At 52.9% G+C, this 459,573-nt stretch overlaps 1 protein-coding gene across 2 annotated transcripts; it reads right to left on the minus strand.

Moving 5' to 3' along the window:
- Positions 1-94,902: 94,902 nt before the first annotated feature.
- On the minus strand, positions 94,903-433,954 carry TBC1D22A (TBC1 domain family member 22A). Of its 2 annotated transcripts, XM_041754865.1 has the most exons (13): positions 433,732-433,954; positions 409,917-409,973; positions 408,546-408,886; positions 403,681-403,857; positions 342,115-342,185; positions 330,403-330,531; positions 326,913-326,975; positions 307,986-308,100; positions 255,826-255,935; positions 236,541-236,616; positions 190,901-191,028; positions 131,233-131,328; positions 94,903-95,477 (listed from the first exon to the last, which is right to left on the minus strand). In XM_041754865.1, exons 1-13 carry the CDS (start codon positions 433,791-433,793, stop codon positions 95,349-95,351), a joined length of 1,554 nt encoding a protein of 517 aa, XP_041610799.1. In that variant the 5' UTR covers positions 433,794-433,954; the 3' UTR covers positions 94,903-95,348. The 2 variants fall into 2 exon arrangements, with proteins under 2 accessions (XP_041610799.1, XP_041610800.1); XM_041754866.1 differs by lacking the exon at positions 190,901-191,028.
- Between the last annotated feature and the right edge of the window lie 25,619 nt (positions 433,955-459,573).

Consider the following 459,573-nt stretch of genomic DNA (forward strand, 5'->3'; position numbering starts at 1 on the left):
TTGGGTCAAGAAAGTCAAACACAAAACTGCATACTCTCTCATTTTGTTTGCATAAATATCGAGGAAATGTAGAACTCAACTGTATTACTTGAGGATAACCACCTCCCTCTCTGAGGATGGAAGGTGATAGAATAAGGCAAGAGTAGACATGAAGGTCAGGGGGATGGTTATCTCCTGGGAGGACAGAGGCTGGGAATGAAGGGTGGGGGGGTGCTGGAGGCGACCCTGGAGGGGACAAGACGGTGTGGGGAAGTCTGTGCCCAGGTGGGGTGGGCTCAAGTGCCTGGGCAGTTCATCCAACAGAACAAGGATCCAGGACAAGAGGCCGATAGATGGGATTTCCTGTCTGGTTCCTTCCCCGGGAGATCTGGTCAACCAGCCCCCCGCCCCACACACACACACCCCTGTCTGCTCAGGTGCTGATGGCTCCCCATGGGGAAACTGTGGGACGCTGAGATCCCTAACACCCATGCTGTTCGCAGAGTCCAAGCAAGGGACTGGAGCTCTCACCTGAATCCCCAGAGGCCAATCCCTGAATGGGGGGGATGCATGCTGATACAAGGGGCATCGTGTGTTGGGGGAAAGAAAGGGACCCAACTGGGCAATGAGTTTCTCCAAGAGGTCTTATCGAGAACATCGTGGAAACATCCACATCTCACCAAGAGGATGTGCCTGGCAGGAGCCCGCTCTGGGAACCCCAGAATTCAGGACCTTCCACGCAAAACCTGCCGGTAGATCTGAAACGATGAAATTGAGGGATTTGGTCACTACCGGCTGTTCTTGGCTTCCTGGGAAGCGGTGGGATCAGAGCCCCACACGGCTCCTTCCCAGGGGACGGCGGGAGGGGTGGGGTCTCGAGTTTCCACCCCGGCGGTCAGAATCCTCACTCGGCAGACTGATCCGAGGCAGAGTCACGGGCTCCAGAAACAGCCGACTTCACGGACATGCTGAGCACGGAAACACACTTGTTTGAAAATTGCAAGAACTGCGTGAAAATACGGTGACGTTTAATGATGAGGCTCATGGGTTCAGAGCCAAAGTGTCGAGGTCAGAGAAGTGGAGTCAGAAAGGGCTCACCCACGATATGCGGTGGGGGTTCAAATCCGAATCTTAAAGAAGAATGATGGGGCTGGCAGGGCAGCAGCTGTGGGGGCCGAAGAGGATATTGTTGTTATTTTGAAATATTTGATATAAAGAGTTCAATTAGATTCAAAATCCATTTGCATTATCACACACACACACACACACACACACACACACACACACAATTCCAATATTGTATTTGTCAACGAAGGAAGACAACGTGTGGTTCGAGCTGATGCAGGAGCACCCGGCGGGGGGGTTCAGCTGAGGGGTGGGGTGCTGGCTGGTGGCAGGAGGGGACTCTCCGCTGAGCCGCCTTCAGCGACCTTGGGCCACATGCGTAGCCACTGGCTGGGGTCCCAGCGGTGGGGACTGGGGCCACCAGGAGCCTGGGGACGCCAACCCCGGAGCTGCCCAAGCCCCCCAGATATGACCCTGACCACAAGGAGGTTGTGCGGCTCAGCCTCTGATTCTCATTTTTTCTTTTTTAAGATTTTATCCATTTATTCATGAGAGACCCAGAGAGAGAGGCAGAGACTCAGGCCGAGGGAGAAGCAGAAAGCTTCCCCCCTGACGAGGGACTCGATTCCGGGACCCCGGGGTCACACCCTGAGCCGAAGGCAGATGCTCAACCGCTGAGCCACCCGGGCATCCCTGATGCTAAATTTTTGAAAGGGTTTTATTTCAAAGTTTTACATAAATTCAATATTCAATACGTTCCCTGCTACTTTGCACTTTTTTTCTGAAAATTAAATAATATGAGAACATGTGGACATGTTCCCCAAACCCCACGTGTGCGGCCCTGGATCGCCTGAGGTTTGCCCCAGCTCAGCGCGCAAATGCTTGTTCTGTGTCCGCCGGGCCGAGAGCGGGGCTCGGAACCCCGTCTAGTCACCAGCCGGGGACCAGAGAGGCGGCTCTGGACACACAGACCCCGGGCGTGGTCCCCACTCCGGCTGCAGACCGTCCTCGATCACCCGGGCTCCCAAGCCCCATGCAGTTCCCTCAGCTATAAAATGGGACAAATAACAAAAGAGCATTTTGTCAACGTCGAGCAGGCTAATCCTGGCCCCAGATGACCACTCGGTCTGTCTGAGACCACTTTGCAAGCGGAGGGCACACAGGCCACTGGCTAGAGCAGCACACCCCCCCCGTGACGGGGTCCCCAGGCGGTCCAGCCCTCGAGCTGGGGTTCTGCTCACCACCCGGAGGCTGGGTCCTGCCACCGGCGCCAGGCTCGCTCACACCCCACACACCTCGCTGCCCGGGGTGCCTGGGGTGACACCTGAGGCCTGCTGCCAGAGGGAAGGACCCCTCTCCTCCGGGAGCCCCCAGCCCAGGCAGGGTCTCCGGGAAGCACCCAGCTCGCAGCAGCGTGGCTCCCACGGGCAATGGAGACATCCTCATCCAGCTCGCGGAGTTATCTCCACTCCCCAGCCAACATTTCGGCTCATTCCATGGCAGGGCAGGGGGTGCGGTGAGGGGCACGTAGGGCACGGCCCACCCCTGCAAACCTAGGCCATGTGACCAGGGCAGGTCAGGGAAATGTGAGTGGGGTTATGGGTGCATCGTGTGTATGTTGTATGCTGTGCACAGGTGTGTGTGGTGCATGTGCAGGAGGCCATGGGTGGCATGCGTGTGTTGGGTACATTGCGTATGTGGCATGTGAGCAGCTTGTGCATGTGTGTGTGGTGTGTGCTGTGCGTGTGTGTCTTCCAGCACAACACAAGCCCCCGCCCAGCTGGTGTGGAAGCGGCTCGCTCAGCCTGGGGCCCCTTGATTACGGGCCCTGCCTCCCTCCCCTCAGGGGCTATGTGGTGAGTGACAGACAGACCTTCCCCCTGGTTGTGGGCTGTGGCTCACGGCTACACATCCTTGCCCATCCTCACTGATTCCCCCACGTGGTGCCCGGGGTGCGCCCAGCGCTGGTGGCCAGGGGACACTAGCGGGGCTGGTGCAGTCCCAAAGGCAGCTGTCCTAACCAGGGCCCTGGGTCAGGCCAGCAGGTGCCCCGGGGGTGCATGTGGTCCGGCAGGGACCCTGGTGCTCCCCACCACGTGGCCCAGGCTCTGTGGGGCTGGCTGTGGCTGGAGCGGGGTCAAGAGCCCTGAGGGACAGTGGCCTCTCCCCCAGCAGCACAGATACCTCTGCCAGGCGGACAAGGGTCCACCCCCACCCACCCCCCACACCCCCGCCGAGAGGGGCAGGCGCCTCGTCTCTGTTGTCTTGTCAAATCCAAACGAGTCTAGGTAGCAGGTGCTTTCACATCCGCCCTCCACACCCCTCAGGAGGGGACCCAGCTGAGATGCTCACCACCTGTCACACCCCTGAGCCAAGCTCACCCAGGGGTGACTCTGCCTGGTTCCTCCCAAGCCCTGCTCCGGCCCTCACGTGGCTCTGGTTCCACTAACCAGTCGTCGGCCCTTCGGTAAAGATCAATACTCCCAGGACGCCCGGGGGGCTCAGCGGTTGAGCATCTGCCTTTGGCTCAGGTCGTGACCCCGGGATCCTGGGATCGAGTCCCGCATCGAGCTCCCCGCAGGGAGCCTGCTTCTCCCTCTGCCTGTGTCTCTGCCTCTCTCTGTCTCTCTCTCTCATGAATAAATAAAATATTTAAAAAAAAACAAACACTCCCTGGCACCCTGTGGAACCCAGGCCGCTGCCTGTCACCCCGAGCTCCTTCTTGACCTTGCTCCCAGGTGCGTGGCCCCCTGGGCCCTCCTCCCACGGCAAGGCCCACAGCTGTAGGTCAGACCCCACACACCAGCTCGGACAGGCCGTGCCGTCACCAGCGAGCCCACATTTCACGGCTTCCTGTCACGGACACTTGTTTGCTTCCCACCTGGCAGGCTTCCCCGGCCTCGCCGATTCCGTCCCTGGCTGTCCCTGCCTAGGGACCCTGGGGTCCTCCGCGGCCAGCCAGCAGGAGAGGGGGCAAGTGAAGGAGGCACACCCAAGTCTGCAGCCGCCTGGCTGGGAAGGACCCAGTGCTTCCCCACAATGCAGCACCGGGGCTCCAGGACAGGAAGTTAGGAGGATCCGCCATGGCAGCAGCGTCCCAGCAGGATGGCAGAGGGGACACGTCACAGATCAGGGCAGCCTCGCAGCTACCAGGCCCCTCCTGCCGCCCAAATGCTCTCCACTTGGCCCCGACCGGCCGAGTCCCCGGACTCAGGCTGTGACCTGGGCCTTCCTGGCACCCGGCCAGCACTGTGGCCCTAAACCCAGCTGGGGGTGGCCAGGCCCTAGGACCAGCCACTGGCTCTACCTAGCTGTGGCTTCCTGGGGGACTGTGAAAATCCCTTCACGCCTCTCTGGGCCGGTTTCCATCCCATGAAGTGAGAGCCCTGCACTCAGCACCCTCTCATCCCAGCCCCACGTGATACTTTTGGGGTCAGTAACTCAAATCAAAGCCAGGCCCAGCACTTGATGGGATGAGCACTGAGTGTTATGCTATATGTTGGCAAATTGAACTCCAATTAAAAAAAACAAAACAACAACAACAAAAAAACAAAAAACAAAAACAAAGCCAGGCCCAGGGTCCCAGAAGACGACAGGCCGGGGTTGGTGTCCTCCGGGCAGTAACGCATGACCACCCAGCACTAACCGGAATCCAGAATCCATCAGGCCGGGCCCGAGAACCGGCAGCGTGTCGCAGAAATGTGTTTCTCCACAGACAGCATGAAAGCAGCCCAGGCCTAATTAACAGCAGCCGAGCAGAGCTGCCCGGGCGGTAGGGGTGAGCCAGCAACCCTGCAGCCCTGCGCCGGCCCCGGGCGCCAGGCCTCAGGCTTCTGGTGGGTTGTCGTTAACTGCTTCTCATCGCAGCCACAGCCACCTGGGGGGCACCCGACAGGTGCCTCAGCCTGGTCAACGGCCCAGGTGCCTTTGGAAGCACAGAGGCCCTCGGAGGGCCACAGGGGCCCCAGAACGTCCACCCCTCACTTCACAGGTGGGACTCCAGTCCAGGGCCAGGTCACCAGCAGGCTACCAGGGTGCCCTCCCACCACCCCATCGAACCCCCATGCCTCACAGGCTGCACAAAGGAAGGAGCTTCTGGCTGAATGGATGAGCTCAGCCCCTCCCAGCCCTGGCCTCTGGCTGTGGCTCAACTCTTTGAGACAAACATCATCGCATGAGTCAGCTCTGGCTGCGTAACAAATATCACAGCCGGGGCTGCTTAAACATCCGATGTTTATTCTCTCCCGGTCCTGGGGCTGGAGTTGGACACCCAGTGTGGGTGGGCCTGGCTTCTCCGGAGGCCTCCCCTGACATGTAGACAGCTGCCCTCTCCTCGTGTCCTCACACAGCCGTCCCTCTGCCCGCCTCCGTCCTAATCCCCTCCCCTTATAAGGACACTGGTCACATTGGGAACCCACCCCAATGGCCCCATTTATCTTAATTACCTCTGATCTTAATTACCTCTGGTCACACTCTGAGGCATTGGGCATTGAACTCCAATTACGGATTCAAGGGACACAACACAGCCCCTAACACTCATAATCATGACATCTTACGTATCTCGATGGCCTCAGCTTGCTCGCCTGCGGAATGGACCCACAAACAAGTCCCTTTTTCAGGGTTACGGTTAGGATGAGGGGAGGTTTTAGGTGTGGAGCCCCTTGCACCGTGCCGGCCTGGCACACAGGGCTCCACGGGGTCTCACCTGCCTCCTTTATGTGACTAGGAGAAGACTGTCCGTGGACACAGAGCTGTGGGAAGGCCAGCTCCTCATCCTCAAGGGAGCCCTCCAGGACAGACCCCTGGGGCCCTTGCACCAGCCCCGACTCAGCCCTCTGAGGTAAGAAAGCTGTGGGAGGTGAGGGGCCCCTGCCGGATTCCCCTCATCCCTCCATCAGGGCCTAGGGGACCCTACTGACAGGCACCTGCTTCTCTGGGCAGACGGTTCCCAGATGTCCCACCCAACAGCGGAAACAGCAACATCCACCATTTGTGGGGCTTTTACTCTGACTTACGAACCTGCTAGATTCTTACTTCATCTCACAACAAATAGTGAGTTCCAGGGCACAATTATGACCCCTACTCTTCCGACGAAGAAATGGAGGCACAGAGAGGGATCAAACCACGTGCCCGAAGTCACACAGCAAAGATGGGGCCCGATCCAGGCTCGGTGCCCACCCAGCCATCAGCCTGGTAATCGTGGGGTTAATTTTTACGGCAAATATTAAAAATAGCAACTGCTACAGCGGAGGTGTTTCTTGTTTAATTAAAGTCCAACCAAGCCCAGAGCTCCCAAGGGCCGGCTAAGCTCTGTGCTGACTACCAAGCTGGCATCCCCTCACCTGCGAAGGGAGAGGCCAGGCCTGGGCTTTGCCGGAGGAAACATGACCCCGAGCCAGCTCGGCACCCATGTGTGACCAATGCCTCCCCATGCAAGGGACAGAGCTGGGCGCTGGGTGCTCGGGGGCCAGAGGCAGTCACAGCACAGGGGCCCCGCCTTGAGGAGGACATAGGACAGCATCTATCGATGTCACAGGCGGTGTGACCAGGCCCAGCTCAGAGGGGCTGCGAGGAGCCCATGGGATCGCTGTGGTGATGCCCCTGCGGGTCAGCGCTCCTGCCCACTGCTGGCAGGGGGGCGGGACGGGGGCCCTCAACCCCATTGCGGCCTGTTAACTGAGTGATGTGTCCTTTCAAATGTGTATCTTCTCTCCAGCATATCCACTCCTAAGATCTTACCGGAGAGACTCTCAAGGATTTGCATAAAAACAGACCAAAAAGGGCAGCCCTGGTAGCTCAGTGGTTTAGTGCCGCCTTCGGCCCAGGGTGTGATCCTGGAGACCTGGGATCGAGTCCCATGTCAGGCTCCCTGCATGGAGCCTGCTTCTCCCTCTGCCTGTGTCTCTGCCTCTCTCTCTCTCTCTGTCTTTCATGAATAAATAAATAAAATCTTTAAAAAAAGAAAAAACAGACCAAAAAGATCTTGGTGCCAGCAATGTCTGCAGGAGTGAGACGGCACAGCCGCCGGGTACGAGTGGCCACAGCCACCAAAGCGGAGTTGCAGATGAGGACCGGGACAGGAGAAAAGTTTAGAAGATGCTACAAAGTGAAAGATGTAGCCTCCGATTGTCTGCAATCAAGTTTCCAACACAGGAGCGCGCACCACGCACCGTGTCGGCCCTGCGCTGAGCGCTGGAAACCCAATGATCCTTCTCCTTGGGCCGCCCTCTGGGTTTTCCAAGTGTCCGATAATGAGCACGTGTATTTTAAGAAATTAGTAGGATCTAGTCTGTGCAACACGCCGTGACGTATTCCCAGCCGACCCCAAGTGAAGGGTGTGTGCACGCCACCGTGTGCCACGGACACAGGACGATGCCCATATGACAGCCTGATGACAGCGCACACCACCCCCTCTGCTCAGCGCGCTTCTCAGCTCATTGAACAGGGGAGTTCACTTCCTCCAGCGCCACCCGGAGGAGGGGCCATCATGCTCCCATTTCGCAGATGAGCGGCCGAGGCACAGAGGGCTGAGTAACGGGACGCAGGCTGTCACCCCCTTTGCACGGGGGCCTGGATAAGAAGCACCCAGGCAGCGTGAAGGCGCAGGCCCAAGGCGGCAGCGCTGGACCCCCAGCCTCATTCTCCAGGGCTCGGGGCCAGGCAGAAAAAGCAGAGGACCCCGGGGAAGAGGCCAGGGTGCCCGACTGCCTCCCCTCGAGGCTGGCCTGGGGCGGTTTGGCAGGTCCGCAGGCGAATGACATGAGGCCCCGACCAGGGGAGAGGGGCGGCCCGGCCACGGCCGTCCGCATGGTGCCTGCAGCCTAGGACCCCGCAGACTGTCCTAGGACTCCCCACCAAGTGCACCTAAGCCCCCTGGAGACCAGGGCCCGGCAGGGCCTGCCAGGGCATGGTGACCCTCATCCTCACACTAGTGGGGGTCCGGAGATCCCCTGCCCCACATGTCAGCACGCGGGCCAGCAGGGGCCAGGGTGGAGGTCAGGGCGGAGGTCAGGGCAGAGGCTAAGGCAGAGGCCAGGGTGAAGATCAGGGTGAAGGTCAGGGCGGAGTTCATGGTGGAGGCCAGGGCAGAGGCCAGGGTGGAAGCCAGGGCAGAGGCCAGGGCGGAGAGTAGGGTGGAGGTCAGGGCGGAGGTCAGGGTAGAGGTCAGGATGGAGGACAGGGTAGAGGTCAAGGTAGAGGTCATGGTGGAGGCCAGAATGGATGCCAGGGCAGAGGCCAGGGCGGAGGTCAGGGCAGAGGTCATGGCAGAGGTCTGGGTGGAGGCCATGAGGGAGGACAGGGCAAAGGTCAGGGCGAAGGTCAGGGTGGAGGTCAGGGCAGAGTTCATGGTGGAGGCCAAAGCAGAGGCCAGGGTGGAGGCCAGGGCAGAGGCCAGGGCGGAGAGCAGGGTGGAGGGCAGGGCGGAGGTCAGGGCGGAGGTCAGGATGGAGGACAGGGTAGAGGTCAGGGTAGAGGTCATGGTGGAGGCCAGGGCAGAGGCCAGGGTGGAGGCCAGGGCAGATGTCAGGGTGGAGGCCAGGGCGGAAGCCAGGGCAGGCCACCCAGTCGCAGGCAAGCATTGGCCAGGAGACGTAGCTGACCATGGGGGAGGTGCAGAGATGCAGGCCTCCGTCCCTGGGAGCAGGCGACCCACTGCACCCTCAGCACACAGGTGGCGGTGACTGTTGCTCCCACGCTTCGCGGATGAGGGACGTGAGGCTCGGCCGGCGCACCGAGCGGGCGGTTTTGCTCAGTGGGAGGCGCGGGGGTTGCGTCGTGTGTCAGGAAGCTCCTGCGTTCTGGGCCCTGGCGAGGCCTGGTGTGCGCAGCCTCCCACCCGCTGCCTGGCACCGCCGCCCCCCCCACGTGAGCACCCACGGGTCACGGAGGGTGAATGATCGCCCGTGCTCACAGCCCAGGCAAGGCGGAGTGACATCAGACCCGGCAGGTAAGAGGTTCGGCGCCTCCGGGCTCAGGCCCTGCAGGCAGGAAGGTGTGAGCGGGTCGGGACCAAGGAGGTGCGTGCACACACACACACACACACACACACACACACACACGGGGAGGGCAGGCTGGCCTCGCCCTCGCTGAGCCTACAGGTCAGCTGGACGTGGACGCGGCGGAAAATGGTGACAGCGCAGCGTGATGCAGGCCAGGCTGGTGAGCAGAGCAGGAGACGCCCAGCCCAGCCCAGCCCTGGGAGTGACGGGAGGCTTCCCGGGGGACGTGAACATCATGTCACAGAGTAATGGAGCCAGGTGCCCCGGTCAGCTCTGGCTGCACAACAAACAGCTCTGAAACCCGGCCACTGCTCGCCAGAGGCACCAACGCTCACGCACCCGGGTCGCGGGTCACCCGCATTTGGGTCAACCGGGCTGGGCCCCTCCATGCAGGCTGGGTCCAGGGCTGTCCCTGCAGGCCCCCGGTGACAGGGCCACGAGCCCAGAGCGGGTCCACGCACACGAGTGCACGCCAGGTCACCAGCCTGCCGCTCCCGGGGTGGAGGAGGCGGGAGACAGCAGGAAGAATGTTCCAGAGTGTTCCAGGCAGCAGAACCAGCACGGGCAGGCACCCAAGGCTGGAGGAGGTGCAGGCGGGTGAAGTCCGGGGGCGGGAGGGTGGCCTCGAGAGCCCAGGGGGAGCCCGGCCGCCCCCAAGGGCAGAGCAAGGGTGCAGAGGCAAAGAGCCTTGTGGGAACCCAGGATCCCGATGCCTCTGGACTGACAGACCCTCGGTGCCCCCCGCTCTGTCCCAGAGGGGAGGCCAAGGGCCCGAGGGCCTGGGGGACCCCCTCCTCGAGCCCTGGGTCCCGCGGCCACACTGCAAGGCCTCGTGGAAAGTAAGGTCGTGGAGCCCCTCCCATCGTCTCTCCGGGCACCGACCCCGTTGACGGAATCAGTACCGGCACACGCGTGTCACGGCCTCTTCGCAGCAAATTCCCAGGCCTCTCCGCTTCCACCACCGCGGCAGAGTGCGAACCAGCAATTAACTCCCCAAACCTCCGGTGGAAACCAGTCTTCCTTGATTCTCGTCAAATCCCTTTAATTATGAACTTGCCGTTGGCCCGCTCCTAAACTCGTCTGAGCTCTGAGGCCGCTTGCCTTCTGCCATGTTCCCCAAAAGCATTTTTTTTAAATGAGCCCTGAATTTCAGCCAAGAAGTGAACTTTATAAAACATACTCTTGCTTAGAGACGGGAGGGTCCCACCTCCTCCAAGAAGCCTTCCCGGACCGAGCCCATTCCCGTTAACCGTCCTCTGGCCTCCAGGAGGACCTCCTGCCAGCATCAGCGGCCCAGTGTCCCAACTGCTCCCCGAAGGCAGCGACTGTGTCCTTCCCCTTGCAAACGGGCGGGCGCCTTGATTCACTTTGGCCAAAAAAATCCAGCCGAGGTGATGTGTTGGTGCTCTCGGGCCAGCCTCCGGGGGCCCCGCAGGCCTCCACTCAGTCACTGGCTCCCCCTGCACCCCCCCGGGCCATCCCAAGGCCACAGGCTGTACTGAGCTGGGGGTCCCCAGCCCAGGCCGACCTCACCCACTACTGCTCCTCAGGGACACGGGGAGAGCTTCCCGAAACACACGGCTGCCCATGATGCCACCCTGGGCTCCTGGGGCCCCGGATGAGGCCCTGCCTCCCACGCGGACACTGGGCCCTTCCCGACCGGGCCCTGTGCCCCTCACACACGCTTTCTCAGGCTGGGATGCACCCCTCCCGGCCCTCCGGCTCCCGACACCCCCCTGCTCCGCCCTCAGGAGCCACCTTGCCTGACGGCCCTCGGCCCAGGTGGCCCTCAGCCGGCTGCGCACAGGTGACCTCGGGAGGTCGCCGCCTCTGCCGCTGAGCTGCTGGTGACCCGCGGCCATCACCAAGCCCTCTGCGCCTCGGTGTCCCCATCTCTAACATGGACACGATGTGGGGACCTCCCCCAAGGTGTTGTCACCAGAGGTGGGTTGTGCATATATAAGACAGGCCCGGAGACGGGGCCCCATCCCCGCTTGCCCTCCAGGCCCCCCGCAAACCCACTGTCTACACTTGGGACCCAACAGGATGAGTATCCGATGCCAGCCTTTCAGCCAAAGTGCTGGATTTGGGCAGATTTGGGGGCCTGTCCCCCCACCCGCTCAGCCCCATCGAGCGGCCCCAATGGGCCGCCTGCTTCACTCAGCACACGAGCGTTTTGGGGGCGGCACGGACGTAACCTCTCCCCCTCTTTGCAAGGTGATTAGCCCAGGATCACTGGGCTTCGTTCCTTTTTTTTTTTTTTAGTTGGAGTTCAATTTGCCAACATTTAGCATAACACCCAGGGCTCATCCCACCAAGTGCCCCCCTCAGTGCCTGTCACCCAGTCACCCCATCCCCCTGCCCAACTCCCCTTCCACCACCCCTTGTTTGTTTCCCAGAGTTAGGTGCCTCTCATGTTCCGTCATCCTCACTGACACTTTCCCTCCTTCCTAACGCCCTCTCCCTCATCTCCCGGCCGCCTCCCTGAGTTCCTGCACCCACACCCCGCCTCCCGCCCAGGGCCACCCCGGCCCCAGGCCAGCCCGTGCTGGATTGGGCCTCCCCATCCCTGGCATTTGCACGACGGGAGGGGGACGTTCTGAGTGTCTGTGACCACTGATGACACCTTTCCCTGCAATTTTTGCAGAAGGCGCTGGCTCCCCAGCCAAGGGAGGCAAGGGGGGATTAACTGGCAGAGCCGGAGGAGGTCCATTCCGCCCCCAAAGTGGGCAAGGGGCCCGGGGAGAAGTCGCTGTTTAATTGGTTATGTGTGACCCCCTCCTTTTGTTTCCTATTTAATTCTAACTTTTCACATCTGAAGCCACATCAATATTAATTATCGCTGCCTCTCTCTGTGTCCTCTCTCTCCCAGGAAAGGGCAGGTCCATCCCTCAGAGACCAGGGGGCGGGAGGGGCGGGGCCAGAGCTGCGGGGTGCGGCAGCCAAGAGAGTCCGCGTCTGCAGGTCCAGCCCTGGCTCCTGGCCCGGGAAACTGAGGCCGGAGAGATGAGGCCTGACCCAGGCCTCGCAGCCTCCAAGCCGGCCCAGCGAGCGCCGTGGGTCTCATGGACGCCTCACGCCTGCATCCGATGAGCAAGGAGGAGGCCCGGTGGAGGGGGCACAGGCGCTCTCGCACCCCCCAGGCGGGCAGCAGGAGCCCTCTGCACAGTCGCGAAGGACGGTAACCCAGCTGCCACCGGAGGCACCCGGCCTGTCCCGTCGACGTGACCCCACCGCCTGAGGCCGGGTCTGCGCAGGGGTCTCGGGAGCCGAGCCCTGACCTCCCAGGACTCAGCGGTGGGAGCGGCGCCAGTGTCCCCCACGGCCCCTGCGACCCAGGCAGCGGGATGGGTGCTCCCAGCCACACACATCCACAGTGGCGACCGGATTGCAGGCATGTGTCGCAGGCCCGGGGACCCAGCCTGGTGCCTGACGTTGGCGGGGGGGGAGAGACTCCTCCCCCTACTGGCCCTCCCCCCCATCCCCGCCCCATCTGTGCACACTGCTCGAGCCCCCCAGGGGCGGGTGCTGGGCGTGTGCGGCCTCGCACCCACAGACCCGCTGAGGGCTGGTCCCAGTGAGACTGGGGGACGAGGGCGCTGGCTGTCAGGGCCACTTGGTGGCCTCCCAGGCCCCCCACCTGCCCCGAGATGACCCCCAGCCTGGTGCCAGGCATCGGAGACTCAGCAGGAAATGAACCCAAGGACCAAGCCCGTCTTCCTCCACGCTTGCTCCCAAACGGTCCAGACGCCAAGTGCCAGCCGGGAGGACCTGATGGGCCATCTCCGGGCTCCTGCTCACCCCAGCCACCCCCGGGGGCCCGGGGCCTCAACGCACAGCCGGCCGCTGCCACCTTCCTTCCCGACAGGCCCCACCGCCGGCCACCCGCCTGAAGTTTCAAGTCTTCACGCCTTTTCCAGAAGCTTCCATCACTGGCTACAAAATACAGTCCTTTGAGCCGCCCGCTCTAATTGCAGATAGCAATGACTCCCACCGTTTCAGGGCCAACAGCTAGGCTAAGTGGCCGTCCCCAAAACCCATTTCCTGCCTGGCTGGGTACAGAATGTTCTTTCCCTCTAAGTAAAATAAACAGGTCTGAACTCATTGGACTTTTCTATCGCCGTCCACTAAAGCCTCCTAGCTCCTGGGTCTTTATACAACTGAGATTTATAGGATCTATTCTCACCAGTGCAGAGTCCCCAGATAATGTTAATAGATGGCTAGTTTTGCCAATAAATCCCTCCAGCAGCGGAGAGAAATATCTATTTCAGATGAGTTCTCCAGAGCTAAATCCACATTCCAAGTGGTGGAGGGCACTTAAGCTGAAATAGCTCCACTCCACACACAAGGGCACGTCTGCAGGTGGCACCCGGTCCTTCACCTCTGCAGCCCTGGACCTCCCCGGACGGGGGCAGACCCCAGGCTTCTGGCCCTCCCCCAGCCTCCCCCTTCCCCGCCTGCAGGGCTGCTGACGCGGTCTTCTAATGGGTGCCCGTGCCTCTGCCCCCCTGGCTCTGCACCCGTACCTGCGGCCAGGTCACCCCTCTGCAGGCCTCCTAACGGGCTCCCGTGTCTCAGACTCCCCTGGCTCTGCACCCGCACTTGTGGCCAGGTCACCCCTCTTGCAGGCCTCCTAACGGGCACCCTTGCCTCAGCCCCCCTGGCTCTGCACCCGCACCTGCGGCCAGGTCACCCCTGGTCCAGGGACCATCTCTACAGTCCCCTGGGTCCCTGCCGAAGTCCTCCCAGGATCCCAAGACCCAGCACAGATGCTCGCCAGACAGTCTTCCCGGTCAGCTGGTTCGCCAAGTGCGCACCACGCACAGCACACAGTCCCTGTGCCAGGAGGCCGGGCCCAGCCCCCCACCCTCCTCCCTCAGGGCCCAACTTCCTGTTCCTGGAGGCTCTGCTCATCTGGGCCCCGAGGTCAAGAGCCGGGTCACCCTCCAGCACAGGACTGTCTGCGATGGCCCCTCTGCCCGTCCAGGCAAGGTCTGCCCCGTTCCAGGGCCACAGGGGAGCCCAGCCAAGGTGGCAGGGACACGGGCAGTCAACCTCCAGCTTCTGTTTGAGAAAAAAAAAATAGCAAGCTTCAAAACCATTTACTCCACATGACCTCAAACACAGAGGAACAGAAGCATGCAGGGTCACAGCCAAAGCCAACACGTGTGTGCGGAACATGGCTCCGGGCCGCACACCGCACCATGCGTGCGTTCACACGTATCCTTGCGTGATCCACCAGGAGTCCTCGGAGGCCGTCCCGCACTTGACCACACGGACGGCGAGGTGGCGAGACCGTCGGGGCCCAGGGAGACCCGGGGCTGCTGTCCTTGCACGTCCCAGGCGGGACACGAGCAGGCGTCCGACACAGCGACACAGGCCCTGACGCCCCATGAACCACGCCCTGTGCTGAGCCAAGCTCAACATCCAGGGTCCATCCAAGTTGACTTGCCCCCTTGTGAGCATCCCCGGGTCAGCGCACCCCTGGCCAGGGCTAGTAGCAGTCACCACCCTTAGACCGTCTGGTCCCCAGGGGCAGGCCTGACACCTCTCCCCGGTCCGGGTGGAGGCCCTGGGTCTGGAAAGACCAAAGATCCCAGAGAACGTCAGCATCTTCTCCGGCAGACGTCGTCCTCTGATGGGGGAGCTGCCCTGCGCCCGTGGAGACAGACGCTCCCATGACTATTCACAGGGCACCTTCTGACGCCCAAGACAAGCCCCTCGTATGTCACACGCCCACGGCAAGTGCACACAGAGGCCACCGCTCCTCTCCCCTCCTCCACCCACCAACCGTCCCCAAAGTGCCACCAGACCTGCTGTGGGCCCCGGGGAGGGAGGGGCTGCAGAAACAGACCAGGCCACGGGGCCCAGGTGAGGCTCAGCCCTCCGCCAGCCCACCCGGGTCTCCGACACCTCTCAACACCCCAGTGCCAAGGATAAACTGAGTCCCGCCAGGGTCTGCAGCTGCCGTCTTCTCAGGAGAAACGTCCTGAAATAAGGGGGGTGCGTGGGCTCAGCTCTCTTGCGTGTTTCTGTGGCTCTCTGGGCCCTAACATTAGCACCAAGTCATCGTCGTTGATAAAATGAACAGGTGCTTCCAGAGCAGTAACTACCCAAACCTGGGGCAGCATCTCAGAAATACTGGGGGGTCTCAGTGCCCCTGCTGACGACCAGCTTGGGTCAGTTAGACAAGGATGCTGGAAAACAGGGATAGGGGCCGGTGGGGGGGTCACGAAACAAGCCCCGTTGGTGCATCCTCCTCCTGAGGAGCTGGAAAACAAAGGAGACACAGAGACAGAGGAGAGGAAACCGGCCTTACCCGCCCCCTCCCGCCCCCCGGGAGCCCAGCGGCCCTTGCCCACCAGGACCGACCAGGCCTCTGGTCTGCGGCCGTGAGCACACAGCTGGGACCCCGTGCGCCCTAAAGCATGTTGTGAAGAGCTGGGCAACGCCCCCGACTACAAACACAGCCCTGCAGGGACTGCCCAGCGCAGGGTACACACCTCAACCACCCAGGATTTGCTTGGGTCACTGGGGGCCTCAGCCCGGTCACCCCATTTACCCAAGCAGAGGGTTAGCCCAGCAGCTGCTCGATCCGTACGGGGTGATGAACAGATGGATTCCTCTGCTTATCCTCTGTCCACTCCGCACCAGTGCCGACCGTGCCCCTTGAGCGGGACGCAGGATCACCCCAGGGCCACACAGACGGGCCAGACTTGGCTCTGGTCGAGGGTCCGGTGAGGGCGAGGGGTGAAGCCCTGCAGGGTGTGGTCAGGGCCCCGCGCTGGTCCCGGAGGGCAGAGGGGCTCCACCCAGGAGAGAACCAGCTGCCTCCCACCTGCCAGGTGGCCCACGGTGGGTGAGCCTTCCAGGATGGGGGGGCGGTGCAGAGGGTCCAGCTACCCATCCCCCCAGGAGCCGGAGACCAGCATTCCTTTCAGAAGGCCCCCAAAGCAGGGGGACCCCCATTCCACCCTGCTGGGACTGGCGGGATCACAGGATTCAACACCCAGAGCCAAGGACCCTCCCCGCCGCCACGCAGAGCTCCCTAAGATGAGAAGCTAGATGCTGCGTAGGGTGTGCGGGGCCCGGAGCCAGACCTGGGCCTGCTGGGAAGATAGCAGTGGCCCCGGGGGACGGGGGCCGTGGCTGTGGCCACTGGGGGTACCTCGGGGCCGGGGAGCATCGGGAGCCTCAGCTGGGAGAGGACCGTGACGCGTGACATCCAGGAGGAGAATTTGGACCCACGTGCCTGGCTTCCAACAGAGGAAAGAGCAAGGGGGTCTTTTCCCTCGGGGCGGCGGCATCTCAGGGGACCCGGGGCCACTTTTGTCTGTATGTCCATCCTGGGTTCTCACCGCAGGGCGAGCTCCCACCTGACAGAGGGGAGGGGGCAGGGCCACTTTGGGGCTGCGCCGGACACGGGGCCACGGCCCCCGGCCCCATGGCTCCCGGCCCCACACCTCATCCACCCAGGAACTTGGGGACGTGGCCTTCCTTGCCGCCCCCCTGACCCCACCGCAGCCCACCCAGCAAGAGGAAGAGGGGAAGTTTCTAGAACTTCTAACCGAGGGGGCCCTGGGGGGGATTCGTGCCCTCCCCCAGGGGTGGACGGGACCCCAGTGAGGCTGGATCCCTTCCAGAGCTGACGTGGTATCTGCTCATTCATTCATGCATTCGTTCATTTGTTCATGCATTCATTCATTCATGTATGCATTCATTCGTTGGTTCATGCATTCATTCGTGCATTCATTCATGCATGCATTCATTTGTTCGTTCGTTCATTCATTCATTCATGCATTCATGCATGCATGCATGCATTTATTCAGTTGTTCGCGCATTCATTTGTTCACGCATTCATTCATTCGTTCATGCATTCATTCATTCGTTCATGCAGGCATTCATTATACGAAAGCCCCTGCTGGCTCCGGCCTCCTGCCAGGTGTGCTTCTGGTCACAGGGACTCCACAGTGAGTGACGCCAGTGAGGGGTCCCTCTCGGGGCACTTACATATGTCCCCAAGCCGCCCCGACTGGACCAGGGTGCCCACTCGCCCCTTGCACGTGCACGCGATGTGGGCAGCACGCACGGTTGGGCAGCAGCCCAGCCTGGCCCAGGAGGACCCTCGCCCCGAGACCTTGGCTCTGAGGAGCAGAAGCAAGGCCGTGAGAAAGTGCTGTGCTCGGCAGCGGGGAAGCCAAGGTGGCAGGTGGGCCGGAGACAAGAGGAAGCCATCTGTGGACAGAGCTGCAGCCTGGGGGCTTGGGGCGAGAGTGAGCTGCCACAGGCCTCCACACATCCCCCCTTTACCCTACACTGGGGTCCCGTGCATTCTACCTGATGGTTGATGCAGGTGCTGAGAACGGCAGCCTGACGCAGGGACCCACCCCCTGGGACTCGGGGGCCTGGGCTTCCAGTGGCCACTCCTGCCTCACCAGCTGGGGGGCCTCAGCCCCCAACCTGGGCAGAGGGAAAGTCAGCATCCTAGGGTGTCAGGCATTCTGTGATGGGGACTGGGGATTGCTGCGGAGCCCTCAGCCCTCTCCTAGGTACACCCCATACAGCCGCTCACCCTCTCTCTGAGTTTTCCTTCCATCTGTCTGCTGGTCTTCACCCCCAGTCGCCCAGGAAGCAGAGCCAAAGCACCCAAAGCATCCTGCCCCCAGGTTCGGGGGCCCCCACCGCACCACTGCACACCCCCAGCCCTCCCTCGGCTTGCCCTCCACCTGGGCGTCCTCGCTCAGGATCCCGGGACCCCACGGCTCCAACCGCAGAGGACCCCAAGCCCAGCGCCCAGGCTGGCCAGGCTTCAGGTTTCACGTCTGGTCTCTAACGGATTATCCATCCTCGGGAGCACAGACGCTGCGTTGTCCTGTCCTTGTCCCCAACACTGTTCGGAGGAGGGCCTGGGCACTCATCTACTCGCTCACTGTCCTGCATCAGTTTCTTGCAGTTCTGGGTCAGAACTCTGAGTGGGTCCCACGGGGCTGACATGGACGGAGGGCAGGGCTGCCTCCCCCGCGGCGCCAGGGGACAGGCCGGCTTCCTGCCGCCCTCAGCCCATGCTCCTTGGTCTCTGGCTCCCTTCTCGGGTTTCAAAGTCAGCAGGGACCGTTGGTTGTCTTTCACTTGTCACGTCCCCTGGCCCCTGAAACCTGCCTCCCTCTTTCACCGACGCCTTTAGGGACCATTACCGGACCCACCACATACATCCCGGGGCTAACGTGCCAGACACTGTGGGCCGGCCCCCGGGCCACAACCTCATTCTGCCCCAGGACGTCACAGTGTAGCAGGAAGGGGGTCTGGCCAGATCCCACCCCACCTCTGCCTTGCTTCGGGCAGCCCTTCCTCCTCTCTGGGCCTCATCTCCTCTTCTTCCAAGCAGGTGCGACCACTCCTGCATGGCTGGCCCTAGAAGGGACCCCACGGGTTCCCTGGATCCCACAGGTGAGCCCAGAATGGGGCAGCAGGTGGGTGCGATGGGATTATTGTGGGTAGTCTATCCTCATCCAACTTACACCTGTCTGATGGAGTCCAAGCCCCAGGAAATTGTACAGTGAAGACAAACACCCACGCTTCCCTGATGCTCATTTTCCAATAGGAGGAGGGAAACTTCACTGTGTACGCACCACAGCTTCCCAGGGGCCACAGGTCACACTCAGGAAGCAGGGTCTGGCCCTGGCCTGGAGTGAGAAGCTCACTCATGAGCCTGCCTTGCTGGACACCCGAGGGAAGTGGCCTCCCAGCCCTGAGCCCTCATCCCTCTGCAGGCACGGGGCTGGTTCAGACACCGGGCTGGCCCCCACCCCGGCCCCTCCAGCCCCTCTGAGTCTGACTACAGGGCCCCTGCATGCAGTGCCCGCCCCGGACCAGGAAGGCAGGGCTAGGCCAGATCTGCCCACCTGCCGCTGCCCACTCCAGACCTGAATTCCAGCTGCAACCACCTGGCACCCCTCGCCTGGACCCAACCCTCACAGGGGGCAGCGCCAGACCCCGGAGCCCCACCCACCTCCATGGTGGGACATCCGTCAGGGGAGGCAGGAGAGGGCCACCCCCTGCCCAGCCCAGGACTGCCCACGTGCTGTGCACGTGATTGTCGGGCTCGGGACCCTAGGGGCGCGTGCAGGACGGATGCCTAGTGACGCAGCCTCATAAGCCCTTTTGGAGCAGACGCCCCAAGGGACAGAGAGACCTTGGCTTAGAGAGCTTGGCCAGAGTCGACTCTGGAGCCGACAGGTTTAGCGGTGTTCACACTCTCCGTCTGGAATGTAGCGGGGATCCCAGGAGGCCGGTGGCGCGGTGCACAGGGGTGTGGGCTCTGGGGTCAGGCTGCTGAGACCCCAAAATGCCTTCATTGACAAAAACTGTGAAGGAATCCTTTCACATCCGTGTAGGGGCCACCACGCGGTCCCAGAACAGATGAGTCACAGCTCCGTATGGACCTGAAAGGTGTCCTAGGTACGCAAGGTCGGGGAAGTTCTATTGTTCCTAATGACTCACTCCCCTGCCCTGAGCGAATTACCAGCCCTGCCTGCAAACTGGCCGACATTCCCCACACTTCCCAAAGCGCCACCTAGGTCCCTACAAGCCACCATTTACACACTTCGGAGGATGCGACAGGGAGGTGGTCCCAACACTCACAGTGGCAGTGAGACCCCGAAGACGAGCCAGAGGCCACCGAGGGCCACCCCGCACCAGCACCCACTTGCCCTGCACTCACAGCCGCTCAGGGTCGCAAGACCCGGCCAAGGAGAAGCCGGGCTCGGGAGGTCGGGCCCTGCCTGAGCCGGGCCCTGACCCGTCCCCCCAGCGCCAGCCTCCTGAGCACCGCTCCTTTGCGGAGCAGCCTCCCAGCGACCTGCCCGCCTCCCCTCCTCCCGCTTCCCTGCGTCGGAGTTGCAACTGCTCCACATTCTCCCAAATTGCTCAGGAGTCACCCAGCCATGAAATAGCAGAGCCGGCGCGCCTTCCAGATAAACTGACCGTTTGTCCACGCTGCCCCCCGACGTCTCGGGCACCAGCCCATGGGGACCTCGGAGGGGCCAGGGGCGGCTGGCGGGAAGGAGCCGTGGAGGCCTCCCACCCCTCCCCGGCCCGTGATGGAGAGTCCTTTACTGCTGTTTTATCAACTTTCCCTCTGCAGGGGATTGCCTTGATCCAGGAGCTAATTGTATTGACATTAACCTGTTTTAACAGGTCTAAAGTATCAATAAATCATTTTTTAGTAGCTCCTCTTATTACAGCACTCTGTTAATGTATTACACTTGAAGTGACAAATAGCCCGAGAAATCACGGCTTTCCTGTAATACACTTTGTCTTTTTTAAGCCTTTTCTTTCCTCCTGGTAGTTCAGATCCTTCTAAAGTTGATTTAGACGCAGATAAAACGCAGGCGAGGCCGGGGCTGTGAGCGAGGCCATAACCCTCCACCGCCTGCGGGCTCCGCTCAGGCTGGACCAGAGCCACCCGCACATCCCGCCGTGTCGGCAAAACACTCACATTTGGATGATCGCACGGTATTTGCTCGTTTCTGTGTGAAAAGGGCCTGCATAGAGCTCGTTTCTGTGTGAGAAGGACCTCGGTTCCAAGAATGGCCTGAGGCCCAGTGTCACAGGGAGCAAACTTCATGCAGCCCTTTGAAAATGTCAAAAACCGCTTGACGGGTAAAGAAAGAAAACCTGTAGAAACTCCAGCTCACTTAGAGGTGGCCAAGAACCAAGATCTAGACCTGAGCTTCCTGGTGGCCAGGGCAAAAAGGGGAATACGTTCTTGTATTTAGTTGGTATTTGGAAGAATTGGGCAGCTGGCCGGTTGTTCAGGGTCAGAGAGCTCCCTCGTGGATCTGCGTCATGTGGGGCTCCATGCGGCATGCACCGCGGGTCAACAGCCTTCCTAGCATTTCATCCTTGCCGAGCACCTGCCAGCCCCAGGAGTGAGCACAGGCTGTTCTAAGTGGTCTAGCATGTCACATCTCCTATGAGACAGAAGCCATCCTGACCCAGTGGACAGAGGGGAAACCAAGGCATATGATGAGGTTAAGGAGCTGGCGAGACACCCGACAGTCTGGAGACCGCAGACCTGGACCATGACCACCCTGCAGGGTCTGGACTCCTGCTCGGACCCACCACTGTGGGCTGGGGTATGCCTTGAATGTTCCAGGATACATCCGAATACTTTTAAATGAAGGCATGAGCGGCAGTGGCTTCAACAGATATGAGGACCGAGTGACATGGACGGGGCACCGCCCTGCGCTGAGCCCCCATGGCTGTCTGTGCGTCACGGGGAGGCCAGCCACCGAAGCTCTGGACCTGCCTCCTCCTTTGCCAGTGCTCTCAGTGAGAACAAGGGGACTTGGGGCAGCGGGTGTTCAGAAGAGCGGGAAGCACTTGTCTCCCTCCCACGCTCCACCAGAACGTCAGCAAAGTCTTAAGGTCAGAGGAGAATGGGAAAGGAGGCGCCACGGCCAACGGCTGGAGGCCACAGAAGGGGCTGCGGCGGGTGAGCGGCGTAGCTGCCCCGGGAAAGGCGGATTCCAAACCTGCAGCCGAAAATGCAGACCCAGGACACACCCAGCTGGGACGGAGGGAAACAGGCACCCCTGGAACCCGAGATGAGAAGCAGGGTGACACAGGCAGAGGACTCGGCAGTAATGGTACGAAGGGCAGCCAAGGCCTGATGCCCCCGCTCCGCACACCTGCACGCCCACCCCGGCTGGGAGTTGGAGGCCTACTCCCCACGAAGGAAAACAGACGGATTCTGGACTGAGCTTCCTGCGGAGTGGACAGGGCTTGGAGTTTGGTTTTAGTGCCAGCTCAGGGTAGGGGGTGGAGGGTTGGGGCGCGAACACGAGATTTTTTTTAAAAATTTTATTTATTTATTTATTCATGAGAGACACAGAGAGAGGCAGAGACACAGGCAGAGGGAGAAGCAGGCTCCATGCAGGGAGCCCGATGTGGGACTCGATCCCGGGTCTCCAGGATCACGCCCTGGACTGAAGGGGTGCTAAACCACTGAGCCACCCGGGCTGCCCGTGTACACGAGATTTTAACTCAGAAATTCCCACGCTGCCCAAGGGGCTGGCAACCAGCCCCGTGCCCTTGGGAAAGGAGCCTGGAATAGCCACTCCGGGGCACCTGACAGTGCCGGGGGGGACGCGCCCTGGAACACAGCCCACCCAGACTGGCCCAGCGCGGAGCAGCCCCCCACCCCCCCGGCACTCCCAGCTCCCCTACGCTCCTAGACGCCCCCTTCCTAATTCCGAGCTGAGGGCCGAGGATCAGTAGACGGTGTCTCCAGCACAGAACACAGAACGCTGGAGCCGAACTTGGGAAATGCCTGCAGGGAGCCGGCCCGGACTGCTCGGGAAGAAGAGATTTCTGGACGGTGCCCTTCATATCCTTAGAGACAACGTGACATCCAAGAAACAAAATCAAGAGTTCTGAAGAAATTTGAGGGCAGGGTATCATTTAAGATGGATGAAAATCAAAAAGAAAAAAAAGAAAAAAGGATGCCTGAAAATTTCCCAGGAAGGAAAATCGTTGACAAATTGCCACGGCTGCCAGTGCTGCGTGCAACAGATGAGAGTGGGCCCGCCGCAACGCACAGCCCTGAGAAGTAGCCGAAACTTCCAGAAAGGGGAAGCAGCAGGTCACATCCAAAGAATCAGATAACAAAACGGGTTCACATGCCTCCACAGAAGCCTGAAATCCGGTTGCTAGTGAAGCGTCCAGATCCTCAGGAGAAATCATTCCCAACCAGGATGCTTTACCCGGGAGGATGGCAGCCAAGCGAGAGTGCGAAATAATGACATCTGCCGATGCACAAGGTCTCAACACTGTAGGCTCCTTGTGCCGTTCCCAGGAGATGATGTCCCCAGAACTAAAGCATAACAGGGGAGGGGAAGGGGATGCACAGGGGTCAACGCAGAGACCCCCCACCCAGGAGGGGCATGAAGGGAGGGGGAAGGGGGCGGGGGGGACAGTCCAGGCTGGAACGGCGCAACCCAAGGGACAGACGTGCTCCTTGGTGGTCTCACGACCCTGAGATCATGACCAGTGCTGAAACCAAGAGTCAGATGCTCCACCGACTGAGCCCCCCGGGCGCCCCCTCAATATATATTCTTAAAGGAATACACCGATTTGTAAAGCATAACTAAAGCATAACTTGGTGGTCGTGAGACCACCAAGGAGCACCAAGGAGCTCGCTGCCGTCACACCGTCCGGGGACGCGAGGACAGGACACCGCGGTGACAGTGGCCAGAGTGGCGATCCGTGCTGGGCTTAGCCGCATACAGAGGAGCCGTGCTTCCCTTCCAGACCCGTCACCCTCCCTGCAGAGCTCTAAAACCATGAGATAGCACCGGGCCATCCCGCAGCGCCTCCGGACGCCGTGAATGCGGGGAGCCCTGGGCACCCCGGACAGACCTCGCCACCACCCCCTCCCCAGGAGGGACTGGCTTAACCCTGGGGGAGCTGGAGGAGAGAATGAGACCAGAGGCTGCTGGCTCGACCTCTCCAGGGCACCAATGCCCGTGCTCACACATCATGCCGCACAGGCCCGCGGGTCGTCAGCGTGTACAACGGACCCTCTGGAATCTCCAGCAGCACTCGGGAAGGGTCGACACATTGGGGTCCTGCCTCCAAGCCGTGGGCCTCGTCCTCTGGACCCCGGGACTCCCTAGACATCCCCCGAGCCACCCACTAGAGAGTCCTTGGGCACCACCTTCACTCCCGCCCACCTGCAGCCGGCGCCCAGCAAGCCCAGGGCTGCAGCCAGGACGCCGTTCTCCCTCCACGCCGGGCAGCGGCTGACCTTCACTGACCTTCACTCACCCGCACTCACCGTCACCGGAGAATATGCCATGACACACATGTGGGGTCCATCCTCTGTGACGCGTGATGGGGACTGTCTCCTGCCAGAGGGTTGCCCTCATGTGGGTGGTAATGCACGGAACCCCATCACAGCGATGACATGTTACAAGCCAAATTTCACAGAAATCTGGTTAAATTTACAAATCCGTGTATTCCTTTAAGAATATATATTGAGGGGGCGCCCGGGGGGCTCAGTCGGTGGAGCATCTGACTCTTGGTTTCAGCTCTGGTCATGATCTCAGGGTCGTGAGACCACGCCCCACGTCGGTCTCTGCAATCAGTGGGGCATCTGCTCTGGATTCTCTCTCTCCCTCTCCCCCGGCCCCTCCCTCCACTCTAAAAAAAATAAAATTTAATTTAAAATGTATGGACAGGGATCCCTGGGTGGCGCAGCGGTTTGGCGCCTGCCTTTGGCCCAGGGCACGATCCTGGAGACCCGGGATCGAGTCCCACATCAGGCTCCCGGTGCATGGAGCCTGCTTTCCCCTCTGCCTGGGTCTGCCTCTCTCTCTCTCCCTCTGTGACTATCATAAATAAATAAAAATTAATTAAAAAAGACTTTAAAAAAAATATAAAAATAAAAATAAAATGTATGGACAGGGATCCCTGGGTGGCGCAGCGGTTTAGCGCCTGCCTTTGGCCCAGGGCGCGATCCTGGAGACCCGGGATCGAATCCCACGTCAGGCTCCCGGTGCATGGAGCCTGCTTCTCCCTCTGCCTGTGTCTCTGCCTCTCTCTCTCTCTCTCTCTCTCTCTGTAACTATCATAAATAATAAATAAATAAAAATAAATAAAACTTTAAAAAAAAATAAAAAATAAAAATAAAATGTATGGACAACCCCACCTGCTAGGGCCTTGGCAGATCAAAGTTTCTCCAAATTGAAATTAGTTTTTAGAAACTATCTAAAAACTACAATAACTCAGGAAAGGGTGTCCAATTTGTCATGACTGTCAATACGATGCAAATTACGTGAAAATCTTAATTATAACAACATAATGAGTGATATTGCTGAAATGAAGGCGAGAAAATAAATTTTATAGAATAAACATACGATAATTTAAAAATTATGCATGTTTTTGTTTTATTACTCATCCAAGCATTATTGGCCCATCAACAGAACACCCAGGCATATGCGATAATAATTAAATGCACTTCTCTTTGATATTTTGCCAGCTTTCAGTTAGCAAAATATAACCCATAATTTTATACATTTTTTCAATTTTGTTAATATGAAGGTATATTTGTCAAGGCAGGAGGCTGGAACATTTTTTATTTAACAGTTCGTTAACTTGATTTATAATTTATAAATATTTTGACATATGGTACGTGGGGCTGTGTTTCTATTATCGTTCTGAGCCCCACAAATGTTAGGGGTGGGCTGGGGTGAGGCAGGGAGGGAGATAGAATTTGGAAGGGGCACACGGAGGCTCCCAGGCCTGGAACATTCCATTTCTCATCCACGGGGTGGGTGTGTAGGTGTTTCTTGAATTATTTTTCTCTAAACTGTATTTATATTTTATGCATTATTTTTCTTTTTCTCTTTTTTAAAGATATTTATTTATTCAGGAGAGATACACAGAGAGAGAGGCAGAGACACAGGCAGAGGGAGAAGCAGGCTCCCTGCAGGGAGACCGATGGGGGATTCAATCCCAAGACCCTGGGGTCACGTCCTGAGCCGAAGGCAGATGCTCCACCGCTGAGCCACCCAGGTGCCCCCCATGCATCCTTTTTCACGTGTGATACGTTCGGAAGTAGCAAACAAAATAAAATTAAAAATGAGTTGAGAAAAAAAAATTCACCCTGTGTGCCATGCAGAGGTCATCTGTTTTCCCAGACAAGGTCAAACGTAGGAAAGCAAGGTGTGAACCAGAAGCCCGGCTCCGATGCAAACTGTTCTTACGGTTAGTCTGGCCCTGGCAAGGGCGGGAGGGGAGGGGGCTCTGAACACGCTCGGCTCAGTCGGGAATGAAAATCCTGTTGACATTTCCCATACCAGAATTTTTAATAACACGCTTCCCTTCGTACTAATGCTGAGCACGAGACTTGCCCATTGTGGAAAATGAGGAATCTGAGGATAAAAAAGCAAGGCTAGCAGCTCACCGCGGAGACAAAACCTCGGCCGAAAGGCTGGCATTGTTCGGTGCTTTAAAAAAGAGAGAGAGAGAGAGAGAGAGAGACGTGTCTATCTTTCGATCTGTAATTTTGTGTGGTTGAGATCGGCCTCCAGACATTCTCTTTTACCTTGTTGGTTTTCTGACTTAATATGCCAGGCGTTTCCCCGCCTTATTACAGACCCGCTGTGGGCGCCTCTGGCTGCGTGATGTGCTTCACCGCGAGCTCATTAGGGGACATGAGGCGAGGTCTGAGTCCCACTCACGGGCTGCCCGCGATGAGCACGCCCCGTCCCCGCGCACCTCCAGGGCTCCTCTTAAGATCGACACCCAGAAACGGCCTTGAGGGCTTCTTACGATTCCCGACGCAGCCCCTGAGACATTTATTTGGAATCTACGGGTACTGCTGACCTCGCCGTCTGGTCACCTGCTGTCACCCTGGTGCGCAGCATTGGTGGCGAAGCGGCTCTAGAAGCCCCGTGGAGGCAGGCAGGCTTGGATCACAGAACAACGTCGGGTGACCTCTGGACAGTCACAAAGGCTCCCCAAGCCTCACTCTCTCGCCTGCGGACACCTACCGACCAGGTACAGTACCCATAAGGCTCCCAAACCAGCTAGGTAAATGTCTAGCCCCGTGCCCGGCACACAGTAGGTGCTCAATAAATGGTGAGAACACTTACATCTGTTTAAGTGCCCTTTTTCTGATTATTCCAGAAGAAGGCCCCAGGGCGGACTCTGGCCGGCCTGAAGTTGTGGGGTATTCTTGGGCCAATCGCTGTGGGCTCTGACGGGCCAGAACTGGGTCTCCTGCTCATCCTACGGGGGGAGGCGGCCTGGGGACGGCTGAGCCTGAGCCTCCAGACCCCAGACGCACAGGTCCCCGAGGAAGGGAGTCTGCTGTGCTGCAGTGGAGGGGACAGCCCGGCGTACATGGAGCTCACCCTCCACGTGTACAGAGGTGGCCTGAGTCTCAGGGGAGGACGAGGGCGGGCCACATGGAGCCGTGGTGGAGGCATCTCAGCTGCCCCCCAGGTGTCTGCCTTCCGCCTCTGCTCTGCGGTGGCCACAGCGCCGCGTACCACAGCCATTGGAGGGCTTACCTGTCCCCCCCGGGCCACTGCCGGGTGCCCCAGGGTCGGCTGGCCACCTCCACGTCCCTGCTGCCAGGATGGGCATCAGAGAGGCAACTTCTCCACTAACTCTGCACAACCGGTGCCCCCGTGATGGACACGATGAGCTGGGCCAGCACGTGGTGGGTCCAGGCCTCACAGAGGACGTGGATGGTTCCGATGGTCAGGCCCAAATGCAGGCATTTTGATGCAGAAGCTGTGACTCCACAGTGTCAGGACTAGTTCCCGTCAAGCTTCCTGATGATCCTGTGCTTAGAGGGGACCGGGACCCACTGGTCCAACACTCGTCCATGCACCTCACAAATGATGCCCTTGGCACCAAAAGATGGGCCTCCAGGAGGCTCCCACCCGAGTCCATTCCCACCTCCACCCCAGCCACCCAGGCACAGGCGCCCCAGAGCCTGGTGCACATGCCCCCAGCCAGCAGAGGGGAGGCCCTCGGGCACTGAGTCCTCCACCGGGGTCAGTCCGGATGCAAACGCACAACGGAAACCCCTCAGCCGGGTCGGCTCAGGCCCATGAGGGCCTTCTAAGGCTCAGCCCCTGCAGGCCCACAGTGGGGGAGCGGGACTCGGGGCGACAGGACCCGCCAGCGCTCACCCCTTACGTCCTGTGTCCGGGAGTCGGTGCGTCCCTGGACAGCCCTGCAGCCCACTTACAACACAGGCGAACCCAGCAGGCTGACCGCTCCTTCCAGGGGCCACAAACCATAGGAGGTAGGGCAGGAAGGGCCTTGAGCTTCTCGCCCGGCACTGCCCTGGACGGAGGCGGAAACTGAGGCCCAGGTGGCTGAGCCCTTTCAGCCAGGGCCCAGCTCAGGGGACGGATCCTGCTGCCCCAGACCCATCTCCATCCGCTTTCCTCCCTGTCGTCTGACGTCCTGGCACGACTGATGCTCTCCCAGAGGTGACACCCCTCAGATGACCTTGTAAGGACAACTAAAGCCAGCCTTCCCTTTTTAAGTTTGGCTTGAAAATCATAAAACGGGGGGGGGGGGGGGCAGGATGCTGAAATTTGCCCGTTTTGCACATCCCTGGGTGGCACCTCGAAGTCGAATCCCAAACTGTGCTAACTTCAAAGACACAGAGAAACAGTGGGGGGGAGAAAGGTGGACGGGACCAGGCCGGGCTCCTGCAGTGTCGTGGGCGCTGGGGGCTGGTGCGGGCGGGCAGAGGGCACCGCGGGCTTGGGGACGCGGGGAGAGCTCCCCCTGAGGCCTGGAAACCTGGGGGGACGGAGACCAGCACTTCGCTGGCTGGGGGCTGTCGCGGCGGCCTGGGGGCGGGGTTTCCAGATGGCCGCGCGGGGACCGCGGGACAGCAGTCCGCTCCCGGCGAACGCAGCACCGCCACCTGCCGCGTCTATCACACGGCATCCTTTAGACCTCGACAGTCACTCAGACTGGGAGTTGGCAGATTTTTTTTTTTTGGCAGATTAATTTTATCTAAAATCTTTAGCCAGTGGAAATATCTCAAAATGGAGCTTTTTTACAACCAGACGTCTGTGCTTGGCCAGTCCGGGCCACGGCCGTGCTCCCGGTGGGCACACAGAGCACGCTCTGGCCGATCAAGGAAGCCGTGACTCACCAACAGGTGCACCCAGTGCACCGACTGCACGCGGGCCTGCCTCACGCTGACCGAAGCCCCGAAGACCCTCCAGGCGCGCGCTGTGTGCCGCGGGGCTGCGGTGCAGGGGCTCCTCGTCCAGCCTTGGGCATCAGGGGGATCTGAAAAGGAGGGACCGGTGAGCCCAGGAGTAGCTCATTCATCCACCGCGCAGACAGGAGGTGGGAGCCTGAGCTACGGCGGCTGAGCCGGATCACCCAGCAGCTGACAAGCCCAGGAGGACAGATGCTCAGGAGAATGGGACAAGGACGGCTGATGACCACGGTGACGAACCAGGCTGGGTCCAGGGGCTGCAGCTCCAGAAGAAAGGAAAAGCCCTAATGGAACCGGGCAGACAGCACAGCGGGCTGGACGGCAGGCCTTTTGGGCACGAGGGGGGCTGCAGCAGAGGGGGCAGGACCAGGGTGGGGGGCCTCCCCGCCCCACTACTGCCCCACCAAGTCATGGGGGACTCACCCCGTGGAGCAGGCGAGGCTCGCCGGCGCCCCTCCTGAGGACTGAACAGAGCAGGAGCCCCGCGTGGAGCAGGGGCTGGGCCTCCCTCCAGGACAGAGAGAGAGCAGGCCTGAGGCCCAGCCGCGGCGGAAGGTGCTGGAACACCAGCAGAGGGCAGGCTGGCCCTTCAGGCCCCAGCGAGCGGGACCTGGTCCTTGGCCCTGCCAGCTACCAGGAGACGGAAGTGCCTGTGACATTCACGTCCCCTCGTCCTTGCCGCGGCCCGAGTCATCGTCCCCATCACAGGAGAGAACGCAGGCTGGGGCAGCGAGTGACTGGCCCACGGACCTGGATTGTCCGGCGACCCCCTCCGCCCCCACCCCTGCCCCGCCTCCCCTGGACCTGCTCCCGCTGGACCTCCCTTCATCAGCCTCCAACAAACCAACAGGCTAACACATGGATTTCTCACCCTAGGGCTCCGGGGCCGGAGTCCGAGGTGGGTGGCAGGGCCGCGTTCCTTCCGGAGGCCCAGGGGAAGGCCATGTCCTTGCCTCGTCAAGCTCCTGGGGTTACCCAAGCTCCGTGGCTTGAGACCCCACGTAACTTTGACCTCTGTCTCCATGGTTCACGTCTCCTTATGACTCTGACCCTCCTGCCTCCTTCTAAGTGAGGGTCCTTGTGATCACATTGGGCCCACGTGGGTGATCCAGGATAATCTGGGGGTGATCCAAGGGGAACCCCTAAATTCCAAAACCCAAAGAGCTCAAAATGCCAACAGGTTTTCCATAATTCAGTTCGGCAAGAAAATCTCAACCTTGGTCCCAGGTCACTCAGCACCTTTGTGGACCCCCAAGTGGTTGAGTTTTGCTCCTAAAACGACAAATTGGATGGGGGGGGGGGGTGTAATTCCTGCTGCAAACCACCTTTCAAAACCCAGAGGAAAAGATCTGAAACGTGGCCCAGGGTTTGAGCCGGGGAGTCCGAGGCCTGCATTGTGACCCGTGTTACAGGTGAAGATGCTGAGGCCAAGCAGGTTGAGAACGTTCCTCGTGGGGAGGGGTGGCTGCTGGCTGGACAGCAAAGCGAGATGTTCCCCTCTGTCCCCAAGCCTGCGCTCCCTCCCAACCCGGCCCCTCTGTGCCGTCAGCCCTGACTCTTCATGCCTCACACCGGGTTCCCCGGCCTGCACGTCGGCAGTGGGGGCCAGGCCGTGGGCACCCCGTGAGAACCGCTCGCGTGCGAGGGCAACGCCAGGCTTGATCTCCAAAGGGACGGGGATGGAGACGGGACTACGCAGCTGGCCTGTCCGCTTGGGGTCTCGACGCCAGGATGTGATCGTGGCTCCTGAGGGCCGTGCCGGGTCCCGATCCCCGCGGCCTGTGCTCAGGGCGCCAGGCGCTCTCTCAACCCCCAGGTGTGGCTGAAGCCAGCCGGGCCCCAAGCGGCCTGGCTCATCTCTAGCCGATTAGGTTAATTAAAAGCAGGATGGATGCCTGCCCGTGTTGGAGGCGATCATTAGACACTCCAAATGCTCGGGTACAAGGAAGTAATTGCACTTCACGAGACCCTTTTGCCATGAAGGCAGAATCAATCAATAATTAAATTAGAAGTGAAAATGAGTTGCTCAGGCCCACGGCTCGCTGCCTTCACAGCCACTTAGTGAAGCCCACCACGTGCTGAGGGCAGGGAGACGGGGGGCGCCACCCGAGCCCCGAGTCCCACCGGCGGCGCCCCGTCGGAGAGCAGGAGCTCTCGGCAGTGCCGGGAAAGGCATTTCACATGCGGGCTCTAAAATCTCAGGAGCACAGCATCCTCTCAGCTTAAAGAGTTAGTGTATTAATGAGAGAGAGAGAGAGAGAGAGAGAGAGAGAGAGAGAGTGCAAGCGGGGGGAGGGGCAGAGGGAGAGGGAGCGAGACTGTCCCGTAGACCGCGAGGTCCGATGCGGGACTCCATCACACGACCCCGAGATCATGACCTGCATAAAACCAGGAGTCAGACGCTCAGCCGACGGCACCCCCTGGGTGCCCCATCCTCTTGGTGTAAAGACACAGAGACAGACAAGAAAGGGGAAGGTGCAGTCGCTGGTGTCACAGACAAAGCCCGGAAGCTCAGTAGGCTGTGCCGTGGCTGCAGGGGTCGGGGGCCTGCTGACCCCGGGTGGTCCGAGCCTCCGGCTGCAGGTGTCCTCTTCGGCCTGGGGGCAGCTGCTCACGGGGCAGCGCCGGGAGGTGCCCAGGGTCTCCAGAAAGCCCCGTCACCACCCTGGGTCCAATCCAGGGCGACTCCCTGCAGACCCTGACCCAGAGGGCCACAGGGGACATTTGTGGTCACGCGTCACGGCCTCAACAGAGGCTGACACCATCGCCTTCACTAGGAGACAGTGTTGTGTCACAGCCTCCCCACAAACACGCACATGCATGTGTCTACACACCTCTGCACACCACATATATACACACACATCTACACACATGCAGATACATGTTCCTAAACACATCTGCATACCATACACATACATACCACACACATGTGTCTACATGCATAAACACATAAGCACCCATCTACACACACACACATTCATGTGTCTATACACATCTGCATGCCACACACCACACACATGCACATACATGTTCCTACACACCATACACACCATACATACACTACTCAGCACCACTGGCAGGTCAGCCACACACCTGAGAGTAAGCACCAGGCCACACGCCCGCTTCCCAACTCAGGTGTGTCATTCAGGGAAACACTCAAGGGACCTATGTTACCAACTCTGCTCCGGGGCCTGCCCTCTTGAGCTTTTCTCATCCCTCTGTGACCAGCAAGGCCATATCCCCACAGGCTCTGCTTACAGGCTGACCCTTCAGGGGACCCCACCAGCACTTCTGCACCTGCTTGGCACCAGGGCCCGGTCTGGGAGCAGATCGAGTCCCGGGAATCCCTCTGCGCCCATGTGGGTGAGACTCGGGGCAGAGGCCAGGCCTGCAGCGCAGAGATGGGGCCAAGCCACCTGTGGCACAGGAGGCCCCACAGGGTGGGGCGGGGATGAGCAGCTGGCCGCCCTGCAGCCCCCCGGGACCCCACATCAGGCCCCTCACAAATACTGCGCAGGGGAGCTTCCAGAATTGGGGAGCCCAAAACAGTTCTGCTGGAGTCTAAGTGTGGAGTGTAGACGCTGAAAGCATGGAGCCCCTGAGGTATAGAAAGTGGCTGGACCTGGACTCAGGGTTCGGAATGCGGATTCACATGGAGTGCAGGGCCCACACGCTGTGGGTCAGGAGTCCCTGCTGGGCTCTGGGGACTAGGCAAGAGGGTCCAGACGTGCCCGTGCTCTTGACACACACTCATGCACAACCAACAACAAAGTCTCCTGACGGGAGGGATACAGGGCCACGGAGACCCAGGCAAGGGACAACTAACGTTCCTGTGGCAGGGAGGGCCCGGCAGTGGAGTGGACACCAGCTTGCAAGGAGATGGCAGGGTCCTGAGCTCGGGGAGGTGGGACAGGCCGAGACCCTGGCCCCGCACGACCAGGGGAACCTGAGGCCCAGAGGTTGGGCCTGGGAAGCTGCATCTCTGTGAAGGCCTCCAGGTGACCTGATGCTCAGCCACCGGCCCAGAGGGCTGGCCACACCTGCGGGCTGAGCCACCCTGGGCACCCGCAGCTCCTCTCCCTGCACACCAGGACTTTGTGCGTGTCATCTGAGTTGGGGGCCGGACGCCTCAGGGCTCCGTCCTTGTCACATGTCGGTGCGACCTTGAGGTGGGGAACAGGGGAGGACGCTTTGCAGGACTCAGAGCTCATGCTCCCCCCACCCCAGGACGGCCTGGCCACGCGCAAGGCCATACGCCACGCCAGGGCCAGGGCTGGCGACAGTGACACATCTCGGCTCCGCGCCACTGCGGGCTCATCCGTCCCCCGGAGGACAGGCTCCATTTGCACCACAAATGGAAATGAGCCTTCTGAGGCGATTAGAATTTTTCAACAAGATGTGAGCCGGCACGGAAGGGGCATGACAAAACATCTCTTCTCCCGAACCCCGGGGTCGGGCGTGCGGTGTGCCGTCCCTGGAGGGCCACGTGAGGGGGATCGTGGGGGTAGGGGGTGACCTGGCCGCCCCAGAACTCCCACCAGGCCTGCAAGGGCACCAGGTGTCAGGTGCAGGCCAACTGGCGGGGCAGGGAAGGGGCTGGAGGAGGATGCAGGCCTCCCTGCGTGCACTGCTCCCCTGCTCTTCTGCCAGGGGCACTGCGACATGACTCGCCTCCCTGATCCCAGCTGGACCCCATCACCTGGCCCAGCGCCTTCAAGGTCTAGCAAGGTCAGCGCCTAGGTCTCTGCTCCGGCCAGGTCCTGAGGCCCCTGCTCCGGGTCAAGGTGGGCGGGGCAAGCTCATCTTCCTCAGCTCTCCATCGCCAAGGTCAAGGGGGCTCCTGTTAACCCCGCAGCACCTGCTACTTGAGCCCATGTCCTCAGTGCTGGGCGGGCACCTGAAAACAACCGTGAATAAGATGGACATGGTTTCTGTCCCCGTGGGAGCCCAGCGAGGTGGCCCAAGCTGGGAAGCCAGAGGCGTCTGGACGTGTGGGTGATGCACAGAGCAAAGGTGGACGTGGCCCCCATGGACGCAGCCCCTATGGATGCTGTTGAGAACCCAAGAGTCAGCGGGGTGAGTTCAGGGAGCAGCGATCCCAGTGGCTCAGCGGGTCCACCACCCGGCGCCGGAGGTCGCTGACCCGAGGTCCCGTCCCATCTGCCACACTGACGACCGAGGCTGGTTGCCCCTAAAGGACCAGCGGTGACCCAGGGGCTCAGGGCCACCTTGACAAATCTGCAAAGTCACCCGGACGTGGAAATAATGGCTCCCACACACCCACTGGGAAGCACCCAGGGCCCAGCCCAGCAAGCTGGGTCTAGAGGCCGGGGTCCAGGTGAGCGCCGGCCCCAACACACGGACCTGGCTATGGGGGGCTGCATGTCTGCATCCCCTGAGGGCTGCATACTGTACCCCTCACCCACCGTGTGGCCGCACACACAGAGGGGCTTCTAGGGTGTAAATCGTTAAAGGAGGTTGTGAGGGTGAGGCTCTGATCCGACAGGGTCACTGTCCTTGTAGCAAGAGCTACCGCCCCCCGCCCCGCCCTCATCATTTGAAGAGGCAGCAAGAAGGGGGCCGTCTGTGAGCCTGGAAGAGAGCTCTCGGCAGAAACAGAATCAGCCAGACTTGGGTCTAGGACTTCCGCCTCCAGAACCGTGAGGAATAAACGTCTACTGTTCAAACCCCCCAACCCCCAGCCTGTGGTATCATGTTACAGTGGCCCCGGCAGACTAATATGATGACCCAGGAGGAGAAGAACCAAGAGAGTACTCAAGGAAGGCTTCCTGGAGGAGGAGGACCCCGAAATGAGCCTCGGGAAGGATGTTTCTGGGAGAGCAAGCAGCACAGATGAAGGGTTGGTGGGACAAAGAGGGAACGGCCGCTTTCTGGAACTTGAGCTGAGGAGGGGAGTGAGAGGTAAGCCTGGACAGAATGTGTCCCTCAGTGCAGGGTGTACATTTGTTAGACATCAGGGAGCCCCTGGGGCTCGGGGGAGACAGGGGACAGGGGCAGATAGAAAGACTTATCAAAATGGACCTGGACATCTGAAAAGAAATTTGGCTTCATTAAAAAATCATGAGACCCTAAGTCAAAACAGCCAGATGGTGTCATTTCACATCAATGAAACTAAAAAGAAATGCAAGCATCTGACAATCCCAGTGTCAAGCAGGACATGGAAGGTCACCTCCACTCTGCATTGGGGCTTTGCTGGCCTCATCTGGGGGGTCAAGATCACTCTCAAGACCACAGTGACACCCGGGGGCGTATCCTGTGCCGACACATTAGCCATTATGTCATCGGGCAGGACCCTCGGATGAAGGAGAACGGAGGGACCATGCAGGCAGGACAGAATGGGTGGCCTGCGGAAGTGCCGGGTGGGCAGCTTCAGATGCCACGACAGGACTTTCACTCCTCGTACATATGGCCCAAAATGTGCAGAACCAAGCGACTCCTATAGACAGACGCAGCCTTGTGGTACTGCTTCAAGGCAAAGCACAAAAATGGTAGCTGCCAACCCCGGGGCCACAGTTGCTTCCAGGGGGAGGCAGGCAACAGGTACAAGGGGCCCCAAGGCTGCCAGTGTAACACGGCATCCCCTGAGATCGCAGCTATAGCCAGGGCACAGGGCTCGTCTGCGTACTTTGCAGATACCTGATAAGTATCTTTATGTTACTCAGTATTTAATTTAAAAAAAACAACAACAACAAAGGAAACAAATAAGGGGGGGGGTAATGGCAGAAGTATGGGGAGGGTAGAGAAAAGAATGGGGCCCTTTAGCTACACTAGTATAAAAATGGCCCGTGTGGACAGTGGGGTAAGTGTGGACACGCACATGCCTGCAAGGCCATCACCACCATCGAGGTCCTGGGAAAATCCATCATGCCTCTTGGCTCCTCTGTGTCCCCAGGGTACTTTCGTGTGTTTGCTGTACATTCTGATTTGGATTTGTTTCGCCTTTGGTTTTGGTAAGAATGCTGAGGAGATCTACTCTCTTAAATGTTTATGCACGATGCCGTATTGTTAGCCACAGCCGCCGAGTACACAGCAGAGTGCCACAAACTCGGGCAGTCGTTACAACAGGTGTAAAGTTGGGTTAGCAAAAATTTTATTAATAGTACATTTTAGGGCAGCCCCAGTGGCTCAGTGGTTTTGTGCCTGCCTTCAGCCCAGGACGTGATCCTGGAGACCCGGGATCGAGTCCCACATCAGGCTCCCTGAGTGGAGCCTACTTCTCCCTCTGCCTGTGTCTCTGCCTCTCTCTCTCACTCTGTGTCTCTCATGAATAAATAAATAAATAAATAAATAAATCTTTTAAAAAAATAATAATACATTTTAAAAGATTTTACAATACAAAAAAAGAAAACCACACAACAAAGGGGAGCCTGGGCGGCTAGGTCAGTTGAGCATCTGATTCTTGGTTTCGGCTCAGGTCGTGATCTCAGGGCTGCTCCTCGCTCAATGGGGGCATCTGCTGGAGATTTCTCTCTCCCTCTACCCCTTCCCCTGCTTGCACACTCTGCCCCTCTCTTAAATAAAATCTTAAAACACACACACACACACACACACACACACACGCAACAAAATATTGCTCTGCTTGGTGGTCACGTGGTCGTCCATAAGTGGCTTCTTTTTCTTTTTTAAACATTTTATTTATTTACTTAAGAAAGAGCGAGTGTCCACACAGAGGAAGAAGGAGAAGCAGACTCTATGCTGAGCAGGAAGCCCGGTGCGGAATTCAATCTCAGGACGCGGGGATCACAACCTGAGCCCAAGGCAGACACTCAACCACTGAGCCCCCCAGGCGTCCAGGTAAACGGCTCTCCTCAGCAGCTCCCACCTCCCTTACAGCCTGGCAGCTGCGGCCTCACGGTGCTCCTGAAATTTAAATTATGGATCCACATGTATTCAATGTTATACACATACACCTACGTGTGTGATTTAAATGATAGGGTCATTGACCAGTAGTAAATTCGTTCCGTTATGTTGGTGGACCTAAAATACTTTTATTCAGAAGCTGTTCTTACATTTCAAGAATGAACATATAACATCTCTATGAACATGAAAGCAAAATTCTGTAATTATATAATTATCCAAATGTTTACAAGCTGTAATCGTTCTCCTTCTCGTATGTACGTCTTCACTGTGTGTCTGTGGTTATTTGTCAGGAGGGTGTATATCAAAAGGATTACATTATCTTATGTTTTCCCTAAAATTGCACATAATGGTCCTCATGTTGCATTTATAAGTTGTTAACGTGCCAACCAGCTCTTCTCGGGGCTCGGTATTTTTAATTTAGAAGCTATGACCTCCACAGGAATGGAGGTCCTGGTAGCTCAGAGCAAATTCTGTTAAATAGAGAGCACTTCCAATCCTAATATTTTTGCACTGAAATGTGTGAAGATTTCAGAAACGTCGTCATAGATGCTGCGTTTTGCCTCCGTATTCAGGGAATTTTTTTTTAAGGATTTTATTTATTCATGAGAGACAGAGAAAGAGAGGCAGAGACACAGGCAGAGGGAGAAGCAGGCTCCATGCAGGGAGCCCGATGCAGGACTCGATCCCAGGACCCCGGAGTCACGCCCGGGCTGAAGGCAGATGCTCAACCACTGAGCCCCCCAGTTGCTCCCAGAGAACTTCTTTTAACATAGTTTTTCATGACAAAATATGTCAAATCCATCATCTCTAGCCTTGACTCTTTTTCAATATTTTTATTTTATTTTATTTTTAAGTAATATCGATGCCCCAACGTGAGGCTTGAACTTAGGACCCTAAGATGGAGAGTCATACGCTCCATTGACCAAGCCAGCCAGGCACCCTTGTATGTGATTTTTATAAACGTTTTACCAAATGCAGATGCCGCAGCACTCTAGGCCGTCCCCACTGGGTACCATCCCCGCCCACGTCAGGAATTCTTGCGTTGAAGCAGAGGAGCTTCATTTAAAGACTGGGTGATGGGCACTGAGGGGGGCACTTGATGGGATGAGCACTGGGTGTTAATCTATATGTTGGCAAATTGAACACCAATAAAAAATAAATTTACAAAAAAAATTATGTACAATAAATAAATAAATAAATAAAAAGACTCTTCTTGGGTGCCCTGGTGGCTCAGTGGTTTAGCGCCACCTTCAGCCCAGGGCATGCTCCTAGAGACCCGGGATCGAGTCCCATGTCGGGCTCCCTGCATGGAGCCTGCTTCTCCCTCTGCTGTGTCTCTGCCTCTCTCTCTCTCTCTGTGTCTCTAATAAATAAATAAAGTCTTTTAAAAAATAAATAAAGACACTTCTCGCACGTCTAAACAGGAATTTCAAATCCCGACGTGGCGTCCTGAGCTCCAGCAGACAGCTCGCTCATTCCCCCTCCCCTCCGCTTTTGGAGGGATAGGCTTCAATGTCTTCCTGCTTGCAAACTTTGATTCCAATAATTACAATTTGCAGGGAGAAAAAATAAATAAATAAAAGTCAATAACTGACGTTTGGCGGCTTCCACCCACTAACCGAGTCAATTACATATTTCCAACTGATTTTATACAACTGCGCCTGAAATTTAGAGGATTTGTTTATACAAAGTTTCGAGTCAGCGGAGGACACTCGAGTGGAGTCCCCAAGGAATTGAGCCAGGGCTCCACCATTTCTCTGATTGATGAGAAAAATGAGAGAGAAAGTAATCACCACCGTGCAGAAAAAAATTTTTTTTCCATGCAGAAAAATTTAAACCGCAGGTTCTTTCATATTTAATGTTAACTTCATCTCAGAAAAAAAAAAAGTGTTTATTTCACGTTATTCTGGGCACACACGCAGCACTTGCAAATCCCTACAAGGACAGCTTCTCTGTGGGGTGGTTCACGAGGCAGCTTCTCTGAGGACGCGGTTCGTTTCTGGGCCTCGTGGACAGCGCCGCGTGTGCCAGGACACCAGCTTCGCCCAAATAATGCCCTTTCGGCGGCAACAAGAAGAAAAACTTCAAAAGCTCTACTTTGATTCCATAAATGAGATGAAAATGCTCCAACTATCATCGGAATTAACGGATTCTCTCTTTGAAGCATCTGGTTAAAATGACATAAAACTGGGATAATTTGGCCCATTCCACACTCTGCCGGTGGAGCCAACACATCCCCCAGCCCTTCCAGAAAAGACGCGCGGCCCGCGGCAGGGAGCGTGGCTGCTGCTGAGTGTGACGGGGACTCCTGGGCCACCCACCCTCCCCGGGGAGCCCTGGGGACCAGGCAGGCGGGCTCAGGACGCCCGGGCATCTTGGAAGCACACGGCCTCCAGCAGGCCTAGACCTCAAGGCAACTCGGGGTGGGAGCTCTTCGTTTTAAAAGACGTAAAGTCTGGGGACACCTGGGTGGCTCAGGGGTTGGGTGTCTGCCTTCGGCTCAGGGTGTGATCCTGGGTCCTGGGATCAAGTCCCACATCGGGCTCCCTGCAGGGAGCCTGCGTCTCCCTCTGCCTGTGTCTCTGCCTCTCTGTGTGTCTCTGTGAATAAATAAGTAGAATCTTTTAAAAATAATAATAAGATGGAGAGTCGGGGACAGGTGCTGGGGGAAGCCAGGCGCTCTGGGGCTGCGTGGGGACCACAGATGTTCCCATCCACAGTGGCCTCTGGGGACAGCTGAGGGATCGTCTTAATGTTCAGCAGGAGGTGGTGGCCATAACACCGTGGTGTTGGCAGATGGACAGCCGGGCCCCTGGCTGAGCCCCACAGGCCCCCCACCCTGTGTGGCTGTCCCTAGGACACTCGGGGGCAGGATCAGAGCCCCCGCCACAGCTAGCAAGGGACAGAATCGGGGCTCGACTCTGTCAGGAGTCTCCTGGCCCCAGACCGCGATATGAGGGCACACAGGCCACCAGGCAACAAGGAGCCACAGTCTTGGTGGAGAATCAGACAGAGTCCTGAGGCACCCATGCAGCAGGGACAGTGTGGCCGGGAAGCCGGGGTTCAAGTGGAGGCTGGGGGGTTCAAGCCCGTGGGGTGCTGAGCTTGGATGGGAGCCATCTGCAGAGCGCGGAGGTCTAAGTGGAGGCCGCTGTCCTCCGGGGAGGAGGAGGAGGAGGAGGCGGCTGCCTTCTGGGGTCAGCTGCAAAGCCCCCCGCTGCCTCTCCCACTGCCTCCGAGCATTGGAACCATGCGTCCCCCACCTGCCCGGTCCAACCGTGTGCCACCGAGGGTGTGCCCAGGGTGTGTGTCCTGTGGCCCCCAGGCGTGTGTCCTGTGGCCCCTGAGGGGCTCCCAGGCCCCGGTGGCACTCATGCCCCGAGGGTCACCCACATGCTGTCCCGGCTCAGCTGTCCCCTCCCCAGCCTGCCTGCCCTGAGCCTGGGGGACCTGGTGCCCTTCTCCCTGCCCACCCACCCCCTGCGGAACCGGGTCACCTCCCAGAAAGCCGCCCTGGCCACGTCAACCGCGGCTCGGCAGCAGCAAGAGGAAAACGGGGAGCCCAGGAGTGATCAATGCCCTGGGTCCCCTCCTCCCAGACACCCCCGCCCCAGGTCCCCGCCCTCTGTGCCCCGCGGTTCTCAGGAGTAGGTGCACACGCATCCGGCCGCGGGCCGCCCGTGGGCGTGTCTCCCCGCGTGGGCGCCCGTCCTGATCACACACGACCCCCGGGGCGACCGGAGAGGCCAGGCCCGCGCCCCAGGGGTCGGCAGGTGCCGCGGGTGCTGAGCACCGGGCGGGGGCGCCGGGGCCTCGCCTGGGCTTCCTGCCGCGGGGCTGGCTGACCCCCCACCCCCACCCCCACCCCCACCCCCCACCCTGCAGGGGAGTCCAGCTCAGCCCGGCCTCCAGACCCAGGCCCGCGGCCGCAGAGCGCACCGGGTCCCTCCCCCGCCCCCCGGGCCTTGGCACACGCTGCTCCCTCGGGTGGAAGCCCCCCACCCGACCCTAGGACCTGCCTTCAAAACCCGGGTCAAAGGTGTCCCCCCTCGCGGGGGCTCCTGACGCGACACCCCCGTCCCCACGGCACCGCGCTCTGCCTTTCCTGTGGCTCCGTCCGTGTGTCCGTCCGCGCGTCTCCACCGCAGTCCCTGCAGGTGGGGCCCGGCGTGCCTGGGCCGGGCGCCCGCAGAGCCCCGCCTGGGGACCGTGGCCCGGGGGTCCCGTCTGACCTTCCCGAGCCCCAGGCGTGCTCCCAAGGGCTGCGCCTCGAAGGGCACGGACGTCGCCACAGCTTCTGGAGAGGGGGCAGCGGCAGCCGCGGCGCAGACCGGCGCTCACCTGGCGGAGGTCACGGGGCCCCGTGAGCGCAGCAGGTGGGAGACGAGCCGGCCTGGCCCTGCCCTGCGGGACGGGCCCAGGGAAACCAGGAGGGGGCGGGGCCGCGGGGAGCCCGGGAGGTGGGGGCAGGGGGGAGGGGGAGGGGAAGGGGAAGGGGAGGGGGCAGGGGAGGGGACCTGGGGCAGGCTGGGCCACGGTGAGCCCAGCACCTGGAGCCGCCCGCAGGCCCCCGCCCGGCCCGTGCGCAGGGGGACGGCTCCTCCCCTCACCTGCCGGCTCCTCCCCCCAGAGCTGGCTCCTCCCCCAAATCTCGAGAGGGAGAGGCGCCTATTGCTGAGAGGGCCTGGGGGGCCGAGGAGAGGGCCTTGCACCCGAGGAAGCCTCTGGAAATGGGGTCGCAGCTCGGAGGAGTGGGGGCGGCCCGAGGGCCGCCGTCACAGCCTCCTTGGGGACGCCAGGCAGAGGCTCCCGCAGCCGGATCTGTCCCTCCGGGGCTTGGCTGCGAAGCCCCTGGGCCCTGAGCCCCGTCGCTCCGGGTCGGTCCAGGTCGCTCCAGGTCGCTCCGGGTCCCTCGGGTCACTCCGGGTCGCTCCAGTCACTCCGGGTCACTCAGGTCCCTTGGGTCACTCGGGTCCCTCGGGTCCCTCGGGTCGCTCAGGTCATTCCGGGTCACTCGGGTCGCTCCGGGTCACTCGGGTCCCTTGGGTCCCTCGGGTCATTCCGGGTCACTCGGGTCGCTCCGGGTCACTCGGGTCCCTCGGGTCCCTCGGGTCATTCCGGGTCCCTCGGGTCGCTCGGGTCGCTCGGGTCACTCGGGTCCCTCAGGTCGCTCGAGTCGCTCCGGGTGGCTTGGGTCTGCGGCCCCAGCACAGCAGCCACCTCTGTGCTTCACGGCCCATCAGCCCTGTGGGTTTCTAAACAGCCCGCGTCTTGTTTCGGTTCCTTCCATCTCTGCCCTGAGCGCCTTCCAGCTCGGGGCCTCGGGGCCTCCGGGCCTCGGGGCCTCGAGGCCTCCTCTGCGGAAGGGGCGCGATCGCACTTGGAAGGCGGCCCGCGGGCCCACGACCCGGGTGCTGGTGCCCACGCACAGCCCCCAAGACCCTCCCCGCCCGCCCGAGGACGGAGGCCGCCACCGGGCGCTGCCCACACCCCAGGCTGTTCTGAGCAGTCACCTGCTCTAGCCTGACCCTCGCCACAACCCGGACAGAAGCGCCACCTCCCTTTTCTGCAGGTGGGAAACCGAGTCACTGTGGGCTCGAGTGACTGTCCCCCCCCCCCGCAGGTGGACTCACCTCCGCAGGTGGACTCACCCGCCCCCCTCTGCAGGTGGACTCATCTCCAGCCCCTACCCTGTGGGCTCAGGGCCAGGAGGAAGGCAGCTGGTCTTCTAGGGGTGACTCGGTGGCACCCCCGGCCTGCTCCTTCCTCCCCGCGCCGATGTGCCTCCCTGGGTCTCAGTTTCCCTCCTGTCAATGCCGACATCACTGTCCCCAGAGCGCGAGCCCGGGGACAGGATGGGAAGCGCGATGCAGAAGCCCCGCTGGCCCCAATCCACCTCAGACGCCTCACTGCAGAGATTGCTTTGGATGATGTGTTTCGAGAGAAAACACTATTTCAGACAAGAAGGGACCAGAGTCCATAATTGATGCCTCAGCAGCCGGGACCAGAACCTCATTAATTTGTGTATCCAGACGACATAAATATTCACCACCAATAAATCCAAATATGTTGGGCGACTGCAGCTTGCTCAGAGCCACTCTGCGCTCAATGCCCCCAGAAGCCTTGCACAGCCTGACAGGCTGCCGGCGGTCCTAGCCTATGGTCGGGGACACCGTGGGCCTACCCCCTCCCCCAGGAAGCCCTCCCTGCCCACTTCCTTCCCCACACCCATCTTTGGTAAAGTGCTTGTTCCGACCCCGTGCCACGTGGGACTGGCCCTTGGAGAGCCTTGCTCTGGGGACAAATCCACAGAGGGACAGTGACCATGCATGGGACTGCGCGGTACACAGCCAGACACCGAATCCCGGGGGAGCAAGCAGGAGAGTTGAAGGCAGGGCAGAGGAAGGGAGGGGAAGGGAAGGGGACAAGAGGTGAGCAGAGGACCCCGGGGTGGCAGGGGGAGGGACTGAGACTTGGGGTTTGAGCGCCAGCCCCTGCTTCACACAGTATTGTGGCTTCTGCTCTGTGCTGGAAGGTCCAGAGGGCGGGGACAAGGTCTCATTCACCCACTCATTCATTCATTCATTCATTCATTCATTCATTCATTCGCAGTGTTCCCTGAGCACCCACGGGGCACCAGGCACTGCCCTAGGTGCTTAATACACAGCACGAGCAAAGCAGGCAGGCCCGGCCCTCAGGCCTGGCCCACGCACACGGCCCAGAGGCCCCGACGGTGCAGCGAGCCTCAGGCTGCCAGCCGGTGGGGAGGAGGCCTCAGGAACCCGCTTCCTGCTCCCCGTGCCACGTCCTCGGGGAGCTGCAAACACCCGGTGTCCCAGGGAGCCATCAGGACTGGACCGAGCGGCACATGCATTGCTGTTTAAAGAGAAGAGTTAGGGTGACCAACACCAGGCTGGTGAGAAACATGCAAGTGAGCTTGAAACTCGTCCCTCCTGCCTCAAACGCGACGTGTCCACTCGTAAGGTCACGGCTACGGGGTGCCTGGGGGGCTCAGGGGTTGAGCATCTGCCTTCAGCTCAGGGCAGGTCCTGGGATCGAGTCCCGCATCGGGCTCCCCACTGGGGGCCTGCTTCTCTCTCTGCCTGTGTCTCTGCCTCTCTCTGTGTCTCTCATGAATAAATAAACAAAATCTTTTTTAAAAATTTTAAAAACTAAAGTCACAGCTGCAGCAGCGTCCTCAAGAGAGCCACCTGCTGCCCAGCCTGGAGCTTGCCTGACTGTGGGACAATGAATGAGCCAACAAACACATCATCTGGTCCCATCAGCTTAGCGTACAGGGGCCCGGACAGGGGAGCCCTACCCAGCCTTACAGAGGCTTTTTCACAAGAGCTGGATCCGGGCAAGTCTTGGGGTCGCCCTGTGGGGGGGGCGGGAGAGGGGAAGGGGTCCTGGAGCACCCTCTGCAGGGCAGGGAGCCTCGGGCCCCGGGGGGTGGGGGCCAGGGCGCAGGTGGGGGCTGTACCCCAAGGCGCTGCCCAGGCCTCTGTGCCCACCTCCCCACCCCCAAACCCGGGGACCCAAGAAGGCTGTTTCTGTGAGCACAGCTCTCCCTTCCCGATGACCATGGTTTTTTTTAGTTTAAACAACCATAATTTTCCTTTTATGCCCTTGCATTTGTTTTCCGAGAAGATGATTACCCATTCACAGAGTATTAATGATCTATTAACATGGAACGCTGGGGAGAGGGCTGAGTTGTGGGCGGACGCACATTTTTATTCAAATAGAGTGCATAGATTTTCGATTAAAATGCTTCACTTAGAATGGACACTTGGTTCCAGGCCTCCGTGGGCACCCGCTGCCAAGCGCCCCCCTTGGTGCGGCCTCGCTGAACAAAGGGTCTCTATTCAGAGCGCGGGCTGTTTGCGAGTCCAGGGCGGCCGAGTCCCCGCGTCCTCGATGCTGCTCGGCTGGTACAGCTCGTCCCTGGAATGCGTTTCTGCAGCAATAAATCAGATGCGCGGGCTGGTGCCGAGGGAGGGGAGCGCCCTCCTGCCCCGGGGCCTCTCCTCCTAGGCCTCCCCTGAGCCCTGGGCTCCCTTCCCATCTTCCCCGGACGGCAACGGGCAGGAGGCTGGTCAGCCCGCCCCGGCCTCCCTCCCAACCACAGCCCGGGCCGCGCGTCCCTATCCTGACCGCCCTGCCTTGGCTCCTGTCCTGCCGCTTCCCCCGGGGACATGCCCTCGGGGCTCCTGCATCTGCCCCCAAACCAATCAACAGGCCCAAGCACACCCAGACGGCACGGGCAGTGGAGACCAAACCCCTCTTGGGGTTCTTCTGTGTGCGGGGCTCACAGGTCCCAGGACCGGCCTTCGACCTGGCGGTGCCCCCGAGGGCTCAGGGCTCGGCTACCGGGCTGCCCCAGGACTGGTTAGGCACGATGCTCCCTGGAGAAGCAGCACCAGGACCTGGACTCGCCACCAGGTAGGCCTCCCGCCGCCCTACACACTGTCCTCTGCACCTCCATGTTCTCATCTGCACAGTGGGACAGCCAAGCTCCGCCATGCTCTCCGCACAAGGAGGAGCTGTGATTGCTGCGGAAAATAGTAAAGTAGTGCGGTGTCGCCATCATTAGTATTATGGCAATAACAACACCGGGACCGGACAGCTTGCTTCCAGTTCAGACCCACACAGAGGGAGTATTTCCATCCGTCGGCTGCGGAACGGGGTGCATGGAGTTACAGGACTCACCCGAGATGCCAGATGAGGGTAGAGCCCAGTTTCCCATGCACCGTGCCACGATGACTTCCCTGCTGCTGGGAAATACACTCAGTTCCCTGGGTTTTGGGGACCCCTCTCACTCCCTCTATGCCCCTCAGACCTTCAAGACAAGTACTTGCATTGGGTTTGGGGAAACTCTGGTTTGGCCGAGGTCAGGCCTGTTCATACCTGAGCCCCAAGCCCATCTGACCACCTCAGAAGTGAGCTCCCGCACTGGGCCTGCTTAGGGTTCTGGAGGGAAGTAGGGTGGGGGTCTCAGGACACAGCCTGAGGGCTCCTGAGCGTAAGCGGCCCTTGAAGATCTGCACTTCTAGAGCCCTTCCTCGATGCTCCGCAGCATGCTGCATTTTGGAGCCCCCCTCCTCCTGTCCTGGAACACTGCCCTCCTATCAAACTCTGGACAGTTCTGCTGACGACCAGGCCACAGATATCAGGACCGCCCTGGAGCCAGAGAGACCCAGGTTCGAGGCCTGCCGCCCCGTGGCAGGTGGCAGGTGGCAGTTTGCAGACTTTCCCCAGGACTGTATCCTGAGATTGAGCCCCCACTTTGTAGGGCTGCCAGAGGGGTGAGAGAACATGGCGTTTTGGTATAAATGCTGTCACCATGGTCCTGCGAAGGGTGGGCATGGTCCCCGAGGCCTGTCTTTAGCCCCAGAATGCAGGCTATCCCACTGGGTATAGACAAGGACACCACCTGCCAAGCCCCGCCTTGGGCAGCCACCGGCGAGGGAACAGGACGTTCCCAGGACTCAGGTGGGCCCTTCATGCCTCCCCCAAGAAAGTCAGGCTCACTGGATCTGAAAGCCAGCCCAAGGCTCCATCCTGAGTTTCCCCCTGAAGGGCAGGCCTACTGACTTCAAGCGATTCTGGTCAGATTTGAATCCACCATTGTGATCCTTGGCAGTCCCAACTGCCGAGAGGGTCACCAATCCTCCACTGACAGCAGGTGTCAAGAGTCAAGCTCTGGGCCTCAGTGTCCTGACCTGTGAAACGGGCTGGGCGCTCCCTGCCCCCCATGGCAGGTCCTCCTTTAGGCTCTAGTCATCCCATAAGAAAACTATTCACGTTTGCTGGGCCCTCCTGGTGCTGGCTCCGCTCACATCCCACATCTGGGAAGTAGGACAGCGTCACCCGCAGGTGACAGATGGGCTGGTGGACTCAGGAGAGCTCGGGACCCCAGGAGCCATGCATGAATGGGGGGGCAGGGCCCAACTCACCCCAGCCTCTCCTGCCCCTCAGACGACAGTGAGGACGCCTATGCCGAGCCTCCAGAGCAGGGCCGGGTCCAGGGTCATGAGAGGGAGGTGACCAGGGTACAAGGTGGAAGGTGGAGCAACAGCACAGACCCTGTGTGACCCTGCAAGACGCACATCCTTGAACCTGGCACCCTTGGCCTGCCTCACTTCACCCTGGCCCCCAGCCCCACTGAAATGGCCACAAGGACAGACATCTTACTTCCAGGGCACAGGCACCCAGGATGCCTGCCCTGGCCGGCTGGCCCCCACCATAACCTGCTGTAGGCCACACTGACCCAGCCTGCCTAGCCACGCCCACATGAGTCACGGTCAAGATCCCGGCTGGCCAGCGGGGATGTCACCTGGAAGGCTGTCCCTGCCAACCTGTCGCACGGCCAAGAGCACAGTCCCTCTTTCTTCACTGCCACTCAGCTCATCTTCAGGGTGGAGACCTCTTGAGAGCAGCATCCAGATTCTCCGGAGGGATGGGATGTCTCGAGCTATGTGAGTTCATTGTAAAAGGAACCAACCTTGGAAGCAGGGGCTGGGGGCATTCATAATACAGCCATGTCCCCAGAATCTTCTCCAGGGAGCAGGCAGGGGTGCGCTGGCTCAGAGAGCTCTGAGGCAGGGTCCTGTGGGCCTCCTTGGTCCTTGGCATATCTATGAGGGCAGCATGGCCACCAGGTCACATTCGTCGTGACAAGTATCCAGCCCCCTGGGCACTCCTAGAAGGCTTACTCCCGAGCTCCAAACACAGCAGACTTATTCCCTGGGTCCCCTTGGAGGCCACCAGGCAGACGGAAGAACACAGCTCCCTGCTTCCTGGTCATCAGTGACAGATTTTCTAAATGACAGACTCCAGCTTTAATTTCTTTAAGCATTTTGGACATAAACATGCTGCATGAGAATCCTGATAATAAAATCCTTGGGTATCATATCCATTGCTTGCTGTTCTGCTACCTCTTGCTCGTGGAAGCTTATTTCATGATGTGTTGGTAAAATCTTCATTGTGAGCTCACATTCCCTTGATGTTACTATCTGGCTGTCCTCAGGGCTCCAGGAAACTGCAAGAGGGATTTATTTGCTTTGTCCAGAAGCCTGGGGTTGATTCTGGCCCGAGACCATAAGAGAGCTCTTAGCTCCCACACCTTGCTGGGGACTCAAGGACTCTCCAGAGCAGAGGCCCATGGAGCTTACTTTGGCCTCATACTCACTCTCCATTAACGTTCGAGAGTCCTCTTTCTCCTACTTTTCCCCTTAGTGATGCCTCTCACTTCCCAGCCATGCACCAAAACTCCCTCTGCAGCAGAGCTCTGCTTCGAGTTACAATGGAAAGATGACCATTACTCTGCCATAATAGCAAGAAAATACCACATAAACCACAAAACTGCACTCTATAAGTCTTCAAAGGGCTATAAATGGAAGAAAAGTCTAAAGGAACCAAATTCCAGAGAAAAACAAGGCCTTCATAGATGACCCAAGACCAATGTCTGCCATCTGATGTGGGGTGGCCACCAAGTCTGGGGCCTCACGCCTCTAACTGCCATAGGCAATGAGACTTCAAGCTCAAGGAGAAACCAGCCAAACTTTTAAAGCACTGTGGGCTTCATGGGCAGACTGGAATTTGAAAGTGCCCCAATGGTAAAAATAATCCCTATTGCTTGATACTGGGCAGATGGGGGTGAGGTTGGAAAGCAGAGAGACCTTGAAGATTCATGATGTTTAGGGTCCAGGGTCCTGCTGGGGATGAAAGGGTGTCTGACTTTATTCTCAAAACAGTGGAATCTCTGGGTGAACTGAAATTAATCAAAGCTCTAGCTGGTTCCCCGACAAGCTCAACTCCTGATAGGACCAGAGATTAGCCCCTCCAAGGAAGTTGCAAGAGAAATTGGAGTTTAGGGTTGAGGACAAAGAGAGATTAATATAGTCTCCTGGGCCTTGCAGAAAGAAAGGGCCTGACCCCATATCAACATATTTGAAATCAGACATCAACTAAAACTAACCAGCAGTGAGGCCAGCCCAGCAGCTGGACTCTTGGTTGAAAATGTGACCAAGAACCAAGAGATAAAACAGTTAATAGGAGCAGATGCACAGGTGATCCACATGTTAACACAGCAACTTTAAATTTTTAACACACAGCAACCTTTAATTAAAGGTTGAAATTAACACACAGCAACCTTGAATTTTTATTATCATTTTGTGAACTAATTTAAAGGAAAACATGGTAAGAATGAATGAACAAAGATTATGGACTGCTCAAGGCAAAAATATTAGAACACTGTGGGGTTTATAACATGTAGAAATAAAATATATGACATTATAAGAGCACAAAGGGTATAAGAGTTTAAAGGGATTTATAAAGTTGTGATGTTCTTATATCATGTTTGAGGTGGTATAATATTAATGCAAGGTGGATGGTGATCATTTAAAGGTTTGTGTTGTAATAGAGCAACCTAGAGCAACCACTTCAAAGAAAAGAGGTACTAACAAGCCAAGAGAAGACATACAATGAAATATTTTAAAACACTAAAATTCAAGAAAAATTATAAATAGAGAACAGATAGCACAAATAGAAAATAAATAGCAAGAAAGTAGACTTAAATCAAACTTTATCAGTAAGTTAATTAAATGTGTATGGAATAAGGGGATCCCTGGGTGGCTCAGCAGTTTAGTGCCTGCCTTCGGCCCAGGGTTCGATCCTGGAGTCCCGGGATCAAGTCCCACACCGGGCTCCATGCATGGAACCTGCTTCTCCCTCTGCCTGTGTCTCTGCCTCTCTCTCTCTCTCTCTCTCATGAATAAATAAATAAAATATTTTTAAAAATGTGTATGGAATAAGTACTCCAATTAGCAAGCAGGACTGTCAGATGGTATAAAATTAAATCAAAATATTCCCAACACCATTTGGTGAAGAGACCTTTTCCATAGGATATTCTTTCCTGCTTTGTCAAAGGTTACTAAGCCATCAAAAAGGCTGAAATCTTACTATTTACAATGACATGGATGGAACTAGAAGGTACTATGCTAGGCAAAATAAATCAATCAGAAAAAGACGATTATGATATTGTTTCACTCATATGTGGAATTTAAGAAACAAAACAGAGGATCACAAAAGAAGGGACGGGAAAATAAAATAAGATGAAATCAGAAAGGGATCAAACTATAAGAGACTCTTAACCATAGGAAACAAACTGAGGGTTGCTGGAGGGGTAACTAGGTGATGGGCATTGAGGAAGGCATGTGATGTAATGAGCACTGGGTGTTATATGCAACTGATGAATTACTGAACTCTATATCTGAAAATAATGATACATTATGTTAACTAAATGAATTTAAATAAAACAAGTTTTAAATTTCTAAAAAATAGAATATGACAGGTCAATATGTCTTAAAATCATAGATGTAAAAATTTTGAACAAAGTATTAGCAAATCAAAACCTGTGTGTGTGTGTGTGTGTGTGTGTGTGCACGTGTGAGTGTGTGTAATAAACAAATGGGATTTATTCAAGGTGCAAGGTTGGTTTAACATTTAAAACTTACTGTAGGGGCACTTGGGTGGCTCAGTGGTTGAGGTTTGGCACAGGTCGTGATCCCAGGGTCCTGGAATCGAGTCCCGCATTGGGCTCCCCGCAGGGAGCCTGCTTTTCCCTCTGCCTGTACCTTTGCCTCTCTCTGTGTCTCTCATGAACAAAGAAATAAAATCTTTAAAAAAAAAAAAAACTTCAGTGTAATTCACCAAATCAATAGAATAAAGGAGAAAAAACATTATCATCTCAATAAATACAGAGAATGCACTTAATAATATTCAATACCCACTCATGATTGAAAAGAAAGGTCTCAAAAAAAATAAAAAAAAAAAAAATAAATAAAATAAAAAAAAAAAAAAAAAAAAAAAAAAAGAAAAGAAAGGTCTCAGAAAAATGAACTAGAAGAAACTTCTCAACCTAATCGAAAGTATCTACCAGCAACAAAAAAGAAGAAAATGAAAACCCTACAGCTAACATCAAACTGAAAAATATTGAACACTTTAAGATTAGGAACAAGGCAAGATATCCTCCTTCACCACATCACCATTTTACCATTACTGGGGAGGTCCTACCTGGTTCGGTGAGGCTAGAAAAGAAGCAAAAGGGAGAAAGATTGAACAGCAAAAGGTAAAATTGTCTTTATGGGCAGATATGACTGGGTATACAGAAATCCTAAGGAAACTATGAGAAACACTACTAAAATTAACAAGCAAACTTATCAAAATTACAAAATATAAAGCTGGAGTGACAAAAGTCTCTTTTATTTTTATGTTAGTAATGAACAATGGCAAAATGAAAACTTTAAATACCATTTATAACAGGATCAAAACATAGCCAATGGCTAAGGACCCATCTAGCTAAAGATGTGCAAGACCTTTACATCATAAACTATAAAACATATTGAGGAAAATTAATTTTTCCAAATACGTGAGCAAGTATGCCATATTCATAGATTAGAAAATGCAGTATTGTGAAGATGTCAATTCTCCCTAGGCTGGTCTCTAGAGTTCACCTAATCCCAATAAAATCTCAGCACATTTTTAAAGGAAATTTCAAAGCAAATCTAAAATTAAACTGGAAGTGGAGGGCAGCCGGGTAGCTCAGCGGTTTAGCACCATCTTCAGCCCAGGGTGTGATCCTGGAGACCTGGGATCAAGCCCCACATCAGGCTCCTTGCATGGAGCCCGTTTCCCTCTGCCTGTGTCTCTGCTTCTCTCTCTCTCATTCTGTGTCTCTCATGAATAAATAAATAAAATCTTTTTAAAAATAAAATAAACTGGAAGTGTAAAGGACTTAGAATATCCAAGAAAATCTTAGGAAAAAAAAGAATAAAGTTGAAGGGCACTGTCTGATTTCAAGATTTACCATAAGGCTACAATAATTAAGACTGTGTGGTATTAGTGCAAAGACAAATACATCAATGGAATAGAATAGAGTCCAGAATAGATCCGCACATATATATTCAGCTGAGGTACAAGAGCAATTCAGGAGGCAAGAGCAAATCTTTTCTTTCTCTTTTTTTTTTTGTGTGTGTGTGTGTATGTTTTTTATTGGAGTTCGATTTGCCAACATATAGTAGAACACCCAGTGCTCATCCCATCAATGCCCCACTCAGTGCCTGTCACCCAGTCATCCCAGGCCCCCAGGCCCACTTCCCCTTCGATTACCCCTTGTTCGTTTTCCAGAGTTAGGAGTCTCTCATGTTCTGTCTCCCTCTATAATTTTTCCCACTCATTTTCTCTCCTTTCCCCTTTATTACATTTCACCATTTTTTAGATTCCTCAAATGAATGAGACCATATAACGTTTGTCCTTCTCCGACTGACTTCACTCAGCATAATACCCTCCAGGTCCATCCACGTTGAAGCAAATGGGTATTTGTCATTTCTAATGGCTGAGGAATATTCCATTGTATACATAGACCACATCTTCTTTATCCATTCATCTTTCGATGGACACCGAGGCTCCTTCCACAGTTTGGCTATTGTGGACATTGCTGCTATAAACATCGGGGTGCAGGTGTCCTGGCGTTTCATTGCATCTGTATCTTTGGGGTAAATCCCCAGCAGTGCAATTGCTGGGTCGTAGGGCAGGTCTATTTTTAACTCTTTGAGGAACCTCCACACAGTTTTCCAGAGTGGCTGCACCAGTTCACATTCCCACCAACAGTGCAGGAGGGTTCCCCTTTTTCCACATCCTCTCCAACAGTTGTGGTTTCCTGCCTTGTTAATTTTCCGCATTCTCACTGCTGTGAGAACCACAAATTCTCATTGTGGTTTTGATTTGTATTTCCCTGATGGCCAGTGATGCGGAGCATTTTCTCATGTGCGTGTTGGCCACATCTATGTCTTCCTCTGTGAGATTTCTGTTCATGTCTTTTGCCCATTTCATGATTGGATTGTTTGTTTCTTTGCTGTTGAGTTTAATAAGTTCTTTATAGATCTTGGATACTGGCCCTTTATCTGATATGTCATTTGCAAATATCTTCCCCCATTCTGTAGGTTGTCTTTCAGTTTTGCTGTTTCTTTTGCTGTGCAAAAGCTTCTAATTTTGATTAAGTCCCAATAATTCACTTTTGCTTTTGTTTCTCTTGCCTTCATGGATGTGTCTTGCAAGATGTAGCTGTGGCCAAGTTCAAAAAGGGTGTTGCCTGTGTTCTCCTCTAGGATTTGGATGGATTCTTGTCTCAAATTTAGATCTTCCATCCATTTTGTTTTTATCTTTGTGTATGCTGTAAGAGAATGGTCTAGTTTCATTCTTCTGCACGTGGCTGTCCAGTTTTCCCAACACCATTTATTGAAGAGAGTGTCCTTTTCCTGTTGGATAGTCTTTCCTGCTTCATCAAATATTAGTTGACCATAGAGTTGAGGACTCATTTCTAGATTCTCTGTTCTGTTCCATTGATCTATGTGTCTGTTTTTGTGCCAGTACCACACTGTCTTGATGACCACAGCTTTGTAGTACAACCTGAAATCTGGCATTGTGATGCCCCCCACTCTGGTTTTCTTTTTCAATATTCCCCTGGCTATTCAGGGTCTTTTCTGATTCCACATAAATCTTAAGATGATTTGTTCCAACTCTGTGAAGAAAGTCCATGGTATTTTGATAGGGATTGCATTGAATGTGTAAATTGCCCTGGGTAGCATTGACATTTTCACAATATTAATTCTTCCAATCCAAGAGCATGGAATATTTTTCCATCTCTTTGTGTCTTCCTCAATTTCTTTCAGAAGTGTTCTGTAGTTTTGAGGGTATAGATCCTTTACCTCTTTGGTTAGGTTTATTCCAGTATCTAGTGCTTTTGGGTATAATTGTAAATGGGGCTGATTCCTTAATTTCTCTTTCTTCAGTTTCATTGTTAGTGTACAGAAATGCCACTGATTTCTGGGCATTGATTTTGTCTCCTGCCACACTGCCGAATTGCTCTATGAGCTCTAGCAATCTTGGGGTGGAGTCTTTTGGGTTTTCTTTGTTCGGTATCATTTCATCTGCGAAGAGGGAGAGTTTGACTTCTTCTTTGCCAATTTGAATGCCTTTTTTTTTAAACAATTTTACTTATTCATTCATGAGACAGAGAGAGAGAGAGAGAGACAGAGAGAGAGAGAGGCAGAGACACAGGCAGAGGGAAAAGCAGGCTCCATGCAGGGAGCGCAATGCGGGACTCAATCCCGGATCTCCAGGATCACGCCCTGGGCTGAAGGCGACGCTAAACCACTGAGCCACCTGGGCTGCTCTTGAATGCCTTTTATTTCTTTTTGTTGTCTGATTGCTGAAGCTAGGACTTCTCTACTATGTTGAATAGCAGTGGTGAGAGTGGACATCCCTGTCATGTTTCTGATCTTAGGGGAAGGGCTCCCAGTGTTTCCCCATTGAGAATGATATCTGCTGTGGGCTTTTCGTAGATGGCTTTTAGGATGCTGAGGAATGTTCCCTCTATCCCTACACTCTGAAGAGTTTTGATCAGGAATGGATGCTGTATTTTGTCAAATGCTTTCTCTGCATCTATTGAAAAAGGATCATATATGGTTCTTGTTTTTTCTCTTGCTGATATGATCTATCACATTGATTGTTTCATGAGTGAACCAGCCTTGCATCCTGGGGATAAATCCCACTTGGTCATGGTGAATAATATTCTTAATGTACTGTTGGATCCTATTGGCTAGTATCTTGTGAGAATTTTTGCATCTGAGTTCATCAAGGATATTGATCTATAATTCTTTTTGGGTCTTTGTCTGGTTTTGGAATTAAGGTGATGCTGGCCTCATAAAATGAGTTTGGAAATACTCCATCCCTTTCTATCTTTCAAAACAGCTTTAGTAGAATAGGTATTGTTTCTTCTTTAAACAATGTTTGATAGAATTTCCCTGGGAAGCCATCTGGCTCTGGACTTTTGTGTCTTGGGAAGCTTTTGATGACTGCTTCAATTTCCTCCCTGGTTGTTGGCCTGTTCAGGTTTTCTATTTCTTCCTGTTCCAGTTTTGGTAGTGTGTGGTTTTCCAGAAATGTGTCCATTTCTTTTGATTGCCTAATTTATTGGTGTATAGATGCTCATAATATGTTTTTATTTTTTTTTCATAATATGTTTTTAAAATCGTTTTCAATTCCTTGCTATTGGTTGTAATCTCTCCTTTTTCATTTGTGATTTTATTAATTTGAGACTTTTCTATTCTCTTTTTAATAAGGCTGGCTAATATTTTATCTATCTTATTAATTCTTTCAAAGAACCAACTCCTGGTTTTGTTGATCTGTTCCACAGTTCTTCTGGTCTCTATTTCATTGAGTTCTGCTAGAACCTTTATTAACTCTCTTCTTCTGCTGGGTGTAGGTTTTTTTTGCTGTTCTTTCTCTGGTTCCTTTAGATGCAAGGTTAGCTGGTGTATTTGAGTTTTTTCCAGTTTTTTGAGGGATGATTGTATTGCGATGTATTTCCCTCTTAGGACTGCTTTTGCTGTGTCCCAAAGGTTTTGAATGGTTGTATCTTCATTTTCATCAGTTTCCATGAATCTTTTTAATTCTTTTCTAATTTCCTGGTTGACCATTTCATCTTTTAGCAGGATGCTCTTTCACCTCCACGTGTTTGAGTTTCTTCCAAATTTCTTCTTGTGATTGAGTTCAAGTTTCAAAGCATTATGGTCTGAAAATATGCAGGGGACAATCCCAATCTTTTGGTATCAGTTGAGACCTGATTTGTGACCCAGTATGTGCTCTATTCTGGAGAAAGTTCCATGTGCACTTGAGAAGAATGTGTATTCAGTTGTGTTTGGATGTAAAGTTGTGTAAATATCTGTGAAATAATCTGGTCCAGTGTATCATTTAAAGCTCTTGTTTCTTTGGTGATGTTGTGCTTAGAATATCTGTCATTTGCAGAAAGTGCTGTGTTGAAGTCTCCCAATATTGGTGTATTATTATCTAAGTATATCTTGACTTTGGTTATTAATTGATATACTTGGCAGCTCCCACCTTAGGGGCATAAATATTCATGATTGTTAGGTCTTCTTTTTGGATAGACCCTTTAAGTATGATATAGTGTCCTTCTTCATCTCTTACTACAGTCTTTGGGATAAACTTTAATTTATCTGATATGCGGATTGCCACCCCTGCTTTCTTTTGAGGACCATTTGAATAGTAAATGGTTCTCCAACTTTCATTTCAGGCTGGAGGTGTCCTTAGGTCTAAAATGAGTCTCTTGTAGACAGCAAATAGATGGGTCCTGCTTTTTTATCCAGTCTGACACCCTGCGTCTTTTGATGGAATCATTTAGCCTATTCACATTCAGAGTAACTATTGAAATATATTAATTTAATGTCATCATAACACCTATTGAGTCTCTGTTTTGTGGATTATTTCTTTGGACGTCCTCTTTCTTTCACAGAGTCCCCCTTAATATTTCTTTCAGAGCTGGTTTGGTGGTCACATATTCTTTCAGTTTCTGCCTATCTTGGAAGTTATCTATCTCTTCTATTCTGAATGAGAGTCTTGCTGGATAGAGTGTTCTTGGCTGCATGTTCTTCTCATTTAGGACCCTGAATATATCCTGCCAGCCCTTTCTGGCCTGCCAGGTCCCTGTGGAGAGGTCTGCTGTTCACCTAATATTTCTCCCCACATAAGTTAGGGATCTCTTGTCTCTTCCTGCTTTAATTTTCTCTTTATCTTTGGAATTTGCAAGATTCACTATTAAATGTTGAGGCACTGAATGGTTTTTATTGATTTTTGGGGGGTAACCTCTCAATCTCCTGGATCTGAATGCCTGTTTCCCTCCCCAAATTAGGGAAGTTCTCAGCTATTTTTTGTTCAAATATGTATTCTGGCCCTCTGTCCCTCTAGGCACTCCCTGGAATCCCAATTATATGTAGATTTTTCCTTCTGAGGCTATCATTTATTTCCCTTAACCTTTCCTCATGGTTTTTTCATTGTTTTTCTCTTTTTTTCCTCAGCTTCCTTCCTTGCCATCAACTTGTCTTCTGTGTTGCTCACTCTTTCTTCTACCTCATTAACCCTCATCATTGGGACCTCCAGTTTGGATTGTATCTCATTTATTTTATTTTTAATTTTGGCCTGATTAGATCCAAATTCTGCAGTCATGAAGTCTCTTGATTCCTTTATGCTTTTTACCAGAGCCACCAGTAGCTTTATAATTGTGCTTCTGAATTGGCTTACTGACATCAAATTGTAATCTAAATTCTGTAACTCTGTGGCATAGAGTACTGTTTCTGATTCTCTCTTTTGTGATGAGTTCTTTCATCAGTTTGCTCAGTGCAGAGTGGCTGTATGAGCAGGCTAAGTCAAGAATATCAACCATGACCTGGGATCCCTGGGTGGCACAGCGGTTTGGCGCCTGCCTTTGGCCCAGGGCGCGATCCTGGAGACCCGGGATCGAATCCCACATCAGGCTCCCGGTGCATGGAGCCTGCTTCTCCCTCTGCCTGTGTCTCTGCCTCTCTCTCTCTCTCTGTGACTATCATAAATAAATTAAAAAAAAAGATTTAAGAATATCAACCATGACCTAAGTAAATTTCAGCCTAGATGATTCTGATGAGGTCAGAGACCAGAAATTGAAAACAAAGATAAGAATGAAATAAAACAAAAGGACCACTAAAGTGAAAAGCAAACCTTAAAACAAAGTAGTAGAAAATAAAAGGCCAAGAATCCCAAAGGAGAAGAGGGGGGAAAAAAGAAAAAGAAAAAAGGAGAAAAAAAAAGGGCGGGGACTGGGAGATGGTGGTGGTGACAAAGTTGTAGTGGAGGGAGAATGTAGTTTACCTGAGGGGTCCTAGAGGGTGATCCTCTTGGTTCTGAGTATATTAAGTTCTGTATGTTAGAAGATGCTCAGTCCCAAATGTATATAAACCAGAAACACTTGTAGAAAGCCCCAACATTGACCACGAAAACATAAATGAGATAAAAGAGGGAGGCAGAACAGTAACTTCTTGCCACATACATCCATCAAGGCAAGAGAAACAAAAGCAAAAATGAACTATTGGGACTTCATCAAGATAAGAAGCTTTTGCACAGCAAAAGAAACAGTCAACAAAACTCAAAGACAACCTACAGAATGGGAGAAGATATTTGCAAATCACCCATCTGATAAAGGGCTAGTATCCAAGATCTATAAAGAACTTATTAAACTCAACAGCAAAGAAACAAACAATCCAATCATGAAATGGGCAAAAAACATGAACAGAAATCTCACAGAAGAAGACATAGACATGGCCAACAAGCACATGAGAAAATGCTCCACATCACTGGCCGTCAGGGAAATACAAATCAAAACCACAATGAGATCCCACCTCACACCAGTGAGAATGGGGAAAATTAACAAGGCAGGAAACCACAAATGTTGGAGAAGATGTGGAGAAAGGGGAACCCTCTTGCACTGTTGGTGGGAATATGAACTGGTGCAGCCACTCTGGAAAACTGTGTGGAGATTCCTCAAAGAGTTAAAAATAGACCTGCCCTATGACCCAGCGATTGCACTGCTGGGGATTTACCCCAAAGATACAGATGCAGTGAAATGCCGGGACACCTGCACCCCAATGATTATAGTAGCAATGTCTACAATAGCCAGACTGTGGAAGGAGCCTCAGTGTCCATCAAAATATGATGGATAATTAAGATGTGGTCTATGTATACAATGGAATATTCCTCAGCCATTAGAAACGACAAATACCCACCATTTGCTTCGACGTGGATGGAACTTGAGGGTATTATGCTGAGTGAAATAAGTCAATCGGAGAAGGACAAACATTATATGGTCTCATTCACTTGGGGAATATAAAAAATCGTGAAAGGGAATGAAGGGGAAAGGAGAAAAAGATGAGTGGGAAATATCAGAAAGGGAGACAGAACATGAGAGACTCCTAACTCTGGGAAACGAACTAGGGATGATGGAAAGGGAGGTGGGCGGGGGGTGGTGGTGACTGGGTGACGGGCACTGAAGGGGGCACTTGACGGGATGAGCACTGGGTGTTATTCTACATGTTGGCAAATTGAACACCAATAAAAAATAAGTTTATTTAAAAAAAAAAGAGGGGGGCAGAATGGGAATGAGGAATCTCACAGAATAAACCAGCCGGTATACCCCTTGGTTCTGGGTGCATGCTGTTCATGTTTTAGAAGGTATTAACTTCCACCATTGTAGAACAAAATGAGGCAGAGAAAACAAAAAACACAAAACAAACAAACAAAAACATATCTTGTATATCTCCCAAAATTAAGTTGACTATGTTGAAGGGAATCTTGAAGTGGAAAATATATCTAGGACCTGTAATTGTAGAAATATGAAAGTCAAAAAGGAAGAATCTTAAAAATGAAGAGGTGGTAAAATATTGTAGTTAAAGTGGAAAAAGAGAAAAAAATGGAAATTTACAGTCTGATATAAAAACGAGTTGTACCAGAAAAGGAAGAAAAAACTAGGAGGAGTACCCTCTATTTCTATATACTCTAAATCCCTTGACTTCCCCTAGAGCTTTCCAGTGCTGCTCGGTCAAGAACTTCCTCTTCCCTGGTTCTCTCAGCTGGCCTCTGCGGGAGGGGCTGCTGTGCTGATTCTCAGGTGTGTGCACCTTGGGGAAATGCCCCACCCCCTTCAGCTCAGTGGGAGCTGTTGACCCCGTGAGGCCCCTGTTCCCTGGCAGTCCCACTCCATCCCAGGCACAGAGTGACACCAGGAGAAACAACAACACTGGTGGAGGCCAGCTCTCCAGCTCTGGAGTCAGCTCCCCCAGTAACTACCCGCAGCTCCCAGTCCACACTGGTCTAGGTGCTCCCGGGGCAGTGGACGGTGCTGACCTGCACAGCTTAGGGGTGCTCAGTAGCAGGAGGGTCCTTGCTGTCCTGTGCCCTCCCTGCCTCCCCCTATCCCATGGGGACCACAGGATCATGGGCTATGTCCCCCAGTGCCCTGAGATCTGGGGCTTGTGCTGTTGGAATCGCACTCCCAGGATCGTGGCTCCCAAAGGCAGCAGGGCCCAACCCCCTCTTCCTGAAGCACCCACCTGACCAACCAGCACATTTTTTCTAGAAGAAAAAATATCTTCACTATTTAGGGGTCGGCAGATATTTTTAGAGAGGACACAAAGAAGTAATCGTGAAAAAAAAATGTAATTTTGCAGAGATTTAAAACTTCCGTTCCTCAAAGGTACCACTAAATGAAAAGCAAAAATCAATAATAAAAAGTCAATGTGATTAAAAATGGGCAAAAGATGTGAATAGGCAACTCATAAAAATGGATATAGTCTGAGCCAATTAGGAAACACCCAGTGCACAGACTCATTAGTCATCAGGGAAGTGAACATTAAAACCACAAGACAGGGGGATCCCTGGGTGGCTCAGCAGTTTGGTGCCTGCCTTTGGCCCAGGGCACAATCCTGGAGTCCCGGAATCGAGTCCCACATCGGGCTCCCAGCATGGAGCCTGCTTCTCCCTCTTCCTGTGTCTCTGCCTCTCTCTCTCTCTCTCTCTCTCTTTCTCTCTATCATAAAAATAAATAAATAAATATTTAAAAAAATAAAATAAAACCACAAGACACCATCTCACACTCACCAGAAGGGTTAAGAGTGGAAAGGTCCTCTGTGACACGCATGCATGATGTGGAAGCACAGGTGCTCTCACACCCTGAGGTGGGTAAGGCGAAAATGGCAAAACCACTTTGCAAAACCTTGTGGCAGTGTATCCAGAAATTAGGTGTACATTAACCATCCACCCAGCCATTCCACGCCTGGGGATGTACCGAAGAGGACGTGTATGGCCGCGGAAGGAAGAAGTCATGCTATTAGCTAGAAACTGGGAATAACCCCAATGGTGTTCAATGGGAGATGAATAAGCGGTCACACACGCACGGAGTGGAGTGCATTACACAGTGAAAGGAGCAGACCTCAGGTTCGCACAATCACACTGTGCATCTCACAGAGCGTGTGACATGCGGGAACACACAGGGCATCCTTCCGCCCGCACGGTTCAGGGCCCGGAACTAAGCTATGGTTGAAGGATCAGATCGGCGGCGGGGGCAGAGAATGGCCGAGAAGGGGCCCTTTGGAGCAGACAGCCCGCCACGTGGCTGGGACCCAAGTCTAGCCAGCGCTGTTCTCCGCTATTTCTCAAGAGCCGCTCCCGTGTCACCCAGGCCTTGCGGGGGGCGGGGGGCGGGGGTGACACAAGGCCATGCCTCATGCCAGAGGAGCTGCTTTGGGCACTTCAGGTTCCGTGTCCTCGAGTGCATTCCTGAAACTCTGTGGGCTTCAGGTTCCCCGGCTCTAAAATGGGGACAGGCAGCTGACCCCTGCGCCCTGTGCTCACCCTCCAGAATCTGCCTCTCCTTTCAGTCGCCTTTGTGGGCAGTGAAGGAAGGGGGGCACTGGGTCGCTGTAGGGAGGATGCAGTGGGGGGCAGCGAGGGGAGGGCCTCTCTGTGTGCAGGCTCTGCAGGTGGCCTCTGCTCCCAAGTCCCCGCAAGGAGCTCCTCCCCCGGCCTCTGTTCGGCAAGGGATGGAGCATCTCTGGCCTTGTCAGATGCTGCAGTTCCTGCCTGTCCATGGGTGCCAGTGCCACCCCCCAGCACCCCTGGGGTGGGCACTTGAGAAGAGCCTGGAAGAGCCTGGAAGCCAGCACCTGCCCCGCGGTGAGGGGCAGATGGAGGGGCTCCTTCCCCAGCCGCACACAGAGGCAGGCAGGCGGGCACAACCCAGGCTGGGATCCTCACCTGCTGGGAGCCTGTTCCCTAGGGCCCCTGTCCCTTGTCAGTGGCCCTGTCTCCCCGGCCACCCCACTGGTAGAGCCCCAGGCAGGGCTGACGTTCCCCAGCCTCATTGCTGCTTCCCCTATAAACGCGCCAGCAAGGGGGGCTTCACCAGCTGACGGGGCCTTGGGGCGGGCGAGAGGAGGCACCACTACTTTGGGGTATTGAGCAGTCAGCATCCGCATCGCGAGGGAGCTGGGGTCCCCGGCAGCGCCTGGCCCTCTCTAGGGGGTTGGCCGCAGCTCAGCCCACAGAAGTTCTCGAATTTCAACTGTAAGCTTGGTCCTTGGTGTCCTCGTAGCCCACAGAGGGAAGATGAGCAGGGACAAGACTGTCACCGTCTTGGCGACAAGGATGCATCCGTCCCCCTGTCAGCGCGTTGTCTGACGCTCGGACACCCAGGGGAGTTTTCACGCTGGAGCCCGACACTTGCCAGGCCTATGACCTCGTCGACCTCATCTCTAAAGGCCAGTGCACAACCTGCGCATCCTGCCGTGCCCCGACCCCACCGCGGGGGCTCCCCCATCAGGTGCCAGCAGCAAGGCCACCCGCCCCCCAGAAGGGCAGAGGCAGCTGCCCTCCCCTGGCCCCCGCCCAGCAACATCCCCCTGACTCCAGGGGTGCTCCTGGGCCCGAGATAGAGATGAATTTTTTCTTCAGAGAAAATGGATGAAAATCTAATTGTGGCTTGAACGAGAAGGGGTGGGGGGGCAGCTTGGGGGCGGGTCTGGGACAAAGGGGGGAGAGCGAGGCCTGATCAATTGTTTCAATTTCAAGAGGCTGCAGTAAAATGGTTGGAAGACAGAGTTATGTGCCTCCCGAAAATGTGGCAATAAATAAGGGAAATCACCCAGAACGAATAGCAGCAGCTGTTTAGATGAGCAGAGGAGCCGGGACACAGGAGGGGTGGCCCCAGCCAGCAGGGGGTGCAGCAGGTGAGCAGAGGCCCTGGGGTGGGGGGGCCCCAGAGGGAGCACAGCCCCCACCCCGGTGCCCTCGGGGGTCTCCCCTGAGCAGGAAGCCCTTGGGGAAACCCCCGGCCAGAGTCGGGCCGTGTAGACGTGTCCCTGAGCCATGGCCTAGTGGTCCAACCGATGCTCTGCAAGCCCCACAGCCTGTGCCTTGACGTCATGACGGCGCTGCCCCCGGGAGAGGAACCCGGGCAGGGTGCAGCACCTGGTCTCCCCAAGGCCCCACGCTGTGTGCCTCTTCCCACCCCAGGGCCTGCCTGGCTGCCCTTGCTGATGAGCCGCTTGGGCCCTGAGATCACAGGCGCGGGGCAGGCGCCTCGGGCCTGGTGGTTCAGTTTGCAGGACAACCAGTCCCTTCCCCGGCCAGGCCCAGGGGTGTCCCCCAAAAGCTGTTCCTCCGCAGGGAAACGTGGGGGGGTGGGAAAGACGTGGTCCCCTGCTCCGGCTCTAAGCGGTGGCTGAATGGAAACAGCCCGGGCACCCGCTGCCCACTGTCTCCGCATCCATGGACAAGTCGCCTCACTGTGCCTCAGCTTCCCTGTCTGTGTCATGGAGACAATAGAATCCCAAAGTCGAAAGAGGCCACAGAAGTCACCCAAGTCCAGCCCCCTAGACTACGACCATTATGCTCTACTTACACCCCTTCCCAGGTGGGGCGCTCACTATACCCCTAGGTCTTCAGGGACAAGAATTTTCCTTCATATCGAGCCTTGAGCTCCCTCTCTTGCCCTGGAACCACTCAGAAAGTGTGTGGCTTGGGGCAGCTCCCCCTGAGCCTTCGCGTCCTCACTGCCTCCCCCTCCCTCTCCCACTCCAGCCTAGGCACACAGCAAAGACGGAGTCCCAGTCACTTAGAGTCAGCCCACTTCCTATCCTCTCCTGAGGGCTAACACTTTTTTCCAAAATGTTTCCTGCTTTCTGCATCAACTACTGGGTCACAAGAATGCTTGATGGTGTCCAGCCCTTGCTCTACTCCCAGGGTGCTGTGCAACATTGGGCAAGTCACGTTAACTTCTCCGGTGCCACGGATTCCCCACTGGTAGAGTAGGGATGAGAATGCCTCCTCACAGGGCTTCTGTGGGACTTAGAGGGGTTGGTTTAAGTACAGTGTTTAGAATAGATACTAGCAATAGGCACAACATAAAGTTAGTAGTCCTCACCATCATCTTCATCACCATCAACGTCACTGCCACCATCACGATCACCACCATCAGCACCATCACTACCATCACCATCACCATCACCACTATAATCATCACCATCACCATCACCACCACCATCATCACCATCACCACCATCACCACTATCACCGCCATCAACACCATCAACACCATCAACACCATCACCACCATCAACACCATCACCACCATCAATGCCATCAGCACCATCACCACCATCACTACCATTACCGCCATCAACACCATCAACGCCATCAGCACCATCAGCACCATCACCACCATCACCTCGATCAGCACCATCAGCACCATCACCACCATCACCACCATCACCACCATCAACACCATCAACGCCATCAACACCATCAGCGCCATCAGCATCACCACCATCACCACCATCAGCACCGTCTGCACCATGTTACCATTACTTTCCTGCTGTTAGCATTTCCCCCACCCAGCAGACCAGACTGCAGTAAGTGCTCTGAAAGGGACACTCCTGCACTGGAATTGAAAGTCTCTTTAGTTCTTGCTCGGTCACACGTTTCTGCTGCCAAGTGACAGCTGCATTGCAGACTTATGTGAGGTCACTCATCCCACTGGTGTAATTGACCTAAGCAGCCTTAATGAACTCAATGCCTTCCCATCCCGCCCTCGGGATAGAAAGGGCTGCTCTATCTCTGCTCATCCCTGATGCGATGGCCTTCTCTGGGTGAAGTGTCACTCAGGGGAGGGCGGGAACACACATCTCATTGGCAATATTCATTTAGGGCAGCCCAGCTCCACCTTCACATCTATAAAGTCCAACATCTACTCCAAGTCACCCTGTTCAGGCAAGAAGGGAAATATCTGATGTTTCCATAGCAACCACCCGACCCATATGTTCATAGGCTTTGCTAGGGGATTTGGGACCGTCACTGCCATGCCATGACCCAGGGCCCACCATCTCTCACCTGGGCCACTGTAATCACCTCCTCTCGACCTCCCAACTCCAGACTTGCCTCCTCCAGCCCATCCTCCACCACCACTGTCCCAGCAACATTTATAAAAGACAAACATGATCAGGTCACTGCATGTTTAACAACCTCAGAGCTCCCAATGTCCACAAGATAAAATTCAAAATACTCAGCCTGGAACCAAGTGACCCCCTAGATCTGTCCCTCAACTACAACTTTCTCTGCCTTGTCTTCGGTTATTCCCTGCCCATATCAGATTCCTTCCACAGCCCCTGCCCACAGGATGTAGGCATTCTGTTCCCTCTGATAGGGAGGCTCTCTTCCCCAACGATTCTGCTCACAAACCAGCGTAAGGTCATCTCTTTAGTTCCAGCTCACAGTACACCTCTCCTGGGAAGCGCCCCTGCATCCCCTGCAGATATGCCAATGTTGGACCCCCCCACCACACCAGCTGCATCTTATTAATATGTCTGTTTCCAGATTGCTCTTCACCATGTGCATGCTGATGGAATCAAGGGCGAGAAGCACAGTCAAACCATCTCTGGATCCTGGGCACTGGCACAGTGGGATGCTCAGAAGGTGTTGGATAGATGATGCATGATATATGGATAGATCCATTCACAGATGGATGGATTCATGTTCCTGGGACATCATGACTGCCTTGGGCCACAGTAGAGTGGGGCTAGAGCTGGGTCACAGTGTGCTTCAGGACCTGCTTTGGGACCCATGGGTGGATGGGTGATGGGTGGGTGGATGGGTGGATGGATAGATGGGTGGATGGAGGGATAGATGGGTGGTGAGTGGATGGATGGGTGGATGGAGGGATGGTTGGGTAGCAGGTGGGTGGGTGGATGGAGGGATAGATGGATGGGTAAGTAGTTGGGTAGGTTCCTGGATATATGGGTTGATGAATGGACACATCAGTGGATGGGTGGGTAAGTGGGGAGATATGCAGGTGAAAGTCTTCAAACCCAATTTGAGAGCGTTTTTTTCTCTAGCAAAGACATTAAGTGTAGCTATTTAGAACCCAAATGGATATACTTGATCTGCTCTATCTTCGTTTGTGCTTGGGGTTTTGTGCTTATTTCTTGTGTTCTTTCTTTTCTTAAAAATGTTTTGTACACATTAATATAGTGATGTTGGGCTTTCATTCTTAACTACTGATTCTGAAAGTCTCAATCCTGTTTTCAATTCTGCAAGAGCTTGCCTTTATGTTGGTGATAGTATCCTTTATTCTCCAAGTCTCTGTAGGTCAAAGACAAGAATGAATCTTTATCTTCTAACTCCTTCCTTTTTAGAAAAAGTATTGAATGCACTGTCTTCAGGCCACTGCGGAGCCAGTGGAAATATCAGGGACTCAATTCCAAGAGTCAGCTGGGATTAGGGATCAAGGTGGCCCCAGAGCTGCGAGCCTACTTCCTCATTCACTCAGTGCCCCCCGCCCCCCTGGTGGAGCCTCTTGGGTCAGCTCCAGCCCTGGCTCCAAGCAACCCCCAGTGGGGCCTTCACCAGCAGGGCTGTCATCATGTCCTGGGAGAGCCTGACATCCAGCACGTGTGCCCCAGTTCTGGGTCGCTGAACTTTGCTATAGCAACTATGCATTTTGAATGGAAATGTACGCAGAGTGAGGAAGGCGATTTTTCTCATCGCTAAAGCAAGAGAAATCCCATGTTGGCTGTCACTTATATGCAGGGTACCCAGGTCCTGCAAAGGAAGAGCATGTTCTGGAGGAAAACATCCCAAAGCAGGAGGGGGGTGGGCAGCCCTGGGCTGCATTCCTGCCCTCCCAACCCCTGGGCTGCGTCCTGACCTTTTTGGTAACATTTCATCCTCACAGCAACCCTCTGAGGCTCCATTTCACCGGTGAGTGCCAGGCGACAAGATGTCACTAACCCCAAATCAACAGCCACTAACCAGCAGGATGGGATTCCCAGCCCCACGGTGTGGCTCGCAGCCCCTGCTCCTTCGGGCGCTCTAGGCCTGTCCCTCCTTTGTCCCTCTGCCACCTGCCACGAGGTCTTCCCTGGGCCTGGAATGTTCTCCAGCTCCGCTTGGGCTTAGATGCACAGAGGGTCAACGTGCAGGCCCCTGAGAGAGGCCTGTGCAGAGTTCCGGCTTTGTCCCCTCCGGCTTGGGGTCAGGAGCAAAGTCTCCAATCCCGGGAATCTCTAGGCCTTAGCTCTGCAAAGACACTGGAGCACTGACCTTCTGGGGCAGCAAGAGGGTTGAAACGTGAGGCGAGCTCTGGGCTGTGCACAGTGATGGCGCCATGTGGCGCAGCTGCTGGGCAGTGGCGCGGTTATCACAGCCTGTCCCCTCTGCAGGAAGTGGTGCTGGCGAGGGCCTCTCTCCCCATCACGAGCTGCTTCCATTCCCGGCTGGACCTCAGTACCTGGGGGTGAAGACCTGACCTCTCCCTCCGCAGCCGCTTGGGAGGCACCAGGTAGAGGGACGCCGAGATCCCAGAGGTGAGTGGGACAAGGAGGAGAAGGCCTCGGGCCCAGCTTGAAGAAGGCCTCCAGCCTGTTGGGGAGAGGAGGACTGGGGGGTGAACAGCGGCCCCAGATAGTAGACCCCCAGGGCTGGGGAAGCTTCGAGGTCACTGAGCCTCGTTCCCCCCTGGAGGATGAGTCTCCATGGTACCCAGCCTACGGTTGTCCAGCTTAGTTACCTCTGACGATGGGCAGTTCACTCCTCCTTGCCTCTTGTTGGACAGCTCCAATCAGTTCTCAGAAGGATTCTCCTTTTTTTCCTGAAGTCTGATCTGTTTCTCTTGGTTGGTTTGTTTTGTGATATTATTTTGATTTCTTGGGGATTTCTCCAAATTTTATCAAAAATGTATTCTCTTAGAATTCAGTAATATTCTATTTCAGGGCACCTGGGTGGCTCATTTGGCTGAGTGTCTGACTCTTGATTTCAGCTCAGGTCATGATCTCGGGGTGGGGGGATGGTTGTGGGATCGAGCCCCGAGTCAGGCTCCACATTCTGCGAGGAGTCTGTTTGAGATGCTCCTTCTCCCTCTCCCCCTCCCCCTGCCCATGTGCTCTCTCTCTCTCTCTCTCTCTCTCTCTCTCAAATAAATAACTACATTTTTTAAAAATAATATTTTATTTCATTTTTTAAAAGATTTTATTTATTTATTCATGAGAGACATAGAGAGAGAGGCAGAGACACAGGCAGAGGGAGAAGCAGGCTCCATGCAGGAGCCCGACTCAGGACTCAATCCCAGGACCCAGAATCACACCTGGGCCAAAGGCAGATGCTCAACCGCTGAGCCACCCAGGCACCCCACTGACGTGACGTCTTGACAGCAAGCGCACGTGCAGTGAACTATTCAGGCTGCAGACCTCCTTTGTGAGTCCTGTCGTTGGCTCCGGGACCACTGTGGGGACATTCGCAATGACGCACTGGCAGAACTGGTGCAGTGCTGGGTGCGGTGGAGGCCATGCCGCCGAGGCACACCAGCCGCCAGGGCACCCTTTGCCCACACGCTTGCGGGCAAGAAAAGAAAAAACAGCATGTCCTTGACAAGCAGCACAAATCGTTAATATTATCAAGTTCTGATGACCACACATCTTTTTAACATTCTGTGTGTTACAGTCTGAATAGTTGATGTCCCCCGATTTGCAAATGGGGGGATCCTACCCCCAAAGTGATAGCGTTGGGAGGAGCTGGGAGCTCTGGGGGCGCTGAGGTCATGAGGGTGGAGCCCTCGTGAATGCGGTTAGTGCCCTTATGAAAGGGACCCCATGGGGCTCCCTAGCCCTTCCACCGTGTGACGACGCAGCGAGAAGATGCCGGCTGTGGGCCAGGAGCAAGGCTCCCACCAGAGAACACCGCGGCGGTGGCCCCCAGATCTCAGACCTCTAGCCTCCAGAAATCCCTACTGCTTACAAGCCACCCAGTCTGGGGACAGGAACCAATTGAGACTACAGGTGACAAATGGCAAGTGCTGAGAACAACTCTGCCACGTGCCGAGTGCTCCCCTCGTCTTCGGGGAAATCGTTCAGACAATATTTGAGTTATGAGCTGAACTAGCTCCTTTTTGTGGAACGCGATTTTTACTTAAAAGGACCACTGACAAAAGGTGGTTATCCAGATACGGGTGTTCGGCAGATATTTTGTTCATCCAGACATGAACAGGGTAAGCCTATCATTCAAGGAAAACAACTGACAACAGCCATTGCCAATAATAACATCTGAGTTGTATGTGAAAATCTGAATTTTAGAGAACTTGTCACTAGTACTGTGATGAGCTGCTTCTCAGCAGTGATTTTTCTGATGAGATCAGTGATGACGATAACAAGTTTGATTATTTGTATTGAGGTTTAAAAAAATGACATAAAATTCACCACCTCAACCAACTTTAAGTGTCCACCTCAGGGGCGAGGAGCACATTCGTGGTGTCATGAAACAGATTCTGGAACATTTACGTCTCGCAAATGTGAGACATCCCATTAGGTATGTCTCCTCCTCCCAGAGTCCCTGGGGACCACCACTCTATTTTCTGTGTCTATGAGTCTGACTATGCTAGGGACCACGTATTAGTGGAAGACAAACACGGTATTTGTGGTTTTGTGCCTGGTTTACATCACATGATGTCTTCGGATAAGGTCTTCAAGGTCCCCCCATGTGTGTGACGGCATTTCCTTCCTTCCTCACGCTGAAAATACTCCACTGCACGTACGGTCCACGTTTCATTTATCCATCCATCCGCTGTGTAGATTCCGGGTGTTTTCAGCTCTTGGCCACTGTGAATACTGCTGCTATTGACATGGGTGTAGCATTGTTCTTCAAATCCCTGCTTTCAGTTATTCTGGAAATACACCCAGAAGTGATGTTGCAGGATCATAGTCTAGTTCTCTTTTCTATCTTTTTTGAGGAGCTTCCATCCTGTTTTCTGTATAGAGGTGGCACCATTTTATGACCCCATCAAAAGTACACAGGGTTCTAATTTCTCTATCTCCTCGCCATCATTCGTGGGTTTTTTTTTTCTGTTGTTCTTTTTCTTTAACTAGTTGCCATCCTAATGGGTGTGAGTTGATAAGTCACTGTGGTTTTGCTTTGCATTTCTCTGATGATTAATGTTGAGCATCTTTTCATCTACCTGTTGGCTTTTGTGTATCATCTTCGGAGAAATGTCTATTCAAGTCCTTTGCCCATTTTTAATTGGGTTATTTGATTTTTGTTGTTGTTGAGTTATAGGTGTTGTTTATTATTCTGGATATTAACCCTTTTCAGATACATGATTTGCAAGCATTTGCTCCCATTCCATAGGTTGCATTTTGACTCTGTTGCTCGTGTCCTTGGATGCACAAAGCTTCTTAAGCTTGATAAAGTTCCCTCTGCCTATTTTTTGCTTCTTTCAACTGTGCTTTTGGTGTCATATCCAAGAAACCATTGCCAAGTCCAGGGTCATAAAGTTTTTCTCCTATGTTTTCTTCTAGGATTTTTGAAGTTTTAAGTGTTATGCTTAGGTCTTTAATCCTTTCCAGAGTTAATTTTTGTGTCTGGTGTGAGATAAGGATCTAACTTCATTCTTTTCATGCAGACATCCAGTTTTCCTAAACCATTTGTTAAATAGATTTTCTTTTCCCCGTTGAGTGGTCCTGGCTCCCTTGTTGAAGACCACTTGACCATATATACATAAGAGCTGATTCCTGGGCTCCCTATTCAATTACATTGGTCTATTTGCCTGTCTTTATGCCAGGACCACACTGTTTTGATTATTGTAGCTTTATAATATGTTTTGAAAATAGGAAGTTTGAGTCCTCCAACTTTGTTCTTCTTTTTCAAAATTAGTTTTGTTTATTTGGGGGTCTCTTATGTTCCATATGAATTTTAAGATGAGTTTTTCTGTTTCTGAAAAAAAAATGTCATTGGGATTTTGACAGGGGTTGTGTTGAGCCTGTAGATGACTTTGGATAATATTGACATCTTAACACTATTAAATCTTCCCATCCATGAACATGGGATGTCTTTTTAATTATTTGTGTCTTCTTTAACTTCTTCCAGCAATGTTTTATAGTCTTCAGTGTGTGAGACTTTCATCTGCTTGGTTAGTTAACAAATGTGATGTTTGATAAGGTGTAGTGTAATGTGCCACATGTGGGATTTCTGCATCACTCAGGGCCCTTTTCCAAATGACCGATGCATAGTGTCACAAAATCATGAAGAGGTAAATGGTTCAATCCAAATACAAAATAAAAGAATAGAATTTAAGGTGACAGAGTACAAAAAAAGTCATTGATATGGTTTGATTCCAAATGCAGACAACCTTAAAAAAAAAAAAAACACTTGCTAAAGAAAAATACCTCCAATTGTCTGAAAAGAGTATTAAAATACTCTTCCTTTTTCCAGTTACCTATCTGTGGTAAACCCGGTTTTCTTCAAAATTCGAAACAAACAGTATATTACGATGGATTGAGCGCAGAAACAGATATGAGAATCCACCTGTCTTCTTAAGTCAAACATTAAAAAGATTTGCAAACACATACGGCAAGGCCATTCTTCTTAACTAAGTTTTTTTTTTGTTTTATAAATATAGTTATATTTCATTAAAATGTGTTATTTATGTTCACATGTCATGGGTTTACTACAATGATTTTAAATGAAGTAATTCACATTTTCAAAATTTCTCAGTTTTTGTTCCAACACAGTAAGAAACAATAGCTAACAATTTACCACACAAACAAAAGCTCTTTGGGATCTTTCATGGTTTTGAAGAGTGAAAAGGGGCCCCAAAACTTGAGAATTGCTGGTCTAAACAGAGGATGATTATGAGTAATCTATAAATGCACAACTAAAAATTGTAACCACCACTGACTTACACACTTTAAAATGGTTAATGATTAACTTTATGTTAAGTAAGTTTTACCTCCATGAAAAAGAAAGATGACCAGTCAAATAAAACATGCATTTTAAATTATCAAAAGTAATAGGGACACATAAAACAAAATGAAACAAAAACCAGAGTGGTTACTAAAAAGACACATAAGGTTTGAATGGAAGGCATACACTAAAAAAATCAGGACAATTAAAATCAAACTATCTTATTAATATATCTGTATATTGATACTTGTATCAGCTAAACTTACATATGAAAAGAAAATGACTAAAAAAATTGGTTAGAAACTCGGTGTGCAGTCAGCCCCTGGGGTCAGCCCACACCAAACAGTGATGAGGGGTTGCAATGGCACTGTTCACCTGTCTCAAAGAGTATGGTTTTCATTTGTAAAAAGAAAACAAAATGATTCTAAGATTAGATTACAAAAGAAAACCCATATCTATGCTACCTATAAGAAACACACAGTGATTCAGAAAGGGGTAAAAATTAAAATAAAACAGGGGGCTCAATCTTAAAACCTTAATATCAGATGAGATTGATTTCAAGACAAAAAGCATTAAAGGGAGAAACACAGCCCATGGTGATAAAGGAAGCTACCCACAAGGAAGGCCTCGCATCTACACATACCTTCACACCAGCCAAAAAGCAATAGCATTCAGAAAGCAAAATATTTAGGAAATGCAAGGAAAATAGAGAGGAACATAATTCATCTCGGTCCAGAACTGCATGCATGTTTCAATATTTGGACATTTATTAATATAATTCAACCTATTACTAGATCAGGAAACAAATCACATGATCATCTCTACTTACACTGGAAAGCATTAATAAAACACAACATCCGCATTTTATTTTTAAAACCTCTCTGTAATGATGGGGTTGATACTTAAATGTGATAAAAATGTATTTATCTCATCTCAAAGGTCAACGTTATGTTTAGGAGGAAAATACTTACAAACATCCTCCCCTGAAGACAAGATAAAAATATCTACTACTGCCACTAGTACTGAGTATCGTCCTGGAGATATCAACACAATTAAACAAAAGAAAGAAAGAAAGTATATAAAGATTAGGGAGAGATGAAATTATTACTGTCTGCAGATGATAGGACTGTATGTCTGGAAATACCAAGAAAATGAACTGAAAAAAATTACAAAGAAAGAAAGAATTCATTAAAGGTATTGACATAAAACTGGTATATAGAAGTCAGTAGCTTTTAGGTGTTAAACAAAATTCACTGGTAGCGACAATGAAAAAACTGAAATACTTACAAATAAACCTAAGAAATATATAAGCACTATTTTAAAAAAGAAAAATGTAAAATAAAAATGAACATAAAAGATGACAAGCATACATATATACATAACCATATTTGGGGGTAGGAAAGTCAGACAACAAGATGTCTATTATCTTCATGAGGAATATTGATGGAATGTTCTGAAAAACCAGTAAGCTGATGTGAAGTTCTCATGAAGAAGAGGAACGGGTCATTAGCCTGACTAGATAGTAAAATATGTTAAAATTATAATAAGTTTTAAATAGTGGTACAGGTGCATCCAAACACAGATCAACAGGGGGATAAAGAAAATCCCAAAAGTATGTGGGAATTTACTGTATGTAAAGGTGGGAAATCCCCTAATTTAAAAACAAGATGAATCACACAGCAAATGGCATCTGAAAAAAGTTTAATGTCGACCTTACATCTTACAGAAAAATGATTTCCAGATGTATCAAAGATTTAATGTGAAAAAATGGAACCATAAATGTACTAGAAAAAAAATACGAGGATTATTTAAATCTGAAGATGGCCATGCCTTCCTGAATGTGTTAAAACAAGTGCATTTGCACACACACACACACACACACACAAACTTGAAAATGTTGAGGACTTAAACGTTTTTAAATGATGTGCCACAAAAACAATATCAAGAAAGTTGAAAGACGTGTGAAAGCCTGGAAAGATAAATGCATTTCACATCACAAAAGGAATGTGTTACTTTAACATGTAAAGAGTATCTATCAACCAATAAGAAGGTCAACAGCCAAAATGAACAACCAGGTCACAGAAAGGGAACAACATGTCTCTTAGACATTTGAAGAAATGCTCAGCCTTACTCAGAGTAACGACAATGCATATGAAAGCAAAGACGAGTTTTGTTTTTGTTTTTGTTTTTTACCTACTGGATTTGCGAAGATGAAAACTTTGGTCACCTGCACGACAGTAAGGGCGTGACAAAGCAGGGGGCTTGGGGGATAGTTAAGAGCGCAAACTCCGGGGCCGGTGCCTCAGGTCTGGCTTCCAGTTTCACGGCTTAACCAACTGGAGAGCATGGCTTACCCTCCCGAGCCTCAATCTTCTCCTCTGTGAAACGGGCTGCTTTGGGTCAGCATCTCAACAGCACTTTGACCACAGATGTGCCCGCACGTGGAAAGCACATTCAGTCCAGCACCCTTTGGGGGTGAGCAAATTGCCGGCCGCCCACGTCACGGGAATCAGAGACCAAACAAGACCGGCCCGGGAAGGACCAGGGACGGGAGCCGGAGGGATCGCTGCGTTGGAAGAGCGGGAAGGAGCACTGGTCCATCCACGCAATGACTTTCGCTGTTTTTGTTTTTTTAGGAGAAAATCGATAAACACCTGGAAGACATAATGCAAAGAGTAGGAAAGAAGACAAACGGAAGTGCGTAAATTATAAGGATGCTACGTCCACTTTTATGTCACTGTAGTTTGAACGCTCCACAAAATGGGTGTGTTTTTCCTAAGGAAATATAAATTGTACAAGTTCTAGAATGTCTCCGTGAAGAATAATATAGCGAGGGAATGTTAAACAACAGAAAAACCTCTGAATTGTTCTCGGCTTAGATGCTTTCAGGGAGCTCGTCCCTTGGGGCCAGAGAAACAGACCCTTAAAAACAGGGCCCGGGGGGCGCCCGGGCAGCTCAGCGGTGGAGCGTCTGCCTGGGGCCCAGGACGTGACCCTGGGTCCCAGGATCAAGTCCCAACTCGGGGTCCCCGCAGGGAGCCTGCTTCTCCCTCGGCCTGTGTCTCTGCCTCTCTGTGTCACTCATGAATAAATAAATAAAATCTTAAAAAAAAAAAAAAACCAGGGCCCCCGACTTGTGTCAAGACATTTAAGCGGCCACCACCCCCTGGGGGCAGAGGCGAGATGGAGGCCACAGGCCAGGCTCAGTCACCACGAGCTGAGCAAGGTCACGGTCCTGCCCAAAGGGCGAGCCTGCCACCTGCCGGGCCCACGGGGAGCGCAGTGTCGCACGAAGCAGGCGGCGCTACACCGAGGGGGCGCCACCCGGGCCATCGGGGTGTGAGGCCTGGGCGCCGACCGGCACCTGAGCAGGTGCAGCAGGAGGGTGGGGGGCGTGGGGAGCGAGTGGGCGCAGGTGCCCGGGCTCTGGGGCCCCTGTCAGAGTCCCAGGACCTGGGTGCACCGTGCAGGCCAAGGCCCCGGGGCCCAGGGAGGCTCCGCCCCTGTCTGCAGTCGTTGGGGTGCCCTGCTGGGGGGCGCTCTGGTCTCTGCCTCCACATGGCCCGGCTGTCCCTGCGGCGCTTGCCGTCCCCACGTCCCCACGCCTTCCCGGACACCAGTCTTCAGATCAGAAGCTGCCTGGAGCGACCCCGCCTTGATCTGATCACCTCTGCAATGACCCGGTTTCCACGTGAGGTCACACTCACAGGAACCAGGGTCAGGACCCGAATGTGTCCTGTCGGGGGCACAGTCCCCCCATTCCAGGGGCACCAGGGGGAGGAAAGCCTGTGGCTCTTGAGGGAGTCCAGGTATGCGCACCTGCGTGGTTAGAGGGCAAGTGCGTGCGGCCCCTGCAGGGGCGTGTGCACCTGTGTGCACGTGCGGATGGGAGGCCGACCTCCACCTCACAGGGGCTGACGGCCAGGGTGGTCCTGGCGCCAGAACACAGGGGTGTCTGGGACGGGGGGCGCGGTGTGGCCAGCACAAGTGAGGCTGAGGCAGGAGACTGGGGCGTGGGCTAAACGTGGGGTCGCGAACGCGGGGTCACAGGGAGACTTTCCTGGAAGGACCATGCTCAGGCGGGTGGAGGGGCCGCAGGGGTAGCAATCCTCGGACGCCATGGGGCTTGGGCAGCCTTTGAGGTTCCAGGTGGAGGGGCTGCTGGGCAGGGGCAGACCCGGGACAGAGTCTCAGAGAGGGGTGGGGGCGGGTTCCCCGGGGCCCCCCACCACGTGCGCAGGGCCGGGCCTGCCACCACGGACATCGGTGGGACGGGAACAGAGGGGACGACCTGGAAGGGGGCAGGGGTCATGGGGGTCCGGGTGGGAGGAGGGAGCCGGCACAGAGGTCACGCTCAGGCTGCCCAGGAACTGGCAGGGAGACACAGGGCAGGACAAGGAAAAAGGGTCCCAAGACTGTGGAGGGGGCCCCACTATCTGGCGCGGCCCCATGGGACATCCCGAGTAAGAGGAGGCCTCGGGGCACCCCAGGTTCTGGAGACCCGAGATCACAGGGGCTTCTGTGGAGGCCGAAGATTCGGGGGAGAGAACGGCCGACCAAAGTCCCCGGCCGGTGGACCGGAGGGGACCCTCCTGTTGCAAGGGCTGGTGTCCCGTCATCTCAGGGCAGGACCCCCGTTGGGATGCAGCCCCCAGTCCCGTGCAGGGGCCTGCGCGTCACCGCAGATGCCCGGGCGGCTGTCACTCGAGGGCCTGAGGCCTGACGGCAGGTGCGGCCCGGCAAGCCGCTCCCCCATGGTTGTGGTGCCGTTTCCTGAAGTTTTAGCCAACAACGCGTCAGAGCCGACGCAGGCCGGACAGCTGTAAGGACCAGAACGACTGGAACAGCCTCTCGTTACCAAGGATGCGCAGATTAACACCCAGGAGACCCAGGAGAGGGAACGGTCAACAGAAGAGCAAAAACGACCCACCGGTGCAGACGGCTCAGAATCTAAATGAATATTTTAAAGTCCATCGTGTTCCTACAGAGTCGCGGGGACGGGGAGCACCTATAATGGGGGGAAAGGATTCCACTCAAAAGAGCAATGGATTTTTTTTTTAATGTAACACCTAGAAATAGCTGCAACAAAAAGCCTTCAGTACCTGTGTGAAGAGGAAACTATAAACTCCGCCGGGAAAAATATGTAAGGACACGGAAGGCCGTGCGCCCCGACCGGGGCCTCAGGCTGTAAACACGCCCGATCCCCCAAAACTCTCAGACGTTCACGGAAAGGCCCTAAGACTGATTTGTGGCGACAATGACACAACTCGGTAAAACAACCAGAACCACTGCCTGGTACTCTCACAGAGGGGGGAGTTGCAGGACGCACAAAATATGTCTCAATTAAGCTATTTTTAAAAGAGTTTACTTATTTATTCATGAGAGACCTGAAGAGAGGCAGAGATGCAGGCAGAGGGAGAAGCAGGCTCCCTGCAGGGGCCCAGCACAGGACTCGATCCCAGGACCCCGGGGTCACACCCTGAGCTGAAGGCAGACGCTCCACGGCTGAGCCACTCAGGTGCCCAACTGAGCTATTGTTTTAAGTGGAAAAAAAAAGTGTTCCAGGACGAGTCCTGCTCAGGATGGGGGTTTGAACCCACAGGCTGAGCTCTTTTTTCTCCCCAAATGCCACATAAAGGATTTAAAAAATACAGAAGGCGGGGATCCCCAGGGGGCTCAGCGGTTTAGCGCCGCCGCCTTCAGCCCAGGGCGTGACCCCGGGTCCCGGGATTGAGTCCCGCATCAGGCTCCCTGCATGGAGCCTGCTTCTCCCTCTGCCTGCGTCTCTGTCTCTCTGTCTCTGTCTCTCTCTGTGTCTCTCATGAATAAAATAAATAAAATCTTTAAAAATAAAAGGTACAGAAGTCAAGAGCAGCGCCGAAAGCAGAACCAGACATTCTGAGAAAACTCTGAACTGCGTATGGATGAGGTGAAGTGAGAGCATGGGCTCCCCAGCAGGCCCCCCCGGGACCCCAGAGCCCCAGCACTGGTGGGGGAGGAAGCCCCCAGGGACAGAGACAGCGGCCGGGGTGGCCCCTCGCACACCCTGTGCACGGCAGGTGCAGACAACCACCCCCCCAGTGACCCGGGGCGCCCACGGGGTCTCCCTGCAGGGGCTGGGGGCCCACGACAGGTCCGGCGAGTCTCCCACACCCCCTGCCCCTGTCCGTGCTGCTCTCCCGCTGCGGTGGCTGCACCAGGGCCACTTCAGGCCACTTCATCAGACACGGGCAAAAATAGACTTATCTACAGAAAAAGTGGTTCCTCGGGGTAGTTAAATCCTCTAAATCACATCTCCAAAATGACCCTGTGCTCGACTAATCCATGATGAAACAGGATTAATGCAGGAAACAGAAGGGAATTTTAAATTTCTAATTAGCATCCGCAGAGAGACTCAAAAGGGTACCGCGTCCGGGAAATAAGAACTGGCCACAGTTGTTTATTTTTTTATTTTTTTTATTTTTTTTTTTTATTTCCTTCTGGTTTTTCATTCATTTATTTTTAGTTTGTTAAGCCACAGTTGTTTAAATGGGGGATTAGGGGAGCGGAAAAGGGGTCTTTGAAAAAAAATTTTAAAAAAACATGATTACTAAAATAATACAACTCAAGAGGAGCAGGGCGGTGGGGGGGGGGGGGTCACAGGGCTGAGACCCTCACGGGGGAATGAGAGGCAAAGCCGGGCAAGTCTCTCTGCACGTTAGGACCAAGGCGGGGCCGGTGACCCTGGAAGGAAGGAGGCTGGGATGTGGGCACCCGGTCATTCCGGGGGGTCCCTGGGGGGCGCGGAGGGGAGGCCACCACAGCGCAAAAGGAAGACTGTTTCCTCTGACATCAGAAGGGCTCGGGCAGGGCGTCCGGGGAGGAGCGAAGGGAAGACGTGTCCTGGTACGAGGCATGAGACGAGGGGTCGGCAAGACCTCAGGTTTGCAGAGTAAAAATAATGATGATGATGATGATGATGATGATGATGATGATGCTATAATAATAATGACAATAATAATAATAATAATAGATTGGCAGCAAAAAGAAGAAAGTTCCGCTCGGCGCGGGTCATTCCCTTCTGCAAGACAGAAACTCTGGAAGCGATGCCGCTGCAGCAGCTACAGGGCCCCGAGCACCCGGAGCTGCAGAACCTGAATTCCACACCCTGGCAGCACGCAGCTCCGCCGTGAGGGACAACACGCCAGGTTCCCGGGGACGCGGAGGCCGCCCGGGCCTGTCCTTCCCGGGGGGGACATCAGTGTGGGGTGCGGTTCTGCAGAACCAAAGAAACAGAAGGACAAGAAGGCATCGGGCAGGAGGAACAATCGTGAGCACACAGATAATTAAAATTTACAGTTATGTCCAAACAATTACTGAGAAAATGAGGTTTGATGCAGTTGTCGGAGAATAATTCCCCAAACAGGCAGGACGGAATGTTCCTAAAGTAATTGACATAATGTGACAGAAAATTAATAGCATTCTGGAGCTGAAATTCTGAATGATTGCAATAAAATCACGCCAAATGTCTTGTCATACTCAAACGGTAATTTATGGGCACCGACGAATTCTTAGAGTTGATAGAAATATGCGTTTTAATATTTTATCGATCGGGACTCTCTGGGTTGCACGGACCAGAAGCGCGACTCAGCCCAGGCTTGGGGGTGTGAGCGCTCGGGGCGCCCGGGGGCTCCGTGCTGGAGCGGCTGCCTTGGGCTCAGGGGGTGGTCCCAGGGCCTGGGCTGGAGTCCCGTGTCCCTGCTCAGCGGAGAGCCCGCTTCCCCCTCTGCCTCTGCAGCGCCCCCTGCTTGTGCTCTCACTCTCCTCTCTCTCTCGCTCTGTCTCTGACAAATAAATAAAATCTTAAAAAAAAAAAACCTGTGAGCGTTCTGCAGGGACCCTGAGTGTCCCGTTGGACCCGAGGAGCAGAGGCGGTGGGGGCTTGGGACACGCGGGGCCGGGCTCAGAGGCTGGCTGGTCCCTCCCGTCATCTCACCTCCGCCTGCCTGCGTTCTTCTCTCTGCGGAACCTGGCTCTGAGGTCCACGCGGCCCGGACGCCCCAGGAAACGTGCAAATCCCTGCCTCAAGCCTCTCACAAAGGTTCTTTTGTATTTTTATTTTATTTACTTTTTTGAGACACAAAGAGAGCGCGCACCAAGCAGAGGGAGCAGCAGACCCTCCGCTGCGTGGGGAGCCCGACGCAGGACTCGATCCCAGGACCCCGACTCGGGACTCGATCCCAAGACCCCGACGCGGGACTCGATCCAGGACCCCGGGACCACACCCCAAGCCGAGGCAGCAGGCCTGGAAGCCGGGGCTAAGTGTGAGGCAGGAGCGAGCCAGGAGAGGAGAGAGGCCCAGCCTCGGGCTCCTCCCCACCCAGGAAAACAGAGAGAAGTCAGTAGAAGCGGAGCGAACTGATCAGCCTGGCTCCCCGGCTCCATGTGCGGGGGCATCTCCCCCTGGCGGCTACGAAGTGATCGCAGACACCCACACATCGCCAAGGGGTCACTGCCAGGACACATGTTGCCGAGGGGTCCTCGACAGCCCCGCTCAGACCAAGGGGCTAAGGCAAGGATGGCAAGGCCGCGGCGCCCGGGTGGTTGTCGGTACAAGACGGACCCCAAGGCCCCAGGCAGCGCGATGGTACCCCCTCCCACACTCGCTCTCCTGTGTCCCCGACACTCCTCTCGGCTCTGTGGGCCCAGCACAGGCAGGAGGACGTGGCCGTGACCCCGGAGCTGCGGCATCACGGGCACCCCCGATGGCCCGGCCTCCATGACCCCGGGTCCCCCGCAGCCCCCACGTCCGCCCTCCTGAACGGAACCCGTGGGGGCTGCGTGGGGGGGATGCCGAGCTCGATGAGCAACGCAGGCAGCAGCTGGCGGGAGGGCTGGATGAGGAGCACGTCGGGGACCCCGGGCAGCCGTCGCAGGGCAGGCAAGGAGCCGCCGAGAGGCTCCGAGGTGAACACCTTCAATCTCGCAGAGCAAGGGAAGCGGCTGCTACACTCGTGGGCTCTGAAACCCGGACGCGGAGTGGCCCGACCTGGAGCAGCCTGCGCGCTCCCCACGGCCCTGGGGTCAGGCCCCGCGGGGACCTCTCTGCCTTTTGTTTGGGGGGCAACCTGCCGGTTCTGTGTGACGCGGCCGTACGGTGTCCGTGACCGTGTCCCTCGGGGCCGGGCTCTACAGGGAGGGCGGCCTGGCCCTCAGACCCCGTGGAGGCTGCTCTGTGGCGGCGCCCTGGCCAGTGAGCCCTCGCCAGCCCCTCTTGTCTCCAGACCCGCCCCCTGGAGAAGACCCCCCCTCACTACCGTTCCCACCTAGAGAGGGTAAACTGAGGCCGGGCACAGGCGGGCGAGGGAACCAGCGGCTGTAGACTCAGTAAGCGTTTCCCTTGTGAGGCCTCAGGAGGCCAGCGGGTGCTCCCAGCCAGGGTTGGGGGGGGACCCTGGGGGCCAGGAAGGAAGGCCACGGGCGGGGCAGGGGAGCACGGGGCCGGCGTGTGCGCTGCTCTCAGACAAGGCGCTGGCGTCGGGCGTCCGGTTCCCACGCCGGCCTCGCTGCCACGTGACGGTGGAGGCTTCCGGCCTTCCTGGGCCTCACCTGTGTCACCTTGAAAAGACGGGAGAGGGGCGCCCAGGGGCTCAGCGGTTGAGTGCCTGCCTTCGGCCCAGGGCGTAATCCTGGAGACCTGGGATCGAGTCCCGCGTCAGGCTCCCTGCATGGAGCCTGCTTCTCCCTCTGCCTGGGTCTCTGCCTCTCTCTGGGTCTCAGGAATAAATAAATAAAATCTTTTAAAAAAAGAAAACAAAACAAAAAGATGGGCGTGCAGGCATCGGCACCCTGATGGGCCACTGTGGGCGGGCGTGCAGCCTGGCCACGGGCAGCTCCGGCTCCTGGCCCTGGAGCCAATGGCTATCCCCTCCAGCCGGGTGACAAACCATCCCCACCTTGGTGGCTTAAGAGCCCCGCAGAGAGGGCTCCCGTCTCGGCATCTGGGGGGCAGAGGCGAGGGCAGCGCAGCCATGACCCGAGGGCCCCACTGGGGCGGGGGATCGGCCTCCAAGGCCGTGGCACCAGGGCCGGGGTGGAGGGAGCAGCATCCAGTCACCGAGGAGCCGCCCAAGGCCTCCCACCCCCGCCCGCGCTGCCCAGCAGCCGCCCCAAACCTTGTCGGGGGACAAAATCCTCCGGGGCTAAGTGAGCCTCAGGGACCCAGATGAGCCCCATCACTGCCGGGCGCTGTCCCGGGGGCACCGGCTCCGCGGCCCAGCCAGAATCGCGCTCTGCCCCCCGGATGGCTCCCTTTGGCTGCGTCGCCGTCCCCCCAGAAACAAGGGTCGTGGGGCGTCGGGGAAGCAGCCCAGCAGCATCCCCCGAGGGCCCCCGGGTGCCAGGGGCAGAAGCTCAAGAGCATGGAGGTCACAGCGGCAGCGGTGGGGTCCTTGCAGCGGGGGCCCAGGGGGCAGGTGAGCTACCAGGTCCGTGGGGGCAGCACACAACCAGGGGCCACACTGCTCCCCGAGTCAGACACTCATGGCCCCCGTGCTGACCCTGCAGGCCCCCGAGAGGCCTGGCCTGGCCCAAGAGGGGCCCAGAGACACCCCGCGGCTCCCCACGGCCCCCCGTGGCCCCCCACGGCCCTGCAGCACGGGCAACAGTGCGAAAGGGAGTCGGGTGATGGGGGCCCCGGCCCAGAGCTCCGGCGCCGCTGGTCCCACGGCCTCTGCCGAGAAGCTTCCTCATCACCGGTGCGGGTTGAAGCCAAGGACGCACATAACAAGACTTAGAAGCAGGCCTTCGAATCGCAGCAGCACGAAGCTCGCAGCCGAGTCCCCAAAATAGCAGAGCGCGGACAATCGGATCGCACTCATTGGGGGATGTGTCTAAGCGGAATATTTTAGTGAAAGCAAAAGGGCTTTAGCGGCCCGTGGAGATGCTTTTAGAGTCTCTTCATCTCCGACTTCATCTTTATCTTGGCGTCTCTCATCCATTAGAAGTATTTCCTAATACGCTTGTGCGTGTGCTGCGTGCAAGGGGATAAACACACTCATACTGGTGTATTGGCTCAAACTCTGTTTTCGCTGGGAGGGGGACCCCGTTCTAGACCTTGGGAGCCTCCCGCCTGGCGGCAGAGGCCCGCGCTCCCTGGGGCCGCGTGACCCAAGCCAGCCGGGGCTTCGCCACGCAGTCGCTGCGGGGCCCTCTGCCTCTGCGGGCCTTGGCTCCACTGCCTGGAGGTGACGTGAGGTGAGATGGGGTCTAGACCCTCGTGGGCCTGGGACCAGGGGTGATGCTCCAGCCACACTGTCCCAGGGTGGACTGGCTCTTGCCGCAGTTCTTTTTTTTTCTTTTTTAGAGATTTATTTATTTATTCATGAGAGAGAGAGAGAGAGGCAGAGACACAGGCAGAGGGAGAAGCAGGCTCCATGCAGGGAGCCCGACGTGGGACTCGATCCCGGGACCCCAGGGTCACACCCTGGGCCAAAGGCAGACGCTCCACCGCTGAGCCACCCGGGGATCGCTGGTTGTTTCTTCTTAACCTAAGAGCATCAGTGGAACAGAAGAGAGAGCCGAGCAAGGAGCCCACGCTTACACGGTCACGTAACCTACAACAAAGGGGGTAAAAACACGCAAGGGGAAACATCGATGGGGAGAAGACCGTCCCCCCCACAGAGGAGTCTGGAAAGCTGGACGGCCACACGCGGAACAGGGCAGCCGGCCACTCTCTTCATACACAGGAAAAGTCAAAATGGATTAAAGACTCAGCTGGGAGACCACAAACCCTACAAAGCACGGAAGGGGGAAGACCAGGTGGCGAGGGGTCTGTCGTGAGCCACGGAGACATTCCCCAGGTGCGTCTCGGAGGCGAAGGAAAGAAAAGGCAACATGAACGGCTGGGACCCGAGCAAGAGAGACATGGCGAAGGCGACAGTCGGCAGAGCCGGAGGCCGGCGGGACGGGGGCAGGTTTGCCAAGGACGCGTCTGATTGCAGGCTGCGGTGAGACTGGTAGCACCGCGCGGTCAGCGCCCCACGAGAAGGCAATGAACCCAAAAATGGGCAGGAGACATGAACAGGCCTCTCCCCCAGGAGGCCATCGGGGCGGCCGACATACTCGGAGAGGAGCCAGGCGCCGTTGGAACCACAAGGGGCCCCCGCGTCGCGCAGGGCGGGAGGCTGAAACCCACAGCACGGGGAGCTGCAGGCGTGGGCGGGACGCACTGCCCGCGGGCCCTCGGGGTGCAAACTGCGGAGCACGGGACGGAGGCTCCTCCAGACAGTACCGCAGAACTCGCCCACCGTCCAGCAATCTCAGGATGGGGTCTTTGCCCTCAGGACACAAGTCAGAGGGACCCGTGCGCCCCGAGGGTCACAGCAGCAACGTCCATGGCAGCCAAATACAGGCCGCGTGAACGGGAGGAAACGGTGGGGTGTGTGCGCCGCCGAGTATTACTCGCCCCGAGGAGGACCGAGATCTTACCACCTGCAGCACCACGGGGGGAGCCAGGCCCGCGGGGAGGTGGGGGCCCGCGGGGAGGTGGGGGGCCTGCCCCGGGGCCGGACGGCGACAATGACCACATGTGCCCGGGGCTTAGGAGGCGGCCCGCGGCCTCGGGCCAGAGTGCTGGACCCTCGGAGCCGCGGCCGCTGCCACCCACCACACACCTGCCCGCGGCGCCCTTGGCCTCTGACAGCACGGGGCCTCCTCCCCGGGGTCGGGAGCCACAGGCCCGCCCAGTCCTCCCTGATGCAGGGGGGAGGGGGCTGCAGGTGGGGGGGCCTGCAGGGGATGGGGGTCGGCCTCCACACCAGCGCCTGGCTCAGTCCCGGGGGCTGCCCACCCGCCAGCCGGGGTCAGTGAGGCTGGGGCGCCCCCTCTGGGAAAGGAGACCAGGGCCCAGGAGCGTGACCCCCCAAGGAGTGTGGCCCCGGGGCCGCGGGCGCAGTGGGAGGAGCTCGCAGCAAACACACTTCGGTCCTGCTGCCGGACCCGGGTCATGGCCTGACCTGGGCAGAGCCTTGGTGCCACTGGCGGCTCCCAGGAGGGTCGGGCCCTGGGAGGGCCAACTGGGGGCCCTGGACCTGGGACACGTGGGGGCCCCGGGGGTCGACCCCTGTGACGCAGGTCCTGGCCCACCAGCTGGGAGTGCAGGGCCGACCATGGGCTCTGGACGCACAGAGCCAGGCTCCTGTGTCCCCTGGGATGCGGCGGGGAGTCTGGGGTGCAGAAACGCCCCCAGCCCTGTAGGACAGACAGCGGGGGGAACTGGAGCTCTGGCTCTGAGTGCCGTTGTTCAGCAACGTGCCCCCCGTGCCCCCACCGCCCCATGGCCCCCCACCATCCTCACTGGCCCCACTGCCCCCCGCTGCCCCTGTGCCTCGTGCCCCCATGCCCCCTGTGCCCCTCATGCCCCCCCATGCTCCTGTGCCCATGACCCCTGCTGCCCCTGTGCCCCCACTGCCCTTGTGGCCCCACTGCCCCTGCACCCCCTGCACCCCCTGCCGCCCCAGGAAGGCAGGTGGAGGCCCCGCCTTCCTGCCACAGACGGTCACAGTCTGTGATGTTCCTGCAGCAGGTGGGCCCCGGGCGAAGCCGCGGGGTCCTATAACGAGTGACATCGGCGGGGTGGTCAGAGCGGCATCGCTCCATCCCTGTCATAATCCCACAAGTCAGCAGAACGCCCTCGTGTACACCAGGTGCCCCTGTCCTCCCCTGCCCGCCCCTGCGTCCTGCGAGAGGAGCCCCGGGCACCCCGTCCAGCTGCCCAGACTCCCCTGGGCCGTGCGGCGTAACCCCGAGCAAGTTCCCCTCTGTGGGCCCACCCCTGTGGGCACGGGTGTGCAGAAGGAGCGCGTGGGGCCTGAGTCTGGACATGCGGGGCCGGCTCTGGCCTGGGGACGGCCACGGGGCCTGTGTGAGCACAAGTCCCATGTGCAGGGACTCCTGGCAGGGTCACTCCTGGATGGGGGGTGGGGGGGTCCTGGCCACTGTCGCGGCTCCCACAGCTGTCCTGGGGCTCCAGGCTCGACCCCGAGGCCCCTCGGTGCATGTCACACACACCCCGGGGGCCCAGGTCAGCGCTGGGTGTGCAGGGGCGGGGATGGGGGGGAGGCCTGACCCAGGTCAGGGGGCGGGGGGGTGCTGCAGCCCTGCACGCCTCCCTCCCTCGAGCGCTGGGCGTACTGGGAGCGGCGATGGCCCCTGCTCCCCCGCGCAGCCCCCCAGGCCGCCCCATTACATGACCGCCTCTTCAGCTGACGAGTGGACCTTGTCATAAAGGCCCAATGACCACATCAAGGACACCTGCTCATGCGGTCGCGCCCTCCCTCCTGCTGACGCTTCACCGCGGCTCCTGGGATGCGGCGCTGACCACGCTCAGTCACGGCAGGGAGCGGGTTCTGGGCCCTGTCCCCCCTCCGCAGCCCTGGTGACACGCAGGACGGAGGCCGCGGCCTGGGTGCGGGGAGGGACACCCTGGTAGGGCTCGGTAAACACCTGGGCCACATGCCCTCCCCGCCCCTGCCCTGGGTGACCTCTCGGCCGGCGCTGGAGTGTGTGACCTTGACGAGGTCACTGGATCCCGGGGCACAGTCCTCGTGGCTACCGTCTGGCTGCTGCTGGGACGACATGAGGAGGGAAGGGGTGAGTGCGGGCGAGCGGCCGACCTCCTGGGCTCCCCTTCATCTACGGGACACGGGGGTGCCATGCCCGGCAGGGGGCTGGTGTTAGAGGGGGCGCTGGTCCACGCCACCCGGGCCCCGGGGATGAGGAGGGGGAGGCTGCGCCCCCCACGGGACCTCCCGCTGGGCCAGTGGACAGAACCGGGGGGAGGGTTGTGGGAGCTGAGGGGGTGACGTCCAGGGAGACCTGGGGAGACGGCCCCCGCCCCGGGCTCGTGGGGACACGCACCTCCCCCCTCGTCCTCTGCGGTCAGGCTCCTTCACGACTGCACGGCGCCCTTGGCAGGGCAAGGCCAGGGACACACCGACACGGACAGACGGCGGGGGGGGGCAGGAGGGCCCCTGGGCCAGGGGTGGGGGCTCGGGGAGGCCCAGGCTGAAGCCGGTCAGGGCCAGGAGGAGGGGTGTGGGTGGCGGGCCCTTTCCCATCACCCACGGCAAGTGCGGGGGCCGGTGCTGGGTGCCACACCCCATCCGCATCAGTCCCGGCGAAGCCACCACGTGGAGACCTTCCAGCAGGGGGCAGACAGACAGACGGCCAGAGAAGGACGCTCTCTGGTGGAGAGGGTGGAGGAGAGGAGCGAAGGGCCGGGGCGAGGCCGGAGGGCCGGGGGGGGGGGGGGGGGGGGGGGGGCGCCGGGGCCCACAGTTGGCCGCAGGTGTCCCCAGGGAGGCAGAGCCGGGCCTGAGTCAGTGTCCCCGCCAGCCCGGCCCGCAGCCACCCCCCAGGACTCCAGGAGGCCCCGAGCTCAGCCTCCATCCCAGAGCTCAAGCCACCTGTGGCCACTGCCCCGCGGTCACCCCAAGGGGCTCCGATGAATGCACCAGCCCCAAGCATGCACCCACACACGCGCACACGCGCGCACACGCACATATGCGTGCACACACAGCTGTCCCCCTGACCCGGTCCCCCACCCCCCACCTCTCTCAGGCTCCTGCTTCTCTGCACAGATCACAGGGTCATCACTGGGCTCACAAAATTAAATATCTAAAAGATGTGGGGAACTTATCTTGGTTTCTATGGCAACGTGAGAATAATTCACGTTTCCTGGCCACACTGAAGGAGAACAGTTTTCCCCACATTGTGGGCAGCCAATTATTTTTAATAGCCAGGTCAGGAGGTGCCCCTGGGTCCCGTCCCCCGTTGGCTCCCCAGGCAGCAGCCTCGAGAGGACAGTGGCCATGGAGGGTTGTTACGACAGTCCAGCCCGGGTGGGGAGCAGGGACGCGCTTCCCGCCACCTGCCACCTGGGAGACGCGGTCGGCCCGTCCCTTGAGTCCACGGCCATGACCAAGGGTCTGCTGGGGAGACGCAGGCTGCTGGGCTCCCCGGCCTCAGACACCATCGTCACATCCTGGGGTGACCCTGAATGTCCCTTCTGCCCTCTGGCCCCAAGATGTGGACACCGAGAGTGAACTCCCAACACCCGCCCGTGGGGCCATCAGGGCCCCACAGCAGGTGCCCCGCAAATGCTCACGGAGTGGAAGGCCCACCCCCTCAGCCCGCACATGGCCGGCCACCTCCTTGTGCCACTTGCTCCTGCGGGGGCCCCGGGGTCCTGTGGGGTGGACCCGGGGTCCAGGCCAGCCCAGGGCCCACTAGCCACGTGTCTCGGCCTCTCTAGGAGGCCTCAGGGATTCCCCAGGGGGAGGCGACCCTCAACTCATGAACTTTTGGCCATGGAGGTGGCTGTCCAGGCTCTGGAGAAAACAAACGGGGTGGGGGTGGGAGCCGAGCGAGGGCGCCGGGCGACTGTCTCTGAGGACCAATGTCGCCCTTCCCCGCCCACCTCTGCTTTCCCGGGAGGACCCCAGCTGCTCCACGGCGGCCGCCCCGACTCATGTTCTGAGTCCTGAGACACGGACCAGCGTTCTCAGGCCCTCAGTGGCAGGGGGCTGCTCTCCCAGACCTGCCCCCAGTGAGTGCCTGGCCCTGACCGGCCCCCTCCCCATTAGGCCCTGACCCCAGCACCCCCTATTAGCCCAAGGCCCTGACTGGCGCCCTCCTCGTTAGGCCCTGACCCGAGCCCCCCCATTAGCCCCAGGCCCTGACCCTGGCCCCCTCCCCATTAGGCCCTGACCATCCCCCCTCCCCGTTAGGCCCTGAGTGGCCCCTTCCCTGTTAGGCCCTAACCCCGGCCCCCACTCCGTTAACCCCAGGCCCTGACCCTGGCCCCCACCCCGTTAGGTCCTGATCCCGGGCCCCTCACGGTTAGGCCCTGACCTTGGCCCCCTCCCCGTTAGCCCCAGGGCCTGACCTGGCCCTCTTTTTTTTTTTTTTTTTTTTTTAAATTTGATAATCTTTTTTTTTTTTATTTATTCTTGAGAGATAGAAGGAGAGACAGAGCCAGAGACACAGGCAGAGACACAGGCAGAGGGAGAAGCAGGCTCCATGCACCGAGAACCTGACGTGGGATTCGATCCTGGGTCTCCAGGACCGCGCCCTGGGCCAAAGGCAGGCGCCAAACCGCTGCGCCACCCAGGGATCCCTGACCTGGCCCTCTTCTCGGATGTGCAGTCGGGGTGCTTGTCCACTGCCTCCAGACCGTAGCAGGCCCCACGGAGACCTCCCTTCTCTGCTCAGCCCGCCCTCTCCCTTCTTGCCTCCCCCTCCTTCCCTCTTCCCGCCCAGTGCCCGCCCCTGAGCCAGCTCGTGGCCTCCTGGTTGCTGGCGGCAGTTCTGGGGGCACCTCCACCCGAGGAGATGCCATATTCTCTTGTCAGTATCCCCATTTGGTCTTTAAACATAATCTGCCCCCAGTTTGGGTGGCTGAACGACTGGTTGACCAGAACAACCTGAGGCCGACGTCCGTCCCTCCATACGCTCCTCCGTGGGTCCTAAACCCAGTTTGAAACCGTGTAACAGGAGCATGGGGCAGCCTGGCCCAATGGGGTTGTAGGTAAAAGCTGCATGATTAGCCCCAAAGCAGGGGCGAGGCAGGGGCCGTGACCTCTCAGCCTGCAGACCTCACAGGACAGATGAACAAATCTACAAAAGCAGCAAGTAACCCTCCCTTGTGGCCGCATTCAGGCCTCAACCTCCCCAGGCGCTGGGTGTGGGCCTCGGTCGAGCTGCGGCCCGACCCCACGTGCGGAGACCCCGGGCCGTCCTCGGTGACACCCCCACAGCTAGCCTTCCAGGGGCTCAGGGACCCAGAGCCCCGCCCAGGCCACGGAGGTTAAATGGCAAAGACGCCACTGTAGGGAGCGGCTCCGTGTCCAGGGGAGGCCCGGCCCGGGCTCCAGCCCCCAATTGGGCCGCTGGCCCGGAAGCCCCCACCTCAGGCACTATGCCGCCCTCCACTTCTGATCGCTGGCGTCGGGCAACACGTGCGGCAATGCCGTCTGGGCCGCTGGAAAGGGCACATCTGTGACCCCTGCATGTGCACAGCCTCCTCGGCCAACGGCCCCCCACCAGAGGGGACACTGATGTGGCTCCAGCACCCCCAAGTCCACGGTTCCCATTAGGGCTCGGGTATCATTGGTGGGATCAGACAATGGGTGACCTGGATGCACCATCACAGAACCGCACAGAGGAGTCCCCCCACCCCGGCCCTAACATCCTCCCGCTCGCCGTCACCCCTGCCCCAGCCCCTGGCAACCACTGATCCCGTTAGCATCCCCACGGATTTGCCTTTTCCAGAAGGTCCCAGAGCAAGAATCACACAGCACGTGGCCTTCTCAGACCGGCCTCTTTCATTTCACAGCATTTAGGGTTCCCCCTCGAAGTGTCTTTTTCTGGCTTTCTAACTCATTCTTTTTGGCGCTAAATAACTGTCCGCATGGACCACAGTTCTTCTCTACTCACCCACTGAAGGACATCTTGGCGGCATCCAATTACGAACAAACATCCATCCACAGGGTTTTGTGTGCACACAGTTGTACCCCCTTGGGTCAATACCAAGGGGAGCAGTGGCTGGGTCACATGGTCACATGGTAAGAGCATGTGCAGCTTTGGAAGAGACCACCGGGCTGTCCCCCCAGAGTGGCCGCGCGCTCTGCGTGCCCACCAGCCGCGAACAGGCGTTCCTGTTGCTACTCGTCCTCGCCAGCACCGGGTGTGGCCAGGCTGTGGGTGTGCGCCATTCTCATGGGTGGTGCATAGGGGTGTTTCGTGTGACTCTGCACTTCCCTGACGGCACGTGGTTCAGCGTCTTTTAATATACTTACCTGCCACCTGACCACTTCCTTCGGGGAGACGTCTATTAGGAAGGCCACCGGCACATATTTTAATCAGGTTACGCGTGTTCAAACTGTTGAGTTATAAGGGTTCCTTCCATATATTTTTTAAATATTTTATTTATTCATTCATGAGAGACACAGAGAGAGAGGCAGAGACCTAGGCAGAGGGAGAAGCAGGCTCCCTGCAGGGAGCTCGATGTGGGACTTGATCCCAGGACCCCGGGATCACACCCTGGGCCGAAGGCAGATGCTCAACCACTAAGCCACCCAGGTGCTCCCTTTTTTTATCCTTTTCTTTCAAACCTTGTGCCATTTTGGTGTCAGTCTATCTCTTGTAAATGGTATGTTATTGGATTTGATGGGGTTTTAAAAAGCATAATGTGAATCTCTCCAAATAGGTGCGTTTAAGTTACCACGATCGCTTGCTTGTCTGGACCTACGTGGGCCCCGCTCCTATTTGCTTTATTCCCCATCCTCTTTCCTGGTTTCTCTTGACTGGATCAGCTTTGTTCATTCACTTTCTTTTCCCGTTTTGGAAGTTATACACTATTCCTAGTCTTTAAAGTTACCCTTAAATTTTAAATGGTTTCTTAGGGAAGCCTGGGTGGCTCAGCGGTTGAGCACCTGCCTTCCACCCAGGGCGTGATCCTGGAGACCCGGGATTGAGTCCCACATTGGGCTCCCTGCATGGGGCCTGCTTCTTCTGCCTGTGTCTCTGCCTCTCTCTCTCTCTCTGTGTGTCTCTCATGAATAAATAAATAAAATCTTAAAAAAAAAAAGTTTTCTTAAACTTGCACTAAGACGTTCCCCAGTAAGCCAGATGGGTGGACCTGCTGCCACCTGCTTCAGGTCACTGAAGATGGGGGGCTGTGGTCATCCTGCCAATTTCCCCGATCCACAATAACGACTGGAGAATCCCAGTACAGGGTTCTCCCACTCTCTGGAAGTGGAACATTCCTAAAACCTTCCCTAAGCCAAAATGGCATTAAAGCAAAGAGGCAACTGCCATTCATTTACATGAATAGATGTGTGAGTCTTCCCAGACCCCAGGAAAAATCACCTCTTAGGCTTTTCTGGTCCCTGAGGACAGACCCATCTCACTAATAGATGCAAAAGATAAAGTGACATAAAGTACTGATGCTCACAGATGGTTCAGAGCTGTGCGGCAGGTGCCGGGATGCTGAGTGGGGTCCTGGGGAAGGACTGGTGGGGTGACGCCATTCTCGCTGCGTCCAAACCAGGTTTCCGTGGAACCAACGCTCAACACCATTTTTCATTAAAGTGAAAATCCTAAGATTTCTTTCAGTTCGTGGAAACAGATACTGTGTGTGTTCTTCGTAGAAGTGTGCTGCGGTAACACAAACTTTTGAAAGGCAGGGGACGCCTCTCCTAGAAAGGATGGAAAAGCGTCCAGGAACGGCGATGGTGTTTACAGCATCATTTGCAACGGGAGAGAAACGGAAACAAGTTGATGTACAGCAAGGGAATAAACGAGTTGTGTTAATCCACACAACAGAATATCGTGTGGTCATAAAAATCATGTTTTTGAAGAATTTTAATGATATGAGAAAGCACTTAGGATATTAGTACAAGACACCCTATGCAGGTCTCTTTCTGTCCGTGGCAGGAAGGAAACGGACACTGCCTTGCCTGGGGAGACGTGAGGGAGGCCGGGGTGGGGGGAAGAAGGCATGCGACGCCCTGACCCCAGATGGCCAGGGCCACTCTGTGGCTGAGGATGTCAGGGAACAAGGTGGAAATGTGCGTCGGGAAACGGCTTTGGCAAACAGTCCGCCATCGTCTCCTTGGGGGAAGCACCGTGCGGCCCTGTGATTCCACTTCTCCAACTCCCGACAGAGCAGTGGGCTCCACGGTGCACACGGCGCGTCGGCCTTTCTCCGGGCTGGTCCCTGGAGTCACACTCAAAATGCCTTTTGCCACTCCCTGTTATAAAAGAGGTCTATTTCTATTTTGAACATTTGGGGAATTTTTAATGTTTAAATCCATTATCTGGAAAGTATTGGGTAACGCATATTTTTTTCTTAAGTCATCAGCCTGATTGTCAGCGAAATGGGCTGGCGGGTGAGCTCCTTGGCGCACGGTCACACGGGCTGCGAGCATCCCCTGGCCATCCTTTGCAGGTCTGCCAGGCTAGAGGAGGAGGGTGGCCAGCCTCGGAGCCGAGTGGGGCAGACCCCGGAGCAGCCGTGGTCCCAGGGCTTGAGGAGCACTAGGGGAGGGGAGGGGGCGGGGGCAGGGTGAGCTGGGGGACAGGATCGGGGAGGCTCAGGGAGGCCCCCACTGCCTGGCCTGGGGGCGGGGGCGGCCTGCGTCCTGAGCCTCACTGAACAGTGGCTCCACGGTACACACACCTGCCGCGGTCCAGCGAGAGGCCTGAGCTCCGGGTGTCAGAGGTGCGATCGGTCTGTTCAGACGCTGGACGGGGTTGGTTTGTCTCCTTCCAGGGGGATACATGGAGCACGGCAGCACGGAAGCCCGGACTTGCTGGAGCCTGGCTGCCCTGTGAACTTGTCTCTGGCACTTTCCGTCTGGCAGCAGTGCCAACAGGCAGGGTCCCTCCAGGCAGCCTGGCAGGTGGAGCCCCGTGGGGACAGGTGCTCGGGGCTTGTCTCAGGAGCCCTGGGATTTGAGCCCCTGGGGGTCTGTGAGACCCCAACGTGCATCTGAGGATGAGACGGCCAGGCCACAGGTGCCCATAGACCATGGCTGCCGACGGGTCACCCAGGCTCTGACCTGGCACCCAACACCCCCATTTCCGAGCGAGGGAAGGGAGGTGCATCCCCACCCTGCAAGTGCAAGCCAGCAACAAGGCCAGTCACAGGGAAGAGAGGTGCGTGCTTCACCCCCCTTGGGGTCTCCTGCCCACCCTACCCCACCAGCCGACCCACAAGATAGTAGAGAGCCATGGGCTGGCCTGGGGAGCCCCACTATGGGGGGACGTGCAGATGTGCGGCACCATCCAGGTAGCCCCGAGGAGCTGGGGCCCACGGGGCCTTGTTTAAATGACCCATGAGGGTGGGAGGTTGGGAGCCCAGGGAGTGGCCAGGTGTGGAGGCCCTTTCCGTCCCGGGCCTGGCAGGTGGTCAAATAAGGGGCTGGCCTGGGTCTGACCCCGAGTCGTGCAGAGTCAGGGTTCAGGGTGCAGCCTGAGTGTGACCCCTGCGCTGCCCCAGCCCACCTTCTCCCCGACAGGTACTCCTGGGCTTTCAGCAAGACTATGGTGCTGTGCCCACTGTCAGGCCTGAATGGAAAGGCCAGGACTCGGCCACTGCCCTGCACTCGGCTGTCACCCGGTCCCCGAGGACCAAAGACGCCGGATGCAGGGCAGCCCTGTTCCCTTAGGACAGTCCTTGAATCGGGCCAAGGCTCGGGGTTCGCTGCATCCTTATTCCCGGTTCAGCACATTGTATGCAGACAGAACAGCCTCCGATCGTTTCAGATGCACCTGCCAGGCTCCTGGGATGCTCGCCAACGTTCAATTCCAGCTTCAGACATGGGAAAATACAGGTGGGGCCTCGTTTAACTTCGCAGATCCTCCTATCAGAAAAATTAACTGCCTCAAGAGGCAGAGGTTTTGTGTGCCCAACACCCTGGCCACACGGAGCGCTCTGAGCTGTGACAGCAGGGGGCACGTGGCCAAGCAGGTGGCCCAGGGGGGCAGTCCTAGAACCGGGTGCCCTGGCTGGAGAAGGAGCAGTGGCCGGGGAACCACGGGGCGCTGGGCGGAGAGGAATCCCCGACCCCGGGGCTGGGGGCTGTGCTGGCTGGTCTGAGGCAGATACCTCCACGGATGTGGGAGCCCCTCACGTTTGCACGGTACCTTGGGCTGACTTCCACGCCACATGTAATGAGCCGAGAATCGTTATAACAAAACAAAGGACACACACGTGATACGCGTGTATGTTTTCCACCCCGTCTGCAGCCTCCCCGCGCGTCCTCCCGCCGACCGGAGCAAGGACGGTGCGCCCTGGTATGGCTGCCCCAGGACCGGCTCGCAGCAGGAAGAGATGCCTGCCAGCAGAGGGGGCTGGGAGTCTGTCCAGGCTCAGGGGTCAGAGTGGGCCCACGGAGCCACGGGGTGTGCCAGCCCCACGCCCGGGGCAGGTGCTCCTCCGCACGGGGGAGGGTGGGGAGTGTGGGACGCATATCTGGCCCCCGCAGAGCCCTAGGCAGGCCGGGCCAGGACCTTCTGCGCTTGGGCATTCTGCACCCCTGGCCCCAAACAGCGGGAAGCAACTGTGTCTGAGATCTGGCCTGAGATCTGGACGGTGGGGCGAGGCCGCGGACGAGTGCTCTGAGGACTCTGATGACAGCAGCTGAGCCCACCTGCCCTGATGGCCCGACTCAGAGACCAATGTCCTCAGCCGGAGGTCTGCGTGGCTGTCCCCAGGGCAGCAGGGCCCCGAGCGCCTCACCTCCCAGCAGAAGAGCCCACGGGCCGGCGAGTTCTCCCACTCAAGAGCCAGAGATAGGAGCAGGACCCCGCTCCGCTCCTCACCCTGCGCCCAGCCCACTGCAGCCGGAGCTCCGCAGCCGCTCGACTGACCCAGGGCAGCCTAGGCCAAGAAAGATGGCATGCGCCAAAGCCAGAGTGACGGGCAGCTACAGGGATAAGGCCAACTCCGAGGAGCCCTGCGGGGACAGAGACGTCACAGGTTGGGCAACATCCCACTTGCTGTTTTGTCTGTTTTATTCTCTTTCACTCAACAGAATAGGAGTTTTGCATTTCAAAGCAGATATGAGATGACGACCACCTCCTCCTGCCCTGGGCACCGGACAGCAGGCCTCTCCCAGAGGGTCTGGCTCTCAGGCTGCAGCGCAGCGGGGGCTCCAGGAGGCGGTCATTTGGCAAGGACGCTCCAGGGACAGGGAGGGAGACGCCCACCCACCTCCGGGCTCCCAAAGGGCCAAGACCCTCCCCGGCTCTCTTTGGTATCCTAGGAAACAGAGGCGGCCCCCAGCCAGGCCCTGGCCCCCGTCTGACGCCCAGTCCTGGCCAGCTCCGGGGAGGGCAGGGCTGCCCCAGCAAGGCCTCTCCTTGACCATGGGCCTGTGGCCACCGGCGACATTCGGTGCGCTGCCCTAGGGCGGGGTGAGGCCTGCTGTGCTGGCCCCGGCTCATTTCTTGTAGTGATTGGGGGCATCCGCGAAGGCAAACTTCAGGCGGTAGGCCTCAGCCAGCAGCAGGCTGATGTCCTCATCGCCCCAGTGGGCTGTCGGCAGGTTCTGAAGGAAGAGCAACAGCTCCTAGGGGGAGAGAGACAAGCCCGAGTCAGAGCAGCGGAGCACAGCGGGCAGGGGCTGCAGCCCCGGGGCTCCCCTCGCTGGGGACTGGCCAGCGGTGAGTACACTGGTGAGCCAGAGTGGCCTGTGCGGCTTCCCAGATCCCACCATGCGCCCCCTCCCCTCTGGACCCGAGAGACCCCAACCCCACAGCCAGGAGGAAGCCTCACATGGCTCTGCACACTTTCCGGCGATGCTGCTGGGATGCTGGGGGCAGCTGTGACCCCCCCCCGCCTCCCGAGACTGGCTCCCCTGGGCTCCAAGGTCCAGCGCTGGCCTGGTGGGGCCTGGCTGCCGATGTGCCTCCTTGCCCCGCGAGCTCACTCCAAGGTCCTGCAGGACCCAGGAGGAAAGTGCCAGCACCCCACCGGGCCTGGGCTGACTTCACAGAGAGACATCCCTCCTGGCACCAGGTGCTTCAGTGGGGACACTGGGGGTGCTGTGTGTGCACTCCCGGCGGGCACACGCTGGCTGGGCGGGGACACAGGAGCAGCCCTTGTCACTGTCATTCACTGGATACTCAGTGTTTCCAGGGAGGACCAGGCTGCAGACCCTTGGCTGCCCGCAGCCCATCCAGCCCCCCAGCGGGCCGTGTCTCAGCCGGCCAGGCTGGGCACTGAGCTCACCCCTCACAGGACAGAGGAACTGTCTCAAGAGCTCGTAGTTTAGAAACCACAGACAGGGATACTGAAGAACGTGCTGGAAAGGACAAACATGACCAGGACCACAGTGATGCTAGGACCCAGCCCTGCACACTAATCAGCTCTTCTGATGGACCACGGTCCTCGTCCAGGGCACCCAGTGACACCCCAAGGGCAGGGAGGGTTTCGGGGGAGCACAGGCCCTGGTACCCAGAGCAGTTGGGGGACGGGGGAGGGCTGTGTGCCTCGGATGGCTTCCCGGGCTTGGGTCTCAGAGGAGGAGAAGTGGGGGACTGGGCATCAGGTCAGGGCAAGGCCTGAGGCCAGACTCCTCAGGAAGTGGGCCAACCCTGTTGGCTCTGGTCCTGGAGAACCAGCCCACACAGAAGCCACACCTGAGTGAGCCTGATGGGTGGCTGGCCCCTCTCTGAGGGTCCCAGCAGGGGACAGGTGATGGGGCGGGGGGCGGAGATCAGATCGGGCCGCCCCACCCTGCCTGCCCCGAAAGGAGCAGCTCGGGGAGACTCACAGGCACCATCCACTGAGGCCCCTGTTCCTGCAAGGCTGGGACGGGGGCACGAGGTGGGGTGCCGAGGCAGGCGGGCGGGCGCCCCTCCTCTCTGAGCCCCCCCTTTACTGGAGGTTGAGGAGGGCCGCGCCGTCCATCCTGCAGAGCGGCACCGTGAGCACTCAGGCCGCGGGCTGCGCAGCCCGTCTAGGCTCAGATCCCGGCAGCCTCAGGCGCCTGACCTGCAGGATGGGCCCCAGGTCCCACCAGGGCTGCCGCGGTGTCTCAGGTCCACCCCGGGTCAACGCGCTGCGCACAGCCCACCCCCACCCGGGACATGCATCCAGATGGTCGTCCGCACCGGCTCACCGCTGCGGCTTCCTCCCCTCCCTCAGCCCCATTTCCTTTTGCATTTTGGATACTTTCTGGGGGCCTTTAAATTGAATTCACGGAGCAAATTTCACTGGCAGAGTGTCCCCTGGGACAGATCAACATCAATCTGCTGTCTCTCACCATTAGATGCAACTTACACGGACGCCAATCCAATTCTGAGCAGGTCGTAAATAAATACCTTTGGTTTTATTTTTAATCCACTTCGCTTCATATTATCATGACCTCGCTACTTGCAAGGTGAGAAGCAATACCCTCCCATTACGGGAGCTCACCGACTCCCCTGCACACTCAATTTCAGAATCTAATTTAGTCCCCAGGTTCACTGGACGGAGGGGGAATAGAAATGCCCGGCGCTCCGCAGCCTGCAATGCTAAAGAAGGAAAAATCTATCCGGGTGACCTTTACGGGAGGCAAAGAACACAGCCAGACACGTCCTTAAATACAGATTTCTTTTTTTAAAAGGCCTGTCTTATTTATGCACTGGGCAGAGACGTCCCTGAGGCGGGAATCGTGGACAGCGATTAGCCGTGAGGGGTTTTGCATCAGCACATGGTCCAGGCCAAGGGCCACTGCTCTGAAGCTGTCCCCGGATCACGTCACAGGGTCCGGCCCTCCCAGGGACAGACCCTCCTCTGGCGGAGGAGCAGTGGTAGTGCAGAGGGCCGAGCCGGGGCCCCATCACCAGCCCAGTCCCACAAACCTGGAGGGTTACAGCGCTCGGCCCCGTCAGCAGACACGAGAGGTGGAGGAAGGTTTGCCCAGGATGCTGACGCCCTGAGAAGTCAGACGTGTCGGGTCCCTGTAACTCTCCTCCCGTCCTGGCCTGCGAGACGCCACCATGTGAACACAGCCACAGCACAGGTGCTCGGGTTCCTGCACCTGCCACTCACCCCTGGCTTTCCACATGGCTCCACGGCGACACATCCTGACAGGGTGAGCAGTGGAACCCGCCCCACCTGGCCGCCTGGGGGTCTGCAGGTCTGAGTCCTGTCGCATGTCACCTTCATCTGGGGAGCTCTGGAAACCATAGGGTGGCAGCCCAGCATCCCAGGGACAGGCCTGGACACGCTGTCCCACCTCTCGGAAGGATAAGCGGCTTGGACTGTGCTCTGGACACCGACGGGCCATCCTGAGCGTGTGGAGGCCGTCCCCAGGGAGGCCCCCCAGTGCCAGCCTGGCAGCAGGCAAGTGGACTCACATGGCCCCCAGGCAGGCCAGGGTGACGCTGAACGCCCTGGGGAGCGGGCTGTGGCAGGAAGGCCCACAGCCCTGGGCTGCCTGTTCCAGCAGCTGCCCCCGCAGACACTGCCGCACCTGACCCCAGAGTTGTCTGTTCGCTGGCCCCTCGCAGAGGCTCCCGGGAGTGTGGGCAGCAGTGGGGGGGGGTGGCCAGCGGCCACAGCGCAGCTGTCAGAGGACCCCGCTGCCACCGTGGCCCCATGGACCTCTGTTGTGAGCTGCTCTGTCTCCTCTGTGACATCTATGGGTCTACGCGTCCCTGCATCCCTGAAACCAAACGCACAGTACATGGGAGCGGTCAGTGAGGAGTTTGCTTGGCAGCCCGGCAAGTCAGTGAAAAGTCTGCACGCTTTTAAGTGATACTAATCCACTAGAGTTCAAATCCCAGTCCTGCCTTGACGGGTCACGTGACCCTGGGCAAGCCTCCTAATGCTGTACCTCAGTTTCCTCATCTGTAAATGGGGACAGTCATGTCCCTTCATCCCTGAGCTGTCACCACATGCAAAGAGCCCATGACGGGGCTGGCATGGTGGCCCCGCTGCTGCTCGTCCCCAGTCACTACTATGCAGTCATCACTAGGTTCAGTCATGATCGTTGTAATTACTGTCACGGGCCAAAGCAACCATCACAGCGGCAGGAGCAGCATTTCTGATAAATAAATGATCAGTTGTGGGAAACCGAGAGATGAGCAGACAAGTTGAATACGGAGTGGAACTCCTGATGGACGGTCCGCCCCGGGGGCATGAGGGCACGCAAGGGGACGGGGTGCTACCTGCAGCGGGGATGGGGCCCCCACCCAGCGGGCGCCCGAAGCCCTGCGGGGGCGCCGTAGCTGCTCAGTCGAGAGGCTGCCGGCAAACCCGAGGGGACGCTGCTGTTTAGTCTCTTTGGCCCGGATCTTCAACTTCTAATGTCAGATACTAGATGAACCGTATTTAACTCAAAATTCTCCCAGAAGTCTGCCCACGCCTGAGCTGTGAGGAGCTTCGGAGTAAAGGCCCAGCCATCATCGGTCTCTGTGCCAGGACCTCTCATCACCAAGCGGCGTTGCACAGCTGACCCCGGGGTGCTCTGCAGGATGCACGGCCTCCCCCAAACATGCGACAGCCCCCCTCGCCGTGCAGCGGGCAGACCGGGGGTGCGCAGAGGGAGGCCGCCGGCCCGCCCAGGCCACGGGGCTCTGGGCTCCAGGCCCAAGGACAACTCTGTCCCAGTGAAGGTGTCTGACCCTCCCCTGAGCGATGGGGCGTCGGTTCGTCTTCGGCAGAGAGGAGGTGGTGGGGCCAGCACCTGGCGGCGGTGGTGTGAGCAGGAGAGAAAGGCACGGCAGAGAACCCAGGAAGGGCAGATGTTCCTGACCTTAGGCATCCGTCTGTCTGCTGGCTCGTGACCGCACCCCGAGCTGGGGCTGTGTTCCAGGCATGGTCACATACTGTGGGCACTGCGCAGCGGATGCCAGCAGCTCCGCCCCTGGGGGCCCCGCCTGCAGGTGCACCTGTGCCAGCATCAGCAGAGTTGGGTATCAGGTGACGGACAGCTAAGTGACCATGAAGCAGATGGCATGTGGGCCTGAGCCGAGTCGCGGCTGGGTCCCCCATCGGCCCGGTCCCCACTGAGCGCCCGTGGGGACGTGTCACGGAGAACGCACCCCAGGCTTCTGGTCAGTCTGCACGAAAGCTGTACAAATGCTTCTTCATAGCTTTTATGGGGATTACAGGCTGAAAGGCAGTATTCTGGATTTCTGGGATAAATAAAATACTAGTGAATTCACCTGGATGTCTTCCACGCAACTCCAGGAAATTTTAGATTTCCCACATGGCAGGGATCACACTGCTCTGAGGGACACACACCGTCTCCCACCTGGGTGCCCGGCTGGCAGACGGCGCGCACCAGCGCCTCCATCCTCGGGGCCCTCGGCAGAGAGAACCTCCCGGAAGGCTCCCAGGGGCGGCGGGAAGGGCGGAGCACACGCCAGCACCTGCTCCTCCGCGTGGCACAGAGCGCAGAGGTCGGCTCCAGTCAGAGGTTTACAAATTGCCAACTCTCAGAGATGAATAAATTAATCATGACGGGGCTAAAAGGGGCCATTTGCCAACTCTTATTATTTCCTCCCCTTAACCGAGAAGGAAGAAACAGGAGTCACTCGCTGACACACAAGTCAGGTAGCAGGGCTAATTGGTTTAATTCACTTTTCCGTCCGCATTCTGACGTTCGATTTGTGCAGCTTGGCTAGAAAACCTAACAGCTCAGGCGCGAGGCCGAGGTGCCGCCCGGGGGCCTGGGGGCACAGGGGCTCCTGGCGCCAGGACCTGGGGAGTGAGGCCAGAGCACAGGCGGCCAGCAACCCTGTGAGCGGAGTCCCTCACCTGTGCGCTGGGGACCGTGATGAGCCAGCTCGGGGCTGGGAGGGCGGGCGGCAGTGCTTAGAGCGGAGCTGGTGCCGGGCAGGCACTGCGGTAAGGTACCTGTGGCTTCACCATCATCTCATCCACACCTGGGACCCCAGGGCACTACCAACACCCCTCCAAGGCGACAGGAGCCATGCTGAGGATGGAGGACACGGCACACATGCGTGGCATGATGCCTGGTCACCTGCCTGGCCACCGTCCTGGCCCCAGCTGGAGCCGGAACAGGACCTGTGCGCTCCTGCGTGCTGACGTGCACCCTCTGTGGGCAGAGGTGCTGGTTGGGCCACTGTGGCCAGCCCCTGGGCAGCTCCTCACCAGTGGGCCATCTGCGCCCCCGGGCCAGTCTCCAGGGACCACGCGGGGCAGGGGTCAAGGGTCATGGTCCCAGCCCCAAGCCATGACCCCCGACAGTCTGCAGAGGGACAGGTCATCTGTATTCCTGCCTGTGCAAGAGATGCTGGGGCCTGAATCCACATTCAACATAAAACACCTGTTCTTAATAAGTACATGTGTAAGTGGAAGATAAAAACGTAGCCAAGATTAAATTACACCACTGGGTCTGAGGCGTCTGCGAGCAGTGCAGACACGGGGGGACGTGTAAGGGATTTCAGGAGCTCCTGGCTGGGCCTCACCGGGACTCCTGGGGTGGGGGAAGGATGGGGAGGCACAGCAGGTGAGCTTGGAAGCTGGGATGCGTTGGGCCGTTCTTTCTGGAATTGGTGTCTGCTCCCGTTGGAACGCCTCAGGCAGCGACTGGCCTGCCTGGTCCAGGGAACACCCCACAGGGACGGCAGCTGAGCCACCAAGTCCACTCCTGAGTCTCCAGCAGATGCTGACCCGGCCCAAGAAGGGAGACTCCCTGCTCCCTCAAGGGCGGCAGCTACGCTGTGATGTCCTCAGGGTCACAGGGCGGCCTGCTGGCCCCGATGCCCTCCAGGAGCGGGGAGTGGCCGGGCAGCTCCCACCAGCCTGACGCGGCCCCCGGTGTCCGGCTATCCCCGCAGCAGCTCCCCCCTCCCCCGCCCACATTCTCCCTCCCAGACCACCCGACGACAGCTGATTTCTTTGACAATCCAGTTATTAGTTTGAAAATCTTGTCAAGTTCTGGACCAAACCAAGACTAAAAATAGAAGGCTGGTGACAGCCGGCTGGGACAGACGGCCAGCTGCCAGGCCAGCCAGCCCGCTGGTGACAGCGCTCGGAAGGTGGAGAGTAGAAGGTGACACTGTGGCGGAGTCATCTGAGGGCCTCTGACGGCTCAGCGAGGCTTCCTGCCCTTGTAATTAGTTTCCTATTTCTTTTCCCAAAGAGGAATGCTAAACAGAAAAACACCTTTGGGTCCTGGAAACAGGAGCGGGGCTTGGGGGCCCCAATCAGCCAGCCTTCCTGCTTCACGTCTTTGCACACACCGAGGGACGTCTCGTCAGCACACAGAGTATTTTAAAGCCTGGCTTGGTGATCGTCAGCTTCCTCCCGGGAAGACCTTCCTGTAGGGATCTTCTACGGGATGCGGGGCGGGCAGCCGGTCACAGGGCATGGCAAGATGCTGTCCACTGAGGCCTCCTCAGGAAGGGCTGGTCGGAAGGACGCCCACATACAGGAGGGGGGCCCACCCGCCCCATGCGCCCACGTACAGAGTGGCAGAGAGGGCACCTTTGCTAAGGGGCGGGAGCCTGGAGGCAGTGCAAGTGCTACCTGGGAGGAATCTCTGGAGGGGGGGCAGGGGGGCGGGGAGGGAGGGTGCGAGCCACTGCGGGCTGTGGGCCTGGCAGGCCAGACACGGGGAACCGGGGTCTGAGCGGCAGTGTCCACTCCTGGCCAAAGGGCTGCAGGCTGAACCCGCCCCGCTGCCCTGGGGGTGCTGTCCAGACAGCCAGCACAGCTCCCCTAGCCGAGGCAACAAAGGCCCTCCAGGGCTCCCACACTGGTCCCACCCACCATCTCCAGTGGTTTCCCAAAGCCAGTCCCCCCACGTCCTAGAGGCCCCCCTCCGGTTGGCTGGGCACCCTTACAGTCTCTTGGTGACACTTCTGTCCGCCAGGCCCTCTCCGCCCCTGCAGCCTTCCTCGGGGGTGCCCTGTGGGGCCATGACCCCCCCCCCACCCTGAACTCCAGTACCAAGTGTCAGAGGGCTGCCTGCACACCTACCGCCTGTGGCCTCCACGGAGGGTCTAAAGGCATCTGGAACTGAGCGTGGCCCCACCGCACTGGTCCGCTCTCCCCGCCGTCCCCCCACCCACCCGGAGCTGAACTGGGAACTACGCTGTGGCGCCCACGCTACCCCCCCAGCCCCAGGCCACAGCCGAGACACAGGCTCCCCCCCACCCCCGGGGAGGAGGGCCGCAGCCAGAAGCCGGGCACCAGCCCGCTCCACTACGACACACCACTCTTTCAAAGGCTACGTCTCAACAGGTGGTAATATTGACTTTCGGCAGAGCTGATTTCATAGGCTCACTAACGAAATGGTATTTTCCTTGTGACGCACTCCATAAAAACTGTTAAATTCCCCAACCTGTTCAGGGGTATGTTCTCACACTGATTTTCCTCCTGCTGGAAGGCCAGGAGGAAAGACGCGGTGGCTCAGGCCTGCCAAGGCCAGCTGTGCCCTGCTGCATGCTGGGGGCTGCTGACCTGCCGGGCTGGGGAGCCCGGAGGCTCCACAGGAGCACAGCACCCGTCACAGGACGGCCTCAAAGCAGCTGAGAGTGGGTTCAGAGTGACAGCCTCGTGAGGTTGCAGGTCCTCAAAACTGGCTCCTGAGGAGGCATCTGGGTGAAGGAAACCGGCATCCTCCAGCTGACCATGCTGCTCCCGACAGGCTGTGGAGCAGCCCAACACCCACAGTGTGCACCAGGCAAGCCTGTCCTGGCTCAGCCCCAGCGGGTCACCTCTCTACGCCATGTGACCCTGGGGGGTCCTGCATCCTGGGCCCCATTTCCTGCAGCATGAAATTGGAGAGGACAATTCTGCCTCACCGGGCATCGCAAGGTCTAACACAAGATGACAGAAGAGGAGGGGCTCTGTAAATGACCGTGTATTCCCTGACAGATGTCACTGGCCACCGCTGTCACAGAAGTCCTCCTACCAAAGGGTCTCCTATGTCCTGGTCCCATGTGGGTTCAGGGACTGTGCAGAGGGCACATGGAACGCTAAGCTGTTTGGGGGGTGATTTTGTGGCCTAGAACAGAAGAGGCCACGAGGCTGGTAGAGGCTGGGGCGCTGGACTAGGGACCTGGAGAGGTCAGCGCCACCGCTTGCTCACATGTGCCCAGTGCTCAGCATGGGGCTGGCCCTCGTGCCTGCTGAATACATATGGGACCCAGAGACGGGCAGGCCCAGAAGCAAGGAGGCGCCAATACAGCAGGCACAGAGGGCCAAGGCACGGGGAACCCTGGCAAGAGACCTGCCCCCCAACAGACCTGGACAGAGAAGGCTCCAATGCCCATGGGACAAGCTGGAAGAACCTGGGTATGCTCACGGACCAGAGATCACAGTGCTGGGTGAATCCTGGGCCACGTTTACCTACTTTAAAAAAAATACTTTTAGAGCCCTTGTGGGTGCACAGTAAAACTGAGCAGAAAGTAGAGTTCCCACATACCTGCTTGCCCCCCCAGCCTCCTCCACTATCAACAGCCCCCACCAGACGGTGCATTTGTTCTAACTGGTGAAGCTACCTTGACACATGACAACACCCGGAGACTGTGGTCCTACATCAGCGCCCTCTCTGGGCGCCGTATATCCCGTGGGTTGGACAGATGTGTAATGACCCGTGGCCATCACTTAGCACCAGACAGGGAAGTTTCACGGCCCTGAGAACCCTCTGGGCTCCCCCTGTGGTCCTTCCCTCCCCATCACCCCTGCCCACCACCGGTCCTTTTCCCGTCTCCATGGTTTGTCTCTTCCAGATGTCACAGAGCTGGCATCGTCCAGCATGTATCCTTCAGACCGGCCTCTCTCACTTACTGACGCGCATTTATGGTTCCTCCGTGTCTCCTCATGGCTCAGGAGCACCCTGCTTTCTAGCGCTGAATAAAACTCCACTGTTAAAAAAAAAAAAAAACTCCACTGTTTATCCATTCGCCACCTGAAGGACATCTTGGTGGGCTCCGAGTTTGGAAAATTATAAATGACCATTCACCTGCAGGTTTCCGTGTGGACATAATTTTCCACTCCTTTGGGTAAATACCATGGACAGCAACGGTTGGGTCTCATGGTTTAGGGCACGGCTACCTTGGGAAGAAGCCACCAAGCCGTCCTCTATGAATGCGCACACCTGCTGCACCACGTCCTCCCCTCCACTGGGCTCGGTCAGTGCTCCAGACGTGAGCCACTCCAGCAGGTGTGCATCTCACTGTTTCCACCTGCATCTCCCTGATGACACAGGACATGGAGCATTGTCATATGGTTTTTGTGCCACGTGTACATCTTCTCCAATAAGGTGTCTGTATAGATCTTTTGCCCAGTTTTAATTAGGTTGTTTGCTTTCTTCTCCCGGAGTTTTGAGAGTTCTTGTATACACAGGACAGCGGTCCTTCATCAGCTATGTTTGCGATGGTTTTCTCCCCGTCTGCGGCTTGTCTTCTCACTCTCCTGATGGTGCCTTCCACAGAGAAGTTTCTAATTGTAATGTAATTATAATTACAATGTCATTATCCATTTATTTCCCTCACGGACCATATGCCTTTGGCATTGTGTCTAAAATGTCACCACCAAACCCAAGGTCATCTAGGTTTTGATCTACTTCAGGAGTTTTATATAAAGTTTTGCATTTTACATGGAGCTCTCTGACCCATTTTGAGCCAATTCTCGTGAACACCATAAGGTCTGTGTCTAGATTTGCTGCTCTGCTGCCATGCCTGGTGTCCCAGTGCCATTTGCGGAAGAGCCAGTCCTTGCTCCGACGTGTCGTCTCTGCTCCTTTGTTAAGATCAGCGACTATATTCATGGGTCCATTTCCAAGCTCTCACGTCGTTCTGCTGATCTATTCGTCTATGCTTCTTCTGGCAACAGCACAGTCTTGTGGGAGGTCTTGCTGCCAGGCAGTGTCCGTCCTCCCACTGTGGTTGGCTGTTCTGGGGCTCGTGCTCCATATGCACTCTACAATCGGATTGCGGATATCCATAAAATAACTTGCTGGGATGTTTATCGACTTTTAGGATTATGAGAAGGAGCTCACAGAGCTCACAGAGCCCTGGAGGCAGAGCTCCCAACTGTTGTGACCGCTTGCTGCTCCTCTGCCATCTTCAGCTGAGTGGGAGGCCCTGTTCCCAGCCCTGGGTCACAGGGACCCGTGAGGATCACCAAGAGGGGCCTAGATGCCTCCCTTCCAGTCCTTCCATGTCCCGCTCATGGACCAGGAGATGACCACACACCAGTGAAGCCACCTCTGCCGATGCTGATCTTGGGGTGTTTACAGGGTGCCGGCTCCGTGCCCCCCACCTCTTTCTCACTTAATCGAACAAGCTCAGAGAAACATATTATATCCACTTCACAGGCGAGAATCCTAAGGACAGAGAGGTAAAGTGGTTTTCACAGTCATGCTAGAGGCAGCAGATGACAAAGCCAGCAGACTAAGCTCCTTACAAAGTCAGCAGGACCAGGCCACGCTCTCTCAGGTGCCACAGTGCCCACTCAGGTTCGGTAGTGGGCTGGGTCCACATGGCTGTGTCCATGCTGTGCCAAGGGTATGACGGGTAGTGCCAGTGGGTGCAGGTGGCAGCAGCCCTGGGCTCAGTGCCCAGCAGGCCGGAGGTGGCCCTTCTCTCTGCTCTTGGGCACAGACCTACCCTTGCTGCCTCTAGGAAGGAGGCAGAGCATGGAAACAGGACCAGGACACATGTAGGTGGTCTGCTGTGTGCAGCCCCAGGGAGATGCCCCCCAAGGGGTTCTTCTGAGGCCAGTCAGGAGCTCTGCACGGCAGAGTGGGTGGGGAAGGGGCAGGGCCAAAGGTTCACATGTCCTTGAACTTGGAGACTGTCATCACCCAGGCTCCACATTACAAGCCTCACCAAACTCCTGGAAGCTCCCAGGAGAGTCATCAAATTCTCAGGAAAATCAATGTCCAAAAGGCCGAGTGTCCTGAGCCCACAGAGCTTCTCGACTCCAGTGTCATTCCTCTTGGGACCCTCCTTGACTCCGCACTGGGCACATGGAAGTGCTCTCATCTGCAGGGGGCTCCCATGATGCCTGTGAGCCCCCCAGGAGGCAAGGCTACACCCCTCCACTGCCCATGGATGAACGAGCCCCCTAGGAACCGGCCAATGCAAGCTTCTCCCCAGGCGGCAGGGCAGCCCCCAACCCAGCGTTCTGTCCCCAGCCCTGCCCATCTGCAGGAGGCCTCAGGCAGCAGCAGGCCTGGGCACCTGCACAGAATGCCCTGTGTATGCGGCACAGCCCCTCCTTCTGAAGAACTAACACTGTGGCCAAGCACAGGAATAAATGCTTCGGCATTTTGCTAAAGTCTAATTATCGTTAAGTTCTTACTTTTAGAACTTTCTGAAAAGCATCTGAGAGAGATAAGTGGAGCTGCCCACAGTGCCATGAAGCAGGTGCAATAAGGTCTGCAATGCCCCTCGCGGGCTCTCAGACTCTCCAGGCTTTGTGTCATGGAAGCCAGTTGGAGGCTGTTCCCATGAGGACATAGGTGTGTTGTTAATGTGACACCCCCGGACACATCCATTATCATCAGCAGTCCCACAGCCCCTGCGCGGGGGCCCTGGTGCTGCATGACACTCCCCCCCTCCACAGGTGACAGGACAAGGGACACTAATCACTAGTGGCTGGAGACAGGTGAGACGTCCAACCATCTGGCCATTCACCTGCTCTGTCACCTGCCCTCCCCACCCCCTGCCTGCTTGGTCCCTAAGAGCCCAGGGAAGCCTCGGCTGGGCCAGGGTGGCAACATCGAGTCAGGCCGCCAAGAAAGGCATGGAATGAGAGTATTCACTGGGAGCGTGGGCGCCCTGGGAGAGACCCCCCGCTCGGAGACAGAGGTCTGCGGTCCTGCCAGGTCTGTGAGACCCGCCCACTGCTCGCAGCCAGCAGGGGCGCACCTACGGGAACCAAGTGATCTCATCCCATTTTCATTCCTTTCTGTGTGTATCACACGGTTCTTCTTGCACGTGTTCGTTGGATCATTCTAGGACTTGGTGGGCAGCAGCCGGGGTCCCCACGTTACAGATGGGGCCTCTCTAGGCAGCAGGTGTTCAGCAGCTGCTGAACGTGGCAGGCCCTGCGCTCCCTTCAAGAGGTGTTTCCTGTGGGAACCACTGTCCAAGGTGGGGAGACACTTCAGATCAGCTTTGGTCTGTGTCTCTCTTAAGGCATCTGAGAGTTTCCAGCAATGGGAGCCAGCTTCTTGTTCTTGGGATGCAGCCTCTGCACATCCCCAGGGCTCTCTGGCAAGCCGGGTCCCCAGGGCAGCCTCTTCTCCAACATGGCCCGGACAAAGGAAGCTGTGGGCCATGGCACCAGCCCACTGGGCAGAGTGGGGGTGCTGGCCAGGCCCCAGCTTCATGTCACCCCCTCAGAGGCCTCGGGCTCCTCTCGGGCCCCAGGCCGGGCCTCAGACCTGCCTCCAGGTCCTCTATCCACCTGGGCCACAGACTCCAGGTCTCACTCACCACGCTGGCTCGGGGCTGCTCTACTTTTGCGGGCACAGTGAGCTGGTTAGAGCTGGAGGAGTTACCGTGCCAGCCAGGCTTTCTGTGTTTGGAGCTCAGTCCACTCCTGCCAGTTATGGAGAGGTGGCAGATGACCTGCAAAGGGGCACACTTGTGCCACAGTCAGCCTCGTGCCACCATATTATAGTTGCTAAGAATAGACAACACTAGAGAGTGTCTGCCGCAGACGCAGATGCCAGGATGCCAGGTGCAGCCTGAATGGGACACACGGTGACCACGCGTCGCCCACCTCTCTGAGTGCACCACCTATCAGCCCCCGGGCCCTGACGACGGTGCCAGGGTGCAGTGTGCGCGGGACACATGCTCTGGGACTAGACCTCCAGGGGCTGCGTGCCAGCTAGAAGGCAATACCTATTAGAGAACAATAAAATGTGCTCATTTGAAGCTTACAAATACGCTGTAAAGTAAGAGCAGCCACAGCAAGTTTTTAGAAGAACAAAATAATTATTATGGGGGAGATACTTTTATCTCTGTTTATGGTTGGCCGCTTCTGGTTCTGGTGAACGCAGGGGACGCTGGCCTGGTTTCACTAGGACTTCTCAGCCCTCCCTGGGTTTCCAGGCCCAGCAGTCTTCATGGCCCCTCCGCGCCTCCGTCCTCCCCACCCGCCCATGTCACCTGCTTCTACCTCGTTCCATGCTCATCTCTCAGAACTGGTTGGCTTTTCCCACCCCTCTGAACCTCATCTCAGGCCGACGCCCATCTGTCTAGTTTGGAGACAGCCTGGAGATGTGGGGGCAGGTGCCGCTCTCTTGGGAGTGCTGGTGGTCGGTGGTATTTGAGGGTGAGCGAGGGCCTGAGGGGTGGGTGCCCCTGGAAGGCTGCGGGGAGGCCCCTCCGTGCCCCTTCCCAGGCGGCCCCCAAGGCAGGAGCCGCTGCAGGGGGGGACCTCTGGCCCAGGTCCCAGAGCGGGCTCGCAGCCCCGTCCAGCACACCATCTGCTGCGTCATCTCTGAACGCAGACAGGCAGCCGGGGGTGAGCTGCCCACGCTGACGGGCCGACACGGAGGGCAGCAACCTTGTCTGGGCCGGGCCCCAGCTCTCCACCTCCAGGAACGGACCTTACAGAGTCCCCTAACGTCACTTCAGCTGTGGCCTGGATCACCTCCGCCCAGCAACCGGACCTGAATGGCTGTGGCTTGACTGCCAGGGTCTGAGCTGGAGGCGCGGGGCACACGGCTCCTTCCACGGCTCCCCCACCGGCCGGGGGTGTCCCGGCAGCCACGCACAGGAACCCGTGGCTCTTGGACAAAAGGTGCCACACAGGAGTCGACCAGAGAGCTCCCCCAGGCCTCTGCTAGAAAGTTCTTCCTGCCTCTGGCTCAGAGGGCATTACGTGGGCTGACCTGGAAACCTGGTTAAGCCGTAAAGGTTACAATGGGGAAGGGGGGGGGGCACACTTAAGAAAGAGTGAAGGTAAATATACAAATTTAGGAGTAAAAGTAGATGGTGACATAGGAAAAAAAAAATCACAACTAGTTAGGATATTTTCAAAGCTGGCCAACAGCATAAACATCAACAATTTATAGGAAAATTAGACTTTTGTTAATTACCTAGCCCAGCTCTACTGGATTTCCCTTAAGTTTTGGCTGCGTAACATTTCTCCTCCTCCTCCTAGAACAGCATGCCTTTGGGGGAGACTACAGAGACCACAACTGGTCCCCACGGCAACCTTTCTGGGGCTCCGGGCTGGCAACGGTTCCTGGGCCCTCAGTGCGGCCTGGGAGGTGGGACTGGTGGGCGCTGGTGCAGGGGAGACGCCTCTACCCGCCTTCTTTGTGTTTATGCAAAGCCTGTGTCAGAAAAAGGCCCTCCTAGTGCCTCTGGAGAAGCGCCCCGAGGGCCCCGCCCAAACACAACCTTCTGGGATGAATGGACACATTCAGAGAGAGGAGCTTTGGGAATGCAAATGCCCCGTCACAGCCCACTTCACCTCCGGCTCCACTGAAGGCCTCAAGCCCCAGCGCACCACTCTGACAGCTAGAAGGCCCCGAGATGAGAGGCCCAGCTCAAGAAGCCTGGAGGCGGGGGTGAAGGGAGTGAAGGGGGTGAAGGGGGTGAGCGAGGTGAGCAGGGGTCAGGCTCTCTTCCTACAGAAGAAGCCAAAGGCAGCTCTGGTGTCTAACATCCTTAACCCGGGTGTGCGGGAAGGTTCTGTGTCTGTCTGCAAGCACGCAGTGCCTGACACCACTGGCCAGGGCCCTCTGGCCTCACCAGGAGTGAGGGGCAGGCCGGGGGCCTTCAGGAAGTATCTCACCGAAGGCCTGACTTGCATGAGGCCAGAAGGAGAGTGTGGAGCAGGGCGCCGAGTGACAGGACGCCCTTCCCATGCATCCAGGAGTCTGCAGGCCCTCATGCTTCCTCCCTGGTCTCATGCCCTGGGCAGGTTCCTCCTGGCACGGCCTTTCGTGTTCCAGCAGCTAGGCTGTGCAGGCCCATGGGTCTGCACGGGTGCCCGTCAGAGAGCCTAGCATACTGAGGGGACAGCGGACAAGCAGACAGCACGGCCAGGAAGGGACCCCATGTACCGGGCCCCGTTGTTATTCAAATCCCTTGCTTTCCATACAATAGGTGCTGTGTCACCACCATCCCAGGTTCAGTGCTATGGGACAAACACACTGATGGCAATATTTAAAATGCAAGCTTACTCCTAAAAGCAATTCAAAACCACCTAGCCTGCACGGCGGGGCTCTTACCTCCTGCAGCTAGGAACCCTGGCTGCATGCTGTCTGCCATTAGGACACTGTTCTTTTCAGAAATGTTAAAGGGTCACTGCCAAGTACTCAGACCTGGGGGGTCTTCATTAATCCACGGAGGTGTTTACAGAGTAGATTCTCACCGCCCCCATCTGCTCTGCTGAGGTCCTCAGTGACACAGGGGACACTGCCCAGCTCAAGCTGGCCAGGGAGGGTAGGCAGGGGTGGGGACAGAGGGGACTCCTGGTTGTGACCACCTGCACAGTGTCCCTCCTGGGGGGGGGGGCGGGGCGCAGAGCCAAGGGTTTCCAGGAAAAGAGAGCCTCCTGGAGATCAAGGCTTAAGTCAGAAGACTCTGTTCCCCCAGCACATTCTTCTGGGGAGCTGTGTGGTTCCTCACACCATCTCCACGGGGCACCCGCCCTCAGCATCTACAGAGGATTCCCCCATGGGCCTTAGCACCTCACTGAGATCCTTGAGAGCAAAGACTCAGACAGCCTAGGCCCCACAGGGCTCAAACTTTACAGAGCTCAACTGAGAGCAGCAGGGCATGTGTCCAATTAAATGCTGAGTTCTGGATGGGTGGAGGGATGGGTGGGTGGGTGAAAGATGAGTGGAAGGGTAGGTGGATGGGTAGTTGGACAGAGGGCCAGGTAGATGGGTGGATGAGTGGATGGACAGGTGTGCGAGTGGATGGAAAGGTGGATGGATGAGTGGATGGATGGAGGAAAGGGTGGACGAGCGGATGGGTGGAAGGGCAGATGGACAGATGGATGAGTGGGTGCATGGGTAAGTCGATGAGTGGAAGAGTGGGTGGATGAGTGGATGGACAGGTGAGTAGAAGGATGATGGGTGGAGAGTGAATGGGTGGGTAAATGGAGGGGTGGATGGGTGAGTGGGTGGAGACGTGGGTGAACAGATGGGCAGATGGGTGGGTGGCAGGTGGTGGACAGGTGGGAACATATAACTTCTGGGACAGGCCTAAAGGTAGGCCCCACAGCTCTCTTCTTCCCACCTTCAGAATCTGGAGGCTACTAGCTCCTTCCATGAGCTACCAACGGGCCACAGCTGTGCTGGACTCAGGTATGCACCCCCGGGGCCTAGCAGACAGCCTAGCACACAGGAAGCCGACGTGGCTTATGTTCAGTTAGCACCGTTACTGATAAAACTAATGCATAAAAATGAACACGTTACATGCCAGTAACCATTGTGTGCAACAGACATTCCAGTCCCATTCAGAGTATTACCACCTGAGTTCTACACGGGAAGAACTGGAATCTGACACATAAAACTGTCATCTTTACGGCATCAGCCCATTTTTTTTTTCCTCCCTCCACTTCAGAAAACACCACAAACAATCCTACTTTTTAAAGAAACCCCCACTAGACACGAGCAACAAAGGAAAAGTCAAGTTCCTTGAAAACCACATTTGGTAAAATCTCCTCTGGTCCCACTTCTTCTTGCAGAATCCTGGGGCCCCCTTCTGACTGGGGAGGCCGGGAGGGGCTTCCTGAGCCCATGGTGGAGGGCGGGAGGGCCCAGGTGTGAAGCGGGACTACCCTGGGGTCAGGATCAGCTGTGTGACCTCGCCAGGTCAATCCCATTGAACTCCAGCTATGAGGACAACAGCCCTCTGGTGGGGCTGCTGCAAGGGTTAGAAGTTTGCACATGAAGAGCACAGTGAGCTCCACAGAAGCCAGCCGAAGCAGGGGACAGCTCCTAGGACGACTGTCATCGGAGCCTCTCACTCTACAGACCCGGGGCAGCTAGAGCAAGGCAGTGTGATGAAGGCTGGGGCTGCTGAGCAACAGAGCTGGCCCTAAGCCCACCCTACAGGCCTGCACCCCAGGCCCCGCCAGATCAGCACCTGTTCAGGCTACCTGTGGGCGGGCAGGAGGAGGCATATTCCCCAGGGAGGCCGAGTTTTCACTGCACTGACCAGGCACCCCAGCGCAGAGAGCCACACGGCAACTGGACCAGAGCCACGGAGACCCCGGCACCGCTCCCCGGGGCTGCTGGGGCTGCAGGAGCGCCCGCCCCCAGGCCTGGCTGGCTGCCAAGCAGGGGCAGCTCCCTGGTAGGCAGCCCACTCCCCGAAACCACCCCACTGGGTAGCACTCCCCATGACTGAGGAGATCCATCTTTAAATAAGTGCAGCCAACTGGGAAGCGGAGCATAGAAGAGACAATCCAGCACGTGCCACTTGGAGCCTGAGCAATTTGATTTTTTCAATTGATTTCTAAATACATACAGCTCGGTTTCTGCTCAAAATTATGTCCACTGCTCCCAAGGAGAGGAGACTGTGTTACAAATTGCTGGGCTTCATTTGGGGTGTCATCGCTGCTCCCAGCTACTCATCTCCAGAGTGACAGAGGTGTCATCTGATAATGATTATAAAAAGATATTAATGTGGCAGGGAGTGCAGACAGACTCACAGGCTGGTATTTAGGAGTGAGATTCTAATCAAGAGTGATAATGTAATAGGAGATGTCACATTATTTGACTTTGTGACAGGTGCACAGGCTGGTATGCATGTTCGGGCAGGAATTAGGTTTATTACAATGGGATTATTTTGAGACATAAAACACGGCACTGAGAGTGGAGCTTCTCCCACAGCAACACCTGAATACAAATGTGCATCCTGGTGGAGGCAGCCCCGCCGTGGGCGCACCGCAGCTGGCGCCGGCCACAGTGGCCAGAGAGGCAGGTGCTACGGTGCAGGCTCACCACCCTGACACCCCCGGGAAAGGCGGTGTCACTCTCTGCGAAGCCTCCCATGGGGACCTTGTGAGAGTACGGGCCTTGCCGCTGCCTGCAGAGGGCGAGGGCAGTGGCTCCACTGGCAGGGAACGCAGGAGCTGGACTGGACTCCTGCGGGGCAGCTCATGGGCCCTGAGCCCCGTGTACCCAGGGCCTACCCAGCCTGGCTATGTCAAAGGGCCCAAATCCAGGCAGGGCCACCAGGTGGGACAGGCAGACGGAGCCAGCCGTGTGTGTCCTGGGCTTCCGCTAAACAAGGCAGCTGAAGGACAGAGCTGCCCCCCAAAACCCTGAAGACTCTCCAGGGAGGCTCTTCAAGGACATGCCAACCAGGTCAGTGGGAGAAGAGTTCCCCCAGAAGGACAGCATGCCAGGCAGACAGATGGTGCCCAGCTGCAGGTTAAGCGGCGTCCACTGCCTGGCCCGTCCCCGAGGGGAGCACGTCCAGGGACAGGAGCCGGAGCCCTTACCCAGACCATACAGAGCTCACAGCAGGCAGTGGGCCAGGTCAGTTCACAGCCACTTTCTTATGCTGGGATTCTGGGCCGTTCCTTCTCAGTAAGTGAGGGGCTGGGCATGACCCTGACAGGCTCCAGGCATGGTTCCTTCACTGCCCTCTGTCTGGGGACCCCGAGCCCCTGGGTTACTGAGGATTAGGAATCCTATTAGGTGACCATGATGTGCCGCAGAGCATCCCCGACCCCTGCATTCACAGCACCCCTGAGAGGGGGCTGGTACCCTCTGACGGTAGACACACCGAGCCCATGCCAGGAAGCAATCTGCTGTCAGCTAGGAGGGTCTCTAGGGTACAGCGTGTGCAGCCTGGGGCAGAGGCACCTGGCTCCAAGGTCAGACTGAGCAGAAGGAAAGATGGGGGCACAGTGGGGGACGTCAGCTCCCTGATAGGGGTGGACAAGTGTCCCACCGGGGGCCGTGAGTGGCAGCATGGCAACCACAGGCACCAGGGCTCAGCAGCTGCCTGTTCTGGCCAGGCGTCCACGGCGCCCCAGGTCTTGGCCAGGCGTGGCGTCCACGGAGCCCCAGGTCCCATCCAGGCCGGGCGTCCACGACACCCCAGGTCCTGGCTGGGCGTCCATGGAGCCCCAGGTCCCATCCAGGATGGGCGTCCACAGCACCCCAGGCCCCGGCCAGGCGTCCACAGAGCCCCAGGTCCCCGTCCAGTCTGGGCATCCATGGAGTCCCAGGCCCCGGCCGGGCGTCCACGGAGCCCCAGGTCCTGTCCAGGCGTCCACAGCGCCCCAGGCCCCGGCCAGGCATCCACGGAGCCCTAGGTCTCGGCTGGACCCCGCTACCCACCCCTCCCCAGCCCAGCTGAGAATCAGACGTGGCAAGTAAGGCAGGAGCAAATCCATCCTCTTAGCGTGAGGAATTAAAGATCGATGCCATGTCTTTGTGGGCTCTGTCACAAAAAACAAACACCTCAAAACCGAATTGAGAAATCCTTTCCTGTTTGCCCTGAAAAACCTCAAACTAATTAGGGTGAGAGAATGAGCCTCCCGTGCAGTCAGAGGGCCTTCCGGACTGGCCATGGGTTGCAAGGCAGCCCGTCCAGCTTGTCTTGGTCTCCCTTTGCTGGACCTCCCGAGCCAGGACCCCGCGGCTGGGCATGGACTTTGTGCTGGACCCACAGGGGCACAGGCTGCTCTGACAGGTGACCTGTGGTGACACTGGGCCCTTGGGGCTCCCTGATGGGGGTGGGGGTTCAGGTCAGGGGGTCTGGTGGGAGGGGGCCAATGGGCCATCTGCTGTTGCTTTGTCGCCGGCAGGATTCCCACTTGCTGACACCATCTGAGCAACTCGCCAGCACCAGTCACCCGCGGAGAAGCTAAGTGTCGCCTGTGGACTCACACAGGCTGGTGGCTGGGAGGGCCCAGCCCAGGCCTCCAGGTGCCCTGGGCTTTCTGTGCCTGTGGCCCAAGGCTCTGGGTTCCAGGAGGCACGTTACAGCCTGGCCCAAAGAGGTCCCCGGCCAGCTGAAATGGGCCTTCCCCCATGAAGGACCTGAGTATGGCCCTGAGGACCTAGGGCACAGCTGTGGGCCTAGGGTGTGGCCGAGAGGACTGGGGCAGGGGTGGGGCTGGAGGGGGCAGGGGGAGGTCGAGGGAGACGAGAGCGCCAGCCCTGTGGGACCCCAGCTGCCATCCACAGCTCATGGTCCTTTCACTTCCACTGGAAGTGGGGATCTCAGAACCTTGAAGTTGCCCGTTCTTTCCTTTCCCATGGCCCAGTCCCAGATGCCAGGCTGCCCCCCAGACAGGTCTAGACCCTGCAGGCTAGACTGTGCTGGCAGAGCACAGGCTGGGCGATACACAGACCACGGCCTCCCTGGGTGCACATGCCCCTCGCCAGCAGAGAGCCCGGGAAGCTCAGGGGTGTGCGGTGGTCTCATGGGAAACGCAGGATGTGGCTAAGTGGGAAGAGACTCGGGGGAGTGGACAGAACCACCGTGGGGCATAAGGGGCTCTTTCCACAAGGTCCAGAGCTCGGCAGCTGACCCAGCGAACCCCAGGTCTGGAGTGAGGACACAGCCTCGGGGACACGTCTCCCACTTGATTCCTTGTCCACCCCAAGTTAAAGTACGAAGTCTCAGGCGTTCCCCATGCAAGCGTCACCAGCCTTGGGGCCAACCTGTCCCCCTTCCCAGCCTGTCTCCACAACCCTGCCAGGGCTAATCCCGAGGGAGACCACCAGCCAAAAGCACGGCACCCAGGCTGCCCACCTGGCTGGGGTTCGGGTGCCCCCGCACCCGATCCTCCTGGGGTCCGCGAGCACGGCTGCAGCAGGGAGCGCGTGACAGCTGACAGGGAGACATTTCAATGAGGCCCAAGAAGTAATTACATTTCTTCAGGGATTGAACAGATGAGCTGCTCCAAGTTTATCTGCCTCAGATATCAAACACCATTAATGAGATAATAAGGGCCTTTCAATTAATGATTTGAATGGTGGGTGTAATTTTTTCCTTAATGGCAAGACTGATTCACAGGCAGGAATGAGCAGGGAGAGAGTCACTGGCAAACCCACAGTCGGCCGCCGTCCACCGCACCTGCAGGCAGCTATTCTGGCGGAGGCTGTGCAGGGACAGCTGGGCTGGGCACAGGTGGCGTCCCAGGCCGGGGGGAGTGGGGGAGACGCTCCCCTAGACACGAGATTCCTTTGTGAAAGGGGGAGGAGGGAACACGGTCCACATTCCCGGGGGGTTGACGACGACCCAAGGGTTTATGAACGGGCCCAGGGTGCGAGTGCCATGCAGCCGGCCAGAGCTGCTGCCTAGTCGGGGAGAGGGCCCCGGGGGGGCACAGGTGTGGGCGTGGAGGCTGGCTGCCCTCAGAGTTCCTGCCAGCAGGGGGAGGGGCCTCCAGGTGAGGCCTGGGCAGCCTGCACTGCACGGCCCGGGGAAGCCGCCACCTCCGTGGAGAGTGTCCTGAAAGCCGCCTGCAGAGCCAGGCACTGGCCCAGCACCTCCCAACCCAGGCCCAGCTGGAACTCCCCGGCCTTCCGAGGCAGCCTGTGGTGACACCAAAACCTAGATTCAGGTGGCCGGCCCCTGGTGTCACACACGCAGGCTGGGGGCCCTGGGACGGCTGCCCCAGGACTTGTCCCAAGGACCTGCAGAGGCCGTGCCCCTCACAGCATACATGCAGCCATCATCCACATCAAACATAGTTTTTTTTTTTTAATTTTTTTTTTAATTTTTTTTTAAATTTTTTTTTTAATTTTTATTTATTTATGATAGTCACAGAGAGAGAGAGAGAGGCAGAGACACAGGCAGAGGGAGAAACAGGCTCCATGCACCGGGAGCCCGACGTGGGATTCGATCCCGGGTCTCCAGGATCGCGCCCTGGGTCAAAGGCAGGCGCCAAACCGCTGCGCCACCCAGGGATCCCAAACATAGTTTTTTAAATAAAAACACAGAAGGATTTTTGTGATTCTGCTTTGGAATTATTTCGTTGCCAGTGGCTTCAGGGGAAACCGGCTGTGGTTTCCAAGAAGTCCCGTGCACGCCCAGGGTGGGTCGTGAAGAAACGGATTCTAACCCACGGTCCGGGCTCAAGCGGCAGCAGGTCTGCATGACCGCGAGGCCGAACGGTTAGGGAGGTGCACAGGACATTACCTGCTACAGACAGCACCTCAACACGTGCTCACGCCACTTTCTGGAGCCCAGTTTTTTCACGTCCCAAGAGTACACACAGCTTCCCGAGACCGTGGCGGCTGCCCAGCCCCAAGCTCACAAACAAACTGGGCCCTGAACGAGGCCAAATCTCCAGGTGAACTCAGCGTCCATCCCAGGGAGGTCAAGGGCTTGGTTCAAACTGAAACACAACCATGTGGTTATCTGAATATGTGTCACTTAGGGAACGTGGCATTTCTGCAGATGCCCATTATTCTCCTGCACATCTGACATACGGCACCACGCCTCCATCCATGGCCGACATTGATGGCCCAGACCCCCAACTAGGCTGTCAAGGAAGGGAGCAACCCCTCTCACAGAGTGTAGGACAAGAGCCATAGGCGACCAGAACAGCCAGGAGTCAGGCAGGCCTCCCAGGGAAGCCTGAGACCCTAGTCATGGGATGAGGCACACAGGAAGGACGGCCACTTGGGTGGGTGAAGCAGGAGCCATAGGCCAGAAGGCTGCACACGTCCCGGCCAGATCATGGGAGGCCTTAGGGCAGAGCCATATTCTGTGGGCTTCATGGGGCCAGAGAGAGCTGGCTGCTGCCGAGCCTGCAGGCTCACCTGACAGCCTTGAGGACTCCCTGGTTGGGGTGGGGAGGATCCCAGGCCTCACCAATCAGGCTCTAGCAGGTGCTGTGACTGGCAGGGCAGTTGCACAGGGAGGGCCAAGCCCTGGCCTCCTCCAGCACAGGAGGCAGCCCTGCTGTGCCTGATGGGGCACCCCAGATGGGGAGGTACGAGGGTACAGCAAGATCTTCAACACACGCAGGTAAGTGCTGCCCACTTCCCGGGAGATGGCCCTTCACGGGAGCTACTGGGATGAGTCAGTGAACGGTTCTCACAGGAACTAGGATGCCTGTTAACCGGGAGGCTGACAGAGGGGGCGTGGGGTGGAGCTGCGGCCACAGCCGTGCGCTGAGGGACTCCACGTGAGTGACACCTACACGGCCCCAACGAGGATAGGTGGGCAGCGGATGGTAGGAAAGCAGGTCTTTCTGCTGCAGAAAGTCTTTAAAGTTAAAAAATCAAGAAGCTAGTTAGATTGGCAGAGATAAACACACTACTTAAAAGAGGCTGACAGTGGCCGCCTTCTGAGCTGGGAGGAGGTGGGGAGAAGGGCATTCGGTAAAAGGCCTCTTAGAACTTTCTATCTTTAAAAAACACACACATGGGGCACCTGGTGGCTCAGTTGGTTAAGTACTGGACTCTTGATCTCACTCAGGTGTTGATCTGGAGGTTGTGAGATCAAGCCCTGCTTTGGGCTGTGCAGTGGACATGGAGCCTATTTAAAATGAAATAAAATAAAAAATAAAAGTCAAAGTAAAGTAGAGTAAAAATCATGCACATGAATGGCTTTAATAAAAACCACCATTAAAGGACGTGCCCAGAGCAAGAATACTCAGGAACGGTCCCACCCCACGCCTCTCCTCTCCCTTCCAGAAGCCTCTCTGCCGAGCTCATTTCTCTGAATTGATGGAAATTCCATGTCACGAAGGGAAACTGCTGGAACAAGATGCCATAATCCTCGGGCTCTGGGGGTCTCTGACGGCAGGGAGGGTCATGTAACTAAAAAGTCAACTCCGTCTTACCGTGGGGCGTCAGGCTCATGCTAACCACCCGCCACTGCCACCCGAGTGCCCAGAACGCGGAGGAACTGGGTTCTCCGTCTTACCGTGGGGCGTCAGGCTCATGCTAACCACCCGCCACTGCCGCCCGAGTGCCCAGGAACGCACTGGCTGGGCTCATGCTCTCTCTCCAGGAGCCAGGGTGGGGGCTGGGAGTAGCCCAGGGTCTCGCAGGCTCAGGTGCCAGCAGCTCATCCCCGAGGGGAAAGCGAAACTCACCGCAGAGAGAGATGATTTAATAAAAATAGAGATATGTCTGAGGACAGTCATGGGACAAAATCGATTTTCTCCAGTCTTGTGCAGACTCCCATTTCCCTCAAAAACCACCTGGTGAATTCTGATCACGGTGAGCAGGCCATGGTCAGGGGCTGGGTAATGGCAGGCAGGACCCAGCGACAGCGACAGGGGACAGGACGGGGATGGCACAGGACCCCAGCTCCCCCTCCCTCGGTCTCGCCACGCTGGCCGCCACCCCCGCGGGGCTCCCTCCAGAAGGAGGACTGGGGAGCTGTGGGGTGGACGGCGAGGCAGCGGGATGGACAGGGGGGTGGGCAGGCAAGGGAAGGCCTGAGCCCCTTACTCAGGACCCGAGTCTAGCCTGCACAGCACGGGGTGGGAGGGCCGGGAAGCCCACCCGCCCCGGGGAGAATGCCCACCAGGCACGTCCCTCAAGGCCCCATCACTCGACCGTCCCAGTGGAGGACCGCATGCCAACTTTCTGACACCGGCAGTGCCACCTGCCCTCCCGATGGTGAGGGTGTGGCTCAGCCCCATGGGACAGCCAAATGCCACACAAACAGGGCCTTCCTCTGCAACAGTGAAAGCACAAGGGGTCTTCCTGTGGAGAGAAATCCAAACAAATTCCATGGATGGCAAAGGAGAGTTTTCCTCACAACCATTTAAGCAAAAGTCCCCGTGTGCAACGAGAAAAGGGCCCAGTGTTCAGAGATCAAAACAGAAGCAGTTCTTTCCCCACCTTGGTTTTGTAAGAGATTCTGGGAGTGCGTAAGTGTATGTATGTGCATGCAAGCGTGTGCGTGTGCAAAGCCGCTCCAAGCCCCCCTCTATGACCTCTCCAGCAACCAGGGAGCTCAGATGGCGGGGTGCCCCCATCTCCCCCTACCGAGGAAGCTGAGGCCCGATGCTCCCAAACCGTCCCTTCGCTGTTCTGCCTCCCTTTCCGGGTGGGGATGGCTGCCTGGGCATGGCTCCACAGCACACACGGCCACACAAACCCTGCACAGACGCAAACACACAAACCCTACACTATACACAGCCACACACCCTGCTGTACGTGGCCACACAAACCCTACATCACACAAATCTAGGCAAAACCCACACAACAGCATAACCCTCACACTAGGCCACATTGCACCAGCCACACACACCCCACACTACCCTGTACACGGCCACGCAAACCCCACAGTTAAACACAGCAACCCGCGGGAGCACCTGACGGCACAATAATCCACTTAAAGATTAGTTTTCAATTGACCTAATTTTGTCTTTAAAATGTCTTGAAATGATAAAGAAGGAGAGAATTGATCTTTACTTTGGCATTTCGTGACATTTGCTGCTTCAAATGAACACTGGATGAAATACAAACCGCATAGAACCATTAACCCACCGAAGGGCACTCGGCCCTGCAAGACTAGTCCGGTTTGACAAAGACGCGACACCCTGCCCAGGGGGCCATTGCTGGGATGGCCTGGGCAGGACGCTGCTCCGCGAACGAACCAGCCGTCAGCAGTGAGTGCACCAGTGCAGGACAGCGATGGCCTCGTCCGAGGGGACACTGGAACGCCACACGAAGGTATGCAGAGCCGCACTCGAGTTTCTCCCTGTCAGATGGCAAACGCTCCTTCCGTCTGTACCACGCGCTGCACGCTGGGCAGAAGGCGGCAGCCCTCGTGGGGAGGAAAGGCAGCCAGAACATCCGCATTGACCGTGACCCCTCTGGCTTCGGGGCAAAGCGGAGAGCCGGGGCAGCCCATAGCAAAGCTAAGCAGAGATGCTGTCCAGTCCTCCCAGAAGGCAGGCCCCCAGGGGACACTCCTCGGGCACCTGGAGGGGCTAGGGCCTCGCGGTCATCGCTGCACGGCCCTCCCGGGGTGCAAGCACTGGACATGACAGCCCCTCCCGGGCGAGTGAGCGCGGCTTCCCTCCACCTGCTCCCACGTGAAATGCGAAAGCCGCAGGTGACCGTCAGAGGCCGGAGTCCACGCAGACAGGGCTTGAGCTGAGAGGTGTTTGCTTAGAGACCTCTCGAAGCTGCCGCAGAGGGGAGCACACGGGCACCCACGTCTGAGGCTGGAGGACAGGCCGGTGGCGAGGTCACCTCCCCACGCTCCCACCCACAAGCCCTGCACAGTCTCCACGACGCTCGGGCTCTGGCTGCTGCTGCGTTTCCGTCTTTTTAAGTTGGAGATGCCCTCCCCACACACACACACATACACACTTTTAATGTCTTTCCTAGCTGTTTCCTGACCACAGATCTCTGAAGTGTGCAGAGGCGCCTATAGGGAGGCCTGCCGAGGGCAGGGCTGTGCTCTTGGGGGCTTGGAGGTCATGCGCTGGAATTGGGCCCATCCCACACGCAGACCCTGCACGGTTACTAGAGACGACCTCGTCCGAGCCGCTTCCACGGAAGGGGACAGATGACAGGGCATAAAGCTCTGACCAATGAACAAATACAGATTCTGAGAGTGACCTACCGGCTGGCTGCACAGAGTGATTCAAGAAACCCCCAGCAGCTTGGCCACAGGGAAGGGATGGTCCCAACAACCCATGTGCAGCCTGTGCCACTGTTTGGGGGCGGGGGGGAGGTGGCTTCAGAGTCCACGCACCTCCCTCTTCATACCACCCTCTGACCTTTCACCTCCTCCCCTCGGTCCTCCTTTCAGCAAGAACTCATCCCCCTCCCAATGCACACAGGAGCCTATGGGCCCTGAGGGTCCTCAGAGGGCAGGACACGGTTGTGCGTGTGTGTGAGCTGAGAGGGACATGTGGGAGCACAGGGGATCCCACTACAGAGGGACACCTGCTGTGGCATCAAGGAAGGTCTCGGATCACGGAGGCCAGCGTCCCAGAGCACTGGCTCGCAGCCGGACACCTCACTGAGCGGTCTCACCTCCTCAACCTGGGAATTAACCCAAGGGAAAAAGTCAAGTTGACCACATACTGAGAGGATGTGGAAAATTTTTTAAAAGTTCATATAAGAAAATTAAAATATCTATAATTCCACTAAAAACTAAGTGATGCTAACAGTGTCATTTGTTTCTGTTCAGTGTTTCCTCTGTGCATATGACACAAACAAAATCAGGATCATTTTTATATGTAAATGTGCATACAAATACACATATTTCACATGTGTGTACAGCCATAGATACGTTGTTACATACATAGCACGCAGATGTAGACTCTACACACACACATACATTTATATGTGGTTGTGTATTTGTGTGTATCTTGCATGTGCCTCAGCATATGGAGACCATGTGTGTGTGCATACGTGTGCACATGTAGCTGTGCGAGCACTGTGCACGCCCATGTGTGCATCCCACACATGCATGTAGATGAAACACACATCCACACACATAGACGTATGTACATATGTGAGCGTGAGATGTGTGTAATTCCAGATCTTGCTTTTCCCTCACATGGTGATCCGCTGGGAGCGTTTCCCACATCAATAACTATTCTCTGAAGACAGAATTTGGGGCAGTTATGGAATATTCTAACCAGCAAGTCCTATAACCTAGACAACTGTCCTCCTAACACTGGATATTCAGGGTATGGACAGTTTTCACAAAATTCTGAACCAGGGGAGTGACTGTGTCCAGGTAAGGCTTCTGACGTAAGTTACAAACAGCTCAACACCCCACAGGAGGAGGGAACACACCTGCACATGCCGGCTTCATCAGTGTTAAAGAACTGATGGTGTTAAAGAGCGCTGCTAATTGAGCAGGTAGCTTCTTGGAATTCACTTTCCAATTCTTGACTCAGGACTGGCCGATACGTTCACGCTCACCAGACAGCTGCACCAATCTTCCGCAGACTGGCTGCTCACCTCCCTCCACCAGGGATTCACCGCAGCTCTGCCACTACCAACGTGGGCTACACCTGGATGCTGGGAGGCCTCTCCCGCATCCACCTGCCTGCTAACTGCTGCTGGTGTTTGAGACACACAGACGTTTACGGCTGCAAGGTGGAGCCTACAATGGGTCACTCGAAGAGCTGGCATTTTCTCGGGTTAGGCACCTGGGATGCTCGCTGACCACTGTAAATTAATGTTATCATGTGAGGTGTTCTCCGACAAGGTAGTAGGAGCGGCAGGCGGAGCCCGGACCCAGAACACCTTTCTCTCATTCCTGCTCCACTGAGAGTCAGTCTCAGGCCAGCAGGGGCCACGCACCCAGGTCTGTCTATTCTGGTTCACTTGCGAGGGTTCGGGGTTCCTCATGTCAGCAAAGGGTTTCTGATTCACCCCCACCTGCTCAGACACCTTTCATCTCCACCCAGCAGGAAGGGGCACGGGACCTGCCAGCAAACACCAGCACTGGTGCTAGCTCATCCCTGAAGAATCCATGCACCTAGAAAACCTGTTTTTACTGTCCCTGGCATGTGTGTGTGCGCATGTGCGCACTGTATGGGGCAGGAGCAGGGGGCCTTTGCTCACCGTGTATCCATCCTAACACAGAAACCTAAGTGTGCTGCGGATTGAGAGCGGACTGTCCCCAGCATCACCTACATACTGCTGCCTACTGACCACAGCTCGTCTTCAGTGAGTTAAGAAGTATTCTTTTATTTCTATTTTAGTAAGGGTAGAGTTGTTCTTTTCCTATTAAATGCAGGAAAAGCTACTATAGTTCTTAAGAGGTCATGTGATTTAACGCCACCGGCTTATCACTAGGACATCACGTCAGCAGTGAGAAGAGTTAGCACAGCAGACCCAGTTCTCAAGGGGCCTGGCTGCACAGCTGAGCCCTGGCTGGCATCTAGAACATGACTCTGGAGATGACCCCACCAGGTAAAGCTGGGGCTCCACGCCAGCTGGCAGACATTGTTCCTACAATGTTTGCAGTAAACACCAGCTTTCCTTTTGGGATCTGGAATCTTGGTGACCTGTCCCAGTAAAACCCTGGGCTCTGGGTGTCTACAAGGCTTCCCTGGATGGAGACGAGGCACCGCTCTGTGTAGCCTCCGTGGGGAGGGTGTGAGGAGCCTGCACGCGGCTTCCCTTACAATGCCCCTGGGCACCATCCCCCTACGGACCCAGCTGCGCATCTCTGTGGTTGTGACAAATCTTAGCCATGAGCAGGACTATATGCTGAGGCTCGTGAGCCCTTCGAGGGAAGCCCTGCACAAGTGGGACCCCGACACAAACAGATTTATCAATAGTAAGCCACTTCAGAATTCCTGGGGAAAAATTGTTTTATGGACTATTTTTATTTAATTTATTAATGGGTTAGATCTGCACGTACTTTATTAAAGATATTTGTATTTCTACCACAAGTGAAACTAAATTCTAACTTTATGTTTATAGGTGCTGTCATTCATATTAATAAAAACCTATGTTTTTATTAATATTCATTAATGCCATCCTGGGTCAGGAGCTGGGCCAGGGCTGAGGGAGCCCAGTGAACAGGGCTGAGACTGGCCCGACCACACGGCATTTTCCACGGTCAGCTCCGTGTACAGACAGACACGCAGGGAACAGACTCAAGTCAATAATAATCCAGAGTGAGATGGGCCGATGTGAAGTAAGTGCCTGCAGGTGCAGCTCTGAGAAACACAGGCAAGTCTGCTCTTCTCTATATTCACATGGCGACGGATTCTTTGAAAGTTTGAAAGAACTCACTGGAAAGACGGTTTCTGACCTCAGAACTGTATTAAAAGTAAGATTTTTGGGGCAGCCTGGGTGGCTCAGCGGTTTAGCGCCACCTTCAGCCCAGGGCATGATCCTGGATCAAGTCCCACGTCAGGCTCCCTGCAGGGAGCCTGCTTCTCCCCCTGCCTGTCTCTGCCTCTCTCTGTCTCTCATGAATAAATAAATAAAATCTTAAAAAAAAAAAAAAGTAAGATTTTTGAAAATATTGGAACTTAACCCAAAATTATGGGTCCGTTTAAAGGTTGTTGTTTGTTTTGTTTTAATTTCATCTTATGGAAATGCTGGTACTTTATATTCTCCCTAAATCTCTGCAGTCTCCGTTCCCAAAACGCAGGAGGGTGGCTGTTTCCGCCCGTGTAGCTGGGTCCGCATGAAGGCCGGCCTGCTTCCCTGCCGTTTGTAAACGCCTTCTAAGGGAGATGTTCTTTACTCATGAGTCCATTTTCTGACCCCTTCTTTTGTGTTTACTCACTAATTCCTTTACCACTTTTATCATATGTTGACTTTATTTTTCCATATCTAACTTCTTGAGTTAAAAGATTCGTATTTTTTAAATGTTTTTACATAACAAAAGTATGCTGAGAATCTGTGTTCAAACCTAACAAAGGTCATGTCCCACATGTTCTTTTTTTTTTTTTTTTTTTAAGATTTATTTATTTGTTATTTGAGAGAGAGCACGCACACAAGGATGAGCAGGGCAGGGGGCAGAGGGAGAGAGAGAGAATCGCCAGCAGACTCCCATTGAGCACAGAGCCCGATGCAGGACTCAATCCCACGACCCTGTGATCGGGACCTGAGCTGAAACCAAGAGTCGGATGCTTGACCAACTGAGCCCCCCAGGAGCCCCACGCCACACGTTCTTAAAAGCCATTCTATATCTACAGGACCACTTTCTTCCTGAGCAGCCTCCTTAATTTCTAAATGCCTGATTATTCAGTTTTAACTCAGTTAGGATCTCACTGTAAACGATGATGCTCAGCGAACACACCCCACATTATTCTAGCTTCTCACACTTTGACATGTAGGCTGAGGTCAGATGATTCACTTTGTTAATGTTCCACAGAAACTCGCGATTTGAACAGCTAAAACTCCGCCCAGAGCTCTCAGGCCACCCCTGGTTTCTGCACCCGGATTCACAGTAACCTTTCATCCTGATCAGATCCGCCACGTCTCCTCCTACGCTTGCTTCATCTGAGTCTGTCTCTTTTAGAAAGTCTTAAATGCAAGTTTAACATACAGACGGAAGAGCGCACAAACCAAGACCTCCGTGAAGGGGCACTGTGGCACGCTCCCAGAAGTTTGTGCCCCACGATGTGTAAGTGCAGAGGCGCCACTCGGGCCACCATCTGACATCACTCCCTCTACTCTGTTGAACGGCTCCTCCTACGACCTGATGGGAACACGGCCAGCCCGGCTTCCTTCTGAGCCACCTGCCCGTGGCCGTCCCTTCGCCTGCATGTCAACCTGATGGGAACACGGCCAGCCCGGCTTCCTTCTGAGCCACCTGCCCGTGGCCGCCCCTTCGCCTGCATGTCGACACGGCCAGCCCGGCTTCCTTCTGAGCCACCTGCCCGTGGCCGCCCCTTCGCCTGCATGTCGCCCTTAGGTCCTGGCTGCCATCCTGAGTCTGCTCCCGCACCTCTCCCTCCCAGCTCCTTGCCCCAAGTCCATCCCGGTCCTCTTCCCCACGTGCCTGGCCCTCGGACAGGGCCCCTGTTGGGTGCTGGGAAAGCCCAGGAGGACTCCTGGCTCTGTACTTCTCAGGCTGTCTCCCAACGGCCATCCGACCCTCGGCGCCCCACCCCAGCTCCCCTCCACCCCACACACTCAGCACCAGCTTCACTGACTTCTGCCTGTTGTAGGGCAGGTTGTGCAGCACGGGGTGGGTAGGGAGGGACCTCTCCTGAGTTCCCTGCCAGGCTCTAGGCCGCTGTGACAGGCTCCAGCTCGGGCCCCACGGCCCCCTGTCCCAAGCCCTGCACTGAGCTGTCAGCAGCCCCTCTGCTCATCTGTCACCCTCAGCCACTCCACACACATTGGGGAAACTGAGTCTGGGAACAGACAGCACAGGGCCCGGCCCAGAGGGAGGGCTCCAAGGGCCGCACTGCACCACCAAGTGGCCGTCTCATAGGACCAGGAGTATCAGAGCAGAGGCCCTGCCAACGGGTGCTGCATCCCCCCTGGTCCTGCTGGTCCCGAGCAGCTACCCACCACCCACAGGCGCCAAGGTGCCAGGCGTCAGGCCAGCACCTCAAGGGCCTTCTCGTGCCACCTAGGAAGCAGGCGGGAGCTCTTGCTACAACGTGGGGCACAGAGCCAGGCCTGCTCACGCTGAGCACCTCTCTCTGCATGCAGGGCTTCAGGCGACGGCCGCCCCAGCTGGTCCTGCCCTGTGCTCTCAGGCTCCCACTTCCAGACCTCCGCACTCCCAAGGATCCCACGGAAGGCCCAGGGCTCCACCGGAAATTCCACACTCTGCTCCCCAAAACTTCTTTACTTTCCTTACTCTGAAACCGACACTGCCACCTCTTCTGAGTGTCTAAGGGACTTGCTCTCTTCAAAATCAAAACGATGCCAATTCCTGCATGGGGAGAATTTCCCGGTCTCACAGAGCACCTCGGTGTGCACGCTGCTTCGGGGCCTCAGTCCCAGGAGGCCGGCAGGACAGGAACAGCCCAGCTGGGTGCCACCCTCTCCGCCAAGCACCAGGGTGGGCTTGCCGGGCCCCAGAGGCAGGGAAGGCTGGCTGTGACGGAGGACCAGCGGGAGGGGGCTGCTCGGGGCTGCCCTCAGACCCCAGGATCCTGGGGTACCAAATGAAGCAGCTTAGACTTTAGGGGATAAAGCAGATACAGTTTTAGAGTGGCTGACTTTCAACTATTTCGTGTGCTCTATGTATCAACCAGCCCAAGATGCCTGCGAAGCTTTACCACACCTCCCATCAGTGAGAGGAGCCCCGAAGCTTTACCACACCTCCCATCAGTGAGAGGAGCCCTGAAGCTTTACCACACCTCCCATCAGTGAGAGGAGCACCTCAGAGGGAGCATGAAAAGCATCATGGACAAGTCTGCAGCCCTGGAGCAGGGCAGGAGCCCCGGCAACGGGAGCCATGCCAGGTCTCCGGCCAACGGATGCCCTGGGGCCAGTCCTTCATGGCTTATAGGACACATGTGCCTGATGCGGGGTGCAGAGGCACAGTGGCTCCCTCACCCACCTCTGTGCCAGGAGCTCTCTCGCTGGGAAACAATCTGCCCCCCAGAGGCCCGGGAAGAGGCAGAGCCTGCCAGGTGCACCCCCAGGTAAGGGCCTTCCATCCAAAGACCCAACAAACCCTCGTTAGGAAAAGGCAGAAGGGGGAGAGAATCTGGGCTGTGAGCACTGAGGCTCAGACAGCCGGGCCTGGCGGAGATGGGCGTAGGCAGTCAGTGGGAGAGCCATGCTCTGGCGCCCGCAGGAGGGCAGGGAAACTGAGTCATCTGCAGGGTTGGGGTGAGCAGGATGGCCGGTCCTCCTAGACCAGTACAAAGCTCCTGGGCACTAGGGCTCAGGGCAGGAGGGAACGCACACTCCAGAAGGGACCTCCCTCGGTCCACAGGGCCCAGCGCTCCCGCAGCCCCAGGAGGCCCTGAGGACGTTCACAGAGCGGACACAACCAGACCTCCGGCCTAGGCAAGTCTCCAGAGAACTGAACTGAGGCGGCAAAGCCCATCACCCCCTCCCCGGCACCTGCAGCAGGGGGCCTGGCGGACACCAGAGTGTCTCCTAGCTCCTGGGAAGCCTTCCTCCTTGGGAAGGATTCTGTTCCTATGGAAATGACTTACAGCAACGCTCATCTCCCAAAGGGCAAGTGACAGGTCTGCACAGAGTGAGAACGAGGGCTTTTAGCCTTTTCCCTGGAACGTTCTCTGCTGGAGACTTGGGCTCTTGGTGTGGGTCACTCTGGCCATCTGCCCTGGATGCACTCACTGTCCTAAAATGTCACCATTGCAACCTCCATTAGCCCTCACACTCACCAGGGCCCCGGGGGCTCTTTGTTTCACTCCTGTTCTCCTATTTCCTCTCCCATTTGGTTCATGCCTCCACAACACCCTGCCGTGTTTGTACCACGCGCTCCATCCAACCCCCTGCCCCTGAAGCCCCGGCTCCTCCCCTGCTCCCCACGCTAATCTCAAGCTCCTGACCCACTTCAGGCAGCTGCCCAGGCCTATCTTCTGACCAGCACCGGGCATTGTCTCCAGCCAAAGAGCAAACACACAGGCTTCTAGAAACAGTGGTGAAATGTGGTGGCTAATGGACAGTGGGACTTGGCATCACAACTCCCAAGCCGCCAGGATCGCCGCTGCCTGGGGTCACCTGCCACGTGGTCCCCTCACGTGGGCTCTGTGTGAGGAGTGGGAAGACGGGCAGCCCAGAAGGGCCAGGGGCAAGGCCGACTGGGCACCCCCCAGACCTGCTCCCACTGCTGTCCCCCAGGGGGGGATCACAGCCCTGTGTCAGCCCCTTCGTGGTGCCTGGCACATTTCCCATGACCTGAGTCACCCCCTGGGAAGAGGGTCCTGGGGGCACTGTCCCTCTCTGGGGAGAGGGAAGACACAGAGGGCAGAGTGGCCAAGCCCCTCGTGTAAGGTCTCTCCCCCGAGCAGACCTGAGGTGCCCACCTTCAGGCACATGTGGCTCAGGGCCACCCAGGGCTGGGGGGCAAGAGTGATTCTTGGGGCAGTGAGGAGCCTCATGTGCAGCACCCCATGGTCACAACCTCCCATCGCCCCCGAGTTCCACCACACCAGGTGGAGCCAGGAGGGAGCCAGTGAGGATCCTGGTCACCTGCTCTCACCTGGAGAACCTGGGGAGTCAGCCTAAGTAAGCACAGGGGCATGTGCAGGCCAAGCAGCCTAAGCACAGGGGCATGTGCACACCATGGCTGGCCGCAGTGCCCCAGGGAAGCTGGGCCCTTCTCCCTCAAATAAACAGCCAGCTGTCCTGGGCCCATGTCTGGCTCAGCCAGCAGTGTCCTCCGAAACCTCCCACACGGAGCCAGGGAGCCACAAGGCCGAGCAGACTGCTGTGACCCAGGGCCATCGGGTCCCTCACTTGAAAGCCACAGAGTAAAGTGGCCAGAGTGACCCCCGGCCAGGTGGGGCAGAGCCTGGTCCCTGGTCCCCACGCTGGTGTTCTCTTCAGTGTAGCTGGGAGGCCCCAGCCTCCCAGGTCACTGGGCAGAAGGCCCCAGGCACCTGGGGCCACAGTGGCTAGCACCCAGTGGAGGGGTCAACACCACCCCTGGTTCTCGGGCCACCACGCGGAGGCCCACTTGGGGTAGGGACGGGACGGGCTGGCACTCCACCCCACAGAGCCCCAGGAGAGCACTGAGCTGATGAGTGGGTGCCAGTGTGGCTCTCCACTAAGTCGTGGAGGAAAGTGGCATAGAGAGTTAAGCGACCCACCTGAGTCACACAGCTGTCAGGTGGCCAGGAGCCCTGGCCGTCAGCTCATGGGCCAGCACCTCCCCTGGCGCATCACAGCCCCGCAGCCACCCCCGGTGGCACAGCTCACACCCGGTGAGCATGGCCTGCACGTTCCTGGGTTTGCCGAGCTTTCCAGGAGGTAAGGCTCCCAGCCCGGGCTCGGACAACAGCGGAGAAAATGAAGCGCAAACCCTTCTGAGGAGGCATTTACTTACCTGGAAATCCTTTTCTTCCAGAATTTCCTTCCTCCATCTCACCAGGAAAGCAGCGCAGACATACAAGTGGAAGTGAGAGAAGCCCTCGGGTTCCGACTGCAGGAGAGAACACAGGGGCCATGAGCGCGCCTGCAGGACCGCGCGGCCACCGGTGGCCAGTTACCCCCCGTGGGCAGAGCCCCAGGAGGGCGCAGACAGCCCAAGCATGCATGACTTCCCACCTGGGGTTCAGCTCGCCCCCTCTTCAGCCCCCGCCCCCCCCACCTCCCATGCCTGGCCTTAGTTCATGCTCATATCACTAACTCCTGAAACGTGGCTTTTCTCATCCTCATACAACAGAGTTGGGTTACATTTAAATCAGTAACCAAAGAAAGCTAAAAAGTCCCAACAAATTTAAAATGAACCACAAATGTTTATAGATTTTAAAAACATGCTAATAAGTAAGCTATGGTTCAAACAAGTAAATCATAAAATGAGGCAGAAAATTCTTAGAATTCAGAGAGTGAAGAGATTATTCAGCTGCAAAACGCAGCTACAGTAGGGCTCACAGAAGAAAGTTCACAGCTTCAAATGCTTGCTTGTGTTGAAAATGAAATATAAATATGGTATTAGTCTCCAGTAGGATCCAGCCACAAGGGCAGCAGGGATTCAAAGAAAGCTGGGGGCAGTATGAATGCGTTTGAAAACTCAGATGACAAATTCTTTGAGAAAGAAAAATTTTCGGGGATGCCTGGGTGGCTCAGTGGTTTAGTGCCTGCCTTCAGCTCAGGGTGTGATCCTAGAGTGTCGGGATCTAGTCCCACATCGGGCTCCCTGCATGGAGCCTCCTTCTCCCTCTGCCTGTGTCTCTGCCCCTCTCTCTCATGAATAAATAAAATCTTAAAAAAGAAAAAAAAGAAAAAATTTCAAAAATTGTGAAAAAGTCTGAGGAGTTTAAAATCTGAATCAGGAATCCACATATTCCCACAAGGAAAACAGCAGGCCCAGGCTGTTTTCCAGGGGATGCCAAGCGAGTGTGCCAAGGGGGGCAGATGTCCTAGTCTGATAGGAGTCTGAGCGTGGAAACAGGGAGAAAGAGGCAGGCACAGACTTCCTGCTTAACCTGGACACAGAGGCAGTTCAAGAAAGGACGAGAGGCCAGTCTCACTAACATGGATGGGGAAATGCTCTAAATGAAAGATGAGCGAACGGGACCTAACTGCAATGAAAAAATATAATACACTGTGACCAGATTGAGGTTATCTGGGAACGCAAGGTTGACAAGACATAAGGACCTGAGTATAAAGGTGTCACTCATTCCATGAACAGATGAAACAGAAACGATCTTATCACCTCCACCAGTGATAAGCATCTGACAAAGTTCCATAAATACCCACGGCAAGGACTCTAGTGAATTAGGGCAAGTGCTCTAACCTGCTCTGTGTTATTATTTACCCAAAAGACTTAGGGGAAAGCGGGCTTCATTATCGGGGCTGAAGTGTGCAGAGAAGGGGTCTCTGCTAGGTAAGGGTGTGTGGGAGGGTCGTGCCTACACCATCAGCACTTCTCGGAATGCAGTGAAGTCAGACTCCAGCTCCAGTGTCTCTCCTTCCCTCCTCCCTAGCACTCTGCACTCAGCCCTCCTGCCTGCCGGGGACCTCCACGTCTTGTGTGGTAAGAGAATGTGATTTAGGGGGTGCCTGGGGGGCTCAGTCGGTTAGGCATCTGACTCTCCGTATGGGCTCAGGGTCATGGGATGGAGCCTGAGTCTGTATAAGATTCTCTCTCTCTGCTCCCCACCAACCCAGTGTGCTCCCTCACTAGCGCTATCACTCTCTCTCAAATAAATAAATAAATCTTTACAAAGAGAATGTGATTTAGATGATGCTGATTCTTTTGTTTGTTTAGATTTTTTGGAGTAGAAGACAATTACCTTCCACAAATGCCCCGTTAGGTAGCACAGTTAGAGATCAAACGCACCCTGGAGCCAGAGAGTGCCTAGGTTTGAGCCCTGGTTCTGCCACTTATTAGCTATGTGATCAAGACAAAGTATCTGGCCTCCTTGTGCCTCAGTTTCCCCATCTGTGAAATATTATGAAGATTAAGTAAATTAAACAATGTAAAGTACATAGGATAACGCCTGGAACACAGTAAATAGTATGCAAATGCCAGCTATTGTCACCAGGTGTGTGTTAAAACAGTATATATATTCTGGAGTCCTTGGATACAATATCCTATATGTGTCCATCAGGTATATTTAATCAATAGTGTTGCTCAGATCTCCTATAAATCCTTATAGACTCTGTCTCTTTGTGAGCTATTAACAAGAGAAGTGTGTTAAAAAATCCCATTACAACAGTGCATTTGATTTCTCCTTACAGTTCTGCCGATCTTTGGTTTATATATTTGGAAACTATGTTATTACATGCATACAAATTTTAAATTATTTTATCTTCCTGGTGTAGTGAATATCATGAATATACATGATCTCCTTTATCTCAAGTAATGATTTTGCCTTAAAGACTTTTGGAAGGGGGGGCCAAGGGTACGATATAACCATAACTACTTTCAACTTTTGTTGGGTTCGTTTATCTTAAGCAGCTCTTTTTGAGATACAACTGACATACAATAAATTTACATATTGAAAGTATATAATTGCCTAGGTTTTGATATATGTCTACACCTGCGGAACACCTCCTCTACTTCTGTACAGAGAGAACCTATGATGTGTGCTTTTGTCCAGCTACCTTCACTGAGCATTATTACTTTGCGACTCAGCCGTGTTGCTGCATGGCCACCGCCTGTGACTGCTCAGTAATATTTCATTGCTACCTGTGAGTGCTTGTTCACCAGAGCTGCTTGCCTGTTGACAGACACGGAGTTATTTTGGGTTTGGGGCCACGACAAATTCAGCTGCTGTGAATGTCTGTGTACCAGTCTTTGTATGGCTATATGCCCTTACTTTTGTGGGATAAATACCGAGGAGCAGAAAGCTCATCACGTGGTAGCAGTACTTCAACTTCGAAGACCCTGCCCAACTATCCGCAAGGTAACTGCACCACTGGACATTTCCACCAGCAGCAGAGGGAGTTCCTGTTCTCACTCCATGGCCAATAGATGAAATTGTCAGTGTTTTTAATATTAGCCACTCTCGTGGGCAAGTGGTAGGATCTCACTGTGGTGTTAATTTACATATTTATATTCCTCTAATGACTAATGATTTTCAACATCTTGAATGTACTTACAGACATTCTTGATGGAGTGTCTGTTCAGCTTTTTTCCCTGGGTCGTTTGTTTCTATTGTTGAGATTTGAGCAACTTTCTGGATACTCTAAATACAAGTCTTTGATCAGCGAGGTGCTTTACAAACACTTCTCTCTGCCTATAACGTGTCTTTTATCCTCTTGACAATGACTCTTGAAGAGCATGAATTTTAAAGTTTGATGACGTTCAATCTATCGCTTTGTTCTTTTACGGATCTTGCTTTTGGTGTCATTTCTAAGAAATCTCTACCTAACCTAAGGGCATAAAGGTTTTCTCCTGAAATAGTTTTAAGCTTTACATTTAGTTCTGTGATACATTTGAATTATGTTATACGAAAAAAAATGTTATAAAAATGTTATACATTTTGTATATGGTGTATGGTAGCGGTTGAAGTTCATTTCTAAATACACGGATATCCAACTGCTCCAGGATTTGTTGAAGACTATCCTTTCTCTGCTGACTTAACAACCAGGTAGTGCTAGTCCTCTAGTTTTGTTCTTTGTCAAAGTTGATTTGTCTATTCTAAGTGTTTTGCACGTCCATAAAAATTTTAAAGCCAGTCTATCAATTTCTCCAAAAAGCTTGCTGGGATTTTACTGGAGTTGCACTGAATGTATAGATCAATTTGGGGGAATTGTATCTTAACAGCATTGAATGTCCTGACTCATGAACATGGTATAGCTTACCACTGACTTAGGTCTTCTTTAATTATTTGCAGCAATGTTTTATAGTTTTCAGGGTACAAGTCTGTTGCATCTTTTGTTAGATCTTCTCAAAGCAGCTTATATTTTTGACACAATTAAACTAGTGTTTTGAACAAAAATAAACTTAAAGTTGATTAAAGACTTCAATGTGACAGCTAAAACCATAAAATTCCTAGAAAAAAACATACGCAGTAATCTCTTTGACACCAGCCATAAAAACATTTTTTCTGGACATGTCTCCTCTGGCAAGGGAAACAAAAGCAAAATTAAACTATTGAGACTACACCAAAATAAAAAGCTTCTGCACAGCAAAGGAAACCATTAACAAAACAAAAAGGCAGCCTACTGAATGGAAGAAGATATTTGCAAATGACACATCTGATAAGAGGTTAACATCCAAATTATATAAAGAACTTACACAACTCAACACCAAAAACACAAAAAATCCAATTAAAAATGGTCAGAGGAACTGAGACATTTCTCCCAAAGAAGACATCCAGATGACTAATAGACACATGAAAAAATGTTCAACATCACTCATCATCAGGGAAATGCAAATCAAAACTACAATAAGATATCACCTCACCTCATGCCTATCAGCATGGCTAAATCAAAAACACGAGAAGAACAAGTGTTGGCAAAGATGTGGAGAAAAAGGAACCCTTGTACATTGTTGATGGGAATGCAAACTTTTCCACAGTGGCTACATGGAGGTTCCTCAAAAAGTAAAAATGGAATTACCATATGATCCAGTAATCCACTACACAAAGAAAATAAAAACTAGTTTAAAAAGATACCACATTCCTATTGTTTATTGTAGCATGGCTAAATCAAAAACACGAGAAGAACAAGTGTTGGCAAAGATGTGGAGAAAAAGGAACCCTTGTACATTGTTGATGGGAATGCAAACTTTTCCACAGTGGCTACATGGAGGTTCCTCAAAAAGTAAAAATGGAATTACCATATGATCCAGTAATCCACTACACAAAGAAAATAAAAACTAGTTTAAAAAGATACCACATTCCTATGTTTATTGTAGCATTATTTACAATAACCAGGATATGGAAGCAGCCCAAGTGTCCATCAATAGGTGAACGAATAAAGAAGATATAGACAAAGAAAAACAGACTTAAAATACAGAGAACTGGAGGATGCCAGAGGGAAGGTGCATGGAGGCTGGAGAAGGGGTGAAGTAAAGGGGAGGAAGCCCACACTAATCGTGATGAGCACTGAGAAATGTACTGAATTACTGAAACATACTGTACATCTGAAACTAATATAACACTGTTAATTGTCCTTGAAGTTTAAAAAATACTAAATTAAATTTTAAAATAAAAATGGTGACTTTAAAAACTTTAATTTCTGATTGTTTGTTGCTAGTTGCTGAGATAGAATTTGCCTGGAGTATTTTTTCATCCTTTAATTGTACTCTTCCTGTGTCATGAAATTTCTCTTATAACTACTACAATATTGGATTTTTAAAAACTCCAGACATGCTCCCTATGGAGTTGAGTTCCTGCTGACTGTGATTCCTGATATATTCAGAGTAATTCTCATTCTTTTACTTTCAAATTTATAATTATTTCACTTTTTGTATTATTTTCCTTTCTTGTTTATAACTAGACTGATTTAATTTTCCCCCTTATCCTAAAGCCCTACCCTAACTATTCTGGAAGTTACTGAATTGTTTCTATTATTTAGTTATTCTATAAATGTTAACATGCATGTTTAACTTAGGGTCTAAGATTAATCATCTTTATTACCTTCCCAAACAACAGAGGTGAGGAGTATCTTCATTCCAGGCATACCAAAGATGCACACAGATCTTATGTTCCCTAGTGAGATGCTAATATTGGCCAAGATCTTAGTTCTATCTTTGTTTTTTAACATTACAAATTCGGATGCTCTTTTTTTTTTTTAAGATTTTTATTTCTTTATTTTGGGGGGGGGGGCATGAGCAGGGGGCAGTGACAGAGGCAGAGGGAGAAGCAGCCTCCCCACTGAGCAGGGAGCCCAATGCGGGACTCGTCCCAGGAACTGGGATCACGACCTGTGCCGAAAGCAGATGCTTCACCAACTGAGACCCAGGTGTTCATCAGACACTTTTTTTTTTTAATCAGACACTCTTCTTATCGTTGTTTTATACGTCAGTGCTTAGAGCTACTCACAACTTCACCTTTTCCTGATGATTCCTTCTTGCACCTAGACCTTTCTTCTGAAATCAGAAATGGAACCTTTAGCAGCGCCTTCAGTGAGAGGGTCTTTGGGCAGCAGACCCTCTCAGTATTCCTGTCTAAAAAGTGTCTTTATGTCCTTCTCTCTCCTGGAAGGTAGTTTTGCTGGATACACGAGGCCACATTGGCTCTCATTTTTAAAGAGGTTACGGCACCATCTTCTGGCCTCCACTGTTTAATGCTCCATCTGCCTGTCCTCCCTGCACAAGACACCTAACTTTTCCTCCACCTGCCTTACAGGTACTCGGTGTTGGGTGCTCTGTCATTTCCATACACTGTCTGTCCCACCAGGGATCTCTTGGGCACCCTGAGTTCTCAGAGGAGGGCACTTCCATCAATCTGGGAGACATCATCACTCATCCCTCCGCATTCTCTTTCATTCCTCAGAGCCTGGATTGGGTACAGTTGAGGCCTTTTCTCTAGTCCCTATTTCGCCAAAGTTCTGTCTCCTGGGAGAGGTACTTTCTAGGCATCCCTCTTCTAGCTCATTAGTCAGCTCTCCGATGTAGCACAATCCCTGGGCATCACATCCAATAAATTTGAAACCAGTCTCTTTTCTCACACCTGCCCCAGAAATTGTGATCGTTTCCTTTCTGTTGTGCTTGTGTTTAGTATGCTCCTCTCCTTGATCTTAAGCCCAGTGAGCTTATTGTCTGGCTCATCTCCGATAACCCTACAGTCCGCGAGGTCTCTCTGTAGTTTGTTTTCTCTGCGGATTCTTGCTCCCTGTGGCCTGCTTCCTTGTTCTTTAGTGGGATTCCCCCTCTGGACCTTATGTTCCTTGGAACTTTCAACTGCTGGAATTCTTTGAAGCTTGCATCAAACATGATTTTCTTCAGGGGAAAAAAACTGTATTTACTTCTACCTGAATCTAAGCACACTATTAGCCAAAGACTACTTTCAACTAAATTTCCAGCTTGAAATTTTTTAGGATAAGTAGGTCATGTACATTAGGGTTCCAAACCCATATGAATCCAGGACTGTGGTAGCATCTCTAAGGGGAAGCATTTTCATTCCTTTTCCTTTAACTTCCAGGGCCAAAGCCAAGAAAGGCAAACACCAGCGCCCGCTTGGTGTCTCGATGGTCCCCAGGGTTTGTCTCCCACCCGTGGCTCGTTCCAACCTAGTTGTAGACCCTAAAAATTAACTGGCTGATTCCCAGTGGGCACCTGCTTTGATGTTGCCCCCTTCTCTCTCTAGAATTACATTTTCTTATGATTCTGACCAATGACAGTATCCTTTCTTTTGTGCTTACGTCTCTAAAGAGCACACAGGCGTCCTTCGATGTATTCTGAGACACCAAGTTCACCACGCTGCCAGAACGAGCGGCTCTGCCCTATTGGTTTTCTTCAAATCAAAGGGACTATTAGCATTTAAAACTTCTGTGTTAGAACTGAAACCAACTAACACTTCCAACTTGGTAAAACGCTGCAAGGGGGCCTATAATACCCACGGCACTGACCTCTCGGTTCGCAGTTGGGTCCCTGCAGTCACCGGCACCCTGTAACCAGGATGCCCTCTCCATGGACTCTCGGCTCATCATGGTATTATTCCTAACTGTCCACTGCCTTTAGGAGAACATCCAAACTACTTAACGTGACACAATCCTCTGACATCAGGGGCCCTGCCCCCACTTCCCACCTGACATTAGACCCTCTCAATCTCCTCTAAAACACCAGACCCTTCTAGCCTCACCTCCGCTTTTTTCCCCGCTGCCACCCCCCCCCCCCCCCCCCCCCCCGCAGCTAATACTTCTCGAGTTTCTCAGCCACAGAAACAGTACTCATCCCTCAAGGTCTTTCCTGTGCCTCCCAGGAGCCTGGCCAGCTGTCTGCTGCCTGCCACGCTGCGACCCTCAAGGCTGTCCTTTCTCCCACCACCCTGAGAGCCTCTCCTTTCCTGACCGCCTATCCTTCCCCAGCCCTGTCCCAAGCCCCACAGCAGGAGCAAAGACTGAAGTCACACACACCCAAGCCCACTCACCTGGGTGCACAAGAGAAACGGGCAGGCATGACTCTGAGAACAAATGTAAAGACACGTGCCTTTCTCCTTGCAGAGACTGAAGGTGACCAAGCAGAAAACAGGGCCCTAAGGCCTTTGGGGAAGCAGCCCTGACGGCTCAAGACTGCTGATTAGTATTGCAAATGCTGAGGAAAGAAAGTCTCCAGGAGTATTTAGGGATGTTCCCGAACGATGACTTCTCTAAGGAACCCTGTTTACACTTTTAATTTGCTTAGGGGCCTTTGATTGAAGGGCATGCATCAGTCAGCCTGAGCCCTGCCCTAGTGCCCGCCCTTGCTGGGACTCAGAGGCTGGCTGGCCGAGTGAGCCGCTGCCCCACGAGACACCCCTGGGGGTGAGCAGGATGGTGAATGAGCCACACTTCCGGAGGCACACACCACTAGGGGAAAATGTGGTTTTACAGTGTCACTTAAATGGATTATTTGTCTTTGATGACTTGGTAAATTATCATAAAACAGCAAGTTAATAAATAAAAAAATTCATATCATAATGGAAAAAGGGCTTCTGCTTTAATGAAGCTTAACTCGGACAGTAAGTACCAGCAGCCACACGGGGCAGCGTCAAGAGGCTGGGTCTCAGAGGCGGTGGCCCACTGCTCACCCCGGCCCCCACCAGCCCCACTCAGCATGGAGGGACCGAGGGACGTCCACCATCTTCCATCTTCAGGGTCTGGTACAGCTAAACAGGCCCTTCCTGACTGGTCAGCCAGGTTGACAGGCATTTCCAAAGGAGAAGCAGAGCTCTGGAGGGAAGAGGAGGTGACTTTGACGGCACCCCTGGTGCGTGTGGTAGGTGGGGGGCTAAATGACCAGGGTGCCAACCCACAGGGAAGCACACCACTGGGGGCTGGGAAGGTGTCCCCCCGGTGCCCTGGGGGAACTAGGTGAGTGGGGACAGGCCACCCGCGGGGTTACGGCCACCCGCGGGGTCACAGCCCCTCTCTACTGCCATGTCAGCCTGCACCAGCTCTGTCCCGCCTCCTCTGGGGCCTGCGCTCCTGCCCGCCCTGCCATACCTCCCAGCCCAGGGCCCAGCCTGCCGCGGCAGAGCCTGAGAGCTCAGCTCATGGCTCCCCTCCTACAGATGGGAAGACACGCAGGGACCTCGAGCAGCTTGCCCAGGTCATCATGCAGGACTGCAGATGGTGAGCCGCCTGCGAGCAGCGCCCCTGACAACAGGGGTCACCGTCGGGAACCATCCTGCCCTCATGACATCGGCTCTTGTTTCGGTTAGCAGGCGTGGTGCTGGGTGGCGCCCTCCCACTGGGCTCACACGGTCCACCAGCCACCAGGCGCTCCACCGCCTGACCCCACTCTTTCTGCACACCCTGCACACCTTCCCACCCTCTCCAACACTTCCCTCCCATCTGGAAACAAGCTCACATGGGACCATGACCGGCCGGCCTCTCTTCCTGTGGCTTTTCCTCCCAGCAGCCTTCGAAGCTCTCAGGGACAGGGCACACATTTTACTGTCTTGACACCCTGCACAGCACAGCACAGAGTCTGCGGCAGGACTCCTGGTTTCTCAAAGCAGAACTCTCACCTCTGCAGGGCCCTGGCAACGCTGCCCTGTGACCGGCTGGGTAAGCAAGGGCTTTGCCCCGGAGCGCTACGCTGCGGGAACAGGGACTGAAGATGTTCACCTCCAGGAAGCCTCCAGCACAGGGTCCCTCGGCGCAGACCCAACAAGTCATGGGCCAGCCCCTGACCATCTTTGTGGTCGTGGGCTTCTCCCTGCCTGTGGCGAGAGAAATGCTCACTCCCCCGGTACTCGCAGAACCATCTGCCCTGTCCTCACAGGAAGTCCTAGCCTGAGCACAGGACACAGCAGTTGGCACAGATGACATGTCACCCAGAGCTGTGTATGACTCCCTGGGGACCATTTTTACCCCAATAAGTGAGGACTGTCCATCATCATAAGGTGATGGGCCACAGGGAGGAATCCCCCAGGACCGCCAGGCCACCACCGAGTGGCATCTAAGAGGCGTGATATACCTGCAGGGGTGAAGCAGGTCGGGCTTCCGCTGCACCAGCCCTGGGTGACGTGTCCAGTCCCTGCACCATCCAGCCCTGCAGTGTACATGCAGCCTGGTACCAACAGAACAGCGAGCTCAGGGCTGTGTTTGGACAGGCTTCACGCTGGCCCGCTACTTCTTTGGAAAACAAGTCTCTTAAAATGCTCACTCAGAATAAAGTCAGGATTCTGAGGACAGGGAATTATGGTCAAGGAGAAACTGTGTTCCTATAACTAATAACATTTAAAAAATCCTAAATCTCTCTAGCCGAGGAAGAGACAATCCATGTAAGTGCCCAGCTGCACTTGGAAATGACCATAAAAGAGCCCCCAGCCCACTGCAAGTGGATCAGACAACTACAATCTCCAGGTCCTAAGGCTTTACTGCCTCCAGTAAACTGTGCCTAATAAACTGGGCAGCATGCCACAGACCTGCTCCAAAAGAAAGCTGCACAGTGAGGGACACCTATGTCACTCCCGGGGGACCCCTAGCACCCAGCGCCCCATCCCCACACATATACCAGGCAGAGGTGATGATGAAAAGACATTAAGACAGGCCCAAACCATGGGCGGGCAGCAGCCCTTGGGAGTGTGGAGCCCACCGCCTTGCAGAATTTTCACTGGGGAAAAGGATGGGGGCACTCAAGAATGCATCACACCAAATAAGTGCAAGACGTTTATGGAAAAGACACAGATTTTCCGAAAGATGTAAGGGAAAACCTAACTAAATGGGAGTTATACCAAATTAATGGGAAAAAGATTCAATACTGAAAAGAGGTCAATTGCCTTCCATTTTAATGTACAAATTCAATGTGTCTCTAATAAAAACTTGGGACATTTCGTACCGATGAAGCTTATTCTGAAGGTGACACTGAAGAGCAAAGGACCAAGAATAGGAAGACAACCCCAAAATGAAAAATAGGATGAAGATTTACATCCCATATTGAGGCACTGTGTGAGGCCGATAAAGACCATGTGTCCTGGGCAGAGGACGGACAGATGGGCCAGTGGAGTAGAGAGCTCAGACATATGACTGTGCTAATGTGGGTGTTAGGTCTACAGAGGATGGGTGCTACAGATCAACAAGAAAGGGTGGACTATTGCATGGAACTGAGACGCCTGGCTATATATATGGAAAAAACAAACATTAGATTCCTACCTCATGCCATACGCAAAGCCAGTTCAAAGTGGATTACAAGAAACACGTAAAAAAATAAAAAAAACAAAACAAAACCTTACAAACGTAAATTCTTTAAACCAATATATTTACAACACAAAAATTTCAAACTGGTATGTGACAAAGGCTTTATAATTAAGGAAAATAAGTGAATCACAGACTAGCAGAGAATATTCATAGTGCATACATGACTTTGGTATGATTAACATCCCGAATATGTATATACTTAAGTATCTCCCTAAGAATCAATAAGAAAAGTACAAACTACCTATGGGGGAAAAATGGGTCAAGGATATGAACAGTGGTCAGTAGAAACAGGCGTGACTCATGCTCACTGGTTATCAGGGACATGCAGAGCAAAATGAGAAAAATGAGAGGTCAGTAGTTCATGTTTATGCGCAAAAACTAGAAATTTTGAGGAATGTAAAGTATGGGAAAAATGATGAGCTGAAAAAAATCCTGCATAGGGTGGAGGATGTGTAGCCACTTTGGAGGGCAACTTGGTAATATCTCGATGTTCACACCCTGTAATCCAGAAATTTCTTAAACAAAGCATCTCCTACAGGCAGGTGTAAGGAGATGCATTTAAAAATGTTAGATTGTGCACAGTTTGTAATTGAAAAACTTGCTAGCAACTCAAATGTCTTTCAACAGGAGAATAGATAAATTATAGCACATCCGTACAACAGAAAACTCCAAAGGATGAAAACAAGTAGGACACAACAGCTACATCCACCAACATGAATAAATATTAAAACAGAAAGTAGAACAAAACAAGCATACTGCAAAAGAATTGTTATGTCCGATGCCTTTTATGAAAGTTTCAGGATACTCACTACGATACCAGGTAGTATTTATGGATACATGTACATGTACCAAAAATACTAAAGAATGCTTAGAAATGATAAAAACCAAATTCAACGTAGTGGTTACTTCTGGAGAGGAAGGGAGGAAGTTTCCATGGTATAGGTTAAATTTGATTTCTAAATAAGATATAAAAGTTCTGAAACAAAAATCATTTTTAAAAATGATAGATTTGACCAAGCTGGGCAGTAGATCCAGAGCCATTCATTAGATTATCTACACTTTTCTGCATATTTAAGATTTTCTGTAATTAGAGAAAAAGACCGAGGACTACTGGAGATGGTCTTAACTCCAGAGGCGCCGAGAGGCCTGTGTGGAGGGCCCACGGACTCCGTGGCTCAGCCCTGCAAGGGGCTCCATCTGGCCCCAGCCCCTGGCTGCCATCCACACTCTGTGGCCACAGATGCAGCCCGTCCCCAGATCCTGACCGTGAGTCCCCTCCCAGGTCTGCAGGCTGAGGCACGAGGCACGAGGCAGCCCCTCGCTGCCCCGTCTTCCCTGTGACCTTCGCTCAGAGGCTCTGCCTTCCGGCCTTCCCAGAGCCAGGTCCCTCGCACAAAGCGACCCGGATGAGTGCAAGAAGCTCAAAGGATGAGCAACGCAGCACAGCAGTGATGCCGGGCTGCCCACCCCCCTTCAGGTACTGGTTGAAGGCCAGAGATAAATCCAGACGCCCCTCACATGATGGAGTTTCTTAAAAGGGCATTTCCAGTTCCTTAGCAGGCCTGGTTTTGCTCATGAGATGACTGAATGCTGGTTTGAAATGACTGCACAATTAGCTAAATGCAGATTACTTACACGTGACACACACATTCTAAAATGTAGGAAATAAGGCAAAGAAACAGGTTCCCTTTTACTTTTTATAACAGAGAAACTGTGATAAAAGGAACAATTTTTCACCTTTAATTGCATCATTAAGCCTTCCTTATAATTTTTGGCACTGAAATAAAAACGAATAGCCTTCTGGTGCCAGGAGATTTTCCTATGTACACGTATTTATGTAGATGTATTTTTGAGGCCATTCAAATGACAGGAATTGTTTCGCATTCTTTGTTCAGATTCAAGTGCACCAGCTTCAGCTGTGCAAGCAAAATCTCTGCTATGATTTCCTTTGAAATATTCATCTCCAGGCCACTGCACTACACAATTACCTACCAGGAATGCAGAGCACGGCCATTTTAAATTCGCACCCACTCCCCGGGTTTGGGGCATGGGCTGGTAATGGAACTGTAGATCACGCTTCGTTATGCAGCCAAATCCTGAGGCATAAATGAGCCTGGTGCTCATCCGGCCGGCCTCCAAGTGACTGATCTATTATCTCCATGCCAATCTCTATTATCCTTCACCAGATACTTATTGGCATGTGTCTGTCCACGTCAGAGAACATTCCAAATGGTTAAATGACAAAGGTCACAGCCAATCAAACTCATTCTGTGTGTCATCGGATGGATGCCGACCTGCACAGCCTCCAGAGGGCTGATCTGGGAAAGGGGGGGGAGGGTGGCTCCCAGTCTGCTCCCAGTCCTGGGTTGTGGGCTGTTGCTCTAGCGTATCCATAATTCCTAACTGAAATGAACATTTTAAAGCTATGTAGAAAAAAAAAAAAAAAGGAAGCCCATAAAACAGTAAAAAATACCAGAATATTTCTACAGTTCCTAATGAGTGTTTATTCCTACGTTGATGTATTATTATTTTTTTTGATGTATTATTAGTCAGAGTTCTCTAGAGAAACAGCACCAACAGGATCTGTGTACACACACACGGAGGAGATGGTAATCGATTGGCTGACTTTAAGGAGCTGGCCCACATGCTTCTAGAGGCCTGGAGAGTCCGAAAGCTGATGGAGCAGAGGCCCCAGAAGAGCTAACGGTGCAGCTGCGGGCAGAAGGCAGCACTCCTTCCGGCTCGAGGACAGCCTTCGTTGTATTCGGGCCTATAACTCACCGGGTGGGGGCTCACTCACATTGTGGAGGGTGACTGCTTTATTCAAGGTCCACCAGCCAAGGACACCTCCACAGAAACATCTGGAACAATACTGGACCAAACGTCTGGGGTACCGCGGCCCAGCCAGACTGACAAACAAAATCAACCACCACAGCTCATGACCACCCAGACCGAAGTCTGTCTTCAACTTCAAAAGACACCCTTCAGGGCAGGGCTGCGTTCCAAGGTCTTTTCAGATGCCAAACAACTGGTATGAATTTTTGGTTAACAAGCAAAATCATCAACATTCCCGAAGGAGCTGCAAACTGCTAAGGGCTCATAGATAAGCATCTCCAGGGGTGTTTGGAGAGAGCTCTGGAACGGGAAGAGGCTGGGGCAGCTCTCTGCCTGTCTTCAACACCTGCTGCCTACAACCCACCTCAGCCTCTGGCCCTGAAGGGAGGGGCTGACCCCTAAATGCACAACGGGCACACCAGCAAAGACCAGTGAAGAGTCAAAGCAACAACGGCCTTGATTTAACTATGCTGGAGGGTCTCACGAGAGGCAGGGGCGCCTGTCACCACCACCAGAGGAGGAAGGGGCCCACACATCACAAGTTCACATCACAAGGATCGAGCTGCCCACAAAGTCCTGTCTCCTTTATGGATGGAATCAAAGACATTCTTTTAACGCTGCTCTGTCAAAACTTCATGAATTATACAAGCTCTGAAGGACTGTGGGCGCCAGAGCCAGCGCTAAATTGTGAGAGGGATTAACTCTGTCACCAACCGCAGCTGCCCTTGCCACGGCCTCTCCATGTCCCAAATTTAAACACCGCACACCTGATGACCTGGCATTCTGTGAGGCCATGGATCACTGTCTGGTCTGTGAGCCCCACTCCAGGGGCATCTTCACTGCCCTGTCCAACCTGATAAGCTCTACCATTTTTTAAATTTGGTCAAGGACGTTCCTGGCAAATTAAAAGGAAAGATATCCTGCTGTGGGTCCTGATTATTTTTTCTTTGAAGCAAGAAATGACATCACAGCAGTTAATAACTCAAAGCCCCGATCCTCTCTGTAGACAGAACTTGGCCCAAAGAGCGTAACGGTCAGAGCCAGTGAGTGCGGCTCTGCGGAGGGAACCAGCACCGGGTCCCCACCCGGCAGGCTGACGCCCCGGGCAGCGGGACATGCGGGGGGATGGGGAGCCCACCCTGCCAGGCTCCCTCCCTGTGGCAGTGTGCCCCCCACCCTGTGCCGGCCCTGGGGGCCTGTCCCTACCTGCAGTTCTCCCAAGCCCTCTGGCCGCCACCGCCCAGGTCGCCCCAGAGTCAGCAGCACCAGTGTCCGCGGGCCAGAGAATGACAAGGCCCAAGAGCACCTTTTCTGCTTCCTTAAGAAGACGCAGCCTCCATCTCCTCGGCTGGCAAGGGTGGGCCTGGGGTCCACAGCCAGGACCCCACTGTGCACTGCCAGGCTAGGCTTGCGGGGGGCAGAGTGCCACAAGGGCCAAGCCACAGGCCCACTTCCCAGAGGCTACTTCTGGTTCCACCTCCCTGGTGACCAGCAGCTTCCTCAGGACACATCCCTGTTGTACACGACGTGGGACAAGCTGACAGAGCAGAGGAAACCCCAGCCGACACCTGCCAGATCCGGGTGAGGGCCCTTAGAACCCCGTCTACCCAGACAGGGGACAGACTCACTCTGTTCCTACCACGGAGCAATCAAGGACCTGCGCCTGGTCCCAACTGTTAGGTTTTCAGTATCTGTGACAGGGATTCCCCAGTAACTCAGCTGCCCAAACCCATGGGAGGAGCGAAACTAGGGCCGCGACCCCCACCCCAGGACCCTGGGTGAGACGGAGGCAGGGTGTGAGCCGGGCCAGCCTCCACAACGCACCCTCACCACCACTGACACGGAGCTCCTAGTGGCAGGGCCGCATGTCCCCTGGGTCCTGTGCCAGCTCCGAGCTGGGCACCGCTGGCTAGACGACGCTCAGATGGACCAGCCGCTGTTCTCAGCACGGAGCAGAAGCAGATCTCCCGGTGGCAAGCCCGAGACTCTTCATTTGTAACAAGCTCCTGAGATGACAGTCACGCAGAGCAAAGTCCAATAACCACCGTGTTGGGCTGTGAGCTTCTGGGCAGGAGGACCCAGCGTCCCTTCACCTGGACATCCCCAGCAGCCAGCCCAGTGTGTCCACACACAGCGGCTACACAGAAAATGATGAGTACCAAGGCGGGGGATGAGTGCTGTGCTCAAGATGCAAGCAATTGGCTCAACCGACAGCCTCCCAGCGGGCCCCTGTGACCCCTGCTCACCACTGTGACCAAACATTTAAAAGGGCCTCAGGCTGCCAACTCTGGGCTGATACTTAGAGCTGCCCCTCTGTAAATGAGGCTGCAGACAAGACTCTCAGCACTCTGCAACGGATCTGAACAAAAAGAATCCATACTCACGTACTAGCCATTCTCTAGGGAATCCCCAGATTTAGCAGAAAATAGAACAGCAAAAAGAATTTATGAGATAAAATAAGGAAAATTATACAAGCCCTGTGGCACACTGAGAAGTCGGCGCAGCTATCCAAGCCCCGTGACGATTCTGAATGATGCTTCGCACCCTCCAGGCCTTGCTGCTCCAAACTCCTTCCCCAGTGGAGGCCTTCTCTCTCATTCTCTCTCTCTCTCTCTCACACACACACACAATGTATGCATGTGATTTTTTTAAAAAATTTCCAAATAAGACTTTTCAAAAATCCCCCAAAGTAGAAAGCACAGAATAAAGAACCCTAGGTCCCCAATCGTCAGGGTCCACCACGATCCCATGTGGCCAAGCCTGTTTCATCCACTGACCCCCCAGTCTGCCCACATGCTGCTGGGAAAATCTAAAGAAAATCCCAGACATCACATTTCACCCACAAATAGTTTCTTTTCTAGAGAAGGGCTATTTCTAGAAGCCTCAGCACAAGACCATTATCATATCTGAAAATGGTAATTGCTTACGGCGACGGGAGCACGTCTCTGAGGGGGTTCAGGACATGCCACCCCAAGATAGGGCTCCTGGCAGAGCATGTATTTTGAGCTGCAGGAGTGTGATAAACAGCAGGTGCTGCAGGGACTGTCGGACCCTCCCCCCGAAGCAGGGCTGGAGTCATGCACGTGCGCAGTCCCCTCCGTCCACCTGGAGGAAAGGAGCATCCGCATCTCTGTGGATGAGGGATGGGGACCTGGGTGAGCGGGCCCCCACCCTCTGCCCTGTGGCACCCCAGGATGTCCCACCCTCATCAAACTGTGCAGACACTCGGGACGCAGTGTTTCTCCAGCCCTCATTTCCTTGTGACAGCAGCCATACCAAAGAAAGCTTAAATCAACCTGGGTACCCCCCTCCTGCCGCTCTGGCCTTGCACTGGGCCTCCCGCCAAGAACCTAAGACGGAGGGAGGAGCGATTCAGTCCCGTCATCTCTAGACCATGTGCCTCATTCCAGGTGGGGGCACCGGGGACCCCTGCCCTGAGGAATGGTGTGATCACCAGAGAAGCACAGCCCTTGCTCAAATCTTGCTTTTATTTACCAGCTGATGACCTTGCAGCCTTCAAAGGCGAGCCGGTGAGGTTCTACTTAGGGGTCATTATCAATTCATTGACTTTAACATATTTGATGTGCTTCAAGCCTCTGTCATCCTAATTCTTCCCGACAATCTTCCCACGTCTGGCCAGCGGGAGCCCCTTGAAGCCAGGCTCCTCTTCCTGAGACCCCCTGCTTTCCTGACAACGACGCGTTCCAGACGCATTGTGAACACTCCTCGCCCAGACCTGGCGTCAGGTTTTCCTGGGGGCCCCCCCCCCCCCCCCCCCCCCCCCCCCCGTCTCCTCCTAATGGGAACGGCGTGAGACTCTGTGGGGTGCTTATTTCCGCCGGGCTCGTAGCCGGGCCAGTAATTTACAGTGACAAGGTCTAGAAGATACGATTTTATTTCTTTTAAAGAGAAGAATAAAGCATGGGTTCACACTGAGTCTTCATTCATATTTAAGATTATAGGGTTTTTACTTCTTTGATTCTATGCTTGATTCTCTCTTGTGTTAAAAATTTTAGTTCCCATAACATTATCATAATTACTTGCTTGCTCTATCCTAATATATGTATTTATGAGTAATATATGTATTTCAATACGTGTGTATATAAATACAAGTTTCAGGACAGCACTAATATGATTACTAACAATCTGATTACCAAATAGTGTTTCAAATGTTTTCCGCAATTCTTTTTGTTCCTCAGATGCATCCTGCTAGGGCCGCCCATTCAAATAGTTTGAAAGCCTCTCTGAAGTAATCTTTCTCCATGTGATTAAGCCACCAACTCGAGATCTAGTTAGGTTCATTTTTTAAGTTTTAATTTTGTTCTTGCTTTTTGAGGACAGCTTTCTTATTTGGGTTTAGCTGGGTTTCACAATTATGTAAAGCAATACGTCAGTGCAAGGGAGGACCTGAAGCAGGCTGCATCTGGGGGGCCAAGCTGCCTCCCTGCCCTCCGCCGGGTCCCGCCCCCTCGGAGCCCAGACCTGCTCCCCTGGTTCTGCTTTAGCCTTGTGTTGACACTTCTGTTTGTAATAGAAGCAAATGCATGTGCGTGCATTCAGGGAAACAGGTGCATGTGTGCATGTGCGTTGTGTATGTGTGTGAAGCAACCAACCGACAGGTCAGTGATGAAACAGCACACACACAGGCTGTCCTCCAGGGAACGGGGCACACACAGAGAACACCTGCACCCCTCCTCACCCCGCATGCATTACAGCTAACAGGCCTGTGGGTACAGCATTTCCTATTTTCTCCGATGTGCCATCTGGATGGCTCCAGGGTCACCAGGGCAAAGCAGGTGTCAGCTGCCCGAGGGCACCAAACACTCCTGCGTTCCGTTGCACTGGGTCCCTGCCCTCGACCTGCTGGAGCACTCCTACCTCACTGCCATCTGCACACCCTTCTTGTCCGTATACGGGGCGGTCATTACGGGCCTCTGGCTCGCCTTTTGTGGGCATTAGAGGATGACACTCCTACACAAACACAACTGCATATACACTGCATATACAGGAATGAGGGGCTATGCTGGTTTTCTTTTTTTAAGCTTTTTACTTTAAGAGAACTGCAGTCTCACATTCAGCTCTAAGAAACAGTGCAGAGCGACCCCACGTACCTTCCCCCAGACAGGGCTACCCTTCTAATCTACAGGCAAGGGACAGTGACCAGTTCTGCGGCCTGCACCTCCACTCTTCATGGGACCTACAGAGGGGCATGGCGCGGCACAGCCAGGTGTCTGACACGCGCTGTTAAGTCAAGGCACGTTTCTCCCAGTGCACACGGATGTGCTAAAAACTTTTAATGTGGGCACATGATTTAACTTCACTGTTTAAATAAAAATGTCACTTGGTTAGCATTGTGCATTCCTCAGTGCCCGTGGGTGTGGATGTGGGATGCACGTGTATCTGTGTGCATGCATGTGGGCGTCGGTGTGATTTCTTCCAAACAAAGTTTAGCTATTCTCTCATCTCTGAGTTCCTGGTAAATAAATGTTAATTCCAACCATAAAAAGTATATTGTTCAGATTCTTTGTTTTTCTCTTTGGTAATTCATCCATTGTTAAGAAAATAAAAGTTCTCCATTGCAGCTGTAATCATCATACAGCTTTACGTTTTCTTACCTCCATGACTTAGGACATAGATATTATGTGCTACATAGATGTTATGTGCTACTGGTGTGCTACCACAGAACGGCCGTCTATAAGGAACGTAATACACTTTTCCTTGGTCTTTCTTCATCTTGATCTTATCACTCCTAGTTTGCTTCCTGGGGTCTGACTGGGGTCAGTACGCTCAAAATTTTCTTTCTAATCCTTCCACGTCCCCAAAGGAAGAATAGCTGCTAAGATGGAAACTTCTGGCAAAATCTGACAAACATGCTTTAAGAGGACATGAAGGAAATAAATACCCACCTAATCTGTGGGCATTTAAAGTAATGTGTTTTGGTGCTTTTCGGGAAAACTTAATTCATGACCAACCAAACATTCTGATACTAAACTATTTTTAAAATGCTTAACTAAATGTTGAGTAAATACAAAAACAATTTCTTAACTTATGAAAGTAAAAGAATGTCAAGAAAACAAGAACTCTTGGGTTTAAGGAGAGGAAAACAAACATCTCCTTGGGTAGCTCTGGCCAAGCCAGCCCTGCCCATGAGACCCCAGAGCTCTGGAGGTAATGCTGTCCTAAAATGGTTATTTCTCTGGATTTTTCTTGATTTCTCTTTACCTTTGCACCACACTGGCTTCCTTCTGGATCTTCATTTCAAATAGTGTACCAAAAGGCATGAAGGAATCAAGGACATACTCTTCATTCCACGTTATGTCCCTGAAACGCCTCCTGTGGCTGTCAATCACCTGTAGACTACCCCTCCTTCCCCACGCCACAACTTCCTTGTCTATACTCTGCTGATGGATATTTAGGCTCTGCCCACTTTCTGCTGTTATGACCCATACTGATGTAATCCTTGTGTGTTTTGAGGGTCCTTCTCGAGTGGTGGCTCTCAACCTGTGTATGCTCCAGAATCACCCGGAGGGCCCTCCCCAGCATTTCTGATTCAGTATGTCATGAGGAATCGGGCCCCAGGATCTGCATTTCTAACAAGTTCACGGGTGGCGCCAATGCTGCCAGGCCTAAGGCCACACGTGGAGAACCACTGTTCTACGGCAGCACCTCGCAATGAAATCATAGGATCACTGCAACGTCTTGTGTCTGTACTGTCCACCTGCCAGCCACCAGCCACAGGGGCGTCTTGAGCATGTGGTCGGTGCGATCATGGAGCTGAGTCCTTCGATGCCTATAATCCAGTAAACATGGATTTAAGTAGCCACGTGTGGCTAGAGGCCACTGTGCTGGACAGCACAGCTCTGAGTATGTCAGACCCAGGAGCGGAACACCTGCATCATAGGGAACGCACCTCCTCAACTTTCCCAGGCAAAGCCAAATTTTTTAAGTGGTTTTTACTAGTTTACACTCCTACCAGTGTGTAGCAGTTCTCAGTGCTCCTCCCTAAAATGTGCTAACTGATCTTTCACACTTAAGCAGAGGGTTCCCAAGCCCTCCCTGAAACAGGTAACACACACACACACACACACACACACACACACACACACAAGCAGCTCAGTTCGAGGCCCCTGGGGCAGGGCACAAGTGGCCCACCAGGCTGACCCCGAGCACAGAGCCCTCTGCGAGGGCTTGATCCAGATGGCTCTCCCCGCAGCCTCATCACCACTCTGCCCCAACTGCTTCGTGAAGCCTCCAAAGTTGAAGATCAAGTCAAACAGATTTGAAAAAGGGGGACTCCAGTGTTCCACCTTCTGTTTCAAGTATTTTTAGACAGTATTTAAAAAAAAATTTTATTAACTTTTTTGATGTATATTTCTACAAGATGAGCTACAGAGATCGAATCATACCCTTTAATGAGTTTTGACAAATGAATTCACCAGTGGGATCGACACCCCTAAGGAGCATGTCCTTCCCCCAGGAACCCTGCGCTGCAAGAGGAAACTATTGTTGCGACTTTTATCACTACTGATTGATTTTGTCTGTTCTAAAACTTCACATAAATGAACTCATGCACTATGTTCTCTTTGTATTTTGCTCTTGTCGGCTAACATAATGTTTCTAAGATGTAGCCACATGGTCATTGAATGGCATTCCACTGTATGCATGTGCTTTTCCATTCTGCTGCCGAAGGATACTTGAGTTGTTTCTAGTTTGGCCTTGTGAATAAAGCTGCTATGAACATTACTGCACAAGCATTTGTGTGCGCACGTGTGTGTGTGTGTGTGTGTGTGTGTGTGTAAATGTTCGTTTTTTTCTGTGTAAATATCTAGGAATGAAGTTGTTAAATCAGAGGGTAGATGCATGGTCAGTATCATGGGAAACTGTGGGTTTTCCAAAGCAGTGGTATCATTTAGCATTTCCACCAACCCTGCATAAGAGCTTTGCACATGCGTGTCAATGTTCACTTAGCATTGTCCATTCTGTTCATTTTAGTGATTCTGGTGCTTACGGCATAATGGTACCTCACTGTGTTTAATTTGCATTTCTCAGTTGAGTACTTTTTCAAGTGTTCATTGACCATTTGCCATCTTTTTTTGTAATATGTCTGAACCTTTTGTCCATTTTTAAAATTGGGCTTTTTGTCTTTGTGATATGGAGTTAACGGGAGCTTGTATACATCGTGGAGAGGAGTCCTCCATCAGGTATATGTATTATAAACATGTCCTCCCTGTCTGTCTCTTAATTATTCTGGACTCTACTTGGTTCTGTTATTCTTATTGTCTCTCTACAATGTCTTGGTTACTGTAGTTTTAATAGTATATCTTGAAGTCAAGAGCTTAAATTCCCCAACTTAGTTCTTCTTTTACTAAGTTTTGCTATCTTAGGTCCTTTGCATTTCCATATAAATTTCAGAATAAGCTTGATAGTTTCTACCAAAAAAAATCTTGGTAGGAATTTGACTGAGGGCTGCATTAATTCCTAAGAGCAATTTGGTAGAATTCTTAATAGTAAGAGTCCTTCAATTCGTAAACATGGTATATCTTACCACATATCTCTTTCATTTCTCTCAGCAATGTTTTGTGATTTTTAGTGTAAAGGTAAGTATTTTCAGCTAAATTTATCCCAGAGTATTCTTATGAGTTCATGCTACTATAAATGGTATTGGTCTCCAGATTTCATCTTCCAACTGTTCAGGGCTAAAATACACAAATTCAGTGGATGTTTGGCTATTAAGCTCATAGCGAGGGTCTTCATTACCATCGTTTTAATAACTCTTTGGTTTTCTCTATATATGCAATCAATAAAGACAGTTTAACTTTTCCCTTTTCAATTGTTATACTATTTTATTTTATTTTCAATCCTGATTTCCTAGTCAGGCCTTCAAGTACAATATGGAACAGAAGTGGTGAAAGCAAATATTCTTGCCTTGTTCTCAACATAGGGGGAAAGTATTTGCCAACCCCCCCCCATTAAATATGATGTAAGCTGTAAGGTCACAGGGTCACAGAGATGTCCTTCATCAGTGAGAGAGCTCCCCTTCCATTTCCAGTCTACTGGGAGTTCTTTTCATGAGTGGGTACTAAATTTCATCAAGTGTTTTTTTCTGCATCTTTTGACACAATCATATGGTTTTCTCCTTTATTGTTAATGAGATCAATGACATTGATTGATTTTTGAATGTTTAACCGACTGTGCATGCCTATGATAAATCCCACTTAGTCACAATGTACTGTCAATTTTTATATATTACTTGATTCAATTTGCTAATGTTCTGTCAAGCATTTTTGCATCTATGTTAGTGAAGGATATTGGTTTATAATTTTCTTTTCTTATAATGCTCTTGTCTCACTTTGGTATCTCAGTTATGTTAACAAAAAGAGCTGAGATGTGTCCACTCCTCCATTATTCTCTGAAGAATCTGTATAAGATTTAGTTATCACTTCTTCCTTAAATGTCTGAACATTCACCAGAGAGGTCATCTGGGCCTGTAGTCATCTTTGTAAGAAAGTTCTTTTTTTTTTTTTTTAAAGATTTTATTTATTTATTCATGAGAGACAGAGAGAGAGAGAGAGAGAGGGAGACAGAGACACAGACAGAGGGAGAAGCAGGCTCCATGCCTGATGTGGGACTCGATGCCGGGTCTCCAGGATCAGGCCCTGGACCGAAGGTGGCGCTAAACCGCTGAGCCACCAGGGCTGCCCTGTAAGAAAGTTCTTAATTACAAATGCCATTTCCTTAATGGATACAGGGCTTTCCTGGCTTCTTATTTCTTCTTGTGCAAAGTTTGATCATTTGTATCTTTCAAGGAATTTGTCCATTTCATCTAGGTTGTTAACTTCTTGATATAAAGTTAATAACTTTAATAACTAAATAATTCCATTATATTTTAAATATCTGTAGGATCTATAGTGATGTCTCCCTTTACTCATGCTGTCTTTTTCCTTCCTTCCTTCCTTCCTTCCTTCCTTTCTTTCTTTCTTTCTTTCTTTCTTTCTTTTTTTTTTTTTTTTTTTATTAGCCTAGCTAGAGCTTTTTCAGTGCTATTGATCTTTTCAATAAACCAACTTTTGGCTTGTTCCTTTAGCTAAAGCTTGCCCATTTTCGATTTCACTGATTTTTGTCCTTTTCATTTTTGGGTCCTTCCTTCTGCTTACTTGGGGATTCTTTTCTTCTTTTCCTCTGAAGCGGGAAACTAAAATTATTTATTTTAAACCTCTTCTTTTCGATGTATGCATTTATGGGAATATATTAGCTCTCTAAGCAGTGCTTTAACTGCATCCCACAAATTCAGATATGTTATGTATTTATTGTTCATTCAGTTCAGAATACTGTGATTTCCCTTTGACTTCTTTGATTCAAGGGTTCTTTAGAGGTGTGCTGCTTACTTCACAAAAATTCAGAGATTTTTTTTAGGCACCATTCTCATTGATCTCTAATTTAATTCTATTACGGTTAGATAACATATTCTGTATGATTTCAATCTTTTTAAATTTTCACACTTGCTTTATGTTCCAGAAGGTAAAGTATCTTGGTTACTAGTCATTGCATACTCAACAAGAATGGCTGCTGGGTATCTCTAGTTGCTGGATTGTTAACAAGACCAAGCAAATGGCTTGATGATATTTTTACATCTCCTGCATCTTCACTGATTTTTGGTCAATTCATTTCATCAACTGCTGAGACAAAAAAAATTAAAACTTCTGGCTACACTTGTGCTAGATATTCAGTAATATTAATAGTCCTGATTATCTTTTTATGTTAATTGTTCTGTTTGTGGGTTCCCAAATTACTGATTTTATAAATTCAAATGCTAAACAATGGTAAAAAGTTAACAGGAAAGAACATCTCTTCCCCCATCCCGACCTGAGAGACCAGGCTTGAGACAGAGGTTGTCTGTCTGTCCAGTTGTCTCCCAGAGCTAGCAAATGGATTTCTTTCTAGTTCACCCTTTGTCCAATAATATAGCCTTCCAGTGCTCTGGCTTGACCTATGTGCCTTAGCTCCGCATTCCCTACCTGTAAGGAGTATAATATTTATATCCTGTCTCAAGTGTATGTTCAAAGCCAAGCCTAGAGACCATCAGCGCCCCCTCCAACCACCACTGCCAATTTTTACTTAGCCTTCTGGTGACCACAAGTTCTTGTGGTTTTGATAGTCTATCAGTGTTTGGCTATACTGAGGATTATGTAATATGCCATATTCAAAGCTCAGCATGCTTTAAAAAGCTGTTGCTGACCCACACAGGAAATGACATAGGGATCTGAGAATCCCCCTCCACCTCTGGGGTTAGCACTTAGCCCTTGACAGTTCCTCTCTGTTCAGTCTAATTTCCAGCAGGCGGAGTAGCCTCCTGGACCACATCTTACTTGCCTCTGTGCTCTCTTCCTTGCTGGCCTGGCTCTACCTTGTGCTTATGAGTCTCCTGATGAATGGGGCTAGAAGTTTAGGATGGGGTTGGATGGTAAAGATCCCTAACAGTCGGCCTGAGCTGTCTGGGCTTTACCTGATGGACAAAAGAGGTGCCAGCAAAGGCAATTAGGCAGGAGGGCAAGGCAGCTGCCTGGGTGACATGGAGCTTCTGTGCCTTAGGGGACCAAGAGAACCACAGAATGCAGGCAGCACTGTTTATGCAGCACTGCCTCTTTTCTAAGAAGCTGGCTATCAAGGAGACTCCAAACAACATTTTCTTTAAAATGCTTAAAGAAAGGAAATTAGATAGATTGTGTGCATCTGTTTCTCTAAACCCACACAAAAAAAGTGAATTATTCACTTGAATGGATGTAGCTTAGGAACAATAAGAGACACATTTCATTTCTCTCTGGACAAAAGATTTCAGAGTTGCCTGAGAAGGGTTAAGATTTGAAATTAAGCAAAGTGCCTGCTTCCAAAACCTCCTGAGTTGTCATGGTGACTCTTCTAGCTGGAAGTCATTGATACAGCCCATCCTTTCTCCCAAGTTCTCCTAAAAGATGAGGTGATACCCATTGGAGGGAATGGAATAAATAGGCCATCACCTCTAGCTGCCACCATGACCTGGCCTGGGTGACCAGTTGAAGGGACCAGGGACTGGGGCACTGGCACCATCGCACCATCACTTCCACTGCTGTGGAGTAAAAACAACAGGATGTCAAATCTGAATCATTTTCTTTTCTTTTCTTTTTTTAAGGTTTTATTTATTCATGAGAGACACACAGAGAGAGGCAGAGACACAGGCAGAGGGAGAAGCAGGCTCCCTGTGGGGAGCCCGACGGGGGACTCAATCCCAGGACCCCAAGACCACAACCTGAGCTGAAGGTAGACCCTCAACTGCTGAGCCACCCAGGTGTCTCCATTTTCTTTTAATATTATGTTTTATTACAATGACAATCCAAGGCCTACCAAGGAATAAAGGACAGTCTGGCCTGCACTAACCTACCTCAGCCTGCTGCTGTGGGACTTGAGAGCCTAAGTCTGATTTCTTCACATCTGTTCCCCTCTCTACTGTTACAGCCTGTGGTCTGGTTGTCAGTTCTCCATGGCACTAGCACCCCTGGGTTTCTTTTCCTTTTTGCGGGGAGGGGGACCTAGGCCCAGCCATCTATGGTTTTAACCACAGCCCCAGATAGTTCAAAAACCATCCTGGTGGAACTCTGTGGAAAGATGCACCAAAAGAGCCAAGCAACGCTTGCATGACTAATGGACACAGCTTATCGTATGGGACCTTTCTGCCATCCATTACAGGGTTTGGGCTTTCTGGCTTCTTTACTACAATCCTGCAGTGCTCCAAGCAGGGAAGGCTGCATAATGAATTCTAGAAAGGCATGGTGTTACTATGTTAATAAAGGTGCCAACAGCACAAAATAGATTCAGTCCTTCAATATCTTGAATAAAAATTGTTGTTTTCTACAGCCTGGAACAACATCATGTGGTTGTGCTTTCCATAATGTACATGATTTCCTATTTCCTTGTGAGTTTTCTGGGTCACATATATTTCTGCACCAAGTCTATATTTCTGCTCCAACAGTTAGAAGAGTCTTTCAGTATCTTTTTTCCTGGAATAATTTGTTATCCATCATTTTTATGGCAGCATTAAATTTTAAGAGAGAATTGAGAGGGATAGAAAATCTACTGCATATTTCCAACCCCAAAAGAAAGCCTTTAATAAATTTAGGACTTCTCAGTTTTACATTCAAATCTGACCCTAGGACCAAAAAGCTGTCTAGAGCTGTCCGTCCTTTATGCAGGAGTGTGGGGTGAGAATCTGCAAACAGAGGATGGCTCCCCACTGGCCCCAGCTGCCAGGGCAGAACTTGGTCTGTTGAAGCAGACTCATGATGTACAATGCCAGAGGCCCAGTGATGATGGCTGGAGGACGGGGCCAAATTATCCTCCACCTAAACAACATCTGGCAGGTGTTTACAAGTGAGTCCCACAGGACACCAGGTAAAACAGATCAGGGAAGCAGGACACCTCGCCATCCACCTATGTAGCCCATGTGCAGACGCCAGCACACCAGGTCCTGTGCAAAGTGCCCGGGACACAGAGCTGAGTCACAGTCCCTACCCTCAAAGATTCCTGGCCTAGGATGTGCGATAGGTATGAACACAGTGGGGCTATGACACAGCCAGCACGCTAACAGGGTCCAGCAAAGTGCTGTACGTGCACAGAAAAGGAAACCCTGCCTTTGCCGGCATGAAAGGCCACTCTGCTAACCCGACCTGGTATGGCACTTTCCGCCAAATGTGGGCCGAAGCGCTGCATTGCTAAAAGCCAAGAACACTGTGATAAAAAGCTTAATGGGCTTATTTTCATCAGTTGCCTAGTGCTGGGAAGCTGAGACCAAGCCCAGGCCCCGCTGCTCCCCCTTCCCTCCTCACTGCCTCCCCACCAGGCCTCTGCCTCTGTGGACCCTCCACGAGCACATCTTTCTTGAGCACACTCAGAAGACTGAGAGAAAAATGAGTCTCTAGATATCCACAACACGCTTACCCACCCAGAAATGCGAAGTTTTATACGATACTCTTAAAGACCAAGGGAACACAGGGTTGTGCATAATTGCAATACTAAAAGACAGGCAGTCCCAGGGGAGGAGGACTGAGCCCAGCCAGGCACGCCATGCACTTCTCATCCCAGCCCAGCATGATGCACAGGGAGAAATCTTCCCCCCCGCTTCAAGAACAGAAAGATTGATGTTTGCATCATATTGACTCTCTGGACTCAGAAATTCAAATGAGGAAATAACTTTTATTTATTAGGACTGGCTTGTTTGTTTTCCTTTTTCCCAGAGCTTCCACCAACCACAGCCATAAAGCATAAGCAAGTGTTTCTGGGTTGGTGGATCAAATCACGGGGTGATGGATGGACAGTTTCACTTAAAAGGCTTGGATGGAGATGGCAGGGTTTCCCTCTGTCTCTGAGCCAAGGGGTTCTGATTCCAATTCTGCCTGTAAACACAAAGTGTAAACATGGGGTGCAGCCGACCCCTGAGTGGCATGGGCCTAGGGGAGATGACGAGCATCCAGCAACCGGGGCAGGGAGAGGGGGTCTGCATTGTCACCAGAAAGGGACTGAGGGGAGACAGGCAGCTGAGGGTCACATGCACAGTGCCAGCCTCGCAGGGCCCATGGGAAGACTGGGGTTCTGAACATGGACCTGCAGCCAGGGCTTCCTGGTGGGGAGACCTTGCATCCGCGAACATCTCCTCAGAGCCTCAGGTACACCGAGAGGCAAACAGAGCCACTGCCTCGCTCCTGGTCAGTTATCGCCCAGCGACGCATGCCAACATGCACTAAGTATTTATGATGGTGACGGGCACATGAGGGGCTTCATCAGTGCGGTTCATTTACTTGTTTTATTATAGTTTTTATACTTTTATCTAATAGTTTTGGAGACTGACTTCCAGAATGGAGTTAAAATTTAGTATCAATAACCTCAGGAAATCTCCACCCCCTGCAATTCCCAGAAACAGAGCCGCCGGACTGACCATCCTCAGAATAAGCGGGCAGGTAGGTGTTCAGTGCCGGTTCAGGTGGGGCAACTCTGGTCCCTCCACGCACTGGGATTTTACCCGGGGGGACAATGCTAACCTGAGTTCAGGCCTATAGAGTTCAACTGCGTCGTCTGCACCACAGTAAGCCGAATCCAGCAGCTATCCAGGGAGCCTGATGCACACCAGCCATCACCGTGGGAACGATGCTCCCTTAGATTCACCAGCTCTGCGCTCAGCCTGTGCTCCAGAGGGGCGGCCTCCCGCCCGGACCACTTTCCCCAGCAGGAGAACTGCGGCTCAAGGTTCACCCTCTGAGCAAATGCACCACAAAAATAATGTGGACCTGCAGAGTTTTTGCTGAAACTCTTTCAATTTGGTTCAAATACCCAGAATTTCGTTTGGCAATTCAGTCAAATTAACTCCTTTAAAAACTTGCTTTTGCAACTTTTGTTGTATTATTAGATTTTGCAATAGTAGTTATTTTAACAATGTACAATATAATTAGGCATTTAATGTCATTAAGAAAATTTATGAGCTTTTATGAGTTGAAAAACAGCCCCAAATGGTATTTATTAGCTATCCAGGACTAAAAATAGGACCCTATTGCCTCAATGAACCACGTTTAAAAAAATGTACAGTCACAAATAATATGTCTAATTATGTATTAAACTAATTCTCGCCTTCACCTTTTGAATTTCTAAACTCCTTACCTCATGTATCATTTTAATTATTTTTCCAGTTCATTCCCAGGGAAACTGGCTGATGGGGAATTAATTAATGGGTCCAATAAAGAGGCTGCCAGCATTGTTCTACCACAATCTGAGCCCTGGCCTCATTTGCATGTCTCCTTTATTCTAAACAATAGCACTGCTGAGATTTCGGCATGAAATTGTTAGCTCATTAAAGAGGACACAATCATATCCATTCCCACAGATATTCATCAATTATCACATTTTACTGCAACATGAGTCCATGAATAGAGCAACCACTGGAGTTTCTGGCCCTAGGGTGTGAGAGATATGACAAGTATTTTAATACTCCGCTGCAGATTCCACTTGATGAAATGATTCGGGATTATTCGGGCCCAGGAAAGATCCTACATTAAAGGCAGCAGCACCAAGGCACACGTCGGAAGAGCCCCTTCATCTGCACACGTCCTGTCTCCAGGCTGCCTGCTACACAGACTTCAGAGAAGAAACTCATCCCTGGACAAGGCTGGCTGTCCCGCCTGCCCAGCATAACGGACATCCACTTTACCCCCAGAGATGCTGGCAGGGGACGAGGAAAGGCGCCGGGGAGCTGGTCCTCTCCCCAGTGACGGGCCACACACCGGGGCCACCTAGCTCAGGGCCAATGGGGTCACACGGGCAGATGTCCTGCTGGAGCACGCACCTAGTCTTCAGCCCATGAGGTGCCCCACTGCTGAGAAAACGCCAGGACACCAGAGCCTGCCTGGTACCAGACAGCTAAGCCACCCTCCCTGGACATCCCTGCCTGGCACTTGTTACTAACCTCTGTCTCCCACTCAGCTGACGGCGGCTCCAGGCAGTGGGCAGTTGTCATCTGCCTGTTAACATCTAGCATGTAGCACTGGGGCTGGTCCAAATATTCAAATAGGTGTTCAAAGTGTCATCCATACATGGCTAGGCAGACGGACAGATGGCCGAGCATGCTCCAGAGAGACGGGACTGGCAGGCGTGACTCTGCGATCGTAGGCAGATCCATAAAAGCCTGAGAGGCCTACTCAGTTGGTCAGATGCTGAGGAAAGCACAGCTAGGTGTGTGTGGTCATAACCTGTCTCTTTCAAGTTATTAAGTAAATGGCTGTGGTTCTTGCCCAGGGCTCTGGCTCCAGGCCTGAGCATCTTGGCCCGATCCCCAGCACACTCGCAAACCTCCTCCCACCATCCTGTGTGGGGTGCGTGTGGCCCTCCCAAAGCAGCTCCGAGGACCTGGCGTCAGGTCAGCTGGCTCTGCCACCCGCGGAGCGGCCACTGTTGAGAGCTCACTGTGCTCACACAAAGGGAAGTCATTCAGAAGGGCAGAGGGACTCCTCCGTCCTTTTGTGTATCAATGCCTGTCTACACACGCCCTTCTCCCTCCCGAGTTCCCTATCGCTTCTTCATTACAGGATGAATAGAGGAAGAGGCAGGATTTATTAACCTAAAGACAATGCCTGAAAGAGCCGGTGCTAGAATTCACAGTACAATGGTTTTCTGTGGCCTCTAAAGTACCAGGAAAGGGATGGAGTGGTTAGCACGAGTCCTTTAAGATGACTGGTTCAGACGAGACAAACCAGGTACATGGACACAAACGGGGAGCCACAAGAATCCATTTTTTATTAACAGTGCTGCCCCAGCTCAAAACAGCCTTGCAATCACCTGCCCAGATACAAGACACCCCGGTGACAAAGTGGGGAGTGAGAAAAGAGACACAGGTGTCCTCTGAGGTCGAGCAGGGCCATCTGCCCGAGGAGACGCCTGCTCCATGGAAAGCTTCCCAGGTGGGCGAGCTACAAAGAAGCCAGGTGCCCCAGGCAAGCTCAGTCCCCTGAGATTCTGGGTGACAACGTGCAGGAGTCCATGTGACGGAGACCATTCACTCTGCCTTCCACGAGCGCAAGCGCGGGGCTGCATGGCACTCTGCAGCCCCGTCGGAGCCAGCCCCTCTCCACAGCAGTGCGAACAGAAGGGACTAGGCCACCCTGGGTGAGCTTTTCCTCTTTACGGTGAGCCGGGACCCTTTGGGGAGCAGCAGGTCCACCCTGCCCAACCTCCCTGACGCGGCTGGGCTGGCACCCCCACAAGCTGGCCAGGAGTGCCAGTCCCCCCTCCGGCTGCTGCCTGCCCACCCAGGATTCAGGAACAGCACACATGACCGCACTGAGCGCAAGGTGGCCTTGCAGTTGCTCGCCTGTATCTCGGGGAGCTTTTCTCTTTTCAATAAAACCACCAACACTTTGAGAGTGACGGTGTGCTTCACACGTCTGCCTCGGTTTATTTCAATGCCAGTGGCTTGGTTCCCAAAACGTGCTTGGCACATCACAGTGACAAATCTTTTGATGAAGTCAATCGCCTTCCCCAACTGTCCTCAATAAAAACCTTTCCTTAAAACCAACAGCGCTATGTGGTCCATGAAGCAGGGTCCTCCTTTCCCGGCTTTTCCCAGGTCCCCGTGTCTAGTAATCCACTGGGTATGGTTCCTGGGATGTGTGCCAGGTTCTGCAACTCCGCAGGTGCAAAGTGGGACCCAGCACTCCTCCAGAGCCCTCCACCGACCAGTCCAACTTCACAGCCAGGCCAGGACAGTGGCCAAGAGGCTCCGAGTGGGATTCCAAAAGTGGGAAGGAGTCCCTGAGTCTCTGTGCCCAAATGAGGACGTACACTTAAGATGAGACAGCCACTAAAACCCAGCTCTCCTCTGAGCACCAGGGAACCAGAGGGCAAGTCGGGAAGCCTGAGCCCAAGGACAAGGGCGTGGGGAGGGCTCCAAGCAGCCCTGAGCTCTTCCTCCCTCCCCTCTGCTCCTCTGGACTGAGAGACGGAGAAAGAGGCTACAAGGACCTTTTAATTGTCTCAGCCCCAACACAAGAGGAATCCATTCCATCAGGTCAGCCCTTCCCCCTGAAAGACCTTGCTGGGTCCCCACGGAGAAGCAGCCTTCAACAAGGCCGACTGCTCACCCCATCCCATTGGAAGCAGGTTCCCGAGCGCTCGGCCAGGTGGACAGAAGCCCCCGCAGACCCCAGCTCACCTGCTCTGTCAGAGAAGGGCCGTCCCCCAGATGGAAACCGTGTCTGTGCTGGCACAACTCTGAAGCTGGAGTGGGGACTCTGACTAACGCTCACTAATGTTAGTGAGGATCAAAAGTGGACTAAAAAATAAAAATAACTCTAATTCATAACGGAGATTCCTCTCATTTAAGAAAACATCAATACAACCTTTAGAATTGTTTCTCCGTAATGACAGATATCAAAGCGTACAGTACACTTTTCAAAAGACACTGTCGGCTGCAGAAAAGAAATTAGATGCTTCTAGAGTTAACATTTATTCTTTGTGGAATTTAATTAAAAGAAGCTCATTCCTGACATGACCTCAACACGCCAGAGACCCTGAGTATAAAGGAAGAGAAAAGACCCTTGCAGTGACTATCTCAGAGTTTAGGAATGCCCACCGCTCTCAGGATTCTGCTTTATGGGGACAGTGACGGTACAAAGGGGGCCCAGCTCTGCCCCACTGCTGGGCAAGCCCAGGTCCGGACTGGTCCCCACAGCCATTAATGACAGCAATAAAAAGAGGAATTTCTTTTTTTCTAAAAATACACTACCATTGCTGTGCTTAAAATAAAATGCCATCAGGTGAAATGGATCAGACTGAACCATTTAATCCTTGCTGACATTAACCATATTGAGCCAAATAGCTCAATCTGCACAGACATTCAACAGGGATTTCAATTTTCCTGATCCTGTGTTTACTAAAGCACAAGTGGCCTCCCGTGGACAAAGCTGCCCAGCGCAGAGCAACAAGACCGTCCACACAGCTGCCCGGGGATGAGCAGGGCCCTGGTCTGTACTGCACAGCGGTCGGGGGGGAGGGCCAGGCAACTCGCCATGAGAGCCCATCGGCTGGGCGGTCGTGTTCCCCCAAAAGACACTGCCAAGTCCTAACGTGGGGAACAAGGTCTTTGCAGATGTAGTTGAGATGTCGTCAGACTGGATGAGGGTGGTGTCCTTGTAAGGGGGAGATTGCACATGTGCACCCTTCATCCCCATAGGGCACCGTGGTCATGGAGGAGTCTGTCCTACGTCTCCCCAAGCCCCTGAAGGGCATGTCAGAGGCCTTGCCAGCCCAGAGCAGGCCGACCTGTCAGAGCAGGAGACAGAATGGCTCCACATGCAGGTCCAGCCAAGAGCCAAGAGAACAGGTGTCACCAACTGGATGCACTAGGATACCAGAGGACAGACGCAGACCCCAGCGTGAGGAGCTCAGAGGGGGACCGTCGCTGGCCCCACGAGCAGGTGCTGTGATGAGCGCTCTTTTACCGCTGAGGACCCTGAGGGTCAGAAAGAGTAACTCATCAGTCCAGTCCCCAAACCTGGGAAGAGGGCCACCACAAGTCCACCTCTGGACCACATGCATCACCTCCTAGAGAGGAATCCATAGCCCACACTCTGCCCAGGACCCTGAGCCACAGGAGTCAGGATCTGAGCCCAGTCCTGGAGAAGGCAAGCCCGTCAACATCTTTGCTTTGCCTGCCTCTAACAGCCAATGTGATAAAACATCAAGGATTTATCATGTGGCCTGTGAGGGACAGAGACAGGGAAGCCGAGTGGTTAGAAACTGCCGGCCATCAAAGTCCCTCTCCTTCAGCCAAGAAACAAAGCACAGCTCTGAGGTCACTGGAAGGACGGGGAGGCCTGGCTGCAGCTCCAGTGTCCCCCTCTCTGGAGGAAGCCCGTCACCACGGAGCCAACAATGGGATGGAATGATTACACTCCATCTGTGTGTGCTCCTGTGTTTTAATATTCAAGAATGAGAACTTGCAATCCTTCGTTGCTACCTCATAATACTTCGTGCATACTTAGGTATTTTTTGGTGCGGCTGCTGCTTTGCTGGCTCTCCTGGAGGACACAGACCCCCTTGAAAGGCAGGCTCCTGCTCCCCCTGCAGGTTACCCAGCACTCGTTGGTCAGCTCGACGGGCTGTTCCACGCAGGCAATGGGACCAGAGGCTGCCCAGGTTCCACAGGGCCAGTGATGCCTGGTGAAGCAGGGGTGTGGCAGTGCTGAGCCCAACAGGTCACATACAATGAGGCACACCCATAAACTAAAGGGGCAAACTCAAGTTTGCTTGATCTCACTGATAATCCAACTGAAAAATCATTCTGATAGAAACTGCTGGCTCTGTCTTCCTGCACCCTCCCTCCGGTGACGGCAGGGCCAGTGCACACACCCACAGGGCCCCAGACAGGAGGCCCTGGGACCTCACCCCCCATGGCACATGAAGGACCACCTCCTCTGGGTGGCCAGCAGCTGGCCCATCCAGGACCCACGATGCCAGGGAGCAGAGCACCCAAAGGAGGCTGCCCCCACGCTGCCCCAGGGGAGCATCAGTGCAAAGTCACACAGAGTCCCAGCACCCGTGACCCAGCACACAGTCCCTGCTCCCATGCAGCCCATAGAGATGGGCACCAGGGCCATCCCAGTAGAAAGAGGTGAGAAAGCAGGCGGGTCCCACGGACAGGAGCCCCTGGTGCCGCCATCCAGAAGCTCTCTTCCTGGCCACCTGCTCTTCCCAAAGCTGCCACCACTCCGGCAGGAGAGTCTCCGTCCCTCCCCTAAGGTGGCCTTTGTGCAAGTGACTTCCCCGGCTGGTTTCCACCTCATGCCTGAGTGTGGCCACCGTGCTGGGAGGAGGCCTGAGTGCCACAGGCCTGCTGAGCCTCATGCGGCACCAGCACGAACCGGTTGGTCAGAGCAGCTCTCCAGCCCCGTCAGGCCGCCCATCAGAGCCGCCCTGCCGGGCCCTGGGTCTGCTGTGCATCTACAGGCAGAGCAGGCATCGTGCTCTCTGCCCTGAGGCTCGGGTTCGCAGCGGCTCGCGTGCCAGCAACACAGGGAGCCGCGGGCCACCCAAGCTGAGCATCCACGCGAGGCAGGCAGTGGCCAAGGAGCTGCTTGGGCACAGGAGGAGCTGCGTGGGCCCCAGGACAGGCAGGGGGCATAGCAGAGCCAACACAAACCTGGAAGGATGCCGTGTAGCACAGCAGGGGCCGGGGGGTGGCCAGGGTGCAGGGGGGTAAATGGAGGAGCTGGCAGGGTTAGCCCAGATGCCAGGAGCGGCGGCACTCAAGTACAGGGGCAGGAACGGAGTGTGGGACAGGGCTCCCCTCGGCAGATCTGGATTCACCCACGTAGGGTGAGGGCCGCTGCTGCCCTGACACCCAGATAGGCTGCTCCGCGGGGCATGGGGCCACTGTGTGGTGGGGCGGCGGGGTGCCAAGGGCCCCGGATGGGAGTCAGGACTCAGGAGCCCCCCCCTTAGCCCATTGCACAAGGACACCAAGAGACTGTGGTCATTTTCTCACCGTCCTCCATGTTAGTGTCGTGCTGTCCACCTGTCACAATGTTTTGCATCTTGGAAGCAACAGGAATCTCCAGGGACCCAGAGCAAAAGAACACGGAGCAGCCAGTCTAGCTGAAGGAAGCAGGGCGACGCGCTTCCTGTGAGCCGCCACTCCGCCAGGACCCCCATCTCCCTCTCCCTGCCGGCCCACCGAGCAGTGGCTTCTGGCCTGGGGGCCCCAGGACCCCCCCACCTAGGAGGCTTGATGATGCAGGGGCCCACGATTGTCCTCGGCAGGTCCAGGCCACTGGGCCGGTGCTGCAGCACGAGGCTGAGAAGCACTGTCACCGCACCGCAAACTGTGACGGCCACGGGAGGGGTGCAGCACGTGCCACTCACACTTCTAACCTTGGGGGTGGGAAGGAAATAACCTGATTCTAGGAGAGGCTCCTTTACAGTGAAGGATTACTCAGCAATAAAAAGGCACCAACTTATTTATAATGTGAAGCTATGGGTAAATCTCAAAATAATTATGAAGAGTGAAAGAGGCCAGACAAAGCACCTGCCGCAACGGCTCTGTCTGTGTGAAATTCTAGAAGACGCAGTGAAATCCTGCAGACAGTCTGTCCTGAGGCCTGTGCGGGTGGTGGGAGGTGGCGTGGCAGGACGGAGCAGAGTGGGACATGTCCCCCAGGACCACTAGCAGGCAGAGGAAGGAGCTATGGGGGGACGAGGAGAGGCCCCGCTCGCCCGGAACTGCTGAGAGCTAGCGCACAGGCCTTGCACCCGAGCATCCTGAAGGTTGCGCCCCCTAAGGCCCTTTGGAGAGGACAGTGCTTGTGGACAGAGGGCTGTGCCCCACCCCCCCCACCCCCCCACTGGCGGCCCCCACGTGGAGGTCAGAAAACTGAGACCAACGCAAAGGCATGCTTCCAGAACTCACGCTCCAGAGATCCCGACAGTCACCCTGAAGGACCTGAGCGTCACTCTGGGGGCTGCAAATATATTTCAAGTGAGCAAAGACAAGGCCCCGAACAGTAAAATGTCGACCACAACCTGCCTTCCGCGTGGCCTTGAACACGGGATCTGCAAGGCGCTGCCGTGCCAAGGAAGACAGAGGCGTGACTCACAACACAAAGCCGCCAAAAAGCACAGGCTGCTGAGCCGTTTTGTAACTATATCGTCTGCCCGATAGCATTTCCCTGCTATGTAATTTGGCAATTATTTGCCTGCCGAGCTATCAGCAACTTTTACCGAAAACAGAGTTGGAAACCTTGGGCAACAGCGGCAAAGCTTAAGGAAGCCCCGCTGCACTTGCCGGAAACGTGGGGACTGGCCCCTGGCATCTCTGTTTTGATGGTGAGCAGATCTGACAAGTGCACGGAATGTGCCCAACAATCAGGCTCACTGCCACGGTCCTGTCCACGTGAGCACCTTTTCCCACAAGCCCCAAACTCCCAGGCTCCCACTCAGGGATGCAGATGCCATTTCTCCCCAGGTCCCTAGAAGTCAGGCAGCTCACGACAGCCCCGGAGTGTGGCTCGTGGGAGCAGATGCTTCCTCGGAGCTCAGCACGAACAGAACACAAAACAGCCACAGGCTCACTGCACACACGTAGTTGGTCCTCATCAAACACGGCTCTTACAATAACATTAGGACCCTCCTGTTGCTGCAAAGTCTAAATGCCAGGAGCCATGCTGGCCTGAGTGTGCAGGGTGCCACCATGGCCCGGGCATGAACGACCCCTGCGTGTCACTACCGTCGGCTTGTGACAGAGGGAAAGGGATCCACTTCCCCCGCCCCAGGCAGCAAGGGTAATAAACCCCTTTTAGGAAATCTGAGATTCTTTAGGGTCTTGAACAACCTCTGCTACTGTTCAATCTGTGCAGCGAGCAGAGCTCTCCAGGTGAGGGGCACAGGCTTGCTACAGGTGCTGGAGCGAGGACACACTAGAGACTCGATATTCACGTAAGCATCTGTTCCATACGCAGCGCCAACAGTCTCAACAGCAAAGAGACACACACTCAAAAGCTGAGTGTGAGTCAGTGTGTAAGACTGGGGGGATCCACTCATGAAATTCTCTGCTTTCTTCACCTGCATCTTACACTCTCTACCCACTGCTCCTACTGAGCAGAACGGGTTCCACGTATCAACCAGATGCACGCCTGGGTCGGTGGGCTCATAGACATGCATCTAGACTTGAAGCAGCGACCTCAGGTGGCACAGGTACTCATAGGGAAGGCCTGCCTCCTGGCTTTGCTCCCTGCCAGCCGGGCAGCTCTGGACAGGGCACTAACTAACCCGAGTCTCAGTTTTCTCATCTACAGGATGGCCTTAACCAGGCCTACTGCACCCGGCTTTTAAGGGGAGGACACGAGGGAGGTGTGTGGACGCCCAGCACAGGCCGGACACTGCCCCAGCTCTGGCGTGACAGCCCTCCCTCATGATGCTGCAGTGGGGAAGGTGGCGGGGAAAGGCTACCCAGGGGTCCCACCTCCCTCTGACCTGCCTCCACCTGCCCCAGCCGCACCACCACCTAAGCTACCTCGTTCACCACCTCCAGCCACACATCAGTTCTTCCATGTGATTTCCTTTAAGCCACTCATTTAAGCACCAGTGACAGAGTAATATGCCTATGTCAGACGCTGCTCTGGGCACAGGGCCCTAGAGACCAATCCAACCATGGCCAGCCCTTTGGGAGCCTGGCTGGAGAGCGCGTGGCCCTGTGTCCAGGGCGCGGCCTGTCTCCTAGGATGGCCTCCCTCAAGCCTCGTCTCCACTCTACAAAGGAAGCTGTCCCAGCCCTGAAGCACCTTTATATGATGTTGTGGTGCTCTGGCAGCAGGTGGACCAGGAGGCAGAGGTGGCAGGAAGTACAATGACGAGGGAGAGGCAGCGGGAGCTAAGAGGAAGGAGGCTCTGGGGTGGAGCCTGGCTGGACTAGGCGGTCACAGCCATGAGCAGACAGGAGAAGGGAGGGTGGGGTAGGAGCTCAGAGTCAGTGACAGGTTCGCCTGGCCTGGCCCCTAGGTCTGCAGTCCTCCATGGCCCTCAGGGCAGCCCAACAGGCCAGCACCACACGGGAGCGATGGCAGAGCTGGGGCACCCACTGGGCCCACCTGACTGCAAAGCTCATGGTTTTCACTGCTCATCTGCCCTTTATAAGTATGGCTGCACCTACTTGGGCAGGTGTTCCCATCTCCACTCAACAAGTAAGGAAGCTCACACCCAGCGGGTAAGGTACTGTGCCCGCCCACGTCTCCTGGCACTGGACCTGGACCCACGTCTATCTGTGTCCAAAACTGCCCTGGATCCCTATACCTGCAGAGGCACCTGGAAACCTTCTAGAGCCTTCTAGAAGCTGGGACAGAAAAGGAAGGGGAACATAGGGTGCTGGCCTGAAGGCGCTCAGGTGCCCAGAGACAAGGCCAATGGCCCTCCCTGCTGGCTGATGGAATCAGAACTGGGAGGGAGGGGCTGGAGAACACGGGGCCAAAGCCCCTCCCTCCTCCGACAGAGTCTATACCAAGCAGACGCTCTGAGCTGGAACTCCCCTGTAGACTCTCAAATAACTGAACTGAAACCATCCAAAGAGCCCGGGTTGGGCAGGGCGCCCACAGGTCAGGAGCAAGGGGCATGAGAGAAGAAGCGGGCTAGCAGGGAAACACCCTGAGGCTGCTGTCCCCGGGGACAGGCTGGAGTGGTGTCCTTGGGAGCCAGTGGCTGACAGCCAGGAGGGCAGCAAGACGTCCAACTGGGAACCACTGTGGTGGCTGGATGGGAGGTGGGCTTTGGAGAGAGGGCTTGGTGAGGGAGGATACAGGGCAGGAAACAGATGCTCCTACTTCCAGCTGCCACATCAGGAAGGGGGGCGGGCTTGTGACGGGGAACCAGAGGGCTCATTCTGAAGGACGTGGCTCCAGGCTCCACGGGGAGTCCACTGTCAGTTCACAGGCAGCCCTGCGCCTTCAAAGCCGGCTTACACTTAACCACCCTCTCCACTACTGAGAGCACCCAGCAGGAAAGAGTCCTTAAAGGGTGAGCTCAAGCCCCGTGGGCACCAGGAACATAGAGGGAAGGGATCAGGCCACACCACTGTCAGCGTGGGCAGTGCAGACCATCACCTACCCCAGCCCCACGACCCTGTGTTCCACAGGCAGCCTCTCTCAGGCCACTGCTACGAGGGCAATCCACTCCAACAGATCTGATAACAGTCACGTATGCACACAAGGAAACAGAATGCACCAGCAAGCAAGGCAAGAAGCCCCTGTGCCAGGGAACCCCGCCCGCCTCACAAAGAAAGGGAGCCCCCACCCCATGACAGGAGCCCCATCACTCTGGACGGTGCCCTCCTTCTCATCAGCTCAATGGCAAGGCCCCCCGCTGGATGGCCCCCACCAGTAGTGTGGGTCGGGGCTGACATCTATACCAAGGGCTGCCTCCTTCAAGAGAGCCCCCCCAACTTGGCTGGACAATTCTCCCCCAGCATCCTGCAGCACCTGCATACCTGCTCCCTCTCCTTGGTCTCTCCTTTGCAAGGGGGGCCTCTCTCTGCACCCCCATACCTCCTGGTGATGAGAGCCTCCAGAGCAGGGGCAGCATGGCCCCCCTCACTATGACCCCTGCATTAGAACAAGGTCAGGTTCCAAGTTCTTATAGGACAGATCTTTGCCGAATATAAACTGAATATAAAATACCCCAGGAGCAGTGCCTGACTGAAGTTCTTACTATCTTACTGGAGAAAGGAAAGGAACAGCAACATTGCCATAGTGACTGTTGGGATCGATTTTATCTATTGCTCTCCCCATCCATGGCAGCACCGTGACCGCCAGGGGGGTGCTGGTGTGATGACCCACTGAGCATCAATCCCAGGCGGTGCCGCCAGGGCTCATGGGCCAACCTCACCCCCGCCCCCTCCGGGGAGCTCGCTGTGCAGACGGAGAAAAGGACTAGGTGAAGAGGAGAGCAGAGCGCGCCCGGCCCAGCCTCCGCCTGCTGCCACTGCACACTCTGCACACAGCCCCACACTCACCCGCCACCATCCCTGGAGGCCCACTGCCCGGCAAGGTTCATAGTGAGGAGGACGAGGCTCAGGACTCCGGCCTGGACCTCTCCCAGGAGAAGAGAAGAGTGACTGGAGCCCAACGCGGGGTCGGGTTTTCCCTTCCTCCAGAGGTGAGGACTGACTGGGAGGAAGCCCGGCCACAGCGCGCCACCCGGGGCCAGCCTCCCCACGGAGGCCGCTCACCGGCAGCCTGGGCAGGACAGCTTTGCAGTTACCGCGCCAGCGAGGGAGAAAGAGGCCCGATTCCACGGCCTTCAGAGAAGCGGGGCGCACGCTGAGTAGCCACAGGCACACGCCGGCCACCTCCTCCAGGAAGGCCTCCCAGCCCCACGGGCGCTGCACAGGCCGGGGCTGCGAGCGAACCCCCAGGGCACAGGCCCAAGGCAGATCTGTGGAGCACAAACAGCGCAGCAAGGGGCAGCGGGGGGAGCCGGGTGCACGGCCAAGGCCGCGGAGGACGCGGGCACCTTGCGATAGGGCGGCGAGTCTGAGGTGGCTCTCGTCGCCCATCAGCTCTCCTCACGGGAGGCCCTGTGGACGCACCTGCTGCTACACGACGAGGCAAGACTTCGCCGAGGCCCCCTTGCCTCCGTGGCGTGTTGCTGCCCCACTCCTGCCCGAGGCCTTCCGCCCACCCTAGGCTGCTCAGGCTCCGGGCTCAGGAGCCTGCAGCCTGGGAACCGGGCACAGCTCAGAGCTCCAGGGCACAGATGCCGCCACCCGGGAGCCTTGGCGCACGCACCAGCCTTCTCGCCCCCGAGCCAGACAACCAAGGACAGGTCAGGGCCTCTGTGAGCCTCGGTTTGGCAGGACGGCCGCCCCGCAGGAATACCTGCTGCCTATCGAGAGCCTGTGTCCCAGGTGTGTGGGGCTCGGCTCACCCTTCCATCTGGGGGTCCCTGGGAGATAAATGCACTAGCACACGGGCAAGCACAGGGGTGACGTAAAGAAAAGCCACGTGCCTGGAGCACGGACAGCTCAGGAAACGCCAGCAAACGCCACAGTCGGCTGATTTAGCAGAATGCACGTGGTGTTCCTTCACCAGGGACTAGCTTGGTGCGACATCATGGATTTACCCCAAACCAACCTTCCAGCCTTCCCTTTGCACAGAGGTGTCTGCCCACACTGGGGTCTCTTGATGGCTCTCTGCTCTCCTGGTCCCCAGCAGGCAGACAGAAGGCACTGGATGCTGCCCCCAGGCCCCTCTGGAGGTCCCACCCACTGACCAAGGGAAGACATAGCCTCCAGCAGAGAGGGCCACCTACCAAGGGGTGAGACACTCTTCTCATTGTAATGGGGTCAAGCCAACCCTTCCTGCACCCCCTCCCACCCCAATCTTGAGGGTCCCAGGGCCCTCCCATGGTCATCCAGTACGCCCATCCCCTACCAAGGCATCACTAAGAGGCATATGGGTCACACGGGAACACAGAGGGCACTCCTCGCTGGGGGCAGGAGGCAGCAGGTGCACGGTGGAATCCCTGGCCTCACCTCTGGACTCATAAACGATTTAATATTACCTAATGGACCCAAGTATTCAAAATGAATGCAAACTGCTTGAAATAAATGTTCATAAAAACAAGTTACCACATTAAAAGCATCCTACTCTAACTCCAGATTTGGCTCCCCCAGGGCATTTGAGACTCTAAATGAAGATTCAGAGCATGCTTGCAAAGGCTCATGATAATCAAGTGACAGGGCTTGCTGAGACACCAGTCAGAGGTCAAGGGGACCCAGAGGGTGCTGAGGAGAGCCCACTGCTGCCCTGTGGAGGGCTCTGGCCTCCTGTGTTTCCAGGTCACGCTCAGCAAAGCCACGGAACCAAGCGCCCTGTGCTGCGTGCTGGTCCTCAGAACAGCTCTGCCTGCGGCGGCCACACCTCAACAGCCAGGACAGCAGCGTGGAAACAAGCCTAATTCTGGAACACAGTCGGGAAGGACACGCCTCCACTTGTCCCCGAACACAAAGCAGAGAAGGATGGTGTTAGGAAGAAAGGCAGGATGGACAGGGACCACGAAACCGCCTGTACCACCTCCTCTGTTGGCTAGAGGCCATCTAGTGTCATCGCCCTGTGCTCACCAGGCACCTCCTGCATCAGGGGGGGTGTCGACCAATTAAGAAGTCATTGAAAATTTAAGCCAGCAGGCACTTATTTGGGAAATCAGAACTTCAGAAGACAGCACCCCGAGGAAGATGAGGGTGCGGGCTCATAAAGGCCAGAGGTCACAACACCCCTTTATGTCCACACAAAACAGGGACTGAAACTAGGGTCCCTGAGATGAGTGGGATCGATATGCAAACGAGGGGCTGACGCCCGTTAAACTGGACTGGCTGCACTGGAGGGGAGAACGTGGATGATCTGGCGGCCATGCCGAAGGCAAAGTCCAGGCCTAGAGCCCGCAGCTGGCTGAGAAATTTAAAGGTCCACAGTTCCCTTGATGAGGACGTGCGTAAATCCCCACCCTCATGGCCTTCAGCCCTATGTTAGAAGAGACTCCCGGGCTGGGCTTGCTAGCTCCATCATGATGCGCAGGATCTGCTCCCCCAGAGCTGAGCGCAGTGCCGAGACCCTGGAACGGGAACCCGAACATGCCAGGTGAGCCTCACACCTGCACGGAAAGGTGAGCCTCTCAGGTAAAAGAGGACATAATGTTCTGGGTCCCAGCTCCACTCAAGCACACCTGGAGGGAGGGCGGCTCTGGGCGGGGAACACTGAGCCTGGTCAGCACTGACGGAGGTCCAGGCAGACGGCGGTGAAAGCTAAGGACCGCAGTCTCTAAAACCAAGATGGCTTGCAAGGCCTGAAAGAGAATATTTTCCAAAGGTGTGCATCTGGGAATATGAAAAATCTGACAAAGATTTAAAAATGGAATCATCTCAAATTGCACAATAACCTAGCACCTTCCATGATAAAATATAATTCTACGGGACTCTGCTCTAGTCCGGAAGACGCAAGCTTGTAGATTTAGTGTTAAGCAGGATCACTGGGATTTCCTGCCAAGATGGACCTCCTCTCTGCTCCCCTCACCCCGACTCTTGTGCAACAAGCCACAGCTCCGGCAGGAGGAGAGGCCTCCGCACAGACCCCAGCCTCGCCACACAGCTTGTACCTGACCACAGCACAGGCGAGGGCTGGGGTGGGGCACAAACTTGCCCTGGCTGTCCTCGCCTCCTCGCCACCCCTCACCTTCTCTCGCCTCCAAGGGTTACCCTTCACTTCACCCCATCGAACCAGCTGGCTCTTCTTGTTGCATCCTGAGCCCCTCCCCAGAGCCTCTTCCCACCCCACACCCCCATGCATCTCTCCCTACCCTTAGTAACTGTCTCCCGGGGCCACTGTGTATTTCGGAAAGACCACGAGCACCCAGAGAGAGAGGAATGCAGCCTTCCCTTGGAGCTGCTCACCAGCTAGAAGCCTGCAGGTCACAGCCGAGGTTCTAGACTAACGCTGGCTGCAGCCATCAATACGCTCACCCGACCTCGACAGCTTAAAAATGTTCGGAGAAACTATGGATGGACAAAGTAAAAGGTTATCTTAAAACGTTGCACAGCCTGCTACTGAATATACACAAAACTTTAGAAATTTAACAGTAACCACAGAATTAAATATAGAATCAAGATCTTACCATCTATTGCTCAGTTGAATCAAGAAAAACAATGCTAATTAAAATGCTTGGTGATGACAAGGGTGAAGAAAATATCCCTCTCACTCTGGCTGGTCCCGATATATACACAGTACCTTGGAAACAGAGGTACCCCTTCACCCCATAACGCCACTCCTGCAAATCTGTTCTCCTGGACCACGGATACAGAAGCAGCTTTCCGCGCCCCGTGATCCCACCGCAGCGATAATCACAGGGAAAGCCCGCCCACCACCGTGAGGCAGATTGTCACGTAGCCACAGGGCAGGACACCACGCAACCACTTAGCAGGTGTCCACAAAGATGGTGAAACAACACGATGGGACAGCGCGACAAACGCAGGGGGTAAACACGCAATGTGCTGCCAGGTTATCATGTTTAAGGCACTGTAGACAAAGTGGAACAGGAGCAGACTAATCCTCTCGCACGGGGGCCACTCGTGCCGGGCTGGAGATGGTCTGGGGGAGGGCTCGCCTCTCCTCTAAAGGTTCCACGACATCCTCTCCCAGGAAACTGAGAGTATGGCACTTGTGAAGCACGCAGTGAAGGGGCCGCCGGGACCCTAACCTTACCCTGCCCTCAGCACCTGCCAAGGCCACGCTGCCGTGCAGCAAGCCTGGCCCACGGCCTGCACTTCAGGTCTGCCAAGGAGCTGGGAGGGTCACATCTGGAGACCTCAGTCCTCACACGGCGAGAGGAAGCCCGTGGCCGGTCCAGGACATGGTCCTGGTGGCACCAAGCCTGGTCCCGAAGGAGCCAGGAGGGAGCCGAACCTTGGAGCCAAGCTCCAACGGCTCGCTACAGGGACCAGGGCAGATGGCTGCCTTCTCTCCTCATGATCATTAACAAAAGGTCACAGAAAATTGGACGGGAAACCTTGAGAATATGTCCCACGCTTGGGAGACACCAGGCCAAGCTCCTGAAAGCAATTCTTAGCCTAACTTTTACTTTTTGAATTTCTTCCAGGGCACGCAAAAGGGAAGGCAATTACTGGGGATGCTGGACCTCAAAAGAAGAGTCCATAAATCCAGAACACACGTAGACAAGGTCACCACTGCACAGCCAGCACTGATGGCAGAGCTCTCTGTACCCCAGCATGGGGCGTCCCCACCACCAACTGCTGTACTGAGGAGCAGCAGGTGCCCCCCTCATGCTGGGGGGCAATACGCTGCCCCCATCCCACCCCAATCAGGGTGCTCCTAGGTCAAGGAGATGGGGCGGTGGGTGGGGGCACCACGTCTCTGTGCACGTGAGGATGCTGCGAGGCCACGAGCCGGAGTCAGGAGAGTCGGGTCACAAGCCGGGAGGGGCAGGGGCAGAGGGAGGCATCCCAGTGCCTCTGTCCCCATCACGAATGCCCCCAATGCCAAGTCTACCTGTCTCCTGACACACGCCCCGGGCATGTGACCGAGGCAGCCCTGCAGGACCACGATTTATGTCACTGGTAACGAAGACACACTTCGGTCATTTCCCTCCACCCTCTGCCTGGTAAGGAGGGCTCTGTAACGGAGGACACGGCCACTGAGGCACCATCTCAGCAAGAGCAGAGTAACCGGATGTGCATGAGAACAATTCCAGGCCCCGGGCCCCTCGCTGTTCCACTGAGCAACGCCCACCCCGGGGGCACAGAGGGGCCATGCCCTCATCCGTGCCGTAATTGACGGCCAGCAGAGAGCCAGCACCACCACCTCTTCTCCTGATAGTGAGGACGTCTGTCCTGGCCCAGGGCCACCGCTGCTTGGGCCTCGGCTGACCTCAGGAAGTGCTCACCAATAAACTGGGCTTCCCCTTGTGCCTACCCTCAGGGAGATGGCTCCCAGACGGGCCATTCCTGTCAGGACAGCTCAGGGAAGACTCAGCTGGGACCCCTCTCACAGTTTTCTTACTCTTTCTTCCACTGGGCTGACAACCATCTTTCATAGAAGGGCCAGGTGAACAAGCCCTCCCTTCTGCCCTCAGCCCACTAGGATAGCAGACAGGTCTCCGCAATGCCGGGTCAGCCCCACCGTGGCCACCAGGCTGCAACAAAGCCCGGCGTTTGGAACAGAGATCCGCCCGGGGTTAGTGAGCAAAGGGAACCTACAGATTTTGCACCAAAAGGTGGGCAGAGCCGAAGCATGGCATGGCCAGGGGAACCCACCCAGGACACCGCGGAGCTGATGACCGGCGGAGGGACCGCCCCCTCGCCACACACCCTTCTAGAGCCTCGACGCTAAGGGAGACTGTAACCAGCCATGTGATGACCCATCAGCTGGCTCCACGAACGGGCCTCCTGAGCATTTGCCCCAAGCCACTGGCACTGCATCTCCTCACACCAGTGGCCGCTCACCTCGGTCCCCGCCCAGCCTGGGGCTTTCCACCCTCTGCGACCCTGGCTACAGGAGTGGCTGAGGGTCTGGGTGGCCCAGCACCCATGGGGTCCCTGGAGGTGTTCTGAGCACACGCCCCAGGCATGTGACCGAGGCAGCCCTGCAGGACCACGATTTACGTCACTGGTAACGAAGACACACTTCGGTCATTTCCCTGCACATGTATTACTGGTACCTACTGGGTCACAGTCACTCCCTCTCGACCATGGCAGAGCCTGGCGCTGTGCACTGGGCAAGGGCAGGGGTGGCCTCCTGCACATGGAGCAGCACCCCCCGCCGCTGCCCAGGGCTGGCAGGCCTGCCCCCCCCCCCACCTGCCCACTCCTTACTCAGGCTGGCCCCCCAGGAGGATACACACCCTCCTTGACGCAGCAGGTGAAGCCAGCCCTCCCGTGGGCTTCCCCCAACAGCCCCTGGTTTTCTTGAACCTTCTGTCCAAAAGCCTAAAGATGTTAGACAGGCTGCTTAAGGTCACACTGAAGATAAAATATTCATGAATATATCACCTGAGAGCTCAGTAAAACCGTGACGAGCCATTACCCGCAGTGTGACCTTGCGCGAGGCCCCCAGCTTTCTCACCTCACACTCCCAGCCAGGGGCTCCAGCAGCCCTGCGCTGGGGATGTGCAGATCCCGGCTCAGGGCTCAGGGTGCTGGCCATAGCTCTTTGGCTCTGACTCCTCGTGAACTAAAACCTGGGCAACGCCAGGGCCCCACACCTGTTACAGCCTCACCTCCAGCACGAAGACGTTCTGGTTACTAGGCCCTGTCCTTTCTACTCACAGATTCTAGTTCCTCCTCCAGAGCCACCAAGACCAAGTCCCATGCCAGGGCCCAGGCCAGCCCTTGGACACAGGTGACACCTGTGTCTTCAGGTGTCTCTCCCCAGCCACACCTCCCCCCCTTTTAGAGGAGGTGGGGGCACCCTCCCTGCTGGTCTGTGTTACCCATTCACTCAACAGACATTCTTGGTCCTCCCATGTGCATCCCAACCAGTCACTCAGGAACTAAGGGGCCTATCCCAACGATGCTGCAGCCTGCCAGGAACCAGTGGTCCATGGTCCCCGAAAGAAGTGGCAGGACATACAGACCTTCGGCAAAGATGGAGCAGCACAGGGCTTGGTCCAAAGGAGCTGGAGACTCTAAGGGGGCCAGAGAATCTGGTGAGGCCTGGGGGCTCTGGACAGGATAGCAGACAGGACACACCGCTGACTTTCAAGAGATCACACAAAGCCCCTGGTTCTTTCTCAAACTCACAGGTCCGGGCTCTCCCAGCTGCTAGCAGGCACTCAGCCATGGTGAGCTAGTTCTCACCAAGAACGGTCCCTCATCCCAGCTCCAGGAGTGACTGTCACTTTGCAATAGTGCTTTCCTGCAGTGAGCGAGTGGCCGTCAACAAGGAGCAGCCCTGTCTGGCCTGGTGTTGGGCAGGGGCACCTGACAATCACTCCTCACATAACGTCCCAGAAATAAAGATTTTACCTGTTACAAGTTTAGAATTCAGAGACTAAAATGTCGAGCAACCTTTTCTTCTCACTCCAAGGACAACTTGGAAGTTCACCTACACAGAAGCAGGAGATGACCACCCATATCAGCGACTGCGTGGAAGCTGACAGATGCCCCAAGCCCCCACCCAGAAAGTCCCTCGTTCCCAGGAAGCACCTGGACCAGACTCGGGCCCCCTAGACCTGGCCGACTGTGCTGGAGCCAGGCCTGCAGCGGGAAAGCGTCTTCTCCTTAGAGCCCAAACCCTGAACGAGCTCTGATAAAACCCAACCTGATTGAAATATGAATGAAAGTCTTAGAGTCACTAAGGACATTCCAGATACTTCTTTAAATACTACTTCTAAATCCCCAGGACACTGACTTTATTGCCACTCTGAAAGAGTGGAGACACCCTCTCCCAGCTCCTTCCTGCAAAGTTATCAGCAGTGAGCACCGTCTTGCTGAATATTCTCATTTCTAAATCCTTGCCCAGCTGACAGTGATCTATGCCTGCTCCCGTAGGAGGGCAGACATGAAAAGCTTACGACCTCAAATCTTAATGGGCTTATGAAAAAGTATGTTGTAAGGAGACCTGCTTCTCCAGTTTATTAGATTAACCCAATCCATCAGCTTCAACGCCCGCGAACCAGCACCGCAGCAGCCTGAAGTTTCAGGAGCGCCACACGACTGTCACCTGGCTCCCTGGGCAGAGCTCCCATGGGGGCTGCACTCAGAGGGTGCTCTCCTCCACGCCCAGGGGTGGCCAGTGACCTCCTACAGGTACAGCGCAGTGGAGAGGCCCCAGGCAGCCTCTGAGAGTTGGGACCCCTGGGACACAGGGGAAGCTGTGGGGCAACCCTGGGCATGATTTAAATTCGGCACCGATCACTAAGGCAGGCACAACCTGAAGACCAAGCCTAGAACGCCGCCTGAGTGCAGAGCCGGCCCTAGGCCTCACACACGGGGCCCCTCCACCACCCAAACCCCGCCTGACGAGGACAACTGACAAGGACTGTGTGCCAGGCCCCAGCACCCTCAACTCAGCACTTCCTTGCAGGGGGGGCTGGTGGGCCTGCTGGAGGTCCAGCCACAGCACCAGGCCCTCATCACGGGGTGGAGGAGCAGCCACAGCACCAGGCCCTCACCACGGGGTGGAGGAGCAGCCACAGCACCAGCCTCTCACCACGGGGTAGAGGAGCAGCCACAGCACCAGGCCCTCACCACGGGGTGGAGGAGCGGCCACAGCACCAGGCCCTCATCACGGGGTGGAGGAGCAGCCACAGCATCAGGCCCTCACCACAGGGTGGAGGAACAGCCACAGGAACCAGCATCTAGCTCTCGTACAGGCAGAAACCCAAACCTACAGAAGCTAAGTCACCCTCTGGGAACACTGCTGAGAGCACCTAGCCTGGTGGACGAGACCATGGACCTGAACCTGCCCTCCCACCCCCATCCAGGCCACCCAGTGCCGGTGGCCCCCAGAGTTCATTGGCCTCCATCTGCCCGGCACCCAAATATCCGGATGCAGCCATGCCCACCACACCTCCCACGCAGCAGGCTGTGTGAATACCTGCCTCTTCAGCCTCCACACTTGCTCCCCCTTCAAGCCAAACCACGCTCTGTCCCTGGCAAGCACTTCCTGGCACCTGGCTCTGGGCCCGGCATGTCCTCGGCTCAAGGTCCTGCTGAAGTGTCCCCTGGGAAGCCTCCTCAACACCCCTGTGCAGAGTGAGGTGCCCTGGGTGTCCTACCTTGTCACCTCTGGCACGGCTCATCCTGTAACTGCCACGTGTCCACCTCCCACACCAGGCAGTGGACCCCTCAGAGCAGGAAGGCCGCCTCAGACATCTCGAGAGACCCAGCGCCCACATGGTGCCCCACACAGACCAGGGTTCATGCTGCAGAGGGTGGACGACTAGAAGAACTGACCGGTGGGCGGACAGGAGGACAGATGGATAAAGATCATCCACAGATACACATCCCTGGCATCAGGTACAATCACACACAGTGCCTGGTTATTGCCAATCCAGCATCTTCTCGCCAGCTCCCACGACCACTCTGTCCCCTGCCTGGAGCGTGCCAGCAGCCTCTGGGCCCTTCCTCCACACCCCGTGTGCTGCACATCCGCACCCACCTGCCCTCCATTCCTGGCGGCCTTCCTCCCGCACACTCCTTGTTCGTTCCATCCTGGCTGGGGATCTCAGGACTCCTGCCCCAAGACCTTCTGCTGGAAGCCTTCGTCACCAGGCAGTCTCACTCTGGGGCCCATGACGCCTCCCTGCCCACTGGCTGCACAACCCTGGGGACCAGGCATCCTGGTGCCCCTTTCTCAGCAGAGACGTACATGAGCGACTGTCTCACAGCTGGTGGCCAGGCTCTCCTGCTGGGTGTGGGCTCTCTGAGGTCCATCACTGTGTCCCCAGGCCTAAGAGCAGGCTGAGGCCCAGAGTAGGCACTCAGCAAACACACCCGAACCGAATGACTCCAGGGGCACCCCACAAGGTGCAACGATCAAGCTCTTCCCCACAGGTGTGGACACATCCTCTGAAGCGCTGCGAGGCCCCACCTCTCATGATCTCTGACGCACCTTCTCCCAGAAAAGCAAAGAGTGCATAGGCCAAGTAGCACAAAAATGAAAAAACTGGAGAGATTTCACTGAAAATGGTGCACAAGGACCAGGTGCCATAAGGATATGTTCCCAGCAGCAAACCTGGCTGTTTCCCGATCAGAGCAACGTCAGGAGATGCATCTTGGAGCATCCAGGGGTCTGTGGCAGCCCCTCTCAGCAGTGGGCACACAGAGGGGCCCTGACCCCCTACCCTGCTGCCCCGTTGGGCACCACCAGGTGCTGGGGAACTTGGAGCCGTGTCCCAGAAAGGACACAGCCAGCCCACAGAAGCCCACGGCTGGGCGCGCTGCTCCTTGGCTGCCAGGGTTTGAGAACAGCACGACTGAGGCCGGCTTCCCTTCATTCACCCCTCCAACTCTGTGGCACAGTGGGCTGAGCAGTGCCAGCTCTCCACAGACCACAGCCCCATTGCCACACGGGCCCCGCTGCCACAGCGCGCTGCAGGGCCCCCCAGTCAGGGCCGCAGAGACGGGCACTCACAGCCGTGGTCCCAGCTGCTGGCCGCTGCTCTGGCCATGCTGCCTAGAGTGAGCTGGGGCAGAGGCCACTGCGTCTTCGTCACTGGGGCCTGCACAGCACGTCCACACAGATCCCCTTCTGGAAGGACCCAGTTCCATTTGGCTGTCCATAGACCAGCGCTTTATTCAGCGCTTTACTGGTGCAACAAACCCCAGGGACGGATGGCCCTCATGCCACTCCCCCGATGTGTATGCATGAGGGGCCTGGGGCCGCCCGCCTCGCCCACCAGCAGAGCCTGCCCCGAGGGCATGTACGGTGGCTCTGCCTCCAGAGGTCGCGACCTAAGACAGACAGCATGCAGATGACCGGATCCGAAGAAGAGCTCCACAGTTCATCACCTGTGATTTACTGCCAGCCCTTTGAAGAGCGTGACTGAAGCCACTCTTCAGGGTATGGACAGTGGAAGTGTCCTAATTAGAATTCAGGTGGCCTTTGGATAACACGAGGAAAGAATTTAATAGATGCTTTAAGCCAAATGAAGTCATCTTGCAATACCTGGCAGAAGGACATTTTTTTTTTCTTAAAACAAAATCCCCAGGTTGTAGGAAGCATTAAGCCTCCAAGGCCCCATCAGCACCACCCCCGTTTACCAGAGCGGCCCTTGGCTCAGGAAGGAGGAGGGGAGCCCACGCGCCCAGGGGCTGGGCAGCGCTGGAGAAAGCAGGTGGAAGGTGGCATTCACAGGGATACACTCCCGCTCAAGGGCCCGGTCCCGCAGCGGCTCACGCCCCCAGTACCAGACCCCAGCCGGAGCTGCGACTGTCCCCTAGGACCCAGCTCTCCCATTTCCCTTGGGAAAGCCATTGGTGTCCTTCACTTCAGGACGTGCCCGGCGGCACACTTACTTCCGAATCCGCCTCGCAGGACCCTGGGGAGGAAGGGACCCCAGCCCGGGGCAATGTCCCCACCACCCAGCCAGCTTCCCTCACTGCACCAATGGCAATCTCCGTGAGCTAGGAAACGCTCGGGACTGCCCACCACGTAACCAGCCCTCCATCCCCTTCCTGTCCCCTGTGTGCCCCCCCCACTCACCGCCACACCACTCAGACAACGGGGGTCACCTCAACACAAGCTCAGGTCAGCCCAGCCCACCCAGAGTGCACCTGTCTACAGCCATCAGCAGCCAAGGCACTGCTATGCGGGGCCCACGGGCCTTCCAGGTGGAGCCACCTTCTCCTCACCCCGACCTACTGACCCCACCACCCCCTTCCCAGGGTGGCACCCCACGTAAGGCAGCCACTCACTGAATGGGCTGTTCAATTTAAATTTGAATAAATTATAATTAAAAATTCAGTTCCTCCGTCACATTTTTCCATGTTGAATAAGCCACTGTGCCCACAGGCTACCCCACCGGACACTTCCATTACCCTAGAACCTTCCACTGGATGCCTTGCTCCAGAATCCCTCCCACTGGCTCTGTGCATGCCCGGGCTTCCTCCCCACTGGGCTCCCTCCCCCCCACCCCACCCCGCTGGCACCCCAGCCAGGCCCCCTCGCACTGTCACGTGCCTGCACACCCACATGTCACTCCCGTGTCCTAGCTATTGTGAACAACGAACACGGGGGTGCATATGCCTCACGAGATGCTGACCTCGTTTCCTCGGCATAAACAAATAGTCAAGTTGCACATTGAGCATCAATATACAAAAATCAGCTGCATTTCTCTACCCTGATGATGAGCTATCAGGAACTACCCCACGGACAAGTGCCTTGAATAAAATAAAATACTTAGTGAATCCAACCACAGAAGTGACAGGACTGCACACTGGAAACTGAACACTGACAAACAGAACTGAGGATGAGACAGATGGAAAGACAGCCTGTGCTCGTGGACCCGATGAATTAATAGGGTGAAAGGCCCACAACCCCCAAAGCCAGCTGCAGACTCACCGCAATCCCCATCAAAATTCCAATGACACTTTTCACAGAAATAGAAAAACAAACCTAAATTCATATGGAACCACAGCCGACCCCGAGCAGCTACAGCAATCCTGAGCTGGCTGACATTCTAATGCCATTTAGCACAAAAGAAGCGCAGTCCAGAAACTTCACCCCAGTCTCTGGCCTTGGGGAAACCCACATTTGCGACCCCTGTGGGCCGGTCTCCTCCCTGGCACGGTCCTCTCTGGTGGACACCCCATGAGGAGGCAGAGCAGAAGCATACCAGGTGCGTGACTGAAGCTCACCCCAGACCACATCTTGGTCAGGAAGCCCTCGTCAGCAGAGCACGAGGCACATCCTCTGTGTGATCTTGGGGGTTCCAGCAGCCAGGCTCAGACACGATGGCAGCTTCTGTCCCCAGACCTCTGGACATAAAGGCAGCTGGGGACACGGGGAGGGAGAGCAGGTAACGATCTACCTCTGTGCCCTCCCTGGACCCTGCGGCTGCAGGCAGAGGCCCGAGGAGCAAGGCCTGGGCCTCAGAAGGCAGAGCCCCATGGGGTCCCAAGCCACAACCACAGTCCTGGGCCTGCCAGGGTCACAACAGAGGCCACATTTGTGCCATTTTGTCACAGATAAGCAACTGCACAGAATGTGCATGAAATGCGAGGATGGTGAGGGAGGGGCCGCTGAGGCCAAATCCTGCTGGTGTCCTGCCTGAAGCAGCTCGAGGGAGATGGGAACGAGTGGGGTTGGGGACCTGCAGCCTCACTCGATGCCCAGGCACCAGCAGGATGTACCAGCCGGGCCCTGGGAAGTGCGGCTGAGCCCCCTTCCTGCCATGATCTCACCCTCCACCCCAAAGGTTTAACCCAGGGAAGCGCCCAGACCCCAGTGGGATGGTACCTGGACGTAGGCCCTCCACAGAGCTAATTACAGGGGGTCATAAGGGCAGCGCCCTGATCTGATAAACCTGGTGCCCCCATGGGAGGAGGAAGATGCATCAGACAGCTCCTGCTCCACGTGAACACAGGGGAAAGGCCACGTGAGGACCGGGGAGGGAGCAGCCGTCCGCCAGCCAGGGGCACAGCTCTACCAGGAATCAACTGTGCAGACACCCTGACCTCAGACGTCCGTCCTCAGACTGCGAGCAAACACCTGCCTGCCGTGGTGGGCGGTGGTGGCATGAGCTACGGCAGCACCTGACTCATCCTCCTCTGGAGGGTGTGACCCTGGGGGTGTTCTCATCACATGGAGCAAGATGGGCAGGACCTCGGAAGCCCCAGGAAGTGGGGGACGTGCCCGGGGAGGGCACTGCTAAGCATGGACAAGCACGCCCGTGAGCCAATACTAATGCACAGCTGCCAAGTAGTGTCCACACTTCACTCAGTTCTCCTTATTTGCCTCAGGCCGTCTGCCGTCCGAGGGCGCCATCCAGGATCCGACATCCAATGATCCCGTCTTCTTGGGGTTCTCCGGGTCAGGACAGGTCCTCAGATGTAGCTTTGCTCTGACGACCCCGACAGTTCTGAGGAGCACGGGGCAGGACGCTGCGGAATGTAACTGGGGACGCATCTGATGTTCCTCTGGGGGGGACGGTCTGGGGCCGCGGGTCTGGGAGGAAGGCCACAGGTGGGGCGCTCTCCTCGTCCTGCCACTCGGGGCACCAGGCTGACCCTGCCACGTGACCTCGGTCTCGGGGCCGCGGCGTCCATCCGTCGGGCTCCCCATCCACACTGCCCTCTGGAAGGGGGTCCGTGTGCCCGGCCCCGCTGGGGGGTTGTGCCCCAGCTCCTCCAGGGCAGGCTCGCTTCGTCCTTTATTCGGAACTCCTCTGGGCAGGAGACTAATCTGTGGGGTCTTCCTCCATCAGCAGGACCCCTGCCGAACTCTGCGTTCTAAATTATTTGCCTCGTTGGAGCTCTGGCCCCAGCGTGGCTCCGTCCTGGGTGGTGTGAGCATGGCCTGTGCCCCGGCCCCATGGGTGGCTCTGGGCCTACCTGCACACGTCCTGCCCCAGCCCCGTGGCCTGCCACTCCCTCAGGGGCCCCCGCTCCCTCTGGAGCATTGGGAGGTTATGTGTGGAGACTAACCCATGCGTGTAAGCACACGTCTATAAATATTTCCACATGACCTCGTGTACCTGTATCAGGGGTCACCTGTCCCCAGGAGTGACAAAGCTTGCTCCCAAAGCGCTGCTCCCTGTCCGAAACCTCTCCCTGGATGCTCACGGGGCTCATTCCACCCTTCACTCGGTCCCAGCTCAGCCCTGCACAACGTGGCTTACACGCCTCCAAACCCACAGGGAGAGGGGCAGCTCCCAGCGCCCTGGCTCCTTCACAAGGGCTCCCACGGTCACAGCCTGCGCTGACGTCACTGCCTCAGCTCCCCCGCACCAGGAGGACTGCAGGTCCGACCAGCCCCGGGATCTAGGCTGTTCCCCTCAATCAGGCAGGACGATCTGCAGGGCCACTTCCCCTCACACGCAGCTCCCTGCGCCTCACTGTTCTCTTCACAGCAAGAATCACGATGTAATGTGAGCCACGTTCGCCAAGGGCTCATTTCTGGATGCTCCTGCATCTGTCCCACTGGGACATCAGTGCCACGAGGGGCTTCTTATGTCTGCCCAAGGCCCAGCACGGCACCTGGTACACGCAGGCACCTGACACGTGTTCCTGAAAGCAGCATCCGCACGGGTGGGAGCAGGAGGCTGACGGGAGGCCCGAGAGCCACCCACCGTCCAGCACCCGGCCTGCAGGGGTGACTGCAACGCCAGGTCACCCCCCACGCTCAGGGACCCCCGCTGCTTCACGCCCTACCCTTCCCTGGAACACGAGAGTCATGTCGGGTACCGCTCACACTCCAGCTCTCCATCCACAGCGATGGCGAACCCAGCCGTGGTTGCATTGCAGGCAGGACATGTGCTTACGGGACAGCCCTGCTCTCGAGCATTCCCTTTCGCACGACACTGCCATTCAGGCCTGCTCCCTCCAAGTGACTTTCACAAAAACCTGTGGGAGGCGTCCTCCCACGGGGCCATCTCGGGGTGGTCTCAGAGGAGCCCTCAGGGGGTCCGTACAGGGGAGCACCCACATGCTCGCATGGCTGAGGGGCTGCAGGGGCCTTCTGCCCAGGTGCCCGTGAGCATCAGTGAACGACAGCACCCAGAAAGGAACTTCTGCTCAGCTGGAGGCCAAGGGCCGGCATGTTACCACCCTCCTTCCACCATCATCCTGCCGGGAGCCACTCCAGCCACAGCTCCGCGCTAGGACCGTGCTGAGGGCAGAGGGGAAACTGTGGGGACGTGCCTCCCAAGGGATCCTCAGCAGGGCTGCCCATGCCCCCCGAATCTGCCACCAGCACAGGACAGCAGGGTCCCTCGGGGCTGAGAGACTGCAAGCCCCGGGCCAGCCTCCTCAGAGCTCACAACGTCACTGTCCAGTCACGGCAGTGCAGCGCGGGCACCGCCAGGCTGGGAACCCCGCCCCTGACCCCCTGCCTGCCAACACGGGGTCTGTCCTCACTCACCTGAGAGCAAAGCCCGCGCACCTTCTCAGCGACACAGATAAAGGGACTCGCTTGGAGAAGAGAAGGGAGGGTCAGGGAGAAACAGCAATGAAACCAGAGCACGGCCTGGCTGACCAAGGGCCCCTGAGGGCCTCACCCCTAGCCGCAGGCCGGGGGTGAAGGAAACAGGCCCAGGGGTCTCTCTCATCCCAGGTGATTGGCATCCACATGCCGGGTGAAGGGTGGGACTCACCCTTTCCACGGTGCAAGGACGGGGAGCCAAGGGCAGAGCTGGCAGCCGAGTCCCACGGCCGAGGCTCTCCGGGAGGGGCCAGCCCACTCCAGCTGAACCGCTCTGACAGTGGGCGCACTGTGCCCAGGAGCAGGGGCCACCTCCCTGAAGCATGGGCTGCTTCTCCATCATTTGTGCTCTTAAATGCCCATCTCCATGCCTGTGAGGATGCACCTCATTCACCTCCACGCCACTCCTTCGTCAGGAGCCTGGGACGGAGCAGGTGCTCTCGAAACCCTCCGAGGACACACACCCCCAGAGGACTTCAAGCCCCCATGAGGGGTTAAAGAGCTACTAAACCTACCGTGGCCCAGCTGGTAAACACCCCACTTTAGGGGAGAGTAATCACCCAAATGCCATCCTCTGATTACTATGTATTTTCATTGCCAAAAGATGTAATACAATTTCATGGTTACTTGGGCCTGTAAAATAGAAATACCCCCAATTTTTAAGATATGAAAAGGTTTATGAGCGGGTACCGTTAGTTCAAGAATGAGCCGGTGGTACAAATGAGTCAATTCATGACAAAATTTAATTTCAGGAAAATTAATGCAATAAAGATGCCACAACTGTACTTAAAGTTTTAATACCTATTAGGAGTTTTAGCGAAGTGGTGCAGGACCACAGACGCACAGATCCATTTCCTAGCTCCTCACGATGCAATTGACTTCATACCTAATTTATCTGTAATGGGGACAGCATTACAAGGAGCTGTGTATTTAACGAGGGGGCCAGGGTCTTCAACGGCCGAACCCATCACAAATGGAGAGCGTTCCCACGTCACGGGATATTAAGTCTGTTTCCTACAATGCTACTGAGACCCAGTTAATAGCACCAGGCTGACGGCCACATTCACCAAACAGCCCAGGGAAGGCTTCATGTCCCAGCAAATGTCAGTGGTCTAAAATTCTGTAACTGCCATGTACCCAAAGAAGCAAAACAAAGTGGGGGATCTGGATGCAAGCAACTGAGTCGTCAAAATTTCTGCAGTGAGCATTATCAGAATAAGCAAGCCACAAAAACAGAAAGCCAAGTCAGAGCACTGGACGTCAGAAGCACGAAGCACCCCGAGTCCATGCAGGACACAAGGGCCTCCCTCCTGCAGGATCAGAACTCTGGGGTGCTGCTCTAGCAGACTCCTGTGACGCCAAGCTCAGAGTCAGACGCAGCGGCCGCCGAGCCAGGAACAGCTAGAGCTCCAGAGAACAGCTGGAACTCCTATCCCACCGGCAGGATGCAAACCAAGGCTCCTTCCATGGAGGGAAGGAGAGGGATGAGTAGGACCCGCTCTATGGGGCCTCCCGCCTCCCTACTCGGCAGCCGCTGTGCACCCCCTTTCCTGGTCCAGGGCCCGTGAGGGGCCGGCGCTCAGTGGAGTGAAAACCTGCCTCTCGGAGCCAAGAACCAGCCTCCCCTGGACTCCACTCCAGGTCCCACGGAGGCTCCTGCTCTCTGTGAGTGACGATGAAAAGCAGGCGTGTAAGCCCCGCAGCGCGGCCTCAGCTTCAGCAAACATCTCCAGCAAAATGAAAAGGTGCTAGAATAAGCAATGGGACACTCGAGGGAACAAAGGTGGTTTGTTCCAGAAAACTCAATCTCCTGAAGAAATGAATTTCACCAAAATCGGTGGAGAGAAAATTTCATATCGCACTGAATCTGTCAGTGATTTAAAAAAAAAAATCTTTATTATAAGTGACTCAAAACAGACAACGTGTGAGTCCTGAGTGTGAATGTTTGTGGCAGCTGCAGCACAGACGTAAGCCGACTTACAAGCCTCCCCACTGCACCCCGGGCCCCTGGCAAGGATGCTGTCTCTGCACCGTCGGAACAAAATGCAGCTACAAACACAATTACAGGAGGGTCTTCCTCGCGGTTCTGTCTACTCGGGACAAGGACATCAGAAAAGGACTTCAGAACAACCACCTGTCCCCGAGCAGACGCCAAGTGGGAAGAGGCCGGTGGCAGCGAGGCGGGGGGGGGGGGGGGGGGCAGCTCACCTGGTAGGTGTCCCACAGGCGGATGGTACAGTGGAGGGGCACTTCCCGCATCAGCAGGTTGTTCATCCAGCGGAAGGCGAACTGCAGGTACCTCACCTCGTGCTGGTCCAGGTGCCGGTGGACTTGCTCTGCACGAGACAAACAGGCCCCCAGGCTGTGAGGGAGAGCCCCCGGGGGCCGCCCCGGAACCACCCACTCCAACCGCCTGACGCCCAAGCGACGTGCCCAGGGGTGCGGAGAAGTCATCTCTATTAGAAGAGTGCAGATCGACTCTTCCTCGGGGAAAGTGAGCGGCGGGGGTGCCGTGACAGTCACAGCGGCAAGGGTGGCTCCCGGGTCATGTGCATGTGACCCCAAGGATGCCTCCCCACCCCATTGTGACGAGCAGCAACTCTGCAGCTTGGACCCCGTGCTTCCCACCCAGGCCCCTCTGCAGGGAGGCTCCAGAGCTCCATGAAGCTGCACAGTCTGTGGACCCTGGAGGTGCCACTGCAGGGAGCAAAGATTCTGGGGCTCAGGGATCCCTGGGTGGCGCAGCGGTTTGGCGCCTGCCTTTGGCCCAGGGCGCGATCCTGGAGACCCGGGATCGAGTCCCACGTCGGGCTCCCGGTGCATGGAGCCTGCTTCTCCCTCTGCCTGTGTCTCTGCCTCTCTCTCTATCTCTCTGTGACTATCATAAATAAATAAAAAAATTAAAAAAAAAAAAAAAAAAAAAAAAGATTCTGGGGCTCATGGTGGCCCTGTGACTTCCCAACATTCTGCCCCATAAAGATCTGCTCCAAGTGGCCTGGGAAGCACCCGTGCAATTTCACAGGACAAGCAAATATTGCCTAACGGGTCCTGCCTGGGAACTGGAACCCTCCATGCAGACTCCTCAATCAGGGACCACCAAGCGCTGCTAAAAGCACTTTTTCCGCACACGTTTCCCTTTTTTCTGGGGCTTATTACCTTCCCTTGTAACCAGCCCTGAGAAGTGACCCTGAAAAAAGTTCACACATTTCCCAGCTCTCCCCAAAAAAGTTCTAGAACTAACAAATAAACAAGTGTTAGTGTTTTGCTGCTTACTGGTTTGTTTTCACTCGTGTTCCTGGTAACTTGCAGCACTGCAGCAACAAGGCTTTCCTAAACACTTAGTATGGGGTGGGGGTACAAGGGGTGGAAGGACCCTGTCCTGAGACCCTCTGCACCTTGCAGACAGGCACTGTGGCTGAAGCATGAGTGCCTGGCTGGGAGGAGCTCTTGCCTACAGGAGGGGGAGGCTGGCCGCAGAAAAGTTCCGGACGGCTCTGGTTCTCGCACGTGGAGCCAGTTCCTTCACTGGCTCTGCTATGACATCCCACCCCAAGCCACTGCTGTCCCTGGCTGTGCGACAAACACGCCTGGGCACCCTCGTGTGGCCGGCGGGGCAGGACACGTGCGGGCTGGGTGTGGGGGAACAGCTGAGCCACGCGGTACAGCAGACCCAGCAACACCTTGAAGAACAATCCCAACAAGACAGTGAGTGACTACCCAGGGGTGAGAAGAACCGCACAGGCTCATGGTTGAGCCCTTGCAGCCAGCTGGGAGCAAGGTGCCAGGGAGGGGCTGGCAGGACTAGGCTGTAGAAGACCTCAGAGGCCCTGGCCACATGCTGCCTCTTCCGGGACAAATCTGGGTCCGAGGGCTCCAGGCGCAGCACAGGGCAGGCTGGGCCCAAGGTGTGGAGGCCAGGAAGGAGGCAGAGAGGGAGGCTCCTCCAGCTGGGGTCTGCTCACCCCAGTATTCAGCTCCTAAGGGCAGGGGCCCCTCTCCCAGGAGGGGCATTTCACATGCTGGGAGGGGGCATTGACCAAGCCCATGCAGGCTCGAAGGAAGACCCCTGTGTTTCTGCATTACCAATCCCACTTGTCCTCCCCCGTGAAAGCCTAAGGAGGAGAACGTTTCTGTGGACAAGGGGCTGGGATGGCGTGTGAACTGGGGAGCCAGGCACTATCAGGGCTGGCGTCAGCGGGAAGTGCATGGGGCCACGCTAGGGCAGTAAGAACAGGTCACCCTGAGAAATCTCAAAGCCATTCTTACAGTAAAGCAAATAAATATGCAGTATGAAATGAAGCCAATCGTCATCGTTGGCTTTTTTTTTTTTTTTTTTTTTTTTTTTTTTTTTTTATTTTTTTTAATTAACTTTTATTGGTGTTTAATTTACCAACATACAGAAAAACACCCAGTGCTCATCCCGTCAAGTGTCCACCTCAGTGCCCGTCACCCATTCCCCTCCAACACCCGCCCTCCTCCCCTTCCACCACCCCTAGTTCGTTTCCCCGAGTTAGGAGTCTTTATGTTCTGTCTCCCTTCCTGATATTTCCCAACATTTCTTTTCCCTTCCTTTATATTCCCTTTCACTATTATTCATATTCCCCAAATGAATGAGAACATACACTGTTTGTCCTTCTCCGATTGACTTATTTCACTCAGCATAATACCCTCCAGTTCCATCCACGTTGAAGCAAATGGTGGGTATTTGTCGTTTCTAATTGCTGAGTAATATTCCATTGTATACATAAACCACATCTTCTTTATCCATTCATCTTTCGATGGACACCGAGGCTCCTTCCACAGTTTGGCTATTGTGGCCATTGCTGATAGAAACATCGGGGTGCAGGTGTCCCGACGTTTCATTGCATCTGAATCTTTGGGGTAAATCCCCAACAGTGCAATTGCTGGGTCGTAGGGCAGGTCTATTTTTAACTCTTTGAGGAACCTCCACACAGTTTTCCAGAGTGGCTGCACCAGTTCACATTCCCACCAACAGTGTAAGAGGGTTCCCTTTTCTCCGCATCCTCTCCAACATTTGTTGTTTCCTGCCATGTTAATTTTCCCCATTCTCACTGGTGTGAGGTGGTATCTCATTGTGGTTTTGATTTGTATTTCCCTGATGGCAAGTGATGCAGAGCATTTTCTCATGTGCTTGTTGGCCATGTCCATGTCTTCCTCTGTGAGATTTCTCTTCATGTCTTTTGCCCATTTCATGATTGGATTGTTTGTTTCTTTGGGGTTGAGTTTAATAAGTTCTTTATAGATTTTGGAAACTAGCCCTTTATCTGATATGTCATTTGCAAATATCTTCTCCCATTCTGTAGGTTGTCTTTTAGTTTTGTTGACTGTATCCTTTGCTGTGCAAAAGCTTCTTATCTTGATGAAGTCCCAATAGTTCATTTTTGCTTTTGTTTCTTTTGCCTTCGTGGATGTATCTTGCAAGAAGGTACTGTGGCCAAGTTCAAAAAGGGTGTTGCCTGTGTTCTCCTCTAGGATTTTGATGGAATCTTGTCTCACATTTAGATCTCTCATCCATTTTGAGTTTATCTTTGTGTATGGTGAAAGAGAGTGGTCCAGATTCATTCTTCTGCATGTGGATGTCCAATTTTCCCAGCACCATTTATTGAAGAGACTGTCTTTCTTCCAATGGATAGTCTTTCCTCCTTTATCGAATATTAGATGGCCGTACATTTCAGGGTCCACTTCTGGGTTCTCTATTCTGTTCCATTGATCTATGTGTCTGTTTTTGTGCCAGTACCACACTGTCTTGATGACCACAGCTTTGTAATACAACCTGAAATCTGGCATTGTGATGCCCCCAGCTAAGGTTTTCTTTTTTAAAATTCCCCTGGCTATTCGGGGTCTTTTCTGATTCCACACAAATCTTAAAATAATTTGTTCTAACTCTCTGAAGAAAGCCCATGGTATTTTGATAGGGATTGCATTAAACGTATAAATTGCCCTGGGTAACATTGACATTTTTACAATATTAATTCTGCCAATCCATGAGCATGGAATATTTTTCCATCTCTTTGTGTCTTCCTCAATTTCTTTCAGAAGTGTTCTATAGTTTTTAGGGTATAGATCTTTTACCTCTTTGGTTAGGTTTATTCCTAGGTATCTTATGCTTTTGGGTGCAATTGTAAATGGGATTGACTCCTTAATTTCTCTTTCTTCAGTCTCATTGTTAGTGTATAGAAATGCCATTGATTTCTGGGCATTGATTTTGTATCCTGCCACGCTACCAAATTGCTGTATGAGTTCTAGCAATCTGGGGGTGGAGGCTTTTGGGTTTTCTATGTAGAGTATCATGTCATCGGCGAAGAGGGAGAGTTTGACTTCTTCTTTGCCAATTTGAATGCCTTTAATGTCTTTTTGTTGTCTGATTGCTGAGGCGAGGACTTCCAGAACTATGTTGAACAGCAGTGGTGAGAGTGGACATCCCTGTCTTGTTCCTGATCTTAGGGGAAAGGCTCCCAGTGCTTCCCCATTGAGAATGATATTTGCTGTGGGCTTTTCGTAGATGGCTTTTAAGATGTCGAGGAAAGTTCCCTCTATCCCAACACTCTGAAGGGTTTTGATCAGGAATGGATGCTGTATTTTGTCAAATGCTTTCTCTGCATCTAATGAGAGTATCATATGGTTCTTGGTTTTTCTCTTGCTGATATGATGAATCACATTGATGGTTTTACGAGTGTTGAACCAGCCTTGTGTCCCAGGGATAAATCCTACTTGGTCATGGTGAATAATTTTCTTAATGTGTTGTTGGATCCTATTGGCTAGTATCTTGTTGAGAATTTTTGCATCCATGTTCATCAGGGATATTGGTCTGTAATTCTCCTTTTTGGTGGGGTCTTTGTCTGGTTTCGGAATTAAGGTGATGCTGGCCTCATAGAATGAATTTGGAAGTACTCCATCTCTTTCTATCTTTCCAAACAGCTTTAGTAGAATAGGTATGATTTCTTCTTTAAACGTTTGATAGAATTCCCCTGGGAAGCCATCTGGCCCTGGACTCTTGTGTCTTGGGAGGTTTTTGATGACTGCTTCAATTTCCTCCCTGGTTATTGGCCTGTTCAGGTTTTCTATTTCTTCCTGCTCCAGTTTTGGTAGTTTGTGGCTTTCCAGGAATGCGTCCATTTCGTCTAGATTTCCTAATTTATTGGCGTACAGCTGTTCATAATATGTTTTTAAAATCGTTTGTATTTCCTTGGTGTTGGTAGTGATGTCCCCTTTCTCATTCATGATTTTATTAATTTGAGTCTTCTCTCTCTTCTTTTTAATAAGGTTGGCTAATGGTTTATCTATCTTATTAATTCTTTCAAAGAACCAACTCCTGGTTCTGTTGATCTGTTCCACAGTTCTTTTGGTCTCGATATCATTGAGTTCTGCTCGAATTTTAATTAACTCTCTTCTTCTGCTGGGGGTGGGGTCTATTTGTTGCTTTTTCTCTAGTTCCTTTATGTGTAAGGTGAGCTTTTGAATTTGAGATCTTTCCAGTTTTTGAATGTATGCTTGTATTGCGATGTATTTCCCCCTCAGGACTGCTTTTGCTGCATCCCAAAGATTTTGAACGGTTGTATCTTCATTTTCATTAGTTTCCATGAATCTTTTTAATTCTTCCTTAATTTCCTGGTTGACCTTTTCATCTTTTAGCAGGATGGTCCTTAACCTCCACGTGTTTGTGGTCCTTCCATATTTCTTGTTGTGATTAAGTTCTAATTTCAAGGCATTATGGTCTGAGAATATACAGGGGACTATCCCGATCTTTTGGTATCGGTTCAGACCCGATTTGTGACCCAGTATGTGGTCTATTCTGGAGAAAGTTCCATGTGCACTTGAGAAGAATGTGTATTCAGTTGAGTTTGGATGTAAAGTTCTGTAGATATCTGTGAAATCCATCTGGTCCAGTGTATCATTTAAAGCTCTCGTTTCTTTGGAGATGTTGTGCTTAGAAGACCTATCCAGGGTAGAAAGAGCTAGATTGAAGTCACCAAGTATAAGTGTATTATTATCAAGGTATTTCTTGAGTTTGGTTATTAATTGGTTTAAATATTTGGCAGCTCCCACATTCGGGGCATATATATTGAGGAGTGTTAAGTCCTCTTGTTGGATAGATCCTTTGAGTATGAGATAGTGTCCCTCTTCATCTCTCACTATAGTCTTCGGGGTAAATTTTAATTTATCTGATATAAGGATGGCAACCCCTGCTTTCTTTTGAGGACCATTTGAATGGTAAATGGTTCTCCAACCTTTTATTTTCAGGTTGTAGGTGTCCTTCTGTCTAAAATGAGTCTCTTGTAGACAGCAAATAGATGGGTCCTGCTTTTTTATCCAGTCTGAAACCCTGCGCCTTTTGATGGGGTCATTAAGCCCGTTCACATTCAGAGTTACTATTGATAGATATGAGTTTAGTGTCATCATATCTATTCAGTCCTTGTTTTTGTGGATTGTTCCACTGAACTTCTTCTTAAAGGGGAATTTTAAGAGTCCCCCTTAAAATTTCTTGCAGAGCTGGTTTGGAGGTTACATATTCTTTCAGTTCCTGCCTGTCTTGGAAGCTCTTTATCTCTCCTTCCATTTTGAATGAAAGCCTTGCTGGGTAAAGTATTCTTGGTTGCATGTTCTTTTCATTTAGGACCCTGAATATATCCTGCCAGCCCTTTCTGGCCTGCCAGGTCTCTGTGGAGAGGTCTGCTGTTACCCTAATATTCCTCCCCATAAAAGTCAGGGACTTTTTTTCTCTTGCTGCTTTAAGGATCTTCTCCTTATCTTTGGAATTTGCAAGCTTCACTATTAAATGTCGAGGTGTTGAACGGTTTTTGTTGATTTTAGGGGGGGATCTCTCTATTTCCTGGATCTGAATGCCTGTTTCCCTTCCCAGATTCGGAAAGTTTTCAGCTAGGATTTGTTCAAATACATATTCTGGCCCTCTGTCCCTTTCCGTGCCCTCAGGAACCCCAATTAAACGTAGGTTTTTCTTCCTCAGGCTATCATTTATTTCCCTTAATCTATCCTCATGGTCTTTTAATTGCCTCTCTCTTTTTTCCTCAGTTTCCCTCTTTGCCATCAACTTGTCTTCTATGTCACTCACTCGTTCTTCCACCTCGTCAAGCCTCGTCGTTAGGACTTCTAGCTTGGATTGCATCTCATTTAATTGATTTTTAATTTCTGCCTGATTGGATCTAAATTCTGCAGTCATGAAGTCTCTTGAGTCCTTTATGGTTTTTTCTAGAGCCACCAGTAGCTGTAAAATAGTGCTTCTGAATTGGCTTTCTGACATTGAATTGTAATCCATATTTTGTAACTCTGTGGGAGAGTGGGCTGTTTCTGATTCTTTTTTTTGAGGTAAGGTTTTCCTTCTAGTCATTTTGCTCAGTGCAGAGTGGCCAAAAACAAGTTGTATTGGGAAAAGGAGAAAAAGAGAGAGAAGGAAAAAAAGAGAAAAAGAAAAAAGAGAAAGAAGAAAAAAATAGGGGAAAAAGAGAAGAAAAAGAAAGAAAAAGAAAGAAAGGAGAAAAAAGAAAAAAAGGGGGTGTGGGGGAAGCAATCAGAAATCAAGAAGAAAGAGAGAAAAAAAAGCACAAAACAAAACAAAAAAAAAAAAACAAAAAAAAAACAAAAACAAAAACAAAAAACAAAAAAAACCACGGGGGAGTATCTTCCGATTCTGTGTAGTTTAAGTCCCTTGACTTCCCTTGGAACTGGTCCGTCTCGCTGGTCTTCTGGGGGAGGGGCCTGCTGTGCTGATTCCCAGGTGTTAGCACTTGGGGGAGCTGCTCTGCCCCTGCCTGGTGCAGGGCTCGGTGGGGGTTGTTCACCCCGTGAGGCCCCGGGAGGAAGCCACAGTGGCGGGGGCAGCTCTGGGACCCTGGAGTCAGCCCCCGCAGTAGCTCCGGGGCTCTCCGTCTGCAGGGCCCGGGGGCTCCGGGGCGGGGCCGCTGATCTGCTCAGTTCCAGGCAGGAGCGTCCTTGCTGTCCTGGGCCCTCCCGGCCTCTGCCTGTCCCGGGGGAGGCCGGATCCTGGGCTGTGTCCCGGCGCCCTGTGCTCTGGCGCCTGGGCTGTTGGATTCGCGCTCCCGGCGGTGCAGCCCCCTCCGCGGAGCCGCCGCCCGAGCCCCTCCGAGCTGTTCCCGGAGCCGCGCAGCCCCCTCCGCGCGGAGCTTCTTCCTCTGCGCGAGCCGCCGCCGCTGAGCTGTTCCCGGAGCCCCGCAGCCCCCTCCGCGGAGCCGCCGCCCGAGCCCCTCCGAGCTGTTCCCGGAGCCACGCAGCCCCCTCCGCGCGGAGCTTCTTCCTCCGCCCGAGCCGCCGCCGCTGAGCTGTTCCCAGAGCCCCGCAGCCCCCTCCGCGGAGCCGCCGCCCGAGCCCCTCCGAGCTGTTCCCGGAGCCGCGCAGCCCCCTCCGCGCGGAGCTTCTTCCTCCGCCCGAGCCGCCGCCGCTGAGCTGTTCCCGGAGCCGCGCAGCCCCCTCCGCGGAGCCGCCGCCCGAGCCCCTCTGAGCTGCTCCGGGTCCCGCCGAGCGCTGCAGCCCTTAAGGAGCTCGGCGCACTCTCCGGGGCGCAGTTCCTCTGTTACTGTCCCCGGGAGCCCGAGGGCGTCCCCGCCTTTCTGGGGATCCTGCTCCAATTCCCGGGGAGCCCCTTTCCGCGGGGAAGGTCGGTGCAGCTCCTGCTCCTCCGGGCCGGGGCTCTCCTGTCCTGGGGACACTCGCCCCGGCCTCAGCCCGGCTCCTCGCGGGGCCCCTCCCCCTCGGAGGCCTTTTGTTCCTTTATTTCTTTTTCCGTCTTCCTACCTTGATAGAAGCGCGAACTCTTCTCACTGGAGCGTTCCAGCTGGTCTCTCTTTAAATCTCAGGCCGAATTCGTAGGTTTTCAGGATGATTGGATGGTTTTCTAGGTAATTTGCTGAGGACAGGTGACCTGGAGACCCTACTCCTCCGCCATCTTGCCCCTCCCCCATCGTTGGCTTTTAAGATAGAACCTAAGCTTTCAACGGAAAGTCCTCTTCATCCTGGGCCCCTCTGAGCTCCATCCTGAGTCCTCGGCCCGCAGACAAGGGCCTAGCCCAGGTGAGCGCAGGCTGGAGGCCCTCGAGGAGCTCAGGCCTGAGCGACCTCTGGGACCCAGGGAGCACAAGGCCAGCTCAGGGGTGGGCTGGCCTGACGAGCGGGGCCACGGGGGCTGACTTCAGTGGTCCCCACACTGAGCTGCGCAGCACCCGCATCTCAGGGGCTGAGAACATAGGTTCTGAGGCTCATCTCAACTTTCCTGATCACAGTCTTTCGGCGGGGGGGTCTGAGTCTGTGTTCAGTCAGTCTCCAGAAGATTCTGATGTACTGGGAACCTTCGCAGGCACCCCGGGGGACAGAGGACAGACACCAGGACATTAGCCTCACACACGGGGTCCCTGTTCTAGAAGTTCTGTGCAAAGGACAGGGGGACAGGGCAGGCACAACCCACAGGTGGTGCCTCACTGGTCTCTTTAACCATGTTCTTCTCATCAGCTTATATTTTATTAAATACAATTAATTTTTTAAAAACTTAATTTCACCACCAAAGAGAAGTTTCCACTCACTCGAGCGGAGGATAAAGTGGCCAGCAGTCAACGGCGTGGCACTAGGCAGGGCCTCCCCAGCAGAAATGAGTCACAGCTTTTCATGGACAAGAGCCCCCAGACAGGAGGGGGCAATCCTCTCCCCGTGTCCCTAGCCATCAGCTCGGGAGCGCTTAAAGCCACGAGGGGGTTTCTCTCCAGATATCCTGAGGGTCCCATCAATGGCCTACGGTTTGAGAAACACTGGTCCACAGATACAACTGGAAAGCCTCAGAATGCACGTCGTCCTCAGCCCCCAGACTCCCAACACGCCCCACAGGGAGTCTCCCTCAGGTGGCACCAGGTGGCCGACGACACCCCTTCAATGCCCGACCGACCACCGCGCCCTCCCCTGGGCCTCCCCAGCCCTTCCGGCGCAGCGCCACTCACTGCCAAACACCGGGGGAGTTCTCTGAAGCTGCCCGTGCAGTCAGCCTGTCCCTCTCCTTGCTGCTATGAACACCCGGAGAAAAGCATCTCCCGTGGCACCTGGCCTTCATGGCTGAGGGTGCATGCCCGGCCTGGGGCAGGTACTGGGGGCCAGTCACCTCTGTGCCCCCTGCCCCGGCACACACCAGGCACCTGGCAAGGGTCTGCAAGGCGCCTGAGCGAGGGCAGGAGGGGGGCAGGAGCGTGCAACTGCACGGAGGACCGTGTGACCACACCGGGCACGGATACAGCCCCAACCGCCCAGCCTCCCCTCCGCCTCTGCTCCCGCAGTCAACACCAAGGAGCGTTCTCAGCAACGTGGCGGGACACTGTGTTCTTTGTAAAGAACTGAAGAATGATTTCTAGCCTGCAATTATCCTCAGCTCTGAAACTAAAGCTCGGGAGAGCTTCAAGGGCCCTGAGTGGCCCTTCCATCCAGGCCTGACCGCTGCCAAGGGCAGAAGCCCCACCGGCTGACGGCCAGCCTCCACCACCGCCCAGGGCACGGACTCGGGCGCTCCAGTTAGCCTGAAATTCAAATATGAGAACCCTAGAAAATGGCAGTTTAGAGAATTTCTGATTTTACTGAAGAAGCCTCCTTCACATAGAAAAAGTATACAGTTAGCAGCATGGAGAAGACCAGCAGGAAGAGGGGCGACAGCTGGGCAGACAGGACCACCGCCCGACAACGGCCCGGGAACAAGGGAGGCCGACACAGGGTGGCTCCCAGGATGGGCGGCTCCCGGGACAGGTTGGCCCTGCCAGTGGCTCCTGGCCCCACTGGCTCCTGGTCCCTGCTGGTGGCTCCTGGTCCCTGCCGGCGGCTCCTGGCCCCGCTGGTGGCTCCTGGCCCCCACTGGCGGCTTCTGGCCCCACTGGTGGCTCCTGGCCCCACCAGCTCCTGGTCCCCGCTGGTGGCTCCTGGCCCTGCCACTCACCCCGGCCTGCTGCTCTACTAAGACAGCTGGGCCATGCCAGCACCTCGTCCACCGGAGCAGGACAGGCCCCAGCGCTACAGCAGGTCAGCAACCCGGGGCCTCCCGAGGCACAGCAGCCGGCCCACCTGTCCCAGTCAAGTCACCCTTGTGGCCACGGCACCACCCTGACGCCATCAGAGACAGCAGTGGGTTGGTCACGGGGTTAACGGTTGGGAAGGAAACACTAACTCTGAGTTTACCGACGTGGATTCACGTTATGTTTTCAGGGGCCGCTGCACACTGCTCCACACCCTCTGCTCCTGTGCAGGACACCACGGGCTATTCGCTGAGGGAGCATCAGGCCACTAAGGGAGGCCTTCACCCGGGCTCTCCCTGGGGTACCAGCAGTGGGTCTTCCCCCGGACCCTGGCCTCCTGTGGGCCGGGGACTCCATCGCCTGGCATGCAGGCCGTGCTAGGCACCACGCTGAGGGAGACGATGGCCAGAACTGGACGCTCTCAGGACGTGGCAGGACAGAAAGCTGGGAGACGAGCTGCCCAAAGGACTTAAGGACAGAACGGCCAACGGCCTCTGCCTCCCCAAGCAGGCCCACGCGCGGCTGTAGCGCTTCCAGCCCGTGTAGGACAAGGTCACCAGTTTACAAACTGGGGAAACAGCTCTGAAACGTGCCTGGGAGGCATAAGTCACCTTTCTAATGTAAACTGGCAAGTGCACAGATTTGAAAAATTAAACACATATTTCTGGAACATCTACCACTGAAGTGACCCAAGAAACCGTAAAGATTAACCCTTTCTCTTCTACAGTGAGTTCCACGTGAGGCCGCAGGAGCAAGGGCACCAGGCAAGTTCCCGCCTCTCCCTCGGGATGCAGACAGAGGCAGCCCCTGTCCTAGGCCTGGCCAGGGGGGCCCATCCTAGCCAAGCGTGATAACCCACACCCTTCCTGAAGGGGTGAGGCCTGCAGGACCCTGACCTGGGGGCACGCCCACCCTGTGCCTGTGCAGTGAGGCAGGCTGGGTCAAATGTCCCGATGCAGGCCAGGCGGCAGTGAACTGGACGCGGGACTCAGGGCTGCCCCTCCCCGTGTCCTAAAGTGAGCCCCGCACTGCCAGGTGGGTGCGCGGCCTTGCCCTGTGTCTCTGGGTACCAGCTCCAGGGCACAGCGACTGCCCACTGCCTGTGTGGGGAGGCAGAGACATCAAGAATGACCAGAAACCCGATGCCCTGCTGACCCCACAAGGACACAGGCAATGTCCTTCCAGAGCAAAGACTCCTCATCTATCGCTCTTCCCGGGAGGATTTACCAACCTCCTCCCACCCCCACACACCTGGCTGCCTGGGAGAGGACACTACCAGGCAGATGAGGCCTGCGGCCTGCCCTCCAATAGCTCAGCAGCTGAGAGGAGAGAAAATTCAACCTCAAGTCTCACAGTTGTCTGCTTCATCAGAATAAGCAGCCCTGCACGCCCAGCCTTCTCTCTGCCAGGTGTGGGCCTCGGAGGCCCTGGGCAGCACTGAGAAGGCCAGTCCCCTCCCTGCCCCTGTGGCGGGGCTCTGAGCCCCAGGCATGAGCTGAGAGGAGGCACCCCGGGGCCACCCCCCCACCAGCCACCCCCGATGGCTCAGACCCACAGGAGCCACGGTCCCACCACCAGCACAGCATCGCTCCTGCCGAGGTAGCTTCTCTGGGAGGAAGTGGTGGAGAGTGACAAAGTGGACCCGCTGCCCGCCCTCCCAGCCCTCCTCCTGGTGGGTGGGACTCCTGGCAGGGCTGCATCCTGTCTGGAACGGGTAGAAAAATGGACAACTAAACTCGGCACATTACTTTCAATTTATAGACGTCAGGGCTGCAAACATATATGCTGAAAAGCTTCATTTTTCCTATTTGATAAGTAATTGTGAGCAGATGCTCTTTCGCTGATGAAGGTAATTTGGTTAGCAATAATTCTGAATTTGGAATTTCCTGTTTCCCTGGAAATAAGAGTGTATGTATGAATGAGTGGGCAGATGTAAGTATTGTCATCTTTCAGGTTGAAAAGATTTTTTTTTTTTCCCACAAAACCCTCCATGGCAAGCCAGGGCACTGCCATCGTCACGGCGTCCCCAGGAGGTGGCCGTCATCCTGGCACGCACAGAGGCTGCCAAAATATTTGCCGGACACTTTTCTCAGCACTTTAAACAGCAGATCTACAGATTGAAAATTCTGCTGAAACATCTTGTCTTCTTGATTAAAAATAAAAATACATTATGCAAACACACTGTGTCCAGGATTTATGCTAAAGAGGACAAAAACAAGGATCCCATTGACTTGGCATAAAAAAACACATACTGTCTGCCCTGCAGACACTACTTAGATTTATTTGCCCAAAGAGTGAGGTAAGTGCTCACACTTAGGTACCTGACAAAGAGCGCCGTGCAGAGCCCCTCCACAAAGCCGAGAACAGACATGAATACACCACACCTCTGCCGGGCACAGTATGAATAGGCTTTGATTTGGGAGGAAGATTTCAATTCTCTATCAGGTAAGGAGATAAAAAAGGAACAAAACAAGGGCCACCTGACAGTGAACGTGGGCCTCTCTGCAGCTGAGAAGTCCTGTGTCTGGGCCCACCCACACTCGGGGTTTGCAAGCCTGGTGTATGTTAACACTGCGGCTGGAAAAGGCAGGCCCCATAGAGAGGCAGGGCCCACCTGCATCCACGGGCCCGAGGACCCTCGCTGTGTCGGGGGCACAGGGGCACAGCAAGGAGGAAGGGGCCAAGTCGGAGAGTGGCAGGAGTGGGCCTATCCCAGCCAGCTCCATGACAGGGAGGCCTAGGGCTCCCCATTACAGACCCCACAGAGGCCTCCACAGGGATGGAGGGTCTGAGCTGGAAGGGGACGGGGTGGATACACAGGGGAAGTAAGGAGACAGAGCAGAAACCAGCACCTGTGATTCCACCCTCGAAGCACAGGACACTCCCGGCAAATCCCAGCGGACAAATGGTCTTGCCAGCCCCACACCAGGGCCAGGGAGGAGGCAGTGGCCTGAATCTGGGCTGCTGGCTTGTCTTCTCCCTCGGGCAGCAGGGGAGCCTGGGCCAGACCCTAAGGAAGAGTGCTAAGACCTCAGGTTTAGAATCAGGAGAGCCTGGGTTCAAATCCCAGGTCTGCTTCTGGAAAGTTCTTGGAGGCTCCCAGTGCCCTGAGGCCCTCCCCTGAGAAGCCTGCTGCCTCATAACTCTCTCTGCAAAGTTCCTGGCATAGCAGCAGCCAACAAGAGGGGAGAGCCACGGCCCCGTGTGTGGCCAGAGGGCGCAGGGGATGCCAGGAAGGTCCTCCCGGGGCCGGCCCCACAGCACAGGTGCACAAGGGGGACTTGGTGAGGGCAATCTGTCCCACGGTAGGTGTACTATCAATGGCAGCTGATCAGTATTGCTACACCTTGTGCTTCATCAGGAAACCATCAATGCAACCTTGTTGTATTTCAATAAGGATCACTACAATGTCTTCAAAAAAACATTTTTTTTTTTGCCGTGGAAATTGTAATGGAAATCAATAGGAAGTGAGATTTATTGAGACAATTTAACACCATTTTAGGAATGTGCTGACAGCATAAAGAGACAAATCCCAACCCCTCACCCCCATCCTATGCCAAGAACCCAGGGCCCCACGCGAGCCCCACAGGGGGACATTCCACACCTTCCTCCTGCTTCACGAGCCAGGAGCAGCACACAGAAGGTCAGTGAGAATCAACAAAGCCAGCTTCCGAGAAGTACCTCTGTAACGTCAAACACTGCAGATGCACCATTTTGCAGACTCTGGACCATGTGCCTGGTCAGAGGGGCCTCCTGGTTCCCTCGGGGGGCTGGCCTTGCCCTCTTCCTGGGAGGGAAGCTCTAAGTCCTCAGACATCCCCCAGGGCAGACTGTCCCTGTGATGCTAACAAGGGAGGTTCTGGTGAGTGCACCCCTCAGCAAGGTTGGGATGGAGACTGGGTAGGACCCTCAGCTGCCAGCTGTCAGGGAGAAGAGAGGAGCTGGAGACTGAGTCCAACATGGGCCCCACAACCCAATGGCACCCACATGAAGAAAGCCAACACACTCTGGACACACAGACCCAGGAGACCTTCCCAGCTGGTGGTGAACACTTGGATGGGTGGGTGGGTGGGGCAACATGGCCTGACTCCATGGGTGGGGAGGGGCAAATGCCCAGACCACACCCAATCTCATCCTACGCCTCTCTTCTTTTGCTGGGTCTTCCTTATCTGTACCTTTCACAATAAAATCACAATCACAGCATAATCTTTTCCAGAGCTCTGCGAGCCCTTCTAGCCGATGGCTGAACCTAAGGAAGCCACGGGAACTGCTGAATTTACGGCTACTGGGTCAGAAGTGCCAGCAGCCTGGGGACCATGGAGGGGCAGCTGCCGTCTGAAGTGGGGCAGTCTGGTGGAGAACTGAGCCAGCCCTTAACCTGTGCGGTGTGACACCACCTCCGAGGGGTGAGCGGCAGAACTACATACCCACTTGGGGTACAAACAGAATACTCCTGCCACTATCAAATGGCCCTGAGGCTGTGATCCAGAAAGACATCAGGGCAGAGGCTAAACTGCAAATATATTCTCCCAAAATAACTGCTCCAAGGCTGGCTTTAACATCAAGGTCATGCCATGGGACTGCTCTCTTCTTAGACGCTGCACAAGGGCACGGGTGAAGGTGGGTCACCCCACAAGGCTGCTAACCGATCCTGAGCAGGAGAGCCTAACACGGTCACTGCACAGTGTCAGGGAGCGGTCCGAGTGCAGTCCCTCCAGGGCCCTGGGGCCCAGACGCCACCACGCACCCTGGGGACCCAGCCTGCACACAGGCGTGGAGTGAGGTTAGGGCTCCCGACAGGATGTGAGAAAACAGTGTGTATCTGACACCACAACACACTATCTTCCCATCTTTAGAGAGGTATTAAGGCATATTTTTTTGACAGTAACATTATCTAAAATACAAGCTCTTCTAGAGCTACCCAGAATTGGAGCGACGAGGCGTTAAATCATTCTCACTTCGCAGATGTGCTCATGAGCTTCTCAACAAACGGCCTGTGTTGATATCAGGAAGCAACAACCAACCTGATTTATTAGAAAAGAACGCAGATGACAGAGCGACTTCCCCAGGCACCCAGAGCGCAGAGGCCCGGACAGCCTGCCGTGCGCACGTGCTCAGCAGCAGTGGCCCAGGCACCAGAAAAGGTGGCTGGACGCCGACCAGGTGGATGGGAGCTGGAAGTGGCCTGGCTTCTGGCTCCGTCCCACCCAACACCCATACAAGCGTCTAGATAGGGACACGGTGAGGACACTGATGAGGGGTCCTAACTGAGGTCCTGAGATCTGATGGGCTGGCGGGGTGGGCCTGGCCTGGTCTGCAGCTGAGGCAGCAGTAAGCCCCCGGGGATGCGGGCGGGGGTCTCTCGGGGCTCGCCGAGCCCACTAACAGGGGTGCAACAGGAACTGTACCTGTGAGGGTGGCCAGCAGAGCCCTGCTGGAGTGAGGGAGATGGGCCCTCATTCCCAGTGAGGTGGGGAAAAGAGGGGGGCTCTCGGGCATCAGCTGTCCTTCGTCCACTGGATTCGTTTTCTGATTCCGTATAACAAATGATCATCATGAATCTGTCATTTCCCCCATGGCTCTGAGTCCAGACAGGACCTTGCTGGGTCCACCGCTCGGGGCTTTGCAAAGCTGCAGTCAAGGCTGCACTCTCCTCCAGAGGCTGGACCGAGAAGCGCTCACCTTAATTCAGGGTGTTGAAAGAACTCAGTCCCCTGCCAGTGAATGCCCGAGGGCCCCAGCCCTCTGCTGGCCATCAGCTGGAGGCCACCCCCATGTCCTGGCAATGTGAGCTCCTCCGGCATGGCAGCCTGCTCCAGGAATAGTCGGAATCTCTAGGTCTTCTGCTAAAATGGAGTCTCAGATGCTGTAATATAATCACGGGACAGATAGCCCGTCACCCCATCTCCATGGAGACAAGGACTCACCCAAACCCAGCAGCAGAGTGGATACCAGCAGGCGAGACTGGGAGTCACCAGAGGGCCCATCCAGCACGTTCACTCCCTGCACCTGCTTTGGCAGGAGCAAACCATGTGTGCCTACGACACGCCAGCCCCTGTGCTCCCCTTTCCAACGGGGTGGGGAAGAGAAAGGCCTGGGCTGCCCGCAACCCCAGCCGTGGCCAGGAGCCAGGAGAGCTAAGGAAGGCTCTGCTAGACCTACACCACCAAACCAAGAGCCAATGCCCTTTTTCAAATGGGACAGAAAGCAGAGAAAAAATAAACTCCTAGCTAAACAAGCACATGGCTCAGATACACAGTTTGCAGTTGTCTCATCAGCAAGAAGAGAGCCCTAACGTGACCCAAATCTGCAAGGAAGTTGAAGATGAGGAGCTTCCCTAGAAGTGTTCCCTCCACCATGGCATATTTTAAAACTGAGAACACTGCACGAAAATACCCATCTGAGTTCAGACCACGACCTGCGATTCCCACGCCTGGGCTGGTGAGCAGGTCTGTGCCTGCCCACGGTCGAGACTCAGTGCAAGCACCACTGACCTCCTGAAGCCTTGCTGACCTCCACCGGAAGCTGAGCCCACCGAGCCGCCTGCAGACTTCCGGGAGAAGATGGACGGCACATTCGTGGCCTTGATGGTCGGCACAGCCATCTCGCCCATTAAACTGTGAGATCATTATTGACTGGGTTCCTTCAATTTTTTTCAACACCCAGGACTGAAAGGGCAAGACAATAAGTTTTCCATGAAAGTGGAAGGGATGGATGCATGGATAGATGGACAGATGCACTGATCAATGGATACCTTGATGGGCGGACAAATGAGGGATGGATGGATGGATGGATGGATGGATGGATGGTTGAAGGCTGGGTGAGCAGATGGATGGGGGAGAGAGGATGAACTGCAGGAGGCTAATCAAGAAGTAAAGGGAGAGACACATGGGGAGCTCAGTGATTGAGCATCTGCCTTTGGCTCAGGGCGTGATCCTGGGGTCCTGGGGTCGAGTCCCTCATCAGGCTCCCCACAGGGAGCCTGCTTCTCCCTCCATCTATGCCTCTGTGTATCTCACATGAATAAATAAACAAAACCTTTAAAAAGAAAAGAAAAAGAAGAGAAAGATGGATGGGATGGATGAAAAGCATCTTTCCAAATCAAGTTTTAGGACTCTGATATTCTCCTCATCATAAACCATTACCAAAGACCAGAATCTAGTTGAGGGAATTGACTTGTTTTTGAGGGAAAAAAGGCATTTCCTTCTACACCTTTGGACACAAACACAAGTATGTAATAAAGATAATAAAACTGAACCACACATATGAGCACATCTTTATTCTGGCTTGCACTCTTACCTAGAAAAAAAAAAATTGTAGAGTACATGTAGTCTCACTCAAAAACTTTAAAAATTACTAGTTTATAATCTGCAGTATACATTTGAAGGGAACAGGACGCAATCGAGCACATACTGGGAGGACAGCGTAACAGGTCATAACAACTCAATCAACGCCCTGCATTCCCACACATCCTGACAGGTCCTAATGACATTCTCTACCACCTAAAACCTGTCAACAGCTCTCAGGAAGGTGCCAGAGTCCTGACCAGGCCCCTTCCTTCTCCTCCCACATCAGTGGTACACTCAACATCGAGGAACAGGCTCCCTGGGAACAAGGATTTCTAGGGCCCAAATTCTTTGACCATGGCTGCGTCCTGATGTCATGTCTCTGAGTACTGGGCTGGGGGGAAATGCACAGATGGGCTCTCCAGGCCCTCGCCAGCCTGCCCCAGCACACCCCATCCCCACCATCTCCCCCAGCTCTCCAGGCCTGGCCAGCCTGTCCCAGCACACCCCATCCTCATCATCTCCCCCGGCTCTCCAGGCCCTGCCAGCCTGCCCCAGCACACCCCCACCCCATTTACACCCCAGGCCCACACCAGCCTGCCCAGCACACCCATCCCCATCATCTGCCCCGGCTCTCCAGGCCCGGCCAGCCTGTCCCAGCACACCCTGTCCCCATCATCTCCCCCCGCTCTCCAGGCCCAGCCAGCCTGTCCCAGCACACCCCACCCCATTTACACCCCAGGCCCACACCAGCCTGCCCCAGCACACCCATCCCCACCATCTCCCCCCACAGTCCCCCACATTGCCCCCGCTGCTCACACAACCACCCACAGATCCCAAAATGGTCCTGCCGCTTCACACCACCATTCCCTCACTCACCACAGCAAACACCCACACGAGACTCAGAGTCACTGTCGGTCTTCTGCAAAGCCTTCCCCGACCGCCACCCCTGACTCCGTGGGGCTAACCAGAGAAGCTGGCTGCACTGTCATCCCCTCAGTCTGCTGTCTCATTGGATAAGAGCTCCCCAACAAAGGGCTCTAATTCATCCCCGTACACCCAGGACCTTGCATATGGAGCACATTTCACAGACACCTGCTGAATTGTGTGAAGTCCATGGCCCAAACCAGAAGCCCCTCAGTCTGAGATCGGGCTGCAGGAACAGCGGGTCCCCCAGAACTCGGGGAAGATGAGGGACCATGGCCCAGGCACACAGCTCACTGGGCGGCCACTCTGAGGGCTAAGGCAGCCGCAGGGCTCCCTCCCCGCATTAGAACGGACGTGCCAGGAGAGCAGGGCACAGACCAGGCCAATGAGGGCAGTCAATGGGGCTGTCACCAGTCCTGCTCCGCCTGGGCCTCTCTGCCTCGGCCTGGGACGCTAGCAGAGCACCCAGACTGGTCTTGCTGGCAGGGAAGCAGTACAGCCCGGAGGAGAAGGGAGGGGACAGAGGAAACACTCAGGCATACCTGAGTGTGCCGCGTGCACAAGTCAAGGGAGTGAGTGGGGCCCAAGAGCCACAGGACTCTCACCTCCCTCTCCACAGCCCACCACCGGAGCCGTCTGTGGCCATGAGAGCCCACACGCAGGAGACACGGAGGCATGCTGCCAAGCTGCACCCATCTGCGTCCTGGTTCAGGCATGCCTAGGACCAAAGCCTAATCTCTGCCATACCTCATAGGGTGCTCAGCGCCTCATGAAGTGGACACTCACTATGTGTCCCAAGCTTCCATCACAACAGCAGACCCAGAGTCTTCACACATTCATGGAGATCGCTGAATGAAGGCCAGAACAGTGACAGCTGCTGGGAAGTGACGTGAGCAGCACTCCCCGGCCTGGCCTAGGATGAGGCCACTTGCCCAAACCACCCTCCTCCACCGATGGGAGGAGCCTGTGACTGCAGACAGAGTACCAGGGCAGGGAAGCCAGGAGCTACACGAGCCACACGGGTGGGACCAACAGCCACAGCGGCCCCTGCCCGGCCCTCGTCACCGTGCCTGGAAGCAGATAGCACAGGCCCCGGGGCGTGCCCCGTCAGGCCTGCCCAGCACTGGAGGCTCCCAGCAAGGGCGCTGGACACAGCTTGCTGCCCACTTCCAGCCCAGCACCCGGCAGTCTGCGGGAAGCAGGGACGTGTGGACAACAGTCTGATTCTGGCATCGGGGGCTGATTTTCCGCCCAGATATGGCAGTGCCTCACGGGCTGCTCCTGTTCTGTTCTGTTTGAGTATTTACGAGCAACCCCATGGCTGCCAAGGTATCATGCCGTGAACTTGTGAAAAGAACGTTAGCGGATGTACAACAAGCAGACCAAAGTTCACCAAGCACTTTGCTTCCATACCGTTTTTTAAAAAATAACCAGAACACAGTTTAAAATGATGAGTTTCCAGGGACGGTCTATCATCCATCATCATCATACGAAAGGTCCTTTCCCCCACCCTGACAGAAGGAATCTGTTCCTGCTTCTGGCACTGAAAACCCACCCAGATAATGGAGAACCGCTCGCTTCCCGTAACTGCCTCAACTTAATGCAATTTACCCTTTGCTTTCTTATCTGTAACCCAGAGCATGAACGGTCACTTGCCTCATTCTCTGTGCACCAACACCCCCTGCCCCAGAAAAGCAGCTATGGACAGAGGGGGGTGCCCACAGCCCACCCTTACCTGCCTCTCAGGAGACACGGCTACACCAAGGAAGCCGACCACAGACCCTGTCCGTCCAGGCTCTTGGGGAGCATCCAGGGCGCCCCAGGACCGCCCCCCATGATCTGCAGACATGCTCACGGGGCTCTTACACAAAATGCGGTATCCCACTCCAGAGCCACTCCACTGTCCCCTTCTTTTCGGGAGAACGTTCCCACAAGGACCTCCTGTACCAAGCTGAGAAACTGAGCATAAGAATGATTAATTTTAGGAAAGATTTGTAACCTTGTGAAAAACACAGGACTCCCCAAGCTCAGACACACAAATACACAGGAGAAAGGGGAAAGCTTTTACCTCCAGCAGGAAAGCGACCAACAAATGCAGGAAAGTGGGCACGTTAACAAACCCCAGGAGCGGCTGCCCCCGACAACATGGTGACCCACAGGTGCCCAAAGCAGCATGAGAGGCCCGAGCGTGGCAGGACAGCTCTCCATCTGGGTCTCCTCACAGGACACTTCTCAACATGAACAAAAGCACTGGCTCGCAGCACAGAAGCCTGCCAGACACTCCTCAGCCCACAATCAAAATGGACCAGCAACAGGACAGCCTGCTCTGCGTGTCCCCAGCAGATCCTTGAGGAGGACACAGACACAGGTCTGTGGATTCCTGCCAAAATCTGAATCTCAGCACCAGGAAGCAACAGATAAGCCCAAATTAACAGACATTTTGGCAAGAAAACAAAACAACAATAAAACCTGAATGTACACACTTCAAAAACAGTGAAGTCATAAAACACAAAGCAAGGCCAAGTCTGTCCCAGGCGAAAAAAGGTAAGTGAAGGCAACACGGGATTGGGGATGAGCAGTGACACCTGGACAGCGTCTGCAGGCAAGATGCCAATACTTCCATCAAGGTCAGTCTCCTGGCTTTGGTGGGAGCACTACAGTTATAGAAGAGAAGGCTCCTATTTAGGGGAAATATACTGAAGGATCCAGGAGTAAAACCCTGCTGTCCTTCCATCACCCTCCAGGCCCCACCCTGCACATTCACTCTCTTCGTACCCTGGGAGGACCCATAGCACCCAGCACCCCCTGAGCTGAGATGCAGAGGCACACCAGAGTCTGCACACCGGGGTCTGCACACTAGGATCTGGTCTGCATATAGGGTCTGCACGCCAGAGTCTGCATGCCGGGGTCATCATGCCGGGGTCAGCACGCCAGGGTCGGAAGGTCTGCACACCAGGTCTGCATGCCAAGGTCTGCATACAGGGTCTGCACACCGGGGTTGGCACGCCAGGGTCGGGGGTCGGCACGCCAGGGTCGGGGGTCTGCATGCCGGGCCTGCATACCAGGGTTTGTATACAGGGTCTGCACGCCGGGGTCAGGGGGTCTGCACGCTGAGGTTGGCATGCTGGGGTCGGAGGGTCTGCACGCCAGGGTTGGCACGCCGGGGTCAGGGGGCCTGCATGCCAGGCCTGCATACAGGGTCTGCATGCCAGAGTCTGCACGCCGGGGTCTGCACGCCAGGGTTGGGGGGGTCTGCATGCCAGTCTGCACACCAGGTCTGCATACAGGGTCTGCGACCCAGGGTCTGCACATCGGGGTCGGGGGATCTGCACACCAGGGTCTGCACACCAGGGTCAGGGGGTCTGCATGCTGGGGTCTGCATACAGGGTCTGTGCACCAGGGATGGAGGTTCTGCACACCAGGGTTGGCATGCTGGAGTCGGGGGGTCTGCACGCTGGGGTTGGCATGCCGGGGTCAAGGGGCCTGCACACCAGGCCTGCATACCAGGTCTGCATACAGGGTCTGCGCGCCGGAGTCTGCATGCCGGGGTTGGGGAGGTCTGCACGCCAGGTCTGCATACAGGGTCTGCACACCAGGGTCGGCATGCCAGGGTCAGGGGGTCTGCATGCCGGGTCTGCATACAGGGTCTGCGCAACAGGGTCTGCACACCACATTGCACAAGAGGTGACTTCCTACCTCACCCTGTTTTTCTGGGCACAAGCCTTCCCAAGTGCTCCTCATCCATTTCTTGGAGCACAAACAACAGAAAAAGAAAACCTCCTCCTTCTTGAAATCATTTCCCAGGGTTCTTGCTGGTCTGTTTTTTCTAGAGGACAGTGTCAGCTCAAAGCCTGCCACTGCTGTGTGTCCTTAAGGTCCCTGCCTCTGAGAAGGAGCCTGGGCCTCAGGATGCCTGCCACTCACGCAGGTGCAGGGATATGGAAGCAGGGGTCCAAGAGAAATGCTGGGGACACAGGGCAGGAGTGAGGCAGAGGCCCGCCCAGGGCCGGCACTTTGCTGAGCACAGCCCAGGGCCACCATGGAGCCATGGCCTAGCGCCTGGAGGCCTCGGCCCCAGGCTCCCGAGCAGGAAACAGAGCCAGCTGTAACTGGGGCAGAGCCAGCTCCACATCAGAGGGCCTCAGGGTGCAGCTGAATGGAGCCAAGGCAATGGGCAAAGGATGAGCTCAGGGGGTACCTGCTTCATAAATGCAAGGGCAGTGCTGCACTGTGCTCCTGAAGACATCTAGAGGATGGGGCAACAGAGTTCTGGAACCTTCCATGGACACTTGCAGTCTGGGCAACAGGTGCTCTCTGCAGGTACAGCCTCTCCTGGCCTGGCCCTCAGGATAAGCACACGGTGAGGCCCGTTCTCTCAGGGGACACATGGGTAAACCGAGGCAAGGACATCCAAATACTCAACGGCAGGTATGGTGAAGGCAGCTTCCTCAAGCATCCACCCAAGGGCGCCTCAGGTGTGAGCTGGCCAGCCACAGGGTGACCACAGCGAGGTCGGGGACCTGGGTGGTTATACAGCAGGCATCTGCCGCCAGGATGCCAGCACCCACACCAGAGTCCAGGCTGCTCAGACCAGGCTGGCTGATGGGCCAGCAAGTGCCCGGGGGCTTCCCCGCAGGTCCCTCGAGGCTCCCGGGATCAGGGCACCAGGGCGCCAGCTCACACAATTTTAACGAGCTAGAGAAGCCTAGCACTACCTGGAGGCGGTGGGCTCACGGGAGGCAGACAGGGCAGAAGCAGGGAGAATCTGGCAGGGGCCTTCACTCGGCCCATTGCTGCTCCGTCCACCCGTGGGCTCCCAAAGTGTGGAGGGCCCACTAGAGGCTCGGGAGGCCAGGCGGGGGGCTGCAGGCACCTGTGGGGCAGGTAAGCAGAGGCTGCCCTCCACAAGAAGATGGGAGGAGGAAGAGGACAGTCCTCAGTGGCTGGTCTGGCCACCCGGCTATGCAGACGAGGGTTACGGCCACACACCCCAGCGTGCTCCGGGGCCAGGCCGCCCTGAGGAACAAGGCCTCTTGTCCTGCCCGGCTGCCACCTCCCCGTCCCAGCAGATCTCTCCAGCCTTGGCTCTCTGGCTGCCGTTCTCAGGAAGCAGATGGCAGAAAGGCCCTCGTCAGCAGTGCACGGAAAGCTTTGCTTAACCGTAATGACTGTACCAGGGTGGCCGCGAGACAAGAGACACCTTCTGCTGGAGCTGTTTCTGCACACAGGGGCGAAGCAGAAAGACCTCCAGGAAGATCAAGTGGGAAATTACAGATTCAAGCTAAATCACGGGTTTCCTTGCAATTAGGAGGGAGGCATCCAAGTGCATAAGGGGGCAGGCCCTGGATTCTCACACCTCTATAATTCACTCATCGAAACAGAAACGCCAAGCATTAACTGTTCTGGAAATGCTTCGTGCAGACCAGATGAAAAGCCAGGTGTGGGGGGCGGACACTCAGAGCCGGCCGTGGGGGAACCCCCTCTGGGCTCCCTCAGCACCCTTAGCCCTACGTCTAGTCACATGGTGTCACTGGGTACAGAGGACAGACTGTGTGACAGCAGCTCCCACCCCATGTCCCGCCTCAGCCACACGACAACCTGCTGCATCCCCAGTGTTCCCACAGACGTGGCACCATCAAGTTACGAGGGGAGAACCCACGGGCTCATATGCTCTGTGCCAGCATATGACCATGGGGCAGGTCCTGAGCACCCGGGAGCCAGCTGCCCACACCCTTGGCACAGGCCCTCACCCTTAGCCCCATATCTGACCCTTAGCCTCCGTGGAGGGGAGGTGGGGGGGACGCCTCACGCCACAGCAACCAGAGCCTGGAGTGGTCACACACATGTGCACGCACGCACAGGGCGTCGATAAGCCCTGGCCTCGGGGCAGCACCAAAGGGTCCCCCACCATCGCTGTGACCCAGACTCGATGCTCTCAGCCTGCTTCCCTGATGGTCAAGTGCAGACACCAGGACCGCCGTAGGAATACAGGGCCTACGGAGCGTGTGCTGCTCAGCAGTCTGGGGAGCCAGGAAGAGCTGAGGGCACAGCGAGCCCTCGGAGGGCACACACCCGGGCTGGACCTGAGGTCAGCTGTACGAGCACATTCACAGGCCATGTCCCTGGAGAGCATGGGCACCGCTGCCTCGGGGACTCCATCCTAGGGCAGGATGGCTAAGAGACCATCAGAGGTATTTCCAGCACCTGCCCTCTCCCCTCCTCAGTGCCTCACAGAGTGACCGAACTGGGCAAAATGCAAGTACAAGAGAAGGGACAAGAAAAATCTGAGAAACTAGACAAAAACAGACAAGTGGTGTCTCCCCAGAGGAGCTGAAAAGCTCAAGCCCATGCCTGCACAGCACAAAGCCAGGAAGGAATTCTGCACCCAACAAGCCTTCAACCCAGAAACGGCAGCTCCGTGGACATCTGGAGAGGTGGCCTCCCCACAGAGTCTTCAAGAAGCAGCAGGACAGTCCCATGCCTGCATGCCCCTGCCCCTCCCCATCCTGCCCTAGAACCCAGGACACAGGACATTTACCTGCACAGATGTGAAAGCAGGGGTCAGACGGAGGGACCCAGCAGAGGGCAAGAGGTCTAATCTTGGAGAAGAGCTGCGGGCCCATCCTCCGCCTGCCCTGTCCCCTGTGCAGTGACAGGGTGGAGGCCGAGAGGGAGCAAAGCATGGGGAAGCATGGTGCCATGCAGGGGTGCCCACCCGGGGCCCAGAGGCCTGGGCATGGAGGACACGGCAGGCCGCCAACAGTAAAGACGAGAAGTGCTCCACTGTCTTTCATGAGAGCCAAGGGCTTACTGGCAGGGAAGGTGACCTCCGCTGATATAAACTATCCCCTTCCAGCCAGCCCAGCATGGACATGTCCAGCTGCAAGGCTGCCTCTGTCCTGGTTTTAAGAGGGACGCTGGTGCTTGATGGTGAGGGAGATAAAACCACTCACATTCTCCAGCAACCTATAGCCACGAACGAAAATGACTTTGGGGCATCATTTCAACACCAGATTTGATGGCCTACATTCAAAGCCAAGACAAGTTTTTCTTCTTAAGGTCAAGGAGAATCACTTTATTTGGAAGTTTCTACTTACAATGTAATTAACTAGTCTCAGTTTGGCAATAACCCTGATCATCAATCTCAGGATGCAGGGTCACAAAGATACCATCATTAAGGAGAAAAACATCTAAATCACGGGCTCAGAAGGCCTCACGTGCTTGCGTTTCATGACACACTAGATGGCCATCACCACTTCCCAGTGTAAACACGCTGCCCACTTGAGCAGCTGAATCACTGCTAATCACGGCGTGGGCGCTCCAGCTCTAGCATCTCCGACTGGTTCTGGGGAGTCAAAGGCAGACAGCATCCCTGATGCTGGCACATCCGCCCGGCCAGGGCTGCCCTGTGAGCTGAAAGCACAGTTGTAGGGGCCTCCCTGGCCCACCCTGCCATAGCCCGGCCAACATGAGAGCAACAGCCTCCAGAGGCTGTAAAGCGGGCTGGGTGGTGGTGGCCAGATGACCTCAGAGGGCCTCCCCTCTCCATCCTCCAAATAGAGTCTCACATGACTCCATGCTAAGTGCAGGCCTGGAAGAAAGAACTCCCAGAGCAACTGTTACTGTCCTGTCTCCTGATATAGGACAGAACGTCCTCAGCGGTCAAAACCCATCCACACACATCAAGTAAAGTCTTAAAAACTCAGCTGACCCCTCTGTCCTGTAGGGGATTTAGGTGTGGCTCCACCCACAGGCCAGTAGTTCCAAGAGCCTCTTGGGATCCCGTAGTCCAAACGTGGGAGGAGAGATGTTGCTTGTTTGTAAAAAAATAAATCCCTCTCTACCTATTTGGGGGGACCGTCTGAAAATAAGCTTAAATTAGGAGGAAAACACAGAGGGTCGGGGAGGCAGCAAGGCCTAGAGACAGAGCAGGAAGCCAGAGGGGGTCACGGAAGGTCCCCAAGTGATAAGGCTACAGCCCCACTCTCCTAACACACTGCTCTGGCCTGGGAGGTGGCAGGAAGGGCTACGGGCCTGACCCCAAGGCCCCGAGGTGACAGCGGGAGGGCCCTGGGACCTTGTTCCTGGCTTCCAGGGTAGCGGCTGGTTGGTGCAGGCAACAGCAGAGCAGAAGACGTCCAGCACCATGTCAGCCTCAGGCTACAACAGCCGCAGGGCTGAGGAGCTCCGGGACCCCTGAGTCACTGGGGCACTCAGCTCCCTTGTCTCACGGTGGAGCTTGGTATTTCAGAGCTCTGGCAGGTGCCACCTCCTTTGGGAATGGTGGGAAGTATATCCAAAGACTGTCACTCCAGACTGAGGCTCCTCCAAGGAGAAAGCACTGTCCCTGCAGCCAGCGGGATGGTCAGTTAGTGGGAGAAACCAATAAATCCCAGGGGGCAGCAGGTCACAGTGTGTAAAGGGTCCAGCTCAGTCAGCTGGGGGGACAGCCACGCAGCAGTCAACACCTACCCGATCATTAGCACTGCACGCCCGGTGTTTTCCTGTCACTTCTACCAATTACACAGCAGTTAGTAGGGGTTGAGCGGGCACAAATTATGGAGGCTGTCCACACACCAGATCACCCCTTCCAGGGATTAAAGGGCAGAAGGATGAGGCCTGGAGAGCCTCAGGCAGAACAGAAGCCACGGAGGAGAGCAGCAGGGTAAATAAACGCCTAGAGACTGGGATAACCCACTCAGGGACTACTTGAACCTGCCGCCCCTGAAGCATCCACTCTCTAAATGGAGAGCTTCATCTTCAGACCAGAGTGAAGCAGTTCAAAGCCTCAAATACCGTGGGAGCCCTCGTGTGCAGGACACCACAGTAAACACTTTACCCATCAATCCACCAACACACCAACGGGGAATGGGCACAGTCTGCATGCTGGGCATCGTGCTGGCTACTAGGAATTCTGGAGGACAACCCAGGCACAGGCTCAAACCAGGAGGAGGGACCCGCTTTTTATTTAAAGATGGCACTTTAGAGTTTCTGACCTCCGGTGTCCTCACAGAATGACAGGGAGGTGGGGCACCAGGACGCACAGGATGCTGGCCAGGTGTCCCAAGAGGAACCACGTGAAGGTTGGGGACAGGGGTCCAGGGGTGGGCATCACCATGGCACAGCTGCAGGCTGCGGCTCCCCGAGGCAATCCTGGGGTGCAGGCGGGGACAGGCAGGACTCTGAGCCCACAGGACACCGCTGGGCCCCCACGTGGCAGAGAGCGGGGATGGCTCTCTGTGTTCAGTCCCAAGCCAGGATGGCAGAGCTGGAGGTGACGTGGGGCTCGTGCAGCCTGTGGGGAGAGGGAGACCAGAGGAGGACCTGACCCCTACAGCGGGGAGGCTGATACACCACCTTGCAGCACCGCTGTGGAAAGTCAACCCAGTAACTGAGGTGAAGACCCGACAGCATGCCTGGCACACGGCAGGCAGGTACCAGACTCTGGCTGCTACTGGCAAGGGCAGCAGCGCCCACCTCGGGTCTGTGACAGGCCGACCCAGAACCCGGGCACGTGTTCCTAACAGATCACCTCGGGTCCATACAACTTCCTCTATCCCTCTGATCTTCTGTACCTGGTAAGGCATCCTTCTTCCCCAGAATGCGACAAAACATCCACACTGGTTTCCACATGCAAGCACATTAAATCAGCCTGGCTGAAGGAGCCCCTGACGTCCCCGGTGCCTGGGTGGCTCTGCATGGGGGGGCACGACGTGCACTGTCTCCAGCCGCAGGACCACGGTCCCACTGGGAAGGCTCTGGGCACCAGGTGCGGGGACAAAGCCCGAGCCGAGACCAGGGAGCCGAGCACACTGCGCCCGGCCGTGCAGCTCCATGCCTCCACGCCGCCGACGTCCCTGCCCGTACGCGTGCTCCACCAGTCCCCAGGTTCATGTGTCCCCAGTGAAATATCGCTATCATTCCAAATGTTCACATCAGCCATCCCGGGGCCTAATGAGGACACAAGGGGGGAGCAGGAGCTTGTTATTTTTCACTGTCGCACACTGAATGCTCCATGGCTGGAGCCACGATGCTGATTTATTCTCTGCTCTCCTACTGCTTACCTTGTAGCAGTAATAAAAATATTTTCACTTGGATGGTAATAAAGCTGAATCTAGTTTACTAGATGTAACTGAATTCTATCTTGAAAGAATAAGTCAATTTGAAACTTACAATGCAGTCAAGACAGCTTTCAGAGAAATTTCATTAAAATCACATTTACCCTAAATTAAAACACAGAGGAGAGGGAAACGTACAAGCGGATGAAGCCGTGCACACGGAGAGCGCTGTTCCCTGGGAACGCACTCTGGCATCTTGTTCCCTGGGGCTGGAAGTGCACAGTTTTAAAAACACTCACGGCCACCCTTGGTGTCCTGGGTTCGGGCAGAGTGGTTGCGCTAACGGGCCCCCCGGGGACAAGGCAAGGGGCTGCGCAGGGAGCCAGTGCACACAGGGCACTTGGCCAGCCAGCAAGGCGACCGTGGCCAAGTGGACCCCCAGACCACACTCCCCAGCCCCACAAGAAGTGTTAGCCCATCCGCCCCTCACCACCTGCGAGGAGGGAACACAGATGGTGGTGAGAGTGGGGGGCACCGACGGCAAACGAGGAGGCTCCCAGCACATAGGCACGTGCTGCCTGCCACCGCCCTCGTGTCCGGGCGCACGAGGGCTCATGGGGGACGAGGGGCAGCCAGGACCCGAGCCAGCCAGCCTCTTAGGGCACACACTGCACTAACCAGCGGTTAAGAGAGCCGAGGTGGTCAGGCATTCCTCCTCAGGGGCCGGGCAGGGCTCCCCCGTCTTCTCTCCTCTAACCCACAGGCCTGTCTTTAACCAGCTCATGGGTCAGCATCCTCCCCTCACTTGGGGACCAAAATTTTGGAACCTAATGTCCTTCTAACCCTCCAGTCGGAGGTCAGCCTGTCCCTCGGGTCTGTATCTGTTTACATGCCGCAGCTTGCTCACTCTTCTTCAAGCCCCAAATCTGCACCCCAGAAGGAAGGGCTTCCGCATGCTCACAGCAGGGATGGGGCCTGTCCCTCCCGCCATGCAGCACTCGGAGAGCCAGGGCTCGCCTCCAGGCAGGGGACAGGCTGCCTTCTAGATCCAAGCCCGCAGCCCACCCTTGCCCTCTCCTGCTGCAGCTCCCGACCAGGTGAGGTGGGGAGGTCCTCCACGTGGCAGTGGGTGAGTGAATAGGGCACGGAGTCTGCTATACACACCAGCCCCCACACTGACCAGCCACAAGAGATGGATCCAAGGGAGAGGTGAGGAGACCCATCCTGGCTCAGGCCTCGGGCAGGTCCTCAGGCCAACTTTATGAGGGAGCCACCTGGGGAGGAACCAAAGCCAGGCCCCACTGGCCATCTGCCTGGGATCCCTCTGGGGCACCTCTGGGTTTGAATGGGGAGAGATAAAAACCTGCTGCCTCTCCTCGTGCTCATACAACATGCCTGTCCTTCTGTGACACTTGGTCACTGCCACCGGGACTAGTCCCCTTCTCATTTGTATGCAATCCCCCTGCCATCACACCAGAGACACCTGGCAGAGAGTCCTGGACACGTGTTCCCTGCCCGAGCAGTGCCGTGTGCACAGCAGACTGGTGGTGGCACACCTCCAACACACTTCCGGAGTACTCAGTGACAGACCACAACCTAAAGGCCTCACGGAAGAAAACTCTGTGGGACCCAGAACCTTTAGGTCTGCCCTGGGCCTAGGTCAGTTTGACATCTTCCTGAGACCGTCAACAGCACGTTCTCGGCTCTGGGCCCAAAGCGGGGTCTCCTGTAGACTCCCATTCATGGTGGGCACACAGGGCCACAGAGCACACAATTCACAAAGCACTTCCCAGGGTGTATTTCACTATCTCCTGCTCCCCGTATGCTGATTACCTCCCCAACCATCAGCTGCCTGGAGGTAAAGTCCCTCTGCCACTCACTCCACACTGGCTGCCCTCCTCTGGATGCAGCAAACTCTCCCTACCTCCCATGAGCACGTCTGCACTCGCAGTGACAGGGAAGGAAGCCGCAGGAGGTAAAAAGCTTTTCAGGCAAAGAAAATAAGAACAAGGACCAGAGCAGAAGCTGGGAGCCCATGTCCTGCTGGAGGGAAAGTGACCAGCCAGGGTGCACCAGCCTAGAGCTGCTGGCGGGGGAGGAGGGCTGGTTCAAACTGAGAAGGACCTAGAGGTCCAGGTGCTGTCCCAGCAGCACATCGCAGCCGGACGTGGACGACGCACCAGAGAAGAAGATATGAATCCGACTAAGCCACTGAAGGCAGCCAGGAAGAGCCTCCTCTGGGCCCGTCTGCATTCGCCCAGCACAGGTCAACAAGGCACCTGTCCTGCGCCGCCGTGGGCTGGCCATCACGAGCCCATGAGCCTGACCCACACAGCGCAGATCTCCGAAGGTCCTGTCCGCAGCCACTGCAAAGAAAAACCCAAGCACCTGCAGGGCAGTCAGGCTCTGCACGCCCGTGAATGCATTCACCAGCGCGGTCAAGGGCTCCCAGATCAGCCTTTCAGAGAATCATAATTAGGAAGTCATTCAGAGACTGATCAAACCTAATGAAGAAGAGTGAGTTCACTTGAAAACTCGCTCAGTGACCAGCCTCACCACCCCGTCTCCACAATGAAGTCAAAGAAGCTCGGCAGGGGGACAGCTCAACTGAAGCCCTTGGCCACGAACAAGAATTCCCCTGGAGGACACAGACGGCCCCTTCTCTGACACCTCGGGCAAGAGGAACGTGTGATGAGCGTCACTAGGCTCCAAAGGAAAATGGAAAAGTAACTGGCTTCAGACACAGTAATCAAACCACTCCAAAAGAAGGAAGCCCATCTAACATGTGGGGTGGAGGAGAGTGTGTGGAGTGTGCGCGTGTGTACACATATATTCTTACATTCCAAAGAGCCCATTACACGTCGGCAGATTTTCACCACCACCTGTGACCCTGGGAGCACTGGCCCCACACTGAGCTCAGCTGGTGTAGACCTGCCAGATGAAATGCCAGAGGCCCAGTGGAATCTGCATTTCAGTATGTGTCACACTTACCTAAAAATTATTATGTGAAATTCAAGTTTAACTGGGTGCTCCTCACGTTCACTTGCTAAATCTGGCCCTGCTGAGATTAGGCAGGAAGAAGGATTTATCCCCATCTCCCCTGAAGAAAAGGCGGCGAGGGCTGGATTAGAACTCCGAGAGCAGACACTTCTGGGGCTTGGCTCCGGCCTTGCCAAGGAGCCTAGAGATGGGCTCCATGGGGAAAACGGAAATCCTTGGGCCGACATCCACAGAAAATCTCAGCTCCGCCTGGCTGATTAACGAGCAGGTTTCTCACCTCCTCCTGGCCCATCAGGGCCTCTCTAGTTTACAGTCTCTGGGAACAACTTTAGAGCAGAGCCAAGCAGACCCAAGGCCCAGGGGACAGCAAGCAGTTTGGGGACCGGGGGGTGGGGTGGGGAGTGGATGACAGGCCTGTCTCTGTCCTGAAGCCGCCCCATCCCTAGGAACAATCTCCTGGCCGCCCTTCTTGTGCCCATTTTACCCCCCACGGGATGCTAATCTATGAAGCAATGCTTTACGATCTGACTTTAAGCTTTCTGAAAAAAACAAGCACAGACATAATCACATTTATCTACCTACTAAGGCTGTGTTATCTTCAAATACTCCTTTTAATGCTGAAAGAGGATCCCCATTTTGTTTTTAAAACAAAAGATGTGGCAAGTGTTCCATTCAAATCCTCCTAGTCCCCAAAGTTGTGTGACGAGAGAGCCCACGACGGGGCTGCCCAGGCTCTGTCACAGGGGCTCTGACCGCATACGGCTGCTGGGAGGGCCCGAGGCTGAACGTGCGGGTCATGGGGGGCTCACGGGCTCTCCAGGCTACTGTCAGATACAGCAGACATAACGGCAATAAACGTATTAGGGGTACTGTTTGGCTGTACTGCAAAAATGTACATTTCTTTCCAAGATACTTAAGTGTTACATGTGTGATATGGAGCAAACACCCCCATAGGTGCTTTAGAGGGGACATCTTCCCAGTCTGAGCGGGTTACTCTCTGCTTGTTACTACAGCAGTGAATTACTAAATCATTGGTGGGAATTTATGATTTTTACGTACAAAAATCATTCAACAAGCGGGGAACAGAATGACAAGGACCAGATATCCTGAGAGCACATGCTCTTACCTGTGACCTCGTCTCTCTGCTATGATCAGTGCGCTCAGCGCTGTCCACCAAAGCACCATGCTCTCCGCGAGCCCACGCAGGGGGACCCTTCCCTTTGCTCTGACTTGCACCACAGCATGTGACTTGGTCTGGCCAACGAAGGGCAGCAGAGTTTTAGGAACCGCTTTCTGTCAGAAGTGTTATGAGCCAGTGAGGATTTCCCCAAATCCCTTTCCTTCCGTCACAGAACCCACAGAACAGAGTCCCCAGAAGAGCTACGAAGGACACACCTGCTGTTTAAGCTGCTGAGACTCACAGCCCCTGCGAGCCCACTGTGACCATAGCAGTGACATTCTGCTTCTACCCCACATGGAGTTTTACACTCAGCCATTTGGGGTTTGGCCAATGTATATGTTCGATGCACCCTGGTGCCAGGCTACGTGCTCGTACACTGTGCCTGAGAGTTCAGATCTAACCAGTCCTGAAGAAGCAGAGGACACAACAATGTGTGCCAGAGTCTGGCAAGATTGGATGGTGGCCAACAGAGGGGAAGGAGCTGCAGCTGAAGGGAAAGGAAAAGCAGAAGGGGAGGTACCGCCAGTCCTGGGGGTGGGGGGTAAAGGGGCACCTGCAATGATTGGGCACTATTAGGGTAAAAGGACTCTGGGAAATCCAACACGGCAGCCAATGCGAAATCATCCCCAATCATCAGCCTGTACTGTCTGTGTATGTGCACATACACTTGCTCATCCAGCACACCTGTGCACCCACACACCTCTGTGCATGCACATACACCTGCTCACCCAGCATACCTGTGCACCCAGCACACCTGTGTACACACACCTGTGCACCCACACACCTGTGCACCCAGCACACCTGCACACCCACACACCTGCTCACCCAGCACACCGGTGCGCACACACACCTGCTCACCCAGCACGTACCTACGTACCCACACACCTGCTCACCCAGCATACACCTGTGCACCACGCACCTGGTCACCCAGCACACCTGCACACCCACACACCTGTGCGCCAACCCACCTGAGCACCCACACACCTATACACACACACCTGTGCACCCAGCACACCTGCACAGCACACCTGTACACCCATACCTCTGTGCACGCAAACACCTGTGCTCATGGGTCCTCCAAGTTCTGCAGACACAAAGAATAATCCAGGCTCCACAGGAGTGCCAAGGGCCAGTACAACAACAGTGCCTATAGGCCCACCATTGCTCCTAATGTGCACAAGCACAATCAGAGGTGTGTGGCAAAGATGGCAGAGGGTTTTCAGGCAGTGACTGTCTATTTTACATAGATGCCCGTCACATGTCCCCACAATTACAGTGATGATGGGGGGTTTCAGAGAATTCAAGTGATGCTGCTGTGGATTTCTATGAACACTGGCTCTGTGCACAACCCCTCCCAGAAAGAGTCTGACCACTGTGCAAGGGACAAGAATTCAAGAGGCAGCCCCGGTGGGCTAGAGGACTGTGAGCCACACCAAACACTGGGGGTGATCTATTTTTCCCCAAGAGAGAAGAAATGGTATCTGGTAGCAGATTAAGAAATCAAATAAATGTATGAGAAAAATTTAAAAGCCTGAGGTTGCTTTTTGAATAAATGACAGGCTCCAAACTTATGCTTGAGATCTACCCCCCAAGTGCACGGCCACCATCCCCTGGCAATCAGCTCTCCCCTGGATCACACAGCACCTGACCCCCAGTCTGCTGGTTTCCAGAATCAATCCTCCAGTCTGCCTTCCCACTTGCACCCAGATGCTCCAAGGAAACACCCCCTGTCCCTTGGTGGGGAGGGTGCCGCTGGAGGCTAATTAGCCATGGCAGGAACTCATTTGCTCAGGAAGCTGCTTACTCTACTCCAGGGCCAAAATTAAGAACAGGAAGAAGTCCCTGTCCCTAAGGGAACACACACTCCCAAGAAAATGTGACCCAAGAATTTAGCTCCAATAGCACATAACTGTCAGAAATGGGTGTCCGCTAAGGTCTTAGAGGCTACTCATCCAGGAAATCCCAAATCCTTTCTCAGTTCCGAGGAGCCAGTGCTGTGATCCCCCAGACCACGGACCTGCTGTCAGTCTCCCCATTCTTGGTAGGATTTCAAATTCGTGGGATGGTTCCATCTGGTTCTATTCCTCCTTAGATACCCATATACCCTCTTCCTCTCCCACAGACGTTTTACATGGACAATCCAACACTCCCATGGGCTGGGGATAGATGTTGATTTGCCTATTTAGAGGGGATTTGGTTTCATAAAAATTACTGCCCCTACATACACTGCAAGAGTAGGTTGTGTGTGTTTTTATTTGCATGGTTTCTTACAGGGAATACAAAACAATGCAGATTTAGGTAGACTCATGGAATTCTGAGTTCATTCCAGACAGGCATTCCTGCTGGATGTCAACCCTAAAGTGAGTTATATTCTTGCAGCAGGTTGAAGACACTTTCTCACATCTTTGTTGAGAAGTCAGTTCGCAAATAGCCCTTCGTAGAAAATAATTTTTTCCTTCAGGTGCTTTAAGACTTTGTCTGTAGTGTAAATAAACATCATAGGACATGCTTGCATAGTTTTCCCATTACTAATTTTCTTCTGGACCCAAGGTCTCTTGAATCTGTGAGTTGGTGCACTTTGGGACTTTGGGGAAACATCTCCATCATCATCTCTCCAAATTCTCACTCATTCTCCCCCCTCACTCCTGTGACTCTAAACAAATGCCCATCAGGCTTCCTGCCCACACCCTCCAGATCTCCTACCTTACATGTTTTCCATGTTCTCACTCTCTGTGTTTCATAATGGCTATTTCCTTCCAAGGTCTTTCAGGTCACTCATTTTCTCTTTAGCTGTGTCTAACTAACCACTGCATTATTAATTTGGCTAACATATTTTTCAATTCCAGAAATCCTATTTGGTCATTTTTTTCAAACCTCTTCCATGAAATTATACAGTTTCCTCTTTACCTGCAGATATCTTAAGGATTACCTGGTTTTATTTCTTCATCAGAGTTAAGGATAATGGTTTCACGGTGTATGCCTAAGAATTACAGATAACAGTTTCTATTATCTGTTGTTTCTATTTGGTCTCCTTAAGGAGTTTCAAATGGGTGATAAACTTTGACTGTAGGTGAATCATTTCATTTTATTTGAAAAATGAATTTGAAAAATTCAATTTGAAAAATGTATATATTTGTAGAAACAACTTCAGTTCTGGTGACTTCCTCCAGAAAAGATTTTGCTTGGCTTCTCCAAAGCTCTGTGAGTGCTCCACCAGAGAAATACCGTAATTGAGGTTCAAACAACCCTGGTCCTCCCAGGTGACATAAACTGAGACAACAAGACTGTATGAGGGCTGTCTCATTCCAGTTTTCCCTGATGGTCACTCTGCTCGGTCCCAGGAAGGTTATGGGCATTTCCCACATTCTCTGTCTTGAGTAGCTTAGACCCATTCACTCCAGAAGACTGTCAAGACAACAACTCAGGTTGGGCTTCCTTTTCTTGGATGAGCAGATGCCCTCAGAACAACAGCAGCCTTTAGTACTGGGCTCCTCTCTCCGAGCCCCATGATTCCCCTAGAATGTAGCCAGAGAGTTTCATTGTCTTGCTGGAAATTCAAAGCTTTTGAGAAATTTGTTTCCTTTTTCTTTCTCTTATTTCTTTCTTCTACTCTTTTTATCCCCCTGTTTTTCACTAGCTTTAAAATCAATCTTCTCCAGTTTTTAAGGTGTGTACAGTGGGCAGCATGGTTGGAATCATCAGGCCCATCACCACTGGAAGGGAAACTCATCTACTCTCACCTTTGTCCTCCATTCTGAGTTAAGTGGCTCTGATCTCCACCTCTCCTTCTGAAGAAGTCCTACCATTTGTGTCCCACACACCACAGGGGAGTCCCCTGGGCTCTCATTAGCCACCTTAGCTCTCCAGAGACACATCATTAACCCGTCCAGGACACAGCCTCCGGCTGTGGCCTATCTTCCACTCCGCTTGGCTCTGCTACAGACATGCCTGTCTCTCCTCATGCAGGGCACCTTCCTGTTTACCAAACATACCTTCACTAAGAGTTTAAGGGTAGTAGAGAAGGGGTACAACACTACTCAAAATAGAAAACCACTTAGAAATGCTTCTGAGAAATTCTTTAGTCAACCCTCCTCACGACAAAATAAGACAGTGATGCTGTCTTTGGGTTTTCCCCTCACCTCTTCACTGTGCTTCCTTCTGTGTCCCCAAGACCATGTCCTTCTCCATCTCTCCATCCTTTTCTTCACAACACAATGACTGGAGCTCCAGGATTCCTTTATTTTTACTTTACAAAGTAATTCAGCTCTTTCTATGCTATTCCTTTCTGGAATGCATATAAAATATCAACTTTCTCCTTTTAACTTTTATCAATGTATTTAAAATTAAAAAACAAAAGAAAAGGTGGGGGGGAGACTCCTGGGTGACTCAGTGGTCCCAGCCACTCAGTCCCACAGCCATAGGGACGCCCCACCGGATCTGTGGTTGAGCATCTGCCTTCAGCTCAGGTCATAATCCTAGGGTCCTAGGATCCAGTTACACATAAGGCTCCCTGCAGGGAGCCTGCTTCTCCCTCTGCCTATGTCTCTGCCTCTCTCTCCATGTCTCTCATGAATAAATATATAAAATCTTCAAAAATAAAATTTTTTTTAAACTTTTAAAAAAAGTTTACCCATTTCTCCCACCCCCACCCCAGCCCATAGCCCCCACCTCTTGCAACCACCAATCCATTCCTTGCATCTAGGAACTTGTTTTTCAGCGTTTGGGTTTTTTTTTAAGACTGCACATACAAGAGATCATGCAGAATTTGTCTGGCTTATTTCTCTCTGATTTACTTCCCTTAGCATAATGCTCTCAAGGTCCAACCATTTCTCAACGGTCCTCCAATGGGAGGATTTGCTTTCTTAGGGCTGAGGAACATTCCTGCATGTGTGTGTGTGTGTGTGTGTGTGTGTGTGTGTGTGTGTGTACTAAAATTTCATCATCCATTCACCTATTAATGGGCACTTAGGCTGTTTCCATATCTCGGCTATTGTAAATAATGCAGCACTTACCATGAAGGTGTGGGAATTTTTTTCAAATTAGCATTTTCATTTTGTTCAGATAAATACACTGAAGTGAAATTGCTAAATCATATGGTGATTCTATTTTTAATTTTTTGAGAAACCTCCATTCTGTTAGTGGATATACCACTTTGCATTCCCACCCACAGTGCACAGGGGTTCCCTTTTGTAGAACAGCCATTCTAATAACAGGTAAGATGTATTATCTCATTATCATTTTGATTTGCATTTCCCCAAAAATTAATGATATAGAGACATGTGCCTGTTAGCCATCTGCAGGTCTTCTTTGGAAAAAAAGACCTAGACGATATTTTCCTTGGAAAAATATCTATTCAGATCTTCTGCCCATTTTTAATCAGATTTTTTTTTTTTTGGTATTGAGTTATATGAGTTTTTTTAATATATTTTGGATATTAGCCCCTTATCAGATATGTGATTTATGATCATCTTCTCACATTTAGTAGGTTGCCTTTTCATTTTGTTCACGGATTCCTTTGCTGTGCAGAAGCTTTCTAGTATGTTATAATCCCAATCACTTATTCTTGTTTTTGTTGCTTTTGCTTTTGGCATCAGATGCAAAAAAAAAAAGTCATAGCCAGTACCTATATCAATAAGCCTGTGTTTTCTTATACAAATTTTAAGGTTTCAGGTTTTACATTCAAGTCTTTAATCCATTTTGAGTTAATTCTCTGTATGCTGTAAGATAATGTTTTCATTCTTTTGTATAAATTTTCTCAAACCATTTATTGAAGAGACCATTCTTTCCTCATTGTATATCCTTGGCTAGTTTGTTGTAAATTAATTAACCATATATGTGTGGGGTTCTATCTAATTTCAATAATCTAGGTGTCTTGGGATGCCTGGGTGGCTCAGCAGTTGAGCATCTGCCTTCGGCTCAGGGCATGATCCCTGGTACAGGGATCAAGTCCCATATCGGGCTCCCCACAGAGAGCCTGCTTCTCCCTCTGCCTATGTCTCTGCCTCTCTGTGTCTCTCATGAATAAATAAATTTTTATTTATTTATTTTTTTTTAATTTTATTTATTTATGATAGTCATACAGAGAGAAAGAGAGAGAGGCAGAGACACAGGCAGAGGGAGAAGCAGGCTCCATGCGCCGGGAGCCCGATGTGGGATTCGATCCCGGATCTCCAGGATCGCGCCCCGGGCCAAAGGCAGGCGCCAAACCGCTGCGCCACCCAGGGATCCCAATAAATAAATTTTTAAAAATCATTAAAAAAATAATAATCCATGTGTCTGATTTTATGCAAATGCCATACTATTTTAATTACTATACCTTTTGTAATATAGTTTGAAATCGAGACACATGATGCCTTCAGCTTTATTCTTCTTTCTCATAATTGCATTCTCTATTTGGGGTCTTTTGTGCTTCCATAAATATTTTAGAAATCTTTGTTCTATTTCTCTGGCAAACACCATTAGAATTTTGATAGGGATTGCACAGAATCTGTAGATTACTGTGGATAACATGGATATTTTAACAATGTAATTCTTCCTATCTATTAACAGCAAATACCTTTCCCTTTATTTGTATCTTCTTTAACTTCATTCATTAATGTCTTGTAGTTCTCAATATACGGTCTTTCACCGCCTTAGTTAAATTTATTCTTAGGTATTTTATTCTTTTTATTGCAATTATAAGTGGGCTTATTTTTTTTAACTTCTCTTTCTGATGGCTTATTATTAGTGTAAAGAAACACAACAGAGAATACAAAAATCAATGCCCAGAAATCAGTGGTATTTCTATACACTAACAACGAGACTGAAGAAAGAGAAATTAAGGAGTCAATTCCATTTACAATTGCACCCAAAAGCATAAGATACCTAGGAATAAACCTAACAACCAAAGAGGTAAAGGATCTATACCCTCAAAACTACAGAACACTTCTGAAAGAAATTCAAGAAGACACAAAGAGATGGAAAAATATTCCATGCTCTTGGATTGGAAGAATTAATATTGTGAAAATGTCAATTCTACCCAGGGCAATTTACACATTCAATGCAATCCCTATCAAAATACCATGGACTTTCTTCAGAGAGTTGGAACAAATCATCTTAAGATTTGTGGGGAATCAGAAAAGACCCCGAATAGCCAGGGGAATTTTAAAAAAGAAAACCAGAGCCAGGGGCATCACAATGCCAGATTTCAGGTTGTACTACAAAGCTGTGGTCATCAAGACAGTGTGGTACTGGCACAAAAACAGACAAATAGATCAATGGAACAGAATAGAGAATCCAGATGTGGACCCTCACCTTTATGGTCAACTAATATTCGACATAGGAGGAAAGACTATCCACTGGAAAAAAGACAGTCTCTTCAATATATGGTGCTGGGAACATTGGACAGCCATGTGCAGAAGAATGAAACTAGACCATTCTCTTACACCAGACACAAAGATAAACTCAAAATGGGTGAAAGATCTAAATGTGAGACAAGAATCCATCCAAATCCTACACGCAACACCCTTTTTGAACTTGGCCACAGCAACTTCTTGCAAGATACATCCATGAAGGCAAGAGAAACAAAAGCAAAAATGAATTATTGGGAGTTCATCAAGATAAGAAGCTTCTGCACAGCAAAAGAAACAGTCAACAAAACTCAAAGACAACCTACAGAATGGGAGAAGATTTTTGCAAATGACGTATCAGATAAAGGGCCAGTATCCAGGATCTATAAAGAACTTATTAAACTCAACAGCAAAGAAACAAACAATCCAATCATGAAATGGGCAGAAAACATGAACAGAAATCTCACAGAGGAAGACATAGACGTGGCCAACAAGCACATGAGAGAATGCTCCGCATCACTGGCCATCAGGGAAATACAAATCAAAACACAATGAGAGACCACCTCACACCAGTGAGAATGGGGAAAATTAACAAGGTGGGAAACTACAACTGTTGGAGAGGATGCGGAGAAAGGGGAACCCTCCTGCACTGTTCGTGGGAATGTGAACTGGTGCAGCCACTCTGGAAAACTGTGTGGAGGTTCCTCAAAGAGTTAAAAATAGACCTGCCCTACGACCCAGCAATTGCACTTTTGGGGATTTACCCCAAAGATACAGATGCAGTGAAACGGGGGGACACCTGCACCCCAATGTTTATAGCAGCAATGTCCACAATAGCCAAACTGTGGAAGGAGCCTCGGTGTCCATCGACAGATGGATAAAGAAGATGTGGTTTATGTATACAATGGAATATTCCTCAGCCATCAGAAAGGACAAATACCCATCATTTGCTTCAATATGGAGGGACCTGGAGGGTATTATGCTAAGTGAAATAAGTCAATCAGAAAAGGACAAACATTATATGGTCTCATTCATTTGGGGAATATAAAAATTAGTGAAAGGGAATAAAGGGAAATGAGAGAAAATGAGTGAAAATGTCAGTGAGGGTGACAAAACATGAGAGACACCTAACTCTGGGAAATGAACAAGGTGTAGTGTAAGGGGAGGTGGGCGGGGGGTTGGGGTGACTGGGTGATGGGCACTGAGCGGGGCACTTGGTGGGATGAACATTGGGTGTTATGCTATATGTTGGCAAATTGAACTCCAAAAATAAAAAATAAAAAACACAACAGATTTGCTGCACTGATTTTGTGTCCTGCAACTTTACTAATAAATTCATTTATTAATTCTAACAGATTTTTCGATGGAGTCAGGGGTTTTCTAACATAATACCATCTCATCTGCAAATAGTGACAATTTTACTTCTTCTTTTCCAGTTTGGATGTCCTTTCTTTTTCTTGCCTAATTGCTCTGACTAGGATTTTCAATACTATCCTTAAAAAAAGTGGTGAGAGGAGACATCCTTGTCTTTTCCTGATCTTAAAGGAAAAGCTTTCAGCTTTTCACAGCTGACCTATGAGCTGTGGGCTTGTCATACATGGCCTTTATTGTGCTGAGGTATGTTCCTTCTAGATTTATCTTTTGTTAAGAGCTTTTATCATAAATGAATGTTGAATTTTATCAAATGCTTTTTCTATTTTTTAATATTTTATTTATTTATTAGTGAGAAACACACACACACACACACACACACACACACACACACGGGGGGGGGGGGGGGGGAGAGAGGCAGAGACACAGGCAGAGGGAGAGCAGGCTCCATGCTGGGAGCCTGACGTGGGACTGGATCCTGGGTCTCCAAGGATCAGGCCCCCAGCCAAAGGCGGCACTAAACCGCTGAGCCACTGGGCTGCCCCAAATGCTTTTTCTACATCTACTGTGATGATCCTATAACTTTATCCTTCATTTTGTTAACATGGTGGACCACACTGACTGCTTTGTCATATCTGAAAACTATATTAGCACCCCTGGCCTTGGTCACAATGTGTGATCTTTTTAATATATTGTTGAATTCAACTTTCTAATATTTTGTTGAGGATTTTTGCACCAATGTTCATCAAGGATACTGGCCTGTAATTTTGTTTTTGTATGGCATCCTTGTCTGGTCTTGGTATCAGGGTAATATTGGCTTTGCATAATGTGTTCAGAAGAGTTCCCCCTTCTTCTGTTTTTTGAAAGGGTTTGAGAAGGATTAGTATCAATCTCTCCTTGAATATTTGGTAGAATTCACCAGTGAAACTGTCTGGTCCTAGACATTTGTTTGTTGGGAGACTTCTGATTACTGACTCAGTCTCCTTGCTAGTAAGGGTCTAATGTTCAGATTTTCTACTTCCTCCTTGACTCAGTCTTGGTTGGTGGGTAATGAAACCAAGTTGTCTGATTTATTGGCAGATAATTGTTCGTAGTTGTTTTTTATGATCCTTTGCACCTCTGTACTATTAGCTGTACTTCTCCTTTTGCATTTCGGATTTATCTGAGTCCCTTCTCTCTTTTCTGGTTAAGTCTACCTGAAGGTGTGTCAACTCTGTTTACTTTCCAAAGAACCAGCTCTTTGTTTCACTGATCTTTTCTAATATCTTTTTAGTGCCCACATCATTTATTTCTGCTCTGATCTGTTACCTCCTTCCTTCTACTAGCTTTGGCCTTCATTTGTTCTTCTTTTTCTAGTTCCTCAATATGTAAAGTTAGATTGTTGATTTAGGATGTTTCTCATTTCTTGAGATAGGCATTTATTGTATGAACTTCCCTCTTAGAACGGCTTTTGTCACATCCAATGAATTTTGGTATGTCACTTTCCCATTTTCGTTTGTCTCAAGGTATTTACTAATGTCTCTTTTGATTGGTTGTTCAGTTGTCTAATCTTTTCAGATTTGTGAATTTTCCAGTTTTATTCATTAACTTCACCTTTCTTAATCAACAAGCCCATGAAAGTGTGTGCCTTCACCAAAGTGCCAAAAAGCTCTGGAATAAATGCTATCCTTCCCCTAAAATGTAAAAAGGATGCAGTAGGGTTTTTTAGAGCAATTTTTCTTCCTAACAAATCCTGCCCTTAATAAAATCTTTATAGTCCCTACAAAAGTTCCTAGTCTACAATTTCTCTCTCCGAGAGGTGAGTAATAAAATGTAGGGGAGGGTGAACTCCCCCCCCACTGAGGCCTATAGGTGCTTCTCCCAAGGGGCTGCTGAGTAACATGGGCACCCACCAGCCAGAGCCCAAGCTCTGTCCACTGTGTGCACTTCTTTTGGAAAGCCTGGGTATTTAAAATTTCCTTTGGAGAACAGTTACAAATAGGCTACACAGATTTATCTATTATGTAAAAGAAGCTTCTCTGCCATGAAAAACTGATCCTTTAAGCAAAAAAAAACAAAAACAAAAACACTGCAGGACAAAAGTAGCTTCTCTCAGAAATTGCCCTGAAAAAATGGGATTTATGAAAAGGTACAGCTTCAGTTGGAATTCCTTTGGTCATTGTTGCTGCTCTTTTAAACCATCATTCAGCAAATCTGCAATGTGTTTCTTTCTAAGCCACAGCACCAGAGAAAATCAATTCAAGCATTTCCCCAAACTACAGCCCTGGAACAAACAAGCACTAACCACCACTTTCTAACATCCACGAAAATATAAAATATGCCTTCGAAGGGACACGAGAGGAAGTGAAGAGCCTGCTCGGGAAGTGTAATTCACATCTACTGCAAATCAGATTTTAAAGAACTGAGACTGAGGACAGTTGTGAACCTGCTAGTGGGGAAAACTCAGAGATCTCGCTGTGAGGTTAAGATCAACGCAGTTACACAAGCAGGAAATGGCATTTTGAGTAGACACGTTGGAAAGCAGCTAAATATACTGAATCAAATTATTACTGGAAGAACCGTGAAAAACTTCACCGTATGGAAATCAGGTAATAACCATTAGATACATAGTCGAAAATCAGATTCAATCAAGGAACAAAATGGAGTTTATAATTTGTATGACTCCATTTTATAACATCATTCGATAGTTCCCCAAACCAAGCACCTTTCTGGGGGGAGCTTATTACTGCTAAGAGTTTGCTACTGCTAACAGCACATCAAGGGAAGAAGCACAGTTATGTGCAGGGACGCAGAGGCTGCGCCAGAATGCACACCACCACCTCTACATTTCAAGCAAACTACAGTTTCTCTGTACGTTCAGTGAAATCACCTGCCAAGCTCACAAGAGGCTCTTTATGAAAGAACCTTTCACTTCTCTGTACCTCACTACTGACCGGCTGGTGCCACAAATCTACGCCTGGTTCTGCTTGGTATCACTTTGTTAATGCTCCATTCATTAATGTAACAAACTATCAGGAGAATATGCTCGGAATGGGCAGGCATTATCTCTCAACTTTCATTTAATTAAACTCTGCTATTGCAATATGACAGTCAGCACATCATAGGGGAAATTATTTTAAGAATGAAGGTAAAAAGTATTTCAAAGCCCTCACTTAAATATGAAAGCATAATCTAAAACGGCCGAGCACACACTATAATTTTTCTATAATACTAAAGATGTTATTTCCAGACTTGGTAATTAATTGGATTCCATGGAGAAATTATGCCAGCATCCTTGATAACAAAATGATGCACAAAGGCAGGGAACACAGTGCCAAAGGACAGCCATAAACAACCATGCTGTCGCCCAGATTATGACAATCATCGGACTTAATAAGGAGTGAGAGCTGCCCACTTCTGGTCCGCACTCATTACTCCCTGCAAAGTGCCTGCACTGAATTCTGATTATGTCACCTTAATAAAAAAAGAAAAGGAGAGGCTCCTGCTCCAGCAGCCTACTCAGAAAAACGCACAGCCCTGCCCTGCGGGAGCCAAGGACCACAGGCTGAGTGAGGACAGCATCTTGCCAGGGTGAGGGCCAGGGACTGAGTCCGGAACCTCCTACCACCTCCTCCCACTGTCTCCTGCCCACCCCATGGGGAGACGGGTGCTCAGGAAGCAAGCTTACCATCAATCCGGCTCACGAGCTCTTCCAACATTTTCACCTTCATCTGAATCCCAGGCTGGGCAAAGGTATAGTTGTCCTAAGTGAAAAATAACAACATATATCATATGCACAGAAGACAAAACACACCCTCCCAAAGGGAAATAGGCAGTTGGAACAAAAGTGAGCAGCTTCACAGCAGAACAAATTCACCAACTGATCTATGCATGCCACGTCACAGGGCCGAGGCACAGTGTAATCTGGTCTGGGGTCAGGTCCAGCCCCTCTCGACGTCAGAGGGCGAGCACACCTGTCTCAGGGAGCATTTACTGGAGCATCTCTTTATGTAAATACAGATACTTACATTTACATCAAACAAATGGGCGTGGGCACATACAGCCCATTGAGAAGTGTGCTGGAAGCAGCTGCCTGGCCAGAGCATGGGCAGCAGACCACTCGGCAGTGCCAGAAGACTGGATATGGAACAGCGACCAGGCCCGGTGCTGACGGTGCTGGCATCAAGCCCTCAGTCCCAGGGCCAACGACATGGCCGCTGCACAAGGGAAGTGTCAACATGTGACCACTGTCGGTGAACTCAGGTGAAGGAGTCAATAAACTAAAGTAAACCAGTGTAGGCTTTGAGCAGGACAAATCCTCGGTCAAACAGACCCACAAAAGGAGCCCCGTTCTACTGTTCAGGAGCTGTGCAGCCTCACAAGCAACATCACGTCTCTGGCTCCGCCCGGTCATCCACACCAAGAGCATAACGCTGCCTTGTAGGCCTGCTTTGAGGTGTCTGGGAAACCAGGTCAGGGACCGTGCTAGAGGGCCCAAGACAAGCAGGGGCACCGAGGAATGAGGGTGGGACTAAGCCAGCCTCCCATCACCTTCAGAAGGGCCCCTGGGCCCCAAAGGCACAGGCGTCCACGCAGGGACACACATGCCAGGCAGAGACAGCCCCAGAGAGGCCTACGGCCAAAGCGCAGAGCCTCCCAAAGGGCGCAAAGGTGCCAATCCACTGACCAAAAGGAGTTATCTGGACCAGTGGAGGGCTCACCGCAGACCCGGGAGCCTCACAAGTAGAAGGGGGATGGGGAACAAGAGTCCAAACGAACACGAGAAAGACTCCAGCTGCTGCAGCAACACTAAACACAGAGGGAGGGGCTGCGAGCCAAAAGATGCTGCTGGAGCCAGGTCAGCTTGGGAGACCTCCCTGGAGCCTCCCCCCCACACCGAGTTAGCCCGACCAGGCACACGTCAGAAGCTGTGCCTCCCGAGCTACGAGACAATAAATCATCTGTGTTGTTTGCAGCCACAGGAAATGAATACAGTAGATCGGGGGTGTTCCGTCCCAGGGCCTCTGCGGCCACTAAGATAAAAGGACAAGAAGAGAACCTGGAGCGACGGAGACCCCAGAGCATCCCTGCGGATCCTGAACTCATGTGAGCACAGGCCTCGGCCCAGCCGCTCACACGGGGTCCAGTGCGGCCAGTGCCAGGCAGGAACGGTATGTCCTCAGGAGCAGCACCATGCAGGCCACACAAGCCCCGCCAAGGGCAACGAGCCCCTGTCCTCAGTGGGGTGTGGGTGACCTGGGCAGGGTGCAGGGCATGGAGGCAGGGGCGGGGACAGCTCCCGGGCGGCCCCCCACATCTCCACCTGGAGGCGCCCAGGCCGCTAGCGGCACAGCCTCGGGGGGCCCTGGGGACGAGCCGGCAGCACCCACCGCCACCTGCCTCAGAACCTGCGGGGAGGTTTCAGGGCCGAGGTCGGCCTGGAGCAGTGCGGGAGGCCAGGCTCAAAGGCAGGGACCTTCGCCACCCCCGCCCCCCCCGCCCCCCCCCCGCCACACGGTGGGCCCCCAAGGTCACCACGCACCCGCACACACAGTCCCCCAGGGCCACATGGCACTTCCGCCTGGGGCAGCAGCAACAGAATGAGGATCACCCACGGGGCATCTTCCCCGTCTGTGGGAAATGTTCAGAGTCAGACCTGCCCTCTCGCGGGGAGACCTTCCCACATGGATTTCGAGTGACAGGCTCTGGGCTCCACCCGGGGTGCCGGCCAGCGCACGTCCCAGAGCTATGCCGAGCACAAAGGCCGCTCCCGGGGTGGCACCGCAGGGCCTGGCGTGACCGCCCCTCCAACGGGTGGCCACCCGGGGTCCCGCTAACCCTGAGCTCCACAGAGGGAGGGTGGTCAGGGATCGCGTCTCACGTGGGCTGGGGGGCTCTGGGCCTGACGGCCTGGGCATCCAACAGAACAGCACAGGGTGAGGACGCACTGTAAACTCATCAGTACTCGCAGGAGCAAAGAAATCTGGGGTCTGGATGTGAGCTTGCCAGGGTTTAGCCTTTGAGACTTAATTCCTCCCTGGAAATTGGATAACAGAGGAGATTTATATTCAAATCTGGAGCACACTGCCTTGTTTATACACTATCACTTAACCTCACAGCAGAATTTCTGATGAGCCAGGTTGAACAATATCCCTGGATATAATTCAGGATGGGAAATAAACTGCAGACTGATTCTACAGCCCTGGGCAGAGGTCTTGCAGATTATGTAGCTAATGTTCAGTTCCAACAAATTCCAGAGCTATCAGGGTGCATTCTATTACCCTCCCTTGGTGGTCCCAGGTGAACAAAGGTGCGGGGTCTTGGCTGGAGCTGGCCCATCCTGATGGGCTGTGGATGTCCTCCTCTCCCTCTCCGAGGGGATTCAGCTGGCACCACTCCTGGACTTTCTCTATCCCCAGAATACGCACCGCAAGAAGGCAACTTATCAATTGCTAAACCTGGCAGGACAGAGAGCCGATGGGTTCAGCCCTCCTTCCACTTCTCCGAGCTGGCTAAGCCACCGGACAGGCTGCTCCCTCTTGAAGGCTCTGCTGCACGTGAGGGGGCCCGCCCTGCCCCGGCACTGGCTGGGTGGGTGGGTAAGCCTGTGTAATCCTGGGATTCGGTCAGCCGCTTTATTTGGCTCTCACACCAAGATAGGATTTCAAGATTCTCATTTAGAAGAAATAAAAGTTATTCTTCGGTGTCCATCTGCCACTATTTTGTTTTATTTCTCAATTTCTTCAAAACCCAGGTAGGGAAGATAGGGTTTCTTGGAAATCCAAACAATGAGAAAAGAGTAACACCTGAGGGCCTTTAAAATTTTTAAAACAAAAAACTATGTATTTAGAAAGGAACAGAAGAGATTGATGGGCTGTGGCCTTGGCATTCTGGATTTGGGTCCCAGGCAGAGAAGACTGGCCTTCAGACAGGCTCCCACCCAGGTGACAAGATGGGGCTCAGAGGGCAGGACCTAGCGAGGCAGGGCACAGCGGCCAGCTCAGGGAGCGCAGGCTGTGGATGACCCTGCACAGTGGCCAGGATGCCTTTGAAGGGCACACCAAGGACATTTCAGAGCCAGAACACCGAGTGAGAAGATGTAAGGGAAAAGAACATTCTGTGGCCCCAGCAACAGCCCCTCAGGGAGATATGTGGTACACGGGCCAGCCCTCCTGGCGGGTGCCTACTTCCTAGCAACACCCCACCAGTGTAGCACCTCCCACCGGTTTTGTCTGCTCAAGACCTGGACACTAGATGTACCCCTGGGACATCATCCCCGGCGCCTCGTCCACAAATGCACCTGCACACACACCTGGCAGAGAAAACACCCGCTACATGAAGCCGTGAAGGCACACACAGGATACTATATATTTACAGAAATATTAACAGTAATGATATCAGTCCCTTCACAAACACTTAACATTCACGTCCTTTATGAGATCTGATTTTATGTCTTTAAAAAAGAATACCATAGGGGAGCCTGGGTGCTGTAGGTAAAGCATCTGCCTTCAGCACAGGTCATGATTTTGGAGTCCTGGGATCGAGCCCCACATCTGGCTCCCTGATCAGAAGTGAGCCTACCTCTCCCTCTGTCTCTCTGCCTCTGTCCCCTGCTCGTGCTCGCTCTCTGAAATAAATTTTAAAAATCTTTAAAATTTTTTTAATTAAAAATAAATAAATGAATATAATATACCAAACTTACAAGTCTGAGGAATACAGTGACCTTTTGGGAATGTTTTCTAGAACATAAAGTCTGTATTTGTAGAAAACAAAGCATGCAGACACGGTCTGCCTTACATCTGTGGCCATTCCACCCACACTGTGGCAAAAAGAAAGAGCATTTTCTGTGCTCTTCAGGAGAAAAGCAGAATGTTTTCTAAAGGAGCACTGCAGAGATGAGCTGAAAATTAAATTCCCATGGGCTTAGCTGGCATCCCCACGGCCCCCACCTGCTAGAGCATGCAGCCAGGGGAGCAGCAGGAGTCCCTTCTTAACACCTGCCATGAGGGGCTGCTTCCCCGCCCCATCCCTGGAACACGGCTTCTTTCCTGTGTTCAAACCACAAGCAGCCCGCCCCCCGCCCTGGGGGACTTGCCTCTGGAACAGCCCAGCAAATTCTTTTCTCAAACAATGGCCTGAAAGACTTCTGTGTCTGCCATCTCTTACAGGTGCCCCCAGGCCATGTGGCACAGCCCCAGAAAAGTGGCCCTCCGGGGTCCAGCAGCACAGAGGCCAGAAAGCAAACTGCTGCCGCAGCAGTACTCAGCATTCACCTATCAGACGTCACTCCAGCTGCTACAAGTAACGCAGCCGTCTAGTTCGGGGCAGAACGGTCGGACCGTGCGCTCCTTCATCTCCCCGAGAACCACTTACTTCATCTTCCCAGTGGCCAGGCGACATGAGGTGTCCCGGCAGAGGTGGCATTACGAAGAGCAGGTCTGGAACCGCCGTCTTCAGACGGGCTTGGGTGCAAGGCCAGCCCTCCTTTTGGCTGGTGGCTGGCCCCCGAGATTTCAGGAGTGTCCCATTATTCCCTAACAAGTAAGAATGGTTCACTGGGCCTCACCCAACAGCATAGCTTATGCTGAACTGCTTTCCTTCTGGGGGTCTGGAATTTTGGAAAGTGCCAGACAGAGGGTGTCGAGGTGATGAGCTCTCAATAGAACCCAGGCACAGAGTGTCTAACGAGCTCCCAGGTGGACACTTCACACCTGCTGTCGTGACTAGCCGCTGGGGGTATTAAGTGTGTCCTGTGCATCTCCACCAGGACAGGACTGGAGAAGGCTTACCCCTGGTTTCCTCTGGGCCTCCCCACGTGGCTGGTTCTGCTTTGTGCGCTTGTACTGGAATGAATCACGGGCATGAGTACAACTATACACTGATTCCTGGGAGGCACTGAGCCTTGGGGTGGCCTTTGGGTACCCTGACATAGTTGGGGAGAAAAACAAACAGGGCCCTTCTGTTCACAGAGACCAGGTAAGCAAATGTTCATCACCCAGGCCACATAAGTGCATGTGAAGGGATCACTGTGATCTAGGGAGCCCTGCCTGCCATCACAGCACAGAACAGGGAGCCCCACCATTTACGTGTCATGCTGAGGATGTGAAGCCTGAGCAAAGCACAGAAAGAGTGGAGCAGTGTGCAGGATATACCCTGGCAGCAGCCCAGACCAGGGCACCTCCCAGGAGGGGAATGAGGGCCAGGACAGCTGGAAAAGCAACAAGGAAGCTGCGGGAAGGCAGGAGAAGACCATTCTGAGGCTGGGAGACCATCTGGGAACAAAGAGTAAGACCAGAGCAAAACCATGGAATGAAGTTACTGACATGGACATGGGGAGCTACCACACTTATAAGATCTGCATTTTGAGAAGATGGCTCTGGCCACAAGGCATGGAGTAATAGAGGGGCAAAGAGGATGCAGGGGTGTTAGGTGCCAGACCGATGCCCTGATCTAGGCCGAATGACAAGGAGAGCTTCTCACTGAAGACGCAGGTGGCCCAAATCATCCAAACTGCTTTCAACGACCTGTATTAGTGGTTGAGTTTTTTAACTTGAACATAGGGCTTTTCATTTATTCCTATTAGCTTGTTCACTTGATTGGTTCTCGGGTGGCATTCCAGGCAGCTGAACTCATTCTGAATCTTGATTATGTCATCTATCACATTAGCTGTCCCTCCAAGCTTAGAGGCACTGGTTAAACTTACACCTCAATGTCTTCATTAGAGTCTCAGAGAAGAGGGGGAAGGACAAGGGCAAGGACAGAGCACCACAGCACGTTTCTCAGAGACCCACACTCAGGTGGAAGAGGGTCGTAACAATATATCAAGCCAACTCCTCACTTTCTTAGCTCGAACTTAATTTCTCTGCTCTCCTGTCTTCTCATCTGTAAGTGAGACAGGAATAGCCACTTCACAAGGCACTAGTGGGTGTTAAATGAGTCGCTAGACCTAAAGAACCTGGACTGTCCCTCTCAGCACTCACCTTCCACGGTGACACCAAGCACAGGACAGCGGTGGAGATGGAGGCTCCTGCTCAGCCTGACACAGCACCCAGCGCTCTGTCAGCCACTCCAAAAATGGGGACGATGCTAAATGCCTGTTGTCAGCCACTGACCTCCATTTTGGCAAATTGTGGAGACAGTAGAAAAACCAAGGTTGTCAAGGGTCTGAGGGGAAGACAGGATGAATGGATGGAGCATAGGGGATTTTTTAAGGCCCTAAAATCACCCTGTGCTGCTGTAATGGTGGACATATATCAGTATGTATTTGTTCAAACCCAGAGAATGTGCAACACCAAGACAGAACCCTAATGTCTACTCTGGACTCTGGCTAGTAGTAACAGATCAGTGTTGGCTCATCAGTTGTACCAAATGCACCACACTCATGCAAGATGTTAATAACAGAAGCTGTGTCTATCAGAACATGGTGAGGGGGTACATGGGAATCACATTTTCTGCTTAGTATTTCTATATACCTAAAACTGCTGTAAAAAATGAAGTCCATTCATTTTTTTAAAATAGTCAATTCATCCAAAAGAACATAAGAAAAAAAGAGGAAGAAAAGATAAAAGGAAAAAAAAAGAAAAGAAAAGATAAAAGGAATAGAAAATAAATAGCAATGTGGCAGCCTAAGCTCCAGCCATACAAATAATTATGCTGGAAACATATGAATGTGTATCAACTAAACACACTTAAAAAGATATAGCAAAATCCAAGTATAAGCTATCTATAAGAAATGCACTTTAGACAAGAAGACACTCACAGATTAGAAGCAAAGGGAGAGAAAAAGATGCATCAAGACTGCCCAAGGAAGATGGAACAGCTATATTAATATCCAATGAGCTGGACTCCAGAACAGGGAAAACAGCAGAAATAATGAGGATTTCATAACAATAAACTAAAATAATCAACATATAAATTCATTAAGAAAACCTAAAAGCTCATCCTACATGTGTGTATCTAATAAATGAGATTTAAATTATGCGAAGCAAAACCTGACAAAACTAAAAGAGACAAATCAACCGTTATAATTGGAAATTTCAAAAGTCTTCACTCAGTAGCTGAAAGAAAAAGGAGACAGACAATCAGTAAAAGCAGAAAAGACTGGACTAGCACTATCAACCAACCTGACCTGACTGACATTTATGGAAACCTCCCCCAACAAAGCAGAACATACATTCTTTCCAAGGACACATGAGACATTTACCAAGACAGACCACATGACAGATCTCAGAACAAGTGTCAGTAAATTTAATTACCAATGTTAGGAAGTAAAGACATCACTATAGTTCCTACAGATATTAAAAGAATTAAGGTGTATTATGAACAATATGTCATTAAATCAGACAACTTGTTTAAAATGACCAAATTCCTTAAATGACACAAAGTATTAAAACTGAGAGGGGGGCACCTAGGTGACCCAGTCAGTCAACATCTGCCTTTAGCTTAGCATAGTCATGATCTCAGGGTCCTGGGATCAAGTCCCTGTTGGGTTCCCTGCTCAGCTGTGCCCCACCCCCGTTTATGCTCTCTCTCCCTTTCTCTCTCAAATAAATAAATAAAACTGTTTTTAAAAAAAGTTTTTTGAAAACTGACAAAAGAAGAAATAGAAGATCTGAAGCCCTATCTAGAGCAGAAATTGAATTTAGGTTAAAACTTTCCCACAAAGTTCCAGGGCAAGATGGTTTCACTGTTGAACTCTATCAAATATTTAAGGAAGAAATAATATGAATTTTACATAAACTCTTTCAGAAATTATAGGCTATCACTTCCCTAGTGCTAAAAAAGAAAAGACTTTAGAAGAAAAGAAAGTGGAACACGATATACCTTATGAACACAGAAGTGAAATTTTTAAATACATATTACCAAAGAAAATCTAGAGATATACAAAAATCTAGTATTTCACAACAAAATGGGATTTGTCTCAGAAATGCAAGTTGGCCTAACAAAGTTAATAAAGATCTTTCACTACATTAACAGGATAAGTAAGAAAAGTCACATGATCATTTCAACAGAAGAAAAAGCATTTGACAAAACACCAACTTATAATTTTTTTAGAAGAATCAACAAAGCAAACTATAATCTGTCATCCTGGTCTTCTTCCACCAGGCCTTAAGAATTCAATCCTCAACCTCTTTATGGCATTATATACCAGTATTGTTCAAATGTAAAGACCTATCAAAATAAACCAGGGTGTTTATTAAAAATATAGACTCCTCGACCATGGAATTTTCACTGTCAGCAACCACCCTGAAAAAGGGCATCTACAAGAAGCCAACAGTCACCATCATACTTAATGTTGAGAGCCTGAATGATTCACACCAACCCCCCAACACCAGTATATGGAAGGAGGTAAAAATATCTGCTCATATCACTTGAGGACCTTGACAATGCAGTAAGTCAAGAAAAGGAAATGAAAGCCATGTGATAATATAGAAAGAAGTAAGACTATCTTTATTTGTAGATGACATGACTGTGTACACAGATACTCCTAAGGCATCTACCAAAAAGCTCCTAGAACTAGTGAGTGAATTTAGAAAGATCACCAGAAAGGTAAAGCACATTACATTTTCCAAAAGTGACCACCACAGTATCTCCTATCCCACATGCTCTTTTATTATATGACCATGCCACTCCTGTATCAAGAGATGGAGTCCAATTTCCCTCTCTTTGAATCTGGGAAGACTTGAAACTGTTTCAACCAAGAGTACAGAAGTGATACTATGTGATTTCAGAGGCTCAGTCATGAAAAATGCACCTTACATGTTGTCTGCTGGAAATCTTACTGGGAACCCTGCACCATGATGTAAGAGGTCTGACTATCCTGAGGCCACCATGCTATGAGGCTGGGGAGTCACAGAGGGAGGCCATGAAATAGCAGTCACTCTGCAGTCCTAGTCTCAGAGCTCCCCACCTCCCCTCCCAAGCCCAGGAACCAGAAGCTCACAAATATATGAGTGACACTTCAGATGAATCCAGCCCCTAGGCATCAACTTGTAGCACCTTTAGGCCTCCCCACCTGAGGCTCCAGACATGGATAAACAATACATGCCATGTCCTAACTGAAATCCTGACTGAAAGAATCTGTGAGCATTATAAAAGAGTTCCTTTAAGTCGGGAAATTGGGAGCAATTTGTTATACAGCAATACTGGCTGGAAAAAGATGTTTCAGTTTACAAAATCAACTATATTTGTATATCCCAACAGTAAAATTTGAAAAACAAAATTTACAAAGTTGTACCATTTAAAGTAGCATCAAAAAAAACCAAACTATTTAGAAATAGATGTAACAACATATGAGCAAAACCCATACGCTGAAAACTACAAAATGCTTGTGAGGATAAATTTTAAAATGTCTAAATTTGAAAGCTCAGCATTGTTAATACTGTTAATTCTGGGGAAATTGACATATAGATTCAACATAATCCCATTCAAACCCCAACTCCCATTACTTTTTCTAAGGCTTTTCTGGTAGGAAATGGCTAATGATAAACTTTATATAAAAATGTAAGGAACCAAAAATACTCGTGACAATTTATTTAAAAAAAAAAAAAAGTTGGAGGACTTTCTCTACTGGACTCTGAGAAAAGCTACAGTAATTAAGACAGTATGTACTGGCATAAAGATGCATTAATAGATCAATGGAACAGAACAGAGTTTCCAGAAATAAACACACATTTATATACTCATTTGATTTTCAGAGAAGGGGCCAAAGCAATGTCTGGGGGAAAAAAACTGTTTTCAACAAATGACGCTATGTTAACTAGGATACCTATATTCTAAAAAATGGGCCACTATGCCTTCCTCACACCACACAGAAAAATTAAGTCAAGTTAAAAGTCAAAACAAAAATTATAAAGCTTCTGGAAGAAAAGCAAAGGAGAATGCCCTGGCATCCTATGGGTATGTGAAAGACTTTTACTTAAATAAGGTTTTAAATTTTAAGTCAGATTTTTTAGCTAAATTAGATTTCATCTAAATTAAAATTTTCCACTCATGAGAAGATATGGTTTTCAAAAACTGGAGTGACATACCGCAGACATGAGGAAAGCATTCTCGTGCTCCCCTCACCCTCTACACACACACACACACACACACACACACACACACACACACACTAGCAAAAGCCTGCCACCCAACACACATGGAGAAGTAGGGAGGGCAGTGCTGGTGAGAGAGGGTGCAGCCCGACCTTGCATGTGTGGCTGCTGGGTATGTAAAACAGTATGGCCCATCCGGGGGAGATGCTGGGCTGTTTTGCACAAAAACCACCTACACTCCCCCAGCATGACCTGGCAAGGCTAGGCACAGAGCAAGAGAAACGAAGCTCATGTCAACAAGAAGACATGTGCCTGAAAATTCACCAGAATTTATTCCTAGCAACCGAAGGCCAGAAACAGCCTTGGCTTCTGCCGAAAGATGGACGGATAAACAGGCTGTGATATATTCATACAGTGAAATACTACGTGGTAATTAAAAGGAATGAACTATTCATTCCGGCAATGACATGGATTTTACATTTTTCAATGCTATTGTGAATTGAATTTTTTTTAATTTTCATTTTTAAATTGTTTGCTGCTCAATGACTCATTCTTAATGAATCTTCTGCTGCAGCCCAGTAACCACCACACTCTTATCTGTTTAATAAACCTTTCTAAAATGTTGCCAAGAATTCTCAATTTTATCGATGAGGGCTCTAAAATCACATCTCTAAAGATCCTTCCCCACACAGAGCATGATTCATCTAGTGCTTGAGATAGGAACACATCTGCGGGGACGGGGTGCCTCCTTCTTCATTTTTCCATCCACGGGGCTGGGCACGAGGCCTGGCTTTCCGTCCCTCCCCACGATGGCTCTGCTGCTCCTTCCATGTGTGGACAGAGCCAAATCAGGGCCAAGTGAGTGAGCTTCCTTCCTCTCAGCCACCTTTCCAAGCAACAGACCAGGCCCTCGCCTCTTCTGTTTCCCAGCTGAGCTTAGCTAGGAGAGAACAATGTCCCCAGGCCTCTGGCCGCCCCAGGCTCTGGCTGTCTAAGCTCATTTCTAAGGATCCTGGGCCACCGTCCAAGCAAGCCCCGGGCCCCTCTCCTTCTTGGAGCGTAAACCTCTCCAAGGGCTCCCCGTACCCGCTCTGGTTTCCCGTGATACGTCTGTCCCTTCTCTCTTCACTGGCCTTATCTTCAACAGCTGACATACAGTGGCTGCATCTGAGGGACAGCCTGCAGCCCCCCACTCTGGGGACGGGGCCGGCAGTGGTCCAGACATGCTCTAAGCGAGTCACCACGCCACCACACTCCCAGCCTTCTCTCTGACAAGTTCCAGGATAACACAGCCCCTTCCCCCAATACCCCTGTCACTCTCAGGCCACTGGCCAGTACTCAGAACTGAATCATGCTTCCCCAAGGAAAGAAAACGTAGAAGACTAATTATAAAAGGCAACGGCTCTCTTCCACTCAAAGAGGCTGTCCTGTTAAGTAATGAATCCAAGAGTAATAGTATGACTGCAGGGGAGGCAAACAGGGAAGCTGTAATTCAGCAAGTACTAGCTGGCCGACAGCCCTGGCGCTGGTGCTGCTAGTGACGTGAAAAGATGGGTGAAAGCCCAAGAAGAAGCCCCCCAAGAGCCTGGAAGGCCTCCCGCACTGCACTGCCGGCAGCATCCCCAAGCACAGGGCCGCGTCCAGAACCTTCCCTGTGGGTGTTGGTATTGCATCCCGATGGCAGGCAGTCCCCCATGTACAGAGGGGGCTCCAGAGAAGACCCACACCCCAACGTCTCCCACAGCAGGTCCCCAATCCCAAATACCAGAAGCACCCTTGCTGGAGCCCCCCCAAATTATTTTTAAAACTTAAATCTCCGGCCGGGCCCCCGATGTGCAAGAGAGCAAGGCACACCAAGGGCGAACTCAGGCAGTGGGCAGGGAGCCCGGCTGGGAAGGAGGAGAAACAGGAGGAGGGAAATGAAATGAAACATTCACCTAAATTAAACATCTGAACTTTAAAAGGCATTCACACTGGAAGCTGGTAGAGGAGGAACCTTCAGCAACTCCCCAGCACTGAGGACGCTCCCCCCGAAGCCTAGCAGACACAGAACTTAAGACCATGGCCACGGCTTCCACCCTGAGTACCCCCCCCCCGCCCCACCGTACTGTCTACCCCGTCTGGGCCCAGCCAGCCCCGGCCAACCCCTGTGCCGTGTGAATCTCCTGCTGCACACCCCGCCCGGCAGATCCACGCGGCCCCTTTTACCACAAAATAAAGGATTCTCTCGTGACCACGTCCACTTATCAAGACAAAACCATCCGATCAGAATAATTAGCAGGGTCACATGGGTGGACGACTTCCACCCAGATCTGCTGGCCAGACCTTTTAATGAGGTACTGGTGAGACTCTTCCCCGGGGCAGGGCTGTCCGTGCACTGCTGGACATTTAGCACCCTGATCCCCATCCACTAGTTGCCTGTGGTACCCCCTAGTCAAGCAAACCCCAAAGCACCCAGACACCCCCCGGCAAACCAAGGGAGGCAGTATGTAGCCCCAACACGGGTACTCACGACAGCACCACAGAGGCGGCAGCCTGCAGTCTGCCGGGTGCTCTGTCCCCTCTGCTGGCCCTCCCTGCCTGTCCCACCAGCACCTGCTGAGGCTCTGGTATGGGAACGGGTGGCCCCTCCCTAGCCCAACATGCCATCCCCGAGGGCCGCACCGATGGTCCCCCTTCATGCTTGCAGAGCCAGCAGTAGCTCTGGAGCACCATCGGCGAACTGAGTGTCCCCCCCGCCCCCCCGAGACTATTTCACCTGGAAATGCCGCTGCTTCTCCGTTCCCCCAGCACCAATGTCCCTCAGTAAAAAGAACGTGCCCTAAACAAACACATGATGTGAAGATACCACCATGTGTGAGCAGGCCCGAAACCTGGGGAGGGCTGAACTGTGGGGCGTCCTCACTGTAGGGCGTCCTCACTGTGGGGCCAGCCTTGCACTGCGGCCTACTCTCCCCTTCCCCAGGGAATCTGGGTGAGTCCACATCCCAGAGCCACGGCCCAGAGGGAGGGTCAACCCCCGACCCTGGTCTGCATGGCCCTGTGGTAACCACGGCACGGCCGTTGCTGTGATGTCCCGTGCATGCTGTGTGCTGGCCGAGGGGTTCCAGGGAGGGCCGGCAGCTCAACCTTAGCAAGTCTGCAGCACACACTTGATCCCACAAGTTCTGGTCTGCTTGACTGCTAATTCCTGAGGGGCAGGAAAGCTGGGGCCAGATCCCGTGAGACGGAATCCCAACTCTGCAACTTAGCAGTCCCACAGCGGGAAACACCTTACCGTCCTGTTGCGGGGACACTGAGGTCATAGCAACAGTTCACAGATGCACAGAACTTAGAACAGCGTCTGCCATCGACAGTGGTCTCCTAGCCCTTCCGCCAAATTTCTGTCTCTCCTCCTCCCCGCCTGCCTCCTACACACGCGCTCACAAGATACCCTTAAGCACATGCACACGCAGTGTTGTCATAGCAGACATTCGGGATTGTGTCTTCGCGGGCACATTTATCCACTTGTACCTCAGCAGTGATACTCTTTATCCCGACTAATGCTTTCCGCCTTAAACTCTATTTCATCTAATAACGCATAAGAGCCACGCTGCTGCCTAGCTATTATTTCAGTTGATCTGCTGCATTTCTCCCAACCCCTTCCTTCATGCCGTTCTATAATCTTATGTTTTCAGTGAGTGTCTTCTAAGTAGCACACAGCTGGATCCTGTTTGTAAATCCAATCTGGCCTGACAGTTACCTTCTCTAGAACCAAACGCATCCCATCTCATCGGGCCTCTGCTGCTCCTGCTGTGGCCTATTTCCCATCGAACCGTCCACCCAAACCACACATCTGTCCATCACTGGCCACTGGGAGGTTCTCTGACCTCCCATCCCCTATTTAGCGACTTCACCCTGTTTCTCCAGGTGTGATATTTTAACTCTCCTTCCTCGAGACTTGTTTGTTTAGTGAACATAAGTGCTGGCTCTTTCACGGGGGCTGGAACGTCCCGGCCACCGCCCACATGCACAGGGCTCCACCCCGGGCCTGGTGTTCACTCTCTCCTGCCCTAACCTCTCTTCCAAATCCATGCCCTCCCTCAGTGCTGGCCACTGAGTAACTCTCTCATTCTACTTTAACTAACTCCTTCTTCTGCTGTGTCTAATGAATTTTAAATTGCAACGACCATGAGTTCGGTTGCTAGACATTCTATTGGGCACTATTTAAAAATCTGTGAATTTTTTTTTCAATCTTTTTCTTCCTGCTAAACCCTTTTTGTATCCTTCATTGTTTGAAACCTCCATGTTTTCTCGGTCCTGCTCATATCACTGTTGTAGGAGGTCAGGTCCCTGGGGGAGATCCTTCCTCATCAAAGCGCCAGTTGATGTTGACTCCTGGCACACGCTTGCTCTGTCTCGTACTTTCTCTAGCGTCAGCTCATCCTCAGGGGGCTCCACACATGGACCTGTGTGGGGAGGGCATCCCCCCAAGGCAGCAGTTCTCAGGGGTGGTCAGCCCACTGCTGCCACCAGGACACCCTTTCTGGGGATCCCAGAATTCAAAACCACGTTTCTAATAATAGCAACATAATTTACCTTTGTCACCATACTGACACCCGAGCTGCTGGCACAAAACATGAGTAAAGGGCAGACATGCTGGCCGGAGGCGAGGCAGTGCCACCCACGCTTAGTGAAAAAGGTAAATAAAAGGCAATTTTGCTTAAGAACATCCTTGATGAAGTTCCTAATGTTATGATTAATACTGCGTCACACCCCGACCCTCAAACATCTTTTGAATGTTCTGCATGGCAACATGAGAAGAACACAGAGAGCACTTGAGATGTGCACCAGAGAACAGTGATTCTTCCTAAAATAGCCCCTGCTCAACTGTTTGAGCTATGAGCTGAATCAGATACATTTTTTAAGAAACATCATTTTTACTAGAAAAAATGACTAACGGCAAACTGGTTATTCAAGCTTGGGTCTTTGGCAGACATTTTCTCAAAAATGAACAAAGACTGTCATTTCAAGGAAAACAATTGACACTATGTGTTTCCAATAAGAATATTTGAGCTTTTAAGCCTAAATCTGAATATTGAAGAACTTTTACCCACTCTCTGGGCTAAACAGCTTTTTCTTCCAAGATGATGGTAACACTAGCAGAAGGGATACCAGAGGACGGAGTGTGTCAGCATCCAGAAGACCTGCATACCTGGACTATCCAATATTCCTCAAGTGGCCAACAGTTGACATTAAAGGACCATGGGAGAGCAGAACACCTGCTCAAAGTGCAAGATGGCCCAATGGATTTCAAGCTCACTGAGTACGAAATGTTGGCTGGCATGGCTGCAGGTGTCACACTGCAGGTGACCTTCCAGGAACCACCATGTGGGTAAGCTACATTATAGATTAACAAGAAAATATCCACAGTCATCGGAGAGCACCATGAAAATTCTCCCTCTCCCAACGGCCTGCCTGTGTGGGGCTGGACTGTTTTCACACACTCCAGTCAGAACCAGCACATCACCACAGACTGAATATAGAAGCACAGGTGAGAATTCGGGTGTCTTCTATCAAGTCAGACCTTAAAGAGCCTTACCACAGAGGAACACAGTGCCTTTCTTCTCACTAAATAGCTATGTTTCAGAAAATATTAATTTATCACCAGATTTATTACTTATAATAGCATACAAAGGGTTCATATCATTGTTATTTTAAGATAAATTACTAAATATATTTAAATTATCTCCGTTTGAGTCTCCAACACAGTAAATACGGGTAGGATTAACCCACATGAGTAAAAGCTCTTTGAGTTCCTCAAGACTTTCTGAGACTATAAAGCAGCCCTAAGACATGAAGTTGGAGAGCCTCGATGAGAGAGCTATTATACTTTTGTTTGAGTAGCACCTGGATTTCCCTATGCAGGACCGGCTTTCCTATTTTTTACCCCTTGATAGGACAGTAAAACCTCAACTGTTATACATTACTATGTCAGCTTATTCCTTTCAAACTTACTAGCGTCCACTAGTGCGGTCATCACTCCTCATTTCTAGAGGACACCCCTCCCCTTGGTAAGCAGTCCAGCTATACATTTTAGACAATTCTTGCTCACCATCACCCAATGCCTCCAGGCATATGCAGGGAGGGAGCAGCTTCTTCTTTCATCTTCCTGGGACCAGAGTCTCCCACCCCCAGAACCTCCAGAATTCTGCCCTGTGCTAGCAGTCCCCTCCCTGCACCCTGAGCTACCAGGATACACACTCTGCAGGGACACCGGTTGGTAACCATGAGCAGCACCTGTACGCAGCAGGTGCTCACCACACTCTGGCCAAATGCAGAACACAGAGTCTTAGCCTGAGGCTCCAAGGTGAGCTGAAAACGTAGTAACCTCTCCAGGAAAATGAGCAGATGTGGTTTTTTGCCCTCTAGAACTTACCCAGCAAAACAGAAGTTATTTCCACTGATTTTAGCTGGACATGATTACAAAGCAGAGCAGAAAACCACAGGCCTTGGGGCTCAAATGTGGGTCCCAACACATGCTCTGACCCCAGGCCAGGGATCCCTCTGTGTGCAGGGTGTGACGTCTGCTCTGCTGTGAAGCTAAGAGCCACTTAGTACATGTTAGCTGTCACTGCCTCCTGATGCCCCACTGTGACTGCCAATGGATCATGGCTGGTGAGGAGAGCCGCTGCACAGACTTGGCCCAGCAACTGACTCCCTGTGGTCTCTCTGCCATGTGGATTTAGCGAAACACAAATAGATAGGCCTGAACTTCCTAAAATGCAGGGAACTGGTGAAGGCCAGGCTGAGAGGCGCCACTTAACAAAGCCAAACATAGTTCTCAGTGGCTTTCAACCAAGGCAGTGATGTGATGAAGTGCTCAGGGAAGATGGCTCTCCTGTCATCAGGAGAGTGGAGAGGACAGGGCGAGTCCAGGAGCAAGACAGTGAGTGTGGCAACAGAAGCTTCCAGCACCGCAGGGCACTGACACCCGGTCCATCTTTCCTCTTGCTTCTATGTCTCTTAAGACCCTCACACTTGTCCAAACAAAGCAGCAGGGGCACCACACACACCACACTGTCCCCCCGAGGAGCTCGCCTCGTCTCAGAGAACGACAGATCTCCCCAAGCCCCAATGATGCTGGTATCTGGCACCCCTCAACCCTGCTCAGGCGAGAGCCGCCTGGCCCCCGACAGCCTGCCCAGGGTGGTGAATATGCACACCAGGAGCACCGCCCTTGTCAAAGAGCCATCCCATCAGACAGCAAACCTCAGGTGAAAGATGAAAAGCCAGCGTCACTTCCAGCACAGAGCTGATTTTATTCACAAACAGAAGGGGGATAATCTTGTATTTAAATTGCAGGAATTCCATCACTCATGATCAGAGAAGTGACATTTGAAATTTATAATGTGTCACATTATGATTCAATCCCTTTTCTAAAGAGGGGAAAAAAAGTTTTAAGTTTTGGGAGAAAAATGAAAACATTAATGTGCAGGGGAATGATCAATCGATGCTTGGGCCAAAATCGAGCAGGCTTATTTTTCGTTGTAAGATGCAAACAAGGTTCGTGTTCTTCAGTTACAGAAAGGGTTTCCACTTGTTCTTTCTCACTCCTCAGTTATCAAAAGTAAGGGGAGCCCACACCATTCTCTCCAGCACAATCATTCTGCCTAATTTATTCAAATTACACCTCAGGATCCAGATCTGGAGTCTACACTGTGTAAAAGCCTTCCTTGGACCCCCTCGGCCCCAGCAGCTGAGCTGAGGCCCTTCCAGGCAGCAGGGCCAGAAACAGGACGGTGACAGCAGCTCAGGAAAGCCAGCCTGACGGGAAACACAGGCGACAAGTTCGCCTCAACTTGTCTCTTGAGGCGGAAGTGCCCCCCCTCACCTGCAACGAGAGGGGTCCCGGCACAGCCTCCAGCCCGGGGCAGCCACCTTTTGGATGAAGCCAGCCCACGGAGGTCCCTTGGGAAACTCCGTCAACCAAACCCTGCTCCGGCTCTACCCCCATGGCCGCCCCTCTACCAAGTCTCACCGCACTCCCCAATCAAGTTCTCGGGAGGACATGTCTTCTGCCCTCACCAGTTCTACCCTGTGTCCCACCCCAAGCTCCTGAGAGGCACGTGCCCAACACTCTTCTTCCCTGCAGCAGCACGCGGCACCTAAGAAAGGCATGTTGGCACAGAAGGAGCCGAAAAAGGCCCACAGCCCACTGGAGGGCCTCCGTCTACCTCAGCCACTTGTGCTACAGCAAGAGGCTCCAGTCCTCGTTCCTACTCTGTGTAGGGTTCTTGGCCCAAACTACTTCCATAAAGTCACCCCCGGCGCTGGGAGACCTGCAGCCTTTCTGCAAAAATCTCCACTATCCGTCCCAACTGATACCAAGTGCAGCAGAGCCCCAGCCATGGGGAGCAAGGCCTCCAGCAGCTTGTGTTTCCCTCCAGGCCTGGGCACAGTTACTGGTCAAGCAATCAGACCCCCAGCCTGGGGCCCACAGGGGCTCTGTAGGACCGGCTGCTCATAGGCCCAGGGTGACAGACTAGGAGCTGAGGTCCTATGTCAGAGGCCCCGTAAGGGGTGGGCTGCCCTGAATACAGTTCACCAGGCATGGACAATGGAACGGCTTATCAACAACCCACATTCGGTGCTGGTACCACCTGGCATCACGGTCAGCAGAGCCGGGGAGCTTGGAATGTGTGGGGATCAGACTCTGCAGAGGAGGGGAGAGCCTACTCCCTCGGATTCCTGCTCTGCACCCTGCCCCTAGCACATAGGATTTCTCACACCCGCAACCCCGGGGAGGTGGCACTAGTGCAGGTATAGAAAGGAAGGCTTCAGAAGGCAGCATGCGGCCACAGAGGCAAGCCTGCACGTCGGGCCCAGTGCTCCCCGCAACACTGGCTTCCCATACGGAGCGGTGCCTGCCTGGGGTCCGGGCCGCCAGGGGCTCACCTGAATACCGTCCAGCAGTTTGCTCATGCACCAGTATGTGTCAGCCTCGACGTTGCGCAGCACTTCTGCAGGCACGCGGGAGATGTCGGCAGCGTCCACGTCCTCCTCCTCTGTGTGCCAGGAAGCATGGAAAAGACAGCAAGCGGTTAACCCACAGGAAACACAACGGGGCGGGGGTGGGGGGGGTGGGGTGGGCCAAGACCTGCGCTGCCGGCAAGGTCACGCTGGGGCCCATTTTTCTTGCTCTAACTAGATGACTCGTAGGCTTCCACCTCATCACTTAATGGCTCTCAATTTTAATACCTAATTAGTTGCAGATAATTAATATTCTGAGTCCTCTCCAATTAATTAACATAATTAACATATTATGAATTATTGCTTCTCAGGCATTTCACAACCCAATAAGAGAGGGCCGAAAAGACTGTTTATTCCTAACACAGATCTGAAAGTGTTTTCATAAAATTTCATAAATTCTGCTTCTAATAGGGTCACATTTTCATTGGACAATAATTTCTCTAAAAACTTGTTCCCAAGGTTGGCGTTTCCAAAACCCCACTGGGCAAAGACCCGTCCACTGCAGGCGAACACCCAAGAAGCGATAGAACAGGCACCAGTGCTCCGAACAATCTCTTTCCTCGAATATAAAAAAACCCACTAACGGAACAGAACTGAAAAGTTTTAAAATGCAGAACAGACGCTTAATTGAAATGGCTTCTCAGACATTTAAACAAACTAATTTTAGATCCTTACAAAAGCTGCTATCACCCAGCACAACACTCATAAATGTTTTAAAAATTGTGTGTTCCATTTTTTCATTTTATTTACTTTTGTTTTATTTTGCAAACATGCACAGCATCTTTGCAAAGAAAATGTTCTTAAAGAAAAGAAACATTTCTGCCAAGAATATATTTGGAAAGTTTTAAGTGGGTAGAAATGACAATAATTTTAAGAGTAATAATTGCTGACACTTGTTGAGTAGCTATGAGGTGCCAGGTGTTCCTTTCCATTGTTCGAACATCCTCACTCATTAACCTTTGTCACGCGTCTGCGGTCACCACCGAGGCACCCCTTGGAGATGGGGTACAGAGAAACATGACCCCAGGGCAGCCGGTGGTGGTGGATCAGGACAAGACGCGCAGCCCAGAGCCTGTGGCCGGGACTCCCCAGCACAACGGCGCGATGCTCTGGCACCCGCCTCACACCAGAGCTCGTGGCTACAAGAGCCACAGTGAACCACCTACTATTCAGTCTCTGTTCGTGACACAGACCACAAAGGTAACAACAGGCCAGGTTGAGTTAGGCCAAGCCCGGCCAGGCCCTCCAACTGGGTCACGCAGGTCTACACAGGCAGGCCCGGCCCTGGACATGCATCCAGCCCAGCTGTGTGCAGCTTCGAGGACCTGTCCCAGCCAGCTCTGCTCTCAGGCCTGTCACCGAGCATCCCTGGGGCACCCGGGAGCACACCTGTAGGGATTGTGGCCGGGAAAGTCACTCCATCCCCGCTCATTCCTTCACCCGCCCCCACATACTCAACAAACACTTCTGGGGTTTGGTTTGGTTTGGTTTGGTTTGGGGGTTTATTTTATTGACACGCATTCATATGCCATAAAATTCCCCTTTTTAAAGCACACAATTCAGTGGGTTTTAGTATATTCACAGAATGGGACAGCCATCGCCACCATGTAATTCCAGAACATTCTCAGCACCCCACGCAAGCACATCAGCAGGCACTCCCATTCCCCAGCCCCTGGCAACCACCCCTCTGTCCTCGGCCTCTGTGGATTTGGCCGTTCTGGACATTCCACATAACGGGATTGCACAGTATGGCGCCTTCCATGTCTGGCTCCCTTCACTTGGCACCGTGCTCCCGGGGTCACCAGGGCACAGCCTGTGCCAGCACTTTGGTCCTTTCCATAGTAGAATAACATTCCAGTGTATGGATGGGCCACACTGGCTATCACATGTCCCCTCTGGGACACTGGGCTGTCCCCTTGCTGGGGCAATGTGACAACACGCAGCAGGTGCTCCCCATGTGGTGGCTCTGTCCCTACACTCCAGGCCCTTGGGCACAGAATGAGTCAGAGGTGACGCCCTCCAGAAGCTCAGAGCCCCTCCCCTCTGATACAGGACTGGGATGAAGAGTGTCCTCAGGCTGGCCCGGCCGGCTCTGAGCTCCTCCTCTCAGCAGAGCGCACTTGGGACCTGTACCCTGTCCCAGCTGCCCTGTGAGCTGTGGGCTCTCCCTCCCACAGCCAGACATACTCTGCCCCCCAGCCACGGCCCAGCGAGGCTCCTGGCCTCAGAACTCAGCAGTCCCGGGAGGCCCACGGCTGGCCTGAGCATGCCCTCCGATGAAGCTCTACCATGACTCTACCGGAAAATGCTGGCTCTGGAAGTGTCCAGGCAGCCTAGACGGGAGGCATCAGCTCTGCCCATCTACAGAGGAGGAATCGAGATCTCCCAGGGCTCACTAGTGAGCACACAAGGGCCACCCGTCATGATGTCCTCCTGCTGAAGAGCAAGCTGGCGGACACAGGTATAAGCGACCTCCTCTGGCTTCGGCAGACTCGGTTCAACTGCCACCACCCTAGAGCCGGCCTGATGTGATCTTCCACCTTGAGGAACTGCCGCAGCAACAACCATCACAGGACTCCCCTTGAGTTTTCCATGGATGCCTTCTCTTTCCAGGGCCTTCAAAGCACCGAGATATCTCCTCAGCTGTCACAACAGGGCAACAGGGAACCAGCCTCCCCAGGCCTCCAGTGCCACCGCCCCCGCCCCCAGCTCACAGGGGGTCCCCCCCACCCTGCCCAGGGGAGGAGCATAGGATGCAGGCCTCGGAGATGTTTCTTGGTCGGTTTAGCTGGCTTACTGCCTTATCCCAGGAAAGGTCGGCAACCTCTTTCAGGTGTCACCCCTCACCACAGGCCATTTGTCAATCTTCAATGTCCTGAAAAAAGGGCATTTAAATCAGAGAACCTCTATGCCAATTTGTCTTCAAAAAGGCCGAGAGAATCAGAATGACCCTTAATGTCAGAATGAGATAAATATCCATCTTCTTGGAGAAAACAACTGCCGACACAGGAGAAGGCGTAAAGGGCAGCACAGAACACTCCGGAAGGCCCGCACCTCAAGCACAGGGTCAGAACCAAGAAAAGAACACCCTGAGGCTGGTGCAGCTGGGAGGGGGTCCTCCTGGGGGCTCCCCACAGGAGACAGGGCTCTAGTGGTTCCTGGGGACACAGCCAGGAGCCAACCCAGAGCGACATGAGCATGTTCAGCACAGGTCCTTCAGGTAGATGCTGACTTACTGCACCATCTGCCATGAAACCTGGGAGACTCGACACTGTGGGGTGGGAAGGGGTCCTCAGAGTCAAGACCCCAAAATGGCCAATGGTCATGACAGGTTATAACTCACCAACTCCAAAGTTCCATACCCCCCCCCCCCCAGCAGGACATGCTACCTCCACGACCCTGGGGCAAGGGGAGGGACCAGGTGGGGCAGGAGCCTGAACAGGGAGCTGCCAGGGGAGCCACCAGGGAAGCCTTGGACCTGAGGAGCCCTCATACCAGCAGTCATGGAGCCGGCGCCACGTAGGACTCTGCCCCTAAACATGAGCCACACTAAGTGCCACGGAGACAAAGAACACTGTTCTGGCTGAGAACATGAATGAGAGGAAACCACAGCAGGGGAGGGATTCCAGGCAAACCCAGGGTGCAAAAGAAAGAAACACAATTCAAACAGGAAAATGGTAAATTCCCAGGGAAAAAGAAAACAGGAAGAACAAGCCTATCAATGACAGAGGTGGGGCCACGGCTGGAGCAGGGGTCCCTGGGTCCTGGTCCCTCTGGGCCACAGGATCTGGGCTTGGCTAATACTAACCCACGCCGCACAGATGCTGCACCAGCCGCTCAAGGAAGTGGGCGCCACACAGGGCCCCCCCGGACTGTGGCCCTGGATGCCCCATACATGGCCTTCTCCCAGCCAGGCAGGACGGACAGGCCCTGGAAGCCAGCACAAGGAAGGTACATGGACCCTGGAAGGTGGCATTTATACCAAACACAGGATTATAAATGATGGAACTTAAGCTGACCTGTTTCATCTGAAACTGGACTGGACTCCATGTCCCACTCTACCCTGTAAGCACAAACACCGGCACTGCACCTGCACTCCGGTCGGAGAGCTGCACCCAGGACCTCCTCCCCACACTGCCCACGCCGCCACCCTTCAGGGCTCAGGGAGACAGGGAGACCGACACATGCACAGGCTAAGCCCCGTGGCACCTGGGGAGGCAGACAAGACACTGCTCCGCCCAGGACACACAGCCCACCGCTCAGGCAGGCCACAATGGCACATGAAGTCACAAGGTGTAAAAACAGACATTTAATTTACAAAATATGTCACTTGCCTTCTCAAATCATAAAAAGGCTTTAGGAGATGATTTAAATAAATTCTTTGAAAATGCTACCCTGCCATATTGTTTAAAAAGAAAACTAATCCCATCTTTATCAACGACACCTTTTATATCAGAGACTCCAGCCCTCGCAGCCTGTGTGTACAAGCACGCAGAGAACAGTGCTCAGAAAGATGCCAGAAGCAGGGCCGTGGGGCCCCTGGGAAAGAGCGGGGTGGGGGGAGTGGTAAATACCACCCTTTACTTCCTGCAGAAGGGTAGAGAGTAAAAAGAGAATGCAAATTTTCACAATTTTAACACTTAGGACTTTTGCAATAGGGAAAAACACACTGTTTAAGCAGCTGACATAGTTTCACTAAGGTCTACTTTTCCACAGAAAACCTCAGAGAAAAAGTTCCTGAGGGTGGTGGGTGTACCGCCCTTCTCGCTGCTCTCAGAAGCTTGCAGGGGCTCTTGGGGGTCAGAACAATTAGGGTAGGGGGCCCGCTGGCATTCGGTGGTGGGGCCAGCACTCCCCACCCTACAGCATGAACAGCACTGCACAATCAGCACATCCAGAGTGAGTCGTGACTAGTCCACCCACGGGGTAGGTGGGTGGGTGGGTGGATCAGGGCTTAGCAGAAGGACAGGTAAATATAAGAAACTAATACAACAATGGAGGACATTCGGCCTGGTAAGGAAGGAACCACACAGGGTCAGTGGGGAAGGAAGAGGCAGGCTGATGGGCTCAAAGCCCGTGTGGCGACAAGGCTGCTCACCGGACAGCAGGGGCACTTGCCACTACCAATGGACAGCGCGCATCTTCCGAGTCTGCAGAGCACGTCCCCGTGCGCCAGGGCCCACTGCATCCAAAGCAGCCCACGGAGGTAAGCACGACCAGCTGATGAGCAAGGGGCCTGCAGGAGGGTAGCGTGCCAGGAAGCAGCCAAGCCCGGCAGCGAGCAAAGTCCAGCTGACAACGGTCAGCCTCTCGGTCCCGCTGAGCCAGAGCAGCATAGAGTCCTCCAGCTCAGCAGGGACAGAAGGGAGAGCTGCTACAAGGCTAGAACAGAACCACCTCACGAGTGAAACAACACTCCCTCGGTCATAAAACACATCGTGGGCAAAAGAGCCTGTCAGCACCACAAGCTCTCTGGAGCTCTGGGTCTCCTGGGGGCTCACTCCTTGGGGGGCGGGGCTCCCCTCCAGGACGACACCTGCCGGCCTCCACGAAACGGCTGCACAGGCCCCGAAAGCGGCCAGGCCAGCACAGGCCAGGATCCTGTAAGGAGCAGCATGTACTAGAAAGTAAAAAGGCCTGCCACGTGGCCAGGCTCTCCCTCGCAGGAAACCAAATGGGGCGTCTTAGCAATCAGAAAGGGAGAACCACCTCAAATTTCAACACAGCCTCTGCCATGGGATCACCACTAAGTGCAGATGCCAGCCTCACCAAGCACAGCGCAGGTTAGGGAGGGGAGCACGCCAGGGCTGCTACAACTGCGTTAATCACCCGCATCGCACAAACCCTGCAATAAACCTCTTCACGTAATTAGGAGCTTAACTGGTAATCAAAAATATTCTCTTCTTCATAAGCTAGCTGGAATCACTCCATGGTCTAATCTTATGCTTTACCCAACTTGGGAGTTTTAAATTTGAAACCCTGACACTTCGGTGATGGAGGTTTTAGCACTTAATTACATAGATTTGGGTTCCAAGGCAGAGGGAAAAGTCCTGCTTTGGTAAGAGAGGTGCTGCCACCCAAGACCATAAATTCACAAAACTCCATGGCTCAGCAAGAACAGCTAAGGTTATGATCAAGTTGGTTTAGTGTACAAATGTTTAATGTTAATATAAACAATGTCCAACTCAAGGTTACAAACTAAACCACCGTCAGAGTTCCCAATTCTGTTACGTGGCTGCAAACCAATAGCACACAGACACGGACAAAACGGTCAGTGGACGATGGGACACCGGCAGACAATGGTCACAAATCAAGGGCAAACCAAGGACGATGCACTTGCTACAGGCCAGGCAAGATGGCACAATGTGGCCACATCCAACTATCCGTCTCCTGGCCCGCAGCGGGCCACAAACAACAAGAACCAACCTCCTGTCACAAGCAGCACCACTCTGCTCCTCGTCCACCTCCACCCCAAGCGCACCCCCAATAAGGGGTCCCCAGCCTTGTGCAAACTGCAGGCCGGGGCCGGCACTGGGTGGCGTGGCTGTTCCTCTCTGGAGGAGCTCCCTGCTACCTGACGCCACACAGAAGAGAGCTCCCAGCAGCCCCTGGGGAGCGACAACAGCGGTGTGGGACTGAGGGAGAGGGGGGAGGGAAAGTCTATTTCCTTAATGATCCTTGTTTCTATAATGTCATTTTTGTAAAAGAAAGAATCTTAATTTCACAACATTCTTTTGGCTTGACTGAATCTTTGATTTTGTAATAATGCTTGTGAGTAGGAGTTTTTGTTAATAGAAATGCTATTGGTTGAAATACTGATGGATTCTATTAACGTGTACTCTCATATGCAAGAAACCGGCTGCGGGGAAGGCAGAGATGGAGCAGCCACCATGAAGCCAAGAGAAGAGGCCGCACTGCACACGTTCATTCACCTTCTGACCTGGCTCACTCACTCCCCGTTGGCTGGCTGCCTTACTCATAGCACTTGTTGACCAGACTTATTTACAGAAAGACATACATAAAGAGCTGACCACATGGCAAGTGAGTGGTGTGACAAGGGATGGGGGGAGGCATGGCAGGTTCGGAGGAGCCGAGTCCTCGCCCCTGGAGAGGGTGGCCTTGGGAGGCCTGGGGGCTAAGCCTTGGAAGACGGCGAAGCAAGCACAGAGAAGGGAGGGGGGAGGCTGCAAAACCAGGAGCCAGGAAGCCTGCGGGTCATCCGCATGACCTAGGCAGGGGACAGCTCTTCAGGATCATGGTACCGCAGCCCCGGGCACAGGCTCCAGAGCTGGACTTCCTTCTGGAGGGAAGGGGGAGCCCCTGGAGATGTGTGCGCATCAGGGTAACTCCTCACACTGGTGTTTGCCAGCAGGGGTACAAGCAGGGAAGGGATCCCATCTGGAGACAGTGCCAGGAAAGGAAAGGAGGCCAGAGGCGGTAGAGATGTTCCCAAGCAGAGCCCACAAACCCCCAGCACCAGCGAGGCCCAAGGGAGAGTCCGAGCCCACCACGGACGCCCCTCCAAAGAGGAAAGCCGGACGCCCCTCCAAAGAGGAAAGCCGGCCAAAGCACACACAGGGCCACACCGTGAAATGCCACGCACTGGGCCACTCCCTGCAGGGGACAGGAGGTGGCGCACAAGCACGTATGGCACTGCCCACTCGCAGCATCTCCTGCACAACAGGGTCGGCGCTGCCTCCCTCCCTATCTGCGTACTGTCTTCATGTCTGCATATCCCTGTGCGACCCAGGAAGAGCTCCTGGAGAGCAGGACCGCACCCACCACACTATCCACATCCCCGCATGTCTGCGAGGGCCCAGCACACAGCAGGGACTCAGTGAACACGTGCCCAGGAGCACGTGAACTACCAGCAAGAGTTCACAGTCGAGGAAGGTGAAACAATTATGTAAACAGTTCCAACGAGAATACGGTGAACATTATGCCAAGATGATCTGTGAAGAATGGAAAGACTTTAATCCTAATCTCTCCAGTTAAGAGAAATAGCCAAATTATTGCTAAACGTTAAGACAATAAATCAAGTCTACCTTGCTTCTACTGATGACGATGCAAACAATGCTTAAATCAACAAGAGCGGGCAGCCCAGGTGGCTCAGCAGTTTAGCGCCGCCTTCAGTCCAGGGCCTGATCCTGGAGACCGCGGATCGAGTCCCACGTCGAGCTCCCTGCATGGAGCCTGCTTCTCCCTCTGCCTGCATCTCTGCCTCTGTGTGTGTGTGTGTGTGTGTGTGTGTGTGTGTGTGTGTCATGAGTAAATAAATAAAATCTATAAATAAATAAACAAACAAACAAACAAGAGCTCATCCAAACTGAAGGAAGCGGTCTTGCAAACAGCATCAGACACGACCAACAGGCTCTGCACCCCGTCCTTCCAAAGCCCAGAGTTCTCTAAAGAGACAAAAGTCTTTTCCAAAGTGAGACACCCCCTCACCCCCCGAAAAGCTCTGACAGCTGCGGAGCTTGCCTCTGAGAGAGACAGACGCCTTGTCTCAGGACCAGAGGGCGCAGAGGCGAGCCCAACGCCACTCGCCAGCGTCCCCAGGAGCTCTCTGTCACTCTGCGGGCCCTCACGAGGCACACACGCACTGGAGCCTGTGGTGGCCACTGGAGATACAGTGGCACTGGGACCCTGTTGTCAGGGCACAGGACGAGAGCCTCCCTTCTGTAGGCACTGCACTGAAAGGTGCAGGCCGCTCGTTATTTGTTCCCGAGGCACGAGTACAAGACGTGCGTCTACGACCTTGCTTCTGAGCTGTGTTGCCAGGCAGGAGAGTCTGCAGAGGCCCTGGTCCTCCAGAAGGCGGGCGGCAGGCACTCATACTGAGTAAGCCTGAGTGAGTCATGATCATCTGAACGTGCAAACTGATCATAAATCAATCCATTAAACTGATTTACTCCCTTTACCTAATTAAGTCAAAAATAATTCCTCGAAGAATGAATGGGTCTTTAAATCAATCAGCAAAACGCTTCCTCACTCAAACCATTAATAATGCAGCCAAATGGAAAGAAAGATTGACCAATACAAGACAGCGTGTTCCTGAAACCTTGGTGCACAACCTCGAGCAGGGTGTTGCGGGGTGCATGTGGAGTGCTCCCCGTGCAGAAATGCCACCCAATCGTGTCAGCAGACATTCCACCTGGGGCAATGACGACAGCCTGACCGCAGTACAACCCCAGGGACGCTGGACTCTGCTGGTGTGCGCAGGTCACAAAGTGCCCCACCACCACCACCAGGAGAAAACCCAGCATGGAAGGAAAAGCTGGTCCACATCACCACACACAAATCTCTAATGGTTTTAAGTGAAAAAAATTAGAAAGTAAAACAGATTGCAAACAGTAAAACATTTGCAACATGTTACAGGCCAAGGATTAATATCAAAAACTCTACAAAGAAAATATATGCAATGAGAAAAATACATCAGTAAGCCCATGGAAAATACCTGAAAAAAAGTTATTTATAAAAGAAAGTTCAAAACAGAGAATAGTCAACAAAAGCACCAGTTATAAACAAATACAAACACATACAATGAGGCACACCAGTTCACCTACAAAACTGGTCAACTGTCAGAGTTTAAAATACCCGCCATGCTGCCAGCAATGGGAACCAGACCATCTGAACCACAAGAGGCACCCCAAAACACAGAAGCTCGGCTAAGGACAGGATACATAGGTTTGAAAAACAGCCTGATGGAAGATGCCAGAGCCCTTTAGAAGCCACAGAGCTCTGCTGAGCCCAGATGGTATGTCAGGCGTGTAATGGGGACTTGTGGGACCCCAGAAGAATATGGCCTGGTCCTCACACGGCTCATGTTCTGGCCTGGAGCTGGGCCTCAGGGCGACTCCCATGCCAAATGAGAACCTGTGGGAGGCCCCTGCACCCCACCAGTTGGACAGTGAAATGGGAGGTTGTATGCCTAAGATGCCATCACACTTTGCTAGTAATAACTCAGCAAAAAAGCCAAGAAATTCATTTATAGGAAGACATACTGCAAGTTCGTTTATTGCTGAGATGATGTAGGATCTTCAAGTACTGGTTAATTGGAAGACTTTGCTGCTTTAACGGATGCACAACCCAGCTTTCACGGACAGCTCCGACAAGGTAATTCCGGCTGGGACCATTTACAGAAGACTAAGCTGCTTTCACTGTCCGTTCCTGGTCCTCAATAAATCACGCAGACACATCAACTCCCAAATTCTGCTCAGATATTCCTGCAACCTCACACCCTGGTTGGGATTCCTGTGATCCAGCTCACAGCTAGATGAGGGCGTGGCATTCCCTGGTGCCCCGCTTCTGGGTGTCACGCACAAAGACCAAAATGAGGTTTACGGTCATTGCCTCTGCGCGGATTCCAACACGTCCCTGTGAAAGGCCGTCTGTGGTCACTCCCCAGGCAGGGCCTTGCCAGGAACCAGGCTGGCAAACCAACCCCGCAGCTAGGTTTCAGCAGGCCGGGCCATGGCCTGACAGCCCATCAATCAGGAATTAATACATTTCAGCACACTCTTCCCTCTCTGTTACAGCCAGCAAATGAACCATAAACAGGGCCTAAAAAACTACTTATGCTATAACTATCCCAACTGGATGGAACATAATCTCAGGCAGGGTATGCGGCAACCACAAGCAGAACCCAGATGCGTGGTCTGGACCCTGCCACAAGGTCAAAGTAAAACGGGACTGCTCTCTTTCCTTTTCTGAAACACACTCCTGCCCAAAATAACTGAATTGGCTGTGTGGCTCTTTGATTTGTCAATAAAAAGAAATCTGTTCCCCAGAAAAGAACACACGGGGGCCCTTCCCTTCCCACTGGTCAGGCATCCCGGCTCCCGACTGCTACAAATGCCACAGGTCACCTGGAGTTAGGAGGCCAGTGCAGCCACCACATGCTGAGAAGCTACTCAAAAGGCAGGACTGTGGAAAATTCCAATAAATAAACCTCTAACAAAGCGACAGACATCTGATTTGCAAACAGCGCTGTCCACTCCCCATCCCCGTCCTAGAAGCCTTCAGATAAAGAATGCGGGTCGCAGGCTGCCCAGCCTTCCTGCACAGGTGGCAACAAACCAGGGCTCCAACCCACAGCTCAGCCAACTACTCTGCACCTGCCAGAAAATCGACAGCTGACAGCCAGGAGGGGGCGGGTGCCCCTCCCCACATGACAGCAACCGTTGCCCACACTCCAGGCCCAAAGCTCTGGCATCACAATGGGCTCCACGGCCCCTCCTGCTGGACCAGAGCACATTTCATCCGGGGAGGTTTTTACTTCCCAGAACAGTAAGTAGAGAGCGAGCTTGGAACTGGGGAAGGCAGAGGAGAGCAATCAGTGGTCGTTCCATTCAGGCCAACAAACTCGGCCAGACACCCGGCCACAAGCACAACAAGTGCGTCCAGGTCTCAGGAACTGCGGGGCTCAGGGCAGGCACAGGATGATGAGGCAACATGTCCCCGAGAAGAGGCACCAGGGCACGTCCGGATCCCACTGGAGTGTGAGGAGCAGGCACTGGCTATTTGAAATCACAGCCACAGAAAATTTGAGGAACTCCATTTTAAATAAGAGGAGAAATCTGCCACATGTCTGCCACCTAAAGCACAACCAGGATACCTGAGTATAATTACATTCCAATTTTTCTGCACGTGCTTTTTGCTCAGCTTTTCTAGGAATACAGTTGCATCATAAAGATAACATTTGTATCCTGTTGAAATCTGACATTTATAATGAGATTTTTCTATTTTATAGGCACTACTTGAAGCCATGCTTTAGAATGGTGCAGAAGAGGTTACAACCCAGTTAGCTGGCCACATCCCTACCCTGGGATGCTTACTGAAATCATATAAACACTTCCCATGACAAGGAATGTCCCCATGAGCGTCTTGAACGCATAAGGGATTTGATCCACACTGAGAATCAATTCCTCAAGATTAGCATCTTTTTTATCTTTTTTTTTTAAAGATTTTATGTATTTATTCATGAGAGACACAGATGGAGAGAGGCAGAGACACAGGCAGAGGGAGAAGCAGGCTCCCTACAGGGAGCCCAGTGCAGGACTCGATCCCAGGACCCCAGGGTCACGCCCTGAGCCAAAGGCAGACGCTCAACCAGTGAGCCACCCAGGCTCCCAAGATCAGCATCTCAAATGAAATCGGCAGGTAAAGAGTAAGGACATTTTAGGGCTCCTGACAAATACAGGGGAAATATCTTCAAGGAGGGTTCATGATTTACATTACAGCCACCTCTTCCAGGACCGCCGGCCCGATCACTCTCTCCCCGCGGGCTCTTCTGCTTCTGCCAGCTGGGAAGGTACACACAGTTCAGGAAAATGAGGCTTACCGCGTGTTTCTGTATTTTCTGGTGAAGTGTGACTCTTCCACAACTGTTTCCCCAACTGTCCCTTAAAGCCATCTTCGATTCACTTGGCTCCCAGCAGCAGCCAGGTAGAGTGGGAGGGGGGCAAAGAGGAGGCGGCTCTCCCCGCGTGGAGTGGGCCCTCCCCGGGTCGGGGTTTCAGGCATCCCCGGCTCCCGGGATGCGGGAAAGTGCATCCTCAAGAGCAGAACCGCGCCACAGGCCACATAACCCTGGCCCCCGCCAGGCCCAGGGGCAGCCTCCGGAACCGGTGGGAAACACGCGAGAGACTCAGCCACCCCCATGACAACAGCCCGGGGTAAGCTGTCACGGTGCACACGCTCACCCCGGCTACCAGCAAACTCTGCAGGGCGCGTACCTGCCCCCCCACCGTCACTGAGGGACATCGGCCCGTCCACAGCCCCCCACACTATCCCGCCCCTCCGTGGGCTGAGCACTGACGGAACCCTGGGCCCCAGCGGCCTGTGGGGCAAATGGTCACTGGCTGAGGGGCTGGGTGGGTAACAGTCTTCCGGTCTCAGCTGTCCACACTACCTGAAGACGTGGCTTCTGGGCTTCTTCTGTCCTGTCCATACCTGGACTACACAATGCCAACCGATGGCACAGGCCCCAGGTGGTAAACCGCGCGGCAATCTGGTAACTTCTGACGCTGACGTAGGAAATCGCTGCATTTGTGACACGTGGGCATGAGCTCTGCGGCTCAACTCACAATGCCAAGTGCCAGGTCAATGTGCGATGGCACGGAAACGCACTGGGGTCTGCAGGGGAGCGCTCTGGGGTGCCACGCGGGAGCCAGAGGACAGTCGGCATCACTCACGCTGCTTGATGTTTTCTGAAGCCCTTACCTGGTTTCCTAAGTGAGACTGCTTTCACGCCCCAGTATAAGTATGTGTCACTCAAGGGCAGCTCAGAGATGACTGAAAAGCTACGTGGGTAACAGATGAGCTAACGCTAACTAGCACCGCTTACCATGCAACGAAAGGGTGAGGACCCCCAGCAAAGGCTCAGAGCCTGTACCTGTGGTTAATCATTTTCTTCTCATTTCCCACTGACCTCCTGGGAATCTCCTCGTGCTAGAAGTCCCAGGCATGGGTTTCTTGTTGTTTTGAGGAAATGTCTTTTCTCAGGTGGAGAGGATCACATGCTGTTCTCTGCGGAGGGCACAGGGGTGTGCCTGCACCTGCATACTTCAGCTCAGTGGAAGGGTCCTTGAGTAAGTATCACAAAGATGCCAAGAGAAAACAGATCTCTAAATCTGGTCCAACACCGAACCTCACCTAATCTTTGTCATGGCAATATATGCCGCCAACAAGTGGGAAGGCTCTCCTATTAGCTGGGCCAGACTGGTTCAAGGGCAAGTAGCAGCAGAGATCTCTGATCTGCCTTGTGTTCGGTCACCAGCAGCCAGTCGCCACCGTGTGACTCCCCATCCCCAGGCACTAGAGAGAAACTCGGATCTTAGTCTCTGACACCACCTTCCATGGTACCCTGAGAGTAGCTGGTCTGTGTTTGGGCAGAAAAATTCACAAGGAGCCTGTTGACAAAACAGAGGTGTTCAGAAGTACTCTGGGGCAGAGCCAGAGGCAACGTAATGTAAGTTTGCTCAAAGGACCCAGGGGCCAACCGAAAGCAAAAGGCAAACACGGACCACAGGTCAATAGAAGGAAGGAATCTGAAAAAGCCAAGTCTACACTGAGGCTCCAAAGAACATAAAATACAAAATATGCCCGGAAAATAAAATCACCTATAATACAAACCAAAGAACAAATATGCAAGTGAAAGCACACTGACTGGTGCCAGGATGCTCAAAGGGGGGGGGGGGAGGGGGGGGTGTGGGGGCAAGGAGGGCCTTGGTGGACTCTGACAGGTGCAGAAGCAAAGGGTAAATGAGCCCAGGGGTGAGCACTAGTGTGAGGGAGCACAGGGACAGGGGAGTGAAGAGACGGGCCTTTCCCTTCCTTGCACACCAGGGAGGGAGGCCCACTGGGGAGGGAGGCCTGTGCGGGCGTACATCCACCCTCCAGGGCAGTGCATGTCTAGTAGGTGGCTGAGCCTAAGCAGGGCCCTCCTGTGTGACCCCCTCCTGCAGCAGCGCACGCTGGCCCAGCTCATCTCCATCCCCACACACATCCAGCTGTCTCCTCCCATTTGGCAGGGTGATCACGGACAGAGGCAGTGACAAAAATGACACATGGGGAGTTCCAGCAAATGCCCCATTCATCACTCACATAGTTTCAGGGTCATTCTCTTTTTGCTTTTCACCGTGTGAAATGGAAAGTATGAGCCATGACCCCAAGGCCTCGCGGTGCAAGAAGCAACAAAAAATGCTCCTGGGGGTTGGGGGCGGACAGTCGGGGACAAGTGCTCATCCAGGAAGCCTCATGAGCCACAGCCAGTACTTATCTCATTTCACACTTAATTAAAAGAAAAGCTTCACACTTCAGTCAGATGGAAAGAAGGACCCCGGTGTGGTACCCAGAGGAAACCATATTCTTCCTCCATGGATGTCATGAAAGCGCTCCAACACTCAGAAAACCTGCAGCCCCAGAGGAGGTGCCCGCAAGAGCCGAAGCAGGAGCACCGTCTGGGCAAAGGGAGGGAGCGTTCCTGTCGCTAGAAGTGCTCGCTCCGCTCAGACTGGGCATGTCCACAGGTGAGGCAAGGTCGAAGAGAAACTCCTGGGGAGCTGCGAAGCCCACAGTCCCCTCAGGAACCCGGGGGAAGAGTTCTGACAGCGAGGGGCAGAGTGCCCGGCCGCCCAGCGCTGACATGGGAGAAGCTCATCCCCGGGGCCCCACAGGGACGTGTTTGCTGGGAGAAGAAGGATTCCTGCTGAATGAACGCATCTGAACCATCCCAACCACCCAGAAACCACAGCTCTCCGATGGCATGAGTGCCACCCAGGTGCACAAGGCCAGGACCCTGCCCAGACAGCCCTTGACACCCTCCCCAGCATCAGGACAGGCGCTAAGCAGCCACACAGGGAGCAGGGTTAAGATGCTGGCCCCAGTGGGAGCAGTGGGACCACCGGCCCAGGGAGATGCTGTGGACGTGCTGGGCTGGCAAGCTCGCACAGCCCCAGGAACTGGGCAGCCAGCGCTCAGCTTGCAGGCACAAGGGGAACCAGAAACACCTGATGTGGTTTTAAATGCCACCCCTGGAGACCACGAGCACCCAGGGAGGGTGGCATGTATAAAAAGTGAAGGAATTGCAAGGCTTTTGGCCTGGGCCGTCAGGACCCGCTGACCCGAGCCACCACCTCCAGGGCTCCCGTCCCAGACTGTCCCCTTCCTCTGGGGCCCGCTCTCCTGGCCTGCCCTGGCAGTCACAGCCCTGCAACGTCACCACACTGCCTCCCACCCAGAATGCAGGGGACACGGGGTGCCCTCTGGGGAGTCTGTCACAACCAGGGGAGACGAGGAGAACCCTGGGGGTCCTGCCTCCACGCGGGCAGAGAGCTCCCTGTACAGAGAGCCCACCTGTGGCACCCATCAGGGACGCTTCCCCGGGCCTGGCTGGCCACCCGCTGTCCCTCTCCCGAGGGAGGCAAGCTGGTCTCTGGGCAAAGGGAGTGCCACCCTCCCCCCACGGCCTCTCCCATGCCCCACCCTGCAGCCTGGCTGCGTCAGCTCTCATGGAGCAATTCCAGCCTCCAGAGTGTTGGTTCCCTGGGGATGTCAGAGGGAGCCCCCCACCGCCCAGGCCGCATTCCTGTGGCCCTGTCCTCTCAGGTTCTCTTCGCCACCCAGCTAACTCACAGGCCTCCTCCTGGGACCCAGTTCAGGCTGGATCCTGCTCCAGGCCTGGCAAGAGAGAGGGTGTAAATCTCAGATCCCAGAGAGCCAGAGCTCAAGGGGCACACGGTGGTCTCCCACTAGGCCCTCACATGAAAGGCAGGGGGAGGAGACACCTCAGCCAAAGCCCCGCAGATCCCTCCCTCACGCCACTGGGCTGCGCTCACCAGCCACCACCTCTACATACAGAGCACCTGCCTGGTCCAAGGCCATCAGCCTCTGCTTGCTTTCCTGAGAGACCACTTTAAGGGCTGGAGGAGCCCCAGGGCACGTCCCTCCATGTCGGGGTGACCAGGCTGACATCCACAGAGGAACGGGTCTTCGGCCGTCTGCTTACTCCAGCTCTCCATATGGACATGGAAGCAACCTTTCCAACAATGCTTTTATTACAATATGTGATTCTCATAAATAATTTGGAGAATACTGAAAAGTATACAAAAGAAAAGCTAAGCATCTATCAACAGAGCATGCAGGCCCAGGAGCGCCCTGGCAAACGTCAGTATATCCGTTTGCTAGGATCACCGTACAAAGGCTCACAGACTGCTCGGCTTACACAACACTGACTGTCACACGGTCCCAGAGGTCCGAGGTCAGGGGTGGCCAGGGCTGGTCCCTCCCGGGCTTGCCGACGGCTGTCCTTCCCGGTATCCTCACATGGTCATCCCTGTTGTATCTGCGTCCTAATCTCTTCCCGTTATAGGGACAATTTTTACTGGATTCAGGCCATTCGAATGACTTCACTGAATCTTAACCTGCTCTACAAAGACACTCTTTCCAAATTTAGCCACATCCGGAGGCCCCCGGGGGTTAGAAGTCCACCTGATGAGTTTGGGGAAGGAAACAATTTAGTCCATAACATTCATATGTACACACATTTTTTAATAAATTAGAATTGACACTACATAGGAAGTTTTATGCCCTATTGTTTTTACTTATACCCTGGTCTTTTGTCACATATTGAAAAAAGCATTTCTTATGAAATCAAGTTTAAGCCTGCATGAACATCACTGAACCACAACTGGTTTAAACTTCCCTGATGCCTGGGCCTCCGGGTTGGTTTGGAGCTCCTTCTAGATCAAACACTGAGCCGTGAATTCCCATACCTCACCCTTCAGGGCATCTCCTTCTACTTCCTCAAGACAAGGAAGCACCGAGCCTTTTAATAAGCATTGAAGTGCTTCCCAGAAAGGTTTCACAGAAAGATTACAGGGTGTCAATCTCACCTCACCTGAAAAGCACTGAGTATTATCTTTTTTAATCTTTGCTAATTTGATAGACAAAAATAGAACTGCATTACTGGTTCAATTTGCATTTTCATTACTTACAAAGCCGTACTTTCTTTTTGAGTTTATTAGTCATTTGTGTTTCCAACTTTACTGAAAAACATTTTTTAGCTATATGTCTGCTTTTCACAAATATAAGTAGTTCTTAGAGACAAATACCACCACAAAACCCCACACACACACACAACAAGGAGAGAGGCACGGGCTGCGTTACACACGGGGCACAGCCCTGGTGGCACGGAGTGTGGAGGGAGCTGCCAGGACAAGCAAACCTTTCTCGTAAGTGCAGAAGATAACTGGAATCCTGGCACCCTCCTGGCGTGGCTGTAGAATAAGTTATTTTGTTTGACCTTTCTTATTCAACATTAGGGTACTTTTAATCAAATATATCAATATGTACTAATTAACCCTGCTTGGGATAAGTCAAAATTAACAAACCACTTCAATAATAAATCAGAAAACCATAATTGGTATTTTAATTTTTATAAGTAACATACCACATAACACTAGACTGAATATGATATCACCACCACATAATTACACCACCACACACTCCACAGCGCATCCTCCACACTCTTATTAGACTCATAAAATATGCTTCCAAAACGAGAAAAAATAGCTGTCAAGAACCGCATCTTATTATTCAACTATTAAACTTTCTTAATCATCAATCAGTTTAATTGCCCCTGACATGGGTTATAAATAACATTTTGTGGTTCAATAAAATACTACAAGTATAACCCCTTCGCTCCCAAAGCTGCTCCAAAACCCTGCCTTGGATATTCCAGAACGATCTATGCACCCTTCAGTGGGGTTTGGCCATTTCCATTTCCATTGGATAGAATATTCTGAAGCATTTTTCTAATTTGTGCAAAAAAAGAAATGTGAAGAAGTTGCTGTATTAAACTGCACAGTATTATTTTCTGTTAGATCCCTAAAGGGTGAATGACCCATCTCACTCCTGTCTAGTCCGCAGGTCGCAGACAGCAGTGCCCAACCCTGTCAGCTGCTGTGACTTGTCCCCTCCTCCAACCCAATGGCTGGGTGCCCCACACTCCTGCTCTCCACCTCAAGCCTGGGGCTGCAGCAGGTGCAGAGACAGCAGCTTCTCTTCAAAGGACTTGAAAGTGAGAGATGACTACAACAAATGGAAGACTTAACTACTGACCACAGTATTTTCCCTTCATCAATCATGACCCAGATGCCACACGCCAGGCTGCATGGGACCGGCACATCATCCATCTTCAACAAGCCTGCCTGCCCGGTGTTAGTGACATTCAGCAGTGGGGGGATGGGACTCAGCAAGCCTGGGGGTACTCACTGAGCACCCAGGGTGGGCCCACTATCTATTAAAACACATTCACACAGCCTTTTCTTCTCCTTTGTAAAATCCTTATCACTGTTGTAATCTAGTAGCTATGTAGCTAACTGTGTGTGTTAGCGTTGGTCTCGTCTGATAAAGTGCAAGCTCCAAAGACCTGGGAGGGACAGTGTGCACCAAGTCACCTATTGGGTGCCCAAGACATGTCTGGCTGCAGGCTGGATGGAGAGGAGGGCATATAGCACACTAGCCTCCGAGAAGGGGGAAAGCCCATCCTGCTTGGAGGAGGAAGGTTTAGGAAGGTTTCATGGAGAAGGCGGTCCACGGATTCAGGCCTCAAATGATAAACAAGCAAGAGTGTAAGATCTGTGCATTCAGGGGCACCTGGTGGCTCTGTCAGTTGAGCATCCGACTTGGTTTCGGCTCAGGTCATGACCTCAGGGTCCTGGGACTGAGTCCCGCATTGGGCTCTGCACTCAGTAGGGCCTGAGGATTCTCTTTCTCTCTCCCTCTCCCCGCTCCCCTGCTCATGTGCACATCCACCCTTTTTCTCTCTCTCTGCCCCTCCTCATTGCTCACACGCACATGCTCTCTCTCAAATAAATAGATCTTTTAAATAGACCAGATACATGCATCTAATACCTGACTCTCCTGAGTACAATTACTGTTCTGGAACATCCTGACATCCCACAATAAAATCCAAGCCCACTGGCCAGTATCACCAGTCACCAGCAGGATCCCCTCCATGCTCACTGCGAGGTCCTGAGACCTTGCACTGCCAGGTCTCACCATGTGCCCTGTGTCTGCCTCACATGTCTGTCCCCTCCTCCTCTGAGGTCCTCCTCAGGCTGGCTGCCCTGCCCATGACTCACAGCCTCAGAGCAAACACACTGTGTCTCTCATAGTGAAGGATGACCATGTAACCTGCTCCCAGATACTGGGGTTCTGGGAGTTCTCCAAGAACCAGGACCCAGGGCCTAGTGTGGTGCTCAGGGAAAGCACTTAAAAATGCATGTGGAACAGGCAGGTACATAGATGCACAGATAAAAAAAAAAAGAAGAAGAAGAAGAAGAAGTACTTACCCAGGGCTTTATGGTTTATAAAATACTTTCTGTTAAATGAGGTCTTTGGGGTTTTGTTGTTATTTTTTAATACAGATGATTCTAGGAAATGGGGTTTTAATCAAGAGTATGCTGAACAGAAGCCTAGAGGTTGGAATGACCATGGAGCAGGTTCTCAGAACCACAGGCAGAAAGAAGGTAAGAGGTAGGAGAAAGGTTGGGGGGATGAGTGGTTAGGGCTCTGGGGTAGCACTCTGTATCAGAATAAGGAAGTTACAGAGAGCCACTTAGTGTGCTATGAAATGACACTGCTAGGGCCATTCTTGGAAAAGGTAAGCCCAGCTGGGGGAGCCAATCAGAGGCTATTATGTGAGGCAGGACAGTAGGGTGTACACCATAAGCTGTAACTCTTAGCCATGAAGGGGAAACTGATGTGATTTCTACTCTGAGCAAAAATTCAATTCACTGATTCAACTGATGTAAACCAACCAAAACCCAACAAAGAGCCCCTCCACAGGCAGACTGTAGTGCCTGGTGCTACACAGCTGATGTGCCATATGCCACACTACTTAATCCTAACCCAGAGCCAACAGCAGGCAGCAACTCTTGCCTATTGCAGAAGTGGAAAAGCAAACCCAACAAGGCCACAGGACACATGCAAAGTCACACAGTCTGTGAGCTGAGAAGGGAAGAACGTAGGCCCACCTATCAGATGGTAATGTCCTATAGGTCGTAGCATAGAGACAGCATGTTAAGCACACTCAGATGAGCTCAACCCACTCCTTGAGCTTCTGGAGAGTCTGAACTTAGAATTCGGGCTCTGGAGTTGGGCAGTCAGGGCTCTGCATCTCGTGGAAGTGGCCATGGGCAAACCAGTTCATCTCCACGACCCTCAGCTTCTTTCTCATAAGCTCTACTAGCATCAACAACACCCTCCTCTTGAGGTGGTTGGGAAGATACATGCATACAGCGCCACGATAAACCAACTGACCTAAGTAATCACTCAACTAATGTTAACATTAGCACTGGTTAACCTCCAGGGAATTCGACCAAATTAACAAGTGGAACAAAAATGGTAACGCAGTAGATTTCCCACAGAAACTATGCAGGACAAAGGGCAATGGAATGGCAGCATTAAGGAATGGAAAGAACCCAACTATCCAGCCAGGGTGCTGCTGGTGAGAACACTGGTCACAAAGGAGGTAACACCTCTTTACACAAACAGAAGCTACAGTAAAAAAAATGCTCAAAAAGTTCTTCTGGCAGAAAAATATGCCACCAGGGAGAAACACAGATCTACACAAAGACACAAAGAAGATGAAGATGGGTAACGGTAAAGATGAGGGTACGTGAAAGGTGTTTGTCGGTCCTTAGGATTCACTTGGAGAGAGCTGACATCCAGTGTGCTGGTCGCGCAGACCTTGGTTTGGGATGCTGTTCTCCAACCAGAGGGCCGGGGCCCAAGGAGGGACAACTGCACACTCACAGCAGTGGCTGCTGTCTCAGGAGCCCAGGCGCCAATGGAAAGAGTGCTCAGTCGCCAAACCTGAAATAATGTGAGCAAAAAAAACAGATAATGAAATACCAGACTGCACCCCAAAATGTAAAACAAGTAGCTATGGGTTCACACCGATATATATGGTTGAATAAATTAACAAATGGGGAAACAGACAAATCTCTTGTGCAGAGGAATTCGAAATGATTTATGTAGATACTCTGACCTCAAGGAAGTAGAGGACGACTTACCTCCCCATATGCACGGGTGCACCGTGACTCCCTTTCAGAGAGGACAGGAGGGAAAGGGGAGAGAAAGAAGGACTTTTCCATGGAGAAACTGGACAGACGTACCCCAGCCAGGCACACAAGGTCAGCACCAAGAGCGTAAATCATGTTGACAGCACATGCCCAAGACCAGATGTGATAAGAAGAGCACTGTGCTTCTTTGTCATTCCATCCAAAAACCCATAATGCTAGTCTAATTACAAGAAAAACATCAGGTAAGCCCAAATTTAGGAACATTCTACACAATATTTGGCAAATACTCAAACTGCCAAGGTCATTAAAAACCAAAAAAAAAAAAAATCTAAAAACTGTCACAGTCTAGAGAAGCCTAAGGAGACCTAACAATTCAGTGTCGTGTCATTTCCTGGATGGGATCCTGGAACAGAAAAACCACATTAGTAAAAACCAAGGAAATCTGAATATAGGTCATAATAAGTTTTAAATATTGATTCCCTCGTTGAGGCAAACATTCTCACATACAACATTAACAGCAGGGCAAACGGGCAAAGGGCAGATGGGAACCCACATCCCATTTTTACAACTCTTCTATAACTCCAAGGCTGTTCTAAAATTTGAAATCTATGTAAAAAACAAGATAAGTCCCAAAAGCCAAACGTACAATAACACACTACACACACATATATACATGTGACACACGGCAGGAGACAGGAAGCAGGAGCACAGTGCTATAAGGTTTTACACCATATGTAAAGCAGTAAAATATTACTGGAAGGTAGGCTGTGATAGGTTAAAAATGCATACTGTGAACTCTAGAACAATCTCTAAAAAATAAAAAAAGACATGTAACTAAAGAGCCAACATAGGAGATAAAACAGAATCGTAAAAAGAACTCAATTAATCTAAAGGAAGGCACACGAGAGGAACTCTGGGGCAGCCGGGCCAGCCCACTGAGTCTGGTCCTCCCTCTGGCTGCATGACTGCCACCATGACCTTCCCTCACCCCCCAGGGCTGAGGTCCGAGCTGAACAGCAGCACCAGCCTCTGACACCTGCAGTCTCGGGCAGCACCCCAAGGACCCCACCACTGTGGAGAAGAGGGGTGGGTGAAGAGGAGGCTTGGCCACAAGTGTCACTCCAGGGCCGGCACTGTCCCCACCTGAGTCCCTGAGCACCCAGCAAATAAGCACTGGCACAGCCAGGCCAGGAAGCTGGGGAGGGGCCAGAGTGACAGCCACAGGGAGGACCCTGGAGGCCTGGGAGGCCTGGGTGCTGAGAGCAGAGGGAGGATGTGTCCCGTCAGACAGAACGAAAGCCAGTCCCAGAAACCCGGGCCAGGGGCTGCTGCTGAGGACCAAGGCCACAGGCTGAGCAACAGATGAGGAGCTCGTCCTGACCCCTAGGAGATCAGGATGGGCGGGGCTGGAAAGGACAGGCTTTGAGGAGGCGGGATGGGCAAGACCCGGAGGCTGACAGTGTGAAGAGTAAGAGAAAGAGAGCCGCAGGGCACTCACATTTCCACCTCGGGACAAAGGGCAGAGGCATGGAGCCCGAGCCAAAGAATCCCACGAGGCAGAGGGTGTGGGACAGCGTGTGGCATCTGCCCCAACAGCATGCTGCGGCTCCTGCACCTTCTAGCAGGTGCCAAGAAGGCAGGAGGACACACAGGAGCAGAGCTCGGGGTAGATCTGGGCAAGAAATCTGACAGCCAAGAGCACTACATCCCCACCTCGCAGGTCAGCCCTCATCCATCCAAGGCCAGTGAAACAGTGACTCCTCTCCCCAGGAAAACATGCCCACGTGGCGTAGCCGCCATAGTTTCAGGAGGCCCCTAAACCTGCTCAAACCACCACTGGACATCCAAGCATGGATGAAGTGGTGAAGCCCCCAACATGCAAGAGGCCACCCAAGTGGAGAAGGAGAGGGGACTGAGATCCTGAACTGAGGCAACCAGGATGAGGCAGGGAGGTGGCCTCCTGGAACTGGCCAAGGAGAAAGCCCCAAGGAAGGTGTGGCCATCACAGGGACAAGCTGCAGGGGGACACAACAGCTGCAGAGCACAGGAGGGGCGGTCACCAGTGATGTCAGAGAGAGGGCGCTCACCAAGCCTCTGCTGGCAACTGCCCCACTGGACATCCGTCCACGGGCTCTGGGTTCAGTTTCCAAAACTAACACTAAATGGCCTCCTCTCCTCTCTGTCTCCTCGGAGGTTCCATCTAAATGCAATAACTGGTCCGACTCCGATAAGCCCAACACAATTCCCAGGGACAGGAGAGGAAGGGGACAGCCTGCCTCCGGCATCCTCACCCACACATCCACGGGCCCTCGAGCGCTTCCTGCTAAATAAAGCTCTGCACTCCAGCCTCTGCTTCGAGCAGCACAGATTCCATCGGTTATAAATCAGGTTTATGAATTTTGTATGGATCTGAAAGAAAACCCATCAGTCACCACTTAGACGCTGGCCCACCCCACCTCCCCACTGTAACTGGACAGCTGACAAAAGGCGCTCAGCCCTCATGACACATTATCACAGAGTCAAGCTCCACGGGTTCAAAAGCAGCATCAAAGGCTGGTGACAGCCCCTACCCCGAGTGAAATACAACTGTGTCAACGCAGACATCCCCTTGCTCTTAGTACAATCACGCCAACTGTATATTCCCACATCCCCTGCCCTGGGCAGGGCTGCACAGCCTTGATTATTCTCTGCAAATACATAATACATGAATCACAAAGCCAACTGTGGAGGCCCCAAATTAGACACTGCTGCCCAGCCCCAGAAAATGCTATCACGTTAGAATGTTCTTCTGAAGTGGTTTCGTGTTTTATTGGCAAAATGGTGTATTATTATTGCAATAATAATGATTTAAATATAAATACCATTAGAGCTATAATAATAATGCACATGTACTTTGTGATTTTATTTCAAAGACTTCGCAGCACTGTACTATACTCAATCATTAGCCTCCCAGCGAGAAGAAAAGCTGAAACCATTGTCTCTATTTTGTAGAGGCAAGTCTACGGCAGGGAAGCAAATGGCAGGCAGGCCCAAGGCTATGCGCAGGAATGATGGGAGCAGGAACACTGCTAGCTTACTTCAGCCCACAAATATGCATGTGTGCTTGCTCTCTCACACACACACACACCTAACCTGGATGTTCATAGGGAACATGAGCGAGCAGAAATATCAAAACTCTGCTATAAACCAGATAGGAAGCAAGGCGATTGAGCGTAGCGGGGGGCGGGGGGGGGGTGTTGTTCTGTGCCTTTCACACACGCACACGTCAGCTCTAAAAGACACATTTCAGGTGGACACACAAGGTACACAGCCAGGATAGGGCTACTGACATCCCTCCAAAGCGAGTGCCTCTCCCCTTTGGCCTTCTCTGGAAGGGGTGATTCCATCCTTCCTATGAGTATGGGGAAGCCTGGGGCTCAGCACCACGCACTCTCTCCCACCTTTATCTACCTACGCAAATCTTGCAGGTTTACCTTCAAACCAGTCAAATCCAACCAGTTGCTACCACTATGCTCCAACACCTGGATGAGCTCAATGAGCTCGCTGCTCTCCCGTAATCCACCCAGCTTCTCTCTTCAACTGGCTCTTAGCTTGTTCTCCAAATGCTCTATTACAAGTGAAGCTACATTAACCCTCTGGAACCTTCCCTCTTCCAGATCAAAACCCGAAGTTGTTCCAAATGCTTACATATCCCACAGGGTCTGGGCCACCACAGCTAGGAAACCACTTCTCTGGCCACCCGAGCCTCTGCACGGGCCCTCATGCTGGCCGGGCCACCTAGGAATCTCTGTCCTCGCTCAGAACATCAGATGTAGTGACTGACTCTCGCCCAGAGGCCATGCCTGATGGAGACCTATCCCTCCCTCCCACTGAGGGCTACAGGTGGACCAGGTAAGAGAACTTCAGAGTCACGGCTCCTGGCTCATGCTCCCCACCGGCCACCTGCTCCCGCAGTGGACCATGGGCAAACTGCTCACTCTATCTAGACAGTCTCATCTGGCGGCGTAGTGTTTGTGACGGTCCGTTTGTCGGCTCAGTACACAGGGTGGACTCGAGATGAGGGAAACACACCTGTCACATGCCTCTCCCAGCTCTGTCTTCTGTAGCCCATCTGTATGCCTTTGTTCGGCAGTGTCTGCAAGACAAAACTCCTTCCATGGAGAAAGTAGTTACTTGTCTCACAGGGTCTCTAAGTGGCAGGGATGGGCTCAGTTTAAATGACTGTTCTTCCTTTCTTCCTGAAAAGCCCTTCAAGGACACAAGCCATGGAGCAGAGACACCCTCGGTGCGCCATCAAAGGAGTCCCAAAGGGAGCAGCCACCAGCCCCAGAGCCGACATGGCAGGAGGCAGACATGGAGCAAGGGGCCCGCCCCAGGCCCTGCAGGAGCCGAGCGCGGGGGGAACTGCAAGGGGCAGGCCCCGGGGAGCCTCCTGCAGCCATGGTCGTGTACCGGTTCTCAAAGTCCTTGAGAACCTGCTCCTGCTTCTTTATCCAATTCTTGCCCTGGGACTAACCAATGGGAAGCAACGTAAAGATGGCATCGGCCTCGTCAATTCCAGGGTTAAAATAATAATGAGAATCTCTTCTGCTGAAAAAGCTTTGATTTCTTGTTCTCTTTCACCTAAAACGTTTTACTTGAAGATAAGCCCTTCGTTATTGTCATTTGCATGGCTTCAGCAATCTCTCTCAATCTTGCTGATGCTCCAGCCCCTCGCCCCTGCCGCCTCCCCGGGCAGGTTTCCTAGACAACACGCCGTGGCTCTGAGCACCTCGCCTGGGCGGGGTACAAAGAGCATCCCTCTCTACTCACAGTCGGCGTTAAAGGGCGAGTTTATCAGGTGAGAGCAGGACTCTAAATGCCCTGGTAATTTTTCTGTGTCTCGTGAAGAAAGAGCTAAACCACCAGGTCCCCCAAGTCAGCAACAGAATGTAAGAACAGCAGCAGAATCACCACCAGGGAGCCGAGAGGCCTAACCGGCTGAGAATGCCAAGCCACACTGCCGTCATGACCGGGGGCCATGTCCCTGGGCAGAAGGCCCAGCCCACCCCTAAGCCTGATACAGACAAATCCATGTGCCTCAGATGTAGACGCGTAGAGACATGGAGCAGGAGGGGCAGGGGAAGGGAGACACCGCAGCAACCAGAGGTGGAGTCAACATGTAAAGAAAACCAGGACATGCAACACAACCGACAGACAGGAAGACAAATGGTGAACAGCACACACAGCTTCCACAGGCCTTGAAATACGCTAACACTCAATCGTTGCAACAGAGACACCGTGGCCCAGATGCAGCAGCGCAGGCCCAGCCCTGAGGGCTGCCTGTCTGCTGCTGTGACAACCTGGGTAACTGTGCCCACTCCTGCCCTTCTTCCCCACCTGCACGGTGAGGGCAGAGGAGCGAGCCATCGGAGACCCCATCGCCCCCCAGGCCTGTACACAGCTTCTGAAGTGAGGACCGTGGCTGTGGGAGCTACAGGACATAGAGGACCACAATCTCAGCCAGCATTCATCGACCAAACTCACACGCCTAAACCCAGGGGAACTGAAGAGGGTCCACAGACCACATCCACACAACACAGTGACCCTGGGTGAATGAATGGTCTGGGGACAACCAGCTGATATGGTGGGCGCACCCCTCTTAAACTGGGTGCTTCTCAGCATCCCCTACAGAAAGACAATCCCTGGACAGACACCCAGAAGGGCCCATAATGTGACCCAGCACTCAGCTGCACCCCTAACTTAGCAAGTCCTTAACCTCGCAGGGCTCCTACCACATTGTCTACATGGTCCCCAGAGACCTTGGGCCTGAAGCAAAGTGCCCCAATGAAGGCTCTCTCCTCCTGGGGAAGGCCACTGCTCCATGCAGAGCCCAGGACAGGACGCACACCTGGGCAGCACCAAACACAGCTCAGCAGGGAGTGGCCCGGCTCTCCCAGACCACAGGGGCACATCACACGCCAACTTAAGAGCAGGGCAGTGATCACGCTGCAGAAGAGCCTCAGGGCTGCACCGCATATGCTCCTCCTGACCCAGCCACACATGCTGATGTGAAGACAGGGCTGGAGGATGAGACCCAGGGCTCGTTCTCCCTGCTGTGCTCCTGGGGATAAAGCGAGCAAGGCGCAAACTGCATGAATGAAACACCCTCAGCCCAAACGAAAATCACCCGTGAAATCCTACACTGCAGCAGGCACGAGCTCACCATCCACGAGCAGGCCCTTCGTGCACACCCACTGAGGGCTCTGCAGGACAGCACTGTGAGGCGGCACCTTTCCCTTGGCATCCGGACACTATCATCTGCTCTCCAGCACACGTTTTGATTGCAAAGCTCCCACGTGCTCCTGGTCCCAACGCTGCCCTTCAGACAAGAAGGCAGAGGAGCCTCTGAGACCCGAAGGCCTGGCTGAACCGTAGACAGGGAGGGAGACACCCAGGCCCCAGGTGTCGGGGACACATCCCCAGCCTCTCGCAGCCACTGACCACCCTCCGTCCTGTGGGAGAAACATCAGTATGTCCTGGCCACTCTCTCTTCCACAAGGTCCGCTCTTTGCACACCCAGATGGGCATGTGTGGGGCAAAGCATGTCCACGGGCGGCCCAAGCAGGTGCCCATCACATAGGCAGGACCAAGAGGGCAGCTTCCACGGTGCACCCAACGATGTTGGCCTGTCTGGCAGAGGACATGAACCTCAACAGAGCGGGCTGGGAGAGTCAACAAACACATGCCACTGCCTCGTTTTCAGAAGCTGTGTCCACACGTCTACGGGGAGACTGAGAATGCAAGGTCATTACTGTGCAGGGAGCTACGACGCTGCCCTTCTAACCAGAGCTGGAGCTGCACAGGACAATGGTATTGCTTCGATCCCGGATACAAATTATTCTCAAGTACTTGGTCATACGCAGCAGAAAAGCTAATTCTAATACAACATATATAAAACAACCATCAGGAAAAGGAAGCTCATGAGGTCTGAACTGTGTAAGTGTGAACAAGTCATTTATCTCCTTGGTGTCTCCATCCCTCCTCTACAAGGACATGACCCCAGAGCCCACCAGGAAGGCAGTAGGCACCTGCCCCCCACCCCCCACAAGTCAGAGCTGGAGTCAGGCCATCATCCGTACAGAATTGGCATTAACAGGGATCCCTGGGTGGTGCAGCGGGTTAGCGCCTGTCTTTGGCCCAGGGTGCAATCCTGGAGATCCAGGATCAAATCCCACGTCGGGCTCCCGGTGCATAGAGCCTGCTTCTCCCTCTGCCTGTGTCTCTGCCTCTCTCTCTCTCTCTGTGACTATCATAAATAAATAAAAATTAAAAGAAAAAAAAAAAGAATTGGCATTGACAGAGGGAACCCCTAGAGCCCATAGAGGAAAAGGGTGGAACGGTCATATCGCTGAGTGATGATACTGCCACCCCCCCCACCATAATTGGTGCCATTTCTGTTTATCTAGTACCTCCCAAAAACTGAACGACTGAATACAATAAATCACCACTGATCCGACCCAAAATGTAGCTATCTAAGAGCAGAGCTCACAGCTCACACATCTTGGTATTACAACATTGACCACCAGGAGAGATTTTACAGAAGTCTACGGAACTGACTGGAACTGCAAGGAGACCAGTACACAGGGACTCTATTTGGACTTTAAAAACTAAAGTCATAACCAGCCCACAGATTCTGAGGTGGCTCAGCCGTTGGAAACGTGAAGCTATAAAGTTGGACAGGTGGTTCTCCCTCCCAAGCCGTCCTGTGGCCTCTCTCCAGCACAAGGTGACAGAAATATTCTCACACAAACCTAAATTTCTGTCTTAAAAATCAAACTCTACTTTCATTTTGGGGGACCCAAAAAATAAATCAAATATTTGCCCCCATCTAAGGATATGTTTTCCTTAAAAAAAAAAAAAAAAAAACAATGATGAAAAAGTACCTTAATTTCACAAAATCTAAAACCAATTCCAGGAGGTTGTAAGATTAGTAAGCACGGTATGTAGGGAGTCTGGGGGGGGGGGGGGGGGCTCAGTCGGTTGGGCATCTGCCTTCAGTTCAGGTAATGATCCCGTGTCCTGGGATCAAGCCCCACATCAGGTTCCCTGCTCAGCCTCAGCGGGGAGTTTGCTTCTCCCTCTGTCTCCTCCCCCAACTTGTTCTCTCTCTCTCTCAAATAAATAAAATCTTTAAAAAACAAAATAAAAAGCAAGGAATGAAAAAAGTTTATTTAAACCCAAATAAAGCATAGAGTGTACAGACTTTATTACCAGCAAAGGAAGTCAGATGTTAAAAGATTTTTTTTTTTTTAGAGTGTACAGACTTTATTACCAGCAAAGGAAGTCAGATGTTAAAAGATTTTTTTTTTTTTTTTTTTTTTTTTTTTAGATGTTAAAAGATTTTTAAGTGAATCCAATCAGCATCGAATAGCACATGCAAAGGCACTCTGTTCTGCAGCACTAGCCATCAGGGAAATACAAATACAAACTATGCTGCGCGCCCACTAACACGACGGTAATAGAAAGAGCCACCACCACGTGAGGGCGAGGATGCGGGAGACCAGAACCCTCCCGTGCAGCCGGGGGAGCGTGAGATGCTGCAGCCCCTCTGGAAACCAGTCCCGCAGCAACTCCAACAGTTAAACCCAGAGCCACCACGTGACCCCACAACCGCACCCCGAGGTATACACCCAAGAGAAACAAACACACGTGTCCACATAAACAGTCAGGACGGCATCACTCACAACAGCCAAAAATGCGAAAACCATCTGAATGCCCACCAGCCAATGAGTGGACAAAATGTGGTCTACTATACAACGAATCCTCAGCCTTGAGAAGGACCAGCATCCCGACACATGCTACAACACGGAGGAACCTCAGAAACATTATGTTCACTGAAGGAAGTCACCCACGAAAGGCCACATGCTGTACGATTCCAGACACTGAATGAAATGTCCAGAATAGACAAATCCACAGAGATGGAAAGTAGACAATAATTGCCAGGGGTTGGGGGGCATGACCACGAGCGGGCACAAGGGTTTCGTCTGAGAGGTGGAAAGGTGCTGGAATGAGTGGCCAGGGCCACACAACTCTGTGAATTCACTTCAAGCCACTGAATTATCCACTCAGAGCAGCCACGGGTGCCTGCAGGCAGCAGACGAGGAGGCAGACGGATTGGTCCGTCGATGGCTCCGTCAGAAAGAATATCCAGCCGGGGCCGGGAGAGCTGCTTTCCTGTGCCCCTACAGCCACAGCCCAGCCGGGTCCGGCCATCCAGCAGCACACTCCACTGTTCCATCCTGCCGCCCCTGACAGAGGAGCATCTAAGGCCTCAGCTGGAAGACAACTTCATTCTCCGAGCTAGTTTCTGTTCAAAGTTGTGTCACAGGGGAAAAGAAACCGCAAAGCAGCTCTGTCCCTGGCTCCTGGCTCCGGGCCCGATGCCAGGCCGCCCACCAGCACCGGCACCCGTCGGGCACAGGGACGGGGGCCGCGGGGAGGCAGGGAGGCCAGCTCTCGCCAGAAGTGAGGCAGGCAGCTCCCCCCCGGAGCACATCTCTCTCCTCATAATTACATTAACTGCAATTAGCTCTCTCCTCCTTCACAATTCCTTTGCTCTGACACCTGCTTCCAGAAGTCCCCTGGCTTGTGTTCAAGCCCGGCCTCCCGCAGGCATCAGACTCCCGTGCGCCGTCCCCGGCTCCCAGAGGCACGACGCGGCTCCAGCCCCGGTTCTGGGTGAGCGTGCCTCCGTGGGCACCCTGGGTCTACTTCCACCAATGGCCACCCAGTCCTCATAACGAAACAAGTTCCTCTTGTGTGCAGCCCTGAAATAAACTGAGCAATGACAGATACTTCATTTCTTCCTCATAATTCAATCGCCCTTAAGGAAAAGTTTCATAAGTAATTAAATTGATTTTCCTTTCTGCTCGGGATACAGATCTATTTAGACCCGCAAAGGAAGAGAAAGCAGGACTTGTCAGCTAGGACGCCTCTAGGAGGCCGGCGGCCGTGCGGGAGGAGCGCAGTCTCCAGGAGACAGGCTCGCAGGAGCCTCCGCGGATGGGGAGCCAAGCACACCCCATCCTTCTTCCTAATTGACATGTGCCGTATACATTATATCCAGGAGGGTTTCACGGGCGCTTGCTGGATCCGAAATGGCTCTTAAATATTAATGCAGTTTGAATCCTTCTCGAATACTATTCAATTCTTATTATTGAAGCAAAAACGTAGACGCCTAACATGAATGGCACAGCTAACAGCCGAAGGAGTGTGGGCTGAGTGGCCATTTCTAATCACCCACGAGAGAGTCCCTGAAACTCCCCGAGGGAACAAACAGCAGTGGGGATGTGTGGGGCCCTCAGAAGCCAGTAAGATGTATTTATGAAGAATGAGGGGAAAAACACCTCAGAACAAAGTTAAAACAAACCAAAGATGGCTCTATTACCGATAGCTAATGTGGACAGCATACAGAGCAGCCTGATTTCCGAGTGAAAAAGGAAAGAACAAAAGAACTCTGGCACCACTCACTTCTCACAGGCCTGCAGTCCAACCTGCTGAAAGGCCTATGACCTTGACCAGGTTTCTCCACTGAATGAGCCTGGCGCTCCCGGCTGGAATATGGAATCCTTTTCAAGCCTGAATGCACCCAGAACATTGGGCACAGTGCCTGACACACCAGGAGTGGGTATTCCTGCCAAAGCAATTCCAAGGCCTCATTTTTCTTGCAGGGAGTGAGTGGGAAGAAAAAAGGAGAAAGTGCCGACCACCCAGGTCCAGGCTTTGTAAGTTAACTCACCACAACACCAATTCTTAAATTTAAAGAATCAGCTGGCTACCTGCAAAGCACACACATGCCCCAACCCTACAGAGCAAGTGACCCATCTAGAGAGCCTGGCTCCAGCCAGTCAATGGCCAAAACTACCCAGGTGCTCCAAAGCCACCAGGGTCACCAGCTCTGCCCCGAGCTCAGGAAGGTGACACGAGCCCTCCCTGCCAGTCACTGTCTTAGAAACAAGAACCAGGAGTCCTCACTGCCGTCAGGAGCCCCACCAGAGGCAGTGTAGAGGTACCCACTCAAGTCTACCTGATGCTAACATGCAGTGACTCTAAACCCACATTCCCAGAAGTTTCTTAGACACCACAGAGGACAACCTGCAGACTACGCATGGGACACCTCAGCAACCCACAGCATATCAAGAAAAACCGCCACTGTTTGTCACCTGAGTCCAATACACATTTCTTATTTTTATGTATTTTAAGGCATTTTACAAATAATTTAGAAAACTAAAAGGGAAGATTTAAAAAAAATAAAAAACTTTGTTAGAAATTTTAACAGGATTTTAAGCATAGTATAATTTTTTCCCTATACTTTTCTGGTTGTGAAGGCACAAAATGCTGGATATAGGCAACATCTCTTGCAAGCAAATCAGTGATCACCCCTGTCATGACCGAGGCCAGACCATACTTGTATCATAAACACCGGTGACAACTTGCGGACTCACATCCAGCAGTGTGGCTCACTCGTCAGGGCTCTGGCTCTTCCTGTACTTACACTGTTGAAATGCAATCTAGGTTCCAGGTTTCTGATCCTTCTCTCACATGTCCTAACTTGTCATGACTTCTGGTTCTTTTACTTTCCAAATTCAATCAAATTCCTAGATTTCATATTCATCTCCAAAAGGTTTCAGTTGATTGTTACTTGTAGTTTTCCTTGCTGTTTTCAAAATTCAACTTCTTTTTCTTTTAAAGATTGATTGATTGATTCATAGAGAGACAGAGAGGCAGAGACACAGGCAGAAGGAGAAGCAGGCTCCATGCAGGGAGCCCGATGTGGGACTCGATCCGAGGTCTCCAGGATCACACCCCGGGCTGCAGGCAGCACTAAACCACTGCGCCACGGGGGCTGCCCTCAACTTTTTTTTTTTTAAAGATTAATTTATTTATTTGGAGGGGCAGGGAACAGAGGAGGAACAGAGGGAGAGGAAGAGAGTCCGAAGCACTCTCTGCTAAGCATGGAGCCCAACATGGGGTTGGATCCCATGATCCCAAGATCACAACTTGAGCTAAAACCAAGAGTCAGTCACCCAACCAACTGAGCCATCCAGGCACCCCCAAAATTCAATACTTTTGCAGCTGTTGTGGCTTACAGTTCTGTTGAAGAGAGGATAGCCAACTTCTCTGCTATAGAAACACAAAGAATTTTCACTTTTTGATTTATGGATGCCAGTTAGAATGATCGGCCAGTGCTTTCCTTCATTTATATGACTTCCTCTTCACCCCCTTCCAGTCACCTCTTGAGCACACACTGCTTTCAGCTTTTGTCATCTGTATCTAAGTTTGACCCACAAACGTCAGTCATAGAAAATTAGAGAATACAGATCTTTCTAGCAAGAGAGGACAGTCCTCATAGTTGCCACAAAGTATTATGTGATGAAGTCCTTACTGTTGAATGACTAACTGGACGAGAAAGCAGCTTTCCTTCACGTGCTGAGAATTCCTGCATTCACTCACTGATGCCTGCGCCCAAGACACCATCAGTGAACATCAGTAGGACATCTAGATAGCTGCTCTCCACCTCTCTGCACCCAACTTCCAATTCACCCAACAGTGGGCAAGGGCCATCCTCTGCCATTCTTCTCTTCATCATTATGGGTGGAATATAAAAAATTCCAAATGCTCTGAGTTCAATAAAAGCTTAAAAAAAATGACAAAAATGCCTCCAGACTTCTTTCACACATTTTTGAAAGACAATGTAATCGTCTGAGAAACACAGTAAGAAAACTGAAGGATCGTACAAAAGGGATGGTTTATTTCACTAGTAATGATAAAATACCTAGAATGATAAACTAGCAAAATATTTTAAGATACAGAAAAAAATTAAGATCATTAAGATCTGACACTCTATCTTCAATTTACAAAAAAGTATATGATAGCTATAAGAATGGATTTTACTCTATTCTTCAAAAATAAGATTTTCTCCCTAAAGAATAGAATAAAAGTCATCAAATGCCAAGCCTTACAAATAGTCTGAAATGTTCAAAGAGTAAACTCAAAAGTGAAAGGGTTCAAGTAGACCCTGAGAGTCTACAAGAGGTCAATACCCTTCTTCAAAGCTAAAGAACATGTCTGTAGTCTCAGCCCCAATCACGGGTCCACTGGAGAACCCTACTTGCTCCCCTCCCTCAAAACACCTAAGATTATGTTTGTGAGGTATAAATGTGAATCTTAAGAATGATCACACACTTATAAATCTGACAAAAGTTTTTTTTAAGATTCATTTATTCGTTTGAGAGAAAGAGACAGTGAGCAAGCATGCGCACACACACAGCAGGAAGAAGGGCAGAGGGAGAAGCAGACTCCCCCCACTGAGTGGGAAGCCTGACCCAAGGCTCGATCCCAGGACCCTGGAATCATGACCTGGGCTAAAGGCAGAAACTTAACCCACCAAGCCACCCAGGCACCCCATTGACAAAACTTTCAGAAGTCCCTAAGTCGAGCCTAGTTAGTGAGGAGCTGAGTGGGTGAGACATTCTCTGGTAAGTTCGGTAAGTCCTCGGGACTGACTTTCTGCTCCGTCGGCCTGTGTGTCCATGCACGAGAGAGCTCCGTGAACAAGGCCCCCCCGCCCCCGCATGTTCTGTTCTTTATTCAGGGATCCATCGCAGAGCCTGAGCGACTACCTGACAGCCCTTGTCCAGAATCCGACAGGAAGATCCATAATTACCTCGAGCCTGTCTCACGCTCTGCTTGTCCGCCGGTCCTCAGACCTTGCTCGGTGATGGAGGTCATCAAAGGAGGCCTGAAAGCCGCCCCGGGCCCAGGCTGGGGGGAGGTGCTCGCACTGCCAGCATATCAGAGTTGTTTCTGGAGGACTCCTGAACTCCTGCAAGCGTCCGGCCAGGGAGGCCATGCAGGGTGCCCAGAAGGGAAGGCACACTGCCCCTCACCGGCACCTCCCGTGCCCATCTGGCAGGCACGCCTACCTGACGTCCAGGAACTAACTCTCGCCCACTCGACCTCTGCCCACTGCTCAGCGGGTCGCTGTGACTACAATCGTGCCTGACCCTGGTTTCTTTGGAGAAATGACCCTGAAGAGAGCGCCATTGTGGTAGGCCTGGTGCTGGACGCTAACAGCTCCAAGACAGGAATGGGTGGTTGGCGGGCCTCCAGCAAAACATAAAAATGTCAGAAGGGAGCAAATTCGAGTAGCAAAGGAGGGTGGCAGTCGCCAAACCACCCATCTCCCAGTGTTCCCTCTTAAAACAACACTGAACACGAAGGAGAAAACAAAACTACACTAAAACCACTGCCTCAGAGCTTGGAAATGGAGAATGCCCGCCCTCAAAATAACAGTCCATGGGGCAGATGCACCATATCTCAGCACGCCCCCCGCCCCCATGCTGTGGGCACTCCTCACACTAGCAACCACCACGTGCCCCTGAACCTGAGGGGCCACCCAGGGTAACAGCATAAAGAAGTGGGCAGATGGAATCCAATGCCACACCACAGTCCTCACCCGGCCACCTCTGGCTTTGCTCTGACAGGTGGCCAACTGCCTGAAAGCATGAGTTTCGGGTGGCAACCCTGGTGACATGGGGCACCTGATGGGTGGCCTCAGGCAGCCGCATCTCCATGCAGAGCCCCCTGTGCCCGCAGTGACATGGGACCTGCAGGGATGGCCCATGGTGATGGCTCTGATGCAGTGAGCTCATTGACGGCACACTTCTTCCCATGAATCAAGCCTCACTCTGGCCTCAGAGCACGTGGCCACCTGTAAGCTCACACACGGTGCACACATGAGTCAGAAAAGAAAACTCACAGGGCGCCTGGGTGGCTCAGTGGTCGAGCAGCTGCCCTTGGCTCAAGGTGTGATCCTGGAGTCCTGGGATAGAGTCCCCCATCAGGCTCCCTGCAGGGAGCCTGCTTCTCCCTCTGCCTGTGTCTCTGCCTCTCTCAGTGTGTCTCTCGTGAATAAATAAATAATCTCTAAAAAAAAAAAGAAAAGAAAAAGAAAAGAAACCTCATAATATCAGAATAAAGTATTCCTTCACAATAAATCAATCTGTAAGCAGGGATATCTTTCCCCAAGTTGTAGAATGGAACTGGAAATACAAAGAAAAGAACAGATCATAGAACATACCATAAGGATTCATAACTAAATGCCATCAATTAAAAAAAATCCAATGACATTTATGGGTAAAATAAAAATAACATGTGACATGCAACCACCAAGAAGAGGTCACAGCGCACCTCCAAACTGAGCACTGGTGATGGTGCCCCCTCCCGGTGGGGGGGTGGTCTGCCATGTCCAGGGGCCGCCCTGTGGAGCTCAGGCCTTGTCCACAGACTGTCCCCTTCACGGCCTGCCCCAGCCGGCATACTGCACAGGATGCTCTCACCAGTGCTGGTCACCCTCCAGGGCTGCACGGGACCCAGGACAGTGCCCATCTGGGCAAGGCTGTCACATCTCACCAACAACTCTTGTGACACTCTGAGAGGAAGAAGCGGCACATGGCCTGAGTGCAAGTATGCACTCGTGAATGGGCTTGGCAAACCGGTATTAATAAAACATAACTTGGTCTGCAAGTGGCCTTGGGACTTCCACGATCACCTAGAATAAAAGGGAAACACGCGAGGGTGCTAGAAAGCAAAGGCCACACTAACTAATGTGCGTCACACAAAAACCATTCTGTGAACCCCCAACTCTAACAGAGGAGAATATAAAAATCCAAGGAGAGCTATAGTCCATGGGAGGATGGACAAGGTTCTCCAAATGTAAGTGGCAAAGCCTCCCCTGAGCCCACGCGGCCCTGTAAGGCCTCGATGCCCGCAGGGACTCCTGACCCAGGCCCAGGAGACAGGGCCCATGTGCAGCGTGTGGGGCCAGCTGTCCCTGAGGGAGAGGACACAGAGCTACGCCACGGTCCATGGTGCAGCCGGTAACACCGCCAGCCCCGAGCACGAGGCTCAGCGCCCATCCTGGGCTTAGTGCAAAGTGGATGAGGTCACCCTTCAAAGTCTCCAAAGGCCCTGGGCTAGATGACTGAAGTTTCTGGATATTAGGGGGCACAGGCTTATATCACATGGGTAAAAAGTAGGGGACAGTTCTGTTGGTTTCTTCTTGGCCAGAGACAGGACCACTTCAGCACAGATTGCAATTTAAAAACAGGAAATGAAGAGAAACTCACCTAAAAAAATGTGAGAATGTGTTTCAGTGGGAAGGAAGCAGAACCTGTTCCCTGAAGAAAGGATTTTTACAAGTCTGTACAAAGAGCCCCAACCAACAGGATAAAGTCCCCGCACCTGAGGCTTGAGACCAGGCCCGACAGTGAGGAAGGCTTTAGGCAGCCTGTCGAGAACAACGGTAAGGGGGGAGACAGGCCTTGGAAGAGCCAGCGGCTCACACAACACTCGCATGATCCAAAGCCTTCCTGGCTCTGACAAGACCTGGGCTGCCCCAAACCTGGGAGGCTGTGCTGGGCCGGGGCCACCAGCCCGGCTGCTGGGAGGCAGGGGCTCCCCCGCCCGTCCCTGCACTAAAGGCAGTAACACCTGCCCTGGACGGCTGTCGCGGGAACTGAGAGAGACACCCCGTGAAGTTAATTAAACCACAAATTTAGTTCGAGGGAATTAGTGGCAGCAGGAGGGTGAGGGAGGGAGAGCCCCTTCTCAACCCGTGACCCTACACCACTCAACCAACACGGTGGCTGTGCGCACAGTGGGGAGGCCATCATGTCACTGCAGGGAGAAACGAGACAGTTCACTCCCGGATCTGGAGGCCCCTAGTCTGAGGGACTTGAGAGACTCTGAGGGCAGTCTCGACTTGCAAACCTAGCCCACCACCGCGTATGGACAACACGCAGCCCAGAGTTGGTGCTGCAGGAGCATCGGGATCCACCACCTAACACACGAACGGCTGCACCCAAGCCGTCGCTTCTGGTGACGGAGGAAAGGTGAGGTGCGGTCAGCCTGGGGAGGGAGGCGGACTGGGGAGCAAGAATGGGATAATGTAAAACAGGGTCCCAGAAACAGGCCCAAACGCCAAAGAAAGGGCTGGTTCTCTCTTGGCAGGGGCCCTAATGCCCTCACGTCACTGTTCACCGGGAATACCACCATCTCCCCTGCATGCAAGCAAATCAGAAACCCGGCTGATACCACATTCCAGCAAAACTGCACCAACGGACTCCTCCACCACCATCCTCCAAGTGGGACCCGGTCACCTGGAAGGGGCTGTCGGTCAAACATGAGCTTCTGCAACACGAGCACGCATGCATTCATTCATACGCACGCACACAGGCGCGCGCACACACACACTCTGGTCTTTCCTGAGTTCCTAATTAGACCCACTAAATAAGATTCTTGCAGGCTGAAAACTCAAATGTCAATACTGTAGAGTGTATTAATTGCTCCTGGCTCTTCAATTAATTCACCAAGTCACTTAACATCTTTGAGCTCTGGCCCATGTCGAACACGCTCACATGTAAATACTGAAGTATCTACCAGTGAGGGCAGCGCATATGTAAGTGCACAGACACGACGTAAGGCCTGTCTCAAGCTAGCAGATCAAGGACCCATTAGTACTTAATATTCAGAACACACCAGAGCCAGAGTGAGAGCAATCTCTTGGGTGGCTGGTGGGTGTGGGCCCTCAAGCACCCTCCACGTAAATACCCCCCACAAACGTCATCAAGACTCAGATACAACCATGATGCAGAAACACCTCTTCTAACAATGCACGACAAGAAAGTAATCCCAAATGCAATCAGGAACTTATTTACAGATACCACATGTATTATCAATCACACTGAAAAAGTTGAAACCACACAGATGTTCATCCACAGAAAACTACCAAGCTATGCTTTCTCCTCTCACTAGAACAAGGGCCCTCTGTGGTCTGAATGTCTCCATCCCCCTAAAAATATACACATTGAATCCCAACCCCCAGAGATGATGGTGTTGGGGGCTAGGGCCCTGGGAGGTGCTTAGGTCATGAGGAAGGAGCACCCACGAGTGGGGTCAGTGTTTTATAAGGGCCCCACAGAGTTCCCTCGCTCTTCCACCACGTGAGGACACAGCAAGGAGCGAAGACATCAGCTCACAACCGTTAGCCTAGGCTGGCGCTCTGACCCTACACATCCAGCCTCCACAACTATGAGAGCTAAGTTTCTGTTGCTGGCAGTGACCCACTCTGCTCTTTTGTCGCTGCAGCCCAGACAGACTAAGATACGGCCTCTGCTTTCTTTTTAAAGAGCTTTCCTGAGAATCAGCTTACATAACACACAACACAGCCACTTAAAGTGGTTTATGGTCTAGTCACTAAATTGCACAACCACCACCACATCCAATTCTAGGACGGTTTCCACCAGGTGCCCATTAAGAGTCAATCTCCATCGCCCCCATTCTGTACCTAAGACACAAGCGACCACTGATCTGCACTGTCTCTATATATTTGCCTGTTCCAGACGTTTTATACCAATGGGATCCTGCACTGTGCAGATGCTGTCCTTGGGCTCACCCGAGTTAAAGCGTATCAGTGTCTCTTGCTCAGTGATGTTGCACCATCAGGGGATACCGCCCTTCACTAACATGTACATCAACTGATGAACATCTGGGTTGGCTTTAGTTTTTGTGGGCTGTAATGAACAGCACTCTTACAAACACTCACACAGTAACTGTTTAACTCTTCGATGAAATGCCCAATTGTCTGCCAGAGTAGCTACACCAGTGTTACATTCCCCTCAACAACACAAGAGACTGCAAATTTCTCTGCAGCCTCGCCAACATTTGCTGTTATTCCTCTTTTTGATTCCAGCTACCCTGGTGGGTATGAAATGGCGTATCTCACTGTGGTGTGATTTCTATTCCCTAAAGATTAATGACATCAACCATTCCTTCATGCACTTACTAGCCATTCAAACATCTTCTCTGGAGAAATATCCATCCTAATTCTTTGCTCACGTTCTAATTAGATTGTCTTCTTACTAAGTTATAAGAGTTCCTTATGTTATTACAGATTTAAGCCTCTTATCAGATATACAATTTGCTAATATTTTCTCCCACTCTGAAGATGTCTTTCCACTTCCTTTGAGACTATCATTTACAGCACAAAAGTTTTAATTTTGATATTGTCCAAATTACCTGCATTCCTCTTTGATCACCTTCACTTCTGGGGTCATACCTAAGAAGCCATGGCGTGGCCCCAAGTCATGAAGATCTACTCCTATGTAGCATTAGCTCTTCCATTTAGGTCTATGATTCACTTTATTTTTGTGTATGGCGAGAGGCAGGGATGGAATTTCATTTTTTCTTGCAAATCAAGACCTAGTTGTCCCAGCCCTATTTATTGAAAAACACCATTTCTCCAATTTAATTGTCTTGACATCCTTGTCAAAAATCAACTGACCATAAACATGAAGATTTATTTCTAGACTCTCAATTCTTTTCCATTAATCTAGATGTCTATCCATATGCCAGGATGACACGTGATTATTGAGTTTTGTAGTAAGTTCTGATATTAGTAAGTTTGAGTCCTACAAATTGGTTCTTTTATAAGATTGTTTTGATTAATTTGGGTCTCTTACATTTCCATATGATGTTAAAGATAAACTTGTCATTTTATGCTAAAAAGTCAATGGCTTTGACAGGGTTGCTCTGAATCTTTACATCAATTTGGGAAGGACTGCCATCTTAACACTACAAAGTGTTCCAATCCATGAACATGAGATGTTTGCCCATTTACTTAAATCTTTAATATCTTTAATGTTTTACAGTTTTCAAAGTATAAATCTTACACTTTTCTTTACAAACTCATACCTATTTTATTCAATTTGAATGTTAATATAAGTGAAATTATTTTCAGTTTTGGATTTTATATCACAAGTGTATAGACATATAACTGATTTTTTTTAAGATTTCATTTGTTTGAGAGAGAGAAAAAGGACCCTGAGATCATGACCTAGCCGAAATCAAGAGCCACTTAACTGACTTAGCCACCCAGGCGCCCTTATAACTGATTTTTATATCTTGATCTTACGTCCTACAACCTTGCTAAATTCATTTATTAGCTTTCATAGTTTTTTAGTGGGTTCCTTTGGACTTTCTATACACAAGATCTCTCATCTGCAAAGAGAGGTAGTTTTACTTCATTTCCATTCTGGTTGCCTTTGACTTCATCTTCTTGCTTACTTGCCCTGGCTAGAAGTAGTGCTGAAGAGAAGTAGAAAGTGCAGATCCTCATCCTGCCCCTGGTTGTAGGGAGACAGCTCTGTCTTTCCCAGCGACTATGGTGTGAACTGTGCATTTTTCATGGATGCTCTTTATCAGGAAGTTCTTCTGTTCTTAATGTGTTGAGTGTCTTCATCATGAAAAGGTGCAATATTTTGTCAAATGCTTTTTCTGTCTCAAGTGAGATGATTATGTGGGTTTTGTCCCTTACTCGGTTAATAGGTGTATTACACTGATTGGTTTTTATACGTTAGACCAACCTTGCATTCCTGGGATAAATCCCATCTGTCATGATGCATAATCCTTTTACTATGTTGGTACATTCCATTTGTCAGTGTTTTACTGAGGACTGTTACATCCATATTTATAAGGCATACTGGTCTGTCATTTTCTTCCCATGTGTTGTCTTTGTCTCATTGTGATAGCAGGATAATATGAGCCTCGGGGAATGAACTGAAAAGTGTTCCTTCTCTTCTATTTTTGGGAGAGTCTGTGAAAGGGTGGTATTAATTCTTTGTTAAATATTTGGTGGGATTCACCACTGAAGTCATCTGGTCTTTTGTGGTATGAATAAGCAATTCAGCCTCATATAAATTGCTCTTATACATGGATACTAACACTGATAAACATGGTCTCTCTCTCTCTCTCGATAAACATGGTCTCTCTCTCTCTCTCACACACACACACACACACACACAGAGAGAGAGAGAGAGAGAGAGAGAGAGAGAGAGAGAGATTTATTTGAGGGAATAGGTCTCACATAATTACAGAGACTGGCAAGTCTGACATTTGCAGGACAGACCAGCGGCCTGGAAACTTAGGCGCATTCTGTGTCTTAAGGAGAATTTCTTCTTCTTCAGGAAATCTCAGCCTTTGCTCTTAGCCCTTCAACTGACTGGATAAGGCCTATCCACACCAAGCAAGATAATTTGCTTTATTCAAAGACTACTAACTTAAATGTTAATCACATCTAAAATATACCTTCACCATAGTGTCTACACCAGTATTTAACCAAATAAGTAGGCACCACAGCCTAGTCAGGTTGGTACAAAGTTAACCACCATAGTCAGAGATGGAGTATCTCAATTATTTGTATTACATCATTTAGAGAGCTGTTCATAGTATCACCTAATGCTGTTTACTTCTGAACCCCCTCATGATTTCAGTGATGCCAGCATTCTCTTCTTCAAGGTCAGGCTAGACTACAGCCTGCCTACATTGTTGATGTTTCTGAACCACCAGCTTTGGTTGTGTTGGTTTTCCCTATTGTTTTTATATACTGTGTTTCACTGGTTTCTGTTCTAATCTTTATTTCCTTCCTTGTTTGTTTTGACTTCAGTTTGCTCTTCTTTTTGTGGCTTCTAAAATTGAAGAAGTCAATGTTTTGAGATGTTCCTTCCAATACAGTCATTTACGACTACAGATTCTCTTGGAGTACCGCTGTAGCTGTATCCCATAAGTTTTGGTATGTTTTCATTTTCATTCATCTCAAAGTAACATCTAATTTTCCTTATGATTTCTTCTCTGACATATTGCTCTTCTTTATATATTTGTCAATTTCTTCACATTTCCTGCTATTACTGATACCTAACGAAATGTCCTTGAGGTCAGAGAGCACTCTGTATGACCCCATCTTTCCCAATGTACTGAGGCTCACTTTCTGGCCCGGCATATGGTCTACCCTGGACACTGTCCCACATGTGCGTGAGAAGGATATGTGTCCTATTGCTGTTGGGTGCAGCACTCCGTAGACATCTGTTAGCTCTAACTAGTATTCAGTTCACTAGTCTTCTTTCTAGTTGCTTGATCTAGTTGCTTTCTAGTTGCTTGAAACTGATCTTCTGTCCAGTTTCCCACCCACTACCAAAAATTGTGTGTCACTATCCATTAAAAAGACATTTCAGGGGGCAGCCCTGGTGGCACAGCGGTTTAGCGCCACCTGCAGCCCAGGGTGTGATCCTGGGGACCCGCGATCAAGTCCCACGTCGGGCTCCAGGCATGGAGCCTGCTTCTCCCTCTGCCTGTGTCTCTGCCTCTCTGTGTGTGTGTGTGTGTGTGTGTGTGTGTGTGTGTGTGTGTGTGTTACTCATGAATAAATAAAATCTTTAAAAACTAAAAAAAAAATAAAAATAAATTTAAAAAAGACATTTCGGGGCAGCCCCGGTGGTGCAGCTGTTTATCGCTGCCTGCAGCCCGGGGCGTGATCCTGGAGACCCGGGATTGAGTCCCACATCGGGCTCCCTGCATGGAGCCTGCTTCTCCCTCTGCCTGTGTCTCTGCCTCTCTCTCTCTGCATCTCTATGAATAAATAAATAAAATCTTTAAAAATAAATAAATAAATAAATAAATAAATAAATAAATAAATAAATATAAAAAGACATTTCAAAAAATGTTTAATGATTTGGAAAATGCTTAGATACTAAGCAAAAAGCAACGGTAAAAAAAAAAAAAGCAACGGTAAAATGTGCATGCATAATATAACTGCTACTAGGTAAAGAAAGTACATTGACACAAAGGCCAGAAGGAAATTAACAAAGCATCTCAGTGACAGTTTCTGGGATATGGACCCACACTGTTACTGGGTTTTCTAACTTTTAACAAGAAGTCCATTACTTTGATTATCAGCATGTTTTTAAATAGAAAATATGACTCCATATGAGTCACAAGCTCTGCAAGGACGTGGCACCTTACAGTCACTGCAGGGGCCGCACATTCAGCGGCCCTCCCCTCTCTGGCTCTGACACCCTGATTCCCAGGGACCCCTGCCCTCCACGTTCCCCCCATGGAACCAGAGTTTCCACAGGAAACTCCCTGTTCTCAGACATCTCTGGGGATAAGGGAGGACCACACTACCTGGGCCATGTTGAACACATAAGGAAGCCATGCAGAGGATGCACCTAGCAGTAGCGCTGCTCAGGAGACACATGGAAAAAAGAAAGCACGACAAGACTTAAATGCAACTAAGGAAGGTTAAGGCAACAATTTCTGAAACTGGTTCATCAGCAGCAACAGTTCTTCTTTCTCTCATTGTTACAGAAGCCCGATTTATACTCCAAGGGCAGAAACAGGCAAAAGAATGACCACACGGCTCACGTGCGGTGAATCACAAATCCCCCACATGATTTCCCCCACGAGTCCTGACTGGTTGTGGAAATGCACTTCCTTTGCCAATGGTGCACTAAGTACAGCTCCATGCCCCTAGGTCTGCATGAAGCGTATGCTGCACATCTTCTCTGGGCAAAACCAATGGGCTAAAAATCAATCCATACTTCTGAGACTCTGACTTCCATACAGGAACATAAAAACATGCGTTCTTAATTTTCTTAAGTAAACACATTATTTCAGTTCCTTTCCATATTTGCAGTCAAGAGTAATTTAAGAGAAAATGACACACAAAATGAAGTTGTTGTTTTTTGTTTTTTTTTTTTAAGATTTTATTTATTTATTCAGGAAAGACAGAGAGAGAGAGAGAGAGGCAGAGGGAGAAACAGGCTCCATGCAGGGAGCCCGATGTGGGACTCAATCCCGGGACTCCAGGATCATGCCCTGGGCCAAAGGCAGGTGCTAAACTGCTGAGCCATCCAGGGATTCCTCACAAAATGAAGTTGATCAGAGTTTACACATTCTGATAATGAGAACGAACAGACAAACGCCCCTCGCCACCCCGGCCACGCTTCCCACAGGCCCAGTCCACATGTAATCAGCCCGAGGTGTCTATCCAAAGTGCTCCACCGGAACAGTTTCTAAATTTAATAGCACAGCTGATGGGGGGTAAAGGATGCTGCTTTGTTGTTCACTCTGCTGAAGATATTTAAAGTATAATCCTCTGATTAAACTGTGCAATGCAAGGTGAGGGAATGATTCTTAATTTTAAATCAAATGTAACATTGTTAAAAGGAATATGATAGTTGCTGCTTGAAAAATACAGTCTTTACTTTAAAGTTACACCATGCCTAGAGGGAAAAAGCCTTTAAAAAAATCCAACAGTAGAAGGGTTTCATGTATTATGCTGCATTATCTCAATAGAATATTATGTGCAGGAGGTAAAAACGATCTTTACAAAGATTTCTTAATGATACAGGGGAAAGCCTGATATAAGGTTAAATGGGGGGAAAGCACAAAACAGAATCTTATATATAATATAACCTCGACTAAGTAATCACAATGCACAGAGAAAAGACAGAGGAAGTATACCCAGACAGGTGGTCCCCTGGAGGGCCAACACGGGGCTGGCCCCACCCTGCGCCGGCCTGCTGGGGACACGCACAAGCACAGCAACCACAGCGATTAGCAACAGGCAACCGTCAGGGCCCTGACCCAGAGGACAGGTGGAAAAACGCAGCTCAGGCTCCAGGCTAGATGAGATTGTGCAGACCCTAGATGCTGGGACCCACGTGCTGACCTTAGCCTGGAAAGGAAGAACGTGGGGCCAAGTCTGCTTCCTAGCCAGCAGCCCAGAGAAGAAGCTGGCTGTGGGCAGAGGGAGGCAGGGAGGAGGAAGGCCCTGGAACAGGAGACACCGCAACTCCGCCCGGAGGTATGGAAACGAGGGGCGGGCAGATGCAAGATTCCCCTGGAGCTGGGCAACGACCCCTCAGGCGGGAAGGGTGACTGCAGGGATGGAGAGGCGGGAGCCCCTTGCCCAGCCCTCCCTGAGTGACTTGTAGGCCACTTGTAGGCAAAGAGACGTAAACACAGGTTCCCCTCGTCAATGGTGGGGCTGTCAAGGTCAAGAACTGACTCTCCGCCACGCGGCCGCAGCTTCCGGCTTCCCCATGGTGAGCAGGTACTTCTACTCACGCACTGAAAAGCATGTTTTCTAACAGCACAACCCACACAAAAACTCTGCAGGGATCTGGTTCAATTCAGGGCGTGCTGAGCTTCCACTGTGTTCCAAGCACATGATGCGCACATCAGACCCCAGCCCCGCCTCAAGGAGCTGTGATCGACAGGACTGCAGAGAGAGGAGGGAACACCACACGGCAGCGCCGAGGGGACAAGGCAAAGCCACGGGATTCAGGGGCCGAAGGGACAGCTATAACTTCTACCTCACTTGAAAAACATAAAATTGTGGCAAGCGTTGGCAAGGATGTGGGCACACGAGAGCCCCCACATCGCTGGCGGGAATGTCAAAAGGTACAGCCACTGCCGCACAAACACTGTATACACAGACACTAGGAGAGAGGAACGCATGTGTGCACCAAACCTTGCACACACGGCCTACCGCGGCATTATTCATCATAACCAGAAAGTAGAAAGAACTCAAATGTCCATCAGTGAGTACGTGGATGAATAAAACGTGCTGTATCCACATAAGGGGAGGTTAGTGGACCATAAGTACTGACACCTGCTACCTGTATGGGCCTTAACATGTGAAGTGAAAGAAGCCAGCCTCAAGAGACCCCCATCATGGACTGCATTTACATGAAATGTCCAAAGAGACGACGTGTGGAGACAGAAAGCAGCTGGGTTCTGACGCAGGGCTGGCAGAGGAGGAGATGCACAGGGGCCACTGTAGGCACAGGATCACTTTCTAGGATGGTGAAAGTATCCTGAACGGGTGATGGTGGCTGCACTGTGAGGACAGCCTAAGTACCACTGAATTTTCTGCTCGCAGTAGGTGAGTTCTATGGCATGTAAAGTAGATCTCAGCAGAGCTACTGTTTCCGTAGGAACAGGTCAGGAGCAGGCGAAGAGGAAACACGGCGCTCGCTGACGACCCTCGACGCCGTGGGACGGCCCAGGGAGCTTCATCAAGCCACCATTCTGCTGGCCTCATACATGAAAACCTTCCATGATGAAAGGTTCTCTAAAATAACACTGAGGTGGGGTGGGGGCTCAATGGGTGAAGGGGGTCAAGGACACAAACTTCCGGTAGGGAAGTAACCAAGTCACAGGGACGGGAAGTGCAGCACGGTGACTACAGTTAATGACATGATGTCCGTATCTGAAAGTTGCCATGAGAATAGATCCTGAAAGCTCTCATCCAAAGAAAAAAAAATTCTGTGACTGTCTGTGGTGACAGGTTTCAAGTAGACCACAGTGGTGACCGCTCTGCAGGGGATACAAATGCCAAATCATCGTGCTGTACCCAGAAACTGCCAGCCTTAGCCTAGACCTGCCTTCCTCAGGGGCCTGAATTAAGTGCAAAGTAGTAGCTACCTTGCTGCTTTCTCCAACTTCCAAAAGGTAAAGTTCACGAACATAGCACATGCCTGTTTCAGGAGGAGGGGACGTCTCTGCCACGTGTGCGGGCTGAGAGTCCTGCACACTCTGCCTCGCCCCTGGGTCAAGGATGTGATCTGCATGAGCCAGCACCCAGGCGAGGCTCGGATCTAACCAGGCACATTGACACTTCAGCAAACCTGGTGTTTAGCACTGAAAGCTTCTTATCCCTAAGGCTTTGGCCTCTTAAGTTCCCAAACCTTCCTGGCACAGGGCACTCTTCCATGGTGGAATCTTCTGAGCATACTACACACCCCCGTTGCCACACTCCACTCACAGGAATTCCCCAGGCTCAGCGCCCCCTAAATGACTGTGTTTAGCAGCCTCCACATCTGGACGGGCTCTGCACGCTGCTACTCTACCTCTGAGATCATAAGAAGTCTCCTGACCTCCTTCCCAACCACCCTTCCTCAGGACAACGGCACCTCCAGGACCACGGGCCCATTCAAAGGGTAGCCAAGAGTTTGTGCCCCATTTCCTTGGAGAGGTTGTGGCTGGCACCTGTTGTGTGTACAGGTGCCTACATGTCTCATGAGTGCCTGTGACAGCATGCATTATACTCATGTGCTAATAAACCTGCAGCTGGGGATGCTGTGACCTGTGAGAGTGGGACCAAGCTGCTTTTCCTCAGCAGTGTGAGGTACTCGGCGAGGAGACCTGAGCGGGTGGCACTCATCTCTGACCCATCCCAGTGCTGCGCTGGCGGCCCTGAGAGACCATCAGGGTTGCTGGACCATCTGCACGGTGCTCCCTTGCCAGGCTACTCCTGTTCTCTCCTTGCTTCTGGTTTCCCAGCATTCTCTAAGCATTTCTTTCCTCCCTGCAAGTCGCTTCTACCAATCATGCTCCTGGCCAGCCTCTCTACAAAAATGAACCAACTCTGCAAAGAACACCCCCTTTCCAGGAAGCAATCTACTTGATGAGCCAAAGTCCTCCAAATCAGAGCCCGTTTGTCACCCCAGATATGTCAGCCATCGTTCCCTTCCCATATCCTTTTTTCTCAAGTCAAACAACATGGCATGAAGGGGCTGCTATGTGCACCCTTGCCGCTCAGAAGTCACAGTCCCTGGAGCCAATGCCAGGTTCCCCGCCTCCCTCGTGAACCAGCAGGGACACAGTGCGCCTGGAGCTGGGGCCCCACAGCACACACCCCACAGGAAGAGCCCGGCTCTCAATCAGGCCTGGCAGTTCTGCCCACCACAGCCTGCGGGCCCCTAGAGGGATCTCACACCCAGGAGCTTCTTATCCTCTCCATTAATGGGGACTGGTTCCCAGAGTTCAGCTGAGAAGAAAGGAAAACCAACACAGCACAGGCTTGCCCTGAGAACGGAGTCACATGCAGCTTTCGGCAGGGAGTGCCCATGCAAGCTAATCCCCGCACTCCTGGCCTTTCGAGAGCCTGAGGGGTCACGTGAGCACAGAATGCTGACCCCAAAGTCCTGCCAGGGTGCTCAGCTATCCAAACCACAGAATCCTATTACCAAGTTTTACCCTCTGAAGGAAATAAAGATATTTTTAAGATCTTCAGTAAGCAAAGCATCTAAGGTTTCTGCTGAAAAAAGTCAGCAAACTGAAACAGCCTCAGCCCCGTGGCTGCCAGCATGTGTGCCCCTGCCTGTGAGCTTCTCCAGAGCACCTCCTATCTCTGCAGCCAAGGCAGATGTCACCAAACAAGAACTGAGCAGGCCATGCTTCAGCTGCACACCCCCAGGCTTTCCGGCACCCAGGAGACTTGGCCCAAAGTTCCCACAGGGACTCAGTCTGGCCTGCCCGTGTTCCCCCAGTGCCACCGCCACACAGAGCCACACAACTCCACCCACCATCTGCAGCCCCCATGATGTCAGGACTGGACCATGGACTCCTCCTCTCATCCCCAGAAGAACCAGATCTCCCCTGTCCTCCCTCATCACTGTCCCCGGCATCACAGCACTTCTTCCAGCCTCTCAACTGCACTCCTGCCGCTCTCTGCACAGGGTGCACCTGCTCATCCCACAAGGCACAGCTGGAGCGTCACAGAATCCAGGCTCCTCCGACCCGGTAGCCTGGGTGTGCTTTCCTGCACCCCATACACCTCTACATAACACGAATGTCCGTTTTCATTAAACTTCCTCATTACTTGTTTAAAACCTGTCTTCTTGCTGTAATGTAACCACAAGCTCCAAGGGGCAGGAACCATACTTGCCTTGCTCGCCTGCATCCCTACAAGCCCTGTAGAGGGCTGGGAGATGCACACTCAACATGGGGTGACTGAACTGATATGGTCTCCACACCCCGGTCCTCTGCCCAAGACCAGCACCCCAGCACACACACGAAGGTCTGCGTGAAGGACCACTCTTCCACCTAGGAGGCTGGAGGGTAGGGCTCCAGGCCACTTAAACAGACATGAGGCTTTCTAAAGTAAGGAGAGGTAGACTTGGACCAACACATTGAATACTCCCAAGCCCAGGGGGCAGGAGCTAAAAGATCTCACTTCCACCAACTGTATCTGAAAACCAGGGCAGAAAAGTAAAATATGTCCACTTAATGACACAGCCAATCACCAGAAATAAATGATACATTTCATACGAACATCCCCAAAGCACCCTGTCCACCTTCTCGATGCATGTGTGCATCCTTGTGCATGTGCACATGTGTGTACATGTGTGCACATGGCGCGGGGGGGCATCACAGCAAGGCAGGTACAGTCTCTCTGAGCTCGATGGAAGACACTACTTGTAGAACACAAATTCTACTTCCTGCAGTTCTCCTCTCTTGTGGATGACCACCATGGTCCTGCTCCTTCACCCCATCTCGCTGATGATTCAGGCAAACTCGGTAAGGATCACTTGGGTCTTACAACATGAGTTGGTGGTAAAGTACTTAAGACAAGCTTACTTACCACATTAATTAAATGGTCTATTTAACATGGAATATCAATTCTCTAATCACATCTCAGCTGAACTTCTTCTTTCAATTAACAACCCCGAAGTCTACTGACAGGTCCTACTGTTCTAGGATCATTAAGAACATTTTCATTATCTGTCAAGCGCAGGAGTAAGAAACAGACAGGCAAGCGGCTCTCAGGCACCGGCCTCTCCCCTACTTAAGAGCCGATTAGGGAGGGAGCGGTGGTGGTCCTCATTAGTTGCTTAGCAATGAAAGACCTCCTATGAAATCAGCAACGCAAACAAAGTGTGAGAGGTGGCAATGAAATGCACTGAATGGGCATGTTCTCATCCTCAGAGGATAATCTGACCCGGCCAAACCTCCTCCCTCAGATTACAACAATGATGAGAATCTGAAGCGGGCTGGAAACTGAAGTGGTGAGAAACATAATCTCATAAAAACAAAGAAATATCAAGTCGGGAAGACAAAGACAAATTAAGATCGGTTTTTAATAAAAATGCTACAACCAAACAGCAAATCCCTCCTTTGGTTATTCATTTTTTTAGTCACAGATAAATTAAAAAGAGATCCCATACCTATATTTTCAGATTTTTTTTTAAAAATTAACATATATTCATAACAGGTAAAGTCATATTACAGTGGACTGCTATAACATAAATGGGAAAAAATACACAGTCCTCAAAGAGACCGCAGAGCCCAACCTAAATCTCTGTTAAACCAATTATTTTACGTGTAATTAACATTCCCATAAAATGAACCACTACTAGTATATCAAAAGTAGAAAGGAGACAACTTGCTGCAGAATGTAATTAAAGAGGGTTCAGGTTTTAGCTTGTAAGCAGAACATTCGACAAACGTTCTATCACCTTGGCCCAATCCATTCAAATCCCCACGATGAAAGCCAGCGCTCTGACACCATCAGAACAAAACCGCTCCTTGTGTATTATTAAAAAGAAGACAGTAAGAATAAAAACTGCATCTTAAAGTCTTCAGTAGTTAAACACGTGGATTTACAGGCATTTTTTAAAGCTGGCACCAATGAGAAAACTATTATTCTCTACTTTTAGTTGTCAGTACATTAAACCTAAAGGCGCCTCTCAACAGTGGTGCAACAAAGGCCACCAAAGTTCACATTTAATGTCTGCGAGAACAAACATCATGATATGGTCTTACCTATGTGTTCGCACATGAAGACTACAAAGAAAGGAGTGACAAGGTCATTAATCCCCTGAACATATCCACTGGCAGGGTGACGTATCGCCCATATAAACAATATCCTTTCAAAAATCTGCAAGAGAATTGAACAGGTGGTGAAGCAAAAGTAAACACATCAGAAACTTTAAAACATATACATTCTTTCACTCAAAATACATATATTGATTGATACTTCTGTCTCTAATACTAAAAGTAAAAATGTAAATAAGTATTAATTGCTACTTAATTTTTTCATAAAATTCCCATTGTCCTACTTCCTGACTGACTCACAAGCCACTGCAGCATCTCACCGACCCCCGGGCTCAGCTTGACCACTCGAGCTGCCTCCCACGGAAGACACTCTCTGCTCCCCCAAGTCCCCCGCGGGCACAGACTGCTCATGGCTGCCCAGGACTCGGTCAGGAAGTGCAGCAGCACCTGGCCTATGGGTGAGTACTTCCTCCACGTGGAGGGATGGGAGGGCAGAGGAGTGGACAGGTGTACACCTGGATGGAGGAGTGAATGGAGAGAGGGAAGGAACATGACGGGAGGCTACGGTCAGGGAAGGGGGTGCATAGAAAGACACTCTGAATTTCCCTCATATGGTAAACAGGTTGTTTTCAATGATACAGTATTGACATATGACATTATATTAGTTTCAGGTACACAAGATTTGAACAGTGACTCAATGCTGGCATATATTACAAAATGTTTTTTAATATATATAAATCTCACACCTGTTACAAAGTTCTTTTCTTGTGATGAGGACTTTTAAGATCTCTTAGCAACTCTGAGATATGCAATACAGTATTATTAACTACAGTTACCACACCATACATTACACCTCGACTTCTTTTATTTTGACCCCCTCTACCCATTTCACCCACAACCACCCCTACCTCTCTCAGCCACAAATGTGTTCTCTCTATGTGCTTGGTTTGGTTTTTTTTCTATAGATTTTTTTCTTTAACTACTGCACAGTTATCACCATCCAACAGGACCTACCCCAGCACTTCCCGTCACATACGTTCACACCCAGGCCGAGGACCCAGGAATAGCTTAGCCTCAAATCTCTCCTTAAGAGACTCTCGAGGCTGACCTGGGCCTCATGCTAAGAAGGCACACGGGGCCAGCTCGATGAGCAAATGCCCAAACAGAGCATGAATTATATCATCTCCAAACAAGTCAAGCCTGCAGAGCTAGCTGTGCTTGTACCTGAGGCCATCAAGCCCTTCCTGCACTGCCCGCACTCCCACAAACCACCGAGCTTGTGGTCTGCAACCCCAAATCAGCACCAACCTCGCTCCACAGCAGGGGCCCTGGGGACTAGGTGGGGAAGTCTCTCAATGCAGAGCCCATGGTCAAGGAGCAGCACAACCAGCCCTAGAATCCAGACCCCTGTCTGGTACCCACCCTAGTTCACCATCCACTATGCTTGCTCCAAACAAACAACACAGTAACCACCACTTAAGCAGGGCACCTCGGCACAGAGCCCATCCCAGCAGGGCAGCTGACAAGTACCTGCTGGATGAGTAATGTGTTCACTCATAGACACTCAGACATTTCTCAGTCTACAGCAACAGCTTTCTGGTGAGAACTAGCAAGAATATTCAAACAAGAGCAAAAGACCAAAACCACTCAACACATGGCACCATCTGACATTTCTCTTGGGCAAATGCTACATGGTTGACACTGTGCTGCCACATTGGGCACCATCGCCCTGGTGACACTGTAAGCAGTGCTCGACCCGTCAGTGCAATGGCAGCTGACCTCTGTCAGCTGGGGAAGTGGGGTCCGTGCAGGAAAGGACCCCTCTCACAGACCCTGGCACCCCTCAGCCCCCGGGCAGCAACACCACAATCACAGCCCCACCCAGCCACTGGGCACAAGGAGGTCGAGACAGCATCCCAACTGTGCATGGGCAGGGTGGGGACAGCTAGGGCACAGGCAGCGCGGACATGGCACCGGCAGGAGGACCGCTGGGTGGGAACCTGCCTAGGGGCCTGGAGCTGGCAGGGCAGGCAGAGAGAGAACAGGACAAGGCTGCATGAGGACGAACAGGAACAGTGCCAGGCAGGACAAACTTGTGACAATTTACCACTGAGAGCGGTACAGAGCCATGAAAGTCAACTAAGCAACTCCTCACTAACAAGCCCCCAAACTCTGCGTACCACTCACTGGCAGATTTCTATCCCACACTGGAAAGTTCTAGCAAAGATAACTAGCAAGGTGGGGAATTCACTTGCATGCACGCTCAGTCATAACATGGCCAGGAGCAGCAGAGCCTGACACTGGAGGCGCATTCCCACCGTCAGCTGACCGGGCAGGCTCCCAACCTGAGAACACAGGGAAGGCAATAGGGCCAAGAGAGGTGAATGTCCTTGCTCTGGCCCGTGCCTCCCTGGTGGAGTCTGGTTCCTTCAATTCCTGGCATGGCCCTCACCACCCCCTGCACAGAGTGAGGCTCAGAGGGGCCCAAGGGCACAGCCGGTTGGGGCTCAGGCCACTCCCTCTACCATTCCTCACATGGCCCTTGTCACCTGCACAGACCATCCTCACACGGCAGCAGGACACCCAGAGATTGGGTCAGCTTGCTCTGCAAGAAGCTCCCAGGCTGGCTGGGGGGTAAGGCACCACAACAGCCACCCACGCTGTGCAAGGGGCACTGTCCTCAGCGCCCTCTGGGTCAGAGACATAGAGCAGGGGGCAAAGACATCTGGGGTTGCCACATGACAGCCAGGCCTGAGGAGAGCTGGGGACAGAGAAGCAGCAGTCCCACAAACACGTGGACATGGCACCACCGTGGAACAGTCTGCAGAGACAGAGCAGAAACACCACATTCCAGAGGCCACTGAGGGCAGAGGAGAGATGGAGGGTGGCTCGAGGGCAGGGAGGAGTCACTGGGGACAGCCCAGAATGCCACTGTGCAGGACGTGGGCTCCATGCCACTACTAATGACCACGCCGATGAGACCATGCAACAGTTGCTGACATTTATTAAATACTACTGTCCTTACCACCTTCAGTAAGCTCATCCTCCCCTAAACTTTGAGGCAGGTATGACTGCTACCCCAGGATGGCCCTGTGCCCCACCTCCTGGTGTACACGCCCTGGTGTGGGCCCTTCCCTTGGATGCAGGCAGGCCCTGCAATCTGATTTGCACAGGGGATGGGATATGTACAATCATGTCACATGAGATTCCCAACCCATCCTGCCAGGAGATCCTCTTCCTGCTGGCATCAAGGACACAGGCTACCACACTATGAGCTGCATATGGAAAGGGCCATGTGTCAAGGACCTGAGAGCAGACAAGCAGCAGCAAGAAACCCAGACCCCAACTCTACAGCCTACGAGCCACCAAATCCTACCAGCAACCACGTGAGTCTGGAAGTGAGTCCTTCCCCAGGCAAGCCTCAGATAAGTCTACAGCCCAGACCACCACTGACTGCCACCTGGGGAGATCCTGAGGGAAGACATGCCCAGACTCCTGACCCATAGAAACTGTGAGACAACAAATATGAATAAATGGTTTTCATTTTAAATGCTAGGTTTGTGGTGATGTTACTATGCAGAAACAGGTAACTCAGGCACACAAAGGGTAAGCAATTTACCCAGAGCGGCAGAGCCAGGTGTGCGTGCTGGTAGCTGGACTAACAAGGGTCTTATAAGGCTTTACAAAATGCCATCACCAGTATGCTTTACTACAAAAGAGTTGGTTTTTTTTCTTAATTGTATTTATTTGAGAGAGATTGACAGTGAGCATGAGCAGGGTGGGGAAGGGGAGAGGGAGAGGGAGAAGCAGACTCTCTACCAAGCAGGGAGTCTGATGCAGGGCTTGATCCCAGGACCCCGAGGTCATGATCTGAGCCAAAAGCAGAGGCTAAACTGTTTGAGCCACCCAGGCATCCCAAAAGAATTGTTTTCATATGTAAATCAAAAAGGAGAGAACATCAAAAAATTATAATTATATAGTAAGAAATAGCAAAGTCAATGAGCTCCTGGTGAGCAAACTGCATCTAACTGGCTTCCATCTGTCCAAGGCCCAGCAGAGACCTGGTCATCCAAGGGGTCTGGTGTGCACACATGTGTGTGCACATATATGTGGTATGTGTATGGGCAGGTATGCGGTGCATGGGTGCACAGGTGGGTAGAGCACATGTATGCATGCATGTGTGCAGATGTGTGATGCACATGTGTGCATGTGTGCACTGGAGGAAAAGCTAGAGCTCAGGGCACAGAAATCTCCTTTCCTACTTTGCATCTCACTACCCTAGGGGGTGGTAATGTCAACAATGGAGCCCTCCCACCCTTTAACTAAGCCCCATACTTCCAGAGAGCTTGGCCGTGTGTATATATGTGTGTGTGTGTGTGTGTGTGTGTGTGCGTCTCTCCCTCTCTCTCTCTCACTCTCTCTCTCTCTCTCTCTCTCTCACACACACACACACACACACACACACACTAACTCCATTCACAAGCATGAATGCACGTTTTCCCTTGGCAACCCAGGCAATGAGCCAGCTCTGCCCAGCAGGGAATGTGGAGGGGACAGGAGTCTTCTCCCTGCAACTTGCACCCCTGCAGGCAACTGGGGCAGCCTGCCCGGGATTCCACAGAAGGCCTGAGAAAGCTGCAGGAGGACACCTGCCAGCCTGGGCTTCCCCAACGCAGCCCCAAAGCTTCCCTTGTGGAGTCCAGAACAAGTTGTCCTGAGACAGCCTAGGCTCCACTGGCCATTACCTGGGGAAACTGAGGCAGCACTCAGGGGCAAAGGTGACTGGTGAGCAAGGCTGAGCAAGGCAGCAAGAGGAGGCAACTGAGCTGAGCCTTCTCAGTCATGAACAGATAGCTCACGTGCTTGCAAAGTGCCCTCTGCACAGAAGCCAACGACCCAGCAATTACCTACTGACCCCTTCATCGGGGCCACCCTGCGGGGCTTCCAGAAGCATGAGCCACCCACATGCTCACACATGTGAGGAGTGCACTGTATCTGTATTACTTCGGGAACATTTTTAGAATTAAGATTTCCCATTAATTAAGGAAAGCTATCAGTCAGTTAGTTCAAATTATTTAGATTTAACTCTACTTGATCTCTCTTGATAACCTGAAAATTATACTTTTAAGGCTTTAATCCCAGTAACATGTAAATAAAGGGACAAGTGGTTCAAACATAAACAAAAATGGCTTTTAACAAGACGGGCAGGCTAAAGTGCCGAAAGAGCAGAGCCAGCCGTGGAGGTTTGTGACAACGGCTATAAACCCTGGCCCTGCACTAAAGAGACACATGCCTACGGGTCATCACCCCCCGGAGGTCCAGCAACGGAGAACAGGGGCTCCCTCATGTCTTCACCACCATAGCAGCCTCCAAAACAGCCAACTCCAGCCCTACTCTCGGTTCCACAGCCACAGCTCGTGGCTGTCACCTCGGGGCTGGTCCCCCATGCTGCAGGTGAGCACCTAGACCTCCCCGTTCCGGTGACATCCCAGACAACACCCAGGATTCTGACTAGCTCTTCCCATCAGTTTCTCCATCGAGTGGCGTTCCAGACCCAGCTCCTGAGATGCCAAGCAGTCGGGACTTCAGGGGCCCCCACTTGTCAGAGAGGAGGTGAAACACATCGAGGGTCAAGGAGAATCCACTCCACGGAGGGGCAGCAGTGGGGGAGTGGGTGGTACGGGGACTTCAAACAGGGGCAACAGGCAAACAGCATTGTGATGGCTGATGGGGAGGTTTTCAGGAAGCAGGAGGAGCAGACGGCTGAGCAGGACTCGGCTGGGGGGCAAGGGGGACAGCACAGGGCTCGGGAGCCCCAGGGCTGAGTCAGAACCATCACTCTTCACATGATAACAGACAGTCCATGTTCACCACCGAAAGACTCTCCTACCTCCAGGCCACAAGGTGTGGCTACGGGGCCAAGTGAGTGCAAGGCAGAGTGCCCACATCGGCCCCATCAGCACCAGTCCGTCTTCCACAGAAGTGTCCGAGCATCCTATTTGGGAACGTGCCGCCTGAAGGCTCCCCCTGGGCCCATCTGTCCCGACTCCTGAGGGCAGCACCCAGCCACTTCTGCACTTCTGGGCGCACGCCAATGTCCATGCCAACTGAATCACTTCCGCTAGTCACTCTGAGGTCATGTGCCCTTTACCCTGACATCTGTTCTGGGAGAGCAAGCTCAGTTCTTGCTGTCATTATAGAACTGCACCCAGAGCCACTCACCTTCTTGCATATTATTCCCCTACAACAATAGCCATTAATTTAGAAGACAAAAACCCAGGATTTATGTCTCTTTGGCAGGAAAGAAAGAACAGAAGGCAAGTAACTGGCCTAACTGGCCTTCAGCCTCTCTTCGTGCTGTCAGACTGCCCTGCCACGCCAGGGGCACACCAGGAAGCCACGGGGGCCCCAGCCCCTGCCAAAGCACCTGCAGGCCCCAGGCCCGGGCACCTGCCCTGGCAGGCAGCCCCTGCCCTACACGCCCGATTCGGCCCAGGAGCGCGGCCAGACGCCACCCTTGAACACGCGGCGGCAGCCATCTACCCACAGTGGTGGGCAGAAGCCAATCTTTTATGAGGTGACAGATAGTTCAGCCTTGTCTAGACTCCCTAGAGAAAAAAACTTTCCATTAATTGCAATAATGTAGAAAAGATTTCCATGTAGAGAGAATGCCTGGTGACACTGGGAGCTCATAAATCCAGAACACAGAGGACGATGGAGTCCTGAGCTGCCAGCAAGCTGAGGAGGGTGTCATGTGGAGGGGCACCTCGGGGTGGAGGGGGCCGGCAGGAACTGCAGGGCAGTGAGCATCCCGGCAGCCCTCCTGCGGGCCCCAAGGTTCCGGGCCACACGGACGAGGCTCCCTCAGCTCCAGTTGCTAGTGCCCCCTGCCCTGCTCCCATCCCTGGTCCCTTACGGGGGGAGGGGGGCAGGGGCTGGAACAAGACAGGGGCCCCATGGCCCCAGGAGACAGGGCAGCTGCAGGCCACCCGGCACAGACCTAACTCTATCGGCAGCGTAACCACCTCGTCTACTAAAGGCTGCCCAGGGACAGACCACAGGCCAGGCTGTGACTGGCAGGACAAGGCCCTCATCAGAAACTACACGTGCAGTTGTTAGGCTGAGGGCCACTTTTTCTTCATTTTTTTCTCTTCACTGACTGTGATTTATCCTGTACCTTTCGTCTGAAATCACGTCATCTGAGTTTGCTTTGCTTCTCTTTGAAATCACAACAGCTAGCACGGTTGGAGTGCCAGGCACTCGGCATCATTCAGCACTCCCTCTGCAAGTCACCTGAGATTGTCCCGGGGGCCCCAGGGTCCCACTGCCTCCCTCAGAAAGCTCCCGTCTCAAGCACCCTCAGCCCTGTTCATAACAAGGTCTGTGAAGACCTGAGCTACAACGCCCCCCACCCAGATCCCATCCTCGCCACACAGACCAGGGAAGCACCGTGACCGTGGGCACATCAGGACGGGACCTCTGAGGGTGACTCCGAAAATATTTTTCCACTTGACTGCCATCGTAATGAGCACTCGGCTAATGAGACATCGCCGAGGACAAGTCAAGAGGAAAGGGATCCTGTTCCCAGCATAGTGGGATGCATGCTGCGGGGCTCCTAACCTGCATCAGATGCCTGTGGTGATTGCTCAAAGCTGCACAGAGCTATCTCCAAGCTTCTGCTCTCAGGCTGCTAAGAGACATCACCACTAATGGCTTTCCTATCGCCTATTCCAAGCAGGTGTTTTCAAAGCTAACAATGTGGCCCCTTAAGGGGGTACGAGTTAGGCACCAGTTCATCTGACTTGACACCAGCCTGGGGGCAAGCTGGGAGCAAGCACTCGCCCCTGCTGCCTTCTCCATGCCCAGTGCCCGCTGCTCCCTGACACAGTCTCAATTAAAAACAAATTCCAAGAGGAATCTTCTAAAGGACCTCACGTCTCAAGCACCTCACCAAAATCAGCCCACAGCAACAGTACAACCCCAAGGGAATGTGCCTCCTGCATGTCTGCACACACCCCACCAAGGAAGGCACCAGAACAGGTTTCTCTGGCCACCGCCAGACCTGTCACTGACCAGGCCCTATTCACCAGAGCTCCTTGGGGCCCGGGCTCAGAAAAGTAACAGAGGCCAGAGCTGGTAGGGAGTCCCCCAAGGCAAAGCAGGAAGAGCCAGCAGGTCACCAAAATCAAGGGTCAAGAGCCAGAAGGGGCCAAGCCAGGAATCAGAAGACTCAGCCGGCCAGCCAGTGGCCTAAGGGGGTATGTGGCCCTGTGCCAGCACGTGCCCAGCCCTTTCCCCCAAGGCCAGGGCAGGGAGGCCACAGGGCAGTGCCACTGGAGCTTCCTGCCACCCGTCGAAGGAAGCTGAGCTTGGGGCTGGAAGCCACCCTCCAGCATCTACACCGCTGCCTGTGCCACAGGCCCAGCAGGACACTCTAGGCCTGCGCTGCCTGCCTGCGGGGCGCAAGGTGGGCGCACCAGGGAGGCGGGGCTGCCCGGCCCGGGAGTCAGGACGTTCTTCCTACGAGGTTTCTGAAGGGCTGGGTCAGGAGACAGAAGCTCCCCAGGACTGTGACACGGAGGACGTCAGCAACTCAGTGTTACCCTCCAAAGTCAAGTGTCCCCAGAGCACCCTGCCCCGTGACGTCTGCTCTGACCCCGTGCATGGCCAGAACAAGGCCGGCACCGCACACGGATTTTCTCGACGTGATAGGATCGCTACTGCTTCGTGCACACGTGTCTGCACCCGCCCTTCGACAGCACGGTGCCAAGGACAGAGACCACCCTGGGGCCTTGGGCGTCCACAGGCACCTCTTCAGGGGGTCACAGCCCCCAAACTGTCTGCCAGGTGCTTTACTAGCAACCGTGGCAGGAAAGGCGGAAACAAGACAGTCATTTGCACAGGGCGACCAGTGGGAGCAATGCGGTGCGGAAGGAGCAGACACGGCGGGGAGAAATCTGTCACAGCACATTAACTAAAGATTAAATACAGGGCCGTCAGTGTGCGTGGATATCATCTGCCAAAGGACAATAAAGGCAGGATACCCCCTGCGTGTGGGTACGTTCAGAAAACACGGAACGCTCTGAAACGGCTCTCACGATGAATATGCACTGGATCTTATTAGCTATTAAAGTTCTGTTAACTTTCCTGATATGCTTGTCTTTGTTAGAGTCAGATTCATTAAAAGTAGTTCAAACTTTAAACTCTTCCCAAAGTATCTTTTCAACAGATCAATTTATACTCAGCAACAGTAATAAAACAGTTGCTACTATCTGTTACCACCAGGGCTGAAAAAATGCAAACGTGACAGGCATTCTCGGTTCTCCTGTCAAACCTCAGACACCGGATCACCAAGGAAGGTTTCTCCTAAAATACTCAAAAGACATTCCTGCACAGAAGGGCCCCGAGAAGGACTGGAGAGGGCCCCGTCTTCACTCTGCACACCTGCCGCACCCTCCCCGGGCCTCCAGGACAGGACCCTGCCAGCCACGCAGGTGCTCCGGGAGCTGAGCCACTCTGCATTTTAAAACAAAAATGTGGCAATGCTCATGAGGACTTAGAAAAATCTGATTTCAGAAATCTGAAAATGTTCTAGCCACACAACTTCACAGCACACAAAGCACCATGGAGATCATTTATGTTGGAGGAGCAACAACATTCACCGTTCTGCCGGGAGGACAGTGGGGCTCACATCCCTGGAAACCCAGGAGAACGTGGCCAGAAAAAAGTCTTCACGGCATAAGCGTTTGCAATGTGACCCAAGGAACACTGGCCCCATGTGAATTCTAACACCTGATGAGTGACGCCAAGGAAGAGCCCCCTCACAAATCCAAAAGGTGCATTTATTAAAAAGCAGCCACTGATCACACAGAACATACACTGGGCAAGCCAAGACGGCCACTGATGATTTGTCACAACACTAATTAATAATGTAGAGCTCCCTTCAAGTAAGCAAGGAGGCCGTATGTAGTGTGTGAATTACTTGACATTCACCTCCTGCAAATGAGATGATTTATGCCCCAATTTCTGTGCTCAAGGCAGGGTTTGATAGGTTAGCAAAGGCACAGATGTCTCATGATACTCAAAACTGAAGGATGGAAAAGAACCAACACTTTCAAACCAAACATCACAGTGTCACTACTACCAGACCAAATATCCAACCCAACAGACACACTACACGTCAAAGCACTGTGAAGCATCCAGGGGCCAGTCAGAAAGAAGCATTTGTCAAATTCAGGAGCAACCAGACCTCCCTTCTGGCAGTGCCATCCAAGAGACGGCCACTGGCCTGCTCCCGCCAGGCCCTGGAAGAAGCCACCCTCAACAACTCAGTTTCCTTGAGACACAGTCCCTTAATACCAGGAGGTTGACAAATAAAATCCACCACATTAAGAGAATAAGAAGGCAAAACCATATTCTCGTATCAGATGATGGGGGAGATGACTTGATAAACCTCAACAACCATTTACGACTCTAACAGCAAGAGCAAGGGACCATCCCTCACATGAAGACAGCATCCGTGACGCTAACAGTCAGTATCCTGAGTGAGCGCAACATGAACAGGCCTCTGTTATGATCAGAAATGACACCGGGATGCCTGCCTCCCTGCTGTACTTAGGGCTGTGGAAGAAGTCTTAGCGAGCAAAACAAAGCAAATTAAAAAAAGAAAAAAAAAAAAGTATTAAAATACAAAAAAAAAAAAAAACCCTCCTATTATTCACAAGTAACATGATTACCTTCCTTAAAACCTCAACCACACCTACACAAAATACGAGAAATGATGAAAGAGGTTAGTAAAATGCACTCACAGAAGTCAACAGCCTTTCTAAAAACTATCAATACAAGAGAAGAAAGAAAACTGTTTAAAAATAAAAGATCCAGAGAACTAAAGAAATGCAAAAACAAACATGTGAATTCTCTCCAACTAATGGGCAGATTCAATGTGATTTCTGGGATTTTTATGATACTAACGAGCTAATTTTACTTATATGAATGGCCTGAAAACAAGAACCAGGCACAGGCAGCCTGGCCTGCAGGACAGCAAGACCATGGAACCAGAAAGAGGAAGCCAGCACGGAAACAAATAGACAGACCAACCGGTGGAATGGATGAGAGCCCAGACACGTATGGAATCCTATGGGTAGGGACACAACCGCTAACCCACATGAGGATCATGTTCAGAATCCACACCAAACTCCACACACCTGAAGTCAATTCCAAACAGATTATGGCCCTAAATGCAAGAAGCAAAACTTTAAAACTCTTGGAAGAAAGATGAAGTCTTTTTTGAAATCATGAGATTGAAAAGAATGTCTTAAGATGCAAAAAGATAGGGCGCCAGGGTGGCTCAGTCAGTTAAGTGGCTAACTCTCAGTTTAGGCTCAAGCCCTGAGAAGGTGGGGAGATCAAGCCCTGTGTTGGGCTCCAAACTTAGCAAAGAGTTTGCTTGAGTTTTTCTCTCCCTCTGCTCCTCCCCCACTACACACACATGTTCTCTCTCTCTCTCTCTCTCTCTCTCTCTCTCCACCCCCACCAAATAAATAAATAAATCTTGCAAACAAACAAAAAAGAAAAGAAAAAAAGGCATAATCATAAAGGAGAAGATTGTGCAACTGGCCAGGGTAAATTAAGGTCTCCTCTCAAATACAAATCCAAACCACAATGAGACCCCACCTCACACCAGTGAGAATGGGGAAAATTAACAAGACCGGAAACCACAAATGTTGGAGAGGATGTGGAGAAAGGGGAACCCTCTTGCACTGTTGGTGGGAATGTGAACTGGTGTAGTCACTCTGGAAAACTGTGTGGAGGTTCCTCAAGAAGTTAAAATAGATCTGCCCTACGACCCAGCAATCGCACTTCTAGGTATTTACCCCAAAGACACAGATGTAGTGAAACACCAGGGCACCTGCACCCCAATGTTCACAGCAGCAATGTCCACAATAGCCAAACTGTGGAAGGAGCCATGATGTCCTTCGACAGATGAATGGATACAGAAGACGTGGTCTACATATACAGTGGAATATTAGCCATCAGAAAGGACAAATACCCACCATTTGCTTTGACGTGGAGGGACATGGAGGGTGTTATGCTGAGTGAAGTAAGTCCATCGGAGAAGGACAATCATCATATGGTCTCACTCATATGTGGAATATAAGAAACAGTGAAAGGGATTATAAGGGAAAAGACAGAAACTGAGTGGGAAAAATTAGAGAGGGAGACAAACCATGAGCAACCCCTAACTCTGGGAAACACACAAAGGGTTGTGGAAGGGGAGATGGGAGGATGAGGTGACTGAGTGAGGGGCACATCAATGATGGGATGAGCGCTGGATGTTCTACTATATGGTGGCAAACTGAATTTAAATTTAAAAAAGAAGAAGATCTCTTCTCCAACAGAGCAAAAAGCAACCCACCACTTGAAGGGAGACGCAAATATCCATACATACCCAGAACAGAGAACTCCTTTAAACCAACAGATGAAACTAACAACCACAACAGAGAAATATGGAGCAAAAGCATTTCACAAGAAACACAAATGGCCAAGAAACCTATGAAGAAATACTTCACTTTATCTGCACTCAAGGAAATGAAAGTTAACAGCCCCAGGGGACACCACTTCATGTCCCCACCCAGTGCCAGGGGCGGGGCCTCAGCCTGACAATCCCAGCATTGAGCATGCTCCCCAGTACCACCACCCAGTGTCACCCTGTGCCAGGCCCCGGGGCCACGCCCCACACACGCCCTGAGGAGACTCTCTACACACACACTGGGCTCACACAGGAATGTGCACAGAGACATCCTGAGAAAACTCAAAGGAGTGCAAATGGCCTGAAAGCTCAAGCGACATGGGACTGGAGGGATCAACACACAGACCAAGCAGTGGAATGCTACACGGCACAGAAAAATGAACTCCCACCTCAGGCCATCAATGTGTAACCCTTAAAGCCAAACACTGTAACATAAAGAGATAAAGAGCAAGCACAAGTAGATTTAGAATAATCCCATTAAAAAATAAAAATAAAAACTAAAAAAAAGCAAAACACATATTACCCATATAAACACATGGTAAAACAATCCAGAAAAGCAAGAAAATAGTCAACCAAAATACAAGAGAACGGTCACTTGTGAATGGTCACTTGCTGGGAGACAGGGAGGTGTCTGGGGAGGGACCCTCACGGACTCTAGCCTCTGCTCTCTCTTCAGCTAACAGTGGGCATCTGTACGCTAATTTTTAGTTGTCTCTTTGAATTTGGACATCTATGGTACAGAAATCCTTCTGCGCTGATATATTTTACCATAAAAACAGAGACAGAAAAGGAAAGATCTATGCATGAGACTCCCAGAAATACATACCAGCAGAGTTTAGTGAACTGATTATCTATCAAAATGCTTCCTGGGCTCTCACAAATGCATCCCCACCTCTGGGGAGGGACAGGTTTGATTATGAGCCCAAACAAAGAGACAAAGACTAAGAAGTGGCAGACAGGTGGAACACAAGCACGACCAACACTCCAGGCTGTGAGGACCCTCCAGTGCTATGGCTCACGCGAAAGGACACGGGAGGAGTGTCACTCATTCAGCCACCGTGCCACCTGCCAGGCACCACTGCAGGGACCGCGGGAGGCCCAGGCCCGGCCCTCACAGAGTCTGACAAGACAGAGCCAGGCCCTCGGCCAGGGCCAGAAGCCTGGCAGATGGTTCACAATCCACAGACTCGCTGATTCGACCCCACAGACCCTTGCCAGGCAGCAGGGATGGAAGACACCAGCGTGAAGGCCGCTGCCCCTCCAAGGGTGGTCCAATGGGACACAGACTCTGAATGGGCTGGAGCAGGAAACACAGGGTGCTGCCCTGGCCGCCGTGGCAGGAACATGTGGGGCCGACCTGGCGGTTCAGGCTGCCCACGCGTCTCTGCACAAAAGCTCTGGTGAGAAAATCAGTCTAAAGGAAGAGCAGAGTCTCAGGCAAGGGCCCACTCTGAACGTGCCCTGTGCTCTGCCGCTCTCTGCCTCCTAGCAAATGTCCATCCTTCAAGGCCACCGAAAACCCATCACACTAATTCTAGAAACTGCACATAAACAATGTGGCTTAAAAAGCCTGCATGTTTCATTATCCTCTGTATCTGTTTAAATGTAATGAGACATCACTTCTGCATGGCTAATTGGAAAAAGCATCTTATTTCCCTAATTTGTGAAACTGCTCTAAGGAGCAGATAACCAGAGGGCAGATAATGTAATAACCACGGAGGCAAAGTCACTCGGTAGATGATGACTTTCTCAGCAGAAAAGCCCCAACAGCGATATTTGAATATGGTTTTTCTAATAAACCCACTGCACCCACCAGAGTAGCCATACGGCCACAGGTCAGATTTTGTATTTTTAAATGTAATAGATCGAGTTTGTTCAATAATGGACAGGAGATTAAAACAACAATCAAAAGTCAAAGAGCCAAAAAGTTAGGAATTTTACTTTCAAACAACGAAGTTGGATAAAAATATTAATTACCAATTTCAACAAACTCTCCTAAATCCCATGAGGTTCTAGGAGATGCTCTAGGCACCTACCCAGGACACAGACAGGGCCCCAGCCTGCTCTTGGGGAGCAAACAGGTAGAGTGAGTCACGTTACACTCAAGAAGTCAAACACAATCCAAGCAAAGGGTGCACGGAATGGGAGAGCATCGTCGAGGACTGCACCTCTGACACGGCAACCTTCAAGGTAAGACCCGAAGCCCCAAAGGGAACCAGACACTCAGAAGTCACAGGTAAGAGAAAGAGGAATCCTGTGCGTTGTTCAGTCGACAAATCCTGGCAGGCAGCCACTCTGTGTCACACGCTGCCTGAGGCACTGGAGCTAGAAGGTCTGCTGTACTCCTGGGACCCATTGGGTCTTGGGGAGGGGTGGGGGCGGTGTCCTCCTGACAAAGGTCACTGGCTCTAGCTGTGCCTCTGCTTTCTGGCTGTGAGTGGATGGGCACTGGCCGTCAGGCCCTACTACTCCCTCCACCTGGCTCGTTTCAAAATCTTCCTATCAGCAGTTAAACAAGTCCTGAGGCCTCCAAATCTAGCCGGGCTTCCATAAAAAAAGAATTTTCAGGCTCAGCTAGCCAGGGAACAAGCAAGCTAAAGGTTCCAAAAGCAATTAAAGAGTGAGCAAAAATGGAACACACACTTCATCAAACAAGATCTACACATGGCAAATCAGCATCTGTAAAGATGCTCACCATCGTTAGTCATCAGGGGACTGCAAACTGCAACTCTGTAAGATACCATCACAAACTCACTACAAATAGCTAAAATTAAGAAGACTGGCAATACCAAGTACTGACAAGGATGTGGAGCAAGAACCCCCATGCCCTGCTGGCGGGAGTGCGGACTGGAACAGCTGCTTTGGAAATCAGTTTGTCGGTTTCTCATAATGTATATAAACATACACTTAGTGTAGAGCCTCCCTACTCCTAGGTACTCGGCAGAGAGGGGTAAACAGGTGACTTCATTAGAGCTCTACATGAATCAGTTTTGTGATGACCCACACTTACTTGGAAAGAGCCCAAGGATTCATCAACAGGCGAATGGGTAAGCCCACTGAGCTATACACCAGACAGCAGAGTCCTACTTAACAACAACGTGACAATGTGGACGGGTGTCTGAGCCCCAAGGGAAGCCAGCCCCAAAAGTCTGAAATTCGTGTGATTCCATCAGTATGAAATTCTTAAAAAGCAAAACTCTAAAGACAGAAAGTGGATCAGTAGTTAACAGGGCACAGGGATAGGAGGCTGACAGCAAGGGAACTTCCCAGGGTAATGGAATGTTCTACATCACAATTCAAGTGGTTGTCACATTCCTACACACAGGTATCAAACTAACCTAACTGTATGCTGAGAATGGGTGAACTTTATTGTAATCCACTAGACCTCAACGAAGCCCCAGGAGGGAGAGACAGGGAGCAAGGGGACGAGCAGACAGAGCAGAACCGGGCAACACCTGCTGAATGAATAAAGGAACATGTGGACAAACACGGGGAAATGCCAAAACTCTTCCTCCCAAGCAGTCATCAGAAGCCCCAGGCTTCAGGGATGCACACAGACCAACTACAATCAGAATTACATTTTCCCACTTCACTCGACAAAGTTCTGAACTGCGGGATATGCGAAGTGCTGCGAGCAACTTCTACAAAACAGCTGGAGATGGACAGGCACATCCTTCTGTGTGTGTCTTCTCCTTCCTGCTGGTCAAATACAAATGTGATGCCAAGAGCTGGAGCAGGTCCACTGGGGCCACTAGGGGGAAGCCAAGAAGAGAGGAGTGACCGCCTCACTGCCAACGAGCTCATGCCTGGGACAGGGACAAACTTCCACCCGGTCAGGCCACGTACTGCCTGTTGCAGAGAGCCCTGAGCCGAGCCTCCACGGTGCCAGGAGCTAGAACCTGGTTTACCTACTGACAATCATAAGACCATACATTTCCTAGAGTCTCCTGCTTGTCACTTCTCACCCCACACACCCAGAGCTGTGCCCAAATGGTGCTCTCAGTCACACGGCAGCCCACACGAGCCTCACGTCCTTCCTGGGAGCCCAGCAGCCCCTCAGCACGTGCTGCCCTGCTAAGCGGGAGCTTGGGCAGGGTCTGCAGCTCCCAGGGAAGCACAGGAGAGCAGAGTGAGAATTTGTTCAGCAGAGACCAGCAGGGAAGAGGCGCCTCAAACCAATGGGACCAGGATCCCAGGGCATCACACACAAGCAGACCAATCAATACCCACTGGCAGGGACTGCATCCCTGCTCTGAAACTGAGAGCCTGAGAGCTCGGCTCTACAAAAGATGTGTCAAGTGGCAGGAAAAATATAAAAAAAAAATAAGACAAAGGTCTGTGGCTGACTCTATCTTCCATTTTTAAAGAAAGTGAAAAAGAGGTAACAATATATTATCTCTTGTTTTCCAGATACAGTAAATACAACTCTTGAAAAAGACAATCAAACGGAAGTGTCTCAAAATGACTACTTCTGTGGAAAACTAATTTTCTCCTTTTGTGTTCTACAATCTAGAAGTGCTTTTGCTTTCACAATCCAGGAAATTTGTTCAACAAACTTACTAAATGTACAAGAGATAGCAAAGTTTAAAAGTGCATTTACAGGAGCACTCAAGATGCAAAACAAATATTTCAAACAGTAAAAAAAAAATTCGATTTTAAAGAGATATTGCTTACAATAACAACAAAATATGATAACTAAGAATAAATCTAATAAGGGACATATTTTTTTTTTTATGGAGCACATTTTAAAACTACACTGAAAGGCACGACAAACGGCCTAGGATATGGAGGACCCACATGTTCGCAACAACGGAGACTGGGTTTCATGAAGATGTCCATCCTCCCTAACTGGTCTCCAGATGCGGTGCAGCTCCCAGCACAAAGCCAGCGGATGGTGAACACAAATACAGGGTCGTCTGCCCATGAGGACCAGGTGGGAGCGCACGGGCCTGAGGCCCCCGCCCGCACAGGGACACTCAGGGTGCGGCCAAATTCACTGGCAGTTGTGGTGTTGAGGGAAGACACCCTGAACTGTGGGACAAGACAGAGAACCTGGAAACGTGTGTGAGCATGAGAAGGACAAACACCAGAAGGGACGCCTAGGCAGACAGGAGGCCGGGCCAGCAGGTCACTGCACGGGCAAGTTCACCAGATTCCTCCCTCACATGGTGAGCGGCTGGCAGGGACAGATGGATGACACACACCAGGGTGGGGGGCAAAGGTTAAAACTTTCAGAAGAGAATACGGGAGAAGAGCTGCGTGAAGTATGTGTAGGAGAGTTCTTAAGAGACAGGAGAAGTTCAACCACGCTGAAACGAAGACCTTCTGGTATCAACCGCCACCAAGCAGGGAGTCAGCAGCGGCCACAGAGTAGAAGAGGACACGTGTGACAGGCAAACTGACAAAGATTTAGAAACCCTAACACATGAAGATTGGCAGCCAATAAAAAATTAGATAAACAAACCAAAAGAAAAATGGGCAAAAGATGGAAATAAGCATCTCCCTGGAGAGGGAACACAGGAGCCCATAAATAAAGGTAAAGATGCTCATCACCACCAGTAACCAGAGAAATGATGGCCATGACAGGAAAACCCACCAGAGGGACAAGAAGTGGAAAGTCCAGGGACCACAGGAACTGGCGGGGACATGGAGCACAGGACTCCAACACTCCACAGGCATAGCCCGCGTGGGAGCATGCTGACACCATCTTGTAGGCTCAACAGGCTCACACCCCACCACACAACCACTTCACTCCTTCGGCAGTGCCCAGGAGAAACCCTTGTCTGTGGGCACCTGCGTGAACGTCCCTGAAGGTCCTTATTGCAAAATGTGAGACACGACCCAAATGCCAACAACAGGAGAAAGGCTGCAGAAAATGTGCCATATTTAAACGAGGGGATATTAGACAACCGGACACACAGATTAGGTGAAGCTTAAAAAATAAAGTGGAGGAAAAACACAAGCTGCAGAGGGATGAGGGTACCAGGGAAGGATGTGGCCCGACTGCGGCCTTGATCTGAACTTGCCACAACACCACACAACACATGCTGAGGGCATGAGGAATCACAGAGCCAGGAGGCTGGTCAGGTCCTGGGGGCCCTCCAAGAACAGGGTAAGAACCGTGAGCAGCCCCAGCACCACGGGTCCAATGTGAGTGGAGTTCTCAGTCCTCAGGTGGGGGTGGACACAAGCATACGCTCTAAGGACACACACCTGTACCTTCTATATGCATCCATATGACACACAAAATATTTTAAGAATAAGCTACCCCAACCTGCTATGGGTAAAGCACCCCGACTGCACCAACCATCTCACTAGTCCCGTGGAAACCCACCACCCCAACAGAGGGAAACAACCTCAATAGGAATTTCCAGATTAGCTCTTACCTCTGTCACTTTGGGCTGAAGTATCAATGCTTCTGGACTCATTCGAGGGATGTCGATGTGGATCTGGAGATGCAGGAGAAAGATGTATTATTTTACAAGATGGCAAATGTCATCATAAGCATGTGATTAAAACAGCAATACTTAGTAACAGCGATGAATCCGCTCTGGACTTCAACCTGCTCCCGCTCTGGCTGAAAACACAAATTCCTTATGTCGCTGAGTTCGGCTCCAGAGGAGGCGGCAGGTTCCACCTGAGTGGGCCTCCCCCAGTCCCAGTGTGGAGGCTTGCCTGGCACCTCCCAACCTAGCAGCTGCTGCTGAGCGATGAGGAAGAGAGCAGCCCTCAGCTATTTAGCAACATAATCCATAGCAATTAGTAAACATTGATTTCCAGCCTCCGACACGGGGAAGCAATTCAGGTGCATCGATAGTGTACAAGTCCTCGGCTGTGACAGCTTCTTCTGGGTGCCCAGGCCACTTTCTTCTCCGCTTCACAGAGCCCATGAGGATCCAGGGCGCTCCTCAAAGGAAGCACTTAAACACCTCTGCTGGTGTCGGCTGAGCCCAGCTTGGCCACCGCCTGATGTGAGAGTCATCATGAAGTCCCCATGCTGCAGACAAACGCACACCCTGAAGGTTCAAGCCGCGGCCAAGCAAGAGCGTTCAGGGCTTGAGCTGGCATCATAGGCTGGCTCCCAACATCCCACATGAACACCCCCACTGGCCACCCCATCACCCAGGAAAAGGCCCAAGAAGGCTGAAGGAAGACGTGCACATTTTAATGCCAAGTGGGAGTCTACGATTCAGGTCCGTTCCCCCGTCTTTGCACATGACCACGAGGATCCTACTGTCCACAAGCCCAGGACAATGTCCTTCCCCTGCCTCACCAGCACTACAGTCTTGGTGACATCACTAAGGTCCTGGGGCCAGCGTCCTTGTCTAGAAGGTGCCTGCCACCTCCCTCCAAGGGTTACTGGTGAAGAGCACACAGGAGAATACACAGCCTGAGAAGCCCCGCCAACCGCACCGTTCCAAGGGGTTGGGGCTGCTTCCCCACTAACGGGCTCCGGCCTGGGGCTCTTCCGTCAGGTGACAACCCAGAAACTAGGATGAGCGGCACCCAGCCTGGCGAGAGAACCAGGAGGGAGCCAGGGGCCGGTGGACTCAGCACTCGGGAAGCACGGACTGTGGGCAGAAGAGAAGGATAGTGGGAAGGAGAATGAGAGGGAAGGAGCCGGAGGAGAGCAGCATGGGAAATAATCAGCCCCAAGCCCTGCAAGCAACACAGGGAGGAACTGAGGGAGATGTGCCTGCGGCCCAGTGTGTGAAGGAGGCCTGTGCGCAGCAGTGCTGGGAGGGAGGGGCGCACAGTGCTGATCTCACCTCCTGCACCAGGCTGTCCCCAGAACACTGCTCCCCTGCCATCACACTCTGGCAGGCACACATCTGTCCCCTCTTACAGAAGAGCTGCCTGTCGTGTGTCTTCTGGGTGGATGGGACAACAGGCACCATAACTAATACCCGCCATCGTCTGTGCCAACGGGAGGAGGAGGTCCAACCTGAGAGGGGGTGCTGCACAAGGCTGACCCAGACGGCTGTGTGTGCCCCTCCAGGCCGCCTGCTCCCCATGTATAGGACTAGCATGCAGAGGAGACCACAACTCCCAGAGGAGGGAGGACACACTGGATGAATCTTTCATCAGACCAACTCTGTGGCTCTGGGCATGACGTCTTCCACCAGACACTTAAGCAGATGCCAGAGGACACGAGGGCATGAGCGCAGGCCCGCACTCCTGCGGCCTCCTGGCGGTGTGTGACGGCGGGGCAGCCGCCCAGGGTGGGCAGCAGGGAGACACCAGGGTGCCCGAGTCCCACACCAGACCAGACTCTGCCTGGACAGGGCAGCGTGTCTGAAAGCGTGGCAGCTAGACAGCATGGGGTGCACCTCCAGGAGGCGGGTCTGCTGGCAGCAAAGCAAGCGGGCCAACAGAACTGCTGTGGGCTACGCTTGTCTCAGCTCTGTTAATGTAGAAACATTCTGGGAATTCGTAATAATATGGAGACTTTTTATTACCTATCATAGTAACTGAATAAAGATGCATGTAACCCCTTTTTAATTAACTTTCCCTTATGAAATTCATAATAGAATACAGTTTGGTAAATCTTATAGATAGATGCTAGTGTCATCCTCTGGAAGTCTTTTCATTGAATGAAAATTCATGAGAAACACAGTCAAACCAATACCAAATTGGCCCATTCCCTAAAATTAGTGAGGTGGAAAAATAAATCAGGTAAGCTGATATTTCCCCACCTAAATCCAAGTGCAATCCCTCTCAAATCAGTTTCTTGTGCCCTAGGAGCCACCGAGGCGAGGCTGAGGATGAGCCAGAGGCGGAGGGGCCCCGCCGCAGGAGGCAACAGAGGCGGGTTCCTGCCCTTTCCTGGGCCTCACTCTGAAGGACAGTCCTCCTCCCCAGCTCCCGCACCCCATCCACGAAGAAGACATTCTCCCAGAATCCATGAACTTTAAAGGACCTCTGGTTATCAATCAGAGGGAAGGCCTGTCTTCAGCCCTCTCTAACAGATCTATACCAGAATGACAGAGACGTGGCTAGCCCACATCTGAGTCAGAAAAATTCAGCAAGGCTCCTTCACCCAGAAGAGGGATTTCCAAAAGGAAGTATTTGGTACTGACATGTCTCAGGAAAGTCAGAGGTTGATTTCAGAAACAGAAGGCAGGGCTACCAGCTGAGAACTACCTTTCTGTTTAAATGCAGCACAATAAATCAATGAATGAATGTGTGTATCACCAACCATACTGAATTCTCACATATAACAAAGACAGAATCACAAAGCCCTCAAAGAGCTATTCTAACAGAAAATTCTGAATGTACTGTGACTGTAAATCAGTTTTAAGTACTTTCCCCATTATACACACCGTCTGTCAATGGACTATTCAAGAAGCCATAATTATACACATTTTGTATTAAACTAAACAGCAGAAACAATAAAGTGGCCACACATGTTGCTATGGACCAAACTGCATGCCCCCGAGTCCAACAAACCAGCACAGCTCTCTTCCATCTAAACCCCATCTCCCAGGGCTGCAGGGGGTCCAGTGCCCACAAAGGCCACAGGGACTCTCCTCGGATCGACCTAGCCAAGTGCCTGCTCCTGAGCCTGCAGGCCAGATAGCAGCTCACTGAGACAAGAGGCGCTCCCTGCTCCTCAGCCAGGTCTCAGGGTGCTGGCAAGGGATCACAGGCATCCGTTTTGCAACTCCAATTAAAAACACCCTTTCACTCTTGTAGAAAGAACCAGAGATAAGCAAACTACTACTATTAGAAGCACACCATTTTTTATTCTCATTTTTTATCAGAAAATACTAATGTGTGACCCAATTAGGGACATGCTAGAGAAAATACTTCCTCCTACCTATCATCACCAAGTTAAAGTTCTTCACATAACATGAAACAAGGAAGAGAGCCCACCTGTCTGTAGGTGTCCTGGTGAACGTCATCATTCCGAGAGTCATAATAGTGCTCAATAAAAGCAAAATATTCTTTCTGTTTTCTCTGGAGAGTGGCTGGTCTTCGGTCCACATTGGCAGGAAGGTAACCCTGGGGGAGAAAAAGAACAAAAACACAAAGTGTATATGGTCAATGCTGATTCCCCAAGTCTGGAATGGCATTATGAAACTGGATACGGGGGAGCCTCAATGAGTTGTGGAAAGAGAAACAGAGATCAAGAAAGTCAGCTAACTGGCCTCTGGGGCACCAAACAGGGGCTCGTGCTCAGACACACGTGGCCTTCGCTAAGCCAGCCACACCTGCCTCGGGGTCATCCAGTGGGAGTCAGAACGAAGCCCCCCGGCAGGCTGGTACCTCATGCTCTCCCAGAGCAGGGCTGAGACCAGCCCTCACTCTAAATGCCTCACGTGCCTCAAGAATTCAGAAGTCTGCATGCTCTTATGACAACAGAACATACGTGTGGTTTGCACATACACACAACATATACAGAGGTGTGTGCACATACATGTATGCACATGCACATACACAATATACATGCACCCACATACATATAGTCACTTATGCAAATGTTCTCCTCTCTCTGAACACTGCTGGGCACCTGGCAGCTGTAGCCCCAGGACATAAAGTGAACTCAAATCCAGAAAGGTGGGCAGGTCCAGGTGGTCTTGAAGAGCCCAGACTCCAGGGCCACGCTGCTTGGTGTTTTGGATGCTTTTTTATTTTTGTTTCTACTTTTTAAATCAACATTATTGACATATCACACATAAAATATACCTCTTTTAAGTAAACAGCTCCGTGACACTGGACAAGGGTACACAGCTGTTCCCTACACCACCCCCCCAGTGAAGCCACAGAGCACTCCTATCACCCCCAAACCCACCCTGGGCCCAGGGCAGGCCATCTCCACGCTCTGAACCTTGAGAGCCCAGGGAGCTGCCCGGCCCCTCACCAGGGAGCACACTGAGGCCTGGCCTAGACGTCATGCACACGGAATCATTTGGGGACCCACATGTGGTTTTCACTTGGCCTACTACTATCTTTGTGATCTGTGCAGGCTGAAGTGTGAACCAGCAGTTACTTCCTTTGCTTACTGAGTAGTATCACATGGTTCGGATGTAGCAGTTTGTTGGGTCATGACCTGGTTGCTGAACATCTGGGTTGTTGCTACTTTGGGGCTATTATGAATAAAGCTTGTTATAAATATTCTCGTACAAGGTTTTTATGGCTATGCACTTTGATTCCTCCCAGTTAAACACCTAGGAGGGGACTTACTGGGGCACCGTGCAGTTGCGTGTTTAGCCTCCTACAAAACTGCCAGACCTTCTACAAAGTGAGCATATGGTTTCACATTCCAACTAACAGTGTATGAGAATCCCAAATGCTCCACACCCTCCCTGATGCTTAGTATTGGCCGTGTTTAAACATCATGAGCCAGTCTGGGGCTTCGAGGCTGGCTCAGCCAGTGGAGCACACAACTCTTGATCTCGGGGTTGCAAGTTCAAGCCCCATGCTGTGTATAAAGATTACTTTAAAAAATAAAATAAAATCTTTAGACAACTACCATGTGATTTCACTTAACATGTGGAATTTAGGAAACCAAATAGATGAATACATGGGAAGGAGAAAAAAAGAGAGAAAGGGAAGCAAATCATTAGAGATGCTTAACAGGAGTGCCTTGGGGGCTCAGTCGGTGACGTGTTTGCCTTCAGTTCAGGTCAAGATCTCAGGGTCCTGGGATAGAACCCCACGTTGGGCTTCCTGCTCAGCGGGAAGTCTGCTTCTCCCTTCCCTCTGCCTGTCCCTCCCCCTGTTTGTGCTCTCCCTCTCTCTCTCTCTAATAAATAAAATCATTTTAAAAAGAGACAGACTCATAATAATAGAGAACAAATTGAGGGTTGAAGGGGCGGGCTAGATGGGTGTCGAGCACGAAGAAGGGCATTTGTCATGATGAGCACTATAAGGTATTGTATGTAAGGGATGAAACACGAAATTCTACTCCTAAAACCAATATTGCACTATATGTTAATTAACTGGAATTTTAAAATTTGGAGAAAAAATAATAAAGACACCCCCTCAAAAAAAATTTCTAATAAAATCTTTTTTAAAGATTTTAAAGTGATCTTAAAGAGATCTTTTTAAAAGATCTCTTAAGGGACTGGTGGGTGGCTCAGTGGTTGAGCATCTGCCTTTGGCTCAGGGCAGGATCCCAGGGTCATGGGATCAAGTCCCACACGGGGCTCCCTGCAGGGAGCCTGCTTCTCCCTCTGTCTGTGTCTCTGCCTCTCTCTGTGTCTCTCATGAATAAATAAATACAATCTTTAAAAAAATAAAAATAAAATAAATAAAAAGATCTCTTTAAAAATTCTTTAAAAAAAATATTAGCCATTCTATTAAACAGTTTTCACTGCATGTCCCTACCAATTAATGACGTTGAACATGTTTCCATGTACCCATCCGCCACTGCTTCTCTTCTTTGGTGAAGTGTCCGTTCAAATTTTTTGCCCTTTTTTTTAAATCAGGTTGTTTGTGTTTCCAGTGAGTTTTAAGGTTCTGTATTCTAGACACAACTTACATGTTACAATTATATTTTCCTAATCTGTGGTCTGTCTTTTTGTCTCAAAGAGCAGAAGTTTAAAATTTCTATGATCTCCAAACTTGTAAACTTTTTCTTTTACATTTAGTGCTTCTTCTATATAAGAAAGATTTTCTCCTTGCTTCTTCTCTTAATGTTTTAAAGCTTTACCTGGCTACCTCCTGCTCATCGCTCAAGCATCTCTTCCACGGTACTTCATCAGGAGGCTTGAACTGCAGTACACCCAAGGTGGGGCTGGTCACTCAGAGCTCCAGTAGCACCTGGCATGTGACTCCCTCGGGGCCAGCCCCTCACTGGGCCAGCCACATGGCAGCCAAATTTTTATTAAGTGATTCCATGTATGATGAAGCATGTGAATGGATGAACAAATATATCCTATATGGTACTTTCTGCCTTTTAAAATGCTCTCGCGTCTGGGGCGCCTGGGTGGCTCAGTTGGTTAAGCATCCGACCCTTGATTTCAGCTCAGGTCATAATCTCAGGCTCCTGGGATCAAACCCCATATCAGGCTCCATACTCAGCACAGAGTGTGCTTGTCCCTCTCCCTCTGCTCCTCTCTCTCTCTCAAATAAATAAATAAATAAAATCTTAAATGAAATAAAATGCTCCCACCTCTGTAGTAGCATCACTGTGTTTGCTGCTAAACACCTATGGCTCCCTTGTTCAAACGGAGCCTTGAAGATCCTCTGGGAACCACATGTCCCTGTTCTCAACCCATAATCCCCTTCCTTCAGGACAGTTCTTGATGGGCCATCCCCTTGACCACAGGGACTGACAGGCTCAGAGGTAGAGAGGAGACCCAATGCTGGCACAAAAGCCAGGCCCGCCACTTTTTTTGCAGCTGCCTGTGAATCAAAGAGAATGTCCAGAAGTGCATCTGGGTGGCTCAGTTGGTTAGGCGTCTGACTCTTGATTTAGGCTCAGGTCATGATCTCAGGGTCCTGGGATTGAGCCCCAGGTCGGGCTCTGCACTCAGCAGAGAGCCTGCTTAAGATTCTCTCTCTCCCTCTCCCTCTGCCCTCCCACCAGCTCATGTACCCATTCTCTCTCTCTCTCTCTCAAATAATAAATATTTTAACAATAATAATAATAATAAAAGAGAACATGCAGAGACTGGAGCTGTGTCAGCCACCCTGATCACGTGGAGAACCGTGGGCTGCAGATCCACCGTGAAGATCTGAGTTGATGGAGCACTGAGCTCAGCAGCCAGCCTTGACGATGAGATGGGTCTGAACCCAGCCACATCTTTCCAGATGTATGAGCACATCTGTTCTTTATCTTCCTTGAGGCATTTCTATGAACATCTATTATATCATCGATTACACTCTCGCATACATTTGCTTTAACAAACTGGGGTCATACCAGTTAAGCTTCTTAATAAATATTGAAACAGAGTATATGTGCACACACTCATCTAAAAAGTGTGAGATATTATCACAAACTGACCCAGTTGAGGCCCCCTAGAAGCCCCCCAATCACTGTCCTTCACCTCCTCCCTGCACCTAAGTCCCTGACTGCTAACACTGGGGTAAATTTTGTCTATTTCTGAATTTTGTATAAAGGGAATCATCTTTTCTGTCTGGCTGCTTAAACTCAACATGACATTTGAAAAATTCATTCAATTCTGTAACATGTTAAGAGTAGCCGATTTTCACTGCTGCGTGTTCCCATGTACAAAATCCATTCTACTGTTGACATTTGGACTGTTCCCGCTCTCTGTTATAAACACTCCTGTTCCTGTCCATCGTGGCATATATACGCATCTTGTTAGGTATGTACCAAGAAGGAGGACCCCTGGCCGCGCTTCCCTTTCACAGGCCCTGCTGCAGAATTTTCCAAAGTGATGACCCTCCCACGGAAGTGCATGCAAGTGCCTAATGTGTGTACAAGTGTAGCCCCGTTTTCCCTAAGGTCACCTCCCTCTCCCAGGCTCATCTGCATCTGAGTCCTCTGTGAGCATCTCCTCTTCCCCGCTTGCCTTGCCTTTTCTCCCCATTAATGATGTCTTTTGATGAAGACAAGTTCCTAACTTTAATGGAGCGTCTTTAATTAATGTTTTATGATTAGTCCTTCTCGTATCCTTTGTAAGAAAATGTCCTTTATCCAACATTCCGTGCCCACGCATTTCACCTTAAAACCATGCCCGGACCCCAGCTGTGGTTAGCCCAGCACACGCCAGCCTGCCACGCATCGCTGGGAGTAACACTTGGCTACACCTTGGCCACGCCGACTGTGTGCTAACTGCGTGGGGCTGCTTCTGTTCCACTGGGCACAGCTGAGCAGGCACAAAGCACACCGTGTGACACGCTGAGACCCTGCTAGCTAGTCCTTTCCAGAAAGTTTGCCAACCAGGCTCTTCAACACTGATCCTGAAGGTCATGTGTGTCCATACATGCATGTATTTATACCTACCTTCCCCCTATCTCTGAAGGCTGGGACTCTCTTTCTCATGGTCCAGCATGCTAAGGTGCATGGCAGTGAGCCACAACTGATTCCTTCCTGACGTAAAATCCCCACAAGTCAACTATTCATTCAAGGAGAAACTAGATATAGTGAAGGCTCCTGATGCCTTATTCCCAAGCATCCCCGCCAGGAAGGGGCCAACCCGGGTCACAGGTTTCACCAGCACTGAGGACAGGCCCCCCTGAGGAGCACCTGCCCTGACACGTGTTCAGTTCATCAGAAGAGGTGAGAAAGCAGCACACGCATTGGAGGGTCCAGCTGACTCACACTCACAGCTCAACCAGTCAGAGCTCCTACCACTGGGAATTCGCCTCTATCTTCTGATCAGATGAGAGATTGCTAATCTCCCGAAGGGCAGATCGATTCTCATTAATTACAACAGTGACAAAAACAAGAACCAGCCTCCGAGTGTACGTGTCCGAGTGTCTTCCGCCTGCTGTGCGGGCTCCATGAGTCCCCCACCTGAGCACATCCACCAGCAGGCCTCTGCAGCCAGCACCACCCAGAATATCTGGTGCAGCACCCAACACGGGGCGGGGCGCCCTCCCTGTGGGGAACCCGGCCCTGTCCCTGCTGGGGGGCTACCACTCCAGGCACTGGTCACACCTGACGGAGGACCTGGCCTCATCACGACAGTAAAGGCTTCAGAGACAACCCACCCGGGGACCAGGAGGATCCACCAGTGCCCCTGACTTTACTGCTACCTCCAGGCCCCAACATCTCCAGAGAAAAAAAACACTTGTCCTGACGCGGCTACGGCCACAGGCTGAGTAGGTGAAGGGCCGGCTGCTCACCAGGCATGAGCTACGGACAGCAGCGCCTCCAACCGTGCTTTGTGGACGAGCTGACGTCATTCTGTTCACAGAAGAGGAAAAGGCTCAGGAGTTTCGTTAAGGTGCCCAGGGTTACAGGGCCTGAGGGCACGCTGCAGCCAGAGCCTAGGCCCGCTGCCTCCCCGCCCTCTGCAGAAGCACCTGCTCAAGTCACAGACACTCAGACAACACGACCCTGCCCTGTGGAGTCATCTACACACCACACCACACCACACTACACCACAGTACACCACACACACTGTTCCCTGAGCTCCACGCATGTCCTGGGCCATCAGACCCTTGGACGCTCAGACCCTGGGCTCAACACCGGGAGGTAGAGATGCTGAGCGCAGCCCCGCACTGAGCTCCAGCAGCTGCCAAGGCTTCTATCACGCCCCTGCACAGAGGCGGACGCCCTCCCCGCACGGCTGCCGGCCCCTGGCTCTCAGGTTCAGGACCTCTGCAAACTCCCTGGGCCTGAGGCTCTGGCCTCCACATAGGCTCAGCAAACACCGCCCTGGGCCAGATGCAGGAGCGGAGCAGCGGGGCCAGCGCCTGACCCCAGCAGCGGGGCCGGCCCCCAAGCTCTTCGGGTCTGTGCTCGAGGGCCCGCGGCAGTGTCCTCAGCACCATGCTGTCTCCTGAGCGTCTGCCCCCGCAGCATCGGGCCTGCCCACTGCCTGTGCCAGGGCTCGTGCGCTTCGTGGCTGGCACTCAGCAACCTGCAGCCCAAGGCGCAGGCACACGTGCTGCCCTCGGCGCACGTCTCCTCCAGGGGTGCAGCGGCCGGCAGCGCACCTCCCCCGGGCCCCTGCACTCCTGCCGCCCAGGCACCTGCTCTAGGCGACCCCGGGACCAGGACCACGAGCTCCGCAGGGCGGGCGTCCCCACGCTGTGCTCACAGCTGCTCCTCCCCCAGAGTGCTGCGAGCACACCACAGACACCCGACGCAGACCTGCTGAACAATGAATGTGCCAACGCGACGTGCAACAATACCACCATGCCCCAAGGAGGGCCATGGCCCTGGGGGTCTGCGCTGCCACGTGACAAGTAAGCACCAGTAAGCATCCGGTTCTGGGCTTGGTTAGGGCTGGTTTGGGGTGGGCACCAGTGTTGGAGAACAAGGCGGGGAAGAGAAACAGGGCAGATGCCCTAAGAAAAGTCACCCAACTACATCGAGTGCACCAGGCAGCGTGTCCAGGCTGCCTGGGAGAGGCCAGAGCACATGCAGTGAGGAGCGTGGACATGTGCGGCAGCCAACGGGGAGGCCCCGTGTGCCAGGCCAGGGCCCACCTTCGATCTGGCCCAGTGGGGCAACCAGGGAGCCTCGTGGGCTGCCGTCCATCAATCCCACCCCGAGCCACTGAAGGGCTCTTACTGACTGTGAACGAGGATTCACACATTCCCCTACTCCCAGATTTTAACTTCACTTCTTAAAAGAGAAATTCTAAAAGGCAGCATGCCATAATGGGAACCAGGCAATAAAAAGCCTCCCCCGCTCCCAACACACTCCTGACACTCCCATTCCTAAAGGAAAACACACATATGCAAGTTGGGGCCTTCAGATAATTAAGCCAGACTGGAAATTATGCAAACGAAATATATTCAAGTATGCAATGAATTTTAAATGACAGAACTACAGAAAACTTAATTGCCGTATTAGCATGCTATAAAAACACTAATCATAAACATAAAACAATAATACCTGCATATACTTATATAAAATTGTCCCAGTGACACACGCATCAAGTGGCTCCCTCCTGTGGGTTTACGTGCGAACCTACCTTGACACACCTCAAGAAGACAGGGTGACGCCAGCACCTCACTTATCACTTGTAACCATTCTGCTCAGTAACATAAATGTTCAATGTTTAATTAGTTTTTGTTCAATGTTTCTGAAATAGTTATTACTAAGTGGGCCAAAAATACGATTTTCTACAGTGCTAATTTTTAAAAAATTACTGCCATGCTTGCATGGAATTTAAATGTTAAACAGCATTAATGGTGGTTTAACGATATGTCCTAGACTAGAGTATATGTTAGTCCTCCGTAAATGACAGGAGCCAAGTTTTCCATCTTTCTTCATTAAAGGAGCATTTCTTACTCATCCATTAAGAATAGGGCTCTTCAACAGACCACCAGGATCACGTTAATGACAAATCGTTAACATACTGGGGGAAGAAGTCATTAGTTTGCCAGGTCTTGAAGTAGATTCATATTCAAGTGCAGCTTTAGTTGTCTTCTTCAACAGGACAAATGACAGATTCTCCGCGGTCCCTGGGTTCAGGGTCCCGGAAGCGACAGGCAGGGCCGGAGTCAGCCTCACCCACGCCATTGAGCCTCTGGGGCACTACCCTCTCAGTCAAGCCCAGGCACCTCAGCCCAGGCATGCTGCTTCCAGTCGGTCCTGTCTCCCGGCTGGTCCGTGCATGCCCTGCTGTCCCACGTGGAACCCAACCTGGCCACATGTGAGAATCCCTGTGGACTCCAGACACCTAGTTTCCCAGGCACCACTAACGTGCACCCAAGATGAAAAAAACACAGGTCAAGAGGGCAGCCCAAAGCCCAAAGCCATCACGTCCTTACTACCCTCACCCTTGCTCAGCCTAGCGTTGGCTGGAACTGGTACAAACCCCGATGCCTCAGTCTACCCCAAGGCTCCAATCTGCTCTGTGGGCCCAGACCCCAGTATCTGCAAAAGCTTCCCAGGAGAGTGGAATGTGAAGCCTGGGATTCAGGGAGGTGGCCTTCACTTGGGGGACCCTTCTCCACACCCCCATGGCCCTGACATGCCTGCTGGGTTTTCTCCCCACCATGTTCCAAGATTCCTCTGTGACCCAGCACTCGCAAAGGGCCTGGTGGCTGAGGGCAGATGCAAGGGAAACACTCGCTGAGCCAGAAATAAATGATTAGCATCCTTCACGGTGCTCGCCAACTCTTCAGCTACAGAAAACATGCTTCAGCTGTCTCCTTGGGAGTAACCAGGAGGCAAGGTGAGGCTCACAAGGCAGCTCCTGGGTCAATGTTTAGGGGAAAGGAGATGATGGCCCCTCAATTCTGACCTCCTTTCCCTCCCCCCCGCCCCGGCCATGCCCATGTTTGACTAGCACCCCTCAACCTGGTGGTTCCCTTCCCCTGGATGCCCAGAGCCCATCTTACCTCCGGGGCATAGAGCACCGTGCAGAATGTGCACGAGCCTGTCTCTCCAGGCTGTCTGGGGGCACCTGAAGGCTGGGGTGAGACTACTACTCCAGCCCAGAGCATGGTGAAGAAACGAGGAGCATGTGTCCCCTGAATGAGGAGTCCAGCCCCAAAGAACCAACCAGTGTCCCACTACAGCAGGCCGAGTCCCACCCACCCCCACTCCTGCAGCCTCTAGCCCCTCCTCCCCTGCCCAGTTTTCTGTCCTGGCTGTGCACCCCCTCCTTTCAACAGGCACACTCTCCCACCTCCTGCCAGGCCCTGGTTGTGATACCAACCTAACTGCTCCTGCAGCTCGGCAGCCAGAGACCACCACTTCTGCAGGGATCTCTCGCACGTGCACAGCCCAGCACACAGCAAGCACTCAACAGATACTGTGAAACGAGCAAAAAAGTACAGGAAGAGACACAGGGTGAGCAGTTCCCTGGGGATCTTGACTCCTGAGAGAATGGATGAAATCCCAGTCTCTCCTGGGGGAGACCAAGGAAGGCAGGGACCCCCTCTGTTTTCTGCAGGTCCCATGAGGGACAGGGACTTGATCCACTTCCCTTCTTATCTCCCAGCACCAGACACAGTGCCAGAGACACAGAAAATTGCTCAAGAAATACTGATCAAATGAATAAAGGCACTAGCCAAGAGACCTGTGAAGAGACTCCGGCCTTCCCGCTCCAGAAACAGCCATCCCATCCCCATCCCCCTGCCCACCTCATTCAACTCCTGCAGGTGCTGGCCTGCTCCTGGTCCCCAGCTACCCCTGGCTCCCCACCCCTCCCTAATCCAAGCAGTCCACCTGCCATTCCTGGGGAACCAGCTCTCCCTCCAACCCCAGCTGCATCCCCCAGGCCATACACCCTCCCCATCTCCCCGACCTGAGGACACTGACACACCCTTCAAGATGCTCCAGAAGCATCCCACCTTCACCAAGGAGCCTGGCCTGCCATCCACATGGGTAGGCACCCTGCCCTGAAACCAACCCTCCCCTCCTAAGTGCTCTCCCCAACTCTAGACAGACAGGCTTTGCTCACTGATGCCAACACTTTTTTTTAACTCATCTATCAATCCACACCTAAACTAAAGGGGTCCAGAACCACCAAGTTCACCTCTGTCCTTCCCAGTCCCCAGCCTCCCACCTGTAGCACCTGCCAACCCTGGGAAGGGGCTGTCCGTCCTCGGCATCGCACGCTGCTGCTCTGCTGCTGCCCTGCCCTCCCCTGCACCCCGTGCATCCCACTGAGCAGGATGACTTGACCCAGTTCCTCCTGATGGGGAGGGCAAGGACCTCATTCATCTCTGTGTCTGGGCAAGGAGTCCCTGTGATCAGTTAACGGGTCACGCAAGTACATGTACCTGAGAAGCCTGAATGATCTTTCCTTCGCATCCCCAACATTCCTGGTTACAGACTCTACCCACCTACACCCTCCTTCCCATTCAAACCAACAAAGTGGAGCCCCTGCCTCCTCCCTGTTCCACTCCTCTGCCCACTGAAGCCCAGGTCACGTGCCTGCCAAGCCAGGCCCTGTGCAGCACACACAGGGTAGCTCAGCTACAACGGACACAGACCAAGAACCAAAGGAAAGGAACAGGGTGAAACAACTCAGGAGGGCTCTCCACCCAGAGGCAGCACAGCCTTAACAAATACAAAACTGCACTAGAAGGTTTTAAGCGTATTTTCGTAAGAATGTCCTACAGTTCCATCTAAAAAGCTTGTAACCTATCCTAGAGGACATTTGGAAATGTAGATACAAATGCTTAAAATAACAGACACCAAACAGAAATATAAGCAATTGTAGCAGGTCTAATTTTAATTGCAAGAGAATATTTAATCTATAAATATTCACTGTTGAGAACGGCATCTGCATTTAGGATTACGAGGTACTAAGCTACAAATTTATTAAGACTCATTAGCAAGAAACAGTCTTTTAAATACTGAAAGTCAGACCCAATTTAGAGTGAACACTTAGAGTTCTTTACTGATTTAGCAACAAAAATAATTTAAAAAGGGATAAAGGAGAAGACAGTCTACAAACTACCCCAAAGTTTTGAGCAGGACCAAGCTCACTTCTGATACCAACCCGAGGGAAGTACCAGGGAGTGTGCTACAGCTGCCCCACCTGCCCACCCGATGCCCTCCAGGAGTTCCACAGTGGGCAGTTTAGGGAGGAGGAACCCAGAACCACAGCCTCCATCACAGAATCACAGATACTTTTAGCACCAACTTCTCCCCCTAACATGGCTACTAAAGTACATTAAAAGAAAAAAAAAAAAAAGAAAGAAATTGGTCAAACATATTTTGCTGTGATGGATTCTTAAGCACTGAAATAGTCTGTGCTGGATCCTTTATCACAGGTTTGAAAATATTACAAAGATTTTTAGAATAATAAAATCAGAGAAAAAGAATACAGCTGTCATAAATAATTACTTCTCCTCATTCTCTGCCAGCCTTGTCAAACCAAGCTTGAAATTAAGCAAAGGATGGAAAATGTCACCTTAGCTCAGGCAAAGGCCCTGCTCACTGCTGCAAAAACCGGGTGCCTGCCTGGGCCACGGCTGACGGGCCACACTCCGGGCCAGGCCAAGCTGATGAGCAGGCCCGCAGAGACTTACTGAGAGAAGCTTCCAGGTGATGGGGCGAACCAGCTTAGGAATTCCAGACCAGCTCAACTTGCGTAATTCCTCTGTTGGCAACAAAGAAGACAAAGAAAACAGGGTTTACAAACGGTTAGTGGACTCGCCATGGGGCTTTGACATATCTCATCAGTGTTCCTGGCAGGAGGGGGCCCCAGGAGTGAAACCAGAATGAACTTAAGTGATAAAGATTTCTGATACTGATTGTTCACAACATACGAGACACGGAGTTACCTCCACTTTGTCACCTGCCTACATTTAAGCCATATAGAGTGCACCTCTGCTAAATGCATGGCAAGTGTCCCCAGAGCCACCCTGAGACAGGTGAGGTGCCACACACCTCCCTCCAGGAAGCAGTGCAGCCCAAAGCGGGGGCTCCCCTCCACACGCTCCCTCCCTTGTTCCTTATCACTATTTCTCTCCCTCTGCCACCACCACCACCACCTGTCCCCACCTCCACCGCCCTCCCAGGACTCCCTTCTTTCCTGCATCCTGCCTCACTCTCCCCATTCATTGCCTATGAATAGGAGGAGCTCTGCTCAGGACTGCTTTTGAAAGAGATTATTTAATGGAGATAAGTGTGTGCTCACACAGCACTGATCAAGGGTGTAGCCAGGTTACTTATACACATCAAAGACAAGACGGGGGGATCCCTGGGTGGCGCAGCGGTTCGGCGCCTGCCTTTGGCCCAGGGCGCGATCCTGGAGACCCGGGATCGAATCCCACATCGGGCTCCCGGTGCATGGGGCCTGCTTCTCCCTCTGCCTGTGTCTCTGCCTCTCTCTCTCTCTCTCTCTCTCTCTGTGACTATCATAAATAAATAATAATTAAAAAAAAAAAAAAAAAAAAAGACAAGACGGTCTTCAAGGTGGACTAGTACAAGTCACTGCTGCCTTCACAAAGACCCACAGGTGGGAAGGTCACAGAGGGCCAGGGCCAGCCAGGAGCAGAGGAGCCAGGAGCCCGGTGCAGAGCCTCCCCAGGGCAGTAGAGGGCAAGCAGGGGCTGGGGGGTGAGGAGATGGGTCTCTGAATTCCGTAGGACCTTCTGTGTCTCCCCGATGTCTCTCTAGCCCCGAATGGCTAGAGAACACGTTTCAATTTACAAGTATATCAACACTCAGTCAATCCCACTGAAACTGAAGTAATTATTTCTTTCCTTTAAGTTAGGAATCCACCATTAGGCTCTTCTCCTAACAGCTAGGAGCTCATGATTAATACTAGGAATAAAAGAAACGATTAAAGAGACTTTGGTAATATAATCAACAAAATACAAAGTCCTGACATCTAATCTTTTTCCAATTACTACAGTCTAAGTAAAATAAGTACAGAATAATTGGGCGATGGTACCGGCAATAACTTGCGCTTTACAGCAGAATCTCAGAAAATATCGAATCTTCCCCCGCACCCTGAGGATATTATGAAAAGCAGGAACCTAATATCTGAACACCAATAATGTAATGTTTACCATCATGTTCCCAGGGCCTCTCCTCCCGCACAAGGCTGGTTTTCTGATTATGGTTTATATGAAGAAAGCCGAGAGAAATCTCCATTGTGTTTTCCGAACCTGTCTCCTCATGGAGGAAACTCACAAACATGGTGCCGGGGGTGTGTGTCCGAAGTTCTGAGTGTGCCAGCTTTAGCATTAACCAGGCACCTTCACGGACACTATTCGCTCCGCATGGCAGCCTGAGCTCATCAGGGCTGTCCCCACCGTGTGAATGAGGAGCAGGCTCAGAGAGCTTAGTGACGCAGCCACAGTGGCCCAGGAACTGAATGACCTTCACATCCCAGAATCTCTCCACTCTATTAACTTCCATTAGTAAAAAGGCTTCGTGTGACACAGACCAATCTCACTCATGAATATGGACAAAAGATCCAAAACAAAATCCGCACAGATCAAAACACAACCCAATGTTCAAAGAATAGTATGTACAGTTTACTCCAGGAACAGAAGAATGGCTCTGCACCAGGAAATCTTGTAGCTTTATCAAGGTGTTAAACTGGATTGATGGGAAAGTCACAGGATCATTCTGATAGATGTCCAGGGCCTGTTTGTCCCTCCACCTTTCTAGCAGAATCCGGGTTGTATAAAGTGACAATCCACCCACCCCCACCCTGGCAGCCCTGGTAACAAGAGGAGTCAGCCTGGGGGGAAGTTGAACCCACCACTCTGAAGTTGGAACTGACTGATTGTTGCAGAGCTAAGGCTTGCCCTCACCTGGGAGGGACTCCACAACAGGCCTGGGACCCCAACCGAGCTGCAAAGAAGACAGCAAATTAGCTGGGGGCTGCTGAGAAGAAAGCCCCTCCTTGCTCTTCAGAAATCTTCTGGGGACACACCCTCTATGCCTCCTCTGCAGGCTGTAGGGTCCGAGAGGAGGCTGGGGCTGCTGCACTATCCGGCACCAACCAGCCTGAAGAGGAAGCCAAGAAGGAGGTGCAGCAATGAGGCCTGAGTTCAGCAGGAAGATACAAGAACAACCCGAAACCAAGAGCTTCTCCCCACCAGCAGCCAAATAAACAGAAAAGGTTACAGGCATAAGCTTAACAAAAATTGGCCACTACCATATGAGGAATACTGTGAAGGTTTTGCTTAGAGACATGAAGACACAGAGGAAAACCCCAAGCTCACTGGCAAGAGCTGGTACTCAGGAGCACCGCCTCAGGGCTGGGCGCTGGGCAGGCAGAGGGCATGACATGAGGGAACAGCACACCCAGCCCTGTGCTCAGAGAACCCAAAGCAAATGTAAAATTACAACTGGACTCAGAAGAAGTAAGGCTGGGAAATGCAATGGGGGAAAGAATGTTTACCTAGCAGGGAAGGTTTTCTTGAGGAAATGATAACTGAGAAAAGACCCACAGATGAGGAGAAATCTGCGGGAAGAGGGGCTGGAGGGGGATATTCTCAGCCCTGTGAACTGCTAAGGCAAAGCCCTGGTCTCAGTGAGAAAAAGGGATCAGAGGGGCCAGTGGTCCCAACGAGACACTTGATGGGCTGCTTCTGCAGCCCAGTGCAGAGGTGACAGTGGCTCGATGTGAAAGAAGAGCAGTAAGCAAGCATGTACCACTGGATCTAGCTTCAACACTACAATGCTATCAACTGCCACTTAAAAATTCTTTGAGTTCGGGGATCCCTGGGTGGCGCAGTGGTTCGGCGCTTGCCTTTGGCCCAGGGCGCGATCCTGGAGACCCGGGATCGAATCCCACATCGGGCTCCCGGTGCATGGAGCCTGCTTCTCCCTCTGCCTGTGTCTTTGCCTCTCTCTCTCTCTGTGACTATCATAAATAAATAAAAAATTTTAAAAATAAAAATAAAAAAAAATTCTTTGAGTTCAACGTAAAGCCAATAAAATCCCAGTGGGATATACCATGCATGTTCTGAAACCTGATAAGTTGACACTAAGCTCACCTGAAAGAGCAAATGCATAAAAACAGCCAATAAAATTTCCAAAAAGAATAGTGTGAGAGGACTTGCACTACCAGATAAGCAAATTTGTAAGAGATCTACGGTACTTAAGACCCCAGGGTTCTAGCAGTGAGACTAAGCAGACAGATGGATGTAACAGATGAATGGCTCACATCAACCCTGCACAGTTATGATTACAACAGCATTTCAAATCAAGGGGCCATCAGCCAATGGTGTCCAAACGATACAGCACCTATTTTTCAGAAAAGGAAATCAGACCATGAAAACCTATTTCCATATGATTAAAGCACCATATGATTAAAGTGCTATTTCCAGTATCTTACCATGAAAACCTATTTCCAAATGATTAAAGCGCCAAAGACCTAAATGGAGTATGTGTACATGTATGTGCATGTGTGTATGCATGCATGTGTAAAGGAAAGATAAAAAATACTATAAGAAAATACAGAGGAATATTATGTTATTTTCAGATGGGAGAAAGGCCTTCAGGCAAGTCACAAACCTCAGAACTATAAATAAGGTTAACAAACTAATTATATAAAAAGTTTGAAAGGACTCTGGCGAAAACCACTATAATGTTAAAGAAAAAAAAAATGACGGATATGGGGCGCTTGGGTGGCTCAGTCAGTAAAGCATCTGCCTTTGGCTCAGGTCATGATCCCGGGGTTCTGAGACTGAGCCCTGCATCTGGCTCCCCACTCAACAGGGAGTCTGCTTCTCCCTCTCCTTCTCCTTCTGCCCCTCACCCCGACTTGTGCTCTCTCTCTCTCTCTCTCTCTCTCTCTCTCTCTCCATCTCTCTCAAATAATAAAATCTTTAAAAACAAAAATGAGAGACTTGAAAAATGTGTTAACATACAATACAAAAAGACTAACATCACTAATATATAAAGAACACGTACAAAAGAATGACCAACCTATACAAAAATGGAAAATTCACAGAAGAGGAACTAGAAATAGCTAACAAATGCACAAAAAATAGACACACACATACTCTCAATGGTGATTAAATAACTACATCAGTAGAACAAGAAATCTGTCACAAATTGAATAAAATTTTAAATGAATAATACTCAGTATTGATGAGACTGTGGGTGAAGAGCCACTCTCTTACAAGTCTGGTCTGAGTGCATATGAACAGAACTTTTTCTTGGTCAAATTGTTTCTGTTTTCTTTTTTTTTAAGTAGGCTCCACACCCAGCATGGAGCCTAACGCAGGGCTCGAACTCATGACCCTGAGATCAAGACCTGAGTTAAAACCAAGAATCGGATGCTTAACCAATTGAGCCACCCAGGTGCCCCTTTGTTGGTCAAATTGTAAAGGTATATAACATTTGAGAGGCAACTTCACTTGAAGAAATCTGTTCCACAGGGACATTTGTAAGGGGTTATTCATAGGGTATTCATTTGAGCCTTGTCATAAGAAAAACTAGAAACAATCAGAGCGTCCATTAATAGAGAGATGATTAAAACACCATTACATCCACACATTGGACTATAACACCACCATGGAAAAGAATGGATGCCTTTCTGGGTGGGTATGGAATAAGTCTGTGAAGACAGAACAAGAGCAAGGAGAGTACAGATGCACTATTTCTTTTTTTTTTTTTTTTAAGATTTTATTTATAACAGAGAGATAGCAGGGAGGGGACAGAGCAAAGGGAGAGGGACAAGTAGACTCCATGCTGACCACTGAGCTTGACTTGGGGCTCAATTTCAGGACCCTGAGATCATGACTTGAGCCAAAATCAAGGGTCAAATGCTCAACCAACTAAACCACCCAGATGTCCCACACTGAGTATTTCTGTAAGTGTACAGTGGAACCTGGAAACATAGTCAGCCTTGGAGGAGGGATCCAGAGAATGGCTGAAGGGCAATGGAAGAAGTACCTTTCATTGTATACCCTATTATGTTCCTACAGAGCTACAAATTCCTGTGGCATCTCCAACTTTACCTCCAATTTTTCAAAATCCACGCAACCTTCCAGGCCCAGCTCAACCTCTGCCAAATCTATGAAGCCTTCCTGAAAACTCCAGGCCTCACCCAATTCCCTCTTCTGTGAGTGCCAGAACATCTGGGGCCAGCTCACCTAAACGCCCACCCTACAGTGCTGTGTCTGAGCATCAATCTCACCTCCCAGAAGTGGCTTATAAGCTCCTGCAGATCGGATGCCATGATTCTGTTCCTTTGCATCCTGAGGCAGAGCCTTGCAATAGCCTGGCAGTAAATGCTGAAGAAAAGAACATCCAGTTCTTTCCTCTACTCCTAGATGTGGTGTCTTTTGGGGGAGAGGCAGGGATGGAGCGTCATATTTTTTAACTGACATACAATTTGTAGGCAGTGAAAGAATGAATGTAGCCACCTCTCCCCCAAACAAGATGCAGAACATTTCTATCACCCTTTTCTGTAATTCTTTACCCTCACTCCAAGTTAACACCTTCTGATATCTATCACCATAGATTATCTCTGCCTGATGTTAAAATCCATATAAATAGTACATATAGATTGTACTTGCTTGTATTCTTCTTCCTTTGCTCATAATATGTCAGAGTCATAATGTTGCATGTACAGTGGTTTATTCTTCACAAGCAGAAATACTAATCTAGGCTATGAATACATCACAATATGCTTACACAGTCACAGGTAGCTGGGTTATTCACAAGCTTTCATGATTGAAAAGCAGCTATGACCATTCTTATGATCTTATGTTTTGTGAATCTATGTTTTCATTTCTATCAGGCAAACATAAAGGAGTAGAATTGCTGGGTTGTATGACAGATACGTATTTACCAACTGCCACATGGTCCTTCAAAACGGTTGTATCATTTTACACTTCCCACCAGTAATGTATAAAAGCTTCAAGTGCCTCACATCCTGGTCAAAATTCAGTGCTGTTAGTCTTTTATTTTAGCCATTCTAGCAAGTGTCAAAGGTATCTCTTTACAATTTTAATTAGCAATTCTGTGATGACTAATGATATTGAGTGTAATCAGATTTTCATGTGCTTACTGGCCATTTCTATACCTTCTATGATACTTATCTTGAAATCTTTTACCCATCTCTTTATTGAGTTGTTCATAATCTGATCTGCTTCTAATGATAGATTTTTCTCCCAATTCTAGGTCATATTTCCTGTTTCATTGCATGCCTGTGATTTTTTTTTTTTAATTGAATGCCAGATGTACCAGTTATCAATTTACGGCCTCTGTGATAATGGAACTGAGTCTTGTAAATACTTCTCCTTGGCTGGCTGGCATGATGTCATCTTTCTCAGTCCAGAGTGAAGGAGGGACATTAAAGGAGAAAGGGGTCTCCTCCCCCAACTTCTCCTATGCCTTGTTCACCAGCCTCTGGCACACAGTTCCCACAGCGAGTGTGGGTGCTGGATCTTCTTCAGAACATGCTTCTCCTGCATTGGGTCCCTGCAGAGTCCTCAGGTCCTGAGCACACAGGCTTTTGCCCACATTCAGCTCCCACATTACCCTGATGTGGGACTCAAGAGAGAGCCAATTTCCAGTTCCCAGTTCCTACAGCAGGTGATGGTCAACAACACCCGGCAGCCATGCCTCTGTGAGCTCCGGGGATGATTCAACTTACTGCTTCCTGGGGATGCTTTCCCCTGCCCCAGAATCTTTCACCCACTCATGAATAGGCCAGCGCTCTGCCAAGGACTCAATGGGGCCCCTCTGCAGGTATGCGGGCTCTATCTCTGTGGAACACTCTGCTCTCCAGCACTGTGCTCCATACGCTCTGTCTCAGATTCACCAGGTTCAGTTTCTGCTCCCTTTCTGTGCAGCAGCCTGAAAACAACTTTCAAGAGTAAACAGAAGTAAATGAGAAGTTCACCTTGCATATTTCCCTTCTCCCAGGGACCACAGTTCTGCACCGCCAGTGACACAAGGCCTAGAAACAGTTGTTTCACATATATGATCCAAGTTTCTGTTTACAAACAGGAGAGCAAGTCCTTTGGCAGCTAATCTTTCATGGTTAAAGCCAAAGTCAACTAACATATTTTTAAAGAACTGTTTTTATCTATACTCATCAGGGATATTGGTCTCTAGCTTCTTTTCCTTGCCAATGTCTTTGTAAGGTTTTGGTATTACGGTTATGGGGCCTGCAAAAAATGAGCTAAGGTTTTCTCCTCCTTTCTTTCCCGAGACATCTTTTGAAGAACTGGTATTATTTCTTCTTTAAATATGTAATGGAATTTGCTAGGAAACCATCTGACCCTGATATTTTTCTTGTGTGCAGGCTTTAAAAAAAAAAAAATATATATATATATAGGGAGAGAGAACAGGAACAGAAGGAGAGGGAAAGAAATCCTTAAGCAGAGCCCTCACTGAGCACAGAGCCCGATGCAGGGCTCAATCTCAGAACCCAGAGATCATGACCTGAGCCAAAAATCAGGAATCAGATGCTTAACCAACTGACCTACCCTGGCGCCCTTGGAGGTTTTTTTATTACAAATGTTTTTTAGGGGGCACTTGGACTTGTGATTTCCACCCAAGTAATGATCTCAGGGTCTGAGATCAAGCCCCACATCTGGCTCCACACTCAGCAGGGAATCTGCTTCCAATTCTCTCCCTCTACCCCTCCCCCTACTCTTATTTATGCACATGCACACACTGTCTCTATCCAAAAAATAAATCAATCTTAAAAAGAAAGTTTTTTAATTGGCATAGGGATATTAAGGTTTTCGCTTTCTTTTGGTATCCATTTTATTAGGTCACATGTTTCAAGGAATATGATCATTTCATGTCAGTTCTTCAATTTATTGGCATAAATTTGCAAATAATATGTCCTTACTTTTTTTTAATGATTTTATTGTATTTATTCATGAGAGACACAGAGAGAGGCAGAGACACAGGCAGAGGGAGAAGCAGGCTCCATGCAGGGAGCCCGATGCAGGACTTGATCTCAGGACCCCGGGGTCACATTCTGACCCAAAGGCAGGCGCTCAACCAATGAGGCACCCAAGCATCCCACAATATGCCCTTATTATCTTCTTAATATCTCTAGGTCTGTAGTGGTGTTTTTCATTTCTGATACCGCAATTTGTGTCTTCTCTTTTTTTTCCAATGATCAAATCTAACTAGAAGTGTTTACTGATCTTCACAAAAAATTAACTTCAGATTCTGTTGATTCTTCCTCCTATTTATCCATTTTCCAATTTATTAATTTCCACCCTTGTTTTATTTCTCTTTTACTTGGTTTCATTTAATTTCCTCGTCTTTTCCTAGGTTCTTAAAGTGGAAGCTTTGATCATTGATTTGAAGCCTTTATTCCTTTCTAAGATACACATTTAAAGATATAAACTTCCTTCAAAGCACTGTTTCACCAGCAGCACACAGATTTTCATATGTTTTGTCATTATCATTTAAGTCAAAACAGATTCTCATTTTCCTTGTGATTTCTTTGATCCATGAGTTATTTCTAAGTATGCTGACAAATTTCCAAATATTCAAGAATTTCCTGGGCATCTAATTGCAAGACTGATTTCTAAATTAAAGCATTTGGTCAGATGAACTTGGTGTTGTTTCAATCCTTCAATATTTATTATGATTTGTTTTGGCAAAGCATATGATCTATCCGGTGAATGTGTCACAGGTCCCTGAAAAGAATATACTTTCTTCGGTCATCCACATGTGGTAGATAAATCAACAAGATCCAGTTGGTTGACAGTGGTACCTTCCACATCTTTATTGATTTGTATCTTCCACATCTTTGCTGATGTTTTAATTTACCTACTCTATCAACTACTCAGGGAGGGGTACTAAAATTTCTGCCTGTGATAGTGAATTTGTCTATTCCTCTCAATTTTTGCTTCATGAATTATGAAGTACACATACATTTAGGAAAGATACATCTTTAGTGAGCTAAATCTTTTATCATTATGAAATCTCTCTATCTCTAATAAAACTCTCTTTCTAGATGTTTGCTTTTCCTTATAAGCAAACTAGTTTTCTTATGATTAGTAGTTGCATGGAATATCTTTTTCCACCCTTTTATTTCAACTACCTGAATCTTCTTGTTTAAAGCTTGTATTTGGCTTTCCTTTTAGCTTTCCATCCCTGTATTTCTTGGAATCCAGGCTGTAAAATCACTAGAAATGCAAGAAAAACTTTAATAAGTAGAAAGTGAATGAGAAATAAAGAGTGTATCTGCCTTCTCCAACAATGAATGTTTTCTGAAAATTAAAATTTTGTAATGTTTTCATGAAAACACCAATATCATAATTCCATGGTCATCTATTCTTTAAGGCTTTACTTCTCAATATAATTCCCAGTTGAAAAACTCCCATAGCAGACCCCCCAGAACCAAAAGAAGCAGGGAGGTAGGAGAGAAGTACAGAAGAACAAATACTCGTTGTAGACTCAATGGACCTGGGTTCAGGGGCCAGCACAGCCAACGAGAATCTGTGTAGCTTCAGACAGTCCCCTTAATCTCTTGAGCTCCAATCTCTTCCTCTGAAACATGGAATAAATTAAAAATACCAGCCTCAGAGAGTCACAGAATTTTCACCAGGCACAGAGACAATACATGAGAGAGCATTTGTGAGCTGTGACACACTCCACAAATGCAAGAAGATGATTTTGCTATGCTTACTGATGTAATTATTCAGCACACTGCGTGAACCCAAACCATGAAGCAATCGGGACTCATTCGTCCTAATTGGATGTAAAATACCACATTTGAGACCAAACCAGAAATCTGTCATAAAATGGTATATGCAAAGAACTCATAATTGTAAGCACCGTTTTCAGAAAAGCCAGGAATAACAGAAAAATCAACTCCTAATTTACGCTATTTTTTCCTAACACTCATCTCTTTTCAGTCAGTTTTAATTCCGATTTTTAAAAATCTTTTATAGCAATAAAATCTGGAAGAAACACTGAATAAAAATAAGAAATGCATGTACATTGCAATCACTTAGGCTTAAATGTGAATCTAATCTAAAAGCTGAGCACTCACCAGCAAAAAGGTCTGCAAAGCAAGCACATTTCTTTCTCCTAAAAGCCACAGTCCAGGAGAGGCTCATAAATCAGTCCACTTGACCAACATTTATCGAGCACCCACTTTGTGTAAGATGCCCCAGGGGCCAAAGCCACTTAAATACTGGCCCTACTTGGAGTCCGTCATACACATTCATTTACCCAGGGAACATCGACCAACACTTACCACCAACCGGGAGCTGAGCTAGCCTTGAAGGGTACAATCAGACCCATGCCTACCATCCAGGGGCCCCATGGGTGGGTAGAGAGAAAGAAGCCAAAAACGCAAGCATGAAGGGGGACTGCATGATAAAGCTGCACAGGTGACATGGGACATCGAAGCAGAGGTGGCCTCCCCTCGGAAGGGAGATGTCCTGGAAGATTCCCAGGGAGCCGCTGCTTGAGAGGCACTCTGAAGCCTAGTTAAAACCCAGAGAGATTTCTCTCTGCCCGCACCCTAGACCTCACCGACATGGTGGTAAAGGAACAAGGTCATTAACAAGGACAAGGGCACGAAGGAGGAGACACAGCAGACAGAGAAGTGGCAACTTGGAAAGATGGATGGAAAGGAGCCGAGTGGGGAGCTCCCCAGAGCAGGGACAGCTGAGCCCACCCACCGCCTGTGGAGGGAGGCCCAGCAGAATCGGGGGCAGCCAACCAGGGCCCGAGATCCCCAGAAAGAGCTGGGTGGCAGCTGAAGGGGGAGGAGCTGTTACCTGGGGCCCCCACCTAGGCAGGAGCCCCCGCCTCCCCCCCAGATTAATGACCTTGGGAAAAAAGAGAACTTACCAGGAGTCCTCACGGCTCAGGCTCAGGCTCAGGCTCAGGCTCAGGCTCAGGCTCAGTCGAGAACCTGAGTCAAAGAACAATGAATGCCAACATCCCAGAAATGGAGGTTAAGTACCCGGGAAGGAGAAGTACTCAGTCCTGAGCACGGCTCAGGCTCAGTCGAGAACCTGAGTCAAAGAACAATGAATGCCAACATCCCAGAAATGGAGGTTAAGTACCCGGGAGAGAGGGAAGGGGAAGAGGCCACAACTCTGTGCTTCCAGAGCAGAAAAGTAACACCTATGGCTCGACTGTAAGAATCTGCAGAATCTGCACAGCATTTAGAAAGTACCCTTCTGGCACTTTCTTTCATCAAGAGGTAAAGTATACCTGCAATCCTGAGAGCTCTAAAAAAGATAGGGAGAGGGGCCCCTGGGGTCTCCTGCCATTTCCTTTGCTCACAGACTTAAGGACCTGTAAGCTACCAGTGAGAAAACACATGGCCAATCCAGCTGCGTTCTAGCCTCAGCTGCGCTGCTACATTTGAAAACCCCCCAAAGAGGATCCCTGGGTGGCGCAGCGGTTTGGCGCCTGCCTTTGGCCCAGGGCGTGATCCTGGAGACCCGGGATCGAATCCCACGTCGGGCTCCCGGTGCATGAAGCCTGCTTCTCCCTCTGCCTGTGTCTCTGCCTCTCTCTCTCTCTCTCTCTCTGTGTGTGACTATCATAAATAAATAAAAAATTTTAAAAAAAAAATGAAAACCTCCCAAAGAGAAATGCTTTAAAAGGACTGAAAAACTAAAACAGAGACTCTTTTTATTCTAGAAACTGCACTATGCTTAACAGTTAAGTTCATTTAAATGAGATAAAACACATTTCTAAAAATTAAACATATTACTTGCTTTCAAATATCCCTTCACAAGACAGAGCTGCTCAGACCGGCGAGGCCTCCCTCAAAGGAGCCAGAAACCTACATCCACCTTCCCTGTCAGTACCACGCTCTGCACCCCCATTTACTGCCACATATGACACTCTTACAATTTATAAAATAGGCAAATAATGCATCTCCCATCACAGGGGCCCCAGCACAGTCCCTTGGCAAAACAGGATTCCTCCCTCGCATGATTTCAAAACCAATTCCAGGAAGCATTTTATTCACTAGAAGACATTAGTCATGTCAGAACCAGAAAGGAATAGTATTGTGTGTATTTACATCAAAAAGGATTCTGGTAATCTCACTTATTTTCCTGTCATTTGCTTATGGTGCCCTTGGTCTTGCTAGTTTTAATGTAACTGTGTGTATAACAACTAGAATTCTTTTCGTTTCTTTTACTTTCTCTCGTTTTTATAATTTACCTCAGTGAACACACCCAATTTATTCGCAGTGGGGAAAACAAATCCTACCAAGGCAGAAGTCACTGTCAGCAGTGCCAGGAAAATAACTTTCCCCTCCTCTATGGTACGTGTCCTGCTTCTCCTTGGCCCTCCCATCTGCAAAGTTCGAGGCCACCTGCCCAGCCAGGCCTGCCCTTGAAGGCAGATCCACTCTACAACTCAGCATGTCCTCACTATCAACTGCTCTCCTGCACAAGAGATTTCTCTTCCCTGCAAATCAGCAGGGGAAGCATCTGGGATGGCTTGAGGCATTCCTACAAGGACACCAATTATGTGCTTGCCCCTGACTGCTTCACCACAAATGTGTAATACAGGACTCAGGCCCAGAGGGGCTAAACCAGAGATGCACAGGGCTGCCACAGAACAGCCTGCTAGCCCATGGCCAGCTTCCCTGCAGTCTCCTACCTCGAGCCTGATCCTCATGGCAACCAACGAGAAGAAATGGATGTTCAGTGTCAAGAGTCTTGGATACCAACAAAAAGACCTATAACCCAATTAAAAACAGGCCAAAATATTTAATAGATATTTCATTAAAGAATATATACTACTAGCTAATATGAATATGAAAAGGTTCTCCACATTTGGCCAAATACAGTATCCTTTCTTGTTAAAAATCCTCAACAAAGTAGGTGTAGAGAGAACATACCTCAACACCATAAAGGCCATATACAAAAGACCCACAGCTAATAGCACCCTCAATGGGGAAAAACTGAGATTTTTCCACAGTGGTCAGGAACCAGACAGGGATGTCCATTTTCACCATTACTATTTAACGGAGTACTAGAAGTCCTGGCATCAGCGATTAGACAACAAAAAGAAATAAAAGGCATCCATATTGACAAGGAAGGAGTTAAACTTACACTATTCACAGATGACATGATACTCTATGCAGAAAACCTGAAAGACTACACCAAAAAATTCTTAGAACTGATACATGAATTCAGCAAAGTTTCAAGATATAAAATCAATGTGTAGAAATCTGTTGCGTTTCTATGTACCAATAATGAAGCAGCAGAAAGAGAAATCAAGGAATTGATCCTGTTTACAATTGCACCAAAAACCATAAGATAGTTAGGAACTAACCTAACCAAAGAGGTCAAAAGATCTATACTCTGAAAACTATAGGACAGTTATGAAAGAAACCGAAGAGGTCACAAAAAAGTGGAAAAACATTCCATGTTCATGGATCAGGAGAACAAATATTGTTAAAATGTCTATTCTACCCAAAGCAATCTACACATTTAATGCAATCTCTATCAATACACCACCAGCATTTTTCAGAGCTAGAACAAACATTACTAAAATTTGTATGGAATCACAAAGGATCCCAAATAACAAAAGCAACCTGAAAAAGAAAAGTAAAGCTGGAGGCATCACGATTCTACACTTCAAACTATATTTTTAAGCTGTAAACATCAAGACAGTATAGCACTGACCCTAAAACAGACATGTAGATCGACTGAACAGAATAAGAAACCTAGAAATGGACCCATTAGATGTCAACTAATCTTGGACAAAGTAGGAAACACTATCCAATAGAAAAGTCTCTTCAACAAATGCTGTGGGAAAAACTGGAGAGCCACATGCAGAAGAATAAAACTGGACCACTTTCTTATTCCATACACACACACAAAAAAAAAAAAAAAATCAAAAGAGATGAAAGACCTAAATGTGAGACAGGAATCCATCAGATTCCTAGAGGAGACACAGCAGCAATCTCTCTGACTTTGGCTACAGCAACTTCTTAGCAGACAATCAATCACTGGAGGCAAAAGAAATAAAAGCAAAAATGAACTACTGGGATTTCATCAAGATAAAAAGCTTCTGCACAGGGAAGGAAACAATCAACAAACTAAAAGGCATCCTATGGCATGGGAGAGAAGATATTTGCAAAAACCTATCTGATAAAGAGTTAGTATCCAAAATCTATAAAGAACTTTTCAAACTCAGCACTCAAAAAAAAAAATACCAAAGAATCCAGTTTAGAGATGGGCAGAAGACATGAATAGACATTTTTCCAAAGAAAACATCCAGACAGCTAACAAGGAAAAGATTCTCAGTATCACTCATTATCAAGGAAATATAAGTCAAACTACAATGAGATATAACGTCACACTGGTTAGCATAGTTAAAATCAACAACACAAGAAACAACAGATATTGGTAAGGATGTGGAGAAAGGGGAATCCTCATGGACTGTTGGTGGGAATACAAACTGGTAGAGCCAGAGAACAGTACAGAAGTTCCCTAGAAAGTTAAAAATAGAGCTACCCTACATCCCAACAATTACACTACTAGGTATTTACCCGAAGGATACAAAAATGCTGATTCAAGGGGCACCTGCACCCCAATGTTTATAGCAGCATTATCAACACTCAAACTATGTAAAGAGCCCAATGTCCATCGACAGATGAATGGATAAAGAAAATGTGGTATGTGTATGTATACACACACACACACACACACACACAAATATTATTTAGCCATCAAAAAGAATGAAATCTTGCCATTTGCAACAATGTAGATGGAGCTAGAGTATATTATGCTAAGCGAAATAAGTCATAGAAAGGCAATTATCATTTGATTTCACTCATATGTGGAATTTAAGAAAGAGAACAGATGAACATGGGGAAAGGAAAATAAAAGAGAGGGAAGTAACCATAAAAGACTTTTAACGATAGAGAACAAACTGAGAGTTGATGGAGGAAGGTGGGTAGGAGATGGACTAGATGGGGGATGGGAATGAAGGAGGGCACTTGTGATGAGTTCTGAGTGTTTTATGTAAGTGATGAATCACTGAATTCTACTCCAGAAACCAATACTACACTGTTTATTAGCCAACTAGAATTTAAATAAAATTTTAAGGAAAAAAAAAAAAGAAAGAAAAGGTGCTCAAAATCATTAGCCATCAGGGAAGTCAAAACCATTTTAAGATGCCACACACCACACCTACTCAGGTGGCTGTAATAAACCATATGAGAAGACTGGAACTCCTCCAATGCAAACTGAGCACAGGACCCGGCAGTCCCCCTCCAGGTGTGTCCCCAAGAGGAATGAGAACACGTCCACCCAGAAATGTGTACAGGAACATTCATGGTAGCAGCACTTGTAACAGCTGAAACGTGAAAATACTCCTAACATCCGTCAGGTGATGAAAGGATGAATAAAATGTAGCTTGTCTAGGCAATGGAATATTATTCTACAAAAAAAAAAATTAATTTTAAAAACCTGAAGGACACCTGCTATAACAGAGATGAACCTTGAGAACATTACAGTAAGTGAAAGAAGCCATCCTCAAAAGGCCACACATTACGTGATTCCACTCAACTTATGATGGATGGGGCTACATCCCAGTGAACCTATCATCACTGGAAAATATCCTAGGTTTGAAAATGCACTTAATACACCTAACTTACCGAGCATCACGGCTTAGCCCAACTGACCTTAAACGTGCCCACATGCTCACGCGAGGCTACGAGGATCAAATCAGCTAACACAAAGCCTAATCTGCAGTAAAGGACTGAGTATCTCGTGGAATCTAACGAACGCTGTACAGAACAGGGAGGAACAACACAGGTGCCGGTATATGGTTTGTTGACCCTCATGATCGTGAGGCTGACCTGGAGCTGTGGCCACTGGCCCGTATCACAGGAGAAGAGCGTGCCATGGATCACTAGCCTGGGAATCACTAGTGATGCCCACGGAGCCCTGTGTGTGAGGGCTCCAGGCATCCACAGCAACTCAGGAAGTGCTTTAGCCTTCACTAAGTAGGTTTGAAGGCAATTCTATGATTAGCTGCCAGGGGGAGAGATGCCACCAGTGCACATCCCAGCCTACTGAAAATGCTCACATCCTCTCAGCCAGTAATTTCATTTCATTTCTGGGAATCTATCCCAAAGAAATCATCCAAAATGCAAATAAATATTTATGCATCAAGATGGTCACTGCAGCACTATTTCTAAATTTTAAAAAATATGATCTAAATGTCTAATGGTAGAGAACTGATGAAATTAGAGTTATAGCCATCAGTCACTAGCAGGAAATCAAGAAACACACCAAAAATGGTTATGGGGCAACTCATGTCTCAAGGTCTACAGCAAGGAGAAGCAAAATGCAACTCATGTGCACATCCTGCAGCCACCCCCTCCATGAACCCCACCCCTCATCCACCAGCCCCCTCGCCCACCCCCCAGACAGAGAGCTTACCCAGTCACTCGCTATCACTCTGCAAGGACTCACAAGACCCGTTCTCCCTTCAATACCATCGATCCCACAGCCAGTGTCGCATGGCATTTCATTAAAGGGAAGGCTACTGCTGTTTCATATTAAAAATCCAAATCCTTTCAAGCAAATTAGAAGCTGGAGGTTTGCTTCTCTGCTTTCCAGTGGACCTACTGAAGACACACCCTCAGCCTCCTAGAATTCCTGCACTAAAATATATGTTATACACACACATATACACACACACACACACACACACACACACACACACGCCAGGAATTAGCTCCATCCCCTTCTGGGTCAGCACTGTTTGCCAACAATAGCACTCGTAGCAGGTCAGTCCCTTTCTTCACAAGCATGGTCAGTAACAGGTCAGGGATCAGCAAGGATAGTCATTCTGATGCTGAGAGCCTTCATGTCAACAGGGCAGCCACACACAGGCCCCTGAGAGAGAGAGCTTCTGGCCACATGGACGCCTTTGGTTCGGACCCTGAGATTATCATGACCTCCTCCAGTTCACCATCCCTCTTGCACCTGCTCACTGTGGCTGGGCACCCAGCACTCTGCAGAAGGCCCCTAGACCAAACACCTTCAGGAAAAGGCAGGAGAGCCGTGCTGTCCTCCAGCTCTCCCCAGGTGACCCCTCTGCCCAGTCTCTCTCTCTGTGGCTCTGAAGGTCAGCAGGCATACTCATAAACGTCCCACACGACTGAGGAATCCACCAGAAGGGGAGCTGGATACACCCCACAGAAAGGCTGAAGACACTCTTGTCAGTGATAAGCTCAATTAATTTTAGATAAGTATGCAATGTAATTACAAAGGCAAACCAACATAATCCCATAGTCCCCTGCATATAATTTCACATGTAAATGCACAGAAGGAAGGCTCAGATGGCAATGAGAGAAAGACCTGGGGACAGTCAAGAACTGATCGTGAACCCCGCCCACTGCCCTGCAAGGCACAGTCAGGCCTGCTTCATCGTGCTGGGGCCTACGCCTGGTACCGATAGGGTGCTTTCACCTAGAACACAGTCCACCCTTGGTGTCTATCAGCATGCCACTGCTAATCCATGAAACTGATTCCAGGGATCCTGCCCTGGCTCCCAGCCTGCCCCCAGGCCACTTCCACCACACCAAAGTGATCACCCCCTTACTCCTCTGGGTGCACACTTCCATCCATGCCAGCAGAAGCTGTATCTGGTCCCAGTCTGTCGGCACCCTGACCTCAGGCTCCCCAGGGACAGGAGCTGTATCTTACATATCCCCGTACTCCTAACTCCTTCCATTATGGCTGCACAGGCAAGGTGCTAAAAACCTAACGAACAATACAAAAACCTACCCCTGCCAAGTGAGATGGGCAAGAAATAAGGGCTCTAGGTCAGTCTCCGGAGCTGCTGCTCTGTCACAATACATGCATTCAAACACAGGGCCAAAAAGGGAGCACAGAGCAAAGAAATACTCTTCGTTACACAGAGGCAGGGTGACCATACGATATACTGTTTAAATCCACACTAGAGGGCATAATAATAATTAGTAATAATAATCAAGTATTAATAATTATGCTACGACAACAGGGATAAACCCACACTGCCAACATCTCAGGCTTGTGATCAACCTATAAACAGGGCACTGACTCAGTCCATCCGGGTAGCACAGGATGGGAAGGCTGCCGAGGGTACAAAGATCAAAGAAAATGAAAATGGGAGGCAAGACACATTCCAGGAGAGAATGTGATCTACTGTTAAGTGTTATTACTTAACTTCTAGTTGCTTTTTATCACTGTAGAATCATCAAAAAATTTCGTGTTTTGGCATACGTTGTAATAGTTCCTATTACTAAGTATTCGGCAGAGATTACCAATCAACAGCCCAGGATCGATATGCTCCTATGTCTGGACAGAGCAAAAGGATGAACGAGTAATTAGGAGTCCGATTACGAAGGGCATTAAATACCAGGAGTCTGACCTCCGTCCTGGAAGCAGCAGGGAGCTGTTCCAGTGGAGGGAGAGCCATGTTTCAATTTGATGCACCTCCTGCCAGTACACGGAATATGTCACAGGAAAAAGGGAGACAAGGCGGCAGAGATAATACAGGTCTGAACCAGGGCGAGCCCATCAAAGACAGAAGAAAGATGGAAAGAAAGAACGCAAGAATATTTCAAAAGAATGAGAACAGGGAGGCTTCCGCATAACTAGATATGCAGAGGCAGCAGCACAGAGGTTTGATGATGACTCCCAAATTTTACCCTGGATAAAAGAGACTGGCGACAGCTCCAAGTTAAACCACAGTGGGGAGGGCCGGCTAGTCCAGAGGAGGAAGAGCAGAGCAATGGGGGCGGGTGGAGAGCAGTGATCACTGGTGGCAGCTAGGGAGCAGGGCTGTGCCAGGTACGCATCACCACGGGACAACTTCTCGGCCCTGTTTTACAAAGGGGGAACGAGGCTCAGCTGCCAGACTCAAAACCAAAGTCCACGATCTTTCTACTACACTTTACACGTTATAGATGGAGAAGGTCCAAGGATATTACAAAGGGCACCTCCAGAAGACAGCAGGCTGTGGACGACAGCTCAGGAGTATGTCGGACCCCGAATCACGGGAGAGGATGACAGGACACGGGCTAACAAGTACACACTGGCAAACACATGGGGCTGGAGGTGGAGAAGGAGAAAGGAGTCACAGGGGAACCTCAGAGACGGTGGGGGTCAAAGAAATCCAGGGAGGAAAACTGCAAGAAGCGCTCGCGGCTGCAAAATGCTTCAGGTCAAAGCAAAGATGGTGAAAGCCTCCCACGGGCGGAAGAAGAACGGTGCTTGCTTTCCAGAGCTGCCCTGGCCCCGGCACTGCACCCGGCCACTCTGAGCAGGCGCCTCCACTCCACTCAGGGCTGAGCCTTGCGGCCTAGGCAGCAATGTGCAGGCCCCCATGAGTGCTCAACAGGCATGTGCTCAAACACGGACTCTGAGGCTCCACGCCTCCAGCTACAGAACAGGAAACCGAACCAACCCACTTCTCAGCTCCCATTCAGCTCTCAGGCATTGCTGGGCCAACGTCACACCTTTGATGACCTCCAGACAGGTGAGCTTCAGCCAAGTGGGGAGTAAAATGTAGATTTCAGGAACAGGGCACTTGGAGAACGCTTCCGTATCTCCAACCATACCTGGAAGCAGCTGCAAGTCGAACCCCAAACCCCCAAATGACGTGTGGCCCGCCGACACTCTTGCCAGCCAGGGGAAAAGTCCCAGCGGAGGTCAAAGCCGGCCACGCAGGTACAGTCACCAGACCAGGGCACAAAGAGCCCTGATGCAACTGAACTGACATCTTCCAGGTGTTCAGAACTTCTGCCCACACTTCCCCAGTGAGGCGATGGGCACATTCCAGCAGCAGGTGCCTCCCTCACCATCAGCACGGCAGAGACTCTGCCTCGCCCTGGACTGACTGCCTCGCCCTGGACTGACCCCGTCCACCGCGCTCGGGATGCTCTATCAGAGCCCGAGCGGCTTATTCGCAACCGTTGTTTATAAACAACAGGTATTGCCTGTAGTTCTGGAGGCCAGAGCCCAACATCAGGGGAGGCTCTTCCTGGTTCACGGACGGTGCCTGCTTGCCACGCCCTCCCGTGGCAAGTGGGCCCAGGGTACTCTCTGGGGTACTGCTCCGGTCCATGGGGGCCCCACCTAATCACCTCTTGGGGCCCCACCTTCTAACACCATTGCCCTGGAAACTAAGCTTCAACATGAGAATTTGGGGGGGACACAAATTGAGCCTACAGCACACCTTCATCATCCCTGCACCCCTGAAGCAGGTTGGAAGGTGACCAGGGCCGGTGCGGGGAGCACAGGTGGAGCATGAAAGACCAAGAGGAAGGCAGGGATGAGGATGAAGGCAGAAGGGAAGCAAGGTCCAGAAGCATGAACAGATGCTCATCACGGGCAAGTCCTCCTCCGAAGCCTCCAGCCTTCCACAGACGTTTACCTGCTGAGCTCTGGGTCCTAAAGGCCCTTCAAAGTGTTTGCCAACGCCAGGTAGGGCTGCCAAGGAAGCAGAACCCCCCACAGGAGCGGCCCTGGGGCTCTGGTGCCCAGGCAAACAGACTTGGAGGTCAGCAGGAGCCTGGGGCCTCCAAAGCCCCAAAGCAGGCTTGTCTCACAGGGACGTTCTGGACACCTCGTATCAGTGAATCACACACCACACGGCCAGTGTCACTGGCTCCTCACACCGAACACAGTGTTTTCAAGGTTCATCTGGGTCATGGCACATGTCAGCGCTTTACTCCTTTCAGTGGCTGAGTGACACTCCACTCTTTCTCAGTGGAGAGACTGGGTTCTGTTTATCCATTCACCACACGATGCACATTCAGGGTTGTTTCCACTTTGGGGTTATTATAAATAATCGCTGTGAACACTCAGGCCCAAGTTGTTAAGTGGATTCATGTTTTCATTCTCCTGAAGGGGACCATTGGGCCACATGGTGGCTCCAAGTTCAACTGTTTGAGGAGCTGTCAGATTGTCCACAGGGGCTGCACCACCTCAAATCCCACCAGTCGTGCAGGAAGTTCCAACGTCTCCACATCCTTGCCAACACTTTCGTCATTTTTCATTACAGTCATCCTAGGTGTGACCCGCATATTGTTTGAATGGGACAATGGTTATTTCCCAAAACTTGGATGCCTCCCTGAAAGGGTTCTGCACACCTTATTTCCACCATGAGTTTCCCATGCATACACATGCGTGCACACATTCAGCACACTGACACCAGCCTGGACACGCCAAGTCCATGACATTGCTAGTGCACAAGACACTTACCAGTGTCCCCCAAAGGCAACCACAGTGGTAGCTTCTGCTTGGCCCTACCTCCCAAGATGATGAGAAGAGACTCCTGGGCTTTCCTCACCACCATCACACGCACACATGGGTGCAAACACATGGACACACCTACCCACCGCCATCGCTGCTTTTCCCTTATCCCCCTGACTACAAGCTCCAGATGTCAGGGGCTCTAACCCCCACACACACACTGAGCACGACACGTGCCACACAGCAGGCACGCAGCCAGAGGAGCTGCTTCGTGAACGAGTGCACAGGATGGAAGCCCCACAGCCCCCTGACGCAGCAGCTGTGCCAAGGCTGGCTAACTTCTCCAGACATCCCCCAAAGAGCAACCACAGCCAAGCTCAAGAATCGCCATCACTGTCACTTACCTGAGCTCATCCAAACTCACACGGCTGGACACATGATTAACAAGAATAACTTAAATGAAGACAAAGAGACCATGCTCTGCAATCCATCTGGCCACCCAGGGCAGAGTGAGCACAAACCACCCAGGGAGCCAAGCCACAGTTCCAAGTGGTAGTTACAGTGTGGAGCAGTCCGCATCTGCATCCAGCACCCCTTCTTGTCTCTGCAAGTCTTTCAGGAGCAAGCTGAAGCCCAGAAGTCGCAGGACCGGTCGGAGAGGTATCCGTGGGAGAGGGGCAGAGATCACAAAAGGCCCCCGGTTCTGGTTATCACTGCTGCCCTCTGCCCAAACGTCCATCAAGGCTGGTGCGGGAAGCAGGCAGGCGAATCTGGATCGGCCCCGCAGACCAGCACAGGCACCTCACAGAGCCGCTCCCTACCCAAGATGACAGAGGGCCAACAGCACTTGGTGGCCGTGCCAGGAGGTAAGGGGATCTGAGGCCACAGGCCACGAGAAGAGGGGAGACAGGCCCACTTGCCCCCACAGGTCAGTTCAGAATTCCAAAGAAACAAAGGCTGACAGGACTGGACCCAGGGGAGAAAGCCAGGTGAGCAGAGGGCCTCTGTCACAGCCCAGGCGCTTCCTGAGAAGGGGGCCACGGAGCCACGGCAGCACCCTCCACGTCACGTGGGCAGAGGCCTCCACTGAGGCAGCCAGAGCCAGACCCACGGGGAGAACCTGCAGACAGAGCTTGTCTCCTGGAGGAAAGAACGTCTTACTGTTGGAGTAACAGTCACACCACCCCCCTGCCTCTCGTGTGTGATCCTCATGACCACCTTATGAAGGAGTCACCCCTCACCTTGCGGAAGAGGCTAAGAAACCTGCCCAGCAGGGGCGGCAGAGGGGGTGCACTGTAAGGTCCCCACGAGGTCCTGAACAACAACAAAACGCTGTCAGAGTTCAGGAACCACGTCATGAAGTTCTGCTGGTGTAGACGTGAGTGAAGAAGCCCCAGTACCATAGGCTGAAACGCCCTCAGAGGGAAACACCAGAGGAACACAAACGGCTCACCCCCCTCCCACGCCCTGCAACCCAAGTGAGTGTGAGACAACTTAGGGAAACGCGTCATGATACAGTCAAAATTGTAACAATATTTACGGCTATTTGCAACAAACAGAAATAGTATGCAATAAAAAAAGTAAGACACAGCAACAGCATAAACCCCATCACACAGCTGCAGCCATGCCAGCCGGAAGCCCTGGCTACTGAGGAAGGGCCAACACTCGTGCCACTTGTGCCAGGGCGTGTGGCCGGCTTTGAGCTGCCAAGGCAGAGGCTGCAAACCGCTGGCCCTCCCCCTGCTGCGCCCCTGGGACCCACAGCCACCGCACAAGCAGGACAGGGCCCCCACTGCTCAGCGGGGTAGCACGGGGGGCACACGCACCCTGCCTGGACTCGTCATAGGCAGTGTCACACCATGTTATGGGCCCAGAGTCAACAGCAGCTAGCTCTCCGCTCACTGCCCTCCTGTGCCCAAGCCCACCGCGTTCCTGTTCTCCCGGCCAATGGAAGGCTGCTACCCTGAGATTTGCACTCAAGGGTCAGGGGAGGAGGAGGGCTCTAAGTTCCCCTGGAATACTCTTCTGAGCCCCTTCCCCACACGGAGCTCCAGGGGGCAGGCGTATAAGAGCCACAGACCTGAAGGCCAATGAAATGTTTCAAAGCCACTCTTAATCAGCAAAGCCCCTTTTCCAAGTAACTTAGATCAAATTCACGCTCCCAGCTAGTTTCCCATCACATTTGTTCTACGATGGGACTGAAACCCAGAAGGAACTCGCATTGCGGGGGTGTTTGAGGCCCCCCATGGGCATTCACTGGGGAGGCCCCTCGACACTGCTCATTTCTGACTACTTCCCTAGGTGCCATCAGAACAGCCTTCTACATATTTTTTAATGTTTTATCTATAAATGTCCACTTGGAACTAAAACATTTTTCATTTCAAACCTCATCTCCCCTCCTTGAAATGAGTGGGGCTCCTCTCTGCAAACATGGGGCACCACCAAGCTTGGTCACCTCTAGTACAGGATCATCCTGTATGTCTTATGATAAAGGACTCAAAAGTCCTACCTGGACAACACAACACCATCAGCAGACCTGGCAGGCATGAGTTAAGATCAACAGAAGAAATCCAGCACACCACAGCATCTCCCTATGGTCACGTAAGCACGGGGGGTGGGGAGGGGAGATCAGGAGGCGAAAAAGCTTATCGTGAAAAGACAAAGCAGCAGAATGCCACCGCTCATGAATCCCAATGTCGGAAAGAAACCTTCGAACAACAGGAATGAGGAACATGACAGACACTATAAACCAAGCCAATCCCGGTACCCGGGAACTGGCCCATGGTAGACAGTGCACACGGGCACACCCCTTCCAGTGAGTACTCAGATTTTCAGACCTGCACAGGGCAGCCCGCAATCCGTGACGGCCTGCCAGGTACCCCAGAGGGACAACGTCTTCCCCCACATTCCTCAAACCTGGAAATACAAACATCAAAACTAGAGCCATGAAACATAACAAGCACCTCCAGGCCAGGCCTACCCAAGCCAGGGTCTCTAAAATTAAGGGAGGGGTCACAACAGAACTGGCTCTCCAAACTGTGAAGCCTTCCCCCAATCCCCAATCAGCCCCATATCATGGGACTCATGGCCCCCCGAGGCGGGCTGGCATCCCCACCACCCAGCCCTGGGCCCACACGGAACTCGAGGAGGCCGCACCTGCCCACAGGGCGTCTCCACCACGCTACCGTCTTAAAAGAGCAGGAGATTTTATTGTTGGGTTTTTTGTTTTTTGGGGTTTTTTTTTACCACATACTGAAGCACAGAGGTGAAATGCCGTGATGTCTGGAACCTGCTTTGAAATAGTACAGCAAAGAAAGAGGAAAAGAAAAAGGAGCCAGATGAGGCCCCATGGCAGCATCTCAGGAACACGGAACGTGGCAGATATGTGTCCTGTGCTGTTGTCCCAACCTCTGCGTATGTTTGAATGTCTCATAACACAATTGTTTTAAAGCATGAGAGAAGGTAAAGGTGGCGCAGACCTTCTGACAATGATTGATCACGCTCCCACTTTGGACAAGTGCGCCTATTTCGGGAGGAGCAGAACCCGCCCCCCCACCACAGGCCCCACAGCCGCCCCCCGGGGTCCCCACAGCTCATGCAGTGTATCTGCTCCGAGGTCTGTGGCGCAGGCAAGGAGGCCACGTCACCATACCCCGCGGGTAACATGCGTGCGAGGGGGACTGCTGCCCACTACGGCCCTAGCCCGCTGGTCCTCCCGGCTGGAGGAGCACGGCTGCTAGCGTTTGTCAGCCTCACCACTTAACCCCCACCCCCAATGCCACATCAGAGTCCAGCGTGTTGCTGAGAAGGGGAAGAGCACTGGGTCCGCTCTGCGGTCCACACATGCTCCGTGGCTCCTGCCTTGCAAGATGCCCATTTCTTGTCCAAGGCAGAAAGAGGCCTAAGAAGCATCTTCTCTTTTAAACATAGCTATTTCTCTAAACCAACCCGCCCGCCCAGCGCCCCTGCTCATGTTGCCCACTCTCTGCCCCTTCTCCGGAGGGCTGCTGCCTGCAGATGAACTGCAGCAAGGTGCATCTCCTCCTGGAGATTCCTCATCGCCAACTCCCCTTCCCAAGAGCTGGCGACCAGCACACTCAAGAACGAGAGCCTCTGAAGCCCCCAGCCTACAACCAGTCCATGATCATCATTCTATCACTTTCACATAAAAGAGCCTAATATTTTGAGCATAATGATTTTAAGGAGCTCAACAATCTCTTTGCATGCATTATTCATTTTGTGACACAAAACTGTTATTTCACTGAGATTACTGTAAATCGCTACATGAAGAGCTGGCTTGCATGAACAATTAAATGATAGATATGATAAACTAGATTTATAAGCTTTATGTTCCTATAACATAAATTCCTTGAATGATTTAACTCAACAGAGCTAGAAAATTCTTTCCAGATGTCAGGTTCATGGATCTGTAGCTCCCCCATCAGCATTTAACAAAAAGTGACTATAGACGGGAGAGAAAAATATTTAATAAAAGGCTTAATATTACTATGGTAACCACAGCAACTTGTTTCAAAAATGAATAATAGCTCTGTTAGGTGCTTCATTAAAATTTTTTCAACCAAATACTGCCCTTAATCTTCTCAATGGAACAAAAGGCTTACTCAGAATACATGCAGAAGACTAAATAACGTCAGACACGACCGTGCCTGAGCACAGACGTCCTTAAGTCTGAAGCAAAGAGAAAGATGGCACCTAAGCAGCTGCAGTGAGAAAGTTGGGGAGTTTTCCTAAAATAATTAATTAAAACTCTGTATATCCCACCATCTCACTCTTTTCTCCCTCACTCGACAAACTGAAGAGTGTGCTCACCTCGCCAACCTGGCTACCTCCTGATCCCAGGAAGCCATCTGAAGGTGAAGCAGGAATCCCAGGCCAGGAATGCAGGGCCCCTGGGCTCCAGAGGGCTCCAGAGCAGAAATGCTCAGGAATCAGGGTCTGACTCTGGGAAGTAACCTTCAAAGCTACCTCTGTAGCAGCCGCTCCGCCACATAAGGTTGCTGCACCTCCAGGACAGCCCAGAACCTGCTGTTCCCAGCCAGAGCCCTCCTACAGCTCCCCAGTGTGGAGCCACCTAGGGCTACGGGCCTTCGACATGGCTCAGATTTGCAGTCCTGACTCACTGTGCTCAGCCATGGGCTGCTCCAATGCTGACAAGTGGATGCAAAGGCTTCCTCATGACTGTGACCAGGTAAGGTCTTACTTAGCAACAGGGCCCTCAGGAACCAGGTGGAACCATCTAGCCCAGCCTCCACCTGGCCCATTCTGGCTCCGCTGGACTGGCATACTGTCCATGCCCACCAGCTCTACCAGTACCCCCACCCACCCTGTCCCCCCTCCAGGCTCACCTCCCAGTGCCTACCTGATGACCCACTGCAGTCCTGGTCACAAAGCTTATGCACTAGCTCTGTGACTATGGCTACAATGCCTGGCACTGGTGGCACTTAATGATGCCTGGAGGTAGAAACAGGGATGCCCAAGGGCCTTACAAGCATGCATTTTGTTGTCACACTGAGCTTATAAGCTTCTTAGAAGAGGGGAGAAAAGTGAAGGAACCGAGAACAAAGGACCCACTCACTGCCCACGGCTGGCCTGTAACAGTGGGGTGGAGGAGGCCCTCCCCAGCAGCACTCCTGGTAAGCACGTCGAGCGGCCTTTTGAGAATGGCACAGAATCCAGCACGTCCCCAGTATGTCCCCACACATACTCACACGCACACACCACAGTGAGGCTGGCTCCACTCGTCCCTACGCTCTCACAAATGACAGCCAGCCAGGCAGAGACTGCACAACCTTTCAGGACTGGACAGCCCACCAACCTCTGGCCAGTGGCATGTGACGCACCCCCAAATACTTGCTGGGCACAACGCAGCCTGCAGGTACATCTGTCTGCATGAGGGGTGGAAAACAGCTGTCCTCAGTAATGCGGGAGGTGGCCATCCTGAGAACCCAGGGTGGTGTCAGGTGCTGCTCACCAAGCTGCTGCGTCTGTTCTCACAGGTCAATCTTGCAACAAGATGCAATTTACTTCTATAAACACAAAGGAGCTTGACCTTCTTTGTCCCAGAGCACTAGGCTGCCCTACATCCCAGTTTGCCCAGTTGACTCCCCACTGGTCCCTCGTTAGCTGTTAACAGTAATCCCTTTACCTTCAAAACAGATGCACAGATGATAAACAGTCCCACTAAGACAACTTTCCAGAAGTCTCTTGGAGTCAACCATGTAATAAATGACCCCCTCCAACTCCAAATCACTTTCTGATTGGGGGCAAAGGCCTCACCCACAACATGCTACGGCCACACTGTGTGCTCCTTTGTGCGCAGATAACAAGGGATACCTTTCTGTAGCTTACTAATAGGGCATGGTTAGCATGCAAGACAGCTTTACACCAAGGCCGAGAGCCTCTCAATCATGTGGCATCCCGGGATGAACAGCTAACAGAGCACCATCTGTGCCAGTCACTTCATACCCATCGTCGCCTCTACCTCTGCAGGGCAGCTAGCACTATTATTATAAAAATGCATGTAATGATCACAAGAATGATAGCAGCTAACACGAGCACTGCTCTTTGCAGGAGCTGCTCTAATAACCTGAGTATGCAATGGTGCACTAGATGCTCAGAACAAGCCCAGGAAGTAGGGATCATCGTGACACCCACTTGACAGGTGAGGACACTGAGGCAGGCACACAGAAGTGAAGGATTTTATTCCACTCACCCTGCTAGAAAGTAGCAGGACTGGCCCAGCCTGCACCCCATGGACCATCTCACAAGTAGGGACACGAATGCTTGAAGACATCAAGAACTTGCTCAAAGTTGCAGAACAAGGATGGGGGGGAGGTGCCCTAGAAATCCAGTCATCCCACTGACGAGGTGGGACTGAATGCATTTCCCACTAGGCCATAGGGACGCTCAAAGAGGACCAGACTCAGCTCCCCATGCTGCACTCTCCTCCTGCCTTCTCACCAGCACGTGCTGCCCACCTCGCTCAATCCCCTTCTCCTCCATATGACCCAGTTACCTCTCAGCTCACCTGCAACCTCACCCAGGTAATCATTCATGTGGCCCTTCAGCTCGAGAGAGCCTTCCTGCACACAAACCTTTCAGGGCACCATGGTCTTCCTCTCCACACTCACTTACCAAGACTACCCACTGTGTACAGATGTACAGTCAGGGCACTGCAAAAAGGCGCCCAGAGAACTTTATAAGAGTGAAGTTCTACAATCTGATCACATTGACTTTTGTGCATTAGATTTGTGCATTTCACAATGTAAATTTTATCTCCAAAGATAAATCAATCAGCCTAGCTAGTGGCACACATGCTTAACTGTTTAGGGGCAAACTGATCTCTGCATCTTACTTTGAAATTCATTCATTTAAAAGATGGACTAATGGATGGACAGATGGAGAGAGATAGAACGTGCTCCAGATGGTGGCTTACATGGTGATCAGCAGCAAGTCTTCCAGGCTCTCACATTTGAATGCTTCACAATAAAGTGTTAAAAATAAATTACTGGTCTTGGATTCTAAAGAGGCCCAAACCCAATGACTGGTCAGCGCATTTGCATTTTAGCCAAATAATATTCCACATGTGAGTGGTCCTCTCTCTCAAGTGACCCAAAGGAATGAAGCCTGGTATTTCAGCTCTAGGTTGTTCACAACTTTGCCAGAGAATGCAAAATTGATGGTGCGTGCTTTTTTTTTTTTTTAAGATTTATTTTTTTTAATCTTTTTTTTTAATTATTTATTTATGATAGTCACACAGAGAGAGAGAGAGAGAGGCAGAGGCACAGGCAGAGGGAGAAGCAGGCTCCATGCACCAGGAGCCCGACGTGGGATTCGATCCTGGGTCTCCAGGATCGCGCCCCGGGCCAAAGGCAGGCGTCAAACCGCTGCGCCACCCAGGGATCCCTAGATTTATTTATTCATGAGAGACAGAGAGAGAGAGAGAGAGAGAGAGGCAGAGACACAGGCAGTGGAAGAAGCAGGCTCCATGCAGGGAGCCCGACATGGGACTCAATCCCAGGACTCCAGGATCACACCCCGGGCCAAAGGTGGCGCTAAACCACTGAGCCAGCCAGGGATCCCCAATGGTACGTGCTTTAAATCAAGGAAAAATCTGAAAAGTTGCAGTGAAAATATCTATACCTTTAACTTACAAATCTGTCTGTGCTTGTTTCATGTTGATGGGCCAAACTATAACCTATTGGGACCTGTCTGTAGGGCCCCAGGAATACCTAAAGGCAATTCAGATAACATACTGCCAAAACAGCTGTGCAGTCTGAAGGCGCCTGGCAGAGGCAGTGGTGGGGACTGGGCCCCAACTCCCCGTACGGCAGCTCCTTGCTGCAGGGCCAAGTCTGCCCGAAGGAGGGAGGCCTGTGTCTGGTCAGCCTGCTGCTTGCCGTGTCCCCCAAACCAGGCTCCATGGAAACCAGGCCACTCACGGGCTCTAGAGCCACCACCGCTTCTGAAACACCACTCGCCTCCACCTACAGGAGTCCAAACCCCTCTGCTCACTTGTCACCTCCTTGAAACGGTCTCCTGACCACCTCACTTCAGCCTAACTGCTCCTCCCTTCTCTGAACACTCCGCCTTTCCCAGTGGCTCCCTGAGTCTTACACCCGCAGGAACACGGGAGTCCACAAGGACAGGGACAGACAGCTCTGGGGCCAGGCAGCACTGGCCCAGCCTATGAAGACCCATGGGACTTGGTGAAGTGGAATGAGGGAGGAGCCAGCCACTCCCTGTGCCTGCCCATCTTTTTTTTTTTTTTTTTAATATTTTATTTATTTATTCATGAGAGACACAGAGAGAGAGAGAGAGAGAGAGAGAGAGAGAGAGAGAGAGGCAGAGACACAGGCAGAGGGAGAAGCAGGCTCCACGCAGGGAGCCCGACGTGGGACTCGATCCCCAGTCTCCAGGATCAGACCATGGACTGAAGGCAGCGCTAAACTGCCAAGCCACCGGGGCGACCCCTGCCTGCCCATCTTAAAGGGCCTCGGGGTGCACAGGGACTGGCAATTGCTGTGACTGCACCCAGGGACCCCCAAGCTGCTCCAACTGCGAGTTCTCCACCTGCGACTCAAGGATACTTACAATGGGCCTGACAGAAACTTCCAGCAGTCACAGGGATATAAAGTACAGCACAGGGAACGCAGACAATAACGCTATGATAACTTTGCGTGGTGGCAGATGGCAACCAGACTGGGATCATCCCATAATGCACCGACGCGTCGGATCCGTGTGAGTACACCTGAACCAACACAGTACTGTGTGTCAGCTACACTGCACCAAACTGACTTAATTCCATGGAGCTCAAGCTGGGACCATCAGGTCCAAACATCCCAGCACCCCTCTGTCCCCCAGCAACGAGCAGTGGCAGCTGAGGGGACACAGAAAACAGAACTTTACACACCGTTGAGCCAGCACGTGGAGAGACGGAGCCTCGCATGACTCTGACCCAAGTGTGTCTCTCCATGAACCTGTCAGATTCAAATCACGGCCACCCCAGACATCTGACGCTCCATCTTCCAGCCTGACCCAGCCCCGGGGACCCCTTCTCACTCAGACAGGGCCCCACACCGCCTGTGTTGCTCCTTTCTCTGCGGGCAGGCTGCTGTTCACACTCCTGCTCACCGACAAGAGAACCCCCACCACGCAGCCCAGCGGGAGGCAGGTGCCGGGTGCCCTCCCGCCACGCTCTCCCCTTCTCCCTCTCTCTCCAGAGAGCCCAGCAGAAACCCAGAGGGACGGTGTAGCATTGAAATGCCCGCCTGAGGACATCTGTCAGGTGAGCTAGGTGCTTTCCAGTCCCCTAGTGACGAGCTTGGTAGCTCGTCAGCACCTGGTATCTAGAAATTCACAATACAGTTATAATTCACTGATACACTTATTTACACGACTATGTAATGATGCATAAAGACAACTTTTAAAATAAGTTCTTTTGTTAAAATATTTCATTAAAACAAACAACCTAGTCTTAAAAAGAATTTACCCTTTCCCATAGATTTATACCATTCTGATTCTCCATTAAGCAGAGCACAGCAAGATTTCCAAAGAGAGAAAAGGGACTTCTCTGGGCCCAGAGCCACAGCTCCTCCTCTGCACCTGCCCTCAAGCCCCCGGGCCCCCAGCCCACAGCACGGCCTTCCCCCCGACGCTGCCCAGCTCAGCCTCTCTCTGGGCCTCCACTGTCCTCCAGGACACAAGACAAGAGGTGGACTTGAAAAAGAAAAGGCGTGACAGAAAAACTGACTCACCTCTCAACATCCTGCACTTTCAACTGATTAGCCAAGACTTTCCAACACAGTTACCACCAAACAGCGAGTTTCGGTGGTCAGCTAATTTTCATATTTAAAATATTCTCACTCCGTAGCCTGTCCTTCACTTTACTAACTCTGCCACAATGATCTACTGCCCCTCCTCTTCCAAACTGATTGCCAAACAGCATTTTATTGGGGATTTCCTCTAAAAGGCAATTGGAGGTTCCTGCAACACAATTTATAGGTGTATTGTTTCCATTTATTTTAATTTTATTTATAGCCTTCTGCCCAGAGCCTGTTGGGCCCAGGCAGCTATAAATCAAAGATCACAACACAGAGCTGCTTTCTTCCTCTGCTGATGCTCAAATATCAGGGAATTGTTTGGTAAGCTCTAATATGAATACTAATTACTTTTCCAATCAGACCATGGGTGTGAACTCACTTGAAAAACTGCACAAAACAAAATTTCATTATATACTAGATCTGATCTTGAACCAGAGGACACAAGGAGTGTCTGACTTGAACCAGAGGACACAAGGAGTGTCTAACTTGAAAAGGACCGTGGCCTGCTGCAGGGGCGGTGTGCTCTGTCCCCCAAGCACGAAGCTTACTGTAGATTCGGCTTCGCTCAAGGGATGACCTTGGGGCATGTTCTTCGACCTCTGTGAGCCTCCGTTCCCTCAACTATTAAACAAAACGATGGCCAAGAGAATCTGGTCTGCAGTTTGCTGGAAACCAAGCGAGAGCCCCCTGCAGGATTCCCAGTACAACGTCCCGCACACAGCAGACCCTCAAGGTCGGGGTCCATCCCCCCATCAACACGCAGCTGTCAGCCCTCTCTGCCTTGCCCCTGCCGGTGTGGCTGGGTCATCTCATCCACCACCAGCTCACTCCTCACACAGTGACCAGCTACCCAGTACCAAAGCCCAGCAACACCACCGTGCCACTCCCCTGCAGCCCTTTACCCCATCGGTCCCCACATTCGGGTGACACCACCTCCCTCTGCGATACTTCTTCAAGTCTTTTCTTTCGTCACCACCCCACAAGGACAGCGTGACCCTCGCCACTCCCTGTCTAGACTCACTCTGAACCCAGCCTCACCTCGCAGGCCACCTTCCACACCGCTTCCTAAAATTTATAAACAGGCTGGCTGGTAGGCTGCCTCACAGTTCCCAAAGACTCACTTCCCTATGAAGGATTATATATTCCTGGGTGAGAAACATATATTCAAGGGTGAGGCTGGCCTTGGCCACATGCCACCCTCTGGCCAATGGAATGTAAGTGGATAGGACACACTGCTCCCAGACAAAAGCTTTCAGAGGTACTGAGAGCTTCCGCCAGCCCCTCCCTTCTGCCCTCTGCCATGACAACAGTCCCAGATGGAAACGGCACTTTCGCGCCAGGGCCTGGGCTGAGGACACACAGAGGGCCGGGAGCAGAGCCACAGCTCCCCTGCACCCCGCACAGAGCATGCAGCCCTGTGACTACCCAACCTCCCTCCGGGGGTTCATGGGGCACCGGAAGGCAGTGTGGGCAGATGGGGAGTCGCACGTGAGCAGCAGTGTGCCAGACACTTAGAGCTGGACGCTGAGGACCTTTGTGAACCGGAGCCACCACCAGCCTGACGTTCAACCAGCTCCTGTCTTGGTGCCATCGCCTGCCACACCCTTGGCCCACACCCACTCGGGCCGTGGCAGCGTCTCCCCGCTGGACCCCTTCCTCACCCAGGGCGCTGCACTCATATCAACAGGTATACAACCTGTCCTCCCAGCAACCGGCAGCTCCCCGGGAAGGGACCCATCTCACTGTACCCCCCACTCTTTCATGGTGCCCAGCAGAGCTGGGGCTGAATCTGTTCATTTGTGGGGGATTTTTTTAATGCTTCGTTGTCTAGAAATACTAACACATTTGGTTTTCCTCAAATCCTTTCCACCTGAGCACATAATACTGAACTTCAAAGCTTTGGTCCCCAAAAAGGAAGAGAGCCAATTTCGGAGAGAGAGGCTACAGATGACCTCAGAAATCTGTGAGGAGTACAAGAGCCAGCAGACCTTTGGAGGCGCATAAACACCCCGGCCCCCAGCGCGGTGAATGATAGCCGCACTAGCGCTCCCTACCTCGGGCAAACAGGCCACTGTAAATGCTTATTTTATGACTCAGTCTTTCATAAATTATGCAGGAAGATTCTCTTAACTTGGCTCTTCCCTGGCCTTCCAGACGCAGTATTAATTTGGCAGCAATGTTAAGTAGATGTATTCTCTCCATGCTAGTAAGTCAGTTGTACGAGTTTTGTCTCTAATCAGCAGCAAAAGCAGAGGTGACTTCATGAAAGTCACAGAGCTCAGGAGGAGAAGCTACAACAGGATATTCTTCATGAGATCCCCGCTCTCGCCAGGCCGGCAAGGACGGTGAACTCTGAAGCACATATTTTAACCAACTCAAAATGTCCCCTGAGCTTACTAAGTACCTAGTCACCATGTGGATGGTGCGGTCTGAAAGCGCACGGGCCCACGGGAGCCATGAGGCCATCCGTGAGCTGACTGCACAGTGATCCTGCCCGGATGGAGGGCCAGGGCTGCCACCGCGTCTGGGACCTGGACAGGGCACAGGCAGGCCACGGGAAGGAGGCAGAGGTCCTCGACCGTGTGAGCGGAGCCAGGAGGCTAGGAGGGGGCAAGGGGAACACAAGCCCAGGAGACCATCCTAGCTCTGATCCTGGTCAGGAAGCCTGGTGAGTGCGTGACCGTGGGGACTCCACTTACCCCAGCACCTCGGGCTGCTCACCCGAAATGGGGATAACCAGCGCTTAATACACGGGTTGTTCTGAGCACAGCGTAAGTTAAGGTATGTGAAGCACTCAGAACAGTGTCTAGCAGGTAGGACGTGTGCACTCGGCGTTAGGGTTTGGGCGTGCGCACATGTGTGTGTTGCGGGGCACATGCAGACAGCAGAGACGAACCTAGGTGGCTGGGAAGTACGGCGAGTGGCAGAAAACAGCCCATAACAAGGCAAGCAGGTGGGCACAGACCAGAGAGGGAAGAGGACCAGACAGGAAGGCCGGCTGTGAGACTCCCAAAACGTCCAGGCCAGAGTCAGCAAGGACCTGACCACACAGGAGATCAGCGGCTTTACAGGGACCAGGGCGGAGTTTGGAAAACACTGTCATTAAAACTAGGCCATGAACAACCAAGAGGACAGCAGGCCATGGGGAAGTCTTCTGGCCTGCTTCCTCCTTCGATACTTTCTCTCTCATCTCCACACATTATCTTAGAGAGACAAGGAAACAGGTGTCTGGCTGGCTCAGTCAGCGGAGCGTGCAGCTCTTGATCTTGGGATCATGGATTCGAGCCCCATGGTGGGTGTAGAGATTACTTAAAAATAAAATATTTTAAGATTTTATTTATTTACTCATGACAGATACAGAGAGAGAGAGAGAGAGAGAGAGAGAGAGAGGCAGAGGGAGGAGCAGGCTCCATGCAGGGAACCACCCAACATGGGACTCGATCCCAGGTCTCCAGAATCACACCCTGGGCTGAAGACGGCGTTAAACCGCTGGTCCACCGGGGCTGCCCCTTAAAAATAAAATCTTTAAAAAACAAACAAACAGGGACGCCTGGGTGGCTCAGCGGTTGAGCATCTACCTTGAGCTCAGGTCATAATCCCGGGGTTGTGGGATCAAGTCCCGCAGCAGACTCCCCGCAGGGAGCCTGCTTCTCCCTCTGCCTGTGTCTCTGCCTCTCTCTATGTGTCTTTCATGAATAAGTAAATAAAATATTTTAAAAAAAAATAAAATAGGGACACCTGGGTGGCTCAGTGGTTGAGCCTTTGGCTCAGGGTGTGATCCCAGGATCCAGGACTGAGCCCCACATCCAGCTCCCTGCGGGGAGCTTGCTTTCCCCTCTGCCTATGTCTCTGCCCCTCTCTCTCTCTCTCTCTCTCTCTCTCTCTCTCTCTCGGTCTCTCATGAATAAAGAAGTCTTTAAAAATTAATTAGTTAATTAAAATAAATAAAATAAAAAACAAATAAACAAGGAAAATATACGCAGAATACTAGTCGTCGAACCCACACTGTTTGAGTCACAAAGAGCACAGAGCAGCCCCACCCTTAGTAAAAGGCACAGTGGCCTCAGCTGTGAAAGTCACAGCACAGCCCGGCAGGCCTAAGGACTGACTGGGGTTGTCCAGGAAGAGGGGAGGCACGGGGGAGGGAGCAAGACTCCACTACCCAATGTGCAGGAAGAACAGCAGAGCAATTTTAACTCTGCTCACGTGGTCTGATCCAAGACTATAAAGATAAGACAGCCAAATCCTGGCGAAGCTTCACGGATTCCCCAGCAGCAAGTGGCCTGCCGTCCTGCGGACCAAGGCACTTCATCCAAGCTCCCTTGGAGCCCTGGGGCTCCGTGTGGAAGTCATGCCATCATGCTTCAAGCAGTGACCGCTGACCCCCACCCAGGTACCACTAGGCTGCAGGGGCTGACCATAGGCTGACCACGCTTGACAAGTGTCTTTGGGCTGAAATGATGGTGACTCCACCTGGGCGGGCCAGCTGCCTCCAGTGTTCTGTTGGCAGCCAGGTCTCTCTCTGACTTAAGAAGACTGCCACTTACAAAATTACACCCGATACACATGTTCAAGTGGGGATCCCTGAGAAAGAAGAACAGGAGGTTTTATTTTTTTTTTTTTTTTTAATTTTTTTTTTTTTTTTTTTTTTTTTTTTTTTTTTTTTTTTTATTTATGATAGTCACAGAGAGAGAGGCAGAGACACAGGCAGAGGGAGAAGCAGGCTCCATGCACCGGGAGCCCGATGTGGGATTCGATCCCGGGTCTCCAGGATCGCGCCCTGGGCCAAAGGCAGGCGCCAAACCGCTGCGCCACCCAGGGATCCCAGAACAGGAGGTTTTAAAGGAGTCGTGGGTGGTCGAAGTCTCTCAGGGATGGCAATGTGGGACAGGACAGTCACATCGTAGAGGTCCAATCTGCAGCAGGAGTGAAAAAGCCCTCAGCATCACTAGGAAGCAGAGTGATGGCTTCCTTTTCCCCTGAGCCTACTGACAGCCTGCATGCGAGCCCAGCACACAAGGACTCAGCTGGTCCCTGGGTGATGACACAAGGCTGGTGTATGCCAGACGATGAAGAGCACCCGGGGAGGAGGAACAAGACCCAACCCTCCGCCTCCCCGAGGTCCACGGCCCAGAAGGCAGGGACAGGCCGCCGGAGCCAGCAGCCCTCACTCACCTGGCAGCGGAGGTCGTGCGTTAAGTACATCTCAGGACACAGATTATAACCAAATAGTGCTGTTGAACCGTGCAACTTATAAATAGATCGCGAAGAACATTTTAACATAATTTGCTTTCCAGGCACAAAGAACCATGTCAATCAACTCTACAACACGACAGAGGAAAGAGTCTCTGTTGACGGCTTTTTGGCAAAGGAAGAAAAACAGATTTTACAGTGAGCTAATCTGTCTTTCAAAAAAAAAAAGGAAAGCTGAAACTGGGTTTGCGTTTTCATTTATTCATTCAACAACCATTTGAGCGCTACCTGTGAACCAGGAGCCAGCCCAGATGCCTCAACTTCTACTTGGAATCAAACGCCGGCTCCCCTCCTCCCAGCCATGTGGCCCGCTCACCTGGGGGGTGGGGCTGCCTCTCTGCTCAGGTCGGGAAGGGTAACCCTAAGGATGCCATTTGTGACTACAGACGACAGGCCCAACACAGGCTCTCGATAAACCCAGCTTTGGCGTTAACTCGACAAGATCAGGGTGGTAAGAAACCAACAGCTTGAAGCTCCTTTAACTGCGATTCTCACATAAAAACGTCCCGGATCAGTCCACACCCAGGGAGCGCTGCACGTCACTGAGCAGGGGGAGCGGATGAGCCTTGAAGACAGAAGCCTCCCGATTTAGAAACTGCTCAACACTCAGACGGGAGACGAAAGGCAGGCAGACCCACCCAGCGGGCTCGTTCACACATCAAGGGATTTAAGGAAACTCCTTGGAACAGACACTCCAACTTAGAAAGGACTAGGACTCAGGGTGGTCTGGTGTCTTTGAATATATCTACTTAGCATCCAGCAGGCTAGAGAAACCAGGCCCGCCAAGGGAGCCTGGGCTGAGACCTCCCTACGAGTCCATCATCGTGGGTGCTGATCCTATTTCTTTCCTTCTGAAATGACACTGGTCACCACCTTAAGTGTTCAAACACAGGTATGCACATTAGGATGAATGAGAAGGCTTCACAGGCCAGTGCCATGGGCTCCCAGCCTCTAGAATCAAGGAAATGCAGCATTTCTCTCCCCCCAGCTCCGCAGCACCCCACAAGCTGTGCCCCCAGCCCCCGTCCAGCCCTTATGCAGCAGGGCGACCTGCAGGAAGAAAACGCTGGATGAGCACAGCTGGACTTGCTCCAGACAGGAAAGCTGATGGGCACCAGGGATGCACCCAGCCCAGGTGCACAGGTGTGACCTTCAGCTGTCTCCTTTGAAATGTACCAGCTGAAAGCAGGTCTGTGGGGCCCAGAACCTTTACAAAACCACAGACTCGATGTCCAAAAAGATGGGAAAAAGCAGTACAAAATTGCTACTGCCTCTTCTTCAACACAAAGTAGAAGGAACATGGAGAAACGTTAACCACAGAATAAACGAGAAAAGTTGTGCAATTCTCTAAAAGTATTGTGATGACTCGGGTCATCATCCTTCCTTTGAAGTAGAATCTGTGTTGAGGTTGAGAGCACAGGTCCCAGAGCCAGACTGCTGGGGGCAGCATCCTGACTCCACCGAGCACTGGCTGTGTGACCCTGAGCAAGAAAACTCTGAAAACCTCACCATCTGAACTATGAAAGGGCATGGGGACATTTACTTCGCAGGACCACTATAAGAAATAAATGCCCCCTAACGCTCCCCAGGGTTCCCAGGTGCTGTGTGTTACCTGCGTCCCACCTTCCGGCACAACCAAGGGCTGATGACCCTAACATGAAAAGCCCTCTCCAAAACCATCATTGGAAGATCAGCTCAGGAGACTGACAGCAGAAACACAGATGGCCTATAATATGTGAAAAAAATAAACTTGATCAAGTTTTAAAAATAGGCATATCCTTTGAAGCAATAATTTTACATCCAGTAATTATCCCAAGAAAATAACCATAGATGAGAGCAAAGATGTGAGCACAGGGATATTTAAGGCAACATTTAGTGGGGAAAACTTGGAAAAAGCAAATCTGTAACAATAGGGGGTGGCCCAGTAAATCATGGTACATCCAAATGATGGGACTCTGTGTGGTTATTAAAGGTTTGCTTGTGGACGAATATTTAAGCATAGAAAAGGGCCCGTGACTTATTGCTGAATAAAGAAAGAACACTGATGTCTCACAGCCTGGATGAAGTTTTCTTTTAAAAATGCTTTTTCATATCACATGTTTAATATGTAAGGGCAATTTTTATTTAAAACAACTCATAATCTTTTCTAGCAAGGAGGTGTTACATAATTCATATCAGTGGAGAAAGCAAATGTCTCCACGTCTCCGTTTTGCTTCTAACATCTGCTGGAGAAGAGACAAGACACAGATTAGAAGGCCCACCACTGGTCCTCCTGGGCCGCATCAGAGCCTGGGGTGCAGCAGGGCGGGGGGGGGGGGACTCGCTCTAGACAATTAGCCCACAGGAATCAGGCTCCCCAGGAAGCGGAAGCAGGCCCACAGCCACCAAGAGTGGAACAGAACAGAAAATCGGACTCCCAGCGAGGCAAGAGCATCCCGATGGTACGAGGGATTAGGGGGCCTCAGGGTTGGGGAGACGTGTGGGGAGCATGGATGTTTAGTAGGAGATTTGATTATTTACATGGCTTTTACATGAACCTCCTCGGGGACTCTAAAACTTCAATGAGGCCTGCCACACACACAAATGCCTATTTTAGGAGAAAACTTAAGACAAAGAAGGGTGTTCCTCCTGCTGCAGCACACAGAGAGGGGCAGGGGTGGGGGGGGCAGGGCACAGGCTCCACAGGCCCCACACCAAACTCTGTCTTCTTTCCACAGGGTGCCCAGCTCCGTGAACGGTCCCCCACCCCAGTGCCAGCACACCCAACCGCCACTCCCAAAGGCCCTTCCTCAACCCATCGCCTCCAGCCCGTCAGCAGGTCCATCTACGCAGCCTTACAAGCTGCCCAAAGGAGCCCCACACTTCCCACCGCCTCCTCTGCCCTCCCCGCTCTACACTGCCAAGCCTTCCGAGGACCATGACCAGGCCCCCCAAGTCTTTCCACCTCCACAGAAGAGCCCAAAGCAGACAAGTAAGCCTGGGGTGAAACCTGCGGGCAGCCTCCACACAGCTGCCAGGAGGTCTGCGGGCTCCGGCCTAAGTGCCTCTCCAGGAGCCCCCTGCCCGCCTGCCCACCCAGGCTTCTCTCAAAGGCCGCCCACTCCAGCAGCCCCTGCCCCTTAGAGGGCCCTGCCCCCAAATCACCCCGCCAGTGAGCGGTGAGCCACCTTCCCATCTAAGCCCCCACGTCACTTCATCAGAAGGGACACCCTGACCACTGACCCAGGCAGCCCCCACTTTCCACCCGCTCTAGCCTGTGCTATCAGGGTGGGAGCCACTGGGCACCTCAGATGTGCTCTCAGCGTGACCATCACCCCAGATTTCAAACAACACCAAAAACTAAGGGTATGTTATCTCATTCACGGCTTTTCTATTGATTATATGTTAAATGTGTAATGTGTTAAGACAATATATATGTGAAATCAATAAATAAAATACATCATTAGAACAAATTTCACCTGTTCCTCTGCCTTCGTCAATAAGGGTTTGAGAACATGTGACATCACGTACGTGGCTCACGGCATCTTTCCCTCGGGCGGTGCTGCCATCCCTGCCTGTGTCACCTGAGCCACAGCACCACGGCCCACTCCCTGGCACATGGGTGGCTTTGGGAGTACCTCTTGGTCCTGGTCACCGCTGCATTCCCAGCTCCCAGAAAGCATCTGGCACGTGCAGGTACTCGGTGCACAAGTGCAGTTAGCGGATTAAATGAAATGAAGGATGCAGGGAGAAGCAACAGCGCAGAGCCAGAGTGACCATGAGGACAAGAACAACTATCACAGGTGACATCTACTGAGTCCTGTCCCCATGCCAGGCAGCGTTCTAAGAGCTCCGAGTTAGGGAACTCACTTAATCCTCGTGGTGGGAACAGGATTCAAGCCACGCTGTCCGGCTGCAGTCTGCACCTCAAGCAGCACGGAGACACCCAGGGATCCCACTGGACGACCTCCCACACGTGACAAGAACTCAGCGCAGGGCCCTGGACCTTACAGAGAGGACTCACCTTTCACAGGTGAGCTCAGGCACAGGGAGCTATGGAAACGCTGACCACAGGAGGGAGGAGGAGGGACCCCGATACAGGTGGTGACCTAAACCCAGGTGACGATCTCTCGGCAGTGAGAAAGCTCTCTCTGTAGCTCCCCATTATGACATGTCTTGTTTCCCTGACTGCAAGGTCTCTATCCTCTACCATACCCCTGACCAACGGTGTCTGCTGATGCGTCATGGTGGGTAACTGAGGTTTGGCGTTGCCTTACCACCTCCCGGATCCACATGGCTCCAGCCACAAAGGTTCCAGGTACAGTGGGAATACTCCTGGCACCGACTTTCCTGATACCCTCACTCTAGAACAGTGGTGACGAGCCAGGGCTCTGAGGCCGCTGCCCCGCAGAGAGGCCAGGGCCTGGTTCTGCTCTATGGTATTTTAAGCTCCCCAGGCGGCAGCAGCGGGAGCACAGGCCCGGGCTGATGCAGCTCTGAGCCACCAGCCATCCTACAAGAACAAGCCCCTTGTCCTCTGCCAGCCAGCCCGACACACTCATCTTCTGCCTCAACACGTGTGCAGCCAGTGCCGGCCAAACCACCGTGGAGACCCTCGGTGGCCACCCACCACCTGCCCCCCCAGCGGCTTCACCTGCTGGCCCCTTGAGGCCAGGTGCCAACTGCGCTCCTCCTTGCCGGCTGCCCATCACACCGAGCCCAGCACGCAACAGGCCCTCCTGAAAATCCAGGCCTGCTGAGGACGGTGTGATCGTGGGATGGACTGTCCCCCGAATCCTCCACAGACCCCGCCCCACCATGCTGGAGGCTAGCAGCTTTGCTTGGTGCTTTGACAGCGGGGGTGAATTTCGAGTCTGAGATGCAGGAAGGTGAGTAACCAGCAGGACACAAAGCAGAGCTCCATCTGCAGTTTACCAAAAGCAGAGAGCTTGGCCCTGGGCCGGGGACCCTCCCAAACTGGTGTGTGGGACCCGGGCAGAGGGTCCCTAGGAAGACGGTGTCCAAGGAGGGGCAGCTGGCCTGGGGGGTGAGATAGACAGAGAAAGCAGGAACCAGGAGGCTCCTGATCAGGACCACAGAGGAGGCACATGGAAACTGGGAGGCACAAGAGAGGAAGGATCAACCAGAGAACTTGGACTTTACCCTAAAGGTAAGGGAGACATTCTTAAAGAACCAAGAGAAGGGGAAGGATGCCAGCTTCAAGACAAAATCCAACCACTCACTGCTGCAGAGCCGCCCCTCCAAGCGCTGGCACGCCCGGCTGTCCAGATGTGACCCACCCACAGGCCCAGCCATGCCTCTCCCAGTGTGGCCCCCATCCACATCCACAGGACCCCTCTCCCCTCACCCTCCGTCTCCACCTCCCCGGGGTCACCAGCCTCCCTGCACAAGCTGGCCCATGGTAACAAGCTCTACCATGTTAGCCGGGCCTGCCCACGGGCCGGGAGCAATGCTTTGGGAAGCGTCCTCCAAATACATGAAGTTGAGCGCACTGGTGAGCGAAGGGCTGAATGAGCTGGGGAAAGAGGGAGTGGACAGGTGGAATCAGGAAGAGTTACAACCTGGTTGAAGCTGCCCACAGACCACACAGGACACCCTGAGCCAAGCACACGGAGGGAAGGCGGGGCTGCGGGCTCGGAGTCAAACAGCACCAGGGCCCAGGATTCAGACACACTGACAGGGACCAGACGGAGGGACACAGAGTCATCCAGCCACACCGCTCGGGACCATCCAGGAATGGAAGGCCGTGCAGGGCGACACGGTGACCTAGGACACCACTCATTAGTGGGCTGGGGACTTCTGCTGCAGAGACACACAAGGCGCTCAGAGATGTGACTCAGGCAAGTCCCCACAGGGTCAGTCACAGCTGTAAGTAACAGAACCCCAACTGCAAACATCTGAAATGGCCAGATAATAGGGAAACGGCCTCAGAAACACCCCACCCATGAGCCAGTGGAAGGATGGGCCGCACGTAAGGGACATCCCACAGCCGAGTGTCAAGAACACTGGTGTGGAGGGAAGAGACAGCATTTACAGGAAGGAAAAATAGGAAAAAAAAAAAAAAAAAGAAGGAAAAATAGGGAGGTGCAGAGTCAGCGGTGCTCTGTGGTCCCAAGTCCACAAACAGGAAGACACACACGTCATACAGGCTCTCCTAGCAAGACACGAAGCTCGGTCCCCAGCGCACACAGACACACCTCCGTCAGATCCCACGTGGCGATGCAAGCTCCTCCCCCACAGAACCGGGGCAACAGCAGTGTCCACCCACAGGGTGGCCATGAGCAGAGGTCAGGAAAATGCCCAGAGAGAACTTAGGGTCACACCTGCCACACGGGGAGCCTTTAATACATCTGATGCTACTATTTCTCTATTATTCATGGCAAGTACCGAACTTTAAATAAACATTGAACATTTATAATTTTAAATTATATTTAACATCAAAGATAAACACATTTAAAACTCCACAAGAGAAGAAGGCTCTGTTCATGCCACTTGAATACCTGGTGAAAGAGGACCAGGGGCAGCCTGAACATGCAAAGGGCCTAGACACCAGCCCCAGCCTCTGGCTCCCCGCCGGCTCCCCTCTCTAAGGCCCCTGGGCCTTGCTCTGCAGTACCTTCTGCGTCTCCACCGTGCACCTTCCCGGATACTCCCTCGGCATTCGGATCTCAGTCCTGGCCTGGAAGGTGCCCCTCCTTCCCGGGCCCACCGAGGTAGTGGTTCATCCCACAGGCCTAGCCAGACAGTACGTCTCCTCTGCAGCTACCCAGCTACTTGAGGACCCACTGCTCCCACCCCCCAGCCGAAACCCCAGGGGAAGATCCTGACATTGCACAGAATTCACATGTATGAGCCCTAATCCTTCCCATGCTCCACAGTGATTATCTGCAACCCATCTGTCTCCCCTTGATGCAGGAGCCTCTGGACTCCATATACCTGGCCTGGGAGAAATTCACTATGTACTTTACTGGAATAAAATAATCAAAAATAAGTTTTGCTATTAATCAAAGGGTGGTTCTTCCACCCAAGGAAGATGGAGGAGACAGCAAAAAGTTAAAATGAAAACGGGATTTTTCTCTCTCTCGCGCGCACATACACACACACACACACAAAAAAAAAAAAAAAAATCAGCCACACTGGCCAAAGCAAATTTAAAATCTCATTGAAAATAACAGTAAATTAAATGCTACATACTAAAGATCAAAAAATGACTCTGCAAAATAGATTTCATACTTTACTATTTGGTTTAGGTAATGGGGATAGAATTTTCAAGCATAAAAGGCCCAAATCTAGAAAGTTTTAATGACTTCTGATAGAATTGCACACATAAGAAAATTCGTGTCTTACTAATTCAATATATATTTTATTGAGGAAATAGCCACGAATAAATGGAAGAAAAGAGTGTACTTTACTGAAGTATTTAATAGTTTGATCTAGAAGGTCATTAAAGTAAAGGGACAAGCAAATGAAACCCAGTGACCTGCATACAGAAAGAGCTCCGGGCTGCGCGAGAGAGGAACAGAGGAGCCGCAGGCAGCACGGGTCCCACGCGGCCCCAAGCGACAGCTCCAGGCGCCCACGCCAGGAGGACAGGCCGTGGACGTGCAACATCGTGAGCGCCACAAAAATAGTGTAAAATGACTTACAAAGAACCAAAGCAAGAAAAAGCCCGATGCTAAGAGTAAGTCAAAACAGGCAAATGTATGTTTACAAGGATTAGGAAACATTTCCATGGAAGCTGATGGTAGTTCCTAAATTTGACAACAGTACTGCGATGAAGGAAGGATCAAGAAACGCATTCCAAAGTACTGAGTCACCCGGCTGCCTCTTTAAAGTGAAAACACGGTGTGCCTTCTGCCGATTCCCCACCGACGTTCACTGAAACCCTGTTCGGTTTCGGCCCCAGCGAGCCAGTCCAAAGGCGGGCAGGGTGCGGGGCCACCAGAAGGGCGGCGAGCCTGCAGCTCAGGGCACGCTAGGTCCCGGACAGGGGCGGGCCAGCCCACCGGGCCACGGTGGCCGAGAAGGATCCGAGGCCAAGCATCCAACAAAGTGACAGACACAAGTGAGCCGCACAGCCTGTGTGTCTCCAAGGCCAGCTTCACAGGAGCCATCTGTGATCCTCCAGGTTCCTGAACATTCCCACGTTCCCATGTCGATCCCCCACTACAGGCCGGCTCCAAACAGCCTCATTATATTTGAGCCTGCTGTGACCACGGGGTGTGCAGAGAAGAAAGGGCTGGTGCCCGGAGAAAGCGGGAGGAGGAGGAGGTGAGCAGGGGAGCCGAAGCTTCCATCAGACCCGCAAGCGGCACGGGGGAGTTCCACACAGCTACAGTTCAAAGCACGGCTAATTCACTCGCTGCTGAATCTCAGAGTGTCACCCATACATTGTCACTTGCAGCCCTACAGCAGAATTATCACAAAGGAACAGAAGCCAGATTAACCTCCCCAAAGCACAGTTCTAATCAGTCTACTCCCCTACCCAAACACTTTCCATGGCTCCCAGTTACCCAAGAATATCTGCTGCATCCGATTCCTTGCTTTTACTGATAAGGAAACTGAGGCCAAGGATGGATCGAGTAACTAGAAGGTCTGAGGGTGGCAGAGGCAGGATTTGAACCAAGATCCCAGCATCTCCTCACCACGACCCACACTCTTTCCACGGCACCATGGCTACCTCACAGCCACTTGCCTCCGTTCCAGGATCTGGCCCCACCAGCACTGCCGGCTTTTCCTACCATTGCATTCTTCAAAGATCCACCAACCCTGCAGGGCAGCAGGCCAAACACAGCCTCCCTCGGACACGCCTGGCCTCGAGCCACCCTTGGCTGGCCCCAAGACACTGATGTCACCCCCACTGTCTCTAGGAAGGGCAGGTGCTGGGCTCGCACACAGCTCCTTCGGTCCTGGCCATGTGGCCTCTGTGGACATGCAGGCACCCCCACCTCCATGCCTCCTCCCTCGACGTCATGCCTGCACTCATCCATCCGCCTGGACACCCCATCTCTGGCAGCTGAGATCACATCCGCAAGACAAGACCCACCCACAAACTCTGGCTCTCAGCAGCCTACAGCACGTCAAGGACACACCACCTTCCAACATGGGACCCAGTACTTGCCAACCATCTACTCAATATCTGATGGATGAATGGCAGGATCGCAGAACCTTGCTTTCTTTCACCTACAGTCCCTCTGCTGCCCGACCACAGAGTATGTCCCCCCATCACCGCTTTCCAGCCCAGTGACAGGCACCTTTCCATCGTGGCCTCGGTGACCACCGAGTGCCTGCATGTGGCCCAAATAAGCTCATTGTATATCTGGACACCCACTGTCAACCATTTGCAAGAACCTGAGGTCAGCTCACTGACCTGCTTACACCCAGAGTCCTGTCCTGGACTGCAGCCCAGTGACCAGACCCTGATACACAACCTACCATGGACACGCTCTCCGGAGGCCAAAAGCCACCAAGGCTGGTTGCAGGTCACACCAGAGCCTGGGGATGGCAGCAGGTGTGCCCCACCCCTCGACAATAGGTAAGGGATAAAATCTCCCCTCCTTCAAGTCAACTCTCCCCTCCACAGGCCAACCAGGAAGCACCAGGAAGCCCAGCTATGAAGGCAGACACCCAAGGCCACAAGTAGTGAATGAGGAGCCCAGGTGTGCCCAGTTGCCTGGAACACACATAAATCAAGTTCAAATCACCAAACTGGCATGAGAACCACATCCGACAAGTATCTGCTGAGCATACTCAACATGCCAAATCTTATACAAATGGCATTAACCTGAATAAAATACAAGGACAAAGGGTGTAAGCCTCAAAGAAGAAGTGACAAGATCACAACCAAGGCACTCACATCATCAGGAAAGGTGACAGGTGCACAAAGGGCAGGACAAATTGTGCTGGGAGGGAGGGGGATCCCCACACCTGTTTCTGATTCGGAATTCCTCTTCCTCCACATCATAAACCTCTAGAACAACCAAGGTATTGTAGGGAGGGCAAAAAAAATGAAGGGTTTTATCAGTACTGCACAAAAGACCTCTTTCCCAGAGAAATCACTTATTTCCAAAGGACTGAAACATTCTGGGATGGAGAAAGACCATAAACATGCAGTCACACCATGAATCACGTCATCATAGCCCGTGTGGGTCCAACACAACAGAGAGGCCTCTGCCTCACTGTCAGAGCACCGTCCACACAGGACGTGGGGCATGCAGGACAGAGGGGACCCCGGGCAGCTCGCCACACACACAGCAGGAGCCCTACAGCCCTGTGAGGAGCACTAGCTTTACCTCTCCCGTTCTAGATGCCACCTGAAGACTCGTCCAAGGCTACTCTCGTCTGGTTGTTTCACATGCACCACAAGGACCCCGGACAGCATAAAAACAAGCGAGCGTTCTATCTCTCAAATTGTCCCAGTACACTGGCTCCCTATACCAAGGAAGACCAAGGCCCCCACAAGAGGCAGCTCGACGTAGTTGCAGGTGCATGGGCTCTGGAGTCGGAGACAAGGGTTTAACATCAACTCAGCTATTCTCTCTCCAGGGGACTTGCTCTAACATGGGAGGACCTTGGCCAGCTGTGAGGACCTCCACGCACCAAGAATCTGCACTGACAGGGCTCTGGGTGGTGTACAGCTGGTGGGGCCAGCTCTCGAGCTCTCAGGGCACTCAGTCAACCACTATCCAGGAAGGAACAGCCTCCCCCCAACCCCGCCAGACCACACGGTTTCCACGGCCTCCCACTGTGCCACTCACACACAGGTCTGAGCCTCTGGTGTGATCCTGGTGTCGGGTACAAAGCTGACGCATCTTAGTGGCCCCAAGTACCCACATGTGAGCTCAAAGTCACAGGCTGGCTTTGTCTCCTTTTTTCCCAGAGGTAATTCAACACTGAATGGGGTCCCACCTAACCACAGGGCACCCCTGGACACCGGTCATGGGAAGAGCTATCTCGTCAGGTGATAGAAGAATAAAAAACCCCAATTTTGTAACTGCTGTTATACAAAAAAAGTTCTGATGACTAAATTTCTGGTCGCTCTTCTGCACCGCCTTTAGCCCAGGGCCTGATCCTGAGATTGAGTCCTGTGTCGGGCTCCCTGCATGGAGCCTGCTTCTCCCTCTGCCTGTGACTCTGCCTCTCTCTCTCTCTCTCTCTCTCTCTGTGTGTGTGTGTGTGTGTGTCTCACAAATAAATAAAATCTTAAAAAAAAAAAAAAAGACTATTTTCCTTGCAAATGGAATGATCTTTATGCCATCTGACATTTGTGAATAAAAAGATGGCTGTGCGTATATACTAAACACCATCTGCTCTCAGGAGCCCTGATACACCCAAAGTGAGAACAAGAGCACAGGAGATGAGTGAGTATGCTTCTGTTTGTATTTTAAAAAAGAACTGGGGGAGGAACCTGTCTACACACACCCTGGCGCGGCTACCTGAACGCACGGAACACTTCTGAGAGCAGAGGAGGAGGAGGGGGCTGCAGGCCTGCAAGGAAAGGAGATTGAGCTGTCATCACATAAGCCCTGAGGGACCACTGACCATTTCAACAATGCATAATGTAGCTTTATCAATTAAAAAAAAAAAAAACTAGTAAACAAGAAATAAAAATAAATATTACCAGTTCCCAAACTTTAAGCGACAAACCTTTGTGTATTCTTACCCCTCTCCTCCTCTAGAACATCAAGGAATGTTTCTGTTAGCATAAGTTTATTATGTATTTTGGATACTTATATCAAATGTCTAGATTTTGATCAGATGCACAAATTAAATGATTTAGACAGATATGCAATTTTAATAAAAATTTTAAGTAAAGATCATCTTCAAAACATTATACAGCCATTAAAAATGATGGTTATGAAGATTGTAGCAACACAGCAGAGGCTTACAGCATAATATTACTGGAGGAAAAAAAGGATAACGCATCTATCCCTATTCTCACTGCCTCTGTGGGAAAGAAAAAGGTGGGGGAAGGAGGGAGAGAGAAAAGATGACACAAGTCAGGAGGGCAGGCCCACCGCGGGCCAGGTGCTACACTAACCGCTTCTTGTGATTAGCTCATCAAGCCTCCAAGGCCATGTGGACGCATCATTATACCCATTTTTTTTTATTTTATTTATTTATTCATGAGAGAGAGAGGCAGAGACACAGGCAGAGGGAGAAGCAGGCTCCATGCAGGGAGCCCGGCGTGGGACTTGATCCCAGGACTCCAGAATCACGCCCTGGGCCAAAGGCAGACGCCCAACCGCTGAGCCACCCAGGTGTCCCTCATTATACCCATTTTAAAAATGAAGAGAGTAAAGTTCAAAAAAGGGGGGGGCGGTGTACCTGTGTGGCTCAGTGGGTTAAGTGTCTGCCTTCGGCTCAGGTCATGATCTCAGGGTCCTAGGATCAAGCCCCGTGTCAGGATCCCTGCTCAGTGGGGAGTCTGCCTCCCTCCCTCCCCCCACCTTTCCCTTTCCCTCTCTCTCTCTCAAGTAAATAAATAAAATATTTAAGAAAGAAAAAGAGGGTAAAGCTTAAAGAAGCTTTTAAAAAACAAACAAAAAAAAAAAGGGCAGCTCTGGTGGCACAGCGGTTTAGCGCCACCTGCAGCCTGGGGTGTGATCCTGGAGTCCCAGGATCGAGTCCCACACTGGGCTCCCTGTGTGGAGCCTGCTTCTCCCTCTGCCTGGGTCTCTGCCTCTCTCTCTGTGTCTCTATGAATGGATAAATAAAATCTTAAAAATAAAATAAAATAATTTTTAAAAACCTACTGCAGCCACTCTACTAATAAATAGCAAAGTGCAACCAGGACCACGTGGGGGCGGGGTGCTCCCATTTCCCTCGCTCAAGGTCCCTGGGGCGCTGAGGGTCAGAGGCGGCCAGCGGGCTGCCCGTGTGGCTCTTCACCTTCTGTAACGTGTGGACTCTTCCTTCCAGAACCCCAGATAGATACACAGGTTACATCATGGGTTTAAAAGTGGGTTTAAAAAGATATTCTTATCTAATTTTCTTAGAATAACTTATCCCAAGAAAATGACATAGGGTTTTTTTTTAAGCATTTTAAGAAAAGTTGAACTTTTTCCCTTTAGGACCAATTTGAACATAGTCTCAGATTTTACCAGAAAGCTTCCCATTTTATTAATCTCAAGAGCTGGCTAAAGACCAAACCTAAGCGTTACCTAAAAACGTGTCACTCTTCACAATAAATTCAGGATAAAGATGATTTCCCTCCCCTCCCTCCACAAAGCCCAGCATGTTCTTTATTCTTGCTAACTGACTTAAAGTTTCACTTCCTCCCTGTGTTAAATCCAGCTGTAATGCCAAACCGGATTATTTTTCATCTCCCAAGCCTTACATTTCTACTCATTAGATACTTCTTCCTCTTTTCTTCCTTCAGCCACAGATGATTTAATCCTGTATCAAATCTCTCACAGGGAGTTCTGGGGTCCTGGTGCGCGTGGGGAGCTACACAGTGTGCAGGACAAAGGACACCAGGTGAGCAGTCCAAGGACTGTGGGTGCTGCTGGCTCTGACCTCGGGCACCTCCTTCTCCTTCACTGCATCTGTGTCCTCATCTGCAAAACCAGGATAATGGGGAGGCCACTGGCTCCATCTGTCACTTAGGGTCAACACCAAACCAGTGAGGTATTTTCGAGGCAAGGAGCTTTACAAACAGGCCATCATCCTGCAGTGCCCAAGGAGTGCCATGTCTTGTCAAGCAAACGGCTGCCTCAGACCAAGCCTGTGGCCCCCAAAATTCATGTGTTAAACGCTGACTCCCGGTGGGATGGTGTCTGGGAGGAGCCTTTAGGAGGTGAGCAGGTCCTGAGGGTGGAGCCCCATGAATGGGATCAGTGCCCCCATAAAAGAGACCCCAAGGAGCTCTGTCGCCCTCCTGCCACGTGAGGACACAGCGAGAAGGAGCCATCGGTGAACCAGGAGGCTGGTCTGCAGACACAGAATCCGCCAGCACCTGGACTTCAGACTCCAGAACTAGGAGAAATTGGTGCCTGTTACTAGAAACCCCCAGTCTGTGGCCTTCTGTTACAGCAGCCAGAACGGAATCAGGTAACAGCATCATCACACCCACGTGAGAGCGGTACCTCTTCCTTCCAAAACCCAGAAAGCCACCACACCTCGGAAACTGCTCAAAGCCAAGCAGCACCTGCAGCCCAGAGCTGTGTGCAACACAGGTCCACAACACGTGCCCTCGGCAAAGGCTCACAGGTCCACGATCCCCAACGCACCCCACACCCCGGGGGGACCCACCTGCCACAGACACCGCCTCCCCCCATTGGGGCTCCGTGCCCTCTCTGTTCTGGGGCTCAGGGGAGCAGCTCACCATTACACTCAAAGCGCATCATCACATTTTCCTAAGTTAACGTGTTTCCAGCCACCCTGAGCCTGCCTTTCGGCTCGGCTCCACGTAGCAGTTCTTAGCATCGGGGGTCATCCTTTACTTTCATGTTAGATTCCAAGAAACATAAACCATCTAAAAACAAAAATATCATTTTCTTTGCAGTTCCCAGAGCTAGACCCTTGGCATGCAATTGTCTGTGGCGCCTTGGAGGCTCAGCTCCATTCCTGGGAACAGACCGGACGCCGAGGAGAGCTCATTCTAAATGCGGTGTCTGCCTGTGAGCTTCAGAGTATGCCCTTCCACTCCCTCCCCACCCAGATCCTGCACATGGTGCAAGGAATTCCAACATTTTCCAGGCCTTTACTCTGCATCAGACCCAGGGTTAGACCCCAGCACACAGTAAATGGCATAGGAGGGACAGTCCCTGACCTCAAGGGACTGGAAATCCACTGAGGTGACACATACCCCCAAATCTCAGGGGCAAACACAGTGGCTATTTACCCAAGATCCACCCCGCCCCCTTCCCTGCTATCAGAAGCCCAATTACCAAGTGCCGATGGCTGAGCCCACCTAAGATACTTACTGGTTGGGATCCCCGCAGCTCAGGCTGGCCAAGCTCTCTGCTGATAAGAACACAGATGCTGTGGTGACTGCCCTTCACCTCACACAAGACGATGACCACCATCTCGTGGCCACGAGCTTAGATCCTTGATGACGTGGCAGCAAGCCAATGCCAACAGCTACCTACCCCCAGCATCTTGCAGACAAAAATAAACCCCTATTTCTTTTCAAAGTCCCGGAGTCTGATTCTCTGTTACCTGCAGCCAACACAAATGCTCCCCGATCCCCCTTAACACAAGGCTGCCATGCCAGCCAGTGAACCAGAGATGCGGATCACCCCCCGGGGACGCCCTCCAGCCCTGCTTCCCGAGATCCTGGGAGACAAGGGCAGGTGCCTCACCGTCCAGCAGGATGACGGGCGGAACTAGCCCCCTGTGAGAGGCAGAAAGTACCCAGAGCCCTGCGTAGAGCAAGGAGCAGTTCACCCCCACACTCCCCCCTTCCCTCCTCTCCCCCTCGCACAGGAAAGAGGCTCCGCAGTCTCACCCAGCATCCAATCTACCAAAGAAAGTATGGGAGAGAAAAGACAAATACGTCAAAGATTGATTTTTAAGACTGCTACTTTAAAACTGTAAAGGAGACTCACAAATATTTTTTTAACATTTGCTTTTAAGATTACGCGCAGAAAACCATCACTCAATAGAGTTCCCTGACGAGCCCTGAAAGGTCTCCTATCAAACTGAGGGTTTACTCTGTTCCAGATACCCAAGGAAATACTCCCTTTCACTGAATCACACTCAATTTGGTGTGCTGCAAGCTGAGTGCTCCCACCAGCCGCTCCAACACTGCAGCCAGTGGTGAACCCGTGCAGAAAGGACTAGTTCTGGTGGCACCCTGGCGCTGGGGCGGCGTGGCCCCGGGGCCCTCCTGCTCCTGTCCCGAGCCCACAGGCCGGGTGACGTGACACGGAAAGCAGCTCCCGTCAGAGCTCCAAGGGCTGGCAGGACACAGATCGTGGCACATCAGCACGTGCACACGGTGGCAATTTTGGTTTGTTGGTTTTTATCCTCTTTCCCATTTCTCAGAGTTCCAACATCATGGTATTAACAACACTCAACACTCACAGAAGCACCAAAGTGGGAAAACGAGGTGGAGGAAGCAGTGTGCACAGCAGAGGGGTGAGAGCGGGGCCCACACTGGCCAAAGGTTCTGGAGGTGGCCGGGGAGGCAGGTGGCAGGAGGTGGCCGGGGGCAGGGGGGGGCGGGGGGCAGGAGGTGGCCGGGGGGCCGGCAGGAGGTGGCCAGGCACGGAGCAGAGATGGCACAGAGCGTGAACACTGCCCGCCATGGAAGGAAGCACAGCACTGCCACTGAGCCATCGTCTGGACATGCGGAACACTCACTGCGTAACTGCTTTTAAAGAAACAAAGGCAGAGACAGAGGACTCTGTGCCCAGAGGAAGGGGAGCAGTGTCTGACAGTTGCTCGGCAACACCAAGGACAAGTGTCTCCTACGGGACACTCCCTGTGCCGGGCACTGAGAAGCCAGCGGTGCCCTGCTCCCTAGAGGGACAGGGCCACAAGAACAAGCAAAGGGACAAGTGGGCAGAGGGTGAAGGGTGCTCTGCAGAAAGACAAAGCTGGCGGAGGAGGGAATGAAGAAGGTGTGGCGTTCCGGGGTGGGCACGGCTGCCCGCGGCTCAGTCGGGAGAGCCACACGGTGAGGAGACATGCGCGCAGAGACCTAGAGGGAGTAAATCACACAGAAATCCAGGGCAGAGGGACGGCGGTGCAGAGGCCCTGGGTATGGCCATGCTGCTGTGCTCCGGAAATGACTCAACACGGCAAGGGAGGAGCAGGGACAGAAGGCCAGAGAGGGACAAGACAGGTCCTGCTGGGCACAGAGGTTGCCAGCAGCCTAGGGCCGTCCCTCTGAGGGCAGTGGGAGCCCCGGATGGCTCTGCAAAGTAGCTGCTCTGGATCTTATTTTCAGAGGATCACGGACACCATGTGCAGCACAGCCCTGGGCACTGTGGTTTGCAGGGGGCCCCTTGAGGAGGCCACAGTCACCAGCAGGAGGTGGTGGCTTGGAGCAGGGCGTGGGGCAGAGGGGCTGTGCACACAACACCAAGGAGATGCACTGACCGCTGGTGGGGGGGGGGCGTGCGGAGACAGGAGAGAGTGATGGGAAGGGGGAGCCACCGTGTGCAGAGACGAGGGAGTGCGCAGCAGGATGCAGAGTCAGGGGGCGAAACTGAGGCCTTGGAAATTCAACTCAGGTGACACCTTTAACCCAGAAACCACCTGTAAAAATAGATGACCTGCTTAAGAACAAGCTCCCCTCAGGAATGTTCCTGAACAAAGGTCCTTGCCCGTGTCCCTGCAGACTACAGAGAGATGCTACAGGGAGAATCAAACACGGAGGCGCTGCAGGAGGGCCAGGTGAAAGGTACGCATAGGGACAGACCTGGAGAACACCGAGGAAGGAGCCCAGACTCGCGGGCCCTGGCCAGCCAGCCATACCCCGTGTCATGGAGAAGGACAGGGACCCCACGTTCACAGGGTCATAAGTGGCAATACGGGGGCTTCTCATGCAAGGTGCAGTCTAGCATGTGGCCATCTGGGACCTCGAGAGGCAGGAGCCACGAGACCAGCAGCAGAGCCCTCTGTGGTCACCTGGGTTGTCCCCACTCCTGAGCCACAGGCAGGCCTCACAACTCGGGCAGTCTCAGACCTTCAGCAGCTCTCTCTGCAAACCTTGTTTCACTGACAGTACCTCTTCCTCAAACCCGAGATGAGGTAAAACCGAGCCTTCCAAAGGCACCTGCCCAGGCTCCCCGACAGTCTGAGTGGGACAATCACGATGTCCCCCTCTCTATGCTCCTAGTTCCTTCCCAAAAGCCCCACTGGAGCCACAGGATGAAGAACCACACTGTCCACGCCTCTGATGCAGAGGGGACGCAACAGGCCAACTGAGCCAGGGAGTCAAAATGCATCCAGCCCAGGAGACAGGGTGGGACCTGAGCAGATGGAGAGAACAGGAAGAAGACAGAGGAGGAGAGAGGGAAGAGGGCAGTAGGGGAGAGGAGTGGGAGGAGGCGGAGGAAGCAAGTGGAGGGAGAGGAGGAAGAGTGGGATAGAGGAGCAGGGCTGGGGAGGAGGAGACAGGAGCAGAGCCCAAGGTGGGGGTGGGGGTGGTAGGAACAGGAGGAGGGGAGGGGCTGGGGGGGACAGAGGGAGAGCAGGAGGGAAGAAGAGTGGAGTGGAGGGGAGAGGAGACCAGCAAGTGGCTGGCATGGCCAGAGCACTGAGCGCGCAGAGAGCACAGCGGTGGCTCCAGGAGCTGCATATGCAGCACAAAGGCTAGGTGGTTCTTGGGTTCCTCTCCTCAGGGTCTCTGCTCTCCGGTAGTTCCAAGTGACTCCCGGGATTACCCTCGGAGTGCCCCCCAGGGAGACTCCAGGGACAGAGGTGTTAGCTGGAGCTCCCATGCTCCAGCCCCCGCCCTCCCCCAACAAGAGCAGGTGCACACCACCAGGGCCTGGAGGTCACCATGCAGCTGGGGCGGCAGAGCTTGCACCTGGACACTAGAGGGCGACGCTGGGCGCAGCCGGCCCACCTCCAGGACCCCAGGGAGGGGGTGCCCTCAGGTCACGGAGCCTTCAGATGCCACCTTCAGAGGCTGCCACGATGCCCAAGACAAGGCTTCTGCTCCAGGCACTCCGACAAGGTCCTTGGGAACAAAAAGGGCCCCTCGTCCCTTAGGCGCCCAAAGAGCAGGGAGCAGGCCACAGCCACACTAACCAGAAAGGGCTGCAGGTGTTCCTGCATCCGGGCCAGCTCCCCTCCGGCGTGGCCCTCACTGTGGGGCCACAGGGCCGGCCTGCTGCACCTAACACTCCACCTCCTCAGCTGCAAACCAGGCCCAGACTCCCTCCAGCAGCAGAGGGCCGGCTGTGGGGCTCGGGGACACAGTGCACACAATCGGACGCGCCTTAGGCGTTTAAAGCTCTCACCTACCAAGCATCACGGCTTAGCCCAGCCGACCTTAAACGTGCCCGTGCATCAGCTAACACAAAGTCTGGTCTGCAGTAAAGGGCTGAGTATCTCGTGGAATCTACTGAACATTGTACAGAAAGTGAGAAAAGCACAGGTGCCAGTGCACGGCTGCTGACCCTTGTGATCTCGATGCCGACCCGAAGCTGTGGCCAAAGGCCCGCATCACAGGAGAGGAGCGGGCCACGGATCACCCGCCCAGGAAAAGATCCACACTCAAGATAACAAGCACAATCTCTAGCGAATGTGTATGACTTTCATATGGTCATAAAGCCGAAAACCAGGAAGTTGGACCCTCCTAAGTTGGGAACCATCTGCGTATACAAATATATACATAAAGTTGGGGATCCCTGGGTGGCTCAGCGGTTTAGCACCGCCTTTGACCCAGGACGTGATCCTGGAGTCCCACGTCGGGCTCCCTGCGTGGAGCCCGCTTCTCCCCCTGCCTGTGTCTCTGCCTTCCTCTGTCTCTCATGAATAAATAAAGAAAATCTTTTAAAAAAAATACACACACACACACACACACACACATACACAAAGCACCACAGCCAGCATGGAGTGAAGGCCCAAGATGGCAGCACACTTGCTTCCACAATCCTTGTGGATTCCCCAGCTCTGTGTCCTAAGCACAGATTCTGTGGATTCTGTGTCCCCAGTGAAACGACACACCTCTGTGTGCACCAGAGGCCCCCTCCTTACAGCCCCAAGGCTCCCACTGTGCTCCCCAGTCTACCCAGCTCCACATCCAACCAGGTGCCAGGTACCCCCAGCCTGCCCTGCAGCACCCAAGAAAGTGACGGTCACCCAGCCCCAGCCCACACCCTGGGCCCCTTCCCCAGGCTACCAGCCTAATTTCTTCCCTGTCCCTCCATCTCTCCGCCTACACACTCCTGGGTGGCTGCCCAAGGCCGCAGGAGGCGCCCTGCCCAGAAGTCTTCCATGGCTCTTCCTTCCACAGAGGAGCAACCACTTTCGGGTGTCCTGTGCCAAGCTTCGCTTCCCCGGCACCTTCCAGAGGCGTCATGCCATCATGCCGTCATGCCAAGCTCCTTCTGGCCCTTGGAGCGCTCAGGACCTGCCCCTCCCTGCTTGCTGGCCTCTGCCCCTCCCCACCCTCCCCCACCAGGCCGGGGGCTCAGCAGCTGCTTCCAGTCCCCAAGCCTGGGAGCCTGCCACAGCACCGGCCACCCCGGGAGGCTCCTCCCCACCTCCAACTCCATCCCAGGGGCCTATTCCCAAGGGTCTTGGCCGACGGCTCCTCTACAGCAGCACCCAGGCTTTACCTCGGCGGTTTTGTTTTCCACGTGCATGTAGCACCTTCCTGCAGTTTCTGACGTTTATGCAGTACTGTGTACGTGTGCGTGCCTGTCTCAACCAGAATGTCAGCTCCCGGAGAGCACAGCCCGGGGGCTCTGGTTCCGTTTCTCTCCAGGGCCTATACCGACAGCAAGTGCTCGGCGAAGCCTGGCTGAATGAGTGGACCATGTGGGTGCTTTCCGTAGATGACCTTCCGGTCACAGGACCCTGCAGGGTGGGCCCAACTTCCCCAGTCACCTGCTGAGAGTGGATGGCGCAGAGCCAGGCCTGGCACCAAGGCCAGACTGCCTCCTCCTGTCACCTGGGCCCCACAGGGCCATCCCCCAGCCAAGGCCCCTGAGGGAACAGCTAACTCAGCTCCACTGAGCCCTTCCCCCTAGAAAACATGTCTCCTCCCCACCTCCACGTACGGGGACACCCTCCGCCCTCCAGCCAGACTGCGTGCTCGGGAGGGGGAGCTGGCAGGAGGCCGTGCACCCAGCCTCTCTCCCTCTGTGGTTGCAGAGGAAGGCCCGGAGCCCCCGTGACCTGGAGGCCCCAACACTGAGACACGGCGGCTCCAAGGGGCCTCTGGACGGCACATTCTGCCCTCGGCCCCATCCTGCTCCCACGCACAGACGCACGCGGTAAAAATGAACGCCTCCAAGTGTCATTTTCTTGGGCTTCAAAGCAGCAGCCTTTTGCACGAGTAAATATTGAGTCAATGCTAAGAGCAGAATGAGCTGTTAAGTTCTATTTGCTACTTTCATCCCCAGGCTCATAACAGAGCACAAGCTAAACAAAGAAACACAGCTCTCCGCCGACGAGATGACATTCAGCAGGTACAATCATTTCTGTGGGCACTTCTCACATCAGTGATTTGCTTCTCCAACATTGGCAAATATTTGCCACTTATGTCTTTTATGTAATGTGGAAGATAATATATTCCACTGTCTTCCAAGGCTATCTTAAATGCCTTATAAAAACAGGCAATTTACTGGCTGTGTTTTCTCCTGCCACTAAATACAAATCCAGTAATTGTTTAACTTTGAAAGCTTTTTGGTGTGAGATTTGATACTTAAACAGAATGCTGAAGACAGAAAACATTCATAATGCCACCAACTCAACAAAAGAATCTTATTTTTACGTATTAACCTTCCCTCCTGCCGGCACACAGCCTCTTTCCCACGAGTCCTGAAAGCTCTGTTGTGCAAAGGACTGGAATTGCCACAAGTTATCCCCCTGACGAAGCCCACGAAGAGACCAATGGGGGCTCAGCTCCCGACCCGGAACTGCAATTCCTATCAGTGTATCCTGTCTTCGTCAAGTACCTCCCTGCCCCCTACCGTCAGAAACCACTTAACTCAGCCAAGAGGATCTGTGCAAACCGCCCTGACTGGCGGTGACCACATGGTGACCACATGGTGACCACGTGCAGCAGGGCTCTGAAAATCCAGGTAAAGGGTAAGGAGCCCAACCAACACAGGTGAAGAAGGTAGACAACCAGCACTGCTGAGTGTTTACCATGTGCTGGGCATGGTCCTAAGCAATCTACACGCACCCCTCCCTGGGTCTGCACACTGCGTGCAGCTAGCACCGCTGGGTGGGCAAATGAGGGCCCCAGGAGCACTACCAGGCTCGCTTCCGTCTCGGGGCTGAGAGCACTGAACCCACACTCCCAGCCAGCAATCGTCCTCAGAACCTCCACCCTCCGTGCACCCTGGGACCTGCCTCAGGGGTACAGGTGTTTTGGTCAGCCGAAAAGGCAAGTGGCCAAGGAACGTGCTCAAACCCCCAACTAGATTCCACGATTCCGTGCCCAACCCACCCGACTTCCCAGTCTCGTAGGTGAGACTTCCACCCACCAAGTTCGCAAGCTCCTCCTCTCCCCGACGCACATTTCAGGATGCTCGATGACCACCACTAGTCACCAACACAGGGTGGGGATCACTGGTCTGAAAGACAGTTTCCAAGCCTGTTGTAATGACAGGAAGCTGGGAATAAGCTAAGTGCCCATCAGGAGGGGCAGTAAATGAGTCCTGGGCACCACAGAGCGGCACGCTACATGGCACGTACAGGCCAGATGGTTCCCTAGCGCTATCCCGGGAAATACGCTGTGAAGCTTAAAGTGGGGGGCATAGGGCGCCTGGGTGGCTCAGAGGGTTAAGTCTGCCTTTGACTCAGGTCATGGTCTCAGGGTCCTGGGATCGAGCCCCACATGGGGCTCCCTGCTCAGCGGGGAGGCTGCTTCTTCCTCTGCCTACCTCTCCCCCTGCTTGTGCACTCATGCTCTCTCTCTCTCTCTGTCGGTCTTTCTCTCGCTCTCTCTCAAATAAGTAAAATCTTTAAAAATAAATAAATAAAATAAAGAGGGGGGCAGAGCAGCATTACCATGTGTGGAGAAAGAAAGCAAGTATATAAACGTGCAGACTCCAAAGCGTCTCTCCCCAAGTGACTTCTGAATTGCCACAGGAAGAAAGGCCCCTCCCAGGGCAGGAACTGACGGGCATCGTGTTCACCAGTCATTGGAGTGGACTCTTCAACAGTAAGACGAACCAGCCCTGTGGGCTCCTACCACAGGGACGTCCCTGCCACGACGACGGGCCCGAATCTCATCAGGAGGAACACGAGACAACCCGCGCGGAGGGGCAAGGGGCGTCGCAGAAGAGCTGGCCTGCCCGGAGACACCGTGCACGCCGGGACCCACTCCAGGCTGACCGGGAGGACCCACCGGGAAAAGCACCCAGCGGACATTCCTGGGACGACTGGCACAGCGTGAGTGTGGACGACCTCCCAAGGAGGAGGAGCGAGGAGCACCGCATCACTGTGAAATGTCCTGACCGATGACAATCCTGGGACCACGAGGACCAAGCGTCTCACTCTCAGGAGCCCGGGGACACACTCTCTCCACGGACTCACACGGTTCAGGGATACATGCACACGCTCAAGCACAATGAAAATGGGGCAAAGTGCAAACAAATGGTGAATAGAGGAATCACTTCTGTTCTTGCAGCTTTTTTGTAAACTTGAAATTACATCAAAATAGAAAGTTTAAAACGTCTTGTGCATCAACTGTCTGTGGAATAAGACGCCCAGAACCACGAAAAGAGGGCAAGCAGGGTTGGGGGAAGGAGTGCCACATCTTTACGGCACATCCTCCAGTGCCCAGTGACTGTGTTACACAGCACGAGCACAACAATAGGGAAACGTAAAGGAAGAAACCCGGGGGAAAGACCCCTTCGCAGCAGAGAGAGCAGCACCCAGGCGCCAGGCCCGCCCCTCAGCTTCTGCAGGCTCCGCCTCCCTGGCGGCTGGGCGTCCCATCTGTGGGCCTCATGCGCCACCTGCTGGCCGAGTGGGGCACTGCCCAACGGGCACACCAGCCCGAGGAGTGAGCTCAGGACCATGCCACATCACTCCTCGCCACATCACTCCTCGAGGAGTGAGCTCAGGACCATGCCACATCCCACATTCAGGAGAGCTCCCGCATCCAGCAAGGCGCCCGAGGCAGAGCGGCACTCCACAGAGAGGAGACGTGTAGAGGCAAGAACGACGAAGCGAGCGGAACTCCAGCAGGTGGACCTGAAAGCAGGCACACGCCTCAGAGCCTGGTTGCAGCGCAGCCGCATGGCTATCGTGACCCCCAAGAAGCAGAATGGTGCCTGGATCGTCTCCTGCTGGCCTGCCCACCCAAGCCCCGCCCTGGCTCCCCGGGATGCTCACGGCCTGTCACGTGCTACACCGACACTAAGCCCCCAAAGGAAGGTGAAGTCAGCAGCGATCAGGACACCAGTCACCAGCTCTGTTCCCCCGGAACACTCTGAAGAGCAGGCATGGCAGCCTGGCTGGCCCTGCAGCTCTGAGAAGCCAAAGGAGTTCAATGGGGGCGTTAAGAAAAAAAGAACAGAAAAATGCCATATCAACTGCTTTGGAAGCCCATTACCAAAACACTCTAGAGTAACCTTCGAGGACAAACAACTCCTGTCTTCGTGACTTCCTGGCACAACACAGACCACCCTCCAACAAAGTAAACCACACATGGGAGCCTGGGCACGAAGCACCAAGAGGACAAGGCACACGTGCCCGCTGGGGGACTCACCGAGGTCTGTGTGGGGGCCGGCAAGAAGCTGCTTGAACTTGTCGAGCCGAGAGGCCTCTCTTTCACTTAACGCTGAGCTGCTGAGGGCACTGGGGTCAGACGTCCCACCCAGTGCGACAGTCACCGAGTGTGGGAGAGACTGGGACCGCTGCAGGGGGACAGTATCGCTGGCGCTTTCTGCGGAGAGAGAGAGCACATGGTGAGGATGGCTTCCTGGACCCCCCCCCAACAATGTTCCCAGTTGGAAGGCTCCCACCTGCCCTCTGTGAATGCCACCGTGTCACAGTTGTCCCTTCCTGCACCACTGGGCAGTGCAGACCCGGACTACTCAGCATGGAGTGAGATCAGTGAGCGCTCATGAAGCCACTGGCTTCCCGGTACAGAATTATACCCAAGGAAAGTAGGTAGGGTCCCACGCAGAAGCAGGATGACACAGAGAAAACCCAAGACCATCTCGGGGTGCACCAAGAGTCAGGGTGCCCCCAAAGCAGACCCAGGTGACACGATCCCAGGGTCTGTTGATGTAGAGCTGGGATGAGCGTGCCCACAGGCATCACCTGGGCCTGAGCATAGAAGGAAGCCACCGAGGCACACGTAGCGGCACTGAGGACTCTTTGCAGCCCGCAGATCTCCCCAGGCCCCAGGAAGGAGGCAGGGCAGGGGCCATCACCAAGACAAAGCACAGGAAGCTAGAGCCCACTGCAAGCTGGGGGGGAGGGGGAGGCAGCAGGCTGCAGGCCCATCTACCCCCAACCCAGGGTGCCACCCACCACCACGCCTGACGGCCCACCGACCCTGCGACAGGGAAACACAGTGCCGAGGGGACACAGTGCACTAAATCCAGCAACCCGAGACAGGGAAGAGCCACAGGAGAGAGCCTGAGGCCCAACAGGTCACTCAGAAGGAGCTGCCAGGACCAACCACATCTTCCAAAACTGGAATTTAAACCAGTGGAGAGGGGCAGCCCCGGTGGCGCAGCGGTTTGGCGCAGCCTGCAGCCCAGGGCGTGATCCTGGAGACCCTGGATCGAGTCCCAGGTTGGGCTCTCTGCATGGAGCCTGCTTGTCCCTCTGCCTGTGTCTCTGCCTCTGTGTGTGTGTGTGTGTGTGTGTGTCTCTATGAATACATAAAATCTTTAAAAATAAAAAAATAAAAATAATTAAAATAATTAAAAAAAAAAACAGTGGAGAAAATAAATTCCAGGAAAGGGGACAAGAAACAAACAGTGTGAAGCAAACATGTGGGCTCCTGGCCACCACCTCGACTCCCACCAGCTCCCTCCTGCTGGCAGAGCAGAGTCCTGAGCCTGAAAACAGAGGGGAAAGGCTTCATGCAGAAACCCTTGGGCCACAGAGAAGCAAGACGGGCCACGGAGAAGCAAGACGGCCCACGGCCTCCGGGCAGAGTCTGGCCCAGTTAAGCTTCCAGAAACGCCTGCAGAAGTGGGCGTGGAGGAGAGAGCTCCTGCAAGCCTTCCTCAGGGCTGACCCCTCCCTGCAGACCTCCCCATGTGCCTGCCTCGGGGAGCCCAGGGTGGCGGTGCTCAGACCCCCCTCCCCGCCCTCGGGATCGCCTACTCCACCGAGAGTCGTGATTCTCTAGGAAAGACGATCGGCCGGAGGGACAGTTCCACGTTCTCCCGCAGGACTAAACGTGCTGGGTTTATTCATCTACCATCTTAGAGAGACCGGTGTCATTTATGCAGACACATAAGGACCACTTCCTCCTGGGCAGAGCACAGTGATGCCCCCACCTGCCCCCCGAGGAAGCAGGAAGATCGACAGCCAGCGACCCCTCCGGGGCCCCTGGAGTGGGTCTCACATGCACCGTCAGTGTCCAGCTCGGTCACAGTCAGCCAAGGAGACGGTCCTCCCCCGGCCATGCCCACTGAGCCCTCCACGGCCGAAGGCGGGCTTCACCCTTTGGCCAGGGGCACCCTGAGTCGAGCAAAGGACATCTGACTTAAGGTACAAAGGCACAGGCTTCTCAGACTTGATGAAGAAAATCAGACGATCAAAAGTAAAGAAGCAGCATGGGGAAGGCCAGCCTGGGCCCCCCTGCTACGCCGTCCCTGAACTTTCAACCGCCATCAATCCAGCACTGAAGGCCACAGCTGAGGGCAGCCGACAGGCCCTGTGGACTCTGCGTGGGGTGACGTGGGCTCCCCACAGAGCCGCACTGTAAAAGGACAGGCATCCGACATAAACGCTAGCAGTGGCAAGGGCAAGCAGCATGCCAACCAGACCGTAAAACATAGTGTCCAGGATTTTCCAAATGACACAACGCTGCTCCTTCGAGCAATCACGGGAAATGGAACCCACAGGTCCCTCACCTGAATGGAGGCCTGGCCTGGCCCACGGCCATGTGGCCCATGCAGGGACGAGGGTGGGACAGGGCGTGGAGGAGGGGGGAGCCCACGGTCACCAGGCCCTGAAGACAGCTCGCTTTTTCTCATTGACATTTATGTAATGACACAGGAAACCAAAGAGAAACAAAAAAAATGGGACACGGTCCCCACCTTCGGAGAAGGTGCAAACCGTGCAGATGAAGCATACAGTCAGCCAGCCCAGCCCACCGGCACCTCCCCTCGGCCAGGATGCCCTCACCTCCTGAGCCTGGAACCTCACCCTCCTGGCAACCCTACAGACTTCACCTCCTCTCTGAAGCCTCCCTGACATGCCCCTGGCCCTCCTCAACAAAACTGGGCCTTCTACCCCGGGTGCTTCTGGGTCCTATCCACCGCTCCAAGGCTCCCACCTGCTCACGGAGGTGAAAGACTCGTCCCCGGGTCTCCCCACTCGACTGCCAGCCAACACGTCCGCACCGGGCCCAGCCCAGCAAGAACAAGAACTGACACGGTCGTCTTAGCTGTGACACCGAGTAAGCCATCCCCAGGACTAACAGGCCACCAAGGGGACTGAACACAGGCTCATGAGTCCTGCCCACCACTGCCAGCCTCCTGTGGCACCAGCTCCCTGAGAGGCCACCTCGGGCTCGAGAGCAGCCCTCTCCCCCTCGGCACTGTGCAGTCGGGCCAGAGAGTTCCTGGGAGCCAGGCACCCGTGGTCCCCGCCCACTTCACGCCACGAGCACACTCCCCACCCCAGATGTAACCACCGAAAAGGTCCTAAAACATGACCTCGTGTGCCCCGGGGGTCGAATCACTGGGGAAAAGCCCTGTTCTCTGCAGCGAGGCCAGAGGCTAGCAGCAGGCCCTGGAGTCAGGGGCCCTGGACTTGAAACCCTGCCCCACCGTCAGCATGGCCCCCATGCCTCCCCCATAAGCTTTCTCCTACTAAAGTGGCTGCGAAGCTGAGGGGTCTGTTCGTTGTCAGGGGCGGCTACAGCCTCCAGGATTGAGACAGAGCCTTCTGCTGAGCCTACACCATGGGCCTGTGGTACTCTTGCCAGGGCAGCCCTGCGGCCCAAGTGGACACCCAGCCCACTCAGCAGGGACGGGCCCCCACCTCCAGGGGAGCTGAGGCCCTCCCAGCAACTGCTCCGATGGCAGGAGTGACAGAGGCTCCACCCAGGCCCCGGAGGTGGGGGCACAGCAAAGGGCAGAGGAACTCGGGGCACCTGCTGGCCTGAAGAGGCACACAGGTTGACGGCACTGCTGGGCTGGGGCGCTCGGCGAGCACTGCGTCAGTCCCAGGGATCCCTGAGCTCTCCCAGGAGCCCTAACGGGATTTTCATTTTTAAGCTCAAATACTTTGAAGTTGGGCCTATTTTAGAGAAAAATAGTTTAGATCCCAATATGAAAACTGGTCGAAGGAGCTAATTCACAGCGTTCTCGCCTACAGAGACGTGTGATGCTCTAAATGTTAGTCAGCTCCCGGGAAGTGTTTCTGAAAGCTAAACGAGGGATAAACGCCAGCTCCGTGTGTCCCAGGAGGACAAGCTGAGGCTGCACGACTCCCTCTTCTGTCCTTTGTAAACAAGGGGCAAGCCCCCTGACCCTCGGAGACCCTGGGGGAGGGAGTCGGTGAGCCTCTGGCTGCGAGGGCTGGCCCCTCTGCCACCAGCCCCACGCCTCACCCCTTCACCTCACTGATGCTCATGTGTCACGTTCTCAGAAGGGCGACCTGGCAGTCTGATTTAAGGTTACACCCCAGGTCCGGCCTGCTCTGTGACCACGTCCCACCTCTGTTGCGACCCATGGCACGTGTCACCTCCCTGCACACTCCAGGCCTTCTTACTGATCACGCATAGGTCAGCGTCTGTCTCCCTTGCCAGAATGTGTGCTCCAGGGCAGGTACTTCCTTGGGGTGTTCCAAGCCCTGAGAGCAGGCCCTGACCCGTCACAGAGGCTCTTCACAGAACTATGTTGTTTAACATCACAGGCCCTCCAAAACCAAAAGAGCAAAAGTAATGAGCTCCAGGAAGGCCACTGAGCACTAGGCACAGGGATATAAGTTTATAACCCAAATGGGGCAATTCCGAACCCCAGACCCTCCCCTACAGACCCTGAGCCCACGTGTCGTGTCCCTGGGGGGATCCTGGGAAGTGGCCAAAGGACGTACAGCCTCTGAATGTGCAGCTGGCCTGGCCCCACAGCTGGAAATGTCACCCCTGGAACAACCATGGCACACAGCCAAGGGAGTCAGGGTCCCCCGGGGCCTCGTGCCCACTGTGGGCCCCTCACACCCTGCCCATGAAAGCCACACACCACGCCCTCTGCTGGGAACACAAAATAAAGTCCACAGCTTCAGGAAGGCCTGCAGGCACGCGGGTTAACAACCTCAAGGTCTTTCAAGGGCATCAGCTCCCGCCACATGTAGAACAGAACCCCCGTAACGTCCCACAGAGAAAGGACTCCAGCCTCTTTCCCTCTCACACTGCGTGTCCTCGTGCCCCCGGCCCACCTGCAGGACAGGATGTGTGGCTCTCGCTGATGGACTTCACCAGCCGGATGTCACCGCTTGGGACCAAAGGGGGCTCGGCCACAGGCTTTGGCTTCTGCTCAGGGCCCGGAGCCTCCTGCAGCTTGTGGCGCTCCTGCCGCTGGCTGTGGTTGCGCAGGACACGGTTGGCCGTCTCCATGACCACATCGCTGCTCAGGCTCTCCGCCGCCATGGCCAGGAGCCCATCCTCGTCCTCACCGGCATCCCAGGCATCGCTGGTGTTGCTCTCAAACTCCTGGAAAGTGCTGATTCTCTTGGCCTTCACGGGGGTGCTGGGTGCCTTGGGCGTGGCCTTGAGCAAGCTGCAAAGGAAAGGCAGACTTGACTTGTCCTCCCGGAGGCTAGAGAGAACTCACCCTAAAACCAGGCAGAAAGAAGCCTCCAGATGAAAAGTGTACATTCAAATTTTCAGCTTCAACTGAGCAACCCAAAGAGGCATCCTAAAGAGGACTCCTCGGGCACCTGGGGGGGCTCAGTGGTTGAGCATCTGCCTTCGGCCTAGGTCATGATCTCAGGGTACTGGGATCGAGTCCTGTATCGGGTTCCTTACTAAGCCAGGAGCCTGCTTCTCCCTCTCCCTCCACCCCACCTCCCCACTCGTGCTTGTGCTTGTGCTCATGTTCTCTCTCTCTCATAGGTATATAAATAATCTTTTAAAAACAACAAGAACCACCACCAAGGAGGACTCCTAGGATTCAGTGGCAAGAGGGAGAGGCTCTCAAGAGGGAGTCCCGCTGAGCAGTCTCTGCTCAGTGACAAAAGCCATTTAGGAGGAAGCCCAGGACAGCAGTCATGGCCTTCAGACCAAATCCCAAGACCTCACGTCAGCAGGTGCCCGCAAACCTGCTAAGGCAGGTGGAGGCCACAGGAGTGGCCGTTCCCACAACCCAGGCCTCAGGTGTATGGACTTGGACACAGCACAGCTCAAGCAAGAGCCCCGTGGTGTGTCCTGTAACATCTGCCGGTGTGCTCCTGCGGGGCCACACCACCCCATGTGCCTTGGGTGGAGGAGCGCAGCCAGGGGCAGGGCGAGCCCCAGGCCGCTGGGCAGAGAGGGCAGTGGAGGGCAAGGGGCGAGTTAACCACGGTGAACAGGAGCCAGGCCCCCCTCCTGCTAAGGGGGTGCCAGCTACGTGCTCTCCTGAACAGGCCCCTCCACTTCGGGCTGGGCTTCCCCATCTGCCCTCCTCCAGAGGACAAGCCACGCCGGGTCTCAACACATCTGCTGGAGGGAAGACTGCCTTCCTCCCCTCGGGACTCCCGGGGAGCAGGCGGGAGACCAGGGGCTCCCAAGAGCACATGTGATGCACCCCGAGCGCAGGCCCCACTTACGTGCCATGTAGCAGTGGGTCGAAAGGGGGGTGCTGGGCGCCATACACGTGCTGGATGCTGTTTAAAAAGACAGGGAAAACCGATTAGCCTCTTCGGCCTCCCCACAAGCCCACCCCCGGCCCAGGGAAGGACCAGGTCCCAGCAACCCTCCCTCAGCAGCCTCGGGTCCCAAGGGCCCGTCTGGGAGGGATGAATGGCGCCATACAAGCCCTCACCACACACACAACGGGGCATTCAGCACGCCCTGCCAACGGGCCTCAGACCACATCACCAGGGCCTCAGGCGCCCACCCCGGACCGAGTGCCACCGGCAGCACCCAGAATGAATGCTGACATGCTCGCCTGGGAGTTCTCCTCTGGGGCCATTGTGTCCAAACACAAAATGCAGAATCGCAAAAAGAAGTTAAATGTATTTTTTTAAAGACACAATGGTTTTATTATAAAAGTCTTCTGGGGGCCCCTGGGGGGCTCAGTGGTTGAGTGTCTGCCTTCAGCTCAGGGCGTGATCCCGGGGTCATGGGATCGAGTCCTGCAACGGGCTCCCCGCTTCTCCCTCTGCTGCCGCTCCCCCGCCACTACGGCACTTGCTTTCTCTAAGTATTTTCTAAAAAATAAAATTAAAAATAAAGTCTTCTGCCATCAGAGTAAACTTGGAAAACAGATGGAAACAAAATAACGCCCACAGCAGAAAGCCGGGGTGGTCAGCTGAGTGACCCCAGCCACACCCTTTCCTCCACGGGGGACGTCCACCCGGGGCAAGGGGGGATCGTGACCCAGGGTTCAGGTCAGTCACAAGTAGTACAGACCCTTCCTTGTCTGCCTGGAGGAGCCAAGCCGAGCAGGCACACCCTCGGGCCCTGGCTCCCCTGGCTCCCCCGTTCTTCCTGCCGGGAACACGGACGGATGTGAGGCCCAGGTCTCCCCAGCCTTCACACCCCGGGGAGCAACGAGCAGGAGGTTATAAAACCACCCGAGGACGCAGGCACAGCGGGAAGATGAGCAAGAGCTCGGCTCTCAGATGGCCTTGCAGGGTGCCCACTGCAGCCACCCCCTCCCCAGGACATGGGATAAGCAGGCCTCTAGCAGCGTTCGGTTCGGCTCAGCCACTAGCGGTGACACGGCCCATTATGGTCCCCGTGCAAAGCTTGGCGGACCTTGTGACGGGGATGTGCAGGCTAACGCTAATGCAGACACAGAGGCCTTTCGTGCACCCAGAAATGTTTTAATTTTTTTTAAATTTTTTTTTTATTTATGATAGTCTCAGAGAGAGAAAGAGAGAGGCAGAGACATAGGCAGAGGGAGAAGCAGGCTCCATGCACCCGGAGCCCGATGTGGGATTCGATCCCGGGTCTCCAGGATCGCACCCTGGGCCAAAGGAAGGCGCCAAACCGCTGCGCCACCCAGGGATCCCGTTTTAATTTTTAAAAATAGAATGAAATCCTACTTTTCACTAAGTAACACATCATGACGGTTTCCCTATACTGTTACCATCCAACTTACTTAAATGCATTTATTTACATGTATTGGCAAGTACAAAAAAAGTATGCTACATATTAAATTTAAAAACAACAATGGGGATCGAATCCCACGTCAGGCTCCCGGTGCATGGAGCCTGCTCCTCCCTCTGCCTGTGTCTCTGCCCCTCTCTCTCTCTCTCTCTCTCTCTCTGTATGACTATCATAAATAAATTAAAAAATTTTAAAAAAAAAAGAAGTAATCAAATAATATTTTTAAAAAAACAACAATGGGGGCAGCCCAAGTGGCTCAGCAGTTTAGCACCGCCTTCAGCCCAGGGTGTGATCCTGGAGACCTGGGATCGAGTCCCATGTCAGGCTCCCTGCATGGAGCCCACTTCTCCCTCTTCCTGTATCTCTGCCTCCCTCTCTGTTTCTCATGAATAAATAAATAAAATCTTTAAAAAATTAAAAAATTAAAAAAAATAAAAACAACGATGGGGGTGCTGGGGTGGTTCAATGGTTGAGTGCCTTTGGCTCAGCTCAGGTCATGATCCCAGGGATCAAATCCCACATTGGGCTCCCCACAGGGAGACTGCTTCTCCTTCAACCAGTGTCTCTGCCTCTCTCTCTCATGAATAAATAATAATAAATAATTAAAAAGTAAAAACATAACAATGAAAAAGCACACATGATTTCGCCATACGTTTCTCTGCAGCCCCTTATAAATCTCTAATTATTTCCAATTGTTTAAAGTTTTTAAAAGTCATAATCAAAAGAGGCGCCTAGCTGGCTCTGTGGGTTAAGCGTCGTGGATCAGGTCATCATCCTGGGGTCCTGGGATCCAACCCAGCTTTGGGAGCAACAAGCAGGAGGTTACAAAACCTCCCTGCTCAGCAGGAAGCCTGCTTTTCCCTCTCCCCCTACCACTCCCTCTGCTTGTGATCTCTTTCACTCTCTCTCTCTCAAATCTTTTTTAAAAATCATAATAGAAAAAATAATTTTAAAATAAAAGTCATAGAATAGAATGAGCAACAGTGAACTCACTGGTGGCCGGTGCCATCTCCCTGGAAGGTCCCACCACATAACTACACCATAACTCGTTTAACCAATGTGGCTTGTGATGCACACTGCCACAGGTGGTCCGTCCACGTGCCCCACAGCCATGTGGACAGACCACAAATCACTGCTAATTTAATGGGAGAAAAATGGCCTCAATGGCTGGTCATGTGTCTCAATTATTTTTGAGGTTAAGCAATTTCTCAATATTTTTGTGCACTTGTGCTACTTCTGTCAACTGCCTATTCAGACCCTCTGCCCATCTTTCTAAGGGGTGTTCACCCTCTTCTCACTGCTTAGTAAAAACCTGCTGTCATTCAGGCAGCGTGGTTAGCAGAATAATGGCTAAAGACGTCATATCCCAATCCCAGAACGTGTGTGTCACCTCCCACGGCAAAGGGGGCTTTGCAGATGCAACGGAAGATCTAAGCCCTAGGAGAGCACCCCATATTAGCCGAGTGGGCCCAATCTAACCCTGAGTCCTTAGAAGTTCTCCCTCCCTCCGAGGGTATGAAGAATGCCCTGGTCAAGGCTACACTCCTGGCTGTGAAGATGGACACAGGGGGCCACGAGCCAAGGACTGTGGGAAGCCCAGAGAAGCTGGAGAGGCTAAGGAAAAGCCTTCTCCTACGACCTCCAGAAAGCCCTGCCAACACCTTCATTTTAGCCCAGCAAGACCCATGTCCGACCTGTGACCTCCAGAACTAGAAGATAAATGTGCACTATCAGCCTATAGGTTTGTGCTGATTTGTTACAGCAGCAACAGAAAACCAGAATGGAACAGAATAGTGCCAGGTGACAAATCCATCTTCCTGGCTGACGGAAGCTTAAAGGTCTCTGTGGTTAAGCCAACCTCACTTGTATGTGTTACCCAGGGCTCTCCTCTGAGGACTCTACTTAAAAAAGCCCACCCCTACCTGTCTTAGTCTGTTCCAGCTGCTATAACAAAAATACCACGCACAGGGCAGCTTATAAACAAGGGCATTTGTTCCTCACGTTTCTAGAGGCTGGAAGTCCAAGACCAAGGTTCTGGCAAGGGCCTCAGCTGGTACCTGCTCGCTGTGTCCTCACCCAGTGGAAAGGGCAGGGAGGCGCTATGGGGCCTCTTTTATAAAGGACCTAATCCCACCACAGGGGGCTCCAGCCTCAGGACCTCCTCATCCCCCAAAGACCCCACCCTCCTTACACCCTCACTCGGGGTGTTAAGGCTTCATGGGAGTTTTGGGAGCACACAAACATTCAGCTCAGCAGACCTACTGAGATGGTGTAAATATCCAACTGTGTTCTTGTTCCACACTTCTGTGCTTTTATCTTCTACCCTTTAGTTTTGAGTCACCTAGAATTTATTTTATTTTTGCTACATACTATAGAATAAAACTGTAAAAAAAATAATAATAATAATCCACTGCTCCAATGCCTATTTGTTAAAAACCTACCCTTTTCACTACTGATTATCTTCAATATGCAGAAGATTCTTCTATATTGGGGCATTTTTTCAGTTTTCCATTAGTTCCTACATTCCTGTGCCTATGGCACATTTTAATTACAGAAAATGTTCTTTTATATTCTAAAATTTTTCATCAAAATTGAATGGGCATCTGATGGCCCCCGCTTTGTGACGGGCATCATGAGGAGTACCAGGCAGGCAAAGACAAGCACGCTGGACTCCAAACTTGTAAGAACCTTAACGTTTGCTTATAAAAACAAAACAATGAATTGGTATATGTAATGTTCTACGAGAAAAAAAACCCGGTAAAGTGGAACATTATTCCCCAGAACAGTACTCAGCTATAAAGTGTTGCACTGGCACATGCTCTGAGGAAGAGCCCTGAAAACAGCACGCTAAGTGTGCGAAGCTGGTCATAAAGAAACACCTATTACACGATCCCATTGACACGAAAATGTCTAGAACAGAAATCTATAGAGACAGAGATAGATAAGTGGTTGCTTGGGGGGGAGGATAGGAGGCCAGCGTAACAGCAAGAGACTACAGAGCTTCTTTCTGAGAATGAAAGAATTCAATTCATTTCTCAGAATGAATGCCACTGATTTTCACCCCGTGAACGAAGGAATGGTGTATGCGAATTTAAATGGGCAAACCATATTATATGTGAATCTCAGTGAAGATGTTAAATTTTTAAAAGGCAGCACAGCTTCTACCTAGTTCTCTTGGGTTCTCTCCTGGAACCCAGACACCAGGCTTTGAAGAAGCCCAAGCTAGCCGCATGGAGAGCTCACCTGGAAGCAATAGAGCCAACAGCTTTAGGTTACGTCCCAGCTGACAGCCGCATCAACCTCGATGCGTGTGTGTGACCAGCCTTCTGATTTCCATCCAGCCTCTGAACTTTCCCAGTGACACCATGGAATAGGGACAAGCCATCCCCTGTGACCAGTCTGAATCCCTAACCCACAGAATCCAGGAGGGTTTGGGGGGTTTTGTTGTTGACCTCTCTGTCATGGTCCCTTTCTAGAAATCTCTTGGAGGATTCCCTGACCTTGATAGAAAGTTTCCAGTTTTGGGGCAGCCCGGGTGGTGCAGCGGTTTAGCGCCGCCTTCAGCCCAGGGTGTGATCCTGGAGACCCGGGATCGAGTCCCACGTTGGGCTCCCTGCATGGAGCCTGCTTCTCCCTCTGCCTATGTCTCTGCCTCTCTCTCTTTCTCTGTGTGTCTTTCATGAATGAATGAATGAATGAATAAAATCTTTGGGGAAAAAAAAAAAAGAAAGTTTCCAGTTTTAAGAATCAAAGGGCCTGTATAATTGCTCTAGGCTTTAGCTTCCTTGTCCCAGAAGTGGGAATAAGAACAAGGAAGAAATGAGACAGCCATAACTGGCAGCAGCTTGACTACCACCAAGGGACCTACAGATAGCACTCACCAATATTACCCATCTACCTTGTTCACTTGCACCCTGCCCTCCTGTCTCAATACACAAATACAGCTCAAGACCAATGGGCAATGGGGCCTCTCTGCCCACCACACAGAAGTCATTTCTACAAGTCTTGAAGCATTAGCCCAAGCTGCAGGCTCCTTCCCTCCCAGGACAGCACAAACACATTAATTCTTCATGGGCACACTACTTGTGTTTATTGAGCAGAAAATGTTCCAGCAAAGTTCAAGCTTAGACTAAAAGGCATCTCATTTTATCTTATTAAAACTGCACTTTTATCTGGTCTTGCATAGCTAAACAGAAAAACAAGCTTCAGCTAAAGCCATTTTAAAAGAGTAAGTGTCAACTAACATACCTACCTCATTTCACATAATGAAATCGTTCTTTAAAAAATATGTTAACCAATAAACTTTTTAATAAATCGTACTGCTTTAAAACACTACAGTAATTCACTGCTTTGAAGAGGACCCTAGTGATTCCTTACGAAAAGCAGACAGACATGACATAATGTCACTTCTAGGTACACGCTGTGGAAAACCCTTGACTAAGGACACAAGAGACAGGTTTGGCAACGTCGCTAATACTAAAAAGAAAAAAAATTTCCAGAAAACCCTAGATATCCATTATCAACTGAATAATGAATAAACAAACTGGAACATACACATATAACAGAATACTAACCATAGTAAACACAAAGGAACTACGAGAATCAAGATCGGTAAATTTATAAATGTACCAATGAAGGGTACCTTGAATATACACAGCATGACATCATTTAAGAAAGCTTTAAAAAAAAAAAAAAAAAGAAAGCTTTTAAAAATAGAAAATGACACTATCTATCATTTTGGATACATACACAAGTGGCTAAAACTCCTAGTGCATGATGGCAGTGAAAACAAATTCAGAATAATGATGGGGGTGGAGGGGTGGGGGGAGGCGGGGAGGCTGGCCCAGGAAAAGAATGCAACAGCTTAAACTGTGTATGTGTGCCAGCTTATCCCTCATGCTGGATGGAGGACCATGCGTGTTCCCTGTGTGGCTGCCAGAGGAGGGCTCAGCCACCCAAGGGGCCAGAAAATAGAGTGCCCCTCCAGGATACTACCTGCTGACTCGGACCCCCAGCCCACCCCTGTCCTGGTTACAATGGACACTGAAACCTTGCAGAAAGCAAACCCAAAATCTTCCATCATCAGAGAAATGCAAATTAAACCCACAATAGGATACTACTTCACACCCAGAAGGATGGTAAAAATTAAAAGGGTAATTACAAGTGTTGATGAGAATGGAAAGAAATTCAAATCTTACATCCTATCGATGGGGATATAAAAACGGTGCAGCCGCTTTGGAAGACAGGCTGGCAGGTCCTCAAAGATCAGATACTTACCACATGACCCTGTATTTCCACTTCCAAGGTCCACACCCAAGAGAAATGAAAACAAACATCAACACAAAAAAATATATACTGTGTCACTTATAATAGCCAAAGTGTACAGTCACAAGGTCCATCACCTATGCCCATTGTCAGGTTACAACAAGGAAGGAAGTGCTGACATCCATGCCCCCCCGTGGATGAAGCCTGAAAATACTACGTTCAGTGACGGAAACCAGTCACAAAGACCAGAGGCTATGTGATTCCACACACAGGAATAAGCAAATGTCTAGAATAAGCAAATCTACAGAAACAAAAAGTAGATGAGCAGCAGCCAGGAGCTGGGGAGGAGGGAACCGGGAGTCACTGCCGGCGAGCTTGGCGAGCACTGCCCTGGTGGTGAGGCAAGTGTTCTAAAACTGACTGTGGTGATGACTGTCCAACTCCGTGAATAGATGGAAAATACTTTAAGTGGGTGAAATAGAGGATTTGCAAATGACAGCTCAAGAAAGAAGAGAGGGAAAGAGAGAGGGAGAGGGAGGGAAAGAGAGGGGGATGGAGAGGGAGGGACAAGGGAGGGAGGGAGAGAGGGATGGATGGATGGAGAGGGAAGGAGGGGAGGAGGGAAGAAGCAGAAGGATCTCCTCCCTGACCAGGAATCCAGGAAGGTGGCTGTGCCTCGGGGGTCAAAGGCTTAAGCAAGGAAGCCTTTCTGCATCAACCACCCGGCTGACCAACGTCACTCGACAGCCCCTTAAACAGATCCGAGTCCACTTCTGCAGCCCCGAACAAAAGTCTGTAACGCTACAGCACAGGACAAAACATCTCAGGAGCTTCAAGTGAAAATGACACACATGGTACCACCCCCCAAACTAAGACTCCCTCGGTGGTGGACGGTCACGAGAACACAGGTAAGCACAGGGGCAGGAGGACCGAGGCCAGAGGGAAGCCGTGATGCTGCAAGGCCTCCGGCTCGGGCTTGACAATAAGGTGATTCTGTCATGCGCTTCCCAGCAAAGGTTTTCCTGGTTTGACTTGGACGCCCCAACACCAAGGCCCCGGTTTTGAGACAAGACGGATGGACAGACGGAAGGGGGACTGAACGGGGCCCAGGATGGCCTTCTGTTTCCCTCAATGAAAGGCTAGAACAGCAGCAGGGGAAGCAGCCCTGCGTGAGACCACGGAAAGAATCGTGCGGAAATGAAATGTCCTAAGCATCAAAAGGTAAGTGAAGAATGCTGTGACATCCGTCACCTAGGATGAACTGCTGCCCACGGCTCGTGGCAGGTCAGGAGCCCCCCGCCTCCAGGCCCCCGCACTCCACAGCGGTTTGTTGAAATATGAACTCAATTAGCGCCTGATTTACCATTAGGCTTGTTCTAGCACATGGTGATGTTCTCCAGGTTTATAAAATATTCAGAAGAAGTAAGTTTTCCAAGGAAATTAACTTGAGAGGGCTTCAGAGGAAAATGTGTGATACGCCATCACCGAGCAAACAACTACACGGTCCCTCCACCCACTGCACGCCTGGCTCCTGGCCCCGAGACCCCAGGTCAGAGATCCCTCAGGCTGTCCCGGCACCGGGAACCACAGCAGCCCCCCGACAGTGTTACCTCGCCTGGCCCACGTGCTCTCCACCGTCTGGGCCCCCACAGGGTCCCCCGCCCTGCTCCTCACGGCCCCCAAATCCCAGCAGACACTCGGGCAATTACTGAGCCAATTGGGAAGTTGCTCCAGGGACATCTTGAAATAGGTCTTGGAAATGAGCTTGTCTACGATCCGGTTTTCCTTCACCTGAGAAAAGCAATGTGCGGACTCACAGAGAACAGGCTGGTGGGGCGGTGGGGGGGCAGGCAACGTGGGGAAAGTGGGCAGGAGGCACAGCCTCCACGATTCCTGGGGAAGGGACGGGCAGCACGGTGACCGCGGCTAACAGCGCGCTGCACACTCCAAAGCTGCTAAGAGGACAGATCTTCACAGTTCCCACGGGAAGACAAACAACCCAAGCCGTGTGACGCCTCAAATCAGATCGTCACATCATACGCACACATCACTAAACACAGTGTTACGTGTCAGCAGACCTCAACCCAAATGAAAGCCATGAGTCTTTATTATAGAAAACAAAATATAAGTAAAGACAAGCTTTCAGAATCTGCTGAAATCTGCTGAAATCGGGGGCAGCCACCCCCGAGCTCCACCTCCCCACAGGCTCTGCTCCTGCTCCTCTGCCGCAGGCCTCCCCCTCCTCTGGCCTCCAGGCGCATGCGTCCAGCCCCTTCTACCTTTCTCTGCGCCCCCCACCCCCCCACCCCATTCCGCCCACGCAGAGGCTCCTCAGCCTCTCCCTGCCTCCTCCCACTTTACAGGAAACCACGCTCTCTCTTGATGCTACTGACCGATGCCTCCAGGTAAAAGCTTCTCAGATGGCTGCCCCGGGTGCCGCTGCCAGGTCTGCCACTCACTCCCCACCTCGCACTAAGGGGTCCGTCACAGTCTGCTTTGCCCCAGGGGCCACCCCTCACGCCCACTTCTCAGTGTCCAGTCCTGGGACAACCACCACGCCAATCGGGCAGGAAGACCAACAGGCGCCCCTGCCTCCTGCACCCTCCCGGCCTCTTCCACCAGCAGCTCCTGGGCCTGCTGGGGTGGCTCGCATCGGTGCCATCTAGAACCCATCTGCTGCCCCCACCACCCTGGATCAGGGCTTGGTTTCTTCTTCTCCTGACCAGGCCACCAACTCCTTCTATGACTTCATCTCCACGAACAGCAACCCAAGACCCAAGGGCCACCCTCACCTCCTCCCTGAAGCATGCCGCCCCGTTCAGCCAATCTCCATGTCCTTCTAAACCCTGAAGCCTTTCCCGCAGCTACACCCTCCCCACTCCCAGTGTCCCAAGACAGAGCTGCAGCAGCTGCCCCGCTGCCTCTGGTTCTGGTCCCAGCTCTGCCAGGCGGGGGCAGCTTCACTCCCCAGCTCAGAGTCAGCCGCGATGAACACCTGGAACCTTCCCTGTGCCTCTCCTGCCCCTCCCCACACAACCACCCCAGCTTGGGGCGCGCTGACCCCCAGCACAGCACTGGCCCCCAGCACACCCCATCTGATGGCCCATCCCCTGAGGTCAGGTCCCTGCTGGCGGCACTCCTGTCTCCTGTTCACCTTTCCCTCAGCGGGGCCCTCATCCAGCCACCTGGCTGCCAAGGCCAGCGCCGGGCCCTGTCTGCAGAACACCCCCACAACCAAGTCCGTACCTATAGGAACTGACGGTCCTTCGAGGTCCAGGCTGAGGTCACCTCCACCCTCCGCCAGCATCTCCCCCTCCCCTCGCCCAGGCCACCCCAGGAACTGCAGTGCACCCCCCAGGCTTCACTGCGGGGGTCCAGGCCAGCACCAGCTGTAGGGCCTGGTGTGCACACAGAAGGCATCCAATAAATGCTTGAGACATTTAACACTTCTTTGCTACACAAATATTTGAATGACGAGGCATCTTCACTGTAAAGGAATCTGGATCCACAGGAGCAGGTTCTCTCAGAACTGGATGGAAGGAGAGCCCTCCCTCCCATCAGCTCCTACACTGCCCTTGCCTGAACCAGCCCGTCAGAGCACTGGAAATCACACCAGCCCACGCAGCCAGATCTGATTGAGACATGAAATGCCACGATGGCTCTAGTGACTGGTTTGGGGAACAGAAAACTAATCCAAGAGGAGAGCACAATTCCAAGAAAACAAAGCGGGGCCCAGAGCCACCACGTCCTCACAGGCCAACCCGTACCACAGCAGCCAGTGTCCAAGAATGCCCAGGGGCACTAGCAGCTCTTCTGGCCAGAGGGCTGCCACCAGCAGAGGCAGGCGTATCCTCCAATCACAAGACATGGCCTTACGTGCCCGCCTCCACCCCTCACACAGCCCAGTGCCCGCCCCCCCCCCCCCAAGGAGGGAGAAAATAACATCACCAATACTTGAAGCTGTGATGAACCATCTCCCCTGTTGGGCCGGTGGGATCAAGGGGGATCGGGAGGCACCAACAAAGTGGCGCGGACCCTCCATCTTGTCACCCTCGCCTCAGAACTTTCCCACCACCAGCAGACCTCCCAAGGACACATCATCGGGGGAGACAGGACCTATGCAGGAAACCTGAACCGCACCTTACCCAAACCCCATATAAAGCCATGAGCAGTTCTCGCCCCATACCATATGCCTTAATACCTATCACCCCATACAGACACAACCCCTTACCTCTCCCCTTAAAAAGCTCGCATGTACTCCCCTGGGCACCACTTCCCCGGCCCCGGGACATCCCCAACTTCACTCCCTTGCGGGGCCATGGAACCTTGCCCAAGAGTACTTTCATTAAAAGCCTGCCTCCACCCACCTTTGCTTGGCCAACCCACCTTTGCCTGGCCTATTTCGTTTCACTACCAACCATATCAAACCTGACATTTGGTGCTGAAACCCGGGAGATCGAGGCCCCACGCTGGTGGGAAGCCTCTCTCCTCTCATCACCAGGACCTCAACTGAACCCAATGCCTTGAGACACCAGGTTAAGTTCCCCCGATTCCGTGCCCCTATCCAGGTGGTCCTGCCTGAAGCCGCGGTCGCGCCAGGACAACTCCGCTGAGCCACCGGGTGGCTCTCTATTGGTCCCTGGGAACAGGAGACGTCCTCATCCTCACAGTGACCTCTGTTTCTGTCCGTGACCCTGAGCTGCAAACGGGGACACCTGTTTTCAGTCTCTGGGTTACCCAGCGGGAATCGTGGGAACTGCCCAATCCAAATTTGACCCCAAAACTCCCTTGGGTTGTCTACTGGCCAACTTCGAAACTCTGGGGTTCTCACAGGATCTCAGAAAACGCTGTCTTATCCATTATTGTACAGTGGCCTGGCCTCAATACCACCGAGACAACCAGTCCCAATGGCCCCGAGGGGACTCTTCACTACCAGATCCTTGCAGACCTGAACTACCTCTGTCAACACCAGGGTAAACAGTCTGAGGTCCCTTACATTCAGGCTTTTTGGAACCTCTGCTCTCGTCCCTCCCTCTGTTCCCAATGTTCCACTGCTCAAGTCCTTCTGGCACAGGCGCCACCCCCTTTTGTCCCAAAAACAAAAGCCTCTGATTCCTATCCTCCTTCCCCCCTCTCAGAACCTCCTGAGGGTCTCACTTGCCCCCCAGTCAGGGGAACCCATAGCCCTCCTCCTCCCTACCCAAACCTCCTGCCCCCCTCCCTCTCCCTCTGCATCCCAAACACCCTTACCTATCCCTGACCCCCAACCTTCACCTCTTGCCTCCCGTCCGATCTCTACCCACACAAGGTCTCACAGGGTCTCTTCCTCCCCTGACCTACTCTGTCCCTTATGAGAGGTGGCGGGTGCAGAGGGCGTTATACGTGTTCACATCCCATCTTCACTCCAAGATCTTTCCCAAATTGAGAAACGACTGGGCTCCTATTCACCCAGCCCAGACAACTGTGTCAAGGAATTTCAATATTTGGTGCAGGCATATGACCTGATTTGGCATGATTTGCATGTTGTCCAGACCGCCACCCTTACACAGCAGAGAGGGGCCGCATCCAGGCTGCTGTCCGAGAACACACCGGCCAGGTCCACTCAACGGATGCCACTCTGCCAGTCGGTGCTTGGGCAGTTCCCGCCGTGGGTCCCGGACGGGATTATCAGGCTGGCCAGGAGGGCCGCCAGCGCAACCGCACGTCCACTGTCTCATCGCTGGCACGCGGGGGGCCTCCAACAAGGCTATCAATTATGACAAACTCCGAGAAGTCGTTCAGAATCCAGATGAAAACCCTGCAGTTTTCTTTAATAGGCTCACTGAAGCTTTAACCCAGTACACCCGCCTGGACCCGCCTCCACATCCCGGGCTACTCAACCCATTTTATCTCTCAGTCCTCCCCCAATATCTGTAAAAAATTAAAGAAGGCCAGGGAGGGTCCTCAAATTTCCATTCCCAACCTGGTGAAAATGGCATTTACCGTCTTTAACACCTGAGAGGAAGCAGCTGAACTTAAGAGGCAGGCCGGGCTCTAGCTGAAGGTACAACTCCAGACCCCAGCCTTGGTGGCAGCCCTGCGGTCGGCGGGCTCCGGGAGCCCACAGACAGGGGGAACCAACCACACCCGCCTGGGGCTTGCTTCAGATGCAGAACCAAGGGACGCTGGGCCCGTCAATGTCCCAATCCCAAGGAGCCAACGCAGCCATGCCCTCAATGTCGAATGAGAGGCCACTGGAAATCCGCCTGCCCCAGCCTCCGAGAATCCTCGGTGTCTCCACACAGAGGAAACTCAGCCTTCCGACTACTCGGATTGGACGATGACTGACGGGGCCCAGACTCGGAGCCGCCCCACCCCCGAGCCCAGGGTCACACTCCAGGTAGCAGGTAAGTCCATATCCTTCCTGTTGGACACGGGGGCGACCTACTCTGTTCGGCCTTCCTACTCAGGGGCCAGTTTCCCCTCTCCGGTAGCAGTGGTGGGAAGTGATGGCACCTCCTCTATTCCACCGACCACCCCGCTCCTCTCTTGCAGCCTGGATGGGTTCCCCTTCTCACACTCCTTCCTTATCATTCCTTCCCGCCCAGCTCCTCTCCTCAGCCGGGATATCCTACATAAACTCAAGGCCACCATCCGTCTTTCTCCCTCACCCATGGTCTCTGCTCACCTCATCTTACCCTTAATTTCCCCTGATCCCACCACCCCATCTCCCTTTACTCATCTCCCCAAGTCTGGGACACCTCTAAACTAATTGTGCCCACTCACCACCCCCCAGGAAAAATCCAGTTAAAAGATCAAACCTCCTTTCCTTCTCGTCCCCAATTTCCAATTTCAGAAACTCACCGACAGGGTCTTAAACCTATTAATTTGTCCCACTGCTTTATCTGTGCAGCCTTGGGCAAGGCCCCCCCTTGGGGTGGCCGTTCTCCTCCCCAAACAATTTAACTGCACCAACCCCACACCCACACCTCCGGGGCCTTCTCCCTCTCCCTGTAACATTCCCTTATTCACCGACCCCCTCAACCGCCAATTCCCTTTCTGCTATTCCACCCCTAACTCTTCCCCCTCTGCAACATCACCTTGTCAAGTGTTACCTCTCATCACGCCCCTATTGGTGGTTTCTTTTGGTGCAACGGCACCGTTTCTAAATCTCTCAGTACCTCTGTCTCCCTCATCTGTCTGCCGGTCTCCCTGGCTCCACGATTAATGATCTATAGTCAGGCAGAAGTAGCCCTCCTCGCCAGCCCCCCAGAAAAGCAGAAACAAGTGGTCGGTCTTTCTCCCACTAGTTATCGGGGTCTCCCAGGCCTCCACCCTGGTGGCCACGGGATTGGGGACGGGGCCTTAATCCACTCTGTAGACTCCACCAGGGACCTGAAAGGCTTCAAGTGGCCATCGAGGCTTCGGCAGAGTCTCCAGCCTCCCTGCAACGCCAGGTAACCTCAGTGGCCCAGCCGGCCCTCCAGAACCCACACGCCTCTGGCCTCCTCACCGCAGACAAGGGCAGAGCCTGCACGTTTCTCAGCGAAGGATGCTGTTACTACGTCAGTGAAACAGGTGCACTGGAGCCCAATCTCCACACTCTCGCCAAACTTCGTGAGTCTCTGGAGGCCCAATACCATGCCAGCGGCCCAATGACACCCCGATGGTGGCAGCCCCCACTGGCCACACGGCTCCTCCCCCTTCTAGGTCCACTCCTAATCATAGGCATACTATTAATGGTGGCCCCTTGCACTCTCCAATTCATCCAAGAATGAGTTTGCAGAATGTCTCGAGTATCTGTCAACCAACTCCTCCTACACCCCTACTCCCGCTTGCTCACTTCCGAGGGACCCCACAATGCCCCTTACTCAGCAGGAAGTAGCCAGCTCTGAACGGACGCCCTAAAACAACAAAAAGATCAGAATGTTGGGCCGGGGAGATCAAGGGGGATTGGGAGGCACCAACAAAGTGGCGTGGACCCTCCATCTTATCACCCTCACCTTGGAACTTTCCCGCCACCAGCAGACAGCCCAAGGACATGTCATCGGGGAAGACAGGACCTATGCAGGAAACCTGAACCGCCCCTTACCCAAACCCCATACAAGGCCATAAGCAGTTCTCACCCAAATACTGACTCCACCAGTAATATGCCCTAATATCTATCACCCCAGTACAGACACAACCCCTTAGCCCACCCCCTTAAAAAACTCGCATGTACTCCCCTGGGCACCACTTCCCCGGCCGAGACTTGCCCAGCTTCACTCCTTTGTGGGGCTGTGGAACCTTGCCCAAGAGCGCTTCCAAAAAAAGCCTGCCTCAACCCACCTTTGCCTGGCCTCTCTATTTCATTTCACTACCAGCCGGATCAAACCTAACATCCCCCACTTCTCTCCTGCAGCCTAATTTCTGAAAGACGCATGGCCAGGTGCCCCTTCTAGATGCCCACTCTGACAAAACAACGCAGAGTCCCACCAACTGGCTGGCCTCAGCACCTGCAGACAGCCTCAAGGGAAAACGAGAGAAGTGGGTGCATCCGCACCTGGGAACAGGCTGCCCTGCCTCAGGTGCCCACGGTGGCACCGAGGGACCCATCCCCTTTGGGAGACCCTGTCCTCTGCCCTGTCGCTCCACACAGGGCACACCCAAGGCCCTGGGACAATCCCTGTCGCCCTGCTGAGGGCTTCCTGCAACGGATCAGGAGCCCATCCAGAAGACAGGGTTAAATGCTGTTGGTCTCTGGGCACAGGCCTTGGAGCCAGCAGCCTTATTCTGTTTTTGAGTTTAGCAGATGTTGACTCAAAGAAGGGTCCTTTCAAAACCGGAGCAAGGCATATGCGGGAACAAGTGGAGAGCTGCCACGCAGCATGTTTGAGAACTGGATCAAGGGGGGCTGGCCACCAGCAGCCTGGCCAAGCTCAGGGGCGCAGGCTGGGTGGGAAGGGAGACGGCAGGAGACGGGCACGCCAGCCAGGGCAGGGGGCCCCACCAGGGCCAGGACGGCTCCTCCGCGGTGCCAGCAAACTCCAGACCCTCGGAGGACAGACCCCAGGACAGGCAAGGACACACAGAAGGGGCCCCCGGGGAAGAGAGCTAACGCTGTCAGGAGCCCAGAAACATACACGGCTCTGCCCTGAACTGGCGTGCCCGGCCTCAAAGCCGGCTGGCTCGTCTAGGAGCCAAGGGCCTGGGGCAGACATGAGCTCGGCAGCGCTACCCTAACCGCGCGGAGAGGGAGGCGTGCGGGCAGGGCTGCCACGGTGCCCGGCGTGCAAGCTCCCCGGCTGGCTGTGCGAGCCACAGCGGCGACATGTGCAGCCCTGATCTCACACCACTGCAGACAGGCTGCTCATGCGGCTCTAACCGACTGAACTCTGACAGCTACGGGCACCCCGGTGACCCTCAGCACCCGGGCTGGAATTTCCACATTAACCCCCAGAAGAGGAAACAGCATTTCAGAATGGGGAAACAGAAAGACTGGGGACATTCAGAATGAAAGTCCCCCCAGCCCATGGCCCCATAAATGGGAAGAACCCAGGCTGCCCTATTCCCTCTGGGCCTCCCGACCCCTCTGCCTCTGGTCCACAGAGGGAACATCAGAGTGAAGCTAGAAGAAGCTGTTCCTCTCCTCCTGAAGAACCCCTGCACTGTGCCAATCCAAGCTCCTGGGAACCAGGTCCCAGACCCCGAGGACCAGGGAGCCAGGCGAGGGCGGAACCCAGGGGGCAGCAGTGGGAGCCAGTTCCCGGGGGACCGGCTCTGCCACCTAGACAGGAGCCCAACTTCCCCAGCTGTAAAACCCCTGGCTGCTGGGAGGGCGATGGCATGCTGTGTGTCAGGAGCCGGCACGAGAGGAGCAGCTGCTAGCCTGCAGGGTCACAAGGGCCATGCTACCTCGTCCAGGGGTGTAGCACAAAACCCTGCCCTGGGACCTTCATCCACAGTGGCGCTCGGCAATGTCCGTGCCCCCAGGGTCGGGCCCAGGGGCACCCCCACGCCCGTCTGTCTGCAGGATCCCATGTGCAAGGCCAGGCTGCACCCCAAAGGGCCTGCAGGCCAGACTCCCTGTTGCGTGTCTGAGGCATGAGGAAGCAGAGAAGCAGGGTTAAGACAGAGCTGCTGGAGAGGACAGGGAGGGGCAGGTGTGTCCGTGCCCAGGGTCACAGTGACGCTGTCTTCCACCCTACATGCAGGCAGGGCTACCCCCTAGCAGGCTGGGGAGCAGAAAAGCAGATGTGGGCTCTCAGGGCATATTCCCACCCATGACCTCCGATCATGCCTTCAGCACTCGGGAAACAGAATACTTCCTCCTGCTCTCATTTTCAAAAAAGAATTTGTTTTAATCACAATCATCAGGCATTTATTTTTTTTAATCACTTCTACCCTCACTTAAAATTAACCCAAGGATCTAGACTTACGACATGAGACACATACGTAAGAGAGGAAAAACATGATTAGCATTAAGTTTATTTTTCAAAATGTTCCCAAACTAAAAGGCATTTAATAACATGAAACAGAACGACTAAGGAATGAACAAGCAAAAGCAACGATGTACAGAGCAAAACCCACCCACTGATGCTTCCAAGGGACCAACACAATAAGACCATCTCCACTCACGGATGGAGACCACAGGACACAAAGTCACCGCCAGACCAGACTCCCAGGCTCCTTGCACGGAAAAAGAGTAAACAGGCACTCAGTCCAAACAGCCACTTCAAAAACACCAGCAAGGAAACAAACAGGTTTCTAAAGACACAACAGGGAGCCAGTCAGGGCAGCAGCTCAGAGCTTCTGAGAAAAGAGGCAGGGCCTCCCCTGGTTCTTGAACCCAACAGGGCACAAGATGCAGAGATGCAGGAAGAGTCCTCCCAGCTTTGTTCCTGTCCTTCGGGACTCAATGCACTTTGCAGAGGTTGCTGGTGAGGGGCCAGCCCACCCAGGAAGATGGATGCAGGTACCCTGTCCACGTCCAAGGGCAGGACTTTGCAGGGGCAGGTGTGGAGGGCCACCCACGACCCTTTTCCCAGCCAACATCCTTCCAGCACATTTCTCCGACCGACCTTCCTCTTTCCCCTCTTAGGGTTTTTTTCTGTAGCTGCTGTAACAAACTGCCACAAACAGTGGCTCAAAACATACACGTTCGTTAATCTTAAAGTCTGGAGGTCAGAAGTCCGAGGCGGATCTCACAGGGCTAAAGTCTAGGTGTTGGCTTGTATTCATTTCTGGTTGCTCTGGGGAGACCACTTCCTGCTCATTTGAGTTGTTGGCAGAATTCAGTTCCTCGTGGTTGTAGGACTGAGGTTCCTACTGGCTGTAAGCAGAAGTCCGCTCCAGCTTCTAGAGGCCACCACACCCTCCGGCTCGCGGCCCCTTCCTCCATTCTCAGAGCCCGCGACGGCAGACCAGAGATTGTCTCCGGTGGACTCTGACCACTCTTAAGTACTCACTTCATTCCAGTGGACCCACCAGGTCATCCAGGACAAGGCACCATCTCAGGGTCAGCGGATCTGCACCCTTCATTCCATCGGCGCCCCTCACTCTCCTGTGCCACGACACCTGCTTCCAGGTTCCAGGGGTAAGGACGTGGACATCTTTGAGGGTCATTATTCTGCCAACCACACCCCATCCTCTGGCCAGGACCCTGGTGATCACCTCAACCCCTGACAGCAAGCCCATCCATGAATGTTGCCTGCCCTGCCTGAAGCCCAAGGAGAGAACCTGTGCTCATGTGCTCTCTCTCGTCCTCACCCTCTTCTCAAGGAGGATGAACAGGACTGCAGCACACCCTTCGGTGCTTTCTCACAGTTCTTCCATGGCCTTCCGATCCCTGCATGCTTCCCACCCCTCCTCCCACACGGCTCCCCTCCTGGTTTCCTCCCCAGCCTGGGTGTCCCTGCACCATGCCTCCCCTATCAGGCACACTCTGCCGCCCACCCCACATCCCCGCATCTCTGCATCTCAGAGGACTGGCTCCCCCTCCATCTCCATGACCTCTTCCAGAAGGGCACGGCCTTCCAGTGATGCAGGGTCCTGTGCTTCTGCCAACAGCCCTGGATGGTGGCCTTCGACACAGACAGTATCTCCCTCACCCTAGTGGCCTGAAAGCCACATCTCCTGGGTCAGCATGCAGCACAGCACCTGGCACATGAAGTACGAAGTACGTTCTGAATGAATAAACTGTCCCAACTATCCCTCCCCACAGCTGATGAGTGATGGCAGCCTGTTAAGATGACCATGGAACTGACATCTCACTGGCTCAGAGACTCCTCGGGCTGTGACAGCTGAAATCTGAAAGCTGTCAGTCACAACCCCGTGAGCTATCTTCTGCTCCAGCTCTACCCTGAGCACCCACAGCCTCGCCATCTTCAATCTAGGCCCTTCTTGCCGCCATCCCACTCATGGTGTCACCCTTCCCAGGCCCCAGTCACCCTCCTGTTGGCAGAGTCATGCTACGAGAGCAAGCACTGGACCCACACTGAAAGGCTGCCTGTGCCTGCATGCTAGACTTCATCTTGTCACCTACAGTTAAGTGTGGCAAGAGTACCCCCACAACTGCAGAAAGCAGCCGCCCTCAGGAGCCAAGCGAGTCAATGGCCTGAGAAAGAACTGGCCCCAGAGAGTCAGACCGAACCTTTCATGATTCCCACCATCCATTCTCTTGACTCTTACAGCGCCACCATCATCTCTCACCTGGATGTTCGTCACAACCTAACTGCTCTCCCTGCTTCTGCCCCTGCACTCGCAGCCCCCAACCTACCATCCACCCAGAGCCCAAGGTGATCCTGCCACGCCAGGGGCGGCTCAAGCCACCCCTGTGCCAAGACCCTCCAAAGCGTTCCCCCGTCACAGTAAGAAACTGAATGCCCACATCTTTACACTGTGACCACGAGGCCAGCCTCCACCGCCTTCCAGACCTCGTGCCTGGGACTCTCCCCCTCCTCCCTAGGCCACTATCATCAAGGGTCCCTGCTCTGCTCAAGCACGCTGGTGTCCCTCCCGACCAGGGCCTCTGTGCTCACTAGCCCTCTGCCTGGACCACTGTCTTCCCAGCCACCCAAGGGGCCTGTTTGCTCACCCCCTGAAAATCTTGCTCAAATGTTACCTCCTCTGTAAGGGCTGCTCTGGCTACCTTATCACCAGGAAACCCTCCCCACTCCATGTGCCTCCAAACTGTCTACCCCAATTCTCTGCTTTATATTTTGGTAACAAGATTCCAGTTGCCACCTTCTCACGGGTAACACTCTTAACTTAGCTGTAGTCTTTATTCTCTGCCCTTCCCGCTCCACTGTAAGCTCCGTGAGAGCATTGGTTCCGACGTGTTTTGTTCACTGGTGTATCTCTAGCCCCTGGAACTGTGATTGGCACAGAGTGCTGGTTAAACAAATATCTACTGAGTGAATAAGTTTTCAAACTCTCAAAGCTGGTCCAAGAGGCCTTCTCTCATGCTCATCAAAAAGAATCAAACTTGACTAAACAAATATGTGCCTGCAGGTCCCAGCCACTTAGGTCTAATCCAGCTTCACAGGTTATACTTGCAGAAACCGATGGCCCCAAGGGTGACACGACCTGGTGAAAGTCACACAGAGATTAATAGAAAAAAAAGGCTGAAACACCACAAAACCAAGTCAGACGTCCTTCTAACATATCACACATCCTGCCTCACTCAGAAGAGAAATATCTAAGAAAGCACTGGCCAAATAGACAACCCAAGGACCAGGGTGTGCGGAGGTCAGGGGGTCCACTGGCAAGACCGCCTCTCATGTAGGGTGAGACCCTGGCCAAATCACTTACTCCCTCTTGGCTAATCTGGAAGGTAGTCTAAACCAATCACCATTTATCAGCACTAGCAATACAATGGGGAGGAAGACAGGCTCCCGACCCTCGCAGAGCTCACAGTCTGGAGGAGAAAACGAGCACATAGCAGCAATGCTGAGTTTGATGCATAAAATCGTACTCTATCCAAACTGCAAGCAAGGCTTTATTTACGAGTAGGTGAACTCTGAAGATCAAAAAATAAAATAAGCCAAGCAAAAGGGGGGAAAGGGAGGCTAAGAACATTGTGGTCAGCTCTGAGAGCATGAAGCAAACAGAGGCATCACGCAGCATGGACACCAAGGAACCTGCAAGCCCGTCCACACCACTGAAGGCAAAGTTCAAAGCAAGGAGGGGTGGGAGATGTGGCTCAAGAATTGGGCAGCGCCTTACTGTGCTTCTCCACAGGGCATTTCAGGCGAAACAAGCAAGGCCTTCACCACAGCCGACCTCAGACAGCGCATTGCTTTGTGACGCTAAAACACTAGCGAGACGCAGCACTGTAGGGACCAAGAATTGTGCCTGGCCAACAGAAAGTTTGGGAGATACCAATCAATGATGGCAGATACTCTCTCTGAGTACCAGCTATAACTGTCTTACTGATGGGCAATGACAGAATGATTATCAAAATTGTGAAAGACTGTGCTATATAAATAACCCCTTAGGGTAGCCCGGGGGGCTCAGCGGTTTAGAGCTGCCTTCAGCCTAGGGCGTGATCCTGGAGATCCAGGATCAAGTCCCACGTCTGGCTCCCTGCATGGAGCCTGCTTCTCCCTCTGCCTGTGTCTCTGCCTCTCTCTCTCTGTCTCTCATGAATAAATAAAGTTTAAAAAATAATAATAACCTCTTAACAGTTCAGTAGTCTGTGGTTAAATCCGTTCTTTCTCCTCTGCATTTCCCTAAGCTAATGTCCATGCTCAAGGAGTCAGACAATCCTGGGAACCACTGAAAGGGCTGGCAGAGATGCAGGAATCCGGCCACGACCTCTGACAGCACAGTGCTCGCGCAGGTAAGGACTAAGCACGTGGCAGGTGATCACATATGACAGTGAGCTACTCACTGGCAAAAGGGCATATCTCCGCCAACTCCTGGTGCCCGAAACAGAAGCATCGCCAGAGCAAGGCCGTGGCAGGCGAGGGGCACAGGGGGCTGGATAGGCCTTTCTAGTGGGCCTGCCCTCACCTCTGTGCCCCGCCCTCTGCAATGACAGCCTCCGGCAGTTCTCCAAAACTCCACTCCAACTCCTTAACTCTGACAAGGGAGCTGCTCTCAAAAATGCCTAAGACACGCGCAGCGTTGAAATCAGAGGGCCACAAAGGTCTGTCTTTGGTGACGCAGAACCTCACAGAGGAAAGCTGAGGACCACAGTAGCGTCCCAGGGCTGTCGTAACACAAGAGAAATTGATCCTCTCACGGCTCTTCAGGCTCAGAAGTCCAAAATCACGGTGTTGGCAGGGCCTTCACAGAAGGATCCCTCCTTCCTCTTCTAGCTTCTACTGATTGCCTGGAATCCTTGGCATTCCTGGGCTTGCACACACATGGCCACAACCTCTGTCTCCGTCTTCACCTGCCATCTTCTCTGTGCCTGTGTCCAAATTTCCCTGTCCTTCTAAAGATACCAATCACTGGACTAAGGCTCATTCTATGAGCCTGGGTATGACTTTCCAGTATAACCTCATTCTAACTTGATTACATCTGCAAAGATGCTATTTCCCAATAAGGTCACATCCACAGGTTACAAAATGAATCAGGTGCAGGGGTGGAAGGGGAGTGGAGGGGGACGCTACTGAACCCAATACAAGGACAAATTACTAACAGATACAGTCCTCAGACCAAATGTTTATTCGCCATCATAACTACATACCGCAGCTCCATTATTCTTACAGCTCAGCTGGTGCTTAAGAGTTGGGGTTTATTAGACTGAGCAAGAACCAGGACCTAAAAGCAACACACAAAAGCTCCACTGCCATGTGGTTAGTTTTCCCTGGAGTCTACGTTCTGGGGCATCTGCATCTGCAACCACTGGGACCCCCTATTCCCTACCATTCCGGAATCCTCACATCACCTTGGACCCTGACTTTGGTTGGGATGAAAGCTCTCTTATTCTTCAGTCACACACGATGCTGTGGAGTAAAACGGGACCTCTGGCTGCCTCTGGTGATCCTGTCCCAAGTCACCATGTCTGAGCAGTGAGGAACCCACTCCTACTAACTCCTGAACCACTCTGAAAATTAAACCTTTCTGGCCGAACACAGTGAATTCCAAAGTTTGCGATTCTTTCACTCAACTGACGGTGTTAATTATGCAGCACTTACAAATAAGCTGTGCTTGGAAATGATTCCACGTGGAGTTGTTTTAATACCACAATTCCTAATTTTCAGCATGTCAGACATCAGCTTCCAAACAGAATAGTCCGTGTTGTAAAATCTTGAAATCTGGGACACCTGGGTGGCTCAGGCTGTGACCCCGGGGTCCCGGGATCGAGTCCCGCGTTGGGCTCCCTGCAGGGAGCCTGCTTCTCCCTCTGCCTGTGTCTCTGCCTCTGTGTGTGTGTCTCTCATGAATAAATAAATAAAATCTTTAAAAAAAGAAAGAAAGAAATCCTGACACTGGTTTCTCTCTAATCTGCTTCCACCAGCAGCTGATCTCCTAGGCACGGTCCACTATTGTCTTCACATTCCCAAGGCCCCGGCCAGGGCTCAGGGACACGCCAACCAGGCCCCTGGAGCTGTACGCTGCACCCCGGTCGTTGCAAGTACTTCATTTCTTGCTTAACTTTTTTTCTTAGTTTGCCTCCCGCTGCTGCCTGGAGGAAGGAGCTGGTTTTGAGGCCAGAAAAGTGGGATACGGAGAGATTCACAGGGAGTCAGGAATCGGCTTGAACAAATTCTCAAAAAAGGCAAAAGTAGCCCTAGGTGGGCAGGACAGAGCAGGAGGCCAATTGACTGCCCCTCCCTCTCCTCCCTTCCCTCCCCCTCCTCCCCTCCCCCTTCCCCTCCTTCCCCTCTCTCCCCTCCCCTCCCCTCCCCCTCCCCCTCCCCCCCCCATGCTCCCTGCGGCCACCGTCACCTCGCAGACCCAGCGCTTGACACCCCCCCCAGGTCCCCCCACGCCCCTCAGGTCGCCAGCGGCGCCCCCACAGCGCAGGTCGCCCAGCCCCAGGCCCCCAACTCCACCCCACTGCCCGGCGGGCCTACGCGCCCATTTGACCTCCGACCCCTGACCCCGACCCGGCCTCCCCGTCACACCCACCTGCCCGGGACTTTGCTGTTGCTGCGCTTCCAGAACTGCTTTCTGGCCCCGTCGCTGGCCATGGCCCCTCCTCATCCCTCAGACCCGCGGTCCCGACACCCCGAGAGCGAACGGTCGGCCTCGGCGGCCCCTTCCTGTACCCCGGGGGGGGGCCCGTCCGCCGTCCCGGGACGCCGGAGCCTGGAGCCGAGAGGCTCTTCCGCCTCCCTCCGGAAGTTGTGCTGCCGCGCCCGGAAGTCCCGCCTGCGTCCCAGGCGCTCGCCTGACGCACGGCGCGGGCGCTGACGGCATTAAGGCGCGACGACGGCGAGGAGGAAGTGAGGTGGCTGCGGCCTGCGGGGCGGGACCCGTGTCCGGGCGGCTCACCGGGCCCCGAGGCCGGCTCTGTGCTCTGCTGCCGGGCCCGGGGGGGGGGGTGCCGGGGGGGGCGGGGACCCCGCGGGGGGGGCGCGGCGGGAAGCGGGGAGGATGGAATTAGCCTGTGCGGGGGACATGGTGAAATAACGGGGCGTGTCGGGCTCAGAAAAATACGCCGCTGAACTTACTTATCTTCACGTTTCTTCTTTTTTGTTTCCTTTTTTTTTTTTTTTTTTTCCAATTTAACGTAGCGCCCGGAACTTGCGAGTTACGTAGGTGGCTCGCCCTCGGTGTCGCAGAGCCGGGCCGAGACGTCGGGGCTGGCATCTCTGCGGGCGACAGGCCTGCGGTGCGCTGTGACCTTGGGAGCCCGAGACACGCCTGGGCCAGTTCTGACCTGCCGCCCACCCGCCGGTGGCCTCGCTGCACCCCTGGCCGCTCGAGGGGCTGCGTGTGCAGCGGCGCCCAGCACAGGCCGCCCCTCCCGGACCTGAGCTCGCGCCCTTTCCACAGCTGCTTGTGCTCCCCTGCAGCGTTGGCCTGTTTGGGTTGTATCTGACCCCGCACGCGGCTTGGGAGACGCTGCTGGCTCAGCCCTAGGTCTTCCGCCTCTGTAAATGTTTGTTGGAGGAAAGCCAACGGGGACTCTTCAGGGATCCCCTCGTGTCACCATAGAAACCCCAGGAATCTTCTCTGTGGGGCGATCTCCGTGGATCCTCGGTGACCCGCAGGTGACACGGCCTCAGGAGGGTTTCAGGGCTCCTTTGCTGCACAGCCTGATGAACTGTCCCGGATCCTGTCCTTACATGAGCTCAGGGAACCTCCAGAGATGTGCTGATAAAGTTTCGGTGGATCCTCGGGGACTCCTTCCCTACACAGCCTCAGGCAGCCTCCTGGGATTCTCTCCTAGGGGAGCCCAGGGAGGCCCTAGGGGTCTCTTCCCCACGTATAGCCCCGAGGCCTCAGACTGGTGCCTCACAGCATCCGGGATCCCCGGAAGACATCACCGGGGATCTTAGGGGTTCTCAGCAGCTCTTCAGGCTCATTGCAAGAATCAGTGAGATGACAGCAGGATGAAGATGGAAGCACAGTTGACAGAGCGAAAATGGACAGTAGTAGTGATTGGCTAGATGCGATTATAGCAGCTTAGATCAGTTGTCCCTAGAGCTTGAGGATGCTTCCCTGCCTCGTCTCCTAGGGGAAGGAGCAAGATGACACCAAGATTGACAAAGGCTGCAGGACCCGCTGAGCGAAGGGTTGGTAGTGCCGATGACAGAAACGAGAGCAAGGGGTCAGCCTGTTGGTAGCCTACGTTTATGATGGGTTTAGGATGAATTGGGTTGAGGTCACAGCTTTAAGGCCTCACCCATGCATGAGGTTAGAGGACAGATTAGCCTCCAGATAAGGGAATGGGAGGACTGGCCAGGGCAAAGTCACAGGAATAATAGGGCAGTATCATGAGCAACATGATCAAAACACAAGGCCAAGACAATCTCCAGTAATGGGTTTTGGCCAGAGGGTGTGGTAGAGATAGGGTGTGGAAGAAAGAGCATCTGGTAAAAGTCCAAGTGTATAAAATATGGTAGCTATAGAGTCTAGAAATGGGATCTCTGCAGGCATCAAACAGGACATGAATGAACAGAATGAGTGGAGCCTTTTGCATTCATTTGTGCAACAAATAATTGTTTTAAAGATTGAGATAGAAAGCATGTGGGGTGGGAGCAGGTGGGGGGGAGGGAGAGGGATGAGCAGACTCCCTCGCTAAGTGCAGAACCCAACAGGGCTCAATCCCATGACCCTGAGATCTGAACCAAAATCAAGAGTCCGACGCTCAACAGACTAAACTGCCCAGGTGCCCCTGTGCAACAAATAATTTTTTTAATTTATTTATTTAAAAGAGAGCATGTGGGGGATCCCTGAGTGGCTCAGCGGTTTAGCACCTGCCTTTGGCCCAGGGCGTGATCCTGGAGACCCAGGATAGAGTCCCACGTTGGGCTCCCTGCATGGAGCCTGCTTCTCCCTCTGCCTGTGTCTCGGCCTCTCTCTCTCTCTTTCTCTCTTTCTCTCTCTCTCTCTCTGTGTCTCTCAATAAATAAATCTTAAAAATAAAAGAGAGCATGTGCACTTGAGAGAGCACAAGTGGGGGATGGGAAGGGAAAAGCAGATTCCCCCAATGAGCTGGGACTCAGGGCTTGATTCCAGGACCCCAGGATCATGACCTGAGCACAAACCAGACATTTAACTGAGCCACTCAGACACCCCAACAAATAATTTTTGAGCAGCCAACACAAGAAGCTTACTTTCACTACAATTTAGGCTAATGGAAATCAAGTTCAAGGACATGCCATTTCACACATAAGAGATGGGCAGAAACTTAAAAATCTGTTGATGCCAACATTGACGAGGCTGTGGATTTGTGAGCAGTGCAGAATGAACGGATTCACTGCTGGTGGGAGTATGAATTGGTTCAGCAACCCTTGACAGCCATCTAGCAATTTCAAGCAGTTGATGCACATTATCAGACAACCCAGCAATTCCGCTGCTGGTGTTCTAGAGCAACTCTTCACGTGTGCAAAAACAAGAACATTCATTGCAACAGGCTGCTACTGCTGGTGGGGAGAAGGTCAAACAGTCATCTACAGGAAAATTGATAAAGGATACATTGCTATCCAATAGGATGCTCTGTGGTAATGAGTAAATTAGTTACATATATCAATACAAATGAATTTTGCAATACTAAGTGAAAAAACTTTGAGTATGGATGCATATGCTATTTAATCCTATTTTTTTAAGATTTATATTTATTCATGAGAGACGCAGAGACAGGCAGAGGGAGAAGCAGGCTCCCCACAGGGAACCTAATGTGGGACTCGATCCTGGGTTCCAAATCCCGGGATCACACCCTGAGCTGAAAGCAGATGCTCAACCACTGAGCCACCCACGTGTCCAATAATCCTAATTTTTTTAGAGTAAAAAAACTGCTACATGCTATATTCAGGAGAGTGATTGCCTCTGGGTATTGGTGGGGACTGATCAGTAAGTAAGGACTTCAGGGGCTTCAATTTTATAATGATGCTTTATTTGTGATGGCAGAGGGAGTGTATTCAGCTGTTCTATTATTTATGACTTCTCATGTATAAAATATTTGCCAGCAAGCACATGACGATTATGGAGTTCCTACTGCTGTGTCTGTGAGCACACTCTTGGAAAAGGATGCAACAATGAACAAGCAGTGATCACAGAGAGGCTGAGGGGGGTGGGGGTCAGGATAATCAAGATCTGTGACTGTTGTTTAAGGTGGGGGGGGGGGGGGAGATGGAACAAAATGCTAGGAGTGGTTCCAGGTAGAGGGAGCGGGTCACCACTGCAGCAGGGAGACAAAAGAAGACTGGGGTGCTGGGTAGCAGGTGTCTTCTGCAGGCTGCAGGTGATGTAGGTCGGGTTCCCCAAGAGGCAGATGGTTATGTGCAGGCAGCTTCTTGGGGGGGGAGGTTGAATGGTGAGGGGCCGACGGGCCTGCAGAGATGTCCTGAGTGGAGGTCAGGGTGGAGCGTGTGCCCCGTGCACAAGCCAGCCATTGCACGGCCGCCGCCCTGAGCAGGGGTGCCTGCAGCTGCTTTTGCCGTAAACGGGTCCCCTGGACCAATACAAGGTGGCACAGAGGCTCCTGTTGATGGGTCAGACTCCCTGAAACCCACTCGCAGGACACCTGTCCGTGAATGTGGGTCCTCTGGCCTCCACTCATGTGCCCTGCAACCACCCTCCGCACAGGGGATGCCAGGGCATGTGGTCTGGCCGGGCATCCATTCCCACCCAAACCTCCTAAGTCCTCAGGACCCCGGGTGGCTCAGCAGTTTAGCACTGCCTGCAGCCCAGGGCATGATCCTGGGGTCCTGGGATCGAGTCCCCCATCGGGTTCCCCGCAGGGACCCTGCTTCTCCCCCTGCCTGTGTCTCTGCCTCTCTCACCGGGTCTCAGGAATAAATAAATAAAAGTCAAAAAAAAAAAAAAAAAGGAATTGACTCACACAATTATGGAGGCTGAGAAGCCCCACGGCCCAGCACCTGCAAGCTGGGAAGCAGGAGAGCAGGTGGTTGTAACCCCAGTCTGGGGACAGAGGGAGATGAGAGAAGTCCCAGCCCAAGCAGCCAGGCAGAGAAAAGTCCCACTCCTCCCCCTCCTCCTCCCTCTCAGGAGTCGCCTGAGGCCCCTGCACTCGGGGGAGGGCCACTTACTTTTCTGAGTCTACCAACTCAAATTTCACCCGGAAACACATTGCACAAACACCCAGAACGGTGTTTACTCTTGGCACGCCATGGCCGGACACGTGAAATTACCCACCACCCAATAAACGGGCTGGGGGCATTTCCTCAGCTCCAGAGGCTCAGACCTGACAAAGGCAACAAGCTCAGGCGTGCTGCCTCATGGTCACAAGATGGTGTTGTAGCTCCATCCGTCATGTGCTCCTGCCAGTGTCCCAGCCAGACAGGGAGGGAAGGAGGCCGAAGGAAAAATGAAAAAAAAAAAAAAAAACCAACCTCTCCAGAAGTTCTGTTTTCTGTTTTATCCAGGAAGGGCAGGCCCCCAGGTGGCTTCCTTAGGAGCCAGAGCTAAGTCAGACATCCAAGGAGGGACCAATGGCTCGGGCTTGGACGCATGAGAACTTCCCCTCGAGTCAGAGGACCAGTCACTTCCCATCCAAGCACCAGGTCTCTGCCCGCTCTGAGCTCAGGCCGCTGGGAGGGAGGAGGGCAGACTGGCCAGATAAGCCTCGTGTTGGTGGAAGTGGCCCGGGGCAGGGGCCCCGGGAGGCTGCGAGCCTGACTCCTCCCACTCCCACCTCCCAGCCCGCAGCTCTGCACACCTGCAGCACCCCCACCCGGGCCACCCTCACCTGGGGGAAGGCCTCCAGCAGCCTCTTTGCTGCAGAGACAGGAAGCAGAATGAGAACCCTGACAGAGGGAAGGGGGGCACTTCCAGCCCACAGGCGCTGTGGTCACCCCTCAGGTCGCAGAGTCCTCATCGGCCTGCCTGCCGCCCCCACCTACGCCTCTGCCCTTGACCTTCAGGGCTGCCAGCCCGCAGGGCGTGCCTGTCCCCACGGGGAGCCTGCAGGCGCTGAGTGAGGCCTGGACATCTGGGTGCTGTGCTGCTCTCTCTGCTGGGGTCAGAGGTGGCCTCTCCTGGCCGAGTGACTTCAGACTGAGTTATCCGCTGAGCACTAACAACTCCCGCCTTGAAGAGGGAAAAAGGAAACAAACCCCAGCGTAACCCCCAGCAACGCAGGCACCCCAAAATCCTCGTAAACCTCCATCAACATGCCTCGGGTCAGTTCCAAGGGCTGGGATCCAAACATCCTACTAATGGGGAGCATTTAAACCAGAAATGTCTGTCCCCTGGCACTAGGGCCTGCTATCAGGCCAAGCCGCCCAGCCAGCCCTCCTGTCTCCACTATGGGGCCCCTGGTGCAGTGCCCGGTACGTGAGCCCCGCTGCCGGCTACGTAGGTCCTAGCTGCAACCCACAAAAAGAGGGCTCGTCCTCTTGGCCAGAGACATGCTTGGGGGGTGGGGGTGCCTGCGACAGGCCCTGGCCGAGCTCGGAGTCCCCCAGCTCCAGCCCCAGGATTCCCCTGCTAACTCCCCAGCCTGCCTGCTCAGTTCTCATTAGCTTGGCTCAGAGTGAAGTCTTGGTTTTCTCGACCTCCCACCGCCTGGAGGGGCACAAAGCATCTCTCTTAGCCAAGTCGTATTTTCGAGCTTCTCTGCACTTGGATGGGCCAGCTTCAGCCTCTCCATGCCTCGAGACATCTCTCGGGAGCTTGCTGAGTGAGCCACCCGGCCTACACAATGTGAGGGCTCCGGCTGACTCCCTGGGTGCTGTCACCTTGGCAGAGACAGAGCCCACACCCCTGGGGAAAGAGAAGATGGTCATCTGTGTACTGGTCTCCCAGGGCTGCGTGGCAAATGACTGCCAACAAAGTGCTGGAAACAACAAAAACACAGTTCTCTGCTCAGAAGTCCAAACACAGGTCCACAAAAGAGCTGAAGTTCAAGTAGGAGTGGGAATGTGTTTGTTATAGAGGCCCCCGGGGGACCTGCTTTCTTGCCTTGCTCCCGGCGGCCACCCACTGTCCATGGCTTGTGGCCTCTGTCTGTCCTCGCTGATTCCTCCCAGACCCTTCTCACAAGGACCTGCTCAAATCATCCAGCACCACTGCTCCATCTCAGGGCCCTCAACTTAATCACGCCTGCAAGCTCCCTTTTGCCATAGGAAGTAACATTCACAGGTTCTGGGGGTGGGGTGCAAAGATCTTCGGGGGTCTAGTCAGCCGACCGTGATATTTCATGACATCTAGCAAAAGTTCCCAATTTTCCCCCATGAAAGACAAGGTCCTCCTTCCTGTTCCCTCCCTCATTCAATTTGGCCATTTCTAGAGTTTAGGGTCTGCCCCTAGCAACCCCACTTCCTAGTACCAAAGTCTGCAGGAGTTAGGGTGTTGGCAGTTGCAGGAAAGAGAAAATCCAGCTCAAACAGGCTTACGCTGTAAAGGAACGTTCTTGATTTATGCAGCTGAACAAACCCAGAGGTGAATGAAGTTTGGAGAAGGGTTGGAACAACAGGATGATGGCCCTTTAGGGTCATGGGATGTCTCTGTTGGCCCAGTTATACCATATGCCTACCCCTGAACCAATCACTATGGCCAGGATATGCCACCCTGGCATGCTCCACACCAAAGGGGTGATGGGAGTCCATCCTTCCAAATATTATGGCTGCTACCCAACAAGGAAGGGATTGGTAGCTGGGAGGGAACCCCAATGTTTGCTGTACCACCCAAGGCACAAGCCATGTTGACAGACTATGTGATTTGATGACCTAAACATATTGACTTATTTGTCAACATGTTTCATGTTTTAATTGGGCAAAATGTATATACGATGCTGGACATGGTGTGAACATATGGAAATATTATAAAATATGGAAGTAAAAGGGATGCCAGGGTGGCTCAGTCGGTTGGGCATCAAACTCTTGATCTCAACTCAGGGCTGTGAGTTCAAGCCCTGCTTGGGGCTCCATGGTGGTTGTGGTGTCTACTCAAAATAGAAAGAAAGAAAGAAGAAAGAAAGAAAGAAAGAAAGAAAGAAAGAAAGAAAGAAAGAAAGAAAGAAAGAAAGAAAGAAAGAAAGGGAAAAGAAGAAAGACCGCAATAGGAAACAGTCCAATTTTAAAAATCAAATGTATTTTTTACATGTTTGAGGAAATCAATCACAGGACATATTAAAGAAGCAAGGCAAATGGTAAATAAAAATAAAAATGGGACTTCTAGCAACTTTTACAAATAAAAAAATCAATGAAACACCATTTATGGACAGACTGGCAAAGACAAAAACAGATGGTGTGGGTAGTGGTGCAGGAGGCGGAACGCTGCAGGTGGAAGCAAAAACCCACATAGCATCTGTGCAGCTCTGTGTGACGAGACACATCCAAAGCCCTGAACACACATGCTCTTCAACCCTGCCATTGCCCTTCTAGAAATCATCCTAAGAACCAGTCAGGCAAGTGAACCAAATCACCTGCCCACGGGGCTCTCAACATCACTGCAAACAGTAGAAGTCTGGAAGATATCTAAATGTCTGACTGTGGGACACCTGGGTGGCTCAGTGGGTGAGTGTCTGCCTTCAGCTTAGGTCATGATCCCAGGGTCCTGGGATTGAGTCCCACATCGGGCTCCCTTCATGGAGACTGCTTCTCCCTCTGCCTGTGTCCCTGCCTCTCTCTCTCCTTCTCCATCTCTCTCATGATTAAATAAATAAAATCTTAAAAAAACAAAAACAAAAATAAAAAAGCGTCTGACTGTGAAGGAAACCCCGAAGTGAAGCATGAGACCACCGCTGTAACATGACACAGGCTTTGAAAATGAAGGCATTGGTCTTCACTCTCCTTTTATGGGGAAAGTGGATGGCTAAGTGGAAAAGGCAGGTTACAAACTTTGTTAGAAAAAGCTTTACAAAAAAAAAAAAGAAAAAGAAAAAGAAAAAGGTTTACATGCAGACCTGGAAGAAAATTTGTAGGAGGGCATCACATCAGTTACGCTGCTCCCAGATGAAGAGAACATAATTCAGCTGATTTCAATAGCAAGTGCTGGATTAGTCCGGGTAGGAGAAAGGCTTTGGCACAGCTTGAGCCCGCCGCAGATGCACGTCGGGGCAGTGTTATCAATTCAGAGCCCTTCAGTTTTAGAATTTTTAGATTTTTTTCAAAATAAAAAAGAAAGAAAGAAACTTACATACAAATATCTTTCAAGGCTTATCTTTCACACAAATTACATGACCCACATCATCCCAATAAATTCCTCTGATTGATTCTAGTCATTCCTTTTATGAACTTTGGTTAAAGATCTATTGCTTCTTCAGACATTCCTTGCTGAGTTTCCTATGTGTTTCCTTTTATAAAAAAATATTTAATTTATTTATTCATGAGAGACACACAGAGAGAGAGAGAGAGAGAGAGAGAGAGAGAGAGGCAGAGACACAGGCAGAGGGAGAAGCAGGCTCCCTGCAGGGAGCCCGATGTGGGACTCGATCCCAGGTTTCTAGGATTACACCCTGGGCCGAAAGTGGCTTCAAACTGCTGAGCTACCCAGGCTGCCCTCCTATGTGTTTTCTATTGGTGGGTTTAAGTATTTTTGCCTCCTATCCAGCCCTCGCCCTGTGAGATCATCTCTTCTTAATTCTAATGGTTTGTCTTTAACATTTTTTAATCATCAAGAAAAGCAGGAAGGCTGAGATCACAGAGGGAGGCCTTGCCTGATGAACTACGGTGTGGGACTCACTGTTAGACTTCAGAGATGAAGGCATGAGGCCGTGTGTGCTCACAAAGGATGCTCTGGCTGCGGGAACTCCCTGAGACCACCTGCCTGGCGACTCATCCCCAAGCAGGAATCTCCCTAGATTGTCCTCTGGACACCCTACCCCAGGACCAGAGTCATCTTGCAGCAGTGGGTGTGTGGCAGGGCAGCAATAGGCTCCATTCCCACACAAAAAGCTGCATAATACGAACTGGGGAAGCTTGGGGGCCACATCCCCTATGTGTGGAGGAAGGGGCAGCAGACGAGAGACTGGGGAACAGGCAGGATCTGCTTGTTCGGGAGTGCCAGCTGTCACCTACCTGCACAGAGGTCCACCAGTCCTGCGGTGGCCACCCCGGGAACTGTGGCAGCCCGCCAGTCGGAGAGCACGAGGCCAACCCTGGACAGCCTCAGCCAGGTTCGGCTCCAAGGCCTGGGCATGTCAGACTCACTCTGCAAACCACTGGCTGCAGCTGAGGCATTGGGGGTGGGGGTGGGGGTGGGGGTGGGGTGGGGGGGTGGTGAAGACCCAAGCTTCCCTTTCTATCTACCTTCCAGGTAAAGAAGGAAAGAAATTAAATTTGCTGGGGGCACCTGGGTGGCTCAGTGGTTGAGCATCTGCCTTCGGCTCAGGGCGTGACCCCTCAGTCCCGGGATCGAGTCCCAGGTCGGACTCCCTGCAAGGAGCCTGCTTCTCCCTCTGCCTGTGTCTCTGCCTCTCTCTCTGTGTCCCTCATGAATAAATAAATGAAATCTTAAAAGAAAAATTAAATTTACTAACTTTAGTATATGAATTGATAGAGGTACATGCACATAATTCATAAAAATAAATATTGGGATTGGTGTTCAAAATATTTTTTCACTGATAAACATGGAAAATAAACTTAGAAAACTTCTGGCATAAACTGCTCTTTATTTCAATGTGGTGTTTTATTGCCAATAAGTAAACGCTACCTCCTTTCTTCTAAACTGCAAAATGCCTCCTCCACCCTCCTGCCTGGTCTATGGGCCTGTTCCACTCAAACCAGGTTCTCCAGCAAATGGGAACGGCCACCTGTGACACCTACACTCATTCAGTGTCTCTCTGAAAAAGGTGTGGTCTGGCTCGCCATTCCCCAAACACGGTCTGCGCCCAGCCTCGGCTTGATGTATTGAATTTAAAGTTACAAAGTTTTCTTTTTTTAAATATTTTATTTATTTATTCATGAGAGACAGAGAGAGAGAGAGAGACACAGGCAGAGGGAGAAGCAGGCTCCATGCGGGGAGTCTGACATGGGACTCGATCCCAGGTCTCCAGGATCATGCCCTGGGCCAAAGGCAGGCACCCAACTGCTGAGCCACCCAGGGACCCCCCGGTTACAAAGTTTTCAATGCAGAAAGTACCATTTGCAGAAGCTGAAATCCCGCCCATGCTTCTTCCCCTAAGATGCAGATCCCATGGGCTAATAAATGTTTCCTCCTGGTTCCAAGGTTGGGGTGAATATTGCAGTCCAGAAACTTCAATGGGTTCAGGTGCACAGGGAAGAAAAGCCATCAGAAGGACAAGGACTGTGGCCACCAGAGAGCAAGGAGACGCACCAGCACGGGTCACCCTAGTGCTCCACAGAACTCAAGTTAGTTCTTTACAGCCCAGGTGCTCAGTGAGCTGAACACAAATTAAATTCTGAAATCCGGTCTTCCTCCACCCATGTGGATGTGTGACGATAACAACAAGCCGCAAGGTGCACAGGTATGCCGTGGGGCTGCACTGGCCCCTCCTGGTTATCCTCCTACTTCCTGGATGACCCACAGAGATGGCTGGTTCCTCCAAAGGAGGATGGTGGCTGCACCACCAGATCCCCTGGGACACGGCAGGGGGACAGGGACAGCCCTTCTGGGGAGGTCAGCCTCCCCAGTAATGGATCTGAAGGCAGCCCCTGCTCAAGGGACCAAGCTCCAGGGCAGAGCTGCTGAGAAGTGACCCCATGGCCCCATCCCAGGGACCTCTGTCACACTTCAGCCCCCGCCCCCAGCACTGTGTGTCCCAGGGCAGGGCGTGGGCAAGACCTCGGGGTACAGTGCCAGGCAGCACCTGGGCGGCCCCCCACGGGATTCCCGTCCACCTCCGATGGCACACGTTGCTCCTCGGGCTCTCTCCTGATGCCCACACCCCTGTCGCTTCACACCGTCAGCCCTGTGCCCAGCCCCGTGCTCCCACCTGGACCTTCCCGGCTGGGATCCTCCCAGTCCCTGGGGGTGGGGTGCAGGGGAACCCCGAGGCTCTGCAGGGAGGCGCATTCCCAGCCATTTCTAGATGGCACAGGGTGGAGCAAAGACCTGGGCGGCCCTCAGGCCAGGAAGGAGCAGGGGCCAAAAATGAAGCCTGGGTTAGGCTTGCTTGGGGTGGTGCCTGGTCAAGGGGAACACATCACACTTGAAATGAGAGGCCCGGACAGGGTTCCAGGAGCCTGAGGAAGCTCGGCCTGGGGACATCTGTGCCCAGAGCCTCCAGGTCTTCCTGGCCCCAGTAGCCTGCGCTATACCCCCGGCTCAGGGTACCCAGGGGGCCCGAGACTGGGACCCCCCCCACCAGTCCCCCAGGCCTTGACATCAAACAGTGTGCAGAAGGTGCTGGGCAGCAGAGGCGGAAGCCCAGGTCAGGTGCCTGTGATGCCAGGCACCCTCCCAACTGGCAGGGCTGGCCACACTCCCCGGGCGCCCCACGGCACTCAGCCCGTCCCCAGGGCTCTGGCCACCAGGGTTTCCAGTAGGCAACACCTGAGCTGGCTGTGTCTGGGCCACCTGGCCAGGAATTCAGGACGTGCTCGCCAAGTGAACTGGATAGAAGTGACCAGAAGGAAATGAAGTCGCAGAGAGCCAGGGCCACCCTGTCCCGGCCCCGCAAGGCCTGCTACCCTTTCACCCCTTCCTGGAGCTCTGTCCCAGCTCCCTCACCGGGCGGCAACTGGCTGCAGCCGGACTCAGGATCCCAGGGAGAGCTCGGGCTCCCCAGCTGCAGCTCATGGACATCAGCGACCAGCCTGGGAGAAGCAGCCTCCCTGGGGAGGCCTGAGGCCCGGGCGTGTTATCCCTGCTGCAGGGAGGGAAGGGGGGTGGACAAAGTGTCTGGGGTGAGTCTCAGCCCCTCTCCAGACCTCACCTTGCGAGTCTGTAAAATGGGGTCCTAATCCGCTCCTTCATGCCTCATGGGTCAAGGGAGAAAGGAAGGAGCTGGACAGGAGTGGGGAGGAGGGGAGAGGACAGGAGGACGGAGGCGGGAGACAGAAGGGCACCTTCTCTTATTCCAAGCCCGCGGACGGGACGCTGCTGATGCATGACTGGTGACTGCTGTCCTCCCAGGCTCTCGGCCCAGGGGTCACTCCTGGGAGCTGTCAGAGCCCAGCTGTGGCCCTACGTCCAGCGGCGGCAGCGGCGGCTCCTGGGCTCCGGGCCAAGCGCCAGCCTCGCCCTCCCTGCCCTGCCGGCTTCCTTGTTTCCTCGGTCACTCCTGCCAACTGCTGACCCCAGATGCTCCTCCACGGCTGCCCGCCTCAGCCACACCTGGCGTCTGGGTGGCCTGGCGTCCTGCCTGAGGCCCAGCAGGGGCTGCGGGGAGCTGACAGTCGGGCCTGAGTCATCACACTCACAGGGACAAGGGGTTGGGGAGGGTCAGGGACTGGAGGTTTCGGGGAAATCGGGAAGAGGGGCCGGACAGTGTCTGGGCCTCCCTCGTGCTAGCCACCCAGGGTGGCAGTGCCAGCCTCCCACAGCACCTGCTGGATGCCCAAGCCCCACATCCCCTCCTCCCTGGAGCATCCTCCTGCGTCACAGGCATGGCATCATCACTCACTATAACCTGGGAATGATGCCGGGTGCAGCCAGAAAGCTGGCTGGGGTCGGGCGGCCCTACCTCCCTGTGACCTGGGCACAGCCAGCCTCTCTCTGGGCCTCACCTTCCACATCTGTGAAGGGGGGTAAACCTCTATCTCACGGACCTCCCGAGGTGCTTCTGAAATTCGGACTCCTCCCAGTTCCCAACTACAACAGCACAGACCCACTTTCCCTGCAGGATTCCTGCCCAGGCCATCAGCAGGCCCCACAGACCCGACACGGAGCCTGTGGGCTGGTGGGGCGGGGGGTGGCAGCCGGGCAAAGGAGCATCCTTTACATGTCTTCCCGGGGATCTGGATTCAAACGATGACTCACAGTCACACTGGCTTCAGGCCATCTCCTTATTGGAAGAACAGGGTAATGAAAAGGTAAATTTTTTTTTTCTGTAGGAGTTTAAGCAGGAGACAAAGCAAGCTCTGTGTACCTGGAGACTTTGCCCTTCCTGCTTGCTTACTGCTTCCAGGGAAGTCACAAGGTGTGCAGAGAAAACAGCAGGCAAAGGCCGGGAGCCTTGCAGGTATCAGAGCCAGCAGTGTCCTAGGCGATCTCTCCTGCACCCCTATCCTTGCAGGAGGGCAAGCTGAGGCCCAGACGCCAGCAATAATTTGAAAGCTGAACTGGACTGAGCCCCAGCATCCCTGACTCCCAAGCAATCGCAGGAAAGACCTCTCTGCATCCTGACCGCCCTAAGCAGTTGCCCAAAGGGAAGCGCAGCTGCCTGGGCCCTGACCACTGAGACCCATGCTGCTCTTTGAATGGTGGGGAGGGGGGCTTTGGGATAGAGAAGCCCATTCGGGGCCCCAGTGTCAGCAGGAAAGACCCTGAGAGACCATCTCTTGCACCATCTGTGCTTTCTTTTATCTAAAGATTTTATTCATTTATTCATGAGACACACACACACAGAGAGAGAGAGAGAGAGAGAGAGAGAGAGAGAGAGAGAGAGGCAGAGACACAGGCAAAGGGAGATGCAGGCCCCATGCAAGGAGTCCGATGCGGGTCTCAATCCCGGGATTCCAGGATCATGCCCTGGGCTGAAGGCAGGTGCTAAACCACTGAGCCACCCAGGGATTCCCCCATCTGTGCTTTCAAGGGAAGAGGGGCCCAGCAAGGCAAGGGGAATGGCCCACAGTCACCCGCCTGGCCATCGGAGCAGCCCTGGACCCGGAGATGTCCCTCAGCACCCAGCCAGGACTCTCCTCACAGCAGCTGCCTGTGCATCCAAGAGGCCAGAATTCTGGCTCAGAAAGACACAGTGGCTCACGGCAGCAGCGACACGGTGCCAGCCTCTATGCCAGGGCCCGTGCCAGCAGCTGGGTGCCAGCTGGCCTCTAGGGCTAGGGCTGCGCCAGGCCCAGGCACGGAGCAGGTTCAGGGCCTGGGCTCCTGACCATGGGTGGAACAGGGCAAGGCCGCACCCCACCGTGCCTTGCTGGGCAGGGTGAGGACCACCCACACCCAGATCAGCCAGGGGGAGCATGGGTAGGCAGGTTCTCACCGCCCCCAACCCCACTGAATTGGCACCTCTGGGGGCTGTGCCTCCCCTGCTCCATACACCCTCAACCTCAAAGCTGGGTGTGTTCCCAGGGGCAGGGCACCCCCAGGACCCCGCCTCCCAGAAGAAGAACGCCTTGTGTGAAATTTCCCATGACCCACAAAAGCACAGGGAGGCTGCGGCGGATTTGCAGGCCCAGCTCATGTGCAGCTGCTAATTGGCGCTGCGTGTCCTATTTCCGCTCCGGCCCTGAATGAGGTCACCCAGCCCGGGCGCCCAATGTGAGCCCAGCTGGAGGGCTCGGGGCCCAGCCGGAGGGCTCGGGGCCCAGCCGGTGCCTGGGGGGAGGCTGAGATGCAGGTCAGGCCAGCCCAGGGTGATCGCCCATGGAAATGGAAAGATTTGCCAGGATTCAGGACTTTGAGGGCAGGCCGGAAGCCCTTTGCCCATCTTCTTTGCTCTGAAACAGGATAGAGGTTTGATTTATCCCTCACCTGTGACCCTTCCTGCAGTGGCTGTTTCAGGTCTCAGACTTCTTATCGGGTTGTGGTCCAGTGAAAGCCTTTCGGCAGAGCGCACCGTAGGACCCTGGGCCTGGAAATTTCTGGCCCATCACCACCTCCCCATGCACACTCCCTCCCCTCCCCATGGCAGACATCACTATCAATCACAGGACTTGAAAGCCCAGAGATTTGTCCACTGGGCCCAGGGAATATGCCGTTCGTTAGGGTGTCTGTCCTTGAGGAATTTGCTCCTGAGAAGGAAAGGAAACGAATGCACACAGGTATCCAGATTTTGAAACAGCGGTCTATAATGGGGTTGTGGGCCCCAGGGAGGGTGGGGTTAGTTCTACCTAGAGGAGACGCAGAGGTGGCGGTTGGGATTTGGGGTGCCAGCAAGTAGCACTCCTCCCACATCTGGAACCAAGTGAGAGACGCGCACGGAAATCCAAAACGGATCAGATTGTCAGCTCCATTATTGATAAGGCCAGGCTGAGCCTCGGTGAGACGTCCTGTCATGCCCCCTAGGCTAGCTAGCATCAGGTAAGGACAACTGCGGCCCATGGGATGCAACAACCAGAATCGCCCAGCCCTGTTAGTGTTTGTGTAAAGTGGTGCAGGGGACACCCGAGGGGCCCAGTCGGTGGAGCATCTGCCTTGGGCTTAGGTCATGATCCAGGGGTCCTGGGAAGGGGTCCTGAATCGGGCTCCCTGCTCAGCAGAGAATCTGCTTCTCCCTCTGCCTCTGCCTCTCCCCCCTGCTCATGCACTCTTTCAAATAAATAAATTTAAAAATAAAATAAGGGCAGCCCTGGTGGCGCAGCGGTTTAGCGCCGCCTGCAGCCCAGGGCGTGATCCTGGAGACCCTGGATGGAGTCCCATATCAGGCTCTCTGTATGATGCCTGCTTCTCCCTCTGCCTGTGTCTCTGCCTCTCTCTCTCTGTCTCTATGAATAAATAAATAAAATCTTTAAAAAATAAAAATAAAATAAAATGCAGCCACTGAGGAATACAGTTTAGTGGCTCCTCAAAAGGTTAAGCAGAGAGTTAGCCAGTGGCTCAGTCCTTGCACTCCCAGGTCTGTACCCGAGATCTGAGGACACGCCCACACACACACTCATCCATGAACGTTCACAGCAACATCTGCAACAGCTAAAGAGTGCAACACCCCTCCAAATGTCCAGCAAATGATGGCTGAATGGGTACAACGTGGTCCACCCCTTTGGCGGCGTCTGTCACTAGGCCATAGGAAGGGTGGAGCGCCAATGCATGCTGTGACATGGGTGAGCCTTGAAGACGTTATGGCAGGTGAAGGAGGCCAGTCCCAGAAGCCCGCATGTTGTACGATTCCATCCACAGGAATAGTCCAGAACAGGCAAATCCATAAGGACAGAATATAGCTCAGTGGTCGCCGGGGCCAAGGCGGGAGGGGAAGGGCCATGACCTCTAGGGGCACGCGGTCTCTTCACGGTGATGAAAATGCTCTGAATGTGATTGTGGTGAACACGCTATAATCCATGAGCTGCAGACTTGAAAGGAGCGCGTTGCAAGCTACGTGAGTTCTCACTCAGTGAGGCTGTTTTTTGCTGAAAACAGCAAATCTGGGCTGCACGGTGTCAGGTGCAAGGCCCAGCCCGGCCACCGCTGACCACCGGCTTTTCTGGGCCCCTGTCACCTGTTACTCGGCTTAACCCAGACCTGGCCTCCACCCCACCCACTTGGGGCTGTGGCTCCCACCGGGGACGGCCTGCTCCCGCTTCTACGGTGAGCTCTGCACCGGGGACTTTGAACCTCTGCGCCTGCCACTGAAGCGCCGTTTCTGGCTCCTGCCCTGGCTGGGTCCACGTTCACACGGTGCGGTCACACCCACCGTATTCTCCTTGCACTTCCAGAACCCTTTCCTTTGTGGTGTTGTTTCTTTGCTGTTTGGGCCTATGTGGACACACACTGTTAACCTACTCAGTCTCTACCAGTAACTAATAACCTTTTTTAAATTTTTTATTTTTTAAGATTGTATTTTGAAGCAATCTTCACCTGTCGTAGGGCTCAAACTTCTAACCCCGAGATCAAGAGTCATGTGCTTAGGCAGCCCAGGTGGCTCAGTGGTTGAGCACCACCTTCAGCCCAGGGCGTGATCCTGGAGACCTGGGATCGAGTCCCACGTCGGTCTCCCTGCACGGAGCCTCTCTCTCTCTCTCTGTCTCTCATGAATGGATAAATAAAATCTTAAAAAAAAAAAAAAAAAAAGAGTTGTATGCTCTACCAACTGAGTCAGCCAGGTGCCCTGAATAATAACCTTTTAGGTCTAGCTTAACTCCTGTGGCTTTAAGCCAGAGATCACAAATGGGCTGGTCTCTGAATGCCTCTGGCCTGCATTTGGTCTTGTTTTCCTGCCTAGTGGATTATATTTTGGATTAGAAATAGTTGCCAATACTTAAAAATCACAAGGTTCCTCTCTCTCTCTCTCTCACACACACACACACACACACACACACACACACACACACACACACGCACACGTGGGATTCTTGCTTCCCTGGCAAGCCCCAACAATCTGCTGTCTGGTCACCTCAGTCCCCACCATTCCATAATGTCTGTCCCAGTGTTTCTATATGTAACCTCAGATTGATTGATTTATTGATTTTTAAAGATTTATTTATTCATGAGAGACACACAGAAAGAGGCAGAGACACAGGCAGAGGGAGAAGCAGGCTCCCTGCGGGGAGCCCGATGCAGAACTCGATCCCGCATCTCCAGGATCACGCCCTGAGCCGAAGGCAGATGCTCAACCGCTGAGCCACCCAGATGCCCCTGTAACCCCAGATTTAAACTCATCTTTGTCTCAAAATTTTTCCACTGACTTTCCTGTGCTTGCATTTTCATTTGTTAGCAAACAGGTGTTTGCTGCATTCCTGCACTTTGCTAGGCTCTGTACTTGCACCAAAGACACAGAGATGAACATGAGGAGGCCCCCCGGCCCCCCAGGCGGTACCCACCACCTCCTGTGCCTCGTTCACAGCCTCATCAACCACCCTTCTCTCCAGCAGCCGCCTGCAGTGTCAGGCTCAGCTGTCTTTCCATCCCCTTCTATGACAAAAGGCATGTGACATCTGCAAGAAAAAAAGACTCAACTCTTGCAAGGGAAGTGAAGTGAACCCCTAGGAGTGGAGAAGGAAGCCTGTGGATAAACCAGGCTGACCAGTCCCGAGGCCCCATCCACAGGGCTCCTCCAAGCCTGCAGGTAGAACTCCAGTCACATGGAGGATTGGCCGGCTCTGTGACCTCACTCTTCCCAGGCCCCCAATGTGTTTCCCCCCAGAGGAATTGTGTCTTCCAGAGGCTCTCACTTGACATCTAAGCAGACACAGGAGTGAAGGCAGTGACGGGTGAGAACGTTCAGAGAAGAGGAGCTGGCACATTCAAAGGCCCTGGGGTGGGATCATGCTTGGCTGTTCAAGAAATATCAAGGAGAGGATTTGGCTGGGGAGCAATGAACCAGGAGCAGAGAGGAGGGAGGCAGGTGGACCAGGAGATCCCTGAGGGCAGCAGGGAGGGATCCGGGTGTAATCTGGATTTCTGTCTAGAAAGGATCCCATTGGCTGCTCAGTGGAAGCCTCGGAAATCAACTAGTTCCAGGAATTTTGTTAGAACACTGCATCCTTCCTGGGCTGTGTAATTATGGTCCTAACAGGTCTAGGTGCAATTTTTAATCTCAGCTCCTAGGCCACAGCAATTTCCCGTAAGGAGTTTTGGAGATAAGATACGAGCCTTGCAAATTTCCCTAGACCTGGATTCTCTGCCAAAGTCCTTTGTCCCCTTACCTGGGAAAGGCAGCCTGGCCAGGAAACACCCCACGTGGGACAGTGTCCTCTCACCATTGGAACAAAGCCCCAGGGCCCTGTGATGTTAGGGGATCTCAGAAAGTTTAAAGGGGTTCTTTCCCCCCATCTTTAAAAAAAAGTTGTTTTTAAAGATTTTATTTATTTATTCATGAGAGACACACACATAGAGAGAGAGGCAGAGACACAGGCAGAGGGAGAAGCAGGCTCCCTTCAGGGAGCCCGACGTGGGACTCGACCCTGGGACCCCCGGATCATGACCTGAGCCAGAGGCAGATGCTCAACTGCCACCCAGGGGTCCCTTAAAATTATTTAATTCAATTTACCAACATACAGTATCACATCCAGCGCTCATCACATCACGTGTCCTCCTCTGTGCCCGTCACCCAGTGACCCCGTCCCTCCCACCCCCCTCCCCTTCTACAACCCTTTGTGTTTCTCAGAGTTAGGAGTCTCTCACGGTTTGTCTGCCTCTCTAGTTTGTCTTGTCCATCTTTCTCTTCTGTTGTTTGAGGATTTCTTGGATGTTTCCATAAACAAAAAAGATCTTACCATCCCTTGGGTTTCTGATGTAGGGAGAGAAAAAAATTCTTCCTCTGCCCCTCAAGGTCTTCCAGCTAAACCAAGACTTATATTTACAGGAAACAGGTTAACTGGGGAAAACCCCAAAGTCTTATTACGTGAGCATGAAGGCCCAATAAGGAAATTGGGAACTAAGAAAATGAGCCAGGCAAGCGGTTTTTACACTTTTCAGATAGAGACGTAAATCTGGGAGGAATTGACAGGACAAAGAAAATTCCAGACAGAATTCAGGCTGGGGTGGTAAATTAGTAAAAAAAAAAAAAAAAAAAAAAAAGTAGCGAGGACCTGTGAGGACAGCCTTCTGCAGCCCTGGATATCTTATCGCTGGAGATAAGGATGTCGCTCCACCGTCCTGCTACTTTCCTGTGCTTGCATTTTCATTCGTTAGCAAACAGGTGTTTGCTGCATTCCTGCACTTTGCTAGGCTCTGTACTTGCACCAAAGACACAGAGATGAACATGAGGAGGCCCCCCGGCCCCCCAGGCGGTACCCACCACCTCCTGTGCCTCGTTCACAGCCTCATCAACCACCCTTCTCTCCAGCAGCCGCCTGCAGTGTCAGGCTCAGCTGTCTTTCCATCCCCTTCTATGACAAAAGGCATGTGACATCTGCAAGAAAAAAAGACTCAACTCTTGCAAGGGAAGTGAAGTGAACCCCTAGGAGTGGAGAAGGAAGCCTGTGGATAAACCAGGCTGACCAGTCCCGAGGCCCCATCCACAGGGCTCCTCCAAGCCTGCAGGTAGAACTCCAGTCACATGGAGGATTGGCCGGCTCTGTGACCTCACTCTTCCCAGGCCCCCAATGTGTTTCCCCCCAGAGGAATTGTGTCTTCCAGAGGCTCTCACTTGACATCTAAGCAGACACAGGAGTGAAGGCAGTGACGGGTGAGAACGTTCAGAGAAGAGGAGCTGGCACATTCAAAGGCCCTGGGGTGGGATCATGCTTGGCTGTTCAAGAAATATCAAGGAGAGGATTTGGCTGGGGAGCAATGAACCAGGAGCAGAGAGGAGGGAGGCAGGTGGACCAGGAGATCCCTGAGGGCAGCAGGGAGGGATCCGGGTGTAATCTGGATTTCTGTCTAGAAAGGATCCCATTGGCTGCTCAGTGGAAGCCTCGGAAATCAACTAGTTCCAGGAATTTTGTTAGAACACTGCATCCTTCCTGGGCTGTGTAATTATGGTCCTAACAGGTCTAGGTGCAATTTTTAATCTCAGCTCCTAGGCCACAGCAATTTCCCGTAAGGAGTTTTGGAGATAAGATACGAGCCTTGCAAATTTCCCTAGACCTGGATTCTCTGCCAAAGTCCTTTGTCCCCTTACCTGGGAAAGGCAGCCTGGCCAGGAAACACCCCACGTGGGACAGTGTCCTCTCACCATTGGAACAAAGCCCCAGGGCCCTGTGATGTTAGGGGATCTCAGAAAGTTTAAAGGGGTTCTTTCCCCCCATCTTTAAAAAAAGTTGTTTTTAAAGATTTTATTTATTTATTCATGAGAGACACACACATAGAGAGAGGCAGAGATTGGAGATAAGGATGTCTCTCACCTCCTGCTACAGAGATGGTTCCTTTTCACGTGGGAGATGAATTTCCTGCTTTCAGGGCACAGAGGAGGGTCTGAGTGTCCTTGCACAGGCTGGCTCTAGACAAGCAGAGGAGAAGCAGGCTCCCTTCAGGGAGCCCGACGTGGGACTCGACCCTGGGACCCCGGATCATGACCTGAGCCAGAGGCAGATGCTCAACTGCCACCCAGGGGTCCCTTAAAATTATTTAATTCAATTTACCAACATACAGTATCACATCCAGCGCTCATCACATCACGTGTCCTCCTCTGTGCCCGTCACCCAGTGACCCCGTCCCTCCCACCCCCCTCCCCTTCTACAACCCTTTGTGTTTCTCAGAGTTAGGAGTCTCTCACGGTTTGTCTGCCTCTCTAGTTTGTCTTGTCCATCTTTCTCTTCTGTTGTTTGAGGATTTCTTGGATGTTTCCATAAACAAAAAGATCTTACCATCCCTTGGGTTTCTGATGTAGGGAGAGAAAAAAATTCTTCCTCTGCCCCTCAAGGTCTTCCAGCTAAACCAAGACTTATATTTACAGGAAACAGGTTAACTGGGGAAAACCCCAAAGTCTTATTACGTGAGCATGAAGGCCCAATAAGGAAATTGGGAACTAAGAAAATGAGCCAGGCAAGCGGTTTTTACACTTTTCAGATAGAGACGTAAATCTGGGAGGAATTGACAGGACAAAGAAAATTCCAGACAGAATTCAGGCTGGGGTGGTAAATTAGTAAAAAAAAAAAAAAAAAAAAAAAGTAGCGAGGACTGTGAGGACAGCCTTCTCAGCCCTGGATATCTTATCTCTGGAGATAAGGATGTCTCTCCACCTCCTGCTACAGAGATGGTTCCTTTCACGTGGGAGATGAATTTCCTGCTTTCAGGGCACAGAGGAGGGTCTGAGTGTCCTTGCACAGGCTGGCTCTTAAGGAACTTTTCTTTATTTTTTTAAAATTTTTTTAATTTTTATTTATTTATGATAGCCAAACACAGAGAGAGAGAGAGAGAGAGGCAGAGACACAGGCAGAGGGAGAAGCAGGCTCCATGCACCGGGAGCCCGACGTGGGACTTGATCCCGGGTCTCCAGGATCGCGCCCTGGGCCAAAGGCAGGCGCTAAACCGCTGCGCCACCCAGGGATCCCAGGAACTTTCCTTTAAAATAATCAATAGGCCAAGGTGGCACATGTTGGGGCAGCCAATCCTCAGCCCTGAGCCTGAAGCGGGAGCCTGCCTGAGGAAACTTCTGGCTCAGATAGGCCAGGGCTCAAAGCCCAGCTCTGGTAGCAGACTGCACTCCCTCGGGGCCTCAAGACCCTCATCTGCAAAATGCGGACAAATAGCTTTACCTCCAACAAGTGTGGTCCACGGAGTCCCTCCTGACACAAAGTTGGGTACCAGGGAAAGCTGGGCACCGCAGTCGATGCAGGGCTCCATGAGCTTGCTTTCCCGGCTGAGCTCGGCAGTCGCCAAGTGCACCTTCTGTTAGGACTGTGAGCCCTGCCTCTGGGCGGCCCCTGCCCTTTTGGGTTCCAGGGTCCCCTGTGCTCCTCCTGGACCTAAGCTCCCTGCCCTTCTCCCAGGAAGCCTTCCCGACCCTCTGGCTCAGGCAAGGCACCTGCAGAGCCCAGCAGAACGTTCCTCCCTTCCTTGTCCGGCTCTGCTTTTGGGGTTGGTCCCTGGCACACAGTAGGGCTCAGCGTGGGCCGCCCCCGCAAGTCTCTGGAGGCGCTGTCCCTCCCGGGCCTCAGCTTCCCTGCCCCTAAGGAGGCGTCCTGAGCTGACACTGTCCGCACCCCGTTCCGGGGCCCACGCATTCCCACTCCTGAAGTTCAAGTTCAGCATTTTTTCCTCCTGGGTTTCCATGCTTCTGTGTATGCAGACCGTAGGCGGTACGTCCAGGGACAGCATCCAGGGACGGTGTCCTCACGGCCCTGCAAACTCTTTAGGGAGCCTCGCCTTGGTTCCTCAGCAGTGGATGTCAACCATTCTGTAAGATCTGCTTGCGACTCGACGTTTCCCCGGATGTTTCTCCTTTCTTTTCCTTCTCCCCCTTTCTTACTGTTGTTTGTTTTGGGGACTCGGCGCCACGTTCTCTGTTGGGCTGCAGAACTTCTGGATTGAACACAGATTGTGTTTGTTTGCTCTTCATCTTTTAAGGTCCTCTTTCCTCCAGAAGGTGCTAGATATGTTTCCGTGGGTTTGGTTGAAGCGCGTTTCTCCTTCTCCTGTGCTGCACCAGGTTCCCAGGGCAGCCCCATCAGCCGCCTTGGCTCCCCAGGCCCACCTGCACCTGCGACAAGGGCCCATCCCCACCCCACGGCTCAGGCCACTGGCTCCTGGGCTCTTCCCTCTCAAATCATTCATTGGCTTCACGCGTATAAAGACAAACATGCTGAGTGCGCCATCTCCGTCTGAAAAATCATAGGTCACAGCTTCCGCTGTGTCCCTGGAAGTCCCGGGGCACAAGGTCAGGTTCTCCTCACCCCAACCCCCCACTCCACCTGACCAGGGCTTCATGGTGGTCACAGATGTCATCCAGATGGGGGCCTCCCCGGGCACCTCTCTCCAGGTCTGCAAGGCTGGACAGTGAGGACCCTTGACCACAGACCCCAGGGGAGGCAGGTTCACCTCCCAGTGCCTCAGCTCCACTCCCCACTCCCCACTTCCTCCCCAACCCCCAGCCCTCCTCTCTCCCCACCCCATCTCCTGCCTCTCCCCAGCCCCTTCCCCCACCCAATCCTCCCCATCCCCCAATCCCATTCCCCCACCCCCTCCCCTCTACCTCACTACTGTCCACCAGATCCCACACCCACCCCCCCACAACAACCATAGTTAACTCAGACCCGCCAGGCTGTCCAGATTCCCTCCAGCTACACGGGTGAGTAGGAGGGATCTCCCACCTTGAACGGTCCCAAAGTTCACCCAACAGGAGCCAGCCTTTTCCCCAGGAGAGTCTGCTATGGAACCAACCAACAGCACCCCATCGGAGACCGCAAACTGGTCTGCTCCCCATCAGAACAGCATGGCGGTGGTGCAAGGGTGGCCTTCAGGCCACTGCACTCCCCCCAGCCCTGTTTCCTTCCCAGGTCCCCAGATGCCCCCTGGAAGCCCCTGACCTGGTCCCTCAGCTCACTGGGACTGTTCCCTCACTTGCGGAGCAGTATCGCCTTGAGAATGAAATGAGCTGGTGCTAGCACAGTGACAGCTACCCTGCCCATGGAGGCTGGGGGAGCCCACAGGATCCAGACCAAGCCCAATCCAGGCCTTTGGGGCTGGCCCCCTTGGTGTGGCACTCTCCACAGCTCCCAGGTGTGCCCTGATCCCTGCTCCCCTTCCCTATTATTTTTGGCTGGCCCACTTCATCAGCCTTTCCAGCTCAGACCCACTCTGGGGCCACAGCCCACTTCCAGCCCAGCCTCTGGCTTTCCCAGGCTGACAGGCCTGGCCTCTGGCCTCCTGGAATTGAGTCTGGGTGGGGGCAGCGTCAGCTTCCTGCCAGAGCAGGCCAGGCAAGCCAGTCCTGCATGCCCTGGAGGGTAGAACAGACTGCCCCCTGTCCCCCCACCCAGAGTGCCCAGGGCCCTGCTGAGGGTGTAGGCTGCAGCTCACATGGGTCTTCTGTTCCCACATTTCAGACTCACCCACACCCGTGTGATACTGAAGCTTGATCTTATACTTATAAGATACTTGAACAGGTTAGGTTCATCTGGTGGGTCTCAGTCTTTCTGTCTGTAGAATGGGTGGATAACTCCCATTTCCAGCAGTTACTGTCTGGGTCACGTATGCAATGCAAGGATGAATGTTGTGCAGCATTTGACTTTCCAAATGTTTGGGCCTTTTTGGGCCTAGGACATGTCTTCCAGGCGCTCAGCCTTGATAGGCTGCAGTTGGCTCCAAGGTGGAGGGCAGAGGGCAGCAGGGGCAAGTGTCTTCCCACCGCACCCAGCACTATTCTGGCATCAGATCATGTGGCTGACTTCATAGGAAGGAAGCCCAGGGAGATAAGGAGGCGGCCATCATGGTAAACAAGTCCAGGAGCTCCTGGGACACAGGCAAAGCAGGTCAGAGGCCATGGAGGAGGTGGTGCTAGAAGGAGCTGCCTGTGTCAGGTCCCTGCCGCAGGCCAGCAGGGCCCGGAAGGTCTCAGGCGCGGACCACTCCATGGGCGGAATCCTCGTGGGTGTTAGGTGGCGATGCTGTGGGCCTGCATAGATCTCAGCACAGGGGTAGGTGTTGGCCACTGCTGGGCAGGATGTCTGGCCTCGACAAGCTGGCCAGATCTGGGCTGAAGGCCATACCTGCAGCCTGGACACGGGATAGGGGCAGGTGGCCGTGCAGAATCTGATGGATCAGAGCTCCACGCTGCTGGCTAGTCCATGCTCTCTGGCCTCCCAGCACCCAGGGCATGACTAGCCCCCGTGGAGGGCTGGGGCCAGCTGTGCACACTCCCGGCCAGGGTCAGGCTGGGGGAATCTACACTGTTCTGCAGCACCACAGGTGGACCTGGGGCCGTCCAGGGGGCAGCCTGAGTGGCAGCCTCATGGGGTGAGTTCCTGAAGGCCTCAGTGACATCAAGGGAGGGCTGGGGGTGAAGGAGAAGCGGAGTGGAGGCATAACGTCCCAGGCAGACGTTATGGAAAGGGCATTGGGCCACAGCCCAGCATTGGAAAGGCAGGCCTCCCAGGACAGAGGTGAGTGAGGAAGCATCAGGGGAGCTGGGGGCTCAGCCTGAACACAGAGGGCTGGGTCGCCCTGGCCTTTTGGAGGTTCCTGTTGGCTGTTCTGCTGGTTGCCTTCACAACTAGC

This window comes from Vulpes lagopus, chromosome 5 (assembly GCF_018345385.1).
Source record: "Vulpes lagopus strain Blue_001 chromosome 5, ASM1834538v1, whole genome shotgun sequence".
NCBI lineage: Eukaryota > Metazoa > Chordata > Mammalia > Carnivora > Canidae > Vulpes > Vulpes lagopus.

Excerpts from the sequence above, each read along its gene's own strand:
- TBC1D22A (XM_041754865.1), bottom strand. The coding sequence starts at position 433,793 with ATGGCCAGCGACGGGGCCAGAAAGCAGTTCTGGAAGCGCAGCAACAGC. Across the intron at positions 330,532-342,114 it reads TCACCTGGAAGCTTCTCTCA|GGTTACCTTCCTGCCAATGT; the intron begins GTAAGTCTCTGC and ends TTTCTCCCCCAG. Across the intron at positions 95,478-131,232 it reads TGGAAGAAAAGGATTTCCAG|GAGCTGTTGCTCTTCCTTCA; the intron begins GTAAGTAAATGC and ends CTCTCCCCCTAG.